Source organism: Monodon monoceros, unplaced genomic scaffold, assembly GCF_005190385.1.
Source record: "Monodon monoceros isolate NGI ecotype Baffin Bay Population unplaced genomic scaffold, NGI_Narwhal_1 Super_Scaffold_1, whole genome shotgun sequence".
Classification (NCBI taxonomy): Eukaryota; Metazoa; Chordata; class Mammalia; order Artiodactyla; family Monodontidae; genus Monodon; species Monodon monoceros.
The window spans coordinates 59699033-60274559 of record NW_021703765.1 but is presented as its reverse complement, the minus strand read 5'-3'; the positions used below and the strand labels follow the sequence as shown (position 1 = coordinate 60274559).

The 575527-nt window shown below is 48.2% G+C and overlaps 7 protein-coding genes across 19 annotated transcripts; 3 read left to right on the top strand and 4 right to left on the bottom strand.

Annotated features, from left to right (window-relative positions):
• Positions 1–45903: 45903 nt before the first annotated feature.
• On the bottom strand, positions 45904–69771 carry RTN4R (reticulon 4 receptor). Its single transcript, XM_029233927.1, has 2 exons — positions 69684–69771; positions 45904–47329 (listed from the first exon to the last, which is right to left on the bottom strand). Exons 1-2 carry the CDS (start codon positions 69703–69705, stop codon positions 45906–45908), a joined length of 1446 nt encoding a protein of 481 aa, XP_029089760.1. The 5' UTR covers positions 69706–69771; the 3' UTR covers positions 45904–45905.
• Positions 69772–96097: 26326 nt separating this feature from the next.
• LOC114896124 (proline dehydrogenase 1, mitochondrial) lies at positions 96098–115232 on the top strand. Its single transcript, XM_029224013.1, has 14 exons — positions 96098–96405; positions 100093–100301; positions 104116–104150; positions 104522–104671; positions 106483–106547; positions 106747–106863; positions 107285–107364; positions 107914–107995; positions 109076–109168; positions 109258–109404; positions 109932–110107; positions 110704–110802; positions 114533–114621; positions 114699–115232. The coding sequence occupies exons 1-14, from the start codon at positions 96133–96135 to the stop codon at positions 114884–114886; spliced, it is 1803 nt and encodes a 600-aa protein (XP_029079846.1). The 5' UTR covers positions 96098–96132; the 3' UTR covers positions 114887–115232.
• A 574-nt stretch (positions 115233–115806) lies between these two features.
• On the bottom strand, positions 115807–124294 carry DGCR6L (DiGeorge syndrome critical region gene 6 like). The gene is made up of 5 exons (XM_029224024.1): positions 124090–124294; positions 123843–124003; positions 117818–117918; positions 116814–116954; positions 115807–116282 (listed from the first exon to the last, which is right to left on the bottom strand). The coding sequence occupies exons 1-5, from the start codon at positions 124197–124199 to the stop codon at positions 116199–116201; spliced, it is 597 nt and encodes a 198-aa protein (XP_029079857.1). The 5' UTR covers positions 124200–124294; the 3' UTR covers positions 115807–116198.
• Positions 124295–165682: 41388 nt separating this feature from the next.
• On the top strand, positions 165683–188060 carry MC2R (melanocortin 2 receptor). 3 transcript variants are annotated; one of them, XM_029231875.1, is made up of 3 exons: positions 165683–165734; positions 183638–184621; positions 187895–188060. In XM_029231875.1, exons 2-3 carry the CDS (start codon positions 183738–183740, stop codon positions 187899–187901), a joined length of 891 nt encoding a protein of 296 aa, XP_029087708.1. In that variant the 5' UTR covers positions 165683–165734; positions 183638–183737; the 3' UTR covers positions 187902–188060. The 3 variants fall into 3 exon arrangements, with proteins under 3 accessions (XP_029087708.1, XP_029087689.1, XP_029087698.1); XM_029231856.1 differs by lacking the exon at positions 187895–188060 and having other exon boundaries at positions 183638–184631; XM_029231865.1 differs by lacking the exon at positions 187895–188060 and having other exon boundaries at positions 165686–165734; positions 183614–184631.
• Positions 188061–195609: 7549 nt separating this feature from the next.
• Positions 195610–217430, bottom strand: RNMT (RNA guanine-7 methyltransferase). The gene is made up of 11 exons (XM_029230162.1): positions 217368–217430; positions 214700–215158; positions 212158–212293; positions 208960–209085; positions 206384–206499; positions 205151–205332; positions 204460–204624; positions 201345–201462; positions 200047–200148; positions 199085–199118; positions 195610–195949 (listed from the first exon to the last, which is right to left on the bottom strand). Exons 2-11 carry the CDS (start codon positions 215114–215116, stop codon positions 195912–195914), a joined length of 1434 nt encoding a protein of 477 aa, XP_029085995.1. The 5' UTR covers positions 215117–215158; positions 217368–217430; the 3' UTR covers positions 195610–195911.
• Positions 217431–217499: 69 nt separating this feature from the next.
• On the top strand, positions 217500–256724 carry FAM210A (family with sequence similarity 210 member A). Of its 11 annotated transcripts, XR_003792660.1 has the most exons (9): positions 217500–217699; positions 235605–236118; positions 242526–242637; positions 244584–244879; positions 247235–247313; positions 247895–248002; positions 249470–249614; positions 249835–249931; positions 250351–254030. XR_003792660.1 is itself a non-coding variant. In XM_029216557.1 (4 exons), exons 2-4 carry the CDS (start codon positions 235646–235648, stop codon positions 244815–244817), a joined length of 819 nt encoding a protein of 272 aa, XP_029072390.1. In that variant the 5' UTR covers positions 217500–217699; positions 235605–235645; the 3' UTR covers positions 244818–247212. The 11 variants fall into 11 exon arrangements, 1 of the variants encoding a protein (XP_029072390.1); XR_003792657.1 differs by having other exon boundaries at positions 247873–249614; XR_003792648.1 differs by having other exon boundaries at positions 247235–248002.
• On the bottom strand, positions 254164–563126 carry LDLRAD4 (low density lipoprotein receptor class A domain containing 4). Its single transcript, XM_029216505.1, is given in 8 exon segments — positions 254164–260509; positions 260511–260978; positions 262070–262120; positions 274831–274982; positions 374386–374526; positions 415112–415574; positions 522642–522733; positions 562114–563126. Coding segments are annotated over 6 exon segments (969 nt in total). The 5' UTR covers positions 415209–415574; positions 522642–522733; positions 562114–563126; the 3' UTR covers positions 254164–260449.
• Between the last annotated feature and the right edge of the window lie 12401 nt (positions 563127–575527).

Sequence of the window (575527 nt, the reverse complement as noted above, 5' to 3'; positions counted from 1 at the left end):
TTTTTTGCGGTACGCGGGCCTCTCACTGTTGTGGCCTCTCCCATTGCAGAGCACAGGCTCTGGACGTGCAGGCTCAGCGGCCATGGCTCACGGGCCCAGCCACTCCGCGGCATGTGGGATCCTCCCGGACCAGGGCACGAACCCGTGTCCCTTGCATTGGTAGGCGGACTCTCAACCACTGCGTCACCAGGGAAACCTGGAAGGGGCTTTTTATTGAGATGATTCTCACGGTGGGCTCTGCTTTGCTCCAGTTAGAGGTCTGGGTGTTAAGCCCGCGGCCAGGCGCCGGGGTCCCCATCCAGCCCCTGTGGGACCCGGGAGGCGTCCTTCCCCAGGCCAGGAGGGCTCCCGCAGGTGGTGTGGTCATGCCCTTCGGAGCTGGTTCCTCATCTTCAGATGATGGGAAGGCAGGGCCTCGGCGGTGTTCCCCAGGAGAGGGTCCTGCTGTTCAGAGCACAGGGCCTGGCAGGGACTGAGCCTCGGTCCCGCTCGTCTGTTGGGCCTCCAGGCCCAGGGGTCATGGGTGCCCGCCCTCACCTCGGTCCACACCACAGGGACCCGGGAGGGCTTTGCTCCTTTGACCGGCGAAGGAGGCCGAGGCAGGGGGAGGCCGGGAGAAGGCCGGGCTCCCTCCCCATGAGCCCCAGACCCCTCAGGCCAAGGGTGCAGGGTGACGGAGCTCGGCCTGGGAGAAGTGGGCCCCCAGAGACTTGAGGGAGCATGGCCACAGGGGGACACCAGGACACGTGAGCCCTTGCACACGCAGGGAGCACGCTAGCCGCTGTCTTGCTGTGGATCCCCCAGAGCGGCCCTGACCCCAAGCTGGTGGCAGGGGCTGGTTTGGGGGCAAAGTTGGGTGGGGCAGGGCAGGGCTGGGGGGACAGAGAAGCCCGCTGGAACCGTGAGGCCTGGCGAGGACCCCCTGGAGGGGATGTAGACTAGCATCCCGCTGGGCCGGGCTCCGCTCAGGACACTTTGACGGGCTGTTAATCTTTACGCCTCCATTTAATTCTGCGTGTCATTCCCTGTCAGCCAAGCCCGGTGGCTGGGATTTACACCCCGAGTTACAGGGCTCAGGCTGGTCGGAGGTGAAAGAATCACCCATCAATCAGCACTGACTGGCTCCCTCGGGGCTGGCGGGTGCGGAGGGGAGGGCAGGTGTGTGGGACCCCAGTCACCATCTCTGGCTCCATTTCCGAGAGGCTTTGGGGTCAGCGGCCCGGCCTGGAGGAGCCTGGGGTCTGCACTTGGACGTTGTGGACATGGACACTGTGACACAGGAAGCCCGTGTGTCCCGTGTGATGCTAACCCTAACCTAACCACCCAGGAAGCGAGGTGTCCAAACGACAGAGGGGGCCTCGACTCGCCTTCTGAGGACCAGCACGAGGGATGGGAGCTGCTAGGCGGGGATGGGAGCCCCAGATCAGCTCCTGAACCCCTTGGAGATATTCTGTGCCTTGGTTTCCCTCCTGTGAGCTCCGGGCAGTGGAGGGTGGAGGAAACTGGGGGGCCCCGTGGAAGGTGGGCTATGCAGATGCCCAGGCCAAACCTTGCAGGGATCTTCCTGGGGAATGAGAGGGGCAGTGACCTGGCAGCTCAGAGGGAAGAAGGGCTGCAAGGTGTTGGGGTGAAGTGAAGGGTGAGGTGAGGGGTGAGGTGAGGGGTGAGGTGAAGGGTGAGGTGAGGGGTGAGGTGAGGGGTGAGGTGAAGGGTAAGGTGAGGGGTGAGGTGATGGGTGAGGTGAGGGGTGAGGTGAGTGATGGACATTCCCACACCTCCCAGTCTGGTGCTTCGTCCTCCAGTGTGAAGGTGCCTTGGTTTTGGGTCCCTGGAGGGGCTGCTCTGGGCACAGGGGTTGGGGGGTAGGGCTGACACTTGCCATGGGGGAGGGGCCTTAGGGACCCCTGCAGCTCTGGCCCAAGAAGGCAGTGGCTTCATAGCACTTGCACTGGCAGACCAGGAGCCCCTCTCCCAGGTGCCCTGTGTCATGGTGCCTGCTGTCCTCTGGCCCTCCCCCCGCCCCTGCCACGCCCAGGCAGCTGCACTGACATTTGGAGCCCTGGGAGCCTGTCCGGAAATGTCAGGCTGGGGGCAGGGGGCTTCGCCAGAGACCACGGGGGTGCTGCTGGAGCTCTGGGGCCGCTGTAGTTGCTGAGGGACCAGGCCCGTCCCCATGGCTTTACTGCCCTGCTAGGCCTCTGGTCAAAGAGTGAGGGTGCCCTGGGGCTGAGGCGTCTGAGGGAGGCTTATTGGTGTCACCGAGTCACCGGGCCCCTTGCTGTCAGGCACATGGGGGTTGTGACGAGGGGCACCGGGGACCGTGGGCTGCCAGGAGGCAGGTGGGAGGGTCTGTGTTGGGAGAGGGCAGGGGCGGTTATGGGATGGGAGCACCAGGGGACACAGTGACAGGGAACCAAGCGCCCCGGGGAGTCCCCTGCAGGACAGAACCGCTGTCCCCGTGCTCTGCTGCCCAGTCTGGCCGACGAACCCGCCTGCACCGCCCCATGGCCGCCACCTTCCTGGCCCCAGCGCCCTCCCTGGAGGCCCTCCTGGAGAGCCCCTTGCTCCTGAGCCCAGGGAGGGCCACCCAACCCCAGGCCACGGCCCTGGTTGGGGAGAGGACAGTCCCTGGCAGGTGGCTCTGAGGAGGCTTCCCCATGGGGCCGGCTCAGTGATGAGGGGCAGGACCTCAGCCCACTGTCACCATCATGGTCCACGGGGCCTCCGCGTGGCCCTTCTCCCTGGAGAGGCCAGGGCTCAGTCAGCCTGTGACTGCGGGCCCCTCCTCCATGCAATGGGTTGTGTGGGCCGCGCTCTACCCTTCCCACTCCTACTCTCCACCTCTCACTCCTCTGGGTGACAAAGTCCCCTTTTCCTGGACTCGTGTGTCCACCCTAGAGAGAAGCCTGCGTCTGCTCAGCCTTTGGGCCACGTGGGATCTTCCAAGTGCATGAACACTGTAACGACGCTGACCTGGGCCCGGTCCCGGCCAGCATGCTTCCTGGGCACCTGGCCCTTTCCGTACTCCCGTCTGCCTGCCTGCCCCATGGCTGGGGACAGCTGCCTTGCCTGTATTGCTCAGGCAGGCTGGCCATGTCTGGTGGGGCTGCCCTTCAAGTCCAGCCACTCCGAGATGTGCTGGGCTCAGCCCCGTGTCTGCCCCATGTGGCCCCCGGCAAGTGCCCCCCGTCCGCCATACCGAGCTGGCCCAGGCTCTGCCCCAGGTCAGACTCGAGGGTCCCCCAGGACAGTGACTGGCTCCGAGTCGAGCTGAGCCTGGCCCAGGGTCCACAGCCAAGGCCCAACCCTCTGTGCAGGGCCTCTGGGAGGCCCCTGGCCCCTCGAGGGCTCAGGGTTAGGCAGGGGGGACAGGTGGCTGTTTTGAAGTCCCTGGCACAGGATCCCACCTGGGTCGCCAGGGGCACAGTGGGACAGATGGCTCTTGGCAGGACAGGAGCCCCCACCCTTCAGGGCCAGCTGCCCCCTGCTGGCATGGAGCACAGCTTCCGGCAAACCCAGAGGGGTCAGATCCAGCGGTGGCCAGGATACCGGGGATTCTTGGCGCCGGTATCTGGAGCTTGATGTGCATGTAGGGTTGGGACCCAGGAGCGCAGGGCTGCAGAGGAAGTCCAGGAATGCACAAATGTGTCTGTTTCCTCCATGGGGTCAACTCCTGGCAGATCACCGGTCCCCAGTGCCTTGCCGACACTGCCCCGGGAAGCAAAAGTTTTGCTGGCTCCGTGCCATCTCCCACCACATGGGGCCATCACAGACGCAGCCCCCAGGTGCCCTTGCCAGCCCAGCAGTGCCTTTGGGGCCTTCACCTGGAGCATCCCTTGTGGGGCCCATCCCAAGCGGAAAGACCCTGTAGGGAGTCCCGAGGTCTGGGACTGGACCCAAGGGGACGTGAGTTCCCGTGGGGTGCTTGGAGACACCCCAGAGGCCCAGCTGGCTCCTGGCCTGGCAGCTCCATTGCACTCTGTGTCCAAAACCCGACGTCCCCAATCCCAGGAACACCTTGGAAACCACGTAAAACAGTGACAGGCTGCCAATTGTTTGAGCAGCACACAGCGGCCGGGGCCAATTAGCTGAGATTCTCAGGGCTCCCATGGGCTCAGGTGGGGAGTGTTGGCCCTGGTGCCACTCCACCAACTGGGCCCCATTGATTCCAGAGATAGAGGCTGCCACCCAGGAAGCGACTCCTTGCAGGAGTGGGATGTTTTTTCTCTCCTTTTTTGGTTCAGATAGAGGGACGTCAGTCAAGGTGCTGATAAGGTCTGCAGGGAGCACACGGCCAAAGGCTGGAGCTGGGTAGGGCCACCTCTGGACACAGACACAAGGCACAAAGAAGTCCTGCAGGGGACCCCTTAACCTTGTTTAACCCAGAGTTCCCCAGGGGACCTTCTTCCTGGCTCTGCCCTGGTCTGTGTGTGGATGCTGCCAGGCTGGGGCTGCCGTCTTCCTGCTCTGCCCTGGGCCTTGTGCAAGGGCTTGGGGTGAGGCTGGGACTGCCCAGGACGGTGGGAGGTGGGGATCCCAATCCCCAGACACCTCCTCTGAACTGGGGCCAAGATGAAGTCATTTCATGTCCTCACTAGACAGTGCTCGCAGGAGGCGCCCACTTGGGTAAAGGAACAGCTTTCTGACCCTCCGGTGGGGCCCCCCCATGTGTCGGGACCAGTGCCCCTCCTAGCTCTGCGTGGAGCTGAGCTGCCAGATCAGGGCTGCAGACCTGCGGGTCCGGGCCTCGCGGGGTTTCATAACATGTTTTGTTTTCATTCTGTTTGTATGGATACCTTCTATTTGTCGCCTGCAATGCTTGTTTTCCATTTCCAGTGGTGCTGTAAGATTTCCTTTCAAAATATAATCATTTAAGTAAAAAAAAATCCATTTGAAGAAAATCCTCCAGTAAATAATAGTGAAGCAGGTGGGCAGATGCAGGATGGAGCAGAGTGTGGTGGGCCTTGGTGGTGGGCAGGGTGAGGGTTGCAGGCAGGGAAGTGTTGGGGGGGGGGAGGGGTTGGGGACCCCCCTGTTGCTGCCTGGTCAGCTGGGCCCCATTGGCCACTGTCCTGAGGCCGTGAAGCCGTTGGCCGTTTGCGTGTTGAAGTGGCCATGGCCATGCTTGTCCAGCCCTGGACTCCCCTGCATCTCACACCCACTTGTGCCCTTAACTTGTGTCTAACTGTACTTTTTATTTGCCTGTTAACCTTCCAGCATATGTATTCATCAGGAAGGTGCCCAGGAAAGAAGTGTTTGGGGGAGTCTGGGGTGCCCTGAGCCGGCAGGGGGCTCCCAGAGTCCACCTCAGTTGGGGCCTTCTGCACATGGACTCACACACGTAGTGGAAGGTCCCGCCTCCCCACACACTCCCTCTTCGCAGGGGTAAACTGAGGTCCAGTGTGCTACCCCTGCCCGAGGTGTGTGGCTCAGAGGACAGGCCCTGACCTCTCTCCACCCCCCCGCCACCGAGGGCTTGCGAGGCTGTGCACAGGGCAGGCCATCCAGGAACTGCTTGTTGGGACTTTGTAGCTGTCGCCCTGTTCTCCCCACACTTTCCTGGCCTGTGGAGCAGAGGTGGGGTGGGTGATGAGGTGGGGGACGGGCTGGACCTGTCACCAGAGGTCACGTCGTCCAGCTGGTGAACTCACACGAGCAGGGTCCAGGATGGACACTGTCGGGGCCTGGACACCCCTTACGGGGGCAGGAAGGGGGGCACGGAGCCTGGCACAGTTGGGGCATCTGTGGGGCATCTGTGGGCCTGGGTCTAAGTCCTGACCTGGCTGCCCCTTGGCGAGGACAGGCAGGGCTTGGCCTCAGTGTGCCCAGCTGTACCCTCCGCCAGTGTGCCCAGCTGTACCCTCCGTCTGTGGGCGTGGTGGGCCGGGGCTGCAGAGCCCAGGGGACGTTCACAAGAAGTGGGCTGGGGAGCCCTGGTGGCACTCGGCCCCACGCCCTCTCTCCATACAGACAGGATGAGGGTAGTGGGGGGCTCTGCAGCCGACTGTCTGGGCCTCACTCCCTCACTCCAGTTGTCCCCCACATCCCGCAAGGAGACCCGGCCTAACATCCTCTTCCCACCCACTGAGGGGTGACTCCCACTGGGACTCGTGGGTGAGACCCACTGTGCACCCCCCATCCAGGCCACGCCCTCCTGGGACACCCTCCCCCAGCCCCATCACCCGCTGCTCCGTCCTGTGCCAGACCAATCCTGGTGGATACACGTAGGTCATTTCCGGGATGTCATGACAAGACGCTCAAGCAGGTGTTGCCAACCAGTCGACCCCAGGCCGCCCCGTGGGGCATCCCCCGCAAGCAGGGGCCTTTCCAGAAGGTCATGGACTCCCGACCCAGCTGAGAGCACTGCCAGACAAGCTATAATCCCTGGGCGGGGGCAGGGGGTGAGGGCACCAGGGGTGGGGGCACCCAGGGGCTCCCTGCGAGCCAGCCTGGGAACCAGGCTGGTGTGAGGATTAACAGAGGGTGTGTTGTAATAAAGAGCAGGAAGTCACTGGCAACCCTGCCTCACCCATGCCCCTCAGGGCCCCCAGCCTGCCTGACCCCTCCCCATAGGTCAGACCCACACATGGCCTCTGGGGCAGGCACTCTGCCTGAGGCTGTGCTGGGCTCTGGGGGTCTCACAGCACAGAGCTCCTGAAGACCCAGCCCAGAATCCTAGGACCACCCCTCCCATCTCAGGGCCTGGAAAGGGTGTCAGGTGTGTGAAGCCAGGCAGCCCGTGAGCATCTACAGTGTGCCAGGCTCTTGCAAGTGCATGGCCTCCCTGTGAATCAGGCCTGGTCATCCTAGGTGGGGTGGGGACATGGGGGTCCCAGAGGTGCTCGGTGCTCATGGTGTCCCATTGGACACCATGGGGGGTCCAGGGCCCCTGTGCCAGACCAAAGGTTACCCCTGGGCCTGGCTGTGTGTCCTGGCATGTGAGCTCTGAGCACTGGTTGGGCCTTGGGAAGGTGGGGCTTCCCAGGGGCAGGGGCCGGCTCTCAGCCAGACGCGGCCCTGTTTCAAGCCTGGATCAGTCTTGACCTTCAAGCAGGTGTTTCTGCACTGTCCACTGCCTGCCTCCCCTGCCAGAGGCCTGCGACCACCTACTGTGTGCCTACCTTTCACTTAAACCTTAGGATAGGGCCTGTTGTCAGCCCTGGGCCCCCCCCCCCCCCCCACTCTGTCCTCCCCCTCCCGGCCAGGACACTCCTGGTCCAACCTCCAGCTGCCACTCAGGGTCTGCAACCCAAGGGCCCCACCGAGACATAGGGCTTACTGTCACCACCTTGGCTCCCTGAGCCCTGGTCAGCCCAGGGAGGTCCGAGAGGGACCTTAGTGAGTGGATCCCAGCCCAGCTGTTTATTTCCCTGTGCAAACCTGTCCCTGCAAATGCTCAGCACCAGCCGCGGGGGCAGTGGGCAGGGGCAGCAGGTGGTGGAGTCTGTGGGCCGCCCAGAGGCCTCCTGAAGCCTCACACCCCGACACACAGGAGCCCTGCTGCCTCACCCGGCCTCCCGAGAGTCCCTAGGTCTGCCCTCCTCCACAGGCCCCTGACCGTGCCCATTGGCCTCTCCCGTGTCATCACCACCTCCTCCACGCTGGCCTCTGAGGCTGATCATATGAGAATTAGGGGAAGAAATGAAGAACAGGCTTCTCTGGGGACAAGGGTTCAGGACGCTGGTCCTGGTCACCACTTTGGCTGGTGGCCTTGGGATGGTCAGTGCACCTCCCCTTAAGTGGGGTCATGAGGACTGTCCTGTCTCAGAGACCATGTGAGCCCCAGGGGAATGAGGCGGGGGGCACCCCCAGCTCTGCCCTGCACGTTTGCATCCTCTATCAGTGGCAGCTGCCTCCCCTGGCACTCTCCCTGGCCCCAATCAGGGCTGGCCAGACACACTGATGGGCTCTGTTCCTGCTTTGAGCCCATGTCCGTGGTGGCCCCTGCTCAGTGCGAGGGGGAGGGAGTAAGGGTCCTTTCTGGGGGTGGGGGGTTGCTGCTATCAGGCGAGAGAGTGAGATGCTAGTCGGGGCCCTGGGGACACACCACATGACCGGCTCTGTGGGAACCACTGGGCAGGTCACCCAGCCTCCAGGGTCCTCATGCTTCTCTGCCAGGCAGTCAGACACCGGGCCTGTTGTCCAGGCTCACGCATGGGAGCAGGCCTCTCTGAGGGACCGGGAATGATGCCCTACAGACAATATTGATGCTGTTTCCTCCCTAAACAACCAAATGCCAGATATTAGTTCCAGCTCTGCTGGAAACAAGGAAATCGATGCCCAAAGACCAAGGAGCACAGACCTGAGATGCCCTTCATGGTGGCCTCCCGGCGGGAGGCAATGTCAGCAGGAGGGTCAACAGAGCTCTTGACAGGTGGACCCATCCTGTCACCACCCCTCCCCCAGCGCAGACATTCCTGATCAGGCTCCGGGAGGTGGGGGGCCCAGCTCCCCCTGCACCGTGAGGTTGACTCAGCTTCCCCAGAGGCAGCAGTGGGACCCCATCCCAGCACCTTCTCACTCCAGCACGGGGCATGCCTGGGGCATGGTGCATGCCTGGGGCATGGGGCATGCACCTTCCCACCGGCCTCCTCCTGGGAATCTTCTGCAGGAGGTTCCCAGTGCTCCTGGGCCCATGGCTTGCTTGCAGCTTCCAGGAAAGGCTCCTGGCCTCCTCGGTCCCCTGCAGCCCCCACGCTCCATCTAGGACCCCACCTCTGTGTCCCCCTGCCCTGCCCCCCTGCTCGGGAGCTGGTGCCTCTGTCAGAAGTGGGAGTGGGTGTGGGGCAGACTCTGGCTGGCTGGTCAGTCAGCCTCCTGGTGCCTGGCGCCCAACGTGGAACCAGGGAGGTGCCAGCGGCCTGGAGAATGAGGGCAGTGGAGCCTCTCAGGCACCCTCCGCACCCTGGGGGTGGGAAAGCCAGGCTCTGAAAGGTGGGGGCCTGCATGGAGTCCCCCAGCTTGTGAGTCTGTGAGCTGAGTGCCTGCTGGGTGGTGCAGAAGGAATGTCTCTGTACCCCTAATGCAAGTGTTAGAATCCTAACCCCCAGGGCATGGTATCAGGAGGCGGGGCCTTCAGGAGGTGATTAGGTCATGCGTGTGGAATCCTCATGAATGGGAGTAGTGCCCTTAATCAAAGAGCCCCAGAACTCCCTTACCCCTTCTGCCATGTGAGGACCCCGCGGGGACCTCTCACTAGACACCCAATCCGCCTGTATCTTGGTCTCAGACTCCCAGCCTCCAGAACTGCGAGAGATTCAACCCCATGGTTGATAAACTGCCCAGTTCCTGGCATTTTGTTATAGCAGCTGGAATGGATGGAGACAGCGTCCACTGTAAAACGGGGATGGGGTCGGGGGCATCTCCTGTAGACACACAGCAACGCTGGGGGTGCACGGTGGCCCGCCTGCCCAGTCCCCCTGCTGCCCCGTCCAGCTGGACTGCTGCCATCTCCCAGGGGTTTCTAAGGCCCCCATCTTGCCCAGGCCCCTCCCCATCCATCCTGAGACCTCCTGGCCCCACTTGGGCGCCCAGCCCTCCTTGTGGGGCTGCCTCTTGTGGCCCTGAAGATGGATGCTGCTCCACCTGCACGGCCCCTTCCTCTGCCCACAGCGGCCCCTCGGTCCCAGCATCCCTGGAGTGGGGTCCCACCTCCCAGGCCATCCTGGCTGTGCTCCCAGCCCCTGCCAAGGAGGTATCAGAATTTCTGGCTTTTTGGAAGGAGTCCCTGAGTACAGCTCTATTTAATCTGGTAGGCTGAGATGCTTGGAGCACAAGCAACAGGGTGTTAATAATAATGGGCCAGCAGGTAGTGGAGCTGGAGATTTGCCCCCAAGGACTGCACAGAAGGAGGGATTTGGCACACACTGGAAGGAGGTGGGAGGGAAGGGCAGGGCCTCTGCTGTGACTGAGACTGAACCCAGCTACAGAGCAGATGGTCTGCCGGGCTCTGGCCTCCTCCCTGACTTTCATCCTACTTTAAAGATTGGCCCGGGATCAGAGGAGTGCAGGAGTGGCCAGGGATGGGCCTCCTCCTCCAGGAAGCCTCCCAGAGATGCCTCCAGACCTGGGCCTCCAAGCTGCGAAAAAGAAGAGTTTATTCTGGAGACACAGATTGTGGGAAAACAGAAAGAGCATTCTGGGAAAGAAAGAGGGGCTTATAAAGGCTAAAGCCTTATATGCTCTGACATAAGAACCCCTTTGTCTTTAAGGGGTGGCTGTCATGAGTTGTTTTAGGGTAAGTGTCCAGTAAGTATCTTGAGTTTCTGGCAGATGTTCTGGGTGCTGCATTGGGACAGTAAGCGTTAGAGACATCAGATTCTACCCGCCTGAGACGGGCGCTGCTCGCACCTCCTCGATGGCTCTTGTGGCAACACCGACTGTGCCTTGACTTTCCTTCCACACACCAGCCTTGGGAGGGCAGGGAGCGCACCGTTCCCAAGAGACTGCCCAGTGCACGCCACCTCCTGAGCAGCCCCAGGGATCAGGACTCCAGGATGTCTGAGGCTGTGAGAGGCCTTGGTTCCTCAGAAGCTCATGGGAACAAGCAAACAGCCCCAGGGATCGGGACACCAGGATGTCTGAGACACAGTGACCGTGCTCCATCCCTGGGTGTGGGCAGGGCAGGAGCTGAGGTAGGCAAGGCCTGCTGGGCGGGGTGGGCACTGGCTGGCTGCTTGGCGTCCATTCATCAGCCTGCAGCTCTCCTACCCCAGCCTTTGAAGCTGCAATAAATATTGATTCGGGCAAATCGATGTGTTTCTGAGGACCCAGCTCGATAGCAAAGTTACAAGGATCAGGGCAGTCATCCACTCACTGAGTGTCCTCGCTGAGCCTAGGGCTGAGGGAAGGGATGGGCAAAAACTGCTGTCTGCCCATCCAGGGGCCAGTGCCAATGGCTGGGTCCACCTGAGGGGAGGGGAGGAGCTTGGCAGGTACCGGCCCCTGGCCCTCACCTGGCCAAGGCCGAGGGGCCTGCTTCACGCCACCCCTGTCTGGGTGTCTCCCGTTGGTACCTGAGCAGGTCTGTGCTTGGTGGCTGAGGGTCTAGGTCACAACAGAAGACCCTGCCTCAGGGCTCTCTCTGCAGCCTCTGCTCTCCTTCCCTTGGTGGCATGGCCCCCCACGAGAGGGAGCTCACTACCTCACAAGCTGCCTTTTCCATCACGGCCCGCAGCAGTGCCTCATGATGGACCAGGGCCCCAGACGTGGCACCCCTTCCCAAATGCACACTCCGGGGCGGGGGGCAGCCTCTGCCTGCTCTGGCCCCTCCAGCTCTGATCACTTCCTCCCTGAATCAGTCTGAATCCTCGGCTGGCCCTTGGGGCTCCCGGGGCCCCGGCCACCCCTTGGTGCCTTTGCATGTGCTGCTCCCTTGGCCTGGAGCTCTCATCCCCCCATCTCTCCCCCCCATTCAACACCTCTCCCTCCTTCTTCTGAGCTCCGACCTGCCTGGAACTGGGGCCCAGACCCTCAGAGGATCCCCTTGGAGTCTCTCCAGGGGGGAGGTGGGCAGGACTAGCTCCAGGCCACCTGGGTGGGTGGGTGCCTGGCTCTGCCTGTCTGTCTCAGGGACATTCCTTCCCTCTCCTCCCCTACCCACCGCCCAGGCATTTCTGTGTCTCCAGCCCTCTCTGCTTCCTCCCTTCTCCTGGAACTCTGAGGCTAGGTCAGGTGCGCTCTGGCGGGCGGCTGTATTTATGAGAATTGGGGAAATGCAGATGTGATGTTTCCAGCTAATAGAACCAAATCACTCGCGCCACCCCATTAGCAAGGAACCCGGCCCGTGTACATGATGCCCTGCACTGCCAAAGTGGGAGCCAAGACAGCGGTTTTATGACCCCATAAAACTTTGGGAGTTTATTGCTATTGAACAAACATGTAATCCAATGCTTCAGGTTCAATAAATGTAGCCAACGGCATCCCGAGCCAGTGGCGCTGCGGCTCCCACGGCCAGGCCAGGCTGCCATGCAGGCCGAGCACTGAGACATCCAGGGGCTTTGGAGCTGGTCAGTGATTGGCTGGCTGCAGGATGGAAGCAAGATTTATGGTGGCCAGGCCAAGGCGTGTCCTTCTGCACCCTGAACAGCCCAGCGGTGGGGCAGAGGGGAGGAGCAGCACCTGGGACCTGGGCTCTAGGCAGAGGGTTAGCCTGCAGCCCCCAGGCAAGGGGCTGGTCTGAGGGTGCTGAGGTAGAGGCCACAGCAAAGGGAGTGTGTGCGTCCCAGAAAGAGGTGGGCCCTCCCCTAGGAGGGAGGGGCAACAGGACAGGCTTGGGGAGGGGTCAGTGGCTATGTCTTACACGCCAGAGGCCCCCACCCACTCCCCCATCCAGTCACCTAGCCATCCCTCCGCACACGTCTGTACATCCACCCCTCCATCCCTCCAACCCTCCACCCGTTCATGCATCAACCTGGTCATCCCTCCACACAGGAGGGGCCACTCCAGGTGAAGGCTCAGCCTCTCACCACTCAGGACGCCGACATCCCACCCACTGAGCCTGCCCTGTGGATGGTAGACGGGGCCCTTCTGTGCTGCCCGGAGGGCGGGCTGGTGGGCCAGGGCTGGGGCGTTGGAGGGGCTCCCCTCTGGGGAGGCGGGTGTTCCCCTGGCTCCAGGGCACTCCCTCCTCTGAGTTTGCTTGCGTCCTTGTTGCTCCGGCTTCGCTTAGGCTCGTGCTGTGTCAATGTTTCTGTCACGTTAGCATCAGAACTTTGCCGGGTTCATCTCTTGCCTTTTCAGTGTATGGCTCCGTCTGAGCCCCTGAAAGTTTAGCTCCTGGTGTCCCTGCCTTTGCTTTTAGGAAGTTCTTCCCACTGGGGCACTCGGTCAATATTTGTCTGTTGGCTTCAAGCTCCTTTCAGTGGCTCCAGAGCCTTGTCAGCGGGCAGCCCCCATTGCCACCCGAGACTCAGGGGTCCCCCCTCCCAGTGGAAACTTCCCTCCACAGCCTGAGTTGCAGCTACTAAGGGGACGGATGCACAGAGCAGAAGGCAGGTGTGGAGTCAGGGCTGAGGACGGGGCAGTTGGAGCTAGGCGGCTGGAGGAGAGGGTGGTGGGGTGAGCCGGGGATGCCCACAAACCCTTGGAGCCACGACTGCCACGGGATGGGCAGGACTCGGCCAGGTGGCAGGGGGTGGACGGTGCTCTGTGCAGGCCCATTTTGTCCCTGTGTCAGGTGTTTGGGACACCTGGAGTGGGGGGAGGTGGCGGAGCTGGGGGGCTGGACAGGGAGCCATTGGAGGTGGATGGAGGGAGAGAGGGAGGGCCCGAGGCAGGGGGCCAGTTGATGCTCCTGGGTGGCGTGTCTCCCTTGGCCTCTGCCCCCTTTTGTGAAGACCTGAGGGTTTCTGGGGACGAGACCCTGACTTTGTTTGCAGCCGATGGAGGCACAGCTGGGTGACCATCCTGGTTGGAATCCCAGCTCTGCCTCTCATGTGTGGTGCCAGCCGAGCCTCACTTTCTGCACCTGCATAACGGAATGAGCAGGCATCGAGGAAACTCAAGATTTGCCCAGCCCGGTGCCAGGTGCACAGAGGCACTCCCAGAATGTTCTGGGACTACTTCCTCCTACCAAGGACTCCTGAGGCCCCTCTGTCGTAGGCTCCGTGCTGTCCAGGCCGGGGACGGTCTCCGGAGCCTCCACCCTCTCCTTCTGGTGCTCCCTGCAGTGTGGCTGGTGGCAGACACCCGTACCTTATCAGCGCACGTCCTCCTCCCCCCTCATAACTCAGCCCCACACAGCTCAGGCTCCCAGCTGACCTCGGCAGGGCCTGTGGAGGCAGAGCAGGAGGGAGGCCTCGTTCCTGCCCCTTGGGGGGCCACGTGTGGGGGGCCTGGGACACAAGCCTGGACCCGGTGGGCTCAGGCTCAGCTGATGACAGCGAGAGCGATGGCACAGCTGCTGTGGCCCCTGCAACGAGTGAGCTCAGGACATGGACCAGCCCCCAAGAGGGAGCTCCATCCCACAGCCAGAAGGAGTCTTCCTGGGGACGCTGCACAGGTGTTACCAAGCCAACCAGGGTGCAGGGGGCACAAGGCGTGGCCTGCGCACGGCCTGGACAAGATGGGGCTGACATGGTGGACTGTCTCGTCTTTGCCCACAAAACCTGATGACTCAGGGTCAGGTGGAGAGGCAGGCTTGGCCGGTCACAGAGAAGGAGACTCAGAATCAGGCTACAAAGTCCCATGAGTCCCCAGTGTGGCTGGACGCTGGCTCAGATACCAGCACTGTCCATAGTAACAGAGGTCGGGGCCTAGAGGGAGGGAGGGGGCAGGTCTGCTGGGTGGAGAGGGGCCTGAAGCTGCGGCAGAAGCAGGTACGAAGTGGTCTATACCTAAAGCTGGACATGGGCCTGGTGGCTGCCTGGGCCAAAGGGCGGGGGAAGAGGAGAGCTGCCCCTGTTTGGTGGCCAGTGGCAGGGAGGCAACCCTGGGGGGGAGGGGGGGAGGGAGTAGGAGGCTGTCGTGTCCGATTGGCTGTGACACGGGACTGTGACAGCCTGCCGGGGTACCCCACCCCAGGGGTGTGAGACGGCCGATTCGGGAGCCAGTGAGCAGGGCAGGGTGGCCATCTGGGGCTGGGGGCTGGTTCTGGGGGCCCCTAGCCCCAGCCTCTCCTCATTCAATGGCCTTGTGGTTACAGCTGAGATGCAGCCCCGTTAGCTCTGGGGCAGGGCCAGAGCCACGTCCAGAGGATTAATGGTCAGAGAGGAGGGTCTGGGCCTCTTCCCAGCCTCCCCGAGTTCATTATCAGTCTCCATTAACTCTCGACCTGTGGCCAGCAAGGGCTCCGGTCACTCATTACCGCTAATTGTGGGGACTGGGTGGCCCCTCTGGCTTCTGTCACCTGGGCCTCAGCCCCTGTCCTGTGGGGGTGGGGAGGAGAACGCGGTGCCTTCAGCAGCCCAGTCGCCACCCCCGGGCGGCCAGGCTGCTCTGTCAGCAGACGTTTAGGCCACTGGCCTGGAATCACCAGGACTCAGAGCCTCTGTCTTGCCTTGAGCCCAAGGGGTTTAAGAGTCACCCCCTGAGTAGAAGGTCCGTCTGGAGGGGCTCTGAGAATGGACCCCACCCCTCCCCGGCCCCCCTTGTCCTGCCTTGCGACTGCCCCCCACCCCGGCTCATGTTCCACTTCCCACTGGGCCACCCCAAGGCCAGTGTGAGTCGGGGGCTGTTCTGGCTGTGTAGGGGGTGGACGCAGCTAAACCCCCACTGACGTAATCATCCTTCTGTTTTCATTGGGATACATGCCTGGCTGGAGGTTTGGGGCTGTGAATGGCCCCCCTCCCCGCTGCCCAGGCGCTAACTATGGTGGCATGGCGGATGGCTCTGCTTTTGAAAGGCACGGCCTCCTCCCTGGTGACCCTGCCTTGGGTGTGGCAGAGGGTGTGCAGGGGCTGCCCAGGCGTCCCCGCCCCTGGCTTGCCTCTTAGGCTGCCCTGCCCCAAAGAACTCTCAAGGTCCTCCCCTGTGAGCCAGGCTCCGTGACTCATCCAGAACGTTCCACTGGCTTGGATTTAAACACAGCTATTGAAACTTGGGGATCCCGAGAAGTCACCCTCGCAGCCGAGCGCAGTCATGGTGGCGGGCGGACTCTCCTTGCCGTGGCCCAGGATGCATCTCCTCGCAATGAATGATGGGTTTAATAGCAGAGGGCCAGCAGGCAGCCCAGGTTCTCCGCTCTGGCCCGGTGGCTGGGGCTCCGGCTGCCCTCACCTGGCGCCCGCCTGCTCCCTGTCAGCCGGGGGAAGCAAGCCGAGAGGAGATTTATCTTCCCCGACTTTACGAGGTACTAGCAGAGAGAGGCTGAGAGGCAGGAGCTAAATAATTGATGACCTGGCTCTGAGGGCTCAGAGAGGCAGCCAGGCCGGACGTGAGGGAGGGTGGTTGGGCATTGACCACGGAGAGCTGGGAAACCAGCCAGAGGGCTGGGGGACCCCGACTGGGGGTCCAGGGGTCACAGACGCCTTGGGACGCGTGTCCCCAGGAACAGAGCTCAGAGGACCCCAGGGTGACCTCCCCTCCTCACTCGCGCCCGCCCACCCACCCTGCAACCTCGCAGCTCCGTCAGCCCAGTGACCACCCTGACGGAGGCCTGGATGTGATCCCTGCCGGGCCCCTGGACACTTCTCTCAGCCATGTGAGCCGTGGGAGATGACTGGAAGGGGCTGTGAGGGTGGGCTGCGGTATCCCTTAGCACCCGTTTTCGGGCAGCCTTGGCCTCCCTCTGAGGATACCACCCTCCACCACTGTGCACATCTGTCCTTATCGGCATGCACTCTCTCTCCTCTGTCTCTGCCTGCCCCCCCACCTCCTGCAGCCTGGGGACCATTCCCCTGCCCAAGGGCAGTGAGCCCCCAAGGAGCCAGCGGGTGGGGATGGGGGGCCGAGCTTAGCTGCCAGGACCTGGGGGCAGGAGCCACACCGCCAGGACCAACAGGCCGCCGAGTCGGAGCCCAGGCCACACTGAGCCACTTTCTTTCCTGGTGACAGGGCTGTCCATGACCACATGTTTGGCACCCAAGGTGGAATCCTCCAGGAAGGGGGGGCTTGCAAACCCACCTGCCCTCCCGCCTCTAGTTCACTTTGCTCTCCCAAAGCCAGCCGGGCTGTTTACAATGGAGGGATTTTATTCACATTTTTATTAAATAAAAGTTTGTCAACCTCCCTCCCCGCTGGCCTGGGGTCAGAAGGGGTCGCATGGGTGAGTCATTTCCTGTGGCAGGGGGCCGGGGAGGGTGAGGCCAAGAGGTCCCCCTGGGCGTTGCTGCCAGGATCAGCCAGGAGGCTCCAAGGACCCCCAGGCTGCACCCGGTGCTGCCTAAGTGTCCCCTCCAGGCCCAGGCCTGTGTTCAAAGCCCCGAGATGGGGTCTGGCCTGCGGGACCTCGGCCTCCCCAGATGCTGGAATGGATGTGATAATAGAACACAAATCACATTCCCTCGTGCCGGGTCCTGGGCCCTCCAGAGGGTCACAGGCACAGGAGGGGACCTCAGCTGCTGCATGTCGACCAACCCCCCTTCTCCCGGGGGCAATCCTGGCCCCAGGTGTGGCCTTGAGGGCCGGCGGCTCTGACTGACAGTGCCTGCTCCCTGTGGTCCCCAGAGCTGAACCAAGCAGAGGCAGACCATGCCCTTGACTTTATTTTCAATTAACACCTGCTTTAGTGCCGCTTCCCCGTCAGATCCCCCTTCACGCAGCAGGGCGCCCTCTTGGCCCAGCATAATCGGCACTTGCTCAAGTATAGGCAGCTTTGCCGCTTTCCAAACACAACTAATCCAGTTCGGGTTTTGGGGGTTGGAGGTGGACAGCGCCGGCCAGCAGACCACCTGGGAGGGGGCGGGGCCTGGGTTGGCATGAGTCCCCTCCCCATGACTTGGCAGCGGCAGAGGACCCCTGTGAGGATGCCCTCGAGGCAGAGCAGGCCTTCCACCCCGTGCCACTGCCCCCCTCATGTTACCGTCCCTCTGTGTGCCTGCCCTGAATGACAGCGAGCATGGTGCTCGGTGTGTCTCTGCAGCCTGACTGCTGGGAGACCAATGCACCCCTTTCCTGAAGGAACAGAGGGACCCAGGATTGGGGGTAGGGCCTGTGCGGTGGGACCTCAGCACCACGGGGGCCAGGGCAGACACCCCCTCAGCCTGAGACCCCAGCTGACCCACCCACTTCTGCCAGGCTTGGCCTCTGCCCCCGGCCCACCCAGCCTAGCTGGCCATGCCTGGAGGACACTGGGTCAGGCTCCAACTGCGGCCTTCGAGGGCTCTCTTGCTGGGTTACCCGCCCGTGGCAGAAACGACAAAACTAACCAGAACACACACAGCCCCCAGGAGACGGATTCAATTCAATTCCACAAATATTGACCGCCCTCTAATCCACTGCCCCTGGTGCCAGCTTGTTCTTCTGAGGCGCCAAGCGTGGCAGCCGAATCAACCCATTTAATCCAGGCCCTGACGATGTGACAATATTGCCGGGTCACGGTGAGGGAGCTGAGGCCTGGCCAGGCTCCTGGCAGGTGGGGCTGGAGCTGGGGTCTGACCTCTGTGCCAGGTCAGTCCCCCACAGCCATGGCACGTGCCTAGGGAGGGAAGGGGGCCCCGGCCACGCAGGGTGGGTCGGGGACCATGCTGGGGAGGGGCCGGGGGCTCCGCCTGGACCCTGGGGGAAGCTGGGTGAGCCCCTGCCCAGAGTCCAGGCCCGCGTGGGGCACCTCAGCAGGGCTGGGTGGCTGGACAGAGACCAGGACGAAGCCAGCCCTGGTGAGGGTCCCTTCCCTGCTGCAGATGGGCCCCGATGCCCTGGGTTCACGGCTGTGCTCTAGGCCCCTCCCGCCCCTGCTCCTGGCAGCTCCTCTGCTCTGGGCCACTCACCTCTGCCCCTCAGACGTTCTGTCCAGGACTTACATGCTCTGTGTGGCTTCCAGGCTTGAGGTGGAGGGGAGGGGGTCAGAGAGAGGCTGAGAAGGGGAGGGTCCCAGGGCCCAGCACCTGTGCTGGGCCACGTGTGAACCCTTTGTGCCTGTGGGGGCTCAGGGCTGGGACCATGGCAGGGTGGAGTCTGACCCAGGTCTGCACGGGGCCTGGGGTCGGTTCCCGGTCATACGCAGGAGGGGCAGCCTCAGCGCCCCCGACCCTACACTCTGGGGCCAGCCTGAGCAGCGTCCCTGAAACACCTGAGCAGAGGGAGGGGCATCCACATGCTTCTCAGGCCCTGCCACCCTCCTAGCTGAGGTTGAGGCGAGCGGCTGGAGTGGCCCCTGGAGGGCGGTGAGCCCTGGACCGCCGGCACGGCCCCAGTCACCTCGCAATCCTAACCTGGCAGCCACTCTCCGCTGGGCACCAGGAAATTCATCAGAAAAGGAACTGACGGATTAAAGTGGACCCAGGAGAATTGATTTTTTCCCTGGGCACTTAAACGTTGCTCTCAATCAGGCCATCAACTCCTAGGCAGGGGCAGCCCTGGGGACAGAGGTGGGGCTGGGCTGCAGCCCAGCCACTCTGTGAAGTCCCTTCTCCTTTGACTGAGCGGGGACCCCAGGCCGGTCCCAGCCCCTCTGAGCCTCGGTGGCCTTGGTGTAACTGGGTGGCTGTGTGTAGGGGGAGACTCACCACTCGCTCATTCACTGACTCACACACGTGCCAGGCCCTGTGGCAGAAGGTGGTGATGATTTTCCACAGGACGCACGGCAGCAGCGTTGACAGCCCAGCTGGGTATGCAGGGCCTCAGCGTGGAGGGACCCCAACACACCCCCTCCGCCTGCTGCTCTGCGGCCCCTGCCCCGGCCCTCCCACCCCTCTGCACTGTGAGGCCCTGTGTGGATCGACTTAGGCCCGGCAGCCACCCTCTGTTTCCTGCTGCCTGAGCCTGAAAATATGTCTGGGACCCCATGGGCACTTCAGCTGGCCCTGGGGCTGTGGTCCCCAGGCTGGGGCTCAGGACGGCTCCTGAGCATTTTCTCCACTGTGCCCTACCTTGGGCCCTGGCTGAGAAAGAGGGTGAGCCAGCACTGGGCCTGGTCTCTGTGCCATCCCACTCTGGCCTGACCCCAGGAGGCTGTGAGGGGCTGGGGAGGCAGCAGGCGAGTCCTCAGGAGACTTGGAAGGGGCCGCCTGGGAGGAAGGCGCTCCCGTGCCCTGTGGTTTGGGGGCTCTTGGGTGGTGTCAGCACGACTGACCTTGGTGACTCTGAGGGTTAAATTCATCACAGGACACTCCCCAACACACTCTGCCCCTCAAATAAAACCCTGGTGCCAGTTACCCAGCCATCAGCCCGGGTTTCCAGGTACAGACCAGGCCCATCTCTAAGGGTCTGGCGGGGATCCCAAGGAATGTCAGCTGTGCCCAGGCCTCGGTTTCCCCCTGTATTCGGCAACCCGACCAGCAGAGTGAGCATAGGGGTGTGATGAAGCAGCAAAGCTGTCCGAGCCCCTGATTAAACACCCAGGCTGCTGACCCTGGCCCAGGGTGAGACAGGGCCCCCTGGGCACCGCCTACCCAGTGGTCTCTGGCAGCTCCTCCCAGCTGTCATCAGGGGCGGCTCAAAAGGACTGTGGCCCCTGACCTTTCCCAGTGGCCCCATGGATAACAGGAGAAGTGCTGACCCAGGAGGGCAGAGGGCATGCTGAACCTGGGCTCCCTGGGATGGGGTACCAGTGTGGAGCTGCCCACAGCCCACCTGAGCCGGTGCCCTGGATGGACGAGAGAGCCTGAAGTTGTAGGTGGGCAGCTGTGGGGGTCCCCAGACCCTGATCAAACCCAGTGCAAATGTGGTAAACAAACCTGTTTGCTCGGCACCAAGGGTTTGGGGCCGCTGAGGTGTGGACAGGGGCTAGCAGGTGAGAGGTGGTAGGGGGCTCAGGTCTGAGCAGGGGCTGCCCTCAAGGTGACCAGCCATCTGTCTCTGACTAGTGTAGGGTACAGAGCTGGCCCCGCCCGGGGTCAGACAGCTCTGGACGCCCCCAAGAGACCAGGCACATCTCTGCCGGCTTCCCTCCTGTGCACGTTCCCCGAGTGTCCCCTCCGCTCATGCCTGCTCTGGGGGACCCTGCCTGAGACAGCCAACCATCAGCACGGTCCCAGCCTCCCTGCCAAACCCACCCCTTCCCCACCTGCCCTGCTGGCTCGGCTGCCATGGGGCTCCTGCCCAGTGCATGGAGGGGCTGGGCTGCCGCCGGCTGAGGTGGAGACCTCCTGGTTGGGCCTTGGCCGTGGTCAGGGCTGTGACCTGGGCCTCGGGAGAGCTGGCCTGCCAGGCCCGTCCCTCCATGACAGCATCTGGCCCGGAGGGCCTCCCAGCTGCCGTCCCCCTCAAAGTCATCTCAGACTGGCAGGCAAAGGCACAGAGGGCCTCAGAGCCCCCAGACTCCCGACCCCAACCAGCCTCTCCCCAAACTCAGACCTCGAGCCCTTGGGCAGGGTCCTCCTGGTCCCCCAGACCTGCTGATGAGGGGGATCTGCTGCCTCTCCCCGCGGCTGTGCACCCCCAGGCAGGGGGTCTGAGTACAACTCCCCCCTGCACTCTGTCCACCTGACGGTGTCCCTCTGTCTGACTCCCTGTGCCTGGGCCCCACGGTGGGTCGTGACCCATGCCCTGTCTTGGCCCAGGACCTCCCCACCCAGCATCTCCTCCCCCCCTCTGGGGCCACTCATCACACTGTTACCTCTGGATCGGGTGTCTTCCAGGCCTTTAGGAACCTCAGAGGTGAGTTTCATAAGGGGAGGGGCTTTGCCCCCATCTTGCTGCCTGTCTCTGCCCTCTGAGTCCCACGGGGCAGAGCCCAGGTCCTTGCCTGCCCCATCTCCCCCACATACCCGCCCAGGCCCCAGTCCAGGGAGGTCTCCAGAGGGCCCAGGCTCACGGCATCCGGCTGAGCAGGCACGCCAGCTGGCTGCCAGCCCCACCCAGGGCCGTCACCCAGGGCCGTCACCCAGGGCCTCTCGGAGGTGAGGGGAGACCTGGGGTCCCTGGGCTGCAGGGGAGGGTCTGGAGGCAAGGGGGTGCTGTGGCTGCTCACCTGACACTTGGGAGGGGGCACTTGGCAGCAGCTGCCGGGGGGGACACCTGCCTCTGAGGGCCAGGGAGGGTCTGTGCAAAGAGTCTGAGAGAGAACCAAGGACAAACTGTGCTTGTGCGTGTGTGTGAATCGTGAGAGAGCATGTCCGTGTGCACGTGTGCTCGTGCACGTGAGACAGTGAGCGAGACAGTGTGATGAGCATGTAAGTCAGCCTGTGTTGTGTGCAGATGTGAGGGCCATCCAGGTCTTACATCTGCATGGCCTTGGCCTCTTGGGAATGGACTCTGAAAGCTGAGTGAGCCCATGGGATGGCCGAGCCCCTGGGCTGTCTTAAGGCCAGAATATCTGGCCCTGTATGACATGCCCAGGAGGACAGGGGCCTCCAGGTCATTACCAGCTTGGAGCAGGGCACGGGCCTCGGGGCTGGAGGCCACACCCCTGCCCTCCACTGGGCCTCTTGATAACCAGTGACTCGCAGGGAAAGTGCCAACAGGGTGGACCTGCCACAGGCGCCCTGTCCACACCCCACAGAGGTGGCTGCCATCTTCCCTGTCCCCAGGGGGCAGACGGGGACTCCCCTCCACACCTGGCCCCCCAGGGGACACACAGCCCAGGGCCTGTCCACCATCTGCAGAGCAAACAGGCACTGAGCTGAGCTCACTGTGACTCTGGGGTGGGGGGGGCGAGAGCAGCCGCCGGGTGGGGGTGTTTCACACACACAACATGGCTCCGTGAGCCAGTGGGTGCGGGAAGATCTCAGTCCCGAGGTGCAGAGCCTGCAGCTGAGCAGCGCCTGGGGGCCAGGAAGGAGGACCCTGTGCCGCCAGGTGGGATCGTCAGGGCGCCTCACGCCGGCCTGGCTGTGTCTGGGGGGCTCGGGCCAAGGTCTTGTGTGCACTTGGCTTGTGTGTTTGCTTCCGACGACCCAGCCGGGACAGCCTGGCGCAGCTTGCAGCCTGCCTCGCAGCCTAGACACCATTGCTGAACCCCCTCCCCACCAGACAGCAGAACTGGACTCCCAGCCAGCTGTGTCTCTGGGTGCCGGGGGTGGGGGTGGGGAGAGAGCGCTCTCCCTCCAGTTTGGATGTCCCCCCCCCCCCCCCCCCCCCCCCGCCTGTGCTCGCACGCCCACCTCCATCACAGCTATTCCAGCAGATCCTGGCAGGTGCCGAAAGCCGGGAGCGGCTGGCTCCATGGGCGTTTTTGGAAAACGGCCGCTCGAGGCGGGGCTGTCTGGCTGGGGGTCTGCGCCTCGCCTCTGCACCCCCAGGTTCTTGGCTCCCCCAGCAGCCTTCCTGCCTGGCCGCCGCCCGCCCTTCTCGGTGCAAGATTTTGCGGTGGTGTCTCCTCACCAGCTTGTGTCTCACGTAGGGGATGTTTCCATTTTTACAGCAGAAAGCAGCAGATCCAAGTGCCGAAGCCGAAGCCGAAGCCGGAGCACAGCGGCCCCCCTGGGAGCTGCTGCCACGTCAGGTGCTTTGGGGGGAGCGGGCTGCTCTGCCAGCCGCAGCCCTAATTGCTGTCACTTGGGGAGCCAGCTCTAGCCTGGGGGGGCACAGAGTGACGGGGACGGGGGTGGCAGGGGCTGGTGGGTGGGGCTCTGAGGCAATCTCGGCCCCTGGGGGACTTGGGCCCCATGGTGGTCCTGGGGCAGGGGCTTTGCCTGTGGGACGCGTGTCAGGTGGGCTGCCTGATGGCCCAGGCCAGGAGGTTAGCCCAGGTGGGTTGGAATCTTGGCACCATTCCCGCCAGCCATGTGGCCCTGGCTCGGATCCCCCTCATATCCTGTCCTCGGGCTGCTGTGAGGAGAGACCAGGACGGCTGGCTGCGGCTCGTGGTAACCATGCAGCCATGGTTGTTACCAGACTCTGTCCTGTTGCCATATGTTGCCTGCAGCCTCTGGCAGTGTCCCCAGGGGTGGGGGGGACACGGTGTCCTCTGTCACCTCCTAACCTTGCCTGGGGCTGGTCTCCCAGGACACAAGGCTGTCGGAGCACAAGGATTGTTAGGAAGACCCAGGGCACAGCAGGTCCACGAGCTTGATGTCTGAGGGTCTCGCAGGCCGGTGTGAGCTCCACTCTACTCCTGAGACGTAGAAGGAAAAGGATGGGAAGGGCAGACGGGACACTTGGCAATTCACCAGCCAAGTGATGAGAAGTCTTAGGAAACGGAGGAGTATTCAGCTTCACCCTCATCAAAGCCATGTGCCTGGGCACAGCTGGGTGCTGTTTGGCTCATCAGACTGGTGGCTGGGGGGGCACTGCTGACCCTGCAGCCCCTGGGGCATTGCCAGCACCGCAGTCCCACAGGGGACGGGAAGGGAGCCAAGGGCAAGACTGGCCACGGATGCTGGGCCCGGGGAACGCAGGGTGGGATGTTGGGCTGTGTCTCCACCCTGCCCTATGGCTGACCACCTGGATGTGTCCACAGGCTCCAGACAAAGAGGAGAGGGTAGCCTGAGGCTTGGGGCCCAGGTGGGTCAGCATGGGGAGGCGTGTCCAGCCTGGCCCTGCAGTGCCTGCCTTTCTGCAGGCCTAGTAGGGACTCAGGACCACCCAGCTTTAGTTGTGTGGCCAGGGACCTGACGGGCCAGTGCTCAGTCAGCCAGAATCACAGCTATGTGCACTTTTGATTTGAACGGCAAGAGGATGGTCTCGGGGCTCACAGCAGTGCCTGTCAGTTCTCACGTGTGGCAGGTTGGATGCAGAGCTGTCCACACACACACGACTGGGACCGGAGCAGGTGCACTGGCCCCGGGTCCCCCAGGGGTCCACAAGGGTTTGGAACCGAGCCTGCGGGTAGCTGGGCACGAATCCCACTGCTCCCACGGAGCAGCCGCGCTATCCGGGGCCTCACTGCCTGCCCAGCCTCAGTGTCCTCCTGGTACCTGCTCCCCCAGGACCCTGCCAGGGTGACATGTGTGCAGTTTCTGGATTTTCTGAGGCCTCCCTACAGCCACCCTTGTCTCCGCAGGTAAGGGAGCCTGCCATGGGTCGTGAGCCTTCCCAGCCCTCCCTGGGGGCTCTGAGAGCGGGGGTCCCATTTGAGGTTCCACAGCAGCTCCTGGCTCCTCGGTCAAGACCCACATCGTCGAGCCTCAGTTTCCCCTCATTAAACGGGGCACCATCACTGTGTGCCCTCCACCCTCTCCAGGCTTCTAGTCTCTGCCTGTCCTGTGTTGTCACCCCCAGCAGGCAAGGCGCCCACCTGGGGGTCCAGGACCTGCTTCACTGGTGGGCAGGGCTACTGTCTTCTGAGGTGGGGTCCTCCCTCAGACACAGGATGTACCTGTCCTTCCCCAAGTGACAGAATCCGTAGCTCAAGTGCTTCCCAGGGCCTGGTTACATCTGCCTGTGCTGTGGCCTCAAGCTTGGACTTGGGGTGTTGGATGAGGGGGCCCTGCCTGGCCTCTGTCCTCTTGCACCCGGGCTAGGCAGGGCGCCTTGCCAGTGTGGGGCTGCCTTGACCTCTGCCCACTTAGGAATCCGTTCCCACGATGCTCCAAGTATATGATGATGCCAGGACCTGGGGACAGAGCCTCTCCTGGGGCTGGTCCTCAGGGCAGCCACCACGGTTCAAACGTCTGCACACCCACACATGTTTGTTCACATGCCTGTTCACACACATGTGCACACACGTGCATGTACACGCACACACAGGCACACACACTCACACACACGAGGGACTGGTGACAGGAAGGTCAGATGGGAACGCTGGCCAGTGGTGCCCAGGGAAGTCAGGCCTGGTGGCGGGCTGGGGCTGGCCTGGGCTGGCCTGGGCTGGGCCCAGCCCTCCCTCTGCCCTCCCTCTGCCCGAGGCGGTCTCTGCGGAGGCAGGGAGCCCATAGGGTCAGGATTTGGAGTCCGAATCAGGGATTTGAATCCCATCTTTGGCCTGGGGATGGCAGGGGTCCTTCTGCCTGCCCAGCAGGGGCAGAAGGCACAGAGGAGGTGCCTCAGGCCTGGTGGAGGATCCCCGAGCTCAGGAGGGGCAGTGTCTGGGGATGGACCTGGCCTGGGCCCAGCGAAGCCAGGGCTCTGAGGTCTGAGTGCCGCTGAACACAGAGACCCCTGGGCCACAGACTCAAGGGCCACCCCAGGAGTCGGACCCCACTGCTTGTCCACCCAGCCACCCTGTAGGTAATGAGGCCAGTCAATGGGGTCTCCCTTGTGCCCACCAGGCCCAAGGACATGCCCAGCTCCTGGAGGTCCACCCAACAGCCTGCCCTCCTGGCCAGCCTCCCTGCACTGTGTCGGCTGTGCTGCAGGCGCCCCTTCCCCTGCCCAAGACCCCTCATGGGGACTGACCACCAAGACCATGGCTCTGAGAGGCTGCCAGGGGCCAGGTCAGGTGCACCTGCGAGAGCAGCTTGTCCCCTGACCTCTCCTGCCCACTCACAGCCCGGCCTCCCTTCTGTCCCAGCTCTGGCCCAGCCCCACGCTGTCCTTGACCCTGGGCCCTGGGCATCCGCCACCTCCTCGTCTCAGCCCACTGGGGCTTCGGGCAGAGTTCCCTGCTGTCAAACATGCTCCCACCCAGCAGCCTGAGGTGAGGGGGGAGCACATCCACACTTGCTCCTGCCCACCTCCCTCCCCAGCCCTCGGCCCCCAAGTGCCCAGGCTCTGCCCCCGAGCCTCCATTGGCCCTGGCTTCTCTGATGACTGACTTTCCCACCGATTCCTTTCGGCTCTGCCTTGGCTGCTCCACCCGCCTGACACTGTGGTGGAGACAGATTCTCCCGCCTGTCAAGCCCAGGATGGGGAGGGCCCCAGGGAAATCGAGGCTATATAGCCCCAATGGTTATTACTCTACTCAGCCCACCACGTCCTTGGCCTCAGAGATGCCGCCTGTGCATGGCAGACACGGGAGGACCAGACCAACAGGGCAGCTGATTGGCATCTGTCCCTGGAAGGTGGGGCGCCCAGGGCACATCATGGCCTCCACCCCCTCCCACACACAGACACCCTGCCTGGCAGAAGTCTGGGTGCCTCCCGCAGCCCCACGCCCACTGGTATCTGTGTCACCCTGGGGAGCTGGTGGTCCCTGGGAGGCCCCACCTGAGGGAGGAGCTGCCCCAGAGGGATGGGGCCCCCCATGCCCCTGCCCACCCCTGCACCTGGCTGACCCGAGAGTCGTCGTGGGCTGCCTATTTCAAATGTAGGTCTTGTTATTAATATTATTCAGATATGGCAAAGCCAACAGATCAGGAGACGGCCGTCATTGAGGAGAGTTGTTACTCACAGATCCCAAGAGGAGGGGGCACACCAGCTCCGGGGGCCACATGGGGAAGCTGCATGGTTAGTGAGGCAGAGGGACGGGGGAGCTGTGGGCAGGACCCTGTCTTGCCGCTTCTCAGTGAAGGAACTGTGAAGCAGGTGAGCAGGCTCAGGGTCAGCTCTGGGGCACCGGCCCTGGGTGACTAGGGCAGGTGGGAAGTGGCCTGGAGTGTGGGAGCCCTGGGGCGGGGGAGGGCTGGGGGTGGGCTCTGGATCGGCTGGTTTGTGTATGAAATGTGCAGACCGGGGCACGTTTGCTCTTTCCCAGGGCTGGGAGCTGGCTAGCCCGGGGCAGGGGCAGTCTCTCCAGGGTCAGCAAGGACCAGGATGGCAAAGCATCAGAATACAGAAAATAAGGACTTCCCTGGTGGTCCAGTGGCTAAGACTCTGATCTCCAAATGCAGGGGGCCCGGGTTCAATCCCTGGTCAGGGAACTAGATCCTGCATGCCACAACTAAGGCCCGGTACAGCCAAATAAATAAATATTTTTTTAAAAATACAGAAAATAAAAGGCATGGAAAGCCAAGGGCAGGGAGTGGGGGTGGCCAGCAGTTGCTGACACCCAGGCTACCTTCTGCCAGGACCCCAGGGCCCACCCTGGCTGCCTACCCCACTGAGCCACCTGGGCCTGTCACTCGTTAGAATCCCTGAGGGCCAGCGACCTGTTTGGGAGGGGGGGCAGAGCCTCACGAGCCTCACGAGGACTGGCCCCCTGTTTCAGGCCTGGTACCTCCTGGCAGCCGGCTGACCTACCTTCACGTGCTTTCTGGTTATTGTGGCTTTTCATTACAACTTTTGTTTGAGGAAATTTAAAAAGTATGAGAGAGCTTCCCTGGTGGCGCAGTGGTTGAGAGTCCGCCTGCCGATGCAGGGGACACGGGTTTGTGCCCCGGTCCGGGAAGATCCCACATGCCGCGGAGCGGCTGGGCCCGTGAGCCATGGCCGCTGAACCTGCGCGTCCGGAGCTTGTGCTCCGCAACGGGAGGGGCCACAACAGTGAGAGGCCTGCGTACCGCAAAAAAAAAAAAAAAAAAGTATGAGAAGGAGGAGCTGTCCCCTCGGAGGGCAACTCTCTGACGTGGGGCATTCCTGCTTCTTGGCCCCATCTGTGTCCCCCTGAGAATGTCTTGTCTGCCCCATCAGCCACTGTGTCCCGGAGCCTACCACGAGTGTGGCCACAGAGGCCTCTCAGGATGAAGCCCCGCTTGTCCCCCCACCAACCCCGACTCCACCGCGTGGGACCCTTCCCCACGGCAGTGCAGGCTGTGGGGAGGGCGTTCCGAGGGCTTGTCCCTTCCGAGGGTGTCCTCCTTCCAGGAAGCTGCTGTGGACTGTGGTGCCGGGTCCGCTTCAGTCTCCAGTCCTGAGGGCCCCATTTCATGCTCTCCCCCTTCAACTGAGATGACCCACGTGTTGAAAGATTGCGTAACCAGGACATTTTCTCTGCAGGCGATCCTGCGCAGTCAACCTCAAATGAAGCATAGAACTATTTTTACGTACTTTAAACGTTAATGTTTAAAATACATACATACAGACTTACAATGTTGGGGGTTTTTTGGAGGGAGGACATTCCTTTTTTCTTTAATGCGGTAAAATACACATAACACAAAGTTTACCATTCTAACCATTTTTTTTTTTTTTTTTTTGCGGTACACGGGCCTCTCACTGCTGTGGCCTCTCCCGTTGCGGAGCACAGGCTCCGGACGCGCAGGCTCAGCGGCCATGGCTCACGGGCCCAGCCGCTCCACGGCATGTGGGATCTTCCCGGACCGGGGCATGAACTCGTGTCCCCTGCATTGGCAGGCAGACTCTCAACCACTGCGCCACCAGGGAAGCCCCATTCTAACCATTTTTAAGTGCACATGCACAGCTCAGCAGCATTGACATTCACACTGTCCTGCAGCTGTCACCTCCGTCACATCCAGAACTTTTCATCTTCCCAAACTGAAACCCTGCCCCTGTTAAACACTGAGTCCCCCTCCCCTCCCCCAGCCCTGGCAACCTCCATCCTACTTTCTGTCTCTGCGACTGTGAAGACTCCAGGGACCTCATACGAGTGGAGTCATGCAGCATTGGTCCTTTGGTGTCTGGCCTATTTCACCCGTCTGTTTCATGCCTTTTTGCTGCCTGGCACCTGGGCTTTCTGGGTCCTGCAGCCACGGGTGGTGAGGCAGACGGATGTCCTGCTCTTAATTTCGAGGACTCAGGTCTCGGTTTTCAAACACTCACCTGCCTCTCTGGTTCTTCAATTATCAGGCATGTGTAATGAAGCGATTCTTGCGACTTCCCACAGTGCAGACTCTGGAATGACATCCCAGACAACACCCGGATTGAGCCGGAGTCCCTGGGCCCGGCACCTCTGCAGCCCAGCTCCCGAGTTAACAGAACCTCTGCGCTGACTCTCGTGGGCCAAGAGCTCAGGCTCTGCTGTGAACCCCCCAGGCCCAGGGACGTGTTTCAGAATGGCGTGGGCTGCAGGCGGCCTCAGGACACAGAGTGCCTGAAAGGTGCCCCAGCCCCTGTTGCCACTTCCCTCCACGGTCAACCTTCCCGACTGGTGGGTCCCCAAGCTGGACCCGTGGCCCCAGCAATGCCAGGCTTGTACCTCCAGACCAGGTGGAGAAAGGGGTTCCACCTCCTGCTTCAGTGTGAAAAATTCCAGGGAAGCATCTGACTTGGGGCATTTACTGCTTCTTGGCCCCGTCTGTGTTCCCAGCCAGCCTGGCTTGGATCATATGACTCTCCCTCCACTCAGTCACTGTGAAGTGACCAGCAGAGCAATGGTTGTGGCTGGGCTGCCCCCTGCTGTCATCCCCTCGCTGGCCTGTGCCCAGCCGCATGCTGGCTCTCCCAGGTTCCCACCAGTCTTTCCTCCTCTAGCCTCAGGGCCACACAAGCCGGGCCAGCCCTGCTTCCTCAGCTGCCACCCTCTCACGTGTGGGGCAGACCTGCAGGGATGGACCAGCCTCCTGTTTGCCCGTCGGGACCAGGCTGGGCGCCTGGAGCCGCGTGGAGCCCTTGGCCTGCAGTGCGGGGCCCGGGCTTCTCCTCCTGCCACCAACGGGCCCAGGTCGCCTCATTACAACCAAGTCGGCACCTGCTTTGTAAATTATGAACAGTTGTGAGTGTTTGGGGAGCCCTAGTGTGACTTTGGCACATGCCATTGATGATTCGGGGTTGGGGGGCATGTGGAAACGACAAGCCTTATAAATGGGAATCTGCTGGAATGCCCCGTTACGGAGATTTACACTGATCCTTAAATACTGGAGATAAATTTTTTGAAAACATCTATAAAATAAGAGATTTATACCTAAAACAATACCATACACTATGACAGGAAGGGATTAGAGTCAATTTATTCACGTATTAGTCAAAAATTCAATTTCATATATTGTGAAGAAAAATTAAACCCTTTCTGCATTTTATTACAAATTATGTATTCTCCATATATGGAGATAAATAATTGATAGAGTTACAAATACTTAATCTAGAAAATATTTATTAGGAACAGACAACTCTTTTTTTTTTTTTTTAATTTTTGGCTGTGTTGGGTCTTCGTTGCTGCGCGCAGGCTTTCTCTAGTTATGACGGGCAGGGGCTACTCTTTGTTGTGGTGCGCAGGCTTCTCATTGTGGTGGCTTCTCTTGTTGCAGAGCACAGGCTCTAGACACATGGGCTTTAGTAGTTGCAGCACGTGAGCTCAGTAGTTGTGGCTCATGGACTCTAGAGCACAGGCTCAGTAGTTGTGGCTCACGGGCTTAGTTGCTCGTGGCATGTGGGATCTTCCCGGATCAGGGCTTGAACCCCTGTCCCCCGCATTGGCAGGCGGATTCTTAACCACTGCACCACCAGGGAAGCCCCAGACAACTCATTTTTCATGTGTTTTCTTGAGGACAATATTGCACACTTTAAAAAATTAATGATGACTTTTTGCAAGAAAAGAAATATCTACATTCTAATTCTTTGGTTCAGCATCATGTTCTAGCTAAGGATAGGGAGCTGGGCAGCAGGATGAGGGTGTAGGCTGTGATATCCACCCCTTGACTCTGGCTGTGGGCAGGCCGAGGGGCTCCAGCATGCTGGCACTGAGCCAGCAGAGCCTCAGACCAGGGAAGGTGCCTTTGGAGACTATGCTGCTGCCCGAATGCTCTGTGGTTTGTAGTTGAAGAAATCAGTGTTTCTGACTGAATCCCCGAGAAAGCATCAAGTAATGGCATTTGAAGATTGACTTGCAGAGCTGAGAAATCAACGCCCGCGGACTCTTGGCCCAGGATCTCACGAAGCTGAATCAACCAGGCCGCCAGCTCCGGTCCCAGGCTTGGTGCGTGTAGGAAGGCAGGCCTCACACGTGGCGTGAAGCAGGGCTCGCCGGGGGGCTGGTGGCCTCACATCCCCAAGACCTGCTTGGCCCACGCTCCCCACACGTGCTGTCCTGCCAGGGGATGCCCAGCCCCCACCTGGAACTCTGCCGTGGCCACCTGGCCCTGGGCTCCCTCCACACACCTATCACCCCATCCCGGGCCTGCAGTGGGGGACGTGAGAGGAACCGGGGGGGCTCTGGGAAGTGTGTACCTTGCCCGTGACCTCTGCCCTCTGCCCTCTGCCCCACTGTGTGCTCAGGAGGCTGGGCCAGTGGGGTGCGGGCTGACATTGCCCCTGTGTCAGGCCACCCCAGAGAGCCTAGGGATTGAATAAATAACTGTCGTGTTTATTAAAGAATAAATTTGGTGCCTAACGGAAGTGCTGTTTCTATACATAGAAAAAAAGATTTAAAATAAAAACCAAAAGAGTTTCAAAGGTGCTGTGGCATTAATTATTCATCTCTTGCTAATGAAAACATACGTTTGCAGGCAGCATGCCCCTCATGGGGTCTCAGGGCTCCCAGATAAGCCTGGCCAAGGGCAGGGGCCCTGGAGCGATGGCCGCGGTGTGGCAGACCTTTTGGGGCCGGGGCAGGTGGCCTGAGACTCAGTGTCCCCTTGTGTAAAATGAGGGGACCAGGTACCGGCTCAAGGCTGTTTAGTGAACACCTACTGTGTGCCAGGCACGGCTGCTCTAGCACTCAGGACCCAGCAGGAGACAAAACAGACAGCCTGGCCTGGAGGAGTGAACAGTGGGTGCTGGTCATCAGGATCCCCACCCTTCCACAGTCTGGTCAGGGAAGCAGGGAGGGGTCTGACCTGGAGGGGGAGGAGGGAAGCAGGGATGAAGGCCGGTAGCTTCGTCCTGATCACATGATTCAGCCCCGAGGGCAGTTGGGTGCATGTGCCACTGAGCTGGCCCGGATGGGCCACGGGGCTGCGGCTCTTGAGGGAGAGACTGACCTCACTGAGCTGCAGCCCAAGGCCCTTCACTGCCCTGCAAGGCCCAGGGGACTGTGGCTGCAGTCCGTGCTGCTGGCCTGCTCATCAAGTTACCCCTCATGGGCTTCAAGTCTGCAGACTGCTGGCCCACCAGCTCGAACTTTTGCCCGGGAGGGGGCGTTACACCCGTGCCTCCCCTGGCAGCCTCAGACCCTGCTTGTCACCTGTTTCTACGACCTGTGCTTGTCCCTTGTATCCATCAGATGGACGTATTAAGCTGACGTAACAAATAGCCCCAAACCTTAAAGCAACAGAGGATGGTTTCCTTCTCCCATGAAACCCATGGTTGGCAGGGGACCCAGGTCAACATCATCTGTTGGCCCAGGCTGACGGGCAGCCACCACCCGGGACGTCACTGGATCCCGGCCGAGGGAGAGAGGTAACTTGCAGGCCTTGCACGCAGCCCAGATGTGCTCCACCTGCTCCTGCTCACAGATTGGCCAGAACTGCACACAGGGTCACCTCGTCAGAAGGGCCAGCCTCCTGGGCGGGAAGGTGCTGATGGGAAATGCTTGGGGAACATGACTCTGCCCTCCACAGGCCACACAGCGTATCCAGCCCACCTGGTACAGAGGGTGGACCCAGGAGGCCCCGGCTGTCCTGCAGTGGCCAGCAGGTACTGACAGAAACCCCAAACAAAGCTGGGCTCAGGGTCCTCCACGGAGCCCCCACCTGTGGGGCCCTGGAGCTCTTGGATCCTGCTATCACCTAGGGCAGGAGCATCCCTGGGGATTTGTTTTTTTTTCCCATTCGTTCATTCACAAACACCCCTGAGCCCCCAGCACCACGCAGCCTGAGCTCACACTGGGTAGGTGGGTCCCCTGGAGGATAGAGGGCGCTAATCCCATTGGCCACCCCTCGGGGCCAAAGGGCCTGGGGGCCAGGAGAGGAGCATCTTCAAACTGCACTCACAGCACAGGCGGTGCAGGTGGTGTCCATGGTGACGGCTCCCTGGGGAGATGAGATGTGGCCTTGGGAGGCAATGGAGGGGGACCCTGGAAGGGGCCTTTGAAGCTCTGCCAGCCGTGGAGTGGTGGGGGGGGTGGAGGAGGGGCCTGCCAGGGCCCTGTCCTGGTGCCCCTGTGCTGGGGCAGGCAGTGGCGTGGTAGCTATGACCTGCTGCCTGCTTGCGAGGACCTGACCCCAGGGTTCATATGCCGGGTGCCCCCCAAGGGCAGGTGGAGCCTTGCAGGTCCTGGCCCTAGGACGGCCCAGCTTAGCCTACAGAAAGCACGTCGGGCGCTTGCACAGACGCTTTCAGCCTATGAGCGGGTGAGAGTAGGCAGCCTGGCCCACTCTTCCTTCCACCTCCCCTGCCCCAACCAACAGGTCTGACCTCGCTGGAAGCATTGCTCAGCCCAGTATGGATTTCCTGTCTTCGCCGAGGCAATGTGCTGTGAGCAGGCGCTGAGCTGATGGCCGGCCCGGGGATGGTTTTCTGTTCTTGGGGGGAGGGCCGGGTGGGGTGAGCTGCCCAGAACTCAGGCTCCTCTTTCTGCCCATGACTCGGGGAAGCCTCACCCAACATGGGCACTGAGCGCCACCCTGCAGTGCAGGCAGCTGTCCAGCCCAGACCCCTTCCCGGCTAGGACACTCTGCCCATCCCCAGGGCACCACCGCAGAGCCCTTTCCAGAGCTGGGGTGACCAGGACACAATCTCTGAGCTTGGCGCACATGTGGCCTCATGTGGGGGACAGTGCAGTGGCAGCTTGCCCAGAGAGGGGCCATCAGCTGCCCAGCATCTTGCGACCAGGCCCCTGGGGGAAGTGCCCCCCTGCACTTGAAGGCTGGGGTGCTGCGTGGGGACACGGGGTGAGAAAAGGGAAACTCTGGGCAGAGACCACAGTCGGGTGTCTGCCCAGGAGGGCTGACTCCATGACCTCACAGGTGTGCCCACTCACGTAGCGAGTTCACGGATACACACACAAAACTTTCTGTGAAGACTGAAGTGAGGACAGCAGAAGCCTTGGGCAGGCATCGGAGCTGCTGCAGCGATAATTGGTCCCTGGTAATTGGGCCTGGCTCACCCTCTCCAAAACCAAAGGGCAACCACAGCCTGCAGCTTGGTGAGGGGGCTCTGAGAGCCCATCCCCACCCCACAGTGTTCTTGGGAGCTGTGGGGAGCCCCCGCAGCAGGAGCCTGGGACGTGGGACCGTGTGGTGTGGTCCCCGAGGTGGGGCATGACCAGACCCCCCCAGCTCCCATGTCCCCAGATGCCCCAGCACAGCAGTGGTGGGGTAGGGGTGTAGATGGAGAGGAAGAGAGGGAGCCGCAGGCCAGGACCACGTGCCCATGGCAGGGAGACAATAGGGCTCCAGGCCTGGCTCGGGCCCTGTGAGGGTCTCGGGGACTCACCCTAGGCCTGGGCAGGATCCATCACTCGCTGGACAGGCTGACCCAAGGCCCCGAGGCTGGCTGGGCTGCCCCACTCTCAGGGGCGGGGCCAGGGCAAGGGCCAGCTAGCAGGGCGTGGAACTCCCAAGGCCCTCAGCCCCAAGCTGCACAGAGAATAACGGCTCTGCTGTTAAAACAATTTATTTTGTTCTCCAAGAGACTAACAGCTGTTTACAGTCAGCGTGTCTGAGCTGCTCCCTGGGGTGGCTATTCTACCAGAGCCAGCCTCCCCTCGGCTTCCTGGCTTCATGTGTGAGGAAGGGCCCTGATGGGCCTGAGGCTCAGGAGGGGTGGAGGATGCCACAGGGGGCCAGGCCATGTCCTTTCGGGCCACTTCCATGACCCTGAGGCATCTCAGAACCCCCAGGTCCACTCCCCCTCAGCCGAGGCCTCTGGGAAGCGTCCTGGCGCAGACAGCACTCTGTGGCTTGGACTGCCTTGGGGAGAGTGTGGGGTGCAGCTGGGGAGTCGGGGAGGCCCTTCAAGACAGTGGGCTGTGAGCACTGGCCCAGAGGAGGAGGGAGCTTGCGCCCAGAGGGAGTGCAGTGGGGGTGCAAAGGCCCGGGGTCCACGTTGGCCATGGCCAAGGCTCTTTTAGCTCCACAGGCTATACCTGCCATGAGGGCTACACAGCACCGCCCTCAACTGTGTGCATACAAGGTAAGTGCTCAAAAAATGCTTGCTGAATTTGGAAAGTGACAGTTGTGGAACATGGGACTGGGAAGCACAGGGCCATGCATGCGCGGGGTCTCCTGCTGCCCGGAGCCCTGGGCTGCTCTCCGGGTGAGCCCTGTGCGCAATGGCCCCGGGTCACTCCCACCGCACTTGCTCCTGGGCTCATCTCCGGAGAGGCCCTAAGCTCTCAGGAGGCTCTGGGTGTGGACACTGGCGGCTGGGCACCCGCCCCAAACCCGGCCAGCCCCTCTCACCACGCTCCCGGCTCACTGAAGCGACTGCCCTTTGGGGCAGGGATTCGCCTGAGGTTCAGCAGCAGCTTGTAACCTTCACGCCAAGTGAACTGTGAACAACCCGCCACAAGGCAATGAGGCGCAAGTGAGCTAGGAGCAGAAGCCCTGGCCCCTCCAGGCCACCCTCGCTCCCTTAGCTGGGTGCAGGTACCCCACAGCTGGGTGGGTGGTTCCAAGGAGAAAGAGGGCGACCCTGCAGACCCACCCAAGCCTGAGGGCAGCTGCTTGGGGTCAGGTTATGAGGTGGCCTCCCGCCCAGCACCGTGTCCCAGGGCTGAGCACCAGCGAGCGTCTGGAGCTGACAGTGCCCAGTGTGGGCTCGAGGGCTGTTCCCAGGGCCGCGCGGTCAGGCCTGGGCAGCTCAGGGCTTGGGGGTCCCTGGGCTGACGATACGTCTGCTGTCTGTAGCTGCTGTGGGCTGTGGGGCGATGGGAGGAGGCCTTAGGCTGGACGAGGGGAGACGCGGATACGCGATCCTCAGAAGAGGGCTGAGAGCTGGAGGGCTGGGTGACGTGTGGGCGCTGTGCTCTGTGCACTGTGCACACGTGTGCATACATGAGAGACCATGTGCACACGTGAGAGTCTGTGTGCACGTTCGGCAGGCCCCTCCCGGGCACAGCCCATGCACGCAGTGAGTTCCTTGGAGAGTGTGCACTGCTGGGCTGAGGAGGGCAGGTCCGGGGCCTTTTGGTGATTCCCTGAGAAGGTCTCCCTATCACCCCATTTCGCAGAAGAGAAAACAAGGCCTGGGTTGGTGAAATGGCCCCCAGGGTCCCCCAGCAGCGGGAGGCCAGGCTGTCGGCCCTGTCCAGCCTCCTTGCTGCCCCCTGTGCTCCTTTCGGAGCCTTTGTCTGTGCTTTCCCCAGCAGGCAGGAGGGCAGTTGATCCTGGGGCCTCTCGTGTCCTGCTGCTCAGGCCAGGTGCCCAGAGACCATAACCGTGCACGTTGGCTTGGCGCAGTGGCCTGAGCAGGGGAGGTCCAGGCAACGTCTGTGGCCCCAGGCTGTCCCCACCACACCTGGGATCCATGCCCCTCCTGCTCCGTGGCTCCCAGGGACCAGGAGCTACTGCGGCTGCACTGGCCTCTCGGCTCTGCCAGACTTTGGTGAGCAAAGATTGTGCCGACGTTGACAGAATGGGCGCCAAGCCGCGCGCGTGGGCCCTGACAAGGCCCAATTAGAGGGGAAGTGTGGGGGTGAGGCAGGCTCGGCCAAGAGTGGGTGAGCCCTCAGGCCCAGCCTGCCAGGGGCGGCCACACGCGGCCACCAGCTACCAGTGCCAGCAAGTGCACAGCACACCCTGCGGTGACAATGCTGGGCGCTGGAGAGGGAGCCTTTCTCCCCAGGAGCCCACTTGGTACCACGCCTGCCAGACCCTCAAGCCAGTGTGTCCGAGTGAATTCTGGGTGTGGGACCTGGGTGCACAGACTCCAGCCAGGTGCAGAGGGGAGGTGGAGGGTGGGCACGGCGTCCCTGGGCGGACACAGGAGGACCAGGACCTCCTGTGGGCAGCCGCACTGGGGGCCAGGGACCCCCTCCTACCCACTCAGCATTGCTGGGCAAGCGCTCATGGGCTCAGAGCTCTCCCGGGTGCCGAGTGCCTCCTCATCTTGCTCCCTGGCGCCCCCGCCCAGCTCCCCTCTGGGCAACATGCACGCAGCCAGCTCGCCAGCCAGTCTCAGTGACAGAGCTGTAATTGGGGAATTTCCTTATAAATGAAGAGTGGGCCACAGCGACCAGCCTGGACTGTGCCCTCATGGGCACGTGCAGCCATGTTGCTGGCGTTGAGATGTGAACGCTCTGGGAAGATAGAGGCCTTGGCAGGGTCCCCGGCTGACCCCCTCCTCCCTCCATCCCCCTCCCACTGGCACCTCCCACAGACCTCCCACGCTGGAGGGGTGCACGAAGCAGCTCCTTGTGGCCTGTGGCCCCGACTCGGGCAAGGCCTGCCCTGCCCTGCACAGGGCCCAGGGAGGGGTCCTCACCCTGCCCCCAGCCTCGTGGCTGCAGCCTGTTCTGTGGAGACATCTAATCCTGATGCCCTCCACACTACCCTCGGGTCACTCCGTCTGTGGGCCCAGCTCAGCCCCTGTTGAGGTTGTCAGCTCTCTGTACCCTCAGGCCCACCCTGCCAGCTCTGAGTCCCTATGGGGGACCCAGAGGGGGGGGGTGAGCTGCTATTTTCAGGACTGAGGACCACCCACACTAAGAGCCACAGCAGTGGGGCTCCTGACTGGGGCAGGAGGCCCCTCTGTTGTGAGGCCCCCAGAGCCAAGATGGAGTATGGGAGGGGTCAGGCAAGAACCCCCACCCCAGACCCCTCCCACAAGGGCACAGGGAAGGGCTGGGCCTACTTAAGGCTCTGGGATTGGCAGGTGGGGCACTGTCCCTACAATTTGGGCTGCCTACCTACTCACAATACACTGTCCTTGGCCCTGAGCAGGCAGGGGCCGAGGTGACAGGCCCAGGGTCCCCTGAGCCCCACTTTCTCCACCCTCACGAGCACCCGGGCCAGACCTGGGTGTTCTGCCCTGATGCCTGGATTTCAGGTCCCTGCCCCCACCCCATGTGAGCCCGTCCTCTTATTAGCACTGTTTTGCCGATTTTGCAAGTCAAATCCTTCATTATTGAGTCCCTAGCTTGATATGCAGCCAGCTGAGCTGGAGGCTAGCTGGGAACAGGGAAGGCTTGGCATCACATGACAGCAGCCGCCCATGATGGGGGCCTGGGGACCCCAGAGGCAGGTGCAGCAAACCCTCCAGACTCATCCACGGGTGCCCAGGGTCACCTCCCTCTGCCCTCAGCCTCACCCTGCCCGGCCTAGCACCCCTCAATGGGTTCCCTGGGGAAACCCTGCCCCCACCCCTCACGGGCTACAGGTAAGCCTGACAGGTGAGCCCAGGCCCCACCCAGGCTGCTCAAGCTCAGGGTAGGAGGTCAGCCTCTTGCTTTCCCGCACAGTCTGTTCCTTCTGCCAGGACCTGCTCAGCCAGGGTGGGGGTGGGGTAGGAGGGGGTGAGCACCCCTTCCACGGTGCCCTCAGGGACTGAGAGCTGAGACACAACAGGAGAGGGTTCCACCGCCACAGCCTGGCTCTCTACCGGGCTGAGTGTATTTTTAGTTTCTCCAGGGCCGGAATCTCCTTGACTGAAGGCTCAGCTGCTCCTTGGCCCCTCTGGCTTTCGGCAGCGTTGTGGGCGGAAGGTGAGGGGTTGGGGGTGCCAGGTCCCTGGGCGTGAGCTTTCTCCCGTCCAAGAAGCATTGACCCCCACTGCCTTCCCCAGCCTTTCCTCCTCTGTAAGTCCCAGTCCCCACTTGTACCCTACCAGTGACGGTGACGGTGACGGTGGGGCCCAGCCCAGGGGCTGCAGGAGAGAGACCCTCCCTGGCCCAGGCAAACGGCAGGTATGGTGGTAGGCGGCTCCAGGCTGGTGGAGGCCAAGGCCCCCTCAGCTGTGCTGTCCGTCGTCGGTGCTCCACTCTGCCTCAGACTGCCCTGTGGTCCCAGGAAGGGACCAGGTGCTGTTCCAGGCATCACAGTTGTTCCCACGTTCCCTCTCCAGACCAAGGAAGCTTTTCTGGGGAGTGGGGGTCAGCCCATGCCTGATGCTCGCTTGTCACAGGCAGGAGACAGGGTCACCCCAGACCAAGTTTGGAGGGGTTGAGTCAAGACCTAACAAAGTTAGGGCTCTTTCAGGAGGCAGGTGAGGGCTCAGACTCCAGGGCTGGGTGGATGCAGTCTGGGCCGGCTTCCAGGAGGAGGTGGCCCCAGATCCAGGTGTTAGAGGATCCATAGGACTTATCGCGGTGGAGAATGCTGAGTGTCAGACACCGTGCTTGCTGCCTGGATGCCCACAACAGCCGGCGAGGACACAGAGGCTCCCTGAGACGCTGCTGTGGGGACAGCGGATGCCAGGCGCCCCCTCACTTCACCGCATGGCAGTTCTCACCCCGGCGCACGTCCTATTTCTGGAGTACAGAGCTGGGTGCTTCTGTGTGGTGGTGTTAATTAGGGTTGGTTTCCACAGAACACGCCTAATGTGTGGGAAACCTGCAAACGTCGCTGTGCTCAGTTCACCTGCACGGAAGGAGTGGGTTTGGGGGCCATCTCACCACTTGGGCACACCAGTCCCCAACAGGCAAGGTGCACGTCCCCAGCCTGGGCCCCTGAACAGTCCAGACCCAGCAGTCGGCATGGGGGGCAGTGCACAGTCTTCCCTGGGCACGGCAGGCATGGGGGCGACAGTGACACTGCCCCGGCCTGGGTGGTCACTCTGAGTCAGGCTTGGCCCGGGACAGGGCCTTGGGGCCAGTGTGTCCCTCTGCAGGTCTGGAGAGGTCCAGGGCTGGAGCAGGGTGTGTGTCCTGAGTGACATTGACCCGGGGACAGGAGAGCCTTCGTTCCCCCAACGCACCCACCAGGGCCTGTTGAGGGAAGAGCTCCTGAGTGACACTGACCCGGGGACAGGAGAGCCTTCGTTCCCCCACCGCACCCACCAGGGCTGTCGAGGGAAGAGCAGAGGAGTGTGGCTGGACAGAGTGGGACGGACAGAGAGCGGGCGGACGGGTGTGTGGGCGGGGCCTTCAGCAGTCAGGGAGAGTCAGATGCTGATGGGCGGGTCCAGTAGCGGAGAGAGCACAGGGGTCCTGGGGTGGAGGGGCAGGATGGGAATCAGGGATGGGTGGTGGTTGAGAGCCTGGAGGTGGGCAGGTGTGGCTGCAGCCGCTCCTGGGGGGCAAAGGCGCCCCAGGAAGGGCTCAGCCATGTGAAGTCCCCCTTGGTTCTCAGGAGCCCCAGTGGTCCTAAGGCTGAGCCCCTTGAGCTCCTGAGGCCCTGAGACCCTCCTCCCCTTTGCGGCACAGCGACTGCATCCCAGAAGCCCCTGGTATCCTGGAGCCTGCAGCACCCCCCATACCCCCACCTCTGCTCTTTCTCTGTTCCATCATTTTTCAAAAATAATTGTGTGGCATCAGGCTGCCCCTGACCTGGGGTTGTTGGCTCTCGTCCCCAGGCCCACCCAGGCTGGCCTCACGTGATGTGTGTGTCAAGGTGTTTCCCCTGCAAGGCCTTCATCGTTCCCTGATTGCTCACATTAATTTTTCTCCCTCCTCGGTGATCCTCCCCTGTGCTGTGCTGGTTGGGAGGGGGCTGACTCCCCCGATCCTGCCCGGCTGCTGCTCCTCTGCCCTCCCCTAGATGAATGTTCCTTTATTGTCCATAAATCTCTGCACAGCCCTTTGTGAAGACAGATCGGAGGCCTCCTGCTCCCCAGTGTTTGTCGGCGGTGGGTTTAATTAGCACTCCCCCCAGAGGAACGGAAGGGGCTCTCCGCCGCCCCCAGGCTTCTTCTAGGGGACAGAGGCTGGGGCTCCATCTGTGTGGATTCAACACGCCAGACCACATAACTGGCCTCCCCACGTTCCATCCCAGGCAGCCCCATCTCCCTAGTGGCCCAGGGGGTGGAAGCCCAAAGCCCAGCAGCACCCCTACCAGCCCCCAGCACACAGTAGGTGCCTAATAAACACACAATGAGTTGGTAGATGCCAGGATGAAAGGCCCCACCTTTCATCCGACAGTGGCTGCTGGCTGTGAATCTGTCTGCTTCCCGTTGCCCGGCCGGGGTGTGCAATAGGCTGCAGGAAGGAAGGGAAACTCTTGGGGTGCTCCCAGCCGTCAGCTACAACAGCCCCGCAAGGGCGAGGTGCACTCAGAGGGCCCAGCCTGGCCCCACAGCATGCCGCCCGGCCTGGGAATCCAACTGCGTGCTCTGTGCCGAGGTCTGAGGGCCAAGAAGACAGGCCTGTGGGGGGTAGGCTGGGGGGGTTGGCTGGAGGGACGACCTCAGGATGGTGTGGCAGGAACATCCCATCCGCTTCTCCACCGGGGGCCGCAGCCGTCTCAGAGGCTTGGGAGTCCCTCTGGTGCTGGTCCAAGCTGAGAGCCTTTCTCACAGCGGCTCCATGAGCCACGGGGACCCCTGCCATGATGGTTTACTCATTCCTCATGACAGGAAGGAAAACCGAGGACCACTGAGGTGTGGTGATCTGCCCCGACCCAGGACCCAATCGTGGGCCTCCCCAAGCCCTGGCCGTGTAGGTCTGGGCACTGTGGATCCATTCCGTGACTGCCTGGCTGGGTGGGAATCAGCCTGGGGGGATCACAGAGGGCTTCCTGGAGGAGGGGTTTGTGTCGGAGTTGAGTGTTGAAATAAATAGAGGGTGCTGGGTGGAGGATCCTGCGGCACTTTGTGGCTGGGAGCTGGGGTGGGCAGTAGTGGCGGGGGGGGGATGTGGCAGGGCCCCTGTATTCCTGCAGGATTCCAGCCTGGCCACGTGGGGTGGGCTGCATCCAGAATGCTGCTGTCCCCCCAGGGCTGCCCAGGCTTCACGTGCAGAGCCCGGCCAAGCCCCTGGGCTGTTACGTGCACTGGCCGGGCCAGCTGTCCAGGGCTCTAGGGCAGCTTCAGCCCAGGGCAGGGTGGGAAAAGAGGCGGGCAAGGCAGGACCAAAGGCAAGGCTGCCAGAGGGGCTGGTCACAGTGCGACACATCATGCCAGTGGGGTCAAGGTGCATCCACGTGCCATGTCAAGTGATGCTCTGGGCAGAGGGACACCCCCAGGCTGACTGGCACAAGGAGGAGAGATTTATGCCAGGCCTGTGCAGGCCCAGCACTGGGGTGAGGACACTGAGGCTCAGGAGGGAGCCACATGGCGCTCTGGGGCAGAGCCACGCTGGCCGTGGGCGGCTCTGAGCAAGCACGGCCTCAGGCAGGTCTAATGCTCCAAACATGTCATTTCACACCTCTGGGCCTCAGTGTACTTGTGTGCACGCAGGGGACGTCAGCAGCCTCTTCCTGCGAGGGCGTCGTGGGGGGTGAGGGTGGGCTGGGTCACCCTGGCTGTGAGGAAGGGCCTCTGCCCTGCAGCCCCTGGGCCCCAGCTCATGCAACAAATAAATACTTCCTTTCCATAGACACGCTCCCGACACGTTCTCGTCTCACTGGACGTCGGGCTTCTATTATTTCAGCACTAATTTAAGGATTAAAAAATAATTCTACCAATTACTGTGCAAAGCCCTGGGCACCAGATAGACAGGGGCAGGTTTTCCTGTCCGAGGACTTGGGCCAGCCCTGCAGGTAGATGGCAGGACAGGGTGGCCCCAGGGGCCCCTTTGTCCCCGGTGGGCATGCAGTCATGCCCCGCTGCCCTCCCAGGGCCCCAGGGTCAGGGCTGGCAGAGAAGTGACCTGGGAGGAACCCAGCCTGAGCCCAGCACGCTGCTCACCTCCCATTCACCCCTGCAAGCACAGGCCCCAGGTGCCACCCTCCACTGATTCCTCTCGGTAGCACCAGCCTGGCCGGGCTTGTGACACAGATGGACCTGTGAGCTGGGAAGGATCCTGTGCACAGGCTGCCCTGTGGCTGGCCTGGCATCGTTGCATGAGGGCCAGGAGCATCCTGGTAAACCAGCGGCTGGCCTGGGGAGGTGGACACTCCCAATGTGCTTCTTGTGGTCTGAATTAGCTTCCTGCCCAGCCAGGTCCTAGGGTCTGGGAGACTGAGGCTGGACATCAGTCACCTCCTGTCTGGGTCCAGTGGGCCTGACCCCAGGGGACCAGCACGTCTGGTGAAAGGTAGGGGTCAGGGTTGGGTGGGGCAGGCAGGAGCTGAGCCTGCCGCCCCCGGCCCAGTGCCAGCTGGTGATGTCATCGCTTCCTGGGCTGTAAATATCACCCAAACTCACAACTCCCAAATTGTCCTCCAGCCCGGGCCCCTCTCCTGAGCTCAGCCTGCACAGCCCACGCGACACCCCCACCCAGATGTCTCCTGGGCCTTGACAACGGGGGCTGGTCCTCTGGGGGCCCCCACCTCGGGGACGGGCTGCTCAGCACAGACGCTGGGAGCCCTGCCCACCTCTGCCTTCTGCTGGGTCCAACTCAAACACAGCCGCAGCCCTCCTGGTCCCCCACCCGACCCTCCTTGGGCCTGGCCAGACCTGTGTGCCCACTCACAAGTCTTCACTGTGTTCGCAGAGGCCAGATGGGTCTATTCAGGAAATCAGAACCCATCTCTGCACCTCAGAACAAAGTCCCCAAGATCTGCACCCCACCCCACCCCCAGGTCCACCTGCTTCGCCCTCAGAAGGCCTGTATGGCCCCTTGTCCCCATTCCCCACTGTGGCCTGGGTTTCTCTCTCCTGGGGGAGGGGAGGATGCAGGGCCCCAAAGGACGGGCTGGGGATCTGGCAGTGCCAGGAAGAGCATGTGGCCATGGAGCCATGGCATCTGGGGGTTAGCCAAGTCCCAGCTCAGCATGGGGCCCTGCAGCCTCCTGAGTTGCTGGGGGCTCCCAGGCCCCACCTGAGGGCCAGCTGGTGGTGACAGGCACAGTCAGCCTGAAAAGTGCCCTGAGGGCAGATGGGTGTCTCTCAGTAAGAAGCAGGCTCAATAGAGGTAGTGAGCACCCTATCCCAGGAGGTGTGCAAGCTGAGGAGCTCAGGTGTGCCTCAAAGATCTTTGCAAATGCGTGTCTGCAGTTTCCTGGCTGCCAGGAAGGTGGTGGGAGCCCAGGGGCCACCATGCTGAGCAAGAACCCTGCACCCTCTCCAGATTTAGCAGCTTGGCTGCGTCTTCTTGGGCATGGCAGGGGCTGCTCAGGATAAAACTGGATAAAGAAACTCCTGCCTACGCTCCCTCTGCCCACCAACGCCCAGGCGCAGGCTGGCAGACTCCCGGCCTGGCTGTGCAGTCACAGGGATGGTGTCCGGGGGTGCTGATGGTTGCCAAGGCTGCCCTATACCTCCACACCAGACTGCACGGAGCTGTGTGTGTGGAGGCTGTCCAAGATGGTGATGGGGTCTCCTGGGCTCAAAGGGGCCTGCCCATGCTGCCCACTTGGAGCCTGGGGGCAGTGCGGCCTGGTCTTGAAACTCAGATGTACCCGTGTCCACAGTGCAGAGGGGCAAACTGCCAGGGCTCACACAGCGGGTACCAGGGGCCCCAGGCCCAAGGGTCCCTTAGAAGAAGAAATGGGGCACGTGGGAGGACCCGGCTGAGGAGGGGAAGGGGCCGGACAGGAGAGGCAGGGACCCTCCCCCAGCAGTGCCCTGACTCTGCCCTGGGCTGGGGCAGGGAGGGTCTGAGCTCCCACCACGGGCACAGAGGGGCCAGGTGGGGGAGCGGGGCCTGGTTGCCGAGCACACTCCCTCCCCTCCCCCCTCCCCTGGGCTTCTGGAGCCCTGGCCGCCCCCACGGCCATCTGGTTCCACCAGCAACGTTCCCCCACTCCCTCTCCCAACTCACGGTGTGTTCCTCCCTCTTCCTGCTCCCCCAGGCCCCTGCCCCGAGGGGGATGGTGGGATGGCCACGTGGCTTCTTTTGTTACTGAGTCCTCATGCCCAGTAAGGACTGTGAAAATGTGCATGTGCATATTTTTGCCTGTGCTGCGTGTAAGCACGCATGCACATGCATTATGTGTGAATACAAGTGGTCCCTGCCCTGCCTGTGCGTGCACGTGTGTGCGGTATGGTGTAGGTATGCGGCACCCTGGGCAAACGCCAGAGCAGGCATGGCCACAGCACTGGCATGAGACCACAGGCAGTGGTATGAAGGTGGCACATGGCCCCTGCCAGGCCTTGGAAGGTGGGGTCAGCCTCACCACCCAGCACCCCATCAGGACCACCCTAGCCCACCCGCACAGCGTCCTCCTGGACCTCAGGCTCCTCCTGGGACCACCTCAACCCACATGGGAGAGGGGGGCAGCCGAAGCTGGGCTGGAAGGCTGGGACCTCTAGGGACTCTGTGTGACCGCAGAGCAGATGTCCCCACAGAGGCAGCCTTGTCTGGCTGGGCATGCTCTGTGCTGGACACATACCTCTCTCAGACACCGCTGTCAGCCCAGCCGGGAGGGAGGGAGCCAAGGCACACTGAGGTCAGTCTTCATGGCCACCACAAGTGCTGGGCTGAAAAGGGTCGAGCTGCCTGCAGCTCAGGCCATACCACCAGGCAGCTGCCTTCCCTTCCTGGGACTCTGTGCCATGACGGGGGCAGGGCTGCACCTCCAGGCCCACCTGCCTCTCACGGCTCACAGCAACCCCTAGCCTGAGAGGCCACAGCTTAGGAAAAGAGCTCTTTATTCCACATCGTCCAATATTTTTACACAAGTAAAATAAAACGCATATCTCTATATATCGCGATCTGGGCGGGAGGTGGCGTTCTGGAACAAACGCCCCGACCACGCCCTGTAAACATGACGGGGTGGAGATGGGACGGGCGGGTGGGCAGGCGGGAGGCGCCGTCAGGGAGGGCCTGCCACCCGGGGCTGGCTGGCAGTGGGAAGGGACCCCGTATGTACACACACCTGGCTGCTGAGAGAGGCTTTGCGCTCAGTGGCTGGTCAACAGGGCCCGAGCACTGTCCACAGCACCAGCGCAAGGCCCAGGGGGACGAGGCCCAGGGGGGCGAGGCTGCAGGCGAGGCCAGGCAGGGCACCTGAGCCCTCCACCCCACCAGCCCCGCCAGCCCCGGCACCCCCGCCACCCGCCTGGCCCAGACGGCACTGGCTGCGTGTGCGGTTCTTGCGGGAACAACCTGGCCGCCGGCGAGGGCCCGTGGTGGGGGGCTCCGGTGGCTGGGAGCCCTCAGGCTGCACCGCGGTCAGCGGGGGTTCGGCCGAGCCAGGCAGGGTCCCGAATGGGGAGTCGTTGATGTGTCGTGGGCCAGAGCCGTTGCCTGGCGGGCTGTCACCAGACGGCACACGTCCCTTTAGTGCGTTGCCAGCCGAGGCCGGACTCCCGGCCTCCAGCACCGAGGCCTTGTCCTCAGCGTCCGGCTGGCAGCACTTGGGCAGCCCCAGCAGCTCCTCATCGGCAGGCCCGCCGGTCCAGAAGGGACGGGACGGTCTGGCGGCCACAGCGCAGCCCTCCAGGTCGGCGGTGGCCAAGCGCTTGAGGTCGCGGCCAGCCAGGCGTGGGGGCAGGCTGCAGGGCAGCTCGGATGAGGAGCCGCGGAATTGCTGCAGCCAGGCCCAGAGCGGGCGCGCCCGGCAGTCGCACACCCAGGGGTTGTCATTGAGCCGCAGGTACTGCAGGGCCCGCAGTGGTGCCAGGGCCTCCGCGGGCAGTGCAGAGAGGTTGTTGGCAAACAGGTAGAGTGTCATGAGACGGCCGAGGTCCCGGAAGGCGTGCGGGTGCACGCGGGCCACACGGTTCTGGTGCAGCAGAAGGCGGTCGAGGCTGTGCAGGCCGCGGAAGGCGCGCTCGGGCACGCTGGGAATGCGGTTGCCGTGCAGGAAGAGGTGCGTGAGGTTGCCCAGGTCGCGGAAGGCGTCGTCGGGCAGCGCCTGTAGCCCGTTGTCCTGCAGGTAGAGGTACTGCAGGGCAGCCAGGCCGCGGAACAGGCCGGGACCCAGCTCCTGCAGGCCGCAGCGGTCCAGGTGCAGTGTGTGCAGGCGGCTCAGGCCCTGGAACGTGGCAGGGTCCACGGCATGCAGCTGCGCGTTGTCGCTGAGGTCCAGCTGCTCCAGGAGCACCAGGCCAGCGAAGGCGGCAGCGTCGATGTGGGCCAGCGCGTTCGAGTGCAGCCACAGGATGGTGAGGTTGCGGCAGGCATGGAAGCTGGCGGCTGGCACGTATGTGATGCGGTTGCCGTGCAGGAAGACGCGCTGGCTGGCAGCCGGGATGTCGGCAGGCACGGCCTGGAGACCCTGCTGCGGGCAGCTTGTGGTTACCTTGGGCTCGTTGTAGCACACACAGGCACCCGGGCACGGCGCCGCCACACTCCACGCCTGCAGCCACAGCACCCAGGCCAGCAGCTGGCTCCCTGTGGGCAGAGCAGAGGGCAGTTCGTGGGCAGGGGCTCCTGCAAGGCTGGGGTTGTGCAGGAGGGGCTGGGGCTGGGCCCAGGATATGCTGCCGCCCCTGGGAACTCAGGTGCTGTGATCCTTGCCCCACCCGCCAGGTGGAAGCTGCTGCACAACAGCTCTCCAAGGGATCGAAAGCTCCACACCAGGAAGCGTCGCCTGCAGACGCCTACGTCACCCTGCCTGGCACTCAAACACACGAGCTAACACGCCCCCACCCGCCGCCACTCGGGGTTAGCAGGTCACCCCCAAGGCCCAAGTGAAGGCCTCCTGGGATGGACATGCACACCTGCAGATACCTTCTCGGACTCCAGTGAACACAGAGCCCCCGTGGGCCTGCCCGCTGTCCCTGTCCGTCCCAGCACTGACCCAGCCTGTCCCTGTCCCATCAGCCCACAGGCCAGGCAGAGAGAGAGGCCCCGGCAAACACTGGAGCACCAGGCCAGCTCCGCTCATGCAGAGGAGCTCTGGGCCAAGGATCATGGCCGGGCCTGCCTCCTGGCAGCTTCCGCAGCAGCCCTCCCAGAGGGTCCTCTCGGGCTGCAGGAAGGGTGGGGCTGTGACTCAGACCTGGTGCCCTGCCCAGGCCCCCAGAGCCCCTGGGGCCAAGGCCTGCCTGGATTCTGAGGGAGCCTCCCCACCTCGGGGAGCTGTCCTTTAACCAAGAAATTGCAGGGGCCTTGGTGAAGCTGGGAGCCACAGCCCCAGTGGCCCTCCTGCAGGAGTCTTGGTCCCACCAACAGGACACAGAAAACTGCCACAGCAGCCCCAGGCTCCAGAGCAACTCTGCCATCACAGATCAGGAGCCTAGGCCCTGAGGGCAGGCGTAGCAGGGCAGGCAGGTCCAGGGCTTGGGGGCACTGCAGTCCTGCCCCGTGAGCCCCTCAGGCAGGCTGCTCCCTCCTGCACATGCCCTCCTCACTGCCGCTTACTGCTTCCTGGCCTGGCTCAGAACACCTCCTGCAGCCTCCTCCCCTCGGCCTCATTCTCTGCTTGGTCTCCTCCCTGGGCGAGGAGCTTACTCCTTCCCGGCCAATCTCTGCACAGTCCAGCTGCCCCCAACCCTCCTGCCAAGACACGCTCCCAGCAGGTTCCGCCCCAGCCCAGGGGGCTGCAGCTCCCCTCTTCCCTCCCCCATCTCAGGGCCTCACCAAAGACCTAGACCGGGTAGGAGACCCCTCCTGGGGTGCTGTATCCAGGCTGGGCTCAACAGCAGGGCCACATGCCCAATACTAAGCTCCCTGCCTATCATCCCACCATTAGAGCCACCGCTTTGAATGCTGAAGTTCTTTCCGCCTTCAGGAGTAAGTCTAGTAAAATGTGAATCCCCCTGGGAGGGTTATGGCTTATCAGCTAACACTTGAGTTATCAGCTAACACCTTCGTTGACAGCTAACACCTGCGTTGACAGCTAACACCTTCCTTGGCAGTCAGCTGAGAGCAGGATTCTGCAGACATAAGGCCGGCTAAGTGCTGGGGCTGGAGCCAGGAGGGAGAAAGGAGGGGCCCACAGGCCAGCTTCCCCAACCCAGAACCATGACCTTGGGCCCCGAACCCCGACTAGGTCCTCTCTGCCAGGGCCAGTGCAGACGCTTGCCCCAAGCCCAGAGGCCCAGCAAGCCGGGCATGTCCAGCGGTCACAAGGAATACGCCCTCCCAGACTCTGGTCCTCAGGTACTAGGAGCACCGTCCCCACAGCCTAGGCGCCTCCTCTGTCCCCTGTGTTCTGGTGGCCACCGAGGCTGGGCCATTTGTTGGCTACTGGGGACATGGCAGCCCCAGGACCACCCCCTGCCCAAGCCCTGGGTGCCCCTCCCTGGGCTGGCTGCCCGCAGGAGGCCATGAGGGGGCATCTCAGCTGTTCTATTTAAACTGCTGGCATCCTCTACTGGCTCTCTCCTTATGGGCCTCCTTTGGAAAGTTGGGCCTGATTAAGCCAGCTCCCAAGGCATCTCACTGTTGCCACGGGATGTGACTGTGCTATGAAAACAGTACTTCCTGCTCCCGAGACCTTGTGGCAGAGGACAATCTGGGGCAGGGTGAGGTGGGGCTCCAGTTACTCATCAGGCCAGACTCTGGACCTCACCACCACGGGCTGGGCCACACCACCAACTTGGCTGCCAGCGGCCGTCCATCATGACCATACCCACCACATCACCGACTGCACTGTTACCACTGCACCCTGACCATTGGCTCCCAGGCCTGCAGCCATGGTCTGTGAGCTTGGCTGGGTTGGGGTCAGTTGACCACTGGAACTGGCCGGCTCCTCCAGCTTCCAGCTGTCGCTAAGCAGGGCCCCCAGAAGGCTATAAGCCATGGGCTTGGGGCCGTGCCCACTCTATGTATGCCCTGAGATAGGTACCAGTGTTGAGCCACGCATGGGGGAAAGTGGCAGAGCAGCCATGTGGCTCGGCCCTGCCAGGAAGTGGGCAACAGGCACGAAGACATGGCTCCCCTCTCGCCGAGGCAACTGCTTTTTGGAAACCAACTTCTGATGGTCGGTCCCTCAGCACAGGCCCTGCTGTCAGCATAGCGGCCGGCGGTGGGCTCACTCCTCGCCTCAGCCACAGTAATTGGCTCCAGCCTGGCCCCCTTGGGGCCTGCCTGCTGGTCTCCATGGCAACCCCTCTGCTGAGCAAGCAGAGGGGGTATCTTTCTATGAGATAATCAAACCCAACTTTGTGTCATGTTTTCATTCTCACAGCAGAGGCCTGGAGACCTCACCAGGTAGTGGGAGGGTGTACCCTGGCCCCACCCCCTGGACCCTATCGCTCACCTAATCCCTCCCAACCCTAAAAGTCCTCCCCATCCGTCCCCCCGCCCCATCCCCAGCCTGTCCTCCCAGCCCATCCTCTCATCCCACACCCCCCACCCCCCAACCCATCCTCCTTGGCTTTGCAGTCCGGAGCCTGAGGCCTCTCTGGCCTGCAGATCTGCACTCGCTGGTCCTGCCCACTCATCAGAGGCCCCCAGGTTGCACCCTGCCTCACCTGTCTCTCCTTTCTCTCCCCCCAACCCTCTCACTGGCCCCAGACAGCGGCCCATTCCCCTGGCCCCACCTCCCAGTCACTCCCAGCCTCACCGGGTCCAGTGGGAGCTTGCCTCCTACACACAGGGTGAGAAAACAGCCCTGCCCCGCCCGGCTCTCATACACAGAAATCATCTCAAGGCACACCACGCCACACCAGGGTCCTGATCCCACACCAAGCCACCGGGCCCCTCAGCTAGCTTCCTGCAAACCCAAGCCGGCCCCTCCCCCACCATCCCTCCTCTTTCCTCGGGCCTCAGCACAGAATGGACGGGTCAGGGGTTTTCTCTAGTGCCCTCCCCATGGAGGGGACCCCTGGGTCACGGCTAGGAGCCCCCACCTTAGCCCAGGTCTGCTCTGGAGCTGGGGCAGGGGCACTAGGGCTATGGTTGGTGGAGGACCAGCCACTCCAGCCTTGGGGGTGGGGGCACAGCTACCAGACTCTGCTCAGGGTCTCTCCTCCGGGCCAGTTGACAAGGCCCAGGAGGCTGGGGGGCATCAGGCCTGCGTGTGGCCTCGAAGGCCATCTGCATTGCTCACCCTGATCCAGCTCCTGGCCACTGCAGGGGGTGGGGAGGAAGGTAGAGGGAGCAGGAGAGGGGAGCAGAAGGGAGGGGAGCCAGGAGGGGCGGAGGCTTCTGGGGAGTCACCAGCAGCCACAGGAGCCAGTGGGCAGCGGGCAGGCGGCTGCTGAGGTCAGCAGCTCAGAAACAGGGCGTGCTGGAGGCTGCAGGCACAGGGAGGTCTTCAGTGTGTTCCCTGGCCCCTGCCTCTCCCGGGGCCCCCCAGCCTGGGCTGAGGTTGCAGGAGTACAGCTCCCCTGAGGTCTCAAGGGGATGCCTCTGCCCCGACAAGCGAGGCCGAAGAGATGGCACAGGGCTGGCAGCCTTGGAAGCCCAGAGCACGGGCTCAGTGCCCTCGGGCCTCTATGCCTCCCTGCGGCTATGGGGTGGCTGTAACATCCCCTTTGGGGGTCATTACAAGGGTCCACCAGCCGATATAATGAGGCGTGAGTTGGAGCTGCGTAAGAATCAATTTTCTTTTTGGTGTCGTGAGCCCATTTTACAGATTAGGAAACCGAGGCAGTGAGCAGTTAAACCATGGCCTGCTCCCACTCAGAGCCGGTCCAGGAGGAAAGGTGGGCAAGAGAAGGAGCCACAGAGCTGCCAGAAGGGGCAGGAGGGACATCCAGCCCAAGCCTGAAGAGCGGCCACTATGTGGCCACGGCAGGAGAGTGTGGGCAGCTCCCTCCTGTGCTCTTGGTGGCTGGGAGGGGACGTTTCCCGGGAGGTTCTGAGCTGCTGCACACCCCCCTGGAGGCTGGGGTCAGCCGTCTGTGGAGGGGCCAGACCGCCGTAGCATAGCTAGGACATCAGTCTGCTCAGGACCCTCTCGAACACCAAGAACGTCCCATGAAGGGTCATGTCACAGATCGCAGTTACAAGGCAGAACAGGAGGCCATAGTCAGCACAGCCAGGCCAGAAATAGCTCCGAGCGGGGGTGGGAGCCAGTGGCGTCCACACACCACAGAGGGTCAAGGCACCCGTCACGGCTGCACCCATACCCCTCCCGTCCCTGCCAGCCCCCCACTCGCGATGGGCTCACCACCCACCCCCGTCGTCCATCTGTCCCCCCTTGGTCATCGTTGTTTCTCATACTCACCACCCACCTTCCGTCCGTCCTCCAGGCATAGACATGCGCGGCGGCAGCACACGTGGCCAGGGCGTTTCCTGGTCCCCTTCTCTGGCTCAGGTGCCAGGGAGGAGGGTGGCAGCCTTTCCCGTGAGGCAGCCCACCCTCAATAGAGCCCTGCGTCTCCAGGGGTGTGGCTACCAGCTCCCTGCCCGGCTGTGCCCCTCAAGGCCCCCTCCTTATTGATCTTTTCAGGGCGCAGCTGCGGGGCAGGGCAGGGCGGGCTGGCCAGGTGGATAATGGGCAAGGTGACCTACCGTGGCAGGAGGGTACTGGACACAGGGCTGAGCAGTTCCAAACACCAGGCCAAGCTGCGTGCAGTGGGGGAAACTGAGGCCCACTGTGGGCAGAACTGGCCTCCTGACTGTGCTGTGCACGGGTGGACCCAGGGTGAGCAGGCCAGGTCCCTCTCTCTGGTGAGCTCTCCCAGGGGCTAGTGTATTTAGCCGTTTTACAGGTGAGGGAATGAGGCTTGGTGGGGGATGGGGGGCGTCTCTTGCTCACAGCCCAGGAGCCGGTCGGATTCCCAGCCCTGTGGTGTCCAGTTGCTGAAAAGCCTTGCTGGGCAGTAAAAAGTTAAAGCTCCCCCACCCCTACCTCACCCATCAGCCCCACCTGGAACCCAAAATTTCCAGCCGACACAGCACCTGGGAGGCGGCTCTGGGCCCTTACAAAGCAAGGAAACAGAGAGTGGCGGGGGAGGGTCTGGCCTGCCTGGGAGCTGGAGGCCCTGGATGCAGAGCCCACCCACTAGCGTGTTCCCCAGGGGGCGCCCTGTGGTCGGGATGTGGTCCTGGTTGTGACACCTGTGGTCCAGGAGCGGGCTGACCACAGGTGTCACGTGGGGGATTGAAGGGGCCAAAGAGCCCTGAGCTGGCCCCGGACAGCAGGCAGGCGTCAAGGGAGGAGCCCTGGAGCTCACTGCCAGGGTGCGGGTCCAAGAACAGCCTCTGATGGGCAGGACACTGGGCCCAGCCAGCAGGCCTCAGGAATCCATCCTTGGCCAAGGCCAGGCTGCCAGCCTGGAGGCTCTGGAGCCTCGCCCTGTCCAGTCCACATGCTCTTCACCCAGAGCCCACCTCCCTCGGCTCCCACCCAGGAGCCCCACATGGAGGGCTCATGACACCAGCATCTGAAGCCTCGTCCAGCCCCAGGACCCTGCCCATGCAGGCCACACCCACACTTGCAGCAGAGACTCAGCCAGCATTTCCTCCCCTCAGAGGCTGGACACCCCTGTCCCCCCGACACCCAGCAAACCCCCCACTCCATCAGGCCACCAACAAACGCCCACTGCCTAATTACCTGGAGAATTCTGTCTCCACGACCAGCTCATCAGGGTCCTGAGGCTAATTCAATCCGGCAGCCAGTATAGGCTCGAGTCCCCAGAGGATGCTAATGAGAAACTGGCCAGTGGCCGACATGCCCCTGCCCCGGGGAGGCTCAGAGAAGGGGCATTCCCTGTGCCAGGGCCTGGGACCTACCACCACACACCTACCACCATGCCCACCCGCCTGCCCAGATCCCCGTCCACTGCCAGCCCCTGTCCAGGACTGGACGCCTAGCCTGGCAGGGCCAACATGGGTCCTGCCCTCCCCGCAATCCATCCCACACTCCTCCCGGGACCCTGCATCTACCGCCAACATGAAGCTGACCATTCCTGTGAGGCCCTGACGGCAGCCTCCAACAGGGCAAATGCAGTGCAGGAGCCCACGCTTGGGGTGCACACTCGGGGTGGGGGTGTGCACGCCATGGGCACACACAATAGGAACGCACTCTTGGAACTTGTGCTGCTGGGGCCTGCGTGATCAGGGCACAGAGGCGAGCCAGCCAAACAGCAGAGGGGCTGCTGTGCAGAGGCTGGCAGACATGGGAGCCCCACCCAGGAGCCAGGAGCCAGGAGCCAGGCCGAGGGGTTCTGCTCTCCTCTGTGGCAGGAGTTGACGGGTGGGCACATTCCCAGGTGTTCCCGAGCCCTTGGCACTTGTCAACATCACCGAAAAGGCAGGCGGTGGCCTCTGCCTGAGCAGCATCTATTTGGCTATGGAAAGACAAATGCAGGTCTCCGGAGCCCCTCGACGGCCCACCCTTGGGGATCAGCCCATCCAGCCTCTGGGCCGCTGCGCATTAGCCCTGTCTGGAGGGAGCAGCTGGACTGAAGCCCACCTTCGCTGTCCCAGGAGAGCCGAGTTCTCGCAAACGCTCCTGACCAGGGTGGCTTGGGCCCCGAGAAGGGGTTAACATGGGCAGGGTGCTTGGGGGCTTTGAAACTGAGCTGGGAGAGTGAGGGTGGGGGGCAGCACTCGCCAAGAGAGACCGTGGGGAGGACCAGCATGGTCTGCTGAGCACCCCTGGCCAGAGGCAAGTGCAGGGCCCAGGACCCTCAGCCTGAGATGCTCCCATTTGAGTCACCACCGGCTGAGGTCACTGCATCCAGGGGCCGTGGGTCCACAGGATGGTCCGGGGAAGCCTGTTGGCAAGGCGGCCTGCACGCCAGTGCCTCTCTCCTTTCCTGGACCGAGTTGTCCCACCTTTGTTGTTTGCTCCTAAATGGGAAGAGTTGTCAGCCAAGGCCTGAATCCTAACATCTTGGGAAGTGTGTCAAAACTGACTTGCTGTGTCCCCTTCTCCCAGCCAAGTGGACAGTGTGATGCTAGTGGGCCAGCGAGCCAACCCCTGTGTGACCTGGCCACAGAGCCAAAGAGGAGGGTGTGGGGTCCTGAGGAGGAGAGACCCCCACCAGCCCAGAGGTGAGTGAGTGGGTGGACAGCGCTGGGCAGACACGAGACAGCCCTGAGCATTCCAGCAGCAGTGCCTTGAGGCCATGAGGGCCTTCTTGGTCGAGCTTGTCTCCCAGGGAGGCCCTGTCCATCCACCTTGACATCTCAGCCTCACACAGCACCAAGCACCAGTGGAGGGGAGAGCTGGGGGAGATGGGGCCCTCACCTCCCTGGAACGCCCAAGTCACAGATGTCCCTCACTCCTGGTGGTTTCGCTACATCCCACAGCACAATGAGGAGATGACCATCAACCCCACTCCTCAGACAAGGGCACTAAGCCTTATCAAGGTGTGGTGACCACAGGGAACCAGCAAGACCAGGGAACGGGGTCCAAGAGCCCCCTCCTGCCACATCAAGTGACCAGGGCAGGCCCTGAGCCCCAAGTGACCCAGATAACAAAAAGGGGAAGCAGCCCCCCTGCAGCAGGTGAGCTGCTGAGCCCCTCTCCCCAACACATGCTCTGGGCTCTCTGACCCCCAGAGAGGCTTATCCTTGGCCCAAGCTTTCTGCTCCATGGGCTGCCCGAGGTGGACCCCAGGGTTCAGGAGCCCTGGGCTCAGATGCCAGCTCTGTACACCCTCACCAAGAGGCTGGGGAAGCTGTCTCTACAGCAGTGACATGAGGATGACAACAGGCCAGGACCCACCTCCCCGGGGCCCCAAGATGCTTCCAGCCTGGAACCCCCCCTGAGCACCTCCACCCAGGCTCTGGCTTTGTGGCCAACACCCTGCCTCCCCAGGGGCTGGTGTGGGGCCTCTGCCGCTCTGACCTTGGGCAGCCCTGTCTGAGGTGAGGAGCCCAGGCAGGAGAGGCCCACAGCTCACAGGTGGCACCCGCAGCCATGCTGATCACTCTACTTGTCTTGAGGCCCCTCCTGCCTGGCATGGTAGCCCTGCTTTGTCCATGAGAGGCTACGTCTGGGTGGGAGGAGAGCACGGCAGCCAGGCCATGCTGCGAACACACCTAGGGCAACCTCCCTGCCTCCACCGAGCTCAGCCTCAGTGGAGGGAGGAGGCTCGGAGACAGGCGTGGAGCCCAGCACAGATGGAATGGCCTCACAAGTTGCTGCTGCTCCTCCCGCAGCACTGGCACACTCGGCGGGCCCCTCTGTGCCCACCCTCCACCCGTGGCAGAGACCTGTGTTCATCCCACCCCAGACCCAGGACAGTGATGCAGTACTTGCTGAGGGGTTAGGGAGCAGGGTGATGAGGCTGTTCCCCCGGAGAAACGTCCAGAGGAAGGATCTCCACCATGGCCTCCGGCGTGTCCAGAGCAGCTCCTGCCTGACCACCCACACCTGCCAGTCGACAAGCCCCGCTTTCAGCAGAGCATCCCGCCACCTTCCATGCTTCCCTAGTAAACGCTACCAGAAAACCAGGTGTCTGGAAAAGGTGCCAATGCTGACAAGCGTGGCAATGCCTCCAGAGGAAGCAGAGACAGTGCAGCGACTAGATAAAAATTAGGGAAAATCTAATCAGTGTCCTCGTAGGGATAGAAGAGGATTTAAAACAAGAACTGGGTGCTATGAACAAGGAGCAATCAGAAAACTAGAAGAGTCCCTGGAAGTTAAAGATAGAATTGCTAAAATTATCCCCAAAATCAATAGAGAGGTTGGAAAACAAGGTTAAGGAAGTCTTCCAGAAAGAAAAACAAAAAGAGACACAGGGAAAAAATGATGAGATTCAGAAGACAAATACAGATCCAACACCTGTCTTAGGTAATTCCAGAAAGAAAACAGAAAATAGAGGGAAAAAGTTATCAGAGAAATAATACCCGAAAATCTCCCAGAGCTGAAGGCTCTCCTGGGTGAGTGCCTGGCATAACACGTGACATTCACAGTGCGATTTCAGGTCTCTGGGGGTCAAGAGAGGAACAGCAACATGGCAGCAGACTTCTCCACAGCACACTGGACGCCAGAAGACCACAAAACTGCAACGGCTTCAAAACTCTGGGGGGAAACTATTTTCAACCTGGAATTCTGGACTGGGCCAATCCAGCTTGAATAGATTTGCTAACATTCAAGGGCTCATAGAATGATTCTTCACTGTGCCTTCCTTAGATGTTTAGCTGGGAATGCGCTTCACCTAAAACAGGACATAAACATGAACCCCAAGAAACACTGGGTGATGAAAGGCAGTCAGGGGCAGCTGTGAGGGGGCCACAGCATGCCCAGCCCAGGAGGGGACAGCAGGACAAAGGCCTAGAGGGAGGCTTCCCCTGGGGAAAACGAGACACCCAGTAGAATGCCTGACACAGAGAAGAGTAAGCACATGAGGGTGGCATATGGGACAAGAGAAAAAAGACAAAGTCAACTGTAAACTCCAGGAGAAACAAAAAGCCAGACGAGAGCAAGAGGGTCACCCCTGTAGTCAGGCAGTGACAAGCATTCATGTGACCTGGATTAGGAAACACTGGTTCTGAATTTAACTGTCGGTAGTGAGACAGCCACACTGGGGAGTGTGCTGGAGAAGAGGGGGCTGGGGTAGGAGACGTGGAAATGTGAAGGTAACCACCTGGAAAAACAGGGAACATGGCAACAGCAGGTGGGTTGGAGGAGGGCTACAAACCAATGCCCCAGACCAGCCTCTGAGGGCTGGGTGCAAGCTTTCACTTTGAGCAAGATATGGCCGACCACAGTGTTATCTTTTTAAAAAGACTGCATACTTGGCAATGAAATCTCAGAAACAGAGATAAATAAAAAGAAGAAAATAAAGCATATCTGCCAGAAGGTGAAGACGAACGTGGGTTAGCAGCAGGCGTCTCCAAGGTACAGGAAGAGAAAGCGGGACTGAGAGCTCTCGAAGCCTCCTGGTGCTCAGCCCAGCGTCTGGCTGCTCTTCAGCGGCTGCTCAGCCAAGGGTGGCCAAGGACGCCCCCAGCCTTCAGGGACGCTCCAAGCTCCTGGCTCCAGGGGCCTCTGAAATCCAGGCTCTTGAAGGGACAGCTTCCAACCCGAAGATCCATGTGTGCCCTGGGCCTTTCACAGTCCTACTACCTCCAGGCAGCCCCTCCCACTGTCCCTCCTCAGCCCTGCCTGCTCCAGGATCACAGATCCGACACCCTGACCCCAGACTGGGGACCCCCAGGAGCAGGGGATCCAGCGGATAAACCCGGGCCCTCGGGTAGGGGTCTGCAGCCCCTGGGAGGGCTCCCCTGACCTTGGCCTCTATGAGAGCCCCAATCGTGTTTCTGCATCCAAATGCATGACACGCAGGCAGGGGTGACGTGAATAAGTAATTGCTCTTTTATTAACGAGTGATAAATTATTCCTATATGATTGTGTGTGATAACTCTTCCTTATTTGAAATCAATTTGGGATGGAAATTGTTGGCGGCTTCTCACCAGTGAGGGTGGGAGGACCAGGCGCGCCGCTGCCTCCTGGAAAAGCAGGTCAGTGTATTTCGGCTACTTCCTGAGGCTGATGCACCCGGCGCTCCTGGCAGCAGAAGGGGGTCGGCTGCCCTGGGGGCGGGGCTGGGAGGGTGGCCTCATTTCCTCAGCACCAGCCCCCGGGACAGGTTCCCAGCATGGCCTCTCCCACCCCACCCCCCGCCTCACTGGACCCACGGCACCGATGCCCCCTGGCAGAGGAACGGGCAGGCTGGGGAGGAGTCCCTGAAGGCCCAAGGCATTGCTGGGGACTGCCGTGGCCAGGCATCAGGAGGCAGGGGGCCATCTGCAGGCCACACTCCACTCATCCCCCCTGTGTAAACCTGAGGACCCAGGCAGCCCAGCCTTTCACCCAACAGAGGACATACCCAGCGCCCAACTGGCCTCCCCTGCCTCCCCACCCAGGCCGGCATGGCTTGACTTCACCAAGCCTGATGAAGGCATTTGCCTTTTCCCTAACGAATTCACATCCTCATTCCCTTCTCACTCAGCCCAACACACAAGTGTCCCCAGTGCGAGCCCAGGCCTGGGTCAGACAGACTTGCTCCCCACCCAGTGCCCTTGGAAGGCCCTCGGCCTGCTCACCTGCAGATGGCCTGTGAGGGGCTGCACACAGCAGGTGCTCAATAACCACTGAGCCAAGGAAAGAAGGGTTGCACCCCGAAGGCCTCCCTCAAGTTGACCCCTCACTGCGTGGCCCCATGGGGCCAGGGGAGCCCGGTGTGGAGGAGGAAGCAGACGCGCAGGGAATGGGGTGCCCTTGGCTGGTGCCCACGGCCCTCACAGGCCCCGCCTGCTCAGAGCAGCACCCCGTGTCCCAGGCCCCTGCACCTCTTCTGTTGATGCATCAGAAAAATCCAGCAACCCACTGGGCAGGCAGCCAGCTGCCTCTCGCCCACCCTCCTACTGTTCCCTGGTCACAGGCTTGCCCCCGTCATGAGCCAGGTCACCCCAGCCCAGACACGTCACCCTGCTCAGCTCAGGCATGGCGAGCAACCTCCGCCTCTCAGAGCCGGGTCTGTCATCTGTAAAAGGGGGAGGCTATGTCTGAGAACTTGACAAATCACTCCCAGGGTCCGTGAAACCCCCACCTCTGTCCACTGCCAGGTGCCCCCTTTGCCCCACACCTCAATGGTCAACTTGGCAGGTTTGCCTTGCTAGTTTCTGCACCCCCGGGCCGTGGGCTCCTTGGGGCAGGACTAGGGCTGGTGACGGCACAGGAGATGCTCCATAAATGTCCGTCACGTGAATGTAAGAAGTGTGAGGCTGTGGAGATGGCTGTCCCAAAGGTGTCCAGGCCCAGGAGAGTCCATGGGGCACTGACGTCCCCACAGGGCGAGGCAGCAGTGCCTGATGCCAAGGGCAGTTTCACGTCTGTTCCAGGCTGAATGTCTGTGCCCCACCCCGCAAATTCATATGCTGAAGCCTTCACCCGCAATGTGATGGTATTTGGAGGTGGGGTCTTGGGAGGTGATTAGGTTTAGATGAGGTTGTGAGGGTGGGGCCCCATGATGGGATTAGTGCCCTCATAAGAAGAGATACCTGAGAGCCTGTTTTCCTGTGAGCAACGTGAGGAAGGCGGCCGTCTACAAACCAGGAAGAGAGCCCTCACCAGAACCGACCTTGCCAGCGCCCTGATCTCAGACTTCCAGCCTCCAGAACTGTGCGAAATACATTTCTGTGGTTTGAGTGTCCGTCTGTAGCATTTTGCTATGACAGCTTCAGCTGATTAGTACAACAAATTTCTTAAAACTCCGGTATATTTTTCCAGATTTTTCTACAATGCACATGAACTGGTAAAATCAGAAGAGTTTTTAGTTTGTTCCGTTTGGTCACATGTGCTGACACTGGATGGGGCAGCTGGCCCAGGGTAGGGTGGGTGAGGCCAACCCCAGGCAGTGGGAGTCCCTTTCAAGAGCCCCGTGCTGTGGGGTCCCCGCCCAGTCTCCCAACCTCTACAAACCCATTCCCTTGGCTGAAAAGTGCAGACGACAGGCCCCACCTCACAGGGTGTTGAAGCCACATAGCTCACGCAGGCCTGGTGCGCACAGTGGATGCACAGGAAATGCCCGGCCCGCCCACCCCACAGGAGCACCTCATGTTGCCCCTGGCAAGGGCCACGTCCCCCCGATGGAGGGGAAGTTAAGCTACAGCTACCAAGGGCATGATGGCACCTGACCTGACCTGACCTGGCCTGACCTGAGCTCAGGCAGCACCCCCTCCTTGTTCCCAGACACCCCCCTCGGAAGGCTCTTCTTCCCAGAGTCCCACCACGCACATCCTACTCCCCTCCCCAACCACAGCCCTGCCCCGAAATCTGGACTTAGCCCCTAGGGTGCCACTGAGGGAGCAGGCGAACAAGCAGAGTGCATGGAGCTTGGCCGGGGTCTCGGTCCCTGGGCTCCCACCAAGGGTTCTCGGCAGGGAAGGGGCCTCAGCTAGGCCTGAGGGGCCCTGTGCGCATGACATGCCAGGCAGGGCCTGACCCCACCTGGGCCTCGGGGCAACGTGGGGACAGTGAACCCACCAGAGTCCACATTGGCCACCCGGCAGGAAGTGAGCTGTGGGGGTCAAAGCGTGAAGGCCTACAGCCCTACTTCCCTATTTCCCACCACCCACCCCACGGACATACTGCCCCACCAGAGCCCCTTGTACTGACAAGGATGGTCCTGCTGTATCAGGCTTCCTGTGATCTGGGGGTCAGGGGAGGCAGCCACGGCGTCGGGAGGGCTCCGTAGAGGCACTGACACCCCCCCCATGCCACCACCACCACCCGCCTCAGGCCAGCCTGGGGGCTGGGCCACAACTCCAGCAGCAGGTGAAGAATAGAGTCCATTAGGGCCACCATCTGTCTCAGCCATGATGGGCCCTCTCGGTGACATCCAGGAGGTGTGTAGATGGAATATCTTTATGGGGAGAGTTTTTCTTTTGCCAATTTTCGAAAAGGAAGCCAGACACTTGTCACACCTGTCCCCGTGTCAGCCTCTGCCTGACAGAAATTGGGGCTGAGGCAGGGAGATGAAAGACAGCCTGGACATGGCCGGAATGCAGGGGCCACGTGTCACATGGCTGGAGCACAGAGCAGTGGGCTGGCCTCCTGCTGGGGCACGCCGCCATCCACCTCTGCGGCCCCCACCCCATCCTTCCAGCCCGAGCTCCCCGAACCCCTCCCTCTGCACCCCTCTTGGTCCCACAGTCTCCTCATCTGAACCCCATCTCCCTCCACCCTGCTGCCCAGGGCCTCCTGAGCCCACCCCAGGGGCCCCGGCGCACGCACTGGGCTGTCCCGGAGTCTCTGGGCTTCTGCTCACACCAGGAGCCCCCTCCCCCTCAGCCAGCAGCTCCAGGGCCTCTTTAAGACGTAGGCCCAGGGTGGCCTCGGTGAGGGCCCAGTGGGGGACCCAGGCCTCAGGCTCCTCACCAGCCTGCCAGCACCCACGCCCTCACTTCTCTCCCCTGGGTACCTAGTGGGCTTTGGGGTGTCTCCCAGGGACCTGGAGGGCTGAATATGTCACAAGAATCTCGAGGTCCCTGCTGCCCGGCATGGGGCTGGCCTGAAAGTAATGCTAGAAAGCACTTGCAGGGGAACAGAGGTGGAAGCCAGTGGCCCTCAGGGACCTGTCCAGGGATCCCCACACCCACACCTGGATTGTGCACTGTGGTGCACGGCTAACCCCACCAGGGGTGAGGAGGGCCCTCCCCAAGGGAGGGAGGTCACCTGCTAGGCCATACTCAGGAACCCCAGCCCCAGGCCCCCCTCCGCCCTCCATTAGTCCCCACGCAGTGGGATGGGGGTTGCTCACTGCCAGGGCTACATGACAGTCCTGCTGCTTCCTCAGATGGCCCTGGGGGTCACAGCCTCAGCCCCCAAGGAGATCTAAGAGCATGGTCCCCACCAGGTTCAGCAGCCACTGCCTTACATGGCCTCATCCTCTGGGAGGCCCTGGGGAGCCTGGAAACTGGGGCTGGACGGGTGTGACTGGCTAGCTCTGTGTTCTCTGAGGACAAGTGGGGGCTGGACGTGTCCTGAGAGAGCAGGGAGGCCTCAGCCAGGGCAGAGGGAGGGACGAGGCAGTGGAAAGCATGGGAGGGATCACAGCAGGGCTCTGGGAAGGGTGAGGGTGGCCCAGGACACCAGAGCCCACTCGCAGGTTCCTGGCTGGGGTGTGCTGTGGAGGCAGGTGAGAGAGCTGGGTACGGGGTGTCCTGTGTGACCTTGGGACCCACAGCCCTCCCGAGACCACTCTGATGCCCAGTGCGTCCTTGTGGCCAGCCAGGACTGGTCTTTCTCTGGAATTCTGCTTCCAACCATATCTTTGGGAACAGGAGATGCTTCTGGGCCAGAGGCCACTCAGGGGGCAGATGGCCCACCCTCCCTCTGCCCAGTTCCCATCTTGCCCAAGGACCGGGCAGGAATACTGGCCTCCTTCTCGCCACACCAGAAGGCTGGTGCAAAGTGAGCTGTGGGGCAAGGCTTCACACCCACGTGGTGAAGCAGGGAGACCCTGAACCTCCTTCCAAGTCAGCACCGCAGCCAGCTCAGCACCCACCTGTCCCAGGCCCCCACTGGGCCTCCGCCTCTCACTGAGAAAGGCAGACACCCCATGAGGGCCCAAACTTCCCCTCCCCCAGTCGCTGGCCCTTGCCTGGGGCCTGCACCTCCCACCCCCATCCCACCATGTCCCCCCAGCCCCATTTCTCACTTGGGTCCCCATGGCATTAACTAATAGGTCACAGACCCCCCCTTGGGACAGGTGGCAAGGACCTCATGCAGAAGGGCTGGTGGGGGGAGGGAGGCCCCAACAGGGGCTCCTCCTATGCGCTCAGCAGAGGCTCCTCCTCCAGAGAGGACAGTGGGGCCCACACCCATCACACACCTGCCTGAGTGCCACCATGATGTCCCCAGGGCAGGGAAGGACTTGGGAATCTGAGGAGGCCCCTGGGACATGGGGGCCCCACGAGGCCCCATCACAGCCTCTATTTCCACGGCAAGTTCCAGCTCAGGGCAGGAGGTCCCACCTGAATGGGAAGGAGCCCCAGAAGCTGGGACAGTCAAGCCCTCACCAGGGGCTGTCCCGTGGGCATCATTCACCACTGACCCCCCTTCGCAATCTCCTGTGTGACATGGAGGCTCAGAGGGTGAGTGGCCTGCCAGGTGCACAGCTGGCTCTGGGCTGAAGTCCTGGGCTCCCAATGCAAGCCCCATCGGCCCTCGGCTAGAGCAACTCCCCCACAGGTTGGCACCTCTGCTCTCTCTCCAGACCTGTGCCCTGGAGGGGACCACCCTCTTGAGCCACCTTGGGCAACAGGCCTGCGCCTGATGGCCAGTGGCCAACCCTGAGGGCTAGGACCACCAGCTCCTGCGACCCTGGGAGCTGACTCAGGGCACTGCCTGAGGCCACCCTACCATTCATGGCTCCCTGCACACCAGTGCCAGGCCCGAGCTACACTCAGGGACATGGACGTGGGGAGGCAGACACAGGTGTGCGTGCCAGGCACTGGAGCCAGGGAGCCAGAGTGGAAGAGACATTCCCAAACCAGACCCCCTGGTCCAAGCCTCATCGGGCGGTAGACACAGGAGAGTTCAGTCAGGAGGGGCCTGGCTGGCAACATGTTTTAGGAAAGCATCTCAGAGCCTGAAAGGAGGATGAGATGGTGGGCAAGGAGACATGGGTGTCTGAGGCCACAGGCCCAGGAAGGGGGCTAGTCCACAGCAGACCTTTGATGAGGGATAAAAGGGGACGGGCAGGGAGGGGTCAGACTTGATACTGGACTTTGGGGAAGGGTAGAGGGAGGTGGCCAGGACTATGGACCTTGGGCCCAGTTGTAGGGGGTGGAGGGGCAGGTGGTATAAGGGCGATCACCACCAGACAGGCTGAATCTGAGGGACCCAGGACACCCAGTGGAGCAGAGCAGCACGTGTAGGGAAAGTGGTGTGGAGCTGCTGGGCGGGGGCAACCTAGGAGCATGAGACCCCCACTCAGCTGCACAGGCCTGGCACACAGCCAGGAGGCAACAAACGTTTGCTAACCAACCACTGGGATGCAAGGGCCAGACACAACTCCATGACAGGCCAGGCTAAGGCCTCAGAGCTGGCCCTGACAGGCAGGCCAGGAGGCCAGTAAGTCTGGGGGCTGTGGATTCCCTGCCGGCCTCGAGCCCTCCCCTACCTACCATGTCCACTCTTTGCCCCTCCCTATATACTGAGCACCTACTATGTGCCTGGAGCTGCCACAGGATGCCATGAGCCAGCCACCCACCCCCACCACCCCCAGAGCCCAGCACCCCACACACCTCAGACTCAGAGGGTTTTCCCACCCATGAAGGCATCGAGTGGGAATCCCACCTCTGGTCGACAGCCGTGGATTACGGACAAGGTCTCTGGTGACCAGGAAAGGGCAGTGCTGCCCAAGGTCACATAGCAAGCCGGTACTGCAGAGGCTGATCCAACGGCTGCCCAGACTTCAGGGCAGGGAGAATTCTGGCAGGTCCCTGAGCCCACCGCATCTGGGCTCTGGCAGGAGGTAAATAAAGGCAACATCTCAACAAGGTCACAAGGGCTGGGACAGACCAGGCACATGGTGCTGGGCCCAAGCAGTTGAGGGGCAATCTGAGAGGGCTCCCGGGAGGAGGTGAGGGACTTAGAGCCTTGCCTTGGCCTGAGCCCCTCAGCACTCCACCCCCTTCCTCGATAGGCCCCTCACCCATCAGCTTCAGCCTTAGCCTGACATTTCCCGTGACATTTGCTGCAAAGAAATAGAGCCATAAACCCAAAGGTTAAATTTGCACATTGCCTTGCTGCCAGGAGAGCATGGTCCCTCCACCCACCAGGTGCTTGGCTGCAGGATTTGTGTGGGATGGCCCACCCACCCTGGAGCCCTTGATGGACCCAGACCCTCCAAAGGACCTCAGCCACTGTTTCCCAAAATAGGTTACTGGATACACTAGACCCTGAGTGTGTTACACAGGGGTGGTAAAGGAGCTCTGTCAACACCTCTTACCCAGCCATTCCCAAATTCGCTTGACCACGAAACACTTGTCCAAGCCCCACCAACATTCCGTGGAACCTCAGTTCCATGGAGAATGATCTGTGATGGCGTTAGGCCAAAGAGCATCCCCCTGGGGCACCAGGAGGCTGCCTGAACAAAGTTGAGTCAGCTTTTGACACCCCGGTTCCTCTACTGGGCTCCCCGTGCCACCATCAGCCCAGCTCCACGTGCCAGGGCCTGGCCGGGGTTCACCACCTGCCAGGCCCACCTGGGCCAGCCTTAGACAAGCACAGCTCCTCCCCAGGGCCCCTCCCCCTCTGGGAGGGCTTCCAACAGCCCTGCCCTTCAGCTCCACCTCCTGCCCTGGGTTGGCGGCAGGGGGGCACTAACAAGGCTGTAGGACTGGGCCGCCATGGCCCATTCTCTATCCCCAGGCAGGGAGAGGCAGCGGGCCCACTAGGAGACAGGACTGTCAGGACACTGCGGGGCTGGGGCGGAGGCTAAGTGAAGGGGGCAGGAGAGAGACAGCCCCAAAGCGCCGCCGCCGGCTGCACTAGGGCTGGACCAGCAGCAGAGCCAGATTCCTGATGAAGGCCAGGAAACAGATTTCACTTGTGAGTAGCAGAAATGCAACCCCAGGGATGGGAGAGGCCCGAGGGCTCTGCCCCGCTCCACTTAAAAGGTTGGGAAGGGTTGGGATCAGGCCCTGCCTCCTACTGGGGGAGGGGCACCTGACCACGCCCCCGGGGGACATAGCAGGGTTGCACCAGGGACACTTCTCTGGTTGTCCAGCTGCACAAGCACGGGCAGTGTGAGAGGCCGAGGCAGGTTTGGATAAATAAATGATGGCGCATCCTCGGGAAGGGATTCCACACACACCCGCAAACCCATGATACACAAGAACAGTTTCCGACGTGCAAAATGTTTAAAATACAGCGACCAAAGAAGAAACTGCAGCACAAGACACCCGGCTGGGCCCACACGATCCAGCAACGGCACCAGGAGATGCAGGGGTGCGGATGCTGCTCTGGCTGGGCTGCCATGTTCAGCTCCTTGGCCACCTGTCCTTTAAAGCATTTAGTCCTATAAAGTCAGGTGGGCAAGGACCACATCCCTTCACCTGCCTGGCTCAGAGGGAGTCTGACAGGCCAGGAATAAGCGAGTGAGTGAGTGAATGAACAGTTTCCTGAAAGCAAACGTGTTATCTGGGAATGGACTGCTGGAAGGGGCAGGAGCAGATGGGCCACAGAAGGTCAGGCAGCCCGGCCTAGGGGTCAGAGGTCAGAGCCCTGGGCACAGGGCAGCCTGAACCTCATTGACTGTGCGGGGCCAAGAGCCGTCAGGAACCCCAGGATGGGGCCCGGGGGCCAGAGTGCCACTCACACCTATTCCCCATGCTCACTGAGACCCCCATTCTCCCATTCCTTTGGCTCAGTTCACTGGTTCTTCATGCTCCTGACCCCTCTCTGGATGCACAGACTGAGTCTCCACGGAGACTTTCTGGCTACAGGCCCAGGAGAGCAGGAAACACAGCCCTGGGGTGGTGGGGGTGAGTTCCTCCTGCCTCCACCAGCTGGGCCCCTCCTGGTGCTGCCCCAGCTGCCACAGGCCTCCATGCCACAAAGCCATGAATTCAAGGCTGGGGCAGGGAGCACTGAGGGGCCAGCCCAGCGTGCCGGCTGTCCTGAGGGCAGCGGAGGGAGGGTGAGGTCGGAGTCTAGAGAGTGGGGGTGGGGACAGCTGCACACATCGGGCCCCTCACCGCCCGTCACTCACAATGAACAAGAGCAAACAAACCCTGGGTCCCACCAAGGACCTGGGGCAGCCCTCAGCCTCCCCTGCCTTCCAGAGCCCGAGCACATCTCCTACGGACCCCCTACAAGCCCTCTTGGCTGTTGAGACCCCCTGGGCCAGGCTCTCCTCCATGACCACAGGGAGAAAGCCAGCTCTGACCTAAGGGCCCCCAGCTGACCGTTAGTCCTCACATAGGGAAACCAAGGGTCAGGGGTTCTGCAGGCTTCCAGCTGGTAAGGGGCAGAGTAAAGATGCTGCCCCAGTGTGGGGGACACATCGGTGGCCACTTCACACCTCCCACAGGGCCCTCTCTCCCTCCCTGCCTCCCCACCTGCCCACCCCCTTCTCCAACTCCCCAGTGACCTCGATGGGCCTTTATTTCCCATCTGCAAATGGTTAGGAGGGAGGGTCCAGCTGGCAGTGCAAGGGTTCCAGGGGGACTTCCCTGTGTGGGAACCATTGAGTGGGGCAGGGTGGTGGTGTTTTCAGTATTCTGAACGCAGAAGCACTGGGGTCAGAGCCCTGTGGGGGCCTCACCCTTTAAGTGTCCCCAACAACCCCTGAGGGAGGCCCAGTTACTGACCATGTCACAGGTAAGGAGACTAAGGCATGGGTGAACTGCACACCCAAGGTCATACCACTATCGGTGGCTGAGCCAGGACCCACATCCAGGCCCTTCTTCTTCTGCCACCCCACACCCAGGAATCAGGGTCTGTGAACAGCCTTCTGCCTTGCAGGGACCTGGTTCCTTCCTCACCTCAACTGGAGTAGAAGTGGGAGCAGTGATGATACCCACTTTAGAGATAGAAAGACTGAGGCTTAGAAAAGGGGAGTGGCCAGCCCCACTGCCCACCCCATCGTGGGACCCACCCCTCTGTTTCAAGCCTATAAGGATGACCTACTTGTCGTCATTCTACAGACAAGGACACTGATGGGTGCGGGGGAGAGCAGGTGGTGTGGCCCTGCCTCTCTGAGCCCTGGCCTGGGGTCCTCCTCACCACAGTGAGAGCGAGTCACCAATACCCTTACCTCAGGCCTGCACACAGCACCTGAGGCAGCTGACACACCACAGAACCTCTCATCAAGAAGGCTCTCGCCGTGGAGACCCCTAGGCACCGGGGGCAGAGCTTTCCTGAGGTCACCCTGGGTCAGCCGTGGGGTGGGCATATACCTACCCTGAGCTGGACCTAGTGGCAGACTGCAGAGCATGCCGGGGGTCTGGCCTGTGTGTCACGGTGCTGACCTGGAGGTGTGAAATGGGCCTTCCCTGCTTAGGTGGGTCCCAGCCCCCATCAGCCACCACTGCCCCAGCCTGGGGGAACGGGGAGGAATCAGACACTCCTTTGGCCTCACACCCTGGGCTGGGGCACTGGGCCCCCAACACACATTCCCTGCTACAGATTTGGGTGGAACCTGGCCACGGGCTGCCTGGGCACACAGAGGCACCCACGTCCGGAGGCAAAGAGACACATGCCGATATGCTCACAGGCACACATGGTCATGGGAACAGAGACACATGTGCAGACGCATACCGAGTTCACACACACACAGCCCCAGGGGGTTGGGAGGGGAGAATCCCGGACACGGGGGTCGGATCCTGTGGCCGGTTTCTCACCCTTCTGAGCTCCGGCTGCCCAGGGCCTCCCCCTTAACACACGTGCATGTAGGCACAAGAATGGGTCCCTCGGAGGGGACCCAGCGTGCGCCAAGCGTGGAGACTACAGCAGGCACGCTATGTGCATGCATGGCCGTGGGCGAGCAGGCAGGGGCGAGGACATGGATGTGCACCCACAGTGTGTGTGTGTGTGTGTACGCGTGCACACGGGGCAGCCTGGCATGCATGTGCACATGCGGTGTGCAACTGTGCAGCCCTTGTAGACATGTGCACGTGCAAAGAAACGTGTGCAGCCTGCGGCACCTTGTAAATAAGCAGGGCACCCTGGGGCAAGGGGGGGTGGGGGGGGGACGAGGGGAGCACCCTCCAGGGAAGGCATGTCCAACTCCCCCTACAGGAGGTCACCCCCAGCACCTCACACCAGGTAGGGGGGAAGGGTCCCATGAGAGCTGCCAGGGAGGGGGTGCTTGGAGCCCCACCACCTCTGGTGCCCCTCAGCGGAGCCCGCAGGGGCTCTCAGGCACCCTCAGGCTGCGGATAGGGGGTGCTTGGCTGCGCCTCTCCTCGCCCGCCCCCTGGGGGGGACAGCTCTGGGCCAGCCCCGCCCCCCACGCCCTCTACTGTCGCCAACGCCCCCATTCATCCTGCTGCGGTCTAACCCCAGAAAAACCACATGTCCTGAGCTGAGTCCGCGGGTCGAGGATGGAGGCGGCTGGACACCCCCCACCTCTGCTCGGTACCCGGGTTTCTTCAGACCTGCTCATTAACCCCTTCGCGGCCGGGCGATCAGAGGCAGGACCCCACCCTTCCAGCCAGCAGCCCCCACACTAACCCCGCCGCCGCCGCCAACTTTCCAGGGAAGCGGCAACTTTTCCTGCTGCCGCGGGCTCCGCCCTCCCGGGGCCGGGCAGCATTGCGGTGGCCTCGCGGCCGCGCGGTAACCCTCCGCAGCCTCGGCAGCCCGGGCGCGCCCCGCGGCTCAGGGAGGGGCGCCCGGGTCCCCGCCGGCCGGGCCGGGCGTGGCACTCACCTCCGGCGGACGCCCTCTTCATCTTAGGGGTCGGGCAGGGCGCGTCGGGGACCGAAAGTCGCTCCGGGGCCGGCGCCCGTCTCCCCGCGGCCGGGTCCGCATCCAGGCGCCGCAGCTCCGGCCCGGCCCCGGCCCGGCCGCGGGACGAGGCTGCACGCTCCGCCCGGTCGGCTGGGCTGTCGGGCGGCGGCGCGGAGGCGAGGGCAGCCGGCCGGGAGCGGATGAATGTTTTATGGGATCATGTGGTTTGACGCGCGAGCGCTCCGCCGGGTCCCCGCCGGCCGGGCCAGGCGGGGCGGGGGCGGGCCTGGGCGGGGCCTGGCGGCGGGCGGGGCGCCCACCTGAGCTCGCTGAGCCGGGCCGGGCCGGGACTGCGGGAGGGGCGCGGGCCGGGGGCGCGGGCCGGGCCGCGGGAGGCGCTCAGCCCGCCCGGTGCAGCGGCGCCGCGCGACCAGGACAAAGGCGGCGCGTTTCTAAAGAGGCGGCGGCCCCTGCAGGCGGCGACGGGAATGGCGGCCCGGCCCGAGTCGGCTAAGAGCGCGGGCTGAGGGCGTGGCGGCCCGGACTGGAGGCTTTTGGGGGTCCCCCAGCGGCCAGCTTCCGGGCAGGGCTTGGTCCGCAGGCCTGGGAATGCGGGGTGCGCCTCTGCCTGGCCCACGCCCTTCCTCTCCTCAGTAAACCCTGGAGGCCAACCCCCCTGCCCAGCAACCCTTTGCTGGGGTAGCATTGCTCCATTTTTCAGTTAGAAAACAGACTTAAAGCTTAGGAGACTTCCCAGGTCCCCACCTGTCTTTGTGGCCTTCTCTGCACCACCCAGGGAGGGGACTCAGGCACGGGCCTGCCCCTACCTCCACAGGTGCCCCCCACCTGTTCCCTCCCGTGGGATGGGGTCTCCAGCCCAGGAGTTCCCCTCTGAGCCCACTTGTTTAGTACCCCACCCTCCTCAAAGCCAGGCCAGGCTCTAGTGCCAGAGAACCCAGTGACACACACTCACACCCCAGGCACATCTGCATAGGCATCCCACCTCCCTCTGCTGCTCGGGGATCTACCTGGCCTCACAGATAAGTTCTTGAGTCTTCAGCCAGCTGCCAGGCCAGCGTCCCTGCAGGCTGCCCTGCACATGGAGGAGGGCTGGGAGCTGATCAGCCAGATCTGGGCCTCTCCGAGCCTGCCCGGCAGGTAAGAGGGCCACGTGGATGGGGACTGGCTGAGAGAGTTGGTTCCAGTCTGTAGGACCCTGTGCCCAGGGCAGGACCTGAACTGGCAGGCTCCCTGTGACTGGAGCATCCTGGCTGAGGGTTTGGTGGTCTCCCTGGGAGCCCAGCCAGTGTTCCAGTGATGTGAAGCTGAGGGACCTGGTGACTGGGAGGCCTGGCACATTCTGCCTCCCCATCAGGCCTCCTGACCTCAGATGTGGCTGGGAGACGTCAGCAGAGCAAAGGGATCAAGGCCTGTTGGCCTCACCAAGGGCAAGTAGGACCTCTCTGAGCCCAGTGCTCCCATCTGAGCACAAAATCACAGGCAGCCTCGTGGGCTGGAGACCAATAATGGTGCCCGTGCCAGGCCAACTCTCTGGCCTAGGGTACAGGCCACACTGCCCAGACCCCTCTGGCTGCTGCACTGTGGCCCTGACCACACCTTTGCCTGTTGCGTCCCTGTCACCCTTGTCCCAGGATTGGCTTACCAGGTCATTGTGGAGTACATTCAATTCCCAGACACATGGGAGCTGAGGGGGAACCAAGACCCCCAGCTCCTGTGCACTTGCGCCTGCACCTGGCCATGCACCCAGAACCACCTCCCCAGTGGGTACTGGTTGCTGGGTGCCACGAGTGAATCCCCCCACAGCCACATGGAGGTGTGTCCCCCATTGTGTAAATGGGGAACATGAGGTCAAGCTCACAGAGCCAGCAGGAGGCTGAGGCTTGTCCCCCATGTCAGCTCTTCCCCCAAGGTCCCTGCATGCAGGAGCTCCCAGATCAGGAAGAGTTCTCCCCACAGGGCCACCTCAGACCAGATGACAAGCCATGTGGCACTGGCCATCATTCTCGGCTCAGGGTTAGTGTGGACCACGATCCCATGCTCCTGGGTGGCTATAATGATCTAGGACCCCAGGCTGGCCCACCACTGCTAAAGACTGTGCCCCGCCTGCCTGTAGGTTCAAAGCCCCCTCCTGCAGCAGCCGGGGGCAGCCGTTCTGGGGCACAGGCCCACATGTTTCATCCATCAAGCCCGGATGTCCTGGCTGTTCTGGCCTGGGGCTGGGCCTACCACCCACCCACAGTTCTGTGTGGTGGGAGTGGGGCTGAGACCTGCAAGCCAGCCACTGCAGGCTGTGGGAAAGATTTCGTCTGCCCCCCGCCCCAGTCAGCACCTTGGCCAGCACCCTCCTCGCTGGAAGCCCAGCCTGTAGGATGACTCCTGAATGTCTGCTGTGGGTGTTGGCTGGGGGGAGGGAGAGGTAGGTGTGGGCCAGCACTGAGGGGGCCCATGGCAGGCAGAGGAGGAGCTGAGCAGGGCTGGGTGGCAGGTCAGTTGGCCTCCAGCAGGATGCAGCTGTCTCCTCAGGCTGGAGACAGTGGCGGGGGTGGGGTAGGGGTATGGTAAGCCACGTTTATCAGGGTGTGGGCAGGTCCAGGAAAGCATGAGGGATGGGGCTGCAGCCTCTGGTCCAGGAGCACAGCCAGCCCTAGGGGTCAGTGCTCAGGGCTGGAGCCAGAGACACCGTGGGGAGAGCCTGGTTGCACACTGCTGACCAGTCCCTGGGTCGCCCAGCAAGGGTGGAGAGATGACAGGCCATTCGGGCCACACTGATCTGAGTTCTCCAGGCTTTCTGGACACATAGCTCTGGGGATCAGGAGTGGGTTTGGCCTGGAGACTGCAGACAGCTCTGCTCTTGGGGCTGAACAATCCTGTCACCCCTGCCTGGCCTGGGCTTCTGCCTGAATTGTCCCCCTCAGACCCACCACAATGGCCTTCTGTCAGCTCACCCACTACACCCATCCAGTAAAGCCACATACAGGGCTGCCTCACCCCCCTCCTCCTCCCTGAGGACCAGCCTCCAAGTTCAGCCTGTCAGGCATGAGCGGGCCCTCCCAGCTGTGTGACCTCAGTCCAGCCCCTTGCCCTCTCTGAGCTCGGGGCAGCATGTGGATGAGGCCGACACTAACACCTCCTGGGATGGATCAACTGGCCGCTGTCCCTCCTTTGCCCAACCTATCCTATTCCCTGAGAGGCCTGTACAAGGCCCTGAGGGGGCACGTGGATTCTCACTCAAACCTCCAGGTCCACTGGAGGTAGAATCCAGCTTGGACAAGGGGACCCTTCCACTGTGGCTGGTGCTGGGTGACAGGGACAGGAGTCAACCTGCTCAGATGCTCCCAGAGGCTTGTTTCCATCTTGGACAGAAAGGCCTGTGCTGGCTTTGCTTGGGCAGCTGATGTGGTACCCATGTGCATGTGGTCCCTTGACACCCTCCCAGGGAGGGATGGGGGAATAAGGGGCATGGCCTCTGCTGCACACATTTTGGGCCACCCCAAGGCAGTGCAAGAAAGGACCTGTTAGCTCCAAGGGCATGCAGCAAACCTGCTTCCACCCAGGTGCTGCTCCAATGTGACCTTTCCCAGCACTCTGAGCGGGTGGCTGGGAATGTGGTCGCAGTTCCAGGGAGCTGGGGGGCGCTGGCCTGCCATCTGCTCTCTCTGCACAGGGCAGCTATCTGCCCAAGGCCCAAAAGAACTCTGTGCCAGGCCTGCTAAGTGCATCACCCCATTCTGTCCTATGGTGTAGACAGTACCACCACTACCCATTTTACAGACAAGAAAATGGAGGTCAGGGGAACTTAGGTAGACCCACATCCTGGCAGCCCCTCCCAGGATGACCTTTGCCCACAGCCACTACTTCACCCAGAAACCCCCATCACCCCAACCTCAGGGCTGCAGAGGGTGTCTTGGCCTTCTGTCATCAGCCCTGTGCCCCTGAGGACACCCACTACACCCATCCAGTAAAGCCACATACACTACTAAGCCTGAGTTGGCCCAGCAGGAGCCTCTCACTGTGACTTCGGAATGGGTCTGCAATGCCCACCCTGCCCTCCACTCCAATCTACTCCAGCTGGCAGCCATGGCCACGCCTAGGCCTGCCTGAGGAGTGCCTCTGAGGAGTCCCTCTGCCCACCTTTGGTGCATATTAGGCCATAATTAATCTGCTTCTTCCTCTCTTATTCATCAAAGCCACACACAGCAGCAATGGGGGCCAATGCAGGGAAGGGGCTGACAGCCCAATCCCTGGCAGCATCCCCAAGAATCCCACTGGGCCTGCCCATCTCCAAATGCCTCCGATCTCCACACCAACTAGAGGCTTCCTCCCACAGGATGGCATCCTGGATTCTGCTATGCTGGATGCTCTTTTTGCCAGCACCTCCCACCTCTGGGAGGCTGCCGGGCATGGTCGAGGAAGTGTGTGCATTACACAGTGGTGGCCCTCACTGCACATCCCATCCCCGCTTCTAGTGGCCGGTCTCCAGGATGGGAACCTAAGCCTGGAGAGGGTAGGGGACTCAGGCTGAGTGGGACCCACAGCACTGGCACATGGCACCCAAAGCTGGATCTGCCCCTTCTGCTGACTCCCAGAAGATGCGGTGAGTCCCCAGGGCTCCCTAGTTGTCACTGGGGGGTGGGCTCAGGGTCCTGTCTCAGTGAGTGTAGGTTGGTGGCCTCTCTCTGGGCACTGGCTGAGACCGGGGCTAGGGCTGAGTAGGACGTTCCTGGTCCCTGAGGGCCTAGGGCTGAGTAGGACGTTCCTGGTCCGTGAGGGCCAAAAGTCTGGAAGGCAGGGTCCCTAGGCTGTGCCCAAGGCATCAGCACTTGATTCATGCCCCTCCCCCACCCCTGCAGGGAATGCGGATCCTTCCAGAGCCACCCACCCGCCAGTGACAGCTAAATTGGGAGCCACTGTTCACAGCAGGAGCCCAGTGAGCGGTCAAAACCGGGTCGGGAGAGGGGGGCACCTGGTTAGAGGACCCACAAGCACCCAGTGGGGTGGGGAAGGCAGGCCTAGGCGTGGCCATGGCTGCCAGCTGGAGTAGATTGGAGTGGAGGGCAGGGTGGGCATTGCAAACCCATTCCGAAGTCACAGTGAGAGGCTCCTGCTGGGCCAACTCAGGCTTAATGCCCAGTCTTGCTTTTCCCAGGGCTCCCTGGGCCCCTGAGACCCTCTCTGGCCTGCCATGATCCACGGGGCATGAAGATTTGCTCCATTTTTCAGATGGAGAGGCTGAGGGCAGAGAAGGGCCAGTCCAACTTGGAGCTCAGAAATCCCACCCAAAGTGTACTGTGGAGAACCCCCTGGCCATCCTCCCCTCAATGCCTTCATCTGCTCTCTTGCTCAGTCACTTAATCATTCAACAAACACATTGGAAGACTGCTTCCAGATACGCTTATATGGACTCGACTCCTCTCACCCTCACAGGGTACAAATGGGGAAATTTAGCCCCAGGGAAGACAGCCTTGTCCTGGGGTCAGTCAGCTAATGAACCCAAAACAAAGGGTGTGCCCATGCCAAGTGGTCCCCCAGAAGCCCACAAGGACTGATACAGTGGGGCAGGCAATTGGGACAGAGATGGCTTGGCACTCACCTGATGCCCCACATTCTTCTGGGGTGGCTCAGTCCAAGGTCTTGAGGTTCTTCCCCCACCCCCCAGCAAGTGGCTCTGCACCCCAAGAGCCATGGGACAGAGAGCCATGCCCCATTCCCCAGCTTATCCTGGACTGAGCCTCACCCTGACCCCTGTCCAGGGTCCCAAGCAGGGTGCAGGACAGGTGCCAAACCTGCCCTTCGAGTGAGACAGAGGTCTCTGTGACCAGTCCTGGGGACTAGTGTCCTGGGCTGGGACTCACCAGGTGCAGGTTCTGAGTTTTCTCATCTGTTCAATGGGCCCTATCACCAGCCTCTTTCACAGGGGTTGAAGGGCACGTTTGCAATGCCTGGCGTGAGGAGGGGGCTCTGAGGCGGCTGCAGCAGCAGGCAGGCCTCTGAGACTGGGGTATTTTTAGCCAGGATTCCTGCTGACAGGCCAGGCTGGCCGAGGTTTGCTGCCAGCCACAGAGGCAATTCTCCCAGCCTGCGTCAGGACATTCAGGGTCTGCCACCCAAGTCCATCCCGGCTCAGGGCCCCCGCCCCACCAGCCCATCCAGCTGCAGCCCTTCCCAGTCAGGTGGCTAGTTTCTCCCAGGGGAGGCTCTCCCAGGTCAGGCATTCTGGGAACTGAGCCTGGGCCCTGAGGGTGCAGCTGAGAACTGGTGAAGGGAGACTGGGAGCAGAGCCATCGGCTGCCTATGTGCTGAATCTTGGGCTCCCGGCCACCACTCTTGACCGGCCTGAGAGCTGGGTTTCTGGGAGTCTCCAATCAATGCCCAGGGTCTGGGCTCCAGGGTCTGGGCTAAGCATGTGTAAGTTCGGCCTGAGGGCCCCACTGGCTGCTGCTTCCCACCTGCCTGCAGGCCTCCTCTGGAATGACTGGTCAGCAGAGTGGCCATAGCCACCTGCCCCTGGCCTAGCTCCTCTCCCGGCCATCCCTGCCCAGTGCTCTCCACCTGCTCTGGCCACTGGGTGTCTCCAGCCTGTCCTACAGGGTGGGCTGGCTCTGCATATGAGCAGAAGGGCCCACAGCTGGGCCTGCAGAGCATCCCGGCTCGGCCAGGACCACTTCCTTTCCCATAGACAAGTGAGGACACCCAGAAAGAATGTCCTCCGCTTGGGCCACTCCCTTGGCACACTCCCTTTCCAAGGCCAGGGGGCAGAACCACTGTTCAGCACGCTGGACAGCGCCGCGCCTGCGTACTCTGCAGCAAGGGCGGGGCCGGGATGGGGCGGGGCCGCGGGCGCAGGTCAGAGGAGGTGGTCCGGGCGCTGGGCCCTGGGGCGCGTCCTGGGCCTCGCTGGAGTTCTGAGTGGTGGTTCTCTGACTAAATCAAGAGGCCTTGCCAAAGTAATTCTGAGCAAGCAAAGAAACCCAGGCAAAATTTTAAAATAAGCATACCGAGGGAGACAGGCCATGTGGGATCCTAAAATATATTCTAGAACCACAATAATTAACACAGCCCATGGGCAGTCAGATGATGGGAAGGAAAACCCAGAAAGAGACTCCAATGGGAATATGAGAAGGGAGCAGGTGAAATCCAGGAGGAAAAATGGATTATTCAACAAATAATTCAAAATATATAGCAAATACATCATCTTAGGACAGCTAAACAGACGTTTGGGGGAAATTTTTGGATTCCCTACCTCACTCCTGATACTAAAATAAGTTCCAAATGGACTAAAGCTTTAAAAAGTAAAATACCATAAAACTACTAGAAGAAGAAGAAAAAAACTGTAAACTTGAATCATTCTAAGAATTATACAAAAACCAGAAGCCATAAAGTACAAGATGGATATATTCAACCTCATAAAAATAAAAGGCAGATGCATGGCAGTGAGAGGGGGGCACAAAATAAAAAGATAAACAACATACTGTGGGAGTATCGGAGACATTTCACAAAAGGCCACTTCTTGTTACATATAACAAATTCTTACGAATCAGTGAGAAAAAGACCAACAAACCAAGAGAAAAATGACCAAGATATGAAATGAACCCATCAAAACAGGCTCAACTTCACTCAAAATAAGAAAGATGCAAATTTAAATTGCTGTAAGATGCAATACCCCCACCCCCTGACAGGGTAACAGATTTCAATAAGGTTGGGGGACTCACTCTGCGAGAGAGGGGACAGCTGCAGGTAGTGATGGGGGCTGGGGGGGGGGCCACAGGTAGCGATGGGGGTAGGGGAACACCTGAAGGTAGGGACAGAGGATGGGGGGACACCTGCAGGTAGGGATGGAGGGTGGGGGGACACCTGCAGGTAGGGATGGGGGGTGGGGGGACACCTGTAGGAAGGGATGGGGAGTGAGGGAGGGCACCTGCAGGTAGGGCTGTATTGTCAGATGGCTGGAGATGGGGTGAGAGTGAGACACACTCTTGTGCCCCTTTTATCTACATTACAGGTTGGGGATCCACTCAAAACAGGAAATAAAGCATTATTTACAAAGAAAACAAATGACCCCATCCCCTCCTGGCTGCCACCACTGACAAGGTGGCAGGCAGGGACTCTCCTGGTGCCCACCTGTGCGGAGCTGCCACCAGGCACCCGGAAGAGCCTCCCCCCACCCTCGTTTTCACTGACGCTGTGCTAGCAAGACCTGCTTTAATTAGTCTGTCGTCCAGCTGTCCTGCTTCTCGGCAGCAGTGCCAGATTAACAGGGGTGCACAGGGGCCCTGCTCCCCGGCTCCCACTGCAGCCTGTCACCAGAAGCTTCACTGCTCCTCCTCATGGGTCCAGTCAGCTTCACCCACATTGCTTTATCATACCCCAGCTATCCCCACTTGTCACAGGTTGCTAGCAGATCCTTGGCCTCTCACAGACTGGCCACATGTCCCTGGGCAGTCCCTTCCCCTCCCAGCCTCAGTTTCCCTGTTGGTGAAATGGGTAAGACCTACTTCTTAGGAGGTAGAATTAACAAGAATAGGGAAGGCAGGAGTGGTGGGACATGGGAGGAGCATCCCTCCCAGGGTCCCAAAGTGGGTTGGGGGTCCCTGAGTTTGAAGGTCCTGCCTAGGCATGTCCATCTGGGAGGTGCAAAGACAACAGTCATTTGGAGGAGAGGTGGGTAATCCAGGAGGGTTCCCTGGAAGAGGCAGATAGCTGGTCCCTGAGTGCTGGGCCAGGGCAACCAAGGCTGACTGTCCACTCCTTAGGGACCCACTTGCCTAGTTTTGCCTCCCTGCCCCCCACCTGGACCAAGGAGGGGATGCTTGACCAGCCTGGGCCCTGGGCAGCCCCCGGGGCTGGGCTTCAAGGACCAGAGTGAGGCGGAAGCTGCTTTCACTGAAGCAGAGCATGGGTCTCTCCTGCCCCATAACTCACCAGCTTGTCTTGTCCTGGCAGAGCTTTCTGGGGAAAAGGTCATCTTTTCAGCTGAGGCTGACTGGAGGTGGGAGGATGGCAGCAGGGCCGGGTGCGGAGGAGTGAGACTTGGGGGGTGAGAACTGGGGGGAGGCACCTCCAGCAGCCACTCTGCCTGCCAGGTCAGGAACGCCTCCTGTGTGCCCCTCAGGGAGCAGGCTATGCTGCCCCTGTCCCACCCAGGTCTTAGGACAGGGAGACCCCGTCTGGGGGACCCAGGCTCCTGAGAGGGGGGAGTCCAGCCCCGAGAGCATCTGGCCACAGTTGGGGAAAAGGCTCTTCCATGTGCTTGTCGGGTGTGGAGCATGGTGTGGACGTGGCAGCAACTTGGGCCCATGTCACAGATTAGGAGACTGAAGTCTAGGTGGGTCTCTGTGGTACAGGAAGTAAGGAGTGGGCAAGGGCCACAGCCAGATATGTGGTGGGTCACTGTCACCACCTTGTCCAGGCCTGACTCCTGGGTAGTCCCCTGGATGCCCGGTGGGCTGGGTCCCAGGTGCCAAACCACACCTCTGTGTCCCTTTGTTCTTGGGAAGTTTCAATGACTAAAAAGCAGATCCTACAACAGAAAAAGGACATCAGGTAAAAACGAAGGAAAGAGGAGTAAAGTATGTGCTTTAGTTGATAATAATAATGTATCAATATTGGTTCATCAATTACACATACTAAGTAAAATGTTAACAATAGGGGAAACTGGGGTGGGAGCTCCCTAGGTTATCCTCTCAATTTTTCTGTAAATATAAAACTGTTCTAAAAATTTAAAGTTTATTAAAAAAAAAAAAAAGGAGGAGAAGAGATGGATTTGTCAGCAGAAGTCTGGGATATACAGAATGGAGCAGGAGGACACCCTCCCTCCAGTGACAACCCAGGCCGTGCGTGCCCATTTCACCCCGTCGGGCCAGTCTTGTGCTGCCCTTCCCTGCTCTACCCTCACTGATGCCTGCCGCCGCCTGGGACACCCTCTGAACCCCTCTTCCTGGCCGTGCGAAGCCTGATGGGTGTAATCCATGAACCCCACACGGTTGGACGTGGCAGTGGGTTCTGAGTTAGGCAGGCTCTTACTCTGCAGAGAGTATCCCTGCACTTAGGACCTGGCCCGGCCACCCTTCCAGGTGGGACGAGGGGGTGGCCCCATCTGAGCTCACAGGGTGTGGGGGCCATGGGCTGGGGCCCAGCTGGCCCTTTCCCGTGAGGCTGTGGCCCCCTTCAGTTTCTTCTGCAGAAAAGAGTGTGGTGGGTGATGCCCAGGCCTGAGGGTCAGACGGGTGGGGTTCAACCCCAACCCCCGTAGCCCTATCCCTCCCTAGCTGAGTGACCTCATTGCCAGGCTGGGGCTCCTGTGATAGAACAGGGACCTGTTAGCTCCCGCTAAGCTCCGGGGAGGTGGCACATGGGCAGCAGTCCTCAGCTAACTGTGCCCACCCAACGAGGGGCCAAGCAGGGCTCTGCCTGTGGCAGGTGTTTCCTCTACTGGGCTGGGGAGCCCAGATTAGTCCAAATTAGGTGATGTCCACGTGCTCATCTCCAGGAGCGACGAGGGGTTGGGGATGGGGTGGAGGGCCCAGCTCTGTTACTGACCTCTGTGTGCCAGGCCCTGCACCCACCACGCCAGAGGCTCCATCAGTCCCAGCCTCTGCTCCTCCTTCTCCTTACACAGCCCAAGGACTCACCCGGGGCTCATCTGGGAGCCTGGAGCCCTGACCCAGCCCCAAGGCACACACATCCACTAAAACCTCCCATTTGGGGACACTAAGGGGCAGCACCTAGGGGTGGCCATGGCCCCTCCTCTGCTAAGATTGGGTCCAGGTATGTCACTAGATCCCGCAAACTTGTGTCTCATAGCTTCTAATGGGGTGTGAGGACGCTGACTGCTCATGGGAACCTCTCTACTGAAAAGGGACACCAGACCATCGCCAGCATCTTTCCAGAAGGGAGTACCCGCTCCCAGGAGTTTAACGTAAAACATAGAGGGTCACCTAGATGCTGTGCTGGGGCAACACCTAGTGAAGCTGTCTGGCTCCTGCTGTGCCCTGTCACAGGGCCCTGGCCTGTATACTCTTTCTTTGTGTTCACAACACTTGCCTGCTCCAGAAACCAGGACCATGGCTCCATGGGCATAGCCCGTGAGGGTGAGGGCTGCCCTGGGCCAAGGTGCTCAAGTGAAAAGGGGTCCAGGCCAAGGAAGGCAGGTGCAAAGCCTGGGCCTCATGGAGCCAGCCTGGGGTGCAGCCAGCCCTGCTGCCTCTCCCTGGCTTCCATCCTTCCATCAGGAAACTCCCAGGAAGTTCCTCACTGGCTCGGCCTGCTCTGAAACGTGGGCAGGGGAGTGAAGTCTGGATGGGCTGCCCTCACCAGAGTTCCTGGATTGGAACAAAGGGTCTCCCCCAAAGAAATGAGGCCCCCAAAGAGCCCAGCCTCCCAGACATCTGGGGACATATGTTAAAGAGCAGGTGGCTGCTTCCATTAGGCAGGAGAGGAAACTGAGGCTCAAAGTTGTTCCACATGCCCCCACGTGCCACAGTGAGTGGGTGACACCCCAAATGGTCATCTCTCCTCTGCCACACCATGGGGGTGGGAGGGCAGTGGCTGCAACCAGAAAATTCTGCTGTAGACTTTTTTAGTTGCATGAGTCTGAGATGATTAAAGGGTGGATTATGGGGAGATAAAAAGTGTGAGTAGTGCACAGGGCATAGAGAAAGCGCAAGAGCCTCAAAAACCCCGCGACACCCCCAGTGGGGTGACTCAGAGACAGACACCAGACGGCGGATGTGGAGACAAGGAGAGGATGGACTAGTACTGGATCAGGAGCCCCCTGCAGCACCCCCTGCCTGTCAGTCCAAGGGCCATCAGGTGCTGTGGGTATGGAGGGAGGGGCAGCATCTGCCTGGGCCTGGGTCCCAGAGGCTCGGACACCCTGCGGGCACTCAGGCTGAGAGCAGCCCCCTGCACAGATGGTGATTTTGGCCGGGGAGTGGAGAAGGCACATGCAGAGTCTTGTGGCCGCCGCGTAGTACGCTGCAGCCCTCATGTACCCGGCACCACGCTGGGCTGCAGAGAGACCAAAGGAGCCAGGGGCCACCAGGCCTCAGTTTCCCTCATTATATACAACTTCAAATAAGATCCCAGTAAAAGTGCACCTGTCCCTGGGTGAGAGGGAGTGGGTGCCAGTCCTGGCTGAGCCTGGCGTTTAGTTGGACGGAGAGAGGAGGCAGCACCTGCCACCAACCGTCCCAGCTACCCCCGCCCAGCCCGCCAATAGAGGAGGGAAGCCTTGAAGTGCCAGGTCTTTGAATCGCCGTCTCCATGGCAACGTGTGGGCACAAAGGGCCGGGCCTGAGCAGGCTGCAGGCGGCTGTGCAAGGCTGGGAGGAGGAAGGGAATCTTTTATTTGTGGGGACAGGGCGTAGGGGAGCTGGGCTGCACCCATGCCTGTGGCCAGACCGAGGTGTTGAGGCCTCTGCCCTCTGCCCCATAGCCAGGGCCCCTGAGCCAGCACCTGCCCGGCACCCCCGAGCAACGTGGTCAGTCTGGGAGGATGGAGCGTGGGCAAATCGAGGGCAAGGCTGGAGAGAGTCCAGCACACATCCAGCCTGAGAAGCAACCCCAGAGGCCCCCAGGGGTGAGGGAGCCTCCTCCTTCCCCTGCACCCCAGTCTGTAGGGCACACTTGCTAGGACAGGTGCATGCCAGGTGCTAGGGCAGGTGCAGGCAGTGAGGAAATGTGGCCGAACTCAGGTGCTACCAAAGGTCCTCTCAGAAGAGGAGACCAGAAAGAGCCAGGCATGTGCAGAAAGAACCATCAGTGCGAAGGCCCTGAGGCAAGACAGACCTGCGGGAATCTAAGGGTAGGCAGGAAGCCAGGAGCCTGAGGGGGCAGACCGGCCCCCTGCAGCCTCTCCCCCCACCCACCTGGCCATGGGCGCCAGGCCTCTGACGCTGGCTGGGGCCACCAGGCATACGTCCTGCCTGCTTCCGGTGCCGCCACTGTCCACTCCTGGCTTCCAGCCACCAGCCCCGTCTCTCCCGAGCTCCTCCCCTCAGTGCTGACACCCTGTTCCTTGAGCCCCCAAATGCAGGGAACTGCACCCAGGGTGCACGAGGGGGACTCTGACCCCAGAGACCTGGAAGCAGTGCAGAAACCACCATTGTGAAGCAGAGATTTTATTTCCCTTTTTAAAATATCTGAGCCAGATTGAAGAGAGAGAGAGACGGGCGTGAGTGTCAGAGCCCTGCGGTTACTTCCCCCAGACCCATCCCACAACAGCCCGTCGTGCCTCCCAGCAGCACGCCCTTTCCTTGTAAATGTTGAGATTGGGTCAATATTTTATGAAACTGGGAGAACCGAACTGGAAATTCAAACCCAGCATGTTCAACGAGTCACCCGCATGTCCTCTGAGGCAAGGGAGGGATGCTGGAGTGCCCACGACCGCAGTCCTCAGATGTTAACGAGCAGTCAAACCGCGGGCTGAGGGGGCTTGTGGGAAATGCCGCGTTCCCTCCACCCGAGACCTGGGCGGGCCTGCCTGGGAAGCTGTAAGCCCTCTGTCCCCAGGAGCCTGGGGCCTGTCCCGAGACCCACACTGTGCGTCTGCGTTTTCGTCCCCTGCACGTTCCCACAGCTCCTGGCGCCCCGTGCTCAAGCCTCAGGGCAATTTAGGGTAGTTGGTGCTGTTTCCTCCCATTGCATCTTAAGACAACACCCCGTCACAGCCACCTCTGCCCCGAGCCAGGCTGTCTCTCTCCTGGTGGGGTCTGGCTCAGTTTTGTCTCCCTCAAGTTCAACTTTGGGTTCTGAGCCCAGAGACAGGAGAGTGAGGGCTCCAGGGAACCAGGTAGGACTGAGGGTGAAGGGAGGGGATAAGGGCTGGACCAGCACAGAGCCACACACAGTGGGAGGAAGGGGGCCCGGGGGGAGCAGGTGGCCGGCTCAGAGCTCATTCTCCCCAGGGGAACCATGTCTGGAACAGCCCCGGACCCCCCATTCCAAAGATGACCCTCCAGCTCAGGGAGCCCGGATGAGTTTGTTCCTCAAACCACCACCCCCTCCAAGACCACGTTGTCAGGGGCAACAAATGGCATGTTCTGCTGCGGCCACTGCCCACCGCTGTGGGGCTCCAGCCCAGACAAGCCCCAGCTCCTCCTGATGCTCAGAAAAAGGGCTGGGGGCTGCCACCTGCTCCCCCCATCCCCATCGACCCTCTCCGACCCCACTGGGGATGTCCTCTCCCCAGACGTGTCTCACGCTCCCATTTCATCCACATCAGCTCCCCTGCAGAGATGAGGGGCAGCAAAGTGAAGTTTGGGCGGGGGGAGACGGAGCTCAGGCCAGGCCACCCAGGGCCTGCCACACCCCCGCCGGCCTTTGTGTGGCCAGACTCTCCCCGGACACAGCCTCAGGCCCCCACATGCTTCTTTTTCTCCCTCAGAGGCTGGGAGTAGTGGCCCCTGTCCTACACCTTGATGAGAAAGGGCACAAGGCTGCTGGAGACCCCAGTGCCCCCTTGGCAGCCTGAATCAGTGGGTGCCATGGAGCAGGGCACAGCGGGAGCCACTCCCGGGGACACTGGAGGTGAAGACATCGAGGAAACCCAGTCACAGGATGGGAGATCCCAGGCTGGCACTGGTGGTATAGGGGGATACATAGCCGGATGGGGCAATGGCAGGGTTACCCCTGCCAGAGAGCTGGGCCAGGTAGGAGGCCTCTGCTCTGAATGGGAAGGAGCTAGGGGCTGTGGCCTGGGGAAGTGGCTCTATTCAATGTTTTTTAAAAATATTTATTTATTTATTTATTTATTTATTTTTGGCTACGTTGGGTCTTCGTTGCTGTGCGTGGGTTTTTCTCTGGTTGCGTCGAGTGGGGGCTACTCTTCATTGCGGTGCATTGAAGTGGCTTCTCTTGTTGTGGAGCATGGGCTCTAGGCGTGTGGGCTTCAGTAGTTGCAGCACGTGGGCTCAGTAGTTGTGGCTTGAGGGCTCTAGAATGCAGGCTTAGTAGTTGTGGTGTGCGGGCTTTGTTGCTCCGTGGCATGTGGGATCTTCCCGGACCAGGGCTTGAACCCATGTCCCCTGTACTGGCAGGCAGATTCTTAACCACTGTACCACCAGGGAAGTCCCTCAATTTTTTTTTTAACTTTTTATTTTATATTGGAGTATAGACAATTAACAACGCTGTGACAATCCATTCAATATTTTGTAAGGGGGAAGTTGCTCCCATTGATCATCAAACCCTTTCGTTACAAAATGCCCCATCCTCAAAGACAATGTGCTTTGGGAGGAGAAACGTGAGACAGGTTCAAGTCTGTTCTCAGTGGAGTGGGCCTAAGACACCCACCCTGCCAGCCCTCAGCCCCTGGGGCTGCTCCTTGAAAACGGTGCCCAGAATTGGGCCGCCCCCTGGCTGACACGGGGTCTGCGGTCACCAGGCCCAGGGCTCCAGGCTGAGCCCCCATGAGGGGCAGCTCAAGGCTCATTCGCTGGTTCAGGCTGTCACTCACTCAGCACCCGAGCTGGTACCCTGGGCAGGTGTCTGTCCCGACACTCTGAAGAGGGAGACGAGCTTTGGAGTCTGGGCCCGTTCCCAGCGGGAGCTTGTAGGTCTCACCAGCTTCTCGCCCGGCCAAGGCCACGGCCGCACACCCGGCTCTGCACATAGGGCACGTCAGACCTAGCCCATCTTCCTGGTGCCTCTGTGTCAGGTAGGAGGCTGTGACTTTCAGTGTGGGCTCTGGAGGCTGGACAAAGGGCACCGTGGGGCTGCGGGCACTGGGGGGCTGCAGGCCCCAGAGGGTGAGGGTGTGGAACCGTGTGGGGCAGTGGGCAGGGCTGGGGCAGGAGATGGTGTGGGGTTTGGAGAGGCTGCAGGCCTAGGGGTGATGGGGTGGGTTGGGGAGACAGCCCCCCAGAGTCCAGACCAGAGTGTCCTGGTTGGGGGCACTCTCCTCCTTGGCACAGTGACCTCCAGGGAGCATGCCCTCCACCTCCATCTGCCCCTCCAGATGGGCATCCTGGTTGGCTGGCCCTGGGCCCTTGGGGGCCACCGGGTGTCTCTGTCTCTGGGGCTCACTGTGGGCCAGCGTGACTACTCTGCGGTAGATGCCACCCAGCCTGCTCCTTGCCGGCTTCCTCTGGAGGTGGAGGGCCTGAAGAGGGGCTGCTGTGGGGACCCAATCATCCCCAGGCGAGCCGGCCACACATACCTGGAAGACTGTGGGGAGAAACTCTGGGCTGCAGTGGGGGCGAGGTGGGGTAGACAGTGGTGATACACCCACAGTGAGCCTTTGGCTTCAAAGAACAGAAAACGCACTGCAAACTGGGCTGGATTGTGAAGGGAACTCATGGGCTTGTGTAACTGAGAAGATTTGCAGCAATGTAAGCTTCAGGTGCCGCTTGATCAAGGCTCACTCTGCTCCTAGAGGTTCCCTCGGCCATGCTGCCCTGTGTGCCTGCTTACCTTCCTGGAAGCCCACAGTGCACTTCTCACCTCAGCTGTCCAGCAGCCACCCTCGGCTCCACCCTCATTGCCCCATTTCCATGCCCAGGGCAGGCCACAGCCTGGTCCAGATCAGCCTCTGTGGCAGGTACAAGTCTGTGCTGACAACCTGAGCCAGCCAGGCCCCAGTCTTCACAGTGGGAATGGGCCAGGCCCAGCCAGGTCACAGCTGCCGGGGGTGGGGTGGGATTCTTGCCAGTGTGGCTGTGGAGGGGTGGGGGTGGAGGGTAGCCCGGACTGGTTCTGAGTGCATGGAACAGCCGTGGGAGGTTTCTCAGGCATGGCTGGGGGCAGGAGGGCAGTTAGGAGCTTCTGTCCAAGATGGGGCCAAGCAAGTGGGCTGGGGAAGGAGGGAGAGGGAGACAGAAGTTGGGGTGAGTGAAGAAGAATGGGGGGGTGATGTCCTAGGGCCAGTGGTGCCATGTGGTGGCTGGGGGGTTGGGGTCGGGGCTTGTTTGAGGAGGGTCAGTTGTGTGGAGCCTACAGTGGGAGCCTGGGCCCATGGGTGGGTCCTGGGAGTGGCTGGGCTGGTGGGAGGACCATTGTGGACTGTAGTTACAGCCAAGACACCAATGCATTCACCTGAGAAAGAAGGTGGACAGTGAAGGGAGGGTCCCAGGCCAGAGGCCGGATCTAGCAGCGGGAGGAGGAGGGCTTGATGGCAAATTCAGAACACCACCCATGGGGCCGAGGGTGTTGATACCACCAAACCTGAGCTTATGGGAAGGAACTGTGGAGGTTCTGGAACCAGCAGCCATGAAGGGGTGAGCTCCCTGTCACTGGAGGACACAAAGAGACTGACCACCCACTGAGGCAACAAGGCTCTGCAGCCTTCAAGATGCTGGGTCCAGGGAGCCTCACATTGCTGCAGGGTACAGCCACCCCTGTCGGGACCCCCACTGGGAGAAGTTGGCCCCTGAGGATGCTTGGCCAGACCCTGGAGGCCCAGTCTCGCTCCCTGGAGGTGCTCCCTAGCTGTGGCCTCAGCAGCTGGGTGCACGTGGGGTCTCTGAGCTGCTGAGAGGTGGGTTTTTCAGGATGCGTGGTGCAGAGGCAACACAAACGTGCTTTATGGCCCCTGGGCTGCCGCCTGGAATGTTCTGGAGCCTCACCCGGTCCTTGGGGGCCCAGAGGTACAGGAGGCAAACCCTGTGCTGGGCTCTGAGATGGGCCAGGACAGTTTCTGGGGGTGACCCGTGCGTGGGGGCTGGTGAGAGCAGTGGGGGAGAGCTCTGTGCTGGGGGCAGGCGGCAGGATAGAGGCCTGAAGGAGAGGTGGCCTGGGGTGGGGGAGGGGTGAGGCCTGATCTCCCTCTGCAGATGAGGGTCAGGGTCTGGGTGTCCTAGAGGTGGGATAAGGCCCCTTGTGGGGGCGGGGTGCTCTATAGAGGGGGCTCCATGGCCCTCTGCTGCCCTCTGCTGGCCAGCTCTGTCACTGCGGGCCTAGCCCCTCAGCTCCCCAACACCCCCAAGGGCATGGACCCCAAGAGACCAGGCCAGGCGGTGCCAGGGGCAGGCACGGGGTTGACTTGCTGAGGTCTGAGGGGGCTGGGAGCCTGTGCCGACCCCTGTGCCCAGCGTCATCTGGGGCAGGAGGTCCTGGGGGACTCCATGGGACAGCCTGGGGTCCGCCACCACTGTCCCACAGTGGCTCGAGAGGAAAGGGCTCAGAAAGGCTGGGCTGCCACCCAAGGTCTCAGGACAGCAGGGGCCAGCTTGACAGGTGCCCTGCCACCAGGAGGAGGACCGGAAGCCCCACCCCAAGCACCTGGCACTGTGGCTCCCCACCTGGGCCCTTGGTGGGAGATCTAAGGAGAGGCTAAGGGCAGGGGATCCACCCCTTCTGCCCCCAACATCACCCTGAACGTGGCAGAGTGAGCCTTGTGGGACAGGAAGTTCCAGAAGGGAGGGTGGGTGTGCACACATGAACACATGCGTGGGGTGGGGCCAGTGTGCCTTGGGTACAGGTGCACGTGTGCACACGTGTCACACCTGCAAAGAAGAGATTGGAGAGAGACACGCCTGAATTTCAGCCCTGGCTTCCAGCCCTGGGTTTGGGGTCTCAGACAGTGCTGTTCTGTCTGTTGACCTTCCATGTGTTTATCAAGATGTCTACAGAAAGCACAGGCTAGCTCTATAATCAGAAAGGAAACCAGCTTTTTCAAAACATCAGGCAGTGTTCAAAGCACATGAAGTTCTCTGAGAGGCTAAGGGTTAGGTCAGGTGGTCCAGAGAGAGGCTCCAGGAACCTGGCAGGGCAGCTAAGGCAGAAGTGGGGCTGCACTGGGACTCGGGGGACCCACAGGGCTCTGTTTTAGTATCGTTTATGTGTGTGTGTGTTTGTGTGTGGGGGGGTTGCATTTCTTTCTATTTTTTATTTATTTATTTATTTATGTATTTTTGGCTGCGTTGGGTCTTCATTGCTGCACGCAGGCTTTTCTCTGGTTGCGGCAAGCAGGGGCTACTTACTCTTTGTTGCAGTGCATGGGCTTCTCATTGCGGTGGCTTCTCTTGTTGTGGAGCACAGGCTCTAGGCTCGCGGGCTCTAGAGCACAGGCTCAGTAGCTGTGGCACATGGGCTTAGTTGCTCCGCGGCATGTGGGATCTTCCCGGACTGGGGCTCAAACCCGTGTCCCCTGCATCGGCAGGCAGAGTTTAACCACTGTGCCACCAGGGAAGCCCTGTGTGCTGCATTTCTCACCAGCCACCCTGCACCTCTGGGCCCTGTGCTCACCAGGCCCGCCTGGCTGATGTCCTTTATGGCCTGGAGGTGGGGCCTTCCCACTGTGCCCCACAGTCTGCTCTGCCCCAGGGCGCCCAACCTAGTCCTTCCAGACCCACCCCTGGCCCTCAGGGAACTTGCTGGGGCTCGCCTGGGGTGGGCACCCTCGTTCCCCAGGCTCAGTCCCCAGAGAAGGCATGTAACCCCCAATGCCCACGGCCTCCTGCTTCCCCTTCAGCCTCAGCAGGCAGCAGCATCTGAGTGGACAGAGGACACAGCTCTTCTCCCCCTTGGCCCCCTGCCCCGCACCACATTCCCCCACACGTGTGTTTAAACATTAATCAGAGGAGGGGGAGGCCCGTCTGCGCTGCTCTCTGCAATACGGGGTCTAACGTGGACTGCCAGGGGGCCGGGTGGTCCGTGCCTTGCCTCTCCAGGAGGACGGCAGGATGCACAAAGCAGCGTGCTCTGCTGAGGGGCAGGCCAAGGTCAGCATGCTCTGCTGAGGGGCAGGGAGGCCAAGGTCAGCATCGCTGAGCACCTGGAGGTACAGCTCGTACCAACTTCAAAGTGTGGCCGGAGCAAGGAAGGAAAATCAATGCTGGGTTGAGGGACTATTTGCAGCTGCAGGGATGGGGGTGGGGGCGGAGTGGGGACAGGGTTGGGGGTAGGGCTGGGGGTGCCGGCTCCACCCCGGCTCCACAGGCCCCTGCGCCTTTCCACTTCCCATGGGAACCCAGGGAAGGGGCGGCCAGGTGAACAGCACTCCGGGAGCCCGTCCACCTGGGCCCTGGATATCCCCTGGGGGTGGTCGGGCTCTTGGCCCAGCTGGAGCAGAACTGCTGACCACGCACTGGGGCGGATCTGGAGAGAAGCCGAGGGCCTTGAACAGCGATCCAGAGACGCCCTAGGCCAGCTCCAGCCACACCAGCTGAACCAATCTCCAAAAAGTCCCGGCAAGCCTGGACTGGGTGAAGGACACTGGTGAGGGGTCAGCCTGGGGGCTTCGTCTCCATCTCTGACCGGCCCTGATTATTACACGTTACAAAGTAAGCTGTAAGGTTATTTTACGACGTTATAACTTTTGAAAAAGAATGATGGCAACTCTTTATAAAAGAGCAGTTGATACAAAAACATTACTGTAAAAGACAAGAGTCACTGAGTCCTGGCCTCCTCGACTCACCTGTTCTTGTCCCACTCCCACCCCCTTCTGCAGCCTTTGTGGGCACGCAGCCTCACCTGTGCAGGCCTTCCTCACCCCCGTGTACTAGGGACATGTGTCACTGTGGCCAACACACAGAAGACACTCATTTATCATCATGTGGATGCCCCAAGGTGCTCCCAGCCCTTCAACCCCTGTGGTGACATTTAAGGATGTCCCAAACCTTCTTTATCAGGGGGCTCTGTGAGAAATCTCAGCCCAAGACCTCATCCAGGACCCAGTGTGCCAGGCCGGCCCTGCCCCTGCCGCCAAGCAACCCCCAGCAAGACCTTGGGCCGAAATGCCTCCATGCAGCCCAAGGAGATGGCTCTGCAGGAGGCCTGAAGTCCCCGAGAGGTGCTGGGGCAGCAGGAGGAACTGGGGCCCTCAGTCATGCTTTGTGAAGCCCCCATCTGTCCCCGACCCCTACCGAAGGGAACCCATCTTGGGGACCCCGGTGCAAGTTCTGATGTAGCTACTATTGGGGGAGGGGCAGGGCAGGGAACCCCTGACCTCCCCCCATGCTGAGACCCCCAGGAGAGGCTATGGTTTGGCACTAATTCGGGAGCTGGGACTGATGGGAGCTGGTGGCGAGGGCTCATCCCAGTACTGCTGAAGGCAGACAAAGGGGCGTGGGGGCACCCGTGGTGAAGGGTCAGAAGTCAGAAGCAAAGGCTACAAGCCGACCCCAGCAGCCCCGCAGGCTGGAGGATGCTCAGGGTGCGTCCAGCTGGTAGAGGAGGACTGCAAGCCTCCGCATCTCGGGCCAAGTCTCACTGTGACCCCCTGAAGCCCCCAGCTCTCCCTTACCAGTCCAGGGTCCTCCTTGTTCCAACTCAGCTGTCACCTCTTCCAGGAAGCCAACCAGTCATTGCGTGGGTGCCCAGGAAGCATGGCCAGTGCTGAGGCCGTTGCTGGTGGCCGGGTTGGCACACGTAGCCAGGCCAAGCCCTGGGGACTCTGGACAAGCTCACCCCTGCATACCAGGGCCTCCCACCTTGGGAGAGAGACCACCAGGGACAGGGAGCTGTGCAAGTCCCACGTGTGCGAGGCACCTGGCAGGGCCAGGACCATTTCCACCTGTGTCCAAAGGCATGAAAGGCCGGTCGTGTAACCCTGCCTTGAGCCAGCTCCTCACGAACATCCAGGACTTCAGCCAGAGTCCCTGCTTTGCCTTTTCTTTCTATGGCTATTATTTACACACTTAAAAAATATTTTTTTTAATTACAGAAGTCACACCTGCTTGTTGGGATTAAAAAGCTCAAAGTAGACAGGTGTGTAAAGGAACGAGTGACTGTGTCTATCCCACTGCACTCCCCCAGGAGGCCCTGCTGGGCCCATAGCACGCGCAGAGACCACAGGCATCACCCTACATCATGCCCCATGGCCTTAGGGAGAAGCCAGGTGGATGCCCCAAAGGAGCCACATGGGGCAGCTGGCTCCTGCTCCCCGGGGAGGTTTCCACCTGGGCTGGGGTGCCACCATCACCAGGCTGGAGCAGAGAGGGTATGGCTGGCCCAGTGTCACCAAGAGTCCTGGCTTCTAGTTGACTGCAGAGGACCATGGGTGGCATGTCTCTCACATCCCACCCAGACTCACAGGGTGTGTGTGGGTCACCCAGGGAGGGCTGCGGGCAGGAGGACCAAAGTCACAGCTTCCCAGGATGGCCTTGCTTCTGAGACTTGGCCCAGGACCCGTTGGCCATCCTCAATGTCCAGGGCCCTGGTGACCTGCTGCCGCCCCCCGAGGGAACAACCATCATGCAGGAAACTCTGTGTGAGGGGACTGCCATGTCTGTGTCCCCAGGACAGATGCCAGCAGGGTATCCGCTTCCACATGGGATCCTTGCCTGCAACCTGCTCATTGTCAAGTCCTGCGGTCCCCTGGGGCCCCCTTCCAGCCTGTGGGAGACCTGGTCTCCTGAGGCTTCCCCGCACCTCTCAGGTGCCCCGCGCAGCTGGCGAGAGCAGAGCTCTGGTTTGTCAGGAGTTTGGTGGGTGCCAGGGCTTGTGCTAAACGCCTTCGGTGCCCATTGATTGTTGGCAGTAACCCCTGGGGGGGATTACTGTTTCTCTCATCTCCCCATGGAGGAGGTCCCAAACTCTCTCTGGCCCAGAGCCACAGTCTGTGGCCTCCCTCTGCAGTCCCTGCACTCCAGGTGTGGGTGTGCCTAGGACACAACCTGAACTGGGTTGCCGTGGGCTGCTGTTCCTGTTGTTGTGTCATTCCGGCCTTCACATGACATGTGCCTGCTCCGTCCCGTTAAAGGCGTCTGGAGCCCCCAGCCAACTGCCCTCTTCGTGGGCAGGATTCCACTCCACTAACCTCAGATGCACAGGCTTATTTAGCCTCGACTCTGCTGTCATGCCCTCCCTTCTGTCACCAAGGGCTGCGGGTCCCTTGGGCTTGGCCCCTTTTCAAGGCCTGAGCCCAGGCTGGGGTCCCCACATTCCTGCCTCCTTGGCCTGCAGGTCCCCAGCCCGGTGCCGGCCACGTGCGTCACCAGGGGTCGTGTGCTCCGCAGACCTAGTGCACGCCTGACAACCAGAAAAGGTGGAAGAAGGCTCTAGGGACAGTGACCCAGGCTTCCAATCCTGTAGTGGGCCCTGGGCAGGTTGTTCCTTCCCTCTGGGCCTCAGTTTCTGCTGCATAAACCGGGTCAGCAATCATAGCTCCCGAGGGGGAAGGTTGTGACAGCCATGCTTGTCAGCACACAGAGGACACTTTGATTTTACAGAGAAAGAATTGGGGGGGAAATCTGAATGCCTTTCCTCACATGTATTGAAAGTCACCAGACAAAGCGGCCTGTGTGGTGAAGAGTGATGGCATCCACGTAAACACAGCAGCGTGTTCTGAGATCGAGCAGACAACCTTAATGTCAGGGAATGCAATCATATTTTACTAGCTCTGAAAAACAATGACTAAAATCACAGAGTTAAACAGAGCTCGGGCAGAGTCTATGAACACTGGCAGGGAGTGGATAAGGGGATGATGTGCCCATGAGGGAATTTACGCTCCGGGGGGGCAAATACTGGCCTGTGTTTGGTGCAGGCTGATAACAGGAAGACAATCCCCAAATTAAACAAATGTGAATGAATTCCTCTGTGTGCAGACAGAGCAAATATATCAGTGAAAATGGGTATAGAGCAAGCAGCAAACTGTAATAAATTAGAATGTGTTCTGACAGGGAGCCACGATTCGGGCAGACAAATATTTCAGGAAATACGGGTAAGAGGCCCATGGCAAAATAACAACTTTGACAGAGTTCCAATGTCATGCTCACCAATGAGGTGAAAACAAACATTTTACTGGGTATCCGTAGGAGACGAGGTGCAGGGGGAACTCAGAGGGTGTGCTCTCTGGGAAGAACCGGGCCACACGACTGTGGCAAAAGTGGGTCAGTGACTGTTCTGAGATGGGTCAGTCCACTGAGTGGGACAGACCCGTCCACTAGGGTCTGCCGCTCAGCTGCTTCCTCCTCGGAGCCCTTGCTGACTCGCCCTCATCCAGGTGTGACCAGCAGGTGACTGCCACATGGCAAAGACCCCAGAGGTCTGGCCTTCTCAGATCTGTCTCAGTCTCCTGAGCTGAAGGACAGGAATCCAGTGCTGATGTGAGGCAAGGAACCCAGTGTGACCTCCCACACAGGAGGCAGAGCTGAACATGCCCCTGGGGACTGTCCCTGGCTGGGGTGCGGTACCAGGCTGGGCCCAGCACTGACCACGACTGTGCTGCTTGGTCTGTGAGATTTGCCTGGACCTTGCCTTGACCTTGTCAGCTGTGTTTTGGCTTAGACTCTACCCTCTATTCCCTGAGTCAGAGCAGGGCTGGAGATGTCGGAGGACAGGTGCGTGGGAAGGTCAGCCCATGAGCTGACCTGGCATTTCACATGCACCATCATTTTGCCAAAAGTGTGTGTGACGTGGATGATTACCAGCATTCTTCACTATCAGTGCAGTGAGCCGTGGCACAGCTGGGGCTGCTGTGGTACCCCCCACCCTGGCCCCTTATATGAGTGCATTAGAGGGAGATCACTGGCAGGGGCAGATGAGATCAACAAGATTATCCTGAAGATGGGCCAAGCGCAGTACTGGCTGCTGGTGGGAAGGGTTGGGGTTAGGGTCAGCTCCAGCGCTGTGTGTCAGCTGGGACTAAGTACCAACACCGATAGGTGTGTGTGTCACCAGGTGCCCACAGAACTGCACTTTGTCCTGACACATGATGCTGAGGGCTGGGAACCTGGGTCCGATCCTGGTAACCAGGTACGGGCGCTCTTGGGGGAACACAACCCAGGCCAGCTTTGTGTGCCCAGCAGAGGAGAGACATGGCACCAGTGGGGTGTCTGCCTGTAAAGCAGGAGCCAGGGTGCTAGGCAAGGGCTGGGTGTGGTCCAGGGCGACTCAGGATTCAGGGCGGGGCCTGGAGGACGTCTCCAACCCCGTCACCAGCCTAGAGCTTGGCATCAAACTTCCCACATCAAATGTGTTCCTTCCTTTCTTCATTCAATAAAGACACATCAAGAGGCAGTTGGGGAGGGACACAGCAGGTGGCTGGGAGTCAAGTGCAAGAAGAGGGAGCTGTGGTCAAGCTGGTGCCCAGCTGGGAATGTGCCCACCAAGCCGACCCTGAGGAGGAGGAGGAGGGTGGGGGCTGGGGTGCAAGGGGAGGGACAGGTGCCCCAGAGCAGCGAGCAGTGTGCAAATGACCTGGAGCTCAGAGGAGGGGCCAGCAGATTGACTAGCACGGTGAGAGGTAAGGTGGGTGTAGGCAGGGCCTGGCCACTGAGGGCCCGATGAGCCAGGCTGAACCAGCAGCCTTGTCCAGATGGCAGCGGGGAGTCCCTGAAGGGTTTTCAGGAGGAGGGAAGTTTATCCATGACAGGAAAATGGGAGAGTCTGGTGGCCATGGCCAGCTGTCAAGGCTGGCCTACTCTTGGGGAGCTAAGTTTCTGAGCTGCTGGAGGGACCCCCAAGTTCCTGTCCCTGGGCCTTGACTCACCTGCCCCGTGTCTCTCCCTTTTTCTCTTCAACTCCAATAGGGGGCAGGGGGGCAAGAGGCCCATGACAATGTCAAGAAGCCTCCCTCAATATAGGGCGTGGTGATGGTATCCCCCAGGAGACATGAGCAAGGTCTGGGGGAGGGGTGCTACTGCCATCTGGCAGGTAGAAGCCTGGGATGCTGATAAACATCCTTCAATGCACAATTATTCAGTCCCAAGTGCCAAACAGGTCAGGGTGTCCAATGCACCAAGATACATGGAGCACCCAGAGAACCAGGTGAAACAGGTGGGCAAAGTATGGCGTGAGGCTGCCACACACAGTCAGACCCAGCACCCATCGGTGTGCAGGAACATCCTGAGGAGATGCAGGTGTGGGGAGGGGGAGTGATGGGGAGGGTGGTCAAGACATGTTCCTCCCAGGAGGTGAAATCTGGGGCTGGGACAGCAGACCTAGCATGATGTTGGAAGGAAGGGAATCCAAGGCAGAGGGACAGAGGGTGGGAAGGCCCTGAAGGTCCTTAGGAGTGAAGGGAGGCCGGTGGAAGGGGAGAGGACGGAGGGCTTCCCAAAGCCCCTTTACACGAGAGGAGCAGCATCGAGCTCGGCCTTCCCGGATTCTTCGCAGCCCCGGCCTCAGCTGTGAGTTCCTGCAGCTCAACGCCCAGGGAGGCGCCCAGGTGTACAGGTGTGCGGGGGCGGGGAGGGTGGGGCCTCCAGCGGAGCAGGCGGAGCTAGGGTGGTCAGCCAAGTAGGCGGGGTCTCCTCGGAGGCGGGGGGGCGGCCACTAGCCGAGAAGGCGGGGTTCAGGCGCACGTGGCGCCGCTCGGTGGGCGGGGCCTGCCAGGGGACCCACACTTTTCAGGAACTCGCGGGTCGGAGCCTCCGGGGGAGAGGGCGAGGCTCGAGCTCGGGGTGTGGTGGGGCGCGACCGAGGGCGGGGCCAAGCGCGGGGCAGGGCCTCTCGGGAAAAGGCGGGGCCGAGCGCGGGGCGGGGCTGGCGGCGCGTACTTAATCGGCCCAGGGGCACATGCACAACAGCCATGAGTCTTAGGCGAGCCTTCCCCGTGCTACGCTCCGCCTTCTCCCGCCGAGCCCCGCTGTCTACAGCGCCGGCGACCCGCGAGCAGCACGCCGCGGGCCTGGAAGCCGTGCGGGGGCGCGGGGCGGCCGAGGCCGCGCGGCCGCCAGTGCCCGCCGTGGACTTCGGCAACACGCAGGAGGCATACCGGAGCCGGCGCAGCTGGGAGCTGGCGCGCAGCCTGCTGGTGCTGCGCCTTTGCGCCTCGCCCGCGCTGCTGGCGCGCCACGAGCAGGTGTGCTGGGGCTCGGGGACGCTGGGGGTGGAGTGCGGCCAGGGCCCCGCGGGCCTTCGCCGGTCCTGGGAGCCATTATGAAGTTTCAAAGTGGAAAGCGGGGCCTCTGGAGCATCGCCTGTGGCCGGGAAGTCAGGAAGGAAGGTGTATCCTGCACGCCCTTTCGGGCCCGTGAATTTTACTACGTGTCAGTTACTGGCAGCTAAAAACAAAGATTAATTTAAATATTAAGCTATATGCTGCTTGCAGTAATACACAGTGTTCACCCGAAATTTAAAATTGAGTGTCGTCTATTTTGCCCAAAGGGAAGCCTGGCCGTACTGAGCGGCTCATAGCCTGGGACCCCAGAGTTCTTGGACGCTGTGACCCAGGGGATCCCCAGACATGGTCACTCTGAACAGACAATGTTGAGGGAGAATGGGACGCTTGCTGCTCAAATATCCGACTTTTGAAACTTTAACACAGTTACATTGAAAAGTGTGAGGGCTTTGGGGAAGTGAAAAGCAGAAGTGTCTTAGCCACTCTTGGTCAAGGTGATCCTGGGAACGATTTAAAAGCAAGGGTCCAGTTGGTGCTGAGGGTCCTGAAGGCACTTCAAGCAGGTGGTGTGGACTTCTCAGTGAGACTGTGCTGAGCGCACCTTAGCTCCGGGCAGAGGCTAGGGAGACTGGACCCAGGAGGAGCACCAAGCCACACCTTGGGCATACAGGAAGGTGAGGCCACCAAAGGTGGGTGGGTGATGAGGGCAGAGTTAGAGTTGGGTGGCTCTGAAGGTGCTAGGTTCAAAACCAGCAGAGAAGCCAGCAGAGTTGTGGGTCCTCGGGTACTATGGGCAACAATGGGAGGGACATGTCAGCTCCACCGTCCCTTGGGTGCCTGCCTGGGGCAAGTGCCAGTGCACTGTGACTGTGCTGTGGGTGCCTGGAGGAGCAAGGAGGCTTCTCCCACGCTCCCCTCGTGTTCTACCTGTGCCCTGGGGACATCCTTAAGGAGCCCGGTAACTGTGTGGTGCGCTCTGCCTGCCTTCCGTGGGACCTGTTCCCCCTGTCATCATTGCTGGTGGTCCCACTGGTGACAGTGGCCTTGGTGCCTGGTGCTGGAGGAGACGGGGCAGAGGCCAGAATTAGAGTAGTGGGCCGCTCACCAGAACCTGGTCCTTCTTGTGCTCTGGCCTGCAGCAAAAATTCCTCCTGCTGAGCCAGTGCAGGTCTGTGCAGCTCATGCCCCAGGGAGTGTCAGCCTGCAGGAGCCCAGTTTGAGCTGTGGCATTGGCTCAGGACCCAGTGGGGGCCTGCACTTGCCCGAAGGCAGGCCTTTTTGAGAAGGGTTTAGAAAATTAAGGTCTTCCCTGATGAAAGCCTCTGTGCTTGGGTGTGAGCCAGTGCAGGAGAATGTGGGGGAAGGGGCAGTCAGGGAGGGGAGAGAACCGGCTTTACCCGTCCTCGCTCTGCAGACATGTCTTTGAGTCTTTTAAGGTGTTTGTGTTACTAGTGCAAGTTTCTAAATCCATGAAGGATGTTCCTACCTGGGGAAGAGGTGGGGCTACCCTCGTCTCAGGTAGTGCCACCCCAGGGCACGCCTGATGCCAGGATGGTTTTAAAGGGGCTGTTTTGCTCTGGAGTTGGCTTAAAACTGCCAGCCCTGCACCATGTGCTTCCATAGCCCTCTGTGACAGGCTGGCTTCCCCTTTGCCAGGGTGAGAGGGTCGGTGACCAGCTCAGGTTACCTGGGTGGCCTTCCCTGTTGTTCCCTCTGACAATAGGGGAACAGGAGGGGAGCGGGAGGTCACCAGCCCATGACCCCTGGACCACATCTCAGCATCAGCCTTGCTCCTGCTCCTTCTATGAACGTTGGCTGGAGCTGTTTTCATGCTAGTTGGGTAGTTATGACAGAGACTGGGTGGCCCTAAATTATTTACCACGTGTTCCTGGGCGGGAAAGTTTGCCGGCCCTAGAGTAGACAGTTGGCCCACTTCCACACACACTGTTTCTGACAGTCCTCAGAATTGACGTGTATGATGTCCGGGTTTTTCCAGAGCTGAATGCTGGCTTTCAGGTCCCTGTTTCTGCCTCGCCTGCCTCTGGGGTGAACTCTGATATATCCAAGACCTGGCTTTTCCTCCTGCTAGAGTGCTCTGACCCACAGACTCGTGACTGCTGGCTAGGGCTCTTGTGAGGTGGAGGAGGCCTGCCCGTCTCCCGGGTTGGCACTTCCACTTTCCATTTCTCTTCTTCTTTATAAAAATAATGAGATGCAATAAAATCAGACACGGCACAGACAGAGGTGATGGCCTGGAAACCTTCACCCTCCCTCTTGTTGCCGCACGGCTCCTTAAGCATCTCCGTCTGGGTGCCAGCCACAGTTCAGGTGTGTCGGCCTTTGAGAGGCTTGGGCTGTTTGGGACTGGTTTGTGGATGAAGGTATGTGACTGACTCATGCTTTTGCTTAGACTAGAGATTGCTCCCTGAGACCCTGATCCCAAGAGATGTTCCTCACAGAAAAGTGGGGTTCTGTTATTCACTGGGTTTGAGAAACCTTAGACTGTTCCTGCCTTGGAGCTGGAGCTGGGGATAGCAGACACAGGAATTCCCAGACAGATGGTGGGTGTGTCCTCCCAGTGGTCATCCCCCTGCCCCTCCTTGACCTCATTCCTTCCCACCACTGTCCCCAGTGCAGGAGCACCGCGTCACCTCCTAGCCTGGCAAGCCCTGCACCCTGGATCTAAGTCAGCAAACACCTCCCGCCCTTGCCCTGGCCGGCACTCCCTCACCCCCATTCTGAATTTCATGGAGGTACCTTGCCCCTCCCTCCTTCTGGGTCTCCCTGCCACTAGGATGGGAGCCCTGTCATCTGTTCTGTTCACCCTAAAATTGTGTCGGGCAGGAGGCAGTTGCTTGGGACATTTGAATGATGATGGCAGAAGTTTGGGGTGTGGCGAGATATGATTGGAGGAGAAAGCTGGGTCGTTTGGGAGGCTGTCTTCCCCTGGGGGACGTACTCTCGGGCTGCCGGCCGGCTGCGGGCTGGATGAGCGTGTGAGTCCCCGCTGGTCCCGGGTGGATGGTCATCTCCCAGACCTTTGTGGGTGGTTACCTGGCTCACTTTTAGCCTATGCTTTCTCCAGCGGAACTCATACTCACTCAGAGTTTTGTGTGTTCATCTGTTCAGCACCCACTGGAGGGCCGGCCCCTTGCCAGGCACTGTTTTAGGGACTTGGAATAAGCAGTGAACAAAACATTGAAAAATCTGGGTTCTCACCTTCTAGAAACTCACACCAAATCCCCCTCTTCCCCAGCATAACCTGCAGAGGTGTGGATACAGAGAATGTTATGAACACGCCCACTGCTGTTCCCAGAGAGAGCTGCCGTTCACTTCTTTATCCACCGAGCGGTAGTCAGGCGACTGCCATGTGCCACTGGGGTCACCCATGAGCGTGCAGGGCAGGGAGGCAAGAGCAGCGCCTAGGACTGGCCACCCTGCATGAGGAGCGGGGCATGGACACTCACTGTGAGCAGAGAAACAATCTGCTTCGGGTGGTGTCACCGTAAAACCAAGGCCATGAGCCGAGTTTGGCCCTGGGGAGAGCACGTCAAGGCTTTGTGACGGGCGGGTGGGGGAGCAGGAGTGTCCTGCTGGGGACATGGGAGGCCAGGTGGCCCAGCATAGCCGCTGCCCTTTACCTTTCAGTTGCTCCGTCTTGCCAGGAGACTTCTGGGGCAAAGGTTGTTCGACAGACTGATGAAGATGACCTTCTACGGGCAGTTTGTGGCTGGTGAGGACCAGGAGTCCATCCGGCCCCTGATCCAGCACAACAGGGCCTTCGGCGTGGGCTCTATCCTGGACTATGGTGTGGAGGAGGACCTGACCCCCGAGGAGGCCGAACGCAAGGAGATGGAGTAAGGCCCGCGTGGCACCTGCTGGCAGCCCCAGCACACCGGGGCTGGGCTGGGCCTGGCTGGGAGAGCTCTGTCCACCTGACTAACGGCAGCCCTCCTGGGTCTGCCTGGGGTTGTGTTCTTGCCCCGTGAGGATGACAGCTCTGGGCTTCCACCGAGGCCTTGTGTGCCGAAGCTGGAGGAGGGGCGAGGATGGGGTCAGCAGACTCTGGTCCCCAGCCCGATCAGCCTGGTTTTGTACGGTCTGCAAGCTAAGAATCATTGTTGTATTTTTAAATGGTTGAAACAAAGCAAGAGTAATGTTTTGTGACACGTGAAAATTATGTGAAATTCAAAGTGCTCTCACCCTACAGGGGCAGAATTGAGTGTCCGTGACTCAATGGTGGCTGCTGGGTGCTACCCAGCAGTTTACAAAATGGGATTGCTGACACTGGTGTTGGGGGTGCTCTGGCTTCCTGCTCTCCTGCAGCATCTCTTCTGGGGATTCTGACCTACTGGGCAGGTCCCACTGTCCCACCCTTGCCTGGCCCCTGAGGTGATTTCCTGATTAGCAGGTGGGCCCCACCTGGTGGGTGTGGAGACTGCCTGGGGGTCCGAGGAAAAGGGAATGTGCTGCCAGGAGCACATGTGTGGCAGGCGAGCCCAGCGGCTCCTGCCGAGGTCACCAGCTGGCTGCAGGGCCCGTTCTCTGGGCAGTGAGTATGGGGACAGATGGGCGTCCCCCGACCCACCCTCCTGGGCCATAGGACAGAACTCAAGGACCATTTCACCCTCTGCTTCCTGAAGTAGGAGCCTCATGGGAGATCCAGGCAGAACCAGCCCTTTCTTTGCAAAACGCCCAGTTCTGGGCTGGTGCCTGCACCCCTCCACCCCTCACTGGCATCTGGGCCCCTAAGTCCTGACAGCAGCCGCACCTGACCGTGTGAGGCTTGGGAGGCTTGCTGAGTAACCTGCCCTGTCTCAAGCTCTGGTGTTTGCTCTGGCCTGGGGAGGGAAGGAGTGGGGTGGGGCGGGGAGGGAAGGGGAGGGAAGGGGAGGGGAGGGGCACGGAGGGGAGGGGGAGGGGCACGGAGGGGAGGGGGAGGGGCACGGAGGGGAGGGGAAGGCGTCACATGAGGCTCCTGCCCTGGGAACGGAATGTCCGAGCTGAGCTGCTGGTGGATTGGCCTGGGGAGCCAAGCCCCTGCCTTGTGATTTGCTGTCTTGAAGGCGGGGTTCTCCAGCTCAGCGCCCCGGTGTTCCTAGGGGGGCTGTGGGCTGGGGCTGCAGCCTGCACTGAGGCTGCCTGTTGAATAACTAATGGACTGTATCCCCGCTGGGTCTGGGTGAGGGCTGGTGGTTTCACAGTGGGATTTTCTCTCTCTGGTATGAAAAGACTTCCTTCCCAGGGCGATCTGCCTGGCTTCCTCCCTGCCCTGCAGGGGAGCGCTGGGAGGAGGGCCGGCTTCGCCCTTCCATGGGCACTGGAGCCTGTGACCCGGGGCCACCCTGCTGTTGGTGCCCCTTGTCTTGCAGGAGCCCTGCTTTGTGGGCTTTGGGACGTGAACAGCAGTCCCTTCCTGTCCTAATTTGGTGGCCGCCGTCCGATGCCAGTGGCAGGGCTGCTGCCAGGCAGCCCTGTGTGCTCGGTGGAGCCTGGCTGAGGGTGCAGAACCAGGCTCATAGGCACTGATCGAACATCCACGCCATCGAGATGCCACGCATTCTCCATCAGGAGCCCCTGTGTGGGGAACGGAGCCCCTAGACCCTGCTCTGGGGAATGATGTAGAGGCCACTGCCCCAAGTTAAAGCCACAGGAGTGGAGTGGAGTGGGGTGGGGCGGGGAGCGAGCGCAGGCGGTGGGGCCCTGCCCCAGGCATAACCATAAGAGGCACAGAAAAGATGGGGGCGTCTGAACATGCAAGAGGCCCAGCAGGTGCCCTGAGGACACGGCCCTGGGAGGAGGGGGTCCGTGGGGCTTCCCCAGGTTAGGAAGCAGGAGGTAGGAGGCCAGAGGCGCAGGAGGGAGAATAGCCATCCAGGGAGGGGGTGGGATGGTGTTTCCCAGAACACTTGTTAGAAGGCAGAGGCCAGGAACCTAACTCTAGGAGAGGAGCCTCGCAGGGTCCCCCCAGCAGGCTGAGGGCCGTGGGGAGAGGGCGCAGGGCTGGGTTCCTCTCAATGATTGGCTGTGATGAGGTTGTGATGAGGATGGCTGGGGACAGTGTGGCCAGCAGGTGTGTGTGTCCTGGCTGTGCAAACCCAGGGCTGGCTGGGGGCGAGGCCTGGGCCTTGGTCCCCAGGGTGGAGGCCGCTCCTCGGGACTGGTGTGCACAGCGTCTTGGGTGCTGCCTGGAGCCAGGGCCTGGGAGCCCACAGGCTTTTCTGTGTTCTTCTCTTGCCTCCTGCGTTTCACCAGGGGAGAGCTGGTGTGAGGGCGGATGGCGTGGTCTCCCCTCACTTTTCACTTTTTTCTAAAAGGTGTCCAGCCAACAAATTACCTGATGCAGAGCTGAGCTTGGAGGTGGCTGAGGGGATGGTTGGGGTCTTCCTGCCACTCCTGCAAGCCCCTGGGTTGCTCCTGCAGTCCTCTCCTGCCCCCTGCCCCCGGGGGCACTCCATTCCCTCCTCCACATCTTGGCCCGTGCACTTACATGTGCACGCATGTGTCTGCACGTGTGTGCATGTGTGCACATGTGTCTGCACGTGTGTGTGTGTACAGAGCATGCTCTTCTCTTCATGGTGACACAACACTCCCCTTCCCCCCAGCCTGGTAACTGCCATCTTTGTCTCCTCGTGATCCACTCGCCGGGCCTGGTTAAGAGTGCAGCCCCGCCCATGCTAAGTACTGTCTGCTCTGGGATAGGCCACTGCCCCTGATCACGTGGCTGTGTGGCCGGCTGGCTCCCCTGTGCCTTTGGAGCTGGGCTGGGGCTTGGAGGGTAGAAGGCCAGCTGTGGAAATGCTAATTGGGACCATCACACGGCCCCGGGCCCCTGGGGGCCTCTGGGTAGTGGTGTCCCCTCAGTGGAGGGCAGTCTGCCTAGAAGGTGGATACCTGCAGGTTATGGGCTGTGTGGTGACAGAGCAGGCCCGAGCCTTCCGCAGCTGCCAACCTTGGGATGAGGCCCCTGCCTTGATGCAGATGGCGGGTGCCATGTCATGCCTCCACCTCAGTGGGCCACAGCTGCGGGGCGGCCTGCATCGGGCCTTACAGGTGCCCTTTCTGTCCGGTCCTCATGAGGACTGGGTATATTCAGGTATGATGGCCAGGGGAGGGTTTGCATTAAAAAAATAAATTGTGGTTGCTGGTTTGAAAATAATCCTGAGGAGCGTGGGTGGAGGTGGGGCCGGCTGTGGGCAGAGGGCACAGCAAGGGGCCCCGCTCCTTGGCTCTGGGGATCAGGAAGCTGGTGGTTTCCCTCTCTCCGCCATCCTCAGCCCTGACTGGGCCGCGCCCCGCCTTTTCCTCACAGGAAGGAATACCCCATGGCTAGCCGGCCTCAAGGACCTACTGGGCTGTGTATTGCTTTATTTCCTCCTCACCCAGTGTAGGGAGGGGGCCTCACCCAGGGGGGAGACCCAGGTTCCTCCGGAGCAGGGCTTGCAGGCTGCCAGGCTCAGAGAAGGTGACCCCGGAGGCTGGGGGTGGGTGGGGTGGCGTGAGTCACTCTTACCTGGCCAGGTGACCCTGCCTTCCTCTTCAGCCCTCCTGGGTCAGGGTCAGGGCTCAGCCTCTACTTCCTCCCACCTGTGCCTCCTCAATGGGACGTGTTTGTCACTTGTACCTGAGGTGGCATGACCGCGACCCTCTCCCTCTTCTTCCCTCCTGCAGGTCCTGTACCTCAGCATCGGAGAGGGACGGCCATGGTGAGTGGGAGGCAGCCATTCAGGAACGAGCCCGCTCCCCACCCGCACACACCCCCGGCTCCTCCCCGTGTCCCTGGGCACCCAGGCCGTCATTATGAGTGGCTGACACATCCTTACGGCCCACCTGGGGGGCCGGTGCACTCGGCCCTCGGTGGGTCTGGGCTTTGCCTTCCTGCCCTGGGTTTGCCACATGACTAGGGTGACCCAAGAAGGAAGAGTGGGCGCCAGGATGGGCGGGTTTGGGGAGCAGCACAGGCAGGGGGCCGTGGGCTCGGGGTGGGATGGGGCTGGAGCTGGAGTGCGGCGCTGGTGGCGGGATGCGGGCTTGGGGGTGTGGGGAGGTGGCTCAGGCCGGATGCCCACCTCTCCAGGCACCAGTAAGAGGGAGAAGCAGTTCCAGGCCCACCGGGCATTCGGAGACCGCAGGGATGGCGTTGTCAGCGCCCGCACCTACTTCTACGCCAGCGAGGCCAAGTGTGACAGCCATATGGAGACGTTCCTACGCTGCATCGAGGCTTCAGGTGGGGTCCTGCTTGTCGCTGGCCTGCCACCCGCCAGGCCCAGCCTGGGCTGACCTCCACTCGAGGAGATGCTGGTGTGGGAACACAAGCCCGGGCCTGGAGTGTTTGCTCAGGGCTCCGTCCCCATCTCTGTGGCCTTGGTCCTGAGGATGACCTGGTCTCACACCTGAGTCCAGCTCCTTCCTGAGGAGCCTGGCTGCCCACAGGAGGGCGCCTCCCCTCTCCTGGGTACCAGGTGTTCAGATGTGGGCCTGTCAGTGGGCCAAGTGGCCCCCAGTCCCAGGCAGGGGCTTGACTCTTGTCACATGACCCCTGGCTCTGCCGAGGGCCACACCATTCCGGGAGCTGGTGCCACGTCCTCTTTAAAAGAGAATTCTTCCCCGTGTGGCCTCTGGGTGGGAACACCTGCTAGGGAGGTGAGTTAAGCCGCGAGGTCACAGAGGCCTCAGCGTCCATCAGGTCGCCAGCAGCCCTCCTGTTAGTGGGTCCCACACCTTCTGAACACTTTAAGGAGTGGGAGTGAGCAATGCCCGGAGGCAGCCTCCTAGGAGCAGCGCTGGGCACCCCGGGCGGTCAGGCAGACACCTGGCTGCCCAGTGTCCAGTGCCAGGGGCGTCTTCTTGGTTCCCTGCCCACTCTGCCTGGGGGCAGACAGACAGGGAGGGCCCCACAGAAGCAAAGATGTGTGTCATGGGCTTCCAGAAGCCAGAGGAGAGAATGGCGGTGGTGGTTGAGTGCCTTCTGCCTCCAGCTTGTGCTCTGCTGGGCGTTTCTGTGTTCGGTGAACCCCTAGGGGCAGCCCCGGGTGCCGAGGGCATTGGAGAGGAAACAGGCAGGGATTGAGTGGGCAGGCATCACCAGCTCCTTTGCCCACTGCATTCCTGGACCCACATGGCAAACTCAAACCCTGCTGAGTCACCGTTTCCCACCTGCATGGTGGGGCATCTGGAGCAGCCGAGTGCAGGGTGTTTGCGGGCTGCGTAGGGTCGTTGTCCTTCTGCCATGGGTGGTCAGCCAGCCCAGGCGTCTGGGTCCTCGGTGGGCTCTCCCCTCCTGTTGCCACGCCCCTCGGCCTGAGATTGCCAGGCAGCCACCAGAGCTGCTTCTGAGGGCCAGGCAGCCTGCCCGGGAAGCATGGCCACCGTGGGCCTGCTTGGGCCTGGTGGGCAAGGGAGAAAGATGCGCTGGTGCCACTGCACCGTCTCATCGGGTGGCTGGATTGTTCGTGCTCTAGGGGTCTCAGGGCCCAGGTGCAAGGTAGACCCAGTACCATGTGTTGTAGGTAACTAATAGGAAGAACGGCCACCGCCTGCCTCCTGAAGTCTGTCATATGTCAATGAGAAGTGTCCTAACTCTTTTTTTCTTTTTTTTTTCTTTTTCTCTTTTTGGCTCCGTTGGGTCTTCGTTGCTGCATGCGGGCTTTCTCTAGTTGCAGCGAGCGGGGGCTGCTCGTCGTTGCGGTGCGCAGGCTTCTCATTGCAGTGGCTTCTACTGTTGCGGAGCACGGGCTCTAGGCGCGCGGGCTTCAGTAGTTGTGGCACACGGGCTCAGTAGTTGTGGCTTGCGGGCTCTAGAGCGCAGGCTCAGTAGTTTTGGCGCACGGGCCTAGTTGCTCCGCGGCATGTGGGATCTTCCCGGACCAGGGCTTGAACCCGCATCCCTTGCACTGGCAGGCGGATTCTTAACCACTGTGCGACCAGGACGTCCCAAGAAGTGTCCTAACTCTTGAGTGGCACAGATTCCGGGCGCAGGCTCAGGGTCCCGCACCCCCACCCCCCAGCACTGACGGCTCTTCCTGTGGCTTCTCATAGGTGGTGCCAGCGAGGATGGCTTCTCAGCCGTTAAGCTCACTGCACTGGGGAGACCCCAGTTTCTGGTAAGTGTCAAATCCTTCCACCCACAGGGAGTTTGTAAGAACTTGGGGCTGCCGTGAGCGTTAAGTGAAAGCTTGTGTGCTGGTGCCTTGGCCCTGGGAGCCAGGCACACGGGTGGGATGGGGTGGCTCGGGCTACACGGGGGTCCTGGGAGGGGGCTGGATGTGCGCCTGGGATGGCAGCTCAGGCCCGCATCCGCAGCTGCAGTTCTCAGATGTGCTGACCAAGTGGAGACGGTTCTTCCACCAAATGGCCGCAGAGCAGGGCAAGGCCGGGCTGGCTGCCATGGACACGAAGCTGGAGGTGGCTGCACTGCAGGTGAGGCCGCTGCTCCGTGGTGGGTGTGAGAAGGTGGGCCAGGGAGGAGCCCTGCCCAGAAGGAATTGGCCAGGCAGTGTCCGAGGTGGGTTCCCAGGGCCTGCTGCCCAGCCCCCAGCTGCTGGGTTGGTGGGGAGGGAATCTGAGCAGAGATGGAGGATGTGCTGGGTGGGAGGCTTGGAGCGGGGCTGGCCCTGCCAGTAGCCGAGCTCTGTGGACCCGCAGGGATGGGCAGGTGTGGGGGGGTGGGCAGCGGGGAGAGACTATCTCTGGAGCAGAAACCCAAGGCAGAAGTGTAGCCAGTCTCAGTACTGGCATAATAAAGTCAGCCTAGCATCACAGGCCAGCAGGCAGGGGCAGGAGATGTTCGTGAGCAGGGCTGGGAGATGGCAGTGGGGCCAACGCCCTCTTGCTTCTGAAGGAAAGCGTGGTGAAGATGGGCATCGCGTCCCGGATGGAGATTGAGAACTGGTTCACTGTGGAGACCCTTGGCGTGTCTGGGTAAGAGTAGCCCCCAGGCTGAGATTTCGGGAGCGGCCGCCCTGGTTCAGCCAAGGTTCTGGCTTAGCCCCAAGGCCTTCCTCCAATCCTGGTCGACCTCTTCCAGGGCATGGGCCCCCTTGAACCCTAGGGCTTCTTACAGAATTATTTGGGCTGTGGAGTGAGGGTGCCATACCCAGCCATCCCAGGACCCATCTGGCAGGCGGGTGAAGGGTGAGGGCAGCTGAGATCCCGGAGGGTCCCAAGCCTCATTGTGAGGAGCTGGGGGCTGGTGGCAGTGTGCCGTCCCCTCCTGCCTGGTCTCCCGTGTCCAGCTGTTCCCCGAGCCTGATGTGGCCTGGGTGGTCTCAGCCCTGATGTAAGAATATTCATGTTTTGGTTTCTGTTTTTTTAAACAGAGGACCATGTTTACATTTTACCAGTCTTTCAAAACTGAGCACTGAGGCAGGTTCTGTGGGGTTGGGTCTGGGGGTGCTCCTGCAGGGAGGGGGCTGGTTTGGGGCCGTGGTGAGGCCGTGGGTCCACATGCTGACGCGCGTTCTCCCACAGCACCCTGGACCTGCTGGACTGGGGCAGCCTCATTGACAGCAGGACCGAGCTCTCCAGGCACCTGGTGGTCCCCAACATGCAGGTGACGCTGTGCGCATCTGTGCCCCCCCACCTCACGGTTCTCGCAGGGTCGTCACGGAGGGTCCCCGCTCACACCGCCAGGGCTTCCTCAGAGTGGTGCTGGGTCCCCAGGATGAGTGTCCCCACAGGCCAGGCGGAAGCTGTTACCTATTCTAGTCGAGCCTCAGGAGATCCACGCCGTCCCTTCTGCCCAGTGCTGTTTGTTAAAAGGGAAATCGCTAGACTGGCCTGTGTTCGGGGGAGAAAAATGAGACTCCACCTGCCCCTGGGAGGGTGATCGGGCATTTGTGGCCGTGCTTGAATGCACCACTGAGCTGGGATGGGAGGAAGCAGCAGAGGTGCCTTGGGAAACACCCCACAGACGCTGCCTTTCACAAGCTCCAGCCTGGCGACGGAGGGCCCAGGAGGGGTGTGCTTGAGGCCTCGCCGGGAGTGCCCTGGGCAGTGTTAGTGGGCAAGCGGGGCAAGCAGAGGGCCCCCCGTGCTTCACGGACCTGCAGGGTGGGTGCCTACTGCTGACCTGCCCAGCGCCCTGAGTGCCACCATCTGGGGCCGATGCCTCCGGCCCCCTGTTGCATGTCAGTCTGTGATGTGTGGCCAGCCAAGTCTGCCTGTAGGCACAGTTCTTCTTCCATGTCCTCTGCCTGCTAGGGGCTGAGTCTTTCCAGGTGATTGGGTGGGTCAAGGGTCACTTCCTGAACTTTGCGCAGGAACAGAAGGGGGACCCATCGTGAGGATCCTGTGCAGGCCGTGGGAGACGACTCCTTGGGTGCAGGCTTGACCTGGGGCAGCCAGCCCCGTGAGGAAGGGTGTGCTGGTGGGCAGCGCGGTTATGGGACGCTGTGTGGCCGGCGGGACCCTGGACGGGACCCTGGACAGGACACTGACCTTAATGCGCAAACAGGGTGGCAGGTGGAGAAGGGGGTGCGGGGATGAGGCCCACTGGTCCCGGGTACCAGCCACTGGGTATTGGTAGGCCCTGCACCAGGGGCGAGAGGCTGCCCACGGGACGGGGGGGAGCGCTGGCCTCGAGAGCCCAGATGTGGAGCCCTGCCGTGGCCTGACTGCGCTGCCCCCTCAGACAGGACAGCTGGAGCCTCTGCTGTCGCGGTTCACCGAGGAGGAGGAACGGCAGATGACGAGGATGCTCCAGAGGATGGACGTCCTGGCCAAGGTCGAGGACCCTGGGATGTGCCGGGGTGGGGGGGCCACCCGTGTCACCCGGGCCCCAGACAGACCCTCTCTCCCCGCCGTGCCCCTCAGAAAGCCAGCGAGGTGGGTGTGCGGCTGATGGTGGATGCCGAGCAGACCTACTTCCAGCCGGCCATCAGCCGCCTGACGCTGGAGATGCAGCGCAGGTTCAATGTGGAGAGGCCACTCATCTTCAACACATACCAGTGCTACCTCAAGGTGCGCCCAGCGTCTGCCGCGGGGAGACAGGCCCCCAGGACCAGCTGCCAGCGGACCCGTCCCCTGGGCCTCAGACCCCAGACAGGGTGCTGAAGGGGCAGGAGGACAATGAAGGAGCTTTTGGAGTCCATGTAACGTGCCTTAATCGCCAGATTTCGAGTGACTGTTTACTCCCGCCCTTTTTAACTTGGTTCCCTCTAAGGGTCTGATGAAGGCTCTGGGCCCCTCCCCAGACTCGTGCGCGTGCCTCAGGGACCCTTGAGCACAAACTCTGGCGGCCGCTCGGGGACCAGCCAGGTGTTTGGAGGACTCAGGGTGGGGTGGGTGTAGGGGCTGCGGGGACAAGGGGAAGTGGGTGCGTGGGGTCCAGGCAGGTGCTGACAGCCCCCAAGTCACCACAGCTGCTGGCCCCAGTGCCCCTGCTGACTACACACTGGGGGGCACCCGGGCCCCAGGGAGGCCCTATGGGACGCAGGCTGGAGGGGGGCCCATCCTGGTCATCCTCAACTTTCGGCTCTGGCCCACAGGACACCTACGACAATGTCACCCTGGATGTGGAGCTGGCTCGCCGAGAGGGCTGGTGTTTCGGGGCCAAGCTGGTGCGTGGTGCATACATGGCCCAGGAACGTGCCCGCGCCCTGGAGATTGGGTATGAGGACCCTATCAACCCCACCTACGAGGCCACCAACGCCATGTACCACAGGTGCGCTGCCCTCTTTGGCTCCCGGAGCCTCAGAGCTTCCTGGGGGGGGGTGGGGGGAGAAACCGGGAAGGGGCTGGAGCTGACCCAACGTGACCCTGTCCAACGTGGGAGCAACCCGGGGGTCAGAACCAATACCTCCTCTGCCTTTGTTTTACTTTTTCCAAAACCATTAAGGTTTTTCCTTTTTTTTTAATATAAAAGTCTACTGAACTGCCTGGGTTGATAAAGATGAGAGCTGTACCCCGGCATCCCTCCCCAAATGGCACGAGGCCTGTTCACTTTTTTTGTGTGTGTGTGTGGTATGCGGGCCTCTCACTGTTGTGGCCTCTCCTGTTGTGGAGCACAGGCTCCGGACACACGGGCTCAGCGGCCATGGCTCACGGGCCTAGCTGCTCTGCGGCATGTAGGATCCTCCTGGACCGGGGCACAAACCCGTGTCCCCTGCATCGGCAGGCGGACTCCCAACCACTGCGCCACCAGGGAAGCCCCTGTTTGCTTTTTAATTCCACGCCAGGATCGTCTACTGTTTTGCACCTGCCTCTGCCTCTGCCCCTGCAGGGGCTGTGCAGGCCTGACTCACGCGTCACCCTCCACAGGTGCCTCAACTACGTCCTGGAGGAGCTGAAGCACAACGCCAGGGCCGCAGTGATGGTGGCCTCGCACAATGAGGACACCGTGCGCTTCACGCTGTGCAGGTTGGCCCCGCCCCCTTCCCGCTGGGCGCTCCTGGTGGGCAGGCAGTGGGTTTTGGGGGGACATCTGTGAAACGAGCTGAAGTGGCGGCTTTAGGGCCCCCAGACCCCCTGAGGCCGGCTGGGCGTTGTGCTGCAGTAGCCAAAAGGCTGTTTGCAGTTACTTGGGTTTTTAACATTAATACCAGACTTACTAAAGTTTCAAATTAAAAAATAAATTTCATTAGGTGAAATTTAAATGTGAAATGTTGGAGCCCTCAGATGTGTCGCCTCATTTATAAACAATTTCTCAACACTTTAAACTGTGTTTAGAATTTAAGATAGTCTGTTTTCTCTTTGAATGCCTATCCCATGGAGCATCCTTATAAGTCAGTTATAGGAATGAGGTGAAATAAATATACATTTTTTTCTTTTGGCCGTGTTCTGGGAGTTCCCCGACCAGGGATCAAACCCAGGCCCCAGGCAGTGAAAGCGCCTAGTCCTAATCACTGGACTGCCAGGGAATTTCCAATCACCACGTTCTTTTATCTCATATCTTAACCCAAACTGGACCACAGCAGGGGTCCTAGCTCCCCCCACCCCCACCCCCCCGCCACAGGAAGCTGGGCGGGCAGTGGCCTTGCTGGCCCTTGCCTTCCCCAGGAGCAAGGCAGGGGCACCCCCTCCTACAGTGGGCACCCCAAGCCCAAGGCTTGGGCCGAGTAGTGAAGGTGCAGGGCGTGCACCCAGAGGCACTTGCAGGCTCTGCCTGGAGGGTGACTCTGGTCGTCTTAAACCATTCATTAATGTCGTGCTTTGGGGCTGCTTTTTCATGGTGTGAAACTGCAACTAAAAGGCCACGATTTCTAATGCTCTGCATTTGCAGCTGCTTGGTTGTGAACAGGAGCGCTGAGGCCAGCAGGGCTGCCAGGTGGAGGTCAGACTGTGTCCAGGCTCCCTCTGGAGTCCTGCTGGGCTGGGGTCAGGCTGTTTCCTCACTGGTGGTTGGCTCTGACTGGCTTCCTAGCTGGGTGGACTGTTTCGCTTTCTTCCCTCCATCCCTGGGGCCTCCTTGGACGCCCCATCCTACCCCTGGACGTGGGATGGCCAGGGACACCTTTTGTGCTTGGGGAAGATTAGTTTTGGTTTCTTTTTTTTTTTTTTAATTTATTTTTAAAATTTTTGGCTGTGTGCATTGGGTCTTCGTTGCTGCGTGCGGGCTTTCTCTAGTTGCAGCGAGTGGGAGCTATTCTTCGTTGCAGTGCACGGGCTTCTCACTGCGGTGGCTTCTCTTGTTGTGGAGCACAGGCTCTAGGCGTGCGGGCTCAGTAGTTGTGGCTCATGGGCTCTAGAGCGCAGGCTCAGTAGTTGTGGCGCACGGGCTTAGTTGCTCAGCGGCATGTGGGGTCTTCCTGGACCAGGGCTCGAACCTGTGTCCCCTGCATTGGCAGGCAAATTCTTAACCATTGCATCACCAGGGAAACCCCAGTTCTGGCTTCTTTGACTTTTGAAGGAACACAGGGCTGAGTTGAAAATTTTAAAAGCTGGCTCTCACTTAGGCTTAAAAGTACAATTCTGTGATGGAACCGTGATCAGAAGTGGTCCGTGCGGCACCAGGGTCCACCCCAAGACGACGTGCACAGAGAGGCCCTGGCTCCTGCCTGGCAGTGCCGACCTCCTGAGGTTTCCATCACCATCTCAGCAGCCTGTGGTTGCCCCGTTTTAGGTTTTTGTCACAGGCTAGTCCACTCAGACTGACTAGGCGAGGACAGTGAAACGTCTAAAGGTATAACCTGCCCTCAGAAGGGCTTCCTTTCACCTGATTTCTGGATCTTGCTACTGGGAGCATGTGTGGCCTCCCCATCTTGGCCGCGGTGGCCTTCTGCCCTAGACACAGCTCCCCCCATGCTGAGTGCCAGCTGAGCGCTTCCCCGTCTCACAGGCTCCGCGGCCCACGCCAGGCCAAGGTCCTGTGCACCTGCTTCAGGGGCCACAGAGCCTTGAACACCTTGGGCTGGTCTTCCCAGGGGCAGCAGTGTGGGCCTCTGATGCCACACATTAGAGACCTCAGTCAGATTAGCTTTGGCTGAGTTAACAAACCAACCCAAAATTCAGACACCTGAACACAGTATGTTCTGTGAGCCAGCAGTGTGGGCTGGGCTCTGCTTCGGGCTGCTTCTGCTGGCCTTGCCCGGGGCCTATCCTGCATCCGTGGTCACATGGTGTCTGGTTGGCCCTAAATGGCCTCATTTGTGGCTGGGACAGCAAAGCGCACTGCATCACATGTCGGGTGTCCTAACAGGCCAGCTTAGGCTTCTCCACAGGTGGTCTCAGGCTACCAGAAGCCCTGGAGGGGGCAAGCCTCTGCCCATGTCACATTTGCTATCGTTCTGTTGGCTAAAGGAAGTCATGCTCAGCCCAGATATTGCCGTCCAGATGGAGAGAGCCTCCTTCTGTGCTGGGCGAAGCTACAGTCACATGGCAGCAGGCATGGACACTGGCAGGGAAGGGGCAGCAGCAGGGGAGGGGTCAGTTTTTGCAGGACGCCACATGAGTGTTCCCACCACCATCAGGCAGCAACACAGCGGCAGCCCTGCTCTCACGGGGGACAGAGACATGTAAGCTGGGCAACACTGGGCAACACTGTGCAGACTGGGGCCCCGACCTTGGAGCCTAGCCCTGGGGGAAGGAGAGAAACGGTCTGGGGTGCCCCTCATGTGGAGGCCCAGGGTAAGAGGCGCTAAGTGCTCTGGAAGCCTGGGGTGGGGTCCTGAGACAGTGAGAAGGGAGGGGGGCTCCAAGGGCAGGGATGGGGACCAGCAGGCCCAGCCTGTAGCCTGGGTGGGTGTGAGGACCCAGGCGGAACACGCCCCTGTGGGGTGGAAGGATGGGGGCGGGCCATAGACTGCTGGTGCTGATAGGCTGAGTCTGTATCTGCACGTGCAGGAAGCCAGAGGTAAAAACGTGGGAATCATTAATGCACAGATATTTCAAACCCTGGGAATTTTTTAAAGATCCTACGAGGGGAGGTGTGAGGATAGGAGAGGGTGTGGACAGATTTGGGGGCCCCCACCTCAACGTCTGAGTAGCACTAATAGAAATTCGAGCCACATCTATTAACCCCAAATGTTTCATAGCCACGTTAAAAAAAAATGAAGTTAATTTTGATATACATTTTAATTAACCCCACATATCCAAAATAGTACCATTTAAACATGTTTTCAGAAAAACAGTGAGATATTTTTACATTCAGTTTTCACACTGTCTTCAAAAGCCCATGTGTTTGACACTTGCAGTGCACCTCAATTCAGACCACCCGCCTTCCAAAGGCTCAGTTGCCACCAGTACCTGGTGACTACCTTACGGACAGGGCAGCCAGCAAGGGGAGGATGAGAAGCTGGAGGTGGGGTCACAGGGCTGGAAACACAGAGGCAACGGAACTCTGAGGGGTTTGAGAAGGGGATGGTGGGAGGGCTGAGAGTTTCCCAGGCCACACCAAGGGCTGGCCACTGGGTGAATCTGCCTTGCTGGGTCATAGTGGGCAGCAGGGAAGGGGCCATCGGGGAGCAAGCACAGCAAGAGGGAGGCTGGCTGGGGAAGGGGGGCAGTTGGTGGCCTTGGGTTGAGGCAGCGGCAGCAGCAGCAGGGAAGAGGCCTGGTCTATGCAGGAGAGAGCCTATGCCCACGCCCTACCCTGTGGGTGGGGATCTGGGGGTGGAGGGAGGGTCTTACCCACCGCCCTGCCTGTTCACAGGATGGAGGAACTGGGCCTGCACCCCGCCGATTGCCAGGTGTACTTCGGACAGCTTCTGGGTATGTGCGACCAGATAAGCTTCCCGCTAGGTGAGCTGGGCTTCCGGTGGGGGGCGGGGGGCAGGGGCGGAGGTGCTGGGACTCACCGCCTCCACCCCTGTGTGCAGGACAGGCAGGCTACCCCGTGTACAAGTACGTGCCTTACGGCCCTGTGATGGAGGTGCTGCCCTACCTGTCCCGCCGAGCCCTAGAGAACAGCGGAGTCATGAAGGGCGCCCAGAGGGAGTGGCAGCTGCTTTGGCAGGAGCTCAAGCGGAGGCTCCGCACGGGCAGCCTCTTCCACCGCCAGGCCTAGTGCTGTGGCCACGTCCCAACGCATCCTCACCTGGGCTGTGAACACCCAGGGCTACAGCCCGACCCCAACCTCACACACAACACCTTTTACATCCCAAACTGTGAAACCCCGCTGGCCCCTGCCCGTGGGCACCCAGGTGCGGGCTATTTCCATTACCTGCCAGAGCTGCTGGGAACTGTCAGAAACCGCCCTCCAGTGAGCGAGCATGGCTGTATCTCTGCCCACCCCCACGACCTTGGGCCTGAAGAACCACCTACTGCAGGGTTCAACCCATGGGCCCTGAGCCCCACAGGTGGGCAGTGGCTGGCTGGGAAAGGTGGCCTGTCAATAAACCACTATTTCTGCAGCTAAGAGCCCTTGACTCCAGGCCCACGATGTTCTTCCCTGCAGAGCCCTCACGTGCAGTCAGTGGCAGAGGGAGTGGCTCCGATGGCCCGAGAAGCCTCACGCTCAGGCTCGGCCTCTCCTGTGTCACGCGCCCCCGGCACACCTTGGGCAGGGTGGACCCACCAACACCTGCCTTCAAGCCGTATTGCAGACCCAGCCACGCAGGGCACTGGATACCCTCACCTCCAACCCCACAGCTGGGGCTCAGACCAATGCAGACAGCACACTCCCCAGAGTGGGCTTGGTGCTTCCCCATCCTCAGTCTCTTCCTCCCTCAGACCCTTTCTGCTGCTCTGTGCCCTTCACCCCAGCGGCCCCAGTGACCCACACCAGGCTCTGGCTGCTCTGACCGCCCCACAGAGCAGACTGGATGTGGCCCTAGTGCCCTCGGACTTGCCCCAGGGAGGGGCCTCTGTGACATGGGGGTGGGGCCGTCTTCTGCTGATTCCTCTGTAGGCCACGGAGCCCACAGGCAAGGGCCCTAGCTAGGCCCTGGTCACGACAGGCACCACAGAGCTGTCATGCAAGCCACGTGCAGGCCATGCTGAGGCGTCTTTATTTCTCGGGGTCACATGCAGCTCATGAGCCTTTCCTACTCGGGGGCTGCACCTGCCAAGGGAGGGGCCGAGAGCAGAACACATCGGAAGCCTGGGGCAGACAGCTGGAAGGCTGGGCCCACTCTTCCCTTTACCTTCCCACCCTAGCTTTGGACAAAAAAGCCCAGGTGAAGGTGGGTGGCAGACGCAGCCCAGGTCCACCTAGCTTCTCCTCACGGGGTGCCCCTCCTGCAAGCAGCTGGGAGGGTGGTGGCCAGACTTCAGGAAGATGAGCGCCACTCAGCTTTCTGCTGCCTTTGCTGACTGTGGAACAGGGTTGTCTTCCCAGCCAAGATGGGCAGCGGGTCACTGGCAGGAACCCTGCCTGGTCATAGTGCCGCCTTCCCCACCTGGCAGCCCCTCTGCTGCAGCTTCCGGATGAGTTCCAATAGGTTCATCTGTAGCGTCAGCTCCTGGGATGCAGAGGGGCCACTGTGAGGTCCCCTTTAGCCCTGGCAAAGGCCCCAGGAAGCAGCCTCCTTTACCCAAGGACCCGGGGCAGATACCAGGACCTAGAGAGCACCAGGCTTGAGCCCATGGGGCTGACTTCCAGTGAAGCCTGGCTACCACCTGCCAGAAAGGGGCAGGTGCTGGGACTCCACCTGTGGCAGGGCCTGCAGTTGCCCTGGCTTGGCACAAGTGGAGGTGTGTGCAGGGATGTAGGGGAACTGCACAGGAGGCCCTGTAGGGCATAGTGAACCCGGGGAAGGTGGGCAATGCCCTGTAGTCACATGGCTTACCCTCTTGCGGCGGAGGCAGTGTGACCGGCCTCCATGCTGAGCACAACGCAGAAACCCTTCCTGGAGCCTCCCTAACTCACCATGTCCCCTGTCCCCACACACCCTGGGCCTGGGCTCCCAGTGACCAGCTAAAATCCCATATGGAATCTAGCCTTGGGGACCAACATCCCCTGGGCTGTGCCAGGGCAGGCCTGTGCTACTGACCTGCGGGTTGGTGGTCACATAGAAGCCGGCGACCCCTGCCTTCTCCAGTGTGCTCTGCTGGTCCGCCACCTTCCGGTCCAGCTCCAGGACAATCTTCTGGTCCATCGCCCGCTGCTCCTCACGGATCCGGTGCTCCACCGCCTGCCACGGTGAAGGCAGCTCAAGGGCTCAGCCTCCTGCCCATCAGTGCCTCACACACACATTCCTGGCCTGTCAACTCCTCTGGCCCCTCCCCACCTCCCAGTGGGTCCAGCTCCCAGACTACGGATGGATCCCGTACTGCACCCAGGTCCGTCGCTCCTTAGCCACACACAACCCTGCAGAGGGGCTCAGATGACCTGCCCCAAATGCCCTTCCTCCAGCACCTCCTGTCAGGTGTCCTCCCTTTGCTGTGCCAGGCCTCGCCCAGCCCTGACAGCTCGGGACCACCATGAGCTGGCCAGATGCTGGCTCCACCTCTGCTGACTGTCAAGCTGGCCACCATCTCTGGGCCTTTGCGTATGTTTCCTCCCCACTGGAGCTGCGGCCAAGCCCGGCTCAGCACCTCCTCCCTGCATGCCCTGGCTTGGGGCTGCCTTGGGACCCTGCACACGCCTCCACATGCACCCCACCACTGGTGGCTTCTTGGTTATGGGTGGGCCTCTGTGTTGTTCCCAGGCAATGTGGGAGCAGGACTTGCTGGCTCCATCATCCCACCACTGCCCTCATCCCCAAGGCCATGGGGCACAATGGCCCCCACTCACACCTGCCCTGTACAGGCCCAGCCCATTAGGAGCTGCTGTCTCGAGGAGCAGGAGGAGGGGAGTGGGGGGATCACACACTCTCCATCCATTCCAAGCACACCCCAACCCCCAACAGTGAAGAGCCACATGTGGGCACATGGAGCCTTCGCGGCCCACCCCAGGCTGAGGCCCAGGCTGGCCAGTGGCTCCCAAGCCACCCGGAGCCCCTCTACGGCCCTCTCAGCAGAGCCCAAGTGGTGCCCACCCTGCCCACACCCCTACCTCTAGCTCGCGCTGCTGGGCCGCCTGGAGCACAGGCAGGTTGTGGGGCCGGCAGGCCTGCTGGGCTTCCTGGTGTTTCTGCCGCAGCGCCTGCCTGAGCACTGGAAGGGGACAAGACCAGAGGGGTATCAGCAGGTGACAGAGGGGTAAGGAGGGGGCCTGCTCCAGCTGTCCCACCACCACAGGGAAGCAGGGCAGAGGCGTGGACGTGAGGGAGGCCTGCACTGGGAGCTGGGTGGAGCTCTGGACACCCAGCCCCCAGCCCACTCAGGCGGGCCCTCTCCCAGGGTACGGCCCTTCTCCAGCAGCAGGACTCCAGGGCACTAGAGAAGGGTGAGGCCAAGTGTATGGTATGGGTGTGGAGCCAGGGCTGCAGCCTGAGCTCAGAGAATTGTGGATAGGGAGGGAGGAGACTGCGGTCTAGACGTTTCTAGGCTCAGATGCTGGCTACAGGCCAGGAGTCCAGCGTGACCTGCCATCATCCAAGGGACATCCACTGAGACATCCAAAAGACCACCCAGGCAAAGGCCTGGGAAAGGAGGACGAGGAGAGTGGCCTCTGCCCTGGGGTGTGGCAGTCACTCCCCCTCAGTGCTGCCCTTGGTGGTGGTGAGGGGTGCAGAGCCACCCTGTACCCTATCCACAGCTCCTAGAGGGAGTAGGGTAGGCACAGACCCTGGGGGGCCCAAGGATGTGATGAAATAAAATTCATATTTTAAGGCAAGACAAGCAACATTTAAATAAAATTATTTCTCTGCTCATTTGAGCCTCCTCCCTCCCCTCCGCTGTGCACTGTGCATCTGCATTAAGCATGACCCGGACTCCCCAGTGGCAGAAATACCTGCTCAACCACAAAGATCAAATTTTCTCCTTCTGGTGCCAGCCATGTAACTCCTTAGGAGGTAACATTCCTTTCTCAGTCCTGTAAGGGGTCATGATGACCCACCACTGGCCTTGTAGGTGCAGACGTCTTTGGTGGACTTTATGGACAAGGCCACTATATCATTTCCCTTAAAGACAGCGATTGGTGCAGAACAGACTGGTCAGACGACCTGGGGAGACACTGGGCTGGAGTTCTCAGCTTAAATACTTACTGATGACCTTATTAATGTCACTAGCTATATTTCTGCCTATTTTACAAGATTATTGTTTCTTTAATGACCAAATGTGTGGCTGAGCCTCCAATAAAGATAATGATGACTAGAAGACCTGAAACAACTAACCAAATATATAGTTCTGTAAGATCAGGGATTGTAATAGTGTAGCTCTAGATGTGGGAAGAAGCAACAACAGGGCAATAACAGACTAGTAGGACAGGCAGCGCGGAGCCCTTGGGCTACTGTTAGTTAACAGGGTCTAGTCTGGTAACAGCACATTGAGTGGCCTATCAAGGAAATCCTCGCATGACCTGGGAATGAGCATTCCTAACACCGTGGTACAAATTGGTCATGAAATGCCTCCCAAACTGAAAGAGGGGCTTCCCTGGTGGCGCAGTAGTTGAGAATCTGCCTGCCAATACAGGGGATAAGGGTTCGAGCCCTGGTCTGGGAAGATCCCACATGCCGCGGAGCAACTAGGCCCGTGAGCCACAGCTACTGAGCCTGCGTGTCTGGAGCTTGTGCTCCGCAACAAGAGAGGCCGCGACAGTGAGAGGCCCGCGCACCGCGATGAAGAGTGGCCCCCGCTCGCCGCAACTAGAGAAATCCCTCACACAGAAATGAAGACCAAACAGAGCCAAAAATAAATTAATTAATTGTAAAAAAAGAATAAAGTAACACTGATTTTAAAAAAAAAAAGACTGAAAGAGAAGGGACTGTAACAGAGAGAATGTTGCCCACCACCCAGTTCTACAAGAGTCATTAACCACTGCAGTCGCTGACCTACCTGAAAGGAATTCAGGGTGAAGATCGGGATGAGGCACTTTGTGCTCTGGGAAAACTGGCAGAACTAGCCCTCAGACACTTGGATATTTTCAGGAGAAAATTTTATGAATACAGTTTGTTGCATCTTCCCATACTTAGAAATGCACTAAAACCATTAACTAAGCTATCTGTTCCTCGTAAATAGCAGTAACCTTCTACCAAGCTGCATGCTGGGTTACATGTACCCCTTCACCAAAATCACATATATACTGGCCTCCCTCCTCACCTCTTTGGAACAGTCCTCAGAGCTTTCAGAAAGACTGTCTCCAGGTTAGAATCCTCAGGTTGGATCGACTAAAATTTTCCATTTCTTTCTTAGATTGACTATTGATTAATTTTTCAATAGATGGCATGAGCCGGCAGAGGCCATGTGCCAGGGAGTCTGTGTTGCTCCAAGAGGGGCCACCACGACCACCAAGGAAAGCTTCCACAGTCCCCACTAATTGTACAGGACTGGACAGAAGAGAAAGGTAGCATGGGATGGAAAGAAACCAATCACAAAACAGAACACTCAACACTATGCAGCCAAAATCCTAGACTAGTAAATGTCAAGTGGCCAGAGCTCCCCTGTGAGGAGGGGTCCTGGCTATAAGACACAAGGCCACCACTCGGTCCTCGGCAGAGACCTCACGTTACAGCCCTTCTCTGGAGGACCCCTGAGGTTCCCCAATCTCCTGTTTCTTCGCAGTGCGTGCACATCTCGACTATGGCATTTATCACACTAAGTGAGTCTGAAGCTGAGGGCCACCCTCAAGACATTTCCATAAACAAAGAGATGACAAAGACACTCCCCAGTTAACATTTACAGCGTGTGGAGGCAGGATGCAAGGAAACAGATAAATGCAGGGAAATGTCATCTTCACCCCATTTATCAACGTCACTACAGATCTCAGGTCAACTTCCAGATTCCACAGGGCGAGCAACCAGAGGCAAAAAGAGAGCTGCACCCACTGCCCGGGCGGGGGCCTGGCCTTTGCAATGACCAAGGAAAGCAATGGCAGCCAACCACCACCTGCTAAGTCAGAGGAAGGAAAAGCAGAAAGTCACAGGCACTTTCCCGCTGCTGACAGCGCAAAACCTTCCAAAGGACAAGAAGCGAAGTGTCTGAAGAGTTATCAAAACTCCCCACTGAAAGGAACCAGGGCTCCATGGAGACATGGCCTGTTCCCTTGCTGCCCCCTCTCCCTTTAAAAAAATTATTCTGAGCGCCTGATTTGCTCCCTGAGCTACTAAGCTCTGGAGATAAACAAAAATCACCAAAACGAGAGCAAATACTACTTACTGACAGCCTGCATTTGGCACAGACCCAGTCAAAGGCAGGAGGAGTCGGAAAGTTTTACGGTGGCAAAGGGGAAAGGTCCATCCGGATGGAAGGTTGTTGGTGTGGGGAAGCTGGAAGCAGGCTGTCAGAAGAGGGGCTGAGGCTGGGAAAGAACAAGATGAGCCTGAACACCTTCCTGTACCAGAAAGCGAGAAGTGCTCCAAGAATGATGGGGACACATCAAAAGGACACAGGAGCCAGCCCCCTGTTCTTCCACTGGCCAAATGTGGCATGATTTGAGCGTTAAAAGGCATCAGCTATGTACTTTGGATTTGTGAATATGCATCTCATTCCTCAATAACAATGTGTACAGGGACCTCCCTGGTGGCGCAGTGGTTAAGAATCTGCCTGCCAATGCAGGGGATACAGGTTTGATCCCTGGTCTGGGAAGATCCCACATGCCATGGAGCAATGAAGCTCGTGCGCCACAACTACTGAGCCTGTGCTCTAGAGCCCACGAGCCACAACCACTAAGCCCTTGTGCCACAACTACTGAAGTTCGCGCACCTAGAGCCCGTGCTCTACAACAAGAGAAGCCACCACAATGAGAAGCACAGGCACCACAACGAAGAGCAGCCCCAGCTCACTGCAGGTAGAGAAAGCCCGTGCCCAGCAACGAAGACCCAACGCAGCCAAAAATAAATAAATAAAATATAATTATAAAAAAATATATGTACAAAGACAACCATCCAAACATTTAGGGAAGAAGTAGTACCAATTATACACAAATTCTTCTGGAAAACCAAAGAGAACACTTCCCAACTCATCCTGTGAAGCAAGTATCACCCTGATACTCAAACCAGACAAAAATGTTACAAGAGAACTACAGGCCAATGTCCATCACTAGCATAGAAGTAAAAATTCTTAAGATTTTAGCAAATCAAACCAACATAGACAAAAAGAATAGTTCATCATGACTGAGTAAGATTTATCCCAGGAATGAGATTTATCCCAGGAATTTAAAAAATCAATGTAATTCACCGTCGTAACCAAAAAGCCACTTGATCATCTCAATAGATGCAGAAAAAAGATTTGACAAATTCCCAACATCCATTTCTGATAGAAACACACTAATCCTGGGGCAGATGTCTATCATCTGCCCCCACAGGAAAGGGACCTCACATCACTAGGAGGAATTTTTGCCACAAACGCTTAACGTGTGTATCGTCATGCTGTCCAGTTTACAGGAAACACAGAAAGTGGAAAAAGAGGTAAAATGTCAACATGAGGAGGCAATCCAACAGATCCACAGTGAAGACGTTCTAAGGCAGAATACCCTGGACTCTTCAAAAAGTCAGCGCCACAATAAATGTTGGGAGCTGTTTCAGAAGCAGAGACCAAAGTAACCAATGGCAATGCATGACCACACACTGGATCCTTATAAAGGGACAGACAATTTGAGACAAGTTTCGGTATGTGACTGTGGACTCAATGTCAGAACACACCCTGGAATGATTCATTTCTATCCATTGTGGTTACAGAGGAGAGCGTTCTTGTTCTAGATCGCTGGTTCTCAGTACTGGACCAAGGCTGACCCCCAAGGATGTCTGGAGACATTTCTGGCTGTCATTATTGGTGGAAGGTGCCACTATCATCTAGTAGTTAGACGCCAAGGATGCTTTTAAACATTCAGCAAAGAACCATTAAGACTTGTCCAAGGACTTCCCTGGTGGCGCAGTGGTTAAGAATCCACCTGCCAAAGCAGGGGACATGGGTTCAAGCCCTGGTCCGGGAAGATCCCGTATGCCGCAGCGCCCGTGTGCCACAACTACTGAGCCTGTGCTCTAGAGCCTGCGAGCCACAAGTACTGAGCCCGCGTGCCACAACTACTGAAGCCCGTGCGCCTAGAGCCCGCGCTCCACAAGAGAAGCCACCGCAATGAGAAGCCCGCGCACTGCAACGAAGACCCAATGAAGACAAAAATAAATAAATAAAGAAGAAGAAAAAAAAACTTGTCCAGCCACAAATGCTAACAGCGCTGCTGTTGAAAACCCTGGTCTAGAGGAATGCTGAGGACCCCTGGTGAAGACCTGTGGTGCTGCACATACTTACGGACACAAAGAACTTTGTCAAAACTTCAGTTACTGAGTGTAGCTGGAGAACATATAAGTATTCATTATATTATACTTCCAACTTTTCTAAATACTTAACCTTTTTCAAATAAATAAAAAGTTGGGGAAAAATAAAATAAGAAAGGTGGGAAATCTGAGGGGGCGGGAAGAGCTGACCAGCATACCTCGCAGGAAGGGGCTCCGGAGGCCCCTCCCATTCCCAGTAGGGATGCCTGGGAGGGGCCAAGGCTCCCAAGGCTTTGGCCAAACGCGTGGCTCAAGTGGAAAAGTTTTCGGATTCTGGAGGGTGCCTCAGGGATCAGTGCAAGGGAACTTGATGCGCTGTGGAGAGGAAACTGACACTAAAGGGCGCTGCAGAGCTGTCAACACTGCGGGGCATCACTGCGGGCGGCCAACCGCCAACACCAGACCTGCCAGTGGGCTGACCAAGCGCAGAGGCCTCGGGCCATCCGGCCTGGAAGGGGAGTGAGAGCACGCGGGAGCGCGAGCAGGGGGTTTCTGGATGTCCTGCGAAAATATGACTGTGCAACTGACAAAGTAAAACCGACTTGACCCATTTGTCATCAATGGCCCCGCGCCCTCGATCCGGTCAATTTCAAGGGCTTCTTTCGAACGGTATCCGCGGAAGGCCTCCGCCCGCAGAGACCGGAACTGCCCGGGCAGGCCGAGCTCCAGCGCGGGGAGCTGGGCTGTCCCGTCGCCCCCGCGCACCTCGGTGCTCGTTCTGCAGCCGCAGGCGCTGGTTGTACAGGCTCTTCTCGGTGAGGTGCTGGATGTCCAGCAGCCCCTGCACGATCTCGAAGACGGTGCCGTCGAGGAGCGCCAGGGCCAGATCACTGAGCGTGGTGTAGGACAGGCGCTGCTGGAAGGAGCTGCGGGAGGAGGGCGCGGTGAGCGGGGCGGGGCCGAGCCGCCTGCCCGCGGCCCCGCCCACCCCGCGCGCCCCGAGGCCGCGCACCTGGGCAGCTCCTTGACCAGGCCCTGCAGTGCCGACAGCAACTGGTAGTGCCGCTCCTGCTGCCGGGCTCCGTCCACAGCCTCCTCCAAGGCGCCGGAGTACCGCTCCATGGCGCCCGCACCCCGCCAGCCGCCGCCGAAGCGACGCGTGCCTCTACGTCAGTCCCCAGCGCGGCGCGCCCCGCCCCCTTTCACGACAGTTCTGAGCACAGCGCGACACGCCTTTGCGTCAACCAGAAGGAGGCTGTCTCTGCCCCACCGGAGAGCGTCCCGCATTGTCCCCGCCCCTTACCCTGCCCCCCCGCCCACGCGACCTCGGAGGCGTTACTCCACAGCCTCAAAATCGCGAGATTTCTGAGAATTCTCCCCCGCCCGCGTGGTGGGCGTGGACCGAGGCCCCGCCCCCGCCCCGCCCTACATTGTAGACTGTGCTATGGGCAGCCTGTGCTTTTTTTTGCTTCAGTTGGCTATTTTTCTGGAATCAAATTACAGTAGTGATTAATAGATTTTATTTTTTATATCTGGAGTAAAGGATTTGTTAGTTTTATAATTTTTCTTAAGAACAAGCATATGTATTTAGTAGCTCCATTGCATTAGAACAGTTTTAATTCACAGTGACTTGTGAAATCCACCTTCTTCAGGCCTGTGTTGAGAGCTTCCTGTTTTATCAAGTCATGCGTGGAGAAGAAGAGGCTGTCCTGTTAGGTGGCAGGATGTTTACAAGTGACACTGCTTCTTCTAAAACATAGGTTCTTTTCAGACTTTTCAATTTTACACAAAGGCTAGAGTAAAATGGTAACAGTAAACCCGCCAACTAAAAATTGGCACTTGCCATCTACCTCTACAAGGATTAAATCCCAAGCCTGTTGCAAAAATCTTGGCTCCCTGTGCACCGATGCCAAATAAAAATATGGAGACAGAGGTTTGGAAGATAGGAAGTAGCGAGGCTTAATTTTCTTTGCCAGGCAAAGGGAAGACAGTAGGCTAGTGCCTCAAGAACTGTGCCCCCCCCCACCAACCTTCCTGGGGAATTACAGGGATTCTTATAAGGGAGTTCGCAATCCGAAGTAAGTGACAAGGATCAAAATGGTGAAGGTCATGCATTCTTCTTGCATTATTTCAAAACAGTCACCGCTGGAGTCAAGCAACCCGGTAATTGCATCCCCCAGCCCGGGTTATCGGTCTGCGACCTCCTTTCTGAAACGCAAACAACTACAAGGGGTGATTTGCTACAAGAGGTTACAGGGGGAGCAAATACCAGGTGCAGAATGTAAATTACAAAGGATTGGGGTGATGGGTTAGCTTTGTGAAGGACAATTCTAACTACAGACACTACAGATTAGTAACAGTTAAAATAAAACTAGGATTAACTCTTTCAGGCCAGGTTATGTTTCTTCTCTAGCCTGTTCACTGTTCCCTCTATTTTCCTTATTCTTAGGAGAGGGAAAACTTCATTTTTAGTTTTGCTGCAACAATCCTTACCCTAAAAAAAACCTCATGATTTCTTTTTTCTTAAATTTATTTATTTTTAATTTATTTTTTATTTTTGGCTGTGTTGGGTCTTCGTTGCTGCATGCAGGCTTTCTCTAGTTGCGGCGAGCAGGGGCTACTCTTGGTTGCAGTGCGCGGGCTTCTCATTGTGGTGGCTTCTCTTGTTGCGGAGCACAGGCTCTAGGTGCGCAGGCTTCAGTAGTTGTGGCGCACGGGCTTAGTTGCTCCGCAGCATGTGGGATCTTCCCGGACCAGGGCTCGAACCCTTGTCCCCTGCATTGGCAGGTGGATTCTTAACCACTGCGCCACCAGGGAAGTCCCCAAAACTCGTGATTTCTTAAGGACAAATATTTTCTGACTCCCGCCAGAGTCAATAACAATTATTGCCTGGCAACTTTTAACAACCTTGTGTCTTTTTGTCTTTATAAGCCCCGACCCTTTCTCTTCCCTAGAACACTCTTTAAGGGTTACCTGAATCTGTGTCTCCTGCCAACTAAAAATTGTCACTCGCCATCTGGCTCTGCAAGGATGAGGTCACCAGACACTGCAGTCTCAAAACACACCCTGAAAGGAGTTCAGGGTAGAGATCAGGAATGAGGCACTCTGCTCTGGGAAAACTGGCAGAACAGGTCTTCAGACAGGAGATTTTATGAGCCCAACTTCTTGCATTTTCTCATATCGAGAGAAGCACTAGCATCGGGACTTCCCTGGTGGTCCAGTGGTTAATAATCCGCCTTCCAATGCAAGGGACACGGGTTCAATTCCCTGGTCGGGGAACTAAGACCCCACACGCTACGGGGCAACTAAGCCCACGCGCCGCAATTACTAAGCCCCCACTCTGCAACTAGAGAAGCCCGTGTGCTGCAACGAAGAGCCCACACGCTGTAAATGAAAGATCCCACGTGCTGCAACTAAGACCCCATGCAGCCTAATTAATTAATTTAAAAAAAGAAAAGCACTAAAATCATTAACTGAGGCATCCGCTCCTCATGACTAGCAGCAACCGCCTCATGACCAGCTGCAATCTTCTGCCAACATGTGTGCTTGATTGCACGTATCTCCCTTCACCAAAATCACATATATACTGACCCCACCCCCACCGCAACCTCTTCAGAGCAGTTCCTCAGGGCTATCTCAGAGGCTGTCTCGCAGGCTATAGTCCTCATTTTGCCCCCAAATAAAACATAACTCTCACGTTGTGCTTTTTTTTTTTCCAGTGGACACTCCCAAACACAATTCTTAAGACCCCAAATAAACCCTTTTCCTGTTTGCAGTCTCCTGCAATTTTTTTTTTTTGGTTGTCACACTTAGCATTATACATGTAAGATTCATCCATGTCTTTGCATAGGTTGATGGTTCATTTCTTTCCATTGCTAAATAGTATTTAATTGCATGTGTATGGGAGGAAAAATAATTTTCCCTCTATACTTCTGTGTTCTTAGTTGAGATCACTCCTATAAGATACATTAACAAAAGAAAAACAATCAGAAGCTTAATAACGTACATACATCCTGTGAATTTGGGAGATACCCAGGAAAACTGAGTAAGTCCCTGAAATGGCCCAAGCCAGCTCCTCAAATGCCATCCTCAGCTAAAAGCAAAAGAAAGGTGTTAGGCGAGGGGGGAACCCGGATAAAGGAGGTTATCAGGCAAAGCACAGTAAAAAAAGGGTATGGTTGTTATGCAGATTTAAGTCCGGGCCTTCTCCACTGATAACAGTTTCTTGAGATAGTCACACTTCTATTCCTGGTACTGAGAGGGAGACACATTTATAATTGTAGATTTCCATTATAAATGTACATTTCCCTCCCCAAAAGGGTAACTTCTACTCGAATTTCAGAGATTCTCCTGTGTCTGTTTTTTTAAATTAATTGGTTCAAAATAATCCTTATGCCAAAGAGGCATATATGGGGGTGTCATATTCCACTCCCCTTAACATGGATGTGCAAGTTTTTGTTTGAACTCCTGTTTTCAATACTTTGGTGTCTATAACTAGGAGTTACACCGTTGCACCATATCGTACTGTACATTTACCTTTTTGAGGAAATATCAAAATATTATACATATAGGCTGCACCATTTTAGATTTCCACAAGCAATGGTTAAAATTTCCATTTGCAAAAAACAAAAAAAAAAGGGCTTCCCTGGTGGCGCAGTGGTTGAGAGTCCGCCTGCTGATGCAGGGGACATGGGTTCGTGCCCCGTTCCGGGAAGATCCCACATGCCGTGGAGCGGCTAGGCCCGTGAGCCATGGCCGCTGAGCCTGCGCGTCTGGAGCCTGTGCTCCGCAACGGGAGAGGCCACAGCAGTGAGAGGCCCGCGTACCGCAAAATAAAAAAAAAAAAATTCCATTTGCTCTACCTTTTGCCAATATTCATTATTTTTTATTTTTCTTGACAATAACAATTCTAGTGTGTTTGAAGGGGTATTGCATCATGGTACTCATTTGCATTTCCATCATGACTACTGATGTTTGACATCTTTTCATGTCCTTGCTGACCATTTGTATATCTTGTCTGGAGAAGAGTCAGGTCAAGTCCTTTGTGCGTTGTAAAAATTGAGTTCTTTGTGTTTTTGTTGTTAAGTTTCTTTTTAAAAAATTAATTAATTAATTTTTTTGGCTTGTGTTGGGTCTTCGTTGCTGCACGCAAGGTCTCTCTAGTTGCCGTGAGCGGGCCTACTCTTCATTGCGGTGTGTGGGCTTCTCATTGTGGTGGCTTCTGTTACTGCGGAACACAGGCTCTAGGCGCCAGGGCTTCAGTAATTGTGGCACGCGGGCTTAGTTGCTTTGCAGCATGCAGGATCTTCCTGGACCAGGGTTCGAACCTGTGTCCCCTGCATTGGCAGGCAGATTCTTAACAACTGTGCCAGGAGGGAAGTCCCTGGTAAGTTCCTTGATACATTCTAAAAAGAGACTTTTATTAGATATAAAATGTGCAAACATTTCCTTCCATTCTGTGGGCTGTCTTTTTACTTTCTGGATAGCATTTTTGATATGACAAAGTTTTTAACTTTGAGGAAATCCTATGTATCTATTTTTTTCTTTCATTGCTTGTACTTTCGTGTCAGATCTAAGAAACTATTACTAAATGTAAGATGATAAAGATTTATTCCCTTGGTTTATTTGAGAGATTATAGAGACATCCCTCGGTATCCACTTTGCTAGGGTTTAGGTCTGTGGTCAGAGTCAGTGTCAGGGCTTAGGGGTCAGGGTTAGGGTTAGGATTATGGTCAGACTTGGAGAATCAGGATAGAGGGTGATGGTTAAAGGGTCAGGGTCAGAGATTAGAGTTTAGGTGTCAGGATCGAGGGTCTAGAGTCCAAGGTTAGGGTTGTTACGTTTAGGGTTATAGGTTAGGGTTATAGGCTGTGGTGTTAGGGTTAGATTTAGGTTTAAGCATAACCCACCCTCACCCCCCTTCTCCTTCTCTGAGGCTTCCAGGATGGACATTATTCTCCCAGGGTCACACATTAGTCAGGTAGGTGACCTGTATCATTGTGTTTCTGCCCCCCAGTCTTGGGCTCTGAGAGAAGAAGGAATGTCTGTACTTGTCTCTGTTTCGAATCCAACTCAACCTCAGTCAAGGGTTGTGGAGGGCATCAGAAATCAAGCAGTTTCTGTCAGCCTTCCCTCCTGCCTGGAAAGGATGGTGCTGGCCCCACTCTGCCTGGGCAGACCTAGGTTCCAGCATAGCTCTGACGCGAGGGCACTCAGAAGACATGTGTGGATTTATTCAGGACTGGGTGCAGTGACTGGCTGGCCCTCAGGTGCTGCCTTTTTGAGGGCTACTGAGGCCCTCCTGGGACTGGATGAATCTTTTGTCCCATCTGAGTGGGCATCAGTAGAAAATCAAGTCTCAGACAGGATAGCCCTTGACCTCTGAGCATCCAGGCAGGCATCTGTGGTTCTCCAGCTCAGGCCAGCCTGGGCCCTGTCAAGCTCTTGTTGCCAATTACTGAGCCGACCATGCAGCTGTGCAATTGAACAGCTACCTGGGCAGCGTAGACATCCCCCTGGATGTTTCCGTTCCCTACATCCATGTGATTGAGAGAAGTGTCTCTTCCCTCGCAGCCTCGTAGCCGGCCAAGAGAGGTAATAACCCTCCGAATATGGAGTGTGGCCCTGGTCACAACATCCAAACAGCAGACTATTACCCTAAAATTCTTTGGCTTTCCAGTTGTAATAAACTTTGACACTCATACTCGTTAAGACTCAAAGATATGGGGGCCACTGGGCCTCCCAATGGGCAGTTTCTCACGGAGGCCACATGGTCTCAGTGAGCCATGTGAGTTTAGGGCTCAGCCCCTGTGTCCTCCAGAAAGCTTGCCAACTGCGGATTGTGTGGCATGGAATAACCCTTGAAGCTCCCACTGCTTCACTGAGCAAGAGTTTACTTACCACCCAGCATTTGGTCTCAGCTGTTTGTAAAGGAGAGAGAAGAGACTGGAACATTAGCAATTTTGTTCTTCAGGAATGGGTGACTAATGTGGCCAGGGGGCAGGTGTGACTCCTGGGCTCCCACCACCAGGGACGTGAATGAAGTCTGTCTGCCTTTTGAGGCACACGGGCAATCAGGGCCTGTCTCTGATGTGAGGACCCGATGCCCAAAGCAAGAGCCTGGAGTTTACCACCAACAGCAAAGTTGCTATTTTAGCAAGTGGAAGAGCTTCTTGCCATCAAGGGAGGACAGCAAGGGCCGTGGATGGGTGGCTGCAGCCCCTGACCCTAACTGAACCCCTTCTTTCTTTGGGCTTCAGATTCCACAGCTGTGCAGTGATCTGTCAGTGATACAGAAGCAGCTGCTTTCCCAGACTGGGTATCTGTTCTCATGGCCAAGTCCAGCAGCTCAGCTTTCTTTGGGGGAACTGCTTGTTACCTGCTTTCAATCCAAACATTTCCAGAGGGGAGACCCCACATTCCACCCACATTGAAGATGGGCTTCTGATCCACATCTAGCCAATCCTATGTTCTATCCTCTTGGTGCTCTGATGGGTTCAAGAATGAGAATGTGACACAAGCCAAAGGCATTTTAGACCATGGCTTTTCATGGGAAGGAGAGACCCTTTCTGGTAAAATGGACATTGAGTGGTATCAGCCTGGAGTTGCTCCAGGAGGCCCTGGATGCAGTGAGAGAGGCTGTTCCTGTGAATGGGGCCACCCCAAAGCAGGACAAAGGATTGGCGAGAGACCAGATCACACTGCAAGAGAGTGTTTTCTACAGAATTGTCACAATTAGTGAACAAATATCGATACCTTATTATTAACTGAAGTCCATATTTCATTTGGGTTTCCTTCATTCTAACTTTTTGTCTTCCAGGATGCCATCCAGGGTATCATGTGACATTTACACATCATGTCTGTTTAGGCCCTTCTGGGCTTTCACAGTTTCTCAGACTCTCCTTGTTTCTATGACACTGACATTGGTGAGGAGGTCTGGTCAGGTATTTTGTAGACTGTCCTATGCTGGGATTTACTTGGTGTTTTTCTCATGATTAGGCTTGAGTTATGGGTTTTGAGTAAGCAGATCACAGAGGTAAAGTGATTTCTCATCACTTTATATCAAGGGAACAGGCTCTCAAGGCAACTTATCACTGTTAATATTAACTTTGGTTACCTGCCTGAGGTAGTGCTTGTCAGATTTCTCCACAATGAAGTTAATTTTTTTCCATTTCCATACTTCCTTAGGAGGAAGTCACACTGGGAACCAGCACCTATGGAGGCAGGAGTTGGCTCCACCTCCACACTCCGTGGATGGCTGAGTGTCTGCATCAATTATTTGGAATTCTTCTACATAGGAGATTTCTATTCAACCCCATTCATAAAAAACCCTATGCAGTTACTTATTTTTACCAACATGGACACCTATGGATAGTTTTTTTATTTTTTAAACTTTGTGTTATTATCCAGCAATCCAGATTTGGTTGCTAAGTTCATTCCCACTTTGGCTATTGAGAGCTCTTTCCATTGTTTTCCTTTGACATCATTTCATCCTGTGGATTTGTTTTCTTGGTACTTCCTTACTTTCTGATACAAGATTTAAGATTGGCCTGGCTCATATATTTACTGTCTCAGTCCTAGTGTCAGCCATTTCTTCAAAGAGCTCTGGTTCCTTTTACTAGAAAATGGTATTAAAAAGTTACATATAGCTTCCCGGGCAGCGGGGACGCAGGTGGGCTTGGCGGGTCCACGAAGCCTCGGGGCCAGGGCCAGAGCTGGGATCCCCGCCCGCCCCAGCGCCCGCCGCCGGCCGAGCCCTGCGCCCGCGTCTCCGTCCAGGGTCGCGGTGGCCGGAGGTGCGCCCAGGTCCCCGGGACAGGTGGGCGCAGATGTCGCTTGTGTTGGGGCGGGGGGTGCGGTGCGACGAGGTTCCGGCGCCTCCGCGGTGCATCGCAGGTCCGGGGATGGGGGCGCCGCGGCTTGCTACGCTCTCCGCACTTTCCCGGCTCTGAAGCCTCGAGAACACGGCTAGGCAGCAGTAGTTTAATGGGGAATTTGCCTGCTGGGAACTAGGGGCCTGCTGGGGTCTCAGTTCTTGGCTGGCCCCGGAACACGAGGTTGCCAGGCGTGTGACGGCAGCAGGTAGGAGTGAGCCGCTGGTGCAGTGATGAGCAGGAAAGGAAGGACACTGGCTGTTGGCCTGTGAACCTAGGCAAGAATGACCAGCCAACACAATCCAGACCAAGGTCCGTGGGCCCAAGCTCGGTCCTGTGCGGCTGGTCAGTGGAACAGACCTGCAGGTGTGGCTCTTGTCACTCTCGGACTGGCTTCAGGACAGATCCTGCTGATGAGCCCAGGGCACTGCCCTCAGTCCTCCAGGAGAGGGCGCCTGAGTGGAGGCGGGGCGTGTGCCCGACTCAGCACCGTGACCAAGCATGTCCAGTCTGCCGGCAAGGGCAGCGGGGAGCCGGGGGAAGTCATGGCCTTGGGAATGTCCTCTGATGAAAAAGAACTTGCAGGCTTATAAAATAACTTTTATGTGGAACGTTGGTGTGCTGAAAAGCAGTTCTGTGTGCTTTTCCCCCCTGCTGTGGATCAGCAGTGCTGAGGCAGCAGGCGTGATGCAGAAGTGTGAGCAGAGACCGTCTGGAATCCCCAAACTCCAGGGAAACTAGAGGTGACAGCAAGCCAGTGAAGAGGACAGGAGTTAGGGGGCTGGTGGCAGTGGCGGCAGCCCAGCAGGTGCTCCTCGTCTCAAGGCCCTAATCCTGGCTCCAGCCGGGTGGTCAGGGGAGCTGCAAAGTCTTCTGGGCAAGCAGAGCTCACAGTTCTGAGCTGCTCTTTGCTGTGTTTGGGTCATCTCCCCCCATCCAAGGGGAGAAATCTAGATGAGGTTTAAGAATTAGTGCTTTAAGAATGTGGATCTCATAGTTGAAAACTTGGAACAAGTGTTTTCAGCACAAGGTGTTAAAGTGAACGGAAGGATTTAACGCCTTTTCAAGGAGGGTGTCTCCCTGTGGCAGAACTAGAGAATAAATGGGTCTTGAATAAAAAAAAAAAACAACCAAACATATGGTTACCAAAGGGCACACAATGATTCTCTAACATAGTATCCTAAGTGAAAGAAGCCAGGCTCAAAAGGATGCATACTGTATGACTCCATTTATATAATATTCTTGTAAAGATAAGACTACAGGGACAGAAAATAGATCAGTGGCTAAGAAGTGGGGAAGGGACTGACTACAAGTGAATATGGGAGAATTTCGTAGCATAATGCAATTGTTCTATATCTTGATTGTGGTGGTTTTTACATAACTATATACATTTGTCAAAATAGGTAGAACCATGTAATAGAATAGGTGAAATTTATAATTATATAATTTAGAGTTATACATACTTTAAATAAAAATACAGTAAAAAACCTTTCCAAGAAAACCGTAAAAAAAAAGAAGCCAAGGGATAAATTAGGATGATGGGATTAACAAATACAAACTATTTCATATAAAACAGATATTCAACAAGTATCTATGTACACAAAGGAAGGGCTATCAATGCTCTCTAATAACCTACATGGGAAAAGAAGCAAAAGATGCATAGATATATGTACATGCATAACGGAGAAGATTCTCTTTCCTACAAAATACACAACATTGTATATCAATGTTACTCCAAATAAAATAAAAATTAATCTAATTTAAAAATGATAATGAGAGAGATGATTTGGGTGTATGTTCTGGTACATTCCACTCTAACTTACAAGGGCCAAAGAGGATTTTTCCTAAGGCTCTGGCTGCCGGGATAAACACAGTTGGGCCTGAGGAAATCCTGCTATTTGTGGCCGTTTCCCACAAAAGCAACCTCAAAAAGATTGTTTATGGGTAATGATATTCACAAGGACTGCTGGGTTCTAAATGATACCTTCCCTAAGAAATGTCCAGGGGTAAGTGTTCAAAATGATTGAAAACAGGGCAGACTATCAAAAAGGCAATTTCAACAGGTAAATTCTGCTCACACTGTTTTTTTTCTTTTTTTTCTTTTGCGGTACGTGGGCCTCTCACTGTTGTGGCCTCTCCCATTGAGGAGCACAGGCTCCGGACGCGCAGGCTCAGTGGCCATGGCTTACGGGCCCAGCCGCTCCGCGGCATGTGGGATCTTCCCGGACCGGGGCACGAACCCGTGTCCCCTGCATCGGCAGGCGGACTCTCAACCACTGCACCACCAGGGAAGCCGTCGCACTGTTTTTGAAGAAAAAAAGCCCATGAAAATATGCTCAACATAGCAGTTAGCAGACAGATGCAAATCAAAACTACAACGAGGGCTCTGCTTCCACTGGTCTAAAACACCATCACCAAACTTTCCAATGAATAAATGGTGGAGAGGGCATGGAGAATAGGAAATCATTTTATGGTGCTGGTGGGATGCAAACGGTAACAGCCACTGTAGAGAACATTATATGGAAGTGCCTTTAAAATGTAAAAAAAAAAAAAATCTACCATATGATCCAGTATTGCTACCCCTAAGAATATATACGGAAAGAAACGGAATTCCAAAAGACACGTGCACGCAAGCATGCACTGCAGCACCAGTTACAATACCCAAGATGTGGAGACATACAAAATGTCCATGGACAGATGCACAGATAAAAAAGACATGATACATGTACACAATGGTATATGACTCTGCCATGTAAAAGAGTGAAATAATACCTTTTGCGGGAACATAGAGAAAACTAGAGATAATCATACTAAGTGAAGTCAGTCAGAATCAGAAAGACATATTATATGACATCACTTATAGTTGGAATCTAAAAATACATATCACTGAAATAATTTAGAAAACATAAACAGACTCAGGGACTTAAAAAGCAAACATATGGTTACCAAAGGGGACAGAAGGGGACAAGGGATAAATTAGGAGGACGGGATTAACAAATACAAACTATTACATATAAAACAGATATTCTACAAGGATCTATGTATATCAAGTAAGGGTTATCAACATTCTCTAATAACCTATATGGGAAAAGAAGCCGAACATACATTGATATACGTATATGTATAAATGAAAATGATTCTGTCAACCTGCAACGTACACAACAGTGTATATCATTGTTACTCCAATAAAAAGTAAAGATTAATCAAATTAAAGAATTGGTAATGAGACACAAGATTTGGGTGTTTGTTCTGGCACATTCCTCTCCAATTTACAAGCCACAAACCGGGTTTCCCCTAAGGCTCTGGTTGCAAGGGCAACCAGAGTTGGGCCCCAGAAATTCTGCCGCCTTGTGGCCGTTTCCCTCAAAAGCAACCTCAAAATGACTGCTTATGGACACTTAATATTCACAACGACTGCTGGGCTCTAAATGATACTTGCCCTCAAAAAAGATCCAGGCCTAAAAGTTCGAAAATAATTGAAGACATGGCACTCTTTCCAGAAGGCAATTTCGACAGGTAAATTCTACTCAACACTGATTATGAATAAAAACAGCCCATCAGAACATGCTCTACATAGCAATTAGCAGAGACATGCAAATCAAAACTACACCGAGGGATCACTGGCACCGGTGTAAATAACCATTATCAAAAACTGACAATGAATCAATGGTGTAGAGGGTATGGAGAAAAGGAAACCCTTTTATGGTGATGGTGGGATGTAAATGGTAACAGCCACTACAGAGAACATTATGGAACTGCGTTTAAAAAGTAAAAATAGTGCTACCATATGATCTGGCAGTGCTACCTCTAAGACTATATGCAGAGAATACCGGAAATCAAAAAGACACATGCACCCAAGCATGCACTGCAGCACCATTTACAATACCGAACATGTGGAGACATACAAAATGTCCACGGACAGATGAACAGATAAAAAAGATGTGATACATGTACACAATGGTATCATTCCGCCATGTAAAAGAATGAGATAATGCCATTTGCTGGAACATAGATAAACCTAGAGGTAATCAGATTACGTAAAGTAAGTCAGAATCAGAAAGATAAATATCATGATATCACTTATAAGTGGAATCTAAAAATAAACACCATTGAAATAATTGAGAAAACATAAACACACTCAGGGATTTAAAAAGAAAATATATGGTTACCAAAGTGGACAGAAGGGGTCAGGGATTAATTAGGAGGATGGGATTAATAAATTCTAATTATTTCATATAAAAAAGATATGGGGCTTCCCCAGTGGTGCAGCGGTTGAGAGTCCGCCTGCTGATGCAGGGGACACGGGTTCATGCCCCGGTCCAGGGAAGATCCCACATGCCGTGGAGCGGCTAGGCCCATGAGCCACGGCCGCTGAGCCTGCGCGTCCGGAGCCTGTGCTACCCAACAGGAGAGGCCACAACAGTGAGAGGCCCGCGTACCGAAAAAAAAAAAAAAAGATATGGAGGGCTTCCCTGGTGGCACAGTGGTTAAGAATCCAACGCAGGGGACACGGGTTCAAGCCCTAGTCTGGGAATATCCCACATGCTGCAGAGCAACTAAGCCTGCGCACCACAACTACTGAGCCTGCACTCTAAAGCCTGTGAGCCACAACTACTGAGCCCACACACCACCACTATTGAAGCCCACACACCTAGAGCCCATGCTCCACAACAAGAGAAGCCATAGCAATGAGAAGCCTGCACGCTGCAACGAAGAGTACCCCCACTCGCCGCAACTAGAGAAAGCCTGAGCACAGCAACAAAGACCCAATGCAGCCAAAAATAAATAAATAAAATAAATAAATTAAAAAAAAAAAGATATGGAGCAAGGTCTTACGTATACCAAGGAAGAGCTATCAACTCTAATAACCTATATGGGAAAAGAAGCCGAAGAGGCACAGATATATGTAAATGTTTAAAGGAAAAAGATTCTCTATACCCACAAACAACACAACATTGTATATCTGTGTTACTCCAATAAAAAATAAAAATTAATGTAATTTATTATTTTTTAAAATAGATTTATTTTATTTATTTTATTTCTGGCTGAGTTGGGTCTTCGTTGCAGTGTGCGGGCTTCTCATTGCGAGGGCTTCTCTTATGGCGGAGCATGGGCTCTAGGCGCACAGGCTTCAGTAGCTGTGGCTCACCGGCTCTAGAGCACAGGCTTAGTAGTTGTGGCGCATGGGCTTAGTTGCTTCGCAGCATGTGGGATCTTCCCAGACCAGGGCTCGAACCCATGTTCCCTGCATTGGCAGGCAATTCTTAACCACTGTGCCACCAGGGAAGCCCAATTAATGTAATTTAAAAAGTGGTAATGAAATATCACAAAAACAAACAACCCAATCCAAAAATTGGCAGACGACCTAAATAGACATTTCTCCAAAGAAGATAAACAGATTGCCAGCAGACACAAGAAAGAATGCTCAACATCATTAATCATTAGAGAAATACAAATCAAAACTACAATGAGATATCATCTCACACCAGTCAGAATGGCCATCATCAAAAAATCTACAAACAATAAATGCTGGAGAGGGTGTGGAGAAAAGGGAACCCCCTTGCACTGTTGGTGGGAATGTAAATTGATACAGCCACTATGGAGAACAGTATGGAGGTTACTTAAAATACTAAAAATAGAACTACCATACGACCCAGCAATCCCACTACTGGCCATATACCCTGAGAAAAGCATAATTCAAAAAGAGTCATGTACCACAATGTTCACTGCAGCTCTATTTACAATAGCAAGGACATAGAAGCAACCTAAGTGTCCATCGACAGATGAATGGATAAAGAAGATGTGGCACATATATACAATGGAATATTACTCAGCCATAAAAAGAAACAAAATCGAGTTATTTGTAGTGAGGTGGATGGACCTAGAGTCTGTCATACAGAGTGAAGTCAGTCAGAAAGAGAAAAACAAATACTGTATGCTAACACATATGTATGGAATCTAAAAAAAAAAAAAGATCATGAAGAACCTAGGGGCAGGATGGGAAAAAAGACACAGACCTGCTAGAGAGTGGACTTGAGGACATGGGGAGGGGGAAGGGTAAGCTGGGACGAAGTGAGAGAGTGACACGGACATATATACACTACCAAATGTAAAACAGATGGCTAGTGGGAATAGCATAGTGCATAGCACAGGGAGATCGGCTCGGTGCTTCGTGACCACCTAGAGGGGTGGGATAGGGAGGGTGGGAGGGAGGGAGACATAAGAGGGAAGAGATATGGGGATAAATGAATATGTATAGCTGATTCACTTTGTTATAAAGCAGAAACTAACACACCATTGTAAAGCAATTATACTCCAATAAAGATGTTAAAAAAAAAAAAGAAGACAGAAAGATAATTTTTGTAAAGAAAACAACTCTTTGTAACATGAATAAAAGCTAATCAGTTCTATGCATCCAAAAAAAAAAAAGTGGTAATGAGACAAAATTTGGGTGTTTGTTCTGGCACATTCCACTCCAATTTACAAGCCCCAAACAGGATTTCCACGAAGGCTCTGGTTGCCCGGGCAACCAGAGTTGGGCCCGAGGAGATTCTGCCGCCTTGTGGCTGTTTCCCGCAAAAGCAATCTCAAAACGATTAATTATGGGCATTTAATATTCACAAGGACTGCTGGGCTCTAAATCACACTTGTCCTCAAAATATGTCCAGGCCTAAATGTTTGAAAATAATTGAAAACACGGCACACTTCCCAGAAGGCAATTTCAACAGGTAATTTCTACTCACACTGTTTATGAAGAATAACAGCACAAGAAACATGCTCAACATAGCAGTTAGCAGACACATGCAAATCAAAACTACAATGAGGGATCAGCTTGCACTGGTCTAAAACACCATCACCCAAATTTACAATGAATAAATGGTGGAACGAGCATGGAGAAAGGACATGGTTTTAAGTTGCTTGTGGGATGTAAATGGTAAGAGCCACTATAGAGAACATTACGGAAGTGCCTTTAAAAGGTAAAAAAGGATATACCATATGATCCGGCAGTGCTACCCCTAAGAGAATATGCGGAGAAAACCAGAATTCGAAAAGACACGTGCACCCAAGCGTGCACTGCAGCACCATTTACAATATCCAAGATGTGGCGACATACAAAATGTCCATGGACAGATGAACAGATAAAAAAGATGTGATACATGTACACAATGGTATCTGACTCCGCTATGTAAAAGAATGAATTAATGCCATTTGCAGGAACATAGAGAAAACTAGAGATAATCATACTAAGTGAAGTAAGTCAGAATCAGAAAGACAAATATTATATGATATCACTTATAGTTGGAATCTAAAAATATGTACCATTGAAATAATTTAGAAAATATAAATAGACTCAGGGACTTAAGAAGCAAACATGGGGCTTCCCTGGTGGCACAGTGGTTGAGAGTCCACCTGCCGATGCAGGGGACACGGGTTCGTGCCCCGGTCCGGGAAGATCCCACATGCTGCGGAGCGGCTGGGCCCATAAGCCATGGCCGCTGAGCCTGCGCGTCCGAAGCCTGTGCTCCTCAACAGGAGAGGCCCGCGTACCGCAAAAAAAAAGCAAACATGGTTACCAAAGGGGACCGAAGGGGACAAGGGATAAATTAGGAGAAAGGGATTAACAAATATAACCTATTTCATATAAAACAGATATTCAACAAGGATCTATGTATACCAAGGAAGGGCTAACAACACTCTCATAACCATTATGGGAAAAGAAGCTGAACATGCACAGACATACGTATATGTATAAATGAAAATGATTCTGTATACCTGCAACATACATAACAGTCTATATAAATGTCACTCCAATAAAAAAATTAATCGAATTTAAAAATTGGTAATGAGACACAAGATTTGGGTGTTTGTTCTGGCACATTCCTCTCCAATTTACAAGCCACAAATGGGGTTTCCCCTCAGGCTCTGGTTGCCGGGGCAGAGTTGGGTCCGAGGTAATCCTGCCGCCTGGTAGCCCTTTCCCAAAAAACAACCTGAAAGCGATTGCTTATGGGCACTTAATATTGAAATAATTTAGAAATAATTTAGAAAAGATAAACAGACTCGGGGACTTAAAAAGCGAACATATGGTTACGAAAGGGGACAGAAAGGGGCAAGGGATAAATTAGGAGGATGGGATTAACAAATACAAACTATTACATACAAAACAGATCTTCAACAAGGATCTGTGTATACCAAAGAAAGTCTATCAACACTCTCTAATAACCATTATGGGAAAAGAAGCCGAACATGCATAGATATATGTATATGTTTAACAGAAAAATATTCTCTAGCCCTACAACAAACACAACCTTGTATATCGATGTCACTGCAATAAAAAATAAAAATTAATCTAATTTAAAAAGTGTTAATGAGACACAAGATTTGGGTGTTTGTTCTGGCACATTCCACTCTAATTTACAACCCCCAACAGGATTTCCCCTAAGGCTCTGGTTGCCGGGGCAACCAGAGTTGGGCCCAAGGAAATTCTGCCACCTTGTGGCCGTTTCCCACAAAAGCAACCTGAAAGCGATTGGTTGGGGGCACTTAATTTTCACAAGGCCTGCTGTGCTCTAAATGATACTTGCCCTCAAACAATGTCCAGGCCTAAGTGTTCGAAAATAACTGAAAACAGGGCACACTTTCAAGAAGGCAATTTCAACAGGTAAATTCTACTCACCCTGATTATGAATAGACACCCCATAAGAACATTCTCAACATAGCGGTTAGCAGAGACATGCAAATCACAACTAAAATGAGGGATCACCTGGCTCCCGTCTGAGAGGCCATCATCAAAAATCGACAATGAATAAATGGTGGAGAAAGCATGGAGAAAAGGAAATACTTTTATGGTCCTAGGGAGATGTAAATGGTTACAACCACTACAGAGAACATTATGGAAGTGCCTATAAAAGATGAAAAAGGATCTACCGTATGATCCGGCAGTGCTACCCCTAAAGAGTATCAGGCAGGAGATAGATGGGCTCCAGGCTAGACATTTACAACTGGCCTCCTGTTCACACTTCTTGGGGTGAGAAGAAGATGGGCTCCAGGCCAGACATTCATTACCAGCCCCCTGTTTACATTTCCTGAAGCAAGAGACAAACGGGTTCCAGGACTACAGATTTATGATTGGACTCCTGTCTATATTTCGAGATCTGCACCTCGAAAAAACCAGCAACAGAAATAGGGTAAATAACTGGACATTGGACATTTTTATGGCAGGGACAGAGTGGGACTAAACCCTGTTAAAAGATCAAGAAGGGCTTCCCTGGTGGCGCAGCGGTTAAGAATCTGCCTGCCAATGCAGGGGACACGGGTTCAAGCCCTGGTCCGGGAAGATCCCACATGCCGCGGAGCAACTAAGCCCGTGCGCCACAACTACTGTGCCTGCGCTCTAGAGCCTGTAAGCCACAACTACTGAGCCCATGTGCCACAACTACTGAAGCCTGTGCACCAAAACGAAGAGTAACCCCCGCTCACCACAACTGGAGAAAGCCTGCACGCGGCAACAAAGACCAACGCAGCCAAAAATAAATAAAATTAAAAAAACAAAACTATGCAATGTATTGAACAACTGTAAAGGTGTGAAGTAAAAACACATGATCATATCAATTATTGCAGAAGAAGCTATAATCAAAATCCAGTGCTATTTCATGACACAAACACTCAAGAAAGTAGGAATAAAAGGAAATTTGTTCAATATGAAAAAGAGTAGTATACAAAGCCACAGCAAACATCACGCTCAATGCTAAAAACTAAAAGATTTACTCCTGAAATCAAGAACAAGCCCAGTAAGCTGGCTTTCACCACTGTTAATAACGTACTGGAAGTTCTACCCAGAGTTTTGAGGAAAGAAAGAAAAGGCATCCATGTGTGAATGGAAAAATTAAAACTGTCTATTCACAGAACACAGATCACACCATCTTATATATAAAACTTCCTATAACAACAAAAAATTATTTGACTAGTCAATAATTCAGCAAAGTTATAGGAAAAAATGTCAATTCACAAAAATCGTATCTTATACGTATATACTAGCAATAAATAATCTGAAAAGAACTTATGAAAACAATTCCATTTTAAATAATGTCAACATTAATATTTAGGAATATATTTAATCAAGATACAAGACTTGCTTTTATGTATCTAAAGTTGTATGTTTGAAATTATTGGAAAGTAAATTACTTTTCAAAACACCATGTCAAAACCATGCCAGAAAAGCACAGAAAACATCAAACTTCCATATAGAGGCCAAGCCTTACCCAGATCCAGTTCACCCAAAGTCCACATGTAATTTAGAAACTATATTAGGACTTCCCAATATAAAGGACTTCCCTTTCTTCCCTGTTGTGGATGACCTGGATGTGGTAGAAACAGTGGGATTTTGGAATTCCAATTTTCCACATCATTCCACCAAAAAACTCTTAGAAATAATAAATGTAAAGATGCAAAATCAACACACAAAAATCAATTGCGTTTCTAAACACTAATAATGAACCATCAGAAAGAGAGAAAAAGACCCTATTTACAATTGCATCAGAAAGAACAAAATACAAAGGAATAAATTTAACCAAGGATGTGAAAGACCTGTACACTGAAAACTTTAAGACATTGATGAAGAAATTGAAGAAGACACAAATTAATGGAAAGATACCCCGTGGTCACGGAATGCAAGAATTACTGTTGTTAAAATGCCCATTCTACCCAAAGCAATGTACACAATAAATGCAAGCCCTCCTGAAATTCCAATGGTAATTTCCACAGAAATAGAGCAAATCCTCCTAATATTTGTGTGGAACCACAAAGGACCCCGAATAGCCAAAGCGACCCTGAGAAAGGAGAACAGGCTGGAGGCATCTCCCTCCCTAACTTCACAGTCTATTGAGAAGCTACAGTCACCAAAACAGTGCAGAATTGGCACAAAAACAGGCACAGGGACCAGAGGAACAGGACAGAAAGCCCAGAATTAAACCCATACGGGTGGGGTCCGTTAATTTATGACAAAGGGCCAAGGACACACCAAGGGGAAGGACAGCCCCCACAATAAACAGTGCTGGGAAAACTGGACACCTCATAACTCACACCGGCTACACTGGACACCAAACCGGCTACACTGCACACTGCATACCGGCTACACTGCACACCAGCTTTCCACATCAAGCCCCTCTGGGTCGTCTGAAAACAGACCCCCGCCCCTCAGCAGTCAGCCACCCACAGGAAGCTTCTCCTCACTTCTCAATTTTTCTCACCTTTTCCTCCCAGCATCGTCTAGGTCGTCAGGAAACCCAGCTCCCGTCAGCGTGGACGCAGCTCCACTTTGTCCTGAAGCCGAAACCCCAGCAAGTCCTAAGGAGACTGAGCTCTTATCAGCAGAGAAGCTGACCCCGGCGCCCCAGCCAAAGCTCCCGTGGTGCCTGCGGAGACACAACTCCTCTCCGCTGCGCTTAGAGCCGAGCCGGCAGAGAGCGCGCATGCGCTGTGTGTCAGAGAGGCGAGCTCAGCGCTACCCTGTGGTCAGTGAGGGAAGTGCAGGCCGTGCCTCCCTCCCAGGTCACTGGAGACAGCACCGCCTGCTGGCAGAACTGCTGAATCCATTACACTGTGGAAATTCAAACTGAAATAGAGACAATATCCCATAACTTTCCTAAAAATAGTTAAAGAACAATGAATTGGAAACCATATGGAATGAAATAAATGTAGACGCAAACTTTACAACTGACACCAAATTCACTCAAAATTATTCATGGACAAATTTTAAATGCAAAATTATAGAAGAAAGCATAAAAGAAAATTGACATGAGCTTGGGTTTGATCATATAGTTCACGAGCTTTGTGGTTTTAACACACAACACAAACAAGCAACCCAGAAAGAAAAACAAGGGATTCTGTGGACTTCATAAAATTAAAGATTTCTACTGGGTGGAAAACCTCATTCAGAAAATTAAAAGAGGGACTTCCCTGGTGGCACAGTGGCTAAGAATCCGCCTGCCAATGCAGGGGACACAGGTTGGAGCCCTGGTCGGGGAAGATCCCACATGCTGTGGAGCAACTAAGCCTTTGCACCACAACTACTGAGCCTGCACTCAAGAGCCCATGTTCCGCAACAAGAGAAGCCACTGCAACGTGCAGCAACAAAGACCCAACACAGCCAAAAATAAATAAATAAAATAAATAAATTTATATTAAAAAAACCTCAAAACTCAAATTACCAGTGTCAGGAAGGTAGAAGGTCATCACTACAGTCCTCTCAGACATTAAAAGGATTATAAAGGAATATATACTTATAAATTGAAAAACTTACATGATATGGACCAATTCTTTGAAAGATATAAATAAAAACTCAAAGGAAAATAGATAAACTAAATAGTCCTATATCTATTAAAGAATTTAAATTCACAGTTGAGAACCTACAAACAACAACAACAACAAAAAGCCATCTGTGAATTCTGCCAAGCATTTAAAATAGAAATAGTATTAATTCTACAAATCTTTTCCAGAACATAAAAGAGGAAGAAACACTTCCTGTCTCATTCTATGATACCAGCATGACTTTAACACCAAAACCAGAGAGCAATATTATTTAAAAAAAAAAAATCAATATCCCTCATAAACATAGACACAAAAATCCTCAACAAAGTATTAGCAAATTGAATTCAACAATGTATATAAAGGATAACACATCATGACAAACTCAGGTTTATCCCAGGAAGGCAAGGCTGCGTCAACATTTGAAAATCAATCAATGCAATTCACCACATTAATAGACTAAAAAAGAAAAACCATATGATCATCTCAACTGACACAAAAAAGCATGTGACAAAATTTAACATCCATTCCTGGGCAAACTAGGAATAAAAGGGATGGCATCACAGGAAAGGAAAAGAAAAAAGAAAAACAAAACCCAAAACATGGCGCCTGCCAGCTCCCATTCCTGGAGAGAATCCCACCAGGCCTCTGCCCCTCAGACCAATGCTTTTAACTAGGGAATGAGTCTCCTTCACACCCAAGTCTGGGCACTGTTCAAAGGGCTGCCTCTGCGCTGGGCCCTGGGGTGCGGGAGTCTGCACACGGGCCTGTAAGAGCCGTTCCTCAGCTGGCTGGGCCCCGCCGGTCTTCAAAACCAGATGCTGGGGGCTCTTCTCTCAGGAGCCGGTCTTAACAGTTGGGCTGCCGATGTGGGGTAGAACTCTCAGCTCCCCAGGGAGAGGCTCCGGGTTTTGAGTTCCCTCCCAGTTGTGGGTTGCTGGACCACAGGTGGGGTTAATGGAGAGATCGTGTCTCTGCCTTTCCTACCCCCTTCAGTGTGCCTTCCCTCTCATTTACCCGATGGGAAAGGGTCGATCTGCCAGTTTTTAGGTTTTTTTCAGAAGAAACTTCTCCATGTACAGCTGTAGAGTCGGCGTGTCTGCAGGAGGAGGTGGGTTTAGGATTTCCTACACTGGCATCTTGAACCAGATCCTAGATAATTCATGTTTCTTATCATTTTTGAGCCACAGACAGATCCCCAGATAATCTGATGAAAGCTCTGGGCCCTCTCACAGGAAAATACATACACACACATATGTAGGGTAGTTCACAAACAATCTCTGGAGGTTATGAAACCCTCGAAGGCCTTCCAGGGCCTTCCAGGAACCACAGGGCCCAGCATGAAGCCCCAACCCAGGGACTCGGCGCTGCATTCCCCCCATGCCTTTCCACAGAACTACAACGCTCTAGGGCCTCCTTTCCACCCTTTAAAGCCCATGCCTCTTCCCACCTTCCCTAAACCTTCTAACAACCCCACTCTGAGCTGATCTGCCCCTCTGCAGAATCCTTCATCTACACAAGCCATGTGGTTCTAGGATTATCATAGACCCCCTGCTTTTCTTGTCCAGGACTTAATGTTGTCTCCAGAGGATAAACTTTGCACACAATAGGTTCTCAGTTTTGTAATCTGTCAATATTGTTTGGCTTAACACCCCAGGTATACCTCACAGAGGCTAGTCTTTGAATATCCCTTAAATGGCATTTCTCATGCACCATAGAACATGGTCCTGAGCTTTGATTACTCTGGGAAAATGTTATTGGGGCTCGGCACAAAAATAGCCTTTGGGAGGAAAGTTAAAACAACTGGGTAGGGAATCACATCTCCTTTAACATATCAGAGGTAAGTATTGCCTTTAACCAAAACAGACTATTTTTCTTGTATTTTTCCTTTCTTCTCACTGATATACAAACTGAAGCACACAGATATTTGCTCCTAGTCCCATAAAATATCTCTGAAGCCCAAACTGGATTGAAAGTGGACAGCAGTGGCCCTTTCAGTTTCTAAAATGCTACTAAGTAAAACAATACAAAATGTCAAACACCAAGAAGCACATCACAGCGTCTAGGTAAACCCTTCCTCGATGTGTAAACGGAATTAAAGCCGAGGGGTCATATCTGACTAAAGAGAAAGTACTCACCTGGGGCACATGGAGCCAGCAGGAAGGAAGGTTTACTAGCTCCGAGATGCAAAGCAGGAGGGAGTCAGGAGCGTTCCCCTGACAACGAAGAAAGAACTTTGGAGAAGCGTGGGATCACTCTGCTTCACTCGGTTTGGGGACAAGAGCCCCAATCTCCTAAGTGCCTGAGGCTAGGGTAAACTCAAGGTGAAAATAAGTGCTGCCGCCCCCCCAGGAAGCTGACCGAGCTTTAGCATGAGGCTGAGCTGTCTGCCAGGGTCCCATGAAGGCACAGATTGAGATTAGGGCTTCTAGGATGAGGCAGGTCTGGATTTGAGTCCCATTTCTACAACTTCTAACTTCTGACCCTAACCCTAACCACCCTGAATCCTCCCCCTTGCGATGTCGGAGTCGACGGGTTCTGTGACTGTGGGAAGAGGAGCGCTGGGAGGGGCCATCATGGAGGAGGCACTGAGGATGCTCCCAGCCATGAACGGAGAAGACCCCTTCCTGCCACATTGGCCTCCAAGACAACCAGCTCTGTCACCATGTTCCTTCCTCTCCTCACTGCTAACCTGCCAACCACAGCCTGTCCTTCCTGCCTTCTGAGATCTGAAACATACCCTCCGGAGGACTGGAGCTGTGATGCCTGCAGGCCCTGGAGTGAGGGACGGGGACGGGGCAGGAGGGGTGGGAAGACGGCACCGATGCCCATGACCAGGGTGCTCGGCTTCCACCATCCTGCAGGGAAGGCCAACCAGAGCTGTCCCCATGGGAGGACCAGCCTGACATGGAAAAGACGGCCTGGTGTGTGAGCTGCCAAAACGTCCCTGGATTCCTGGCCCCGTGAGGCCAAGGAGGACTGACTCGCACAGATTTGCCCCCCAGGAAGGTGTTCAGGTGCAGCCAATGAAACACCCTGTTGGCTATGAGATTCCATGGAGCATCGAGGCACATTGCAAGTTGGTCTCAGACCCTGCTTTGCCCTTTCCAGACCCTGACTTCTGTTCATCAACCCAGACTCAGTTCACCTTGCCTGCAGCCCTGCAGGTGGCTATGGCAACCAGTACTGCTCCACCAGCTGCCTGGAAACTGGCCCAAGCTCACTCTTATCAGCAACCCCCTTCCTTCCGATCAGGACTCATGTGAGCCCTACTGAAGGTGGGGGAGCCCTCCCTGGCCCCAGCTCAGCGCGGTAAGCCATGTCTTCCACCCCAGTTGACACTGGCTCACCTGCATTGCCTCCAAGGCTCAGGCACAACACGCTGAAACCTAAAGCACTTACATTTCCAGGTAAGAGAGAAGCATGCCACCACATGCTGTGGTTGGATTTAAAGGCCATTGCGGCCAATAGAGCTTGTCAGAGGAGGCCCTGAACCCTGGGATCTGGTCCTGAAGAAGACCAGTGAGGCTGTAGCTGTCCTGCTGTCTGGTCACTCGCCAAGAGAGCCACCCCATCCTGCTCAGACCAAGAGCAGCTACAAGTGCTAGTCCCAATTTTCATCACATGGTTCTTCCAGAGGAAGACACGAGGTAGAAGTAGAAAATTTGGTCAGGCTGGGAGACAGGCAAGATATTCCAGCTAAGAACATCCAAGGTGCCACGAAGAGAACACAGGAAATAGCACAGAAGGAGAAACCTGTGAAAACCAAAAGAGCAGACCCGGAAGCCTGTTAGATGCTGGACAGAGACCTCAGCAGCTACCCCTCTGGGAGGGACAGCCCTTGGAATGGGAAAACTGCCTTCCCTTCCATCTCAGTATACAAGATTTACTCATTTTTCATTCAAAAAAAAAATTTTTTTTTTTTTTCTGGTACGCGGGCCTCTCACTGTTGCGGCCTCTCCCGTTACGGAGCACAGGCTCCGGACACGCAGGCTCAGCGGCCATGGCTCACGGGCCCAGCCGCTCCACAGCATGTGGGATCTTCCCGGACCGCGGCACGAACCTGCGTCCCCTGCATCGGCAGGCAGACTCTCAAACACTGTGCCACCAGGGAAGACCTCAACAAATGTTTTGAGTAGCTACTGTGTGTAGTACATTGAGTTTGGGCACAATTATTAAATATATGTGTGTTACATGTAAAAGTAAATATACATATATGTACTGTTAAATATGTACATTGGTCATTTGTCATTATCAAACGCATTTACACATTTTTGTGAGTTATTCTGTGAAATAAAATTCTTCATTAACTAACCCACATGCTTACAGCACAGGAAAAACAATGCTCATAACAATGATATTAAGGCACAATAAGATGTAAATATTAATGGTACCTAAAGACTATCAAAGGAAGATATAACACCTTATATTTTAATGCATTATATGCATTACGTATTAGTCTGCTCAGGTCACTATAACAAAGTATCACAGACTGGCTCAAACAACAAATTTACTTTCTCTCAGTTCTGGAGGCTGGAAGTTCAAGATCAAGGTGCCATCAGTGCTGGTTTCTGGTGAGACCTCCTTTCCTGGCTTGTAGATGGCTGCCTTCTTGCTGTGTCCTCACGTGGCCTGCCCTCTGTGTGGATGGGGAGAAAGGCCTTTGGTGTCTCTTCCTCTTATAAGAACACGAGTCCTATTGGAGTAAGGTCTGGCTCTTATGAACTTATTAACCTTAATTATCTCCCTAAAGACCCTATCTCCAAATACAGTGACATTGGGGATTAGCACTTCAACATATGAATTCAGGGGGACATGATTCAGTCCATAACACATAATACAAGGAAAGTCATAATCTATTCTATACAAAGCATACATGGGAAGGAAATTCATATCTATGATGTGCCATTTATAAGATAGGTTTAATTATGGCCAACTTATCCAAGGTGATAAAATTAGTAAAGCAGAGAATTAGTGATCAAATATTGATCTGATTCCAAAATCTATGTTGTCTTCATTATACAAACTAGGATAGATTTATTGTAAAAACAGTGGCAATTCTTCTATCCCCTTTGCAACATGACTTTGAAGCTCTTCTTTTCAGGAGGTAGAGACTATTCCCCCATCCCTTGAATCTGAGTCATTAAGACTTACTGTGGTCAATAGAGTGTGGGAGAAGTGATGTGCCAGTTTCCAACTTAGGGCCAAAAATCCTTGTGTACTTTTGCTCCATCTCAGAACAGTGTCATTGCCTTGTGAACAAGCCCAAGTAGCCTCTGGAAGATGGGAGACAGTGTGGAGGAGGGCCACGCTGAGGCCACCTGAAGCCACCCTAGACCAGCCTACAGCCAGCCAACCACAACATCCGAGAGCCCAGCCAAGACCCGAGGTCCATCTCTGACCCATAACTGACTGCAAACTCATGGTGGAGCAGGAGGACTCTTGTATAACACATACTTATTGTTTTAAGACACTGAGTTTGGGTGTGTGTGGGGGTTGTCATGCATCAGTAGCTAACTGATACACAGTCTACCTTTCGTCGAATTCTAATTCCCTAATATTGCCGCAGGGTTATAATATATGGTGCCTTTCTGTTAGCCAGTGTATATACATAATTATAGTTATAATGTATTGCATTCTCCAACCTCTAGGCCTGTGAGACATGATTGTTAGGGCTGCTCACATAAGCACAGTATTTACCTATTGCTAGGATGGAGGGTCTCCAGAAAACAGAATCATCGATGGATACAACTTACTCTGACAATGCTTCCTGAAAGTCAGTCAAAATTTTAGCTGCCTTCTAAGTAACATGTTACAGTCCTGGAGCTCACATTCCAGGGCTTTCTCCTCCTCCAGGTCCACCATCAGAAAGTAGCCACAGTAAAGCAGAGACTAACAAGACACAGCACCCAGCCCCAGAAAATGGAGGGCCATATACAGCAGTGGAACATCTGATATCACGGTCCTGTGTTGCATCCCTTTAGAAGTGGACAGTACAGACTTGGTGGGAGATAAGGACAATCACCCAGAACCTGAGCCGAGCTGTAGTTCTAGCTCTGCCCCCACCAGCTCTGTGACCAAGGGCACCCCACTCTAAGTTCTTTGAAGCTTAAAAATGAAATGGTTGAACTTTTCTAGGGACTTTTTCTATTTTAATGTGCTATAGTTTCTAAGTCTTTATTCTAAATTGTCTTTTAAAAATATTTAAATTTTCCACCAAACTTCCCTATTTCACAAAAGTTCTCTTTGTTGCCTCCTGTATTTTTCTTGCACAAATAAAAGGGTGAACATCTATGGGTTGCTTACAACAGACACCACTGCAAACCCTTCACAAGGCCTATTTTCTTTAGTCCTCACAACAACCCTAGGAGATCAATCCTATCATTATTGTTTCCATGTTATAGGTGAGGAAACTGAGGCTTAGAGAACAAAGTAATTTGTCCAAGTTCTCAAGACCACTAAGTTGCACAAATGTATTTTTAAACCAATTAGCATGACTCTAGACCCCAAAATTCACCACTGTGTTGTACCAACCCTCTCTCCATATTGCCCCCATTCAAGCCACCCCATAAACATGCAGGCTGTACCTTGGGCAATTATTTGTCTATTATTTTATAACGTAAGTAGAGGAAGCAAGGAAAATGGAAAATTTCAGTAGAAAGTCTCTTTCTTATATGGCTGGAAGGAGATACAGTAAGAAAAGATGATTAATGAGCAATGGGATAACCAGTCCTCAAGCTCTAAAAACAATACCCAGGTAACGATCCATATTTTTTGTTCATGACCTTTGCTTTATCAAATATTTATATACATTTAAACATCATTCTTAACCACATTAGAAAAAATGATATACTTATAACTCATCTGACAATGAATGCTTGGGGACAGAGAAAAATTGCACCCTGGCACCAGGCACAGTATCTGGTACATAGATCCCAGTGAGCGCTGGTTTGATGAATGGTTCTTTAACAATGTTCTTCACCTGACAATAGGGAGACTGTGCATAACTACAGCTTCTGCAGCACTCTTCTTATTCCCAATCTTCAGGGCCTCTAGACCCATAGCTAGCGTGGGAACTTTTCCACTTATGAAAAGAATTTACCAAATGTTGACCATTGTCACTGCCACCACCCTGCTGCCAAGGCCAGAGTTCCCCACACTTTTGTAGTTTTTTTTTTTTAATGGATTTTATTTATTTATTTATTTATTTATTTATTGGATGCGTTGGGTCTTCCGTTGCTGCACGCCGGCTTTCTCTAGTTGCTGCGAGCGGGGGCTACTCTTCTTTGCGGTGCGAGGGCTTCTCTTTGCGGTGGTTTCTCTTGTTGTGGAACACGGGCTCTAGGCATGCGGGCTTCAGTAGTTGTGGCTCGTGGGCTCTAGAGCGCAGGCTCAGTAGTTGTGGTGCACGGACTTAGTTGCTCTGAGGCATGTAGGATCTTCCTGGACCAGGGCTAGAACCCGTGTCCCCTGCATTGGCAGGCAGATTCTTAACCACTGTGCCACCAGAGAAGCCAACCCCCACACTTTTGGTTGATGGTCCCTGCATTTGGTTGCCATTGATAATTAAGATTTATGGAGTTCCCATATTCACTCCTCATTCCTTATTTTACTGTTAAAAAAATCATTGGAAATTTTATAACTATAAGCCTTTGGGGTACACAGTATATAAATAGGTATAGTTCCTGCCAAAGTGAATATTCTAAATCCTCAGTACAGAGTCCATGAGGGAAGACAAGTTTTAGTCAGAACCCTCAAGGCAGGTGTCCCGCGTGAGTGAGGGTGGACAGTTTGCTACTGTATGAAAGTGCATGTCCTCCCACACACTGGCTGCCGGGCAGCCCCAGACACTCCCCTCTCAAACTTGGCAGGACATCTGTTTGTGAAATCAAGGACAAAGATCAGGTCCACACAAGACAATGGTTCTCAGTGATTCTAAATTACACCAAATTGGGGTAATTATGAAGCCAAATTATTTTCCATTGTCTGAAGGGAGTTAGAGGGTTTGGAGAGAATAAGACAAGAAGGAAATTGGTTATTCCAAAAGTTATTTTGCCATTATTCCAAGAGTTTCATCTGGAGAACTTGACTCATACAAAGCAAGAATAAGTGTTTCTCAATGAAGTTGTGAAGGCACTTGGAGAGGCGGGCGGCACTAGGCACTGAGTTAAAACACCCTCATCCCCAATTATACGAATATGTTAGTTTTCTGCCAAAATGTTCACCTTCTTTTGGCCCTGGCCTGGGTGTAGAAGTGCTGAAATGCATCCCCATAAACCTTAGCTTCTATATATTGGGGATGTTGATCGTTCACTTTCCGCTTTATCCAAATGTATAAAATGAAAAGAGATCCCTGTCCTTCCCATAACTCAACACTTGGTTGATTCAGCCTAGTTTCAGAATCAACTATGAACATAACCAAAATGAGCAGATTTTGCTTTGCTAAGATTACAGTTTGAACTAATACAGAACCATATGCATTGAAATAAGAAAAGTACTCTCAGTTCTGGATCCAACGCTACCAGTCTCTTCCATTCTCTGGGTTTGTGATTTATACTCAGTGAAGACCTTATATTTTGCATGTGTTTTCTTTCAAATGATAATATTTCCCATACTTTTCAAAGATTTTTCCTTTAAAATGAATCACAGGTCTCAACCTATCAAATTCAGATTTTACGATTTTATATTCAACATTTAAGAGCTCCAAAACATATTCTGCTCTAGAACCATACTCGGACATGCCTCTACCAGCCTCCATTCCCTAGCTGTTTTTAAATCTAGTTCTCTTTGCAATCTCCTCTTAGTCATCAGTGCTTTCCGTTTTTAAATCATTGTTGAGAATTTCTAGCAATAAGTGAAATTCTCAGAGAGAAATTTACTTCTAGTGTAGGTTATCTATTGCTGTGTAACAACCCATCCCCAAATTTAGGGGTTGAAAACAAAAGGAGTCCTTTATGTGCTCATAGTCTTGCAACATGAGCAGGCATAGTGGGGACTCACCTTTGCTCTTCTGACGTCAGAGTCTCTTGACTGGGCCTGTAGCGGCCACTCCAGAAACAGCTCACTCCCGTGGCTGGCAGGTCAGCGCTGGCTGTGGGGAAGTCAGCGGGGCCATGGCGAGGGGCCTCACTTTTCCTTCACATTGGCCTCTTCAAGTAACCGCCAGAGCCTCCCTCCTCCCAGCATAACGGCTTTCTCAAAAGGCAAGAAGCTGAAGCTGCAGGTATTCTTTAAATATTAACTCAAAAATTCCGAAACTCCCTTCTTCCATATTTTTATTGGTCAAAGCTGTCACAGACCCATCCCAGAATCCAGGACAGAGACATAAGCTCCCCATGAGAGAGGCACTGTGTGCCCATGGGGAAGAAAGGACTTTTTAAGGTTATTTTTGGACACTAGCTCCCTCTAGCCACAACAATCCAAGTCCTTCTCATACAAAAAACACACTAACCCCTCCCAAATCCCAGAAGTCTTGCCCTCATGAGGCGTGAAACTCTAATTCCAGGATCTTGTGATCCAAATCTCAAGATAAATCTCTTCCTTTGTGGTTCCTTGGATGCAACTTCTTGGGTAGTTTATCTTAATTTGAAGACCTGAGAGCTAAGGAGATAAACTATCAATTTCCCAATGTGAGAAAGGCAGACGGTGTCCCATTCCAAAGGGGACAGGGGGAGGGAGGAAGCACATAGTCCAGAGCCACCCTGAAATCCATCTGGACTCACGGCACCAGTTCCTTGATTAGGACCCAGTGCTGCCGCCCAGGGGTGGTTCTCTGTCATTCTTGGCTCCATTCTCTGAATCATCCTTCCTTTCCCATAAGAAATGGCCCATGCTGTAGCTGAGAAATTTCTCAGCCTGCTTCCTGCTGATACGAGCTTGAGAGCCCAGAGTCCCCTTTTTATTATAAACTGTATAAATTTTCCCTTTCAGTTCAAGATGATACAATTCCTTCAAAACATTTGTTCATTTTTTATGTATAAAATTAGACAAAAGTCACAACCACACTCCATTAGACAGAGGCCATGCCACATTTTTTTCTGAGAAAGGTGCTTTTTCTACCTTGAGCTCCATGTAAGACTGATATGGAAGAAAGACCTTGAGATTCTTAGAAGCCCGTTTGTCTAGCTGGCAGCTGTACAGGCATGCCCTTGATATTCTTAGAACTTTTGTGCAGTGTAAAGGCACCCCTTTAAGTCTCTTGTGTCTGATCTAAGGCTACTTGACTCTGAAGGTATGTTATGCTGGAGGTGCTCTGGATTTTACCTCTTCCTTAAGGCCATTTATTACTTACAGAATATCTTGCTATCTGGAGAGGCTGAGCATGAGAAATTGTTTTATTTCCAACATGGTAAATCCTGGCTTATTTATATTTCTTCTAAACTCTGCTTGAAAGGTAAACAGTTGCCTCTGCCCATCTAGCTATCCCTGTACTTTATTACAAACAGCTGAAAGGAGCCAGTCAGCATTTTCAAATTCCTCCTTAGTCAAATCCATGAGCTCATTCAGTACCTATTCTAACTTCCTTGTTGCTGAGGCCCACAATTTCAGCAAATGTTCCACCACCATATCGCGTGGATCTCCTTTTCCCATTCTTCTTATAAAAATTTTCTCCCTGTCCTTCAAGCCTTCACTAATAGTCTCTTTGGAAACTTTCAGCCCTCTGCCCACCACTCAGGCCGAAAGCCACCTTTTTTAGGTTTCTGTTACTTGAGCACCCCGTGTTTAGCTATCACATTCTTCAATCGGAGTTGGAAAGCCGTTATGAGTATTAAGGAGTATTATGATGTGTCGTAGTAAAACAGCCTACAAAATTGCAGAAAAAGCTGGAGAAGCAGGAATCTGAAGGGGAGTCGGAGACCAGAGTGAAGTCACAAGCAGCCCTCCTGAAGGCTGCCAGGGTGGGTCACCAAAGGGAACAGGCAACGAGTCTAGTAAATGGTAAGCCTGGCCTCTGTATCTGGCCTGACCATGTGCCTGGATCACTGGGGGAGAGCCAGACCAGCAGTCAGGATGAAAGCCTGACACCAAGGGAGAGATAAGGCCAGGACGACCTTCAGAACAGTCCCTGCCTACTTCTCAATCCCATGTAACTTTCTCCTTTAGCCAACTCTGACCTGGAGTCACACAGTAAACGGGGTTCTGAAAGACACAGTTCCAATTTAGCCCAGTTGATGTAGTGCAAAACCACCACACTTCACTTTTAATACCAAAGAGACCTGGATCTATGTCAAAGTTTCAAAATGTTCTCTGGACTATTCTGCCTATCAAAAGTGTTCGCAGTGGTAACCAGTTTGTTTCTGTTTTTTCACTTCTGAAATGAGGTGATCCTTGGGAAAAAAGCCATCTTGACCAGCAGATGAGAAACACAAACTGTCTCGGATGTGCTGAAATGTGTGTAGAAAGTTGTCCTTCTTGAAATTTTGTCACTGCCATAAACTAAGCAAGACATTTTCATATGATGATCTTAGGCCAACTTATGTTTTTGTGGTCCTGTTTTTATATTATACAGCAATCTTACCAAAGGAAATTACAGTGAAGTGGGGTGACAAGACAGGAATGGTGCTAGTTATATTTTCATTATTCTTAAATGCAGGTTGGATCACAACACTTTCTCACCAAAAGTCTTTCAGTGACCACCCTCGCCTTCCGAGCTCTGTCCAGCCTTGACCTTCAGCCGCAGGTATACAGCTCAGAACCCCTGGGCTCTCTTTGTGATCCAGGCCCCATGCTCTGTCCATGCTCCTTCCCCTTCCTGGTGCCCCTTCCCATCCTCTACAACACCCCCCACCCCATTTATTCAATGCACCCTTCTTTCTGCTTGGAAGCTTCCTACTCCTCATTCCAGATCCTGTGCCACATCACTTCCAGGAAGCTTTCCTGGATCCCACAGCCCTGTCTGGTCTGATTTACCCATATCTATTTCATGGTGCATGTTACATTCCAGTAGAGAGCAGACTCTGTCTGACTCAGACCTAGCTAATGAGTGCCATGGGGCAGATATAGGTCTTATTCTTCATTACAGCTTCAGCCAGAGGACAAGACTGGCACACAGATCTTCATAAATATTGGTCAAGTATAAATGTTCTGATACGTGGGTAGCGGGAAGGACAAATAAATGAGTAAACAAGAAAATCGATGTGTAAATGAGTAAGCATTTCCTCTGAGCCTTGCCCTGTGCCCTAACTGCCAAAAACACCAGCCAGAATTAATGTGAAACCCTGAGATGACCAGCAGAGCTGGGCTAAGGAGGAGGGCTCCATGACTACCCAGATTCCCTGAGCAGCAGTTCCTGGGAAATCAGGAGGGGCTGACAGGCAGACAATGACAATCTAATGGCAAAACCCACAATTCTACCAGAAAGACAGATGTGTGAGTGTTTCCTTCCCACCCTAGATTACTTCTGTGCCATACAATAAATGTACTGCAATTGTCATCCATGGGGACTGAGCTGTTTCTTCCACACAGCTGGCCCCAGGGAGAGCTGCATTTCCTTAAATACACCCGTGAGAAGATGGGGCCTGTAGAATCTGACTCAGACGAGACTATCTACTGTACCCCTAGTCCCAGCCATGTACCCACATGCACAATCACACCCAAACATGTCCACACAGCGTGGTCCTCCCCCTACATCCACCCAGTCAAAAACTGGCAAACCAGAGGACGAAACCCAGAAAATTCTGATGCAGACAGAACTCCTAAGATCTTAAAGCCAGATGGGAAACTATGAGTCAAGACAAATCCCACTCCTCACTATTGATTTTTTAAATTTATTGTAAATGCAACCTGCTATCACTGTGAGGAATAAAACCATTTAAAACCTGTATGAAATCAATAGAAAACTTATTTCATTACCTGCCTCCATAAACGATTGTTCCCTGGTGTCCACCATTGCTGTGTGGCATCTTTCACCACACCCCATGTGTGTATTACATACACATAGATGTGTGTCTTGAATGCAAACATAAGCAAATTGTATATACTGCTATGCAGCTTGCTCTTTCCGAATGTTACAGATTTACAGAATTCTTTTATTTTCATTCCCTTCCTTCTCACCCTCTTCAGCACAGTCATACACTCACACAGACACACACAGACACACACAGACACACACAGACACACACACACACATGCATATGTTTAGTTTTTCCGTTGCGTGCTTTACCAATTTGGTGTTTTCTACATCTTGCTTTTCTGACACAACAATATCAGGAAATATCAACTAGTTTAGCTGTAGTTCATTCTTTTTAACAGCTGGGTTATTCCATTCCAAAATGCCATAAATATTCTGTGATGTGGACACACCATAATTTAAAAAACCATTTCTCACTTGATGTACATTAATTTTCTGTTTGTTGTTACTGCAACCAATACTGCAATTGATACCTTAGATGTTAGATTGTTTTCTCAAAATGATGTAACAATTCTAATTTCCTCCAGCAACACATGTGACTGTCCTTTCCACATACTCCCAACAGGAATAGTAGTTATGACCATTTTTATTTTCACCAATCCAATTATGCCTTTATTTTCCACTTCCCTGACTGAGGCTGAACCAAACATTTTATATATTTACTGATTTCTTAGGTCTACTCCTCTGCGATTGGCCTGTTCACAATCTTTGACCTCCTTCTTATTACATTGTTTGTCTTTTTATTACCAGCTTGTAAGGTACTTTTATATATTTGTTCATCCAACTGTACTTATTAAATACATACTAGAGCAGGCACTCTTCCAGGCACTGAAGAAACAGACAAAAACCCCTGCCTGTATGTGGCTTCCACTTGGATGTGGGAAGACAGACAGACAGATGGTCAGCAAATTACCTCATGTCTGATGGAGTAGTGCTGCAGGAAAGGTAAGGCCAAGAAAGAGCTGGGAAATGCCCAAGGCAGTCTCTACCTGACTTAGGCTTTAAAAAAATTTTTATCTGAAATTATAATTTGTCATTTTACTTTATGGGATCTTTTTCCTTACAAATTTTAAAGAGGTCAGATGCTTTTTAAATATATTTATACCTTCCAGGTTTCTTAAGTTGATTAAAAAAAAGCTAGCAAAGTAATTTCACACTTAACCGGTTTCTTGATTACTCCCAGATATTTATTATTCCACATAAATTTTATCATTATTTTATGCAATTCAAAAAAATTGGGATTTTAATTGGAATTACATTAAAGTTATTTATTAGTTTGGGGGTCACTGATAAGCTCACATTGTCTTCATATCTAAAAACATAGTAAATGTTTTTACGTTTTCATATCTTGCTTTATCCTTCAAAAAGATTTTATTTTCTTCATATAGCATCTATAATTTAGTATTAAATTTAATTCCTAATCATTTCCTCATTTTTTATACTATGAATTGGAATTCTTTTTCCTATCTCAATTCATTACTTATTTTTGCTGGTTAACCAAAAAAAAAAAAGTGTTTCATATTTATTTTTTATCCAATCACCTCACCAGAATTCCATAATAATTATGTAAGTTTTTATTATTGAATTTTCTCTGTATAAAATATCATCAAAGGCAAACTACTGATATTTTATCTCTTCCAATACTTTACTATCTTCTCTTATCCCATTAACCAGGCCTATGGAAACAGCATGGGAATATAAAGAAGACAGTTGGCATCTTGTTCCCAAATGAGAAGTTGCAATTATTGTGCAAAGAGAAAGGTATGTTGGTGGAACCAAGACACAGATTATAAAGCTGTCTCTTAAGCCACACGTGTCACTTCAGCTCACATTTCATTGGCCAAAGCATGTCATGTGGCCAAGCCGGACTTCAGTAGATGGGAAATACATCCCTCCCTTAGAGAAGAGTGACTAGGGTGTACCGTAGAAAGGGTCCTTTGTGGGGGGGGGGCAGAAAATATTTTGAACAGTAATACAATCTACCACAATAGTCTATATCAGATAGCAAACTACAGCTGTAGCCAGATTCTATTTTTGCATGGCCTATGAGCTAAAACTGGTCCTTATATTTTTAAATTGTTGGAAAGTGTTAAAGAAAAAGAAAAAAGGGAAAAAAAGGATCATTCATAAAACATGAAAATTATATAAAATTCAAATGTTTGTGTCTATAAATAAAGTTTTATTTGAACACAGCCATGCTCATTCCTTTGTGTCTCCTGTGGCTGCGTTCACATAACAACAGTAGTTGAGGTGAGTAGTTATGACCTACTTCAAAGCTACCAGCTGCTCCCTGCTGGTGGCCCTTCGTTCAGGGCCTTCTCTCCACATCCGTTCCACCTCCTTCCCAGGCACCTCCCGTGAAAACCATATTATGTCCCCTGAGGTCCACTTCTCTCAGGACATAAGTAATGACATCAAACTGCAAACATTCCCATAGGGCATGCCACAACACCCATCATGGCTTGGAAGTAATGTGCCATTGCTTTAAGACCCTAGACACCATCTTATTACCACAGGGATCTGAGGTTGTCCAGTAACTACACACATATGTAAAGAACATGTACACCTGCACGGAAAGAAGGGCCCATCCCCGAGTCAACACCACCAGCTATAGAGCTGGAACTTCAGAGATGCAGGGTTCAGTACCTCCAGACAACAATCCACAAACACATTTTGTCACCTGAGGTTACTCCATGGGACGTTAAAACATAAATGCTTCTTTGCTTTGTACCTTCAAATAAGAAAATCACCCCCAGTGGTATGTGGAATTTCCATCCAAGTGTAGATCTTTGTCTGTGGCTGGCTGGGAACCTCTTTGTTTCCAGCTTAAGGAGTGCCTGACTAATCAAAGGTTAGTCAGAGATTTTGCAGAGACTGGAGCACACATGCCAACTTTATTATGGACATTCAGCAAAAGAAATACTTTCACACTAAAATTGATTACTTTGACAAATGTGCAGTACATCTTTTGCACAGAAACATGGAAAACTGACAAAGTGTGATGTATACTGATATCTTAGGAACTAGAAAAACAGAGCTGCCACCAGGGTGAATTGAAACTGGTTACTGGATAATTCAAACAAAAACACCCACAGGTGAGAGGGGGTGAGATGAGGAGGCCACAGCACCTGCCCTTAAGGAGCTTATAACGGAGTCAAGAAAACTTCGGGCAAATCATCACAACACAGGGAGGTAAGTGCTGTGTCCCATGTGGCCGGGGTGCTCCCCTCCCTCCAGAAGGAAGGAGGTGGCCACACGGAAGCTTGCACAGGAGCAAGGAGAACGTGGGAAGAGAGCATTTCAGGGTGGGTGGAGCTGGGTGACTGTGCCAGCCCCAGGCCCCGGAAACTGGAGAGGGAAGAGAAGACACACCACAAAGGGCATTTCCATGGAGAAGCGCAGCTTTCATGCTATGGATCAGTAGTCTTGGAACATTTCTGCTCACGTGCCCACTGAAAGGACTTTGGAATCCTATATCCCCATGTGCGTTTCTCATGGGACATCAAACATTTTTCATCATGTGCCTAAGGAACTGCAAAAGGTATAATTCCTGGCATATTGTACATATTGACATTAAAAAACCGTTACATCACTTATATCCAGGAATGTCTAAATGCTATACAATTTGATATCTACCCTGTGATCCCTTTTCAAAAATACGTGAAAAATGTGTTCCTAAAAGTAAGAAATTTTACATCATTTTTTTTTGTCTTTGCACTTACTGAGGGTAACTTTTTTTTCCTTTGGGAAACACTTCATTGGATCCCTTGCTTATTTAATGAGAAGCCCAGGCCTGGGAGGGGCATGAGCATGAGACAGGTGGGGGTTAAGCTACTCTGCAGCCGTAGTTCTCAAAGCTTCAGGACATCAGGACCAGCTAGAGGGATTGTGAGACCCGGGTGGCTGGATCCCTGCGTCCCTGACACGTTTTCAGGTCATGCTCGTCTGAAGACCAGCTTTAGGAACCACTGCTCGACAAAACCAAGCAAAGAGGGGTTTTCTTGGACAGATTTTTTTTTTTTTTTGGTTGTTCAAGGAGATTTTCTGTTTTTCTCTGACCCACCGAGAATAAAAGGAATTTGGGGAGGCCAAGGATCCAAGCTGCAAAGAACGTAACATAAAGAATTCTACTCTGAGGGCTCAGCCCTGCACCAAGGTGGTGTCAGGCAGGGGAAGGAGAGACAAAGGGGTCTTTTGGGTAAAGGGGACCAGCCCTAGAACAGAAACTCCACAAAGGTGGCCACTTTGTTTGTTAATTGCAAACTGTCGGCACCCACAACATTGCTGGTCACACAGGAAGCTCTCAACAAATGAGTGAATAAATAGTGCAGCCTGGCCGATGAGCTGAGCTTTCCTGCTTCCATTCTGCTCTTCCCAAGCCTTGCGTCCCACACAGGAGCCTTGCACTGAGGGGTGAGGACTCGCTGCCCGCCCTCTGCTCCCAGCAGTGCAGGAGAGTTTGGCTCGAGACGGGCCGAGGCAAAGGTGAGATGCTGGAGGCAGCAGCTCAGAGCAAGTGGAGGCTGGCAGCAACCTTGGGAACACTGGTTACGATATCCCACCAGGAACTGGGGAAGGAGCCAGACTTCTGACAGTATCGCAGAATGGTAGCTGAAGTAATTTATTTGTATATTTAATATTATTTAATATTTTATATTTGGACCAATCAAACACGTTTTAGGTATGAAAGATAGCTCATGGCCTAACAGAATGACACTGGAAGAGTATTTCACCTCCCTGGGCCTTGGTTTCCTTAACTGCAAATCAAAGTTTCTAAACCAAAGGACCTCTGGGTCCCTTTCCAGCTCTGAGGTCTGGGATGTGTGAGAGGTTTTTCATTAAAAGCAACAGTGATTGGCCCTGGGCATGTGGACTTGCTCTGAAGCAAAGCCAAATGCCTACTTTTTCCTTTTCAGGGGAAGATCCAAAACCAAAAGTGATTGACAGCATGCCCAAGCCAGAACCAGGCATTTACTAATTGGGGAACCATATTGTTCTTCCATATAAAGTAACACAGGTAGGTTGTGCTTTCTGATAGGAATAATCTCTCCCTGGTGAAGACAGGTAGTGCTAAGAGAAGCATTTCAGACAATTTGGCTAAGGGCAAAAGGAGCACCCTGGGATGCTGTGTAATTTAAGCATGAACACTCTTCAAACATCCTCTAAGAGCGGAAACTGCCTTAGTCCCAGCTGCAGACCACTCAGGCGCCATCCGTGATGTTGAGCTAAAGGATCAAAGAGCGTTCTTGTTACAGAACCACCTGTTGCTGTGTAATGAAAGCGAGACACAGACACACTGAGCTTCGCTGAGTGAAAGGGGGCACCAAAAAAAGACAAGTGAGCCCTGGACACGGGCTGAGATGCAGGTGCAGTGCTGGGAGGCTGGGCCGGTATGGCCGGGGGCACGCACCTGACCACTCTGCAGACTCCTCCCGAGCCGGCTTCTTTTGGACCTGTGTGTCTATGAAGGAAAGCTTCCGTGTGACCCCTCCCCACCCCCCTCCCATCCCTGGGCCCTGAGACCCAGTAGTAGATCAGGGAGGAGGAGAGAGGGGGTTGGGCCCCCTCCCAGCTCCTCCCGTGGGGTGGTGACAGTCACCATATCCTCCTCTCTCCCCTCAGACCCAGGACTGCAAACGCACAAGCAGGCATGTGTGTCCCCAGGGCCTGTGCTTCCCCGCGGTTCCCTACATGCTCTGTAAACAGTCCTTTCACTCAGTTCTTCTCAAATAGCCCATTTGATGGAGCCTCCATTCCAGGACCACAACAGTTTCCCTGTCTAACGGAAGCTCCGTAATCTGGGAGGGATGTGGGAATACCAGAAAAGTTCAAGAAGAGGAGAGAATAAGTGGTTACTGGGATGAAGTGAGAGGTGGGACAGTGGAGGGCTCCTTGCAGAAAAGAAGGTGGGGAGACAGTCATCAGGCCTGGGCCCCTTGAAGACTGAGCCAGGGGGCAAGATGAGATGCAGATTGACATCCACTTGGCCTTGGGCAAGTCAGCCTTTCTGGGGTCAGTTTCATCCTCTAGGAAACAAGGAGGGCTCTAACTGGATTCCCTAGTGCCCATGCCGCTGCAGCTATGACCTACTCACACTTCACTGTATTCTGTGAAGTCCCCCACCCTGAGGGCAGTGCCCTGCACCTGGAGGGGCTCAGGAACAAATTTCAAAAATAGCCACCGCCCTACATCTCCCTCCCCAAATCAATCAACGTGATCCTTCTTACACTCTTCAGTTCAGGGTGTGACTGGTACCCACCCCCCGCCCCGCCAGCGCATACACACCAGTCAAAGAACAGGACACGACAAACAAAGGCCAGTCATGAAAGATTTGCTATGCAAGGCACTTTTTACTCTTTTTTTTTTTTTTTTTGCGGTACGCGGGCCTGTCACTGTTGTGGCCTCTCCCGTTGCGGAGCACAGGCTCCGGACGCACAGGCTCAGCGGCCATGGCTCACGGGCCCAGCCGCTCCGCGGCATGCGGGATCTCCCCGGACCGGGGCACGAACCCGTGTCCCCTGCATCGGCAGGCGGACTCTCAACCACGGTGCCACCAGGGAAGCCCTTGCTACTCATGTTGTCAAAATTCTTACCTACTTTTAATACGCTCCTCTAAATAAAAAATCAAATTCCTTTATATGGCATACAAGGTTTTTCATGACCAAATATTTTCCTGCATAATTAGAGGGAGATGAGTCAAAAAAGAAAAAAATGAAAGAACTAAAATGGCAAAACCTCCTCTCTTCCCTAGGGCTTAGCAAACCCTCCCTGAAATCTCTCTTCACTCCTACATGGAGCCGCCCAAGCCTCTACACGGAGGGGACCCCCCCAAGACTTGCCTTCTCCAACAGCGCTCCCTCTGCCAACCTGCCTGGGGCCTGCTCCCTGACCTGCCACCAGCTTTCCCAACTAGCTAATCAGATCTTTGGCAAAGGTTCTGGAAACAGCAGGTCTGAGGGTTGAGGACAGGTGTCTCTTCTTTCCTAGGTAGCTTTCTGGGGGCACTGCCCAGCTTTTACATACTGTTCAACTACGTGGCTCTGGTGGGAAAGAGGCCCGCAGAACAGCCTCGTGTGGGCCCCAGGGCCGTTGTGGGGCTCAGGGGTGTTCACAAATGCTCTGAGGCCTAGAATGACCCTGGTGCCGGCAGCGCCCAGGAGAACATGCTTCACCTCAGGGACAGGCCAGAGGAAAGACAGTTTATAAAAATGTGTTTCCTGGGCTTCCCTGGTGGCGCGGTGGTTGGGAGTCCGCCTGCCGATGCAGGGGACATGGGTTCGTGACCCGGTCCGGGGAGATCCCACATGCCGCGGAGCGGCTGGGCCCGTGAGCCATGGCCGCTGAGCCTGCGGGTCTGGAGCCTGTGCTCCACAACGGGAGAGGCCACAATAGTGAGAGGCCCACGTACCGCAAAAAAAAAAAAAAAAAAAAAAGTGTTTCCCTGCCTGGGAAATCAGACTCAGACCTCTGTCCTCAGTCCTCTCCAGACCACTCACGTGGGGACATCATTCAGCTCAGGGCTGGAGCTGCTCTTTTCAGAAATGGCCACTGTTTTGGACTCAGCCCCAAAGCCCCAGGTCCACCCTGACTTGGCCCCAGGCCACATTTAAATACTCACATCAATGTGCCTGATACCAACAGGAGTCCTCCCCTGCAGGCACTGGAAAACAGAAATCCAACAATGTTGTACCCTTAAACTGAACAATTTTGCTTTGAATGATGGAGCTCTGGATGGTGGATTCTGTGAAGCTTAATGACAGAGGAGAATCGGCAGCACACGAGGTTTTCTTCTTGTGGCAGCCCATGCTCTGCGGGGCCTTGGGCACACAGCCCCTGTCTCACTGTTTGGTCTTGTGAAACATGGATGATGGGCTTATTCCCCTCTTCTTAAAGAGATTAATGAGCTAAATGTTTGCAAGATGCCTTGAGTAGTTTGCTTAAAATTTTAAAACAAATTCTTCCAAAACCATTTCCTCAAAATCCAATTTTATTGAATTCCTCGGTTGAAAACTAACTCTAAAATGATGTTAAAAAGGAGCAAGGGGGCTTCCCTGGTGGTGCAGTGGTTGAGAGTCTGCCTGCCGATGCAGGGGATGCGGGTTCGTGCCCCGGTCTGGGAGGATCCCACATGACGCGGAGCGGCTGGGCCCGTGAGCCATGGCTGCTGAGCCTGCGCGTCCGGAGCCTGTGCTCCGCAACGGGAGAGGCCACAACAGTGAGAGGCCCGCATACCGCAAAAAAAAAAAAAAAAAAAAGAGGAGCAAGGTCACAGGGTCTGCCGTCTGCCATAAACCTTGTCATGAACATTGGAAGCAGCCTTGCTCAGCTGAGCCCATGGAAATTGTGACTTAATCCAACCACTTCTTTTCGTTTCTCGGACTTCGCATTACCAGAAGTATGCAGTGCGTTTCGAATGACATTTATCCAAGGTTATGACAACAAACAACTGTCTCTCCAGTGATGCATTTGTTCTGTGCGTCCCAGCCCAAGGCCCTTCTCTTGCTTTTCTTTCAAACCTCATTCGTTCTCAGTCATCTCGGCCAGAAAGTTCCTGCTTCAGAGCTGAAAGTAAGTACATTTTCTACTAATTTCTCAGGTTCTTAAGTGCTTTGGGATCATAAATAGAACACTTAGGGAAAAATCTTGAGAAAAGATTCTATTCAGAATTCCTAATAGCTCATCTTTTAAATTATGGTCTTTCATCTTCCTGTGGGAGTACATTATTTTCTAATTAAACTGTAACAACAAAATCTCTTACTTGTATGTCTAACCAAAGCAAACTTCCCTCCTGATGAATATCTTAGCTTCTCTACAGTTTTGGTCGCTACATCATCATCAAGCTCTATTCAGGACTACAAGCAGGTTTTTCCTAATGGGATTAGGAGCAGAAAACGTCATGTTTCTTTTACCTCCTGAGAGTCACCCTTTTACCTGATTAACCTTCTGTTTCCATTCTGGTACTGGTGCATAAGCATCTCTGCCATCGACATATACATGTGGACTTTCTGTGGTTCTGGGGCAATTAACACTCTGCCTTTCTCATCTACAAGTTCAATGGTCCTCTGCCTTCCTTGGCAAAAATACAGGGTGTAGGATAAATGAGAATTAAAAGCAGATTCCTGATCACATACTCCTCCAAAGTGGTTGTCACTTGGAAAGCCATGCAGTCACTGCAGACCTGAGACATTCACTCTTTGCTTGGTTGGCTCTGTCACGGGGAATATGTATTCCCCAAAACGGAGGGCTCAGTCTTTTCACAAAAGCAGCTATTCTTCCTATTTTTATTTCCCTAAGCTGCCTTGAGATGATCCCACCACTCATCTTCCTCCCAAACACATACACTTACACACACATACACATGTACACACATGCATATACCTGTACGTACATACATGCATGCGCACACATGCAAAGCCAAGGGGGAAAGAACTGAAAGAGTGATGAGAGGCCGACGCTGAGAGCAGGGCCTTGAGCAGGATTGGGAGGGGCAGGCGTGCAGAGGGCTGGTCATGAGCCTCACTGGTTCACGCACTGACCGGAAAGGCCCATGCACACTGAGGCACCAGGCCTGCGACCGCGAAGCCGCTGTGGCTGAGACAGCAGGTCACACTCAGTCCTCGAGAAGAGCTCCCACGGGGCTGTGGGAGCCCAGAGAAGGGGGCCCCCAGCAGATGGGGTAGGACACCCCCTGGCGAGTGGAGGGGACACCATGGAGCACCTTGGCTTTTCAGTGGCCCGGATTTCGTGGGAGGGGGGGAGGTGTGGGTGTCCCCCTCCAGCACCATCACCCTCTCATTCCTCAGGGCAACCTCAGGCAGCTCAGCGTAAAAAGAAAAGCCAACCTGCCTTCACCTCATTAGTTTTCCAGGCATGTTTCCCACCTGAATACTTAATGGCTAATTAACCTCATGTGAGATCCGTCCGCCTTGTCATAAAAACGCTGGCAGGTCTGTGCTGGGGGGTGGCATCCGGGGCCAGGACGTAAGGACAGGTGGCGGGAGCACAGGTGGGGCAGCTTAGGGAAGGCAGCCCAGAGAAGGGGGTCCAGGAGGGAGCGCTGTGGGGCGGGGGGGCCAGGTGGCCCTGAGGCTCCGAGAGCTGAGAGACAAGAAGGTGTGTAAAGGGCGTGGGTGTCATCTCAAGAAGTCTGGCTGATATTAAAATGATACAGAAATTCAGAAGAAGATTTACACTCAGGGCGCCACATGCACTTGGCAATGTGCCAGCGATGCGTGTGGGGCCTTGGAGCAAGACAGACTCAGTAGCTCAGTGACCTTGAGCAAGTCCCTCTCTGAGCCTTAGTTTTCTTATTTATGAAACGGGTGGGAGAGCAGGGAACAGGAATAGAATGTGCCCCTCATATTTAACTGGAGCATTGAAGAACACCTCTCACCCCGCACCGTCTCTGACCTTTAACGTGGAGACCATTGTAAGAGAAGCCAGGGCAAAATCAGACTGCTTTTAAAGTACAGATTTTAAGGATGTGCTGGTGTATTGGGGAGTTTGCTCTTTTATATGTTAAAATATTAATTTAAAATGCTAAACATACATTTTGGGCCCTGCGCAGGAGACAATGAATCCTATACAGCCTTAGGTAAAGCCACATAGCTACAGAAATCAAGGCAGAAGAATAGACAAAGATCAGTGGAAGAGAATAGAGAGCCCAGAAACAGACCCATACAAATGTAGCCAACTGATTTCAACAAGTGTGTGAGAGCAATGCAAGGGAAAAAGGATAGACTTTTCAACAGATAGTGCTGGGAGAAAACACTTGCAAAATACATATTGGAAATGACTTTTTTTCCAAAATATTCAAAGAAATATTAAACTCAGCAATAAGAAAACAAACAATACAATTTTAAAATGAACAACAGATATGAATAGATGTCTCACCAAAGGAGATCTACAGATGGTAAATAAACATAAAAATAATACTTATCATTTATCATTAGAGAAATGAAAATTAAAATGACCATGAGATACCACTAAATACTTATTAGAATGGCTAAAATCCAAAATGCTGACAATACCAAATTATGGTGAAGATGTGGAGCAACAGGAGCTCTCATTTCTTGCTAATGGGAATGCAAAATGGTACAGTCACCTTGGAAGACAGTGTGGTGGTTTAATACAAAACTAAACAGACTCTTACCATATGATCCAACAATTGTGCTCCTTGGTATTTACCTGAGTTGAAAACTCATGTTCATCACAAAAATCTGCACATGGATGTTTATAACAGCTTTATTCATAATTGCCAAAACTTGGAAACAACCAAGAAGTCCTTCAACTATCGTTTAGCTAGAAAGCCTAAAAAAGACAGGGGTGAAACTTAAATGCATATTACTAAGTGACACAACCAGTCTGGCCATGTGCTGTGTGATTACCATTATATGACGTTCTGGGAAAAGGAAAACTATAAGACAGTAAATAGATAAGATATTACCAGTGGTTTGGGAAGGGACTGAAGTTGAATAGATGTAGTACAAGCGGAGTTTTAGGGTGGTGATACTATTCTGTATGATACTGTAATAGTGAATATATGACACCATGCATTTGTCAAAACTTATAGAAATTTACAGCATAAAGTGCAAATCTTATGTTTTCAAAATTAAAAAAGAATCATTTAGGAGGTTAGAATGTCTCAGGATGGAAGCAACCAAAGAATCTGATTGTATCATAAATACATGAAAGAACCTCAATGCATGTGGTGGGGGAAAGGTGCTGACATAAGTGACTTTGAAAATGAGTAGAGACTGTAAGACAAAGGCAATCTGCTCTCTAGTTGATACAGTTCACCACAGGGATGTGGCCTAACAAGTCTGAAACCACTGGAAGTGTGCATCTGGACCCAGCAATTAAATGATGCCCTGCACCTGGCAGGAGCTGAGTTCCTCACTGTTGGGCCAGGAGGTTACAGGTAAGCAAGGAGAGGAGGTCAGAAGGCTCCACGTGGCAAGAGACTGGAGCTGGAAACTTCAGGATGAGCTCATACTTAGCTTCATGTAGATACAGATGGAGAGAGAAGTATTTGTAGATGTGTGTACACACATGGCTTAGTGTATACACATGTGTCTCCTTACTCTGTTAGTGGAAAGGGCTCAGGAGCAGCAACACCGCAGAAACAACATACACATTAGCCCTCAGATCTTGGTTTTTAACACCATTCTCCAATAAAAGGAGTCAGTGATTCTTGGAACAATGACTGATTCCATGACGATAGCACAAAATAACAAGATGAGCCTGGAACATCTTGCAGTGCAGAAGGTAAATAATTGTTCCAAAAAATCACAGTGGTGAGGGTATGTTCAAAGGGTATGTGCCAACTGCAAGAGCTCCCAACAGCCAAAGTTGGGACAATTTAAGCAACAAAATAAATAAAATAATATTGGATTATAACCTAAAGTATAAAATAAATATCCATGTATCCATACTGATACCAATGATTGAACAAATCATAAATGGAAGACAGTAGACAAATCTCCCATGCAGATTCCCAAATAATTTACGTGGCTCTTCCATTCACAAGAGGCAGGCACAGCTCTCTACTCCTGAGGTGTGGGCTGTGCATACTGACCTCCTTTCAAAGAGGTCAGATGGGCAGGGGAGAAGTTAGACAGACACGACCTCAGCCAGGTGATGCCGGAAAAGTCGTGTTGACAATACGTCCCTTGATGTGACGTAATGAGGATATAACTTTACTTCGTGTGGTCTTCCTCCCCCTAAAGTCCGTAACCCCAGTCTGAGCATGAGAAAAACACCAGACAAATACCAACTGTAGGACATTCTACAAAATGCCTGACCAGTACTCAAAACTGTCAAAGTCATCAAAAACAGAGGAAGTCTAACTGTCACAGCCAAGAGGAGCATAATGAAACATGCTCAATGTAAAGATGACTAAATGTCATGTGGGCATGAACAGAAAAAGGGCATATGGTAAAAACTAAGGAAATATGAATAAAATATGGGTTTTAGCTAGTAATAATGTGTCAATATTGTACCGTTCATTGTGGTTAATGTACCATACTAATGTAAGACGTTAATAATATGGGAAACGGTGTGCTGTGTATGGTAACTCTCTAAACTATCTTTGTAACTTTTCCATGAATCTAAAATTGTTCTAAAATAAGAAGTTTATTTTTTTAAAAAAATGTTCATAGCTCCATCACCCAATTAAAATTGGACATATGTCTTTCAGAGATTTTTCTATGCCTTTGCATGAGTGTATATATACTCTGCACCACTGAACCATGATTTTAACCATAGAGTAGTGGTCTACATCATGGGCCTGCCAGAATTTATTTAACCAATCCTCAGTCACCAGTTATATGTATGGTTTTTCAGTTTCCCACTATTATCATTAACATGTATATGCAGTGAGCATCACTGTATGTACATCTTTGTTCGTATCATTGATGATTTGTTTAGAGCCACTGAGTCAGCTCAGTCAGGTTTGTAGGTCCTAAAGGTAGAGTGTGACAGTGGAACTCTCTCTGTCACCTTCTATTGGGTTAGGGTGTGTGACTAGGATCCTCAGATTTTTAGTGATGACACATTTTAGTGATGACACATTTTTAGACACCTAAATTTAACAAAACTTTGTACCTGGATTTTGAGCAATTTATATTTATTGAAACTTAAATAAATCAGCTGTGATTATGATCTTTCACAACACCTTCATTTATAACTTTTTTTTTCATCTTTTCATCAATTTTTATTTCTCTGAAGTGTCATTTGTCAGTTAGGCTCCAATGTTAATAGAAAACTGTTTGCTTTAACCATGTATTTCTCTTTTCCTCCTCCAACTTTCACTCCAGCCAACTATCAGTATTTTCTCCTGTATGAAAAGAACTTGGTACCAAGTGAAGGAGGGGGCTGACCTGCTTCTAGGAGAAGCCTTTCTCAACTCACCTGCCTACCTTTTGATTTGAACCAAATGGAACCCCAGGAATCTGAAATTACATTGATAATATCGGGCTTATACTTTTTGATCACAGTATATATTTCCTTTTACTCATTAGAATGATACAGTGCTTTTTATCCTGAATATCTCATAGAAGTCATATTTTAATATAGACCTCATGTAACCAGTATGGGTTGCTCCACAAAGTAATGGTAAAAATAGTCGCATCTCTTGATATTTGAATTAAATGTTCAAGCACCAGCCTGCTATGTAGGGAAAAAAGGCCAGTATCTTCCTCTGGGCTGCCTCCTATCCTGAATGTTCTAAAACCCCAGTGGTTTACGGACTCTAAACTGAACAGTGATCCTGGCATTGGTCCATCTAGTACTGTCTGGACTCCTCACTGCCACTTGGTGCCGCTGTTGGGAACTGCTCCACCAGCTCGCAGAGGTGCTGGTCCTGGTGGGCGTGGTTCCCAGGACAACCAGGGCGGGGCCTGCTTCCCAGGACTGTCAGACCACCGCCCGAGGTCCTCAGCACTTCAACCCCATCACAGCAGCCCCCGGAGTACTAGCCACCCCGGAGCTCTGGGACAAAACTGGATTTGACATTCACCTCTCTCTTCCTAGAGAAGGACCGTCCACTGTCTCTTTCTCTTCCTGAGTAAACATTCCCAGATGCTGGGCAATTTTTCTTTCAACAAGTAAGACATCTGATTTCAACTCCTTTCTACTGACAAAGGCTAGTCACTTGCCCCTTTCCTTCTAAAAACCCTCTTCCTTTCTCTCCTGCACAAAAAGTCTCATTATTTTCTGTTTTTACTGCCCAGGAGAACTTTGGCCAGGCACGTGCTCCTGCAGATAAAGCTGTTTTCCTGGACTCTAGGGGAGCTGGTCCCTCACCCTTTCTACAAGGAGAGTGAGGCTGTTCATTTTACAGGCGCTACTTCAAATAAGAGGAAACCAAAAAATTAAACTCTAGAAGCACTCATTTTCCCACAAAATTCTAACTGAAATTTGGTCTGCCAATGAAAAAATAAAACCACTAACTCTGTTTCTTGCACATTTTATATACCTCCCCCAAACATATCTTTCTAGAAACACAAACTGTTGATTATTCAATTGATGATGTTCACATTCTAACACATCAAAAATAGTTACTGGGCACTTCAGTGAGTTACTGAAGTGGATCAGAGAGGAGGAGGGAGAACCTACCAGCCCCCGACCCAGGGGGTTACCTGCTGCTCAGGAGACACAGCACAAACACCGGAAGCTGACCTTTCAAATAGGCACAGGGTGCCACATGACAAATGCAAGGCAAGAACAAAACACGTTTCAGGACGTGAGAGCAGAAAGGCCACCTGGGTTGAGTGGTAGGCAGAGACACTCTAGATGTTTGTTCTTGACTTGGGGCTAAAACAAAAGTAGGATTTAGAGGAGAGATTGCGGAATTCTAGAGGGAAGACAGTAGTAAAAATGTTGAAGCAAAAATGTGCTAAGCTTCCTGGAGATGATAAGAAAACTGGGCTGGAAGGTGGGTTCTACATAGAATACTGGGAAACATGGCAAAAAAATGTTAGCCTGGGACAGATTGTAGACAGCCGTAAATGCCAAGTGCTTTAAAAATGGATTTTATTCTGTAGACAATGAGAACTCCTTTATGGAGCCCACACTGCATGTCTGGCTCTGGGCTGGGTAATTTACATGTAGTGTCATATATAACCCAAACGTAACGCAAGAGCTCTGAACTAAGTAGTCTTGTCCCCATGTGCATGCGGGGGAGCTGAATATGACAAGGCTTAAGGATATCTATTTCTTTGATGCTTTTTCTTGATTTCGATGATTATTTCTCTGGTGAGCGTCTTCAACTGTATTCTTATGAACATATCTAGCTCTCTTGCCAGAAAAGTGCACCATTTCTCTGGAATATAGTTAAACAAGGTGGCAGATCTAAATATCCTACAAACTCAGCCTCTCCACTTCAGTGATTCAGCCTTTCCACTGACACTGAGCTGATGCTTTTTAGACATGAAGACTGTTGATTGCTGTGGAGTGGTTTGTGAAGGCTTAGCCTGATTTATTACTTGGTTTAATTCTTTGCAGCCTTCTGGAATTAATTTATTTGTATGATTGACAGTTGGCCCAAAGTGATGCATGTTACACTGCGGTGTGTGGGGTAGTGAGGAATCTGAAGAATGCTAGGACTGTTACTAAAAGTCAGAGAAGTGATTCTTTCCCAGTGTGCATTTTCTTCCCTTAGAATCACCTGAAGCGTAGAGAACTTCCATGTTGAAGCTCCTTGATTTGCTAACTTTACTTTAGAGCCCTATCAATATTTACAATGAGCAGCAGAATTGAGTTGCTGAAGCAGAAGGGCCTTGGAGACACCTAAGCTTGTCAGGTATGCTGCTGAGAATGTTTTCACTAAGAAATATTTTTTGCTTGTCTTTCCCATCAGTTGAAAAAAGGGGGCTTTATATTAATTATCATAGCTTTTGCTTCCCCCTCCTCCCCTTTAAGGTAACAGTAATCTCACCTAGTCTCAACTGTCACTTGGCTGTCCTTACCATTTTTATGTACTTTGGAGTTTGATATAAATGTGTTGTCTCGCTGGCCAGGGAAAACTCAATTGAATTACTAACAAAATAGGAGATTTTGAGTTTTATACACACAACTAATTAATTGAGTATTGATTTTTCTCCAATTACATTATACAATGCAAATGAAGAAAAAAGGCACAGTCACTGAAGTAGAAAGGTACCAGGGGAAAGGGGTACCCACCACACAGACTGAAGATTCCCATCACTTACAAAGTCCCTCACAAAAAGCAGAATCTTTTCAATTTGTTCACTTGTTCAATTACTTTTATGAGAAGTCCTTCAAAGTGTTCTGCCTATTCAAGTCAAACACCTGGGATTGAAGGTGTGGACTGGCAGGTGCTCAGCTCCTTGGGGCGAGCGGGCAAGTGCCTTGGCAAGACAGCTGACAGGTTACACACATTCCAACCATCACACAGACTCCTGCCAGGAGTGCCAGTGCTGAGTGGAGTTGGGTGCTGGGCAGCAGGGAGGTTGGGGAGTCTGCTCGAGGGGAAGCAGTAAGCTCCCGGACCAACCCACATCCTCCACCCTGCCCCATTCCTGTGCTTCACCCTCCATGGTTTAAGTTTCAGCCAGAGCCACTAAGCTCTGGTGAAAATCCAAATAACTCTTCGGAAGAGTGGCTTCCAACATTTCAGTGGGCTTCATCTTAACATGCAATCAGAGTAATATTCAAAACACTTAGAACATGCCAGAGGACACTGACCCCCTACAACCCGACACTAAGGTAAACTGGTCCATTCAAGACAAAGTCTACCATTCAGCTACTTTAAATTTATGTAAAACCTAACCTGTCCCTGCATGTTGGTTTTTAAGACTTTGCTATTGTTTCCTATTTTTCTTTCTTTCTTTCTTTTTTTTTATTTAACATCTTATTGGAGTATAAATGCTTTACAATGGTTAGTTTCTGCTTTATAACAAAGTGAATCAGCTATATATATTCATTTATCCCCATATCTCTTCCCTCTTGTGTCTCCCTCCCTCCCACCCTCCCTATCCCACCCTTCTAGGTGGTCACAAAGCACGAAGCTGATCTCCCCGTGCTATGTGGCTGCTTCCCACTAGCTATCTATTTTACATGTGGTAGTGTATATATGTCCATGCCACTCTCTCACTTTTTCCCAGCTTACCCTTCCCCCTCCCCCCTATTTTTCATCTTTTCTTTTTTTACTGGATCATATTTAGCTTATTTCACTACTCATTTTTTCCACTCTTTTTCTTCTGTTTTTGAATTTAAGACCAAGAAATAGAAATCAGTTATAAGGACAGTTTGTACCCAAACAGGAAATGCTGGGTGGCTCTTTCAGCCACATGTCGAGGGAGGCTGGGTCTGGTGTGTTTGTCGGCACTGAGACAGAAGTAGGAGGTAAGATCAGAAAGTCTCAAATGCCCTGAGAGCACAACAGCGGTGGAGAGTCTGCCCGAGATGGGATATCAGAGTAACAGAGAGGGAGGTAACAACATGCATGGCAAGTATGTAGACCAAAACCTACCAGGTGTTTTGTTGGCAATGATCGAAAAGTTTGATAACCCTGTATTGAGGAGGCTATGGGGGGAAAGTGCTCTGCTGGTGAGGATGTAAATTGACACAACCCCTCTGGAAGGCAGTTTGACAATATCTATGAAGACCAGTGATGCATATACACTTTCACTCAACAATTCCTTTTCTGTGAACTTATCTAATTCATTATGCACATGAGAAATTATATACTTACATGATTACTCATTACAGCATTCTTTATACAGCAAAATGTCTGAAACAACCCAAGTGACTATCAATACACACAGATTAAATAACGTAGGACATATCCACCCAATGGAATACCATGTAGTGGTTTTTTAAAAAAGGAGGAAGGAGGAGGAGGAGAAAGAATGAGAAAGTGATCCATCTACTTTGTGGAAAGTCTCCAAGATGAAACAAGGTACAAAACACTATGTACAATACACTGACTGTTGAACACAAAGGGCAGGGGATCATGCTGGCCATGGAAATGGGCCTTTCAGATCTGCTGTGGGAAGTAGGGCTGACTGGTGCCCAGCGCTCTGTGTCTGGATCCCACCATGTTCCTGCTGAGGTCCTATTTCCTCCAGACTGCCTCCAGTCCATGACTGGGCACAGTCTATTTCTGTTGGAGCTAGGATTCCTCTAATTGGCAGCTGGCTCAAGGACTCCCCACTGGCCAGGTCAAAACTTCCCAGATCTGTGCTGTGGTCTGAGACTCCCCCTTTCTTCCTCTTATTTGCCCCCAGGAGCCAGACCTGCCTCACAGCCTGAAGGCTCCCCTGTTGCTCTTGTTACCTCTCCCCTTCACCCTAACTAATACCCAGGAGAAGATGCACATACTCCTATTTTCTTTTATGGGCATAAAGAAACTCCAGAAGATTGATCACCTCTTTGAGGAGTGGTAATGGCACACAGGATAGAGGGTTGGGAGGAAGACTTTTTACTATTTATGCATATCTACACATACACAAATATACATATATAAATATATATGACTGCAGTACCTATTCAAAAATGAAATAAAAATGTTACATGCATCTAGTGAAAACAGGGAGAGAGGGCAGCACAGACCTGGGATGCAGACAGCAGCCCTGTGGCATTGTGATTTATAATAAGAGACATGCATTTGGTCTTCCTCCTCTTTTCTGGCACAGAGCTCACAAGACAGCTGGAATTCTCTAAGTGGGGAGAACAATCAAGTTGTCTTCTGTTATGTTAATGAGGTGACTTTTAGAAAGCTGGTAACCTAAGGATGGGGGCTGGTTGCAAGGGAACCCAACTCCACCCCTGAGGGGCTGGAGGTTGAGTCAATCACCAATGGCCAGTGATTCAATCAACTGTGCCTGTGTAATGAAGCCTCCCTAAAAACCCAAGAGGAGGGGGTTTGAAAAGTTTCTGGGAAAAACCTTTCCTGGGAACCCAGACCTCAGTTCCTCACTGGCTCTCTCTGAAGCCTAGGTTCTAAAACTCCATCAGCTGGAAAAGCCTGGAAGCCCTATAACAAAAACCACTTATCCACTCAACAGAAAAATAAGCCATGCTACCCTCCTTCCCAGCTGTTCTCCCAAAGAGCCATACAACAACCCCCAGGAGCACAGAGAACACAGGCACAGTGTTGCTGACTTGTCTCCAGAAAGGTTCAGGGGAGCCTCCCAAACTGCCCGCCATCTCCAGGATGCCTGCAGCCCTTCTACTCAAGGCCTCGTGCCATCACTCTCCCTTCTCAACTAAAGGAGGGGATTGCGGGGCCTTGCTCTTCTCTGAATTTCTTTAATAATCTTTGAGAGAGAATTGGAAAAACAATCCTGACTTGGTCATATGTACAGGTTTAAGGTTTTTAAGTTATTTTATTTTCATTTCTACTAAAGCCAATAAAAATTCCTTATCCGATAAATATTTATAGAAGCACTAAGATTAAGTGATTTCTTTTAGCAGATACTCATCTCTGGAGCCAAACAGACCTTGATTTAAATTCCAACTCTGCCTCTTATAGCTTATGGAACTTCAGGCCAGTATCTTGGCCTTTCTGCCTCAATTCCTCAGATGCAAATTGGGGAAAATAAGACTACCTTGTACTGTTGACAAGAGGATTAAAATAAGATGCCATGCACAGCATGTGGCATTGTACCAGTTGGCACATAACAGGAATTTAATAACAAATAATAAAGCCTTTTCCTTTCTCTTAGAGCCCTGCAAAAATATGAAAATTAGATATTTTACATTTTCTGGTCAAAGACAATAATCAGTATAAAAATCTCATTTTACAGTTGCCCATGCTCCCTTGGCTTTTGCAAACAACATCGGCCCAGTTATGCCGCGTAACAGTTGTTGGAGCCACATTCATTTGCCCTGTGATGCCATTAACTCTGGTGACTCGTGTTCCTCGAGACCCAGCCCAAAACCAGAAGTCAGTTTTGCTTTTTGTGGTCCTTATGTGATTATTGTTGCTCCCAATTCTCTTCTTTGTGCCCAAAACCTACCCCTCAAGCCAAATGAGTGAACAAAAGTTGTTGCTGGGTCAGATTCTGGTCCTCCTCCATCATGCCCCTTCCCCCTCAATGACCCCCAGGGCAACACCATAGACAGAGATGGAGCCTTCTAGACTCTGGTTACTGACGTTTAAGATCAAAGAGCTTGGTCTTCAGACAAGGAATTAATCCTGGAGGTGAAAAATAATATAAGAAGGACTGAAATGTAAAAGATGACTCTACAAACCAAGACTTGGCCACCGTCAAGCTCCACACTGAGTGTGACCTCCTTGGGGGTGTGCACAAGAGCTAATCAGTTGACAACCTCACACTCATAGCAAGGCCAGAATCAGCAGGAAGCAAAAAGAAAAAGAAAAAAACACAATCAAAACCAAAACACCTGCTGGTTTAAGAATACATTGATTCTCTTTTTATTGCGGGATAATAATTTTTGGTGTCATTTTCTAAAATGCTTTGTTTGGCCATCATTTTAGCAATTGTTTTCACTGACTGAAAGCACTCTGGGGAGCACCACCCTCCCTGGCAGTGGCATTGAAGCCATGATTCAGCGCTCACTGAAGTCCAGACCTCAGTGGTCTAAAAGGCATTTTCAGAGACAAGTGGGAAAAGTAAAGATGGTTGCTGTCTCAAGGAATGTAAGAGTTCCACTATTAATTTGGAAAATAATCGCCCATTTGGTACTTTTTTCCCATAGAATCTGAAAAATGAAGTTATAATATTTTGTTAGGTGATAAAGAGCACAAACTGGATTGTTTTCATTTTCTACTAAAGATCTTATAAATAGTTAATGTTGTTTTGCTTTTAATGTTTACCAGACACATTCCTTTTTTTAAAGAAATAGCCAAAACTTTTAAAACATCCATTATATTCTCCTATTATGAAGAATAATTTAACTTTACCTCTTATATTGAATGTTAAACTGGGGTAGTTTCTTTTTATTTTATTTTTTTTAACTTTATTTTATTTATTTTTATTTTTGGCTGCGTTGGGTCTTCGTTGCGGTGTGCGGGCTTCTCATTGAAGTGGCTTCTCTTATTGCGGAGCATGGCACGCAGGCTTCAGTAGTTGTGGTGCACGGGCTTAGTTCCTCCGTGGCATGTGGGATCTGCCAGGACCAGGGCTCAAACCCGTGTCCCCTGCGTTGGCAGGTGGATTCTTAACCACTGTGCCACCAGGGAAGCCCTGGGGTAGTTTCTTAATAGCATTTGAGCATCCATAGTAGTCTATGGCTCCACCAAATTAGAAAACAAATTTATAAACAGTATTACCAAATCAAATACATTTTTACCCTAAAATATGGAACTGAAATCTGTGAGTTCTCCCTTTGAAACAGAAGTGAAAACACATATTGCACCATCAACTATGGGAATAGTACATCAACATCTTTGCCTTTTCCATAAGCTGTAGGGTCAGGCAGTGACCCAGAAAGACAAGCAGTGGAAAGAAAGGACCTAAACATCCTGTCAATTCATGGAACCTGCCACCACATCCAAGTTGAGGAAGGGTGACCATGTGCTTTCCTGTTCTGAATCTTTACTTCTTTACTTGTTCTAACCCACTTTACATGCAATTGGATTCAGGAGAAAGATAAGGAGGGAAAGGGGAGAAGCACAGGATAATCTTTATCTCTAGGCTCAAAATTCCACTAAATATGTTTTCACAGAGCAGTTAAGATGAGGGTCCAACTATATAATAATAAAAGGATCAATACAAGCAGAGAATATTACACTCATTAACATATATGCACCCAATATAGAAGCACTTAAATACATAAAATACTAACAGACAAAGGGAGGAACTGATGGGAATACAATAATAGTAGGTCACTTTAACACCCACCCCACTTTAACACCCACCCCACATCAATGGACAGATCTTCCAGTCAGAAAATCAGTAAGGCAACAGAGATCCTAAAGGATACAATAGAACAGTTAGACTTAATTGACCTCTTCAGGACACTACATCCAAAAAACAAAAACAAAAAACAACCATAATACACATTCTTTTCAAGTCCACATGGAACATTCTCTAGGATAGATGACATACTAGGACACAAAAAAGCCTCAACAAATTTAAGAGGCTAGAAATTGTTTCAAGCATCTTTTCTGACCACAACAGCATGAAACTAGAAATCAACCACAGAAACAGAAATGAGGGAAAAAAATTACATGGAGACTAAACAACATGCTACCAAAAAACCAATGGGTCAATGATGAAATCAAAGAGGAAATAAAGAAATACCTTGAGACAAATGATAATGGAAACACAACCATACCAAATCTATGGGATGCAGTAAAAGCCATCCTAAGAGGGAAGCTCATAGCAATATAGGCCTTCCTCAAAAAACAATAAAAATCTAAAATAAACAACTTAAATGACCACCTAAAAGTATTAGAAAAAGAAAAACAAACAAAACCCAAAGTCAGCAGAAGAAATGAAATAATAAATATTGGAGAGGAAATAAATAAAATAGAGATCAAAAAAACAGAAAAGATCAATAAAACCAAGAGGTGGTTTTTTGAAAAGATAAACAAAATTGACAAGCCTCTGGCCAGGCTCACCAAGAAGAAAAGAGTGGACCCAAATAAACAAGATAACAAACGAAAGAGGAGAAATAACAACAAATATGGCAGAAATACAAAGAAACAAAAAAGAATACTGTGAAGAGTTATATGCCAACAAACTGGACAACCTAGAAGAAATGGACAAGTTTCTAGAAACATACAGCCCACCAAAACTGAATCAAGAAATAGATAATTTGAACAGACGAATAACTAGAAGTGAAATAAAATCTGTAATTAAAAAAAAAACCTCCCTGTAAACAAAAGTCCAGAACCAGATGGTTTCACTGGGGAAGCCTACCAAACAAACAAAGAAGAACTTATACTGATCGTTGTCAAACTCTTCCAAGAGACTGAAGAGGAGGGCACCCTCCCAAAGTCATTCTATGAAGCCACCATCACCCTGATACCAAAACCAGACAAAGAGACTACCAAAAAAGAAAATTACAAGCCAATATCTTTGATGAATACAGACGCAAAAATCTTCAACAAAATATTAACAAACTGAATCCAACAACACATAAAAAGGATCATACACCACAATCAAGCTGGATTCATCCCAAGGGTCACAAGGATGGCTCAACACACACAAATCAGTTAATGTGATACACCACATCAACAAAAGACAAAAACCACATGATCATCTCAATAGATGCAGAAAAGGCATTTGATAAAATTCAACATCCATTCATGAGAAAAACTCTTGCCAAAGTGGGTATAGAGGGTACATACCTCAACATAATAAAAGCTATTTATGACAAACCCACAGCCAACATAATACTCAATGGTGAAAAGCTGAAAGCCTTCCCACCAAATTATGGAACAAGACAAAGATGCTCTCTCTCACCACTCCTATTCAACATAGTATTGGAAATCCTAGCCACAACAATTAGACAAGAAAAAGAAATTAAAAATATCCAAATTGGAAGGGAAGAGGTAAAATTGTCATTATATGCAGATGACATGACACTCTGTAAAGAAAACCTAAATACTCCACACAAAAACTATTATAAGTGAATTCAGAAAGGTAGCAGGATACAAGATTAACAAACAGAAATCTGTTGCATTTTTTTACACTAACAATGAAATATCAGAAAGAGAAACTTTAAAAAAATCCCTTTTAAATATGTGTCCAAAATAAAATAAAATAAAATAAAATACCTAGGACTAAACCTGACCAAGGAGGTGAAAGACTTACAAGCTGAGAACTATAAAACACTGATAAAGGAAACTAAAGATGATTCAAAGAAATAGAAAGATATCCCATGCTCCTGAATTGGAAGAATTAGTATTGTTAAAATGGCCATACTACCCAAAGCAATCTACAGATTTAATGCAATCCCTATCAAATTACCCATGACATTTTTCACTGAACTAGAGAAATATTCCTAAAATTTATATGGAACCCCAAAAGACCCAGAATTGCCAAAGCAATCCTGAGGAAAAAGAACAAAGCTTATGGCATAACACTCCCAGACTTCAGACAATACTATAAAGCTACAGTAATCAAAAATGTGGTATTGGCACAAAAACAGATATATGAATCCATGGAACAGAATAGAGAGCCTAGAAATAAACCCACACACCTACAGTCAATTAATCTTTGACAAAGGAGAAAACAGTGGAGAAAAGACAGTCTCTTTAGCAAGTGGTGTTGGAAAAGCTGGACAGCTGCATGTAAATCAATGAAGTTAGAACACACCTTCACACCATACACTAAAATAAACTCAAAAAGGCTTAAAGACTTAAATATAAGACATGACACCATAAAACTCCTAGAAGAGAACATAGGCAAAACATTGTCTGACATAAATTGTAGCAATGCTTTCTTAGATCAGCCTCCTAAGGCAAAAGAAGTAAAAGCAAAAATAAACAAATGGGACCTAATTAAACTTACAAGCTTTTGCACAGCAAAGGAAACCATAAACGAAATGAAAAGACAACCTGGAGAATGGGAGAAAATACTTGCAAACAATATGACCAACAAGGGCTTAATTTCAAAAATATACGAACAGGGCTTCCCTGGTGGCGCAGTGGTTAAGAATCCGCCTGCCAATGAAGGAGACACAGGTTTAAGCCCTGGTCTGGGAAGATCCCACATGCTGCAGAGCAACTAAGCCTGTGCACCACAACTACTGAAGCCCTCGCACCCTAGAGCCCGTGCTCTGTAACAAGAGAAGCCACTGCAATGAGAAGCCTGTGCACCACAGCGACGAGTAGCCCCCGCTCGCCACAACTAGAGAAAGCCCATGTGCAGCAACGAAGACCCAACGCAGCCAAAAAAAAAAAAGAAAGAAAAAAAAAAAACCGAACAGTTCATACAACTAAATAGCAAAAAACTCCAAACAACTGAATCAAAAACTAGGCAGAAGGCCTAAATAGATATTTCTCCGAAGGAGACATACAGATGGCCAACAGGCACATGAAAAAGTGTTCATCGTCACTAATTATTAGAGAAATGCAAACCAAAAGTACAACGAGGTATCACTTCACACCAGTCAGAATGGCCATCATTAAAAAGTCTACAAATAATAAATGCTGGAGAGGGTGTGGAGGAAAGGGAACCCTCCTACACTGTTGGTGGGAATTGGTGCAGCCACTATGGAGAACAGTATGGAGGTTCCTTAAAAAACTAAAAATAGAGTTGCCATATGATCCAGCAGTCCCACTCCTGCACATATATCTGGAAAAGATGAAAGCTCTCATTCAAAAAGATACATGCACCCCAATATTCATAGCAGCACTATTTATAATAGCCAAGACATGGAAGCAACCTAAGTGTCCATCAACAGACGAATGGATAAAAAAGATGTGGTATATATATACAATGGAATATTACTCAGCCATAAAAAAGAATGAAATAATGTCATTTGCGGCAATGTGGATGGAACTAGAGATTATCATACAAAGTGAAGTAAGTCAGACAGAGGAAGACAAATATGATATCATTTATATGTGGAATCTAAAAACATGATATAAATGAACTTACAAAACAGAAACAGGCTCACAGACATAGAAAAGAAACTTACAGTGACCAAAGGGGAAAGCAGGGAGGAATAAAAGGAGTTTGGGATTAACAGGTATATGTTACTATATAGAAAATAAACAAAAGAATATGAAAAATAATATATATATACACACATATATATAACTGAATCATTTTGCTGTACACCTGAAACTAACAAAACATTGTAAATCAACTATACTTCAATTAAAAATAAAAATATATTTAGGAAAGATTTTTTAAAAGATGAGGGTCCAGTAAATTGTTTTATTTAAATATTCCACCATTATATTTTGCAGAGGCAATAGAGCTTCCTCAAAGCTAACATGGCTTGTTTTTATTTTGTGATCTATTTTGCAACTGATATTCCTACATACACTTTTTTAGGTGACTGTGTGGTTTTCACCTCAGGTCTTCAGCAAGAACTACAGAGAAGAAAAGATTCTGAAGAATCAATCAAATTTTCTGTCAAGTCCCAGTAACATCCCTGTCTTAACCACGTGCAGGAGAGATGAAACACATTATCAACCTGTATGAAAGCATCAACAGTACAGCAAGAAATAATTCAGACTGTCCTCCTGTGGTTTTGCCAGAAGAGATATTTTTCACAATATCCATTGTTGGGGTTTTGGAGAATCTGATGGTCCTTCTGACTGTGATCAAGAATAAGAATCTTCAGTCGCCCATGTACTTTTTCATCTGCAGCTTGGCTATTTCCGATATGCTGGGCAGCCTGTACAAGATCTTGGAAAACATCCTGATCATGTTCAGAAACATGGGTTACCTCGAGCCTCAAGGCAGTTTTGAAACCACAGCAGACGACGTGGTGGACTCCCTGTTCATCCTCTCCCTCCTTGGCTCAATTTGCAGCCTGTCTGTGATCGCCGCTGACCGCTACATCACAATCTTCCACGCTCTGAGGTACCACCGCATCGTGACCCCGCGCCGTGCCCTTGTCGTCCTGATGGTCATCTGGACGTGCTGCATGGGCAGCGGCATCACCATCGTGACCTTTTCCCATCACGTCCCTACGGTGATCGCCTTCACAGCGCTGTTCCCGCTGATGCTGGCCTTCATCCTGTGCCTCTACCTGCACATGTTCCTGCTGGCCCGCTCCCACGCCAGGAGGACCTCCACGCTTCCCAGAGCCAACATGAGAGGGGCTGTCACACTGACTGTTCTGCTCGGGGTCTTCATTTTCTGTTGGGCGCCCTTTGTCCTTCATGTCCTCTTGATGACATTCTGCCCAGCTGATCCCTACTGTGCCTGCTACATGTCCCTCTTCCAGGTGAACGGTGTGTTGATCATGTGTAATGCCGTCATTGACCCCTTCATATATGCCTTCCGGAGCCCAGAGCTCAGGGACGCATTCAAAAAGATGATCTTCTGCAACAGGTACCAGTAGAATTATTGGTCCCTGATTTTAGGAGCCATGGGGAAATACTGTCAAGGGACAGAGTAACGTGACATACCAACAATACTAATGCTCCAACTGTCCTTTCCTTCCCTAAAGCACACGAGGAGAATCTCACTGACTTGTGTTGTAATAGCTCAGTTCCTTGTGCGCAGCCTTGCTGTAGGTACAACTTCTATAGCTAGAGAGATAAAATATTTACTAAAAAGAAGGACAAGATACAAAGCACATACAGCAATACACATATGAGAACTCTGGGCTGAGGAAGAAGTTGTTCTTCTATAGATATCTAGCTAGTCTATCACTGGGGTGGCCTTTCCAAAGTACTAGGACAAGTACTCAGTGTATAAACTACAGGGTCTGTGTAAGCCAAAGGTGCCATTAAGTTGCTGCAGCTGAATTTGCCTGTCCCAGACTGCCACACAGAATCCCTGCTCGCCTGCTTTCCCTTCTGCCTGCCTGCTTTATTGTATGCCATCTGAGATCTTTCTGGAAGCAGGCAGGATGCACATTATAAACGTCAAATAACCAGTGTTGAGTTTCCAATAATAAAGAAACCTTCTCCGTTAGTCTTCTTTGCTAACTCAGTATCCCACTGGCCTTAAAGTATTTTCCTGGTTAAAACTCCTCAAGCTTTAGGAGAATAAATTTCAAAGGAGGAAGTAAAAATTTAATCCATTTGGTTCCTATGTAGGAATAAACAAAGGTCAGAGGAAAGCTGTGAAGTTTGTAGAAGATATAATCAATCCTTGTGTATCTGTCCAAACACAGAAGTAAATGAAAAGACGTCCCAAGCCCCAATATGCATTTTGTGGACTAAGTCAAGAGTGTGTGTGTTCACCATGTTTTTGGACTATGGGGGAAACCAAGACCAAAACAATACTTCAAGACAGTGCTATTATTGAGACCCAAGCCAGGGAGTGATGAAAAACACTTAAACTCATTCCACAGATGAGTCTGAGAGGCAGATAACATCACTGGAGAACTTCATCCTACCATCATCCACAGGAAAGATGCCAGATATCGAAAAGCAACATCCCAAGTAGGGTAAAGGAAGCATAAATTGCAAGTTCATATGTTTTTAATAGCTAAAGATAAAGCTTAAAGAGGAAGCAAATTCTGATCCTAAGTCCTTGCTGAGATGGAAGAGAGAAAGAGGCCAGGTCTGCAGGTGCATGGAGCTGAAATGCTCAGGATCCACAGTGAGGGACGGCGTCTCGGGATGAGGCAGTTCTTGGCCCTCCGAGTTTTCCCTGAGCTGCTGAAAGGAGAAGCAAGCCACAAGCAGGACTGCTGGCTGGGTGATGGGTTGGATATTAGGTGTGGGGAGGGACAGGAGCTTAAGAAGCAGAAGAGAAAGCACAGAGTTAAAGGGAAGGCAGCTGTGGGCAGGTGTCCAGAAAGCCTGTGACACAGCTTGAAGGTGAAACCCACAGTGTGTCTTCTGGTCCTCCATTCTCTAGAAATCCTTCTTTGGTCCTTCCCTCTCACCTAATGAATGATGATACCCTTTTTCTCCTCTTATTTCTCTGGCAGAACCTCCAGGACAAAGGCAAAAAGAAGCAAAGATTGAGGGATCCCTTACGCTTTTCTTCATTTTAATAGAAATGCTTTTAAAAATTTCACCAATAAGTTTACTTTTTGAAAATTACCTTTCATCAAGTTAATAATGTTCTTTTTCTGCCTAGTTTCTTAACAGTAATTTTTAATCACTAATCAATGTTGAATTTTATTTAATGCTTTTTCAGCATCTATCAGATGATCAGTTTTTCCTCCTTTAATTTCTTAAGGTGGTATATCACATTAATAGATTTTTAACAGTTGGGCTATCTTTGCAAACTTCAAATGAAGATTGATATGTAGTATACCAACCATGGTCATATTTACAAAGCTAAAATATATTGTTTGACAAACAACTTATTGTGAATTATACTTTTACATATTTGAAACTACCTATAATGATATAATTTTATTTATATTTCATGAATGACCTCTAGTGAATTTTATGAAAAATGAGAACAGTACCAAAAAATACAGATTCAAGATATGTGGTTTTGAGGGAATTCCCTGGCTGTCTAGTGGTTAGCGCTCAGGGCTTTCCCTGCCAGGGCCTAGGTTCGATCCCTGGTCTGGGAAGTAAGATCCTGCAAGCTGTGCACTGCGGCCAAAAAAATAAACAGATATGTGGGTTCCATAAATATTCCCTTTAAAATAAAGGAGAAGAAATTATACATGGAATATTTAGTTGGCTACTCCTTTACGTATATTTAGTGATTTTTAAAATCTATTTTGTGCAGATCCCTATTTGCTACACATGCAACAGTTTGTAGCTAGAAATTCTCACACTCAGGGTGACAATCTCCCATTGACATTACAATATGATCATTGAAGAAACAGCAAACAACTGTTATTTATTTTGCCAACATGTGTTGTACATTTAAGATCTATTATTTGCAAAGTATTGCTGAAAAAAGAATCCAGTTAACTCCTCTTTGCAAATCTACATATATGTTTCTTTTTTTAAAAATTTATTTTATTTTTATGTATTTTTGGCTGTGTTGGGTCTTTGTTGGTGCACATGGGCTTCCTCTAGTTGCAGCGAGTGGGGGATACTCTTCTTTGCAGTGCGTGGGCTTCTCATTGTGGTGGCTTCTCTTGTTGCGGAGCACGGGCTCCGGGCACGCGGAGTAGTTGCGGCTTGCTGGCTCTAGAGCGCAGGCTCAGTAGCCGTGGCTCGCGGGCTTAGTTGCTCCGCGGAATGTGGGATCTTTCCGGACCAGGGCTCGAACCCCTGTCTTCTGCGTTGGCAGGTGGATTCTTAACCACTGTGCCACCAGGGAAGCCCTACATATATGTTTCTTTATTCACATAAGTGTAGTCTGTATTACAATTAAAATTTTTGATAGTATGTTAAGAGCCCCTAAATACCTATATACCCTCGTGCAGAGAAAGCACATCTTTTGTCACATCCCCTAATGTCTCAGGTTAGACTTCGACCATGTTCCTCAGAACTCTGAAAATAAGGAGGGCAGAGGGCAGGAGGACCCACAAAAGATTAAGAATACCCTTCAGAACAGTGAGTGTCCCTTGTTTCCATTAGGACATTAATAAACGTACCTAATTTAATTTTTTTAAGAAAGTTTTATGTCAGTAGAAGCTATACTATATCTGAGATAACAAATCCCATGAGCTTAAAATCTGTTAAAAGTCTTCATTTTATCTGTCCCTACTTAATCCTTTTCAATTTTCTACAGGTTCTAGCAGTCTGGAGTTTGTTGAACAAGACTGTGATGTCATACAGACTTTAAGCAGGACCCCTTGCAGCCCTTGCTGAAGAGCGCTGAAACTTTTCTCCTGCTCCCTTTCTCCTGATTCTTTGATGATATCCAACCCAAGAGTGTTGGACACATTGAAAATTGTCCCAATACCAATAAAGCTAAAATGTTGATCAAGTAAATTCATAGAATATGTCTAGAAGTGGCAAGAACTTCCTTTTACAGATAGAAAAGCACAGTCATGAGAGGTAAGAGAATGATTCAAAATTCACGTCATTGAGTTCAAATCCCAGTTCCATGTGTACTATTTGTTTTTGTTTGTTTGTTTGTTTGTTTCGGTACGCGGGCCTCTCACTGTTGTGGCCTCTCCCGTTGCGGAGCACAGGCTCCGGACGCGCAGGCTCAGCGGCCATGGCTCACGGGCCCAGCCGCTCCGCGACATGTGGGATCTTCCCAGACCGGGGCACGAACCCGTGTCCCCTGCATCGGCAGGCGGACTCTCAATCTCTGCACCACCAGGGAAGCCCTACTCAGATCTTTAATTTCCCTCAGCAATATTTTATAGTTTTCAGTGTACAAAACTTATACTTTTTTGTTAGATTTATTCCTAGGCATTTTATTTTTTCTTAAGATCATTTTTGAATTGTTCAGTACTAGCACATAGAAATATAACTGTTTTTTGTACATTGATCATGTATTATGTAACTTCGCTGAACTCATAGTTTTTTGATGGAGTTTTTAGAATTTTCTATATATAGTTATCTGCAAGTAAGACAGTTTCACTTACTCTTTTCCAATCTGAACGCCTTTTATTTCTTTTTCTTGCATGATTACACTGGCTAGAACCTAAGTAGCAAGAGTGAACATCAGTGCCTTATTCTCAATATTCTTTCAACAAGCATGATGTTAGCTGTAGGTTTTTGTAGATGCCTTTTTGATCACAGTGAAGTTTCCCTTCTATCCCAAGTTTGTTGAGAGTTTTATCATGAAGGGATGTTGGATTTAAAATACTTTATCGAAATTTTCATGCTGTTTTCTCCTTTATTCTATTAATAGTGTTATATTGATTTTCAGATATTAAACCTTCCTTGCCTCACTGGAATAAATCCTAATCATGGTGTATAATCCTTTTTATATGCTGCTAGATTCTGTTTGCTAGTATTTTGTTGAGGATTTTAATCTCTATATTCATAAGAGATATTGGTCTGTAGTTTTCTTTTCTTGTGATGTCTTTTCCTGGCTTTGGGTGGTATCAGGGAAATACTGGCCTCAAAGAATGAGCTGGGAAGTATTCCCTCCTCCTCTGTGTTCTTTTTATAAAAAATATTTATTTATTTGGCTGCACCAGATCTTAGTTGCGGCATGCAGGATCTTCATTGCAGCATGTGGGATCTAGTTCCCTGACCAGGTATCGAACCCAGGCCCCCTGCATTGTGAGCTCAGAGTCTTAACCACTGGACCACCAGGGTAGTCCCTCCTTTGTGTTCTGTAAGAGTTTGTGAAGGACTGGCATTATTTCTTCTTTAAATATTTGATAGAAATCACCAGTGAAGTCATCTGGGCCTGAGTTTTTCTTTGTGGAAGATTTTTAAGTATTAATTCAAGTTCTTTACTATTCAGATTCTCTAATTCTTCTTGAGTGTTTCAGTATTGGGGGTCCTTTTGTCTTTGTAGGAATTGGTCCATTTCATTTGTCTGATTTGTTGACATAAAATTGTTCATATTATTCCCTTATAATCCATTTATATATTGTAAATTTGATAGTAAATTCCCTTCATTCCTCATTTTGGTAACTTGTCTTTTCTTTTTTTCTTGGTCAAGTGTGTCAATTTTGTTGATCTTTATAAAGGATTTATTTCACAGATATTCTCTATTGTCTCTCTGTTTTCTAGTTCATTTATTTTCCCCTCTAATCTTTATTTCCATCCTTCTTACTTTGGGTTTAGTTCTCCCACCCCCTCATTATTTAAGTGGAATCTTAGGTTATTGACTTGAGATCTTTGTTTTCTTTCCCAATATAGGTGTTTACAGCCAAAAATATTCCTCTAAGCAATGCTTTGGCTTCATCCCATACATCCTGATGTGTTTTGATTTTCATTCAGTGCAAAATATTTTCCGATCTTCCTTGTGGTTTCTTCTTTGACCTACAGGTTATTAAAATCTTTTTTGGTTTAATTTCCAAATATTTGTGGATTTCCCAAATTTTCTTCTGCTGTTGACTTCTAATTAAATTCTACTGTGGTAGTAAAAATACTTTGTATGGTTTTAATCCTTTTAATTGTATTGATATTAGTTCTATGGTCTATTCTGGAGAATATTTCATGTACACCTAAGAAGAATGTACATTTTGCTGTTGTTGGGCGAAGTGTTCTATAGATGACATTTAGTTTAAGTTGGTTGATAGGGTTGTTCCAAGTCTTCTGTATCCTTGCTGGATCAGGGTTATCTTTTAAAAACATAGAATAAATGACCTCATTCATATAATCCTCTTGTGGCTTTCTACTGACTTTAGAATAACAGATTTCTCCCACTCCTACCTATCTCTATGCATTCATCATGTACCACTCTCCACTTTGCTCAATTAACTCAATTAGCAAGCTAAAGCTATCCTTGTATTCTGTTATTGATAAGATCCATTATAAAGATACAATTAAAATGGTGTGGTACTGGTACAAGGAAAAACAAACTGATCAGTGAAACAGAATAGAGTCCAGAAACAAATTCACACATATATGATCACCTTTTACATGACAAAGGTGGAAAACTGGTATCCTAAGAGAAGGATGGTTTTTCTCAATAAATAATGCTGGGACAACTGGAAATCCATAAGAGAAAACTTCTACCTTAAATCCTATTAACAAAAATAAATTCAGTAAGATTTCTGATTTAAAAGTGAAAGGTAAAACAAAAAAGATTTTAGAAGAAAACACAGAAGAACATCTTCATGATCTTGGTTGGAATATGCAAAGACTTCTTAAACAAAATATGCCAACTATAAAGGAGAACATTGGTAAATTGTATATTAAAATTAAGAGCTTCTTTTCACCAAATATATCCTCACAATATGATACATTCAACAAAGGATTCATATCCAGAATAAACATATTTTAAAAACCAACAAGTCACTACAAAAAAGATAGTCTACCCAATATAGAAATGGGCAAAACTTGAACAGATATTTCACAAGAGGACAAAGGCCAATAAGCATATGAAAAGTGCTCAATGTCATTAAGAATCAGTAAAATGAAAACTAAAGCCACAATAAGATACCACTATGTGACACTACTGAGTGTTGGTGAAAAGTGGGACAACTGGAACTTGGAAAACCTGTTGGGTAGAGTCCAATAAAGCTAAGCATGATGTCTGTACTATGACCCTGCAATTCTACTCCTAGGCAGAGAGGAGTACCTGTGCCCCAAAGTTCACGGACTAGAATATTTGAAGCAGTGCTATTAATAGTATTTCCCAAACTGGGAATGAACCAAACATCCATTGGATAAATAACGTGGTTTATTCACGCAGTGGAATACTATACAGCCATGAAAAAGAACCATGTACAAATACATGCAACAAAAATTTCACACACTGTAGACCAAATAAGCCAGTACAAAAGAATACATACTGTTTGATTCTTTTCATATAACATCCAAAAACAGACAAAAGTAACCTATGCTCTTAGAAATTGAGATAGCGGTTACCCTTGGGAGGCAGCTACTGGAAGGGAGCAGGAGGGGCTTCTGTATTGTTTGATATGGGTGCTGACCGTATGCGTGTTTTCCGTCTGCGAAAAACACCAACTTATATATATATATGTTACTCTTCAATAAAAAGTTAAAACAAAATAATGTGCCTCTGCCTGGATAATCAGCTCAGACTGAAGAGATGATTCCTCTCGGCCATCCTCTCAACTCCTAACTGCCACTCCCAAATGGTGTCAGCCCCTAACAAACAAACTAGATTTGCTCTAGGTCTGGCTGCTAAAGGAATAGGCCTACCAAAATGTGAAATCCCAGTTTAAACCTTTGCCTTCCTGCCTATGAATTATTCACTTTTTACCCTCCTCCCTAGTACATTCAAGGGCCCTCCTGCTCTCTCTGCCCCAAATCCTTACTCAGGAGTAAATGCTCCTCTCAGGGAACATTTAAATAAGTATCAGTTTTGCACCCAAAGGATGGAGCTCCAATAGTTGATGTTTCCAGTTGCAGGTAGCAGATGAGCAAGGAGTCCTTTAGGCCTAACGCCCTGGAGGCATGTAACGTGCAACTGCAGTGCAGGCCCGACCTGGGGGTTATGGGGTGTTCAAATCTTGGCTTTGCCGTGGGCAACTTTGTGTCCTGTCTCTCGATTTCCTCATCATTAAAACAGGGATAATGGTGCTTACCTCATACAGTTGTTGTAAGGATCACATATAATACATTTAGAAAAGTGACTGACATAAGGGAGGAACTTAGTAAATGTTAGCTGTCAACATGGCTTTACCCAGGGTACACTGTCCCCAAGAACACACGGCATAGGGTAAGTCTAGGTAGCAGAGGGCTTTGGAGCTCACCCAAGTCTCGCCAGGCAAACCCCGGAGAGTACTCCTGTGTGCCCTATATTTGTTAGGTAGTGCAGTGAGAAGCAGGCACACATGCTCCAGGGCTAAATGGGAACGGAGGAGGAACTGGGAAGGACATGAGGTGGAGAAGAGCTGGCTGTCCCCCAGCCCCACGTATATCTACTAAATAAGTCTATCATTAAATAAACGCATGCATCAGCCACTGTTATCGACTGCCTTCAAAGAAATGCTGTTGTCAGAGGGTGAGAAATGAAGAAACTTCCTATCAGGTGTGTAGCATTTGATGTAACATCGACCAGGGAGGTGGTGAGATCATACATCCATGCTTCCTGTTTGACCAAACGGCCATGGGCATTATGGTACAACTGTTATTACAGGGCCGTGGTCCCTGGGTCTGGCCTCTACTTTGAAAACCTGAGGTAGACAACAAAAAGTCACTTCCTATTAATCATGTTCAGTAGCTAGAATATTTACACTGGCAGTACTTCCCCACAGGCAGGTTTGCACAAGAAGCCAAATCCTCATTAGGATATTTGAAGACTTACCAAAATAACATAATGCAATAAACTAAGACAGGCTGAATAAATACCCAGAAGACCTAAAGGGACTGCAGATCTGGACAGCTGACAGCTGACAATGCTTCTGTGGTCTCTCCTCTGCTGATCCACATCACTCCCACCTCCAAGCCCATCTCACTTGTACCCCACCCCTCTGCTCTGATGCCCTATAAATACTATTAACGTGAATTCAGGCAGCAATCATACTTCCTCAATTTCCAAGTTTGGGGAGGGGTAGGCTAGGAAACCCTGTACTGATAATCTACCTTTCAGAGTCATCACAAACATTAGTTAATTTAAGTCACAGTCTCTAATCAATCCTTCTCTCTCTGAAGGCAAATTTCTCTGGGGAGTCACACTGGAGTGGAGGCTTGGTGGCCCAAGTGCACAGTCACCACCCGCAGGTTAGGACACTCCCCTTAGAATGTAGTGGGAAACGGCCAGGTTCTCTCCCTGAACACTGGCTACGTGGGGCCATTGCTTTATTGGATTCCAGGCCCAAAGAGTTCCATTTGTGTGCTCTCAGTTACACCACAACCAGCCAGGTTCCCAGCCCATTCCTCACGATTTCTTCCCACAAATGCTGTAGCTGATTCTCACTTCTACTTTCATCCTCAGAGGACGAACTGAATGGCAGGTCTGAAAATGCCCTTGAGCCACTTCCAAGAGCAGCTTACATCACTGGCTTGACAATGAAAAGCCATCCTACCACTCCTAACAGTTTCCACTAGTCTTGGATAGAAAATCACCAAATATTTAGACTGCAGATGTGTGTGGAATCATCCCACAAGCTTTTACCCTGGTGATGACAGTTCTTCTTCAATCACTGCCCAGACACCTAACTGCAGCAGGAGATGTCAGGGAGGAAGAGCAGAGAAGGCAACAAGGCCACCAAAGCTCGAAGGGCAACGGCTGGGATGCCGCACCCTCTGGCGAGGCTCCACACACCCCTCCACACATGCTAGCCCGCTCAGACCGAGAGCCCACTCCAGCTCTCTGTGCACCTTTCTATCCACTAAAGGCCTGGGGACCCCACCTTCCTTTCCTCTTGGTTTTGCCATCACAAATTACTCCACCCTTTGGGGATTCTTCTCTCTCCCAAATTACCCATGGAGTAGGACAGAGCAGAAGGAGGTTAAAAATATGCCTTATGACTTTCTTAGAATAAACTAAGACCATTACATGAGGACAGTGGTAGTAAATAACAGAGAAGTTTTTCATACTCTACCCAAACTATCACAATACTTTCTGGCACCTCCCCCAGAACTGAAATGAACCTGGGTACGTAACACCAAGAGCTCACCACCCCTACCTCCCCAGCACCAGCACCAAACTGTAGCTGGCAAATGGCAGCCACCAGGCAGAACTGCTACTATTTATTTTCCCCAATGACTTACGGTGAACCACCACTAAGGCAAATGACCATTTCTGTAAACTGGTAACAGTCTGGAGATGGACAGATTGTGGAAGGAATAGAAGTTAGGTAACCTGTGTTGTCCTGCTAGAAGGTCTGCTACTCTAACACCGTGAACAATCAACACACATAAACAAATTAAGAGACTACAGTTTTTTAACAAGTTCTCTGGATAATTACAGAAAGAAATGTCTTTAAAAACCATGCATGAAATAAGTGATTTTTAAAGGAGCATGTATAAATTGCTCTGCTTTGCTCTTTAAATTTTTCACTACATATAAAAAAGGCAAGTTTTCTAAACGGTGATAAATTAAGAAAAACAATTCACACTGGTGTCAGTTTCCGAAGAGTCACACAAGAAGCCAGGGCTGATAACTCTTAAGGGTTCTGAAATGGCACATGCAAATTGTGAATGGGGACAAGACGCCAGACCCACTGTGCCAAGTACAACGTGGTGACAGAAGAGCAGGTACTGGTTGTTTCTGGGCCAAAGGGGGTAACGGATCTACAGCATGCAGCACCCGTAACCCAGACCCGTCATCAGGGTGAATTCCTACAAAGTCTCTCAGTCAGCTTCCTTTACCACCACGCTGCCGCCCGCTCCCCACCCCGCCACCCCAACTGCAGTTCCATATATAAAGCTGAAGAAAATGTGCAAACAGGTTCACATGGGAGAGGTTCACCAAATGTTGAGAAAAGCACCTACGGCATTTTGGTTCAGTAAAGATATGAATTACATCCTTGATAATTAGAAACATTAATTGCTATTCTAAGAAACTCTTAAGAGAAAGCTCCCCAAATCCAAAACAATTTTATGCTGGAATTTGAAATGTTCTATCTAGTTCTAAAACTGCATCATATTAGCAAATGAAGTAGTTATTATTTAAAATGAAATTTAATAACTGGTTAAAATTCTAGGTAATTAACTTTTATGACCATCTAAAATTTAGTTTTAAACTTATAATTTTAACAATATATATTGAACACTTACATTCAATTGTACAGAACGCAATTAATTTAATCTTGAAAAACACTAACAAAACTAAGGAAATAAGTACACACACCTCCGAATCAGTACACTCTCTCACCAATTCTACAACTGCAATAAATTTAATACTGTAAATAAACACTGGACAAAGCAGAGCACTGGCGAAAGAACTCAGAGGCTTTAACAAGTCATTTTATAATTTTTATGAGCTAAGAGAGTGGAGGCAAATGGAATTCTTAGAACATTACTTAAAAATAGATTTTTAAAGACAAAGGTCCTGACTCACTCTTATATACACACACAAAGTTCATCTGTCACAGACAGCAAATGTTGAATTTATACACTGTAGTTTCCAGCAGCATCCTGCACGTTGAGAATAATTAAATTAAACAAGGATGTCAGATCTATGGAAGATGGACCATTCAAATCTGTACAAGAAAGAACACAGCTGTTCTGGTGCTACTGCATATGTGATGTGCTCACTGCTGCTTCTCAAATGCAAAAACCAAGTAAATACCTGAAAAGAAAACAAATAAAAGTTAGAGCTTGGTTTCTCACATCCTCAGGGCAACAATCTTGGTCTTGTTCATAATTTGGTGAAAATTCTCAAGCAGCTTTTGAAAAGGAGAAGTTCCATTATTTCTAGGAGTTCTTCAATAATTTTGAGTCATACTTAGGCAGATATGGGATCATATCTGCTTACTTGAACACAAATATCCACTTACTGTAATAGTGACATCACAGCCCTGGAGAAAACCAATTTAACAGCTCTAAATATCTCTACTGACCGTTTGAGGAAAAAAAAAAAGTATAAAAGCAAAGAAAATGAAAACTGGAAAACCTTATGATTTAATTCTTTTTACCTGGAATAACTGCACTACTATGAGTGCAGGGGTAATCTAAGTTTGCTACTCGGGGGGGGGAAAAACCCTAATAAAAATGGTAAGGAACACATATAACGTGCATGTTAAAATTCATCCAATTATCCAGTGGTTGTGTCGTAGGGCCTGGTAAGGAAAGTGAGCCAAAAGCCACATGATAATCGACAGTCCCAGCCCCAAGAGCACTCTCCCTTAAATAAGGTTTCCGGCTTTGATGTGTTCACTCAAAGACATCTAAATGCGTCTATGGTTCCCCATTCTGAACCACACTGAAGTTCAAACTTATTATATCTTCTTTTAAGATACTGATAGATTTTATGATTATGAAAACGACTGAGAAGACAAATCCTCAAAACATCACAAAAATGTTCAGGGTGTTCACTAGAACATTCACCCAGCAAGTCGAGATAAGAAGCCATGTGATGCGGAGGCCTCGCCCCTTGGGTCAACTGTAGAACAGGGGACGGATGAAGGACAGCAGACCACATAAGGGCCTCCCAATCCTCGACTCCTCAGCCTCTCCAACCCAGCCTGCACAGGAGCACCATGGCAGTCTCCCCTAACATCGTTCTGGTCATGCTATTCTTTACTCATTCTCTAGCTCCTGAGTCTTTTAGGAGAAATAAATATGGCTGGCAGCAGAATAGACACATGGGGAGAAAATAGGCAGGGTGATCATCAACACTGTGGATTCTTCTTGAGGGGAAGGAAGCAGAGCAGCCTAAAGCACTCACTGGCAAGTCGTGAGGCTCAGGATAGGCCGGCATTGCTGAGCTTGCGGTGCACTCCAAGTGCTCTTTCTGCAGCAAACGCTGCCAAACCCACCCCAAACACATCTATACCCACTGCAGATAACCTGGCAGTCCTGACCTACCTGGATCTAGGGTCATATAAAACCAGTGCTTAATTTCAGATCAGCAATGAATAACTTTCTCTCCTTTCTTACTCAAAAATTCTGGAAGTCTCACTAATTATATAAAACACCTTCTGTGCCAGTATTTCAACTGGGATTTAAACAAAAGAAACTTAAACCACTTCTAAAAGCAGATCAGCAACAATTCTCTTTTCTTCCACATTTAAAGCATCTTCTAGAGGAGCAGCAGGCTCTGGTAATACGAGCTAAATGATTAGACCAGTAGGAGTCTAAAATATAGCTTCTTAAGACTGTGGCACCAGCCCACAAAGCCCTCCAGGTTAGAAAAATGTAATTCATCACAGGGCACATGGACCCTGACACACTGACCCTGGCTGCCCTTTGGCCATTGTTCCTTTCCTATTGCTTTTCTCCTCTCTAACCCACCTCTTCTTCAACTGTCTGGGGGAATCTAATTCTTCACTTGTATATTACTGCTAAAGTCCATGTTTAATATAAAAATACAGTGCTCATCTGCAGCCAGCACCACCATCACGACCTTTGACCTAGGTCGTTCTGTTACACGGCACTTTGGGATTGGTGGGACATCTAAGGTAGTTGGCATATCTCCACTCCAGGGAAACCAAAGAAATGTGTCGGTTTCTGCACATATTTCTATGTTTGTCAGAGATTACGTCTCTAATATCTTCCAATCCCATTTCTACCGAGGTCACCAATATTCTGAAACTGGCTCAAAGTGTGCCTTCTTCCCTTTTCCTCTCTCTCCAATTCAGCAAGTTCTAAGAATTTTCCTTTCCGTGGGTGTCCATGAGGCCATGGCTGCGAGTGTGGAGCACCTGGGCTAGCTCTCTGACCTCAGCCAAGCTATTTGCCTGCTTTCCTATCTGTGAAAAGAAGACAGAATTAATAGTAGTCTACTGACAAAGCTGTGAGGATTAAACGAGGCATAACACAGGAAAAGTTTTGAACAGAGACTGGGCCCAAGCTAAACACTCAGCAATACGAACTATTATTATTTTCCAGATTTCACTAGTTTTTATTAAGCTCTCCTTCATCTGTTTTCCCCATTACAGGAACTTCAGCACGTAAAACAGTGGGCCCAGGAGTCACTTATTTATGTCTGTTTCTTCTACTGGATAGTACATTTCTGGAAAGCAGAGAGGTAACATTTATTTTTTTATCCTCCAAAGCCCTTTCATAGATCTTTATGTAAGTTAATATTCAAAATGTTTATCAAATGGGTTATCTCTGATTACCTTTGATTTTTCCTTCAACATAATCAACAAATATTTTAACCAAAGAGTGGGAACTACCTTTTAAGTCATCAGGGCAACCATATAAGGGTATCACCATCCTGGCAGGGAGGCTCTGGGACTTCACAGACTGGCCAGGCCTCTGACCTCTCCTCCAAAGACAGGTGCCTCACTTCAGAATGTCTCTACATCATGGCTGTTCCCAACCACACACCCTCTAAAACATCCTGCTCAATGCTGCTTCACTAAATGTTCTAGTATTTATTATGACCTCACTGTCAACGCCAGAGAGGCCAGAATCAAATAAAATACACGGAACTGCTCCATAAGCCAAAATTTCCAGCAGAAATGTAAGGTAAAGACATCAAATACAGATGGCTTCACGGTAACAAGTAGACAATGAAAATGTTTAAGAATGCTCATCAAAGTTTACGTTAAGGAACATCCTGCATATATTTTCTCTTGGCACTAAATAGCCGTGCAAGATGGGGAATTAGACATTTATAGGAATTTTGTGTATAACATAATCACCCCCTCACACAAATTAATACATGTCAGAAAAATTCTAAAGTTTTCAGATTTTAACAATCACTTTGAAGCAATTTTTGAAAATGTCAGTAAATCTACACTGATGATATACTCACTTGTAGCTTCCCATTCTGATTTACTTAAGGTTCCCTAAAATTTAAAAAAAAGAAAATTTCAGATTGAATATACATATTGAATAAGTACATATATAGTTATTTTTCAATAATGGACAGAGGTCTCCAAAACCCTAACTTCATTATAAATACACATGCAATTTACTGTTAATATTATTGTGATCTGAATATAAAATAAATCAATGAGATTAACCTTTAATGCCATCTTCTCACCACTTTTGCGCTCCTGCCAATTCTCTAAACCACTGATTCTCAACCAAAGGGTGAATCTGCATAAAGAGGGTATTCGTGTGTAACTGGAAAAATTATCTAGCTTACACTTGTAACTTGGAAAATGGAAAAAAAAAAAAAAAAAAGAGGCCTATCTTGAAACATCAAATAATACTGCAGGAGGGAATAAGATTTTACAAAAAATCACAAAATAAAGTATGTATCATACAAAGGAAATAAATTGTATTTAGTGATGTACTTGCTACTTTGCAAAGGCACTGAGTAACAAGATATACAGTGGCAAGTTTAGTGACTAATATAATTTTGAAGAAGTGATAATTATGTAGCATTCATAATTAAGGAAAATGTGAACTTCCACATAGAAGTCAGAGAAAATGAAGATGTAATTTTTCCCCATCTAAGTTCATAAGCCCCTGAATTTTATCTATGGAACACCACGAGTCAGTAGTGTCCAGGTAAAGATTCAATGGTATAGCAAGAAAACTCTCAAGCCAAGCCTATAACTTTTCTCCCATCCTTATTTCCTCCATTCTCAGTTTGTTAAAGTACATTTTATTCTATATTCTACAGTTATAAAAAGTTATCACAACTTAGGGGAAACAGACTACTGTATATCTGATTTGTAACTCAGTGAACTCAAGTATTATAAACCAGTGAAATAATTTCCTAAGTTTCCATTTTTCTATAAAGCATGTTAAAAAATAAAAACTTACCAATGGCAACCTCACTTGACTGTTCTTCATGTACTTTGCTGCATGTTCATAGTCATCCGCCTTCTCAGATGCAAGTTTGGAATTCTCGTTTGCAGGATATGGCTAGGGAAGCAAGTGAAATTCCTAGTTGAGACATTACACTGAAATTTACAATTCAGAATTAAACACACAATCACTGAAATAAAATAATTAAGACAGTAATCTTTAAGTATTACTTCAGGAATACAAACTACACATACTTTTGAAATATGAAAAAAAAAGGAGTGAAGGGAATCCTCTCTGAACAAAGCAGCTGCCATGGTCAACACTGAGCATGATCAGAGTATCTACAATCACAGAGAGTCTACACAGGGACTGAATAGCATCCTGAATTGCCACCAAGGACCACTGGCTGCAAACACCTTTACCTCCCTGACTCCTGGTCAAAGGCTTTTTCTGTTACGACTCTAAGCTGAAGGAAGTTATCAGAAGGGCTAAACATTCATTTGAACATTATGGTGACTTAGCAGCCATGGAAGTATGAATAGCAACTGGAAATAATACAAACGAAATGCTCAGTTAACAGAACGTTGGGAGTTCCAGAAGAGAAGGAAAATATCCAGCCTCCAATACAGGTCATCTCCATATTTACATAAAATCTGAAGAAGGGCCTCAAAACAATGCTGTTATAAAAGGTATGCTGGACAAATGTTTATTCAAATTACTTTGAGCACTATTTTTAATCCATTTGAACAACTCTTTATACTACAAAGTGCTTTGTAATGCATGTAAATAAAAACAATGAATTACACACTCATGTAGCAACCATCTGCTCTGTAAAGGTTATATACTCTTTTAATTCCTTTCTTTGCCCTGTTACAACAAACTAGCTAGCAAGGAATCACTTTAGATGTACATCTTCCTGAAGAATTTTTAAGAAACTGATCCAGGAATGTTTACTTTGCTATCTTCTTTTTCCCCTTTATAAGTATCCTACAGTAAGATCAGACATTAGAAATTTAGCTATGTGTTTGCTGTTTAAAAAGTATTTAGTTTTTTGGACTTCCATAGTGGGGAGAGGCCAGGGTGCTGCTGAACATCCTACAGGGCACAGAGCAGCCCCAAATGCCAACAGTCCTGAGGTTGAGAACTCTTATGTTAAAGTTCTGTCCTAGGTGCTGAAGAGTCTAGAGTTGGCACCAATAAGCTGTGTAACTTATATAAATACTGAGTGTGTACATGGCCTTGAAAGAAATCTCAGAGACAGCCAAACAAGTTTATTACCACCTGGAATTTTTACACCTTTTCTAAATACTCACCTCCAGGGCCTGCATTCGTTTTAACAGCATTTTATTTTCATTGTTCTTAATCTTTTCCTCATAGAATTCCAGAAATGTTTTTTTGTAGACTAGTTTCATATTGTACTTCTTCGCCATTCTGTCCAAAAAAGATTATTTAATGAAAAGGCTTCCAAAATATTTGTAATTCCACACGCAACAGTAACATCTTCTGGGCTTAACTAAAAACCTTTACAAATTCACAAGAGGACCATGGAAAATGAGTGAAGGGCAACACACCACTGACCTGAAGGAAATGTGCAGTTAAATCTCACTGGGTCACAGGGAACTCCAGTAACATAACAGGCCAGGAAATGAAATGAAAGGCTGTGAGATGGGGACCACAGGCTGTAAGGAACACTTTTCTACCAACTCCATTTCATTTGACTCGATCCCTCACAGTGGCATTGAAAATAGTGGCCAACTTCCTTCTTAAAATAGTCTCTTTCATCTACTGGATTCCCTGGCAAGACACACTATTAATTTTTATCCTACATCTTGAACTGGTTCTTCACAGTTTGCTTTACAGGTTTCTTTTCCCAACTTCCAAATGTCATGGTTCTGAAAAGTGTGGCCCAGAACCTTGCTCACTGTCACTCCCTGACGTATACAGCTTGCCAACAGCTACGGTAGCTCAGTCCTGGCCTCTGTCACTGCACTGCTCCCTAGAAATCTCCACCAGGACTGTCACAGGTGTGCTCTAACTCTCCACCTCCAGGGCTGAATCCCACTAGCCTGTTCTTCTGCCAGTCTTTGCTATTTCAGTAAATCTATCTAACGATCCACGCCTCCCCCTCTCTATGCCCAGTGTTCAGCACACCACCATGTCCTCTCTGTTTACCTATACAACATACTTCAAACAGGCCCACTTCTGACCCCGTCACTCGCCACCATCCTGCTCCAACACCATCACCACACAGCTGTACCACTTCGCTCGTTTCGCTGCTATTCTTACCCTTCCTCAACCAATTTTCCAACTGCAGCCAGATTATGCTTTTAGCAGTGCACAGGTCACATCCCTCCTTCACACCCTTCATTGGTTCTCCAGCACACTTAGGGCACAATTCAAAAGCCTTTAACATGGCCTCTAAGGCACTCATTTATACAGGAGTGCTGCCTCATCTTGAGCCAGCTGGGCCCTGATTCCTTAAGGCCCAGTCACAATGGCTTTCCTTCAGCTCCTTGAACTAGCCAAGCTCTGTCCATCCCACTTCGGGGCCTTCACACATATCGTCCCTTACGCCTGGAACACTCTCCCTTCCACTCTCCAACTGGCCAACTAGACAGCCTTTAGATGTTGACTTAAACATCACTTTTTCCAAGGTGGCTTCCTTAAATCCTCAATGACATTAGGTCTCCCTGTTATGCTTTGTGTGTGTTATTTTTTCCGAGTGCATTTGCTGAAGTTGATTACTATGTAGCTGTAGACAACAAAAGGGAACCTGAGGATGATTTCAGGTAGCACAAAAGGAGGAGAGGAAGAAAGGGAAAAAGTCTGAAAGGGGGCTTGTGAGGTGACAGATGAGGGGACAGAGTGAAGGAAACATTTGCGGGCCACTTGGATTTGCATGTAAGAGGCATACGGAAGGCAGGAGTCCCTGTAATTAGCATTAGCCCTCCTTGGAAAGACAACATGAGTAAATATAAAAGCCTCTTCTATTCCAGGTAGTTCATTTTCTATCATAAATATCCAAAATGAGCCTTTACAAATGAAACCAAGCTTTAACCCTAAGAAATACCATAATTACAAAGAACTGAGACTCACTTTGACCAATCTGAATAGGTTTGCCATGTAAAAGCTAATTAACGAAATGGCAGAAGGGTATCTCAAAATCCCTATGCATTTTCTGATTGTCTCCCTGAATGAATACCTGTCTTAATAAATAATTTTAAAAAATTTAAAATATTAAAGTGATACTTTATATGTTTATAATCATTAGGCAATATAAGCAGAAAAAATTGCTAGTGTATGCCTAGCATTTTTAAAAAAAAACTTTCATTTTATTCTTTATATTTTGGCGTATACTTAAATCACCACCTTTGTCAACCCCAAACACCAAGCTAACATACCAAACATATAAAACAACATACTAAAAATGTTTAATATTTTTCTTTCATAAAGTTGAAGAGCATAACATTTCCCCAAAGTTTGCTAATTATAAGGAATATGTGATATAAATTTTTTAATTTTATAGTTCATATTTATAAATTGTGCATAGTATTTTCCATGTTTAGTCACATGCTACTTCATTTTCTCATATTATTGTATATAATTTTTATATATTGTAGAACTCCTGAAAATCCTACACCCATAATTTTACAAGCTGCCTGAGACACAATTCAAATAATCACCAGCCAAATATAAGTAAAAAAATAAAGCTCTTCCTCTTCCTCAGTTAATAAAGGCTTTGTTTTAAAAAGAAGGAAATGCAGTTTGGTCAGCTGTGACATGGCCTGCATTTAACTGGACTCTTCCACGTTCCCTATCAGGGAGACCCCCAAGACCAAGAAAAGGCCTTGGGGCCTTACCTGAAACCCCAGCTTTCCCTGTGCCTGTGGTTTGCCAGGACTCCTAGGAATTCAGGTGCATGAGTGAATACATTCCTGAATCAGGAATTCCTGATTATTCATTCCTGAATAATCAATTTATTATTGCCATTGCCCGTGAGACAGAGGCAATTTCATAAGCTATAGCGAAATATAAAACAACTTTTAATACCTATCCCTGTCAAAAGGAGGATCTCTACTTTGGGAAGACTCATTTTATGTCACCAAAGTGCCAGCAGTTACTTAAAAACAAGTCTTTTGCTATTTATAGTGTCAGTTATTTTCTTCCACAACTTGCAGGCAACAGGCTCCCTTTCTTGCCTACAGGATGAAATAATTCCAGGAATAAAAGAAACTAAATGAGTAAGGCTGCAAGAGACCTATGCCACCAACCCTGGATTTGAAGTTATTCTTTTTTTTTTTTTTAAATAAGGCTATACTTCTTAGGATCCCACTTAAAATAAGAAACAAACATAAATACTGATTTTTTTTCCTTTTCTTTCTCTCTTACGCAAAAAGAGAATAGTTAACAGATTAATGACATTCTTACTCATTTAGCAATGGAAAATAGACCAAGAATTCAGGGACATCCACAACACCTTCCAAGTTGAAGTCATATTTGCAGCCAAATAAAGGATAAGCTCCTTTCTTCTGAAATTTCACAGTATATATTTCATTTCCAAATGATTCTGTTTCTGAAGCTTCAAGGCGTCTTCTATAAAAGTTATCCCCAAACCAAAACAAAAAGATTAAATTTGTTATTAGGTCAAATTTATTTTGATCAGATTAAATATGGGAGGGGGACACACACATGATGCAATTTTATAAAGATTAGCTTTTAATTGGATTTGAGCTACTTTTAAGAAGCTATACACTAAAAGATCATTAACAACCTCACTAATAAAATTATGCTGGAAGTAGGTTTCACTATCATGACAGCTGGTTAAGTCCCAATGCCTCACATCTGATCTGGAGTTTGTCTAGCAATACCACCTCTGGCTTTTTGGCTGGAAGTAACATCAATCTCCAACTTACACAGAAAGATGTTTTAAAGGTTCATCTGCAAATCTAACTTTTTAACTTAAAATTTGAGTATCTACTCAAATACATTATCAAAGTGCTCAGCCCTTATAAGATCAACACGGCATGTTCTGTAAACTTTATTCCTAATAAACACTTGCTACTCTAAAATAAGCTTAATTTTGAGTATTTTATAAACCACAACATATAAAAGTACTTACATCAATTCAAAGCTATTGGGAGTGGTACCAATAAAATAGCCTCCAGGGCTCAGTCTCTCACATGCATTTCTGAGCATGACGTCAGCCTGCTCATAGGACTCGAATGAGTAATGGCAGACAAACTGACAACTGCAGATGTCAAAGCACATTTCTGGGTCACGAAACTTATCAATCAAAAGTTCCTGAAACAAATTAAAATGGGTCAAGACTTTGAAGTTGGCTGGGACATAAAAATTTAGTGAATTAATTTCTAGAATTAGGATCCTTAAAAGTAGACATGACCTCTCACCAACCTACTCTTTCTCATTACATATCATAAAGATCATAATAAAAACGTTCTTTCTTTCTGATTCAATAGAATTTGATTCCCATTTTCACAGTAATTTTAAAAACTAGAGATTCTGAAATAATGCTAAAAAATATATCAAACATGACATTTAAAGGAGTTGAACCTTTAACTGGCTTTACTTGAAAACTAAAGTAAAATGATGTTGAACAGTAACTTGGGTTTAAAAAAAAACACAAAGCTGGTCTTTGGGACATTTTTTACTTTTTAGGCTGCGCCATGCAGCTTGCGGGATCTTTAGTTCCCCAACCAGGGACTGAATCCAGGCTACGGCAGTGAAAGTACTGAGTCCTAACCACTGGACCACCAGGGAACTCCCTGGGACATCTTTTTAAAACGCAGAAGTGTTTTTAAAGGTTTCCAACTTTCTAGCCCTTTTCCTTCCACTTTCACAACTGCAAACAAAATGTGTAGGGTTACAGGTATCTATAATAGTTCAATGAGCTAAGGAGTCAGAAAAGAAATGTTCAAGGGGGGGACTTCCAGCATTTTGAGTGCCTCTATGGTCTTGAACTTCAGCTGTTAAAGAGATTCGGAAACAGGTGTCACCAGACTGTGATATGCTGGGAAACCACCCAAACAAATTACAAGGTAAACAAAATGAAGTGCACATCTATTTCAAAATACTAGAAAATAAATCGTGTCCAAACAGAGAAGCAACAAATGATTTCCAAAGTAAAAGTATTAAAAGCTAAAAATTCCCAGAAGTATTCACTGGGTCATTTAAGGAAATTTATCATTAATGGAATTTCTAGTTGAAACTCAAAATCCATGTCCTAAAGATTTTTAATGTTTCAAAGCAAATTTTAAAAAAATGAGCTGATTTTTAAAGCAAACCATTTACTCATACTAAAATACAAAAACAGACAAATAAAAAAAATACATACCTTTGAACAATCAGCAGTTATAAATTCTGCACTGAAAATATATTCATTATCACGACAACGATTTTTCATGTCCTCGTACCGTTGCTGACACTGTTTGACAGAAACATCAGCAATATCTGGAAGGGGGAAGGGTATTAGTAATGTCAACAAAGGCCCACAGAGGTAAAACGGAAATGCAAAAATGGCACAAATCTAGACTTCATCTCAACTTTTAAACTTTGGCAGGGAATCTAGCCTTAGAAAAGCAAAAAGGTTCTATTTCCTTCAAAACAAAAGAGAAGAAAGTCTTTTGTTCCAACGGAAATGCCCTCTTATTTTTCAAAAGGAATTAACCACTTTTTCAATAGGTACTGACAACAGAAAAGTTCTACCATGATTTTTAAATGCTTATTCAAAGTTAAAAGCAGAAAGTTTAAATTCCAATTTGGATTATAAAACCTAACACTATACGCCCAGCTCTTTATAGTTTCTTAATAAAATGTTATTTGCCTTTTCCCAGTGTTGAGATTTGCACTGCAGGTACAAAAGCAACGGTGGGTACTTTGTCATGAATACAAGGTAGGGGCACCAATGGTACTGGTAATACTTGATATATTCTTCACTGCTATAAGCCAGCACAGAAAGAAAAAAGGGGGAAAAAAATCCAATTTCATTTAAGAATGTCCTTGATAAGCAGTAAAAATTAATTTTATGAAATCTTCAAAACATTTCTGCTACATAACAAAGTCTGCCTGAACAGGACTGGTGTGACTGTGCTGTAAGCTGTACTGCCCACTTTTTTCACACAAAATTGTTTCACTTAAAGAACCACTGACAGACAAACTGGTTATTCAGACTTTGTAATTTGGCAGACCTTTTCTTCATAGTGAAAAAAATGAGCCTGTCATTTCATGAAAACTACGGACTGTATTTGTTACCAATGATAAATTTGAGCTTTCAAGTGAAAGTTCCAACTCTGACAAACTTTTATCTACCACCACCGGCTGGGCACCTTCCCAATACTTAAGACTTTTCTGACCGATGGTGATATTAAACAAATGTGATTTCCTGATGTCAACATTTAGAAGATTTGCATAACTTTAGTGAACATTATTTTCCAAATATTACAAAATCTTGCAGGGCGAAGTGCAAGATAGACCAATGGATTTAAATATAACAGAACACAAAAAGTTCACCAATACGGTTTCAGATTCCACGCTGTAACTAACCTTTAAAGGAACTACCACTTGCCGAATTTTGATGTAGTATCAAAGATGAATATCCTCAATTATCTGAAAAGGCTATTAAAATACTCCATTTCACAACTACTCATCAAATAAAATAACACATCAAAACATATTGATGCAGAAACAGGTGTGAGAATCCAGTTGTCTTCTATTATTCCAGACTCTAAAGGAATTTGCAAAAGTACTTTTAAAATGCCAGTCTTCTCACTACATTTTATCTATAATAAATATTTTTTAAATTCTCGGTTTTAATTTCTATAATCAGCAGATATAACCACATATGCAAAAGCTTTCTGGGGTCCTCAATCATTTTGAAGAATGTACTGTGGTCATAAAACCAAAAACTTTGACAAGTGCCGATTTAGGCAATACTACTCCACAGGTGGTGCTGGGTACTTCCCACAGCAAGGAACATGACATCATCTTGTCCCTCTTCAGGGTTAAGACTGACCAGCAGATTCAGGCACTTGATTCATCCAGTTAAGTTCCTATCAACTTTTCACCTAATAGCTTAGATCTATTATTTTACCAAGCGTGGAAAAATTTATTCATCATGATTTTTCAATAAAGAGGTATTTTTCTTTTCAACCATTTGGTTACGTTGAAATATGGTTTATACAGGGTTAGAGAAGATAAGTACTAGCCACCTCCTCCCTTAGTTTATGAATTTCAGAATGAGTAAGTTTCCTTGCTCCCTCCAAGTGTGAACGAGATTTTTCCCCTTTATTTCATGTTTCAATCCACTGTAATCACTGTCTTTTTAAAATAATTAATTAATTAATTAATTAATCTTGGCTGCGTTGGATCTTTGTTGCTGTGCGCGGGCTTTCTCTAGTTGTGGCGAGTGGGGGCTACTCTTTGTTGCAGTGCACAGGATTGTCAATGAGGTGGCTTCTCTTGTTGCGGAGCACGGGCTCTAGGCACACGGGGTTCAGTAGTTGTGGCGCACAGGCTTAGTTTTAGTTGGTCCGCAGCATGTGGGATCTTACCAGACCAGGGCTCGAACCCGTGTCCCCTGCATTGGCAGGCGGATTCTTAACCACTGTGCCACCAGGGAAGTCCCTTGTAATCACTCTCTTTTTTAATGAAGAAACTATCCTATCTTTGACCAGTGAAAGCCTTTCCAAGCTTGTGTTTCAAACATGGAGTCCGACATGACTCCAATCATCCTTGTTTTTAACACCATCAGTAAAGTCTCATTACTCATTTTAGAAAACACCCATCTCATGCCTAGCCCCCAGACATCTTGTGGTAAGGTATTTTGGTATTATGTCCATAATGAGATCTTTCTTATTTACATTTACCTGACAGACCACAAATTATTCTTTCCCATGCCATTATCTGTCTTACCAGTACAAACTAGCTTGTCAATTCTTCCCTTTTTCCACTTGAGCAAATCTCCACCTTTACCACATCCCAGGTCCAAAACAGTGATATCACGTTTTTTTTTCAGTCGCACCTTTTCTAAAAATTCTCCTAAAAGAGAAAATTAAGTCATAATAAATGATCTCTTCTCCATTTTTACTAAAGCATAAACTGTTACCCCTAATAACCTACTAACTTCTGCCTGACACGTACAGTAAGTCCCCTACATTCAAATTAGAGAACTTTCAAAGATGTGAATGTGTGTTCGTTATGTCCAATCACGTAAGTTAGTTCATGTGTCTGGCATACATTGTCACATGCATGCTCTACAAGTGATTGTGCTTTTGTGTATTTTACGGTACAGTACTGTACAGAGTACAGTAGTACAGTATTATTTCAAGCCCCGAAGGTCCAGAAGCTATTGTAAAAGCAGTGGTGATGTAGCTGGTCCTGCTAAGAAGCACAGGTTGTTGTAATGTACTACTGTACTTTTCAAGGAACTGTACTGTAAGTTTAAAAATATTTTATGTTTGTTTTTTATGTATTATATGTGTGAGAAGTTATGATAACCTATTACAGTATAGTACTATAAAGCAATTGTGTTAGTTGAGTACCCAGGCTAACTCTGTCGGCCTTACAAACAAATTGGACTTATGTACGTGCTCTCAGAACAAAGCTCGTTCTTGTGTAGGGGACTTAGTGTAATATAAACACATTCATTTATGTAATTAATTCATAACTTCTAGAAAATATTTCAAAATTTGACTAAGAGTTAATTAACTTGATCCTTCAGCATTAAAGATGAAAGAGTATGTGTCTGGTATTTTAGAAGCTAAGACAGGTTTTTGAAGGTTATTTTCAGAATTTGATTCAACATTAAATAGCAAACATTTTATTTTTTCTCTCTCATTTTATTAAAAAGAAGTTTAATAGTACAAAGAAGCCACATGACCTTGGTGGGTCAATAGCAAACATTTTAAATTCTAATTAATACAAGAATACCGAACACTTGCTCATAAGAAAAAAATTATTCATAATTTTTTGCAGTTCTCTTTCCAAAGCTAAGTGTTTAGCTTACTATACACGTAATAATTATGGGATCACAAGAGACCTTGGTTTTGATAAAAGATGTCAAGCTTACCTCTAAACTAGTCAAAAAACTATACATACCTCTTAATTTTACTATCATCAGAATTCTTAAAAACTCTGAAATAAAAATGGAGTCTTTTATCCCAATCTACCAAATCACATTAAGATCCAACGAATAACATTAGCATGTCCCTTACATCAATAGCCAAATGGTTCAAACATAAGTTAAAGGCATATTAATATTCTTAGACAATGAAATATTCAACAAGTCTAAAATTGGATAAAATACTGAATCCTAGATCTACTCTTCCTATCATTCTGAGTTTAATGTTTTCTATTTCTTATGTGTACTATTTTGACTGCTAGAATATTCTGTATAAGTACTTCTGCCTTTCACTGTCACAGAAGTACAAGTGTTCCATATTCAACTTTCTGCTATGAATCTTAAAAAAAAAACCAGCATAAAATATAATACGGAAAGAGTGAAAATAAGAATTATAAAATCTCTTTATTTCCACATAAGATTAATGAGAGGGGAAATCTTCATGAAACATTATTCAAAGATATCTTTATCACATTCAAGCATTGTACTCAACTATCACTAGCTATAAGCAGCAACAAGGAAGCGAAAATGAATGACAAAGAATGGGTGTTGAGAAGAAAAAGAAAAAAGGCAGCAAGGGAATTTGGCACAGGCCACACTGATTACAGCAGGACCAGAAAGACAGGTGCAGATAGCAAAGCACCCATTGAGAGAGTTGCTGGAACAGCTGAAGAAGATATAATACCATAAATATGCTAAGAGATAAATTTTTGCCAAGTCTGACATACGTGTTTTTAAAAACTACCCATTTCCCTGTTTATAAAAATAATACAACTAACAATGTGAAAAATAGTGCTGAACTTAAAAATATTTATTCAATGAATAAATACACGAATAAACAACACATTAGGAAAAATACTAAATGATAACTTATCTGCATTACTGAGGATGATGAGGAAAGGAAGAGAAAAACTGAAAAGAAATTAGGAACAGCAACCAAAGATTACGAGTATAGAGTAAAAATGCCATAAGTAACCTAAAAATAAATAAATAAATAAAAAGAAGTTCGTTTATTCATTTACCCTGGCTGACAAGTAGCAGAGTCAAATAAGTCTTATTTTTATAATAAAACAAAGAAAAATATTAAAATGTGTTCGAAATAATGAGTCTAGTTCCCACTCCTGACACTTCTCAGAACGGATAATTTATCTTTTAAAATTACTAAATTATTGTTAAAACTAGTAGAAAGTAGCCATAATTAGCACTTTATTCTTTTCAGTGTAAATATGAAAGCATTCTCACTTTTTCTGAGGTTGGCTTTTTAGAAAACAAAAACAGAAACCAAAATTAAAAAAAAACCTTTTTGTGAAAAACTCCAAAATCTACTGGCTTTTAAAAATTCTCTAATCTCAGGTAAGTGACTATTTAATGTACTTGATACACAAAGCAATAGATATATTCTGAATCATATTTCCTCCACTGACTTCCATTTTAATATCAAAGGTGAGTTTCCATAGATAAAATGCTTCTAAAAAGCTGAATGTCTTCATCAATCCTCAGAGTAAACTTTATTTCTCCCCAGAAGAAAAAACAAGTTCAATGGACAATCAATACACATGATGACCTTTAACAACTCATTAAAGGCCTAGAGATAAAAGATCATGGCACTGCCCATTTTCTTGACCTAATGGAACCCAAATGTTTAATTCAACAATATATCATTGCTCCAAATTATTTAATAGCACTAGGTTAGCTTGATTCTAAATGTAAAAGCACGTTGCCTTCTGAAAGCCTGATTAACTCATCAACTTAATATTAATTAAACACTCATTGCTATCTTATGTAGTCAATCATAAGTAAATATGAAAAAAATTTACCTAAAAGGCTTAGTTTCAGTTTTGGCTCCAGTCTTATAAAGCCAAGCTTTGATGATTAAATGAATAGTAACTAAAGACCTAGTAGCTTTGTGTATGATTAACCATTTGGGGAGTAAAAATGAGACATAAGCTGAAATTAAAAATTCAAAACTATAAATCAAAAAACAAGCATACCAATGAGGACACTTTTCATCCAATTATTAAAGTTTCTTAGGTAAAAAATTCTACTTTGGCTACGCTTCTCCAAACCAACTTCCTGGAGTTCATTGTAGTGAGCAGCCACTGCTGAGCTGTGTCCTTCTTCTAAGTTCTGAAAATAAAAGAATTGAATAAAATTAAGAAGCTGAACATGAAAAAAATTAGTCTAAAAGAGCATCTGACCTATATACGGATAAAATACTACTGAAATTGGTAAACTTCATTAAGCAATGGCATAACCACAGAAATCCTAATTATAATCACATGGAAGATTTTCCCCTGTTCCCTATTTTTAAAAACATCTCCTGATTTAAAAAATTTTCATCTTGATTTTCATCTATAGAATTTTGGTGTTAATGTATTAATAAAACCAGTACTCTTCCAGAGTTCTGATTTATTCAATTCAGTAAATGTCAGTCAGTGGATGAAGTTCCTACAAGAATATAAAATAGAAATAATACATTTATTATATTACTATAAAATTGTTGTGGGCATTAAGTGAGATAATATACACAAAGAGATGGGAACTCAACAGGCTATGTTCAGTGTCAGTGATTTCTATTATTTGCTATTAATCTAATTCAAGTTTCAATTTGTGCTCTCTATCTAAGACCCTAAGCATTCTGCAAAAATGCCAGGAAAGTAAAGGGCTTCAGATCCCCCCACTCCCCTGCTCAACCAAAGTGTTTCATCTGACATGTAAAATAGGTAAAAGGTTTACGATTTTCACTTGAAAAAAGGGTTCCACTGCTAGTAAAAGTTTAAAAACTACATTTATGATACAAGCTCCTCTCTGTTACAAAGATTTGCATTCCACCAATGACAAACATGTGGCTTATCTGCTTTCTTCCTGAGGAGTGATGGCAGAATTTTACTCATTCATTGAGTAATCCAGATTCCAACTCAGATCCCGCCACAATATAGTACTTCCAGATGAAAATGACTTGCTATCCCTTGCTTTATAATATTCTTGCTAAATACCAGGCTTAGCTAAAATTGTATGTAACTACCCTAATAAGAAGTGGAAACACCATAGTTTAAGGAATTACATTAAGAAAAGAATGTAAAGCTGGGTGTCATCTTGATATTTATCATTGTAAGTGATAATCTCAAATACTTCAGACATAAAAGAGATGAACACCTAATTACGAAGGAAAAAAAAGAGGATGAACGCCTAATTAAAAGAAAAAAAAAAGAGATGAACACCTAATTAAAAAGGGAAAAAAACGAACACCTAGTTAAAAGGGAAACAAAATTTAAAAATTAATTAGGAACACCTAATTAAATCATCTGGACCTTACACTGTTGTGTTTTTGAAAGTACTAAGAAAAAGTAAACTATAAAAACTACCTTTCAAGTTTCTAGTTAAATAAGATTTCCGAAATAAGATAAAAATTATCTCATTAGCAGAAGTTGTACCCACATAGAAAATAACTAAATTACAAGAGTTAAAACCCTACTTTATCTTAAGACGATGTCTATTAAAAATAGAACATTCCTACAGATGGTCAAAAAGCACATGAAAAGATGCTCAACATCACTAATTATTAGAGAAATGCAAATCAAAACTACAATGAGGTATCACCTTACACAGGTCGGAATGGCCATCATCAAGAACTCTACAAACAATAAATGCTGGAGAAGGTGTGGAGAAAAGGGAATCCTCATACACTGTTGGTGGGAATGTAAACTGGTACAAACCGTACAACCACTATGGAGGTTCCTTAAAAAACTAAAGATAGAACTACCATATGATCCAGCAATCCCACTGCTGGGCATATATCCAAAGAAAACCAGAATTCGAAAAGATACATGCACCCTAATGTTCACTGCAGCACTATTTACAATAGCCAAGACATGGAAGCAACCTAAATGTCCATGACAGAGGAATGGATAAAGAAGATGTGGTACACATATACAGTGGAAAATTACTCAGCCATAAAAAAAAATGAAATAATGCCACTTGCAGCAACATAGATGGACCTAGAGATTATCATACTAAGTGAAGTCAGTCAGAGAAAGACAAATATCATGATATCACTTATATGTGGAATCTAAAAAATGATACAAATGAACTTATTTACAACACAGAAATAGACTCACAGACTTGGAAAACAAATTTATCGTTACTGAAGGGGTAAGGTGGGAAGGAGGGATAAATTAGGAGTTTGGGATTAACATATACACACTACTATATATAAAATAGACAGTCAACAAGGACCTACTCTACAGCACAGGGAACTCTACTCAATATTCTGTAATAACCTATATGGGAAAAGAATCTGAAAAAGAATGGATATATGTGTATGTATAACTGTATCATTTTGCTGTATACCTGAAACTAACACAACATTGTAAATCAACTATACTCCAATATAAAATAAAAATTAAATTAAAAAAAAGAACATTCTTAAGTTATTAAAATTATGTAAAAAAAAAAAAGGTATTATTTCACAACTGCTCCAGATTTCAATCTGACATATTCCATTATGAATAAAAGAAAATACACTCAAAATACCTTTTGCTTTTCAGGAACATCTTCAAGTTCTATTTTTCTCCTTTTCTGAGTGCCATCTCCAGTAGGTTCATCTTCTGGAAAACCATCAGTTTCCATTCTTCTTTTCCTTGAAATGCCTTCATCATCACCAGAACCTTTTTCCTCTGGGGCAATTTCAGCATCAAGTTTTCTTTTCTTGGATGGAGTGTCTTCCCCACAACTAGAACTTTCCTTTACAAGATCATCTTCAAACTCCATTTTTCTCTTTTTTGGAGTGTCTACTTGCCCACAAGTAGGAGCCTTTTCAGGAAACCCAGTCCCAGGAGAGGTTGTGTTTTCATTAACAATGAATGAAGACTCTGTTTCTGAATCTATTGATGTTTTTGCCTCTTCATGAGAGATCTTTTCACATTCCTCTGCTTTTGCAGAATTTTCCATTTTTGATTACTTAAATATATGGTAAAACTTCATGAACTAACACTGGAATGGCAAAAATTTCATATTACTTGTAAATGTAATGCTAAGACTTTAAAAACAATTTAAACCAGAAACTAGTCATTTAATTTCAGCGATCAACTAAGAGTTTAAAAAACCTCATTAAAGAATATTGAAAACAATATTGATATATATCGCATATGAATTTCTGAAAATGCTAATGTGGAAGTACTAATTATAATCCCGGAACACTTCTACAATCTTGTCCATAAAAGTCACCATTGGCATTAAAACTGACGAAGTCGTGGTAAATGAAGTCGGTTCCATTTCTATCCTGATCCTTACCCTACAGCCTTGGTTCCCCAAATGTGCGCTGGACTCTATAACAAACTGATATGGGCACAGGAGAATATTTCAAAATTTAAGGCAACGGTAGTGACATCTGACATCTGGAAAATATCACAGATACACCTTCAAATAGAGCATAGTTTTAACTGAGTAGATTGCACTACATTTCTTTAAATGACACCAGAAGCTTGTGAAGCTGAGACTGGTGGTACCACAGAAAATCAGTGTAAAACAGGAAATGAAGTTGATGTCAAATCTGATCTCAAGGCTTGAGAAGATATCCAGTACTCAACAGATGTACATATTCCACTAGTATGCATTCGTGGTTAGCTAAGAATTAAACACAATTTTTTTTCAATCCGTGCATTATTTTTAAATACAAAGTTGTTAGGACACGCTTATTAAATTGTTTGGACTAAACTATTTAGTAAGGGAAACTACTAGGTATTTCTTTTGGCCTAGGGACACTGAAAACCAAGAACAGGAGAAGTCTGGGAACCTACAGTTGACTTCTAAAATCCTTACTTCGTAATGGGTGTCAGAATTAGGTAGAAAGTGAAGAAAGTAGAATTGGGTGGACAAGAAGTTTCAAGACCCAGCCTGCAACTTAATGACCATTAGTCTCTTTCAAATGTTCTTAAGCCTATGTGTGAAATGGGAGGGGGAGAAAAATAAGTGAGCTATTTATTGGACAGGAATTTATTAAGTCATTCAACAAGTTGAGCGAAAGCCTACTACAGAGAAGCTCAATAAGACACTATGTGAATTAGTCTTCAAGAAGTTTACAGCTGATATACTACTAAAATGTTAGGCTGTATTATTCAAACCAAATGTAAAAGAAAAAGCAAAAGTCCAAAAATCAGTGAGATTCAGCAAATTCAGAACCTGAAAATTATGAAGCGGGGGGTGTTCCCTGTAAAGAAACAGAATAAGAAATAAAGTCGGTTAATGGAATGGGTAAAAACAAGTCACTCTAAACCGGGAAGGGTTTCAAGGGATATTAACTTTCACTACCCAAGGTTTGAGGTAACAGAATACCAAGACGTGCCAAAACAGGAAGAAATGACGCAGAGAGAAAAAAATTACCCAGAAATGTAATTTTATGAATACTGCTTAAAATGATTATCTAGTAAAACTATCCACCAAATTGTCAAGTCCCTATCCTCTCCTCCCTACCATTTATTTCTTAATAAGGAAATAGAAACTGGTTTTAATATAACTTATCCTTAGCTATAAATAATTTCAGCTGTAAATGTAATATCTAAATTCTCTATTGGGAATAAAAGTTAATTTTATTTATATTTATCTGTAACATTTCCACAGATGAGATGGTCTAAAGACAATTCGGTCAGAATAAACACGGATTTCCAAACGAACCCAAAGATGGATAAGACTGAGGCCGAGCGTCTAAGGTGAACAAAGAGTAAGGTCCAGACCCAAGAGGGCTGTCCTTCGGAACCCTCGAGGAAGAACTCCGGTACAGAGTCGACAGATACAGAGATGCGCATGAACGACCACACCTGCATCTCGGTGACCTGCGCGGCAGTCACACCCGAGGTTTCACGGGAACCGCCGGCCCCGGGACTCGAGCTCAAGCAGGTGAGCTCCACGCCCAACCCGCCGGCGGGCCGGGTCTCCTCGAGCCCGAGGACTCACTGAGCTGCTCAGGCGCCGCCCGGCTCAGGTTCCAGTCCACTACGCAGGCCAGGCCGCCGGCCGCTCCGGCTCCGGCAGCCCGGCAGGCCTGAAGCCGCTCTAGGGCCTCCCGAACCCGGGCCGGCTCTGCGCGGAGGGGCGTCAGCGCCCACGGACCCGGCACTGCCAGCGGTCTGAAGGCCTCTTCCACCGGGGCGGGCGCGGCTACACACAAAGAGTACGAAACCCAGCGTTGGAACCACACACTCACCGTCCAGCCATCCGCGACTCTGTTTGCGGAAGCGACTCCGCGCCACGCGCACGCTGTGACGCCACTTCCGGAGAGCGCGGGTCACGCGTCCCGGAACCCCGAGTCCCGGCGTGCCGCGCGCGCCGTGCCGAGGGCGCCGGCAAGAGCGGTGCGATCCCGTGGTTGGTGTGGACGGTGTGTTGGGCGGGCGGGTGTGCCGGAGGCCGGGTCGCCTGAGCACGCGGCTTTCGGCGCCCTGACCCACGCTCGGCTGGTGGCTCTGCGGAGGGGCACGGCGGGGGCTCCAAGCGGCCGCACGGCGGGGAGCGGCGGCGGCGGCCTCAGGTCCTGAGGTATCCTGGGTCGAGGCCTCTGGGGGCGGGGCCGGGCAGTCGGCGGGGCCTCCTCAACGTGGTACGCGGCGGTGAGCGCCCCCGGGGCGGACAGAGGTCACCCCGCCCTTCGCTGTGCGCCGGTGTCCTGCAAACCCTGTCTGTGGGTCGGTTTTCTAGCCTCCGCTCTGCCTCCTTCACCCTTTGCTCTGCCCTTCCTTGGACGCCGGCCGAGAGGGGCCTGAGAGCCCCCGCGCTCGGACTTGATTCGGAAACGCGCGGCGCCCTACTTCTCCCCGGGGACCGCGGGTCGCTCCCTACCGCCGCATTCGGGAGGTTCAGCCAGAGTTCTCTCGAGAGGGCCGTTCTCATCTGTCAGACTCTGAAGGAAGGGGCAGCCCACACCTGTTTAGGAGAAACGCCTTCCTGGTAGTATTTGTGTTTTCTGGATTTTGGTATGGGATGGTTGGGGAGTCAACACGCTTTGTTCGTCCTTTCCCTTCAGTTTCTACTGGAGAGTCGCAGGTACCTGCTTGCCACCCCAGACTAGGGTCAAAACTGTGCCTGTGGACCTAAAATTGTTGATGCTTTGTGCCTCAGCACCTCCCACCTGAAGGGTGTAAAACGGGATCAGAAATACGTTTTCCATTATTCTTCACCAAAATTGATCCGTTTAAAAGCAGCTTTGGAAATAGGTTCACTAGCCTGCATACTTGTCAGTAGACGCAGTTATATTAGCCACTAGACTTCGCCTGGGGGAAAGCAACATTCGCAGCATATACTTTACAGTCGAGTCAAAATTCTAAATTGTGGGCACTAACCTTTCTGAGGTTGTTGACCACTTATAAACTTTGGACCAAGAATGAAGTCTGTTTTTAATGAATGAGGATGAGCCATCCATTTCAGATGACTGTACTTGTATTTCTTTTTATTATATGCAGTGAGCTAAGTTGAGAATTAACTTCAGTTCATTATTATTTTTTTTCGAGGTTGATTTTTTTTTTTTTACCATAGTGATGCATGCACCTTTGATACTTACTGCCCTCATAACACAAGTAAGATTACTTGAGTATGTGTCTGTAAATACTCTTTATGCATACAAAATAGCCAGTGATCCTTCCAAGAAAGTTTAAGCATCAAACCTAAAAATTCAGCTAAATGTATTCTTATTTATTTCTCTAAACATAAATTAGTGGCCTGCCACAGCTGATGTGTAGAAAATCACTATGACGAAATATCTCTTCCTCAGTGTGATTTAGTAGTACTTGTTACTTTTCACAGCGTATTGGGAAAATATATTTTTCCACATGGCATATTTTTACTTTTCTCTTTGTTGTTTATTTTTATAGTAGGTTGTTTTGCTCTCCACCTGAGTTCATTATTATTGACAACTGCAAAGGTTGTCCTAGAGATTGAATGTGTTATTGCGTATTCATGCATTTAGAACTGGCTAATTACATATCCATATATGCTGGTTCCAAGGCTAAAGTTTCTTATGATAGTTGCTGTTGTAATTTTATGGAAAAGGAATCTAATTTTGACTTTTTAAGAAATTTTCTCATTAGATTAAAAGTCTCCTAACTATATGTTTATACAAACTCTACCGTGAATTGATGTTGTGAATGAGATATATAGAGATAACATTTTGTAGTTTTTATTAAAGTTAACTAGAAGTCAAGTAGATTCAGTTGAGAATATTTCTGAACCAGGTTCGTTTTGCCCAGCTCCCAGCAAGCCAAACACTGAGATGCTCAGGTTCGCAGCAAAGAGAGGGTTTATTCACAAGGCAAGCAAGTGAGGAGACAGGAAAACTAGTCCATCTATCCTAAAGCGAAGGGCTCTGGGTATTTATGGGATAAAGAATAAAGAAGTAGGGCTGTCTGAGGTGGGGGGAGTGTGGGGAAAGGTGATTGGAAAAGGGTGTAAGGCAGGGTACAGGTGAAATGGATTTAATGGTAACCCACTGGTTTCAAGAATAGAGGAAGAACTCTTGAAGGTAGTAGTGATGGAGAGAGTAAATGGGCTAGATAAGAATATTTTAAAAGTTACCATTGGTGTTATTTTTCCCACCATTGCCTGAGTAATAAATGGTTTTCTGGAAGTTGAATTAAAATAATAATAGCTGATAGTTTAGTACCTTCTGTGTGCCAGAGTAAGTGCTTTATACATTTGAAGTCATTTAACTCTTACATTTTCAGTGGGATAGTTGTTATGATTATTTTTGTTTTATAGGTGAGGGGTAAGTAACTTGTCCAAGGTTATGCAACTGGGAAGTAGTGGTGGGCTAGGTTTTGGATCCAGGCAGCCTGACTCCAGAAATCAGACTCTATGCTAATGATGAAACAGTGCCAGTTTAAGGCCAGACTCAGAACTGGAAGTTGACTGAAACACAGTAGATTTTCAGAAAATGTTTTGATACTTCTTAATGCTTGGGTTATTATGTTCAGAGAGAAAATAGCTGGATAAGGATGTTGTCTTGTTAGCATATGAACTCTAGCAAGACAGGGATCATCATTTTGTTCAGTGGTTTAACCCAGGTGCCTTGAACAGTGCCTGGCACATAGTGGGGTGGTAATGGATGAATGAATAGCCTAGAAAGGTTTTTAAAAATCCCATTTTTTTTGAAAGGACATACAGGATTTATTTCAGCCTATTTATAAGATTTCTTTATGTGCTGTTTTGATTATTTGGTCCATTATTCACCCAGACTGGTTTGGATTTCTCCTGGTTTGTATTGGGTTGGCCAAAAAGTTCGTTTGGGTTTTTCCATAAGATGTTATACTTTTGTCAGTGAGAGAAAATGAAGTAGTAATTTGTAAGTTTTCTGGTCAGACTAAAGGCAAGCAACAGTTTCAATAGATACCATCCCTTAAAGTGAGAGCACTCAGAGGTGGGTAATTTTAAGGTGTCATTTCTGTTGTGGAGTTGAAGATCACATTTTTGAAACATAAAAATTGTTTTTAAAATGTAGATACAATGTTATAGCTTCCTAGGAATGATAGTGTTCTTGGAGGTAGGAAAGAGAGGTGGTTGTAGAAGCTGTGTTTCTCCAAATAGTTTTGGAAGAACTGTTCATTCCTTCAGTCCACTCAGCCGAAGTGTCCCTACTGAAATTTTATTGCCTTTTTTGAACACATAAGATATTATTGTTTAAAAGGTTTTTCCTGTAATAGAAAGTAAAGATTTGCTTGAGAAATCTGTAAGTTTATATTTGTGATGATTAGTTTTATATGTTAACTAGACATGGCTATAGTACCTATTAAGTGATACTGTGATGGTATTTTGAAAATGTGTCAACATCTGTAATCAATTGACTTTAAGGGGATTACCCTCCATAATACGGGTGGGCCTCATTCAATCAATTGAAAGCCTAAATTTCAAACTGAGGTGCCTCAAGAAGAAAAAAATCCCAAGGCTGTGGCATCAATTCTTTTCTTTTTAAAATTTATTTATTTAATTTATTTATTTTTCGCTGTGTTGGGTGTTCATTGCTGCACGCGGGCTTTCTCTAGTTGCGGCGAGCTGGGGTTACTCTTTGTTGTGGTGCGCGGCTTCTTACTGTGGTGGCTTCTCTTGTGGAGCATGGGCTCTAGGTGCACGGGCTTCAGTAGTTGTAGCATGCAGGCTCAGTAGTTGTGGCTCGTGGGCTCTAGAGCACAGGCTCAGTAGTTGTGGCGCACGGGCTTAGTTGCTCTGCGGCATGTGGGATCTTCCCGGACCAGGGATGGAATCCATGTCCCCTGCACTGGCAGGCGGATTCTCAACCACTGCATGTGGCGTCAATTCTTGTATGAGTTTCCAGCCTGCAAATCCACTCTACACATTTCAGATGTGTAGCCCTCACAATTGTGTGAGCCAGTTCCTTAAAATAAATATATCTATTTAAATAAACTAATAATAGATTCCCAATAGGTAGATATAGATATATGTATATGTTTTTTCCTGTTGGTTCTGTATCTCTGGAGAACCCTGTCTGATTCAGATTTTGGTACTGAGAGTGGTTCTAGAGGAACAGAATCTTAAGGATGAATTTTCTGGATTGGTTATGGCATTCCAGAAATTGGTTCTCTAATCTGATTAGATTTAAAGGCACCCTTGACTATTCTCAGTGGTAAAGAAGGCAGGCACTGTAGCCCACGATGTGATATGACAATAGAGATATGCAAAATACCACCATTGGATACTACTACTCAGATACTTAATGAAAGACCAGGTTCTGGGTGATCATGTATTTGAAGATTTAAAACATTTTTGCCAGATGATGAACAAGTATAATGAGACTGACTGGTTGCTCTGTTTTCGGAGAAAGGGGGGTGGGAGGTGGAGAGTGATGAGCTCAGGTCTTGAAATTCCCAGCTCAAGCTCTGTATAAATGACCAGAAAGTTTCTATGTCTGCCCTTCTCACATAGATGCAGAGCTGAGATTGCTGAAAACCAAACCCTTATCCTGCAGAGTGGCTGGATTACAATGCAAAATGAATTCCCATTCTAACAGGGTGTCTGCTGTTAAAATGAGAGCATTGCCTGGGGAAGGTTGAGATCCTCAAATTTGGAATGGAGTATTGAACTCCTAAGTTTTCATTAGTCTTCTTTGGCGGTAGAAGCAGTCCTTCCACTCCTGTTTGAGGAAGTTAACCTGTAATGACCTTCCCTGAAGGCTAGACATTGCTGATTGATTCTCCTCAAGAACTACCTCTACCACACTTCTTTGCTTCTAGACCTATAACTAGATTCCCACCCTAACAAGCCCTCAAGGGTCAGCTACAAAGTGTGACCTGAAGGGGTGTGCCATACTCTTAAAAAATGGCAGGAATGTTTATTTGTTTATACACATGGAAATCTGGGGGATATGTTTACGAATGGATATTAAGGATGTGGGATAATGGTGGAAGGAACATAAAGTTGGGCCAGGCTAAATTTACTGATATAGGCCCACTAAGCAGAGATTCTTGATTCACTTTTATAGCTTGAGGGGTTAGAAAGGGCTCTCAGCAGTTTGATTGGTTGGCTGAAGCATGGACCAAAAGGTGACCCACGCTAAATGAAGTTGAAATGCCAGGCCTGCCTTGGTACACTAAAGAGGAAGGGGTCCAAAGGCTTAGGGACACTGGAATGGTAGAGTGGATTTAACACGTAAGAGTAGCTCACCCACTCTGGGGGAGTCCAGAAGAGAAACTTTTCACCATGACTGGGAGAATTAAATTTGTGAGGGGAGCCCCAGCATCCATGAAGAGCCCTATGATTGCTCTTCTCTGTGGGTCAGAAATTACAGTGACTTTGCTGCCACTAAACTGGGGATCCTTAAATGAAGTGAAGGTATTTGGAAATTGGGCAGGTACTATAGAGAGACATATTTTCTTAATTGCATATGTATATGCTGAAGGAAAGAAGCCAGAGGAGAGGGCAGTTGGAGTACAGGAAAAAGAATAGCAGTAGAAAAATACAAGGAAAACTTGGTTGAGCAGAATTCTTGGAAGACACAGGAAGAGTTTAGATCTAGAACACAGATGGAGGAATGGGCTTTGAATGGAGGGATAGTTCATTTTCTGAGGAGGCAGTTAACTGACCCTGAGATGGGTTTGGATGCAGGTAACTGGAAGGGAGAAGGCTGAAGTTGAGAAAATTCATCCCCTAATAATTTTGGTTCATTTTTAAGGGGAAGTGGGGGATAGCTTTATCTAATTATTCATTTAACAAATATTAGGTGCCTCCTATGTGTCAGCCAACCTTTGTTGTCGGCACCTGAGATGCAGCAGTGAATAAAACAGGGGAAAAAAAATTCTGTCCTTGTCAGTCCTTAAATGGACTTAAATGATAATAATAAGTGAATAATAATTATCCTAAAACAGTAATAAATAAGTGAATCATGTAGGGTGTTAGACAATAAGTGCTATGGAAAAAGAAACAAATAGAACAAGGTAAGCAATATTGGGATGACAGGGCTGGAAGAGAAAGGATTGGGAACAGTGACCCCGTGGAGCGGGTACCATTTGAACAAAGACTTGTAGGAAGTGAAGGAGTTAGTCATGCAGGTATCTGGAGAAAGACTCTTCCAAGCAGAGGGAACAGTTAATGCAGAGTTCTTAAAGCAGGGGCCTTTTTAGCATGTTCGAAGAGCTGTAGGGGGGCTAGTGTGGCTGGAGCAGAGTGAGCAAGGCACAGGCTGAGAGTAGGTGATGTATTCAGTGAGGGAAAGGTAGAAGGTTGTGTAAGGCAGGGGTCCCCAACTCCCTGGCCTCGGACCATTACCGGTCCATGGCCTGTTAGGAACTGGGCCACACAGCAGGAGGTGAGCAGCGGTGCAAAGCTTCATCTGCCGCTCCCCATCGCTCGCATTACCACCTGCACCTATCCCCACCTCCGATGCCCCGCCCCCAGTCCGTGGAAAAATTGTCTTCCACGAAACTGGTCCCTGGTGCCAAAAGGGTTGGGGACTGCTGGTGTAAGGCATTGTAGGCAGTTGTAAGGACTTACCTTGGGAGAAATTGGGGAGCTTTAAACAGAGGAGAGACATGATCTGATGTATACTTTATATTTTACCATCTGAAAGTGAAGTATGAGGCTTGAAGAGATTGGGAAAAGTGAGGAATGGTGGAGGAAGCTCATCTGATCAGAAACCATCATCAGTTGTCACAGCATTCAGAGCCTTTCTGAGATAGAATGATGTACCATCAATGTATGCTGGTACTAATTTACTCAGTTATGTGGCTTTTGTTAGTGCTCAGCTATGATTGTGGGATGTAGTTGTGGGAAAAACAGATGGTTGGACTGGCTCTGGATTAGATTTTGTGGTCTGGTGTTGCAGAAGGACAAAGTAGTGATTCAAGTAATGCACTGTAGAATCCAGGCTGGATAAAGACTTCAGAGTGAAACCAGGAGGAGCTGTTGGATTTGAAGGAGAAGGAGGGTAGAGTGGGACAAGGTTCTGGAACTAGAGTCCAGAGAGAGTAAAGGAGTGGAAGCTGGAAGAAGAAGAGGCTGAAGAGAGTGGGATAGTATAGTTTGAGGACTTCAGTTGTGGGTCAGTAACAGATTATTTCAGTGACAAAGGTATGACCAGTGGAGTGTATTGCTAGAGAGGCTGGGATTTTGCATGGGTCAAACAAATGGAATAATGGCAGAAGTTTAGATGAAGGAAGACTATGAGCTTGGTTTGACCAGGTCAGTAGATGAGACGACGAAGAAAGAAAGCTAGAATTAATTATTGATCCAGCATATTAAGTGCTAGATACTATACTTTATCTCATTTAATCATATAAATACAACATGATAAAAGTGTATTTAACCCCATTTTAGGAATGAGGAAAAGAGCTAAGTAAAGTAATTCCAGAAAGGGCCGGAACTAGTCTTTCTGACTGTAAAGCTTGCATTCTTCCCATTGCAATGGGATAACACCTGCCACAGCCCAAAAGGAAGTGGGTGGAAGTCTGGAACCACGTGGATTCTGGACCAGTGTTACCATAACAAATCACCCTGACTTGGCTTGTTGAACTTAGAGCCTCTGAAAAGAGAAAAGAAAAGAGAAACATTTTGTGTAAATTAAGATATTTGTGTAGTAATTTTGGAAAATTTGATTTTCTTTACAAGCTGGGGAAATCAATGAGTCATTAATGAAATTCCTTGGGAATTCACTAGGGGGCATAATTTAACCTTTTCTGAAGATTAGAAATTTAACAATGGCTTCATCATTGCCACAGCTTTAGTGGCTCAATTTTGGTAATAGAAAGCTTAAAAGCAGAATAGATTGAAGAAGATGGATTATATAATAGAAATTAAGTTGAAGCCATCCAGTGCCTTACGGAGCAGGAAAGTAACAGCCCAGAAAGTGCTGCAAATAACTTTGCATCCTGTTACTTTTTCTAAACAACAAACTCAATTTGATTTGAAACAGCAGTCAAGGTGTAATTAAGAGAGAGATCAAAATGAATAAATTAGAATATTAATCTGTTGAAAGGAGAAAATTTGAATTTCCTCCTGTTTGATGGTAATTGAGGACTTTGTATAAGTAGAGGCAATTCTTTCCTTCATTTATCCTTTTTATTATGTTTCAACCTGATGAGTTCTACGTTTATCCTGTTCTCATACCTGTACTTCAAGTTATACTATGTATCAGTTGTATTGGGTAAGGCCACAGTGTACTGTCTTTAAAGAAATTAATGAATGGACTATTTTAGCGAAGTTTAGGTTTATAGAAACATGGCGCAGAGATAGTACAGAGAATTCCCCCCTTATCCACCCCACCCACCCACACACTGTTTCCCCTATTATTGACATCTTGTATTAGTGTGGTACGTTTTTTAGAATTGATGAACAATATCAATACATTATTAACTAAAGTTCATAGTTCACATTAGGGCTCACTCTTTGTGTTGTATATTTATTTTTGTGGGTTTTAGCAATTGCATAATGACATTTATCCACCATTACAGTATCATACAGAATGTTTCACTGCCCTAAAAATGTCCTGTGCTCCTTCTATTCATCCCTTCCCTCCCCCACCCTGGAAACCACTGATCTTTTTACCACTGATCTCTATAGTTTCACCTCTTCCAGAATGTCACACCTCTTCCAGCATGTTGGAATCATACAGTATATCAGTTTGTTTATCCACTCATCTATTCAAGGACTTCTTGGTTATGTCCAGTTTTTGGCAATTATGAATTAAGCTGCTGTAAACATTTGTGTGCAGGTTTTTGTGTGGATGTAAATTTTCAGCTCATTTTGGTTAAGTACCTAGGAGTGCTATTGCTGACTCATTGTAAGCCTACGTTTAGCTTATACGAAACTGCCAAACTGTCTTCCAAAGTGACTGTACCATTTTGCATTCCCACCAGCAATGAATGACCGTTGCTGTTGTTCCACAACCTCCGCAGCATTTGTTGTCAGTGTTTTGGATATTAGTCATTCTAATAGATGTGTAGTGGTATCTTGTTTTAATTTGCAATTCTCTAGAGACATGCTGGTGAGCATGAACATCTTTTTTTCAATTGAGATATAATTGACATGTAACATTGTGTTAGTTTCAGCTGTATAACATAATGATTCAGATATTTGTATATATTGTAAAATGATCACCACAGTCTAGTTAATATCCATCATCTCACATAGTTACAGAATTTTTTTCTTGTGATAAGAACTTTTAAGATCTACTTTCCTAGTAACTTTCAAATATACAATGCAATATTAATTATAGTCACCATGCTGTGCGTTGCATCCTCATGACTACTTACGTATTTTATAACTGGAAGCTTGTACCTTTTGAACACCTTCATCCATTTCACCAGGCCTTCTTCCCTCACCCCCCTGCCTTCCCCAGCAACCACCACTCCATTCTCTGTATGTACAAATTTGAGTTTGGGTCTTTGTTGTTGTTTTTTTTAAGATTCCACATATAAGTGAGATCATACAATATTTTTCTTTTCCTTTCTGACTTACTTTGTTTAACATAAAGCCCTCAAGGTTTATCCATGTTGTTGCAAATGGGAAGATTTCCTTCTTTTTTTTTTTTAAATTGAGGTATAGTTGATGTAGTGTGTAAGTTTTAGGTGTACAACATAGTGATTCACAATTTTTAAGGTTACATTCCATTTATAGTTGTTATAAAATATTTGCTATATTCCCTGTGTTGTACAGGATATCCTTGTAGTTTATTTTATCCATTGTAGTTTGTACCTCTTAATCCTCTACCCCTATTTTTCCCCTCCTCCCTTCCCTCTCCCAACTAGTAACCACTAGTTTGTTCTCTGTGAATGTTTCTTTTTTGTCATATTCACTAGTTTGTTCTTTTTAGATTCCACATATAAGTGATACCATACAGTATTTGTCTTTCTGTGACTTATTTCACTTAACCTGATATCCTGCAAGTCCATCCATGTTGTTGCATATGAAAAAATTTTGTGTTTTTTTATGGCTGAGTAGTATTCCATTTATATATACCACATCTTCTTTATCCATTCATCTGTTGATAGACATTTAGGTTGCTTCCATATCTTAGCAATTGTAAATAATGCTGCAGTGAATGTTGGGGTGCATGTATCTTTTTGAATTTTTTCAATATTTTTCATGTTTTCATTTTTTTCAGATATATACTTAGGAGTGGAATTGCTGGGTCATATGGTAGTTCAATTTTAGTTTTTTTGAGAAGCCTCCTATACTGTTTTCCACATTGGCTGCACCAATTTACATTCCCATCAGCAGTGTACAAGGGTTCCCTTTTCTCCATATGCTCGCCAACCTTTGTGCATTTCTCTGATGATTAACAGTGTTGAGCATCTTTTCATGTGCCTGTTGGCCATCTGTATGTCTTTGGAAAAATGTCTGTTCAGGTCTTGTGCCCATTTTGTAATTGGGTTGTGGTAGTTTTTGTTGTTGTTTGATATTGAGTTTTATGAGCTATTTATATGTTTTGGATATAACTCCTTATCGGTAACATATTTGCAAATATTTTCTCCCATTCAGGAGGTTGTCTTGTTCATTTTACCTATGGTTTCCTTTGCTGTGCAAAAGCTTTTAAGTTTAATTAGGTCCCATTTGTTTATTTTGCTTTTATTTCCTGTGCTTTAGGAGATGGGGCCAAAAAATAATGCTGCAGTTTATGTCAAAGAGTGTTCTGCCTGTGTTTTCCTCTAAGAGTTTTATACTATCTGGTCTTACATTTGGGTATTTAATGCATTTTGAGTTTATTTTTGTATATGGTGTTAGAGAATGTTCTAATTTTTTTACATGTAGCTGTCCAGTTTTCCAGCACCACTTACTAAAGAGACTCTTTTTTCCATTGTATATTCTTGCCTTCTTTGTTGTAGATTAATTGACCGTAAGTGCAGGGGTTTATTTCTGGGCTCTCTATTTTGTTCCACTGATCTATGTGTCTCTTTTTGTGCCAGTACCATACTGATTGATTATTGTAGTCTGAAGTCAGGGACTGATTCCTCCAGCTCTGTTCTTTCTCAAGATTGTTTTGGCTATTTGGGAGTCTTTTGTGTTTCTATACAAATATTGAAATTATTTTTTCTATTTCTGTGAAAAATGCCCTTGGTATTTTGATAGAGATTGCATTGAATCTGAAGATCGCCTTGGGTAGTATGGTCATTTTAACAATATTTTTCCAATCTATGAACATGGTATATCTTTCCATTTGTTTGTGTCATCTTCAGTTTCTTTCATCAGTGTTCAAGTACAGGTCTTTTACCTCCTTAGGTATGTTCTCATCCCCTTTCTCTCTGTCTTCTCCTTTTGGGACCCCAATAATGTGAATATTAGTCCACTTGATGTTGTCCCAGAGGTCTCTTAAACTGTTCTCATTTCTTTTCATTGTTTTTTCTATTTCCTGTTCAGAGCAGTGATTTCCACTACTCTGTCTTCCAGCTCTCTGATCTATGCCTCTGTATCACTAAGTATACTGTTGATTCCTTCTAGTGTATTTTTCATTTCAGTTATTGTATTCTTCATTTCTGTTTGGTTGTTCTTTATATTTTCTAATTCTTTTTTAAAGCTTCTAACGTATCTCTCTGTGCATCCATTCTTCTCCTGAGTTATTTGATCATCTTTATGATAACTGCCCTAACTCTTTATCAAGTAGATTACCTGTCTCCACTTTTAGTTCTTCTTCTGGGGTTTTATCTTGTTCCTTCATTTGGAATGTGTTCCTCTCTTGCCTCATTTTGCCTAAGTTGCTGTTTTTGTTGTAACATAACTGATAAGTTAGTTACATTCCTGACCTTGGAGAAGTGGCCTTTTGTAGGAGTCATCCTATGTGTCCCAGCAGTGCACTTCCCTTTCATCACCCTAGCTTCCTAGGGCTTCCCCCTATGAGGGCTGCATGGGTCCTCCTGTTGTAGTGGGCTATGTGGGCAGTCTGGTAGGCTTGGTTGGCCCCTGGTCTGGTTGGTTGCCAGGCCCTGCCTTGTGTGGAGGCTGCTGGCCACTGGTTGGCAGGACCAGGTCACAAGGTGGCTGACTGCAGAACCCAGGGGGGCCCTGGGGCTAGGGCTGGCTCACTGGTGAGTGGAGTCAGGGTCCAGGAGACTCTGCGGCTGCTGCTCACCCACTAGTGGGTGAAGGTAGGTCCTGGGGTTAGTGTCAGCCTATTGGCAGACAGAGCCAGGTCCTGGAGTCTGGTTGCAGGGCCCAGGGGTCTCAGAGCTAGTGTCAGATAGCTGGTGGATGGGACTGGTTCCTGACACGGTTGGGTATGGGGTCTGGGGTGTCGCGAAGCTTGTGTTGTCCTGCTAGTGGGCAGGCCCCAAGAAAATTCCAATATCTGTTCAATTTTCCTTGGAGTTTCTTATCTAGCCTGTGGAGCTCAGGAGCTTCAGTAGGAATAAGTGCCTATGTTGTGACTGGTGGGAAACTGGCAATTAGGCAAAGTAGGACCAGCATTCACAGAGATTTTGTTTTCACTGTTAGGGCTTCTGTGGCTGTGCCCTGTGAGCTGGAGGAGGTGGGGGCAAACCAGAGGCTCCATTGCTCTCACTCCTGCTTTAATCTGAGCAACTTTGCTTCTAGTTATTTCCTTTGTTGGACTTCCAAATAAGAATTTGTTTGACAAAAGAGTTACTTTGAATTCACATAATAGACAACCAGGTTCTGCTATTGAAATTTGTTGCTTCAACTCTTAACTTTTTAGTCATTGTTTTTTTATTTCTTATGTAAGAACAGAGTATAAATTATGTAAGAACAGAGTATAAATTAGTTAATTTTTGCAGCTATTGTATTTCCAGTGCTGCTTGAATGTTTTAGGCTTCCAGGTGTGAGGAACAGAAACAGAAACATGCTCATATAACCTTGAGCAGTATGGGTATGGTAAGGATATAGAGGGAGGAAAGGAGTCTCATAAACTAACTCATTTGGCCTTATGGAACTGCAATTTCAGGATATAGTGGCCCTAGAATCCCAACAGCACTCTAATATTTGTGCTTTCTCACTGGCATTTGTTTCCAGTACATCTACCCTCCCCTTCATTCCTTTAACTCAGCTCCCCTCTCCCTTTCCCCATCCCTCTCCCTCTCCCTCATGGTTCCCACTGCTTCCTTATGCTTCCTCTTTTTTAAAAAAATTTATTTATTTTTGGCTGTGTTGGGTCTTTGTTGCTGCATGCGGGCTCTCTCTAGTTGCGGAGAGTAGGGGCTACTCTTTGTTGCGGTGCGTGGGCTTTTCATTGTGGTGGCTTCTCTTGTTGCAGAGCACGGGCTCTAGGTGCGTGGGCTTCAGTAGTTATGGCACGCAGGCTCAGTAGCTGTGGCTCGCAGGCTGTAGAGCGCAGGCTCAGTAGTTGTGGTGCACGGGCTTAGTTGCTCCGCGGCACGTGGGATCTTCCTGGACCAGGGCTTGAACCCATGTCCCCTGCATTGGCAGGCAGGTTCTTAACCACTGTGCCACCAGGGAAGCCCCTATGCCTTTACTCTTGACCACTGTGTCTTCACTCTACTTTGCTCTGCCTCAGGACTACATGAGAGGCTCCTGACTTTCAGACATGTGTGTTACTGCTTCCTCATGCCTGATCCTGAGCCCTGTCTCTGAAAGGTTAGGTATTAGGGAATTGATTAGTTACAGTTTCATATAAATTTTAAATTTTGGGCCAGACCTATCCTAAGCAACTGTTTATCCTATAGAATCTCCTTTTGGCTCAAGCACTGATCCTCAGGCTTTACCACTGCAAATAAGGGCAATAGGCTATTTTGCTTACTTATAATAATAACTTGTAACATTTCCTGAGCACTTGCTGCATGCTAGGTATTTTCTAAACCTTTTACATGTATTCATTCATTTTATCCTTACAACAACCCTATGAAGTAGGTTCTATTATTAACTCCATTTTACAAATTGGAAACCAAGGCATAGGGAGGCTGATAAACTTGTCCAAAGGTTACATAGTTTATAAATAAGGTTTTCAGGATTTGAACCCAGGCAGTCTGACCTCTCAGATCCCAAGCTTTCCATTTTAAGTTAGATGCTATAGCTTGCTTACTAAAATTAAGTAGGTCATTAAAAGAACCAGGCTTTACTTAGAAATTATTCTAAGCAATTCAGAACAGTGCCCTCATCTCTAGACATGAAGGTTTCATGCTGCTGGAGCAGGAAAATAACGTGTCACCGTTCTGTAGGAAATAAGCTAAGTCTCATGATTTAAATATTTATTACTGGAATTACTGTATTTCACTGGAAGAAATTCAAGATTAAGTTCTCCAGATTCTCCATGTGTATCAGAAATATTTTAGGTGCCTGTTGGTTCACAATTTCTTCAGGCCCACTCATTCACCTGTCCAGATATAGCTGACTTGATCTGGGTAGGACTTAAGAGGAATGGCGCCTCCGTTATTGGCCAGTAACCAGAAACTTTTATCTTTAATTGAAAATATGAGCAGACTAGTAAAATCAAGAAATGGAAGCTGCCAGTGAGCTGAGGCCATTATACACAGGTGCTAGCTGTGAGACAAGAAAATTTCTACTTTGTCATTTTATGTTCCTGAAGCCTGTTCACTCCAGAATATTGAATATACTACTCAGTCTCTGCCTGCCCTCTCCTTTTTTTTTTTTTTTTTTTTTTTTTTTGCGGTACGCGGGCCTCTCACTGTTGTGGCCTCTCCCGTTGCAGAGCACAGGCTCCGGACGTGCAGGCTCAGCGGCCATGGCTCACGGGCCCAGCTGCTCTGCGGATGTGGGATCTTCCTGGACCGGGGCACAAGCCCGTGTCCCCTGCATTGGCAGGTGGACTCTCAACCACTGCGCCACCAGGGAAGCCCCTGCCCTCTACTTTTATTTGCACTCATCTGAAGTAGGTTTGTTCCTTGAAATCGCATGAGTCTTAATGTGTATGTCACCAGTATTGTGATTGGATACCTTTGGGAGTCTAGCTATCACCCACCCATTTAAATTTAAATTGATTTAATTTTAGTTTTTAATGTAAAATTTGACTCAGTTTTTGGGCCCTGTGTTTCCTTAGAGAGCTTTGACCATGTGTCTTATATGTCTTGGTTTGCTGAAAATTGGCACTGTCTCTTCCTTCTAGAAGTGGCCATGTTAGCTTAGTGACCCAGTATGTATGGGCCTGGGATTAAACTGGGTTTGAATCCCAGCTCCTCCACTCAGCAGTTGAGTGGCATTGGGCAAGCTATTGGTTCAGTGTCCTCAAATGTAAAGTGATGACAGTAGTCCCTCCTTCATAGGGTTGTTACAAGAATAAAACGAGTTAATACGTGTAAAATGTTTGTAAAGCACCAACCACATAGTAAGGGCTCAAAATCAAAAACACCTTACCATTATGATGATGATGGTGATGATGGATGATATTTTTGCTGCCATGCTGCATCTGGCACTGAAGCCATTTGATGGGCTTAGAGAAATGGTTCTTAAGTTCATATTGTCAGGTGTGACTTGACTGCAGGACATTCTGATTTATTAGGTCTAAGAGAGTCCAGGAATCTATTTTCAAACCACCTCCACTCCCCCCACAACATCCCCAGCTCCCCATGATTCGGAACAAAAGATAACATAGTGTGATTCCATTTGTACGAAGTGTCCAGAATAGACAAGTGTAGAGACAGAAAGTACACTAGTGGTTGCCTGGGACTGGGAGGGTGAGGGAATGGGCAGTGACTGCAATAGATTTGGAGTTTCTTTTGGGGGTGATGAAAATGTTCTAAATTTAGATTGTGGCGATGGTTGCACAACTGTGAATATACTAAAAATCAGTGAATTTTATACCTTGAATAAGTGACTTGTATAGTATGTGAATTATATCAATAAAGATGTTTTTTAAAATGGGAGGGGAATAGTTGAAACCAGGGGAAGGGATGCAAACTGGAAGCTTGGAAAGAGCCTTTTTAAAAAAATCCTTTTTCTTTTTATTCACTAACACAAACACATAATAATCCAGTTATCTGAAAGTTAGACTTCTGGGAACTTCACCTCCTGGGAAACTGCCCTGTAAAGGAAATAAGTTTAAAAGAGAAAAAGAAAGCCTTTTGAGTTCAGAAAACATCTGTACTAACGCCAGGGACAGGAATCATTCAAAAGTAATGAATGGTGCTGGAGAAAAGCCTCAAAATAAATTCATCTAAAATAGAGACCAAAAAATTCATAGTAAAAGTTTCTAAATGAATTTTTATACTTGACAGATTTTAGGTTATAATTCCAACTGAGCTAATTCTTAGAATAAATAACCAGTTGGTGTTTTTTCCCCTTGGTGTAGGCATGGCATGGATTTATAGGTAAAATAGGGGTGGTAGGCGAGCACAATAAGATATCCTTTACTTACTGTCTGACTCACAACAAAGAAATAAGTCAGTTTTGTAAAAATAATTACAGACTTAATCATTTCTCTGAATGGCCTTAGTCATTTAGTGTTTAAATCATTCTTTATTTGAAGCACATGTCATTACCCTGTAGCTTTTCTCTTTGGTTATTAACTGGTCTGAGTCTTCTGTCACTTTTCACTGGCTTTGCTTTGATTCAGCCATCTCCAGTATCACCTTTAAAGGCTTCCTGGGAGCCTGTTTGTTTTGCAAGATTTGCAGTTTCATTTCACAGCCCATTTGCCTTGTGTTGCTGGATCATCTGTGAGAGCCTGATAGAAGCTAAGTTAATTATTAATTAGGAAGGGATGAGTCTGGGATTAATTTTATAAAGAGACAGTTTGTTAGTAGTTGTTTTTAAATGACAGCTTTGTATCCCAGGTAACAAACATTCATGTAAGATGGTGTATCTGTATTTGTTGGAGTGCTTAATTTACTGAGGTGCTAACTCAAAACTTGTGATTCTTATTAAGTACACAGTTTATAAAAAATAAGATCATCTATTCTCAATGTATTAGAATTGGAGAGGTAGCTGGTGCAAGGTGCGGGTGAAGATTAGGGGTTAGGTGGCACTGCCTGATGTTGAGGGAAGGGAACTGATTTGCTATATAATAATGCATACAATAATTCTATTTTACCAGTGGGGAAACTTTGTGTCTAGAGATGCTAAGTAATTTGCTCAAAATAATACCACTATTAACTCAATTGGGCCCATCTTATTTCAAAGTCCATGTTTTTTTAAAATTATACTATCCTGTCTTTTTTTTTTTTTTTTTTTTGGTGGTACGCGGGCCTCTCACTGTTGCGGCCTCTCCCATTGCAGAGCACAGGCTCTGGACGCGCAGGCTCAGCGGCCATGGCTCACGGGCCTAGCCGCTCCACGGCATGTGGGATCTTCCCGGACCGGGGCACGAACCTGTGTCCCCTGCATTGGCAGGCGGACTCTCAACCACTGCGCCACCAGGGAAGCCCCTCTATCCTGTCTTTTAACAAAGTTGTAGCTCTCTGGAAAAGTCTGTTCTCACCAGTTAATAATATATGTAATTTACAATTTTATATAATTTAGTCGAAAAGCATTATAGAATAAATGATATTGATGTCAACTCTTCATCAGACCTTAATATTTTAATAACTAACACTTATATGATGCTTGTTAGTTTACAAAAGCACTTCTTTTCATCATAAATTTCATATAATTCCTGTAAAAACCTATGAAGTAATCCTTGTTTTACTAGTGGGTTTAGGCTTCAAATCTAAAAGACAGTTGCATAGAATTATGACCCCAAAACATTAGGGCCCAGCTCTTTAGCTTCCAGATATGATTTTTCTGTTATACTACACTGCTTCTTTGTAGAATGACAGAAGCCCTACAAATATGCCTTTTGTGGCAATAAAATAGCCCGGAAATCTTACCGTCCATGATGTCTGTTGGACTGGTTTACTATATCATATTTAAATGATGTGTTTTAATGAAATTCTAAAATTTGGTATGGTAGAACTATATACCTTAACATTAATTTCTGTGGATTTGGTAACAATGTCTATCCTTTTACTTCTTAATAGTTAATGATATATGTTGAAGTAGATTGGTTTATAATGGAAATCTATGTATAATCTAATTTTTTTTAATCTAGTCTCTATAGAAGCTGGAATCCATCAATCTCCGTTCTTCAAAATGCAATGGAACGTACCAAAGACTGTATTCCGACTGGCACATAGGACATGCATGGAACCAGATAAAGCTGGTCTTTGGGGACACTGTCAAAACATGAAGGGACCATTACTTTTGTATACCTCAGAATCCAGAGTGGTTTGGGTACAGGGCCCTCAGAAACGATGGCTGCACTTACCTGCTGCCCAGTGTGTTGCAAAGGAAAGGAAGCCATTCATTGCTCACCCACCCCAACCAGGGATCCTTCATAAACAGTGGGAGCAGGATATCTTATCCAAGAGGGTTCTGTCATCCAGTGCTACATCCCCAGGAACTCCCTCTGAAAAAAAGGAAGAACCTGATCCTTTACAAGACAGATCAATTAGTCTTTATCAACGATTTAAGAAAACATTTAGACAATATGGAAAAGTTTTGATTCCAGTGCATCTAATAACTTCTGGTGTTTGGTTTGGAACGTTTTATTATGCAGCCATAAAGTAAGTTTTTGCTTGATTGAGCACCTTTCCCTGTTTTATCAGAATGTTACTCTTAATTGTACTAATGAAAGCCTTTAAGTAGTTTTTTAAATGCTTTAATGTCTTCAATTGATAGAGGATGACTATTTTTCATAGCAGTTTTCCACATTTTAATAACAGTAGCTAACATTCGCTTACTGTGTACAGCAGGTATTATGCTAAAATTTTTATAACTGTATCATCTCATTTAATTCTCACAGCAACCGTATGAAGCAGGTAGTGCAATTATTCCCAGTTTATTAATGAGAAAACAGATTAAGCAAGAATAAGTCAAAATAACTTAGTTTTTCCCAAAATAACTCGGAGTCTGATTTCAAGCCTTAATCACTATGCTTGTGTCCCATCAACATATAGGATAGCACAGGAATAAAATTAGTTTCCAGAGATTTGGCAGCAGCGTGAGTTCTGTACTTAAATGTTTCTTACAGTGTTTATCAACGTGAAAAGATAACTTATTTTGCCATGTGTATGGTTTTGGTTGGAAATTAGTAAGATTTTGCAAAGCCTGGCTTGTATCTGTTGTAGACACAAAAATGAACAAATTGCAGACTTATGCTTTAATGTTACATCTGATGAATGTCAAGGTAAGGTCTTCTGTTCTGATCAGAAGTTGATTTGTTGTCCGCTTAAAATCTTGTTAAGAGGGTATATCTCGTGTTAGGTATTTTTTACTACAATAAAGTAAATGTTTTTTTAAAAGTTAATTTAGTGGTCCTAGCCTCTAGGTATTATAAAACATAGAATTTCTAAATGTACCTTTCTTGTTAATTACTGTTCCTTTCTTTTAAAGTGAGTTGTATCATTCACACTGTTTTAGGAGCAGGAGTACACGTAGAAACAGATTATCAATGATTACCAGTTTCTTTCTGCCACCAGCAGAACTGAGTGTGCCAGCGTGTGCCTGTCCCGAGTGCTGTGTGGCTTTTCTTCCTGTGGCCTGGGTGTGACCTATGAACAGTATGCTCACCATCCTGCAGGCAATGAGATGCACAGTGAAGACCACTTTGATGTTTTTGTAAACTCCTCTAATGGGTTTAGAATTATTTTATACTTTCCCAAAGTCCACTGATTTTCAGTTTTTGGTTATATTTAATGGTTTGACAGTAAGGTATTAAATATTTTAATGTAAAGCTCACTCATTGGAAAAAGCTTATCATTTATTAAATTAAAAGATGATGGAATGGAGACTATTCTTATTCTTGGGAAACATGGGATTAGAAATGTTTCTTTACAAAAGTTCTGTTGAATAAAAGGATTTTTTTTAACCTTATATAATTGATGCTGTTCTGTTTCTTTTCATATCTTTCTATTTAGTTCTTGTTATTCAGTTATTTCCTTCTTCATTATGTATTATTATTTTCTTTAAGAATTCCTTTCTTTGCAGAGATTCTTATATGTGCATTTTATGGAATTATCTTTTTGTTTATTAATGACATTTTCTGGACATGTATAAAAATATTTATAGAAATCTTCGGAACTGCCCTTAGTTTTTTAACAGAGCCTAAAATCATGTACCATTTTGAATAAAACTTTCATAGGCATTCAGTTCTTCTATTTAATGAATAGTTTTCTACATATTGAATTTTCTTTTTTGAGCCATTTAGGATTTTTCTGATTCGGTGTTGTGGATGACGATGAGTTTCTTCCATGTTTCTTTTGCCTTTGCTAGGTTGCCTTTAATAAGCATTCAGCCTCCTGGCCTCAGGGGGAGAAATCTAAGTTTTTAATAATTGAATATGAGATTCTTATTTGGACTATTAAAAAGAGTACTTTTGTTCCTTTTACTTTTCCTTGCCTTCAGTAAAAGAGTTCTATAACCAAAAAAACAGACATTCAAATAACCTAGTAATATTAATTAGACTTAGGACGCTTTCGGTGGTGTCTGCACTGATGCAGTTGTGGTGATGTTCTGCTGTCCCCTGTGAAGTCCACCTTTCTTGGTTTTGTCCTTCCCCCTCTTTTTTCTGTGAATGCCTGTGTGTAAATGTGGTGGGACTGTCCACTTTAAAGTCGTATGCCTCATCCATCACCGCCTGCCTTTGGCTCTTTGTCAGCATGGAAATTTGGTTCCCAGACCCAGCTCTACTGCCCCACCGTGACCACTGGTCCAGTTCTGTTACAGCATCACATAGCTAAGTTATATTAGGTAGGATGTGTTGCTTTCCAGAACAGTCCCTCATGTTTTGTTAAGTCTTTAATGCTTGAGAAATTGAAAGTTGATTTGTTCTAAGGGAAATGATACTTCGAAAATATTAGTTTATGTTTGAATGGCAGTGTATCTTTCACTGTGAGATGATTTTATTGTGATATTGGAGTTGATTGTGTTAAATACAGGTTTTCAATTCAACTGACTAGAGGCTGGGTTTATTTTATTTGGTTTTAGCTGAAAAAAGTTCTCTGTTACTTGCTTGTTGCCTACTTACTATTTTTTTTTTTTTTTTTGCGGTACGCGGGCCTCTCACTGTTGTGGCCTCTCCGTTGCGGAGCACAGGCTCCGGACGCGCAGGCTCAGCGGCCATGGCTCACGGGCCCAGCCACTCCGCAGCATGTGGGACCTTCCCGGACCGGGGCACGAACCTGTGTCCCCTGCATCGGCAGGCGGACTCTCAACCACTGCGCCACCAGGGAAGCCCCCTACTTACTATTAAAAGAAAAGGGAAAACATAGTTTGTAACTTGAGGGACAACTAGCATTACTGCCTCTCAGCACCACAGAGCAAAATGCCATTCTGTATTTAGTTAACACAGTGATGAAGATCTCAGGCTTTTGAAACATTTTATTTCAGGGAGATCTAAATTGTGCATCCTCATAGATTTAATTTTTTAATTTATTTTTTAATTAATTTATATTTTTGGCGGCATTGGGTCTTTGTCGCTGCGCACAGGCTTTCTCTAGTTGCGGCGAGCGGGGGCTACTCTTCCTTGTGGTGAGCGGGCTTCTCATTGTGGTGGCTTCTCTTGTTGTGGAGCACGGGCTCTAGGCGCACGGGCTTCAGTAGTTGTGGCGTGTGAGCTCAGTAGTTGTGGCTTGTGGGCTCTAGAACGCAGACTCAGTAGTTGTGGCTCACGGGCTTAGCTTTGGTTGGTCCGCAGCATGTGGGATCTTCCCAGGCCAGGGCTCGAACCCGTGTACCCTGCATTGGCAGGCGGATTCTTAACCACTGCACCACCAGGGAAGTCCATACATTTTATGTTAAACTAAGCTTTGTTGTTGCTTCTCTCTGGAAAAGTTGCAGAGATCTTTCATCTTCTAACAAGAAGTTCTCTGTTTGGTCAAATGAAGCTCTTTGAGGATGATTTTGTCTCTACATTTAGATGCCTTGTGTTTGGGCCTCAAATTTCTAAAGTTACAGATCCATTTTGAGGCACAGTCCTGACTGGTTTTCACTGCACTTCATCCAGACTGTGGATATACTTTTGCATCATTTGGAACATCCATAAAGCTGGTGGTTTGTGAAGCACAGGTTTCTGTCAGGCTGAGGGAACTTTTGTGACAAGAGTGGATATTACTATTTGGATCAGACCCTCATTAATGCTTCATATTTAGAAATTCCAAAGGAAATAAAAGTTATTTTTTAAAAGTTAAGTCATCAAATCAATAGTTTAGAAAAAAGTGGGACCAGGTGGTTGCTTCTTTATTTTACACAGGATACTTGTGCAAGATATCTTGGTCATTATTGTTTGTTTTTGTGATAGTTTTTTTTTTTTTTTTGCGGTACATGGGCCTCTCACTGTTGTGGCCTCTCCCGTTGCAGAGCACAGGCTCTGGACGTGCAGGCTCAGCCGCTCCGCGGCATGTGGGATCTTCCTGGACCAGGGCACGAACCCGTGTCCCCTGCATTGGCAGGTGGACTCTCAACCACTGCGCCACCAGGGAAGCCCTATGATAGTTTTTTTTTTTAGATTTATTATTCATTTATTTATTTATTTTTGGCTGTGTTGGGTCTTAGTTGCAGCACGTGGATCTTTGTTGAGGCATGCGGAATCTTTCATTGCGGTGCGAGTGCTCTTTGTTGTGGTGTATGGGCTTCTCTCTAGTTGTGGCCTGCGGGTTTTCTCTTTGGGTGTGGCTCGTGGGTTCCAGGGCACGTGGGCTGTGTAGTTTGTGGCACACGGGTTCCAGAGCGTGTGGGCTCTGTAGTTTGTGGCACGTGGGCTACACGTTGAGGCGCACGAGCTCAGTAGTTGTGGCACATGGGCTTAGTTGCCCCGTGGCATGTGGGGTCCTAGTTCCCTGACCAGGGATCGAACCCGCATCCCCTGCATTGTAAGGCAGATTCTTTACCACTGGACCACCAGGGAGGTCCCAGTTGTTTTTTGTGTTTTTAAATCACTCAGTTTGGTCTTATATTTAGCCACATGTTGTCTTTTTTTCCCCCCTGCATGATTGCCGTTAAATATGTAGATTTTACATACAGGGCTTAGTCTGAACTAAGAAATGATTAATGAAATAATTTGGTAATTGTACGGGTACCAGAAGAGATGATTAGCATGTTATGGTAGGGTGTTATTGTACCTAGTGACTTGATTAGATCCACAGAATCGCTAAATCTTTGTAGTACTAAGTCTTGCTTCAGTGGGGTTCTGTTGTTTAAGAGATTTGAAAAGGAAATGAGGGTGGAGATAAAAGAAACTGGATTGGACTTGTAGTTGATTTTTAAATCTAACTCTTTAAAGTTTCCTTCAGTTATCTGGTTTCCTCTTGTATAGATGGCCAGTAATTCCTGGTGATGATCATCCGTATCTATTGAGATTCGTCTCTGATCTCCTAGTATTATAGTGAAATCAGAGAGGGACAACTTTTCCCCAGTTAAGCAAATTATTTTTTAATATTAAAAATAAACTAGGAGATTACTACTACTGTAATAATAATGGATCCAGGCTGTTTCCTTTCTTAATTACAAAGAGAAAGAGTGCTTGTACAGAGGAGCAACCTGTGGACCCGACCTTAACCACAAGTCAAACTCACACAAGTCAAACACCAGGTCAAACTCACAGGACAGACTGAGTGTGTGGCTCCTGTTGTGATGCTCTGAGATGGACATAGAATCAATTCTGCAGCTTTCCTGTCTGAAAACATTTACCCCAAATTTAATCATGAGGAAACAATCAGACAAATCCAAATGAAAGGCTGTTCTACCACAAAGCTGGCCTGGGAGCTTCAAAAATCTCAGCATCAAAAAAGACGTCCTGCCTTCCTCCTCAGCAAAAAGTGCTGAGCAGCGCTTCTGGAGAAGAACTGGAAGACATGACAAGATAGTGACAAGGGACTCACCGGACAATTCAGGGAATTTTTTTTTTTTTTTTTTTTTTTTGCGGTACGCGGGCCTCTCCCGTTGCGGAGCACAGGCTCCGGACACGCAGGCTCAGCGGCCATGGCTTACGGGCCCAGCTGCTCCACGGCACGTGGGATCCTCCCGGACCAGGGCACGAACCCGTGTCCCCTACATCAGCAGGCGGACTCTCATCCACTGCGCCACCAGGGAAGCCCCAATTCAGGGAATTTTAACATTAGATAACGTACTTTTGTATTAACTATGTACTGTCCTACATGTTAAGTTTCCTGGCTGTGATGATTATATTATGTTTATGAAGGAGAAGCACAGAACAAGAACCTTGTGATTTGAGGTGAAGGCTCACAATGTCTGCAAAACTACAGGCAGTGAGGGAGAGAGTGGGAGAGCACGAGTGTTCCGGCGTGGCAAACTTGACACTCAGGGAAACTAAAAAGAAATTAGGGCTTACCAGTTGGATTAGAGACTTTTTCTGCCTTCTTTCCCTCCCTCCAAAAATTTGTTGCAATTCATGGTAATTGCTTCTTTACCTGCCTTTTAAGTCTGATAATAGAATAGAAGCATCTTTTTAGAATAATTGAAGTTTTCATGAAACCCATAGAATCATTTATTTTTTGCATAATACAGTAAGTGGTGTTATAATATCACTTGTTTTTATGATAATAGTATAGTTTGACATGTAATTTTAGAGGTAAAAAATCGTAGGTCTTAAACTTTGAGTTGGATCATTCTAAGGAACTAAAGATTATAAGATCAGGAGAATGATTAGAATCATTTCTGATCATTTCTCCTAGGTTACTTAATGCTATTAATTTTTCTCTGATAAATGATTCTGTTTTTCTCAGTGTGCTAATTAGGGATGTCCATGAACAGAAGCTGTGAACAGTGAGACACAGCAGGACGCTGGTGTTCATGCACATGTTGTTCCTTTAGAGTGAAATTAGAGTGCTTGGTGGTGCAGGATTGACTTTTAAACAGAATTTGGTTTTGATGTTTTCAGATAATCTTTTGAAAATATTTATCCCTAAAAGTTTATCTATATGTATATATAAATTACTTTCTGTTTCTTTCTTAGAGGAGTGAATGTCGTTCCTTTTCTAGAACTTATTGGGTTACCTGACAGCGTAGTAAACATTCTGAAAAATTCCCAGAGTGGAAATGCACTGACGGCATATGCCCTGTTTAAGGTAGGTACTGCTGTGGGTAGATGGCTCCTCACACTGAACCTCTGTAACACTCCGTGCTTGCTCCCAGGGTTGCCTTTGTAACTTAAAATACCGTGTTTCATCTCTTACATGTCTAATGATTAAAAGTAAACTAAAATTTTTAAGGGCAGGTAAAATGGTGGTTTAGGAAGAATTGCCTTAAGAATAGGTAGGTTTTTCATAACCTGCTGTGATGAGACAAAGTGAGACTTCTGAATTTCTAACGAACAGGTTGTCTCTGTGACATTTCTCCTATTGATAGTACATTAATTTTCCTTATTCAGAGATCCACATGCCACCTGACATGTTAGTGAAATTTAGCATTTATTTTACTGTTTATAATAGTTTATCTTTCTAAAAAGTAAAATAGTAAAGTTTAATCAAATTGTTTTATGTGATAAACCTTAGACTTAGTTGTTGATGTAATGTATGTTTCATTTTGGAGTTCATTGTCTTTACAGTTGTCTGGATTCAGAGAATGACATCTTTGTAAATAGATAGTTTTTACACTTATGGGTCTTTATTTTGGAAGAGAAGACTCATTATTGTAAGTTGTGGAATTTAGCTATATTAATCTAATTTTTCTCAACTGACAAATTAGGTTCTATGTAGCTTTATCCTAAGAAAACAGGTAGAAGAGATTGGGAAACTAGATGTTATTTTACTACTGTTATGAAAATATTTAGAATTATGGGTTTATAGTAGTACTCAAAAATAATGTTTTATTCTGTCATCCTCATTAAAATCCTCTGAAATATTGGGAGATTTCTTATATGATAATTTTGACTAGAGGGCTAAAGCTTAATTGCTGAGTTTTTCAACATTAAAACTTATTAAATTAATAAATTATCAAGTTTTTAGTTACAGTGTATATAATTTAACCTTAATCCAACTGTCATGATGGTTGAAACCATTTCCCTAATTATAACTGTTCCTTATCCCATGCTCTCATTTCACAGTCTGTGTGTTAAGTCTTTTTTTAATGTCTGTTGTCTTTGATCATGAGCTCCTAGGAATTTAGAGTTATGTCTTCTTTCTTTGTATTTCCACTGTGCCTGTGCTGTGCTCTGGAGGCACATCAGTGCTCAGTGCCTGTTGGCCTGCTTGGAATTGAAACACAAGGTTGGCACGCAGGTGGGCTGGTGTCAGCAGGGGCTCTGCTCATGTTCCTGTGCAAGGAAAGAGGTGTGGAGGGTCCACCTGGGTGTTTGGTTTCTGTAACCTGGTTTCTCAGGTAGAGCAGCAGACACTGAGGTTTCTTGCCTCAGAATGTGATGCAGCCTGTGCTCTTAACAATTCTCCCTTTGTACCAGTTCATCTACTAGTTAGTTTGGGACCTTAAACCTCTGGTCAGTTGACATGTGTACATGTCTCCTATATGTGTGCCATTTTACCACTTTTTGGCCTCATGGAAGTTCCTGGTTGGGATGCCAAACCCAGCATGGACTGTAATGAGAAAGTAGTATAAAGCCTGGAAAAGCCAAAGAAAAGAGATTTGGAAGTGAAACTAAACTAAACTCAGTGAAGAATAAACATTTGGCCCGTGCTTGCCCCTCAGTTTGGTTCCGGTTTAGATGAATAGTGTGTGCAGGTCGGCAGGGTTTCTGGGGAGTGGAAACGCATGTGCCTTTGTTATAGGGAGGGTCCTGAGGCCTCCCTCTGGTTCTCAGTGAGTCTGCCCCCCAGGTTCACTAGCACATGGGTACAGAACTTTGGAGCTGCCCCTGTGAATGTTCTCTAATCCTGGGTCAGTGTCTAGGTGACAAATACGGAATGTTAGGAGGGAAAACCATATAGGATGTAACAGCCTTATGAAGCAATAAAGTAATTGATAGTTTGGTTATTAACAGGAATTTTAACGTCACACTATTTTTGCTTTAGACAACAGTTGTAATCAGTACTGATCTGTCCATTTCCTTTTCCCACAGATTGCAACGCCTGCGCGGTACACTGTGACCCTGGGGGGGACCTCCTTCACTGTGAAGTATCTGCGCAGCCGTGGCTACATGTCGACGCCACCCCCTGTGAAGGAGTATCTGCAGGACAGGATGGAGGAGACAAAGGAGCGCCTCACAGAGAAGATGGAGGAGACAAAGGACAGACTCACTGAAAAACTGCAAGAAACCAAAGGAAAGGTTTCTTTTAAGAAAAAAGTGGAATAGGGTGCCTTATATACCAGGTTATAGACAGTTCCTGCACTTTAACCCTTGGGGACTGGACAAAGGTACATGCTCTTGATTATTTTTTTGGTTAGCAGCCTAAATATAGCAGTTCTCTGAGGGTTAAAGAACTAAGATAACTTTTTAAAGTTGAACATCACTAGAAAAATCAGTGTTTTTTGAAAAGAAAAAATGAACCCAGTATAAGAATTTCATGTCAGTAGCAGCGTTAAGCAGTGGTCCATGTCTTCAGTCATCCTTGCTTTGTGTTTAGATAGCTGCTGACTCCTTGAATAGCTGGTGCGGCCCTACACAGATTTAACACTAGGTCTTCATCTTTTTTGTTATTTGAGGTTTTAACGATATTCACTTCTCAATGTGGAGACAAACTGTTATCATCAGAACTGCCTGTGAATAAGAGGATATTTAGTCTTTCTCTAAAGATAGTATATAACGGTTACATACCAGTTAAAATGTAGCCTTCATATAAAGAAAGCTGAATGAAAATTGGGTCATATATATGTAAATAAGATGTATTGGTTATATGTAAATGAAAAATTGACCCTTTAAAAATGATTTTTACCTCAAGCTTGCCATAATCAAATTTTTTAAGCAAATCTGTGCGGTCATAGCACTTTCTCACCCAGAATGTAAAACTGTTATTCCTGCATCATGTCCTCTCCAACTGATCTCTCAGAGGAAAAGGGAAAATCAGCACACCTTAAGTTTATGGTGGAGATCAGATGCGCTTAGCAGTGCCTGCAGCTTGTGGTTCTCGGCAGTGCAGGTTTGGGAGGATGGGACCTGCCTGTCCCTGCCACCTGGTCTCCACCAGCCAGAGTCGGTCTTGATTCCATTATGGAGTAAAATTTTAAGATTGTAGCTGCTGTTTTCCTCTTGCATTGAAACATCCTTACTTGAGCATTTTACTTGAATTTTTTAAATAGCAAAGCTGTCATTAAAACCTGCTTGGAATGAAATTCAGTTGTTGTCAGATGTGAAAGTTGCCACAATTTGTGTGGGTGTGTTTGAGGATGTGTTTGTGTGTTTCCTTTTGCTCTAACTGCCTTTACTTCAGTTCTAACCTTTGAGTTGAAAGAGGGAACGGCCTCTTTCTAGATTGTCTTTGTTGTGAGTGATCTGATAAGGCTGCAGGCATCATTGCTGTGAGGCAGGGTTTTCGTATTAAATACTGAGTTTGGCCAAATTTAGAGAATACTTTAAAGCGAAAAAGATGTTTGCATTTGATATGTCTCATCATTATATTGGCTGTGCTGTGATTGGACTCTTCTTTGTGGGGGTGGGTAGAGTGGTGAGGGGGCAAGGCTCACTCTGCCACATGCAGGCCCGATCAGGCAGGATGGTTTGTCTCCTGATACAGATCAAACGTGTGATTTCAAATTGACAGCACATTTTCAAATTCAAAAACAGTGAACATGTTTTAGCTTGTTTATTAAATAATTCACATTTTTGCATATATTAAATGCTAAGATGGATATTAACAAATTTCTTGTTTGTTTATTTTTAACCACTGAGACTGTTCGGTTTAAAATCATGTGTTATATGAAACTTCCTTTTTACTTCTCACGTTGCATAGGGCGTGTTTTCCAATGAGGATAAATTGTGGGTCTTAGAAGCACTAATAACCCTGAGTTTCCACCTTTGGTTCAGCCTGTTTGAGATTTGTTGCCATCCAGTTTCATAATTGTGTTGTGTTTGTCCAGTTACAGAAAGTGAGATAATAGGGAGTGCTTTGAAATTCTCTAGTAAAACATTCTCTGAAGGTGTAAGAAGTTCTTTTGTCATTATTTGGTATCAGGAATATCTGATCTTGTCAAATGCTGCTGCTCTCATCTTGCTAACCTAGTCCTTAAGGGAAGCTACAAAGAGCCGAAAGGGGGACCCCTGAAATATGCATGTGGAGTATTCGTAGCAGGCCAACAGCACATAGTGGGCATTGAGTTAAATTATCTGGGTGTGTGTGTGTGGTAAATATCATAACCATTTTATTTACAATAAGCCTTATACTTGCTGTGTCTGGTGTGTACATCTGTATTTAAGTAGGATTTTTGACAGGGTAAAGAGGGAGCCATGGCTGAGATTTAATTTAACACCTATAAAAATAGATAAAAAGTGTTTGCTCAGCAAATTAACAATTGAAATGAAAAATAGATTAGGTAAAAAAAGACTTAGTTTATTCAAGAAAAATAGCAAAACCAACCTTTTAAAGTACCACAAAAATGTCTCTTACTGAACCAACATTTTGCATACAGTAGGGTGCTATTTGCAGATTCCAACAAAGGAGAAAGAGTTTATGTATTAAGGTCACCTTCCTGCCACTAGTAAAAATAATAAAACTATGCCTTCAAATATAATCTTCAGCTTATTTGTTATAGAATCTGCCTTCCATTTATTTACAGATGGAAGACGTTACTGTAGTCCTTTATGCTCTAGGAAGCAATGGAGCTATTGGCTGTCTTATTTCAGTGACCTCAGAAGGTAATTCCAGGAATTTTATAAACATCTTAACAGTTTGGGCAGAAGAGATGTTTGAAGAAAAGAAGCAAGTTGTACGTTAGACATATCTAGCTCTTTTTTGTGTTCTTTCCACTTGGTTCATCTTCAGGATTTCTTATCCAAATTCAGATGTTCTGAACAAAGCCACTGTAGAAGATTGTAGAGTATGGTGATGGTAATGAAATGGACAGAAAATGCTTTAGCAAATGAGTCAGAAAGAGTACATGCATCTTTCCTGATACCTTTGAGATGATACCATTTTTATAAAATGCATTGGTGAGATATACATTTCTGAATTATTAAAGGATTCTGTCTGAAAAATACTTGCTTTCATGGTAATATAGACATATTTCTTCTGTTGGCTACATCTTACTTTTTAAAATGGGAACCTTCATTTATTTCAGATTTTCAAAATTGAATCTCCATAGGGAAGATATGGAGTTAGTTTAGAAGAAAGTAAATACATTTAGATTAAGTGTTACCAACATTGGTTTGAAGTGGTTTTTGGTATTAGATGCTTACTCAGTTGGCTTTTCCCGAGCCATGGTCTACGGTGCGTCCAGTCACATTGGCCTAGAGGCCGGAGTTGCACAGGAGTGTTCATAAAAAGTATGGGCCTCTCTACTGCCTTGGAATTTAACCACCTGAACCAGAAATCTGCAGAACCAGAGGTGGGTGCTTTTAATTATTCATTCTGCAAATAGGAGCTTTGTTTGGTCTCTCCTGGTCCATCTGTATATTACGGAGTACCCAAAAGATTCTGCCTCCTTGACCCAAAGGAACAATAGAGGCAAGAATTCTCCTTCTCTTAGAGACTTGGCCAGAATTCGTCTTCAGCCATGAATTTTGGCCTGGCTTTCTGATTCTTGAAAGATATTTGTCCTGCATTTTGAGCTTGTAACTTACATTTGAGAAATGCTAAGTTTGTGCCGATTGGGTATACTTTTCCCTCTTTGAGATTTTTTTCCTTTGTGACTTCCATGTCAAGCTGGTTCATTTTAACTCATTAAAACAAGTTTTTGGTTGTCTTGCTTCTTCAGGGTTAGGCTTTGAAAATCAAGCTGTATTCTTCCCCATAAATCGCTGGCAGCCACCAACAGTAATGATGACAGATCATAATTGTCTTGTGGCAGTTATCTGGCTATTTTGATAAGAATGATTCTCTCAGCAGAGAGAATGCGGCTTGACTTCAGAAGCCTTCAAGGCAGAGTATGACATTATTCCGTTGACTTGGACAGTGCTCGTGGGAAGTGCACAGGCAGCCCCAAAGTCCTCCTCAGCACTTGTGTTTTCTCTCTACAAGTAAGAGGGCTCATGGAGCCTGAGACGAACAGAAAGCGCTTTCACGTTGTGTTTTCTCTGGGACAGCATGGTCCATAAGAGCAGAAGTTGTAGGACAGGTCAGAGATGTTCCATGTGTAGCCACAATATATTCTCATTCTTCCTGACTATGAGGAATGCATAGAACCTTTCTTCCTTCTTTCCTCACCTCTCCCTCCCTCCCTATGTCCAGCTTTTTCTGCTTTGAATTTTGACCATTTTAAATGGTAGAAAACTCTCTTTGAAGTGAAAAAGAAAAAGGCGAGTTTGCATGCAAGCGTGCCTGGTTGTCCTGCGGTAGCCGGTATGTGGTTCTCCCTCCCTCTGGTGGGCAGGCGCTATGGCCCACTCCTCAGTAAGAGCGGGACAGAAAGCTTGCAGGTGTTTCCTGACTTTCTAATCAGGTACCTGCTGAAAGTCAGCCTTTTACTCCATTTGGGTAATTTCATAAGATTACTTTTAAGTGTACCATATATGAAATATATCTAATATAATCTACATGAAATCTACCTAATATAATCTAAATAGGGTAAAACAATGAGATGTTTCAGCTCCTTAACACTAATTGAGGGTTTGTTTGTTTTTAAAAAAAAGAACATACAGCATTTCCTCTATATACACAAATATTAAGCTGTTATTTTGTATGCACCTCTAAGTATGAGATTTGAGATTCTGTAATGATTTGAAGCGCATTTTGACTAATTTGTATTTTATTGAATTTGAGTCAGTATTTTCTTTGGATACAATCTTGCGACTTAATTATGGCTGTTGCTTTACTTCTTTAAGAATAGTGGCTGTTTGGGTTCTCTCTTTGCAAGGGTCCCAAAGGCACAGTTTGTCCAGTCCTCAAACACTGCCCTGCCATTCACCTTGGTCTGGAGGTAGAGTTACAGGGCTTGGTTGCCATCGTGCTCCATCACCATGTGCTTGTTATTCCCCTCCTGAAGAAGATGGAAGATACTGGTAGGTTGTAATTGCATTCCTCACTTCTTTTGGTTTGGAAATAAGGGACAAGTTTTACTTTCCAAAAAAAGTTGAAAATATTATTATCAGTAAAACGCTTGTCCACAAAACCTAATGCAACTTCTGTTGAGAAATGTAGATCATTTTGTAACTGCATTATTTTGGAAGCATTTTAGATTAATAGAAGTTTTCTCAGTCATAAACCCAATTTTCCCTCTAGTGGGTCACTTCAGAATGTTGAGGCCAGTAGCTGTAGTTGAAGAAAGGCGCAGGAGAGCCGGGTCAGACGTTCAAATCCAGGAACTAAGAAAGGTAAAGTAAGTACCTGCTTTGGAACTTGTAAAATTCTTTGTATTTTTGGAGCTGAAGCCAATTTATGAATATTCCTAATCCTCTGTCCTCTTCTGGTGATTTCTATCATCTTTTCCCTTTTAACTTCATAATTTTCTTTTTTTAAATAAATTTTTATTTGTTTGTTTTGGCTGCGTTGGGTCTTTGTTGCTGCACACGGGCTTTATCTAGTTGCTGTGAGCAGGGGCTACTCTGTTGTGGTGCTCGGGCTTCTCATTGCAGTGGCTTCTCTTGCTGCGGAGCACGGGCTCTAGGTGTGCGGGCTTCACTAGTTGTGGCTTGTGGGCTCAGTAGCTGTGGCTCACGGGCTCTAGAGCGTAGGCTCAGTAGTTGTGGTGCATGGGCTTAGTTGCTCCGTGGCATCATAATTTAATTCTTTCTTTAGAGTGATATTTCATTATCCAAAGAGGATTCAGCCTTAGAAAATACCCCATCCTCCCGTGGTAAGAAAGTGAGTTTGCTTTTCCTACTGCACTTGTGTGGAGGGTCATGGTGGTGGTCACAGCACCTGAGCCTGCATTTGCGACACTTGGAACGGCTCAGATTGGAATTTTCCTTTTCCTTGGGGTCAATCGATGTAACATCTGAAGCATCAGGAGCTGGCTTTTGTGGTTACTTTTCTCACTGGGAAGTTCAGTGTATCCCCAACTAAGAACTGTTGGGCTGGCCTCTCTGGGAGTGGAGAATGTGTGTGCGGGAGGTTTACGGGAGGTTGACAGTGAGGCAAAACCATGTGCTCATGGATGGTTCCGGAAGGAAGGGAGTGTGCCAGCATTGGTGAAGAGGATGCATACGTGGTACAGGATCCCGGCACCAGGAGCCTGGGGTCCTTGCGGTTTCCTTGAGGCTGTGACAGCACTCAGATCAGTGTTAGCTCCCCCACCCCTCACAGAAAGGAAGCCAGAGAAGGAAAAAATGGGGGCAAGGTGGGAAATTATTTTTTAAAAACTATTCTCCCTTCAGATTTTCACATTTTATTGCTAAGGCTGTAAGAACACTCCCTGACACACACACAACATGGTTTTTTAACCAAAAAAACTGTCAACATCTAGAGTAATGAGAAAAGAAACAGATGTATTTTACTTAAAACCATGGTGAGGAGGTTTGGGTCCTGGTGGTTCAGTCTCTGCCTTGACACAGGTGCTCCAACCCCCTTGGCACTAACTTGGCCCGTTTCCGTCACTGGCATTTTAAGCTGCAGTGTTAGCGTAGAGAGCATTCCAAGGCAGAGTGCTATTTACAAGTCTGTAGGAATTGGGTGAACCTGGAAAGTGAAAGCTGAGCAGCACAGCTCCCTCTGTGGGGGCCGCATGTGGCAAGCATACCCTCTCCTCCAGTCTTCGCGCAGGTGACCCTGTTGTATGCGTGACATTTGAAGACATTAACCTGAGACAGAGCTAATACTTGAGGCCACCAGGTCTGTAGGCTCCAAAGCCTGTGCTGCCCTTGAACTGTAAGCAGGAAATCTCAAGCAGGACCTCAGGGTCCCCCACCGAAGCCAGGGTGGCAGACACAGCCTGGCTCAGGTGGGGCCAAGGGGATGGGTCCCTGACCTGCCATGTGGGAGAGGCCAAAGTCAGCACTTTGATTTGAAAGCATGCTTACTCTGTCTGCTAGTGTAGACTGCTAGAATATTTTGTGCTTCCAGATTCTGGTGGTAGTACCACAGTAAACTCTATAAATGCAAATGGCTTTGTAAACAGGTTAAGTCATATAGGAGCAGTATACTATACACAAGTGTGTGTAAATGTATATATACTGCTTCCTGGTAAAGCCTTTTGAAAGTCTGTATTGCAGTTAACACCATGCTGTGTTCAAATGACTAAGACTGTAGCTTTTGATTTTTTTAAAGTAGGGTGAATGAGGTTTACATTATTAGCACAAAAGCCCAAAGTCTGGACAGACACATGCCATCAAAACAATGAAATTTACAAATGCACAGCTTTTACCTTTTGGCTGTTATTTTTAAAACATGCATTTTAATTAGAATCCATTCAAAGCAAAACGTCAAAACAGTGTAACGAGAGAAATTATGACGTTTTAAGTAACAGGCTCGTTATAAACTGTTTTGTGCAAGTGTCATCATGGAGAGTCAGAAATAAGTGTTTGTTCCAAGGCCACTGTGAGTGGCTCTCTGAAGGATTCTGGAGGTTCCTTTCGAGCACACTGCTTTTCTAGATGTCCTCGAGGGTGCAGGGAGAGGGCTGCCTGAGTTGCTAGTCCATCTACTTAGCTGTTGGCAGCTCTGCTGTTTCACAGACAATCCAATGAACAGAAGTCGGTCCAAGAAAGCCAGAGACTGGTGGGGTATGGGATCCGGTGCAGGCCCTGAAGTGCACTGGGGGCTCCCCATGTACCAGGTGGGTCAGCAGGGAGCCTATCGCCAGGGAGGGAGGTGTTGGGCTCTGTTATGTCCTGTGCTGAGTGTAGCCTGAGCAGAAAATGGTGGGTCCAGACCTTGGCGTCTCTCTCCCTGGCTGGCGGTGCCTCGGCTTTCGAGGGCCCACAGGGGCTCCTTGGCCTTTGGCACTTCAGCTCCAGCCCGATGGACAGCTCCTGGGTCACGGGCAGCCTCCAGGCCTATTGTCTGGTTTTGGCCTGGGGCTTCTTCTGAAGTCTTCAGAGCCTTCTCAGTGCACAGCCAGGGCTGCGGGAAGGGGTCCCACAGGCCCCCGACAGTGGAGATCAGTGTCTCGCCTCCTGTCCTGCAAGAGTGCAGTCTCTGGTTTCTCAGCGCCACACTGAGCCCCGCTGCCCAGATGGACACAGTGGGCCCACCCTGACCATCTCCTGCCTCCTTCAGAGCAGCTCCAAGTAACCTCCCTGCACCCAGACCCAGCCAACCAGGCGACCTCATATAGAAATGGGTTTACTGAACCCAATCCAGTAGGAATCAAGCCTGGAATCTCCTCTCCTTCTGTGACGAAAGTTTATACTGGTCTTACCTTCACTGAGGGATATAAGTTTGGGGAATATTCTTTAAAATTTCTCAAATATCTGCTGAATAAGAGATTATAGAATTTATTCAAGAGCATAATGTGGTTTATCAGTGACTATTTGCTGTTTTAATAGAAAGAAATCCTTTTCTTACAGCTATTTTCCTCCTTATAGCTTTCTAATCCCCTTTCCAAAATTGTCTTAAAAAATTAATTCAGAATCTAAAATGGGTTTTATGGGAGCTCCTTGGCGGTCCAGTGGTTAGGACTTGGCGCTTTCACTGCCGTGGCCCAGGTTCAATCCCTGGTCAAGGAACTAAGATCCCACAAGCTGTGCGGTGTGGCCAAAAAAAAAAAAAGTTTTATAACTAGAGTTTGGGGCCCATACAGTTATTTAAATGGTATTTTAAGATTTCAGTTTCCAAAGTTCATTTGTTTCCACAGTTCATTACTACCATATAGAAATGCAAAAATATTTTAATTGTATTTCCTGTAACCAAGCTAAACTCACTTATTCTAGTAGTTTGGTAGGTTGTATGAAGTGTTTTTTTTTTTGTTTGTTTGTTTTGTTTTTTTTTTTGCGGTACGCGGGCTCTCACTGCTGTGGCCTCTCCCGCCGCGGAGCACAGGCTCCGGACGCGCAGGCTCAGCAGCCACGGCCCACGGGATCCTCCCAGACCGGGGCACGAACCCGCGTCCCCTGCATCGGCAGGTGGACCCCCAACCACTGCGCCACCAGGGAAGCCCTGTATGAAGTTTTATACATTTCACAATTATGTAATCTGTGAATGCATATACTTACTTAGAGCTTAGAGATATCATTCTAATCTCTCAGTGAAGGAAACTTAGATTCCTTTTGCTCCATCATCACGAACTGAAAACCTCTGATGCTAATGACCTTATTAGCCTCTGAGGGTGTCTGCTGAACGATTCTCTTTAGAAGTCTTGCTCACGTTTTGGGCTGAGTTGACTCAGTTTGTCTGTGACAGCTTCCAGAAGCCTGAAGGTGACACCTCAACTCAGGTGACGATCCCTGAGTGTTCTGTGTAGAACCCAGGACTGTATGATGTGATCTGCCAGGGTTTATAGCAAATATAATGATTTCTGAAAAGTCAGAGTGAATAAGAACTGAATGGGACGGTTACCTGGGGAACCATAAGAACCATTTCTGAGACGGGTTTTTAAATGCAAGTAGTTTTCCCCCCACCCCCCAACATATGCTTTGTCTGTGAAATATTTTTTTATAAAACAAGAGACACGTGTATCAGTGATCTTTTTTTAATGATTTTGAGCTGTGGTTCGAACACAGCATTAAGAACAAGCAGAAGAGGCTGATTTCATAACACACAGCACTTAGAGCAACATCTTCCTTTAAAAGTCCGGATTGCGGTTACAGACCTTGGGTCTAAGAACTACATCCCCTCGCTCAGTTAAAGAGGCAGATACATGACAGCTGGAAATCTTTCTCTGTGTATAACTGGGAATTATGTTGAACAGTAAGCACAAATGTCTGTTTAAAAAAAAGACTTTAACAACTTCAGATTATTATAGATCACGTGAACAACTGTTGAAAAGTTCAGATAAAGTTGTACTTTTTCATTATAAAGCAGCCTAGTGAAAATTAAGTGAATTAAATGCGATGCATAGTATTGTACATATTTAAAAATAGCTTTTACACCAGAAAGTGTGATTTTTGAAAGCCATGAAATGAAGAATAGCAATATACCAGCAAGCACATTAAGATGAACCAGTATAATTAACAGTAAAGTTTAAGCCTCTATTAGTCCTGTAGAAAAGCCATGACGTGGTAACAAATTTAGTGCCTTTGAGTCCAGAACATCCTCAGATGACACTCCTGCTCAGCAGTCCTCCCAAGAGATGAAGTCTGGGGGAGTTTTTCTAACAGGGAGGAGCCTCCACCCTTGACCTGAACCACCAGGGCCACTGCCATTGGCAGTGAGCAGACAGCGGGGGCAGTGGGTGCAGAAAACACAGATCCCCATCTTCTTGTGGCCTTGCAAAGCACAGTCAAAGAAGGGCTGACCTCTGGTCCATTAGCATCAAGAGTTGCAGAGGTGTTTTCAGTTTAAGGATAATCAGTAATTGTTTTGTGGAGGACAAAAGTATGACTCCGTCGTGATTCTCAAAATCAAAACATACACCACGGAACAAATAAAAAACAAGGAATTATTAGAATTTACATCCTCTGATGACAGAATAAACTGGAAATAGGGATCAGGTGGGCAGAATTTCACGAAACTGTGGATGGCACTGGGAAGGATGCCCACACCCACGATTTCATCCATGTTTTGTTTTTTTTTTTTTGGGTTCGCGGGCCTCTCACTGTTGTGGCCTCTCCCGTTGCGGAGCACAGGCTCTGGACGCGCAGGCTCAGCAGCCGTGGCTCACGGGCCTAGCTGCTCTGTGGCATGTGGGATCTTCCCGGACCGGGGCATGAACCCATGTCCCCTGCATCGGCTGGTGGACCCTCAACCACTGCACCACCAGGGAAGCCCCTCATCCATGGTTTTAATGAACATTGTCATAGGCTCTTCTTTTTTCTATTTTCAATATTAGAATATTTGAATGCAGAGGTCACCGTCAGACACTAAAGACAGAGCTGTAAGTAGATGCTGAGTCAGGGGGTGTGACGTGGTCCCTGGTCAGTGGCAAAGCCTAGTTTGTTTCTGGGGTCGTGATCACCAGGAGACACCAAAAGGAAGGGACAGGACATAAGAATTCACTCGGCTGGCTGATTGCCAATCTGCTAATTATAACCCATAACAAATCTTTCTGAGACTGGGGTCTTCTCAAGTGGACTGGTTTGTCCTAAGTTATTTTTCCTGCAAATGCTACTGTTCATTCATTGGTTCCACAGCTTCCGTTTGTCAAAAAGGCACAGAAAGACAGATGGTCACAAATGCGTCTGGACTGCACAGTCCTCTGCTGCAGGCTGATGTGCTCACTCTGACCTAAGTTTTGCAATTTCAGTGAAAAGTGCACTCTTCACTGGGTTTGCCCTCTTCATTCTACAACATGAAACAGAATATTTTTTCATAAAGCAAGTTGAAAAATCCACATTTTTTTCTGATTATAGCTAATACTGGTCCAACTGAACATTATCGAAGGGATTAAAATAAGCATCTGGTGGCTCCAAAAGGCTGTGGTATTTTAAAAAATTATTAAGTGTTTTCACAGCAAAGATGCAACTCTGATTGCTGTACATATGTTGTTCATAGGCTGTGCTTGCTTGTTCAGACTTGTTTCCCTTGTGTCATAATACTGATATTTATTAATAAACTACATAGACTTTTATCTGTATGCATCCATTTGCACATTTCCTTATAAAAGAGGACAGAGCACATAGGCATTCACAAATTCTATGCCATTTCTCTTAAAATTGGTATCTATACCTTATATTGCAGTATTAACAAAGTTTTGTTCTACCCATTGGGTAGGATTATGTGCGTAATATAGTCAAGTTATATACAGCACCTTACAAATGAACGCCTGACAGACACTGAAAGCACCATTGTGAGTGAGGCACAACAAAGGGGGCTGGGTTCCTGCATCTGCAGAAGTTAGAACATGAAACACCTTGGCTGCTTAAAAACTACTGCCACGCTGAGCTCTATGAAAGGACGTGGATCTTCACCATCTGCATCTCTGTACAGCTCTCACCCCAGCACCTCACACACACTGAGGACAGCGCTGCTCACAAGGCGTCCCTCCCTGCACACCAGCCTGAAGGCAGGAGCAGCAAGTGGCCGTCTAACCCTGGCCGTGAACATAAACTTGAACTGTGCAAGATGCAGCACTTGGGGAGTAAAATAAGCTAAAGCTGAAATCCTGATTCCTGCGGAATTCGCACAATTCACGTGAGCTACTGGGACCCACTTGTGGTCGGGGTGAGAGCAGGTCTTTCATCTGCTTTTGTTGGGCCCCTTTAGACACAGCGTCCTTACACTGGGGGGGACTTGCCAATGCATCTCCATTTCGCCAAGGCCAAGGTGACCGTGCAGAAGGGGATCCTGGTCCCTGCCTCTCCACCAAGGTGCGGGGGGGGGGGGCTGTCACCGCAAGGCCCCGTGCCCAGCACAACTATCTTTCCCAGTTTTTCCTTCACAGACACTGCTCAGCTCTGGAAATTTTAAGAAAAATGAACGGTACACTAACATGTTGCTGTTCTAAGCAGCAGACCTCAAGCAGCAGCCTTGGCACAGCAAACACAAGGCTTGGGGAACAGCCCCTAGCCGCTGCCTCGCAGCCAGGCCAGTGTGGGAGCCTGGTGGCCAGCAGCAAATGGAAGCTGCTTTGGAGGGGCTCGTGGACCTGGACAGTCTCTGCAAGGACTCTCTGGACAGAAGAGCAGGTGGAGGTAAGATCCAGGCCCACCTGTCAGGATGCAGCCACTGGTTCTGAGGAGGGCAGGGATCTGAATGGATTCTCCCAGATCTGAGCTGCTTTTGAAAAGTGCTTGCCTTTGAGCCCTTCTCATTCTTATGATGATAAAATACAGGTGAAGAGGGGGATAATTTGAAGCTGGAGACACGCTTATCTGAGTACAGGTCCCTATGCTGGGGTAGAAGGCCCCCTGCTTCCTGCTGGCCCCTGTGTCCTCCTCTCCCAGCTGCAATTAGTGGACTTAAGTGTCATCCTCATGACAAACCTTCCCAAGTTTTGCACATTTTCCTCTGCTGTCTGAGCTGTGTGTCCAAGTGTATTTGTGGTACGGAGGACAGAGGGTATGCTTGTCAAGCTTTTTTAACACTGAGTTTTGGTCCCAGATAGAACTTTGTGTTGGGTTGGCCAAAAAGTTGGTTCAGGTTTTTCTGTAACATGGAAAAACCTGAACGAACTTTTTGGCCAGCTCAATAAATGCACAGTTTCTTCAGCAAAATCTCTTTTGTAGTAAAGGACAACCTTAGTGTCTGAGGAACACTAGGCTTGCTGAAAAAGCCAGCAGACACATGAGTGTTCCTATAAGTGGGACTCAGGGTGCCTGGGGTTCATATCCAGGGAGTCGCTAAGACGGAGCCCAGCTCCCCACCCACTGCTCACTGATCCCCTAACCCTCTGGTTTCTAACCTGGACCCTCAGGCCCCACTGATCAAGCTGCAGCTTCACAGTCACGCCTCTTTCCACACCATGTCAGCCACAACCTTCGAAAGAGCAGACGTCTAAATTACCTTTTTCCTGTGTTGAAGGGAAATTGACTATTAATTCAATTTATGACCTTGGCTTTTAAACTAATTCATTACAGAGCCCCAGCCTCAGAGACCATTCAGGTCATGGTTTGATATGTCTGCATCATTAAATAACTATTTACATTAGAGGCAGTTATCTAATAGGGTGGCCGAAAGGGAGCAGTCTCGGTTTTGAAGAACAATTAAAGTTATTTGAATTAAATAATTGTTTTACCAGTACTGTGAACATCTGCAAAATGTTCGGGTACTTGCAAAGTGACTAAGGAATTTATAAGTTTCTGAGCATAACTCACCATTTTGAGCTAGAACTACTGGGTGTGTTCACCCACTCTACCAGAAGTGCAGGTGAGGTTTGGAATGATGACACCATCAGCCAACCTCCTCATTCTGCACCTAAGGGGAACCGCCTGACCGATAATCTGCCCGAAGATGGGGAGGACAGGCACCTTCCCACCTTCACCAGCAACACAAGGGGAAACCTCACGCCATGCAGAGTCCCAGCCTCCTTTAAGCACAGGCTTGAGGTTGAGGCCATCTGATACGGTGGGTGGGTGGGTGTCCTCTGGTCAGGCCCCCAGGACTCTGCCCGTCCCAGAGCTCCTGCCATGGTCCTCAGCGTGCACACTGCTCAACAGGGTCTGAAGCATGAGTGACAATTGTTGACCACCATCTTCTTTTAAGAGATTGACTACTTGTGTGGATGTTACTGTGTGAAATCGATGAAGATTCCAGTTCTCCAAACAAAACCCAGGGACCTATACCAACCAAGAGGAGCCTCGGAAAGGAGCAGCAGAAAGCAGTTTGAGAGCTTTCTGCCAGCAGCACGAGGGCACCTCACCGGGCAGCCACCTCTGAGACCACAACAGCAGACACCCGGAACTGCAGGTCAGGGTCCCAAGTCATCCCTCCAGCCCTCGGTCCCTGCGAGAGCAGGCAGGGGCTGCACAGAAGCACCCCACCCGGGTGCAGCAAAGGCAGATGCTTCTGTGAAGGAAGTTACTTTAGGTGAGAATGAATGTTACAATTTTTAAGGTTAGTTTTCTAGTTGATTTTAGCTGCAAGTTGTGCTTTTTACCCTGTGCTCTGAGTTGCTCCCCGCCCAGTTCTGGCCTCCACTGCAGAGGCTTAGTGACCCCTGGGAGCGCATCTGGTTCTGAGCACTGCATTCCTCCCGGGTGCTGGTCCGCATACTTGGCCACATGGGTCCCTTCCTCAGTCCCAGGGGCTTCTACACAGTATCTGCAGCCAGTGTCACGCACGTAACAGGGCAGTGGGCTGCACAGAAGTGACTGCTGAGTCTTGCTGACCAGCCATCCAGGCCTGAACTCCACTATGCAGGGAAGGAGAGACCGCAGGAACACTCTGAAGTCATGTGTTTCAATAGTATAAAAATAGCCACCTTGCACTTTAAACAATTTATTGCATAAAATAGTGTATTATCTGAGTATATTTCATGCTACAGTGAAAAAAATCTATACCACAGAAACTGCACTGCTGGAGGGCCAGGGCAGCACTGTGTGGTGTGTAAATGCAGGTGTAAAACACGCAGCCTGAGGCTGGAGGGACTCAACACACCAGGGATGCAGGAGTTTCCTCTGCTCCATCCAGAGTCTCCAGGTGCCTCAGTGACGCATTCACTGCTGTGTGGTGACTTTCTTGGTGAATGTAAGTAAGTGGTGTACGTTAGGCTACCTCCCCTAACACCCTTTCCTGCATGATTATGGGGGAGATGATTATGGGGCCTAATTATAATCCACAGGTGAAAAGACAACATACAGAACTTTGAGTAAAGCTTCCTCATTATCTTAAACATGTAGTGCAACTTTTAAAACACAGCATCACAACACTGATTAACCCCTTGCATTCATCTGACTTCTCCACTTTATACCTTGGCACACAAAACAGGAATTTAGAATCATATTTTTAAAACAAAAGTTCTACAGTTTGGGGGTGGGAAGCAAACTGGCGATTCTTCCCCATAATGTATAATAACGTTTTCCTCTGTATTCAGTTAATTGTAAAACAGGCCATTCTGGCCTCTTCCCCTGCTGCGTCTGCTTTCATAGTCAAGTCAGATGCCTCTGTGGGTTTTATTTCATAATGTCTTCAAAGCACCCCTTTGTGTTCTCATGCCCACCCTTTGCCAAAACCTGCCCTTTCCTATCAATCACTGCCCCAGATGAACACCGTTTGCAGCCAGACTGGAGGAGGTTTGTACTATTTCAGCCTGCGTGCGGCCCCTGTGGAAGGAATCACTGTTTTACTGAACTTGCTGTGCTGGGGACGGAGGGGCAGTGCCACTGCCTCCCTCCGCCTTTCTTAAGTCAGGTATGCACGCAGGTCAGATGAGGTTCCCGGGCTTCCTGTCCTTGCCCTGGACGGGCAGCTCGGTGCCCCCCAGGGCCGTCCCGCTGGAGTGGCAGTCTGCTCCCCTTGTGCGTGCTGTGCTGGGGGTGGAAGAGAGTGGCACCCAGGCAGTGGCCCATCACCTCGCTGTAGGCCGGGGGTGGCCCCTCCATCCTCCTGTTACTGCTGCAGGTGCTGGCACTTATGCCTGAATTGCTGCTGGGTGGGCGTGGGCCCCCGCTGTAGACGGACACGTCTATCAAATCGCTGTCAAATATGGTTCGGTTGGGTGGGGCCCTCACAGACTCTCTGTTGAGTTCCATCTGCTGTTCGGGGTCCCGGAGCTGCAGGGTGCAGGGCCCCTGGTAAGGAGGCGGCTCCTCCCCGTCCGACAGGGAGATGGTGGGGGGAAGGTCGATCTCGTGCTGTACATAGGGGTAGGTGGGCTGGAAGCGGCTGAACCGATCCCTCTGGAGAAAGGTTGGGGCAGTCCCCCCGTTCCTGGACCGCGGTGCGTACATGATCTGCAGGGAAAAGAGCAACACCTGGGAGATGTTCTTGGCACAGTGATGACCACGGACGTGATGGCAGCAAGGAAATTCACGTATGTTCTCACCCATCTGAAAACTTTTCCCCCCAAAAAACATGTAAAGGCTATTCCAGAAAAACAGAGGTTTTTCGTTCCTAATGACTTTACATCACTCACCTTGCCAAACCCAGGACGGTTCAGCAACGGATAATTGCGGTTACCTGAAAATGTAGGTTTAATGGAGTTATTGTGTACATTTCCCACTGGTCAAGGAGAATACAGGAGCCCCCCACCCCCACCCCGGCCTGCCCACCATGTGACCTTCTTCAGACCCCACTCCTGTGATTCAGAGGAATATAGAGGGTGAAGAATTTTCATTGTAAATGTAAGTTGTAACTTCACAGGATGGTACTTGGAGCAGGTACAAGACATTGGGTCAATTTATGAGTTATTTATAGGAGCTTGTTGCCCTATCAATTACTTAAAAATATGAAACAAGTGACTTTTTTTCTTTCTGGATAAAAGTTTCCTGTAGTTATTTTTAGCAGCTGACATGAAAACTATTTTATATTCCAAAGTAAGTATGATTATAGACTTTTTTCCCCCCGAAAGAATCCAGGTACTCTCTTGCATAGCTTCTCATCTATTCCACCATCTCACTTTCTTCTAGAGGAAGGACATATGTATATAAAGATATACATCCATCTGTCAACTTCTCTCACACCATGTTTTTAACTTAAAGGCAAAAAACGTTATTTTTACAATCATACTATTAAACTGGGAGATGGGGTGAATCGAGCGGTGATGTTTATAAGCTACACCGACAGCCACCACCTCATTATCAGCAGCCTAAGGCATCAAGTGAAGGTCCTGGATTCTTGACTGTTTTCTGGAAGGAGCTCTGGCCAGGCACAAAGAATCCTTGGGAGAGTCTAGGGAAGACCCCTCCCCCACCTCTTAAACCAAGTTACAGGCACAGGCCTTGATCTTCATCTGTGCTGACACGTTCAACCCTTCCACCAATTTTGTTCATCCCCCTCTACGCATCTCCTGCCACCCACACCCCGCCTGTGTCCAACCCCTTACCTCTGAGGTGGGCCGAGGTCCAGATCTGTCTGAAGGCCACAGGCGCCCTTCCTGGTTGGGGGGTGGGGGACATCACAGGAAGATCATTAGTTTCATGCAGCAGCACCCAAAGCCAAGGGATCACACTCAGCTGAGCGCAGGCTGTGTAACACCCGGAACCACAAAGTCCCAGCCTTTTGTTACCTGCACCCCCAGAGGAGTCGAAGTCAAACAGTTCGGGTCTCCCCACAGTAGCCTTGAATGGTGTGCCCATCTACACCGCTGGCTTTCAGACTGAGTTTCCCAAACCTAAGAGCCCTCTGTGCATCTTCTTATGAATGGATTCCTCAGTACAAATGCTCACGAGGAGTGTGGAACCTGACATCTAGTTGCTTAGTAATCTTTCAAAAAATGTTTGGCCAGGGACTTTCCTGGCAGTGCAGTGGTTAAGACTCCATGCTCCCATTACAGGGGGCCTGGGTTCAATGCCTGGTCAGGGAACTAGATCCCACATGCATGCCACAGCTAAGAGTTCGCATGCTGCAACTAAGGAGCTGACGAGCCACAACTAAGGCCCAGCGCAACCAAAAAGAAAAAAAAGACCAGCAAGGTGATGAGCAAACAGCAGGCATGATTAAGGATCACTTCTAACACCATAAACTTGTCTACAGAGCATTTCAGTGTGGTATCCCTTTTGAACCCCAATTGTAGGCTATAGCAGGGTCTGCGGGGCTTTTGTGACTACTAAGAGAAGAACGGGGTGGTGGGTAGATAAGTGCCTGTATTTTTGGATTCCCAGGAATGTGCACATACGACCTCCTGCCATCATGGCCTCCTGTGACCTGAAAGTGCCCACCGGTGGACTTGGGAGGTCAAACAGCCCCAGGTCTTAAAAAGTGAAAGCGACCTCCCCTGATCCTTGCAGGCGGGCATCCACCACGGCCCCCCTCGCCGTGAGCAGGTGGCATCCCTAGATCTGACTATACAACTATGTAACGGCGACAGAGTGGCTCTAACCAGGTGTCCGAGCCCTAGGCAGTGCTCCTTTGCGTCAAGGGCGATGTCACTCCCGCGTTGAGAACAGCACAGAGCATCCTCCACTGTTCCTAAGAATTCCACCCTTGGCAACAGCAGATTAAAGCACAGGGCGCGGCCTGACAACCAGATGTCACAGCACCAAATGAAGCGGGCAGGAAGGGACCCAGAAGAGGGGTAGTAGCATGTTTTCTGAAAATGGCAATAACTATTCTCAATGGCTTTATTTTCCTAGAAGTTAGCAAAACTGGAAAAGTGCCTAAAAGAGATCCACACCAAGCCTTGCACAGGTGGAATGTTGTGGTTCTGCAGGGACCCCCTCCTCTCCAGGGGCCATCGTCACGGGACGGGTCTGCACCACCACAGCCTCCGCAGGGCACGCACCTGCTCTTCGGCCGCTGCCCCTATTGCTCACTCAGCTGCTCGCTGGCGGCTGCCTTGAGCTCAGGCTTCACAGGGGAGGCCATGAGGTTGGCCTCTTCTGGTGTACCAGAAACAGCCCTGCGAGACCAGGGCCCAGCCACCCCGCCACCCTTCGCGGGAAGCCGGGTCCTCTGACCACGACGGAATAAGCTGGGAAATAAGATAGCAGCTCACAGAGTTTTGAGCAACAGGAACAAAATCTTGCTAGTATCGCTATTGCGGACCCATACACACTGCGTCTTTAGTAGCTGTTTGCTTGTGAGAACTGTTCCCTCATGCCGCATTGCGTCCACAGAGCACCTCCGGCGCCCTTGCGTCCCTGGTGGCCCTGAAGACGCCTCTGTGGGTGCCCCAGGGAGCATGGCCACCAAGATCCAGGCCCACGAAAGCCTTGGGCCATCCCGAGGGGCTCTAGTGAATCTGCATCTTCTGAAAAGGGACACAGGACAACTCCGGATCTCACAGGCTTGAAGATGTGCATCTTACCCTCAAGGAATCTGCATTGTATTTTTCCCCTTCTGAATGGTAAACAGCCACGTGGCCAGAAAATTTTCCCATAAGTTGAATCTGCCTGACACTAAAACGTCTGCATTAAAGATAAAAAAATCACGTGCTCTTCCAAGTGCTTGTCTTTATGATCCCAACGATCCAGATGTGTCGTCTGCAGACCTGGAACACAATGAGTGGAGTTTTTCCTTTTAAATCTGTTTGGCACTTTGGCTGGGTGGTGAGTGGAAAATCAAAATTGTCTTCTCTAAAGTTGTGGTAAATTATACATAACATTTACTATTTTAATCATTTGAAAGCATACAGTTCTGTGGCATTAAGTATATCCTCGTTGCCACGCACCCATCACCCCCATCCATCTCCAGAATTTGTCTTCTTCCCAAACTCAAAACACTGTACTCACTGAACACTAACACCCCATTCCTTCCTCCCCTCATCCCCTGGTGACCACCATTGTACCTTCTGTCTCTATGAATCTGACTATTCTAGGAACCTTGTCTAAGTGGAATCATACAATACTGTCCTTATTTCACTGAGCATAATATCTTTAAGATTCATCCATGTTGCAGCCTATGTCAGCATCTCATTCCCTTTTAAGGCTAATATACTCCATTTCAGGTACATACCATATTTTGTTATTCATAGTTATCTTGGTGGTTTCCCCTTTTTGGCTATCATGAATAATGCTGCTATGAACAGGGGTGTATAAATATCTCTTTGAATCTCTGCTTTTCATTCTTTTGAGGATACACCCAGAAGTAGAATTTCTGGATCATACGGTAATTCTATGTTTAATTTGGGGTGGGGGGGAACCACTACTATTTTCCATAGCAGTGGTACCATTTCGGTTGTAATTTCATCACATCCTTGCCAACACTGGTTATTTTCTGGTTTTTTGCTAATAGTCACTCCAGTGGGTGTGATGTGGCATCTCACTATGGTTTTTTTAAAAAATTAATTTTTGGCTGAGTTGGGTCTTTGTTGCTAAGCGCGGGCTTTCTCTAGTTGTGGCGGGCGGGGGCTACTCTTCGTTGCGGTTTGCGGGCTTCTCACTGTGGTGGCTTCTCTTGTGGAGCATGGGCTCTAAGCACGTGGGCTTCAGTAGTTGTGGCTCACGGGCTCCTGAGTGCAGGCTGAGTAGTTGTGGTGGACGGGCTTAGTTGCTCCGTGGCATGTGGGATCTTCCCGGCCCAGGGCTCGAACCCGTGTCCCCTGCATTGGCAGGTGGATTCTTAACCACGGTGCCACCAGGGAAGCCCCTCTCACTATGGTTTTGATTTGTGTATGATTAGTGTATTAAGTCAGGGTTCTCCAGAGAAACAGAACCAATAGGAGATTGATTGATTGATTATAGGAATTGGCTGCCTGTTTCTGGAGGCAGAGAAGTCCCACAATCTGCTCTGCGCAAGATGGAGACCCAGAAAAGCCAGTGGTATAATTCAGTCCAAATACGAAGGGCTGAGAACTGTGGGAGGGGTGTCCACTGGTATGTCTTGGACTCTGAAGACCCAAAAACCAGGAGCTCTGATGTCCAAAGGCAGGAGAAAATCGACATCCCAGCTCAAGAAAAGAGAGAAAGAACTTGCCCTTCCTCCATTTTTTTTTTTTTTTACTCAGGCCCTCAAGGGGTTGGATCATGCTCACCCACATTGGTGAGGGCAGATTTTCTTCACTCCGTCTACTGAGTCAAATGGTAATCTCTTCCGGAATTACTCCCATAGACACATTGCTTAGCTCAGTCAAGTTGACACATAAAATTAACCATCACAATTAGTGATCTGAGCTCTTCTGTATTGGCCATCTGTATATCTTCCTTGGAGAAATACCTACTCAGGTCCTTTGCCTATTTTAAAATTAGGTTCACTTATTTTGTTGCTGAGTTGTAAATGTTCTTTATATTTTTTGGATATTAATCCCTTATCAGATACCTGATTTGCAAATATTTTCTCCCATTCTATGAGTTGCCTTTTCACTCTCTTGATAGTGTCCTTTGACAAGTTTAAGTTTTTAATTTTTGAAGTCCAATTTACCTATTTTTTTCTTTGGTTGCTTGTGCTTTTAGTTTCAGATCCAAGATATCATTGCCAAATCCAATGTCATGAATCTTTTGCCCTGTTGTTTAAGAGTTTAATAGTTTTAGTTCTTACATTTAGGTTTTGATACATTTTGAATTAATTTTTTGTATATGGTAGCAGATAAGGGTTCAATGTCATTATTTTGTAGTGAATATCCAGTTTTCCCAACACCATTTTTTAAAAGACTGTCCTTTTTCCTTGAATGGTCTTGGCACCCTTGTTGAAAATCATTTGACCATACATCGGAGAGTTTATTTCTGGGCTCTCTATTCTATCCTGTTGGTCTAAATGTTTGTCTTTATGCTGACACCACACTGTTTTGTTATTGTAGCTTTGTAGTAAATTTTGAAATCAAGACGTGTGAAACTTCCAACTTTGTTATTCTTTTTCAATATTATTTTGGCTGTAGGTGGGGATGGGGGTTCCTTGTGATAGCACATGAATTTTAGGGTGGGCTTTTCTATTTCTGCAGAAAAACATCATTGGGATTTTGACAGGGATTACACTGATTTTGTAGATTGCTTTGGGTAGTACTGACATCTTAACAGGATCAAGTCTTCAGGTCCATGAACACAAGATGTCTTCCATTTATTTGTGTCTAATTTCTTTCAGCAACGCTGTATAGTTGTCAGTGTACAAACCCTTCATATCCTTGGTTAAGTTTACTCCTAAGTATTTTATTCTATTTGATACTATTGTAAATTGAACTGTTTTCTTAATTTCTTTTTGGATTGATCATTGTAAGTGTAAAGAAATGCAACTGATTTTAGGGGGCTGACTTTGTGTCCTGCAACTTTGCTGAATTTATTAGTTCTAGTGGAGCTTTTTGTTTATTAGTTAATTGGAATGTTTAGGATTTTCTACACATAAGATCATGTCATCTACAAAGAGAGATAATTTTACTTTTTTTCCTTTCTAACAGAATACCTTTTCTTGCCTTGTTGCTCTAGTTAAAACTTATAATAAATACTATGTTAGATAGAAGTGGTGAAAGCATGCCTGCATCCTTGCCTTTTTCCTGATCTGAGAGGGAAAGCTTTCAGTCTTTCACCATTGAGTATGATGTTCGCTGTGGGCTTTTCATAGATGACCTTTATTATGTTGAGGTAGTTTCTTTTTATCTTAGTTTGTTGAATGTTTTTATTATGAAAGCGTGTTGAATTCTGTCAGATACTTTTTCTGCATCGATGAGATGATCATGTAGTTTTTTTCCTTTCATTCTGTTAATGAGGTGCATTACATTGATTGATTTCATAATGTGGAACCATCCTTGTATTCCAGGAATAAACCCCACTTGGTCATGGTGTATAATCCTTTTATTATGCTGCTGAATTCAGTTTATTAGTATTTTGTTGAGGATTTTTGCATCAGTATTCATATGGGATATTGGTCTTTGGTTTTTCTTTTCCTGTTGTGTCTTTGTCTGGGGCTTTGGTATTGGAGTAATGCTGGCCTCATAAAATGAGTTAGAAGGTGTTCCATCCTTTTCAATTTTGGGGAAGAATCTGAAAAGGACTGGTGTCAGTTCTTTACATGTTTTGTAGAATTCACCAGTGAAGCCATCTAGTCTAGGAATTTCCTTTGTTGTGAGGTTTTTGATTATTGATTCAATCTCCTTACTAGTTACAGATCTATTCATATTTTCTATTTCTTCATGAGTTGGTCTTAGTAGGGTGTGTTTCTAGGAATCTTTCCATTTTATCTGGGTTATTCAATTTGTTGATATACAATTGCTCATAGTACTCTTATAATCTTTATTTCTGTATCTCTTAGATCTTTTTCCACCCAAAGGATACAGTGCTTAGAGCGTTGAAAGAGAGTCATCTGTGACCATGAGTCACGGGCTTCTGCTGTGAGCTGCGGCTGAAGCCTGCTTGCTGCCTTGGGTCCTTGGGCACCACATGTGAGACCACCCCATGCTCTGAACTTTCTTGGTTTAGCTCTCAGCTGCTAAACTCTCCTTTCCACACACAAAGGACCACAGGGATCATCAGATTTGGGGACTGGAAAGACCCAGTATAGTGTTTTTCAAACTGTGAGCTGCAGCCTCTTAGAGAGCTGGAAAATCAATTTAGGTGGGTCACAGCCAGCATTCCAGAGATAAAACAGACACAAAACATCTTGAGTACATTTTAAGTACTGTTTGGTCAAAGTTCTGCCTCAGTTTCATGTGAATATTGTGGATTGTGATGTAAAATGTGTTTCCTACACATTTGGTCAGAGGGGTCAGAAACAATCTGAAAGGTCTCTGATCTAAGCCAGTTCTCCCTCATTTTGGATGGGAGGAAACTGAAGCCCAAGGAGGGTGTACGACTCACTGGAGGTGACATGGTCAGTTTGTGTAAAGCAAGGCCATTGCTGGATATTTTGGCTTCTACCCAAGGGTTCCTCCCAGTGAATGAACATATCATATGGCCTCAAATATTTGAAAATCGATTTTACTCCCTTTCCCAGGGTGAATTTCAAAGCATAGGTAAAAATGATGTTTGGATATTCAGCAACATCTTTGCCTTCTGATAAAATCACTTTTCTCTTGTTTCTTCCCTTTTCCCAGGCAACCTTTCCACCATCCAGATGCTTTAGTAGTTCTCACTTTCCCACCCTTGACAGCAGTAACAGCGTAGACGCCAATGACTCTGCTCTCCAGCATTTCCCCTTTATCCTCCTTGGGATTCCATCATCAGAGTTCTCAAGACTACTTCCCTCCCAACTCTGCTCAATCTAGGGCACGTCCCTTAAGAGAAAGACAAATCAAGAAGGAAGTTCTGCTGGGAAGAAAAGAAAGGGAATCCTTTATATTTCCACAACAATCAATAGCTCAGGGAGGCCTACAGGCCCCTAAGAGCAAGCAGAAAAGGAGAAATGTGATGCCTCCGGGGGTTGGTGGTGGGGGAGAGTGAGCAATCAGGCTTCAAGAGAAAGCAGCCTGGAATCAGAAAGCTCAGGACGACGTGGAACCTACACACTGTGAGCCTCCTTTCACGCGTGAGGGGCACAAGCCAAGTGCCTTCCCCGCGGTCTCGGAGTTGGTAGGGGAGTAACAGAGCCGGATCCCAGCTACCTCCCATGCAGTCTCTGATGGCCCTGTACACCTCCCCAGCAAGGGCCTCTCAGAATTAGGGTAATTTAGAGAGCTTTTTTTTTCCCCCCAGAACAAACCACACCAGTTTTTAAGGACTAAGTAAAAACGAAACAAACTTTACCATTAGATTATTAATGCTAATGCCTATTTAGAAGGTTACTAAAAATTGTTTATAAATTTTTTTATCAATTTTATTAAAAAATCTGATTTTAGCATACCTTTGTCACAATACCAACTGTGTTGAAATGCGTTACCTTGGGAGTCTATAGATTACAGATGCTCAGAATGTTATTGAAACTGTCTTCAGCATCAGTTTATGTGAGTGTAGTGTGTCTTTTAATTGCAAAAGTAATGCATGAACACATCCTCATCGCAAGAGCCTTAACAACACAGACCAGGCCCTCTGTCCACCTCCTCCTCCTTCCTGGCCTTTCTCTGCACCATCAGCTTGCAGCGTAAACAACATCAGCCTTACTAATGGTCACACTTGACTTTGCACCAAAATTGTATCAGTAACTTGATGAGCTACATCTAAATGGATTTTGGCTGGTACCAAAAATCAAACCCAGCCTCAGAGAACAAAGTAAAAAAAGGAAGGCTTGCCAACACTGAGAATTTTTTTTAAATGTCTCTTGAAAATTTTACTAAAAATGACCTGTAAGCTTTGACGGTAATTTTAAAACTCTTCTGAGCAACATCAACAGCAGAAGGATGATCTAAGTTACTAGCTTTAAAGATCTTGGAGATTCTGCTGTGTAACAGCTATGGTCCAGGATCCTTATCCAATTTTCGCCAGCAACTTGGCCTCCTTTCTCTTACTTCAGAAGGAGACATTCTCATTTCAAGCTGTTAAAATTGTTTATCTTCTAATGCTTCAAGGGTAAAACCTTTTAAATGGCCAGTCTGCAAACGCCCCGCTCCTGCTGAGACAAACAGGAGGTAGACAGTAGGATCCCATGCTTGATGCTTAAAGGAGGCCTGACCTGCTGCCCGTGGCCCCTGGACACTTGGAAATGCTCATGAAACAAGGTGGGCAGCAACCCCCCCAGCCTCACAGTGCAGCAAGAATCCACCTGCTCGCAGGGAGCCTGCGCCCTGGACCAGCTGATGCTACACTCAGACTGTCACAGACTCGCCTGCTCCACCTGCATTATCAGGCAGGCCCTCAGCTCATTTTTTGCGCCTTCCTGAAAATGGTTCCTTCCTATCGTTTTAGAAATGCTTTCCTAACACAGGCTGAAGTAGGTAGAAATGAGACTAGGCAGGTGCGCAGTTGCCGGGCTCTCAGCCACAGTGGGAGTGAGCTGTGTGGGGCCCCAGGACACACCTGCACGGAACTGCCGGCCCTGGTTCGCAAGGCGTCCGGGCCAGTGGAGAGGAGCCCAGACCCAATCACAGAGAGGAGGGCCCTGATCCGAGCATGGGACTGGTCAGCAGGCCCGGGACACACCGTCCTGTGACCCAGACTCACCTCACCTGGCCGAACCACTCATCTCATAGGAATGATCTTTACTTCCACAAAGAAGTTTCCCCATTTTTCGGAAGCAAGTGGCCCCCTTGGTCCATCTCTGTTTTCACCTTTGTGGTAGAGGCATGAATGCAGAAGAATGTTTGCTCCAAAAACAATCACCTCTGTGCAAACCGGCCCACCTCTGAGGCCCGTGCAGGGGCTGGGACCACAGCGGAAGGTGAGCACAGGCTGCTTGGCAGCCCTGGCCTGGGGGAGCCAAGCAGGAATACAGGCCAGTGTGGCTGATATGCTCACTTTTCAAGGAAAGATGTAAATTTCTATTTTTACGTGAAATCTCCCAGTTTTTTCAAGTTGGATCAAGTTTTGTCAAAACACCCTGCGGGGGGAACCACACACACACTGGCCACACCCTCGCCCAGGTCTGGCCATCTGCAGGGAGGGTCTTGGGGCCTGGACTTCCCCCACACCTGAGTTTCTGCACCACAGACCCGTCCCTCCCCGCGGGGCTGGTGCACCCACTGCCCGCCAGGCGCTGCTCTGGCTCCAGGGAGGCTGGGCACCGCACTTTTACAATTGATTTAATTCCTGCAGCATTTGGTCATGAAGAAAAATGCCTGATGTGACTCCTTCTGTTAATTTTTAAAATTGAAATTGCTGCTTTTATAGGTCAAAATGGCTGAACACCCACAATTTTATATGATTCAAACTAAGTAGAACGTTCCCATCCTTCTGCTGTTCCTAGTAGATGGGCGGCCACCTCCGCCTTGCCCGCCGTCCAGGCAGGTTGGTGGGCCCTGCGGGGTGGCCTACAGGCAAGGCTGTCAGAAAAGGCCATGCGGGCCTCCCCTGGCTCGGGAAAGAAAGGCTCCAGCGACGTGTGTGAACATCTCTCAGGGCTGTGTCTGGAATATTTATGCCCTTTTATTGTTTTCCTATTACTTGGTGGTCTAAGATGATGAAAAGAAACCTAGACAGTCTCAAAGTGCCGAACTCACATAAGCCAGGCTCTAAACACTAAGGCAAGGCTCCCTCAGAAAGAACACGTACGGCTTTTTATCACAAACCCACTCACTGCTGCTGCCACTATTTAAGCATTTACTTTTGTTGTAACTTAACTGAAGCGGATCACTCTTTTTCATTTTCATCCAGAAGTGGCTGCTTCCACCAAATTCAGGGCCGGTCCATCCCACCGCCCTGCTCCCCTGGAAAGGCGTCTCAGGGACGCTGTGGTGATGCAGGCTGACTGGCCTCGGCCAACACAGACTCCATCCGTCCCTCCCTTGGCACAGAAGTGTGTCCGCCCACAGGCAATGGAGGTGGAAAGGGCCATGTGAGGAAGGGGCTGTGACTGCACAAAGCAAACCCCCCAAATCAGAGCAAGCTGGGCCCAAAGGGGCAACTGGTCCAACCCACCTTTTTCCAGAGGACTCTCCCTGGGAACCAGGGAAAGCCCGTTAGTGCAGAGAGGGAGTCAGGTTTCCTCAACCACGTCAGAACATCTACATGTTCAGCCTCTTTCTCAAGAACAAAAGCCAGGGACTTCCCTGGTGGTCCAGTGGTTAAGAATCCGCCTTCCAACACAGGGAACATGGGTTCGATCCCTGGACAGGGAACTAAGATCCCACATGCTGTGGGGCAGCTAAGCCAGTGCACCACAACTGTAGAGCCCATGTGTCACAACTAGAGAAGCCCGCGTGCCGCAACGAAGATCCCTGTGTGCCGCAACTGAGACCCGACACAGCCAAAAAAAAAAAAAAAAAAAAAATCCCAACTACTGTCCTATATTTTTCCATCTTGACTATCAAGTCTTCCATAGGAAACACATAAAAGTAACCTTAACCAATAGTGTTAAGCCAGATCACCTGGAAGCTGACAAATTAGATGCCCAGCCCTTCTCATAGCAGTTTAAAATAAACACACTTTTTACTAACATGGTCATGGAGACCTCACACAGTTCTGGAACAAACGGGCCAAAAGGCCCCCAGAAGTGTGGGGGTCCCAGCAACGCATAGGCTCAGAGCCATGGACGCTCATCCACGGTGAGGCCGGCAGGGGGCACCCCACACCCACCAGCCGCCAAACAGCAGGCACAGCAGCTCCTGGGATGCTCTGACAGCAGACATGGAACCACCCTGACAACGGCGACCCCAGGCACCTCCAGCCTCGGCCACCTTCTCCCTAGGAGAGCACAAACCACACGAGGCCACGGGCAGCCTGCCCCTCTAAGCCCCTCGGGAGGAGGCTGGTTGGATGCTGGGAGCGGGGCAGGGGGCCACCCAGAAAGGCACCTTGAAGCTGCTCCACCCCACACCCTTCTACAGTTTACGGCCTCCTGATGTACACCCCTCCCCACACACAAATGGCCCCTGGAGACCCCTTGGCTTCCCCCGAGACTGAGAAAATACCACCAGGCCAGGTGGACGCTGCTGATGGGGGGAGGCTGGGGCTCGCTGCATCATTTCTTCCTTGTCTGGTGGGTGCCAGGCTCATATCCACTGATTGACAGAGTGAGCAAAGGAAGGCAGAGCCCAGACCAAAACCGTCTGATGGGGCAGGTTCCCTGTGGACGCCTACCACCCCCACCGAGCTGTCAGCACGGGCTCTCTTCACTCTGCTGACGCCCCTGAGCCTACCATGAGATCCACGTGTATTAACAGCATCCCCGTCTCACGCGGAAGGGCCCCCGGGGAGGAGGGCAGGACCGCCCCATAAGCTGAGGACGTTCAGAGCATCCCTGCAACACCGTCCCCAAGCTATGACAGCCAAAAACATCTCCCCGCATCGCCGAAGGTCCCCTGGACAGGAACAATGAGTATGAAAGAAAGGATCACACTGCTCTCCCAGAGCGTGATGAAGGGAAGCAGCATCTTTTAGAAATCGAGGGTGAGGAGGAGATACTTAGGAGGCAAGAAGCCCAGCCCGGTGGGGGGCACGTTCCCAGGCAGTGACCCCCAATGCTCCTGGGATCTGGATCTATGTCCCTGTCCAGGAGAGTGAGGCTTCTCCTCTGGACTAGACATGAAATGGAGGTCCGGCCTGCGCCTAAACTGTCTCTGGTCACCGTGTAAAAGTACATCATGAGTTTGTGAAACCTCAGTGAGCAGTATCCACACTCCCATTTTATCAGAAGGAAAACCCAAGCCTCGGGACACACCTGCCCTGCAGGGGCCGGGCTGCACGGAGGAAACAGCAGGGAGGGGATGGCGGAGGATGAGGGGAAGCCAGAGGGAGAGAGCGTCTTCCTCAGGGCTGAGCTGCAGCCCCCAGCACCCATCTCGTCCCTGTGGGTCTGGGGGCGGCACACAGCAGCCTCACCCTTCCCCCCAGCTCTGCCTGCCATGGACACAGGACACTGGGCAAACCTCAGCTCTACCCATGGGGACAGCAGACCCGAAGGCTGGCCGAGCGACTCTGTCCCCGATGAAGTGTGAGGGGGTCACCCCAGGACAGCTGCCCCCACACTCAGGGCAGCCTCCCTAGGCCAGTCACCAGGCAGCCCTGGTCCCAACATGCTTGGGGATTCAGCCTCCTCCATCCACCACAGAAGCCAAGAATATACGATTGTTTAAACTCAGTGTCCCCAAGCTCTCACTGACAGCCACTGGAACCACAGACAGCAAAGCCAGCTTGGACCTGAACCTTCCATGGCCCCTGGGCTCCTGCGTTAGATCATAGAGCAGTTTAGCTGAATATCAGTGTTTTATTTCCCAGAAGAGGGTGGTGATTCAGGGCAGGAAGTAGCTAGGAATTTTTTTTTTTTTTTAAACCAACCTGAAGAGCCTTGCTGTTCTGTGAGGCCCACACAACCTGCCCACCCTTGTGCCCCAGAGGGTCCAACCCCCTCCCTGTCCTGCCCCGCTGAGCCCCCGTCTCATGGGCGTAGGTGGGGATGCAGGATGCGTCGCTGACCCTGGACCATGTCCCAGCATGGATGGAATTCACACGTATGACACTGAGGGAAGGAAGCCAGATGTGAAAGGGCAGGGACTGCATGGTCCATAGAGTTCAGAGCAGGAGAAATGAGTGTGCTGACTGCCGTCCAGGCAGTGGTGACTGTGTTGGGGGGTGGGGGTGGGGGACTGGCCTCACGGTCGGGCCCCCGGACTGGGCTTTCTGTGTGTGGGATTCACATGCCGAGCCCAGGGCCATCCTGCACCCAGGCTCCCGGCGCCACTCAGCCCACACTTACCGGCTGCGGCCGGTCCTGCCTCCGGCCCTGCCCCGAGTGGTGGATAAAGGACCGGGTGGAGACTCTGTAGTGGTTCAGCAGGCAGACGACAACCACGACCATCACCGTGACCACCACCACCACGACGACCACCTGGGCGAACTCCAGCTCCGCTGTGACGAAGAGGAGAGTGCGTCAGCCAGGCCCAGGGCCACCCTGCTCCCCAGACCCTCCTGGGACAGAAACAACTTCCCCCAGGCCTGCTACCCGAGAGCCCCACTGTGTGGCTAGCAGATGACGGAGGGAGGCCCAGCTGCACGGACAGACCTCATCTTTGCGGTTCTGTCCTGAGAAAGGCCTGGTCGAGCGTGTCCCACTGGCCCCATGGGACCTCCCAAAGGGCTGCGCTGTGATGGGCCGGCGTCACACAGGACACCAGGTCCAGCCCCGTGTGCACAGCATGGGCAGCCACCACACAGGGACCTTCCCCAGGGCAGGCAGCTCCTGGGTGCCATCTCCTGGGACACAAGAAGCTCTGGGGCCCCATCCCTGCCAGATCCCCCAACCCCCAGGGGGGTGGAAAGTATGATTCCCAAAGCACCTCCACGCAGGGGCCGTGTAGCACACTGGAGGGAAAACACGCTGACAAAGAGACCCAGCTCCGCTCTGAGAAGGCCCCACCAGGGGAGGTGATTGAGGAGACGCATCTCCATGGTCTCCAGTCCTGTGGCACCACTGGGTTCTGACCACACCGTTACAGAAGCCCGTCTAAACCGCTACCACGTGCTCCCCACTGGGCACCTTCACGGGCAGTTCGAGGAGAGAGTGCCAGCCCTTGGCTTCTCAGGGGAAGCGGAGCCCAGGGCCAAGGTCAGTCCAGACTTCCCGCTCCCGCCGGGCCGAGTGCTGCCCTGTTCTCCCCACACTTGGAGCGGAGGTGGCTGTGCAGGGGGCAGGCACAGTGCAGGAAGGGCAAGACGGGGACAGCCCTGTCTGCGGTGGTGCTGCCTGGGACGCACACACGTGTGGACACGGGCACACGAATGTGCACACACGTACACACACACATGCACGCACGGCACACCCTCTTGCTGCAGCAGGGCTCAGGCCACCGGCCAGTGGGTACACTGCTCTCAAGTGCAGGCTCACACCTGCGCAACGCAGGCAGGGGCTGGGTGCCGCCCCACATCCACCCCGTTGGGGTAGAGGGAGAGTCTTCCTGGGTCCCACTGTGTCCTGCTCCACCCTGTGGAGCCATCCTCCACCCCAGCCCTCCACCCTGCACACCTGATGGACAAAGACTGACAAACATGCCTGCTGGACCGGGCGGGAAGGCCAGTGGCCCCAGGCAGGGGAGGGGGTGCGCTGCAGAACAGATGAGTGTGAGGCCTGAGGACCCCACAGCCCCCCGTGGGGAGCAGCAGGGCCCAGGCGGGTGTGCTGGACGCACCCCTGGCTGGAGGCTGAGCAGGTGCCGGAGGCAAAGCCCCAGCAGCAGGAGGGGCGGGGCCGCTGGGCCCACACGTTAGGCTCCCCACCATAGTTTTCTGCTCCGGACGCCCAGAGGCCTCGTGACTGATGGGCAGGAGATTGCGCTTGTACTTCCTCTGGGGAGGAAGCCCCCAGGGAGCCACCCAAGTACCTCCCAGGGACGATCAGAATCTTCAAGGTGGAGTCTCCTGGAAACTGAAATCACTCTCTGTCGGAGGGTCTAGGCTGGGACTTTGCAGCTGGAGTACAGATACCAGCGTGACCTCGTTTATCCTCATGCGCTATGGGGTGTGTGACACACCTGTGAGGGAGAAACACGTCTTCACAACCCCCTGCCTTTGCAGACAACTGTCCCGTGTCCAGGACACCCTGTGTCACAAGGTGCCCACGCATCTGGACCCCAAACCTCGTCATCGACGACACAGGATGAGGCTGTGTGCATAAGCGATGAGGGACCTGCCTTCATCACCTTGTGTTCCTGGCATCAGGCATGGGTGGGCCCAGCGTCATCATGAAGAGGTGGACTGAGGACAGGCTCTGGAGCCCACTGCACAGGTGCCCACCTAGAGGACGGCTCCCGCAGGCAGGGGTGAGGCCCACCCTGGCTGCCAAGCACAAGGGGGCATCTCAGGAGATGAATGGAGGGTGAGCCACCAACCCACAGACCCCTGCTCCAGGGACAAGCAGATAGGAAGCAGGGAGTCAAGGGCGACTAATGCAGCATGAAGACTGAACCCAAAATAATGCTTTGTTTTACCAACTTTTATTTTTATTTTGTGAATGAACAGCAGAGTATTCAAAACTTGCCTTTCAGGTTAAATCGTGCCCTGGAATTGACAAATGTTTCCTCTTCTTAAGAAAACTGCTTTGCTTTTTGGATGACGATTACGACGAGGGGCCCCGCACACATCTTTGCGTGTTAATTCTTCACTGGGAGGATGTCATTCTAGGTCATCTTTTCCTGAATATGGAAGGCTATGCGGATGACCATTTGCAGCAAAACAATCAAATTACATTTTCATAATTCTATGCACATTTGAGGGTATATATGTGCTTCATTTGAAAAGCATTTTTATTATAAAAATAATGAAGACTTCTTTAAAATTCAAAGAACATAGATGGAAATAGTGTATAATGTATAAGTTCCCCTGCACAGGCCGGCAGCTCTCACTGCGACCCCCACGCCCACGCCGTCTGGGGCACAATTCACCCGTTGTGTGTATCTGTGTGTTGCCTGTTGAATAAGGGCTTTCTTCTTTTTAATGAATGGAATCACTGTACAAATATATTGTTCTTTTTTCCACTCAATACATCACAGACACCTTTAAACAAGAAAATACGTGAACCAACATCATTCCCCTGTGGTGCTGCCAGTTCCTAAACACAGAACACTGGGATGTGCATTCTCCAAGCGATGGGTGTTACGTGGTTGGGTTTTGTTTTTTTTTCTACCATGACCAAAAGATTGTGTGTGACCCACATTTGTAAGCATCCCTATGAAAAAATTCCAAAAACTGATACAACCTTGTAAATGCTCCTCTTGTCAAGGAGAGGGCAGGGTGTCTCCTGCCTCATGGCCCCAGACCCTCGGTCCTTTCCACGTGTACTAATCTGATGGGCAAAAACATGTATCTTGTTTTAATTTGTATTTCCCTGGTTACTAGTGATTGTGATCTTTCCCTATGATTACTGGTAAATTTGTATCTTTCTTTTTCATAATATTAGTTTATTTGTAGTTTTCTCATTTATTTTATTTGTAAGCAGTCTTTACATATTATGGCTATAAATCTTTATCTGTTACATGCGTTGCAAATATTTTCTCCTGGTCTGTCACTTCTTTAAACTTTGGTGTGAGTTTCTCTGTAGATGATATAAATTTTTTTAATTTTTATGTCATCAAATATTGTCGCAATCTTTTTCCTTTATGGCTTCTAAGCTTCCCATTGATTAGGAAGCTCTTCTCTCCAGTATTCTAAAAATGTTTTTCTTCTAAGATTTTTCTGTTCAGATCTTTACCTGCTCTGGATTTTATTTCTTCTGGTCTGAGACAGCATGTAGAACCCTTTATGTTGTCTGATAGGCATGAATCTTCTGATCTAATGTCAAACTAAAAAGTTCAGCACAAACAAGGGTAAGACAGACTTCAGCTGTGGGAAACTGTATAGAAGCTCCCACCTTTCTTTCAAAGGGAACCACCTGCTCTCAGGCTGTGGTCGGCGTGCCCTGTGCCCTGGGCCCTGCTGCATCCCTGCTGAGGTGCCAGCACCAGAAGTGTCCCCCCGTCCCCACGTGTCCAGACTGGCAGAGCTTACTCCCCAGGCCCTCCCTCCTGCTCGGAGATCAGCCGCCCTCAAGGGCTTTGGTCCCAGGGCTGCTCTGTACCCCAACATGACCAATTACCCCAAAGAGCTCTGTGTGGATGACGTCTACCAGTCCTTACCGTATTTGAAATTAAAACTTGAAGATGTTAAATATTTATTCATTAAAAAATAAACTCACCACATGTTAACACATGTAACAAAATAACTTCCCGTTGCCACACTTTACACAGTGCTCACCTCTTTACTCCCAGTGGCCTCCCCTCTGCTTCACCTGCACCGGCGGGACATGTGGCTGAGGTACAAGGAGGAAGTCCTGCCTCACTGACCCCCGGGAGGGTCTTGGGGTTCCTGGGGGTCCTGTGGCCACAGATGGAGGACGGGTGGTCCACACGGACTGATGACAGGCCCTCTAGTACAAATGCTAACGCCGGGACTCGAGATGTGCTCAGAGCAGCTCCTGGGGGCCCGGGCACAGGATGGCAGGAACCGGCCCCCAGGGCGCCACTAGCTGAGGCCGGCAGCCCTGGGTGACAGAAGCCCTTCACTTTGAACTCTGGGTGAACCAGTCCATGAAAACAGACTGCTTTTTCAAACGCTAACGACTGGAAAGTGCGAGGCTTTACTCTCTTTGGGGCTACACATACTCCCCCTCCCTCCCCCCCAAGAGTGGTCCAGAGTGAAAACTGGAGGAAACAGAGATGGTTCCTGGGGAGAAGCATGGTGTCATCCAGACCCAGGTCCTGTGCTACCAACAGCCCCTCCGAGCTTAGCAGGGGGTGTGTGGGCACCCCTGTCCTTCCACGGCCTCCTTCACTTTAAGCAGGAACATCCTACTAAAAACACCTCATAAAAGGCGAACTGTAAAGACCACACATGGCAGGACATCTGAAGCTGGGATGGTAGGTGGGAAGGGGCTCAGAGACCCCCAAAGCCAGCTGCTACCCCCGCATACATTCTGTAGTAACAGTGACAGATGAGTGACTCCTGTCCCCTCTTCCTTCACGATTCCTGAGCCCCCCACCCCCTCCTGCCACCCCGCTGTGGAGACGGCTCAGAGGCACTCAGCCCCAAAGTGTTTACCAGCCCCCCGGATGTGGCTCTGTCGCCAACGGCCTGGTTTTACACCTTCTCAAGAAAATAACTTCCACAGGACAAGTAGAAGAAGCTTCACATTAAAAAACAAAAACAAAGCCCTGCATTCCCCACTTCTGAATGCAAGAATCGGATGAAATTCAGCACACCTGTTCGTCACGGTGTCCGTCTCCAGATTTCTCACTTCTGGTCTCAACCACAGACGTTGCGGGGCTTCTGGGGCCCGAAGCCCAGCCACTCCCTGGACTGCAGTCAGGGCTCCCCGCGTCCTCTGAGACCACCGCCCTCCTCAGGAGCAGTTTCCCCATGCGGGCGCACACACACACCCACCACCTCACACCGCATTCATTTCTCCCCAATTTCCCCCTAGCCCGGGAGGCCCAGGGTGCCGGCCGTGCACAGCGCTGCAGAAGGTGCGGTGAGGCCTGTCACCTGCCCCCCCGGGGAACTCCCAACAGGCTCTGAAGAGCTGCACTCATGGGACAGACTCGAGCCCACCACGGCTTCCCGAGAACCAAGGAGGCACCCAACCCTGGGCCCGGGTGACACAGAAGTGTGGCAGGTGGGGTCCTGCTGCCTCTCCCGCCCTGTCCGCCCACGCCCCGGCCCCGCAGGATGTGGCGGGGGAGGGGATGTGCAATGGGGGTACACGGAAAGGAAGGGTGGGGAGGCCAGGGGAAGAAGAGAATGAATTCTGGAAGAACTATTAAAAACAAGTATACAGGAACCATAGCATTCTGAGAAAATAATAGGATCCCTCAGGGTTTCCAAATTTTCAAAATGGAGTCTGGACACAGCCCACTGGGCAGTTCTTGATTCCAACAACTACCGACGTCAGCAGAAGGACGCCAAAAAGCAGGCCATGAAGGGAAGACTTTTAGACCAAAGACAGATGCTCACGCCCCCTGCTTTCCAGGGGCTGTAGGCCGATGATGCTGTAGTGATGAGTCACTGCCACCCAACCAGGGGTTTTACAGCATCGCGTCTCAAGTTCACAGGAAGACACCTCAGACCCTGATTTCATCTCTCACAGTGGCAGGGACAAGGTGATGATGGCATCTCCCTATTTTTATGGAGACATCTCCAAGAAACTCCAGGCTGCGTCGAGAATTCCAGCAGCAAGAGAAGCACATCGTCCAGGGAGAAGCTGGGCTGACTCTGCCAGAGGCACGAGTGTCTGGGCTATTTTTAAAGAACGCGGGGCCTGGCTCTGCTGCCTGAGGCTCCCAACACGACACTCGCTTCTGCTTTCGGGAGGGTGGACCCCCCATTCCACGAGGCCTGTCCCCCAATGAACGCATCATCCTCCACACACGCCCTCTTCTCAACATTTAACTACTCTGAAGCCCCAGATGTATAGTTTATGCCCTTACAGCCCTGATAATGGGGCGGGGGGCAGGCGGACACCTCGGCCTCACTCAGAGGAGGCATCACGCAAAACACGGTGACGTCACAAGACCTGGGGTTGCTGTCCCCACCCCCCATGGCAGCACCCCCATCGCTCCCCCAAGTGCTGGAACCTACAGGGACGTGGAGACCCCAGGGCTGCCCTCCAGGTGGCTTCTCCCAGGCCCCCGTGTCCACTGGGGCACAGGAACTGTGCCCTGTCCCCCTGGGCATGGGTGTGGTGATGACAGCCTTGGGGTGTCTTACTCTTACGGCTCTGTGACACTTGTAAAGTGCTAGATGTTCCTAAAGGCCAGTGAATTCTTTCCCAGATCCTACAGACATGGGGCAGTGGGGGGCAGGAAGACTGTGGGAGCAGGGGGTGGAGTCTACAGACTAAAATTGCCTCAAGTCTGTGAACTCAGTATAAAAATACTCTTGGAGACTTTAGCGGCTGAATGAAAATTCACACTCATTAAACACTGTGGTCAAAGAGGGAAATTCAGCCTGTGTTATATGAATAACTTCACAGTTTGAAGTTCAGAAGGCAAAACAGTTAAGAGCCATCATCAGGATGATTATATTCCATACTTTGAATTTTCTTTTCCTTGGGGTGGGCTGGCTATTCGCATCCATCCTACGACAAGTAGAACAACACAAGGGGCAAAGAGCCACCCCCATAAACCCCAGCTACGGTGCCACCCTGGCTTCCGCTTCCTTCAGACGCCCCCTCACGGCCCCTTAAGAGCGGACTTGCAGCCCCGGCCCAGCGCCAGCATGGAGTGACCCTGGGACACATCGCGCTCTGTTGCGGGGTCCCCAGCAGGCAGCACATCTCAGGGCTCGTGACAGACAAAGCGAGGAAGAAATGCCACCTTCTCTGGACAGTGTTGGCACAGAACCGCACTCCACCAAACCCTCGCTGACAAATTCCGTGCTGCTCAGGTTCTGCTAAAGCCTCTCACCTGTAACCACCATCCCGCCATCCCGCTATGCTGTTACTACTCCGCGGGATCCCCATGGTTAATAAAAGTTACTGTTTCTATTCATATGTTTACCTAAAATATCTTGCCTGATAATAGAAGTGGGAGGTGACACCTACTGTCTGTGGGAGGAGAGAGGGGAGCCGAGCACAGGGATGGCACAGGGCCTCTGGGGCAGGTGTGCCCGCACCACACCTGCTGACTCCAGGCCAAGGCTGGGGGACGTGGACGCACCAGCGGGCAGGCGGTGACAGTTGCAATGCGAGTCCATCCAGCTAGAAGAGCATCTTTCTAATCTACTGAGGTTCAAGCAGGCACCCAATACAGCTCTTCGTGCATTTTATAATCTAGAGCTTCACGATCTCTTCAGAAAGAAATTTAGTTAAATATGTTCCCATCAAAGATGATTGACAGGATTTTCTGAAAACACAGAAGAGGACTAAGCAATTACAAACCTTTTAAACGTCTATCCCTTTGCTATCAATAGGGGAAAATGCATACATAAAACCATAATTTCCTCCACAGCGTTCACTTAAAATCCACCCTCACCTCCACCCCCACATCATTAATTTAGGAAAGTGTATCAGGAAGAAACACAGCTGCACAAGTCCCCGCCTTGTTCACGGTTAAGAGCAGTCGCGTCTGAGGGCTCCCCACCTGGCATCCATCTGTCTGTCCGTCTCTCCCTGTCAGGGTCACGGTTCTCCTTCCTAACCTCTACTGTTACTGCACTGCTGACCTGAGAAACTGCCCAATAACCCCCCACATCCTGAGAAATGCACCTTTCCTTTAAAATGCTGTTTTCAAAGAGTCAGGGTGAAAAAAACAGAACCCACACGTGTGGCAGCAAGTGACAGAATTTCCAGGGGAGGTTTCAGCCTCAGGCACAGAGCATCTGAACAAACAAAACTCCAAACTGACAACCGTGTGCACTGCGCTCCTCCCACTATAGGAACCAAAGAGCCTAGAGCACACCTTCCTCAGCAGGGCCAGCCCTGCAGGGTTCCCAGGGCGACAGACCCTCCAGGCAGACGCCAGCTTCTCGGGAAAGAGTTTCTACTCTTCTCAGCTCTGTCCTCAGACCAAACTCTGAGAACCACCGCAAGCCCAAGAGCAGCCTCCCCGGCTGGTCTGGAATGTACCTTTTTTCAAGACTAGGTTTTTAAATGGGGCTTCCTTCAGGGTACCATTGCCCAGGGGCTCAGTGGACATAATCAGTCCTCTGCCGAGGGTCCTGCCCTGACGCAGCCCCCTACCCCCAGCTGAAAGCATCCCTTCGGCTCCAGGCCGCCTCCTCGCCTCTCGGAGCTACAGTGGGAGCCGGCGGGCAGGCGTGGGGGGGGGGGGGGGGGGGCGGGGAGGGGGCTGTCTGCCTGTCCCCGCCTCACCTCATCACATCATATCGGCGCCCAGCCCGGGTGCCAGACTCAAGCGCTGTGGCTCCAACCACAGGCCATGGCCACCAATTATCAACAGCCGCCCAGGAATCAGGACTGTGGCAGGAAGCAGGGTGTCACAGGGTCTCGGAGCGCCCTGCCCCCCAGGGCAGCTGACCACCCGGCGACAGGCTGACAACACAAAGCAAGGACCCGCCTGCACCAGCCGCCTGGCCTCCCTCGGGCCAGACAAGGCAGAAAAGGGGGAACCTGCCCGTCAAATACCACACTCCTGCCCCTGATCTCCGCTAGAAGCTCGCCGAGTTGGAGAAGTGGAGAGAGCGCCCACGGAGCGCTAACCTTGGCAGGTTGGGTCCCCTGGCTGCATGAGCACGGCATCCCTCCTGCAGCCCAGAGCCTGGCCAACCGTCTCCTCGTGCCCCAGGGCCGCTCGCTGCTGAGAGTAGCTGTAAGGCCCCTGTGGCTAAGCTCTGGCAGCCGCAGCCCAGCTGGCAAAGTCAGGGCCACAGCAGGGAACCCTCACTGGCTGCCTCCCACCACCCCCTCCTCCCTCCCCCCGCCACGCATCTCTCTCTCTCTCCTTTCTCCACCCCCCACCCCCGCCTCAGGGAGCACAAATAGACCACAGAGAAGTGATACAGTGAGGACTCTCCTTACTACCCAGTGTTACTTTACAAGAACCACAGGTAATGAGAAGAACAGACCTTGTCCCCGGAGAAGACTTCTCCCTCTCCCCGTGGTCTAGACAGCTTGTTTCATGCACAGAAAATACCTCCAGTGGTTCTGCTACCCTGGGGCTGCGAGGGAAAGGGCATCAGGCCAGCCCCCGCCCAGTAACGCCGCCACAAGCACTGCTCGGGGCCCAGAAGAGCCTCTGTTTTCCTTATTTAGGGCAAACAGCGATGGCACGTGGGCCATAGGACGTGTGGTCAAAGCAAAACTAAACTCTGTTGGAACGACCAGCAGAGAAACAGGACAGTGAGTCGGCCCCGCCCCGTGGTCAGCCGTCAGGGGCTTGATGTCCACCGGTCCCGGGTCGGCCAGAGACACCACCCCTCTGTTCTAGCTACTGGGGACAGGCAGGGAAGGTACAAAAGGATCATCTAGAAGATTTTTCAGAGCTTTCACGTGGATAAAAGAAATGGGAATTTCAGTAGGAAAATTAACAGTTGTACACATTTGCACGTGCCACTCAACACAGCCTGACTTTTTTTTTTTTTGCGGTACACAGGCCTCTCTCACTGTTGTGGCCTCACTGTTGCGGAGCACAGGCTCCGGACGCACAGGCTCAGTGGCGGCCATGGCTCTGCGGCATGTGGGATCTTCCCGGACCGGGGCACGAACCCGCATCCCCTGCATCGGCAGGTGGACTCTCAACAATTGCGCCACCAGGGAAGCCCCAGCCTGGCTTTTCTTGAGCAAAAATCCTAAAACGTAACTCCCTTCCCTGTGTTACACTTTCCCTGATTTCTTCGCAGTCACAGGCTGGGTGAGGACCCTCCCCGTCCCTGCAGCTGAGGTCCTGGCCGGCAGTTCTGGTCAGCTCAGGCAGGGACGTTCATAAGACCCCAAGTGAATTGGTTCTTGAAAAGTAGGGGTTTCATCAACTTGAGACCTGAAAACCTGTTCTGTCCTTTGCTGAGGGGCATAATTGCATGTTGAAATGGTTGCAAAGAGTCCACTTTGGGGTTTAACATTATTTATTTATTTTTATTATTATTATTTTTTTTGAGGTACGTGGGCCTCTCACCGTTGTGGCCTCTCCCATTGTGGAGCACAGGCTCCGGACGCGCAGGCTCAGCGGCCATGGCTCATGGGCCCAGCCGCTCCGCAGGATGTGGGATCCTCCCGGACCGGGGCATGAACCCGCGTCCCCTGCATCGGCAGGCGGACTCTCAACCACTGTGCCACCAGGGAAGCCCTGACATTATTTAAGATGTATATTTCATGCATCAAAACAATCAACATTTTTTCATTTTTGGTGGCTGCTGGGCCCCCTCTGCCTTTACACACCCACTTGTTGGGCTGGCTTCCTCACCACGGGGCATTTGGAGGCAGGGGAGTCTATCTAAATTAAGCTCCTTGTGCATTTTGTTTAATCGTTTAAAAATCACTTAAACAGGCTTGTCTTTATGGATGGCAGGCACCCACACCCCAGAGCAGGTGCACGCTGTCTGGCTGCGCCTGGCCGAGGGGAGCCCAGCAGGGCTGGTCTGGCCTGTGAGCCTCGCTGCCTGGTTGATGCGGGCCTGGCCCCTCTCCTTGGCCTAAGTGAAGACTGGCAGGGCTAAGCCTCAGGAACTGGTCTCACTTTTGTTCCTCTGCCCTTTTAAGCAGTGGCCTCAGGAGGACGCTTCGGGAGGAACGCAGGACTGCCTGACCTGATCCAGCAGTCCGGCCCTAACAGTCACTCACTCCCGCTGACCCTGACAACATGTTTTTAGCTGACAGGTGCCAGGATTTCTTCTCCCTTCACTCAGAGAACACAGCAGCACCCATGCGAGAAGGGTATGGGGAAAGTGCTCAGCTGAACACAAACACACAAGCAGGAAAGTGTAAAAAAACCACGTGCGGCCAAGAACTCTTTCCTCCCTCCTCACTGTACATGTACATCTTTAAAATGAGTGCTCTGATGGGCTGATTTCACTAATGTGACAAAACGTCTCCAAGCTGCCTGAGGCTGCCTATGTGCAGCGAGGCCCTGGAGACGATGCCAGGAAAGGGCACCTAAGACACACACTTTCACGAGGGGCTGTGATGGCAACCAGGACCAAAGCCTCTGCCTTCATCCCCAAGGTTCCCTCTGCAAAGGTCCTCCATTCATTGATCCGTGTGACACATACACACCACGTGGACAGTCCTTAGGAGGAAACGTATGGACCTTGAACATGACTGGCAGGCAGGCATTCGCTGTCGGGTGGACTCGTCCTGGGTTCTGTCTGCAGACAACTGCTGATCTAAGGAACTGAATAAGCTCCAGGCATTGGCTTCCAGCTAAGATCCAAACATGACAAGAGGAGTGACCTGAATCGCCAAACGAGGCAGCACAGGGCAGGGATTTTACCTCAGAGCTCATAAACTTCAGAGAAAATCTCGGGTGGCAAAGAGCTGCTCTGCTAGGCCAGAATCTCTGTCACAGAGAACCTGGGTCAGCGTCCAGCCTGGTCCAATCTTCCCATTTACTCACCATGGGCGTCTCGGCCCTGCCTCCTGTGTCCCCACCAAGTTCCACACCCCATGGGTGTCCCACAGAGACTTTCACAGGTAAACACCATTTGGAGAGTTAGGAATGTCTTTACGTGGCTGCATAGCAAATTAGCATCTGTAAACCTTCAGGAAGAGGCATTGCTCAGTTCTAGGTACTTTCAAGCAGGGCACATCACCTCATTCCCACCTTACAGGGGAAGGAGCGAGGCTCGGGGAGGTGAGCATGTTGTCCAAGGTTCAAGGGCTGCCGAGAGGCAGGCTGGGAGCTCACAATTCCCCAACCACAAACGAAGGGCCCTGAAACTAACCAGAGGAGGTCAGCAGATCGCTGTGGACTTACTTGTATTCCTTTGAGGCACTAACTTGCAAAACCATGTTAAAGATTCTGTATCTCTACATGTTGCCAGAGGCCCTTGGAGCCACTTACGTGTCTCGTATGCCTGTTAACGCGACTCCAGTAAGAGTCGATGCCTCTGTCCATTACAAATTCCCGTTCTCTGAGGTTTATGACTACGCTGTAAAATTCTGCCCTGAGATGAAATTTTCCACATAAAACTTAAGCCCTGGAATTTGGCCTTTAAAGAACAAAACAGTACATTTTAGTAAGTTTGCGACACTTAAAGTCATGAATGAGGATTTTAAAAGAACACAAACTTTATATTCCTGCAGACTCAAAACACAGTAATAGTTTATTTGATATTTGTGGACGTCAGCCTATAGCAGGGAATAATTCACTAATGTATTCTTAGTGCTTAAAAAACTGCAACACAGAGAAGTTCTTATATAGCAATGTGAATGCCCTATACGTGCTCCGACCACAGCACCTGACGCCCCTCATTTTGTAGAAAGGTCATGCAGCATGACAGAGCTAGCAAGCTGACGGTGGATTAAACATTTATTAAATAAATCAGTCTAAATTAAATAGCCCTAAATAGTTTCCTAACATGCAACGATACCCCTATATTACCAGACCATGGAGTTTACCTACACACTGTTGATGCTACTATGGTACTTTTTCCCTCTATTGGAAAAAAAAAAATTACTGTTATTCTGCGTTTATGGCAGTATTGATTTTCACAACAGCTAAGCTACTCCCTACTAAGTGGCTTTTACTCCTGTGAGAACAGCAGCTACTCTTGCAAACCCAGAAGAAAATGGAAAGCAGTATGAAGTCTTTATAGTGGATAAATTCAGGGCAGTTAGACCCCAGTCTGGGTTCCAGTCCTGCCACCTGACTCTATCAGCTGTGAAGCCCGTTTCCTCATCTGTAAAATGAGGCTAAGAGTCCTCCATCAAACAGCCGTTGGGAAGGTGAAATAAAACAACCCATCTAAGCCTTGTACTCAAAGTGTGGTCCAAGGAGCTGGTTAGAAATGCAGGATCTCAGGCACCACCCCTACCCTGGCTCAACCAGAGCGTGCGTTTAAACAAAACCCCCAGGTTGCTTCTGAAACTTTGGACCAATCCAAACTCCTCATTTGGATTAAATTAGCAAACTGGGGCTCGGAGAATCTGTGACCTGTGCACACCACACAGAGGAAACAAGGCAGAATCAGGGCCTAAGTGATTGCTACTCAACACAATTTTCAAGAGCGGTGCTCAGCACGCACACGTCTGTGTGCACACGTGTAAACTGGGCATGCTGCGAGGGCAGCCCTGGTCCACAGGGCAGGTGTTTCCCGCTGTCCTCCCACCGTGCTGACCCATCACACCCTTTGGGCGGACGGTGCTGTCAGGGCTCACGAGAACGGCACAGCCAACCAGCTTGTGGTAACAGAGGCTATGGTGTCGGAATACAATTTCTGGGATATTTAGCACTCTTCATAAGAACTCCGAAAGTCCCTCAGGAAAGAAGAAAGAATTCTAATTTTGCCTCTGGAAAAACTCAATTGCCAGAAGCAGACTCTTTCTAAAGACAGAATTATGCAGCTGTCATCGGTCCACCCCTATGAACCAGCCTAGCTCTCTCACCAGCCTCCCCAGCCTGAGAAAGCCAGACGCCAGGAAAGTAGAGTCCTGGCTGGAAAGTTCCAGAAACAGCTTCCACGTCTGCTGCATGTGTTCTGCCAGTGGTCAGCTCAGGGCACCCCCAAGCTGCCTTCCCCACCAGCAGGGCTGTGTGGTGGTGCCCTCGCAAAACTGACACCAGGGTCAAGGGAGGCCCTTTCAAGAGGTGGTGGAAATGGTCTGCTCTGCCACTTCACATTTCAGGTGAAAGGTATATGTATCGTAGTTTAAAACACACTGAATATTTTAATATTTAATATATTCAAAGTGGCTATTCAGAAAAATGTTTTATTTTGCTTTTCAAATATATTACATTTCTCAATTTCATCCAAAAGCTGGAGGGCTGAAAAACCTTCACAGGTCTGGGCGGGCCACAACTATGGTGTAACTCAGATCCTAGACACAACTATGCCAGTTCCCACAGAACTCCGACTGTCCCTGGAGAGCCGGCACCCACTGCGTTAGCCTGCACTCCACGTGGGTGCCGTGACTCTGCACACACGGCTGTGGCACGCGCGTGTCCACGTTTGGTGTGTGTTGTTGCTAAATTACAGAGCAGCGCTGGGATCACTACTCTGGAAGATTCTAAGGCAGTGGTCACTCCGCAACCACAAGCCTTTCTCGGAGGATCTGGATGTGGAGAGAGGTGCCCGCAATTGTCTCTGGGGCTCCTCTTCATCTTGCTTATAAATTCTGGGACGTGTCCAGACAGTTCTGAGACCTTTTAGGTTCCTGGTTTTGGCAAAAGCATTAATTTCTTCAAAAGTTGAGATAAAGTCATGGCACATTCCGGGGTTTTAGTTACTGTGTTAGAGCACAGGCCAAACACTGGAAAAATCACAGGCCAAAATACCGAGTTAACCTCCGTCTCCCCAGACTGGACACCTGCCCTCTGCTCTCACCCTCGGCTCCTCTAGCCCCGCGAGTCACACAGATGCTCCAAGACAAGAAGCACGGCTCTCCGGTCTCAGTCACCTTTGAAAACGGGAGGTCAGTCCAGAGCCGAGCAGTGACCACGCACCAGTCAGTGTGAGGGGACAGGGGTACAAAGAGAGACACAGCTGTCCTCTTCCTTGTCCAGGTGAGTGGGAGGGTGGGTGAGGGTCCCGTGGGAGCAGCACAAAGCAGGACACTTAACCTAAACAACCACATAAACCCCGCACGACGGGCACGGTGCTTCCTTTGTGTCAGGCAGTATTCCAATGCACTCGACTCGTTTAATCAAGCCAGGGAACCCCTACGAGTGTCTTAGGAGACCGAGGACACGTGACTGCCCGTCTCACAGAGAGAGAACGTGTGACCTGCCCGGTGTCACACAGTGACTGTGGCCGTGCCGGGACCTGAACCAGAAGTCTCCCCTGGGATCTACTCCTGACCACTTGTCAGAATGGCTCTGCTCATGGCAGGTCCCAGGATGACCCCTGAGCCAAATCCTATTTTTAGAAGGGCCCTGGTATACAAGCCCCGTGTAGAAGATTCAAGGAATGAATCACCCCTCTGAGACCCAGGCTCCTGAGAGGGCTGGAGTTGCACAGACAGAACCTTGACCTCCAGCAGTGGAGAAGGGAGTCTGCACACCTCAGGGGAGACAGTGCTGGACGCAGAATGAACTGTACCCGTGAGCATTTCCTTCCTGTTAAGTTAGACCTGCCCTCCAGTAAATTAAGTATCTATCTTACAAATGTAAAAAGGAGTATAATGGAATATACATAAACAACCGTATGCCAACAAATTAGACAACAGATAAAACGGAAAAATTCCTAGAAAGGCACTACCAAAACTGACTCAAGAAGAAATAGAAAATCTGAATAGACTTATAAAAAGAGATTAAATTAGTAATTTCATAACTTCCCACAAAGAAAAGCCCAGGCTAAATGACTTTATTGGTGAATTTTACCAAATATTTAAAGAAGAATTAACACTAAGTCTTTACAAATTCTTCTGAAAAATATAAAAGGAGAAAACACTTCTCAATTCATCCTATGAGATGATAACAAAACCATAAAAAGACATCACAGGAACAGAAAATCACAAATTAGATGCAAAAATGTTCAACAAAGGTACAGCCACTATGGAGAACAGTACGGAGGTTCCTTAAAAAACTACAAATAGAACTACCATATGACCCAGCAATCCCACTACTGGGCATATACCCTGAGAAAACCATAATTCAAAAAGAGTCATGTACCAAAATGTTCATTGCAGCTCTATTTACAATAGCCCAGAGATGGAAACAACCTAAGTGCCCATCATCGGATGAATGGATAAAGAAGATGTGGCACATATATACAATGGAATATTACTCAGCCATAAAAAGAAACGAAATTGAGCTATTTGTAATGAGGTGGAGAGACCTAGAGTCTGTCATACAGAGTGAAGTAAGTCAGAAAGAGAAAGACAAATACCGTATGCTAACACATACATATGGAATTTAAGAAAAAAAAATGTCATGAAGAACCTAGGGGTAAGACAGGAATAAAGACACAGACTTACTGGAGAACGGACTTGAGGATATGGGGAGGGGGAAGGGTGAGCTGTGACAAAGCGAGAGAGAGGCATGGACATATATACACTACCAAACATAAGGGAGATAGCTAGTGGGAAGCAGCCGCATAGCACAGGGAGATCAGCTCGGTGCTTTGTGACCACCTGAAGGGGTGTGATAGGGAGGGTGGGAGGGAGGGAGACGCAAGAGGGAAGAGATATGGGAACATATGTATATGTATAACTGATTCACTTTGTTATAAAGCAGAAACTAACACACCATTGTAAAGCAATTATACCCCAATAAAGATGTTAAAAAAAAAAAAGTATCAGTGGGAGACAAAAATAAAATTGCTTTTCTTATTATAAAAAAAAATGTTCAACAAAATACTAGCAAACTGAATCCAGCAATATATAAAAAGGATTATGCATCATGACCCACTGGGATTTATTCTAGGACTGCAAGGTTGGCTTAACACCCAAAAATCAATTAAAGTGATACACTACTATCAATAAACAAAGGACAAAACCCACATGATCATCTCAAAAGATATGGAGAAAATATCTGGCAAAACTCCAACACCCTTTTATCATAAAAACACTCAACAAACCCGGAATAGAAGGGCATCTATAAAAAGTTCATAGCTAATATCATACTTAGTGGTGAAAAGTTGGCTTTCTAACTAGATCAGGAATAAGACAAGGATCTCCACTCTTACCACTTCTATTCAACATTTTAATGGAGGTTCTAGCCAGGGAAAGTAAGCAGCAAAAAGAAATAAAAGTTATCAAGATTAAGAAGGAAGAAGTAAAGCTATCTGTATTTACAGATGACATGATCTTGTACGTGAAAAATCCTATGGAAACCACTAAAAAACTGTTAAAACTAATAGGCCCATCAAGGTTGCAGGGCATTAGTTCAATAGACAAAAGCCAAGCATATTTCTATTCACTAGCAATAAACAACTTGCAAGTGATATTAAGAGAACAATTCCACTTTCAATAGCACCAAATAGAAGAAAATACTCAGGAATAAATTTAACAAAAGAAGTATAAAACATATACTCTTCCAATTGCAAAATATCATTGAAAGAAACTGAGGAAGACCCAATTAAACGGATTATTCCCCATACTTATGGACTGGAAGACTTAATGTTGCTAAGATGCCAATACTTCACATATTAATCTAGAAATTTAACATAATCCCTATCAAAACCCCAGTTGGCTTTTTTTCTTTTCCCCAGAAATTGACAAGCTGATCCTAAAATTCATATGGAAATTCAAGGGACCCAGAATAGCCAAAACAAGTAATCCAATGATGACGTACTGGCATAAGGCTGAGCATTATCAATGGAATTGAACTGAGAGTCCAGAAATAAACCCTCACATTTACAGTTCGTTCATTTTGACAAAAGTGCCATGACCGGTCTTTGGGGAAGGAGAGTCTCTTCAACAGATGGTGCCGGGAAAACCGGATGTCCACACTCAGAAGAGGGAGGCTGAGTCTCCTCCCCACACCAAACACAAAAACTAACACAAAATGGATCACAGATCTAAATGGAAGAACTAAAAAACTAGAACTCTTAGAAAGAAACACACCAGTAAATCTTTGTGATCTGTAATCGGGCAAAGCCTTCTTAGTTATTCCACAAAATGCATAAGCAACAAAAGCAAAATAGACTGGACTGTATCAAAATTAAAATCTTTTGTGCTTCAAAGGACACCATCAAGGAAAAGGGAAAAGACAGCCCACAGAATGAGAAAATTTTTTTACAAATCAGAGAGCCGATAAGGGACTTATATCAAGAATATATAAAAAACTTTTACAACTCAATAATAAAAAGGTGCAATTAAAAATGGGCAAAGGTTCTAAATAGATAATTTTTCAAAGAATCTGTACAAGTGGTCAACAAGCACATGAAAGATGCATTATTACTCATCAGGGAAATGCAAATCAATGCCACACTGAGATTCCACTCCACACCCACCAGGATGACGAGAATCAAAAGACAGTAACAAGTGTTGGTGAGAACATGGAGAACTGGAAACCTCCTGCATCATGTGTGGGGTGCGAACGCGGCTGCTGCTGTGGAGAACAGTCTGGCAGCTCCTCACCAAGTTAGACAGACAGTTACTACACGACCCAGCAAGTCCACTCGAGGTATACACCCCAAAGAAATGAACACATATGTCCTTACAAATCCTGTAATATTCATAACAGCCAAAAAGTGGAAACAACTCAAATGTCCATCCACAGGTGAACGGATAAACAAATGTCACATATCCACAGAATGAAATATTGTTCAGCCATCAAGAGAAATGAAGCACTGATATATGATACCACCTGAGTGAACCCTGAAAATATCACGCTAAGTGAAAGAAGCCTGTCACAAAAGACCATTTATATGAAATGTCCCAAATAGGCAAATTTACAGAGACAAAAAGTATGAGTGGTTGGCTAGAGCTGGGAGCTTGGGAGAAAAGGTAGATGACTGGTAATGGGCTTGAGGTTTCTTTTTAGACTGACAGAAATGTTCTAAATTTAGACCATGGTGATGGTTGTGCAATTCTGTGAATATACTAAAAACAACTGAATTGTACACTTTAAATGGGGGAATTGTATGGCATATGTGAATTACATCTCAATAAAGCTGGTATAATAAAAAAGAACTATGAAATGAAATTACTTTAAACACTAACAATTAACAATCACTTTTAATTGATGTTTACAATTTTTGTATTTCCAGGTTTAATAATGGGCTTGTTTTTGTAATATTTCTGTTTTGTGCCATTGATTGCGAGCATCTTTCTAAGCTGTGGATGATCTTTATTCTCAATAAATATAAAATTAACCTGCATATAATTATCAACATATTTTTCCTCTTTAACATTAAATTTTGAAAAACCAGAAACCAGAAAAACCAGAATAGTATCATTATTCTGATATTCCATTATCAGTATCATGGAACACAGAGACCTGAGACCACACTGAAAGAAATCTGCAGAGTGATTATGATTTTTAACATCCTCACTAGTATTTCAACATTAGTGTTTCTTTGTTAACCAGTGGTTCACAAAGGGTATAAATTAAACAACATTGCTTAGAGGAAGGTCTAGTTGAACCAGTAGGGTCAGAATCCACCGTGGTGGCTGGCAGTGTCAGCTGAGTGGCAGACGGACCAAGGGACGGAACCAGGAGCTGCCTCGGAGGGGCGAGCGGCCCCCCAGTACCGCTCTGGAGATACAGGCTCTCTGGGACCCTGGGACGGGTGTGCACATACGATACGGGCGAAGGTTAAATGAGGTCAGTGATGGAAAATCGGGGTATAAGGAAGTTCGGAAGGAAAAGAAAAATGTAGAAAGACTGCCGATGCCCCCACCCTGTGCTCCTGCACAACCCTCCTCCATTTCCGCCTACAGGCCAGACCCCCAGGGTCTGTAACCACCACCGTGCAGCATGTGGACGAACAGGAACTGCCACGGCCAGGCGAGCTCACAAAACCTCACAGTCTTGCTGGGGAAACAATATTAGGCCAAAAAAAAAAAGTCAAGCTATTAGAGAAATTTTAAAAAATACTATTATTTTGCAAATAGCACTTCATAAGTTTAAAAATATCTCTACATGTAAATGCTCATTCCTACAACCAAGTTTTAAACTATGAGAGTCAGATAATAAATTCATAAGAAACAGCTCGAACTTAGATCACTTCACCAAGTTCTGGTTTCCTTCTGTACTCCAACTGGGAACCATGACTTCCAGAAGAAACTAAATTCCTTCTAAACTATTTGTAGATTATAAATTTTATCTTTTGTGGCCCTGTTTCTCATCTTGGATTTCCAAGAGTTAAATGTAACATTAAAAACTGAAGGGCTCACGCCGTTCATCATCCCACCTTGGAAAAATCATACCTACACTCTTTATCGTGTTAAGAATTTTCCTTAAAAGGGTTAAAAGCCTAGTTGACCACCCAGTGCCAAGCCCATCAAGCATACAAGTGACAATACATCTTATACACTCTACCAAATACTACTAATGCTTTGGCCCAAAGCACATCTTCCCACGTGGCTATGGAAGACAGCTCACCCCCTTCCCTAACCGTCGGGTTACCCTTCTGGCCTTCAGAGAGAAAGGAAACTGAACAGTGATTTTTAAGCCCAGGCTTGCTATCCACTAGGCAGTCAGTGCAATAGTGCATTTCAAGACACAAAATAGAATGGAAAATATCAGAGAGCAAATAGTGAGAATAAGCACTGTGGAAGGTGTGCTTAGGCTCTGCATGTATGCATCTGTGTTTGAACTGGGTTGGGATAAGAGATGTATTTCTCACTGTAGGTCAGGGTTAAAAAAGTTTGAAAGGTACCCATTGAAAAAGTAACTGACTATTCAAGTATTTCATTTCTCCCAATTAAACAAGGTAAGTCAGCTTCTTCCCCAAAACTCCACCTTCATGGGAAACGTACTATAAATACATTGATGATAGTCTGACCTGCATGAGTCACACAACCTTCTTCCTCATCACCCCTACATGCACTAAGAGTGTCATAAAAGATCAAATAAAACCACGTGTGCGTGTGTCAGACAACTACAGGATGCGTCACGTCTCACTGCCTCAGCCACAGGTGACCGCTGAGCTCTGCACTGTTGTTGTCATGCCTGCTAACACAACATGCATTCTGCAGCCCAAGGATCAAGCAGTAAGTTTTGACTTTCAAGTCTTATCATTTAAGAAATACATTTCGTAAGACTATAGCTGCCATGGTGATTCCTCTGATGGATCTGAGCACAGTAAATTGAAAACCTTCTGGAAAGGATTTACATTCTAGATGCCATTAAGAACATTCATGATTCATGAAAAGAGTTCAAAATAACATTAATAGGAGTTTAGAAGAAGGTGATTCCAACCCTCAAGGATGAGTTTGAGAGGTTTAAGACTTCAGTGGAGGGAGTAACTGCAGATGTGGTAGAAACAACAAGAGAATTAGAATTAGAAATGAAGCCTGAAGATGTGACTGAATTGATGCAATCTAATGACAAAACTTGAACAGATGAGGAGTTCTTCTTAAGGATGAGCAAAGAATGTGGTTTCTTGAGATGGATCCTACTCCTGGTGAAGATACTATGACTAGTGTTGAAATGACGACGAAGGACTTAGAATATTGCCTAAACTTAGTTGACAAAGCAGGGGCAGGATTGGAGAGGACTGACTCCAATTCTGAAAGAAGCTCAGTGGGTAAAATGCTATCAAACAGAATTGCATGCTACAGAGAAATCGTTCATGAAGGGAAGAGTCCATCAAGGCAGCAAACTTCATGGCTGTTTTAAGAAACTGCCAGAGCCACCCAACCTTCAGCAACCACCTCCCTGATCAGTCAGCAGCCAGCAAAAACGAGGCAAGACCCTATAACAGCAAAAAACTGTGACTTGTTGAAGGCTTAGATGATGGTTAGCAAGTTTTAGCAATGAAGTATATTAATTATGTATTTTTTGGATATAATGCTACTGTACACTTAATAGACTACAGTATTGTGTAAAAATAACTTTTATATGCACTGGAAACTGAAAAATTCATGACTCACTTTATTGTGATATTTGCTTTCATGCAGTGGTCAGGAATCGAACCTTCAATATCTCTGAGGTATGCCTGAATATACAAATATCTAATCATTATTTTGTATACCTGAATCTAATAAAATGTTATACATTAGTTATTTCTCAATAAAAAAGAAGTTATCATGGTTAAAAAAAAAAAGACAGAGTAGGGGCTTCCCTGGTGGCACAGTGTTTGGGAGTCTGCCTGCCAATGCAGGGGACACGGGTTCGAGCCCTGGTCCGGGAAGATCTCACGTGTCATGGAGTAACTAAGCCCGTGCACCACAACTACTGAGCCTGTGCTCTTGAGCCCGCGAGCCACAACTACTGAAGCCCGCGCGCCTAGAGTCCGTGTTCCGCATCAAGAGAAGCCACCACAACGAGAATCCTGCGCACTGCAACGAAGAGTAGCCCCCGCTCACCGCAACTAGAGAAAGCCTGTGCGCAGCAACAAAGACCCAACTTAGCCAAAAATAAATAAATTTATTAAAAAAAAAAAGAGTGACAAGAAACAGTAACCCTTCAGGTACCCAGGGTAAGCCATCAGGTCTGTGCCCAAACAGTCAGAAATGGGAAGTTGGGGTTTAAGCTTCCTCCACTCCTAACCAAGGAATGACCGTGCTAGGGACACTAGAGCAAGCGGAACAGTCTCAGTCTAGAGGGGAGAGCCGTTCAAGTCTCATCTACTTTAAGTCTGCAGCACAGGAAACCTGGCAGCTGAACGTTTCCAGAAGCCAGCGCGCCACTTCCCGCCTTCAGCTCACACACGAGGGCACAGCCTGGGAGAAACAGGGGTTCCATGCGTGGGGGGCGCCAACTCAGAACTTGCATCTCTCATAAGTTCATCAACATCCTGTCAATGGCCTTTACTGAAATTTTTTTAAATTGAAATTCATTGAAAACAAATTTGAAACAGAAAGGACATAATTAAGAGGGTGGAGAAATGAGAGGAGCTCAGATTGAACTGAGTTACATCAGTTTCAAAGTCCCAAGGTGGCCAGTCTGGGGGCCAGGGATGATGTCATCCAGGGCAGCCCCTCGACCAAACACAGGGCTCATCATCATCGACGCCCACGGCAGTCTACCTATAAAGCAGGCACGCTGTCACCTTTCACAGATGAAGAAACAGAAGTGTACAGGTACCAAACAACTTGCCTGAGGGCACACAAAGTCATGAATCTGGGGCCTGAATCTCCTTAACCCCAAGGTTTTCAATCACTCTGCCATCCCAGAGGTGATGCCAGACAGCTGAGTAAAATTAAGGACATATATAATGCTCACTAGATATTTTAGACTTTCTACGTTTTCTTTCTTACTATTATTCGCTGTTGTACATCCTCGGTTTTAAAGTTTTTTCTAGTATATAAAACAATAATTATTTATAATTACACGAGGATTTGACAGTCAGAAGAACCTTTAGGTTCATAGTGTATCCTCCTAATATGCTGGATCACTAGAGTAAACCATGCACATTTTCATGCCTGATCTCCCACAAGGCCCAAGGACCATCAGTGTAAACCCTCCATCAAATAAAGGTAAGTTTCACGGCATGTGCTCGTAAATGGGCGTCACCACACTCTAGGTCTCTGGACAGCTGTCGTGAACTACCATTAGGACAGCCCTTGGGATGGTGGTGAAGTGCACTTCGAAAAACACCTCCTCTGCTCATCAAGTATCTCAGCCGCACTGTTTAATCACATGGCAGAAACCGCTTATCCTCTCATATACTTCTTCCTGAAAAATCTTAATTATCTCATCTACTCCAATATAAAAATGGTGCTCAAAAATTTAATTACAAGCACAAGATCTTAAGGAGCTGTAAGTGTGCATCTATTTCTCATTGAGTAATTTTCAGAATTCCAAATTCTATGACCTGAGGAAACATAAGTGGGTGGTGCCCTAAGGAAAGGGTAAAGTGCAACAGATACACTAAGAGGCCCATTTCAAAAGGACAAACAAAACAAATTATCTACATACTGTCCCCTAAATAACTTTACCAGTTCATGTCCAGTTAAAAACCCTAAAGTCTTTCAGCCCTTCAAACACAGAACCTAAAGAATAGCTACAGGGCAGGGCCCCTAATACCTACTTGGGACGTCCCCTGAGACGGTAAGACCTGCAAACTGGGGTGTTTTACACACCCTCGAGGCACAGGACACAATCAGAAGCCATTTTACAAGTGAGAAAACAGAGCTCTCTAGACTCTCCTACGGTCATACAGGTCATGTGGAAACACAGGATTAGATTCATGGTCTTCCTTTATTCCACACATACTTGACAGATTTGTGTCAAAAGACCACAGTTACGGCACCAACCAGCTCACTGCTCACCCGCAGACTCTGACGGGTAACTTCAACCCCAGCTCCGCATTCTAGGCCCCACATCTCATCAACCACATCAATAGGAGCTGCTACTTCCTGCACATCAATGCTGAGGTTGGAGTCTTCTTTAAATATTATTCTCAAAATAAAAGGTCAAGATTGAAAAAGGAGGCTTGATCTCATTAAGACCCTTTCACAGACAAGCTAAGAAGATAAACTGTCTGATTTCTTGTCTTGTGGAAAAAAAGATTAAATTCAAAACTCATGGAAGAGGAAAAAGAAATTTTGTTTTCAAAATCCTGTCACTTTAGTGACCCACTTAGTCCTGCTGGGTCATGTGAAATGCACGTCCTCAGGGGTCCCCTGGAAGAGGAGCGAGCCCCACTTCTTCCTGCCAGTCCGGAGATGGTACTTAAGATGCAGGCTCTTTGGGGGCTGGCAAAGACAGAGTCACGGCCCAGGAAGTAAGAACCAGATTCCCTTTGGTTCTGAGATTGTGCTGAGTTACCTATCACTTCCGAAAACCTGCTCAGAAGCCACAGAGGAAAAGCCAGCAGCCAGACAGACTCTTAGTGATTTGGGGTTCTTGCTGTAGCCGCCTGGCCTACAGTATCTGGGGATGTGGCTGGCACCTGCCAACAGACACAAAAGCAAAGGGACACTCGTGCAATCACCTCACCTACTGAGGGCTTCAAATCCCTGAAGATAATTCCCTGGTTCCTCTATTTGTTTTGAACAACATAATTTTGGAAAGAAAAAATAAAAGCAAACCAGGAACTGAGGAGTTCTACCCTTTCTGCTAACACTTAACCTAAAAGCTAGAAAGTGCCAAGCAGATGAGAAAACTATCAGACGGAAGGACTGGTCAAGGGATCCTTGCTGCAGGTTTCAACACCCAACCCGGTAGATTCCGAATGGCAAACTGGACATTTCACAGGCAGAGACTGACACCCTGCCCTGGTTAGAGGGCATTAGGGCGCTGCCCAGATACAGGAGTAATCTCAAAAACAATGTGATCTTGGAACTAGAAGAGGCCTCACTGATCTCTATCAGCTCCTGAGACGAGGAATCTGAGGCCAGGAAAAGGCATGATTTAGCCAAGATCATTGAAAAAGTAATTTGTGGAGCTGCTATGAGAACTCAGTTTCCTGACGCTCAAGCAGTGTGACCTTGGTATCCAGACTTCGAGGAAGTAATATGTAGATTATATGTACATATATGCACACACACACACACACATATACAGACATGTGTTTATCCATATGTGCATATATACATACAAACATGTATATGCACACACACATATACATATTTAGAAATTCCAATTCTAGACATATAGAGGCTAATACTCCTGTTGCAGTTTTTAGTGGACTGGGCTTCATATGTAATTAACAATTTATAAAAATAACTTGGCTGAAGCATCTAGACATTTTCCATGAATGCTGTTTTAAGGCAGGTGCCATTCCCAGGTCCCTGCTGTTCCTTCATCCCTTCCCAGGCCAGGGGGTGACTCCCACAAGAAGCTGGCAACGCCTCAGAGCCCTGTCGTGAAGCTGCTGTTGTTCTAATCACCACTGGGCTCTGGAGGAACCCTTTGTTAGTAATTAGTCAACAATTATTTATTGAGGAAAAATCAAAGTAGGGATTCGCTCTTTTTTTCAAGAGACCTTCAGAGCCACTAACGATTGGTGATTTACCGTCTAGACTCGTGGGTTCCTTTCGGCTACAGCAGCTCACGGCAACCTTGCCGACAGCAGAGGCAACCGCATTCCCCAGGAGCAGCGCCTCTCCCCAGCACTTCAGCAGCTGCCCTGCTGGCCAGAGAAGCCGGGTGAGGACTGAGAAGCGGGGCCACAGCAGTGCCCATCCTGGGGTGGTCTCCCAGGGAGTCTTCCTCCTCGTGAGAACTCATTGCTTCTTGTTTTCTTCTTCCAGAGACACGCCTCCTGGAAGGTATGCTTGAGTGCAGTCCTGCTCCATTCTCCCTGGTCTATATTTGCACAAGGGTAAGAATTTCAACCAGCCTGGATAACATACAAGTTGTATGATGTGCAGATAAATCTGGCAGTGGTTGGTTAGGAACTGATTTAACAGTGCAATCAATAGGCAATCTCCCAGAGTGGCCTATACCAACACCTTTTAAAGTGCCGAAGTTTGCAAAAACCATTCATTATATGAATGGCTTCAACATATGAAATTCCTTATACCTTGAAAAATGATTAGAGTTTGTTTTTGTTTTAAAACTTTTTTAAAAATTCAAATTCAAAGTGGAAATAATGAGGTTGGTTATCAATGAGGCTGGTGTCCAGTATCTGGGAGCTTCAGCTATTCAATGAGAGTGACGACGACGATGATGATAAAGGTGATGTTGGAAATGAAGCCTGACATTTTACACAGTGATTAGTCCACACCAGTCGCTAAGACAAGTGTCATTTCTTAACTCATTTCTTTAACAACTTCTGGTCTCCCTATAACAAGCCTTGCCTAAAGGAAACTACCTTTAGGTGCTAGTTTTTGAGAAGGTCAAGTTTAGATGAGGCTCTTTTACAAAGTGTACGTAAAGTTTAGTGTTTGTTTACTATTTTCTTAGGCCTGATAACTGGTCTGGAATATCCATGATTTTCATCACAATATGTTGATAATACCTATGTTTTATAGAGCATTAACCACCCCTTAAAGGGTGGCTCCCTTTGGATAAGGGGAAGACAGTAACTTTACAGCGAAGAGAGCTGACAAACACGACCTCAACCAGGTTGAGGGCCGGCATCCACAGTCATAAATCACATTGGCAATATCACCCTTGATCTGATGTACAAAGACTAGGAGGTTCAGCAACAGCCAATCCCCCATCATGGAATTTTCCAAATATATTTCAACTTTCCCCAGTGGTATGTCTTTCTTTAACAGCTGAAATTCCTTTCTCCCCAAAGGCATCCTGCACCTCTGGAAACCTACTGACACTGAAGACCCAGCCTCCAGGCCACCGGCTCCACAGAGCCATCCTTGCTCTCAGAAAGAAGTCCCTATGTGGCCATCTGATCTAGGCCCATAACTCCTCCTCTTATGAAAAGCTTATCTGGTTCAGGCAGAGCCAAGCCCACCTCTCCCAAAGCATCCTTGTTACTCCTCACCTACGCATTTCACACGCTTCAGGAGACATATATTACAAGTAATCATGTGCTTCTTTGGACTGCAAAGTTCTTGAAAGCAGGGTTTATACCTATCTAATTTCTGTCAATTCAAACGTACTCATTCCAGTGAGGCCCTGTGACCTCCCGACAACATGAAGAAAGGATGATGACCCCATCACAAGAAGGAAAGCTCTGCTCACTAAAAATGTTCCCTGATTGAAATGATAACCAATAGTTTCAGAAATTCAAAGTGAAAATAAATAGCTCATACTTAAATCAAGTTTCCAGACATGACGAATTATAGAAAACAACATACACTGATGCTTAAGAAGATAGGGTGTTTTTACCCAATTTATGAGTATGCAAGTTATCGCTCTCAGTGACTGACCAGATAGGGCAGGAATGCTTTCCAAAGCCATCATCTGCCTCAGGCCAGATGGGTAATAAGTCTAAGGCTTAACACAGACTCACGTTCTCTCTATAACAACGAAGCCACAAGGAAGACTCTGATGAAGCTATTAAAACAGGATGCAAGACACTAATCCATACACAAAAAACTACTTACCCACCTTCTCAGAAGATAATACAACTGCCAAACAAGCTCTAGGTTATCATCTAACTCTGGATTTACTCCACCTATGAAGTAAGATAATTCAACTATATACCCTATAAGCTTCTCTCTCAACTTATAATTCTGAGTCTTTGTCTGAAAACAGTGAGTTTCTCTGAGGCATGCCTGGCTTGCTTATTAGGACAGACCAAGTAATTTTTCAACTCAAAACACAACTCATCTACATTTCTTTGTGCCCTAAGGTAACAACTGCTTTCTATCTTACTGAGCCACACAACAAAATTTAGACACTTAGAGTCTACTATCTTCTGGCCCATTTCAAATGAAAATAGTAACCTGAAAATCAGCAGTTTATCTAATATTGCATCCCACTGGTAAGAGAACATCAAGACATTTCATCAGAAGTAATCTAGCAGAATAATTTCTTAAAAAAGGAAGAGGAGAGAAAGAGATGAGGAGGAGGTGGGAGGAGGCAGGCCATGACGGATCTTATCGCAACCGTTCTGGATGCCGTGTCCCGAACTAGCTCAGAAAGGCAGCAGGACTCAACTGGATGTCAGCCTTCCTCTTATGGATTACAATTCAAAGAAAAATCAACTGAAGTCCACAGTGTATTTATATTTCCTTTTTTACATAATGTCCTTTTTCTGTTCCAGGACCCCGTCCGGGACACCATGTTACATTATGTCACCACATCTCCTTAGGCTCCCCTGGCTGTGACAAGTTTCTCAGACTTCCCTTGTTTTTGATGACCTCGGCGGTTCTGAGCAGGGCTGGTCAGGTATTTTGTTGAATTCCCCTTGACTGGGATCTGTCTGATTTTTTCCCCTGTGTGATTAGAATGCATGTTTCGGTCTTGTGGAGGAAGACCATAAAAGCCCAGAGTCATCTCTGTCATGTCATATCAAAAGCCAGTGCTCTCAACATGACTCATCGCTGCCATCCTGCCCTGGCCGAGCTTGTGGCTGTCAGGTCTCTCCACCGTGAAGTTCCTCTTCCCCCGTCGTGTGTCACACACTTGGAAGGCAGGAAGTACGTATAGCCCCTCCCTAAGGAGTAAGGAGTTAGGCTCCATCCTTGGGGATGCAACATTTACATAAATTACTGATTACCTTTTGAAAATATGTGCAAGATACTCATTAAAATATTATTTTTAGTCGTCAAGGTACCAAAATTTAAATTCTGTTATAATGTTCCTGAACATCAGTTTTCCCTAAAGGAAATAATAATATTAAAGGGCACTAGTTCACTGCAGCAAAAATTAAATAGCTCATTTGCAGGTGTCCTTGGCCCCTGAGCCTTTGGTGTCCAGACAGCCCACACGCTCCCTTTCCAAATCAGACTTGAAGGTGAACTATCAACAGAAGAGGCCCCGTTTAAAGCCATGTTTGAAACTAAATGCTTGAAATAGCACTAAAAATGTACAACTATTTTATTGAACATACACGGGCTTCCTGACTTAGAAAAACACATAAACAACTAATCTGTTACATTCTCAGTTATATACATTACCATGGTCTAATTTTCAATTTTGGCCATAATTTGTAATATTTTTACACGGGAATTATGTTTTTAAGTTTGAACACCTGATGTTGAGCTAACAGCTGGAATACAGACTGTATGTAATGCCTGCACGGTCTCTGACCCGTCCATCAGCCTATTGGCTTAATAACCATTCGTGTATGAGTGCCCACTGTGCACCAGGCTCAGGGAAGCAGAGAAAAATAAGGCAATTCTATGATCTATTCAAGCACAAGACAGACAACAAGTGGGATAATGGGATTAAATTCCAGCCATGTGACTAGAATAATTAGAAGAAATAAAACATCCTGGGGGTGAAAATGGGCTAGGCAGAGACATCCAGACAGAGCCTTGGACAGTGAGACTTACTCAGTAATTTGCTGTATGAATGGCAATTTCAGTGAACAAATACCAGATAGGCTTACAAAAGGGACAGATCAGCTAACCTGACCTGCTCCCAGGCCAAGACCACATCATGAGAGCAGCCAGGACTGCCACCTGTCTTGACACCCAGGCTGTGGTTTTATGTTGAAGGACACTGCTGTCAGCAGGAGAAATGAAGAGCCACTGTGTCTGAGCTGGTCAGGATCCAGATAATCAAGTACCAGAGAACTGAAGATTAATCAATTTCCATGTTTTTAATAGTAATTGCCCCTGTTCTTGGTTCAGCTCACGGAACATAATGTTTCAGCTTCAGAAGAGGAAAAAGTGATGTTCAAACCATGCAAATAATTATTTTCGAAGACAGAAATCCTTTTAATTTAAGATATTTCTAGGTCTGTAATTTAATTTACTTCTGTGTTAAGAGGCAGTTTGCAGACATATTTTAAGAGTGTCATTCTTTAAAATCCTGTCTCATATTTTCAGACGGTTTTCTGTCACTATAACCAGAGTCTAGACACCCAAATTAAGTACTGCAAACCCAGCAATGACCAAAATGTCCTAGTGCCTTAGATAGTGTGTACACAGGTCATAAACACTTCAGTGTACAAATATTTTCAACGTGCACAAAACAGGGGACCTTTATTTGTGGACAAATATATTGATGTTGCTAAGTGATACTGAACAAATCACTAACTATAAGTCTTTTTTATTTACTTCCATCTATTTCCCACTCATAAACAATTTCAACACTGTTCCAAGTCTTAGACTCAACTAGAACACCACACTTACTAAAAATATATAATAACAAAATACCAACCTTTTATCATTTTTCAATCCTTTCTTAAGAATATTTTAAGAATGGGTGAATTCTCAACTAATCCACATAATAAAGTAAATGAAACAAATAAAATGATTATGGTTAGTTTCAACCTAACTCCATGTCCTTTTGGCACAGCAAACTCTTACTTTTTCTTAACAAGAGAGAAATAAATTCAGGGAAAGAAAACCCATAGGGCAATACCACCAGCTTTGACTTATGCCAGCATCAAATCCCTCCACAGATCCATTACAGGTTCCAGATTTTTGTTTCCATCCATCAAAATTTGCATAACACCAATCAGGTGAAGCTTTTCTTTTGCTGGCTTTTGCTTTCTTACAGAAATTAAACAATTCTGTGGGTGAAGTCGTCCCCTGTTAATGAGCAGAGTCTCTGCTCAGGGCTGTGTTTTCAACCCCTCGCAAAGCTATGCTTTACTCTCCACAGAACCAGCACAACATTCTGTTGGAACCTTTTATGTGGTCTTTCTCACTTTCTGATGTAAACTGTTCTCAAGTCTTACATTAAGTAGATAATAAGCCCTATGAAGGCAGCAATGGTGTCTGATTTCTCTTTGTGGACATGGCCAACGGTCCCAAGGGAAGGTCTGAATAATGAAGAGGTGCTGGCTGGATGACGGCAACAGTTCAGAACTACCCACGAGGCAGGTCATAGCATCTCCATCCTACAGGGTAAACACAGCCCAGAGAAATTAAGAAACTTGCCCACGTTCTCTGGCTTCTCAAGGGCAGGGCCCGAATTTGAACTTAGTTTTGCTTGATAGCAGAATTGCCTTCTTGACCACCCTGCTGATGGCTCCACTGGAAAAACCCAAAAAGCAAGAACTAGAAAAGCTGGGAGCTGTGAAACTCCACAGGCTAACCCATGACAGCCCTGACTGACCAGGGCACTGTCAGCACCAGCACCCCGGCTGACCTGGACGCCCTCGCCCTCCTAAGTTTGTCCCCCGGGGCTTCACAGAGCCTCGCGGCCACAGCCTTTGAACGCGTCACTCTTCCAGCCCAAATACTCAGACTCAGTTCCCTTTGCTTAGATGCGCTAAAAACACAATTATGTATTTGTTCCTCAGTTTAAATACCTCTGTGAGTAAAATAAATTCAACAGAACCATTGGTCTTTTTGAATCTTACTCACAAAACCCCCTGCCCTTTGGCGCCCTGGCCAGACATACCCCCAGCACCTCCCAGGAGCTGCATCTCAGCCTGTGACCTGGGCCGGCTCCCCATCCAGTGCTGATTCCTCCACCATGTGACTTTCACTGCTTCTGAGAGATGAAGACAGCTGTTATCATTATGGTTTTAGCCTAAACAAAACTCAAACTTCTTATTATAAATGTTTAATAAAATCAACAGGGCATTAAAAACTGCCAGCAGGGACCTTAGCGAATTAGAGGCTTGCATGGTGCCTCCCTCTATGCCTCGATGGAAATGTTTCTTATCTCGACTCAGCTTCTCTGAGGCACCACCGTGCTCTCCCATCCAGGCACCCCCCAAATGTGACTGCCTCAGTACCACTTTATGACGACAGTGAAATTCAACTAGGTGGCTGCTTGCTTTGGGGGAAATTCAGGAAGTTGCTTTAAGACTGGAAATGCTTACGAGAGCCCCAACTGGGGAAGAAGAAAGGAGAGCATGCAGTACTCCATCCACGATGCCATCTAGGACTTATCACGGACTAACTGCTAGACATTGATGGATTTTCCAACAAGTTTAAGACTCTGTTCTTACGCTCGAGTAGCTTGTGCAGAAAGTTAATTTTTCAGATAGTTGTAGTTTTCAAAGACCGGAATATGTAATTCCAACTTTAAGGTATAAAGAACCATGTGTTCTAAATGGATGCTACTCAAGTAAATAATGGATTGCATTTTCACCAAAGTTCACCAAGCCCCTCCCCAACTGTTACTTCTGAGGAGCAGCGTGGCTCCGTGCAGGCCCAGCAATTTAGACTCTGGGCCAGGACTGAGGGTGCGCGGGGCTGGGCTTGGTCCCATGGCGACTCCCAGCGCGCGCCCGTCTGTGCGCGCGCCCGTGGGCCGGCGTCTTCAGCCGGCCTCGTCCTTGCCTCCCTGGGCACCCACCCCATGTCAGGCTGCTCTGGTTCCCCTCACAGACGTTTCCTTAGCTACCGTCCCAGCAGCCCTGCTGGAGGTAGTCGTTAGGTTGTTGAAAAAACTGTGGCTCAGAAATGTTAACTGACTTCCCTAAGGGTGCAAAGCTGATGATAAAGGGTCGCATTTGGATTTGAACCAGGGTCTGGCTGACCCCACAGGCTACCTCTCACTCACCAACAAATTCCAGGTGACTCCACCAATCCAGCTCTGAGACCTGATGTAACACAGACCAAGAGGGTCAAGGCACAAAGGCAGCTTATAAATGCTCATCAAGGGATGGGACACTAAGTTTAACAATAATGCAAAAGTACAAATTCTCTCCAGTTGAAAAAGGTCTCTTTCTTCAGTCTGTTAAGCCACCTTCAAGGTCCTCAGATCTTTTAGACCCTTTAACCACCCACGTCCCTGGCCCCTGGCCCCACCCGCCCACATTCAGTAAACAAAAGCACTGCTGCACATGGTCGGTCCAGGGGCTCAGGAGCAAATGGATAAAACCCTAAGGAAAGAGCCAGATGGTCTTGGAATTCACATGGCTCCGTACCCAGAAGGCTCCCAGCTGCTGGGAGTGTGCCTAACAGGAGAAGGCTGCAGAGGCAGGTGGAGGTATTTTAAGAGCAGGTGCCCAAGGCCTTCAGCTCCATCCAGCCTGACTAAGACCTGTGCTTGCCTCGGGAGGGCACCAGGACAGAGGAATCTGCTGCTCGCCTGCACACTTGTACCCTCATCCGACAGCTTCCAAGGGGGGACTGGGATTTAACTGGTAGGACTGAATAGGAAGAGCCACACTCAATAAACCTGCAAGGAACATAAACGCATGATCCCTGACCTGCCTCCATGAGCACCCCCCCAGCACAGCAGGGATGACCTATCGTCCAGGTAACGGTCCTGATCCATCCAGAGAAGTGATTCTCCCTTAACACCTGGGCAACCAGGCTAAATGGAAAGGGGAACAACATCAGGAGGGACTCAGAGGGGGTAAGGGCAAAGAAAAGGGAGGCACCTTCTATGCCTTGGAGCTTGGACGCACGAGAGGCCTCTCTCTGCAAACACAGAGAACCAGCAGATCTGTGCTCGAACCAGCCTCAGAGGCCAAAGGAAAACTCCAGGGAGAGGTTTTGTTTAAAAACACCAAGGACTCACAAGAAAGAGCAACACGAGAAGGAGGATGGAAGGGGTTTTGTGTTTCTGGAGCAGAACCCCTACCCTCACCCCCACCCTGGCTGTTCCTGAGGCTGCCACGGAGAGCACAGGTCTGGAGGGAGATGGTGCCAGGATCGTCCTAGACACTGTGGAGACTGAGGAGGAACCAGCAGGTTCTGCCTGCAGGGTCAGGGACAGTGTTGCCAAGGACGGGACCCGATCCCACTGGGGGGAAGAGGTGCATGGGGTGGAGGGGAGGCGCCTGGGAAGCAAGTGGACAAGAGGGAGCAAGGGAGGTGGTGCTGTGGATGGCAAGGCCTGGTCCAAAGTGGCTGTTAAAGAACTTCTCCACGAAATACACTGGCTCACGTTCTGAATCAAACAACTTTTTAAACCACTAACTGAATCCCCAATGTAAACCACACAACATCAGTTCTGTGAGTAGGGCCTCACTACTGTTGGAGGTAGGATTTGAGATAAATTATTTTTTCACATTATATTCCATATGCTAAACTTCTCAAAGCGGACGAGGTCCAAAGGTAGCGCACACTTTACAGACTGAGAGCATTTCCAGGCACTGTGCTGGTGGGAGAGTGTCCCGAGGCATCTCAGCTGCAGCAGCACCCAGTGTCAACTGGAAACACGCTGGCCACTGGGCACTTCCAGTGGGAAACATCAGTGCAGGTCTCCACGAGCTCACATCTCAGAGGAAGCCAGGCACTCCCACCACCTGAAAAAGCCACCACCCACGTTTGGTGGTTATTCTTCCTCACATCTCTGTGCACACTTGTGTGCACACACACTTTTACATAAGAGATCAAAGGGCTCTTGCTGCCTTTTTTTTTTTCCACTCAACAATCTGTGCTGAATCTCTTTCTGTAATTTCCTAAACCAAGTCCCCATTGTTGGCACTGGTGTGTGAATATGAGTTCTCAGTAATTTAAAGGGAACCATTTTAAACTGTTATAACAAGCACCATTAAATATTTATCTTTTTGCACTGGTCTAAACTGCATATTTTACATTTTGCTACACCTTCCCCCAAATCTTCCAAAATGGCAGCCCCAGTTTATACCCTGGTGGGAATGCCTGTTGGGTCAGGTTGGTCCTGCAGGTGAGGGAGAGACCTCGGCTCCCTGCCTTTGGAGGGGGTCCCCCAAGGGTCAAGCCCGTCATAGAGAGTGGACAGTGAAGGCCCCGTGCATCTCACGCTTGCGCCTTCCACCCCATGCACAGGGCGCGGCAGCGCCCACGAACAGGAGCCGGCACTGCCTCTGCCCCGTCCCCAGGTGGGAGCGTCAACAGACTTGACGGGACCAGAGTGGGCAAACCTCCTGGCAGCCCCGGAGTAAGAGCAAACACCCTGCTGAAACACAGACAGACTCCCATCTTAGATCCTTCTCCTGACACACTGTAACTAAGAACACTAACAACATGTGCAGTTTCCTTCAAATTACCTTTCCTACTGCTCCTTACAGTCTGAAGCGATTTACAATGTTCCCAAGAATCACACTGGTTTAGTTCCAGCCAGCAGCTGTTGAAGCCCAGCTGTAGAAGCCCCACTGAACTCTCAGAAAGCTGTAAATATATTTAACAACTCACAGCATAAACACATCTCCAGCCCCCAACCAGGACTGAATCTCTTTCAGAAACTGTTACTTAGGAACATACATGAAGGAAAAAAGACTCTATGGGACACATCTGGAATGCCGATTTCTTCCAGAAAAAATACAAGCCCCAGCACTTCCTGTTCCCCTTACCCTGCCCTTAACAGATGCAGACATCTGCAAGCATGAGTGCCCTTACACACACTAAGTTTATTCAATGTCCACTTAATTTTAGATACAGATCTGCTTTGCCTTAGAGATTAAACAAAGAATTATGGAGTTCTCAGTTTCTTGGCCCAGGGCTCTTACCAGTTTTTCTTTAACTTATATCTTTTAACAAAAAATAAATACAGATAAATCAGAAAGATCTGGTGCAAAAACCAAAAAATCAAACCAAACCAAACCAAACCAAACCAAAAAACCAACCCTGTTTTACGTAACCTCCACTGGTAGCTGGTCGTGTAAATTTCAATTGTGTTTTTCTTATTTCCTTGTTCTTGGGCCAGAAAGAACCCTAGCATGTTGATGCCTGCCATTCGGTCTTCCCACACCCCTCAGGGATGTCAGGGCCTCCAGAGCTGTCCCAGTGGGCCTGGCCGTGGTTTTCAAGGGCCCAGTAGGCCACAGCTAAGCCCAGGGCACAGCCGCCTGGCCTCATATCAGGACATCTGTCTACCATCTCAGCACCTATTCCTCCTCTCCAGTAGGACACTGATTATACTTCCTTTTCACGCACCTGAGATTGTCTTTTTGAAATAAGAATTATATTTAGAGTGTGGACTCTTTACCTGTTGCATGCACTTAAATCCAGGACATGACTAAGCAAACATGCAAATATTAATCCTGATGTTAGTCCCATAAATTTCTGATGTAACTTCTTTCCTCCAACAAGACACAGCGATCACAATAGCTAATTCATGTGTTATTCCTATTTGGGCAAAAAAGAAAATGCAAATACTCTAACAGTGATGAATACTGAAATAGGTGGGGGTGGGAGAGGTAGTATAGATTGTCTTTAAAGAGGTGAACCGGGGTGGAAAATAATCTCTGTTTATCTGCAGCACACACAGAGCTTTCTACAGTGAAGGACGCTGAGTCAGAAGACCTCGAGTCTGCGTTTCCTGTTGGCAAAACTCAAGCTTCTTCAAGCTCTGGTCCCTCCCTTGAGTAGCTCTATTTCTATGCCAATAAAACAAGATGAAATTGAACTGCATTTAGTGACTGAAAAACTACTCTACTAAACTTCCTCCTTCAGCTCCTCATTCCTCAGACAGGCCCCCAGCTGCTCATGGTGTGGTCTCCACATGCACTCAGGACCCCAAATCTCTCCAGAGGCCTCAAAATAAAGTGCTGCTAGGAAGGCATTATGAAGGCTTTCACTACTCCAACAGACCTGTAAGAGTAATCGGTCTACCTTGAGAAAAAATGTGGCAGGAACCACTTGAGCTTTTTTTTCCCCTTTGTAATCAGGGGAGGAGAATTAAAACCAAAGCAAAGTTACACCAAAGGAAACTGAATTTCTCATTAAGAACCTCAATGTACCTTTTAGGGACAAATAAGGAAAAGATGAGTCATCACGCCTTCAAAGGCTTCATTAAGTGGATAAACTCTACAGCCCTGAACACGGACCAGAGCCAAACTTCCCTAAAGAAAGCTTTTCACGGTCACAACAAGAGTCAAAGAAAGAAATCAGAAATTTAAATGACACCCTTCACATAAAAAAAAATCTATGAATGGAAAGCTGTCTTTTGCTCCCATTTACACTATACTGTCCCACTCTTTAAAATAATTCTTTAATGGTGCTTGGTAATCTGCACAACTATCCACATACATGAATTTGGTTTGACATAAATACAAATGTATTCTTATCCTCACTTCACAGGTGAAGAAATCAAGGATCAAGCATATGATCAAGGTTACACATACTATATTTATCCTGGATTGCAGCAACCAGGATGCCTGATGAACTTGGTCCAGAAAACCCTGACGTGGGCTTCCCTCGTGGCACGGTGGTTAAGAATCTGCCTGCCGATACAGGGGACACAGGTTTGAGTCTTGGACCGGGCAGATCCCACATGCTGCGGAGCAACTAAGCCCGTGTGTCACAACTACTGAGCCTGCACTCTAGAGCCCGTGAGCCACAACTACTGAGCCCGCATGCCCAGAGCCCGTGCTCCGCAACAAGAGAAGACACCTCAATGAGAAGCCCGCGCACAATGAAGAGTAGCCCCTGCTCGCCGTGACTAGAGAAAGCCCGCTCACAGCAACAGAGACCCAGTGCAGCCAAAAATAAACAAATAAAAATAAATAAATAAATTTATTTAAAAAAAAAAAAGAAAAAAAGAAAACCCTGACCAAAATGCCGGTTCTCACTTCCCTCAGTTTCCAGGCAGTTTCTCAGTCTCCATTCCCATAAGACACTTTTCACTTTTCTCCATACCCCATCTAATTCTTTAACCAAATTTCACAAATAAACAACAGCTTCAAGTAAATCGACTGAAAAGATATACAACACAAATAGTGAGAAGGCTGGAAGGACAATGTTAATATCAAATACATGGACTCCATGACGAAAAGTATCATCAGAGATAAAAAGGGAAATTTCACTATGATAAAAGGTCAATTCATCAGGAGAACACAGCAATCATAAATGTGTATGCATCTCAAAAAAGAAAAACAAAACACACAAAGCAAAAACAGAATCAAAGGGAGAGAGAGATGATTCCAACTATCATTAAAATAAGGTTTTAATCCTTCCTCTCACCAGTCACTGGGACAACTTGGAGACCAGCAAACTTTTTCTATAAAGGACCAGATAGTAAATATCATAGGCTTTCTGGGCCATACAGTCTCTGTCACTATTTAACTCAGCTTTGGTAGTGCAAAAGCAGCCAGAGATGATATATAAAAAAATGGGTGTAGCTGTATTCCAATAAAACTTTATTTGTAAAAACAGGCAGCAGGATACATTTAGGCCTGTAGTTTTCTTACTCCTAAACTAATACTAATAATAAAAATAAGGAGAAGAAGAAGAAAATTGCAAATACATAAAAGATCTGAAAAACACTATCAGCCACCAGGATTTTTTCTTTCTTTTTTTTTTTTGCGGTACACGGGCCTCTCACTGTTGTGGCCTCTCCCACTGCGGAGCACATGCTCCGGATGCGCAGGCTCAGCGGCCACGGCTCATGGGCCCAGCTGCTCCGCGGCATGTGGGATCTTCCCAGACCAGGGCACGAACCTGTGTCCCCTTCATTGGCAGGCAGGCTCTCAACCACTGCGCCACCAGGGAAGCCCCCACCAGGACTTTTAAAGACATTACAACTGCATAATAGACATTCTTTTCAAGTATATGTGGAAAGACCATATGCTAGGCCTAAAAACAAGTAGCAATTAATTTTAAACACCAAAGTCATACAAAATGCACTGTCTGACCACAATGGAATTAAATTTGAAGTTAACAATATTAAGATACTAGGAAAGCCCCAAATATTTGGAAATTGAACAATTTATTTCTAAATAATCCATGGGTCAAAGAAGAGATCATGAGGGAAATTAGAAGATATTCTGAAATGAATAATAATAAAAATAAAACATTTCAAAATTTGTGGGATACACCTAAAGCAGTACTTAGAGGCGTGTCTATAGCTTTAAATGCTTATATTAGAAAAGAAGATATAGGGCTTCCGGGAAGATGGCGGAAGAGTAAGATGCGGAGATCACCTTCCTCCCCACAGATACACCAGAATTACATCTACACGTGGAACAACTCCTACAGAACACCTACTGAATGCTGGCAGAAGACCTCAGACCTCCCAAAAGGCAAGAAACTCCCCACATACCTGGTCTGAGCTGTGTGGATGAAAGGCTCCTGGTGCTGCAGCCAGGAGTCAGTGCTGTGCCTCTGAGGTGGGAGAGCCAACTTCAGGACACTGGTCAACAAGAGACCTCCCAGCTCCACATAATATCAAACGGCAAAAATCTCCCAGAGATTTCCATCTCAACGCCAGCACCCAGCTTCACTCAACGACCAGCAAGCTACAGTGCTGGACACCCTATGCCAAACAACTAGCAAAACAGGAACACAACGCCACCCATTAGCAGAGAGGCTGCCTAAGATCATAATAAGTCCACAGACACCCCAAAACACACCACCAGAGGTGGACCTGCCCACCAGAGAGACAAGATCCAGCCTCATCCACCAGAACACAGGCACTAGTCCCCTCCACCAGGAAGCCTACAAAACCCACTGAACCAACCATAGCCACTGAGGACAGACACCAAAAACAATGGGAACTACGAACCTGCAGCCTGCAAAAAGGAGACCCCAAACACAGTAAGATAAGCAAAATGAAAAGACAGAAAAACACACCGCAGATGAACGAGCAAGATAAAAACCCACCAGACCTAAAAAATGAAGAGGAAATAGGCAGTCCACCTGAAAAAGAATTCAGAATAATGATAGTAAAGATGATCCAAAATCTTGGAAATAGAATAGACAAAATGCAAGAAACATTTAACAAGGACCTAGAAGAACTAAAGATGAAACAAAACACGTTTCAACAATGATAAAAAGCACAATAAATGAAATGAAAAATACTCTAGATGGGATCAATAGCACAATAACTGAGGCAGAAGAACGGATAAGTGATCTGGAAGATAAAATAATGGAAATAACTACTGCAGAGCAGAATAAACAAAAAAGAATGAAAAGAACTGAGGACAGTCTCAGAGACCTCTGGGACAACATTAAACGCACCAACATTCGAATTATAGGGGTTCCAGAAGAAGAAGAGAAAAAGAAATGGACTGAGAAAATATTTGAAGAGATTATAGTTGAAAACTTCCCTAATATGGGAAAGGAAATAGTTAATCAAGTCCAGGAAGCACAGAGAGTCCTATACAGGATAAATCCAAGGAGAAATACACCAAGACACATATTAATCAAACTGTCAAAAATTAAATACAAAGAAAGCATATTAAAAGCAGCAAGGGAAAAACAACAAATAACACACAAGGGAATCCCCATAAGGTTAACAGCTGATCTTTCAGCAGAAACTCTGCAAGCCAGAAGGGACTGGCAGGACATATTTAAAGTGATGAAGGAGAAAAACCTGCAACCAAGATTACTCTACCCAGCAAGGATCTCATTCAGATTTGATGGAGAAATTAAAACCTTTACAGACAAGCAAAAGCTGAGAGAGTTCAGCACCACCAAACCAGCTTTACAACAAATGCTAAAGAAACTTCTGTAGGCAAGAAACACAAGAGAAGGAAAACACCTACAATAACGAACCTAAAACAATTAAGAAAATGGGAATAGGAACATACGTATCGATAATTACCTTAAATGTAAATGGACTAAATGCTCCCACCAAAAGACACAGATTGGCTGAATGGATACAGAAACAAGACCCATATATATGCTGTCTACAAGGGACTCACTTCAGACCTAGAGACACATACAGACTGAAAGTAAGGGGATGGAAAAATTCAGGCTCCCTGACTTCAACTATACTACAAAGCTACAGTAATCAAGACAATTGTAAATATTTATGCACCCAACATAGGATCACCTCAATACATAAGGCAAATACTAACAGCCATAAAAGGGGAAATCGACAGTAACACATTCATAGTAGGGGACTTTAACACCCCACTTTCACCAATGGACAGATCATCCAAAATGAAAATTAATAAGGAAACACAAGCTTTAAATGATACATTAAACAAGATGGACTTAATTGATATTTATAAGACATTCCATCCAAAAACAACAGAATACACATTTTTCTCAAGTGATCATGGAACATTCTCCAGGATAGATCATATCTTGGGTCACAAATCAAGCCTTGGTAAATTTAAGAAAATTGAAATCATATCAAGTATCTTTTCCGACCACAGCTATGAGACTAGATATCAATTACAGGGAAAGATCTGTAAAAAATACAAACACATGGAGGCTAAACAATACACTACTTAATAACGAAGTGATCACTGAAGAAATCAAAGAGGAAATAAAAAAATACCTAGAAACAAATGACAATGGAGACACGACCACCCAAAACCTATGGGATGCAGCAAAAGCAGTTCTAAGAGGGAAGTTCATAGCAATACAAGCCCACCTTAAGAAACAGGAAACATCTCGAATAAACAACTTAACCTTGCACCTAAAGCAATTAGAGAAAGAAGAATAAAAAACCACCAAAGTTAGCAGAAGGAAAGAAATCATAAAATTCAGATTAGAAATAAATGAAAAAGAAATGAAGGAAACGATAGCAAAGATCAATAAAACTAAAAGCTGGTTCTTTGACAAGATAAACAAAATAGATAAACCATTAGTCAGACTCATCAAGAAAAAAAGGGAGAAGACTCAAATCAATAGAATCAGAAATGAAAAAGGAGAAGTAACAACTGACACTGCAGAAATACAAAAGATCATGAGAGATTACTACAAGCAACTCTATGCCAATAAAACGGACAACCTGGAAGAAATGGACAAATTCTTAGAAATTCACAACCTGCAAAGACTGAATCGGGAAGAAAAAGAAAATATGAACAGACCAATCACAAGCACTGAAATTGAAACTGTGATTAAAAATCTTCCAACAAACAAAAGCCCAGGAGCAGATGGCTTCACAGGCGAATTCTATCAAACATTTAGAGAAGAGCTAACACCTATCCTTCTCAAACTCTTCCAAAATATAGCAGAGGGAGGAACACTCCCAAATTCATTCTACGAGGCCACCATCACCTTGATACCAAAACCAGACAAGGATGTCACAAAGAAAGAAAACTACAGGCCAATATCACTGATGAACATAGATGTAAAACTCCTCAACAAAATACTAGCAAACAGAATCCAACAGCACATTAAAGGGATCATGATCAAGTGGGGTTTATTCCAGGAATGCAAGGATTCTTCAATATACGCAAATCAATCAATGTGATAAACCATATTAACAAATTGAAGGAGAAAAACCATATGATCATCTCAATAGATGCAGAGAAAGCTCTCGACAAAATTCAACACCCATTTATGATAAAAACCCTGCAGAAAGTAGGCATAGAGGGAACTTTCCTCAACATAATAAAGGCCATATACGACAAACCCACAGCCAACATCATCCTCAATGGTGAAAAACTGAAATCATTTCCACTAAGATCAGGAACAAGACAAGGTTGCCCACTCTCACCACTCTTATTCAACATAGTTTTGGAAGTTTTAGCCACAGCAATCAGAGAAGAAAAGGAAATAAAAGGAATCCAAATCGGAAAAGAAGAAGTAAAGCTATCACTGTTTGCAGATGACATGATACTATACATAGAGAATCCTAAAGATGCTACCAGAAAACTACTAGAGCTAATCAATGAATTTGGTAAAGTAGCAGGATACAAAATTAATGCACAGAAATTTCTGGCATTCCTATACACTAATGATGAAAAATCTGAAAGTGAAATCAAGAAAACACTCCCATTTACCATTGCAACAAAAAGAATAAAATATCTAGGAATAAACCTACCTAAGGAGACAAAAGACCTGTATGCAGAAAATTATAAGACACTGATGAAAGAAATTAAAGAGGATACAAACAGATGGAGAGATATACCATGTTCTTGGATTGGAAGAATCAACATTGTGAAAATGACTCTACTACCCAAAGCAATCTACAGATTCAATGCAATCCCTATCAAACTACCAATGGCATTTTTCACAGAACTAGAACAAAAAAATTCACAATTTGTATGGAAACACAAAAGACCCCAAATTGCCAAAGCAATCTTGAGAATGAAAAACGGAGCTGGAGGAATCAGGCTCCCTGACTTCAGACTATACTACAAAGCTACAGTAATCAAGACAGTATGGTACTGGCAAAAAAACAGATAGATCAATGGAACAGGATAGAGAGCCCAGAGATAACCCCACGCACATATGGTCACCTTATCTTTGATAAAGGAGGAAGGAATGTACAGTGGAGAAAGGACAGCCTCTTCAATAAGTGGTGCTGGGAAAACTGGACAGGTACATGTAAAAGTATGAGATTAGATCACTCCCTAACACCATACACAAAAATAAGCTCAAAACGGATTAAAGACCTAAATGTAAGGTCAGAAACTATCAAACTCTTAGAGGAAAACATAGGCAGAACACTCTATGATATAAATCACAGCAAAATCCTTTTTGACCCACCTCCTAGAGAAATGGAAATAAAAACAAAAATAAACAAATGGGACCTAATGAAACTTCAGAGCTTTTGCACAGCAAAGGAAACCATAAACAAGACCAAAAGACAACCCTCAGAATGGGAGAAAATATTTGCAAATGAAGCAACTGACAAAGGATTAATTTCCAAAATTTACAAGCAGCTCATGTAGTTCAATAACAATAAAACAAACAACCCAATCCAAAAATGGGCAGAAGACCTAAATAGACATTTCTCCAAAGAAGATATACAGACTGCCAACAAACACATGAAAGAAAGCTCAACATCACTAATCATTAGAGAAGTGCAAATCAAAACTACAATGAGATATCATCTCACACCAGTCAGAATGGCCATCATCAAAAAATCTAGAAACAATAAATGCTGGAGACAGTGTGGAGAAAAGGGAACACTCTTGCACTGCTGGTGGGAATGTGAATTGGTACAGCCACTATGGAGAACAGTATGGAGGTTCCTTAAAAAACTACAAATAGAACTACCATATGACCCAGCAATCCCACTACTGGGCATATACCCTGAGAAAACCATAATTCAAAAAGAGTCATGTACCAAAATGTTCATTGCAGCTCTATTTACAATAGCCCGGAGATGGAAACAACCTAAGTGCCCATCTTTGGATGAATGGATAAAGAAGATGTGGCACATATATACAATGGAATATTACTCAGCCATAAAAAGAAACGAAATTGAGCTATTTGTAATGAGGTGGATGGACCTGGAGTCTGTCACACAGAGTGAACTAAGTCAGAAAGAGAAAGACAAATACCGTATGCTAACACATATATATAGAATTTAAGAAAAAAAGAATGTTATGAAGAACCTAGGGGTAAGACAGGAATAAAGACACAGACCTACTAGAGAATGGACTTGAGGATATGGGGAGGGGGAAGGGTGAGCTGTGACAAAGCAAGAGAGAGGTATGAACATATATACACTACCAAACGTAAGGTAGATAGCTAGTGGGAAGCAGCCATATAGCACAGGGAGATCAGCTTGGTGCTTTGTGACCGCCTGGAGGGGTGGGATAGGGAGGGTGGGAGGGAGGGAGACACAAGAGGGAAGAGATATGGGAACATATGTATATGTATAACTGATTCACTTTGTTATAAAGCAGAAACTAGCACACCATTATAAAGCAATTATACCCCAATAAAGATGTTTAAAAAAATGAAAAAAAAAGAAGATATAAAAATAATAATCTGAGTTCACACTTAAAAAATCAGAAAAAGAACAAACTAAATCCAAAGTAAGTAAATGGAAGGAAATAATAAAGATAAGAAGTGAATCAATGAAATAAAAAACAGAAAATTATGAAGAGAAAAGTTGGTTATTTGACAAGTTCAATAAAATTATTTATTTATTTATGGCTGCGTTGGATCTTCATTGCTGCACGCGGGCTTTTCTCTAGTTGTGCCGAGCAGGGGCTACTCTTTGTTGCGGTGCGCGGGCTTCTCTTGTTGCGGAGCACGGACTCTAGGCACGCAGGTTTCAGTAGTTGTGGCTCGCGGGCTCTGGAGCGCAGGCTCAGTAGTTGTGGCGCACGGGCGTAGTTGCTCCACGGCATGTTCCCCAATTAATATTTAAATTCAGTCAATTACAATTAAAATCCTAGCATGCTTTTTCGAACAGATTGACAAACTAAGTTGAAAATTTATATGGAAAGGAAAGGGACCTAAGCCAAAAGCATCGTGAAAAAGGGTAAGGTTGGAGGACTTGTACTACCTAATTTCAAGAGGCCTTATAAAGCTGCAGTAGTCAAGAAAGTGTATTTAGTGTCAGAATAGATATACAGATCAATGCAACAGAATAGCGTGTCCAAAAAAAGACCCATCCTTATATGGTCTATTGAGCTTCAATAAAGGTGCCATGGTTTTTCAATGGGGCAAAGACAGACTCTTCAAATGGAAATGTATGGATAAAAGTGAACTTGACTCTTACACCACACACACAGATTAACTCAATAGGGATCACGGAACTAAACACAAGAGCCAAGACTATTAAACTTATAGAAGAAAATATAGAAGAGAACCTTTGTGATGTTAGGTTAGGCAAATATTTCTTACATAAGCCACAAAAACTACAACCTGTATTTTAAAAATTATAAAATAGACTTCATAAAAATTAAACTCTGCTCTTTGAAACACAGCTAAGAAAACAAAAAGCCAAGCCACAGCCTAGGAGAGACTATTTGCAAAATATATTTTTGACAAAAGCTTATATACAGAGTATATACAGGTGTCTTACAACTCAATAAAAAAGCAAACAACCCAAATAAAAATGAGCAAAAGATTTTAACAGACACGTCACAAAACTAAATACAGAAATAACCAATAAACTCATGAAGAGATGCTCAACATCAGAAATGCTCAATCAGGGAAATGTGTACCAAAACAGCTTGTTTTGGTACACAACCACCAAAATGACTAACAGTAAAAAGACTAACCATGTCAAGTGTTAGCATGTGGAGCAACTGGAACTCTCCCTCATTGCTGGTTGGGATGCAAAATGGTATAGCCACTTTGAAAACCAGTATGGCATTACCTTTTTTTAAAAACATATACTTAAACATATACTTACCATAGGACCTGGCCAGTCAACTCTTGGGTATTTACCAAAAAGAAATGAAAAGATATGTCCACACAAAACTTCTGTGTGAATATTTATAGAAGCATTATTCATAATTGCCCCAAACTGGAAACAATTCAAATATCTATCAACTGATGAAGGGATAAACAAATTATAGCATAGCCGAACCATGGAACACTACTCAGCAATAAAACAGAACAAACATTGATACATACCATCACATGGATGAATCTCAAAATGTCATACTAAATGAAAGCAGTAAAACCAGAAGGATGACATAATGTATGCTTCTATTTATATTATATTCTAGAAAAGGAAAAAAGAGAGTGACAGACAGCAGATCAGAAGTGGCCTGGGGCCAGGGGAAGAAGTGAGTACAAAGGCAGAGAGCAAACATAAACACGTATGTGTTGACTGGCCCAGTGACCACTGTGGTTAAAAACCCATCTGCTCAGTCAGTGACAGTCTCCACGGTCAAGGGCAAAGGAAGTAACCCTCTGGGGGTCTCTGGAGTGTTCAGTGGACAGGGTGGCTTCTCAACGCTAACCAGAGGCCTTTATGTCTGTCTCTCTGCCTACCCTTCCTCCCTTTAAAGGAGCCAACTAACATGTAACTAAAAGAGATGAGGATCCAGCAGGCCTGACGCCTTCACGGAGAGAGCGAGCCATGCCTCCAGCTGCCCCACTTCCCCCTCGGCTCGACTGGACCCGTGTGGAGCAGCCAAGCAGAGACGGGGATCGACTCCAGCCTCAACCATCAGAGGTGTTGCTGGAACATTTCTGCTGTTCTTCAAGAGAGATTGTAAAACTTTCTAGTCCTCTTTCTTGAAGTCTTCCCTATTTCAAGGTATTTTCCTTCAAACTGCAAAGGAATATAAGCAAACCTTCTCATTTATTTAGGCTAAAAAAATGACATTCCTCTTTACAAAAAATATAAACAGTTTCTGTTTACAGGGTGATTTAACTATGGGTCCCATTAAAAATTTAACCAGCTTTCTGAAAATAAATTTGACACGTGGAGCATCACCAGGAAGCCCAAATACCAAACATACCCAGACTTGCAGTGAGCCAACTACCCTTTGATTTTAAAAAGTGTTGATATATTCACGCGGATGCTATATTAAAGAGAAAGAGAGTTACAGGGAAGTGCAGGTAAGAACTGCCTTGAAATAATCATCTATAAAAACTAAAGAAGGCAGCAAAGTATAAAAACGCCAGGAGTTTCAGTGGCAGAAACCAGAAGGAAATGGCTGGTCCTAACAATACACAGGAAGTACAAGGAGGAAGGCACCTGGACATCCAGGAGACACACCTGAAGTTACTCCAGGTAACTAAACACAAACACAAACAGGAACCCAACAGCTTCACGGACCACTCAAACTAAATGCACCTTAAAACTGCATTTTAAATTACTGTGTTTCATACAGTTTTTACAGCATCATTCCATTTTGCCTCTTGTCAAGTAAGAGAGCTGTGCAAGTTTCCTTAGACTTCCCTCAGTTCAGGGAAAGACACATTATGTTCAAGAGAGAAACTGAGAAGTCCCTTTAATCCCCAATATAGAACATCGTTGAGGCAAGTCTTTAAACTCAATTCAAAAAAAGCCTACCCATCCCTCCTTCCCTCCCTCCTTCCAGCTATAGACATAGACATTTTTAAGCCTCTATTATATAAATTCAGATACATGGAATACTACTTGATGGTAAGGATCAGAGCACAATCACTTCCAAATTATCAATGGTCATGGGCAACTGGGGGTACCACCCATAAATAAAATTAATATTCAAATTAAAGCCAGATATTTAAAACCTTACTAGGCAGAGTGGGGAAATGCTCTAGTTTGTGCAAAAAATGTGAAAAATTGAGATCATAAGCTAAATGTAAATCCTTAATTCTGTTTCTACTTTCTTTCCCATTAAGCCTTTTCTCCTTGAGATGTTCCACGATCCCCAAATCTACTAATTTCAATGTTATTTTATCTTCCCTTCCTTCCTTACTCTTTCAAAGAAATCATGGAGAGTTAAGCAATCAAATGTTTGACAACAGTTGGGGACCAAAAATGTATCAAAATGAATGGATTATCACTCTGACAAATCAATTTTGGTAAAAAAATATATATATATCCCTCTATGCAGATTAATGTACACAAGTTCATTCAGACAGAGGCTCCTCTGGCTGATACTAAACCTGAGCCCATAACTAGAACAAAGAGCGTTAGAGGGGCCCTTGTTCACCAGCTTATCCCTTAACCCTTGACACACAGTAGTTGCTCAGAAAACATGATGGATGAATTAATGGAAACAATGGATGAATTAATAGCTGTTATTAACCAAAACCAAGAAAAACACGATGCATACTATTTTGGTCAAGTGAAGCTCACTTCTATTTCACTGTTTTGTTTTGCTTTCCAGCCAGCAAATCTGACAGGGGGACTCTGAGCTCCTGACCAAGGGCTCCTTCTACCGCCCCCGCCCAGGATGGGACCCACTGACCCTGGCTTTGGGGCCCAGGGCCGAGTGTGCCACTGCGTGGTAGGAACCCAGGCACAAAGAGGGCTATGCCCTAGGGGCTAGGAATCCAAAATGTTTTATAAGCACTCCTGCTATTAAAGTTGTTACACCGATGAACACACCTCTCTTCTGCTTCTGCCAAGTCTGCCAGCGGCTGAGTCTTCTCCACGAACATAAAACCACATTCGAGGCGATAAGCATCAAAATCTGGGGGTGTGATCAGACTAGTTATCAAGGTCATCTGGTTGCCTGACTGTTTAATTCCTTGGACAAATGTCCTTACTCCAGTGCCATCCACCTACCCCTTTCATGCTTCTTTAGCCCGTTAACTTCCAATGGTGTTGGTAACATTTCTCTGCGACCAGTCGCGTTTATGGGAATATGTTTGCCTGGGGACCCTGACTGGCTAGTGTTCCAGCTGTCCAGGATTACTGGGATGATCTCAAAGGCAGACCTTCTAAAGTGTTTAAATTTTGAGATTTCAATGGGAGACTCCAAGGGCTGACTGAACACTACACTCTTCATCATCCAGCAAAACAAAACATTGATGTTTGTGTCTCCATTTTACAGACAGGGACACGAACACTCTTGGATGTTAAGTCACTTGCTGAAAGGGACAAAAATAAGAAGTCAGGTCTGCCAACTCGCAAAGCACTCTCTCTCCACCACCATACACTGTTTTCCAGAGGAACACAGCTCAGAGCACCTGAGCACCAGTGTGTCCATGCTTGCCACGAGCATGCACCCATGCAAACCAGGCACACTCATCCTCTCAAACCGATACTCAGTCACGGGAGGAAAAGCAGCTGTAACTAGGGCAGCCTTAATTTAGAACTGGGGCAGGGTGGAGAGTGACACAAGCCAACTTAACTGTCATTTTAATTCTCTTTAACATCAAGAAGATCAAGTCACACTTAAAGCTTCAGAAGCTGAGCATAAAATCGTGGGCTTAGTTGTGACTTAAAGAGTGAAGGGCTTCAACCACAGAGGTCCTGCATCGATCAGCAGCCCCCGGTGAGGTGCTACACAGTCCTCTTCCCAGATCCAACACCACCGCTCCTGCTGGAATGAGCAGGACTTGCAGTGAAGATGGGGGTGGGGGGTGGGGGTTGGTGACTGAGTGATAGTAAATGATCATTTTTTTATGAGCCCCGGCCCCAGGGTTTCTGGAGTGGTTTGCTACGTGGTATCACTGAGGTACCAGCTAAGTGATGCTGATGCTGGAAGACAGAAGTTTCCCTTTCCAGCACTAAGACGACTCAGCAAGTCAGGGCCAGCCTTCTTCAGACTCTACTGCCAAACAGGAGTAACCACTCTGCTAAAATACGAATCAGAAGATATGCCTCTATTTAACTGGTTTCATTTTTTAGAAACATCAAGAAACTTATATTAGTTTTCTTTAGAAAAAAATTAAACAAGTATGACAGGATGTGAAATTGGAAGTTTTGAATGAAGCATCAAGATGCAATAATATGTCAAAGCAAGGGTACAGATCAAGTGCATATTTTCAAAGGAAAGCATACATTAAAAATAAACAATCAGCACCAGACAGCTGCAAAAGCCTTCAACACCCACCTGCACCAAAGCACGGAAGGGCCAACAGCATCGACTGGGAAGGCTTTCTCTGGCGCTCGAAGGGGAAGAGGAGGGGGCGCCAGGTCCAGACTGATCCAGGGGCCCTGACTCTAGAAGAACTCCGAGAAGAGAAATTCCTCCGGAGAACGTGTGCCGTGCGCCTCACTAGGACCCCTGCCAGGGCACAGGCTCATGGGACCATCCAGAAAGTTTCCAACAGGCCAGGGAGGCTCAGTGGACTGCTGCCTGGTTCCCACCCGAGAAATCTAGAGACAGAGAGCTGGGCTGACTGGCTGCTTTGGAGGCAGGGAAGGAAAACAGCTGCTCCTGCTGCCTGGGATGGGGCAGAGGGTTTCCCAATCTGTCAAAGCAAAAGACGAGGGTCACGAGGGATTAAATGCTCCCCAAACAGTCCAACCGGAAAAGCAATGGGATCCCGATAGAAAGGGTCCACTTGCAGGGGGGTCATCCAAACAGCGGGGGTGTGGCCACACCAAGGAAGGGCAGGAGAAGGCTCCCAGTGGGGCCTGCAGAAGCAGCGGGGCGACTTCCCACTGCTGCACAACCAGTCTCCACAAACACGGTGCTTAGCTCTCAAATCACGGTGCTGCAGGCCAGCCCTCTGCTCAGGGTCTCTGAGGCCGCCTCTCGGCTGGAACTCAGGACCCCCTTCCATACTCCTCCACACTAGTGACAAAAGCTGGCTCCCAGCTGTCACAGGACTAAGGTCCTCACTCTTCTCACTTCTTCAAGTTGCTTCTTGTCTCTTTTAAGGACTCATCTGATGAGACCAGGCCCAGACAGGACCTTCCTCACATCTGCCAACTACTATAACCCAATCACGGGAGTGACAATCCTGTCACGGTCTCAGCCCCCACCCCACACTCAGGGGAGAGGCAGGAATGTTGGGGACCATCTCAGAAATCTGCCTCACATACCATGAAAGCACACAAAAGAGTCAGCTATAAACACACAGAGACCCAAAGGGTGCAACTTGCAAACCGTCCCAGGGCCTCGCCAGGCAAGAAGGGCATTCCCGCCCCCCGCCCCCCCGCCCGCCTCACCATGTGCTCAGGACATGGGCAAGGGGTGGAAGGATAGATGCCCCCTCCACCGCCCCCAACTCACACACACACACACACACACCAGCCGGGGTGTGGGGTGGCGGGGCAGGGGATGGGTATAGCTTTCAACCACTGGTTGTGACTGACCAAGGTCCTGTTTACTGCCTGAAAATGAAGAGGCAGGGGATGCTCCACCTAAGCAGGAAGGTGGAGAAACCAGATGAAGATCTGAGTCCAATCCTGCACCCAAGCAGTGGGTTTAGAAGACGTTTAGTTTTCTTCTTTATGCTTCTGAACTTTAAACACCTAATAAATGTATTAAACACATAGTTCTATACCTTATATATTTAAGATAATATTGTAAAATATTATTTACAGAAAAGGTTGGTAATGAGTTTCTTACTAAAATTCCAAAACTAAAATCAAAAGCACCCTAGAGGGCTTCCCTGGTGGCGCAGTGGTTGAGAGTCCGCCTGCCGATGCAGGGGACACGGGTTCGTGCCCTGGTCCGGGAAGATCCCACGTGCCGCGGAGCGGCTGGGCCCGTGAGCCATGGCCGCTGAGCCTGCGCGTCCGGAGCCTGTGCTCTGCAAAGGGAGAGGCCGCAATGGTGAGAGGCCCGCGTACCACCCCCCCCAAAAAAAGCACCCTAGAATTCACTGCTGGGTTTTTATGAACTTGGGCTCATTCAAAGAAGTAAAGCTACCTCTAGCCCAGATAAAGAAGACAGGTCTAAACATACAGGATATGACTTTGTGGCTGATGTCGCATCACTGGCCCCTTTCTGCTGTGGGCAAGCTTCCACCTGAATGACGTCGACAAGGACCGGTGAGTATTTCCAGCAGGTGCCCTGCTCCCCAACGCCTCAGAACACACATCTCATCTGCACAGTAATTTCTTAACTGGAATTCAGCCCTCAGTACCACCCAGTGCAGACATGAGGACTAGCCCTCCAAGTATCTTGGAAAATAGGATGTGTACACACATGCTGTTAAGTGCAGTGCAGTATCATCTACACAAATATAAAAAACTAGTCTGTTGTAGAAGATTGTCTAGACCCATTTGTGGATAATGTTCCATCTCAAGGGGCTCCCTGGGCAGTGGCATCAGAGGCCCGTTCGTTCTGTGTCACAGCACGGCCATCAGACAAGCTTATCCAGGGAGCAAGAACTCAGCCTGGTGCCACCAGTGCTAAAGAGTAGATTAGACAGGAAAATGGAAGCATTTCTTACTTCAAACAAAAGAACTGGATCAGAAATATCTTGTTTTTTCCCCTGCTTTAGGTAAAAATGACATAAGCCAACATAATCAACAGGTAACATTTGCTGGTGTGTTGAAAGAGCCAGGAGCAAGCAGGGCTTCAGGGGAGTCACTGCCTGTGACCCCATGAAGGAGGGACAGGAGGCCAGGGCATGGCCCATAGAAACGAAGCCCCGGGTCGGAGAGGTTTCCTTGCCAGCCTTAGAGAAAGCAGGATGGCTACGCAATTTCAAATTACAGCTCCAGGAATGACTGCTACTATTTTATAATTTAATTTTTCCACAGTTCTCATTCTTGTCCTAAGTTATCTCCCAAATTTAAGGTATTTTCAAAAGTCCAAAACACAGAGCAAGTAAGCAACAGGGCTGAGGTAACGCATATGACTCCTGGTGGTGTGTTCACTGCTGTGGACCCCGGGGCAAGGACGGCCCCAGACCAGAGGCCCCCCCTGACCCCCGCCCACTCACCATACACCAGAGCAGTGACCAAGGGTGACTGTGTCCTGGTGACTCTGTTCCCACCACCCCATTCATGCCCCTGGCAGGAGGCCCAGCACAGGACTCACGGAGGAGGTGGACAGAGGCACTAGCGGGCACCTGCCATCTCCTGGTCTGGTTGAGCGCCTCCCACCTCTGACGAGAGCAGGAGCCAAAGCCCTCAAGGCTGCGGAACGTCTCCCACTGGTGTCAGTGTGTTTCACAAGACGAGAATCCATCTTCCCAACCAATCTCCCAAACAAGGATTCATAGTTAAGACACAGAACAGCTCCGTTGAGGAGGTTCAGAGAACACACACACACACACACACACACACACACACACACACACACACACACACACACACACTCTTGCTATCTAGTTACCACAGAAACACTGGAATCTACTGATACAAAAGCAAAACCTGAGGATAAGGGTCAGTTCTGCGTGGAGAGCATGGATCCAGATCCATCACAGGCACATGAAGGGAGTAAAAAAAGGATGCCGGGAGGGGAGGGCACAAGTGCAGGACGCTCGTCCCAAGTCTGGCTCCAGTGAGACCCTGTAGACACGCGCCGCCAGCAGGCAGGGCTGGGACGGGGCCGAGGGGAGTGCGTATTCTCCATCAGCAACATCCCCTCTGTTTTTTGCCAAACTACTGTCTTCTTAGTCTCATGTAAAGCTCTATGTGAGTGCATTTTTCAGTTGCTGTCCTAAAGAACAGGCACTCCTAGATTAAGTCACCCCATATTTTATACTAAGTATAAAATAAGCTACAAGGATATATTGTACAGCACAGGAAATACAGCCAATATTTTATAATAAATGGAGTACAACCTTTAAAAATTGTGAATCACTATATTGTACACCTGAAACATATAATATTATAACTCAACTATGCCTCAATTTTTAAAAAGCTGTAGAACACTATATATAGTGTATCATTTATGAAAAAAGATAAATATGCTTATACAAAAACAAGAATAGCCACCCCTAAGCATTTCCCAGGTGGCATTCCTGAGCAGCTGGGTGCATTCCCACTGTCCCCACCTTGTGTGAATATGGCACTCCTTTGTCAGGAGAAACCTATTAACACGTCAGCAAACAGCGCTAAAGGCTGGTGGGACACAGCTCAGGAAAACCCAGACAGGAACTACTGAGGTGCTGACTGCCACTCTGTCCCCACCACTAGTCCAGCTCATGCTTCTCGTCACCAGAGAAACCCAACTGGGCCGCTTTCCACTGACACTGGAAGACAGTACTTAGCAGACTTGGAAAGCTGCCTCCAGCTTAACGGTTAAGAAACCTGGACTCATCCTCTTGAATTCCTCTGAGGGATTATTAGTAGCTTACTTCATTGCCCAAGCTCCTAATAAGTGTATTTTCAGAAAGAACTGGTAAACTATAGGGCCTTTAGAGGATACTTACAGTTAAGGACTATTCTTTGTTTTCAAACTCATACACCCTTCCTACTCTGTTCCCACGCATTCATCACCTGTTGCTAGCACGTTTCATTTTACCTAGTAGATTCCAGATATCTACTTTGCACAAGAATACTTGGTTATAAAATACCCTTACAACAACTTGGAGCTCATGAAAATGAAAAAACGGTACGATCCAAAGCTGAGTGAGGGTGCACCGAAGTATCTGGAGGATGCAGATGCATGTAGCCCCTGGAAGAACCCACCTTCAGCCTAGGCCTCAGGAATTCCCATAGATACAGTTCTAAGAAATATAAGCTCACATTAAAAAAAAAAAAATTGCATAACAAACAAGAAACAAAGCTCTATGAATGATAGCCAGCAGAAGCATAAAGTTGAATAAGACCCACAAAGACTTCAGAAATGAAAAGTATCAGATCCAGAAGGTAAAATTAATGTGTTAAAAAGAAGGGATTGGAAACTCTGTATAAGGAGCAAGACATAATTTTTAAAAATGACCAATCCAATTTGAAAAAGTACCAAAAAAAACTTCTAAAATGAAAAATATAATAAATTAAACAAAACTTTATTGGATGGATTTAGTAATATATTGACACAGCTCAGGAGTGACTAGAAGACATTATCCAGAATGAAGCACAGAAAAACAAAAATGAAAAACACAGAAGAGGATGAGCCATGGAGGACAGAGTCAGAAGGAATAACAGCAAATCACAGGAAACAAGAAAGAACAAGGCAGGGACAGTACGTGGGGAGGCAGAAGCTGAGGATTTTCCAGAACTGTTGAAAGACGTCAGTCCACAGATTTGGGAATCTCACAAAACATGGAGGAAAAGAAGGTGAAGGTGTTGGCGGGGGGGTGCTGGGGAGGGCAGGAGCGGAGGAAGAGGAGGAGGTTGAGGAAAAGGAATCTATGCAGATGTATTATAGGGAGAACAGAGTATCATATATGAAGACCTTAAAAACAGCTGGAGAGAAAAACTGCCCAACAACTGTAAACACCACTTTCTTTCCAGGGGCCCCTCATGTGCCTCCAGGACTATGCTTCTTGCCACCCTCCCCAAAACTGTCACTTGCCCCTTAGAGGTGGCTGTAGGAGACCTCAGAATGTCTAAGGAAATACCAGCAGTAGATCCTGCAGGTCCCTGCAGGTTCTCTCCAAGATGAAGCTTCCCTGGGTTACACAGGGGACTTCTTGGAGGAGTAACCGGTATGTTATTTACATGGATCCTACAAGGGGAGTCATCCAACTAGAAAAAGTGGAACAAAATTTGTCCCTGAACTTAGTGAACAGTGGTCACCCCCGGGGGTCCCAGATGAGGAAAACTTGAGAATCTGCTGAGGTTCATGCTCTTTGTTCTATGAGCAATAAAGTCTCTAACCCAGGAGTCTGGGGTCTTCTGCCAGCATCCCTAAAACTGGTGACTACAGTAGAACTCAGACTCTTCACAGATCTTGACCCAAACAACCCACAAGAAAATGGGCAAAAAGCCCTGAAGAGGCATTTCACATAAGAAAAACCAGAACCAATAAACACAGCAGGTAGATGCCAATTAGAGCTGCAGTGAGTCATTCTTTCACCCTCGACAGCCTGACAAAATCAGAGTCTCACGGTGCTGGCGAGGCACGGAAGGAACTCACCACTGGTGAGTGTAAACTGGCACAGGCCCTTTGGAAAACACTTCACAACTGTCTATCCCCGCATCCCAGCAACATCATTCATGGCAGGTACACGAGTGACTCTCTTGCACACGGACACCGAAAGGCTGCCCTTGCTTTACACAGTTCAGATGTGAAGAAACTTCAGTGACCACAGTTTAGTTAAATAACACCATGCCTAGCAACAGGGTTCAGATTGCAGCCGTCAGGGTGTGTAACTGTACCTGCAGGAAGCACCAGCGGACAGCCAGCTCCTGGGCCCACAGGTCGCTGTGTGATCAGCCAACGAGGAGGATGACCGGGACCAGTCACAACACTTCTGGGAGCCACCGCAACACCCAAACAGCCGAGCGGTAGCTGCTGTGCCCGCCTCCCAGGGACACACAAGACGCTCCCCAGAGATGGGTAATCAGAAGAGAGAACCGGCCACTAAGATAAAAGCAAATGGAAAGTGACCATGGCTGAAGTGAGATGTGACTCCACCATAAACGGAGGCACAGAAGAAACAGCTGCAGGGGCCGGGGAGACGGGCAGCCAGAGGGACCCGCCAAGGTAGCCTGGCGTCACAGAGAAGGGGTCGGGGACAACTGCAGAAGCCAAGACAGAAGTTAGGAGTGACCTGCTCCTACTGCCTAAGGCAACAGAGAGACACTGTTCCATTTCTTTACTCAGAAGAAACCACCATACCTTGGAGTCCCCACCATGTCCGGGTCTCACCGTGTCCATGTGAGACAGGGACTCGGAGACTTGTCCAAGCCACATGGTGGAGCTGGAATCCAAAGCCAGTTCTCCAGACTCCAAGCCACCCTCTCTGCACACCCGCCCACAGCCAGCCCAATCCTCTGGCAGGAAGCATGGATATTCCCAAATCAGAATCCATCACAAACAGCGACGGCAAGGAACGGGGCATCTTCATGGGAACATCACCACCGGATTATTAACCCATAGCCAGGCTAGGTCTCACACTCCTGCCTCTCACAGAAGGAAAAAATCTGTCTTCTACACAGTTTCCTTACCTCTGAGTACGCAGCTGCTCACTTAAAGATGACGGATACTCTGCTTTAAAGCATGGCCTTTCCTTTGTCATCTTCTGCTGACATAGTCTACAATGCTCTCCCAGAATGAAACAAAATCCACTTCAGCCCAGGCTCTGCTGTCTGGTCCCTCTAGCCCACATGGATTCCCCCCACCTTCGATCCTTCTGTTTATGTAGAGCTGCTTTAAACTGAACCCACAGTCTCCTTTGCAGCAAGAAAGCCCCTTCTGATCCTTCTTCCTCTTTGCTTTTCATATCTGTTTCCCTTATCTGATACTTAAAGAAGAAAAATGCAGAAGATATTAAAAAGTCTCAATTCCCATTTAGAGTCTTTAAGACATTTTTACTCAGAGAGGGAACCTCACACGTGTTGGCTCGTGTTCTGGTACCTGGTGGTGGGATGCATGTTGCCAACCGTCTGCAGAAAAGGGTTTCCAAAGGTTGCACAGAACAGGAATAGTGCCAGAGCACAAGGTTCAGCGTTCTTCAACAACACCATTTATAACAGTATGCTGCACCATGTTCCATGTAACTGAGGGGAAAAACCATGGAGTAAAGTAACTTAAAAAAAAACCCTCTTAGTGTCCTTTCCAGTATATAAATTGTAAACATTCTTATCACACATCATCAGTTGATAGTGGCCACAGATAAACGCAGAAACAATTCACGCACAGCCAAAATTTAAAGCTCCACATAACACCCTCAGCACTCACACTCGTGTCAATACAAGCAAATAACCCTGACTCATACACCAAACTCTGCTGTTGCCCTTCATTCTCATACATTTCCTCCAAATTCTTTCTACAACAGCAGACGCTTGCTGTGTCCACTGACCGACAACCACCATCTGGACATGAAGTCCCTGCAGGACAGAAAGGACCCACCCCACGGGGCCTTGGGGAGCCGTCTGAGGAGGTTGGGGCTCAGCCTGTGGACCTGGGGCCGCTCCAGGGATGACCACCCGTTCCAGGGACGATGTCCTACAGCTGAGCTAGCTCTCGGAGGCCCCTGGGGAAGTCGGAATCCGCCCGAAGCATCGGGAAGACCTGTTCCTTAAGCAGATCACCTCCACAGGCTGGGCCTGGCAACCCTCCCCGCGGGCAGTCCCTCCCAAGATGGCCGAGAACACGTGAGAAGCGAGCTCCAGAGCTGGGCCCACTCTGCCAACAGCAGGAAGTGACTTCATCTTTTAACCAAGATATATCTGTCTTCTGTAAAGAGTGATTAAGAATTAAGAATTTGTGGGCTTCCCTGGTGGCACAGTGGTTAAGAATCTGCCTGCCAATGCAGGGGACACGGGTTCGAGCCCTGGTCTGGGAAGATCCCACATGCCGCAGAGCAACTAAGCCCATGCACCACAACTACTGAGCCTGTGCTCTAGAGCCCGTGAGCCACAACTACTGAGCCTGCGCGCCATAACTACTGAAGCCCACATGCCTAAAGACCATGCTATGCAACAATATAAGCCACCACAATGAGAAGCCCACGCACCACAACGAAGACCCAACACAGCCAAAAATAAAATAAATAAATAAATTTTTAAAAAAGTAATACTGTCAGTGAATGGATCTGAGGCTGTATAAACATATGTACCTTCACATGCACTAAGACTTAGTAAAAAAAACAAAAAAAGATAAGAATTTACTAGATGGCCATCTTGTATATCTATGAGCTTAGTACTTATATTACTAACATTTTTTTTAATGACTTAGTGGCTGGAATGAACCTCATACACAAAAATTTGGTAATACTCAGGCCAATAATTAGTCTTCACTTGTGGGTGTGTAAAGAAATTAGTACAACTTAAACTCAAATAAGAGCATTTTAGAAAAAATTTTCACAAAATGCACCTCAATACAGTCCTAAGAGCTGGTTAATAATCAGGGCCAACATGGAGGCGATTTAGGAATTTTAGAAGATGTGACACCAACTGATAAAACTAAGTCACTTAGTAGTAATAGCACAAAACCTATGTGATGTGAAAGTTTGAGTCAAGATCTAAAGAAAACAAAAGGCAAGCTGGTCCTAGGAGCAGAAGAATGTTTTTCCATAACCTTTTTGGAAAACTTACAAAATATTTGGTACTTTAGTGACAATTCAAAGGCTTCTCAATATTTTCAACATTACCCAAAGATTTTACTTTCTAGCTCAGATTTGTCTATTGTGCTTACCTAGAACTTCTATACAGTATACAGTACTAATTTCAGAGAGGTTTGAGGCCAGTGGAATAAATTATTTTCACTGTTATGTTTTCTTAGAAGTATCAAAAACACATTTTAGTATAATTACAAATGTTTCAAAATATTATTTTAGTTGCTAATTATCTTGAAATTAAACCTCCTTCATTGTGGAATGCCCCGTGTATTTATCATGAATTAAAACAAACCAAAACAAAACAAGAAACCTGTTTCATTAACCTGTCTCTGATTCTTACAAAGTGAGAGAAGCATATGTGCCTGAGTGTGGGGACGTCTGCACACACACATACAAGCACACATGCACACACACACACACACACACAGTACTTCACTTTTCCTCCCATTAATTCTGATCTTTCAGCTCTCTATGTGTATTAATACCTGCCCACCTGGCTGGCAGATCTTTTCACAATGTACCCTTCAAGATTAAAAAAATGTGCCCTTCAAGATTAAAAAAAAAAAAATCAGCAATTTGAAAATAGACAATGACAACCCTAAGGAGGACTGGAGAGAGAAAGAAAGGAACTAAGGGTAAGACCCAGACAGACAGACAGAGACGCTCAAAGAAATAGCTTCCCACCAGGGTCTGGGCTATGCAGCCAATCAGGCAGGTACACGCAGCTCTTCACTTCTGCAGACTTGCTTAGCATCGCAATCGGCTGTCTGCCCAGGAGGATGAGGTAATGTCTAGGTTTAATGCCAAAATATCTCTAACTGGCAGGACACATTGGGTAAATATTTCTACCACAGGAGACCACATTCATTCGATGCTGCTGCCAGTTTTATTATTGTTATTATGCTCATTAATATTAATACTTAACCACTGTACCTGTTTAAGACTGAAGATGGGAAAGTCAGGGTTTTGCTGAAACCACGTTAGCAGGTATGGGAGGAAAAGAGTCAGCCTCCCGCCCCACTCCCCACCCTCCAGTCTCCCTGAACGATGAGGGAGGCAACTCTGGCCTCCTGCAATCCCTTTCACACACCCTGGGTCGCACACAGACCCCCCCTCCCCCTGCCTGCAACTGCCTGTCCTAGTGGCTATAAATCTGGAAACTGCTGGGGTTTCCTCCATTTCATCCTCTCGGTGAGAATGGGAGGGGGTCTTGAAACCTACTTCAAGCTGCCTTGATAGTTGTAATATCTGGAAACATAGTAGATTGCCAAGTTTCTTCTCCCGTCCAGAAAACAATCTAAATCTGCTCCACCATCCATTTTTGACGACCTACTTTATGGCCTCACAAGTTACAGCACCACAGTGCGGGGACCCACGGGCCTCCCTTGATGGTCCATCTCTGCGGTTACCGTCAACAATGCACATTTCTACTGTAGCAGATCAGCTTAGAGAAGAAGCATTGACAGAAATGCTCAAGGCTTCTTTAATTTAAACGTTCCCTGTTGTTACTGGATGAGGCCTCTGACATCAGCCTTAGTTCAGTTAAAAAGACAGGACTTCTGCTCTGGGAGTCAGCACCTGAGTGCCCATCTTCACACAAGTTCACGAAGGACCCACTACAAGGCACAGTCAAAGCCTTCACCAGTCTCACCTCCACTCACCAGAGACTGGGGAATAATGTTCCCCTCCCACAGGTATTATTCCAGGAAGGGGCAAGAAAGTGTGATATCGAGGCAAAGTCTTCCCCTAAAGGCACTGAGGGCAATTTGTGTGTGAACCGCAGGAACAAACACCTGAGGCCTGAAACCCTCCATCTGCGTCTGCACTCTGACATGCCTACATCGCCGCATGGGGAGGGGGAGCCAGGAGCCCACTCCCGACATGTGCCAAGGGTCTTGGTCAGGGTTGCCCAGCCCAGCCAGCTGCTAAGACCACGTGCACAGTGGTTCCTGAATGTTTTTTAAAAGAGCAAAGCATCCTCCATACAGAAAGAGTTTCAAGTCATTCCTAACTTGTCCAAATTTCAGAGTCTTGGACAACATGTCTATACACCAGAGGTGTGCCTCTGAGTGGGAAACCAAACTTCCCTATGAATCAGGAAAGTAATGGAAGGTAATCCATTGTCAACGGGAACAGGAACTGGAGGTGGGAAGCAATGGGACAAAGGTGCTGTCTTTCACATCATCCCCCCTTATCCGAGTGGGATATGTTCCAAGACCCCAGTGGATTCCTGAAACTGCAGATAGCACCGAACCCTAAATACTCTGTGTTTTCCTATATATACTTACCTGTGATAAGGTTTAACTTATAACTAGGCACAGTAAGAGAATATCCGAATTACCAGCATCACTACTCATGTGTCTTGGGGCCATTATTAAGTAAAATAAGAGTTACTTGAATACGAGCACTTGGATACCACGACAGCCCATCTGATTGAGATGGTTATTAAGTGACTAACAGGCGGGACATGGGCACAGAGGGTGATTCACATCCTGGGAAGGAGGGCACAAGGTTTTGTCAAGCTATTCCAACGGTGCGCAACTTAAAGCTCATAGATTGTTTATTTCTGGAATTTTCCATGTAATATTTTTGGACCACGGTTGACCACAGTAACTGAAAACACAGAGAGCAAACCTGTGGATGAAAGGGGACGACTGCATCACTGGCAGAACAGAGAGCTGGCTGCTCGTCCCAAGAAGAACATTGGAAGGAGAGCTGAGAGTGAAAGAGGAAGGGCCCAGGAGGGTCCCCATGCCTGGGAAGGCACGTGGGCAGAAGGGTCTCTTCAATGGCCCCCTCACCAGGGCTTCCTCTATCCTGACAGCTGAAAGGACCTCTCCTGCCCCCACCTCCAACCCCCTAGCTGACAAAATACTTCTCATCGTAGCTTTGGTTTTTAGAAGTCATCCTCCTTTCTTCCCCAGAGGGGGACTTTTGCCACATGAAAGAAAATTAAGGCTCCCCCAATGTGTTTTGATCTCATGTTATAACAAGAAAGGTTGAAAGTGTACAGCATTCACCCTTTTAAAAATGCTAAAAGACCCCTTTTTAAAGCAGTAATGAAGAGAAGCGATAGAAAGTTCCCAGGAGCTGAGAGCCTAAACTTTACTTAGACCGGAGAACACCCAGTATGAGGCGGCGACAGGCTGGATGGAAATTACTAATTAATTGAACATTAGAGCTTTAAAACTCATCGTTTCATCCTACTTAACTGCGTTTCCTGAACATATGCACATTTTTAATGTTTTGTTAAACTAATAAAAACACAGTCCTAAGATTATTAATGAACAGGCTGGATCCCGTGCTGCCTGGTGACCATGTCCCGGCGGTGCTGCAGGCCTGGCCGCCTCCGGACGTGCTGGAGCAGGTGGCCGTGCACCTGACCTTCTACACGCCGGCTTCAGCCCGGGCCAATGGAACACAGCAGCGTGGCCGTAACCACCACAAACCTTGAAATCACACTCTCCCCCGAACTCCCAATCCCTTTACTGACGTCAACACGGAGACCTGGACTCGAACACCAAAACCAAGAGTCAAACTCATGTGACGTCTTTCTCTCTGAAACCATCACATGATGGGACCCAGTTCAGTGTGGACTCGAGTCCCCTAACTCTAAACACCCCCAATTTAACTGGACACATTAAAGCTGAATTTCTATCTCCTAGATTCTTTATCTCCACTGCAAACATGGCTTAACTTCCACAGGAAAGATTTAGGTCAGATGGAAAGGTCAACAAAAGACTTGTGAAGCATGAGGCTGCACTACCGACTGTGAAACCTCAGCCCATGAAAATCTTTTACTAGAACTGAGAGTGAGGATGGGGGGCACCTGGGTCACCCCGACCTCCACACAAAGACCCCACTACACTCATTCTGGGTAGGGAGGCCGCCCAACTTTAAGGTGGTTGTTTTCCCATGATCTTAACAATCTCCTCTAATTCCTGACAGTCTTCAGGACTCAGGACTCATTTCCCTGTGCTTCACAGATGGCACGTCCCTCATTCCCTGTGGGGCCCCCCTCCCACAATGGAAAAGGCAGAGACCCTGTCCAGGCTGCTGCACACCATGTAGGGACGTTAACGATGAAGGGTCGAGATGTGCTGTGTTGATATGAGACTGTTTTGTTACAAATGTCTACCTGGAAGGCACCTGGGATAATTTAAAAATTACAAGAATTATTTTTTCTAGGACCCAAGCCTGGTGGCTGGTGGTCACTGGCTCTCATAGAATGCATCCATCATGTTCACTTACAAGCATGTGTGTGTGTCCAGCTTGAAGACAGAGGCTTTGGTCAGATGCCCTAAGACAGACACATTTAAAGCTGAATCAGTACTTTACATGTTTGAAAACCACTGAATCTAATTCATGTACTTCCCTGGTGGTGCAGTGGTTAAGAATCCGCCTGCCAAATACAGGGGACATGGGTTCAAGCCCACGTCCGGGAAGATCCCACATGCTGTGGAGCAACTACTGAGCCTGCGCTCTAGAGCCCGCGAGCCACAACTACTGAGCCCGTGTGCCACAACTACTAAAGCCTGCACGCCTAGAGCCCATGCTCTGCAACAAGAGAAGCCACTGCAATGAAAAGCCCACGCACCATAACGAAGAGCAGCCCCTGCTCACTGCAACTAGAGAAAGCCTGCGCACAGCAACAAAGACCCAACGCAGCCAAAAATTTTAAAAATAAATAAATTTATTAAAAAAAACCAAAAGAACCTAATTTGTGTCTGTTTCCTTTAAAGATCAATAGTGTAGAAAGTGTAATATAGCAACCTGTGGTTAAGATGCTAGCCTTTGATTTTACAGCAGAAGCAGTGCTGGAGTGTACCGAGGTTTGTATATAGGCAGTAATAAAGTTAATGTCACAGGGCCCAAAGGTGAGTTTTATACCCATTTTACAGACAAGAAATAGGATCTAGAACTAAAGGGCAAGAAAATGGATCTCCTCTTTCTCAGTCCAGTACTAGGGGACAGTGTGAAGGTCTGTGCCTTGTCAGCCAAAGCTGATAAGCACATTGGTGCTCTTGGGTCACTGGCTGTGCAGGACAAAGGGGCTTGCATTAGTCACTGACGGAGAAAAAGAGGTGTTTCCACCACCAGTTTGTGGATGGCCAGTGGTTTGACTGGCTGTATCAAGCACCGCATACTATCTTTTATGCAGGTAACAACACAATAGAGATCGCTGACGTTGCTGCATAGTTCTGACCCCGATTCACTGTCAGTCCACAGCAGAGTGAATACAGGTGGACAGGCATCCAGGCAGGACTCAAGACATGCAGTTCGTCATTCTGTAAGGTTCGCGGCCCCACAGGCCAAATCCGGCCAGGAAAAGGTCATGTTTATGTTCCTTGAATGGTGGGGGTGACTCTCGGAGACCCAGGTGTTGGTTCAGAAGGTGAATCTCCGTGTTTCTCCCCCACGTTCCTGAGCTCCAACCAAGCAGCAAAGCCTGAGGGATGCCTGCAGCCAAACGCCCACCTGCAGGCATCCTGCAGGGAAGAGGGGTGAACGGCCGACCAGGCTGGATGGGCGCCAGGCCACCATGGAGGCCGGTGCCATGCTTCCTGGAGATGGGGACCAAAGTCTGTAAGTTTGCTGAGCTGGAGTCTGGCTGGGAAATGGAAGAAAAATGACTGCCCTCGTAGAAATTTTACAAAGGAAAAAAAGGTCTTTATTTAAAACAGAATTACAAAAATTAAAATGACTAATAAACATAGGAAATAGTCACTAAGTCATCTAGGAAATGCAGAATGAAGCCTCAGTGTAACACCACTGCCGCCCCCACTAGCGGCTGAAGGATGAGGCCTGAGGACACCAGGTGCCACCCGGCTCGCGTCTGCCGCCCCAGGGGACGCCAACACCACTTGGCCCCCGCAATTCTGCTCCCACATTCCCAGAAAAACCCAGTTCGAGGGAGCTCCATAGGTGGCTGGTCCAGTTCTGCTACTGCTTTTTTTTTTTGGTGAAATTCACATTAATATAAAATTAACCACTTTAAAGTGAACATTTCAGTGGCATTTAGTACAGGTATTCAATGTATAAAAAATACTGGGTTTGATATATGCACTTTTCTAATGTATACACTAATTCAATAAAAAATTTTAAAACAGAGAGACAAAATGGGAATGAGAGCTCTTTCCTTGCTTCCAGCCCTTGGAGAACGCCTACTGCAGATGGAGACAAGGCACACGCGGTACTTCTTCTTTTGCCATCTCTCTGTCCTTTCTTCACTCTCCCTGGCAGAACAAGCTTTGGTCACTTTTGGTTACATCATATCCCTTCTCCTGAACAATTTATGGGTTTTCTGTGCATGTGACAAAACCCATCTGCAACCTTTTCCACACGGCTTTTGTTTTCAGTCAAGCAAGTACACTTCCAATTCTTTGGAGAAAGCAAACTGTTTCACTTCAGTTCAGGGATAGCTCATAAAAAAGTAATAATAACCAAAATAAATGTGTAGCAAAATTATTTTGTATGTGAAAATCACCTATAATGTCACATATCCCCAGGAACTACGTCAGCAACATGCAAGAGCTTTCATACCTGGCACTGGCCATGCTAACAGTGCTCAGGGCGCCTGGGGAAATAACGGTGTGTATTTGGTAACTAATTCCTCATTAGATGGTCTCCAAAGCTCCATCTGGTTAGTATTTGGAGAGCAGATAGTGAAGTTAAAATTCAGTTTCCAGGATTACTTCTTAGTTCTTGATCTTTCCAAGTGGCTGGCACATTCCAGACCCTGGGTAATTATCAACAGCTACTTCAGCAGAGGCAGCTTCTGGATTACTACAACACTAAGCCAGGAGAAAAGAAGGGAAAAGGCTCCCTTTAAAGCAATTAATAAGACTTTATCTTTTTGTATTTTCAATCACAGTTGATGTTTCCTGTTCTTCTTTTTAGTGGTGATATTATTTATCCTGGGTCCTTAATATAAAAATTATATCACACAGTACTCTCTGATGTATGGGGAAAATTATTACATTTCTAGCACTGAAGCACATAAGCCTGTCAGCAGTGAGAACCCAGTGAGCGGGCAGGGCACCCAGGCGCCCTGGGCCAGGTTAACCCCAGGGTTAACCTAAGAAGTCAGGCCACTGCGGGAGCACAGCCGGAGTCCAACCTCAGCCTCCATCTGCAGAGACCTTGCTCCTCAGGGCTGCGTGCAAATCACCTCATCTGTCCAGCGAGCAGTCATGGGTTAGGGTCTCCTCGTCCACGCTTCCTCAGCCAGACGTCCTCTTCCCCGGAAGCAGTGAGCCCACCCAGCTCAGGACGGCTGTGGAAGGAGTCGAGGGACAGCTGGACATGCTCAGGACTGAAGCCAGTTCCCCGCCGGCACGACACGTCTGCCTGTGGCCCTAAGACCCGCGCTCACTGTGTCCAGGTCAGATCTCCTGGGAAGGCTGACAGGGCTTCACCAAATGCTGGATTTCTGCTCAGGTGATCGCTGTGTGTTCTTCCTTGGATGCTGATGCTGGCCGCGCCCCTCTGGCTGACGTGGCGACAGCCTGGACATGGAGGATGTGGGTGTGTATGCAGCTGAAGTGACTTTCTATGTTCTACTTCAGGTCCTTTGTTTCTGACACGTGTCATCACATGTCATGGCCCAAATCTAACTTAAAAAAAAATTATTCTACATTATGAAGCTCTATTCAGGATGTTGTTAATTAAGAGGAAAAATTTGAAAAAAAAAAGGAAAAATTTGGAAATACTGAACTTTTACACGATAGTAAATATTTACACAATATTTTTAGTAATTTTATTTTGGTATAAGTTACTCTATGATTCCCTCCTTTGCCAAAGTAATCAAATAATTCCCCAATGAGAATAAGAAAGCCTAATTTGATTTTCCAAATTACAATTACATAGTTATATGTCAGACTCATTTGAAACAGAAATCAATAACCACAGCAACAACACTGCACATGGCATTCTAGCCCCAGGGGCAGACATGGCCAGAGCCCCCGCGTGAGGTGATACATGTGCCTGGGACAGTTGGCCGGACCCAGAAGACCCAGCCATGAGAGCTGAAGTGAGTGCCTGCGTGGTTTGACAGTGTCTTACCCCAAGTAACTTTCAAGGCAAGGAAGCCATATAATCTCATCATGAGAGATTATTTTCCCTAAAATAAAGAAGCCAAAAAAGCACCTAACCCTGCTTGTTAGAACAAATCTTTAGTTTTTTAAATCCTGAAAAGTACTATATGATGAAGTCCACTCTTTAAGTCATTCACCTTGACACCTATCGGTCTACTGTGCTTCCTGTGAGTCCGCAGCTCCTGTCTGCACGCGTCCCCTCCACGCGGGCCTCTGTGCTCCCCGAACACTCAGCGTCAGGGATGATGACACAGAGCTGCCCCTCCGAGGCCCAGCCTCTCTCCCTTTCCTTCCCCAGTCCCCGGATGACCCCAAACCCGCAGCCACATCAGACTCCACTCCAACCACAGCCTTCAAAGCTCTGGGAACAGTTCTTTCCTTCCTCCTGAGGTCTGGGCACCCAAGTTTCTATTTTTAAAAAGGCAAAATCAGAGGATATTGGTTTAGACCTCGTTAGGGGGTGAGACATTTACAAAGAACTTCCCAGAATCTCCGAGCTCAGGGGCTTGGCTTATCTTGGTCGCCACTCAAACCAGCATCATGAAGGCAGGTCAGGCCACCCAGCGCCACTGCAGAAGATCCTCATCCAGAAACCTCTGAAAGGCCCAGGCAGCTCTCCAGGCAGAGGGATGCACAACACCAGTGACTCCCAAGCTTTTCTCGCGGAAAACCTGATGCTGAACTTGGGGTCTAATAATCCACTGCTGTGGCTCTTTTGAAACAGCCCACTCAGCTATGGGGGCTGTCACCACACCCTCAGAGCAGCCTGTGACCCTGCAGAAAGCACATACATGCTGGCATCACAGCAGCCCGAGGGCCACGTGGACAGCAGGCACAGAGCCCACGAGGGCATGACGCTCCAGAGGGTGAAGTCTGAGCAAAGCCTCGAAGCAGGATGGGTGCTGAGCTGAGGGGTGGGGGGAGGGGAGTCCTCCACAAGCCAATCAGTGCAAGGGACTCAGGAGATCACAGAGGGATGAGGGGTGCCGGGAAGTCAGGTGGAGGCACTGCCAAGGGGCTCGTGTGTGGTAAGCAACGCGGAGCCTGGTGAGGATTCCAGGCGAGGAACTGGCACAACTAGACTGTTTTCCAACCAGAACCCTGGCTGATGTTCAGAGTGGATGGAAGGAAAACAGGAGTTGGGGGCTCACCCAGGGTGGCGTATCTCAGCCTGGATGTGCATGCTCACCACCGGAGCCCATGTTCAAGGGAGGAGTGGGATGCCGTGGGTCTGAGGGGGGTGCCCAGGGTTCCGGGCTCCTAACAAGGTTCTCAGATGACACAGAGCCACCAGGCCTCGGGGAGACAGCGCACAGTCCGAGCCCAGGCAGTCAGGGAGGAGGGGACACTGCCTTGTCCCTATGCTGTTCCCCTGCACCCGATTCTCAAAAGTGGGTCCAGAGCAGGACAGAGGGAGCCCAGGGGGTCTGTGAACAGTGGATGAAGGGAACGTGCCTTTGGTGCCCCTGGCTGGCCTGAGACGGGGCATCAGAGCCAGGGACCGAGGAAAAGCCGCTGCCGTCCCCCCGACCACGGTGCCTGCACTGACGTGAAGGATGCCCTAGCTTGTCCATCATGGAGGGCGTGTGCCTTTCTCCCTCCTAAATGTGCGCATAAGCTCACCAAGAGGAATGATGACCTGATGGTCAGAACAGTGGTATCACATCTATACCTGAACAGCCCCTGGGCTCACCACCTTGCTTCCAGACCACAGCTTTTCTCAGCTATGAAAAAAGGGGGGCTGGACTAGAAAATGCCTCCAGTCCTCTGTCCATAGTCCTAAAGCTTTCGAAAGCCCCCCCCCTCCCTGCCCTAAGCACCCACCCACAGGCTGCTCTGCCTGCTCAGTCGGCTTCACAGCTCTCAGCCTCCAGGTGGTGCACAAACTACTCTCCCCAGAAGCATTCCTGCTTCCGCACTGGTTCTAAGGGTGGATGGGTGGGTGGGAAGGAGCTGTGGTGCTACTTTCCCAGGCAGGCCTGTTTCCCATCCACAAACACCTCTTCCTGGGAACGTCAGAGCCCCTGCTTCACCCAGACCGAGGAAAGGAAATCTAACACCATAGCCATCTTGCTGGAAGGCAAAATGGGTTCCCCTCTTGGGGAAAATCAGGGTTTCTCACTCCTGGTGTTCCTTCTTTTATTCTTTACCTCAGAAAAACTCCACCAAATTATTAAAGCATTAATACAAATTTAGTCTCCTAAAAAGCCTAGTGCAATTGTGGGGTTAAGTTCAAACATGTTTGTAAAAACTGATTTAAGTAATAACCTTTTTTAAAGATTGATACACAGTTGACACGTAACATTATATTAGTTTCAGCTGTGTAATACAGTGATTCTATATTTGTATTTATTGTGAAGTGATCACTACAGTGAGTCTAGTTAACATCCATCCCCACACACAGTTAACAATTTTTTTTCTCGTGATGGGACCTTTTAAGATCTACTCTCCTAGCAACTTCCAAGTACACAATACAGTTTTGTTAACTGCAGTCACCATGCTGTGTGTTACATCCAAGGGCTTATTGATTTTGACCCCCTTCATGTGTTTTGCATAAGCAACTTTACTTGATACGTCCAAAAGGATAAGACAAAAAAAGTTAGTCAGTAGAGAACCTTTCTGATATAAGGCATGATCTAATCTAACAAATACTATCCTCATCACTTCATTCTCTTATTTTAAAATATTAGGCCAGGCAAACACATGCAGGGCCAGATGCACTCCCTGCCAGTTGTCCGGCCCGCGATTCAGCGAGTGAGGTGGGCTGGGTGGGAGGGAACAGGGGGAGACCCCCGTGACACCCACAAAAGACCCTTAGCTTCTGTCGTTCACGTGGAGGAGAACCGGCTGCTCCTCAACCCCCACCCAGGACCACCAACAATGCCGGCCCAACGGCTACTACATCTGCCCACTTTTCAAAAGAGAAATTTGACCAGATTAAAGTTAAATCTCCTAATTTTTTCAATGTTGACAGTTTATTCATAATTTTTAAAACCCTCAGAGACAACAGCATATACAGTAAACCAAACACGTGTCTGGATCCGAAGTGGCCCCTGAGGCCAGTGTGCAGCCTCTCACACAACAAAGCGACCCCATCCTCAGAAGCCACGTCCAGTGGCCACATCGAGGGTTAACGCTGTCATGGGCTGGAAGATCTTCACTGTCTGAGCCCCGGATTAATCCAATTTATGGTGCCTATTCCCCCACAAACTCCATTCTGGTGAAACCAGCCTTCCACCACCACCAACACGCCGTCCTCCTTTCCAACTCTGTTCCTCCCCACATACTGTTTTGTTCCCAGAAGTGGCCTCTCCCCACCTCCAGTCGTGAGGTACCATCACACAGTTTTCCATGACACCTCGGTAAGCAGACCTTTTCTCATCAGATCCACTGGGACGTTTCACGTGGATTCATTCTTTCCTGACAAAGCTGTGAGCTCTGGGTGGTGGGGCGAGGTCTAGCTGGCCATTCATAAGGTCTCATGTTTTTTAAGAGGGTAACAAGGATCCACATGCACCCTATGACATGAAGGCCTCTGGGATGAGTCCCAAAACACACGACGTTAATTAACCCAGAAGAGAACAGCCACAGCTAACCTGGCACTCCCTTAAGTGGGAGGCAGAGCTGTCCAGCCCATGTGAAAAAGGTCTGGTTAACAGTGCAAAGCACAGAACTGAAAACAGCACCACATCCACACCCCTGGATTCGCCCACCTGCCCTATTTCCCTTTGGAGACAGGTGAGCGCTCGACTGGTCTAAACGTTAGGGACTTTCCAGAAACCAGAAGGCACCATGGCAGACCCAGGGCAAACTCAGGCCCCAAAACTGCGGTTGCCCAAAGACCATGAACCCCTTAACCCCAGACCAAACAGGACCCATACTCTTGCCAATTAATAGACTCAACTGGAATCCTGAGCCAACCCCCACACCTGGAGTCCCCGGTCACCCATTTCCTAGATCAGCCTGAGTCCTCAGAACCGCCAGAGCATATGCTGAGTCAGACACATCCTGCCTGACCTATGGATGCCAAAACCCTGAAAGTGTTTGAATTTGTCTGGGATGCTGCATTCATTCAGAAACCCCCGACGATGGACAAGTGCCTACAACAAAACTAGAGAAGGCGGAGAGGGCAGAGGGCAGAGGGCAGGAAGCGTCCAGGCAGCATGCGCGTCCCTTCCCACCCAGGGCTGCAAGTGGGGCAAGATGACAACTCACCTGTCATATGATCATTAAGCTATAATTAGTTTTGGGTTTTCATTAACTATATTCTGCCTTCAAGTGTTTAAATCCATCTGATGCCCTGGGGAGGGGATGGGGTGGGGTGGGGCATTTGCTATACTCCTGTAAAGTATTTTCATTTCAGTTGAGAAGCTTAATTAATGTTGATTTCTACAAACAAATGCTGTTCAGAGAACGTTAATGACATGCTAAGATTATGAGTAAATTAAAAACACTATCTTTGAACATTTTTATTTATTAAAAAATTTTTTTTTAATTTATTTATTTTCTTTATTTATTTTTGGCTGCGTTGGGTCTTCGTTGCTGTGTGCAGGCTTTCTCTAGTTGCCCTGAGCGGGGTCTACTCTTCATTGTGGTGCGCGGGCTTCTCATTGCAGTGGCTTCTCTTGTTGCGGAGCACAGGCTCTAGGTGTGAGGGCTTCAGTAGTTGTGGCATGCAAGCTCAGTAGTTGTGGCTCACGGGCTCTAGAGCACAGGCTCAGTAGTTGTGCTGCATGGGATTAGTTGCTCCGCGGCACGTGGGATCTTCCCGGACCAGGGCTCGAACCTGTGTCCCTTGCATTGGCAGGCAGATTCTTAACCACTGTGCCACCAGGGAAGCCCCCAAATATTTTTTAAAAACAGGTAGACATGGGCTTCCCTCTCCATCCCCTTCCTGCCAACATTCAGGTCCGGCACGCTAGGCAGGTGCATGTTAGGTAAGAAGCCAGTGAGGATGGGAACAGAGGAGGAGCCCGTCTCATCTCGGGGGCTGTGCGTCAGCCGGGGGCGCCCACACCCTCAGGTTCATCTCCAGCCTCCGCAGGTCAGGCTCCTGCAGCTTCCATGGCGCCGCTGCTTTGTTCAGACTCCAGTGTGTCTCACAGGGCAGAACGGAAGCCACACGTCGGGCACCCCCTCTTCTGCTGCCTCCCCAGCTCCCTCGTGCTTCTGCCCTTCTGCCGAGTAGTCTGTCGAGCGTGGTCCCTGCAACATGGCGGCGGCAGCAGCAGCAGCATCTGCAGGCTCGTAAGAAACACAAACGCTCAGAACATCCCAGGTCTTCCGAATCTCAGAGGATGGAGTCAGCTGATGCATGGAAAATTGGAGAACCTTTTTCCAAAATGCCTCAGCCCTTTCCTCCCTCTTTCTCCCCCTTAAAATAGAAAAGCAGTGCTTGGCTTCTTCCTGATGGTGACGCCACCGCCTTCTGTGGGGGAGCCTGCTAAGTGCTTCACACCCTCATGCGTGCGGCACTCATGCAGCGACAGACTGTTACGGTGGGATCCTGATCCACGTTCTATGATGACTGCACCTGGCCTCAACCAGATCAAGGTCGTGAGTCTGAGTCTTAGAGATGCCCATTTATGCTGGGCCCCTCTGAGGCCACAAAAGGCAGCCTTCAGTCTGTGGCAGACACTGGTGGTAAGACACAGGCATGGGACCCATTGAAAGGCCACAGATCAGCCCACAGGGAGACCAGCACCCGTCACTGGAACACACTAAGGGCTGCATACCCATGATGCCACTGTCAGTGATCCAGAGGACTTCCCACAAAGCTCTGCACCTTCAGGAAAGCACCCCGGAGGAGGGTGTGCAGACAAGCTTCTCTGCCTGTCAGCCTGGCAGGGGGCAGGGAGCGGGCAGCACTGAGCATGGCTGCAGCGTCAGCAGCAAAAGGAAGGGGCACGTGTCCCGGGAGGGGTCGCAGTGGGCTTGCTGGCCTCCCAGCACCTTGGGGAGAGATGGAAGCTGAAGGCAGGGTCAGCACCGGCCAGTGAGGAAGATGCTTCTGCGGCCAAGGGGCAGGCGTCAACTGGGGGAGGGGGACATGACCTCCTCACACCCTGTCTTTCAGCACTGGCATGGGGTGACAGAAGCAAGAAGCTGCGTCCCCACGGCAACACTGAGCTTTTCAGATCACACTCCTAATTTCTACTCAGAACCTTGGAAAGCAATCCTGCACAGAACCACCACGAGCAGGCACAGATTGAGGGCTGCGGTTTCAGCTCCTTGAGAGTGAGGAGCCATCCACTCACTGCAGGTACCTCCATGTCCCACGCCCAGCGGGGCAAAGGTGACCGCATCCTTCGTGGAGCTTCCGACCCAGGGGCCTCAGGCTGGGCCATTTTGCTCCAGCTTGAATCCGAGTCGTGAGCTGTGAGGGTTGTGCTCAAACCCCAGACTGGCGAGGGAGTGGCTGGAGGGCTGGGACCTGCATTTCAACCTGACGGTTTTACTCTCCAACCATCCTTACACACACTTGCAAAACGCTGAAAATGTTACTTCTTCATGAAACATGACAGTTAAACTTGAGGGTGAGAAAATACACAGGAAACACTTATTTCTCTGAAAATTCTGGACAGAAGGAGACTCTACAAACATTTCTGCAGCCTCCTATTTGGAGATCTGCAAAAGTCTTCAGGTACATCCCTTCAGATGTAGAGGGTCTACAGAATATTACTTTCTTGTCAAATACAGTCATAGCAGAAGGAGTTTATTATTCAATCTCTTTCGATCCCCAGATCTGTGAGACAGACTGGAGAAGGAGAAATAAAACTCAATGTTATTATTTCCATTCCAAATAATTCTGTTTTTTTATCTTTTGTGATAAAATATATATAACAAATGTTGCCATTTTAAGTATACATTCAGTGGTATTAATTACATTCACACTATTGTCCCACCATCACCACTATGTGTTTCCAAATCTTTTCCAGCATCCCAAACAGAAACTCTGCAACCAAGTCCCCACTCTCCCCTCTCCCAGCTCCTGGTAACCTCTAATCTACTTTCTGTCTCTATGAATTTGCCTATTCTAGGTATCTCATATAAGCAGAATTACACAATAATTGTCTTTTTGTGCCTGGCTTATTTCACTTAGCATGAAGTTTTTCAAGAATTATCCATATTGTAGTCTGCATCAGAATGTCATTCCTTTCTATGGCTGAGTAATATTCCAGTTTATACCCCATTTTATTTATCCATTCACCAGTTGATAGACACTTGGAATGTTTCCAGCTTTTGGCTGTTGTGAATCATGCTACAATGAACACTGGTATACAAATATGTGTTCACGTTCCTGTTTTCAACTCTTTGGGGTCTATAACTAGGAGTAGAAGTCCTGGGTTATATGGTAGTTCTACATTTAGCTTTTGAGGAACTGTCAAAGTTTTCCACAGCAACTGCACTTTTTTTTTTTTTTTTTTGCGGTACGCGGGCCTCTCACTGTTGTGGCCTCTCCCGTTGCGGAGCACAGGCTCCGGACGCGCAGGCTCAGCAGCCATGGCTCACGGGCCCAGCTGCTCCGCGGCATGTGGGATCTTCCCAGACTGGGGCACAAACCCGTGCCCCCTGCATCGGCAGGCGGACTCTCAGCCACTGAGCCACCAGGGAAGCACAACATCTGTCATCTTACACAGACAAAAACAGAAAAAGAAAATGGTTTTTCTCCTTGTGATGAGAACTCTTAGGATACACTCCTAACGACTCTCATATAAACCATAGAGCAGTGTTAAGTACAGTTGTGTTGTACATTACATTCCTTGTTCTTATTTATCTGATAACTGGAAGTTTGCACCTTTTGACCACCTCCCTCTCATTCCCCCACCCACCCTCTGCTTCTGGTAACCACAAGTCTGATCTCTGTTTCTATGTTGAGGGTTTTTTCTTTCTTTCTTTTTTAGATTCCACATATAAGTGAAATCATACAGTATTTGTCTTTCTCTGTCTGACTTATTTCACTTAGCATAATGCCCTCAAGATCCATCCATCTTTTTGCAAATGGCAGGATTTCCTTCTTTTTGTGGCTGAATAATATTCCAGACGCACACACACACACAAACACACACTCACACCCCCCCCCATTATCTTTATCCATTCATCCGTTGATAGACACTTAGGTTGTTTCCATGACTTTTTTTTTGGGGGGGGCTGTGTTGGGTCTTCGTCGCTGCGCGCAGGCTCTCTCTAGTTGTGGAGAGTACGGGCTGCTCTTCGTTGCAGTGCGCGGGCTTCTCACTGCAGTGGCTTCTACTGCTGAGGAGCACGGGCTCTAGGCACGTGGGCTCAGTAGTTGTGGCACGCGGGCTTAGTTGCTCCGCAGCACGTGGGATCTTCCCGGGCCAGGGCTCGAACCCGTGTCCCCTGCATTGGCAGGCGGATTCTCAACCACTGCACCACCAGGGAAGCCCCTGTTTCCATGTCTTGACTACTGTAAATAATGCCAATAAACATGGGGTACAGATATCTCCTTGACACAGTGTTTTCATTTCCTTCAGATATATTCCCAGAAGTGGAATTGTTGGATCATATGGTAGTTCTACTTCCCACTGTTCGAGGAATCTCCATACTGTTTTCCATAGAAACTGGACCAACTTACATTCCCACCAACAGTGCACAAGGGTTTCCTTTTCTCCACATCTTTGTCAGCATTCGTTATCTCGTCTTTTTGATGATAGCCATTCTGACAGCTGTGAGGTGATACTGTGGTTTGGATTTGCATTTCCTTTATGATTAGTGATGCTGAGCATCTTTTCATGTACTTGTTGGCCATTTGTATATCTTCTTTGAAAAAATGTCTGTTCAGGTCATTTGCCCATTTTTAAAATGGGATTATTTGGGTTTTTTGCTACTGAATTATATGAGTTCTTTATATTGGACATTTGGATATTAACCCCTTATCAGATATACCATTAGTAAATATTTTTTCCCATTCAGTACGTTGTCTTTTCATTTTGTTTATCATTTCTTTGCTGTCCTATGCCCATTTTTTTTTTTCCTATGCCCATTTTTAAATTGGGTTTTCTTTTTGTTAAGTTTTAGTAGTTCTCTATATATTCTGGATAGTAAGCCCTTATCAGATATATGAGTTACAAATATTTTCTCCCATTCTGTAGGATGTCTTTTCACTTTCTTGATAATGTCTTTAGATGCACAAGAGTTTTTAATTTTGATGAAGACCAATTTATTTTTTCTTTTGCTGCTCATGCTTTTGGTATCATATCTAAGAATTCACTGCCAAATCCGAGATCATGAAGATTTCCCTCTATCTTTTCATTTAAGAGTTTTGTGGTTTTAACTCTTATTAGGATAATTTTTGCATCTGGCATGAGGTAGGGTTCCAACTTCATTCTCTGGCATGTGGAAATTCAGTTGTCCCAGCACCATTTGTTAAAAAGACTATTCCTTCCCCATTGAATGGACTTGAAACCTTGTCAAAAATCAGTTGGCCATAGATGTATGGGTATACATTTCCAGACTCTCAATGCTATTCCACTGAGAATAGAATTTATGTCTATCCTTATACCAGTACCACACTGTTTTGATTACTGTAGCTTTATAAATTTTGAAATTGGGAAGTGTGAGTCCTCTGACTTTGTTCCTTTTCAAGATTATTTTGGTTATTTAGGACCCCTTACAATTCTGTACAAATTTGAGGATCAGCTTTTGCATTTCTGCGGGGAAAAAAGGCTGCTGGAATTTTGGTAGGGGGTTACACTGAATTTGTGGATCGTTTTGGGTAGTACTGACATCTTAGCAATATTAAGTCTTCCTGCCCATGAATATGCGATGATGTCTTTCCATTTAATTAAGGCTTCTTTAAATTTCTGTCTGCAGTGTTTCATAGGTTTCACTGTACAAGTCTTTCCTCCTTGGTTGAATTAATTTCTAGTTATTTTCTTCTTTTAGATGCTATTTTAAATAAAATTACTTTCTTAATTTCCTTTCAGATTGTTCACTGCACACGTATAGAAACAATGGGTTCCTCTGTGTTAATCTTCTTCCCTGCAACTTTGCTGAATTTGTTTATTAGCTCTAGTACCTTTTGTGCAGATTCTCTGGGATTTTCTACAATAGGATCGTGTCATCTGCAAATCGGGATCGTTTTAGTTCCTTCTTTGTAATTTGAATGATTATTATTTCTTTTTCTTATCTAAGTGCTCTGACTAGAATTTCCAGTACGATACTGAATAGTAGTGGTGAAACTGGCATCCTTGTCTTGTTCCTTATCTTAGGGAGAAAGCTTTCAGTCTTTCACCATTGAGTATGGTGTTAGCTGTGGGTTTTAATAAACGTCCTTTATTTTGTTGAGGAAGTTCCCTTCTGCACCTGTTTTTTAAGTGTTTATATTATGAAAGGATGCTGGATTTTGTCAAATGCCTTTTTTGTTGTTTATTGAGATAAGCATGTTTTTTTCCTTCATTTTTTAAAATGTGGTGTATTACACTGGTTGACTTCTTTATGTTGAACTACAATTTCATTATTTCTTAAAAAGATAATTAATTTCAAAAGATGTATTACTATATAAAAACTATGCTCTGAGCATCATTATTTCATTCAACACATGTTAACTGTACACTCTGGCACTGTTCTAAGTACTGACTGTAGTTCACACCAGTAAATTAAACATACAGATCTACCCCCCTGGAGCAACATCTGGGAGAGGAGACAAAATAAGAAAGATAAGTAAAATACAGAGTATGTTAATTAGTACAAGTGATAAGGAAAGAATATAAAGCAGCAAAAGGGGTAGAGAGCATGACGAGGTTGAGATTTTAGATAGAGAGGGCTATCTAACTTGCAACATTACAGTTTACAAACATGTCCATAACTCAGCATTGCTTGAGAAATAGAGAAAAACGCTCTTAGTGAAGAGGAAGAAATTGCCTCAACAAATGTAGTGTCTTTCCCACAAAAATCCCCTGCCAAGCCAAAAGCCTTATTAGGAAATCCCGTTTCCCTTTGGCTCCATGTCCTCCACCAATAGGTGCTGAGCCTGATATCAAATATAATGTGGGTTTTGTGTGCTGTGAGCCAGTGAGGGCATAAATGGCACAAAATACTGCCCTCCACAACCAGAACAAGGATGCAGAATCCATCAAGTGATAAAAGAGTAGGTCTCCAAAATCATAACCCACCCTTCTAATTGTCATCCCTTTTACTTATTTTTAATAGCTGAAAATATTCAGGATTGTGCATTTGCCCGTAACTCCCACAGGCTAGTTTCCTGACACTGAATGATTCTTTCAGAAGTTATAAAAAGTTAAGTCGTCTTTTCATTTCTGACTCCAACATGCTAACAGAATTTGAACATATTCATCTGACCTTCAGAATAAATGAAAAATATAGCATGAGAATGAAGAGCAGGCATGCTGTTTGATACCCTGATTTTAACATGGAAGCTGCAATGGAGTGCCAATTAAGTAAATCATAGAAATAGACAGAAAATATATCCAGGGTTTTTAAGCAGATATTATACAGGTTAAACATGGCCTAACTTCAATTACAAAACAGCAGCATACTTCTCAATAGCCATGTAGATTTTTAATAGGGAGCTTCCTAGAGAAGACAATCATCTGACTTTGCATCTGAGCAATGTTTCTTTCAGCCTCTTCCAGCTCACTCTCCTCTCTCCCATCACAGCAGGCAGGATAGGCCATGAGCAACGGGAAACTGTACTTCCCAGCCCCGTGGCCAGGCCGACGCCAGGGACAGGTGCACGCGGGGATATGGAGTGTAGCCCGTCAGGCCATGAATTCACTAATCCAGCTTTGTCTTAAAACCCTGGGGTGGGGTGGGGCTGAAGGGAAGGAGGGTTTCACACGCCCCATCTACAGGCCCCATCTACAGGGATGTACACCTCAAGCAGTCCGGCTCTGAAGGCCCCAAAGGGTACTTCTGTAGGTAATGGCTCCATCCTTCCACAGCCGGTCACTCCGAGTGGAAGGCCCTAGGTGCACAGTGACCTCCAAACTATCCCCGTGGCAGACAGTCTCGGTTACGTCGTTCATTTACACACAGAGAAAAGACAGACTTGCTGTTAAGATTTTGCGCTTAAAAGGCAACAAGTATAACCAGACATTTAATAAGGAAAACTGAAGCATTGAAATGAGGCTACTGGTTGACATGAGCTCCAAAAAATGTAGGGGAATGAAAATATGCAATGCCTAATTTTATTAATCAGATTAGAGCAACTCTGTAGAAAATTACTATTCTTTGCTCATCAACACAGATAAGGCAATGTAAACACTTCCCTATTGCTACTGTGCCCAAACACTTCTCCGCTGAGCTATTAGCCAGTGTTTCATATTATAAAAATCGTAATAGAAAATTGTGGCCCAACAGCTGGATGCAGAGTTCCCAGCAATATGGAGAAACAGTTGTGTTTATGCAGAGATCAGTCTTTCAAACTGAGAGATCTCCAAAGCTCCATTTGTACTTAAAAGGCTTGTTTTTTTGTTACCCAGTAAATAACTCATTCATATTCTACAAAGAAAACCCTCTAAAATGGGAGAAAAACCCATATTTAACATTAGGGAGGGAAATGGGGCTGAAAGCAAGAAAAGCAGTCTATTTCCCCCAGCTTCTTGGACTAGATTAAAGCTTGCCTTTATAATTTAAAGTAGCCTCTACTTTTTCCACATTTGTAAGAGGCAGAAATTTCATGAAAGGCTGAGAGGCACTATCCACAAGTGCAGAAATTATGCCAGAGAACATGCTGAGAAACACATTTTTTAAAAAAGAGATCATGCGTCCTTTTCTCTTATTCTGCAGCACATTTTCCTTAGCTGCTGTGTTTTGCCAGGATGGAGGGGCAGTTGTCAGGATGGTCTGAAACCTAGCACCCTGCCAGTGGTCGTCAGGAGTGTCAGGGAACCGTGCCGAGTCAGGATCAAGCGTCAGAGTTGTGCTGGGAGTGCCCACCACAGGGTGTAAATCAGAGTCTCTGGAAGACACGGTGTATGTATGTTCGTCAACTATCTCAAAAAAAATGACAGTTTGGGAGATGAGTGTCAAGAAGTGTTTTTAAGCTTGTTTGAATATAAAATAAAACAACAGAACAGAGCTGCTTGTTCACAGGCAAGAAAGGGAGTACATCCTGTTCGTCCTCAGTCCCGCGGCCGCTGGCTGCCTGGCTCTTCCAGACCCAGGCTGGGGGATGGTGCCAACAACTGGACGGTGGGGCCTGGCAGGCTGTGCCCTTCCATAGATGAAGGAAGAGAAAGGCGTTCTCTTCGGAGACCTAATAGAGGCCTGGGGAAAGGAGGGCCCGAGAGTCTGTCCTGCCCATGCAGGTCCAGGAAGAGGTCAGCCCTCCCCAACAAGCACACACGGCACTGAATCTGGAAACTGCTGTCTGCAGGGAACCATCAATCACTTCGGAGATTCTGACAGGCGACGGGCCTGAGGGCAGCAAGTCACCCTCGGGCTGCCGCCAAAGGGCTGCACTTGCCTGTCAGCTGCCCCCCAAGAACCAGGGAGGCCCTCAGGGCAGCCCACCTCCACACAGATCCCCCAGGATCTCCCCCCAGAGAGCACCTTTGCCCTCCTCCAGTCTCAGCAGCGAACTGTTCACCAAAAGGTCTGAGCCCTCTGGCTCCTTCAGTGGACAGGAGTTCCTGGATGGGGCTTTGCTTGGGGTCTCTGTACTTCTGGCCACATCCTTACTGTCCCCGCTCCGCCCCTGAAAAGCCACCAGCACCCAGTCTGCCTGGCCTCCTGGACCACCTCCCTGCTGCGCTTTGCGGCCATGTTCATCTCAGACCACACCTCACTTCTCAGTATTTATTGACTGACAGTGTCTGAGAAGATCCTAAAAGGACAGAGGCCATGGACAGGGCAGGCTGGGCGCAGGGCCTCCTGGGGCCGACTTCCTTCCCTGGAGGTTGAGGAGCACTGATACAGGGCCGCACACCCTCTGGGCATCTCCCCTTACCCCTGTGCCCTGACGCCTCTGCTGAAGCCCTCCTTACACATTTCGTTTGAAACAGCCCAAAGTGCAGATGGCAGATATCACTATCCCATTTAAGATAAAAAGAAGGAAAAGAAGGAGAGAGAGAAGTGGAGGGGAGAGTCAGATGGGAGAGAGGGAAGAGGAAAAAGATGAGGGAATGTATGTGTGTTTCGAAGTTTAACTCTGGTGCAGGAAGGTAGGAAGCAGAAAACTAGACATGTTGTAGCAAAACATCCTCCCAAAACACTGGGAAGATGTGTGAGGAGAGCCTGGAGAAGGGGTGCCTGGGCTCTGACCAGGATCCACGATGAGTTTCCCACACACAGTAGAGCCCTATAAAAAGTTTCCCCAACTACAGTAGTGACTTGACTCCAGGTGGGGCTCTCTGTAGAGAGATGCTCCAGAAGAGCTGGCTCCCAGCACAGACCCAGGCTGGCAGTGGCCCCTTTCTGTCCCTGCTCTTCAGGTGAAGGGGCACCTTCTCCCACCCCCTGATGTGTGCCTGGGCCGGGCTGGGTGCTGGGACCCAGAACACCTTCCTGGGCAGGTGGAGCTGTGCAGAAGCCTGGATGCCAGCCCAGAGGGGCTGGGCAGCTCCTCCCTAGGGAGCAGGTGGCACTGCAGGCTGCCCAGGGCCACGCCAGCACCTTCGGGGGCCACACCACATCCCATGGGAGACGGTGGCTGGGGTTGACTAGTTGATGTGCTGTTGAGTCCTGTGACCTTTCGTTACATGTGTTCATTTCCATTTTGCAGCTTTCTTCTCCTCTCGTGGGGCAGTATCATTTTTTCCCTGTTTCCGATATTTGCATGGGCCCTCGAAAAGGTGGGAGACTCCAGGCTCTCTGCCTGCATCCTGCTCGGATAGAAACCCGGGTCCTGGAGCCAGGACGCACAGCAGCTGAAGGGTCCTCCGCCCGGCTCCGCTCTGGTGTTGTGTGTGTGTGTGTGTCTGTGTGTGTGTGTGTCTGTGTGTGTGTGTGTCTGTGTGTACAGGTAACCCAGCATCAGTCTACTTTCTATCCTCTGCAGGTGAGGACCACCAAGTCTAACAGAACCTGGATCGCCCAGCACAGTGACGGGCGCACACGAACCCACTCACTGAACACTGACGGGATACCTGCGAGTTTCCATGCCCTGTGCGTGCCTTGGGGACCCAGCAAAGTGCACCAAGAGGAATACCTGATGAATGGATGAGTGACCCACAGGTGATCGTGACTGTAGCTGTGGCCTCAGGGCTGCTGTACAAAAACAGGGCTTCCTCACTCCCCAGCAGGTATGCCCGAGCCCTAAATGCCATGCACGCGGCACCCTGCCCACCTCACCGCTGCCAGGTGCCAGGCCCTGAGGCTCAGGTGAGCTCTGGGGAGGGCCAGGTGGGCTCCTGCACCCTCCCCGCAGAAACAGCCATCCTCCAATTTGGACAGACCCAGCGATCTCAGCAGACAAGCCCTGGCTGTCGCCCACTCACTCGGGTGTCTTTCACCTGACTGACTACTGCAAAGTGAAAGCAAGCAAATAGGGGAGGGTGCATCTTGGTGTTCAAGATTATGAACAGAATGGAGTCATTGGTTAATATGAGCCAGGACAAAACTGCAAGGCAGAAATTCAAAATTCTATATATTTAATTTACTGCACGGCATTTAAATCATCCCTTTAAACTTGGTATACTGGAATTCTTTTGCGCATTTAAGTGACACATTTAGAACCTCTTTCTAGAACTCAGATCAACATGTCATCTAGAGAAACATCAACCACGAACAGGACAGAATCTGATCTATTTGGTCAAAAGGCCACCTCCTGTCGCCACTGCAAACATCTCTCCTCCCCATCAACTGCCTTCAGCCCCAACAGTCGTACTAAGAGGCTCTTCTGTCTCCGTAGTTCCAGAAAGGCAGCACAGCTCATCAAGGAGCTGGGCGGTCCCTTTCAGAGACCACCACCACATAAACAGAACCCACCACCCAACGCGGGGTGGGAGTGGTGCCCTCCTGCTCGGCCCCATTCGAGCCACAGCAGCCCCGAGCCCCCACGGCTTGAGCGTATTTCACTGCTGCGATCACAGATTTCCATCTCCGCCAGTGTGCAGCTAGGTGCCAGACTGGATTCACACACTGCGTCCTAACTGTCCCCCGTGAACAGATTACACAAGAACACTGCGGGCAGGGGCTGGGAAGTGATGAAAGGGGTCACAGTGGGAAAGGCAGACCTGGTGACGACGGCCGGAGTGAGGGGCACAGGGAGGCACTCGTGTGACACCAGGAAATGCTGTCTGCCTGGTGACTTCCAGCAAACACCTGAAAATAATCACATGATTTACAAAGAAACACCTCTTCTGGATAAATGTTGTGTCCAATATTTATCTCATTCAAGTTAATAACAGACATAAAGTCACTGATTCAGGTGCTTTTTTGAGCCACGGGGACTCCAGGGATCACAATCGTTTTCCCTGCCCAGGTGGAGAAAACCCAGGCCCAAGGTGGTAACGAACCAAGATCACTGCCCAGAGTAGCAGACAGAGCCTCTGACTCTGATTCTAAGCCACTTGTGTGACAGGAGCAATGCACAAATCTATTGTCATCCACGATAAAAACAAGTTTCAGTGCTGGGCCTCCAAAAAAAATATCGTTAAGGGTCCTTCCCCTTGCAAACGTCACACCCAAAGTTCCCAAGTAACATCATGATACCGTGTCACACTGCAGCAACTCCCAGGCCTCCTTACCTCTACGATGTGGGCACTTGAACACACGGCAGCAGCGAAACAAAGTCCATCACTTGTTTCCAAAGGGAAAAGAACTGGACCGTGTATCTTTCCTCAAATACAGCCCCTGCTGTTATTCAAATGTTAACATTCACACACAATAAAACCCTGTGACACACGCTCACACACATGCATGATCACACACATGCGTGTGCACACACACACCCCAGGAGTTAGGAGGGGAACAGGGAGGAACTAACTGGTAAAGGAAACAGACATCCGGCTGTAAGATGAACAAGGTCTGAGGACCTACCGTACAACACGGTGACTACAGGTGGCAACACTGTTGTACAAATGAAATTTTTGCTAAGAGTAGAACTTAAATATTCTCACCAAAAAAAAAAAAAAAAGGGACAAAAGCGGTAAATATGTGAGGTGATAGATGTGATAATATACTAGGTGTCGGGAATCCTTTCACAATGTGTACATATATCAAATCACCACAATGTACACATTAAACACCCTACAATTTTGTCAACTATACCTCAATAAGGCTGATGTTTTAAAAAATTTAAAGCAAGCTGCAAAGTACAACCATGACTTTTGACTGTTCTGACTGTGTTTCTTCAACTCCCAGCCCTGGCTGACTGGTAACCGCAGACCCCAGACCCCAGCTCCCTGGTGGCTCCGCTCATCCCCCCAGCCCATGAGCTAAGCGTCTGCCCGAGTCTCCCGGGATCAGGCCTCTCCCCTCGGAGGCTGGATCACCCTCCAGTGACTCCACTCCACGGCCTCCGCCCTGAAATAACCACACTCCCCTCCCTCACTCCCCAGCAGTGAGACCCCCGAATGGGGTCGGGCTTGGGGGGGGAACCCCTCCTAGCTGGTGCAGCTCTGACTATATATCTATTCAACTCCTGATGTGATTTCACACCCATTCCTTCAAACTCTTTTTTTTCTTTTTTTACATAATCATATCACAGCAGTAAGACTCTTTTCAAAACCTGTTGAAAAGCCAGACCCCTCCCCTCTTTACCTTCCCTGTAGTGTCTCAGATGGCAACTTCGAGTTCACCTGAAGGCCACCTGCTCTGTGGACAAGGCAGGGTCCTTCCAGGGGCTCCCCCTCTGTTCTCCGTCTATAAGGTTCCCTTGCCTATAAGGTGGGGCTCAGAGCTAGGTGCTCTCTCAGGACCTGCATGGGTATAACTGCCTTGTCTCACAGCCTCACTCTCCTACTCAAAACCCTTCAATGACTTCCTTCAGAATAGAGAATAAAAACTACTTGGCCCGACATCCTGGCTTTCTGTAATCTGGCCCCAATCTACCTTTCTAGTAATGCTCCTTAAAATCAGCCGTGACCTCCAAGCAAGCTGGCTTTTTGTGACCATTCCCCCACATGCCAGGCTGCTCAGGAAAGAGAGTTCTGCAAGGCCCCCACCCACGATGGGTCTGCCTTGTGCACCCACGCACCAGTGCTGTCCCACACTTGGCACTGGAGAAATTGCCCCAAACCTCTATGGATCTTCTCAAGGGCACCAGTTTACCACTAGATGGAGACCACATCCTGTACCCCTGTACCCCCCCATACTCTGCATCCTGTGCCCATCACATGCTCAACACTCACAAAAATACTCTCCACGAAATACACCCCCCAAAAGGATGTGTTGCTACTACTTAGGGTACCATTTTCTATGAGTAACCACCCCAAACACATTTTCTCTAGAGCACTCTCCAGCCCCCTGTCCTGTTCTGAAAATTAGTCCTGGCACCTGGTTTTTCTGGGAGAAGCTACCTGCACTGTCCATCAGTCCCTGTTACTCCAGGTTAAATGTCCTGACACGAGAACGAACGCAGAGCCACAAGGGACTGAGGAGGCAGCAGCCATTGCTGCTGCGGCCTTGTGGGGTTGCAGGTGCCCTGGGACATCTTTAAAACCCTCTCCATTTTTTAAGGTCAGACTGGCCTTTAAGAACTTGGATTCATGCAAGTTCCCTCCGCAAGAAGCAGACGACACTCGGAATTTCTATCTTCCAAGCACACATAACAGGAAGGGGCTGCATTTTCTTGGTTGTCCTTCTGTGGAAACTATATCAAGTCACAGACATAGACCTGAATCAAGTCACAGAAGGTATATCACTGTCCTTGCCTGGCTCAGCCGCCCGCACCTCCCAAGACAGGGAGAGCAGCCTGCTTCCAACCCTGATGGCTGGAGAGACTGCCGGTCTGAGCACGTTCCCAGGAACAACACCTGGGTTCCCCCAGGGATCTAAGGAGAAAAGGGTCAGAGGTTAGTTCAAGTTCCTTTTTCTCCCATTTTTTAGAATAAGTGAATAAAGGAAGCCCAGAAGCCCCAGTGAAGATGAAGGGATAAAGATAAGGAGGCAACACGCCCAGGCATCCCTTCGGAAACAGGTTCTGCCAATGTGAGGGTGGGGCCTCTTCCCAAAGAGGGGAACCACACCTCACTGTTCCAGCCAAGTCCCCCCAGGAAATCTCGGGGGCCCCTGACACGGGCAGACAACGTTCTGCTCCTCTGATGATGTGAACAGAACCAAGAGGTGTTGCGGTTCACTCTCCAGACACCCAGGCTGTTGTCAGCTGGCATCACACCCCGCATGGCACCCAGATGCCACGATGAGCGCTCCTTGCAGCTTGTCCAAAATGGGGAGAATTTATGCCCTACATGTAGCTGACGGGATGGCAGGCAAGAGATTCAGGGAAGGGCGAAGCATCTCTGAGAGATGGCTATGCCTTCGGGACGACCCAGAAGACACTTCTAAGAGCCACTCTGGGAGGTCGGCTCGCTTGCTGCCTGTGGCTCCAGCTCCTGAACACAAGAGCTCATTCCTTCTTTTCCAGGGATCGTGTGCTTCATGATTAGTTTTCACCTTTGATTTCCTTTTTCTTTCCAGGCAGGACGAAGCAAAGACCACCTAGCTTTCCCGCTGCTGTTAGCTCTTGGGACATGACAAGAATGGATGAAGGAGTGAAAAAATGATTATTGCTAAACTTAGGTTGCTGGGAGTTTTTTCCAAACCAAAAGCCTATGTTGGCGTCTGCTCTGAGACGTAACTAAAAGAGCTCCAAGCCAGGTGGCTGATTCCGTGGTTGGGCCTCTGGGGCGGGGTGGGGGTGGGGGGGTGGGTACCTTCTGCAGGACAGGACACATGCTGTGATGACTGAATCTCAGTTCTATTTCTGCAGTTCCTCAAAGAGGGTCCCTTCCAAGCTTTACTGCAGACCCTCTTGGGTAATTTTTCTGAGGCAAATACATGACTAAGGACATGGAGTCCAACAACAAGGCCCCTCCCAGCTGAGCTGCATCTGCTCTGCCTGTCAGTGCCCCTCCCCCCATAACTTCATTCTGAGAGCACAGACCCACCCCGCCCCCACCCCATTCAGACTGTGAGTTTTCGTGGGTAGAAAGTCACTACTTATGTCACATAAATCCCACTCCTAGCACTGGGGAAACACTGAGCAAAGCGACCATCGGAAGGTGCTGTGTCCCAGGGTGCAGCCGAGTGGGTGCTCATGAGGGCTCCACCTCCCTGCCTCCAGCACCATTAGCAGAGTGGCCGGTCAAGAGAGCCAGCTCTGGAACGTTCTCAGAGATTCATCAGAAAAGAAAGCATGCCAGGTGAGTCTCTAAAACCCTCCCTAATTAAGAGGCTAAACCCTGGAAATAAGCAGTCAGGACACACGGTGTCAACCGGAGCAGCACCAGGCTCAGCAACACACACGACTGATCCGGTCCCTCGTCTGCGTCCCACCGTTCAGGCTAGGGCGTGTCTGGGTGAGATCACTCGGCATCCTGCAGCGGCGGAGCGCAGTCTAAATCAACAGCACCATCCACTTACACCTCTCCCTTCACGCTCTCTCTAATGCCTGATATTAGTTGAGTTTGTACGAAAGCTGATCCGAAAGAGAGGGCCTCTTCTCTCCCCCGACACTGCATCCCCCTCCCCCAGGAAGCAGACTCGCATTGATTTCTGTCTGATTACACGAGGGCCTGCCCTGACTTTCCCGTTACTTAAGCCGGCGTCTCAGTGCGTGTCCTCAGAGACCGGGCTCCGCTCAGGCAGGGCCGTCTAGACAGTATTCATGACCCATCTGTCTGGCAGGCCTGTGGACGGCAAACTCTATTAGAACTGAAGCCGCGCCTCCCGCCCGCTCTCCCTTTGCAAAGCAGGAATCTGACACTGAAAATTACTATCATTGTTGCAGTTCTCAAAATAGCACTGCCAGACTTTCATTAACATCCACGCTAGACTACTAAATATTTAAAGAAGTGGATAAATTTCATCTGAAGTGGGACAGCCCCGTACACATGAAAGCAGTAACAGAATCAAAATGTAAATCTAAGAGGTAGTTTTTATCCAGTAAATTTAGTGTCACAGCAGGAGGAAAGGAAGCCTAGGGTTTACTGAAACTCCCTCCCATTTGTTCTCTGCCTTTGTTTATTTGAAAAGGCAGAGTTGCCTTCCAAGTTCTTACAAGATTTTAATTGACAGAAAACCGTCTTGGAGAAACAGAGGCACAAACCAAAGGGGCGGGCGGGGAGGGGCCCTTCTGGCATGAAGGAGGAGGGTGAGCCTGCCCCTCTGTGGGCGGCGGGGTAGCTGCTGCACCCTGACCTTGTTTAAATGCCATCCTGGGTCATTTACACACAAGCCAGTAATTGTTTTGCCATGGATTCCTTTTTTAAGCTGAAAAAGGGGTGGGCAGCCCTGTCAAAAGAACACACACTGCTGTGCAGAACAGCTTGGTTCAAGCAGAGCGGCCTCTACTACTGGCCTTGACCAAGGCAGGAGCCACCCCACCAACATCCCTGCCCTGGGGCAACACAACGCACTGGGAGACCATCCCACCCTCCCTGTGGAGGCCACATCAGAGTGTGATCCACTGAGGGCATCTGGAGGGGCCACAGAGCTCACAAGACCCAGCGGTGCATCAGGGGTACAGGGCTAACAGTCCACGTCTGACTAAGGGGGGGGCTCTGTGCTCACAGCAGGTGAAGGAGAGTAAGCAGTGGCAGAAATGGAGGCACCCTGTTCACTGGGTCCCACCAGCTCCCGTGTTCACATTTCCACCCTCCTGATCAGAAAGGAAAACGGAAAGGGGAACTGACTTCCTGCAGGTCATATATATATAGGACACAGCTGGGCGGAACTGAAGAAGGGATTAATTACTCCAACAATCTGTAGAGGAAACCTGAAGGAACTCAACAAAACCAATGATCCCTGATACAGTAGGGATCTTGGGTTAATATTTTGGAATCTACTTGAAAATCCAGGATGAAATGAAGATTACCATCGTCTATATATCAATTAAAAACTGCCATATAAACAATTGCTCTTGGAGCCCTCACTTCTATGGGCCTTCATAATAATACATTGTTTGTTTGATCTCCACCCTACAAACCTTTAAAAACTGATGCGTAAATCCTTATCCTACTAAAAAAATATCATGAAAAAACAAAAAACAAACACCTAGAAGCAAAAACAAACAAACAAAAACCACAGCCTGAATTTAGTTCCTCGCTTCAACATGTTCTAGCTGGGTGACCCTGAATAAATTACTTAACCTCTCTGAGCACTGTTCCCTAGGCAACCTTTCTAGATTTCTAGGTTTTGAGATAAATTACATGATGCATGTAAACAGCCGGCACTCAGCAAATGGCAGCTCTCTGCCCACCTCATCCCCATCCTAAGAAGCCACAGGCCTTCAGATAAATTCCTTGCACCGCTAATCATCAGAGAAGTACAGCTATGTTGCTGCTTTGCTTTTGGTAAGTGGTGATGAGATGAGTGGGAAGCAGCAGCGGGTGAAGCCCCGGCTGGTGCGTCCTGGCGCCCGGCTGTCAACATTTAAGATGAGGAGGGAGTGGAGGGCTGGCCCAGCACAGCGCCCTCCGCAGCAGCATTCGGGCTACTCTTCCACAGGGCCTTTGCTGAGAAACACGAACTACTTCGAAAGACAAGATTGAGAGCAACAGCAAGAGTTTAATGTGGACTGTCTGTCAGAAAGTAGTACTGTGTCAACGTTACATTTTCTGGGCTTTGGTAACTACACTATGGTTATGGAAGAGAATGTCTTTTTCTTAGGAAATACACATTTAAGTATTTTTGGGTGAAGAGACATGGTGCCTGCAACTTACTACGTGCAAGGCATTATTCTAACTGCTTTACCTAAACTATTTTACTAAATCCTTAGAACAATCCTTTGAGGGAGATACCAATACTATTATTGTCTTTGTTTCACAAAGGAGAAAAATCAAGGTATAAGGAGGTTCAGCAACTTGCCTAAAGCCACAATCAGTGAGTGGGGACTGCAGACTGTAACTCAGGGCCTCATCTTGGATTTTCTAGTTGGAACAAACTGCAGGCCCAGCACCGTTTGCAGGGCTGTTTACAGCACAGCCAGCAGCAGTACAAAGCCGGTCCCAGGGACACACTGGCAGGAAGCGGGACCTGCGCTGGTAGACTGACCAGGTCACTGATGTGACAAGCAGCACACCCACACGTGCCAGCACACGCGCACCTAATCTAGTCAAGTCACCTCTGGGCCCCGCACAAACCAGCCCTTCCTGTGCCCCAGGAGGGCTTGTCTCCCAGGGGCTCTGCACTGGGAAACCGAGACCCCAGTAGAGCACAGGGCATCCTGCCACACTGCTGGCCACAGAATGAACCCCAACTAGAGTAGGGACATACTCCAGTGAGTTTGGGTGTTGGCAGTAACCAATATACACCGTAATGACAGACAATTTGGGGAACAGACCTTACGTCCCCTCTCTCTGTGTCCTATTCACGCAGGCTGCCAGGGCTGAATAAGTATTCTCACCCTCCAGGTCTACTTGCAGGGCACTAGGCCACGCAAAACACAAGTTTTCTTCATCCTCCGGTCCGACTTGAGTTTTCAAAAATAATCACATTCAATAATCTGCAAAAATACTGATTCACTATGCTGTACACCTGAAACTAACACAATATTGTAAACCAACTATACTTGCATAAAAAATTTCTTTAATTTTTAAAAAGCTTATCAAACAGGAACAGAGCCCTATAGCTAATATAGAAATTAAATTTGCAGTTAAAAGCATTTGTACAAAGAAAACCCTAAGCCCAGATGGCTTCAATGGTGTATTTTATAAAATATTTGAAGAAGAAATAATAGCAATTCTACATAATCTCTAAACTATTGATGCATATAACACAGAGGAAAATCAAAATAATTATGCTGGATGAAAGAAGCCAAACAGAAGAGTGTGCACATTATGATTCCAGTTATATAAACTCTAGAAAATACAAGCCAATCTATAAAGACACCAATCCATCAGTGGTCGCCTGGGGTGCAGACAGGGAGCTAAGACAGGAAGGGACCACAGGAGAGTGACAAACATGTTGGGCAGATGGACACACCATGGTTAATTTGTGATGGTTTCATGGGTATATTCCTATGTAAAACTTACCAAATTGTAATTGCTAAATATGTGCACTTTCCTGTGTGTCAATTATTCCACAAAAGCTGTTTAAAGATAGATATATAGCCAACTGAAAAAACATAAAGTAAAAAAAAAAAAAAAAAATCACATTCATCCATTCACTCAGCACGTATTTATAGGGCCACTCACTGTATATTGTATACACCACACACTGTATACTATATATGCCATGCAACGTATACTATATATGCCACGCACTATGGGAGGCACTAAGGCTACAGCTGAAACCCTTGTAGTCACTGTTCAACTAAGGGCCATGCTGACAGCTTGCTGGGAAGTAACAGAGGAAGGATAAATGGTTTTCAATTCAATTCAACAGATCCTTTTCAAGTGCCGACATGTACAGTCCATGCTTCATTAGGAGTGTCAGGGCTTCCAAAGATGTGAGCACAGCCCCTGTCTTCAAAGAGCTTAACACTTGAAATCATTCTTGTCCACATGTGATGATGAAGCAAAACAGTCAACACCTTAAGAGGGACACAAGATGTTGTAGGGTTCCAAGCAGGAGAAATTATTTCTGGTAAGGGATAGTGACCAATCAGGAAAGTGACCAACCTGATGTAACTGGCAAAACACTAAGACAGAAAATACCAAAAGGACTGTCTGGTCTGGGGGTGGAGGAAGAAATAACTGGTTCAGCTTTGAATGCTCAGGAGTTGGAGAGGTTTGGGAGAAGCCTTACGAGCAGAGTTGGATACTTCATCTGAGCTGGAGATAAGAATACGGGCGTGGCTTTGATGCCAAGTGGTGTCTAGAATTCCACAGACAAGGGCAAGGACCAGGCTGGAACCTGGCGGACAGAGGAGCCGCCACAGAGAAGGAGCAGCCGGAGGTGTCCAGGGAGACTTGGACCCTAAGGGAACGGAGAATCTCAAAGAGGGGATGATAAACCTTACCGACTATGGAGAAAAGGCCAGAAAGAGAAGAAATGGGAAGAAAAAAAAAAAAAATCCATGGGATCTGGCCGTGAACAAGCAACCCAGCAAAAGCAGCCAGGGGAGAGCAGTGGTGAGTAAGAAGGGGCTGGAGAGGGCGGGTGGGGGCGAGCTGAGCTGCTCCAGGAGGGAAAGGGACAGGGAAGGCCCGGCCAGGGCAAGCGCAGGGGAGGGCTCCACCCAGGAATGGCAAGGACCTGAGGGCTGCTCGGGCCCTCCCTAACAGAGGCCACGCTGCCCTTGGGTCTGCGAGGCTGATGCAGCAGCGGGCAGTGGGCTCAGAGGCACAGGGCGGTCAGAAGGCACTTGGGGAAGTCAGAGGGAGGAAGGTGAAGGTGAGGGGCCTGGAGGAGAAGGAAGGATCAGCCAGGGGAGGCGACAGAGCGGCTGGTGAGACCCCTGGTGCTGGGGAACAGGACTCTGCACTCCTGGAGTCTCACTTCCTTGAAGTTAAACAGGCCACTGAGAATCACAGAATCCTAGATAAAATTGTAACAGGGAGGAGGCAATCCTGACTCCATCTTGGATCTGTTTCTTTTACTTTAACCTTTGCTTCCCGCTGCTTTTGTTCACTAAAAGGATACTGTCTAGCAGACCTACGAGAGAATGGACTTGAGGACATAGGGAGCGGGAAGGGTAAGCTGGGACAAAGTGAGAGAGTGGCATGGACATATATATACTACCAAACGTAAAATAGATAGCTAGTGGGAAGCAGCCGCATAGGACAAGGAGATCAGCTCGGTGCTTTGTGACCACCTAGAGGGGTGGGATAGGGAGGGTGCGAGGGAGGGAGATGCAAGAGGGAAGAGATATGGGGGGATATATGTATATGTATAGCTGATTCACTTTGTTATAAAGCAGAAACTAACACATCATTGTAAAGCAATTATACTCCAATAAAGATGTTAAAAAAAAAAAAAAGGATACTGTCTATACACAGTGGCCTGCCTCAGGGAACCCTGTCCCTCTGCCTGAATGTTAAACCAAAGTGCCTTTGTTCAGCAAAGCATTCGGACCCTGTCCACCTGTGGATGGCTGCAAGAAAGAAGAAATTAACACATCCCCTCCCCAAGGCTGGCCATTCCAGGAGATATTTGCAAAACTTACGGCCTTTTTACTTTACTTCCTCATCTCCTCCCCCTCTGTTCTATGAAAGAAACAGGCATCCAAACCCCAATAAGATGGTTTTTAGGACACACTAGTCTGTCATCTTCTCTGTCTGCCGGCTGTCCGAATAAAGTCGTATTCCTTGCCTCAACACCTCGTCTCCCAATTTACTGGCCTGTCATGTGGTGAGCAGAGCGAGCTCGGACTCAGTGACAAAACCTGGGAGCTGGTCACACCCAAGTGCAGCAGAGGTTGTTCCTAAAAAGGTTCCATGTACACAACTAGACATTTTAATTTGTCCGTTCAGAATGACACTGATCACCTCTGAAGCGCTAGAGGGAACCTTCTCGTTATTAAGAAAACTGATGCAATATGAGATCTACTTCCTGGTAATCACATAGTAAATGGGAGTTTCTCTTTATAGAAGTATCCCCACTAGTAAATGGAGAAAAAAGGGCAGAATTAGGTCATGACTGCTTTGCAACCCCCCAATGACTGACGATAATCACATAACAGAACGAGCCCCCCGATGTGGACAGCAGGACCTCAGAGTGCCTTCATTCACACCTGAGCCTCCCCAAACTTGGAGACCCGACCATTGACAGACAGGAAGCCTGAGAGGTGGTGAGCACACGTCCCGGGGAAGCGGGGCACAATCTGGAGCGTGAGACACTGCCACCAGACAGTCCACACCTTCCACCCAGATCAAGGCGGTGGCTGGGTGTGTGTGTGTGTGCGCGTGTGTGCGTGTGTGTGTGTGTGCGCGCGCGCGCGCGGCCCAGATAGGAAACACTCCTCAGGGGACAGCACAGCATCCTGGAACAACGCTTAGGGCCCCTTTGGATCCTGCTTCAAACAAACTGTAAACATAACAAAACAATTTATAAGACAGCTGGAGGAATATGAATGTTATTAGAGAATTATCGTTAATGAAATAAACAAAAAATAAAGGTCCGGTCTCTGTGAAGCCTGGTTGTGAATAGGTTTCTACATGGTTACGAACATGGTCCCAAATACACAGTGCTGATGTTCAGTGACTCGCTGTGCGGATGTCTCTGTACACTGCACGTGACTCAAGATGTCACACTGACACCTTGAACTCACAGTGCTGTGTGTCGACTCTATCTTGACAAAGCTGAGTGAGTGGGTGAAGGAATAAAGTCCTGGGGAGGCGGGGAGCAGACAGCCAGACATGGGGCACAGGGGAGCACAGCTCGGTGACAAGGAGAGTGCCAGTCCCTTTGGAAAAAACTGACGAAGGTGGGAAGAGCTGGAGAGCTGGTTTGGGAAGAAAGACACTCAGCTCAGATTTTAATGTGCTGAATTTATCTTATTTGGTAGTTATTACCCTAAACAGCCCTGGGCAAAAAAACAGTTTCCTTCTGAAAAGTCCTGAAGTTAAAATCCTGGCTGAATCGGGGAACTTTATTAGCATCAGCTCATCTGACTTTGAGATTACGTTTACTAGGCCACCAATGAAGAAAGAAGCAAAGAGCCACCAGTAACGGTGAGAGTGCCACCCTCTCCTCCCACCGCCCCCCCCATGTCGGACCCCCTCATTCACTGGAGGTGAAGCTGTCGCAGGGACCCCTCTGTGCTCACCAGCTCCAGGGCATGACTCCTGAGCAGTGACTGAGGAAGGCCTGCTCTTGCCAATGCCTTCAAAGCACATGGTTCCTTCAAGGCTGCTCAGTGCCTGCTTCTCAGAAGCCAGAGAAACTGCTCCCGCCACCAAGATGTGGCACAGGGGCTTCAAAGAGTAGTGGGTTTGCGGAGCCAAAGCCCAGTGAGGAGGGCCAGCATCACAGGCGACAGGCAGGCTGTGCAGCTGGGGACCCAAGGTCCGTCCCTTCAGTGACAAGGGCAGGAGGTGTGGCGTGACTGGCTCGCTCTCTGCCTCCAGCCTCCCGCCAAGGCCTCGCTCACCCACACTCCACTGTCCTTGGCCCTGACACCCAGCACGCCTCCTCTGCGAAGCCAACGTGACCACGTCCCAGCAGAACGGTCCTCTGTGGACTCCTGGACCACGAATTGCTGGGGCCACTCGGCTTGGTAGCCTGTGTTCACGTTGAGTCGTCTTTGTACGAGTGTCTTTCAGTTCCCCAAAAGACACTCCTTCTCATTGAGGTGGCTTCTCTTGTTGCACAGCATGGGCTCTGGGTGCGTGGGCTTCAGTAGTTGTGGCTCGCGAGCTCTAGAGCACAGGCTCAGCAGTTGTGGCGCACGGGCTTAGTTGCTCCGCGGCATGGGGGATCTTCCCAGACCAGGGCTCGAACCCGTGCCCCCTACATTGATGTTCAGTGACTCGCTGTGCGGATGTCTCTGTACACTGTACGTGACACCAGGGAAGTCCCTCAGAAGTACAATGTTTTGATGGAGGAACAGAAAAGACATGGGAAAAGCTGGCCACAGCATTTCCCTCTTCTGTAAAAAGATGAACCAGCAAGACGCCTTCCCCGTGAAACACTTGGCATAGCCCCGTCCCCACACCTGTGCAGGGCCTTGGGGCCCACTGAACCAGGGGCTCACCTCAGGCCACGGATCAGCAAGGCAGAGAAGCAGTGAGACCACTCAGGAAGGAAAAGTTTCTTACAGCTACTATAAGGGCTTCTATTATCATTAGCACTGCTGCCTTCACAAATGACAGTGACATTTTCTTTCTAACCTTAATTCATTCTAAATTTTAGCAAATATGAAATGAGAGAGAGGACCAAGACACCTGAGCCAGGGCGCATGCCCACAGCCAACAACACAGGCAGAAAACTGATTCCACCCTGCTTGAACCTAAGTGCGATCAAAGAGTAGAACACTGAGTGTTTCCCTTATTTGGGTACAAAGCAGATCAAGTAAATGACTCTTGTTCTTAGACAGGAATAAGGAGAAAGCACTCTTTGTTTTCTTAGGATGCATTAGTCTGTAGACAAGAAGTCCTGTAATATTCCAAGTTCCCAAGGCAGGGAGGAAGTGGCGCCCCCAACAGAGGTACGCCTGCTGCAGACGCAGGCTGGTGGGCCCTGCAGACCCCCTCCCAAGTGGAGAGCATCCAAGCCCTGCCGGGCAGCTGAGGGGGAGTAGAACAGCCTTTGCTCTGTGCTCTTGCCTGGCAGACCAAGGGAAGGAGAGTACAGTCATTCGGTACCCAATCACCCTGCAGCAGCACAGAGGAGAGAGCAGCCACAGCAAGCCCATATGTGATGAGAGGCCCCTGAGCCAGCAGGGGAGCGAGGACTGTGGGCCAGGCCCAGCAAACCCCCTTCAGCTGGCGGCTCCCCAGCAGGCCTTCTGCAGGGGCAGAGGAAGTGGGAAATGCCCAGAACCTCTGAGGATGAACTCGCCTGTGGATGCCTGGAACCCATGCTCCACCTGAAGGAGGCTCTGCCGTGCAGACAGACGGCAGCTGTCACGGAGGTCCCCTCCCCAAGATGTCCCACATGGCAAGCAGGGATGAAGACAGATGAGACGATGATGCAGACCGCACTCTTCATGTGTGTTATTTCATGTAAATCCTCATAGCAACCTTATATGGCAGAAATTATTCTCATTTTGCAGAGTGAGAAACTAAGCCTTAAAGGGGTTCAGGTGCTTCCTTAAGCTAGAACTAGAACCCAGGTTAACCTGAAGCCACAGCCCTCATCCTGCCCTTTGTCATTGTGTCTCCTGACTTTCCAATCTTCTTAAAAGACAGCATATTGTAAACAGCCTCCCATTTTGGCTACAAGGGCACAAGCCTAGTTACATCTGAACACTAGGGACCAATAGCTTGCCAACAGGATCTTAAGATTCCTCTATTAGGATACAAACTACTATATATAAAAAAAATAAACAACAAGGTCCTACTGTACAGCACAGGGAACTATATTCAATATCCTGTGAGAAACGAGAAACCATAATGGAAAAGAATATATATATGTACAACTGAATCACTTTACTGTACAGCAGAAATTAACACAACATTGTAAATCAACTATACAAACTCTCAGAGCTCCCTGGGCAATGCTGAGCCACTTACAGATGTAACTGCTTCACCTGGCTTCTAAGCAAAATTAAAGTGTTCACATTTTAAAAAATGAATGGAAAAGATATCTGGAAATCCGCTTTATAAACCAGGAAATACTGATGAGAAAGGGGAAGAGGCTGGGAGGAAGGGACACCGCAGGACTGCAGCAGTGGCAGGACCTACGTGAAGGGGAAACACCTCCGGGAAGTGCCCCTGGGCAGAGGCCAGAGGTGCGTCCTGCCTGCTTTTCACAGGAGCTCCGACCAGGCGAGACCCCACGCAGCGTCCTGATGTCCTACCCACCGTCTGTTGTGTAAGTGTGTACGTTACTCAAGTCTAGAGAACACAAGTGAGATGTTGCCTCCACTCTGCTCTTCTCCTTCTAAGACCCCGGCTTGAGGCTGACTGGCCTGTATCAAGTGCTCGGTACCAACCAGACTCTAAGTGCTTCCTGTGGACCATCCCACTTAATCCTCACGCCCTCCATGCAGATGAGGCTCAGAGCTGCCGGACGGGGCCAGGCAGGCATGGCTCACTGAGGGGTCCCTTCCTCCTCTGGGTCTAGGCAGGCATACTGAGCAAATTACAGTGTTGACGACCACAAAGGCTACTGCAGAAAACATCGCCAGAGGAAGCATATGGACTAAACACCAAGAAAGCACACAGCTCACCTTAAACTGTCTTCTCAAAGTATCGAGATGGGACTCTATAAGAAGGCTCAATATAAGAAAATGCAAACTGACACAACAGAAACGACAGCACAATTAGACTCCCGATTTAGTAGGAATAAGTAGCAGGCTTAAAACTCACAGCTTTCCCCCAACATAAAAACACAGTGGGAATAGAGAAAACTGCTTCTCTTTTAAAATCCCCTCCCATTTCACATTATAGGATCAGTATTACATAGTCTGATCTCTAGAACAAAAATTTTAGAATCTGTAAATAAAAACAAATATAACTTCTCACAATAATGTCAGTAAAAGTGGGGAGAGAAGTCACATGTTTCCTGAGATGATCTCAGTGGGAAGACCCCTGACGAGGGTCAGTGCTGTAAAACATCCGTGACCGCAACCCGCTTCCCTCAGCCCAGGAAACACAGGAGGCAACAAGCCACTTCCCTACGAGAAGTTTTCCCTAAGAGAAGTTCGGCAGTGTTTCCAAACCACCTTCTTGCTCCTTCCGCTTCATAAAAGCCATGAGATCAAAAATGAATGAACTTTGTACTCGGATTTCACCTTCTTCCAGTTCAAGAAATGCTCACAGCCTCAGTCTGGGAATTCACACAGGGAAACATCTCACTCAGGTTGCTTTCCATCCAATATCAAATAGAAAAACACATCTTCGCAACCTTTTTTAAAAGTCCCATATAAACTTTTTCTATTTTCTTATTTTAATTACTAGTTTAATTGTGGACCCTCTATGTACCTTTCTTTGCTTATTTAAAATTATTTTTAAATTATTGTTTAAAATTACTCTAAAAAATTCTACAAAACCAGTATGAAGAATACTAAGTCAATATATTATTTCTTGGGATCAGTCACTGCTTCTAGATAAGCAGTAGAAAGCCTCTACCAAAACACAGGCCGCTCAAAGTGGAAGAAACTTCTGACTCTCAGACACACCATATTTCTATCCTAAAAGAAAACATGCCCTTTGTGAAAACACAAACCTCTTCTCTTAACCAAAAAACAACATCCTTCCCACTTCCCCAGGTCGCTGCCTCCTAACCATCCCCAAACACAACCAACTGAATGATACCAAGGTGAGCGGGAGGGACTTACAGCTGAAGATGCCCGGAGGTGGATGTTCAGTCACCAGGAGACAGTTTTCTTCATCACTGTTGTCCCCACAGTCGTTCTGTTGGTTACAGACCAGTGAACCAAGATACAAGCATTGCCCGCTGGTGCAGGTGAATTTGCACTCTGAAAAAGCACAATATAAAGCATGCAGTTGTCAATGCCAGCCTGATGCTCTTCAGCTGCTACTTCTCCTTCCCTATCTGTGTGCCATGATGGTCTGGGCACTCAGTCTACCTGGAGAGCCCAGGGAACAGAACGCAGACACAGACTCTTTCGGTAAGAGCTCAGGGGCACTCGGGGCCTGCCATAGCTCACTCACCCCACGCCTCTGACCCACAAAATAGTAACATGATGTGCCCAGCAAGTCATGACTATGGGACTCTTCCTTTGCTTGAAAAAATCCTTGGCAGTTTTTTCCCCGCCACCAAGGATGAGGGAGCTAGTGCAGCAGCAGCCCGGGCGGCAGCAGGACTCAGGAGCTCAGGCTGGACAAAAGGAGGCTCATACATTTTATTTCCAACTTGTCACTGGATGTTGTGAGGCTCTGGGCAAAACATTTAACCTCACTGGTGTTCATTCATCTCATGACTAAGAAGAACCAGGTTTATTACCAGGCAGGGGCAGCACTGACTTTATAACATAAAACATGGGAACACAACATGTGCCCTCTGCTGAGAAGCATCCGTACCAAGGGCCCCATAAGTGACTTAAAGAACAGGATGGAGCCCAACCCAATGCCTGTAGGCTTCACTGAGCATGGGATGTCTGCAACCTGTGCAAATCAGTATTTGAAAATAGAATTTACTTTTATAAGACAAAATAAATTTGCAAACTTAACACATTACTATAAATTTAAGCAATTAAGGATAAAGGAAATTACATACACATGGGCGCATAAACATCTATGTATATCTTACATCGACTGTCACCCTAATTCCGACCAAGAGCTTTTCCCTAGGAGCACCCACAGAAGCTGGTGGGATTCACACAGGACATCCCACTCAGTGAGCAGCCAGTAGAAAAAACCCCACAGAAAGAGACCAGGACCCCCACTGACACTGACCATCACAGCCTCTTCATTTCTCCTTGGTTTTGTCTGTCTAGAACATGGGTGGCAGGTCCTTTCCACTCTAAAACTCCATTATTCAAATAAATAATAAAAGGCTAGACATCAGCACACAAGACCTCCACCCACTATGCTAACGACACAGAGGGGCTGCAAAGGGAACCCCTTATCTGCAGTAAAGAGACAACTTAAATCCTCAGTATTTCTGCAACCCAGTATGAAAGTGCCATCACAATTCTCTGTGTTCACATCTTCCTAACAGAGTCTAGAAAGAGACAACAACCAAAGCCCTGACCTAGTTCAGACCCACACGTGAACACCCCCCAAATGCACATCCACAGCTGGTGACTGGCTGCAACGTCCAGGTGAAAACTCCATGTGCTGACTGTGAACCAGGCCACATGTCAGGAGCTCTGCTGAAGCCCAACTCTGCTGCCATAAGCGGCACAGACACAAATCCAGCTGCTTGAAATTACATTGATGAAGTGACTTTTTTTTTTTTTAACTTAATGGAGAAAATGGATGTCAAGGAAAGAATTTATCTTCCTTTCCAAAAGAAATATTGGAGCTTGGATTACTACCCAACATGAAAAGGACATTAGCCAAAAACAGTACTCCTGATGTTGTTGAAACAGTGATTGGAAAGAAGGGAACACTAACCTAAACTGAATCGAACTCCAAGTAAAAAGTTAAGCACCGCTACGGTTTGAAAGGATCCCAGGTTAAACTCCCACGTTCAAGTTCGTGTGGAACTTTAAACGAGCGCAGAAACGAAACCACATCCACACTTCACTCTGATCTCAGCTTGTTTAAAGGAGACCCTGTCTAGAGTTACAAAATATTTTCAAGGAAATGAATTATGTGATTCAGTTATTCATACAACCAGTATTTTAGCTACTTCTGTGTTCACTGCCAGGCCCAGAGACACAGAAACACAGAGATGAAAGAGCAAGCCCTCTTCAAAGGACTACAACACAAACTTTTGTAAATGTGAGCAGCAACTAACACATGTGCTCACTCCTTCCGAGGACCGATTCTCCTTCTTTGTGTCCCTCACAGTGAGACCGCTGCCCAGCGAGGAACGGGCCCTTGGTGAGTCACCTGTTTGTTGAATAAACATATGACCTCATCTGAGCCTCATAAGAACCCTGTGAAATTATTAGGGTAGATACTATTATTCCCATTTTACAGATGAGGAAATTAAGACTCAGATTAAGTGACCTGCCTATAATTAAACTGCGAATAAATGGGAAAATGCAGACGTGTGTCCAGATCCACCACCTCTGGTCTTAGGCTCTCTAATTGCTGCCTCTCAGTTTCCAAATCTGTTTTCATGAATGTGCAAAATTCATTTGTAATGAGGATGACATGTATGTAACAAAGTTCTCAAAACAGTTTATCTTAAGTAGGCTTAACATTACTCAGAATGCATTAAAAAGGCTTGTGCTACTGATGTGCTTAGAAAGCTTTTAGTTCTTAGATAATGGAAATACCAACATCAACCCACTGAATTTCAATTTCATAATATCTAAATCTTCTCAGTGGTGAGTCATTAGCTGAATATCAAACTAAAAATCTCTCCATCTCATGGCCACTTGAATCAAAACAACTGAATTGAAATTTTGCACCAACTTCGGCTTCTTGATATATCTAGAAATCTGCTATAATGTTATTAAGTGTTAAAGATTAATGCTAAAGCTGGAATGAAACTGCAGACCAGAGTCAAACGCCTGTCCAAGGTAACCTAATCGTATTGATCGAGGCAGGCTTCCAACTCAGTCCTGACTCACCCTGCAAGATCATCTCTACCACACTTTCTACCCCAAAGCCCAGTGTGTTCAGACATTAGGGGTGGTCCCTAGTAACTAGGTTATTGTGATAGTTCAAACAAACTAAGAACCCCAAATGAGAGGCTCTAACCATGGCCGCCTATGGAATCCCTGGGCTGATCTTTCAACACCAGCCTGGACCACTGCGCTCCCTGGCGTGAAGTGGCCTGGATAGTGGGTGGTTCCTAGGGATCCTTAGACTGATTCTGATGGGCAGCCAAGAAAAGCCACTGCCTCGTGAGAAGCAGAGAACTCATTCATATGAAGCCCTCACTCTAGCTAATAGTATTGTATAGCTAGTATTGGAATGTTTAGTTGGTATTTGCTAATTTACTTAAAAAAAAAACACCTAATATCTTAAAATGGGCAGGTATTTTGACGACTCCTGGATATAGGGCCTGGTTGCTATAACTTTGTACTGTCAATGGGATATTTCAGAAACTTTGGGACTACAGGTATGACCCGCAAACTACATTTTGACACAGTATAGAGCCAGGAGTCATCCTCAATGAAATAAAACAAGTCAGAGAAAGAAGACAGAAGAATTTTTCCAAATGTTTTCTTTTATTTTGTCCATTCTTTGTGGAGCTTGTTGTCTATTCCTGCTAAGCAAGAAGTTGAAGGAAATCAAAGACTGTTAACATCAGAAACATTTTGGTTACAAATTCATGGTGATTTCAGATGTATAATATTGGAACAGAATATAGAATCAACAACCAGGAACCAGCTTTTCCTGCAAGAGCTATATATTTAATTTTAGAATTTGTAATATTTAAATAATTCCTCTTCTTTAAAGTCAGGGTTTTTTAGGTAAAGAAAATGGCATTCCCTTCTGCCATAATTCTCTATTTGATTTTTTATTTTTAAAAATCTAGAATCAGCAATAGATTTTAGGATCACTTTATTTGCTTTTAGTAATACAGAATTTTCTCCAAATTTGGAGAATTCTTTAGCTTCTCTACACTCCTACATAAAGCTTCTGATGAATTTCAGTGACTTTGAATTGTCACAGATTCATAAAATTCTAGCGCTGAGAAGGCCCTAGAGACACAGTGGACTGTCCTCTCAGGTCACAGATGAGAGAATTCCTGACTCACCCAAAGTCAGGGAACAAACCTCCTGTAAGGGAACTTAACACCCACAATTTCTACCGAATTTGGGGAAAAACACTTTTTGTCCTAAATGTCATTCTTATTAGGTACAAACTAGTACTAACCATTTGGAGTATACCATGTGAAAAAGGAGAAAGGAAAAGAATGATTAAGAGAATTTCCTTTGTTACTTTGAATTTTATTACCTTTGAAAAATACAAGCAATTTTAAGAGCCCTGAAAGCAGGAAAGAAATGGAATATCCTAGAGTGGTCTGTGAATTCCAAACTTTTACACACACACAAAAAAACTGTATTAAAAAAAATTTTTAAGGACCAGTAGCTTAACAATTTGAATATTCTAAAACTAAACTTGGACAGGGGTAAATACTCAATCTTGACTTGCAGGAGAACAAATGTGCATCTCAGAAGCCAAAGTTAATCCACTTGGTAGAGTCAACATTCTATTAGTTAAGAGGCAAAAAACAGGTACTTGAAAGTTGCTAAGAATAAATCTTAAATGTTCTCACCACAAAAAAGAAATAGTCATTAGGTGACATGATGCAGGTGTCAGCTAACCACTGTGGTCTTCATTTTGCCATATACACGTGTGTCAAATCACGTTGTCCACCTTAAACTTACACAATGTTGTGCGTCAATCACACCTCTATAAAGCTGGGGGAAAGGGCAACAAAAACTTGTTCTCAATTTTTCCTATGCCCTTTTTAAAGCCTTAGTTTTCACAGATATGACCTCAGTCACAAAGTAATGCAGCACTGCATCACAGCCGTAGAATCAGCCTCTTTTGTGAACAGGCAAAGCGGTCCACGGCAGCTATTTCTGTGAGAGTTCATACAGCACCATGGGCTCACTCAGCTCACATGTCCGTCACTCACACACCAGAAAACTGGGAATGATTCTGGCTCCAACATTTCTGATGTTAAATCTAGAGCTTGCTCTCAGTAATGGGGCCTTCTTAATATACTTACATTGTAGATAACAGAGACTAAACTTAGCTGCTAGGGACCTATAAGTGAAGGACTAATAAGGTTCTAAAATTAGCACAAATAATTTTACCACGACCAATATAAGTTTCCTACTATCGCAATGACAATACTTTTATTGATTTATTCATACACTGCCTACTCCCCTGCAAGGCACAAGATTATCTACCATAAAAGCAAAGTTGCACAGAAATGAAAACAGTGAGTAAAAGACAAAAACCACAAACCTAGAAATGCAGGGGACGGAGGAAACCTGTGACCGTAGAGAGCTCTAGTGACCAGTCACTAAACCCAGCTCCAAGCAAAGGGGCTGCCGCGGACCGGTGGAGACCAGAGGACCGGTGGCGAGCGCTCACTGGCCCACAGCAGGAGGCGCTGCAGTCAGTCGGAAACAGACTTTCTCCTGCTTCTCAGACCTGAGAGGATCAGTCACTCTTCTCATTACAGGGTGCTGTACAACAACACGGAGGTAACCTCGACACCAACTTTGTCCAAAAAGGGAAAAGTGCTCCTCAGATTGTTCTTTCCTGTGTGACCTCCTGTGAGGCTGGAATATTAGACTGGTTTCTATTGAAGGAGCCAGAATGACAGGGTCCAGAAAGTAGCTATTTAGCAAATTATGAAGATAAAGATTCGAGACTCTTCAGAAATGAAAAGTTAATCCTTAGGGCTATTCATCTCAAATGTCAGCTTTTGACAGCATGTGAAAGGCAGATGGATGATAAATGCATGTTCTTCTGCAACATTTTTCAACACAAGGAATACATTTTGAGTAACCCGTAAGAGACTCAGTATCTCACATAACATCAACACTGATCTCCACGCACGTCTGAGGAAAGACGTCTGAGACACTGTGGGTGCCTCACCTGGCATCACACGGTGACCTGAGCGGCACACCGAAGGCCAAACATAAACACTGCGCATCACTAACAACGTGCTCCCCTCACGCAAAGACGGTGCTGACTTTGCCGGTCATAAATTTGAAACAAAGGAGAATTTAATTTGAAGGTTTACATTCTATGTAATGAATTAAATTAACAAGCACTTAATAAAAGTCATATCTTAAGTGGTGCTATTGAAACCATAGTTATCCTCCAGAAAGATGACTGTGACATGATAAAAGGACATTTGCCCATATAGTAAGATTAACAGAGAAGAATCTCCCATCAAAGGTAGTAATAAAATTTTTTTTAACTCAATCCATTTTATGATGTGGCTTATCGCTCTCACTATGGTGCTGGAAAGATGGTGCTGAAAATATTTTTAATGTGTCTAAAATTCTCTAACAACCATGAGTGAAAAATATGCCTTTAAAAGTCCAAGGTACTTTGGCTTTAGACTTCCAGTCTTAAAATTATCCTTTAGAGCAGCTTGAAAAACTTACCCAACTTTCATCAAAGCACGATCAAGTATTTTAAAAGTCAGTAAAAGTCCTCTAGGAGTTGAATTGGCAAATAGTACTATTTCTTTTCTATGTTTAAAGGCATTGAATGAATGAATTCTGCGCTTTTCTGTATATAAAATGCGAAAAGGGGTTCTCAATTAGCTTTTTAGAACAGTACTGGAAGCAGGTAAGGAACACCTTAAAATACTCTGCAGAACAAAAAGGTGTATCAATATATGCAACGCACATGGGAAAATACTTCGAAAAGACGCTGAGCAAAATACAAACAATGATACCTCTGGGTGCTGGGATCATTAGTAATTTGTAGTTCCTTGTGAGTTTTATGTATGATTTTATAATCAGGAAAATAAAAAGCCTATTTTAAGGAGGGAAATCTCTGTGAAAACCAAATATTTGTAGCACTCTAAATCCACCATAATGAAGTACCTAACTCCCCACGACGTCATCCAAACAGAAATCCAGACATACAGCTCCAGCCCCACTATCTCAGTCACATTTCAGCACAACGCACATGTGGGACACCCCCACGGGCGGAGCGGCAGTAACAGCACACACACCAGCTGACAGTTCCTGCCTGAGGACCTGCTGGGGGAGCTCTGGGGGGCGGGGGGCCAGTCCCATAGAGCCACAGCCCACAATGTGGAAGTAAGGCTGAGGGCCAGATGTGCGGTCATGGAGCGCCCTGGACACCCTGCTGAGGAGCAGGCCCAGTGCTCCATCTACAGGCTTTAAGTAAAGGCCTCTGAACAGGATGTAACCGCACAGCCCTGAGCATTTAATGCACACCTGTAAAGACTAACCCTGCACACTCCGCTCAATACAGCTCCACGGAGCAGCAACAAGAGTTCTAAGCTGTCCAGTGACATACACGTTTGAGGTGCACGGCCGTAAGGACCACACTGCAGGACCACCTACACGGATGCACAGGTGTTTACGGCACAAAGTTGGACCCCAAGGGGGAACCACAGGGGTGAAAGGGTGGCATAGATTCTCAGGTACTGAAACCGCTGAGCCTCGGGACTCTTCCCCTCAAGCCACTCTTTCATTCATTCTTTCACTCAAGAGTCCTGCACTGCTCTAGCGAGGAGCATGGCCACAGGTGCCAAGGACAGAATAGACAGTCCATTGTCCTAAGACTCAGGAAACTGGCTTCTCCTCCAGCTCTAAACTAAATATTGTGTTTATCCCCAGGCAAGAATAAGAATCTTAACCTCTAAACTCCTTCCTGGTAAATGTGGTACCTGGATTAAAGCAGTAGTTCTGCATCTTTCCCGGACAGCCCCAGGGACCCCTTGAGGACTCAGGGTCTCCAGCAGGAGGTGGGTTGCAGGGTCAGTGAGGAGTCCCTGCAGGATTGCTAAATCTGTGTGCAGGGTAGCTTTCCGTGAGATTCCACTGGAAAACAGCATCCCCCAGCTAAAAAATCTGAAAGCTACCTACTGCCTTACATTCTAAAAGTCCTTTCAGTTCTTAGGATCCATGATTCAAAAGAATTTTAAGAAAGAAATTTTAAAGAATGAAATTCTACTTGAGCCCTTTGGTACTTCTGTTGCCCACTCTTGATTATTCTAATGATTACCCAAATAACAGGTGCTTTCAAAGTTTCTGAGTTCTGGACATTTGGTTACACACTGAGTATCAATACCACCTCTAGCGGATCTTTCGCATCAGCTTTACAAACATCCTATAACCTCCCCCATCTTTAAAATAAAAATGCTTTGGGCCCCACTCTCCATGTCTCCACTCCCAAGGCTCAAGCCTGTAGCTGTGCAGGCTTTGGCCCCATCACTGCACACCCCCCATCACTGCGCCAAAACTGTTTCTCCAGGCCGCGAAATGACCTCCATATCATTAACTCCAGTGCAGCCATGCAGGTCGCATCTCACTAGACCCGCCTTTGACAGCCAGCCACTCCTACCGCCCGGAACCAAGTGCTTGGTGGGTCCAAGGACACGTTCCCCCCTCACCGATCCCCCTCCCTCCCTGATTTGCTGCCCTCTTTTCTTTGCCATACACCCAGGCCCTGTGGTCTCAAGCCATCCAGCCTCTCCATGCCAATGACCACATGTCACCTGTTGGCATCTCCAGGTGGTGTAACACACCTGAACTCACCACAGCCTAGCCCAAAGCACCATCTTCCCGTGCCAGCTGGCTCTGCTAACAACCCCCCATGTCTCGAGAACACATCCTCCCAGCTGCTCAGGGAACAACAGTGCAGTCACCTGTGACTCTTTCCTTTCTCTAATCCAGTAAGAAATTCTGTTAGCTTCACCTTCAAACTATGTCTGGAAACCGGCCCCTTCCCACCATCTCACTACAGTCACCCTGGTCTAAGGGCCATCACTGCTCACCTGGATGACCCCGACAGTCTCCTGACCAGCCCCCCAGCTGCTCCCCGTATCCTTCCCACCAGAGTCTGGTCCCAAGAGGGGACCCAGGACTACTCTGCCCAAAACTCTCAAATGGCTTCTTCTATTTCACTCAGAGGGAAAACCAGGGTCCCTACAATGAACCCCACACAACCTCCCATCGACAGGCCCCATCCACTCCCTGGCCTCTCCTGTCCCCGAGTTGGCCCTGGGTACACGGGCCTCCTCGCTGTCCCCTGAACACACCCGGCTCACTCAGGCTCGCTGTTCCTCTGCCTGGAACACTCTCTCTTGAGGAATCTGCTATGCTAATAACTCCCTCACTTCCGTCAGGCCCACGCTCAGACGTCACATCTCTGTGGGCTTTTCTCTGACCACTCTGTTTAAAGTTGGATCCCCTCCCCAAGACCCCACCCCTACTCCTGGCCCTTCCTATCCTGCTTTCCTGCTGGATTTTTCTCCACAGCTCTCTATTTCCATCTAACATTACATCTAATGACATGCATAACATTTCTTACCTTTTTTTCCCACTAGAACATGAGGGCAGGTAGGGATTTTTGTCTGCCTGGTTTTACTGATGAATTCCCAGAGTCTGAACAGGGCCTGGTATACAGTAAGCATTCAATAAGTATTCGTTAAATAAATCAATGAGCAAAAGTAAAAGCTTGTCGGGAAGTTCTTCCAGGAACCACAATTTACTACTGCTATCCCTTTGAGTGAGAAAAGTTTTCTCTGCACATACATCCTCAATAGGGAGGGGTGTGTGTGTGTGTGTGGTGTGTGTGTGTGTGTGTTGTGTGTGTGTACACATATGAAAAATGACGTAGAAAGAAGACAAAAAGATGAAAATAAAATTCAAATCTATCATTAGCAAATTACACGAGAATTTTTAAAGCAAAGGGTTAGTTAAAATTATTAGCCAAAATAGATCTTTAATTACCTGTGGTCTTCATTGATGGAAACAATCTCTCTCTAGTTGTCAATGTCATAAACGTTTAGGCTTTTTCCCATCTGTCCCTTCCCTGTCCTCTGGCTTAATTCCTAAATCACAGAGTTCCCTCTCAGGGCAACCCATGTGTTCTGGCTGAAGCACTGGCCTGTCTACCCAGGAAGCAGCAGCCCCTCACACACAGCTGCCAGCATTCTGAGAGAGAGTTGGGCGTGGGCACCGACCCCCCCGCATGTCTTGCTTTTAATTGCCACAAACAGGCTCGGGGGCCGGGGAGCAAGGCAGGTGTTTAGGATTCGTAGCATTGCTGACCCTGCGTCGTCCTCAAGGTGACCCCACCTAGCTATTTTTACTATTTGGGTGAAAACCGCCTCACCTTCTTGCCTTGGGCCTCCCGTGGCTGGCTGCCTTGGGTTCTCCAGCTGCCATCAAATTTGCCCTTTACGAATTTTCCTTCTTGAAAACGTCCACCTTTGGAGAACTCCACAGAATCAGACCTGGCTGCCCAAGTGCTGCATGAACCCCTGTGTTCCCTGCCACCTGAAGGTGTGTGGTGGTATCCTCGTGCTTTCTGATGGACAGCATGGCGCTCTACTGCAAGGAGAACTCCCCTGCCCCGTTTTGTCTTATTTCCCCTACTGGTTCCTTAGAAGCCCTTCTTTGTCCCCTCAGATAAACTTCCTACTTCAGGCCTTATTCAGCCCTCCTGTCCCCCAGGAGAAGCTGACGGCTGCATGTTCTTGATGGCGCCCCACCCAGCCAAGTCCCCAAGCTCTCCCACCACACACAGCCCTCAGGGATGTTGGTAGACAGAGCTGTCCCTTCGTCCCCCAAGGGAGACCTTCAAATACTGAAAATAATGGCCTTTGGTTTCCATAACTAAACAAACTCCAAGTCAGGGATCAGTGTGGGTGGGAAGCCATTGCTATACTCCCTGAATGCCACACGTTAGAGGGAAGAGGCTCCCTCTGGCCCTGCACTCCACCCCCCCTCCCCATGCTCACTGCTTTACTGGAGAAAACGGTCTATGTCTGATGATCTAGCCCAGGTTAGACTCCCACATTCACAAGGACAAGACTTTTGTGCCCTGAACATGCTCATCTGAGGTCTTTCATAAAGAACTTTTCTTTACAGCACCGTGGGCCAACCTAGGATTTCTGGAACCCCTCTGCCCGTCTCCCCAGTAACCAGAGAGACTGCTTCTGGTAGAAGATGTAGGAGACTTCAGAACAATCTGACCAATAATCAGGACCAGGGTCTTAAACCTGCCCTCCCCAGTGGAGAGCACGTGCTGGTAACATTCTTACCTTCTGAAATTAACAGCCCACCTGACTTTCTGCTCACCTCTCCCGACGGCACACCAGCAGGGTCCTGTTCCATGGGTGGTGTGACTTGACACCCAAGACCCAGAGCTCTGGGCGTTCTGCTGCTCTTGGTCATCTGGTCTCAAATCTCCTCCCGCCAACTGCCCTCTTGGATCTGTATCCCATCCCAGGCTGTCACCACGCTCCACCTTCACCCGGCTTCCCTGCTGGCCTCCTTGTGACAGGACGGGCCTCAAACACCTCTATGCCCAACTCCAGGGACCCACTCACTGCTGCTATGGCTGAGCCCCGATCAGCTGAACTGGTCACCAGAGCAGTTCCCAGTGACCCCCTAAGTGTGGAAGCATGACCACCCACTCCTGTGTAGACAACACACGTCTGTCCTCACTCCAGCCTCGATGCTCCCACTGAAGCAAGCCCTTTCCATCCTGTTCTGTCCTTAATGCAGACAGAATAGCTTGTCCAGACTGAAAACTCCTCCCTCGAACACAGTTCCGCTTTCTTATCTCCAGACTCCAACCTGTCATACTGTCCACATCACTGGAAGGAGCAAACACACAAAGTAGACACAGAGTCAGGGTCTAATTCTATTTTACAGCCAGTAGAGGAGGTCTTCCCAATACTTTTTCTGTAAACATGGTTATAAAACAGCAAGAAGAATGGACGTGAAAAAGAGACAAATGTGGATAGAATCTGAGTTCTAAAACACACACTGAAAAATTCATTGAAAAAAATACAAAACAAAGTAATTTTTCTTTATATTCAAGTATAACAAAGCACCCTGATTAAAAACGTACCCCTTATCACCTGTGTCCAAGACTCCCTATCTACATTCTTTGCTTTATTTTTCTGTAGCACTTAACACCTTTTAATAAATCCCATAATTAACCTTGTTTTGCTCACTGTCTCTCCTCACTAGACTATAAGTTCACCTCAATGTACATAGGGCATTTACTGTTTACTGTTACTTTCCTGAGGCCTAGAACGTCTGCATGTAACAGCTTCTCAAAAAACATTTGGTGGGACCTCCCTGGTGGCACAGTTGTTAAGAATCTGCCTGCCAATGCAGGGGACACAGGTTTGAGCCCTGGTCCGGGAAGATCCAACATGCTGAGGAGCAACTAAGCCCGTGTGCCACAACTACTGAGCCTGCGCTCTAGAGTCCACGAGCCACAACTACTGAGCCCGTGTGCTGCAACTACTGAAGCTTATGCACCCAGAGCCCGTGCTCCGCAACAAGAGAAGCCACCGCAAGGAGAAGCCTGCACACCGCAACGAAGGGTAGCCCCCACTCACCACAACTAGAGAAAGCCTGTGCACAGCAACGAAGACCCAACGCAGCCAAAAATAAAATAAATAAGTATTTTTTTAAAAAAACAGACTTTAATTATACATTAAAAAAAATTTTTGGTGGATGAAGGAAAGTTTATTCTATCAAGTCAATTGTTATTTCTAAAACATAAATATCATGTCATCCCTTTACTTTAAACCTTCAGCACGTAGTTTGTGTTAGCTGGGCACGTAAGAGCCTTCCTCCTGACATGGACCTGACCATCTTTCCAACCTTACTTTCCAGCTCCTCTACACATGCCCTGGAAGCCAGACACACCAGAACACAAGGACGATCTTCAGCACACACAGCTCCTGTCACAGTGCCTTAGTGCACGCTACTGCTCCTGCCTAGAGTGACTCACTCCCCCCACTTGACAAATGCTGACGACCTTTCAGCCAAAAAAAAAGGGGGGGGGCGTGTCTGTGACACCTTCCCCAACCTCCCCACCCCATCCACAATTAAACACGGCTGCCTCTGTGCTCCCATGGCAACCTGTGCATCCGTCCAGTACAGCGTTTGTCACATGGCTGTCGTTATTTCTCTATTTGTCTGTCTCACCCACGGCAAGACCTCCAGAGCCCAGAATACATGACATCATTGTACCCTCACCTCTAGCACAGCAGGTAATTAACAATTGCTTTGACTTAACTGAATCAAGAGCATGGGGGGCGGGGCAGAGAGAAGTGCACTTTGGGGTCAGTTTTCTTTCTTTCACCTGAAATCTGTCCTTCCACACAGACACACCAGGTAAAGAGAAGGGTGTCAAGAGGGGAGGATGTGCCCCACGCCACAACTTTCAGGCTGAACCAGCAGGGCCATTTGTCTTTGATAATCCGAGAGGTCAGAGCTGTGTAATCACACAAACTAGCATCCACGCCTCCTCTGCACTTCATGTCCAAACCAGGAGCCAAGAGACACTAGAAGGTAACTTAAGTGCATATGTGCGCACACAGGGGAAGAACCTGAGATAAACCAAATACGGACTCAGAACCAGGCAAAGCAAGATCACTGGCCAAAGGAAACCCGGAAGAAATGCCACACATAAGTGATTCAGACCACCACGAGGGCACTCTCTCTCTGAGCCCACCCAATGTGTCTATCCACATGTACTCTTTTTCCTCCTAACAAACACTTTACTTATTTCAGTAGTTTCTGCCTCTATGTGGAAATTCATTTCTATTCAGCTGATGGGCCAGGGCCTTGTCCCTGGTGGCCTAGTGGCTAGGATTCAGCACTCTCACTACCACGGCCTGACTTCAATCTCTGGCTAGGAATTGAAACTCTGCTTCAAGCTGCCATATGCCGAGGTCACCGAAGATCAGAACCAGAAGCCCCTTTCTAACTGTGGCTCTCCCCTTCCCCTACCAGTGAGAGCCCCATGGGACCAGGGCGCTGAGGTGTTTTTCGATAATGATGAATATTTGATGAATAAAGGAATGGCCCGTCCTCCCCTGAGAACCACAACAGCAGGGCTGGAAGGAGCCCCTGAAGTTGTGCAACCCAACTCCCTCACTTCAGACATGAGGACTTTCAGGCCCAAAGAAGGGAGGAGCTGAACACGGTGAAACTGAACCAAACTGCCAGGCTCAGACCCCGGAGCGACCTTTCTCACCTGTGCAAGCTTGGGCAAGCTGGGTCACCTCTCTAGGTCACAGTCTGCATGCCTGGACAATACAGACCACAGTCTCTACCTCACAGGGATGTTTTAAGGATAAAACTATATAATTCATGTAAAGAACTTAGAAGACCCCCCAGATACACAATATTATACTTGAAATGAAGTTTGGGCCAAACCATGATCCAAAACTTTGATTTTTCAACGACCTCCAGGCTAACTGCTTTTCTACTTGGATCATCACTTATAATGCACAAACGTGGTAAAATGACACAAAGACTGAACATCAAAGCGTATATCCATGTTACTCATGTCTGTATACAGAGGTCCTTGCCCCACAACTTACGTGTATTCCCAAATACCACTATAGCATATTATTTCCCCCAATAAAGTGCAGCAAAGTATAACTGAAAATTTTAAGGGACCCCTTTAGACAATGATTCTATAAATAAAGCCCTAAGATAATTTATGAAGCTAATAAAACACATTCCACCTGAAACATTTATTGCAAGTTTATACTGTTGGCAACAAAAGTACATGAGGAAGTTTTTCTGTCATACAATCAAGCCACTACTGAATTCAATAATCTTTGCTTTCATTTATACAAAATTTCTATTTTCTGGTCTTGAGACCCATACAGAGTCTGAAGGTGGCAGGGCTGGACTGAGAGCCCCGAGGTGGGAGTCACGTGTGACTGGCTTGCACACCATCTCTGGCCCACGAATAGATGCTTCTGAAACCAAACTGCTGTCTGGCAGGCGATGCTGGCAAACCATGCTCAAAATACGTGCTCATCGGCCGCTGTTAAACTCTGAACCTGGCACACCAAAGGTGGCTTAGGGGCCTCAACGTGCAATGTGCAGGAGTTTAGCTTATTCTAAAGCTGACCACATTAGCCCTGAGGGCTCTCCACAGGGACAGGGCCTGCAACGAAAGACCCAGAACCATAAGACATGAGGCTGGGGACAGAGAAAATATGAGAGGACATCCAGAGCAGCAATGGAAGACGCAGTTTTAAGGGCCCTTCAGGCGGAAAGAATGATCTGGAAGAGGCCTATCTCAGGCCAGGTCCCATGGCGTGAGCCTCCATGTCCCATGTGGCAAGTCAGATGGAGCACAGGGCCTGTGAGTCACTGGAACCAGGTGCCTGGAACCAATAAAGATGGAACCGAGCTGGCCCCTGGAGGCGAGTGTCCAGGCAGGGTTGCAGTCCTAGCACAGACTCAGTGGCCAGGGATGGAGAGTACCATGGAGCCTGCCCCCCACACCACGAGCACCCCCAGGGCTGGGCTGGGTGGCGGAGGAGAGACTCACAGGGAAGAGGCTACAGACGGGGTGGGACAAACCTGTGAGGGTCTCGGGTGACCAGCAGGAGTGCCAGGGCTCAGCGGGGACACAGGACTCCTAACCGTCTGGGAAGCCAGAACTCCAGGACTACCGATGCTTAAACAGAGGTGAGCTGAGGTCTGCAAAGGCCTCTCATCTCCGAGGCCTCTCCTCCTCAGTGGGTGAGTGTGGTCGAGCAACACAGACCAGGCCAGTGGCATCAGGATTTGGCATGTTGTAAAACGTACAGTAAAGAAGGTAGATAAAAGGAAACACACAGAAAATTACCTACAATAAATGAACTGAGCTAAAAGGAGTCCTGACACCTCCAGGCAACTGCAGTGAGGGCATGATTTTGTGTGGTTTGAAATATTTCAAATCATTAAATTATTTGCAAATAAAGAGATATGTTTAGGCCATCATGCCAAAGTAGAAAAAATGGTTTGGTGGCCAGCTGCATTCCTGTCATTTGGCCCGGGAGCGGCCCTCTGACCTCTGACTGGCCAGTTACACCAAAGGAGGGTGACCGTGGACAGAGACGCTGGCACAGCCCCTTCCCGGGGATGGAGAAGGGTGACTGGAGACACCTGTGTAGCCCATCGCAGGGTTAACGCAAAGCCTCAGCACTGCCGGAGTGCTGCAGAAACTGGGTCAAAACTACCCAAGACAACCCCACCACCCTCAATAAACCCACTGTTACCAAGAGGGGGACCGTGGCATTTCCCTGTAAGCTAGATTACGTGTATGTCTCTAATAAAAATGAAACTAGAGCAGCTGTGGAACCACACTCAGGTCGGCCTTCATGGTAAGCAGGTGATGTACAGCAGTGATGCACAGTAACACATGCGTTTAAAACAAGCCTGGGTGCCGTCCACAGAGCTCTCTCCCACACTTGTTCTCAGATTCTCCAACAACCTCTTCAGAGGAAAAACAGTCAGAGTCTTTAAAATCCACAGCACCACGAGCTTCGTTTATTATCCTCCGCAGTGCGTCAGACCACGTTAAATTTATGAGCCACATGGAAGAGCAGAGGCCAACAGTCCTGGCCTGAAATTGCCATTAATAAACAGTCACTTGCTGTTATTGCTGAATCAGTGTCTGGGCTCCAAAGGTCAAGGACTCAAATCCACCTTCAATCGCTGCACCACCTGATCCTTAGCACCCTGACAATCATAACTCACCTCACAGACCGACGGCCTGGAGGACACGCACTTGGCCCTGTGAGCCACCTCCCACATGTCCCCTTGCCAGTGCACGTGGGGACCGCACCTGAGGTCCCAGGGCAAGCAGGGGCAGGCGAGAGTCACTGGGGAGAGTGGCGGCTCTGTGGCTGGCTCTGCCCCAGCCCCACGCAAGCTTCCCCTTCAGGGCAGCAGGACAACTGAGCGCGTCTGGGGCTCCAGGGTGGGCAGGTCCAGCACTACAGGAAAGCACGCTTCCCAGAAAGCAAAGTCTCCATGTGCTCCCCAATGTGGGTGGGACGGACAACAGTGTCCCCTCAACATACCATGCTGTCTGGGTTCTGCACAATGCTAGACCTTCCGTCATCCCTGTAACAAAGAAAATGTCCCGCTGGCATTGCTCGCGTCACCTCTTAATAAATATGGGTTTACAGGCCACTGTCATTTCAGAAAACCACAAAACCTCAGGACCATTTCCCAGTCAAGACACTCGATCCTCACTAGCTGGGGTCTCGAGGTCACCTGGGGGCTGGGGACTCGCCAGGTGTCAGTGGTCAGGAAGGCGGGTCTATCTGGGTACCAGTCAGACCACAGCATGAAATGTGCTGTACAACCAGAGGCGACTTTATCAGCTGCCATAAAGACACGTGAAATTGGTGTTTTGAAAGTTGCATAAGGATCATCACAAAACCTTCACTCAGTCCAAAGAAAAGGATTTAGGGAGGAATCATCTCTCACAATGAAGTAAACCGTCTGCTTTAGAGGAAAGAAAAGAAGTGTCAACGGGAGAGGGTCCAGGAGCACCTGGGTGCTCATGCCCACCCTGGCACCATAACACACCTTCCAGGTGGGCAAAGGCCAAACAGGTCAATGGTGAAACACTCACAAACCCACACATCAACATTCTCTCACTCAAAGTAACTTTTGTGCCCATGGTACTGACATATGAGATAGAGAAAAAGACTTGTGGCTGAGATCAAATTATTGTGACAGTTGTCTTTAAAGAGGTGGTGACACCCTCTTGTGAGTTTAGAGCCTCCATTCTTTCAGAACACCGTATATACTAGTTAAGGTTATGGGTTTGCAAACAAATTCCAACTCTGCCATCAACAAGCTGCACTGCACTGTCTCCTTAAGACTCAGTTTTTTTCGTGAATGAAATACCTACTTATTAAGGTTGCTGCGAAGATTAAACAAAATACTATACATGCAGTGCCCAGTACAGTGTCTGACCCATGGCACATGTACAATAAAATGGAAGATAACAACATATTTGATATTATTATCATCATCATCACCTCAAAAAACAAATTGGGAGCTACAGTTAAGACATCCATGCAATTTCCCCAGTGGTTCCCTCTGCATCAGGAGTGGCAGTACCATCCTTCAAGAACAAGGCTGCTACATCACATCTACTTCTTTTTTTTTTTTTTTTGTGGTACGCGGGCCTCTCACTGTTGTGGCCCCTCCCGCTGTGGAGCACAGGCTCCGGACGTGCAGGCTCAGTGGCCATGGCCCACGGGCCCAGCCACTCTGCGGCATGTAGGATCCTCCCGGACCGGGGCACTACGTAAGGAAAGAACTGCCAACATACCCGTGTCCCCTGCATCGGCAGGCGGACCCTCAACCACTGTGCCACCAGGGAAGCCCACATCTACTTTTATATCAAATAAAAGTATGTCTTCACTAGGTTTCTCTCACACTACATTTTTCTTTCATTACTTTTATAACCCATGTATTAGTGATTTCTATTCTTTGCATGCATTTCTAAAATACTACAGACAACTGAAATGAACATTTCAATAGTTCCTGAATTTGTATAATTACTTTAAAAAAATCTAAACGTAAATTTTTTTTGTTTTAATTAATTGATTGATTGATTTTTGGCTATGTTCAGTCTTCGTTGCTGCGCGCGGGCTTTCTCTAGTTGCAGCGAGCAGGGGCTACTCTTCGCTGCAGTGCACAGGCTTCTCATTGCTGTGACTTGTCTTTGTTGCAGGGCACGGGCTCTAGGCACATGGGCTTCAGTAGTTGTGGCACGCGGGCTCAGTAATTGTGGCTCACGGACTCTAGAGTGCAGGCTCAGTAGTTGTGGCGCACGGACTTAGCTGCTCTGCGGCATGTGCGATCTTCCTGGACCAGGGCTCGAATCTGTGTCCCCTACATTGGCAGGCGGATTCTTAACCACTGCGCCACCAGGGAAGCCCCGTAAATTTAAAATAACAACTAAACGTAGATTTTTGGGAGAAAATCTTGCGAAACAACAGTTCCCGTGGACCATGCTCTGACAGGTGAGCATGTCCGTTGACTCACACCATGACCAGCTCCACGCCTGGCACAGTGGACGCTCTCGTGAACAAGCCAGGCCAGGGAGGGTGCCAATGCTGAGCCCCGGTCGAGGGCACAGGTCACCGCACCCCATGCCCTCAGACATCTGGACACGGCTTTAGGGGGCACAGCAAACAGCGCAGATACAGAGCAAAGTGACAGCAAAGCTGCCTAAGACACAGAACACACCTCTGACTAGAGGATTCAATTCACAATGTAAAATCACACATCCAAAATGTTCAAGAACGGATTCCAGTCTCCAAGGCACCTCTCAACCCTATAGGACATTGATCAAGAAATAACAGAATTTGAAATCTCTGGCTTCTTAGTAAAATATACTTAGAAGGGGAAGTAAAAGTCATTTCCCAGACCACACTAACCATGGGGGTGAGGGCTGGGACTGTGACCTTGAGATTTATAATAAGAAATATATATTTGGTCTTAGTCACAGTTTCTGGCACAGAGCTCCTAAAACTCTTGGAATTTCCTAAGTGATAAGAGCCGTAAAGGTATCCTTCGTTATTCATAAAAAGGCCCTGGTTAATGAGGTGACTTTTCGGAAGCCCCTAAGGATGGGGCTGGTTGCCAGGGGAACCACCTGTGATCAGAGAGGGTTGGCACTTTCAGCCCCACCCCCAGGCCTCTGGGGAGGGAGAGGGGCTGCAGACTGAGCCAGTCGCGAATGGCCAGTGAGCTCACCATTCCTGCCAGTGTAATGAGGCCTCCACAAAACCCCCGAGGACAGGGTCGGTGGGCTTCCGGGTTGGTGAACACGGGGGTGGGGGGAAGGGGGGAGATTTAAGGAGGGTGGTGCCTGGAGAGGGCATAAAGTTCCGCGCCCTTTCCTTACACTACCTTGCCCTCGTTTTTCCCTGAGTTTTATCCTTTAAAATAAATCAGTAATCTAGTAAGTAAACTGTTTTCCAGAGTTCTCTGAGCTGTTCCAGCAGATTTATCGAATCTGAGGAGGGGCCATAGGAGCCTCCAATTTATAGCCAGTTGGTCAGAAGCACAGGTGACAACCCGGACTTGCGACTGGAGTCTGAAAGGGGCAGTGCTGTGGGGCCGAGCCCCAGACCTGCGGGGTCCAGGCCACTCCGGGCAGACAGGGTCTGAACTGACAAGTCGCAGGACAGCCAGCTGTGTCGCAGAGTTGCCTGGTGTGGGAAACACCCACACATGTGGCGGCCAGAAGTGTGAGTGTTGTGTGTACACACGGAAAACAGAAGAGTTCTTTCCTTTACCAACAAAAACCCGAGCCCTGGCCACCAGCCTGCATTCAGCACCAAGGCTGGCCAGTCTATTGTACCCGGATGTCCTCGTCCTCCTCCCGGGCCCTGCCACTCTCCCGTCATCCTGGGCTTACACACAACAGGCAAAACCCACTTTAGGGCCACATACTCCCCATGCCTTTCTTGTAGAAATAAAACCTATGAGGAAGAATCTAAGCTCTGCTGCTTATACTCCGGGTCCTATAAAGACACAGCCGTGAGGTTTCTGCACAGCAGGAAGATATCCCCCAATGAAAGACAACTGCAGAAGGTCGGGACACAGTGGTACAGAATCGTACAAATCACACAGTTCACCATCATATTAATGCCTGATTTCACAGAGAAACTGAGGTCCAGAGAAGTTAGGGAACTCACCCAAGCTCACAAAACTACATAAGAAAAGAACTGCCAATATACCCCTCACTGTCCTCTGGTCCCAAAGCAAACAGCCAGGGTTTTAGTATCTGTTCTCAGACGTACTCTTTTAATAATAATAATATTACAAAGCAATAATATTAAACTATACTAGACACATGCAAATGATTGTTTTTTACCACAAAGGAACAGTTATTAATTACTGGCTCATTATTTTTGTAAAACATTTTTATTTTTACTTTAAAAAAATTTGGAGGATATGGATAAGTAAGTCTAAGAAAGTAAACCTCACATCTAATGCTATCGCTCAGAGGTAGCCACTAGTAATGTTTTGGTGCACATCCATCTATACTGTCTTTGTTCCTTGAGTATAAAAAAATAAAAGGATCATCCTCTTCATATTGCTTTATGACCTACTTTTTTTGCTTAAAAATATAAGCGTTTCTCCAGGACATGAGATACTCTTCTCAAACATCCTTTGTAATAGCTGCAGGGAGTTTCATCATAAGGACATACCATTATTATTTAACCATGTGCTATTCTGGGACTGGTTCATCATATTTTAATATTGCTATGTTTCTAAATTTCAATTCTGTCACCAGTGATAGCAATTCCTTTTAGTCTCCTGTCATCTGCAAATTTGATAAGCATGTTTTTTATCACCTTCGCCCAAGTGCTTGACGAAAGCATGGGGATGCAGCCATTAGAGAGTCCCTGCCTGGTTGATGCTATTCATTCATCGACATGCTTTGGGATCACCAGTTAGGAATTCAAACTATGCAAGAGTTCCCCAATCATGACAAGTATCTGGTGTTTCATTCATTCACTATATGTACTAACTGCTGTCTATAAAGAGCACTGACATAGGAGCTATAAAAATGTCTGCAAAGTGTCAGGAATACTTACATAAATGAGAATTTCTATGGCTCCTGATCACAAAAATACACCCAGATTTGTCATTCCAAAGTTATAATGTATTTCACTTAAAAATCAAAGAGATTTAAAATTTTTTTCATAAATGTCTTTTTGATTAAAAAATATCCCTGCAATGCCAGAAACTGTTTTGGAAACATATCTAGATTATTAAAATCGTTCAAGTTACTAGAGATAAAAATCTTATAATTCAAGATTTAGCTATTGGGCAACTACCATTGCTAAGCCATGAGCTTCTGGAAATGGGTGATTATATGAAAGCATGAATTCAGGCCACAGTAGCAAGGTCCTGTAACCAGAGCTACAGCTTTGTTTTTGAAAAAAGGGCAACAAGCTGTAGCGACTTCTTCAAAGAAACAAAGAAACTCACATGGTTAAGGCAAAAAGGAACCAAGAGCCAAAAGCCTCGAGAGAAGAGTTGGAAGAGAAGGACAAAGAATATTTTTGGTTCATATCTCTTTAAAAGGCAGTATTTAATCCTGAAAATATCATGAAAAGTGCATCAGATGTTCTCATTTTAACTGAAAAGAGACAAAGTATGGCAAGATTAAAAACGGATTTGGCAAAGTCCCTTGGTGCTGATTCCCATCACTATTTTATGATGTCGTTTCCCCGGATAAGGACAAACTACGCTTGGAAACTGCCTGTGAGGTCAGTCCAGCAGCCCAAGAGCAACACATCCAGTATGAACTGGTGGTGCTACCTGCCAGCAGGGTGGCGTCTGCAAGGAGGTGTAATGAGACAGCCTTGGTGTTGGCTGAGGGGCCCGGTTTGGAAGAGAACCAGAGTTGGAAACAAATCCCGTTCTCTACCTATCTGGTCCAAAATGACGCCCCTGCCCCTGAGGGACAAAGCTGGGGTTCTGGGCCTGAGCAAAGTGTCTTTCCGGCCCTCTTGCCCCTGGGCCTCTGCCCGGGCCTCACGAGCGTCTTAACGCCCATGTCTCAGGGACTGAAGAGACACTGCCGAGCCTCGACCTGCGCTTGTTCCTCTCACACTTGTACCAACACTGCCTGAGCAGTGTGCTTGGAAAGTGCCAGAAAATAGAGACTGAAGGCCAAGAACTGACTTCGAATATATAAGTCCTTCTAGTGAACTCAGTGTTTGGGAGATGGACAATATTTAAACAGCAATGATTCAAAATGAGACATAATTTAAATGTACTAAACATATAGCAAACAGTGCTAGCCAAAATCCACAGATTCTCACCCGCATTTGAAGAGGACAGTGCCCCGAGCCCTCCGCCCAGAACTCCTTCCCTCCCTTTTCCTTGGGGAGGCCTTCCCTGGTCACCCCTTCAGTAATGGTCACTCCCCACCATCTCTCATCTCCTTCCCCACTTCATTTTCCACCTGAAATCACATGATTTGCTTGTTTGTTTATCTGTCTCCCTGGTCAACTGGTAAATTCCTTGAATGCAGGGACTTTCTCTGTCTTGTTCACCCCTGTATCCTCAGTACAACTACAGTGCCTGATATACAGCAAGTGCTCAATAAACATGTGTTAAACAGATAAATCTAAGAGTGAGCCTCATGCTGTGGACCTATAAGTAAGTCACAGCCCATTCCTCCATCATCCCTCAAAGTAGGGCTTTGTCCTGGTCAAAGCGTTTTCAGAGAACGTACGAGAGAAGAAAGATCTGCTCCCACACATGGTCTCAATCCTGATCAACTTATAAAAATACAGGTGAACACAACTGGGTTTGTTTGTTAGCACCTGGTTCATTTCCAGCCATGGGCTCCCATCGTAAAAACTCTTTTCTTGGAGTGTCTCCTTCCCTGTTATAACACTTAAGAGTCCTGTCTGCTCACCTGTGAACGATGCTACTTAAACACAGGGACTCGCCCGGTGCCAGCAAGTCTGGGCTCCACACCAAGTACCAGCTTCCTGGGGGTGCAACCCGAAATTCACCCCTCTGGACTTTGACCCAAGCCCAAATTCCTGCTGCAAACGGAAATTCCTAAAGGCCTCCAGGATCTTAAAGGGACAGAGGGAAGTACATAAAAACCCTCATGGCACTCTTTTAAAATGCAGAAATAAAATCACCAGATCGTGCATGCTTCTCTTTCTTTCCACAGTTAAGAATAACTTAATTGTACAAACGTATATGACATGGGCATGCTGCCCAGGAGAAGCCTGCGTCCAAGTAAACTATGCGGTGCTTTTATTAAATAAAACGTTGTCCTGTTTTGTAAGTCATTTCGCCATTATAGTCCCAGTGCCTAGCTTGGTGCCTGCATGAAATTCAGTAAAAATCAATGAGAGAACTAGCGCTGATGGGCTGGCTCTCCAACCCAGGAATGTTCTTCTGCACATCAAGCAGGAAGAATAGTAACAGGAAAGATATAGAATCTAAACTGCTTAGCAGCATGTATGTTTAAATTACATTTATGCCTTATTATAAACTATAGCAAAAATGTATTTAAATGACCAATATGTACTAAAGGTTCTCACTGTAGGGGGAAATCCATCTTCATAGAACTCATTCAGGACAATTAATTGTGTGAGAATATTAAGTTCAACTTACAAGGAGTAACCAAGATCAGAGGTTTGCTTAGCAAATGAACTAGAAAGGCATATATTCACATGGTATATTCACACCACAAATTTCAATACTGTCGCCATCATTCAAAACCCTTTCGAACAGCTCTTCTGGAAATGTCCTCAGATCCCATAGGCAAACTCCACTGACAGTGGGTTGAGGTTTTCAGAGGCAGCAAAATTCATTTGGAGGCCAAGTCGTGTAAATGAGATGAGTCTAAGCTAACAGCTGCCTGTTGCCGCACAGTCAGGTGTTGAGTAACAGCAGCATCCTTGAGATAACAGTAACTATTTATCACATATTTACCATATGTCTGTGTTTACCTGCATAAACTCATGCATTTTCCAAACAACAATGATAATGAATATTATCATTATTCTCATGTTATATGTGAGGAAAGTGAGGCACAGAGAGGTTAAGTTACTCACCCCATGCCACATAGGCTGCTATGGCAGAGCCAGGATTTGAATCCAGGTAGTCTGGAAAAGAGGTCACGTATGTTTAAGCACACTACTGTCCTAACTCTCTCTAAAGAAAAATAAAATACACACACACACACACATACATGGCATGACTTAAGATGACTACTACTTAGAATATCACTGACTTAGATATCAAAGTTTTAGATACCTTGTGGAAAAGGGTCATAAATGAGATATGTGTATGTTATAGTTGGGGAGTGGGTAGAAAGAGCTCTTTCTTCTTCCAGTGAGACTCCTGAGAAGGCGGCCAAGAATCTAGCCACCATCTCACTGGTGGGCTTTACATCCTGGTTTTGTGAGAATTAGCATGACCAATCTTATAGGCAGATAAGAAACACTAAACAGTCAAAGCAATCTTAAGAAGAACAAAGCTGGAGGCATCATGCTCCCTGGTTTCAAACTATATTACAAAGATTTACTTAAGACAATGTGGTATTTATTGACATAAAAACAGACACACAGATCAATGGAACAGAGAGCCCAGAAATAAACCTACACATACATGATCAATTAATTTACAACAAAGGAACTGAGAATATACAATGTGGAAATGATAATCTCTTCAATAAATGATGTTAGGAAAATTGGATATCCACATGCAAAAGAATGAAACTGGACCACTACCTTACACCATACATAAAAATCAATTCAAAATGGATTAAAGACTTGAATGCAAGACCTGAAACCATGAAACTCCTAGAAGAAAATATAGGCAGTAAGCTCCTTGACATCAGTCTTGTTAATGATTTTTTGAATCTGCACCAAAAGCAAAAGCAGCGAAAGCAAAAACAAATTAAGTGGGACTACATCAAACTAAAAAGTTTCTGCACGACAAAGGAAACCATCAACAGAATGAAAAGGCAACCTACGGAATGGGAGAAAATACTTGTAAGTCATTTATCTGATATGGGGCTAATACCTAAACTATATAAAGAACTCATACAACTCAACAGAAACAGAACAATCAGATTTTTTTTAATGGGCAGATCTGAATAGACATTTCCCCAAAGAAGACATACAGATGGTCAACAGGCACATGAAAAGATGCTCAACATCACTAATCATCAGGGAAATGCAAACCAAAACTAGGAGATACCACCTCACACCTGTCAGAATGGCTATCATGAAAAAGAAATAACAAGTGTTCGCAAGGATGTGGAGAAAGGGAGCAGTTGTGCACTGCTGTGGTAAAGTAAATTGCTGCAGCCACTGTGGAAAACAGTATGGAGTTTCCTCAAAAAATTAAAAATAGAACTACCATATGGCTCGGCAATTCCACTCCTGGGTATTCATCCAGAGAAAGTGAAAACACTAATTTGAAAAGATACACGCACCCCAATGTTCACTGCAGCATTATTTACAATAGCCAAGGCATGGAGACAACCTAAGAGTCCACTGAAGGATGAATGGATAAAGACAGTTATGTGTTAACTGACTTTCCAGACATTAAATATATGGCGTGTGTATGTATGTGTGTTTGTATGTGGATGCATAGAGTGAGGAGAGAGAGTTAATATATATACTGTCTACACATTTTATACCATTTCCCACTACAGGCTTGTGGTGAAAAGGGGCCAGTCCCCCTCGGCCAAGCTAACACAGCCTTACCCGACACGCACTTCTAGTGGGTGCAGTCTGCCCTCGATATAACTGATTCATACTTTCCTTCTCATTTTCACTCTCTTCTTTCCTCTCTAACTATTCCTTTCACTGTCTATCAATCTTTGTCTTTTCTTAAATTCCCTCGTTTCAGAGTCCAAAATGTTATACCAATGGAGAGATTTTATCAGGGTTAGGTTAGGTTTGGAGTTGGTGCTGGAAGAGACAGTTTCTGGTATAAAACAACAGGAACAAAACCCTATGTCCTATCCTCTCACCATTACTTCTGGCAAACACAGTAATGCTTTTCTGTTCACCAAGCTAAGCCCACTGTCCTCTTTGTAGCTAAATGATCTACATACAGTCGCCCCTCCATATCCTCGTGGGACTGGTTCCAGGACCCCAGCAGACACCAAAACCTGCGGATGCTCAAGTCCCACAGTCAGGAGTCTGCATCTTTCGATTCAGTATCCAGAGGCCATGGACAAGGAGCCAACTGTACATAAACTTTCAAAATATTATGAGGAAAAATATTACAAGAAGCTTAATAATACAGATATCAGTATTCCTTAGCTACAAGCAACAGTAACAAATTCAGTTGCTAACTAAAGGACAAAAGAAAGAAAAGAGAAAAAAAAGAAAGAACAAGCAAGCTGGCCAGGTGGATTTATGGTCTGGTGGCTGAAGAGCCAGGCACGGGCACTGAGGTGATCTGTACAGCAGGAGCTGCCATCAGATGGTCTGGTTCTAACTGCCTTCCCGGCCTGCATGTCTGTGCTCTTGACCGCTCTGGCGTAGCTGGTCTCTGGGGCCCGTGGCTGACAGCTCCCTATAACCAGGCAGAGAGCCAGAAGGACAGCACCCATGAGGAATGGGTGCTGGGAAAGAGAAGTCCACACAGTCTAACAACTGACTGGACAACATACACACATGCCCTTCTTTCCATAAACACTATTTGAAAATATTTCCAGTATAATGCAAATCTTTCAGGAAAAAATACACTAAACAAAGAAAAAACAACTCCCCCTATCCCACACTGCCTGACTGCCAACCCCATGTTGTCATGTTGCTGAAGTCTCATGAATCGGCTCTACAGTGGTTCTGTCCACCACAGCTGGAGTCACTGGGGGCTGAGAAGGGGGGGCAGTGAGGAGGGGGTGCAAGGGCAGAGCTGGCCCAGGACCTCTCTCTCCAGACCCGGAGGGGTTGGTGGGTTGTCTCCAGCACACGTGGCCACACACGGAACCTCTCCTTAGCTATTCAGAACCAAGGCGTGGACCTGAGGAGTCCGGTCAGGTCCAGTTGGTCGGACCTTTCTTAAGAGAGCGAGGAGGCTGTGGCAGCTGTAGGGGTTGAATGGGGGGCCCCAGAAACAAAGGCTACTCTCTGCTAACTTCAAAGGCAGCCAGGGATTGCCTGGGCTGGAATAACACACGGGGCACCAGTACGGAATTCCTTCTCCTGCTCCAGGCCAGACGGCCTGCCTGTCTAACAACGAGCTCCCGGACGTGAGGTGAACGCTGGGAAGGAGGGTCTCAGTCCCTCCCAGAATCTGGTCTTTTCTCTCCCTCCGGCCTAGGAAGGGGCTTCATTTCCACCTCACGGCCATGCTGCTCCCCTGTGGAGCCTCCTCTGCGAAGGTGGGAAGAGGCACCGATCTGGCCACCAATTGCTCTGAGGGCACCCACGACCCCGTGTGTCTGAATCTAACATGTGCTTTCTGGCGGCCTGGTCCCCGTACCTCCTTCACCCAGCCCTCCCCCTCAGCCCTTCCTCCGGCTTTGAACTTCAAGAGACAGCATTGTGCACACTCCCTGACTCTGCTTCCTCAGTGCCCAGCCCCACATCCACCCAGTCCCCTTGGGCCGCATCCTGGCAGCTGCCCTGAACGGCCCATGCCCTGCTGAACCCTCCATGGGGCACATTCTACCCCAGCCCCTCTCTCCTTGGCTCTGAGCCATCGCTCTGTAACTTCATCCCCTCTTGCCCTCACTGATTACCCGATGAAAAGTACCCTGTTGCTTCCATGCAGAAGCACTAGAAACAAGATGAAGCTTATGAAGCGTGTTATCCAAGATGAGGCCCGTGGAGTGGACGTCTCTTTCAGAAAGGCCCAGCGCAGGCTCCACCTCTCAGATGCCAGTGGGCTCTGGGCGAGGTCTGGAAGCATGTGTGTGATGATGGGCAGCAACAGAGCCCATGGGCTTGACGGTCTCTGGGCAGTAAATGCAGGGTCCTCGGGAGACGCTGAGTGTGCGCACATGTGCACATGGCTGCAAGGAGAGCCGAGGACTCGGGAGAAATGGGGACGCAGCGTCAGCTCCCATGGCCCCGAGACCACGGGGGAACATGCTCTGGGGCACCACCCACAGGGACCTGGCGGCAAGGCTCCACTTGACGGTGGAGTTCGTGGGTCCTGCTCCATGATGGGGGGGTGGATCCCAGGGTGACAGAAGCAGGAAGTGGGGTCTCCTGGAAGGGAGGAAGGCATTTTACAGGGAAGGCCTCAGACATCTCTCTGAAGAGGTAGAGACAGAGCTGCGTCCACACAGGAGGCAGCAGGAGGAGGCTGTGCCCCTGAGAGGGTCACCTGTGAAGCGTGTAACCTGCTTTTCTGCCTAAGTCTGTAGATCTCCTTATTTGATGTATTCAGTGCGCATTGTAAATGTTTTCCTCCTATTCTGTAGCTCCAGCTGCTACCTGCAGCCATCGGTAAAGCGCTGGCCTCACCTCTGCGAGAACGGCTGGCTGGTCAGCATGGGCATCGGCTGGAGGGCAGCCCCAGGCTCGCCTGCGGGAGACATCGAGGTGGTGGGGGGCGGAGCAGGCCTCTGCGGCGCACACAGTGCTCAGCCACACACTGCCCATCCCAAACCCCACGCCCGGCCTTGATGACAGCTGGACACGCAGGTTCACACCCCACCACACGCCCAACGTTTCCACCAACACGTCCCGAAGTACCTCGACTCAATTCAACCGTGACTACACGAGGCGTCCCTGCCACACTTTGTCCTCCCCGTCCCACCTGGCTCAGGAGACCCCCACCTGTCCTCCAGGCAGCTCAGCTGGACATCTCGCCCCAGCCTTGGCACATCCTCTCCCTCGTAGCCGTCTCCAGGCAGTCTCTGTGCATGAGCGCCTGCCCCAGAGTTGGTCGTCTCTCGCTCACGCCCCTTCTTCCCAGCTCCAACAAGGTCTGGCCCTGTTCACAGCCTACCTCCCTGCAAACTCTGCTCCTCCCGGGATCCCCCTACCCCACCCACTCCCTCACCAGGTCAAGGCCTACCTTTAACTCTGTTCCCTGATGCTGTGCAGCTGACCCTACCAGCTAAGCCTCGCAGCCTGGACAGGGTGATGGGGACGGGAGCAGTCTCCCTCTTTAACCTCTCTCACACCCTACACATCTGCACACCCCTGCGGCAGAGGGGAGCCTGGTCACCCCTCCTCACCAGGCTACCTACGTGCAGCCACCGTTCCCAGTGGCGTTTAACGTGGATGAGCTGAGGCCACGCACATACTCTTCAATATGAAAGTCCTCTCTCCACCGAGAGCCTCTAATATTTTGATAACTTCGTTGAGCAATTGTCTTTTTAAGGAAGATACACAAAGTCTACCAATAAAAAATAGGAACATTGGGCTTCCCTGGTGGCACAGTGGTTGGGAGTCCACCTGCCGATGCAGGGGACACGGGTTCGTGCCCCGGTCCGGGAGGATCCCACGTGCCGCGGAGCGGCTGGGCCCGTGACCTATGGCCGCTGAGCCTGCTTGTCCGGAGCCTGTGCTCCGCAACGGGAGAGACCACAGCAGTAAGAGGCCTGCGTACCGCAAAAAAAAAAAAAAGGAAAGGAACATTAATCCCAACTTGGTTTTGACCGTCCCACTTCCTTCTTCCAAAACACTGAGCTGAGTGAAGCGCCCAGAGTTGTCCGCCATCTCACAGCCTCCTGAACAACCAGATAAAAGGTGCTTTTAAGACAATGCGTTCCATTCTATTAGCTAAACTTATACAACTTATTATTTGCAGGTTATTCTACTTCGGGGTAAAAATTATATTTATGATGTATGTATCTTAACTGTTTTTCATCCTGACCACTCTCTGAATGCTGACAGGTCTTCACCAATCTTAGTCATGCTCTAGCTCTGAGCAAGAGGGAAAACAGGTTCTTTACACTCAGAAGAAGTGTGTGCCTTTGAGATGGAGAGACATAGCTTTGAGCCTTGCCTAGGAACGTGGAGGAGGGTGAATGGGAACAGAAACATGCCCCCGAGCTGAGCAGCACCTCCTCCCTCCTGCCCGGGCTCCATCCCTGTGCCCTCTGGGGACGTGGCTGCCACGGCAGCTCTGAGACAGTCACTGCACCTGACATCTTAAAAGGCTCTTCACTCGCCTCTGAATGAACCCTGAGCCCGCCTCCACGTGCCTGCCCTGCTCCTGCCTGCATCTCCCTCTCAGGGCTCCGGGCTCCCCTCCTCCTCTCTGAGCCCCCAGGAGCCCGCAGAGCCGCATCAGGGCATTGCCTTGCACCCGGAACCTTCTGCTTCAGGTTGCAGTTGTTCTGTCCACTGTGCTGGTTCTCTCTCCTCACTGCTCCTCCGTCTCTGGCCAAGCACAGCTGATCAACAGAGGCCGGCAACAAGCAAACAGTGGCACTAGGCACTGCAGCAAGACCGAGGCCTCTGCTGATGAAGCAAAAACAAACTGAGCAGTTTCTGTGGTTCGTGATGAACTCCTTGGTGCTTCCCCTCGGCTGCCTCTCCCCTTACTCATGACCAGGCACCCAATTCAGCAGTTCAGTCAAAGTGGAACATCACACTTACCTAGTGGATAGTTTGGCTTATAATTCTTTTTTTTTTTTTGCCGTACGCGGGCTTCTCACTGTTGTGGCCTCTCCCGTTGCAGAGCACAGGCTCCGGATGCACAGGCCCAGCGGCCATGGCTCACGGGCCCAGCTGCTCCGCGGCATGTGGGATCTTCCCGGACCGGGGCACAAACCCGTGTCCCCTGCATCGGCAGGCGGACTCTCAACCACTGCGCCACCAGGGAAGCCCTGGCTTATAATTCTTAACGTTAAAAAAAACCAAACTTTAATTCCAACTAACATTTACTTGCACACACATGTGCTTATGCAAGGTATTCTGCTGGGAACTTTGACAAACCCCTGAGGTACAGGGGTGGACCCCACTCTCACTGCCACAGCTGGTCGGGGGCCTGGATGCTGCGATGGTGGGTCAGCACCACTCCCACCGTATCTCGTTGCTGAGAGTTGACCTCCCAGTTACAAATGCTTCACTGACCAGAAACCTTTATTTCTGAGAAAGCCATCTTCACACATGGCTGTTGCTCACGAAGCAGAGTGAAGACAGGCCAGGAGAGCCCAGAGGAGAGACACTACTCCTCAATACTCAGAGCCAGAGGAGAGTCGCTCCTTTGTGGGGCCATCAACCACTTTGGATGGATTTAAGAGAGACAGAGCTGCCCGTCAAATGCATCCATACCTAAGCCCCTCACCCCGTCTGCCTATGGGTCCCAACACCTCGGCCACCAGGACAGGGGCAGCACTAGCCAGAACTGATCCTTTTTTCATAACTTTTTGTTTTTATTGTAGCAAGATATGCGTAATACAAAATGTACCATTTTCACCACTTTCAGGAATATACCACCCTGTGGACTAAGCACGTTCACAGGCTAGGCAGTCACCACCACCCTGGTCCACACTTGCTCCCACCCCTCAGCACTGCAGGAGCAGGAGAACATAGCCTGGCAAGGCCACATCAGGAGGCAGCCACAAAGCGGCTGTGTTTTCCAAGATGGAACACAGACAACACTGACAAGCGCTTCACCAGCGAGCTCAGCGTGGGGCGTCACCACCTGTCTCTCCCCACCCCACCCCACTCTGCACTGGATTCTGAAGGACCCAAGTCTCGGGGGAGCTGAGGCAGCAGGTGGGAGACACCGGGATCCAGCTCCATTGCGGGCAGAGCTGTGGCCACTGGTCCACGTGGCCTCAAGCAGGCCTGCTTCAGGCTGTGCTGCTCCCTCATTGATAAACCTGGGTCGCTATGCACACCTCCCAGGGCTGTCACAAGGGAGGTGAATGAGACCACGTGTGTGAAAGCACCTGGCGTGACAATTAATGTTCACTCCCATCAGCCCTGTGAAATATGACATCTGAGCTCAATGAGAGCGTAATTCCAAAAGGGCAAGGAAAACAAGTTTAGACAGTTTTCCGTCTTACTCCTGGCAGAAGGAGCCTGAGCCCAAACACTGCCAGCAGGTGTGGACCATCCACTGCCCTCCTGCATCTGGAGCCAAGAGGTGCCTTCCTTACGCTATTCTGGAAACATTCTAGAATAATACCAAAGTGATTATTCTCTGTTACCAGATTCATTGCTGTTGGTTCAAATTTTAAAATGGAACCACAAAACATCCACCCAGATGGTAAACGTGTTTATTTCTGCATCCCGTTTCTGGGTTTTCACGTTTGAATATGGTGTCCCAAAAAGTAGCAGATGAGATCTGTGACCCCATCTTAGGCCCAACAAGGCACATGACACCCTCAGCCTGTGTGACACCTGTATAGGGTCACTGCCCTCCTCCTCTGGAGGAGAAACCATCCCCCAATGGCCATCTCTGAGCACAGGCAGGTCGAGGGTCCCGAGTGTGAAGGCAGAAACCCGACCACATGGAATATAAGTGAATGAGAGAGGAAGCCATGCGCTGGAGATTTCCAGGAGCAGAGGCCGGGGTCTGAGCAAACTCCTCAGCCCTCTGGACCACGCTCCCAGCTCCAGGACAGCACGTGACACAACTGCACTGCACCAGGTAACGGTATAGCTCAGGATGCCATCAGAGCGGGCACCTCAGGGAGAGGCGTCAGAGCGCCGGTCGTGAACCCCCCACAGGTATGGCGTGAGCTCCCATCAAACATTGGCTCAATGAGCCCCCAGTTTTTCTAAGGTCTTTATGTGTAACTAACCTCTTGAAGGTGGTGAGGGGAGAAAAAGAACATTTACTGAGCAACAACTATATGCCAGGCTCTATGTTTGATACTTTGCATGCCACTTCATTCAATCCTTCTCAAAACATTACTTCGTACTTATTATTATTTCCACTTGGCTGTTGTAAAAAGTGAACCTCTGAGAGGTCAGCCACTTTGTCAAGGTCATAGAGCAGGAACTGGGGGGAGGACTACCCAGGACCTTCCTGCTGGAAGCCAGGCCCTCTCTGGCCTCTGAGCTCGTCCTGCAACAGTAAGCACAGGAGAGTCCACGTGAAGGCTCTAGAAACACCTGTGCACCAACAAAGCAAGAGTCTGGGACCCAAGAAAAGAATTCAGAAGGCCACACGGTGAAGCAGTCGCTTGCCTTCTGCATACGTCTCTGACTTCTCCCAAGCTAAATGGCTCCCTTCAGGGGTAACTTTGACATCCAAGTTTCAGAAATATGATGGACAAAAGCCAACATTTTTCAAAGAAATTTGTAGGTCATTTTTGACCCTGCGTATTCAATGACAAGGAATTCATCTTAAACCAACACTGATTAACTTAACTGATAGTAAAAAGCCCTGACTTTTGTGTATATATCCTAAAATCTAGCAAGGAGTTGCTAGATTAGAGTTGCCCTTTAGGATTTACTGTTATAAATAAAAAGAGCTAGAAAATGGAAGGTTTCAGCAAAACAAAAACATCTGTCAGACTAAATAATAATTTGAATGTTTTTGACCTTGTAATTCTTATATTTTAATGTTATAGCTATTTAAGAGCTATAAAAATAAGGAGTTTATAATTATCTTTATGTTGTACATATTTAAGTAACCTTAAAATGAATACAATTTCAGGCAACATTGCAATTTCTTCCTATCCTTATTTAAAATGGGTATGTACACTCTCCTCAGACATTAGGCTACCGTAATACCATAATGCCTCTAGAAAAGAAGATAATCACACTTGTCACAGCAGGAAAACCCTGGGAACAGTGGTGAATGATTTACAGGGAAGACAGCAGGGCTGCGTTTGGGACGGTAAATTATGTTATTTACACAAAGAAACGACGTTATTAAGGAAGGGGCAGGTTTGTAACCGAGGACCAGATGCCAGCCTATACAGGGTGACCTAAGACCAGGCACGCACCAGTGTGCTCTGACATCTCTCAGTAAACTCACTTCCTTCAAGCCAGAGCATGTGAGATTTTACAGAATGCCATTGTCATCTATCTTTTTACATCTATTAAACCACAATGAAGAAGATCACCTGGGCTTCTCCCATGCACATCACAAAAGATTCCATGGACCTGAGACAGACCTTGGAGACAGAGAGGAAGATGGCAGAAGGACAGAGTCTAAGTGAAACTGCACAACCCAGATTGGGACTTGAACCCACTGTCTTTTAATTGAGATCATACACCTGGTCTCAGGACTTAATGAAGCTCAGGTTCTTTTATGTCTCATCACAGAAAGAATTCAGCAAGAGGCAAGGTGATAGGTAAGAAGTGGATTTATTTAGAGAGAAACACTTTCCACAGACAGGTGGTCTGTCTCAAAAGGTGAGAGCAGCCCTAGGGTATGGGGTCATCTTAGAAAGTGAGAGCAGCCCTGGGAGAAACATATCCCACAGACAGAGTGTAGGCCATCTCAGAATGCGAGAAATCCCAAAACATGGGGTGGTTAGTTTTGGGTTTTGGAGGGTTTTGGGGTTTTTTTTTTTTTTTCGGTACGCGGGTCTCTCACTGTTGTGGCCTCTCCCGTTGCGGAGCACAGGCTCCGGATGCACAGGCCCAGCGGCCATGGCTCACGGGCCCAGCTGCTCTGCGGCATGTGGGATCCTCGCGGACCAGGGCACGAACCCATATCCCCTGCATTGGCAGGCGGACTCTCAACCACTGCGCCACCAGGGAAGCCCAAGGGGTGGTTAGTTTTTACAGGCTGGGTTATTTCATAGGCTAACAAGTGGGAGGATTCTTCCAACTATTTCGGGTAAGGGATGGGAATTTCTAGGAATTGGGCCACCACCCACTTTTTGGCCTTTTCTGGTTGGCCTCAGAACTGTCATGGCACTGGTGGGTGTGTCATGCAGCTGATGTATTACAGTGAGTTCAAGGTCCACTACAAGTTGAATCTTACGCCATCTTGGACCTAATTGGTTCTAACCAGTTTATGTCACACCCTCAAGGGCTATGTCATTCTTTTAGAGGTTGTGCCCTGCCCCCTTCCCTCCGATTTCATTAGGGGGATGAGAAAGCATCACTAACAGTATCAAGGTATTTCAAAATGCAGAAACCATCTGCGGATGGACAAGGGGTCCACTTTGTCCAGAACTTCAGTCACAGCAAGAGAACGAAGAAAGACATCACCAGGGGGCCTTGAACTACGGGCTGAGGAGTCTAGACTCTTTAGGGAGCAAGAAGAAGCCACAGAAATTTTGGGGGCAAGAGCAGGTATAATTAAAGCTGCACTTTCAAGAATACAGGCGGAACTCAGACAGGGGAGAATGGAGACAGTAAAGCTGCCTGGGTCCTACTGGCAGCACCTACACACGTCTGGCAAGAGCTCCCTGAACGGGCCTGGGTAAAAGCAGCCCCCCTACGGCCCAGCACCAGCAGGACAGGGTCGCCTGAACTACAGACACAAAGAGAAGCACATGCTGTGGGGGGCTGTCCCTCCATGGTTTTCTTTCTAAAAAGCCTTCAAGGTCTTGTCACTTGGGAAATATTGCCCACTGGCTGCCCATTTGGAACCTTCATACTTTCATACTGTAGTCTCTTTCCTAATAAAGAACTGAAAAAAGTTATGCAGTAAAGAAACCAATTTTTCTTCTAGAATTTGGCCATCAATCCATCAACCCCTTTTATTGAAAAACAGCTCTCTATCTCCTAAAACTAGCATCCTCCAGGCAGCTTTGGAAAGCATGGGCTAATAACCAACCCGGCAGCCTTGAAGGGCTGAGTAATGAGCTGAAGGTCAGGGTGATGGGAAGCGGGTGGTCAGGATCCCTCAGGGCTGCTCCACGCCTGGAACAGTACAGACCTGTTCAGGCCACCAGCAGGGTCCCGCGCTCCTGCTGGTGTGAGAAAAATCCCACTGTGTGGGGGTGCGGACAGGCATCCCAGCAGCTCAGTTCAAGTGCTTCTTGCATTCTGCTCATTAGGCTAAGAAAACCTGGTCAGCAGCATCCTAGAATGGCTCTCTTTCGGATGCCTGAAGACTTATATCCACTCTCATCTTTCTCCTTTATGAGTAAAATAACCTTAATTTATTTAACAACTAGGTCTGGTTATCCTTTTCACAAGAAAGACTTGTAAACTCTGCAGAAATTTGGTTCATCTACCCAGTTATCCAAGGTTGAATGTCTTTCTGCATTGAATGGAAAGATTCAGAGCCTCAGAAGGTTAACTGAGCATCTAAGGGCAGCCCTGGGGGCAGGGAGGAACAGGGTCTCAAACCTGCATCAGCTTTAGGTGACAACCCAGGCAGGATGCTTTCCACTCACCAGAGTACAGTGAACCTCAGAGGAAATCTCCCACGGCTGGGACGCTTCAGCAGAGGGCTAGCTGTACCCCGCTGGAAGGATTTCCATTTCTCTCTGCCCAGAGGCGCTGCAGGTTTGATGTCACATGAGTCTATCCACTTACATCACTGCCTGCGTGAACCAAAGCTCAGTGGGAGGAACCAAAGCAGAGACCCCAGGTCACCTGCCTTCTCACCTGCCTGAAATAGCAGCACTGTCGTTGGGCCTTGCCATACTCAGGAGACCCTCCTGGGGGGGCATGCTACAGAGTCACCAACATGTGTGACTCTCAGGACAGGCTGCAGCCGCCGTGGACAGGCACCTGGGGACTGAGCTCAGCCAGCCTCAGAAGCTGGGACCAACCAATCCCTTCAAAAATTCAATCACACACCTTAATAAAGTTCACATCTTTGACCCAATAATTCTTTTTCTGGGAGTTTATTCAAAGGAAATAGCCCGATATACAGAAGAGCTTTTTGCACAAAGGTGTTCACCAAAGCATTATTTATAAGGATAAAAGCTGTCCAAAACTGCAATATCCAACAATAAGAGCACAATTTTGAAACTCAAGTACACTTACATAAAAGAATATTATGCAACAATTTAAAATCAAACTTATAATGAAAATGCTCATAATGTAAAGTTAAAAGGGATTGAGATTATAAAATTGAATATATATTATGAACACAGTTCTGTAAGAAGAAACGCACAGGAAAGATTGAAAGGACACAAGCCAGAATGTTAACAGTGGGAAAGCTTCATATGGCAGGACTGTGTGTGGCCAAGTATTTGTCTTCATTCAACTTTTTTTTGCTTTCAAAATTTTCTTACAATGAGCAGGCATTACTTGTAAAAGGAAAAACCTGAGTTTGTTAAAAAGAATAGTATCTAAGTGATTAAAATAATTTCTAAATTACATGTGCTGAGAAAATTTAAAACAATGTATAAATTCCTATATGCAAGGATTAGCCAAAGAAAATCATAATTAGAAAGCTGACTTTACAGTACGTATCCATGTGGGTACACCTGCATGCACACAGGAAGCAAGACATAGAGGGGACTTCTAACCACGTGGGCGGGCAGGCAGCCAGCAGTGCATGGGGGAGGGGACTTCCCAGCTTCTACCACCTTCAAGGTAATTTCACACGCTCCAAACAAGCATGGACTTGCCATGCAAACACAGCTTCGCACAGGCCTCCCAGCCTCCCTCCCAGCCAGACTGCAGCCGCTAAGCCCTTCCTTACATCCTAAGAAATCTGGAGCCCCTCCCACCCCCACTTCCAAGAGAATCAGAACATAAAATACAAACTGATAAATTTTTTTCAGTGGAGGTATGGTTAACTGTATAGTGACTTTTGTCTAGCAAAAACAAGATTTAAGCCAAGGAAAAATGCCTTAACCCCTTTATCATTTAAGATACGTAAGGCAAGACTTTTTTCATTAGCATCTTCAATTCCAGAAGCTAAGATGATAGTTTTCAGTTGCCCTGGGATAAGAAAGACTAAAGTCAAAAAACATAAGAACAGTAAATCAAGTGGGGAGGGGAAGCCCCCTGCTCACCTCCATCTGAGACCACAGCTCAACCCGCCCACGGGGCAGGGATGCAGGTTCAGCCCCTTCATCCTACGCCACTGTAAGTAACTGTTACCAACTATGCGGACAAAGAATGATGAAGAGCAGACAGAGAACAAATCTGTAAGCTGAGTCCCCAGGGACCCACCCCGAGAGAAGGCCATCACTTAGGTCTCCTTCCTTTTATCACTTGTTACTTCCTAGAGATACTGGGAAGCTAAAACCACTGACCCAGTGTACCCAGCTCTGATAAATAACAGTCAGCACTCGACAGCTTTCTGAAGGGTGGGCCGATTAGTTAATTCAATCATTCCTGTTGAAGGAATAAGGACAAGTCGGTTTCTTTTATCAAGAACTGACTCTGGAACCTGCCCCTCAACTCTGACACCTGCCCCACGATGCTCCCGGTGCTTCCCAGACTTTCCTGTGCCCCAAGCACCTGAGCTCTTGTTAGGATGCAGCCCTAACGTAGCAGGACTAAGTGAGCAGAGACCAGTTAGCTTCCCATCTCTGAGAATGAGACCCAGTCAGTGGTAAGGCTCCCCAGGTGACCCCCGTGTGCAGCCAGGGTCGCACATACCACTAGGAGGTTTGGAAAGGCCACCGGCTCAATCTAACTCCTGGCTACTCTGAGTGTGCCCCCTGTGCAGTGACACCAGCACACCAACACCGGCCTCAGAGCTGCGGTGAAGAAGGGCGGGGCAACACAGCTAGAACATTAGGTCGGCCACAGTTATCGTTTCACTATTGCCAGTAGTATGATTATTATTCAGGTGGGCTGACACAGCTGGGACAAGGCCAAATTTGTAAAGAAACAGAGTTCTTGGGAAAACTATGAGTTAAAAGCAGATAAGAAAATAAGAGCTGGGGAGGAGCTCCAAGAGGGTGGCTCAGGGCAAGTGTGTGGGGAGCTGACAGAGGGCAGTGTGCATGGCCCACAACTGGGGCAGGAACAGTCACAACTGCAACCACTTACCTGGGCCTGAACTAACGGGGCAGGCACTGTCCTAACTACCCCCATTTCTCCAGGCTGAACCATTCTTGCTTTCCATTCTTTAGTGCCTACTATCCCAAGGCCCCCCGACGGGCTGGGGCCTTCCCCTCCCAGGGGGCAGAAGAGCTGACCACCTAGGAGAAACCGGCAGTGAGCTGGGAGCCTCAGGAGCTAGGCGGGGCACGCTCTTCACCCCTGTGGGGGCAGTGACACAGCTGAGGAGTGTGGGGACAGGCTCCTCTACATTTTGGACTGTGAGCTGCGTGCCCCTCCTCAGGTCTTTCTGTCCCACCCTCTCTTCCTTCTCTTCTTCCCTCTTCCTCTTGGAGCTGCTTTACGAGCTGCCTTCCATGGCCTCACAGGCAACTCTCTCGGCAGCCGCGTCCCAGGGCTGCAGCTCCTGGGATGGACAGCTGAGGCACGACCCCTAGGGAGGACCAGAGGAGGGGTTTCCGGTTGGGCTGGCCAGCTAAGGAGGGCCTAGAGAGCTGGGCTCCACGTACTCTTCTGAAACAGCCATCTCACTCGTCTTCCTGGGCCCTGACCACTCTGGGGGACCTTCCCCAACTGGCCCCCAGGAGGGGGGTCCCCTGTTACACATGCCCGGCTCCTCCAGCCCTCATTCTCCTGTGAGAGCTGCACGTGACCACATTCACTGTCAAACCAGCCAGGGGAGCAGGAACAACACGTGACTATCAGGAGCAGAGCTCCAGCCGGAGGGAGGAAGAGCCCCACGCTCTCTCCCCAGCAACCCGAGCTGCCCGCTACACACGACTGGAAAACCTGCCAACTTTTAGGACTCACAGAGCCAGAGAATACAGGCACTTCTTGTAATTTTCCTATCATCCTTCCTTTAAAAAAAAAAACAAAACTCTTTTTACATAAAATTGTTTTCCCTGGATTCCACGAGGTCCTTCAACTTCATGGCCCACATTCTATAAATAAGGAGGCAGAGGCCCAGAAGCATTAGTGGCTTCCTGGGATGTTACGTGAATCAGACAAAGAACCAGGATCCAAATTCAAAAGCTCCGTGGCTCAGGCCCTGGCTCTGGGCACCAGCCAGACTGAGTGGTTCCCTGTGAAGGGAGCAAATCAGGCCTGGGGGGAGAACATCCATGTGGAAGAGTGACACGGGGCTTCTCCACGAGTCCTTTACAGGAGAAGGTCAGTGCTCAGAGTCGCCACCCCACTACCGTCTGCACACGAGCGAGTCTCAGGAAGAAAACTAACGACGCGGAGGGAAAGGTTACTCATCAGCCATAACTATTCCCTCCAAGTCTTCCCAGCTCTGGACAGAAAGACACCCCAACACACCGCTCTGCAAGTGATGGATTTTCTTCAAGGAACGGCGGCTCTCCAGATACTATGTGCGCCCTACAACTCAACAAAGCAGAATCGTAAAATGTCTGATGCTCTTTCAAATTCCTCTCTACAGAAAAGGAGAACATGCCACAGTTTTGCCAAAATCAGTCACCATGGCAGCCTGAGCCCCTTGACGTTGTGTGGGCTTCAGTTCCTAAATGTAGACATATATTCATTTCATAGAGTTGTTTGGTATCTTATTACCTATCGACTAAGAGATGAAATAAAGTTTTCAGTTAAGTGTGGCGGATTCTCACCTGTGAAAGCATTTGTGGCCTGAAAGCCAGCTTCCTGCATACTGCTCCCCGGCAGGCCTGTGTTCCAACTTGTCAGCTGTCCCGTCACCAGGAACATCCAGGAGGCCTCAGGTCACCTCCATCTCAGCTTGCAGGAGGCCATCGCTCTGCCTGTCTGGTTTCTGGTAGCATCGGACACCAACCTGCCCTGCTCCCAGCCTCTGAGGGCAGGTGGTAGCTGGGACGGCACCCAGTCCAGCAGTGTGCACGCTTGGGGCACCGGTCACATCAGCCGTCCAGCCAGAGAGTGGAGGCCATGGTGGGCCCAGGAGCGAGGAAGCTGTCCCACGGACACCGGCCTACCCACCTCAGAGGAAGGACCCCTTCAGCTGCCTGGAAGCCAGCATTCTCCAGGGGTCTCACTTGCTCCGGGGGGTTCAGGAGGGTCTGATCTGCAGCTCTCTATGCTTCACCTCTCCCCTTGCTGAAATTGAAAAGAAAGAGATCATTTTCCTGATGACCAGTAGAACATGAAACTCAGTAGACCCACAGAAGCCAAAAAAGAAAAAAAAGAAGCCCCCAGAGCCGTGCCCATGACCACACTGTGTGGGAAGTGGGGCACGTGTAGCACTTCTCCTGCTGCCCGAGAAGGGGTGGGGGGCCGGGGGGACTCCTGCACCCAAAACAAGATGGGGCCAGCTGCTCCGAGCCGTTCTAGGAACAGTTACAAAGGTCACACGCATTCAAATGTCCTCCCCAGGCTACCCTACGCCACAGACACCTGAAGGAGAAATCCATTTCCTAAGCAGTTTTCTGAGGTCTTACAAGTGGGATCTGAGGTTCATGCCCACTGCTGTCAGCACGCCAGAAAGGACTTGGGTTGAGCTGTTTCACAAAGTGACTCTTGGGACTTCCCTGGTGGTCCAGTGGCTAAGACTCCGGGCTCCCAATGCAGGGGGCCCGGGTTCGATCCCTGGTCAGGGAACTAGATCCCACATGCTGCAACTAAAGATCTTGCATGCCCCAACTAAGACCCGGTGCAGCCAAATAAATAAATAAATAAATAAATTTTAAAAAGTGACTCTTAAGTGGGAAGAAAAGGTCAGTGATAATTTTTTTAAAAGAATAGGAAGGAAAAGCAAATTTAATCTATCAATATAAACTGTTCCATATATATTACATATCCCATAATAATAAAAGCATTTTACAAATACTTATCATATATTTTAATGTTGTTATACTAGCAACATTAACTACAAGAATGTTAGAAGTCCAAAGGACCAGACTTTTTTTTTTTTTTGGCTGCGTTGGGTCTTCATTGCTGTGCGCGGGCTTTCTCTAGCTGCAGCAAGTGGGGGCTACTCTTCATTGTGGTGCACGGGCTTCTCATTGCAGTGGCTTCTCTTGTTGTGGAGCATGGGCTCTAGGCGCATGGGCTTCAGTAGTTGTGGCACGTGGGTTCAGTAGTTGTGGCACATGGGTTCAGTAGTTGTGGCTTGTGGGATCTAGAGCACAGGCTCAGTTGTTGTGGCGCACAGGCTCAGCTGCTCCGTGGCATGTGGGATCTTCCCGCACCAGGGATCGAACCCATGTCCCCTGCATTGGCAGATGGATTCTTAACCACTGCACCAGCCCAAGGACCAGGCTTTTGTTTTTTTTTTTATTTTATTTTTATTTATTTTTAACATCTTTATTGGAGTATAATTGCTTTACAATGGTGTGTTAGTTTCTGCTGTATAACAAAGTGAATCAGCTATACATATACATACATCACCATATCTCCTCACTCTTGCGTATCCTTCCCACCTTCCCTATCCCACCCCTCTAGGTGGACACAAAGCACCGAGCTGATCTCCCTGTGCTATGCAGCTGCTTTCCACTATCTATCTATTTTACATTTGGTAGTGTATATATGTCCATGCCACTCTCTCACTTCGTCCCAGCTTACCCTTCCCCCTCCCTGTGTCCTCAAGTCCATTCTCTACATAGGACCAGACTTTTAAAATAGAATCCCAAATATGAATCTCTGGTATTAGAGAAAAGGAACCTTTTCCATTATTATCACTTCACCCTAAACAATTTATAGCTAATTTTTTAAAAATGTAACTTTATTCCTCTTTTTCACCATCAAACTAGAGAAAAGAAAAAAATTTAAGAAAACAGCACATAACAGAAAGGAACCCTCTGTTAAAGCCCTCTTGCTGTAAACATAAGGTAATAAAGTAAAACATCACTAATACAGACTAATTGGAAGGAAGCCCTACTGGATTAAGGAAGCACCTTAATTACATTAAGAAAGAAATTCAACTGCATTGCCTTCATGTACTTGCAGTAACAATCTCAGTTAATAAAGTGCAGCCCAGTAGGAGTCCTCAAGTTTAATGAATAGGTAAAAAATTTAATTAAAAATCATTTATGTAAACACGGTGGTTCTGAAGTGCTTGAAAATGTGAGAAAATGTTTGTTCTCTGAATTTAAACATTCTGTATCAAATGACCAGTACAGTTATCAATGTCCCAAAGTCCTACACCAACATCCGGAGTAAAGGACCATGTGCACTGTAGTTATCTACTTTAGGGAATGGAATTGCCAGTTAAAAATAAAAGCCCACCTGCCCTAAAACCTTGATTCTCTTTACTCTTTCTATGATGCTTTCAACACACAGAAATACTAGACTGTATTTGTTCTCTTTTCCTGAACTCAAAGACAAACTAAAGTGTGGTGATGTTTTTGTTGTTTTATTGAGGGGTTTTGCTTAATTATCTTGTTTCATTGCAAAAGGCATGCTCCCACAATTTTTTAAAAAACCAAGCTATACATTTCAAAAGTCTATGGGAAAGATTGAGGCTGATGTGGATAGAAATAGAAGAAACAACAAACTCTTCTTTTTTTTCTCTTACTGTCTCTGTCACACTCACCAATACTTAACTTTACTTCTAAAAGAGAGGGAAGACGACAGGTGTGTAACAGCTCCCCCTGAGGTCTTGGGCATGGTCCTGGCCTGGATGTTTAGAGCATGACATGTGTGGTTCCCAACACAGGCTGAAGGGCCAAAATTTATTTTAATTATCTTCATTAACTGATGACGTGCATATTCCTACATACATTTGGAGTCTCCTTAATATGCAATTTTCAAGTGAAAGTGAACCTGTAACTGCCATAAAATGTTTTTTTCTCACCACTAACAACACAGATAAGATACCCTTTCTAGAAACACACAAAAAAGAGGAGTGGGTCCCCAGAACCTAGAGTCTGTTTTGTTCAGCGAGGGACTGACCAAAGGGAACGGGGCCAGGCAGCCATGCTCAGGAGGAAAGTACAGATGATCCAGCAGGCTGGAGAACAGGTGGGTAATTGGGACCTAGAGTTGGCAGAGGTACCACATGTCGGCTTTCACAGCTCGGCAGCCAACCAAGGGTCAGGAAAAAGGCGCGGAAGCTGAACACATCGCTGTCCTGCCTGCCTCCCACCCTCGAGGGCCCTGCTTACCTTCTAGTCTCAGAGGTGGCACCTCACCCACCCCTGGGACTAAATGCAGAGCCCGGTAACCTGGCTCGCTGGCCCTGGCCGCAGCTGTGGCTGCATGCAGGGGTGCTGATCGCTCAGCACCATCTCTCCGCTGAGCTGTAAGCCCCACGGGGACGTTTCCCTTGAGCACCTAAGGCGTTGCCTGGTGCCCAGTGGACGTCAGTAGGACGAGTCTACTGAACGATGGATGGGTGGACCAAGGCTGCTGGTGTTTGGACGAGGCGCACAGAGAGGCTCGGCAGACCCTGCAAACCAACCCGCTGCCCCGAGCCATGCTGATGGATGCCATCCCTGGGCTGAGAGGCTGTTCACACCTCTGGCTCTGAGCCTCTGAACTGGCAAGGCTTTTGCTACCACCCCACTAGTCAAGGTGAGACAAGGATAACGAGCAGTGACTCCCCTGCACTCACACTTCACAGCAAAGTACCCAGCACAGGCCCATGGAGGTCACTGCTCTAAATCCTCTCAGGCCACAGAGAAAACTCTAGCCCCACAGAGGTTACATGACTTAGCCCCAAACTAGCGCTCAGGAATTGGGACTAACACCTGGTCTTTTGCCCCTCCAGCCACTGTTATTCCCATGCTACTTCTGAATCTCAGGTAGTTTCCTAAACCGAAGTGCCTTAACGCTGGTAATGCTCAAATCAGGAAAATCTAGGGGGGAAAAGAGGAAAAATAAAGAGAGAAAGAGGCAACTTACCCAGGATGCAAGGTCACAGAGTAACCCTGAACCCATTCAAGAGCCCCTCTACAGCAAGCACACTACCACCATCCTGTCATGGACATATGGACACATACACACGCACACACACATGTTCTACTTACACTGGGAAGATGGGCAGGACTAACCAGGAAATAAATTAATTCAATATTGCACTTGAAACATGTCGTTAAGTCCCTCCCATAATGGAGCAACAGTTACTAAGGAAATAGAGCACACAAAAGGGAAAAACACCCCCACAACAAGGGACGTTCTTAAAAACATGAACGCCCACGAAACCTAACCAAATAAGTTGTATAGGAATACGTTTGCTTTACCACTTGTTCACAAAAACTCATACGACACACAGCTTCTCTAGAATCACTGGGGAGTGAAAAGAACTGCATTCCACAGATGACACCTATCATGAAAGTTCAGTGTGGAAAGACTTGCGATTCAGGAAACATAGGGTCACACGCTGGGCACAGAGGTCAACTCAACAGAGAAGTCAAACAACCTTTTCTCAAAATCTAGTAACACTAGTATAAGTGTAGTGCATAAAGAATCAATACCGTAGGCTTCCCTGGTGGCGCAGTGGTTGAGAGTCCGCCTGCCGATGCAGGGGACACGAGTTCGTGTCCCGGTCCGGGAAGATCCCACATGCTGCGGAGCGGCTGGGCCCGTGAGCCATGGCTGCTGAGCCTGCGCGTCCGGAGCCTGTGCTCCGCAACGGGAGAGGCCACAACAGTGAGAGGCCCGCGTACCGCAAAAAAAAAAAGAATCAATACCGCAGTTTCATTTCTGATTTCCTCGCACCATGGACAGACTGCCTCGCTGGTACACTGGTTACCTAGGTGACAGCCACCTGGGTGATGGCCAGACCGAGCAGCCGCAGGCTCCAGGCCGCAGAGGTCCCACCTGTCTGAGGACAGGCGCTGCTCCACCCTCGGAAGGAGCATGGAGAGGTGAAGGGATGGTCCCAACCCCGACAAACCATGACACTGTGGCAAAACTCAGAAAACAGAAAATAGGCTGAGAGTGTGCCACACTGCTTACTGGAAAAAACTCAACTACTGGCTTGTTCACCTAAGGTCAAAGTGGCAATGGATTCTGAGCGAGACAGAGGTGAGGAAAAGTGGGACAAGAAACCTGAGGGTCTGCTTCTGCCCGAGCTTGGAGCCCTCCGCCCTGTGGATAGACACACAGACCTGGGAAGTGCCGGTCAGTCTAGGTATTCCTCATGGCAGCCACTGGCTCTGCCCTGCCCTGGGCCAGGCTCAGGCAGGCTACCACATCCTCATGCACCATGAGGGGTGAGAGCTCGAGGTCCCTTCTGATCTGAGCAGGCCCCAGTGCTCATGTCTCCAGTCAAGGGAGACAGGGCAGATGTGCATGAAAAGGACACTGTGAACCAGCACAGAAAATCTGCACAGAAACCAAGTCTGAGAACAACTCAGACAAAGGGCCATCTGCACAGCAGTACAGATCCTTCTCACTGCTCTTAATTTCTGTGATTTGGGGTGTATGACAATTGCAGCTTTTATAACACAACCTCAAAGCCATCGAGCCCTGGGCAGCTCAATGGGCTCCAGGTACTCAGGTCACCACTTCAGGAAGCAAGTACAAAATCTAAAACCCTCTTCAAATATGCACACAAGATGCAAACAGGGAAGGTAGCAATTCTATTAGACCATCCTTTAAAATGTCACCTCGAAAATCTGACACTTGATAAAACCTGAAGAATCTACAGTCTGAGCTCTACTCAAACCAAGCTCGAGAACATTTCCCCCAGATAATTAAGTAGGAAAACTGCCCCTAATAATCAGTACAGGTACCACTACCTCCTCACACTACCTATGGGCGGGGGGAGGCCATGGGGTCGCCGTTCATTTCATGGAGGAGGAGACGGTGGCCCAGGGAGGAGAGGGAATACACTGTAGGATGAGGGCAAAGCTGGACCAGAACCAGGTGTCAGTCTGGGCCCAAGCTCCAGGCTCTCCTGTAGACGCAAACTGGTCAAAGGAAGAAGCTGAGAAAGGGGCACAGGGCACACATGGACCCCCTGCCTGTGGGGCTCAGGGGATCCTGAAACGATCCCCACTTTCCCAGGCCCAGATCGGGCCATGCCCATGACACCAACACACCCCAAAGAGAAGGCACAGAAGGGCCAGGGCCTTGGGGCAGGGGCAGAGTCAGAGTCCTTGGGCGGACGTGCACTGACCAGAGGTCCCCTGACCTAGTCTGAGCACGTCACAGTCACCTCGACAGTGGATGCCAGCTGAGCAGAGGTCACTCCTCCCAGCCTGGTGTGAGGGACACAGGCCGGCTCTGCTTAGCACTTAGCACTCTCCTCCACCCCAATTTTCTTCAGATAAAACCAGCTTACAATGGGCATGGCAGGCCAAGAAAAGGGGGGCCTGCAGGGGTAACGAGTATGAACAGCAAGGAAAGGGGGCTGAGAGCAGAAGGGAACATGGGCCCACAGTTCCACCCTCCCTGCACATGTTCCTGGCACCCCCGTCACCCATCAGGGCTGCTGGGCCAGCGCCTGCACCCCGGTGCCTTGCCCGTGACCTCCTCCCTGCTCTCTGGCCTAAAGAATACCACACAAGCTGCATCTTCTCATTCAGCTGCTCGTGGGGTCACTACTCTAGCACGGCACTATTTGAGGTGCCTGCACTCTCCTATCTCTGTCTATGGAGGTATTTCTAACGGAAACCTTTTCTTGCTAATCTTTGCACCCACAGCACTGTCCATGGGGACGAGCATACAGCAGGTATCCAATAAATGCTGGTTATACTGCACTGAATCACATCTGAGCTTCAGCTCGGTCACCCCCTTGTCACTCTACTCTCTCTGCCCTGCCTCAGCTGCACGAAGCACCAAGGGCCTGCGACCCAAGGAGGCTGCTGGCCACAGGGCATACACACCGGCAGGGTGCTCCTTGTGGGAGGGTCAGGCTGGGCGTCTGGAGCACAGGCAAGGCCAACCCTCCACCACTTAAAACACACTGGAAGGAGAGCTTTCCATGCAAACAGGCCAGAGGACAAAAGGCCAGACTCTGAGGCAGACCGCCTTGGGTGCACCTCATTCTAGGCCACATGCAACTCTGGCAGTTACTTAACCCTGAGCCTCAACTTCCTCATCTGTAGAGTGGAAGCAACAATGACACTCATAGAATTATTGTGCATTTAATGAGGGGCCATGTACAAAACACTGGTCTCCAATCAATGTTAAAGAACAGTGCACCTGGGCAGATGCCTGATGCAGGGTTGGAGAGCATGGCCCACCCTCCCTCCTCCAGCTCCAGCTCACCCAGCCGGACACGACAGAGCGTTCGACCTCATATTTCCTCACATGATTTGTCTTGATATTTTTTAAGTTCTTGACAGATAAAAATCTAAGCTCACAAAGCTTACAAACACCCTACGTCAGCTAAAGTTAATAAAAGAAAGAAAAGGGAAAGGATACAAAAGTAAAGAAAATGTGTAGGTGAGGTATTTGGTATGAAATGTGGTAGAATAACCTTTTGTTATTATTATTCAGTTAAACAAATGACAAAAAAGAAACTCGTCTTTAAAAGGAAAAAGAGTCTCGATATTCAATTTTTCTAAATGTTTACATATTGAAATATCAAATTTTAAAAACAGCAATAGATGGTAATAAATAAAGTTGACCCAGGTTTTACATCTCCTTACTAGAAAATAACCATGCAGGGTCCAATCTGCCTTTCTTCTGTCCTTCGCCCTGTTTGGTTTGTACCTTTGTAAAGTGCTGACTTTTTAAGTCCTTTTACGTATATTTCTGAAGTGACAGGAAGTGACTGGCACCTGAAAAGCTAATATAATGACCAACAATGAAACAGCCGGTGCTCCTACAGAAACGAACCATCTGCACAATGCCAGGTGCTCGCGTTAGCAAACGTTTCCTAAGTGTCCCTTGTGCACGAAGCCCCAGACCAGCTCCACATCTGCTTTCTAATCACACAGTGGATACCTAAACGTTCATCAAGTAGCTTTGCCTTGTATGCTCATATTCATTTTCTGAAAAATATATTTCTCTAGGAAAAAGAAAACTTTCCACATTATATTACAATTCAATAACCTGTTTGAGGTGGATGGTAGTGGACTGAACACTCCAATAATATTCTTCTTAGATGTTTCCAAAGAAAGGTCCACATGGTCTGGGACAGACATGGGAGAAGGGAGATGCGTGCTGTGAGCCCTGATAGGCACTTGCCCACACCGGGGCCCACGAGGCTCCGACCAGAGGCCAATTTAACACAGGTGCACTGTAGGTCACACACATAGGGCTGCTTAGTGACTGGTGCCCTGGCAGAGAGACAACGAAACCGAGGAGGAGCCCGCTTAGCTCTGCAGAGAGGAGGTGGGCAGAGAGCTCATGGACACGGACCCACCTGCACCCTCTCAGGACCTGCACTTCCTTCCACTCAACCACCCCGCTGCCTCTCTCGTTTAAGGGAAGCAGAAGCAGCAGCACACGCCACGTGTCCACCATCCGAGGAGGAGGAAGACCCTGTGACTGCCCCAGACAGACCACAGGTTCACAGAGAACTCGAAGATCATCTCTGGACCAGCCTCCCAAGACGACGTGGAATTCAACCCAGAAAGCCACCACGGGAGCCACGCCAAATTCTGGAAGCAGAACTCATTTAGCCCAGTCAGCACTGGTGGAACAACTCAGTCTGATCACAGAAGCCCAAGGACACATTTCAGCAGACGTCCAAGGATACAACACAAAATGGTACAGTCTGAGGTTGGCCCGTGGAGCTGATGTCACTGCAGCAGCTGGCCCGAGAGTGTGACACAGGGGCTCTGAGTGGCAGTGGAGCACAAGAGCGAGCTCCCACTCTGGGAAAGGCCCCAGCACACTAAGCCACAGACGAGCGGTGCCCAACTCCACAGCCGTTAGGGAAACACTGAGAGAGTTTCCCGGCCTCCTGGAAGGCTGGATGGGGCAGGGCCATGACAGTGCACCTGTCCTGAAGAGCAGCTGCTGAAGGGGCAGAGAATTCAGGGGAGAGCTTGAGTGGTATTTGAGTAATGGGACTACACAACCCAACCCCGTGTGTCTGGAGGCCTCCAGCCAAGCAGACAGGGCTCATCAGACCAGTTTCCACTGCCTTGGTAACAAAGGCCCACGTGTGTGCTCGTCACAGCAGAAGCAAACAGGTATTATTCATGAGGGGGGCACCACCGCAGGTACCATGTGTCCCACCAAGCGTCCCCAGTGGCGGAGACGTACCTCCTGTAACACAGGACTGGCCCTCCTGACACGGTGTCCCGCAGCACCTGGGCCTGTGTGTTTGCAGTCCGCTGAGTTTCCACAGCTTCAGAGCACGTACCACCGCTACAGAAACCACCCCACCCTGAACAGTGCACCAAGCCCATGTCAGTGTTCCTGACACCGAGTGAAGCTGTCTGTTTAACGTGTCCACCATCAGATCTGGACAAGAGAGTTCCTATGAAACCACTCAAGAAAACCACAGGGCTCCGGGCAGCAGGAGGAAATTTTTTTTTTTTTTTCTTGCGGTACGCGGGCCTCTCATTGTTGCAGCCTCTCCCGTTGCGGAGCACAGGCTCCGGACGCACAGGCTCAGCGGCCATGGCCCACGGGCCCAGCCGCTCCGCGGCATGTGGGATCTTCCCGGACCGGGGCACGAACCCGTGTCCCCTGCATCGGCAGGCAGACTCTCAACCACTGCGCCACCAGGGAAGCCCTTGCAGGAGGAAATTTTAAGCACCAAGTTTGGAGCCTGACATCACTGCTCCTGTTCTCATCACTCCCCACACTTGGGCAGTGTCTGATGGTGTTGCAGGACTAAGTACTCTGCGGCCCCGTCAGCATGACCGGCAACTTTCTCCCCATTGAAAACAGCATCTTCTTTCAGTTCTTCCTTTCCCTCTAAAACCAGCCCTTATTTATTCCCTTCCCCTCTGGAGCCAACGAGTAGGAAGTGACCCATTCCCTCCTGCTCTGCAGTGGGCCCTCAGGAGCCTCCGGCAGTGGTGGAGTGGAGGTGGGGGTGGGGGGCAAGAGGAGGCCTCACCACAATCACAGCAGCACCTCCCGTCCCCTGGCCCCCACTGTGCCCTCTAACAGCGAGGAGGAGGATGTGATCATGCTCCTCACAGAAGGGCAAGCTATTACTGCTTTTAACCCAAACACTCTCTCTAAGCCAGTGTTCCCCCTAATGTCCCTACAGGAAACATGCAATCATCAAAACTAAATTTTGCCTGTTTTGACTGAAAAACTGAATCCATTGATAAATACATTTGAAATAGGAAAATAACCGTAAGTAAATACACAAGACTAATGTCAAAGAGCAAGGAGCTGCCTGTTTATTTGGGCTGGGGTCAGAGGCCACGATAGAGAGAGAACGAGGGTCGGGGTCAAACTCTGACACAGCCGCTCACTCCACAGAGGTGCTGTGCTCAGAGGAGCAAGCACAGCTTTGGGGTCAAACAGACGGGGCTCAGAATGACCATTCTGCTGAGCAGCCTGCCACCCTACCCGGGCAGGCTACACAGCCTCTCTGAGCCTCAGTCTCCTCATCTGTCAAGTGGGACATTAATGTAGCTGTAAGGCAGTGGTGCTGAGAAAATACACGACAGCATGGACACAGCCTCAGAACACCCAACAGGCCCTCAAAACACAGCAAAGGGAGGAACGGGGAGCAGGGAAGAAGGGCAGGGGCAACACTGCCCTGGATGTCAGACCCTTGGGAGCCGTGTAGATGGTGTGGTCAGTCGACTGGGCTGTAAGCGGTGGGGTCCACTGAATGCCACTCCATGGACGACCACTCAGAGTTAAAATCTAGGGCGTGCTAGACTGAAATTTAACATTCTCGTCTTCAAACAATTATTTAAATAGGTCGCCATCAGGTACGCTTCTTTTTCCTTACCACAGGTCAAGACTTCCATCTGACTTGGCCCTGCTGTTCACCCCACGAGGCCCTCATCTCCACCCCAACACACGAGCCAGGCAATATTCACAGCTCATCCACCAACCGTAGGGATTCCACACATCAGAGAAATCACCACTATTGAAATGACTCATCTCTTCACTTCCTCTGAATAAAAACATGTTGTTAAGTTCAACAGAACCATACAAGAAATAATAGCTAAGGGTGACACTTCAGTAACTTAAACCAACACCTAGAAATGGTGGCCTGGGAGAAAATGAAGCGACTGGCACCTTCAAGGGTGTTCTATGAGCCCTGTCTTTCCCCTCCCTGACCCACCGTCCCCGGGTGAGTCCCAGCCACACTCAACCACATAGGCCCTGAGCCCAGAGGTCCACTTGGGCAGAAGAGGGTTGTGTGTGAGGACGAGGCTGCTGTTGAGACTGAAAAGCAGTCTAGCTATTCCACTATCATCCCTTTCCCTTCTGGTTCCCATGGTAACAAACAGACCTCAGATCCCCAAAACAGAGTAAAGATAGCACTGTGCCCAGTTTCCCTGCAATCTGTTTCCATAGGAACTGGAAGAGAAGGGGATGGAGTCTGGGTAGCTGGAGTGCCTGTAAATCTGTGTTCCCATCAGGTGAGCTGCACATGGTGGCTGGCACGCTGGTCCAGTGGCCTGCAGGCCTCCAGGGCTCTTCAGGAGTGACACGTCCACTCAGGGATGGAGGCCCAGAGAAAGGGAAGCTCACAGCAGGCTAGACGTGGGTCCCTCCCAACGCACACTCAGAAGGTGATTCACCCTTTCTCTCAAAGGGTCCTCACCAGCCAGGAGTGATCCATTTCAGACCAGCAGTTCCACATCTGGGTGGGTCACCCCAGACCTACTGAATCAATCTCTCAGGGGGCTGGGAATAGGATTCTATAATTTTTAACCAGCTCCAAAGGTGATTCTGATACTCAGCCGTCTGGGAAACCAATGATCTGGACCTGAGCTTCCTGAAGTTTAAGGCAGTCATGCAACCCGAGGGGACCCTGGTGAAATGCAGATTCTGGGTCTGCAGGTCTGCATTTCGAACCAGCTCCCAGAGGATGCTGATACTGCTGGTCCTTGGGCCACATCTGAGTGGCCGGGATCTAGACTCCAGTGAGTCTGGCTCTAGAACCTTCTCACAGACCCAAGACTCAAGCCATTCCCACGGGGCAGCCTATTCCCATCTTCAGCCATCAGTCCACACCGGGCTGGGCTGCAAAGGCCAACAGCTCAGGGGTCAGGGCCTACAGAGGAGTTGAGCCATGCTTCATATTACCCTCCCTCTGCCTGTTTTCTCAGCCTCCAGAGACAATCCTGTGTGGATAAGAAGGTAACAGAATAGTCAAAATTTATGTACAATCATCAGGGAAAACATGATTGCCTCCTCTAAATCTGATTCCTCGAAGAAAGGTAAAAGCAAATTCTGCATAGTTGAGGATTACACTAGTGGTGGAAAATGTGTAAATAGTTAGAATATTTATAAATATAGATGTATCATCAAAGAAGAATGGAAGTGTTCACATATTTTAAAAGAAATGAAAATTTTGAAAAACTGTACAATTATTATAAAGTAGCTCAGCTAGCCTTAAAATCCCTATTCTAAAAGAAAAAGACAGAGTAAACAAGCCAGACTTCACTTTTCAGCTAAAAGTATGCAGAGTAATCAAAAGTAACATTTATTTCAATATTGAACCCACAAAATAGTTTTAAACCACATAAAATGCCAGTGTGTTACTCAAAAGCAAGCTACTGATTTTCTGTAATATTTTAAGAAATCTCCATTTTGCTTATATATAAAAAGGGAGCTTTCAGTTTGTTTCATTTAATACATTTTATATCTTTTTCTTCAAAAAGCATAACATAGGGACTTCCCTGGAGGTCTAGTGGTTAAGACTCTGCACTCCCAGTGCAGGGGGCACAAGTTTGATCCCTGGTCGGGGAACTAAGATTCTGCATGCCACACGGCGTGGCCAAGAAAGAAAAGTATAACATACACCAATCTTTGAAAATTAAAATATGAACAAAGAATCCAGCTATAAATCACTGAATTATGTTGTAGCTTACTTGAAAAGTAATCTTCCAATTCTAAACATGTAAAAAGGAAAAAATCAGTTCTTTGATTAGTCAGCACACAAGCAACAAAGAGAGCTCAGCGTCTGCACAGCCCTGTAACTGCGGGCCGCCAAAGAAAACTTCACACACACAGTCTGTGACACACATTTTCATTCCCATGAGGCAAAAATATACATATATTTATTTATACATGCATGTATAATGTCACACATAAACTTTAAAATAAACATGAGTTAGTTTCGAGACTCAGTTGTTTTTAGTAAAGTTCCCAAAGCACATGAAGCCAGTGTGACAAGTGCTGTGATGAGAAAATGAAGTCAGAAACAGGGATTTCTGCATTTGCTTAAAAGACAATAAACACACCCCCACAAAACCACGGGTGACACAGCCACAGTAGAGGACACCGCTGGGGTGTGGGCTATCAAGTGCACCATTAAAAAGGATAAGAACAGCTGGGAATAAACGCAGAGACATGCTCACACCCTGCTTCCTGAACCCTGGGAGTCTAAGACACTGGCCAGAGAATCCGCGGTGGTGTTCACTGGGTCCATGAGTTTACTCCTTATTGACATGAAGAAGCAACACTTCCTGTGAATGGCCGGACTGCAGCTGGTCTGCAGGGCCCGCAGTCTCTGTCCCTACACCCAACACTGTCCTCGCAGTGCAGACCACACAGCACAAGCTCGACGCGTCACAGGGAGACTCACTTCATTCAGACAAGCAGCGGCCAGGCCATGGCCTCTGACGGCACACTGCCTCTTTGGGGGGAATGTCTCATTCGACTTCCTCATCACAGCTTCAGGTACGGGGAGGGTGGGGGAGGCTGCTGGATCTGTCTCAGATCCGGTTCCCGTTGCCCCAGGAGCCCCTGGGCTCTCAGGAGCCTGAGTGTCCCTGCGCTTCCCTGGGACCCCAGCCCTGCGCAGCCTCTACTGACGGACATCTGATGGTCTGCTGTGTTCTGTGCTCTTCATTTATCACATCTCCTTCACAGATTCTAACAGTCTCAAGGGCAAGGCTTTTTTATTTGCATTTTCCCTCCAAATTTAGCCTAATATTCGCAAAAGATACTGCTGACAAATTCTCCCTTCTTCTCAAAGGGTAGGTAAAACTACGGCTAAACAGAAAAAAGCACCACCACCTTTTATGTTGACTCCCATGCACCCGCGGCAGAGGATGATGGCAGGTCTACCCTGTGAAGGCGCTGAGGCTACTGCTCGTGGAAACACCCCCTGCGTTCAACAACACACACGTAGAGAGGGAACTGCATGGTGAACTAAACTGACTTCATACCCTGGAACAAAACTGTGGGATCTGGGAAGAGAAAATGCTCTAAGATATCATCCAGTTCAACTCATCGTCCCATGTAAGTAGAAATTACAGCTCAGATATCACAAGTCATGCAGAGCTGAGTCTAGAACAGAGTATAAAACTGGGCTAAATCCAATGCCCTTTAAACATAACACAGGCATATCTCGTTTTATTGCGTGTTGCTTTATTGTGCTTTCACAGATACTGTACTTTTTACAAATGGAAGGTTTGTGGTAACCCTGCATCAAGCAAGTCTATTGGCACCATTTTCCGACAGCATCTGCTCACGTCGTGTCTATGTCACATTATGGTAATTCTTGCAATATTTCACTCTTTTTCATTATTATTATATTTGTTGCAGTGATCTGTGATCTTTGATATTACTATTACAATTGCTTTCGGGCGCCATGAACCACACCCGTGTAAGATGGCAAACTTAACTGGTAAATGCTGTGTGTGTTCTGACTGTTCCACTGTTCCCCCATCCCTCTCTTCAGGTCTAATTCCTGAGACACAACAGAATTAGAATTAGGTAAATGAGTAACCCTACAATGGCCACTAAGCATTCAAGTAAAAGGAAGAGTCACACATCTCTCATTTTAAATCAAAAGCTAGACATGGGCTTCCCTGGTGGCGCAGTGGTTGAGAGTTCCCCTGCCAATGCAGGGGACACGGGTTCGTGCCCCGGTCCAGGAAGATCCCACATGCCGCGGAGCGGCTGGGCCCATGACCCATGGCTGCTGAGCCTGCACGTCCGGAGCCTGTGCTCCGCAAGGGGAGAGGCCACAACAGTGAGAGGCCCACATACTGCAAAAAAAAAAAAAAAAACCTAGATATGATTAAGCTAAATGAGGGAGGCATGGCGAAAGCCAAGAGAGCCCAAAAGCTAGCTAGCCTCCTACACCAAACAATCAGCCAAGCTATGAATGCAAAAGTAAAACTCCTAAAGGAAATTAGAAGTGCTACTCCAGGGAACACAGGAATGATAAGAAAGCAAAACAGCCTTACTATTGATATGGAGAAATTTTTAGGGGTCTGGATAAAAGACCAAACCAGCCACAACATTCCCTTCAGCCAAAGCCTAATCCAGAACAAGGCCCTAACTTTATTCAATTCTATGAAGGCTGAAAGGTAGAGAAGCTGCAGAAGATAAATTTGAAGCCAGCAGAGGCTGGTTCATGAGGTTTAAGGAAAGAAGCCGTCTCCATGACATAAAAGTGCAAGGTGACACAACAAGTGCTGATATAGAAGATGCCACAAGCTATCCAAAGATCTAGCTAAGATCATTAATGAAGATGCTACACTAAACAACTGATTTTCAATGTAGATGAAACAGGCTTCTATTGGAAAAAGGTACCATCCAGGACTTCCATAGCTAGAGAGGAAAAGTCATTGCCTGGCTTCAAAGCTTCGAAAGACAGGCTGACTCTTGCTAGGGGCTAATGCAGCTGGTGACTTTAAGTTAAAGCCAATGCTCATTTACCATTCTGAAAATTCTAGGGTGCTCAAGAATTATGCTAAATCTACTCTGCCTATGCTCTAGAAATGGAACAACAAAGCCTGGATGACAGCAAATCTGTTTATAACATGGTTTACCTAATATTTTAAGCCAGTTGTTGAAAAAGCGGTTCCTTTCAAAATATTACTGCTCATTGACAATGCACCTGGTCACCTAAGATCTTGCTCGGATGGAGACGGACAAGGAGATTAATGTTTTCATGCCTACTAACACAACATGCATTCTTCAGCCCATGGATCAAGGAGTCATTTCGACTTTCAAGTCTTGTTATTTAAGAAATTCAGGGAGGGTGGGAGGGAGACACAAGAGGGAGGAGATATGGGGATGTACGTATATGTATAGCTGATTCACCTTGTTATAAAGCAGAAACTAACACACCATTGTGTAACACACCATTGTAAAGCAATTATACTCCAATAAAGATGTTAAAAAAATTTTTAAATCAAAATCAAATCAAATCAAATCAAATATAAATGATAAAAAAAAATTCCGTTCATAAGGCTATAGCTGCCATTGACAGTGATTCCTCTGACGGATCTGGGCATAGTCAACTGAAACCCTCTGGAAAGGATTCACCATTCTAGATGTCATTAAGAACACTCATGATTCATGGGAAGAGGTCAAAATATCAATGCTAACAGGAGTTTGGAAGAAGTTGATTCCAACCCTCATAGATGACTTTGAGGGGTTCAAACCTTCAGCGGAGGAAATAACTGCAGATGTGGCAGAAACAGCAAAAGAACTAGAATTAGAAGTGGAGCCTGACAATGTGACTGAATTGCTTCAATCTCATGATAAAACTTGAAGAGATGAGGAGTTACTTCTTATGGATAATCAAAGAAAGTGGTTTCTTGAAATATAATCTACTCCTGGTGAAGATGCTGTGAAGACTGTCAAAATGACAATAAAGGATTTAGAAAACTCCATAAGCTTAGTTGATATAGCAGCCGCAGGGTTTGAGAGGACTGAATCCAATTTTGAAAGAAATTCTACTGTGGGTTAAATGCTGTCAAACAGCACTGCACGCTACAAGGAAATCGTTCCTGAAAGGAAGAGTCAATCAATGCAGCAAACTTCATTGCTGTCTTATTTTAAGAAATAGCCGCAGCCACCCCAACCTTGAACACCACTGCCCTGATCAGTCAGCAGCCAGCAACACTGAGGGAAGACCCTCCACCAGCAAAAAGATTATGACTCACTGAAGGCTCAGATAATGATTAGCATTTTTCAGCAATAAAGTATTTTTAAATTAAGTTATATACCTTGTTTCTTTAGACATAATGCTACTACACACTTAATAGACTACAGTCTAGTGTAAACATAACTTTTATATGCACTGCAAAACCAAAATATTCATGCAACTTGCTTTATTGTGATATTCACTTAATCGTGGTCGCCTAGAACCAAACTTGCAATATCTCCAAGGTATGCCTATATAGAAATTCCTGATGTCTTAAGGAATCCTATAACGAATCTCCCCTCATAAATAAAAACATATGCTTTCAGCAACATGGATACAACTAAAGATTATCATACTAAGTGAAGCAAGTCAGAAAGAGAAAGATAAACACCATATGATATCACTTATATGTGAAATCTAAAATATGACACAAATGAACTTATCTATGAAACAGAAACAGATTCATGGACATAGAGAACAGACTTGTGGTTGCCAAGGGGGAGGGGGTTGGAGGAGGGATGGAGTGGGAGGCTGGAAATAGCAGATGCAAACTAGTATATATAAAATGGATAAATAACAAGGTCCTACTGTATAGCATGGAGAACTATATTCAATATCCATGATAAACCATAATGGAAAAGAATATTAAAAAAAGAATGTATATATATGTATAACTGAATCACTTTGCTGTGCACCAGAAATTAACACAACATTGTATATCAACTATACTTCAATTTTAAAATTTTTTAAAATTAAAAATTAAGGGACTTCCCTGATGGCACAGTAGTTAAGAATCCGCCTGCCAATGCAGGGGACACGAGTTCGAGCCCTGGTCTGGGAAGATCCCACATGCCATGGAACAACTAAGCCCATGTGCCACAACTACTGAGCCTGTGCTCTGGAGCACGCTAGCCACAACTACTGAGCCCGCGTGCCACAGCTACGGAAGCCCGCAAGCCTAGAGCCTGTGCTCCACAACAAGAGAAGCCACCGCAATCAGAAGCCCACGCACCACAAAGAAGAGTAGCCCCTGCTTGCTGCAACTAGAGAAAGCCTGCACACAGCAATGAAGACCCAACACAGCCATAGATTAATTAATTAATTAAAATTTTTTTAATTCATACTTTATAAAAAAAATTTTTTAATAAAATAAAATAAAAACATATGCATTAGTAAAAAGATGTCTGTTCCCTGACTGAGCAGTTCCTTGAATCTAGGTTCTGACAGACTAGGTCTGCCTACTGGAAGGCACAGTGTTTCCACAGGGGATTAGGACAGTCCGCAGTGAAGCACAGGAGATGACATCAAGTTGTGGCTTGGGGTCCAGCAGCAGCAGGGATGGAATGCTGTGCCGCTGGGGACGGCCCTGATCTTAGTGCACACTACACCATCCCGTGTCTTAGCTGCATTTCACAGACCTGGCTCCTCAATATCAATTTCTCTGTAGACTGTTCCCAAGAAGCATCAGAGAGAGATGAACACAGGCAGCAATTCAGGAGCCATCCAAACCCCAGAGGAAAGCCTCCCCAACAGCCATCTCTGCTTCCTCCACTGAAACCTGGTTTCTCAAGGAGAGCAAAACCTTCCTGCCACTAGCTTAGTCTGAACACCTTGGTAGCATATTCTGATGAGAAAAGGTAGAAGGACCAAAAACCATGAAGGAGACATTGCCCACATCTAAAAATGAGGCAAGTCCTGATGTCACAGAAAGCAGACAGCTCCATGTACCATTCTAAACTTTCTCTTGGCCACTCTGGCAGAAGAGAAAATGGACAGAGCATCGCCTCTCGCACTTTCATTATGAATAATATATAAAAGTGGCCCTATAGGGCTGATGCAAACACTAAACTACGTAGGGTCTACGTTAAGTGCCTGACAGGAATCGCTCGGCAGTATTATCATCACACTGAGCATCAGCACAGCAGGAATCATCCAGGACAGTCTACATGGTCAACTCAAGTGAATAAAGGCAAAGTGAAAACTTGTTTTCAAATGTGTTCACGTGGGCTCACTGACAACGGCATTCAGCCCCAACCCAGACTCCCCGTGATACCTAACACGGCTGCACATGTCCCCCTGCATCCTCCGCTCTGCCCACACACACAAGGAAACGCCACAGCAGTGTCCGGTACCCAGGACTGTAAGTTCCTACAGCAGCAGTCTCCAACCTTTTTGGCACCACGGACCGGTCTCGCGGAAGACAATTTTTCCACAGACCTGGGTAGGGGGATGGTTTTGCGATGATTCAAGTGCATTGTTTATTGTGCACTTTATTTCTATTATTATTACATTGTACTATATAATGAAATAATCATACAACTCACCATAATGCTGAATCAGTGGGAGCCCTGAGCTTGTTTTCACTTGCCACTCACTGATAGGGTTTTGATATGAGTTTGCAAGTAATTGAATAATTATGGTCTCTGTGCAGTCAAACCTCTCCGCTAATGATAATCTGTATTTGCAGCCGCTCCCCAGCACTAGCATCACCACCTCAACTCTACCTCAGATCATCAGGCATTAGATTCTCGTAAGGGGCGCACAAACTAGATCCCTTTCATGCACAGTTCCCAGTAGAGTTCGCACTCCTATGAGAATCTAATGCTGCCACTGATCTGACAGGAGGCAGAGCTCAGGCGGTAACACGAGAGACAGGGAGTGGCTGTAAATACAGATGAAGCTTCGCTCGCCTGCCTCTCACCTCCTGCTGTGCAGCCGGGTTCCTAACAGGCCACAGACCTGTACTGGTCCATGGCCCAGGGGTTGGGGACCCTTGTCCCACAGGACAATGTTTTCCAGCTTTGGGTTATGATCCATTAGTGAGCTCCGAAATTAACGAAGTAGATCATAACCAATACTTTCTAACAGAGGGAAAGAGTACATCTTAGTAAGTAAGAGTGAGGATTGCTTCAAGAAACTTCCATCCAGGGGACTTCCCTGGTGATCCAGTGGCTAGGACTCCATGCTCCCAATGCAGGGGGCCCGGGTTCAATCCTTGGTCAGGGAACTAGATCCCGCATGCCACAACTAAAAGATCCTATATGCTGAAATGAAGATTCCACATGCAGCAACAAAGATCCTGCGTGCTGCAACTAAGACCCAATGCAGAGGAAAGAATGGAGGGAGGGAGGGAGGGAGGGAGGGAAGGAAGGAAGGAGGGAAGGAAGGAAGGAGGGAAGGAAGGAAGGAGGGAAGGAAGGAAGGAGGGAAGGAAGGAAGGAAGGGGGGAGGGAAGGAGGGAGGGAAGGAAGGAAGAAAGGAAGGAAGGGAAGAAGGAAGGGAGGAAGGAAGGAAGGAACTTCCATCCAGTGGTGTGTATGTGGGGACTGGTATGTGCGCACTGGGTCACAACATAACATTTATTTCTTACTGTGAATCTTGGTCAGGATATAAAACTCATTTCTCACTGATAAATACTATCAACACAGATCCCTGAGTGAACAGTCACTTACAATCAGGAATTTGATGACTGTGTTGGCTGAGTATTAAAGATGTCCATGCACTAACTACTCCAGACTAATGGTGACACAGTGTAGTGACAAGAGTTCAGAAATGCCCCAGAACCTCCAGAGCTCCAAGGCTGAGCCTGCCCCTAGGCAGCAGAGCTGGGCTGAAAGGGACAATCTTCACAATTACCCCTGATGTGAAAATGAGGCAGTCTGGCTGCACAAGCCTACTCAGTGTTTATTAGAAGTCTGACATCAGTGGAAAAGACACTCAAGAAAAGGCTATTTATCTACAGAACACGAAGTTCATTTCCAGTACTTATTAAGAGATAACCAGAGCACTTATCAAAGGTCTGGGGCATAGAAGTGGCTCTCTGAAATGCAAATTTCATCAGGCTGCTTCCCTGCTCAATGTTCCTCAGTTGCTCCCCGCTGTCTTGAGGATGTAGTTCACCCTCGGGAGCATCCACGGCCTTTTGTAGTCCAGCCGCTGCCTCCCTCCCGGTTCTCATCTCCCTCCACTCCCACTGCGACCCCCACGCTCCAGCCAATCCTAAGCATCTCCACGTGGCACCCCTGCCAGCAATACCCTCACCTGGACCTGGCCCCCATGCCATGGTCAGCCTGGGCCTCTGCCCTGCAGGGCTCCCATCACACGCAGCCCTCTCTTACAGCACTGCTACCCCAGTTCACTTTCCACTTTTCTGTCTCCACCAGGCAGGGTAGCTCCTTGAGGGCGAGAAATACACATCATTCCTATGTCCCCGGCACCAAACACAGGGCTCCAGTGATAACAGGTGCTCTGTAATGCTGAGCAGAATGAAAACCCTGAGTTATAAAGCAGAAACTAACACACCATGGTAAAGCAATTATATTCCAATAAAGATGTTAAAAACAAACAAACAGAAACAAATGGAAACCCTGAGAAGGAGGGTGAGGGGCTGCCATTCCTCAGTCCACACGTGCCCAGCCTGTGTGAGCCTGGCCTCAGCATCCAGTTCATGTCCACTGGCCTAAGGCCAGGCTGGTCTCCATTCTTCATCTTGATGTCCAGCTCACTGTTGGACACACGTGCACTGACTGAGCTCTCTCTCACAGAAAGAACTGTGGCCTCCTTCTCCACTGACCCTCTGTCCCACCTTGAGAGAAAGTCACAACACACACCAATGGGGTGACCAGAAAAGAGAACAGACAGGTCCTAAGGCCAACACACATCTCAGAGATAAGGACTTGAGCTGGTAAGAACCGTTACAGGGAACAGGTGAACACATCTTCCTGACATATAAAGACTGTATATTATGTACGAATTATACATGTTATATATTGTACATTATGTATTATATACATAGGGCATTATGTGAGTATGTGAGTGTGTGGAGACAGAGATAAAACACACCCATCAATAATGATGAATTGGGCTTCCCTGGTGGCACAGTGGTTGAGAATCGCCTGCCAATGCAGGGGACACGGGTTCGAGCCATGGTCCGGGAAGATCCCACATGCCATGGAGCAACTAAGCCCGTGCGCCACAACTACTGAGCCTGCGCTCTAGAGTCCGTGAGCCACAACTACTGAGCCCACGTGCCACAACTAATGAAGCCCACGCGCCTAGAGCCCGTGCTCCGCAACAAGAGAAGCCACTGCAATGAGAGGCCTGTGCACTGCAAGGAAGAGTAGCCCCCGCTCGCCACAACTAGAAAAAAGAAAGCCCGCGTGCAGCAACAAAGACCCAACGCAGCCAAAAATAACTAAATAAATAAATTTAAATAATAATGATGAATTAATACATGGCTTGGGGAGAAAGAGTCACACGTACCAGGTTCATCTCAACAAGATGACAAATTCATTCCCAAAATCCAACAGACAACTGACTCTTGTGAAGTTATAATAAACATTAGAAACAGCAGCTATTACAAATGACAAAGCCATTATTGAAAAACACCCCAAACCTGTATCTGGCAAGCTTCTGGGGACAACGCAACATGACTCCACCCAGCCATCGTGCTCCCAATGGCACTCTCACCCATGATGAGCCTGCTCTGCCCACATTCTGGGGAAGCGGAAACTCATCACCTGCTCAGCCATGCCACTCACTCACCTGGGTGGGCCATGGGCAGGAAGAAAAATCCGACCTGTTTTTGAAGGACTGTGTGGGATTAAAGGACAGGAGAGCCTGGCTCCTGGTCCTTGTCTCTGAAACAGGAGACCTTTTAAGCAAGAGAGTAAATCTCATCTTCTCACCCATGATGGGCCAAGCCCACCCTTCTGTCCCGGTCCCAACCCACAGGGTAAACCCTGCCTGCTTCTTCCTAAGGACAGGGGATATTACTACCCAAGAAGACAAGAAGGAACAGGAGCTGCCCCCGTAGCTGGGACTGACAAACCCCCAACACAGGTGAAAACTCAGTGTGTCTAATCCAGTGCGTGACTTGTCAGAGCCTGGACACCATGTTCCCTGCTGCAGCACACTTATCCATGGAGATTCAGAGCACTTAGGAACACTTGTTAACCCCTGCCAGCTTTCACAAAGGAAAGGGAGAGGGGGTTGTTCAGGATGGCACTCAGCTACAAACCATTCTGCACACCACCAGCAGCATGATCAGCAGGGCTAGGGCATCTCAGAGCTTCCTGCCCTGTGCCCCACCTAGCTTCCTGCCACATCTGCCTCCAGAGTGGGGAGGGAAGTGCGGGGTGAGGCGGACATGCACTCCGTGGGGCTCAGCAGAAGCTCTGCTCCTTCCCAGTCCCCGTCTCTGTGGTGACCCCCTCCAGTCACCTACCCCCAGACGCTCCCCATACAGACTCCCTGAATCACAGAACTTCAAGCTGTCAAACACCTCATCTTAAAGAAGACCCCTGAGTCATTTCTAAGTTCTGACGGGCATTTCAAATAATAACAAAATAATATCTGATTATCTGTATGTATTTCTTTACACTGTAATATTGTTTCACATCTATTACATGGCTGGTCTTTCCCCACAGTCAAGTAATTTTACCCACCTCTCCTTTATAGACAGGTAAGACCAGAGTCAGAAAGCTGAAGGCTGCAAGGTTAGACTGTCACAAGATTCAACTTACAGGATTCTTCCCACTGGAAAGCCAGCCTCTGGGCCACACCAGCGTGGCTTCTCCAGAGAAGCAGGACCAGGCTGCAGCACCCTCATGACCTCCCCACCACAAAAGAGAAGAATAAGAGCCCTTCCCCTGCCCGGGGGACTCAGGCCCTCAGCCTCTGCACTCCACACTCCTGGTGACCATGTCTACGCAGAAGCTGTGCAGCTGGCCAAACACCCACAGTAACAAAGAATAAAGAGAAATAAACCAACAAAGACATACAGTTTGTCCTCTACCTCTCCAACTAAAGTAGTCCAGACAGCATGAACAGCACAAAAAAAAAACCCACGGAAGAAAGTCCTAGCACTTTGCTGGACAAACAAATTCAGGTGGAAGAGGGGGCAAGCAAGAGGGAGAAGGCAATTGTCAGGTTAGGAGTGCAGACAACGGGTCACTGAGGCTTAGGCTCCTGCCACCCTCCCCATGACCTTGACAATGAAGCCAACTTCTCTATTTTCAAGTGTCCCCCCAGGTAAAGGGCCAGGTGGAACTAGAAAGCCTGTCAGAGGTCCCTTCCACCCCAAAATGCATGAAAGAAGAAATACATGGACAGCGCAAATTAAAGCACTTATCAATAGTCTCTATAAAGTTCAAACAGGCCTTCCAAAACTTAAGGTGCTCCTAAACGACCTGGTCCCAAAACACGTACAAGAAAGTGCCTAGAGAAATAGCATAAATGAAGTGGATCAGGAGCCATCCAGGAGGAGCCGGGGAGAAGGGGAGGAATGAAGGCCATTTGCCCCACCCACGCAAGCCCAGGAAGCCTGCTGGGCTCCCAGGTGAGGTCCCCCGCCCTCTGAGACCAGGGGTAGGGGGCACACCTGGGCCCCTTCTGTTCCTTGAGCCTAAGCCCCACCCCCCACAGCCCCCAGGGCCTTTTCCAGCCCTGTGGGTCCTGAGCATTGGCCCCGCCCACCACCCAAACCTCGCCCTTGCTTACACCCCACACTCCACAGCCAAGGCTTTTCCCCGCCCACTTATTTTTTTTCTTTTCCCTTCTCCTCTTTTTACTATTTTGGTACTGTTGTACCTTCTGGTTATTGATTCATCTATATTTTTATTTTTATATTCTTCCTAACATAATTGTTAGTTTCCTAGTCTAATTTTATTTTTTGCTTTATTATTGTTCTCTCTTTTTTTTTTTGGCCACCCTACTTGGCTTGCAGGATCTTGGTTCATGAGCCAGGGGTCGGGCCAAAGCTCCTGTGGTGGAAGCTCCATGTCAGAACCACTGGACTAACAGAGAACCTCAGACCCCAGGGAATATTCATCGGAGTGAGGTCTCACAGAGGTCCACATCTCAGCACCAAGACCCAGCTCTACCCAACAGCCTAAAAACTCCAGTGTTGGAAGCCTCAGGCCAAACACCCAGTAAGACAGGAACACAATCTGACTCATTAAAAAAAAAAAAAAAATGACATGGCAAAAAAATATGTCACAGATGAAGGAGCAAGGTAAAAACCTACAAGACCAAATAAATGAAGAGGAACTAGGCAATTTACCTGAAAAAGAATTCAGAGTAATGACAGTAAAGATGATCCAGAAACTTGGAAACAGAATGGAGGCACGGATTGAGAAAATACAAGAAATGTTTAACAAAGATCTAGAAGAACTAAAGAACAAACAAACAGAGATGAACAACACAATAACTGAAATGAAAAATACACTAGAAGGAATCAATAACAGAATAACTGAGGCAGAAGAACAAATAAGTGAGCCGGAAGACAAAAATGGTGGAAATAACTGCTGAGGAGCAGAATAAAGAAAAAAGAATGAAAAGAATTGAAGACAATCTCAGAGACCTCTGGGACAACACTAAACTCACCACCATCTGAATTATAGGGGTCCCAGAAGAAGAGAAAAAGAAAGGGTCTGAGAAAATATTTGAAGAGATTATAGTCAAAAACTTCCCTAAGAAGGGAAAGGAAATAGTCACCCAAGTCCAGGAAGCACAGAGAGTCCCATACAGGACAAACCCTAGGAAAAACAGATGACACATATTAATCAAACTAACAAAAATTAAATTCAAAGAAAAATTATTAAAAGCAGCAAGGGAAAAACAAAAAATAACATACAAAGGAATCCCCATAAGGTTATCAGCTGATTTTTCAGCAGAAACTCTGCAGGCCAGAAGGGAGTGGCAGGATATACTTAAAGTGATGAATGAGAAAAACTTACAACCAAGATTACTCTACCCAGCAAAGGATCTCATTCAGATTCGACAGAGAAATCAAAAGCTTTACAGACAATCAAAAGCTAAGAGAATTCAGAACCACCAAACCAGCTCTACAACAAACACTAAGGAAGCTTCTCTAGGTGGGAGACACAAGAGAAGAAAAAGACCCACAAAAACAAACCCAAAACAATTAAGAAAATAGTTATAGGAACATACATATAGATAATAACCTTGAACGTAAATGGATTAAATGCCCCAACCAAAAGACATAAACTGGCTGAATGGATACAAAAACAAGACTCGTATATATGCTGTCTACAAGAGACCCACTTCAGACCTAGGGGCACATACAGACTGAAGGTGAAGGGATGGAAAAAGATATTCCACACAAATGGAAATCAAAAGAAAGCTGGAGTAGCAATACTCATATCAAATAAAATAGACTATAAAATAAAGACTGTTACAAGAGATAAGGAGGGACACTACATAATGATCAAAGGATCAATCCAAGAAGATATAACAATTATAAATGTTTATGCACCCAACATAGGAGCACCTCAATACATAAGGCAAATGCTAACAACCATGAAAGGAGAAATCAACAGTAATACAATAATAGTAGGGGACTTTAACACACCACTTATACCAATGGACAGATCAGCCAAACAGAAAATAAATAAGGAAACACAAGCTTTAAATGACACAACAGACCAGACAGATTTAATTGATATTTATAGAACATTCCACCCAAAAATGGCAGAATACACTTTCTTCTCATGTGCACACAGAACATTCTCCAGGACAGATCACATCTTAGGTCACAAATCAAGCCTCGGAAAATTTAAGAAAAATTGAAATCGTATCAAGTATTTTTTCTGACCACAGTGTTATGAGACTGGAAATCCATTACAGGAAAAAACTGTAAAAATCACAAACACATGGAGGCTAAACAGTGCGCTACTAAATAACCAAGAGATCATTGAAGAAATCAATAAAGAAATGAAAAAATACATAGAAACAAATGACAGTGAAAACACGAATGACAATCCAAAATCTATGGGACACAGCAAAAGCAGTTCTAATAGGGAAGGTTTATAGCAATTCAATCTCACCTCAAGAAACAAGAAAAATCTCAAATAAACAATCTAACCCTACACTTAAAACAGCTAGAGAAAGAGGAACGAAGAAAACCCAAAGTCAGTAGAAGGAAAGAAATCATAAACATCAGAGCAGAAATAAATGAAAGAGAAATGAAGAAAACAATAGCAAAGATCAATAAAAATAAAAGCTGGTTCTTTGAGAAGATAAACAAAATTGGTAAACCCTTAGCCAGACTCATCAAGAAAAAAAAGGGAGAGGATGCAAATCAATAAAATTAGAAATGAAAATGGAGAAACCACAACTGACACTGCAGAAATACAAAGGATTATTAAGAGACTACTATAAACAACTATATGCCAATAAAATGGACAACCACGAAGAAATGGACAAATTCTTGGAAAGGTACAATTTTCCAAGACTGAACCAGGAAGAACTAGAAAATATAAACAGACCTATCACAAGTAATGAAATTGAAACCGTAATTAAAAATCTTCCAACAAACAAAAGTCCAGGACCAGATGGATTCACAGGTGAATTCTATCAAACATTTAGAGAACAGCTAACACCCATCCTTCTCAAACTCTTCCAAAAAATTGCAGAGGGAGACACACTCCCAAATTCATTCTATGGAGCCACAATCAGCATGATACCAAAACCAGAAAAAGATATCACAAAAAAAGAAAATTATAGACCAATATTACTGATGAACATAGATGCAAAAATCATCAACAAAATACTAGCAAACAGAATCTAACAACACATATTAATCATACACCATGATCAAGTGGGATTATCCCAGGGATGCAAGGATTCTTCAATATACACAAATCAATCATGTGATACACCACATTAACAAATTAAGGAATAAAAACCATATGATCATCTCAACAGATGCAGAAAAAGCTTCTGACAAAATTCAACACCCATTTACAATAAAAACTCTCCAGAAAATGGGCATAGAGGGAAACTACTTCAACATAATAAAGGCTGTATATGACAAACCCACAGCAAGCATCATACTCAATGGTGAAAAACTGAAAGCATTTCCACTAAGATCAGGAACAAGACAAGGATGTCCACTCTCACCACTATTATTCAACATAATTTTGGAAGTCCTAGCCACAGCAATCAGAGAAGAACAAGAAATAAAAGGAATACAAATTGGAAAAGAAGAAGTAAAACTGTCACTGTTTACAGATGACATGATACTATACATAGAAAATCCTAAAGATGCCACCAGAAAACTACTAGAACTAGTCAATGAATTTGGTAAGGTTGCAGGATACAAAATTAATGCACAGAAATATCTGGCATTCCTATACACCAACAACGGAAAATCAGAAAGAAAAATTAAGGAAATGATCACATTTACCATTGCAACAAAAAGAACAAAATACCTAGGAATAAACCTGCCTAATGAGGTGAAAGACTCATACTCAGAAAACTATAAAACACTGATGAAAAAAATCAAAGATGACATCAACAGATGGAGAGATATACCATTCTTGGATTAGAAGAATCAATATTGTGAAAATGCCTATACTACCCAAAGCAATCTACAGATTCAATACAATCCCTATCAAATTACCAATGGCATTTTTTACAGAACTAGAAGAAAAAGTCTTAAAATTTGTATGGAAACACTAAAGACTCCAAATAGCCAAAGCAATCTTGAGAAAGAAAAATGGAGTTGGAGGAATCTGGCTCCCAGACTTCAAACTATACCACAAAGCTTCAGTAATCAAGACAGTATGGTACTGGCACAGAAACAGAAATATAGATCAATGGTACAGGACAGAATGCCCAGAGATAAACCCACGCATATATGGTCACCTTATTTTTGATAAAGGAGGCAAGAACATACAATGGAGAAAAGAGAGCCTCTTCAATAAGTGGTGCTGGGAAAACTGGACAGCTACATGTAAAAGAATGAAATTAGAACACTCCCTAACACCATACACAAAAATAAACTCCAAATGGATTAAAGACCTAAATGTAATACGAGACACTATAAAACTCTTAGAGGAAAACATAGGAAAAACACTCTGACATAAACCACAGGAAGATCTTTTTTGACCCACCTCCTAGAGTAACGGAAATAAAAACAAAAATAAACAAATGGGACTTAAACTTAAAAGCTTTTGCACAGCAAACATAAACGAGATAAAAAGACAACCCTTAGAATGGGAGAAAATATTTGCAAATGAAACGACAAAGGGTTAATCTCCAAAATATACAAACAGCTCATGGAGCTCAGTATCAAAACACCAAACAATCCAATTAAAAACTGGGTGGAAGACCTAAATAGGCATTTCACCAAGGAAGACATACAGATGGCCAGAGGCACATGAAAAGATGCTTAACATCACTAATTATTAGACAAATGCAAATCAAAATGACAGTGAGGTATCACCTCATGCTGGTTGGCTATTATCAAAAAATCTAGAAACATTAAATGCTGGAAAGGGTGTGGTGAAAAGGGAACCCTCATGCATTGTTGGTGGGAATGTAAATTGATACAACCACTATGGAAAACAGTATGGAGGTTCCTTAAAAAATTAAAAATAGAACTACCATACGACCCAGCAATCCCACTACTGGGCATATACCCTGAGAAAATCATAATTCAAAAAGAGACATGTACCACAATGCTCAGTGCAGCACTATTTACAATACCTAGGACATGGAACCAACCTAAATGTCCATCGACAGATGAATGGATAAAGAAGATGTGGCACATATGTACAATGTAATATTACTCAGCCATAAAAAGAAACAAAATTGAATTATTTGTAGTGAGATGGACAGACCTAGAGACTGTCATAAAGTAAGCCAGAAAGAGAAGAACAAATACCGTATCCTAACGCATACATATGGAATCTAAAAAAAAAAAAAAAAAATGGTACTGATGAACATAGTTGCAGGGCAGGAATAAAGATGTAGACATAGCGAATGGACTTGAGGACATAGGGTGGGAGGGGGAAGCTGGGGCGAAGTGAGAGTAGCATCGACGTATATACACTACCGAATGTAAAATAGTTAGCTAGTGGGAAGCAGGAGCATAGCACAGGGAGATCAGCTCGGTGCTTTGCGATGACCTAGTGGGGTGAGATAGGGAGGATGGGAGGGAGGCTCAAGAGGGAGGGGATATGGGGACATATGTATGCATATGGATGATTCACTTTGGTGTACAACAGAAACTAACACAGTACTGTGAAGCAATTATACTCCATAAAGATCTATTAAAAAAAAAAGAAAGAAAACTCATTGGCTTTGAGATAAACACATAATTTACTGTGAGTCCAGGACTTACAGGAACAGATTTTTACTTTGAATTTCAAGTAATCAGTGTATCCTTATGGTCAAAAAAATAATAAAACCCAGCCAGGGAATCTCTGTCACTATGAGACAGACAGCCTTTGAACAAAGCGACTTCAATCTAACAGGCTTTTACTATAAGTACATTTCAGTGTCCTATCAGTTTACTCTTATGATATTTCCCCATGTCTAAATACAAATGGGTGTTGTCAGAAGAGGAAACTGTCCATGGGAAGGATTCATATGCACAGGCTGTCTTCTAAGAGACACTGCTGAATTCTTACAAGCGAAGGGTGAAAAAGGTTCTTTATAATGAACTTCACCACCCTCCACAGAGCACGACAAATCCTGACAGTGCTCATTTCTGTCACAGTGACTCCAGAACGAAAAGCGGCATGACTGTGTGGGAATGATCCGTCTGCTTCCCACAACCCCACATCCACTCTCAGGTGGCATCAGTGAAGATGCAGGAGGGGACAGTGTCTTCCCTGGGTCGACAAAAAGGCAGCACCCAGATCTGGTTAACAGAACTTTCCACCCTAGTAACTCTCTGAACTTCTGGACACTGAGCTGACTCCCAGGGACTCCACGCCCTCACCTTCAGCCGCCACCTGCAGAGCTGCGCCACATTCGTTCATGCTCTGCGGCCACTCCCTGGGAGCACTTCACGCACACAGTTCCATAGGCCTGCTTGCCGGACTCCCAACCTTCCTCCAATGAGGAATTACTGAGAGACTCCTACATAAACAATAATACTCAAAGTACCGTCATCTGTGGGAATGCAGGAAACAGAACAAAGTGCCTCCGCTGAGGATTTTTAAATGGACTTGCTACTTGTATAACATGTGCCCCAACACAAAAAATCAAATAATACCTGTCATTAAAGAGCACTTTTTTAAAAAAAGCAATAATGTTCAGTGGGGAAAACAATGGAAAAAAACAGATAAATTTTAAAATGAATACATATAATCCCATCACCAAAGCTAACCAGTATTAGTATCATGACGTGTATCCTTCAGTTAACTATGTGTGTAATATATATACTTTTAACAAAAGTAGTATCATATTATAGACTTGTATAATGTCTTCATTTAATATATATTTAAACTCATTCTACGTTAATTATTCTTTGAAACAGAACATTTATATGACCTCAGTATATTTGAGGACAATCTTTTTGTTTTTTTGTAATTTATTTTATTTTATTTTATTTTATTTTGGCTATGTTGGGTCTTCGTTGCTGCACGTGGGCTTTCTCTAGTTGTGGCAAGCGGGGGCTACTCTTCGTTGCAGTGTGCATGCTTATTGAAGTGGCTTCTCTGGTTGCGGAGCACGGGCTCCAGGCCGGCAGGCTTCAGTAGCTGCAGCACACAGGCTCAGTAGTTGTGGCACGCAGGCCCTAAAGCATGTGGGCTTCAGTAGTTGTGGCTCACAGGCTCTAGAGCACAGGCTCAGTAGTTGTGGCACACGGGCTTAGTTGCTCCGCAGCATGTGGGATCTTCCTGGACCAGGGATCAAACCAGTGTCCCCTGCATTGGCAGGTGGATTCTTAACCCCTGCGCCACCAGGGAAGTCCTGAGGAAAAACTTTTAAAATTCAAAGTAAAACTGATCTTCACTTGCTGCTGATAACAAGACCAGGCCTTGGTAGAGAACAGGCACAGTACATGATTACTAAGAGAACTTCAACACTGACGGGCACTGCAAAAAGTGAAGTGTCGAGTTGTATAATGACTCCACTTAAAAGAGTGCTCCAGTGCTGTTAATTTGGCAATTAAAATGTTTCACATTTTTTAAAATGATACTTAATTATAAAGGCTTAAGGTATCTACGAGGCCAGAACCAATATTTATTTTATTTTTATTAAAGTACTACTCCTGACACTACATATTTTATCATGGAAATGAGAACTACTATTATCTTTGTCAGCTGCCAAAACACTTCCTGAAAGCCAAGGTCATAAGTCAACACTAAGTCGAAGACAACACGATAGTTAAAAATGCAAAACAGAGATGAATGGATAAAAAAGATGGGCACATATATACAATGGAATACTACTCAGCCATAAAAAGAAATGAAATTGAGTTATTTGTAGTGAGGTGGATGGACCTAGAGTCTGTCATACAGAGCGAAGTAAGTCAGAAAGAGAAAAACAAATACCGTATGCTAACACATATACATGGAATCTAAAAAAAAAAAATGGTTCTGAAGAACCTAGGGGCAGGACAGGAATAAAGATGCAGATGTAGAGAATGGACTCGAGGACACGGGGAGGGGGAAGGGTAAGTTGGGACAAAGTGAGAGAGTGGCATGGACATATATACACTACCAAATGTAATAGCTAGTGGGAAGCAGCCGCATAGCACAGGGAGATCAGCTTGGTGCTTTGTGACCACCTAGAGGGGTGGGATAGGGAGGGTGGGAGGGAGACGCAAGATGGAGGGGATATGGGGATATATGTATACATATAGCTGATTCACTTTGTTATACAGCAGAAACTAACATGACACTGTAAAGCAATTATACTTCAATAAAAATGTTAAAAAAATATATGCAAAACGGCCCTCAGAGCTGACTCCTAGACTCCTCTGACATGATGCATAGCAGATTTTGTTCTGTTTGAACAAAGCTCTTTTTGATGCTGGAATAATTAAACCACACAGACACACCTGGGAAAGCTGCATTTTAATTTCTACTATCATCTTCCTCTGGTTCAGTCCTAAAGAATTTCATTAAGGGAAGTAACTTGCAGCCTGTCCACTACCCACCCCAATTCTCTATTCTTATTCTCAAGGCTTTCTGCCAGTTGGCTTTTTTTTTTTTTTTTTTTTGCGGTACACAGGCCTCTCACTGTTGTGGCCTCTCCCGTTACGGAGCACAGGCTCCGGACGCGCAGGCTCAGCAGCCATGGCTCATGGGCCCAGCCGCTCCGCGGCATGTAGGATCTTCCCGGACCGGGGCACGAACCCGTGTCCCCTGCATTGGCAGGCGGACTCTCAACCACTGTGCCACCAGGGAAGCCCTGCCAGTTGGCATTTTTATGGTTAACCTAATAACTACAGCACACAGAACTGGTTAGAAACATGATTAGTTTTCCCCAAAAGATGAGTTGGTCTCTCATAGTGCAAGCAAAGAAAAAAATAAAAACAGTAGTTTTCCAATTAAGCTCTTCTCTGAAGGCATAAAATATCCAGCCAGCTCAAACACAGTGATCCACCAGCTTCTCATGTAATTTTCATAATGGAAGTCAGAAAGAACCTTCCTGCCCTTAACACAATTAAAAACTAAATATCACTCAAGAATAATTTATATTTATCATCTTTGCATTCGCCTTTTCATTTATATTGTACTGGTTTCCATACATTTAGATCTGTCAAGCTGTTTTCTGCTATACTCACCTTCTGAATTTTTTACTTGTTTTATTCAATTTGTCTTCTAAGGTGTGTTCACATTTCTACTAAGGTCCAGCTGGAAACATGAGGAAGCATACCTGACACAAGCAGATCGAGGCCCAAAGGTCCTCTGGGCCATGTCCCACCAGGACAGTGGCTTCAGAGCCAGATGGCCACAATAGGTCGGCTCTGGGTTATTCCTAAACAGCAGCTCCAAATCACACCTTGATCTCATATGTGTCAGTCTCTCTACCCACAGATGTTACTGGCACATCCCAAAGCTCCAAGCATAAGTCTACTGGGCCTGCAAAAGACTCTGAATGATAAGGTCACTAGAACACTAACCTGACACAAATGTATGAAAGTGAAATTGTGATTCACATGCTGAGAGCCCAAGAAATGTTCCCTGACAAGCTGTGAGAATGTCAGACTAGAACTGCTGCCTGACGGTCCCACTACACATGTCAGCACTGCCCGAAAGCAGCCTAAGCACAAGTTCGTGTATCAGGCAGAGTACCTACAACAAATCCCAAAGCAGCCTCTCTTCTCTCACACCTCTGCTCACACTGTAGTCCAAACACACCTCTGTGGGCAAACAAGCACATGTTTACGCCTTGCTTGCCCACTAGACCATATGTGGTCAACACAAGCCTACTCCATTAGCTTGCCGCCACAGCATGGGGGCAGGGGTCTGGCTCTGCCACAACATACACACACACACACCCCCGCTGCCCCCACAACTGACGGGGCGAAGCCCAGGAAGGACAGCACGGTGTGCGGCTCACACCACGTCAGCAGAGAGAGGCCCTGAATGGGAAATACGTGCCTCCTGACTCCTCACCCACCAGACCACCACCAAGGCTCCACAGCCCTACCGTGTGGCCTTCATCACCGCGACCACACCTGACATGGGGAGGCAGCACAGGGGCATCCAGACGGCCTGAGAGATCAGGCCAGAGAGCTGACGTCCTCATCTCCCAGCGGATGAGGCTTGGGGCCATGGCGACATGGCTGTCCTGCCTGGGGCCTGTCCTTAGAGCCGTGGAGACACCCCCCAAAGGGAAGTGCCCCAGCAAGTGCATGCACCTCTTCAAACCCAGGGTACCCTAGTAGAAAGTGTCCCCAAGAAGGCTGGCAGGCAGCACACACCAGAACGACGGAAGAAATGGGAATGTACATTCAGAGGCCCATTTTGAGTGAACTACAGAAGGGAAGTCTGTGGCCTCAGTGAAGATCTGCTTGACGAGCAATGGGCTCCTTTCACAGGGTTGCTTGCTGCCCAGAAGTGTACACCTGCACTCCTACTCCTCCCCCACACTCTATGAGCCAGTATCTACAACGCATTCAACACCCAAATGTCTGCTGCAAACCTTAAAGGCAACTCTTAATGCAAAATTCAGTGGGGTTGCTATCCTCATCTCCCACCCATCTGCCTCCTCCTCTGGGGAAAAAGGGACCAAATTTAGTGGGGAGAAAATGGCGGAAATGGTGGCACAGAACAATAACCAGTTCTCCCCAGGGCCAGGAACGGACACCTCCACACCCCTCTCACTTGTACTACCATCTCTTCTTGTGCTCAGTTTCCACTCCTGAGAGGCCTTGTGTGAGAAGTTGTCCAACTGCCCTGCCTCTCAGTGGCCTTTTCACCTTTTGAAACATGATACTAGACATTTCTTTTTGGGTCAAATTATCTTTGTAAATAACTTTAGATAGCCAGTACATTTAAAGGTAGGAAAATTGCACGTTATATTGACTTATATTCTTTCCATGACTATTTACCATCATTTTGTATGTGTGACCTAGAAATTCCATGACTTAAAAATTCATGGATCTTTTGGCATACTGACTGATTTTAGTGCTGATATCTGTAACAGAGGCCCAAGACCCAACCAAATGAAACTCACGATAGCACAGAGAGCAACAACTCAACAGGATCATCACTGGTAAAGGCCAGTACCTGTCTTTGCTGGGTACAGTGTAATACTGTATATCTCCTCACCTGTATTTACCTTCCTATATCCCTCATTAGATTACAACCTTCTTGAAGGCAGAAAACACATTTTTCTTACCAAAGTTCTACAGGATATTCATTCCTAAAATAAGCCTGTTTCCAAAGTGGCTCTGAGATGCGATTTTTTCTCCACTGATAATAGGAGAAGGAAGGAGATAAATGTAATACAGAAGAGCTTAGGTAAAAACCCAGTAATCGTGAAATCCTAAATTAAGTTGAGTACATTAATATGAATTCCTAAGATCTTTCATCTTGTGATATGTATATATGCCCAGCTCTGTCCACTGGAAAGGCCTAAAAACAATGACCTAGTATAGTGAGTATCCCTAGTACTCAAACTATATGCTCTTGAAATGCAATTTTCCATTAAAAGAAACCAGGGATTTTTGGAAAAAATGGCTGTTTCCAAGTCTAATTTGCAAAATGTGCAAGATGAGCCTATAACATCTTGTCATACCAGATAACAAGGAAACCACCAAAGACCACTGTGGTCACATCAAAAGAACTCAGCAGACAACTGGAAGAGGTTCACACTGGTCAAGCATAGGACTATTTGGACTTTAATAACAGTAATAATTATAGTGGATTGAAACCATTTGTTTAAATCCATAAGTTCAGAATTACTATACTTTAAAAACTAATCAGTCATCTTTTGAGGATGACAGGAAAACTTGGTAGCTAAAACAAATATCAAGCATTTATATGACCTATACCATTGGGTAAATGAGGGGAAGCATCTCCTTACAAAAATGCTCCAGCTAATAAAAAACCAAAATAACGGAATTACAACTTGACCAGTTTATAGTCCAATAAATAACAGAGCAAGGAACATAACACAAAAACATGGACACAAAGACATTACATGCCTCCTGATGAAAGAAAAACAGCGTAACTTCTAATCTTGCCAAAGTGAACAAATTCTGATCAAGCTTCTGGATACAGCTACAATTTACAAGAATTACAGGTAAAAGAAACATGTGCAACTGCACTAGGGCTGTGCAGGTAGCACAACACTGAGTGAAGGAAACTATGGGTCATCAGGCCCCAGACTTTTAACAAATAATCTTCAAGGAAAACAAAAGGATAGAGAGAGAACCTGTATATTAAAAGAAACTTAAAAGACATAGCACTTTTTTTAATTGGGAAAGATTAAACTTGGATGATAAAATCATAAAGAAGTATCAGGAAGTCATTATTATAAAAGTCACTAGTGGCTACTTTTGGAAAGAAGAGGGGAGGAATGGGATGTGATGGGAAAGGGGCACCTATAGGGGCTTCTTGGGGGTGGGGGGCAAAGTTCTATTCTTGACTTCAGTGGTGGTTACAGGCATAATCACCAGAGAACATTTTACTAAACTATGTATTTGTTTTATATGTTTTTTATCTGTTTTATTTTACAATAAAAAGATAAAACTTTTGGGACTTCCCTAGTGGTCCAGTGGTAAAGAACCCGCCTTCCAATGCAGGAGACGCGGGTTCGACCCCTGGTCAAGGAACTGAGATCCCACATGCCGCAGGGCAACTAAGCCCGCGTGCTGCAACTATTGAGCTTGTGCGCCTCAATGAGAGAGCCCGGGTGCCACAAACTACAGAGCCCACGTGCCACAACTACAGAGCCCATGCGCCACAACTAGAGAGAGAAAATCTGCACGCCAAAACTAGAGAGAAGTCTGTATGCCACAACGAAGAGCCCGTGCTGCAATGAAAGATCCGACATGCTGCAAGTAATGTCCAACACAGCCAAAAATAAAATTGATTAATTAATTTAAAAAAAGAGAGAGAGCAGACTGCTCTATCTCCTAAAAAACAAAAAAACAAAAAAACAAAAAAAGTGGGGAGCAGAGATACAAAGGAGTAGAGTAATTATATGCAATTGATGTTAAATTCATGTCCATTTAAAATAAATTGTTATGACTTGAGAATATTTTATGTAATCTCCATGGTACTGACAAAAAAAATCTACAGAGTATATACAAAGGGAAATAATGGACAAAAATTCTGTAAGACATACAGAAAACAAATTTAAAAAAAACAAAAATAAGTCCTTCCTTAAATGGATTAAACTCCCCAGTCAAAAGACACAGATTGGCAAAGTTTGGAATAAAAAAAGAAAAAAAAAACAAGATCCAACTATATTCGGTCTGTAGGAGACTTACTTTGGATATAAGGAAACAGAGTGAAAATGAAAGAATGGAAAAAGATATTGCAGGCAAATACAAATGAAAAGAGAATAGGAGTGGCTGTATCCGACAAAACAGACATTAAGTTAAAAACAATTACAAGAGACAAAGAAGAACATTACATATGATAAAAGGGTCAATAAACTAAGAAGAGGGACTTCCCTGGCAGTCCAGTGGTTGAGACTCCAAGCTCCCAATGCAGGGGACACCGGTTCCATCCCTGGTCAGGGAACTAAGATCCTGCATGCCACGAGGTGTGGCCAAATAAATAAATAAATAAACTATACTTCAATAAAAAATAAAACAAATATTAAAAAATAAAATAAACTAAGAAGATATAACAATTATAAACATATATGGACCAATCATCAAAGCTTAAAAATATGAATCTATATTGACAGAATTGAAGAGAAGAATTAGACAGCTCTACAATAACAGAAGACTTCAATACCCCCCTTTCAATAACAGATACAAAGAAGTCAATAGGGAAATACAGGACTTGAACAACACTACAGACCAACTGTACCCTAGCAGACATGTACAAAACACTCCACCCAATAACAGCAGAATGCACATTTTTCCAAATGCACATGGAATATTCTTCAGGATAGAACATTTGTTGGTCCAGAAAACAAGGTAATGAATTTTAAAAGACTGAAATCACTCAAGATATCTTTCTGCTCACAGTGGGAAAAAACTAGAAATCTATACCAGAAGTGGAAAATTCACAAACCTGAGGAACCTAAATAACATGCTATTAGACAACCATTAGGTCAAAGAAGAAATCATAAGGGAAATTAGAAAATAACTTGAGACAAATGAAAATAAAAACACATATCAAGGGCTTCCCTGGTGGTGCAGTGGTTGAGAGTCCACCTGCTGATGCAGGGGACACGGGTTTGTGCCCCAGTCCGGGAAGATCCCACATGCCACGGAGCAGCTGGGCCCGTGAGCCATGGCCGCTGAGCCTGCGCATCCGGACCCTGTGCTCCGCAACGGGAGAGGCCACAACAGTGAGAGGCCTGTGTACTGCAAAACAAACAAACAAACAAACAAACAAACAAAAAACATATCAAAACTTGTGAAATGTAGCAAAGCAGTGTTGAGAGAAATTTATAGCTATAAATACTTATATTTAAAAAGATCTCAAATCAACAACCTCCCTTTACACCTTAAGAACTAGGAAAAAAGAACAAAATAACCCAAAAGCTAGAAGGATAGAAACAATAAAGATTAGAGATAAATGAAACAGAGAATAGAAAAACAGCAAAAAAAAAAAATCAATGAAACCAAGTGGGTTCTTCAAAAAGATCACCAAGATTGTCAAACTTTTAGCTAGACTACCCAAGAAAAGAAAAGATTCAAAATAATAAAATAAAAGAGGAAAGTGGAGACATTACTGCCAATTTTACAAAAACAAGAAGGATCATAAAAGAGTACTATGAACAATTATATGCCACATATTGGATACACAGAAGAAATGCACAAACTCCTAGAAACACATAACTAACAAAGACTGAATCATGGAAGAAATAAAAAATCTAAACAGACATATAACAAGTAAGACAACTGAATCATTAATCAAAAAAGCTCCCATTAAAATAAAAAGTCCCAAACTAGATGTCTTCACTGGTGAGTTCTACCAAACATTTAAAGAATTAACACCAGTCTTTCTCAAACTCTTCCAGAATATTGAAGATGAAGTTAGGAACACTTCCTAACTCATTCTATGAGAACAGAATTACTGATATCAAAGCCAGACAAAGACACTATAAGAAAAAAAAAAAAAAAAGGAAACTACAAACTAATATCCCTTATGAACACTGATGCAAAAGTCCTCAAGAAAATACTAGCAAACCAAAATCAACGGCATATTAAAAAGATTATACAACGTGACAAAGTAGGATTATTCTCTGAATGCAAAGATTATTCACATAATTGATAAACATCAATGTGATACAACACATTAACAAAATGAAGGGGAAAAAACCACATGATCTCAACTGATGCAGAAAAAAAGGATTTAACAAAATTCAACACCCATCCATGATTTAAAACAAAACAAAAACAAACAAACAAAAAAACCACTCAACAAACCTAGGAACAGAAGGAAAATACCACACATCATAAAGGCCATTTATGAAACACTCACAGATAATATCACACTCAATGATGAAAGACTGAAAACAAAACTTTTCCTCTAATACTGGGAACAAGACAAGGATGCCTACTTTCACCACTTCTACTGGAAGTCCTAGCCAAAGAAATTTGGTAAGAAAAATAAATAAAAGACATCCAAATTGGAAAAGAAGTAAAATTATCTCTGTTCACAAATGACATGATACTAACATGTAGAAAACCCTAAAGATTCCACATAAAGACAAAAAAGAAAAACTACTGGAACTAATAAATGAATACAGCAAAGCTGTAGAAATAAAAAGTTGTGTACAAAATCAACACACAAAAATCAGTTACATATCTATACACTAACAATGAACAACACAAAAAGGAAATCAAGATAAAAATTCCATTTACAATAGCATTAAAAATAGTAAAATACTTAGAAATAAACTTAACCAAGTAGATGTACACTGAAAACTAAAAAACAATGCTGAAAGAAATGAAAGACACCAATAAATGGAAAGACATACTAAGTTCATAAATTAGAAGACTTAATATTTTTAAGAAGACTTATTATTATTATTCATTTTTTTTTGCGGTATGCGGGCCTCTCCCCATTGTGGCCTCTCCCGTTGCAGAGCACAGGCTCCAGACGCGCAGGCTCAGCGGCCATGGCTCATGGGCCCAGCCACTTAGCGGCATGTGGGATCTTCCCGGACTGGGGCACGAACCCGTGTCCCCTGCATCGGCAGACGGACTCTCAACCACTGCGCCACCAGGGAAGTCCCAAGAAGACTTATTATTGTCAAGATGTCAATATTATCCAGTGATCCCACAGATTCAATGCAATCAGTATTAAATTCTAAATGACAGTTTTTGCAGAAATAGAAAAATTTATTCTAAAATTCATATGAAACATCAAGGTACCCCAAATAGGCAAACAATCTTGGAAAAGAAGAACCAAGTTGAAGATCTCACACTTCCTGATTTCCAAACTTGCTACAAAGCTACAGTAATTAAAACAGTGTGGTACAGGGCTTCCCTTACTTTAGGGGTGCCAGGGGTCTACTGGTCAGATTACCTCAGATAACTCAAAATTGGCTAGTTTAAGATTCCACTCCTGGGAGAGGCTGAAACTGTAATTAACTTAGGTATTAAGTCTTGGTTTGGTGATGAGGACTAAGCACAAGTGACTCCACTTTAGGCCTGTTGTCTCTTTTTTAACAATACTCAAAATATATAAAGAACACTACAACTCAAAAATTCAGAAAAAAGCAAACCACCTGATTAAAATATGAGCAAAAGATTTGAATAGACATTTCTCCAAAGAAGATATACAAATGGCCAATAAGCACATGCAAAGATGTTTAACATTACAAATCATTAGGAAATTGCAAATCAAAACCACAGTGAGCATCACGGGGTTCATCCGCCCGGCAGCAGGTGCTCCCTCCACAAATCCCAGCCACCTGGGCCTGGGTCTGGCCTAATACTGGGCTGTGGGGGTGGGCCACCCCGGAGCGGACCCAAACCCTGGGCCAAAAAAAGCTCAGGGGCCACCCAAAGGCTTCCCGGGTTCGGAGGGGCTGTGGCATCCAGCTTCCACCAGTACACTGCAGGAGCCTTGCCTCAGGAGGAGAAGGAGGGGAGGATTTACCTACATTCACAGGACAGGCATGCATGGACCTGCACATCCTTCTAGACTGGTTCAAAGGAGAGCACCTGTAAACCGGTGGACTTTGACCCACCCACAGAGCAAGTGTAAAAGATCCTAGATGATCTCCATGATGATACAACAAAAAGAGCAAGAAGATCTTGCAATACATTTGACCATGAAGACAGCTGAGCAAACTCCAAGCAGTGAAGATCTGGATCTTTGGCTTTCCCTGAATTCATCAACCTCCAGGAAATGAGAGAATGGTCAAAAGCAGGGACCAAGAGATTGAATATACAGACAATAGCCAGACCAAAAATAAAAATACAACTCCGATCTACAGTCTGCAGCAATCAGTCCAGGAAGCCAAACAACCCCAATAGCAATCAACACAAAATGGCCAGAACTTGATTAATAACTGACAGCTTTGCTAATTTTTGCCCTTGATATCAACTGAGGAACAACTGGGAAAGCCAAATATGCCTAACCAATCACATATGATGCACAGCTTCTAGTTAGCCCACCTACAATTTCCCCAAGCCAACACTTCCTCCTTCCAGCACACCTTTTTTCACTTTATATAAAGCTTTCCCTCTCCTCTGCCTGCTTTTGAGACTCTGCCAAACACAAGTGATGGGTGGCTGACTCACTTGTAATGGCAAGCTCTGAATAAATAGCCTTTGCTTGATCCCATAAAAAACAAATAAACAAAAAAAAACCCAAAACAACAACAAAAAACCACGAGACACCACTTCACCACCCATCAGATTGGTTATTATCAAAAAGAAGAGAGACCTTCAAGATGGCGGAGGAGTAAGACGTGGACATCACCTTCTTCCCTACAAATACATCAGAAATACATATACATGTGGAACACCTCCTACAGAGCACCTACTGAATGCTGGCAGAAGACCTCAGACTTCCCAAAAGGCAAGAAACTCCCCACGTACCTGGGTAGGGCAAAAGAAAAAATAAAAAACAGAGGCAAAAGAATAGGGAAAGGACCTACCCCTCTGAGAGGGAGCTGTGAAGGAGGAAAAGTTTCCACACACTAGGAAGCCCCTTCACTGGCAGAGACTGGGGGTGGCAGGGGGAAAGCTTCAGAACCACAGAGGAGAGCGCAGCAACAGGGGTGCAGAGGGCAAAGCGGAGAGATTCCCGCACAGAGGATTGGTGCCGACCAGCACACACCAGCCTCAGAGGCTTGTCTGCTCACCCACTGGGGTGGGTGGGGGCTGGGAGCTGAGGCTCGGGCATCGGAGGTCAGATTCCAGGTAGAGGACCGGGGTTGCCTGCGTGAACACAGCCTGAAGGGGGCTAGTGCGCCACGGCTAGCTGGGAGGGAGTCCGGGAAAAACTCTGGACCTCCCTAAGAGGCAAGAGACCATTGTTTCAGGGTGCGCGAGGAGAGTGGATTCAGAGCACCACCTAAATGAGCTTCAGAAACAGGCGTGAGCCGCGGTTATCAGCGCGGAAACCAGAGACGGGCATGAAATGCTAAGGCTGCGGCGGCAGCCACCAAGAAGCCTATGTGCAAGCACAGGTCACTATCCACACCTCCCCTCCCGGGAGCCTGTGCAGCCCGCCACTGCCAGGATCCCGTGATCCAGGGACAACTTCCTCAGGAGAATACACGGCGCGCCTCAGGCTAATGCAACATCACGCTGGCCTCTGCCGCCTCAGGCTCGCCCCGCATTCCATACCCCACCCTCCCCCAACCCCCACCCCCGGCCTGAGTGAGCCAGAGCCCCCCTAATCAGCTGCTCCTTTTAACCCCGTCCTGTCTGGGCAAAGAACAGACGCCCTCAGGCGACTACATGCAGAGGCGGGGCCAAATCCAAAGCTGAAACCCAGGAGCTGTGCGAACAAAGAAGAGAAAGGTTAATCTCTCCCAGCAGCCTCAGGAGCAGCTGATTAAACCTCCATGATCAATTTGATGCACTCTGCATCTCTGGAATACCTGAACAGACAACAAATCATCCCAGAATTGAGGTGGTGGACGTTGGGAGCAACTGTAGACTTGGGGTTTGCTTTCTGCATCTAATTTGTTTCTGGTTTAATGTTTATCTTAGTTTACCATTTAGAGTTTATTATCACTGGCAGATTTGTTTATTGATTTGGTAGCTCTCTTCCTTTTTTTATATATATAGATTTTTTCTTCCTTTTTCTCTTTTTGTGAGTGTGTATGTGTATCCTTCTCTGTGTGATTTTGTCTGTATAGCTTTGCTTTTACCATTTGTCCTAGGGTGCTACCTGTCGGGTTTTTTGGTTTTTTTTTTAAGTTTAGTTTTTAGAGCTTGTTATCATTGGTGGATTTGTTCTTTGGTTTGGTTGCTATCCTCGTTCTTTTTTTTATCACGTTTTAACTTTTTATTTTTAATAATTTAAAAAAATTTTTATCTTAATAATTTTTTTTTTCTTTCATTCTTTCTTTTTTTCTATTTCTTTTGCGACATATGGCTGACAGGGTCTTCGTGCTCCAACCGGGTGTCAGGCCTGTGCCTCTGAGGTAGAAGAGCCGAGTTCAGGACATTGGTCCACCAGAGACCTCTTGGCCCCACGTGATATCAAACGGCAAAAGTTCTCCCAGAGATCTCCACCTCAACGCTAAACCCAGCTCCACTCAATGACCAGCAAGCTACAGTGCTGGACACCCTATGCCAAACAACTATCAAGACAGGAACACAACCCCACCCATTAGCAGAGAGGCTGTCTAAAATCATAATAAGGTCACAGACACCCCAAAACACACCACCCGACGCGGTCCTGCCCACCAGAAAGACAAGATCCAGCCTCATCCACCAGAACACAGGCACCAGTCTCCTCTACCAGGAAGCCTACACAACCCACTAAACCAACCTTAGCCACTGGGAGCAGACACCAAAAACAACGGGAAGTACGAACATGCAGCCTGCGAAAAAGAGACCTCAAACACAGTAAGTTAAACAAAATGAGAAGACAGAGAAACATCCAGCAGATGAAGGAGCAAGGCAAAAACCCACCAGCCCAAACAAATGAAGAGGAAATGGGCAGTCTACCGGAAAAAGAATTCAGAGTAATGATAGTAAAGATGATCCAAAATCTGGTAAATAGAATGGAGAAAGTACAAAAAACGTTTAACAAGAACCTAGGAGAACTAAAGAGCAAACAAACTATGATGAACAACACAATAAATGAAATTAAAAATTCTCTAGAATGGGGCCTCTCTGGTGGCTCACTGGTTGAGAGTCCGCCTGCCGATGCAGGGAACACGGGTTCGTGCCCCAGTCCGGGAAGATCCCACATGCTGTGGAGCGGCTGGGCCCAAGAGCCATGGCCCCTGAGCCTGCACGTCTGGAGCCTGTGCTCTGCAACGGGAGAGGCCACAACAGTGTGAGGCCCACGTACCGCAAAAAAAAAAAAAAAAAAAATTCTCTAGAAGGAATCAATAGCAGAATAACTGAGGCAGAAGAACGGATAAGTGATCTGGAAGATAAAATAGTGAAAATAACTACCACAGAGCAGAATAAAGAAAAAAGAATGAAAAGAATTGAGGACAGTCTCAGAGACCTCTGAGACAAGATTAAATGAACCAACATTCGAATTATAGGGGTCCCAGAAGAAGAAGAGAAAAAGAAAGGGATTGAGAAAATATTTGAAGAGATTATAGTTGAAAGCTTCCCTAACATGGGAAAGGAAATAGTTAATCAAGTCCAGGAAGCACAGAGAGTCCCATACAGGATAAATCCAAGGAGAAACACGCCAAGACACATATTAATCAAACTGTCAAAAATTAAATACAAAGAAAGCATATTAAAAGCAGCAAGGGAAAAACAACAAATAACACACAAGGGAATCCCCATAAGGTTAACAGCTGATCTTTCAGCAGAAACTCTGCAAGCCAGAAGGGACTGGCAGGACATATTTAAAGTGATGAAGGAGAAAAACCTGCAACCAAGATTACTCTACCCTGCAAGGATCTCATTCAGATTTGATGGAGAAATTAAAACCTTTACAGACAAGCAAAAGCTGAGAGAGTTCAGCACCACCAAACCAGCTTTACAACAAATGCTAAAGAAACTTCTCTAGACAAGAAACACAAGAGAAGGAAAAGACCTACAATAACAAACCCAAAACAATTAAGAAAATGGGAATAGGAACATACATATCGATAATTACCTTAAATGTAAATGGACTAAATGCTCCCACCAAAAGACACAGAGTGGCTGAATGGATACAAAAACAAGACCCATATATATGCTGTCTACAAGGGACTCATTTCAGACCTAGAGACACATACAGACTGAAAGTAAGGGGATGGAAAAAGATATTCCATGCAAATAGAAACCAAAAGAAAGCTGGATCAAATAAAATAGACTTTAAAATAAAGAGTATTAGAAGAGACAAAGAAGGACACTACATAATGATCAAGGGATCGATCCAAGAAGAAGATATAACAATTGTAAATATTTATGCACCCAACATAGGATCACCTCAATACATAAGGCAAATACTAACAGCCATAAAAGGGGAAATCGACAGTAACACATTCATAGTAGGGGACTTTAACACCCCACTTTCACCAACGGACAGATCATCCAAAATGAAAATAAATAAGGAAACACAAGCTTTAAATGATACATTAAATAAGATGTTTTTAATTGATATTTATAGGACACTCCATCCAAAAACAACAGAATACACATTTTTCTCAACTGCTCATGGACCATTCTCCAGGATAGATCATATCTTGGGTCACAAATCAAGCCTTGGTAATTTTAAGAAAATTGAAATTGTGTCAAGTATCTTTTCCAACCACAACGCTATGAGACTAGATATCAACTACAGGAAAAGATCTGTAAAAAATACAAACACATGGAGGCTACACAATACACTACTTAATAACGAAGTGATCACTGAAGAAGTCAAAGAGGAAATAAAAAAATACCTAGAAACAAATGACAATGGAGACACGACCACCCAAAACCTATGGGATGCAGGAAAAGCAGTTCTAAGAGGGAAGTTTATAGCAATACAAGCCCACCTTAAGAAACAGGAAACATCTCGAATAAACAACTTAAACTTGGGCCTAAAGCAATTAGAGAAAGAAGAATAAAAAACCCCCAAAGTTAGCAGAAGGAAAGAAATCATAAAAATCATATCAGAAATAAATGAAAAAGAAATGAAGGAAACGATAGCAAAGATCAATAAAACTAAAAGCTGGTTCTTTGACAAGATAAACAAAATTGATAAACCATTAGCCAGACTCATCAAGAAAAAAAGGGAGAAGACTCAAATCAATAGAATTACAAATGAAAAAGGAGAAGTAACAACTGACACTGCAGAAATACAAAAGATCATGAGAGATTACTACAAGCAACTCTATGCCAATAAAATGGACAACCTGGAAGAAATGGACAAATTCTTAGAAATGCACAATCTGCCAAGACTGAATCGGGAAGAAAAAGAAAATATGAACAGACCAATCACAAGCACTGAAATTGAAACTGTGACTAAAAATCTTCCAACAAACAAAAGCCCAGGAGCAGATGGCTTCACAGGCGAATTCTATCAAACATTCAGAGAGGAGCTAACACCTATCTTTCCCAAACTCTTCCAAAATATAGCAGAGGGAGGAACACTCCCAAACTCATTCTACGAAGCCACCATCACCCTGACACCAAAACCAGACAAAGATGTCACAAAGAAGGCTACAGGCCAATATCACTGATGAACATAGATGCAAAAATCCTCAACAAAATACTAGCAAACAGAATCCAACAGCACATTAAAAGGATCATGCACCATGATCAAGCGGGGTTTATTCCAGGAATGCAAGGATTCTTCAATATACGCAAATCAATGAAAGTGATAAACCATATGAACAAACTGAAGGAGAAAAACCATATAATCATCTCAATAGATGGGGAGAAAGCTTTCGACAAACTTCAACACCCATTTATGATAAAAACCCTGCAGAAAGCAGGCATACAGGGAACTTTCCTCAACATAATAAAGGCCATATACGACAAACCCACAGCCAACATTGTCCTCAATGGTGAAAAACTGAAAGCATTTCCACTAAGATCAGGAACAAGACAAGATTGCCCACTCTCACCACTCTTAATCAACATAGTTTTGGAAGTTTTAGCCACAGCAATCCAAGAAGAAAAGGAAATAAAAGGAATCCAAATCAGAAAAGAAGAAGTAAAGTTGTCACTGCTTAGCAGATGTCATGATACTATACATAGAGAATCCTAAAGATGCTACCAGAAAACTACTAGAGCTAATCAATGAATTTGGTAAAGTAGCAGGATACAAAATTAATGCACAGAAATTTCTGGCATTCCTATAGACTAATGATGAAAAATCTGAAAGTGAAATCAAGAAAACATTCACATTTACCACTGCAACAAAAAGAATAAAATATCTAGGAATAAACCTACCTAAGGAGACAAAAGACCTGTATGCAGAAAATTATAAGACACTGATGAAAGAAATTAAAGATGATACAAACAGATGGAGAGATATACCATGTTCTTGGATTGGAAGAATCAACATTGTGAAAATGACTCTACTACCCAAAGCAATCTATAGATTCAATGCAATCCCTATCAAATTACCACTGGCATTTTTCACAGAACTAGAACAAAAAATTTCACAATCTTATGGAAACACAAAAGACCCAGAATAGCCAAAGCAATCCTGAGAACAAACAACGGAGCTGGAGGAATCAGGCTCCCTGACTTCAGACTATACTACAAAGCTACAGTAATCAAGACACTATGGTAGTGGCACAAAAACAGAAAGATAGATCAATGGAACAGGATAGAGAGCCCAGAGATAAACCCACGCACATGTGGTCACCTTATCTTTGATAAAGGAGGCAGGAATGTACAGTGGAGAAAGTACAGCCTCTTCAATAAGTGGTGCTGGGAAAACTGGACAGCTACATGTGAAAGTATGAGATTAGATCACTCCCTAACACCATACACAAAAATAAGCTCAAAATGGACTAAAGACCAAAATGTAAGGCCAGAAACTATCAAACTCTTAGAGGAAAACATAGGCAAAACACTCTATGACATAAATCACAGCAAGATCCTTTTTGACCCACCTCCTAGAGAAATGGAAATAAAAACAAAAATAAACAAATGGGACCTAATGAAACTTCAAACCTTTTGCACAGCAAAGGAAACCATAAACAAGACCAAAAGACAACCCTCAGAATGGGAGAAAATATTTGCTAATGAGACAACTGACAAAGGATTAATCTCCAAAATTTATAAGCAGCTCATGCAGCTCAATAACAATAAAACAAACAACCCAATCCAAAAATGGGCAGAAGACCTAAATAGACATTTCTCCAAAGAAGATATACAGACTGCCAACAAACACATGAAAGAATGCTCAACATCATTAATCATTAGAGAAATGCAAATCAAAACTACAATGAGATATCATCTCACACCAGTTAGAATGGCCATCATCAAAAAATCTAGAAACAATAAATGCTGGGGAGGGTGTGGAGAAAAGGGAACACTCTTGCACTGCTGGTGGGAATGTGAATTGGTACAGCCACTATGGAGAACAGTATGGATGTCCTTACAAATCTAAAAATAGAACTACCATATGACCCAGCAATCCCACTACTGTGCATATATCCTGAGAAAACCATAATTCAAAAAGAGTCATGTACCAAAATGTTCATTGCAGCTCTATTTACAATAGCCCAGAGATGGAAACAATCTAAGTGTCCATCATCACATGAATGGATAAAGAAGATGTGGCACATATATACAATGGAATATTACTCAGCCATAAAAAGAAACGAAATTGAGCTATTTGTAATGAGGTGGAGAGACCTAGAGTCTGTCATACAGAGTGAAGTAAGTCAGAAAGAGAAAGACAAATACCGTATGCTAACACATATATATGGAATTTAAGAAAAAAAGAATGTCATGAAGAACCTAGGGGTAAGACAGGAATAAAGACACAGACCTACTAGAGAATGGACTTGAGGATACGGGGTGGGTAAGGGTAAGCTGTGACAAAGCGAGAGAGAGGCATGGACATATATACACTACCAATTGTAAGGTAGATAGCAAGTGGGAAGCAGCCGCATAGCACAGGGAGATCAGCTCGGTGCTTTGTGACTGCCTAGAGGGGTGGGATAGGGAGGGTGGGAGGGAGGGAGATGCAAGAGGGAAGAGATATGGGAACATATGTATATGAATAACTGATTCACTTTGTTATAAAGCAGAAACTAACACACCATTGTAAAGCAATTATAGTCCAATAAAGATGTAAAAAAAAAAAAAAGCCAAAAAACATGTGATTCAATAAAGACATTCATGTTAAAATCAAAAAAAAAAAAGTGATGAAAGGGAAAAACCTACAACCAAGATTACTCTACCCTGCAAGATCTCATTCAGATTCGATGGAAAAATTAAAACCTTTACAGACAAGCAAAAGCTAAGCGAGCTCAGCACCACCAAACCAGCTTTACAACACATGCTAGGGTAACTTCTCTAGGCAGGAAATAGAAGAGAAGGAAAAGACGTACAATAACAAACGCAAAACAATTAAGAAAATGGTAATAGGAACATACATATCGATAACTACCTTAAATGTAGATGGATTAAATGCTCCAACCAAAAGACACAGACTGGCTTAATGGATACAAACACAAGACCCGTATATATGCTGTCTACAAGAGACCCACTTCAGACCGAGGGACACATACAGAATGAAAGTGAGGGGATGGAAAAAGATATTCCATGCAAATGGAAATCAAAAGAAAGCTGGAGTAGCAATTCTCATATCAGACAAAATAGACTTTAAAGTAAAGACTATTACAAGAGACAAGAAGGACACTACATAATGATCAAGGGATCAATCCCAGAAGAAGATGTAACAATTGTAAATATTTATGCACCCAACATAGGAGCACCTCAGTAAATAAGGCAAATGCTAACAGTCATAAAAGGGGAAATTGACAGTAACACAATCATAGCAGGGGACTTTAACACCCCACTTTCACAAATGGACAGATCCAAAATGAAAATAAATAAGGAAATACAAGCTTTAAATGATACATTAAACAAGATGGATTAATTGATATTTATAGGACATTCCATCCAAAAACAACAGAATACACTTTATTCTCCAATGCTGATGGAACATTCTCCAGGATAGATCATACCTTGGGTCACAAATCAAGCCTTGGTAAATTTAAGGAAATTGAAATCATATCAAGTATCTTTTCTGACCAAAACGCTATGAGACTAGATATCAATTACAGGAAAAAATCTGTAAAAAAATACAAACACATGAAGGCTAAACAAGACACTACTAAATAACGAAGAGATCACTGAAGAAATGAAAGAGGAAATCAAAAAATACCTAGAAACAAATGACAATGAAAACACAACAACCCAAAACGTATGGATGCAGCAAAAGCAGTTCTAAGAGGGAAGTTCACAGCAATATAATCCTACCTCAAGAAACAAGAAACATCTCAAAAAACAACCTAACCTTACACCTACAGCAATTAGAGAAAAAGAACAAAAAGACCCCAAAGTTAGCAGAAGGAAAGAAATCATGAAGATCAGATCAGAAATAAATGAAAAGGAAATGTAGGAAACAATAGCAAATATCAATAAAACTAAAAGCTGGTTCCTTGAGATGATAAACAAAATTGATAAACCTTTAGCTAGACTCATCAAGAAAAAAAGGGAGAAGACTCAAATCAATATTAGAGGGCTTCCCGGTTGCACAGTGGTTAAGAATCTGCCTGCCAATACAGGGGACACGGGTTCCAGCCCTGGTCCAGGAAGATCCCACATGCCGCGGAGCAACTAAGCCCGTGTGCCACAACTACTGAGCCTACCCTCTAGAGCCCACAAGCCACAACTACTGAGCCCACGTGCCACAACTACTGAAGCCCACATGCCCCACAACAAAGAGTAGCCCCCACTCGCCCCTCCCAGAGAAAGCCTGTGCACAGCAACGAAGACCCAATGCAGCCATAAAACAATAAATAAATAATATATTTAAAAGAAAATATATTTAAAAAACAACAACAAAAAAAAACAGAATTAAAAAAGAAAATGGAGAAGTAACAACTGACACTGCAGGAATACAAAGGATCATAAGAGATTACTACAAGCAACTATATGTCAATAAAATGGACACCCTGGAAGAAATGGACAAATTCTTAGAAAAGCACAACCTTCTGAGACTGAACCAGGAAGAAATGGAAAATATAAACATACCAATCACAAGCACTGAAATTGAGACTGCAATTAAAAATCTTCCAACAAACAAAAGCCCAGGACCAGATGGCTTCACAGGCGACTTCTATCAAACAGTTAGAGAAGAGCTAACACCTATCTTTCTCAAACTTTTCCAAAATATAGCAGAGGGAGGAACATTCCCAAACTCATTCTATGAGGCCACCATCACCCTGATACCAAAACCAGACAAAGAAACTACAAAAAAAAAAGAAAACTACCAACCACTATTACTGACGAATATAGATGCAAAAACCCTCAACAAAATACTAGCAAACAGAATCCAACAGCACATTAATAGGATCATACACCATGACCAAGTGGGGTTTATCCCAGGAATGCAAGGATTCTTCAACATATGCAAATCAATCACTGTGATAAACCATATAAACAAACTGAAGGAGAAAAACCACATGATCATCTCAATAGATGCAGAAAAAACTTTCGACAAAATTCAACACCCATTTATGATAAAAACCTTCCAGAAAGTAGGCACAGAGGGACCTTACCTCAACATAATAAAGGCCATAAATGACAAGCCCACAGCCAACATCATTCTCAACGGTGAAAAACTGAAACCATTTCGTCTAAGATCAGGAACAAGACAAGGTTGTCCACTCTCACCACTATCATTCAACACTGTTTTGGAAGTTTTAGCCACAGCAATCAGAGAAGAAAAAGAAATAAAAGGAATCCAAATTGGAAAAGAAAAAGTGAAGCCGTCACTGTTTGTAGATGACACGATACTATGCATAGAGAATCCTGAAGATGCTACCAGAAAACTACTAGAGCTAGTCAGTGAATTTGGTAAGGTAGCAAGATATAAAATTAATGCACAGAAGTCTCTTACATTCTAATACACTAATGATGAATAATCTGAAAAAGAAATTAAGGAAACACTCCCTTTTACCACTGCAACAAAAAGAATAAAATACCTAGGAATAAACCTACCTAAGAAGACGAAAGGCCTGTACACAGAAAACTATAAGACACTGATGAAAGAAATTAAAGATGATACAAACAGATGGAGAGATACCATGTTCTTGGATTGGAAGAATCAACATTGTGAAAATGACTATACTACCCAAAGCAATCTACAGATTCAATGCAATCCCTATCAAACTATCAATGGCATTTTTCACAGAACTAGAAAGAAAAATTTCACAATTTGTATGGAAACACAAAAGACTCCGAATAGCCAAAGCAATCTTGAGAAAGAAAATCAGAGCTGGAGGAATCAGGCTCCCTGACTTCAGACTATACTACAAAGCTACAGTAATCAAGACACTATGATACTGGAACAAAAACAGAAATATAGATCAATGGAACAGGACAGAAAGCCCAGAGATAAACCCACGCACATATGGTCACCTTATTTTTGATAAAGGAGGCAAAAGCATACAATGGAGAAAAGAGCGCCTCTTCAATAAGTGGTGCTGGGAAAACTGGACAGCTACATGTAAAAGAATGAAATTAGAACACTCCGTAACACCATACATAAAAATAAACTCCAAATGGATTAAAAACCTAAATGTAAGGCCAGACACTATAAAACTCTGAGAGGAAAAGAAAGGCAGAACACTCTATGACAGAAATCACAGCAATATCCTTTTTGACCCACCTCCTACAGAAACGGACATAAAAATAAACAAATGGGACGTAATGAAACGTAAAAGCTTTTGCACAGCAAAGGAAAACATAAACAAGACGAAAAGATAACCCTCAGAATGGGAGAAAATATTTGCAGATGAAGCAACTGACAAAGGATCAATCTCCAAAATTTACAAGCAGCTCATACAGCTCAGTATTAAAAAACAAACAAACAAACAACCCAATCCAAAAATGGGCAGAAGACCTAAATAGACATTTCTCCAAAGAAGATATACAGACTGCCAACAAACACATGAAAGGATGCTCAACATCACTAATCATTAGACAAATGCAAATCAAAACTACAATGAGGGGCTTCCCTGGTGGCGCAGTGGTTGAGAGTCAGCCTGACGATGCAGGGGACATGGGTCGTGCCCTGGTCTGGGAAGATCCCACATGCCGCGGAACGGCTGGGCCTGTGAGCCATGGCCGCTGAGGCTGTGTGTCCGGAGCCTGTGCTCCACAACGGGAGAGGCCACAACAGTGAGGGGCCCGCGTACCGCAAAAAAAAAAAAAAAAAAAAAACTACAATGAGGTATCACCTCACACCAGTCAGAATGGCCATCATCAAAAAATCTACAAACAGTAAATGCTGGAGAGGGTATGGAGAAAAAGGAACCCTCTTGCAGTGTTGGTGGGAATGTAAATTGATACAGCCATTATGGAGAACAGTATGGAGGTTCCTTAGAAAACTAAAAATAGAACTACCATACGACCCAGCAATTCCATTACTGCACATATACCCTGAGAAAACCGTAATTCAAAAAGAGTCATGTACCACAATGTTCATTGCAGCTCTATTTACAATAGCCAGGACATGGATGCAACCTAAGTGTCCATCAACAGATGAATGGATAAAGAAGATGTGGCACATATACACAATGGATTATTACTCAGCCATAAAAAGAAACGAAACTGAGTTATTTGTAGTGAGGTGGATAGACCTAGAGTCTGTCATACAGAGTGAAGTAAGTCAGAAAGAGAAAAACAAATACCATATGCTAACACACATATATGGAATCTAAAAAAAAAAGAAAATAATGGCTCTGAAGAACCTAGGGGCAGGACAGGAATAAAGATGCAGATGTAGAGAATGGACTTGAGGACATGGGGAGGGGGAAGGGTAAGCTGGGACGAAGTGAGAGAGTGGCATGGACAGATATACACTACCAAATGTAAAATAGATAGCTAGTGGAAAACAGCCGCATAGTACAGGGAGGTCAGCTCGTTGCTCTGTGACCAGCTAGAGGGGTGGGATAGGGAGGATTATACTCCAATAAAGATGTTAAAAAAAAAGAGAAAACAATGAAACAGAAAGTGACAAGCGTGGACAAGGACATGGAGAAATAGGAACACTTGTGCGTTGCTGGTAGGAATGAATAATGGTACAGCTGTGGAAAACAGTCTGGCAATTCCTCAAAAAATTAAATAGGGGCTCCCTTGGTGGCACAGTGGTTAAGAATCCACTTGCCAACGCAGGGGACACGGGTTCGAGCCCTGGTCTGGGAAGATCTCACATGCCATGGAGCAACTAAGCCTGTGCGCCACAACTACTGAAGCCCGTATGCCACAAGTACTGAAGCCTGTGTGCCTCGAGCCTGTGCTCCACAATAAGAGAAGCCACCGCAATGAGAAGCTGTCGCACCACAACAAAGAGCAGCCCCCACTTGTGGCAACTAGAGAAAGACTGCGCACAGCAACGGAAGACCCAACGTAGCCAATAAATAAATAAATAAATAAAATCTATTAAAAACAAAAATTAAACAGAATTACCATATGCTCCAGAAATTTGACTTCTGGGTATATAACTAAAAGACCTGAAAGCAGAAACTTGAACAGATATATCTACACCAAGGTTCATAGCAGCATTATTCACAGTAACCAAAAGGTAGAAACAACTCAAGTGTCCTTCAAAGTATGAATGGATACACAAAACATAGTATATACATACAACGGAGTATTATTCACCCTTAGAAAAAGAAGGAAATTCTGACATTTGGTACAACATGGATGAACCTTGAAGACAGTATGCTAAGTAAAACATCCAAACACAAAAGGACAAATACTACCTGATTCCACTCAAATGAGGTCCCTGAAGTAGTCAAATTCATAGAGACAAAGTAGAATGGTGTTTCCCAAGGGGTTAGTGGAGGGAGAAAGGAGGACTTAGTGTTTAATGGAAACTGTGTTTCAGTTTGGGAAGAAGAAAAAGTCCTGGAGATGGATGGTGGTGGTATTTGCACAACACTGAGAATGTACTTAAATGTCATGGAGCTATACAATTAAAAATAGTTAAAATGGGGGATTCCCCTGGTGGTCCGGTGGTAAAGAATCCACCTTCCAACGCAGGGGACATGGGTGAGATCCCTGGTCCAGGAACTAAGATCCCACATGCTGCGGGGCAACTAAGCCCATGAGCCACAACTAGAGAGCCCACGTGCCACAAACTACAGAGCCCATGCGCTCTGGAGTCCATGCGCTCTGGAGTCCATGCGCCACAACTACCAGAGCCCACACACCCTGGAGCCCACGCACCACAACTTGAGAGAGAAAACCCACACGCCACAACTAGAGAGAAACCTGAGCAGACCGTGAACCATAATAGAATTAAAAAAAACGATCCCACATGCGTCAACAAAGATCCCACGTGCCGAGTGCCACCACTAAGACCCAACACACACACACAAAAATAAATAATAAGGAAAATAAATTAAATAAATATTTTAAAAAATAGTTAAAATGGGGCTTCCCTGGTGGCGCAGTGGTTGAGAGTCCGCCTGCCAATGCAGGAGACACGGGTTTGTGCCCCGGTCCGGGAAGATCCCACATGCCGTGGAGCGGCTGGGCCCGTGAGCCATGGCCGCTGAGCCTGCGCGTCCGGAGCCTGTGCTCCGCAACGGGAGAGGCCACAACAGTGAGAGGCCCGCGTACCGCAAAAATAAATAATAAAATAAAAATAAAATAAGTTAAAATGGTAAATTTTGTTATGTATATTTAATCACAATGTTAAAAAATTAACACTTTAAAAAACATTGATGGCTACCTCCAAGAAGTAAGATTATTTCCTTTTTAAAATCGTTTATCTCTATTTTCAAAATGTTTTCATAATCTTTTATTATCATCTTAATAATAAAAGAAAAAACCTTCTTGTTTCATTGCTTTTTTCTTTGTTTGTTTCTTCATTTTTTTTTTGTTTGTTTGTTTTGTTTCATTGCTTTTTAAAAAACAATTTCAGGGCTTCCCTGGTGGCGCAGTGGTTGCGAGTCCACCTGCCGATGCAGGGGACACGGGTTTGTGCCCCGGGCTGGGAGGATCCCACATGCCGCAGAGCTGCTGGACCCGTGAGCCATGGCCGCTGAGCCTGCGTGTCCGGAGCCTGTGCTCCGCAACGGGAGAGGCCACAACGGTGAGAGGCCCGCGTACCGCAAAAAAAAAAAAAAAAAAAAAAAATTTCAGCATTACACTTTGGCACTGTATCTTTTCTAGCCATATGTAGTTTTATTTCTTTTTTATTTATTTAATTTATTTATTGGCCGCAATGGGTCTTCATTGCTGCGTGCAGGCTTTCTCTAGTTGGAGCGAGCGGGGGCTACTCTTCGTTGCGGTGTGTGGGTTTCTCACTACGGTGGCTTCTCTTGTTGCAGAGCATGGTCTCTAGGCACACGGACTTCAGTAGCTGTGGCACGCGGGCTCAGTAGTTGTGGCTCGCAGGCTCTAGAGAGCAGGCTCAGTAGTTGTGGTGCACAGGCTTAGTTGCTCCGTGGTATGTGGGATCTTCCCAGACCAGGGCTCAATCCCGTGTCCCCTGCACTGGCAGGTGGATTCTTAACCACTGCGCCACCAGGGAAACCCTATACTTATGTTTTTATGCTAACTTTTTACCATTATATACGAAAAGGGCACAAAATTAAGAAATAGATATATAAAAGGAAAACAGATTTAAAGAGATGGCATGCTCACCATATAATGCATTAATTTTTAAAAAGCCGTTATTTTCATCAGTGAATGTTATTCTCAGCTGCAATGGAAAGTAGTCCCTGATATATGGGAAATAAAACTATCAAATGTTTCCCTCTTACCTACCGATATATGCAGCTATGTCATAAGTATTATAAATTAAGCATAAACAAAATTTTAAATTATTTTATGAATTCTTAAAAATTGTGTCTTTTCCCTCGTCCAATCCCAAAACAGACTCATACCCACAAAAAATAATATTACCCTAGACTCACCTCTGTCCTCTTCAGAGGAAACAAAGTCAATGGAAAGCATGGTTTTGAAACACCATCATCTTCTCTGTCTACTGTCCACCCTGAGTCTCTCACAAATCTACCCAGCTAAAAACACACAAGCCAAAATTTGTATACAGGACCTGTACGTACAAGCAACTAAGTCTGATCCTACAATGACCCTAAGTGTTAGCAATTAAGCCTTTTTTTCTTACAATAGAGTAACAACCACCAATAGTCTCTGAAAACTAGACTGTTCTTCACAGAAATACTAAGATGGAGAACATGGCACAGTCCAATTATATTTTCACCAGAACCTTATCTTTACAGAGTAAACATATGTGTGAGAGTAACCTTTATACTCTCAGAAACATTCACAAACAAATCCACCAGCACTGTATTTAAGAAGGGCACAGCAATGTTCAGGGCTGAGAAGCCTGTCAGAGTCAACAGCAGCAGTTACTCTTTTTAGATCTCTCTGTTTCAGGAAGCTCAACCACTCTAAACTTGTGAAACCAGACAAGAAAAGAAATCTGATATTACCCACTCATCCCGCAGCTCCACAGAAAGTCTGACTGGAGTTCCCCTTTAACAAATCAAAGGGAGAACACATATTAATGAGTCCAGTTTGAAAAAGGAAAAATCAAAAGAAAATAGAAGATGAGAATGAAGAGCTTTATCTACCTATAGTCTCCTTTTTGGGTCACACAGAAGGAACGAAAAAATGAAAGTGGGGGTGGGGGCGGGTGGTGAGAGGAGAGGAAACTTGAAGCTATAGAAGACCATGAAGTTCTCAGTGGTCCACTAAACGAAATTTCAAAAATGTTCCAGGACCATCACTTGCCACTTAGATGCATCTGCCTCTGTGACAAATATCCAATGAGACTAAGGTTCCTTTGACCATATAACTGCTCTCTTCTATGACTATATTTCCAGTCCTAAAGAAACACGATGGTACAGTAACAGAGCATAAGCTTTTAAACTCAGTTTTGAATCCTCACTCTGCCTTTCGCTGGCTGAAATGATCAAGTTACTTAATGTTTGTGAAACTACTTTCCTTATCCAGAATAAAAGAAACAAAACTGTTTCCTATTTCGTCTGAATATGAAAAAGACAATGAAAAAAAGTTGCATGAAATTTCAAACTCCATTTTCTTTTTTTTTTTTTTTTTGCGGTACGCGGGCCCCTCACCGCTGTGGCCTCTCCCGCTGCGGAGCACAGGCTCCGGACGTGCAGGCCCAGCGACCATGACTCACGGGCCCAGCCGCTCTGCGGCATGCGGGATCCTCCCGGACCGGGGCACGAACCCACGTCCCCTGCATCAGCAGGCAGACTCTCAACCACTGCGCCACCAGGCAAGCCCTCAAACTCCATTTTCAATGGAACTAGGAGACTTAAATCCATGTAATGAAAGGGCACACAGGACATCCCATGTGACAAGGAAACTGACCCAGAATAATTTAACTGATCCAGATATATTCTAGTAAAATTGGACTTATTAAGCTTGGACTTCCAAAATAAGAAACAACTCCTTGGGGCAGCTGGGCAAAAAGAAAGAAATCAAGTCACCTATCAGAGGTAAATGCATTAATCTGGCTTCATACTTCTTCACAGTAATATACAATGCCATATATCAGTAGAATAAATCTTCAAAATTCTTAAAATATTGATACTTAAGGAAATAAAGTGTGAGCCAAGGATTTCATATCCAGCCTGGTATTCCTTCAAGTATAAAGACCACAGACTAATAGTTTTGGACACATTGGAACTCAGAAACTATTGTCTCCTTGAACCCAAAAGACAACTGGGGAAGCAAAGACAAAAGAACCAGCAACTGAATTCACTTCACTGTAGAACTAAGATTAAAACAAATAAAAAAAAAAAAAAAAAAAACAAATATAAAGATTAAAGTGATAAGCCAAATGTAAATTTTATAATGTGTGATAATGTAAAAATGATACAACAAACAAAAATTATGACAGTGTAGGAGAGCAGTGAAAGATGGTAGGAGACATGGTAATGCTACTGCCTAGTGGCTAAGAATCAAAAGATATTTAAATTTGACAAAAAAGTAATAGATAAGCATAGGTAACAATATGAAAATAAATACTAATAAGATAATATAATTGACTAACATCAAGCACAGAAGGGGACAGATAGGACAAGGAGGAGGAAGACAGGTGCTAAACATCATTGCTCATAGTAGGAGTTTCTCTCCAACAAAAGAGAGGAGTAATGGCATTTAATTAAGTTATAATCAAAAAAGTTACTACTAGAAAAAGATACAAACAACTGTAAATATCAAAAAATAAAACATAAATTTAAAAAAGACCCCATAACAAGAGACTTAAAATTTTCTTAACAGAAAACATAAAATAGCATGACAGAACTCAGGCCAAACATATAAGCATAAATAAATAGGTCACATGAAAACGACTTAAAGAAAACCATAAAAACATATAATGGAACAGAATTTAAACCAAATATACCAATCATATCAATAATGAACTTAAATACAAAGTAAATAAACTTAATTCACCAATTTAAAATTTTTTCAGATGAGGCTATGAAGCAAAATTCAACTCATTCTCACCAAACTAGGAATAGAGGGGAACTTCCTCAGCTTAATAAAGAACATCTAGAAGAAACCTACAGCTAACATCATACTTAATGGTGAGAAACTAGCTTTCCTGCTAAGATCAGGAACAAGGCAAGGATGTCCTCTCTCATCACTCCTTTTCAACATTGTACTGCAAGTTCTAGCTAATTTAGTAAGACCAAAAAAAAGGGGGGGGGGGAGGTCGACAGACTGGGACAGAAGAAATAAAATTGTCTATGTAGAAAATTAAAAAAAAAAAGATGAAAAACTCTTGAAAACTGACAAGCAATTATAGCAAGGTGGCAGGACATAAGGTTAATATATAAAAGTCAATCACTTGCCTAGTGCCAGCAATAAGCAAGTAGAATTTGAAATTAAAAACAATATCATTTAGATTAGCACCCCCAAAATAAAAAACTTAGGAATAAATCTAACAAAATATGTACAAAATCTATTTGAGTAAAACTATAAAACTCTCATGAATGAAATTTTTAAAAACTAGATAAATGGAGAGATAGTCCATACTCCTGGAAAGGAAGACTCAGTATTGTCAAGATGTCAGTTCTTTCCAGCTCAGTCTAAGGAGTCAATTAAAGCTCAGTCAAAATCACAGCAAGTTATTCTGTGGACATCAACAAACTGATTCTAAAGTTTATATGGAGAGGTAAAAGAACTAGAATAACCAACATGATATTGAAGGAGAAGGACAAAGTCAGAGAATAGACACTACCTGACTTCAAGATTTACTATAAAGCTATAGTACTCAAGACAGTGTGATACTGATTAAAGAATAAACAGACAGATCAACAGGACAGAATAAACAGCCCAGATAGATCCACATAAATACAGTTAGCTGGCCTTTGACAAACACAATACAACGGAGGGGAAAAAATACTCTTTTCAACAAATGATGCTGGAACAACTGAACACCCATATGCAAAAAATAAATCTAGATCCAGACCTCACACCTTCCACAAAAACTAGCTCAAATTGGCCTATAGACCTAAATGTAAAATGCAAAACCATAAAACTCCTAGAAGATAACATAGGAGAAAATCTAAATGACATTGGGTATGGTGATGAGTTTTTAACACAACACCAAAGTCATGATCCATGAAAGAAATAACTGAGAAGCTAGACTCTGCTAAAATTTAGAACTTCTCTCTGTGAAAGACACTGTTAAAAGAATGAGAAGACAAGCCACACACTGGGAGGAAATATTTGTAAAAAACATATCTAATAAAGGACTATTATCCAAAATATACAACGAACTCCTAAAATTTAACAGTAAGAAATGAACAGCTTGACTAAAAAATGGGCAAAAGACCTGAGCAGATACCTCACCAAAGAAAATATACAGATGGCAAATAAGCATATGAAAAGATGCTCGACATCATATGTCATTAGGGAATTAGAAATTAAAACAACAATGAGATATCACTAAACATCTATTAGAATAGCCAAAACCCAAAACACTGACAACACCAACTGCTGGTGAGGATGTAGAGAAATAGGAACATTCATTTATTGCTGGTGGGAATGCTAAATGGTACAATATTCTAGAAGACAGTTTGGTAGTTTCTTACAAAATTAAACATACTCTTACCATATGATCCAGTAATTGCACTCTTTAGTATATACTCAAATGAGTTGAAATCTTATATCCACACAAAAACCTGCACATGTATGCTTACAGCCACTTTATACAACATTACCAAAATTTGAAAGCAACCAAGACGTCCTTCAGTAGATAAATGGATAAACTGTGGTACATCTGCACAATGGAATATTATTCAGCACTAAAAAGAAATGAGCTATCAAGTTATGAAAAGACATGGAAGAACCTTAAATGTGTATTATTAAGTGAAAGAAGCCAATCTGAACAGACTACATATTGTATGATTCTAACTTTATGACTTTCTGGAAAAGACAAAACTACAGAGACAATGAAAGAATCAGTTGTTACCAAGGATTGGTGAGAGGAATGAATGAATAGGCAGAGCACAGAACATTTTTAGGGTAGTAAAACTATTCTGTATGGTACTATAATGGTGGACACGTGTCATTATACATTTATCAAAACCCATAGAATGTACAAAACCAAGAGTGGACTGTAATGTAAACTAAGGACTTTAGGTAAGAATCACATGTCACTGACAGGATATCCCAGGATAGCATAAGAAGTAACACTGATTCTGCAACAATGTGGACACCACTGTTTCAAGTCAAAACAAAAATATTTCAGGAATTCCCTAACAGTCCACTGGTCAGGACTCCATGCTTTCACTGCCAAGGGCGAAAGTTCAATCCCTGGTCAGGGAACTAAGATCCCACAAACTACGCAGTGCGACCAAATTAAAAAAAAAAAAATATATATATATATATATATATATATTTTTATGGCCCATGAATTAGCCATATACAGCTCTTTTGGTCTTGTTTTCTTCTTCATCCCCTCTTTCACTGGGGAATGTAAGTCAAGAATTCTTTTATTTGTAAAATTATCATTAAAAAAATAGTAACAATTCAACATAGTGATCCTGAGTAATGCCTCCTGATCTGAGCATTAAACCACATCAGTTTTAGAGCCAGAAACCAACCACGTCCTGAAATACACACATTGAGAGGTCATTTCATTCAAGGTTCCCAAAATTTCAGTCACTTGGGTGCCCTCTTTTCTGTTTCTACAATAGCTACAGACCAACTGTACTATTTACTATAAATCTAATCACTTTCTGGCTGAAAATAAGATTATGTAAAAGAAGAGTTCTTGTTCCCAGAGCTAGTGGTGCCCTAGCTGACTGGCTTCAGCCTCAAGCCCTGCATGAATTACCCACCCCAGTGGGCACAGACGCACCCGTGAAGGCTGAACACCTCTTTCGGAAGCAGCTGCATCTGCTTCAAGAAGGATGTCAAGGACAGGACTTCTCATCCTGAGCTCCTAGGAAAGTACAGCTTTGAGCCCACACAGGAAGTCAAGCTCTTCCAACCATACCCCCAAGAACTTCCTATGCCAGGAGCAGAGAAGCAGTGACCACTGGGTTTGCCTGTGACTTGAGGACTGCTCAGAACCATCCTCACCAACCACTAATCCTGGGGAGGGCAGGGTACGCATAGGGAGACATTTCCCTCATTTAGTTTCTATTAAAGATCTTGGCTGCAATACCAAAAAAAGGGAGCTGTCTATCAGTACCATAAACAGAAATCCAGTATCACCAGTCATAAATTAAAAGCAAATCTAAAAATAGATAACAATGAAAAAAATAATCCAGTAGGGCTTCCCTGGTGGCGCAGTGGTTGAGAGTCTGCCTGCTGATGCAGGGGACACAGGTTCGAGCCCTGGTCTGGGAAGATCCCACATGCCGTGGAGCAACTGGGCCCGTGAACCACAACTACTGAGCCTGCGCATCTGGAGCCTGTGCTCCGCAGCGAGAGGATGCGATAGTGAGAGGCCCATGCACTGCAGTGGAGAGTGGCCCCCGCTCGCCGCAACTGGAGAAAGCCCTCGCACAGAAACGAAGACCCAACACAGCCAAAAATAAATTAATTAATTAAAAAAAAATCCAGTAATAACTTTTAGGAAGAAACACTTAAACTGACTGTTAACAAGTGTCTCAAATGAATAATGAACTTGGCTTCTCTGCAGGGAGAGCGTTCAATTCCTGCTTCCTTCAACCTCTAAAACTCCAGCTTTCCCGATCCACCGGGGGTCCAGAAGCAGCTTGATATCTGTAAACAAAGTATCATCAGACCAAAACTAGAAAACTCAGGCTCTACTCCTGGCTGTAGGGCCCTGGGCAAGCCATTCTACCCCCACACACCTGTTTCCTGTCAGTGAACTGGGACTAATAACACCTCCCATCGCTACTTCACAGGGCTGTTGTTCATTGTGAGGATCAATTCATGCTTTTATAAACCATAAAGCCCACACAAACAAAAGGTGGTGCTGCAGAGAGGAGTAGCAACAGATTAATCGATACATGTAAAATATTTAACCAACATTAAGGGCTTTATGAAGAATAAGAGCAGCAACAGCATTTTAAAAAATCCAACCAGTGAATGACCTCACACACTAATAAGCTTGATGTGTTACAGATGCAGTAGGACCCGAGTCCACCAACAATTCTTGCAAGCATTTTTCCCTATTAGTTCTGGGCTTTCCTCATTTAGACCCTGAGAACTTTGTGCAATAGTCAAGTCCTCCTCCAACTCCAAGCCAAGATGGGTGACTGTTAGGGCCAGGGCCAGGCTAAGGAATCAATAAAGCCGTTAATGCTCAAATGAAGAGACGTTCCTTCAGCCATCACTCTGCATACAAACTGAGCTCTTCGAGAGAAAGTGTGGAACTCCAGCTGCCCGGAGGAGATGCGATTGCAGGGGAGCTGCACCCAGAACCAGTAACCAGAACCAGGAAAAACAAGCTTCTGATGTCCCCCCAGAGATAAAAGGGGACACTGAATCCAGAGAAAAGAGGGGACCACTATCCTTGATGGAGAGGAAACCTGATTTAGTCCGAAGCAAGAGGGCTTTTCTAACCTGGGTGGCAATAGCACTGCCCACGTTCACCCACGAGTCCACTTGACAACAACTCCAGCAACAACTCAGGACCCAGCATCCTCCTTGGGTCTGTGGCCTTTGTGACACCACATCACCACATTGGTTTGGAATCACTGGAACACCTAACATCATATTAAAAGTAGCACGGGGCTCCCCTGGTGGCGCAGTGGTTGGGAGTCCGCCTGCCGATGCAGGGGATGCGGGTTCGTGCCCTGGTCCGGGAGGATCCCACATGCTGTGGAGCGGCTGGGCCCATGGGCCACGGCCGCTGAGCCTGCGCATCCGGAGCCTGTGCTCCGCAACGCGAGAGGCCACAGCAGTGAGAGGCCCGCGTACTGCAAAAAAAAAAAAAAAGTAGCACGAAGCTTCCCATTTTCATCCAGGTCCATTTAACAGTCAGATGAAGAAAAAATAAGAACTTTTAGCCTTACTGATGGGCATTTATTCTAATTTTTGAGGACACACTGAAGATCCACCAAGAATTAAAGCTCCATGCCTCAAAACTCAGATGGCCACAGGCAGAAGGGAAGGCACGAGTGGTGCTATAAACTGGGAGCTACAGACAAGGGCATAGCCTCACCTCTGAGGGGCTCCACTCCTGTGTCAGAGAAAACTCCTAACACTGACAGCTAAAGGAACAATCCGCTTAGCAAGGGACATGAGGAAAGGTCAGGTACATTGTACAAATGGGTCAATTCATTCAAAACAGCAGATATTCAACTATGTGATAATACAAAATATTCTATTTTTCCAAATGACATTAACAGAAAAATATTTAACACAATGTGAAATCTAACTATGTACATTAATAAAGATTAAAAGAAGACAGATTCTCCTGGTAGAAATAGCTGGTGTCATATAATAAAGCGTTTTTTTCTCAAATAATTTTTATATTTAACACCTGAGTAATAAATGTTTGTTGGAAAAAATATAAAAGTACAGAAAACAGGGAAGATAAAATCACCCATAATCTTTTCATTCAGATAGAAACATTATTTCTATTTTGGTGCATTCTCCCAGACTTTTTTCTATATGAATATAACAGACACATTTTTAACTCAAGTGGGATCGTAGTGTACATACTGTGTTGTAACTTGCTTTTTTTTAACATTTTCCATGTTCAAAGATTACACATCAACAATACTGTAAGGTCTTTCTAGTGGTGCCACAGAACAGACACAGGTTTACTCAACCAATCTCTAACTGTTGTGAATTTATTAAAAAGATAGAGGATAACCAATTTCAATTGTTAACTTTTTTTAAGTGATACATGCCTCCCAGTGAAGAAATGCTGTTTGTAAATCCATCAGAATGAATTCAGACACACTTGAAACACTCTTTCTCCTTTAAAAAAAATAAATTAATAATCTCAATAGCTGAGCAGGCAAGTCTCTTCTATCCAAATTGCCTTTAGGGATGTGTGCATTATGCTTAAGGCTGAAGAAGTTGGGAGTCTTTACTGACTGAAACTGTCCCTAAGAGCTGGGTATATCTGGGAGAAATTTAAGGACTATCCCTTTGTGGCTACAGATCCTGCCTTTAGGTTAAATTATCTTCCTTGGGAATTCACCTTCTATCATTATAAAATGTCTCTACCTTTAGCAATGTTCACTGCCTTAAAGTCTACCTCATCTGGCATTAGTGTACAGCTATAACATTGTTTTGGCTGGTGTACTGGCATAGTGTATCTTTTTCCACCCTTTTACTGTCAAATCCTTCTGTGTCAAATACCTTTTATTTAAGGTATACCTATACTAAACAACAATTGTTTGTTTAAATACCCAGATCTACAATCTTTGTCAAGTAAACAAAGTATCTAGTCCAAATGCATTTCATGTCTGAGTGAAAATCGACCATGCTGCTATTTGTTTTCTGTTCAGTCACACTATTTGTTTCTCTCTCTCTCCTTTCTTACTTTCTTTGAATTAAGTACTTTCTACCATTTCAATTTCCCTTCTATTACTACCTTAATTATACATGATTATCATAGTGATTACGATGGAGATTACAACATTAACAACTTCTCTTAACAATGGAAGTGCCTTCAACTCCACTCTCATCTTTTATGCTATTATCAAATATTTTAAGTCTACATACATATTACACCCCCACAAGACATTATAGCAGTTGTTGTTCTATGTTCAATATTCATGTAGAATTATCCACATATTTATTGTTTGTGTTACTGTTCATTTCTTCCTTCATTTCGATGCATCCATTTAGGACCATTTTTCCCTCTGCCTGAAGAATTTTCTTTAGTATGTCTTTTCCTACAGGTCTTCTGAAAATTCTCTCTGCCTTTGTTTGTATGAAAATGGCCTTCAGTTGCCTTCATTTTTTATTTTTATTTATTTTTTTTAATTAATTATTTATTTTCATCTGCGTCAGGTCTTTCTTAGTTGCATGACAGTGCGCGGGCTTCTCTCTACTTGTGGTGCATGGGCACAGGCTTCTCTCTAGTTGTGGTGAGTGGATTCCAGACCACGTGGGCTCTGTAGTTGTGGCGGTGCACGGGCTTAGTTGCCTTGCGGCATGTGGGATCTTAGTTCCCCAACCAGGGATCGAACCAGCGTCCCCTGCATTGCAAGACAGATTCTTAACCACTGGACCACAAGCGAAGTCCCGCCTTCATTTTTTAAAGATATTTTCAGAAGGAAGTGAATTCCAAGTTGACACTTTCTTCATCACTTTAAAGGTTAATCATTTCAGAAGAATGTGTTTGAAATGAAAGAACAAGGAAAGTACGTAGGGGATTAAGAGGTACAAAGTATTAGGTATAAAATAATCTACAAGAATATATGGTATAGCCCAAGGAATATAGCCAATATTTTATAATAATTATAAATGGAGTGTATAACCTTTAAAAATTGTGAATCACTCTGTTGTACACCTGAAACTTATATCGTAAATCAACTATACCTCAAAAAAAAAAAACACCTATAGGGGGCAGGGGAACTCTAATGAAACTGAGATAGTTTACCTAATAAAGAGTTCAAAGCAACAGGCATAAAAATGCTCATCAAAAAGTGAACTCTCCTACACTGTTGTGGAAATGTAAATTGGTGCAGCCACTAAGGAGAAGAGTATGGAGATCCCTTAAAAACTAAAACTAAAGTTACCATATGATCCAGCAATCCCACTCCTGGTCACATCATATATCCAGAAAAGATGAAAACTCTAATTCAAAAAGATACATGCACCCCAATGTTCACTGCAGCACTATTTACAACAGCCAAGACATGGAAGCAACCTAAATGTCCATCTACAGATGAATGGATAAAGCAGATGTGGTGTGTGTATATATATATATATATATATATATATATATATATATATATAAAATGGAATATTACTCAGCCATGAAAAAGAATGGAATTATGCCATCTGCAGCAACACAGATGGACCAAGAGATTATCATACTAAGTGAAGTAAGTCAGACAAAGGACAAATATTATATCACTTATCATTAAAAAAGTGATACAAATGAACTTATTTACAAAACAGAAAGAGACTTACCAACACAGAGAACAAACTTATGGTTACGAAAGGGGTAGGGGGGAGATAAGTTGGGAATTTGGGATTAAAAGATACTATACATAAGGACTTCCCTGGTGGCACAGTGGTTAAGAATCTGCCTGCCAATGCAGGGGATATGGGTTCGATCCCTGGTCCGGGAAGATCTCACATGCCGCGGAGCAACTAAGCCTGTGCACCAAAACTGATGAGCCTGCTCTCTAGAGCCTGCGTGCCACAACTACTGAAGCTCGCGTGCCCTACAGCCTGTGCACCACAACTACTGAGCCCACACACTGCAACTACTTAAGTCCGCGTGCTCTAGGGCCTGTGTGCTGCAACTACTGAGCCCACGTACTGCAACTACTGAAGCCCACGCGCCACAACAAGAGAAGTCACCACAATGAGAAGCCTGTGCACCACAATGAAGAGTAGCTCCCACTTGCCTCAACTAGAGAAAAGCCCACGCACAGCAACAAAGACCCAACGGAGCCAAAAAAAAAGACACTACATATATATATATATATATATATATATATATATATATATAAACTAAATAAACAACAAGGACCTACTGTATACCACAGGGAACTATATTAAATATCTCGTAATAATCTGCAATGGAAAAGAATCTGAAAGTGTGTGTACATATGTATATGCATATGTATATATGTATGTATGTGTAACTGAATCACCTTGCTGTATACTTGAAACACTGTAAATCAACTATACATCAATAAAAATATAAATTAAAAAAATGTTCAATGAACTCAGGAGAACACAGGAACACTAGTGAGAACTTCAACAAAGAATTAGAAAACACAAAAAAGAACCAATCAGAGGTGAAGAATACAAGAACTGAAATTAGAAAAGTACACTAGAGGGAGTCAACAGCAGACTAGGTGATAGAGAATAATGCATAAGCAATATGGAAGACGGAATAGTGGAAATCACCCAATCAAAACACCAAAAATAGAAAAGAATTTTTTAAATTACCTTAAGGGACCTCTCAGACAACACCAAGAATACTAACATTCACGTTACAGGGATCCCAGAAGGAGAAGAGAGAGAAAAGGGGGCAGAAAACATATCTGAGGAAATAATGGCTGAAAAGTTCCCTAACCTGGGGAAGGAAACAGATTTCCAGGTCCAGAAAACACAAAAAATCCCAAACAAGATGAACCAACAGGATACAAGACAAGTCATAATTAAAATGGCAAAAGTGAAACATAGAAATGGAATTTTAAAGGCAGTAAGAGAAAAACAAACAGTCACATACAAGGTAAACTCCATAAGGTTATTATCTGATTTAAAAAAAAATTTTTTTTAAGTATAGTTGATGTACAATATTATAAAAGTTACAGGAGTACAATACAGTGATTCACAATTTTTAAAGGTTATACTCCATTTACAGTTATTATAAAATATTCACTATATTCCCTGTGCTGTATAATGTATCCTGGTAGCTTCTTTTATATGTAACAGTTTGCGCCTCTGAATCTACTACCCCATATGTCCCCTCTCCCACCCACTCTCCCACCCCTCTCCCAGCCCCTCTCGCACCCGCTCTCCCATCCCCTCTCTCATCCCTCTCCCACCCTCTCTCCCACCCCCTCTCCCACCCCCTCTCCCACCTCCTCTCCCACCCCTCTCCCATCCCCTCTCCCCACTGGTAACCACTAGTTTGTTCTCTTTATCTGTAAGTCTGTTTCTTTTTTGTTACATTCACTAGTTTGTTGTATTTTTTAGATTTCACAAATAAGTGTTACCATACAGTCTTTGTCTTTCTCTATCTAACTTATTTCACTTAGCATAATACCCTCCAAGTCCATCCATGATACAAGTGGCAAAATCTCTTTCTTTTTATGGCTGAGTAGTATTCCATTGTATACATGTGTGTGTCATCTTCTTTATCCATTCATCTGTTGATGGACACTTGCTTGCTTCCATATCCTGGCAATTGTAAATAATTCTGCTGTGAACACTGAGGTGCATGTATCACTTCAAATTAGTGTTTTCATTTTTTCAGGATATATACCCAGGAGTGGAATTGCTGGGTCATACAGTAGTTCTGTTTTTAGTTTTTTGAGAAACCTCCATATTGTTTTCCACAGTAGCTGCACCGATTTACATTCCCACCAACAGTGTACGAGGGTTTCCATTTCTCCACATCCTTGCCAACATTTATTATTTGTGTTCTTTTTCATGATGAACTATCAGAAAGAGAAATTAAGGAAACAATCCTATTTACCATCACATCAAAAAGAATAAAATACCTAGGAATAAACTTGCCTAAGGAGGTAAAAGACCAGTACTCAGAAAACTGTAAGACACTGATGAAACAAACTGAAGGTAATACAAACAGGTGGGAAGATATACCATGTTCTTGGACTAGAGGAATTAATACCATTAAAATGACCATACTACCCAAGGCAATCTACAGATTCAATGCAATCCCTATCAAAACACCAGTGGCGGGCTTCCCTGGTGGTGCAGTGGTTGGGAGTCTGCCTGCCGATGCAGGGGGCGCGGGATCGTGCCCCAGTCTGGGAAGATCCCACATGCTGCGAAGCAGCTCGGCCCGTGAGCCGTGGCCTCTGGGCCTGCGCGTCCAGAGCCTGTGCTCCACGGCGGGAGAGGCCACTGCAGTGAGAGACCCGCGTACCACAAAAACAAAAACAAAAACAAAAACAAAAACCACCAGTGGCATTTTTCACAGAACTAGAACAAATAATTCTACAATTTATATGGAAACACAAAAGACCCTGAATACCCTAAAACAGTCTTGAGAAAGAACAGCAGAGCTGGAAGAATCACGCTCCTTGACTTCAGACAATTCTACATAGCTATGGTCATCAAAACAGTATGGTACTGGCACAAAAACAGACACATAGATAAATGGAACAGAATAGTAAGCCCAAAAATGAACCCACACTTATATAGTCAGTTAATCTACAACAAAGGAGGCAAGAATATACAATGGGGAAAAGACAGCTTCTTCAACAAATGGCGTTGGGAAAACTGGACAGCTACCTGCGAAAGAATCAAACTGGACTACTCTCTCAGACCATATACAAAAATAAACTCAAAATGTATTAAAGCCCTAAACGTAGGACCTGAAATCATAAAACTCCTAGAACAAAACTTAGGAAGTATGCTCTTTGACATCAGTCTTAGCAATATTGTTTTCCGGTCTATCTCCTCAGGCAAGGGCAACAAAAAGCAAAAATAAACAAATGGGACCACATCAAATTAAAAAGCTTTGGCACAGCAAAGGAACCTATCAACAAAATGAAAAGGCCACCTACTGAATGGGAGAAGATGTTTACAAGCAATATATGCAATAAAGGGTTAATACTGAAAATATATAAAGAACTCACACAACTCAGTATCAAAAAACAAACAACCCAATTAAAAAAATGGGCAGAGGACCTGACTACACATTTTTCCAAAGAAGACATACAGATGGCCAACAGACACATCATGAGAAGATGCTCAACATCACTAATCATCAGAGAAATGCAAATAAAAAACACAGTGAGATATTACCTCACACCTCTCAGAATGATTATCAAAAAGACAAGAAATAACAAGAGTTGGCAAGAACGTGGAGAAATGGGAACCCTCATGCACTTTTGGTGGGAATGTAAATTGGTGCAGCTACTATAGAAAATAGTATGGAGGTTCCTCAAAAAACTAAACACAGAATTACCATATGACCAAGCAATTCCACTCCTGGGTATTTATCGGAAGAAAACAAAAACACTAACTAGAAAAGATACATACATCCCTATGTTCACTGCAGCATCATTGACAATAGCCAAGATATGGAAGCAACCCAAGTGCTCACCAATAGATAAATGGCTAAAGAAGATGTGGTATATATATACATATATATATATATATATATATACACACACAATGGAATATTACTCAATCATAAAAAGAATGAAATCTTGTCATTTGCAATAACATGGACAGACCTAGAGAGTATTATGTTAACTAAACTAAGCCAGAGAAAGACAAATGCTGTGTGTTTTCATTTATATGTTGAATCTTAAAAAAACAAAACAAATGAGTAAACAAAACAGAAACAGATTCAAAGATACAGAGAACAAATCAATGGTCTCCAGAGGGGTGAGTGGAAGAGAAATGAGTGAAATAGGTGAAGTGGATTAACAGGTCCCAACTACCAGTTATTAAAAAAATAAGTCATAGGGATGTAATGCACAGCAAAGGGAATACAGTCATAATATTATAATAACTTTGTACAGTGCATAATCTATAAAAATATCAAATCACTGTTTTACATCTGAAACTAATATATTTTAAGTCAAATATACATCAAATTTTTAAAAGATTAATCATTTCATTGTCTTCTGATTTTTTCTGAAATGTCAGCTGTCAGTCTTATAATAGCCTCTTTAAGATAATGTGTGTTTTTTCCCTCTGGCTGCCATTCACCAAGAAAATGAAAGACTCTAACAACTGGGGTATAAAAAGAAACACAAATTAATTTTAACATTAACTATAAACTGAAAAAGTCACTACATTTTCCCCTCCAAAAAAACATGAGCATTCCAGAGCCAGATAAAAATAATCTTGTATTTTCCCCCTACCATATATAATATAAAAACAAATACATTTATACTTTTGTCTTAAGAATGAAGGCATTTTTGAGCCTAGAAAATATGTGCTTTCATATTTTGCGTAATATACTACACAGTTGATGCTTATTAAATAACACTGATTTTAGCACCAGTAATATTTAACATACAAAAATATTTTAACCCATATATTACATAGCAACTGTGTTCTAAGGTTTGCCAAATTTTTCCCATTTATATCTAACAGGCAGACTATGCCATTTTCTAATAAATGGAGAAATTTAATCCTTATTTTCTTTGTTTTTCAAGACTGGACTTTTTCAGTGTATCCCACACCTGGGGGTCTTCTCATAAACTGCTCAGGAAGCTGAACTTAAGGGAGTCAGCAGTCGTTTGAGCATGATTCTGTCCTCCACCATGGCAGAAATCCTCATTTACACATATGGGAATAACTTGATGGACTGACTTTCATCCCTAAAGCCCAAGGATTCAAGTTGGCTTTAGGTCCTCAATGTCACAAAGTTGTCTGGGGACAAGGGCCTTTGTCAGAGGAACTCCTCAGAGTTGCTGTGACATGGTGTCACCTCCCCAGGGTGCAAGGAGCAGGCTGCCGCTGCTGGCAAATGTGCAGGCCACTTCGTCATGCTGGCTGCACTGAGAAGGCTACAACCGCAGCCTGAGGTCTATATAGGTGGATCACAGGGTCACAGGATCCTTTAAGCAAGGGTGATTCTCAAGTGAGAGTCCTTCCAGGCTGCTATATATACAGGTAGAGGTGAAGGGAAGGAGAATAAAATAAGCTCTCTGAGGGTCTTATTTGCGTACGTTCCTGGAACCGACCTTTTGCCAACTACGCCCAGGACTTCTCTCTCCCTTTCTCTGTGGTAAGGCTGGTGCCCCTCACTAATCTGAAATTAAGCAAAGGTAATCACAATCTGCATCTCAGTCTGACACACAAAGGTTCTCCTCTGTGTGCACAGAAATTCCTTGTTGGTAAGGTGTGCATACTTGAAGGTACTTATTGTATAACATGCACGAGGCCACACTATCACAAAATTGGCGATTTGTTTGTGCTTGACTTCGCTCTGCAATCAATTTAAACACCTTTAAAAACAGAATCAGAGTATATCATTATTTTACTAGGTACTGTGGATTGAGGTTTGGGTAAAATAAGAGAAAACACATTCCTATTTCTCCAAAGACCACAATCCGAATTTGACAAGAAAGGCTCGTGACAGACAATACACTGCAATACGACCTATTTCGCTTCCCAACACAATAGCGCTGGTAGGTCAGCCATAGGCTGGAAAGATTTACTCAAAGGTAAGAAGCTCCTCTGAATTCTGACCCAAGAAGGGGTCTTTCTAATCACCAAATTGTGCTGAGCAGTTGTCACTGGTCTTATCACTTTGAGCACATCGCTGCCTCTTTATCTATGAAATGTTTCTGAGGACATTATTCCTAAGGACTTGACAATGTTTACTTTCTATAAATCAGTGGACACAACTGCTGCCCTGACACCCTTAGGACCCAAGGTCACCATCTATGTGGTAAGTGAATCGACAACCTTCCACCTAAGAGATGTGTGTACTGAGAGGATTCCAAAGGAAAAACAAAAATTACCTATAGATAGGGTCAAAATGCAGGAAGAAATCTGGAAGACGACAGCCACTGGATTATTTTAAGGCCCAGATGGCTAAAGTCTGAGCTGACTGGACAAATAGCAAAACACCTTCTGAAAGTCATTCAGAGCCTCCTAACAGCCGTACCATTAAATTAACATCAACCCCAAAGACGAGGGAAGGAAGAAGGTCTTCCAAGTTTAACCACCACCTGCCAGGGAAGGCAGATATGGCCCCAGTTCTGAAGTTGTTGAAAAAGCGAAGGAGAAGGAATCCCAAGGGAAGATTTGGGGGAGCCCTGAGACATAAGACAACAGTGAGAATTTTTTAATGCATTTCCTGGTCCACATTCACACGTGGAACACTGGAAAGGGAAGGAACTAAAACTGAATATGAATCCAACTCCCTTCTGGCCAGGTGAAAAAGCTCCTGGCAAGAGAAATGTCTCAGAGCTTGGGAGCTAAAGGGTCCATAGCCTCCCCTTGAGGGAGGCTGTGGACACTTCGCACGACTCCAGACTCTGGCTACCCACCTAGAAGCCTCAGAGAACGTGTTCCTGTGAATTCAATGTTGGGAGGGGTGGGGAGCAGCAGTGACCTGTTTACACCCCTCAAGCAGGTCTCTTCTTCCCCATGGACTCCAAGGCACACAAGCCTGTGGTCCATTGCTCCAAGTACCATTCCCTCTGCTAGTGAACCCACTGTGCTACACATACACTAGTGCACACACTTGGCTACAAAGCCTGCCTTACACATCACAGAAACAGGAGTTCTATGGGACTTTGGGAGTCAGCAGATTCGTATTTTGAAGGCTTAGTGCCTCATTAGTAACTCTTATGGCCTGAAGGAAATACACAAGAAAAAATAGGTGAAGCTAGCTTTATCCAAGCCAGTGAGCTAAGACGCTGTGAGATCCTCCAGGAAGGTGAGCAGCTCTGCTGGGTCACACAGAGCCAGTCTGTGCCCCACTTAGCAAAGTTCTGCTGCCTAGACGCAGAGGGCACAACGTTCTGATGGGAAGTTGAACAGCTGGTTTCATGGTCATCTCTGTGATGGCACCCAACACGATGAGCTACCATTCAAACAGCTCTAAAGTGCACTGGGCCGACAGTTCATGACACTTTTCCATCAAATATATGGGGTTTTATGTTTGTTTATTTATTTATTTATTCATTTATTTTTGGCTGCATTGGGTCTTTGTTGCTGCATGCAGGCTTTCTCTAGTTGCGGCGAACAGGGGCTACTCTTCGCTGCACTGCGCGGGCTTCTCTCTGTGGTAGCTTCTCTTCTTGCGGAGCACAGGCTCTAGGCGTGCAGGCTTCAGTAGTTGCGGCACTTGAGTTCAGTAATCGTGGCTCGTGGGCTCTAGAGCACAGGCTCAGTAGTTGCAGCGCATGGGCTTAGTTGCTCCACGGCATGTGGGATCTTCCCGGACCAGGGCTCAAACCCATGTCCCCTGCATTGGCAGGCGGGTTCTTAACCACTGCGCCACTAGGGAAGTCCTATGTTAATTTTTAAAATGTAGTTAAGACTCCCTCTTGTGAGAGCACCAGAATCACAACTAACTGCTGAACAATCACTGACAAGAAGACACTGCAACTCACCATAAAAGATACCCCACATCCAAAGACAAAGAAGAAGCCACAATAAGATGGTGGGGGGGGACGCAATCACAATAAAATCAAATCCCATAACCACTGGGTGGGTGACTCACAAACTGGAGAACACTTATATCACAAAAGTCCACCCACTGGAGTGAAGGTTCTGAGCCCCCTGTCAGGCTTCCCAAACTGGGGGTCTGGCAACACAAGGAGAAATTCCCAGAGAATTAGACTTTGAAGGCTAGTGGAATTTGACTGCAGGACCTCAACAGGACAGGGGGAAACAGAGACTCCACTCTTGGAGGGCATACACAAAGTAGTGTGTGCATCAGGACCCAGGGGGAAGGAGCAGTGACCCCACAGGAGACTGAACCAGACCTACTTGCTAGTGTTGGAGGGTCTCCTGCAGAGGTCGGGGGTGGCTGTGGCTCACTGCAGGGACAAGGACACTGGCAACAGAAGTTCTGGGAAGGGCTCCTTGGCATGAGCCCTCCCGAAGTCTGCCATTAGCCCCACCAAAGAGCCTGTAGCCTCCAGTGCTGGGCCGCCTCAGGCCAAACAACCAAGAGGGAGGGAACTCAGCCCCACCCATCAGAAGACAAGAGGATTAAAGTTTTACTGAGCTCCACCCACCAGAGCAACACCCAGCTCTACCCACCACCACTCCCTCCCTTCAGGAAACTTGCACAAGCCTCTTAGATAGCCTTATCCCCCAGAGGGCAGACAGCAGAAGCAAGGAGAACTACAATCCTGCAGCCTGTGGAAGGAAAACCACATTCACAGAAAGACAGACAAAATGGAAAGGCAGAGCACTATGTACCAGATGAAGGAACAAAATAAAACCCCAGAAAAACAACTAAATTAAGTGCAGATAGGCAACCTTCCAGAAAAAGAATTCAGAATGATGACAGTGAAGATGATCCAGGACCTCAGAAACAGAATGCAGGCAAAGATCGAGATAAGATGCAAGAAATACTTAACAAAGACTTAGAAGAATTAAACAACAAACACCTAAAAGAATTAAAGAACAAACAAACAGAGATGAACAATACAATAACTAAATGAAAAATACACTAGAAGGAATCAATAGCAGAATAACTGAGGCAGAAGAACGGATAAGTGACCTGGAAGACAGAATGGCAGAATTCACTGCTGCGAAACAAAATAAAGAAACAAGAATGAAAAGAAATGAAGACAGCCTAAGAGACCTCTGGAACAACATTAAATGCACCAACATTCACATTATAGGGGTCCCAGAAGGATAACAGAAAGAGAAAGGACCCAAAAACTATATGAAGAGATTATAGTTGACAACTTCCCTAACATGGGAAAGGAAATAGCCACTCAAGTCCAGGAAGTGCAGAGAGTCCCAGGCAGGATAAACTCAAGGAGAAACATGCTGAGACACACAGTAATCAAACTGACAAAAATTAAAGACAAAGAAAAATTATTAAAAGCAACAAGAGAAAAATGACAAATAACATACAGAGGAACTCCCATAAGGTTAACAGCTGATTTCTCAGCAGAAACTCTACAAGCCAAAAGGGAGTGGCATGATATACTTAAAGTGATGAAAGGGAAGAACCTACAACCGAGATTACTCTAGCCGTCAAGAATCTCATTCAGATTTGATGGAGAAATCAAAAGCTTTACAGACAAGCAAAAGCTAAGAGAATTCAGAACCACCAAACCAGCTCTACAAGAAATGCTAAAGGAACTTCTCTAAGTGGGAAACACAAGAAAAAAAAAAAGGACCTAGAAAAACAAACCCAAATCAATTAAGAGGGCTTCCCTGGTGGCGCAGTGGTTGAGAGTCCGCCTGCCAATGCAGGGGACATGGGTCCGTGACCCGGTCCGGGAAGATCCCACATGCCACGGAGCGGCTGGGCCCATGAGCCATGGCTACTGAGCCTGCGCAACCAGAGCCTGTGCTCTGCAGCCGGAGAGGCCACAACAGTGAGAGGCCCACGTACCGCAAAAAAAAAAAACAATTAAGAAAATGGTAATAGAAATATACATCTCGATAATTACCTTAAATGTGAATGGACTGAATGCTCCAACCAAAAGACACAGGCTCACTGAACAGATACAAAAACAAGACCCATATATATGCTGTCTACAAGAGATCCACTTCAGATCTAGGGACACATACAGACTGAAAGTGAGAGGATGGAAAAAGATATTCCATGCAAATGGAAATCAAAAGAAGGCTGAAGTAGCAATATTCATATCAGATAAAATAGACTTTAAAATAAAGAATGTTACAAGAGACAAGGAAGGACACTACATAATGATCAAGGGATCAATCCAAGAAGAAGATATAACAATTACAAATATATATGCACCCAACATAAGAGCACCTCAATACATAAGGCAAATGCTAACAGCTATAAAAGAGGAAATTGACAGTAACACAATAATAGTGGGGGACTTTAACACCTCACTTACACCAATGGACAGATCATCCAGAGAGAAAATTAATAAGGAAACACAAGCTTTAAATGACACAATAGACCAAATAAATTTAATCGATATTTACAGGACATTCCATCCGAAAACAGCAGATTACACTTTCTTCTCAAGTGCACATGGAACATTCTCCAGGACAGATCACATCTTGGGTCTCAAATCAAGCCTCAGTAAATTTAAGAAAATTGAAATCATATCAAGCATCTTTTCTAACCACAATGTGATGAGATTAGAAATCAATTACAGGGAAAAAAATCGTAAAAAACACAAACACATGGAGGCTAAACAATACGTTACTAAATAACAAAGAGATCACTAAAGAAGTCAAAGAGGAAATCAAAAAATACCTAGACAAAAAAAAAAAAAAAATTCCTAGAGACAAATGCCAACGAAAACATGATGATCCAAAACCTATGGGATGCAGCAAAAGCAGTTCTAAGTGGGAAGTTTATAGCAATACAATCCTACCTCAAGAAACAAGAAAAATCTCAAATAACAATCTAACCTTACACCTAAAGGAACTAGAGAAAGAAGAACAAACAGAACCCAAAGTTAGTAGAAGGAAAGAAATCATAAAGATCAGAGCAGAAATAAATGAAATAAGAAACAAAGAAAACAATAGCAAAGATCAATAAAACTAAAAGCTGGCTCTTTGAGAAGATAAACAAAATTGATAAACCTTTAGCCAGACTCATCAAGAAAAAGAGGCAGAGGACTCAAATCAATAAAATTAGAAAGGAAAAAGGAGAAGTTACAATGGACACCGCACAAATACAAAACATCCTAAGAGACTACTACAAGCAACTCTATGCCAATAAAATGGACAACCTGGAAGAAATGGACAAATTCTTAGGAAGGTATAACCTTCCAAGACTGAACCAGGACAAAACAGAAAATATGAACAGACCAATCACAAGTAATGAAACTGAAACTGTGATTAAAAATCTTGCAACAAACAGAAGCCCAGGACCAGGTGGCTTCACAGATGAATTCTATCAAACATTTAGAGAACAGCTAACACCCATCCTTCTCAAAATCTTCCAAAAAACAGCAGAGGAAGGAACACTCCCAAACTCATTCTAGGAGGCCACCATCACCCTGATACCAAAACCAGACAAACATACTACAAGAAAAAGAATATCGCTGATGAATATAGATGCAAAAATCCTCAACAAAATACTAGCAAACAGAATCCAACAACACAGTAAAAGGATCATACGCCATGATCAAGTGGGATTATCCCAGGGATGCAAGGATTCTTCAATATACGCAAATCAATCAATGTGATACACCATATTAACAAACTGAAGAATAAAAACCATATGATCATCTAAATAGATGCAGAAAAGGCTTTTGACAAAATTCAACACCCATTTATGATAAAAACTCTCCAGAAAGTGGGCACAGAGGGAACCTACCTCAACAAAATAAACGCCATATACAACAAACCCACAGCAAACATCATTCTCAATGGTGAAAAACTGAAAGCATTTCCTCTAAGATCAGGAACAAGACAAGGATGTCCACTCTCACCACTATTATTCAACATAATTTTGGAAGTCCTAGCCACGGCAATCAGAGAAGAAAAAGAAATAAAAGGAATACAAATTGGAAAAGAAGAAGTAAAACTGTCACTGTTTGCAGATGACATGATACTATACATAGAGAATCCTAAAGATGCCACCAGAAAACTACTAGAGATAATCAATGAATGTGGTAAAGTTGCAGGATACAGAATTAATGCACAGAAATCTCTTGCATTCCTACACACTAACAACAAAAGATCAGAAAGATAAATTAAGGAAACGATCTCATTTACCACTGCAACAAAAAGAATAAAATACCTAGGAATAAACCTACCTAAGGAGGTAAAAGACCTGTACTCAGAAAACTATAAGACACTAATGAAAGAAATCAAAGATGACACAAACATATGTAGAGATATACCATGTTCTTGGATTGGAATAATCAATATTGTGAAAATGACTCTACTACCCAAAGCAATCTACAGATTCAATGCAATCCCTATCAAACTACCAATGGCAATTTTTACAGAAGTAGAACAAAAAAATCTTAAATTTTGTAATGGAGATACAAAAGACCCCGAAGAGCCAAAGCAATCTTGAGGGGAAAAAACAGAGCTGGAGGAATCAGACACCCTGACTTCAGACTATACTACAAAGCTACAGTAATCAAGAAAATATGGTACCGGCACAAAAATATACAATGGAGAAAAGACAGTCTCTTCAATAAGTGGTGCTGGGAAAACTGGACAGTTACATGTAAAAGAATGAAATTAGGGGCTTCCCTGGTGGCGCAGTGGTTGAGAGTCCGCCTGCCGATGCAGGGGACATGGGTTCGTGCCCCGGTCCGGGAAGATCCCACATGCCGCGGAGCGGCTGGGCCCGTGAGCCATGGCCGCTGAGCCTGTGCGTCCGGAGCCTGTGCTCCGCAGCGGGAGAGGCCACAACAGTGAGAGGCCCGTGTACCACTAAAAAAAAAAAAAAAAAAAAAAAAAAGAATGAAATTAGAACCCTCCCTACATCCATACACAAAAGTAAACACAAAATGGATTAAAGACCTAAATGCAAGACTGGACACTATAAAACTCTTAGAGGAAAACATAGGAAGGACACTCTTTGACATAATCACAGTAAGATCTTTTTTGACCCACCTCCTAAAGTAATGGAAATAAAAACAAAAATAAACAAATGGGACCTAATGAAACTTAAAAGCTTTTGCACAGCAAAGGAAACTATACACAAGACAAAAAGACAACCTCAGAATGGGAGAAAATATTTGCAAAAGAATCAATGGACAAAGGATTCATCTCCAAAATATATAAACAGCTTATGCAGCTCAATATGAAAAAAAAAAAACAACCCCCAAAAAATGGGCAGAAGACCTAAATAGACATCTCTCCGAATAAGACATACAGATGACATACAGATGGCCAAGAGGCACATGAAAAGCTACTCAACATCTCTAATTATTAGAGAAATGTAAATCAAAACTACAATGAGCTATCACCTCACACTGGTTAGAATGGGCATCATCAGAAAATCTACAAACAACAAATGCTAGAGAGGGTGTGGAGAAAAGGGAACCCTCTTGCACGGTTGGTGGGAATGTAAATTGATACAGCCACTATGGAGAGCAATATGGAGGTTCCGTAAAAAACTAAAAATAGAACTACTATATGACCGAGCAATCCCACTACTGGGCATATTATACCCAGAGAAAACCATAATTCAAAAAGACACATGCACCCCAATGTTCATTGCAGCACTATTTACAATAGCCAGGTCATGGAAGCAACCTAAATGCACATCAACAGATGAATGGATAAAGAAGATGTGGTACATATATACAATGGAATATTACTCAGCCATAAAAAGGAACAAAACTGGGTCATTTGTAGAGACGTGGATGGACCTAGAGCCTGTCATACAGAGTGAGGTAAGTCAGAAAGAGAAAAACAAATATCGTATATTAACGCATATATGTGGAATCTAGAAAAATGGTACAGATGAACTGGTTTTCAAGGCACAAATAGAGACACAGATGTAGAGAACAAACGTATGGACACCAAGAAGGGAAAGCAGTCGGGGGATGGGTGGGGGTGGTGGTGGTGGGATGAATTGGGAGATTTGGATTGACATATATACACTAATATGTATAAAATAACTAATAAGAACCTGCTGTATAAAAATAAAATTTAAAAAAATACAGTTAAGTCATTTTTATTCCTCACACATACATATATATTATTATAAGAGTAACAGCCATGTCACAGAAGTGTTAAAATTAAGAGAGCACTTTTAAAATAAATTATTTGGCATGGTTGAACAATATAAAAACAATTACTTACAACTTTTCCAGAAAACAACTCACAGCTCTTTGCTACCTCTAATTCATAAAACATTCCACTGAGTCAGGTCAAAACAGTCTCTTTTAAAGTGTCCCTTGGGACAAACCACTGGTGACTGAGAAATCCCAAGCCATTAGGAAATGCAACAAAACCACCATAAATCGCACCAAGATATTTCCCGTTCAGCCCCACTGATTCCCAAAATCATTACAGAGAAGACCTGAAGGTGTTGCTTCTTCACCTGATAACAGACATTTAAATACTGACTTTGGGCTGAATCTCTTCAGGCCACATTACTAAAGCATGGGTAGAGAGCAGTGGAAAGACATTTTTTGGTTGCATTTAGTTCACAGTAAAACAATTATGATTTCTCCTGCTTTCCTCCCTTTCTGATTTCTCAGACATAAAAACTGGAAAAAGAAACAACTCTCCTGAACCCAAGCACTGAAATATGCAGGGAGGAGAGGAGCGGGCCACCCCAGCACGCAGCTGGGTTAAGAACACGGCTATGCAGACTGGCATGAAACCGTCACAAACCGTCACTGTCCTCAAAGTCCTTGTGGTTTAGGAGAGGAAAAAAATTCAAAGAAAACAGCTGTGAACAATTAAAAAGCAGTACATCAACAGGTGCAAAATGTTCTTGTTCAAATGAAATGCACACAAGAGTGCCAAGGAAACTAAGTTCATGCTCCCCGACAGGGAAGAAGGCAGTCCTTTAAACAGCTGTTTACCTCGGGGAAATCAGGGTCACCCAGAGATGGAAACACCCCAAATTTGCACTCTTGACACAGGAAGAAAACGGCTCAAGGCCACGTCTGAATGGTACTTGCAGCCCACATCCACCTCCTTTTCACTGCACAGCTGAGGCCCGGGGGAATCAGTAAGCTGCCTGCTAGCTGGCTGTTTATGGCACAGTAAGAATCTGGAATAACTGACTCCAGTCTCTGCTGCCAGGCTAGCAAGGCAAGCGTCCTAACCCAAACAGGAAGGCCAGACACCACACGCTGACTCACTCAGTCTCTGTGCAAATAAGGACACAAAAAGCTTTGCAAGCTTGTCCTTCCCTCCAGAGACTAGAGGTGGTGTAAAATGAACACAGTAACAGATCCCTTCCAGTGGCCCCAAAATTCTATGAGGCACGTGGCCCTCTTTAGCACTTAGCCTTCAAAAATCCTTCCCTGTGTAGACCAAGCCCTGCAGCTGAATGCAAAGCAGACCAATCCCCACCATTGTTAACCAAGTCAGTAAAAAGATCATAGGTAAAAAACAAAAATGAAAAACACAAACAGAACTTTGTGTTATTTTATTACCATCTTTTTCAAGCTCTAGGCTTAAACAGTCAAAAAATGTCTTGTGGGCTTCCCTGGTGGCGCAGTGGTTGGGAGTCCGCCTGCCGATGCAGGGGACACAGGTTCGTGCCCCGGTATGGGAAGATCCCACATGCCACGGAGCGGCTGGGCCCGTGAGCCATGGCCGCTGGGCCTGCGCGTCCGGAGCCTGTGCTTCACAACGGGAGAGGCCACAACAGTGAGAGGACCGCGTACCGCAAAAAAAAAAATGTCTTATAAGACACATATAATGCAACTGAGGCTTAGAGTTTTCCCCAGTGGTTTTATAATTATGATTATTTAAGATATCTCATTCATATAAATGTAATGGGAAAATTATGCAGTGTTATCTTTAACCCTGAACTCATTTTTTTAAATTTATTTATTATTTATTTTGGGCTGCGTTGGGTCTTCATTGCTGCACGCGGGCTTTCTCTAGTTGCGGCAAGCAGGGGCTACTCTTCGTTGTGGTGCACGGGCTTCTCATTGTGGTGGCTTCTCTTGTTGCAGAGCACAGGCTCTAGGCACCTGGGCTTCAGTAGTTGTGGCTCGCAGGCTCTAGAGCCCAGGCTCAGTAGTTGTGGCACACAGGCTTAGTTGCTCCGCAGCATGTGGGATCTTCCCGGACCAGGGCTCGAACCCGTGTCCCCTGCATTGGCAGGCAGGTTCTTAACCACTGCACCACCAGGGAAGCCCCTGAACTAATTTTTTTAAATGATGCTCTCCTATAGCTCCTTTAAGTACACAGCTATTCCTATGGACTTTTATTTTCAGGTTAGCCCGGGCAGCCTGAATGACTGGGAGGATTTTTTCACAGCAACCTGACCATGCAGGACTCCCTCTGGACAGGCCTGTGAGCACTTCCTCCACCACCAGGCTAATCCACCACCTTCCCTACAGAGCTTGACAAGGAAACCAGACACACTGCCAGTTGTCACTGCGCCAACACAGTCAGCTTTTGAAGACCTCCATAAAGGTTATTCTGAAATCTCCCGTGAGAACACTGTAATAACCAACTGAAAACAGCATTCCATTCAGTGGTTTGCATTCCTGAGGATGACACTGGAGTAAAAGTCACCTCCGCTGGCCAATGCAAGGAGTGCCACCTATGACCGGGAAGAATAACGAGAATTGATGGACATCAGAGCTTCTCGCCGCCGCCGCCCTGCCTGGACACCAGGACACACAAGGACCCTCCCCCATGAAGGACGGTTCTACAGGTAGAGAGTGTCTCGGGGCCCGGAGGGGACTCCACTGACCCACGCTGACAAGACTGAAGTCAGTCCCCTGAGTATCTCTTTGTCAGTGGGACAGAATTTCATTTGTGTTTGTGTCCCACCCGTCACAGGTCCTGGCATACAGGAAGCTCCCCATAAACTCTGACTCAACAGTAAAATGGATAGATGAATGAATGGATTTGAAATGTAAAACAGGAAAGGTCACGTGGACCCTCTGCCTTCCCCGAAAATATAGTCATAGCTTTTAATTTGTTCCAATCTTGACAGTAGCCCTCCTGGTAGGCACTGCTCTCCCCATTTTGTGGAGCAGGAGACTGAGGCTCAGTGAGTTAAATAATTTGTCTAAGGCCACAGTAATGCTACGGGGTAGAATACAAATGTGAATTTATATCTCTCTAGTTCCAAAACCTGCACCTTTCCAATATACCAAATCGTCTTAATGAAAGTATGACTCTGCGAAGTTTCCCAAGTAAAACAAAAGAATAAGCAAAGTAAATATGTTAATTTCAGAATTAAAAAATATTTCTCATACTGTCCACGGTAAATAATATAAACCAAAACATGTCAAAACACAAAACTTAGATCAAAACCCATCTGGAAGCTGTTATTCCAGATGGAAACAGCAACTGAAGCCTGGAAACCTCAGGCCCAGTGAGGAAGAACTCAGGTCTGGGCGAATGAAGAGGAAGAATCTAGAGGATGAGAAAGGAGCATGGCTAAGGCTGCCTCCGCCCACCCTCCCTGAGGGAGAATTTACTGATCGGTCCACACCAGTGCCCATGGCCTCTCTGATCAAATCAGACTGTAAAATCTCTGAGGGTAAGAACTGTGTCTTCTACCTATATATTTTTTCTGACCAGATCTATCACCACACTGTACATATCACAAAGGTTCAAAAACAGTTGGATTAGAATTAGCAAATGAATAAATGAATGGTGAACTCTGTAAGCAAATCGAATAAAGTAAAAGCAAGAAAGAACTGAAGTGCTCGCTGGCAACTGAAAGGGTTATGCTTTCTTTTGGTTATTAGAGCAAACACAGTCCTGCTCTTTCCCTCTGCCCTGACCGCAAGCCCAAGTGGGCCTACCCTCAGCTCCTCTCTCCATTCTGATAGTAAAGAAGTGGGTAATGCCAGTCTGAAGACCACAAACACTATCATCTTGGCCATTTATCTAGCTCTGTGACGTGTTCTGATGCATCATTCAGTGACCTGTCATCATTCTATCAATGGTTTAAAGTTCAGTGATGGGCTTCTCTGGAGAATATACACCCTGTAGAGTGAAGGCCATGACAAAGGGCAATAATCCACCCAAATTCACTCCTGGGTGTCCTCATAAATCTCAAATAGAAACTATTTTTTTAAACTCCATGTTTGGCAGTTGGTTGGAGGTAAATCACATGGGAACTGTACATTCCACCAGCAGACCCAATGACAACTTTGTGAGCACTGACGGAGTGGTTCGCAGGCACGGACACTCTTGAATGAACGATGGCCTCCACGGGTCAGCCTTTCCTTTCAACAGTGTCTGTGAGGCAGGAAATCAGGAAACTGAGTGGGATGTTCAACCTTCATCCCACAGCCAGTCTTCTGGAAGTGCTCTGGCAAAGCTCTCTGGCACCCTCCTAAGCTCCAAACCCAAAGAGCCTCATCAGGTCCCCATCGCCTGTGCCTCTCAGAAGCACCTCATGCGCTGACAGCACCTGCCCGGCCCTCCACAGTCACCAGGACTCCATGTCGCCTCCCTCTGATCATCCGCATCTCTGACACCCTCATCAGCATCTTTCCTCCACTGAGCCCCTAAAATTTGCTGCTGCCTGGAGTGCTGTCCTCAGCAAAATCATCCTTGCTGAATTTTACTGACTTTACCTAAATTTGCTCACCAGTGGAGAAATGCTACCTGGACAGCAGGAAGAAGGGAGTGAGAGAAGGAGGAAGCAGGAGAGGATGGACCAGAGGCTTGCTCAACTACACCCGTGTAACTGCACCACACGGCTGACATTCAACTGTGTACAAATTTAGTTCTGGCTGTCCTGTGGTAGGAATTCAAAGCCTAACACTGAGAAACAACCTTCAGTTGCTTTGTCATTGTATTTGATTAAATGATATACAGTTAAAAGGGCCGCCTGCTAACAGACAAGCACAGCAAGAGAACCTCACTACAGGTGACACAACAGTGCCCAGGACAGGCTGACAGGAGCCCCAGCAAGGACAAGCTGAGTCCTCAACAGATCATTCTTCAAAAAGGCAGGCACGGGACCACCCAGTGTTTTTCAAGTCTTAAATACAATCATCCCAAAGTCCATCTCTCCCATCTCTCCCACATCCCTCCCTGTGTCCCTCAGACCCAACTCTCATCCAACGTTCCAAGTCGCAGAAAATGCTTACTCCACAAAGACAGATCCTACATAAGATCTTATTTTAAGTGGTCAAGATCTAAACAGTTTTCCGACTGATGTTAATTTGTTTTTTAAGGTCCTTAACATCTTTAATACATAGTATTAAGAGTGCTGAGAGCCTGCTGGAGGTGGGGTGCTATGTCCTATGAGACTCATCCCCACAAAGCAACTCCCAAGTCCTCAGTTAACTCACAGAGAGAAAAGTAAAATTATAAGTAATAAACATAACAGGCTGGCACATCTAATAATTACTTGCAAGAGAAACTGGAACCAGACTGCACAGAGAACAACCTACCTGGAATTAGATTTTCATTGGCAAATCATCCTCATCCAACTTATCAATTCCCAAAGCCACTTGTTAGGTATTTGTTACCAGCATTCTGAGGCCTCAAGAGCCACATTCAGAGCCTACTGCCCAGCAGAGCTGAAGGTCTCTCCAGTGACACTGCACCGTCCACGCCAGGGGGCACATGGAGGGCAGGGCGAGTCACTCACAGGCCTCCTGGCCACGTACACCAACAAGTCTAATCCACCAGACTGAGAGCGTTTCTACTCTGGGTGGCAACTACAATCTCTTTCCAGTTATGGGGAATGGAAAAATGCAGCAAAGATATCTTATTATATTAAATAAAGTCTAGCAGAGAGGACAAAAGCAAAGTATACAGGAAACAAAAAGCAAATATAACTTGAATAACCTGTGTTATTTGGGGGAAACCAACAAAATATCTAAAACCAGCTAATCCTAAACAACAGGGTGGTTCTGCAGCCATATTGGAAATTCCTTCCTAACGATAACTCAAAATCCAGGAGCCACAAAAGATTGATAATATAACCACATAAACATCAAAAACTTCAGCCTGGTAAAAATCAAAGTTAAAAGACAAATGACAAAAACTTGGAAACAGTATTTGCAAATTTCATCACAAAATCTACTTCTCTAACATATAAAACGCTCCTAGAAATCCAAGAGAGAAAAAAAAGTACAACAACCCACAAATACAAACGGCTCTAAAACTCATATGAAAGATGCACACTCACTCATAAAAATAGAAATGTAAGTTAAAAGTACATTTAGATCACATTTTCCACCTATCAGGTTGGTAAACTCCAAAACCGTGGTAACATGCTCTATTCCTGAGGATGTGGTAAAACAGGCACCCTCATCCACTGCTGACTGATGGGGTGTGCTAGTGCCACCTCAGGGAGCTTGACTGGCAATGTCAACCAAAACCACAAATGCACCTGCTCTTCGACTTGACAATTCCAGTTCTGGTAACTTATCCTAAAGGTACACTTGCACATAATTAAGTACAATGAAATTAAGCAAAATAAAATATTTACTGTATTTTGTTTGTATAAGCAAAATTTGGAAATAAGTCAAACGTTCATCAATAAAGAACTGGTTCAATAAATTATGGTGCATCTATTAAATGGGACACCAGACAGCTGTAAATAGGGGGAAAGGGAGGGGAGGGGAAAGGAGGAGAGAGGAGAGGAAGGAAGCTTTCTATGTGCTGATGTGAAGGGTCTCCAAACCATGTTAAGTATAAAAAGCGGTGCAGGAAAATGGGTGTGACACGTTCTAGATAAACAGAGGTGGTGATGGTCAACACACTTTCAAGTCTGTCATGAATGATTAAAATGATTCTAGAAAGATATGTAAGAAACTAATGACAGTGATTGTGGGACAGGACAGGCACAGAGTGGACAGAGTAGACCTTTGAATCAATACTTTTTTTTTTTAAGTCTTTATTGAATTTGTTACAATATTGCTCCTGGCTTTTTTTTTTTTTATGTTTTGGTTTTTTGGCCGTGAGGCATGTGGGATCTTAGCTCCCTGACCAGGGATCGAACCCGTACCCCCCCGCCTTGGAAGGCGAAGTCTTAACCACTGGACCACCAGGGAAGTCCCAAATCAATACCTTTTGACAACTGATTTTATTTTTGAACCATGAGATGATATTGCCTAATTGAAAATAAAATAATAATAATAGTTTTTTACACATGACATGATAGCTGTCTTTCAACCCAGACTCCACATCAGCAAGCTGCGGCTCAGACGACTGTGAGTCCACCTTCCTCAGACAATCCTTTGTCTCCCACATTGTTTACAGCCCCCCATCCTCAGGGGACCCTTAACATCCTTTCACAGTACTTGGTTTGCCAGTCCTCTATCCTCAAGTCTGTTTCTATGACAAGGATTTTCAGAAAACATAAATTATTCTTGAATATCATAATTTGAAACTAAAACAGAAGGAATCCCTTTTCCTAAGCCTGCACCAGGTAAACCTGAAAGAGCTGAACCCTCTTGGGTTAATCGTGAGAGCAGCTGGCTGATCTCCTTACGCTGAGTGAGTCTGAGAGACACCCATCCTACCCAGAACTTTTCCAGGAGCTCTAACCCACAGCCTGCACCGTGCCGACCTTCAGGGACATGTAAGGTCCAATGCCTTGAACAATGTCAACCAAGACTGGGGCTGAGCACAGAAACCTGGAAGCCATCCACACCCCTAGTGGGAGAGCCTCTGCACTGGGGTCCACGACGACCACCAGGACGCAGGTGCCTACATCCTCCCCCACACCACAGAACTGCACTCAAACCTTTCCAATTATTCACCTTTACTTAAAAACCCAGAAACTACTCTCCCTGCTGGCAAACTGCACTGTCTAACAACACTTCAGGCCATAGTTTTTGCCTATGGCCTCTGTACAATCTAAGCTAGCTCCTTCTTATCATCGTATCCTACAGAACAACTAGGACCATTTTAATTCTTTTACTATTAGAACCTAGCGCCCATACATCTAAACCGTTTTATCAAGAGCTGCACAGAACAATACATATGCATCCTTTTCACAAGAGAGTTTTGTTTGTTTGTTTTTTAACTTACTCCCTCTTTTGTAGAGTCAGGGAGAGTAAGGGCAGGAGGGTCAGTTTAGAAAGATTTAGCTCATGCATAAAATAGCTTTTGATGAATGAAAAAAGGAATTAAGTCCTCAGAGGGCAAAGTTACTTTATTTCCCTCTCAGTGGAAAGGAGAAGACAAATGGGAACCCCCAAGACAGCTGGGCCTAAGGCATGCTCGCCCTGTGCTCTACTCCCACCCGCCTGTCCTGTTGGCAAATCTGGGGTCAACAGAGCAGGCAGAGTAAGACAGCACACACCCTGGAGAAATCCAGAGAACCCCTTTATTCATTAAAGACTGCCCCAACAAATCTTCTAAAAAGAAGGAACCAAAAGCTTTCGTTTGGGACCGTGGCCGAGTTCTTTTATAGTCAGATCCCAGCACTCCAAAACAGAAACGGTCACTTCATATTTTCCTCTTTTCCCTCTGCAGCTGGAGGGCTAGCATGAAGTCCGGAGGGAGAGGCCACAGGGGCCCCGCAGGAGCCTCTCGCCCGCCTGCCCCTTTCCAAGGAACCACTGCAAACATTTTCCTTTCACTCCAGAGAACAAAATCCCAAAAGGCACTCATCTGCATTTGGCCTCCACGAACATCAGTAAATATATAAACTACAAATGTGAAACATCTCCCAGGAATAACAGTGCAGCAAATAAAACAATGTAAGCCTCTTTACCCTACCCCCAAATTACCTGTTCTCCTCCTCAAGAATCACTCTCCTCAGGTAGCATCAAACCATCCTGAAGCAGTTGCTTCTAACAGTTTTCTTGGAAAGTCAATACCACCCAAGCAAGCTGTTACTCCCCTCCGCAGAGCTGCTGGAAACGAGTCCCCAAGCTGCCAACACCAGGTTTGGCAAACTTCGGCTCCAGAAAACCATTAATCTCGTTATGGCATTTGGAGGTCTCAACAAAATCGCATTTCCAAATGAAATAAACCCAGTCTCCCAAACTGGGCTGCATTGGAACAAGGAAACAAACAGCAGGGAGACAGCAATGAATTACAAATGGCATGCTAATTACCAGTCTACTTCCAGAAATAGCTGAAGACTGCAGGATTTTTGCTGTTGTTGTTGTTAAAATAACTACAGCCTTTATTCTAGGGCTGGGCAAAAGCATCTGATTTATTCAAATGCTTCAGCTTCTAAACATAATCACATTTATATGTACTTATCTGGGAGGGGGAGTAGGTGGAGATAAACCTTGGGGGCTGGGGCATGGGTCCCCAGAGACAGCAGTGGGGGCCAGGGGAGAGCTGACCAGCTGTGATTAGGCATGTCTACCGGCATCACCAAACCCACCAACAGTGTGGCTGACAGAGAGGGACCCTCCTGCTTGCTCTCTCAGTGGAGCCCATCTCAGACCATATGGAGAAAGGAGGGGGGCAAAGGTAACCAAATCTCGACAAAGTGTCTCAGCACTTTCAGCACTTACTCCGAGTGGTAGGTGGATGAGCAGCAATGGTGCCTAGCGAGTTTTACGGAATTTAGATTAGAGTCCTGCTTTCAAGAAACAATCTGCTAAAGAGAAAAACAGGAGAAAGTGCAAGAGCACAACAGAAACATGGTCATTTCATGCCACTGCCCTTGGTTCCCTAAGGACAAGATGCACACCTCTCCCCGCATGACTGCAACTCAAGGGATGAACACCTCACCCCAGATTCCTATTTGTGCTATGGATGCAGAGCCTACAGGTTTAACTGCAGAATTTGGAGTCTGAGCCCTGTTTAGAGACCAACCCACCGCCCCCCACCCCTGCCCCAAACCTACTGCCACCTCCTTATGCCTCTAAATATGTCCCATCCTCCCACCCCAGCTCTCAAATTTCACAATGTTCCAGCAGGAAGTCTCCTTCAAGCTCATCTCTTCCAGCAAAAGTTCCCCCAGGTTTAACAAAGCCATAGGAAGAGTGTTCTTGGGTCAAAAAAGTTTAGGAGAAGGACTTCCCTGGCGGTTCAGTGGTTAAGACTCTGCACTTCCAATGCAGTGGGCGCAGGTTCGATCCCTGGTTGGGGAACTAAGATCCCACATGCCACGCAGTGCAGAAAAAAAAAAAAAAAAAAAAGAGAGAGAGAGAAAAATTTAGGAGATTCTGGGTTAAACAACACTACAGCTTTCTTTTCTGTCAAACTTCTCCGAGCCTCTAATATGCTAAAGGTACGTTAAGAATCTCCAAGAAGGAGATCTAACAGGCAACCTCTATAAACTTGACGGACTAGAAATCTTTTCTCTTTGCCACCTCCTGAGACCAGTACTCCTCTGAGGGCCACACGCTCTCCAGCCACCTTCTTCACTGCCGAGCAAACATCTGCTGAGCACCCATTCCAGCCAGGCACACAGTGGCTGCTGAGGACACAAAAATGGAGAAGACAAACGGGCCTCCAGGCACTCACGGCTGAGGATTCTGAGACTCTGAGGGGTGAGCGGCTCAAAGCCATGCAGATAATTACTGGCTGGTCTCAGAGCTCAAACTAGTGGCCAGCTGCCAGTCCACCACACTTTGTTCCTTGCCACATCCATCTCTGATTAGAAGAGGTGTTCAGCCGTGGAAATGTGTTGATCAGATGGAGTTCTCACTCAGCCTCTCTAGGCTTCAGGTTTTCTTCTTTGTACAATGCAAAAGATGGAATCGGTGACCTTCACAGTTACTTCAAGTTCTGAAACTTTAATTTTTTAATGTCTGTCTTTGTCAGTGTGTGCAGTGCTCAATCTTCCACACAAACACAAATTAAACTCTTTTTGTACAATCATTAAAAGCACACACACCAAAATATACATTAGAGTTCACTTTTACTGGGGAAGTCTCAGAGCCTCATAAGAATATGTAAACAACAGTGGCTATGCCCTTTGTTCCAGATACTCAAGAACAGGTATCACCCGAAACAACAGTATAAAGATTCTCTACCCACTTGGAAGCCAGCAGACCCCCACCCCTCCACAGTGTACTAAGTATACAGTGCTGACCACTTCAAGGTGTCAGCTGATCCTTTAAAATTCATTCTACTTCTACAGGTCTAAGCTCACATACAAGCCATCTGGAGCTATGTTTCATGTTGAGTGAAATCCCAGCTACAGGCTGCCCTGTGCCCACACTTGGACTCCAGAGGCAGGAGCCGCTGGTTTTTCCTGGGTAGGGCTCGGGCACCTCCGTGGGGATGAGTCTACAGAAGGGTCAACTTCTAGGTTTCCCCAGTCACCAGGTTCATCACAGCTCCCCAGGATGTTGGGCACATTACGCAAGGTCACAGGTGCTGAGGGAAGGTCCCCTGTATGAGGGAAAATTCCAAGCAAGAGAGTAAATGTCTTGAGCTTCTACAAAGTCCAGATGCTAACAGGGGCTTCACTACTGCTGATGCTTCTGTCGAAGCCACTTCCCTTAGAAAAGCGTTGGTGTTTAACTCCTCAGTTGCAAACAAAGATTGCACAGCTCATTTCTTTAAGGGAAGGAAGGTTTACCTACAAATCAAATGCTTGATTTTCACTGTGCTTGATTACTATATTTTTATGCATGTCCCAAATCTGACCAGCCAGTTACCAAAATGCTCTTTGCTCCTAAGCATTTTCTAATAACTAATGAACAAATCTGACAGAATTCACTTTTATATCCCTTGAGAGTACTGACAATCTCACAGCTATTCCATGTAAGACCAAACTAAAAAGATACACATTTTTGACTACTCTAAACAATGGGCTGGCATGCAGACAAGTAGGTAGGCTGTTCTAACGTCAATTACAATGTAAAAAAGAGTGTAACCAGAATTTTCCTAGCAACCATTAAAAATACCATTTTCAGGGCTTCTCTGGTGGTGCAGTGGCTGAGAGTCTGCCTGCCGATGCAGGGGACACGGGTTCGTGCCCTGGTCCAGGAGGATCCCACATGCCGCGGAGCGGCTGGGCCCGTGAGCCATGGCCGCTGAGCCTGCGCGTCCGGAGCCTGTGCTCCGCAACGGGAGAGGCCACAGCAGTGAGAGGCCCGCGAACCCAAAAAAAAAAAAAAAAATACCATTTTCAGCTGGCCTTACAACATCCTCCATCCACATCCTCCAGTGTAGGATGGGGTCTACAAGGGCAGAGGCTGCAATGAAGCCTCTCACGTCAAGGCTTACTCCACCACTTACTAAGGGTCTGACCTTAGGCAAGTCACTTAAGGTCTCTGACTTCCACTTCCTTACTTGTAAATGAAGTTTCTGGATACATATGATAGCTGTGGTCTCTTTCGTTCTAAAGAAAAAGACATAACTTCCTTTCCAGTTAATAATAATACCACAGACCTCATCCTTCTGATGAGAAAAATCTCTTGCTATGTATTCAGATTGAGTTATTAAGACTTTTTAAGAGACCATTTGTCATAATTATCTCCTATTTAAGCCATTTCTGGTCCAATCCTTCTGATGTGCTCCCAGCCTAGAGCCTCAAAGTGACAGTCACCTTGACCATCATCAGCCCTTTCAGCATGGGCAGAAACTAGTGTTTAACATGTATATTCCTCAGCTTACTTCATAGAATTAAATAGCCAGAGGTTAAAAGTAGAGTCAACTAGGACAAATCTGTCATTCCAACCTCAGAAATCATTTAGTGTAAACTGAGAAAGAGCTAGCATTGAACTTGTTCTAAAGGACTCCTCCAGCCCCCAGCCTGTGAGCCTGACTCCTCCAAGATCCCTAAGGAGGATGGGACAAGCTTCCAACAGTGCACGTGGAAGCAAGCTTCCAACAATTTACATGTGATTTTCTGGGACTGAAAGCAAGGTAAAATGCAATTTTTAAAAATGCTTAAAAGGAAATTTTTAAAGTAGCTTCAAAGGTGATCAGGAGAGATGACAATGACTAACGAGGTAATACTGACACCTGAAAATTCACATGCAATGTGAAAAAAATGAAGAAGGAAGGTGACATCCATCTAAGACTTCTTACTTAGTTAGGCAGTCACTTTTTAAATGAAAAAGTATCCTAAAGTTATGATTTAATCCAAAAGTGAACCATAAGATAACTGTACTGCCATATTTCTTCTTCTGTGATACAATGAAGGACTGGTGTGAAACAATATTCCAGTCCAGCCAAGCCAGCTCATTTGTACAGGATTTGCATGTATTTGCACAACTTCTGCATGAGTAGGTGTTCTCGTCATGCATCTAAATTTTTTAAAGTATTTTTTAAGATATTTATTTATTTAGGCTGCACTGGGTCTTAGTTGCAGCATGCGGACTCTTAGTTGCAGCATGCATGTGAGATCTAGTTCCCCGACCAGGGATCGAACCCGGGTTCCCTGCATTGGGAGCACGGATTCTTACCCCCTGGACCACCATGGAAGTCCCCATGCATCTAAATTTAATTAAATAATTTCCATATCTGTAAAATGCCACAAACTACTGCTGACTTAGAGAAAATGCACACACACATACACCAACACATAGGATCAGCTACAGTTTGTAGTCTAAATGGCAAGAGCTTCCCAGCAGCAACCTAGAAATAATGTCTTCTCTCCACCAAATTACTCTGTCCACAAAAAGACCAGGTTTCCAGAACTGGAAAACTGATTACTTCTACAGAGACCATAGAAAGGATGTAAAACTGAATTACAAGAAATGCCAACCCATGCCAACTTGTCAAAAAATATGTAACTTTGCCAAGACCTAAACCAGTGATTTCAGGTTCACATTTTCATTATGTGTCTACCTTAAAAGAAGTCAGCAATGAAGGTTCACAGTATTCCTTTGATGGGGTGCCCAAGCCCCAGAACCAAAGCACATGGCATCTGCCTCAGGAGCCACCTCACCAATGCCCAGGAACCAAAGCATCTGCCTCAGGAGCCACCCCACCAATGCCCAGAATTGACCTCCTAGAGTCCACACTGCCTCTACTGTCATCCCATTCCCAAGTGGCCCCTGAATTGGAAAGATCCCAGATCTCTCTCCAGTGGTCTTTGTACCCCGGAATGGTCAGGGAACAAGTAAAGGGGTAGCAAAGAAAAAATCTTAGATCAAGACTGTTGATCCTAAGTCAAATGTCTAAGGACATTTCTAGATGCTAAAAATGTTTTATAACTCAAGTTTCCATCATCTATACTCATCTCAAGCCATATGATCACCTGAAGTGGCTGGCGAAAACAACAGGAATAGAGTATGGGTCACAGAATCACAAATACACACAGAACACACCCAGGAATAATGTCAGCAGCCTACTCACGGATCACCTATGTTCGCACCCAACACTGTTGTTACTGTTTGCCATCTGCTTTTGAAACACCTAAGACAATGAGCCAAGGAAAACATCAGGCCTTCAGAAATGCTGTATTATTCTCTCTAATCTCCACCATCCAGCCAAACAGCAGTCAAATAGCTCTCTGAGGCCAGGAAACTTCTGAACCCCACCACACTTCCTTATCACCTGCTGAGCCCTTGATGGCACACAACTAGTGCATGAGGACTGACTAAACTAAAACACCCAACGCTGAGCATTTCTTTTTGGTACCCTAGAAGGGAAAGTTTTATTTTACTGAATATTTTCCAAAATTTCATCTGATTGGCTCAAAAGTACCATAATCAGCTAGACCAACAGATCTTGGGGCAATATTTCCCTGGTAAACAGGAAATGCCCTATGCTGTGGCCTCTACTTGCGACACCCTGTCCACCTCAAGCATAAAAAGCACGATTTTCAAAAACAGAATTGTAAGAGAAATGGAAGAGAAAATTACACTGGCCATGAGATGACACATTTCTATTCCTCAGAAACACTGCTTTGTCAAAATTCAGTAATTCTTAAAGATAAACCACATTTACATTGAATGTGATGCTCACTGTTCCCAAGAATCCTAAGATCTTAGTGGCTAAGGTTTGGAACAGAGCAGCTGCGATTCAGACCAGGCCAGTCTACAGGGTCTTCTGTGGGAGAAAGAAGGGCTGAGCCTGAGGTGAGGCAAAAGGTGCCCGAGGGCCCCAGAGACCTGAGCCAGGTCCCTGCAGCTCCATTCGAGGGCGCTGTGGCCGCGAGCAAATCGCTGCACCTGCCGGAGCCACAGCCTCTCTAACCACTTCATTCCATTTGTAAAAGGCCTTTGCCAGGACTAATACTGTATGGTTTCAATCAAGTACGCAGTAATTATTTGCTGAGTGAATGCATGAGTGAACATATAAAAAGAATGAAAAAACTAACAGCCGATTTTGCCTTCAGATGCCTTTCCTGGTGGCAGAGGTGCTCTGCTGCCGATTATACTGTTCATCATTCTGTTTGCTGGAGCACAAGAGGCTGAGCCTGAGTTGCGAGGTGTGAGGACTTCTGTGAACACAGACTGGCTGGGGTAGGAGGAGGAGCAGGGTGTTCACGCACCTGCTCACACATACTCCCTGGAGGGGCCCAAACTCCATCCAGGCTTGATACACGGTCCCTTTCAGTTTTGTTTAGGTTCTTATTGCCTGGAAACTGAGAAAATACCTCAGAATTTAGTTAGCCTCAGGGAATTAAAATCCCTGTGTGTCACAACAGGTCTAGATGTGGCCCCTGCGTGGGCTGACTTTCTCAGGGGGCCGCAGTGCAGAGCGAGGCCTCCAATTTGCCCACTGGTGCTGGCAGTGACAGTCCTTATGCCAGTGACTGTACCCTCTTATATTCTTACAGGCCTACCTTAGAGGCAAAGGTTTGGTATAAATCAGCTACGGTTTAAATTTAGGAATAAGAGACTCTTTCATTTGTGTGGTATACTGTAACTTCTTAGAATATACACAGCATTTGACTTTTACTTAGTTTTATATCTCACTAAGTGCTTTGCTGCTGCCCACGAATAAGCAGTAGGTCACACATCTGATGGTAGACAACAGAACTCTTTCAAGATACTGTGATTTTTGCTTCTTATCAAAAAAGAAAATACACACACAGTCATACAGAAATAAGGCATAAAAAGATGCCTAAAACAAACCCTTATCTTTTTTTTTTAAGCATACTTGCCTGGAGAATAAATAAAGAAAATGATAAAACTGTAGAAAGCAAATAAACAGAATCTTTATTAGTTATCAATTCTAGCCAAGCAAAGTTTGGATAGTATTCTAATGGCTTCAGGATTATTTTATCCAAAATAAGTTAGATATGCGAAGAAGTAGATGTTGAGATAGTAGGAGAAGACTTAGAATATAAACATAATCAGATTAATGAAAAAGCTGCTGAAAATTCTCCAGAGAAACAGGACCAAAAGGACACACACACACACACACACACACACACAAAGAGAGAGGAGAGAGAGAGATTTATTATGAGGAGCTGGCTCACACAATTATGGTGCCTGAGAAGTCCCTCGATCTGCCGTCTGCAAGCTGCTGCAGACCCAGGGAAGCCAGTGGTGTCAAAGGCCTGAGAACAGGCGAGCCGACGGTGTAAACCCCAGTCCCAGGGCAGGATGTCACACCTGAAGCAGGCAGGCAGGAAGCAAGAGGGCCAAATTCCCCTTTTCTCCACCTTCTGTTCTATGCAGGCCTTCAACGGACTGGACGATGTCCACCCACACTGGGGAGGCCATCTACTGAGTCTGACTCATCTGGAAACACTCTCACAGACACACCCAGAAATGTTTAATCTGCCCACCTGCAGACTACAATGGGTGCTTTAAGACCCACTTCACACGTCACCACCTCCGTGAGTGTATCCACAAACCTTCCCAGTAGGGTGTACACGGCCCTCTCTGCCCTGGGCCCCTTCGGCACCACGTGTTGAGCGCAAGTCACTGTGGACTGTGACCAGGGACATGTTGTGGGTCTCCTCCATCAGATCACGAGTCCCTCTGTGAGGCAGGGCCTGTTTCCCAGTCATCTTTGTGCTCAGGCCCCCCAGAGGGCCAGCACACAGCTGGAGCTCTGATGTGGGTTAAAGATAAACTTTATCACCAACAGCTGGTCGTGACCCTGCTCATTGTCCCACTGCTCCTCTTCCAATAACAGCTTCTCTGTCTTCCCACACTTTTGAAAGCCAAGGTTTGCCCAGATTGAGACGAACTTCCCTATCCTCTCACCTGTTAGCTTTCTTTCTTGATTTGACCAGGCGATTCATGCTCTAAAGACAATGGAGGCGCAGGAGGGAGGGTGAGGCTCCCACCATGCACACAGACGGCGCTAACACCGTAGAAAACCTTCCCACTGCACAGGATTCTAGAAGTCATTCCAGTAAAAGTCTTGTGGAATTCTTATCACAAATAATGTACTGTTATCCATAAAAGGTCACAATTTAAAATTTTTCCAATTCTCAGGAAAAACAAGAGTCTGACCAGAAATTCTCCCGTTTTTCCTTTTTTTTTTCACATTTCCTGTCTGTCTCCCCATCAGCACCCCTGACAACACAAGAGCAACATGCAGGCCGAGTGCGTTGTTCCTGGAAGTTGGCCCTACCTGGAGTCTTGTGTAAGGAATAATGCTTCACTCAGAACATGTACGAGAGGCCTGCTGGCCCGAATAATATTTATTACCTCTATAGGAAAGGATAGCTCTCAATTCTATTCTTTCACTTCCCTTTAATTAGTTCACATTTTCAAATCTTGTAATTTTAAGATCACCTCCATACTTCAGCATATCTTTCTTTTGGATTCCTAATGGTGTCTAATCGAGAGTGTGCTTTTAAAAATAAGTTTGGGGAGTATTTTTTTAAAATGAGGATACCCAAAGAACTGAAAGCAAGGACTTGAAGAGATATTTGGACACCCATGTTTAGCACAACAGCCAAAAGGTGGAAGCTACCCAAGTGTCCACTGATGGACAAATGGATAAACGAAATGTGGTCTATATAGACCATGGAATATTATTCAGTCTTAAAAAGGAAGGAAATTCTGACACTTGCAATAACATGGATGAGCCTTGAGGACACTATGCTAAGTAAAGTGAGCCAGTCACAAAAGGACAAATACTCTATGATCCCACTTGTATCAGGTCTTGAGCAGTCAAGTTCCTGGAGACAGAAAGTAGAAGTGGTTGCCAGGGGCTGGGAGTGGGGGGAATGGGCATTAGTGTTTAATGGAATAGAGTTCAAGTTTTTCAAGATGAAAATAGTTCTGGGGATGGATGGAGGTGATGATTGCACAACAATATGAATGTACTTAATGCCACTAAACTGTACACTTTAAAATGGTTAAAACATACTGTTTTCCACAGCAACACTACCTTTCATAACCACCAACAGGGCACAGGGTTCCAAATTCTGTTATATATTTTCCACCACACTTTTTGAAAAAGGGGAGCAGCAGAATGTTTGAGAACCAATTAAAGATCAAATAATAGATAACTGATTTAAATACCACAATACTAAGTGGTAAAAAGTTCTTTTAATGATGACTCAAAAGCATCCTTATATCTTGCAAAGTACTAAAAAATACTTCACAAACCCACCTGAACCTGTAAAACAAATTTTCTCAAATGACTGAAGAATCTCAGCACATTCTCTTATTTTTATGAAGTCAACAGGGGTACTGAGAGATAGGGACTGAGGTGACAGGACATGTGGCAGCTGCCAGACTAGCACCACAGGAAGCAGAACTCCCTGCCCAGTCATTGCACTGGGCAAACATGGATCAATCCAAGCAGAGAAATAAAGAAAGCCAAAAGCATCATTATTCTTGGAATATAACTGCATAGGTGAAATATTACAACAGAACAGAACCTGCATATCAGGTAGCAACTTTGGAACTTTTAAAAAGCAAAAGTAGACGCAGGTCGTGTTTGGGACGAGTCCTCCCTGCTCTAATTCGCTCTGGCTCCAGGGCACCCCTGACATCCTGCTCCGAAAGAGAGGTGCCTGGGTAACCTTCCCGGCTCCTCCGGCTCCACCCGAGGACTCAAGAGAAACATTTCTGCCCCTGGTGGACCGTGAGGCCCAGGCAGCATGGGCACCACCCCTGACCTGGCTGAGGCACTCTCACCCACACGGTCTTCGGGCAGCTGTAACGCTTTGTGTTTGCAAGTGATCTGCACACTTATCCAGCGATCCTGTCCCCCAAAGGCGACTGGCCACTCAGACAGAAGGCACTGAAGTGGGCACCACTGAGTAGCGCCAAAGCCCCGGCGAGCTGTGGATGAGGAGGTGAAGCACTCGTTGCCTGAGGTTTCCTCCACTGTCCTCTGGACAGCTGCTGGCCTATCATAATCACCCCCAAGCAAGTCGCCAGAAAAACTGTAGAGAACAAGGCACAGCAGATCCAGGGAAAGAGGGGGAAACTGCTGATTAAATGCTGGGCTGAATCCACACAGACCCCAGATGACCTGCGAGCAGCCGGCCCCCCTTCCAAGCACCAAGCTTGCGAAGGTAACCAAGCACTGGCAAGCGGCCTTTGGCAGGAACCATCCCCAACACAATATTACAGGAAGTTCAAGAAGAAAGCCCACAAAGAAAACTCCCAGCAGATGGGGTCCCCTCTTGTGTTGTCACACAATTTACTAAGCGGACCCCTCTCCTCCTCTGCCCGTCCTCTTCAATCCTGCCAACACCTCCCTCTCCCGACACTCACTATGCTTCCAAAATGATTTTCCCGAGTTAAATGAACTTTACCTTATGCTCTATTGCAAAAGCTCTTAACCTTTCTGAAGGTTAAAATCTTACCGAGAATCCCATCAAAGCCCTGGCTTTCTCTGCAGGAACAGGCACAATTTCCAGGAATTCACATATGTCCTGGGTCCCATGGGGGTTAAAAGCCTCTGCCCAGTGGTTGCCTCCTTCCATTTCCTTCCTGCATTGAATCTGAGAAACACTGGGCAACCGACCTCCATCTGTAAGAATTATGTAACTCTAACAAATGTCAAGAATCCTTCAGGACTCCTTTTGAAGGGGTAGCCCACCAAACCCGCTGGTATTAAGGCTCGAAGGGGAGGCCATCTCACAGAGACTCAGGAGGCCCAGCCAGTCAGACACTCAGAAGCCTTGGAGGACGCCCTCCCAGATCACGACCCCTGTGCCCGGCACCTGCCCTCGCACGTGCACCGGTGTGACTTTGTGGGGATCACTGAGGCTCCGTCTGCTACAGCTGGCATCCGCTGCCACAGGCACATCCTCACAAGAGCCTGACCTTGGCGAGCACATTCACACGTGAGCGCCGTTCACCCGGGTGACACCCGCCGGGGCGGACGGGCAGGAAGACAGATAGGCGCTGCCCCCACCCCACGGGCTGCAGGAGCCGTCTCACCCACACACACAGATTGAGCCCACGAAGCCACATTTTTGAGCTGCTGCTGAGAATCCCATAAAAAGCAATGCTATTTCTAACCTCCCGCACCATGGAAAAATACACACGCCACCAAGCAACCCAGGATCTCTGAAAGATTTATTTTTATACTCTCCCCCATGCCCCCCACCTTTACCTCCCCGACAAAATTTTTAGGTGGAAAATTTGCTAGCCTTTTAGCAGTTTAACGCTGTGCTAGGCACTGACTGATGAAGTTGCTGTGTTTCAGTTTAAAGCGAAACATAAAGGTGTTTTTCTAATACAACTCTGAATGTCTACTTAATAACAAAATAATATAGTCTAACAACAGAAGGACAGCGTCCAACACACAGGCAGAGAAAATTCCCAAGTTCCCAGGCCACAGGCAGAAACAGCAGAGGTAACAAGGTTCTCTTCCCAGCCTCTAAGTGGTGTCCTGCCTGCTGGCCTTCCTCTTTGCATTGCTGGGTTTTCCTAACTCAAACACAGCACATGGCATCCCTGATGCCCTTGCTGAGTTCCAATTTTTCTCAGTGCCACTCTTAACCTTAAAGTGGAAGAATGAGGGAAAAGCAGTGAGATGGCGCTCAGATCTGAATCCCCTGACGCTGCACAGACATGGGGTGGGCAGGAGGAAGGGAGGAGGAGGAGAAGAGAGAGGAAGCAGGAGGTGGAAGGACCTGAATGAGGCCTAGAGAACCCAGAAACTCTATCACAAGCCAAGAGGGACCCTGGAACTAGTCTACCTGGGATCTGTCCCAGGACCCCTCCCACTGGAAACCTTGGTGTCACCTTGGTTTCAATGTGCTCACCTTGACTTCCTTGATGACAACCTGGAAGGCCAGAGAGGCACCAACCCACCACTGCCCAGCTTCTCACACAGCCAGTATGTCTTGGTGCAGCCTCTGAATGACCCCAACCTAACTGTGAGGCAGAGTTTAAATCCTCCTTCAAGTTAGGGAACTCCCAGCACAAACCTTTCATGGTTTAATCGACTTTACTGGACCCTGGCAAAAATACATTTGGAGAAAATAAGCATTCTTGTAGACAGTGTAGACAGCAGAGACCTACACTCAGAGGTTATGCCTCTCGCAACATTACTGATCCTCTGTGATGTACCTTGAAAGTTTAAATTTAACACAAAGACAGAAGTTCAGGTCAGGTTGCATCACCTGTATCTACGGTTATTTTTTGACTGCTAGAGCATCTCCCCACTGGGACCACAGGTCTCACAATGCAGGACTCCCACTTGGCTCCCTGGTCCTCACCATCCACTTCAGATCCCTTAAGGACATTGAAGGAAACCAAAAAAAGAGATGGGACTTTCCCCATCTGAACCTTTCACATCTGTGCTGAGAGCCAACCGGGTCTAAGTCTCACAAAGAGGACAGGAAAAGGTGCAAAAAGCTCGAATTAACGGTTTGTTTACCTCCATCCCAGCAGCTTTGTGCTTGGCCAGGGCACAGGCACTCCACCCACCTGACTCCAGCAAGATGCCCCATGAAATTACTCAGCAAACCTCCTTAGTCCTGCAAGAGGATGGAAAGCTCCGCCCCTGCTCTCTTCCTCTGATCCAGCCAGCCATGGTCCTTGGGTAAGAGCTGGCATTTCGATGGAAAACAATAACTGACATTTCATCAAGCTCCTACTACGCACTGAATGCTGAGTTAGGCATCTTCACAATAATTCCACAAAACAATTACTATCCTACTTAAAGATGAGAAAACCTGAGACTCAGAGGAGGTTAGGACTTGCCAGAGTAACAAAGTGAGTAAAAGCACAGAATTTGAGCCAAAGGCCATGTTTCCAAATATACCTTACAGATATGATAAGGCAAAGAGGGACCTGTCTTCAAATTTATCAAGGAGGTCAAATTTTTGAAATACACTTAACAACAACCTAGACATGGGGACCCAACCCGATTTTAAAACCAAGTCCAAAAAAATCCACTGTACAGTAAGACAGGCACATTCTGCAGTTAACAAAAAGCCCAGAATTCCTTGGGCCTTCCCATCCCAGCAGACAGAGCAGAGTGGTAATGCCTCCAGTCTGTCCTATCAGCATGTAGGAATGTCTCCCGGTCCAGCTGTGAGCTTTAAGGGACAGAATTTTACAAGTAACAGAACAAATATAAATTCCAGGACAATCAGCTGTAAGAACATATCTTAGAGGTGTGAAAGCTCTTACAACACCTCTGAACCCAAGTATGTACCTGGAAATGACCTGTACTGCACCAGGTGACATGCAGTTCTGCAGAAAGGAATCTGTTCTTAACCACTGTTATGTTCAGAAGGAGCAATGCACTTTACTTTTAATTTAAAATCCATATACAGTAATGTAGTCAAGAAAAAGTTTTCCATTACCAATTCTGAAAGTTGCTTAAAATAGCTGACAGAATGAGGTAACTCCATATACGGGAGAGAATAGGGTAGTTATGTAATTTGCAAGATTTCTACTTCTGTCAAAATTCTGCAAATCAAGCTGCATAGTCCTTAGGGGCAGAAACAGTGGTGTGTTCAGTTACCCAGTAGAATTCTACATGAAGACAGTTCTAATCTGTGGTGGGCAAAGTCAAAGAGGACTACATCTGAGATGATGATGAGAAACCACGCTGTGCCCCCACTCTCTCTGGCTCTGGTGTAGACAAGCTGCCACCTCCTGCTTCAAGCTGGTGGTGGGTATGCCAATTTATGGAAGAAAAATGGCGCACCTCAGCAATACCATGTCTGGGAAGGTAAGGGATTCTCAAACATCACACTGTCCTGTCAGGTAATGAAGAACCACGTGAACGAAAAGTGTTCCATCAGTCACTGACCACTGGCGAGGCGTGCGGCCTGAGTGCCCCCCACAGAAGCTTACCACCGACCCTGTGAGACCCTACTGAATGGGCTCCACGTTTGCATATCCCTGATTGTGAAATCCACTCAGGAAAGAACTACGTAGGAACTGCACCCAACAGTGACTCAGAGAGTCTGTTAAGTACAGCATGGTTCTGAGCACCTACAATTTCAGGAAGCTTCCAACCTGTGAAAAGTCCACATAAGTTCAAGGGTCTGTGTGCCTTAGTGAGGAAGCACATTAAATCCCTCGTGATTCTCCAACTGCCTCATCTATTTCCAACAACCACCATGAATAAAAAGGCTTGGGTAAGCTCTGAAAGCCTCCGGGGGATCTCCATCAATCATTTCGTCTGACAAAAGTCTCATTGAACTCCTCCTAGTTAGCAGGCACTGTTTCAAGCCCTGGAGGAAAAAACAAGTGGGAGGGAGGGACATTCTTGCCCTTATAAAGCTTACATTCTAGTAAGGAATATGGCATAAACAATGAGTCATGCCTGGCACATTAAAAATTTAGGGGAGGGACTTCCCTGGTGGTGCAGTGGTTAAGAACCCCTCTGCCAATGCAGGGGACATGGGTTCGAGCCCTGGCCTGGGAAGATCCCACATGCCCTGTAGCAATTAAGTCCGTACGCCACAGCTACTGAGCCTGCGCTCTAGAGCCCGCAAGCCACAGCTACTGAGCCCGCGTGCCGCAACTACTGAAGCCCGCGCACCTAAAGCCCGTGCTCCGCAACAAGATAAGCCACCGCAATGAGAAGCCAGCACACCACAACAAGAAGTAGCCCCCACTCTCCACAACTAGAGAAAGCCGCGCACAGCAACGAAGACCCAACACAGCCAAAAATAATAAAGAAAATAAATAAATTTTTAAAACATTTAGGGGAAAAGAACCTTATGTTGTATAGAATGTTTTTACTTTGCTGAAGACTCTCATATATTTCTTCATTTGATGTTCTCCACAGCCTGGCAATTAGGCAGGGCAGGAATCACTAAAATACTTAAGAGTTGACAAAATAGAAGCAAAGAGAGGTGAAGAGACATGCTAAAGGGTAAAGCAGGGCAGGTAAGCTGAGGCAGGTAGGATGCTCCTGGTACCACCCCCCGCCAGGCACCTTCACTAACTGTCCCCAACTGGGGCTGGCTCTGAATTGGGCTTTGGGTCTGAGGATGCGCAGAGGTGACCAAAACATGTGTGTCATCTAAGCTTCTACTTCCAGATACCCTGAAATTTATACCCCAGGCCACTTACTCCCCACCCTACAAGAAGAAACACACAGGAACACAAACACAGCAAATTAGGAGGTCAACGCCCCCCTACAGTACAGATCACGTGTGCTACCAACACACAGAGAGGAAAACCTGCTCACTTGCTGTTACAACAGCCAGGAGAGAGAGAAGCTGACATCCGTTCAGTGTGCACTACATGCCAGGTGCTGTATGAAGCATGGTGGCTCATCACGTCCCACAGCAATCCCGTGATTATTCCCATTTTATGAAGTTGGAAACCAAGCAGAACAAAAAAATTAGAATGAGAAAGAAAGAATCTCGTTTCTCACCAATCTTAAATGTTTTTAAACATCTGGGTATTAAATGCTCAGGCTCAGCAATAAATAGAAATTGAATAGTAAGATTATTTTCCTTCAGATATTCTAGTAAATCTAGAAATATGTATTTTATATACATTCACAGCCCACTATGAATACACTTGGGTATTAAACAAAAAAGAAAAGTCACATTTAATCTGATATCATGCAACTTTCCTCCAATCAGAAAAAGTTACATTGGGAAGATAGTTTTTGCACCTAGGAGTTGGGACCACTTTCTTGAGAGGGACACAATCTCAGAACAGTCAGTGCTGTGACAAGCTCTGCTTCGCAAACATTATCAAAGAGAAGAGTCTCAAGCTCTACTCACCTTTTAAGCTGTTATCAAAACTGATGCGAGTTCCTGAAAACGGTCCAATCAGGAAATGGCACTTTGATGTTACAGATATAGAGCTTGAACTGCTGAAAGGAAAAATAAAGAATTTCAGTGAACCATTTCTTGGTTTCTTTAAGTGTACCATCCCCTTCTCCAAGTTCTGAAAAATACTTGAGGACTGTCACAATAAAAGGCACAGATACCAAAATGAATAAAATAAGCATCATATAATAAACAGAAGAGAGAAGACCCCCAGCACACAATCTGGGTACGGGGTATGACTGAACTGGGGATAAATTCTCCAGCAGCCACAGGGCCACAGGTTCTCAGCTTCCAATCAAAGGACACACATTTGTTCCTTCAAAGTCACAGGCTTTTTCTTCAACAAGGGGTCATGAACATGTAATTGACAATGTCTTTATTGGATTAGGGATTTTTTAAATTATAGACATCCTAAATATGGCTGTCTTAAGAACCCAAAGTATCTTGTCGGCCACATGGATCCACCAATCCTTAACTATAAAGGGAGGCAGGCCCAGCAGCACTTTTTCCTCCCCTGAAACACATGTTTAATTTTGTGGAAGCAACAGTGACCCCTGCTTAGTGAAGACCCAGCTAAGGTGACAACTTCCGTGATTGTGTCTGCTAGGCTATCTTAACCCCTGCCCTCCACCCTGTTGGCAGGATGTCCTCCCGACTCTGTTTGGTTCCAGTTCACACAATCTGTCACCAGCATCCTCCTCTCAGCCTGATGAGTACACTGTCCTTCTCGCCACTCCAGGTCATGTCAGGTGACCGCCTCATGCCTGACAAAGCAGTTCCAGGTAAACTCAGTTGGCTCTGCCTCAGATGGCACAAGCACCTCTCAGCACCCAGCTGGCCAATGTGCAGGATTACACTCTGGTCCAAGGGTGAATAAGCCACCATCTGTCTAGCTTGTGTGCTGCAATGTACTCTCCAGGAGACTTGCCCCCCGAAGCATGTTCCTGCCATATGTCACTCCTGAGTGATCAGCCAATGCTAAGACATCCAGATAAAAAATGCGTCTAGCCAGAGGACCCCTGTGAAATTCCTGTGGACATCCACCCCAAACATATGAGCCAGACACCCCACTGTTTTTATATAACTCCTTCCTACCAAAGTGGTGAACCTACAGACATTACTTTGTCCTCCTGACTTTTACCTATACTGAGAGAAGAAAACAACCCACTTCTGACTTTCCGGATGATAGTTTTATTCCTCAACTGGGACTACTCTCATCAGTCTTCCTGAGATTCAAATGCTGATTTCGAGGGAACAGAAGTCAGTGGAATAACCAGAAATGTATGTAGTGGATAGAATTCTAAGGTGACCCCCAGTGGGGCCATACCTTTGCATAATTCCCTCCTGTTGAGTGCAGGCAGAACCAAAAGAACATGACAAAAGTAAAGGGATGAACCAAAAGAACATGACAAAAGTAATGGGATGCCATCCCCTTGATCAGGTTACGCTATGTAAGACTCCACGTCAGCCTACTAGAAAGTGAGGGACTCCCTTTCTGGCTTTAAAGAAGTGAGCGACCATGTCTGAAGGGCCTGGAGGCCACATGGCAAGGAAGTGCAAGGGCCTCTAGGAGCCAAGAACAGTCCCCAGCTGATAGCAGCAAGGAAACAGGGACATCAGACCTACAGCTACAAGGAACTGAATTCTGCCCACTTAAATGAGCTTAGAAGTGGATTCTTCCCACACTCACACCTCCAGAAGAGAACACAACCGGGCTGAGAGCTTGTCTGCAGCCTTCTGAAATCCTGAGCAGAGAACCAACTAAGCCATTCCCGCACTCCCAACCCATGGAAACTGTAAGATAATATGTGAGTATTGGTTTAAGCTATTAAGTTTTTGGTCATTTGTTTTGCAGCAATAGTAAATAAATTTAATTTGGCAATTAATTAAATATAGGAGTATATAAAACACATATGTATATATTAAATGCACACATAACTAACACATCAAAACAGCCCTCCCTACCTGCCTCATCCATCCATAAGCAAAAACTCATTTCTCCTACTTGACTATGAGCTCTCTGTGGGCAAGAACCAACATCACCATGACCCTGGCATCACCAAGACTGTGAAGAGTATGTGGCACGTGGGATGCCCTTAATATATTTTTTTAAATAAGCCAAATTAAAAGAGTTATGGGGCTTCCCTGGTGGCGCAGTGGTTGAGAGTCCGCTTGCTGATGCAGGGGACACGGGTTCGTGCCCCGGTCCGTAAAGATCCCACATGCCGCGGAGCGGCTGGGCCCGTGAGCCATGGCCGCTGAGCCTGCGCGTCCGGAGCCTGTGCTCCGCAATGGGAGAGGCCACAGCAGTGAGAGGCCCGCGTACCGCAAAAAAAAAAAAAAAAAAAAGAGTTATGATTTGTCAATCTCTCATTACTGCAATAAGGCCAAAACAATAGAATTTGTGCAATCCTTCAAAGCAGAGCTCAGAGCCACAAAATTAATGTCAAAATAGGTGGAAGATACTAAGCCTCATATTCTACCCCCAAATGATGAATGGACAATTTCTCCGGGACTGGTTATGTCATTTTACCTGTGAACCTGAGTCACTGCTTAGAAATTTTGCTCTGCAGTTACCACGTTTGCCAAATATCCTTGCCCCTTCTTGGGCATTTAGCTATCAGCTGAAGGTTAAAAACAAAAAAATTCCCTAAGAAAATTTCCGAAGTAAAAATGTGTGAATCACTCTTTTTTAAAAAATAAATTTATTTTTATTTATTTATTTTTGGCTACATTGGTCTTCGTTGCTGCGCGCTGGCTTTCTCTAGTTGCGGCGAGCGGGGGCTGCTCCTCGTTGTGGTGCGCGGGCTTTTCTCACTGCGGTGGCTTCTCTTGTTGCAGAGCACGGGCTTCAGCAGTTGTGGAGCGTGGGCTTCAGCAGTTGTGGCGTGCGGGCTTCAGCAGTTGTGGCGTGTGAGCTTCAGCAGTTGTGGCTCGCGGGCTCTTGAGTGCAGGCTCAGTAGTTGTGGCGCACGGGCTTAGTTGCTCTGCGGCATGTGGGATCTTCCCGGACCAGGGCCTGAACCCGTATCCCCTGCAATGGCAGGCGGATTCTTAACCTCTGCGCCCCCAGGGAAGCCCATGTGAATCACTCTTAATTTTCCATTTGTATTGATAATTCATTCCCAACCACAACGGAAAAATGTGTAGATCAAATCCCCTGACTCTAATTCTGAAACAAAATGCTAACGTCAACTTCATGACAACCTATTTCAAAGGTTCTTTAAGATTTTTTATTTTTAAACTGCTGATTTGTAATTCTTTTAAGCAAGATTTTATTTAAGCTCTGCTTAAAATAAAAGTTGAATGCATAAATCATCCAGTTTCTGCTATCCTCGAGAGATAAATTATTGGTTTTTTAATTACAAAGAATACTGCAACTCAAGTTGTGTCTATTTTAGATGTCAAAAGAACTAGTATAATAAAAGAGAGATTTTAAAATATTCAAATCAGTTAAATTACTGAAGGGAGTACAAAATAAAAACTCCATTCATTACAGAAGCACATCATACTCTCTTAAAATCTATATTCAAGATCTTATTATAAAAAAGAAATCTTATTATATATTCCTACTCCCTCATAAATCACTCAATAAACCTGAACATTATCTCCAACGTTTACCCCTTGGTGCTCAGCCTCTCAGGCAGCAGAATGCTCACACTCAAGCCAAGAAAAACTAAAAACACCAGTTCCATGACATATGAGGCAGAGAATTTCAATAAACTCACCACTTCTCGGCATAATTTTAACTCTCTTGGGCCCATCTCTATGTGTGAAAATAACCAATGACCCACAGCAGGGAACAGGAGGGGTCACTGAGCAACCCCTCCCCAGGCAGAGGAAGAAACAGGCCCAGAGGACAGAACCCACCCAGTTCCCTCCACACTCAGCTCTAGTTAAGTGCAGGCCTTTTCCATCATCTCACAAAGCACAGCTCCACACAAAGCCCAATGCTTCAGAGAAAGAAAACTGCGCAAGAATATTACGCCCACACCCAGGAAACTAAGCCTTTGCGAGAGTGGTTCACTCAAGAGAATTAGTAAGCACAGGCGCTCATACAAGGAGCTGGGGGCGGTCCTCCTGTACCATGCCCTGTGCTCTGATCGCCTGCAGATGGTCCTGCGGGGCTGAGGATATCACCAGCCGCAAACCGCCTCCTGAAAGCCACCTCCTGACCCGTTTCCAGCAGTCAGTGGCTGCAGCTGGGGAGCCGGTGAGAAACAGGGCGAGAAGCGGCGGGCCGCTGGTATCCCTGCTGAGGAGCACGCGGACAGAGCCCCTCGCACGGGAGGGGCCCACACGAGGGGCAGAAGGCTGAACTCATGGGGGAAGTGAGGCACGATCCTTCTTAACCCTCACAACCTCCTCGCTTTCTCTAAGGTAACAGAATACTGAGGTTGGGAGAGAAGCCCGGCCGCGGATCCTGGGCCCCAGAGAACATGACGTCCCCGGGGACAAGGGCAGGGTCTCCGCCATGGGCGGCCGGTCTGTGGGACGGGGACGAGCACGAAGCCGTAGGTGTGGACTTCAGTTACGGAGAGATGAGGGAAACAGAAGGCCTCTCCTACCTAAACTGTCGCGGAATGCAGAGGCGGCCAGCGGCACGGCCCGAACGGACGCAGGACCAGGCGCAGGCCACATCCGGTCCTCTGACCACGCAAGGGTCGTTTTCTCCCAGGGGCCAAGTTGTTCCAGAGCAAATGGACCGAGGTGGTGCCGGCCTCCTGGGAGCCAAGCCGAGCCCAGGGCAGCCCCTGCACAGGCCGGGCCCACAGCCGGAGCTGCCTCCAGAGAAATGTCGGGCCTTCTCAGAGCAAACAGCCGGTCACCTGAGGCGAAACTGCACAGGATGGTGTCCTGTCTCCGTTCTGCTCCGGACCGACTGCCTCGAGCTGTTCAGAAGCTCCATCGCCCAACCTTACACAGGCCAGAACCACCCGTTAGGGAACCAGGCCATGGCCACCAGGGAAACGCTGCACTGCAAAGCCACACCACGGCCGACACGGCAGCCGTGCGGCGCTTCTGAGGCGCGCGCAAGCACGCAAGCACACGCACGCCCCCAGGGGAGCGCGCACACGGGGGCGCGCACGCATTTGCGCACACGCAGCAGGGTCTTAAAAGCCCTTAGGGCGGAGCCTTCCAGATCCCAAAAGCCATACGTAAACGTTCCGAAGCCAGAAGAACAAAAGTTTTCAGCAAAGCCAGAAAGAGCACCTTAAGGGAACATCAAAAAAGATGCTGGTTTCCTTTAAGTGATGTTCTGGTCCAAGGGGGTTAGCTTCCTGCTTACAACTGACCCTTGAACAACAGGGATTTGAGCGGCAGGTCCCCTCAAATGCGGGTTTTTTTCCAGCTTCCTCTTTACAGATCTTTAAGGTCACTAAGTGTGGGGGAAAATCTGTGTTGGAGTAGAGGTCACAGCGTGAGGAATCAAAAGGAGGAGGGTCCGAGTCCTGATTCTACCCAAACTGTTCATTTTCCTGCCCTTGGGCCGTTACCCATCCATCCCTTTGTTTCGGGGGTAGTTCGCGGGTTGGCGCCCCAACCCCAGAAGCTTGATTTCCAAACTCAAGGGAAGAAGAAAGGCAAAGCCCGACGCCTCCACAAAAGATCACCAAGCACTTGAACGGAAGTGTGACAAGGACCGCAGGACGTCAAGGTCCTTCTCTGATCTGGAGCCGTGCTGTCTGGTGTCCGGGCCTCCTGGAAGGGCCTCTCGTCCAGCTGTCCTCTATACAAGAGGCCTTGCACACATCCAAATGCAGATGCTGTGGACCACGTGGGCGGGCCAGAGTCCTGACCCCCAAAGGCTGGGTGGGGTTGGGGCCACAGCAGGCTCAACCCAGGCTGGGGAAGCAGCGGCATTTTGAAGACCCCTTATGTCCCAAACTTCCTGCAACGTGCTCTCAGAAAATAAGGAAAACCCAGGTTGTCATTCCCCTGATAACCCAAAATGTAACAGGAAGCAGGACAGACACAAGCAAGCCTGTGCTGTCATAATAAAATGTCAAGACCGGTTTTCATAAGCCAGAGATAAAAACTGTCCTCCACTTTTTACCGACCTCTGTTAATAGTTAACATCCAAAACAAACCCAGTTCTTGGTAGAGAGCTGTTCCTATGAGCCAGGTCCCTGGTCCTGGGAGGGAGCGGATGCTCAACACCAGGAAGAGACAGGAGGCGGGAAGCAGCAACCCGAGCGCGTCCAAACCCACCCGAACCCCTGGACCAGCATCAGGCAGGCAGGTGCACGAGTGCCAGATGCGACTCAGCCTCACTCCCACCCCCGGGCACCTGGCCAGACTGTGGAGGCGCCCGTGCAGGCGGGGTGAGCGGGCGCATCCCCGCAAGGCTGGAAGGGGGCCAGGGGTTGACAGGGGGGTCTTGGGAGGAGGTTCCGGAACAAGGACAGGTGCTGATCAGACTGAACGCAGACGAAGGTACCGGAGATGAAGTCGGAGAGGCCGTGGGCCCGGGGCTCGTATGCAGTCGTAGGGACTGGCTTTGACTGGAGAGGAAGGAGGAGCCGTCATTCCACAAGGGCTTCCACACCTCAACAACCGGGCCCTGGGCCAGATGGCTGAGGCCACGGGAAGAGGCAAAATCAGGCTCTTCCACCCTCAGTGGCGGCTACGGTCTCTATTCAGTGGGCTGAGTAGTGGGGGCCTGGGAGCCAGCATCCTGTTGGCTCCTCTCCACCCTTTACTCATACAGATGCTGAGCCTTCACCATGGCAACCAGAGATACAGGAGGTCCTAAAGGTGTCCAAACCAGCATGAAGCAAATTAAGTTCAAGATCATTTTAGTCTTGACTATACCTCACTGAATTCTAAATATTTAAGTCTATCAACGGTAGTTATGCTAGTTCTATATTAACTACAAAGGTTTGAAAATCATAACATCCTATTTCCCAACATTTCTGAACAGCAAAAAAATGTTTACTGTTCACTGCTATCTAGATACGAATTTGTCATTTTGGTAAATTGAGCCAATAATAAACATCTATGCTTGGTCTTTCTCCTTCCATAGACTATATCTTGTAATACTTCCTCCATAACCCCTCCATAATATTAGTCACGTTGTACTTTCATTTTTAATGCAATATATGTGTGCATGTATATGCATACACACCTATATACACATGCATAATATATAAATACACATGCATATATATGTATATACATACACATACACTGAGTTGTGATAGTAAATAGTTATATATACTTATCACATGTATAGCTTAAAAGTTTCTGAAACTACTCAGCCTTACTACTACATTCCACCTTCCACTGCAAGTCACTTTTTTTAATTGCTGGTTGTGAACTAATGAGTTCATGACCTGCCAATTAGTTGGGCGGTAGTTCTCAAACCCTGGTTGGGCACTTAAATAACTAAGGCACTTAATTAATGACTATTAATGAATTAATAACCCCATGTTCATCACAACATCAGCTGTCCCCTCCTGTCCCCCCTACCCTCCCAACCCACAGAGAAGAGCAAACTCCAGTCTACCAGGAAAACTTTAGGGTATCCTGAAGGACCATCCCTCACAGCACAGCCCTGCAGACTAACCAGAAAGCAAAAAGGAGCCAAACAGAAGTCACCCATCTGCATAATCTGTGCATAAGCTCTTCACATAAAGTCTGGGATCCAGTATCCTGAAATAACTTAATGAAAACACATTCTACTGCTAAAGGATCTTTGCCTTTGGCTTTCAATGCTTCGATAAACTTGTAAATGGTCATTAAAATAGGCCCAGCATGGGCACTACTTTGTACCCTAGAGCAGGACAGATTCACACTCAGCTGGTCTGCAGTGAGCCCCAAGAGTCTGCATTTCTTACAAGCTCCCAGGGGTCCCACTGCGGTGACCCAGTAACAAAGCACTAGACAGCCCTGGTCGTTGGCAGGTCAAGATCCCCCCTTAGCCCCCTAATAATATGTGTTCATTGCACAGCTGACCCCTCAGCAGAGAGCACCTGCTTGAAGGCAGGTATTCAGGTGACACCCACAGCATGTTCATGTTGGCTTCAGGTGATGGGAGCACCACTGACAGTGATGGAAGGGCCACCTGGCCAGAGTGGAGGTCAGCACCCAGGTGAGGGAGTGAAAGAATGCAGGGCCAGGCCCAGTGCAGAAACCTATAAACCGCCCAAGAATGAAAAGAGACATCTGTATGTAAGTAACTCAGACACAACAACTCGGATACACTACACGTGAGCCACGTTCCATCAGATGGGCTCGCGAGAGCTGCAGCAGCTGGAAAACGTATGCTGATAATGAAACCATTGTTCAAAGAAACGTCCATCTACCCCATTTTATGTGAAAGAAATACAGATGCTCCCAATACTCCCATGTTAATCAATCATTTTAATTGAAAATAGATACATGGTTCTACTACCTCATTAGAGGTCAAGTTCGTTAGAGGTCAACGTCTGGTGGTAAAGACTGGTTGGTCATCAGCCAATTGCTTATATTCCATTAGGTCACAGTTTTTTCTTAAAAAATTACCACACTCCTCTTCATTTTAGACTATTCTTAGAAAATATTTCCCAACATTTTCTCCATGAGATCATCAAAAAATAACTATTGAAGTTGAAATTCTACCCACTTGGAAGCAACTATTAACCAACTAGAGCCTAGACATACTGTTCTACATGCTACTGAATTAATAAGGATAAAAATAAAATTCCAGAAAACCTACACAATTCAGCCTTCTCTTATTTGAGGCCATGGAGTCTTTCATCGTTCTTGCGGGTTTCATTAAACTAAGCACAGGACACTGTAAACTGATTTGCTAGTTTCCATACTTGCTGCCAAATTTCCACTTCTGCAAAACCGATTTCAACCAGAAAAAAAAGTAAAGCTAATCTTCTAGTTCTTCACATGGTCCAATTTATTCAGAATGTAGGGTAAAAAGTTGGAAGAAAGGAAATCAATCGTTGGCAAATAATGCAAATGTTAATTTATTACCTTTATTATTTTAATCACTACATTGTCTCAGATCATTTCCTCCTCTGAGTTCTGGAAAGCTTTAAAAACATGAACACTGCCAAACAATGACCTTGTTATAAGCCAAAGTTCAGTTATGTTAAGGAATTTACTACCTTTTAGCTGAAGGAGTTCTCCTGAAAATCCTTCCAAACCACCAACTTTGTTAAGAATTTATACAGGTTTACAATATAATACTGCATAGCTTCTAAACGTTTTAGAGTTTTACTCTGTGCATTACTTTAGCCTTTAACAAAGCAGTACAAGCTAAGATTAATGACATAGGTGAGGGGAGGGGAGATAGGGAAAGCAGGAAGTGACTTTAGCACAGCAACGCTAGTTACAGAGAATCAAGCCAAGGGCAGGATGCAATGTGTGCGGGATGCTTCAGCTGCGAAGTACCAGAAGGAAGAGTAGTTTTGAAAGCATAACATTTTGCATCCACTGACTTATCAAAAATCTCCCTTCCTCAGCGTCTTCAACAGTAAACTCAGATAAGCACCAAGTTTTCAGATCCTCAGATGAAATTAAATCTACTTAGCCAGAACCCAAACAGCTGAGAAATTCAAATGATTGGAATTTTTGTGAGAAGGAAAATCATTACAACCACAAGACCTTAACACACAAAACGACTGGCCAACATCCCAGTTACAGTGGCTGCCAGGACCAGGAGGGACAGGGGAGAGGAAGGGAGGGCCAAGCCAAGAGCAGAAAGCCAGAGGAAAGGGACCAGATGCCCCCATTTGGAGAAAACTGAGGCACAGGGAGAGGAACAGACTGAGGGGAAAGGCCAGGAGTCAGCCCTGTCTGCACCCATCCCCAGAGGCACAAAGTATCCTGCCACTGACGAAGATCACAGAAATCATTGTGACGCTGGGGGCTCAGCTTGAAAAGCACGAGAATAAAAAGTCTGGTGAAAGAATGCCCTGGTCTGCACGAGACTTAAACCCAAACTCAGAAAGGACAGTTAGTTTACATCCATTAATCCCATACTTCGCCACCTCCCTCTTCCCTTTGACATCCATAAATTTGTTACAATCTGCCATACATAAAATAGGTAAGCAACAAGGATTTACTGTATTAGCACAGGGAACTGTACCCACCATCTTGTAATAACCTATAATGGAATATAACCTACAAAAAAAACACAAAAACAAAACCGAAGCACTGTGCTGTACATCTGAAACTAACACAATATTGTAAGTCACCTATACTTTAATGAAAACACACAAAACAAAAAACCGACAGTTAGTGACTCACAATCCAAAGCAAGCCACTACCTGGGCCCCAGCACTGCCGCTGCACGCTGCTGCTCGCACAGGGGTGGCCCCAACCTCCCGAGAGCTGACAGACAACAAGGATGAACGGGGACGAGGCTGAGGGGCACCCACGTCTGAAGGGAGGGTAGCTGGCTCAAGCTACAAGGCAACAGGAGCCAGGTCTGAGCGCAGGGAAGCATCCCAGGCATGTGAGCTGCACAGGTTGTTTTTAGAAAGTGAATTATCATGCGTAGGCTGCCCCTGGAAACCTCCACAATTCCTGAGAAAACTGTCCTTGTTCTGCTCAAATCCCACCACGTGTGAAGGCGGACTGGTGCCGCTGCTTCCAAACAAGCGAGACAGACCACCTTCTGGTGACTGTTGTGCTGCAGGCCTGTGTGTGCGCACACGCCTCCAGAGGCTGCAAGTACAGTTTCCAAAAGTAACAAACATTTCTTTGATAATTTAAAAGTGCATGACTCTACATGATCGCATGCAGAAGCTGTTTCAAATACACTTAATTATTGGGGTCTTTTTGCAAATACAGGTATAACTGAAGACCGCGACTCAATTTCAGAAGTCATCTCCGTAACTCAGACTTGCAGTCCGAGGAGCTTCTACTAGCCTCCCGCTTGCCACAGGCACCCTGCTGACTGCGGCCAAGACCTTGGCCAGGACTCGGGAGATGAGGTTATTCCACGTGCAAGAGGATTTATTGGGCAGTAAGCACAGAAGATTTTCAATCTCACTGAAACAGAACAATTGCAGTCAGATTTGCTCTTACTCAGAATTCCGTTCATGTCAATTCTACAACCAAGTCAGTGACTCCCACCCTTTGGGGTTGGGATGAAACTGTAGCTAATGCCGGAAGGCAACCCCAAGGAGGGAGGGGCCAGGAGCCCTGCAGGACCTCCTGGCTGAGTGTACTTTAAAGCAGCTCCCTGCTTTCCACGTACAAGCTGTCGCCAGCTACCATCTCCATGTGAACATCACTTCGGCAGCTTTCCTTTGATCTAAGACCGCTGTTTGGCAATTTAAAAACATCTCATTCTCAGCCACGCCCAGCAGAAGCCCAGACCTGGAGTCGGCAGCCACCGCAGACCCTCAGAATTCTTCCGGCCTCTGGACACAGCACCATCACGCAGGAAAGAAAAGAAAAGGCGAAAGCCCCAGTGTGTGGCCTTCCTCAGTCTGTGGTATGCACTCATCCCCCAGACTATCTGAGCAGAAGAATAAAGCAAATGTCCTGCCCTCAGGGAGCCCACCATCTGCTTGGGAGTCTCCAGCCTCGAGCCAGTAGCAGGAAGATTTAACACTTTGTAGCAAAATGGTCTTTTATGCTTCTGGGTCCAAGGGACCCAGAAGGGGGTGGGGTCTGGGTAAGTGCTACTCCCTCCGGCCCGGACCCCACCTCCTGGGCACTGTCTCAGCTCCCCTGAGTCAGAATCTCTAGGAATCTGCATTTCAACAAGCTCATCAAATAATTCGTCAACATACTGACATGTGGAAAACAGGTCTAAACCCAAATTAAACTGACCTGAGGGAGGGAGGGAGGCAGGCGGCTTAGCAGTCAGAGGTGGGAGGAGATGCGGGGCTCTGGGCAGCTGAGTGAGGACTGACACCGAGCCACCCCGCCTGGGTGACCCCAGGACCCACAAAAGACCGAGGAAGCGACTAGGGAGGGGGGAGTTCACATCCTGGGTACACACTCCATCCCCAAATGACGGAGGGAGGCCCTCTTACCTTTCCTGGTGATGTAACTGCTCTGGAAAAACAGAGAAGAGGCCTGCCCTGCCCTGAGTGTCTGGAGCAGCTCATTCCAGCCGCTGAAGATGAGCCCAGAGGAGCACGCTCCACTCCGGGCGACATGTGGCTGCACAGCCAAGGAGGGTGGCCTCCAGGCAGAGGGGCCAGGAAGGGTGTGGTCTGTTGGGTGGCACTAGAGAAACAGGGTGCCACAGGCTGCAGAGGGAGCGGGGCCCAGAGAAAGAGCCCCAAGCCAGGCCACTGTGACCGCATGGTCAGCTGTGTGTCGTTCTGGGGGTCCCAGACCAGGAGCATCAGCTTCCCTGGGAAACACGTGAGAACAAAGTCTCAAGCTCCACTCGCCACCTGCCAATTCAGAAACTGCATTTTAAGGAGCCCTCCAGGTGATTCTGACACACACTGAAATCTGAGATCCTCTCGCTATAGCACATAAAGGACACTCAAGGAGGGGAGAGAAAAACTAGAGGTCAAAGGCACAGCGGTCTTGGAACTTCCCTGGTGGCGTAGTGGTTAAGAATCTGCCTGCCAATACAGGGGACACGGATTCAAGCCCTGGTCTGGGAAGATCCCACATGCCGCGGAGCAACTAAGCCCATGTGCCACAACTACTGAGCCTGCGCTCTAGAGCCCACGAGCCACAACTACTGAAGCCCACATGCCTAGAGCCCGTGCTCCCAACAAGAGAAGCCACCGCAGTGAGAAGCCCGCGCACCGCAACGAAGAATAGCCCCGGCTCACCACAACTAGAGAAAGCCCGCGCACAGCGACAATGACCCAACGCAGCCAAAAATTAATTAATTAATTTTTTTAAAAAAAGGCACAGCGGTCTGTCCCGAGGCTGTTGCGAAAGTCCAAGCAAGAAACACTGGGACTCGAAGGCAGTAACTACAAGTAAGAATGGAAATGGTCAGGTGAAAAAATACTCAGAAGTAAAACCACAGGACTTGGTGACACGGAGATAGACTAGACGTGCAGGGAGGAGCGGGCAGAGCCTGGCTAGGGTACCCAGCTTTAGGTCAGGCAAAAGAAAAGAAAGCTTTTATGTCATTGCACAGACAAGTCTTGCCAATGTCTGCCTCAACTTTGAAACACTCAAGTCTGTTACAAGCCACCTTGGGATCCTCCAGATTCAGGAAGATTGTACTTTAAATGCTTTTATACAACAGCACAGGTGTGACACGCACTCAGGTGTCTTCTCCAGCTACATTCTCCAGCAAGGATCTCAAGAAGCTTCATAAACAGAAATCAATCCACATTCAGTCTTGGAAAAAGAGAAAGGCTACAGAACTTCACACAATCCAAGTGTAGCCACTTGCAGAGAAAAGTAGGAAACAATGCTTGACACTCACCCTAATTCTGAATAGAAAGGAAACAGCACATTGTCTAACACAAAACACATGTTAAAGGCTTCTCTGCCCAAGAATGTCATTTACCCAAGTTATTGGGCTCAGGATATGTATAAAAAACGTCCATTCTTAATTAGCTACACTCATGAAGGACACTGTGTAACTGAACAATGGCAAATACTTCAAAAATCATTCATTTCTGGCTTTATAAAATGATTTTACACTTATCATTAAATTTGGGTGTGTCTAATGTTCTGAATATTCTCTTTTTGAAGAGGAGCAAGGCCCACTCTGAGGACGTGACTCCAGGGAGCTGGGAAGCCATCCAGTCTCCAGGCCGCATCCTTCCCTCGGCGGCTTAGCTGGGACCAGCAGGACCATAAGGCCTGCCTCCTCCTCGCTGTGCCCGCCATGCTGAGCCGCAGTACGCCTGGCTGGAGGCCCACTATCTGTGAGCGCAGCCATCCACGAAGAGAGCTCGCAGGGCCGTCAGGAAGCCAGAGAAGGAACGGGGAGGGCAAGCCATCCAGCCCAGAAGAGGAGGCTCACTGGGGCCTCAGTGGTGCCTGCAAACGGCTGTGGGACCCACGTGGAAGGAAAGCCAACCTGCTCTGAATCACAGGCACGTTTCAACCCATCTGCACTGGCCTTGAAGGGGCGGTGTTTGAGGTGATGAGCTCCCCGTCAGCAGGGAGGTTCCAGCCATGGCTGGACGGCTCCTTTTAGTCAAGTGACAGGACAGAGGGACGTCACACTGATGGTGCAGGTTACCATTCCTGTCCATGAGACAGAAGGTCAAAAAAGACAAGGCAAGTCCTGGAGAGAAAGACATCTTTGCAGAGGGAAGGAAATCGTGGGAGAAAGAAGAGCAGCAACAAATAATCAGCCAAGTCCAAGATGCTATACGGAGCATCTCGCCATTTGCCACTATTGTCATGTGCCCCCTTCACCCCAAACACGAACAAATTTGTGTTTGTGTAACAAGTTTGTGTAAAACCACTACTACTCAGCCATTCATCAAGCAGATTTGAGAAAGATTTGCCAAGTGCTCTAATCCATGTTAGCCATTTATGACCAAGCCAGGGTCCTGGGCAAAGAAGAGCTGGGGGCGTGCCCTGTTCACAGACATCCAGGGGCGTCAGCCAGGAGAAAACGTTTGCTGTTGTGCTCAAAAGAAGCTGAGGGGCTTCCCTAGTGGCGCAGTGGTTAAGAATCCGCCTGCCAACGCAAGGGACATGGGTTCGAGCCCTAGTCTGGGAAGAAACTACATGCCGCGGAGCAACCAAGCCTGTGTGCCACAACTGCTGAGCCTGCGTGCCACAACTACTGAAGCCCGCGCACCTAGAGCCCGTGCTCTGCAACAGGAGAAGCCACTGCGTCACTGCGCACCGCAACAAAGAGTAGCCCGCTCGCTGCAACTAGAGAAAGTCCGCACGCAGCAACAAAAACCCAAAGCAGCCACACACACACAAAAAAAAGCCTTATTAAAAAAAAAAAAAAAAAGAAGCTGAGGCAGCAAAGACACATCTACCAGCTGTAGTACAGGGGCTGCTCAACGGCCAAGCAATGGCCTTCAATAAAAATCAGCATGTGCTCTTAGGAGGTTATTCAAAAATAAAGTATAGCCTTTTCTCTTAGAGGGGAAGATGGAATGAATACCCCTTGAGTTGTGTGAACAGCACAGACAGACAGGCAGGATAAGTAGACAGAAATAGAAATAAATAACAGATAAAGATGATAGAGGTGATTGATAGATAAACAGACAGAAGGTGGATATAAATAGATGATAAAGATAGATATAAAATCAGAAAACAAGAAACAACTGGAAGAAAATGAATCAAAAGTGTATAACAACGTAGGACACACTTAACAGAACATTCTAAGGCTTGTGGTTCCTTTTACTTAGTGCCTCTCTAAGAGCTACAACTGTAGGACGTTTCAGGAGTAAGGTTCATTTTACCCAAAAGTCAATTAGAAATTAGGAAGTACTCACAAACTATGCAAATTCACCTTTCATTGAAGGAGGTGTTACAGGATTGTACAAGCACTCCAGGAAAACAACAGCCTCCAAAACCAGAGCACATTTCAGGAACACACGGTCATCCTGATCTGAGGATAATATGACAAACTGCAACCCCCCTGCCCCAGGGGTCACTTGTCTGTGTCTAGGGGTGAACAGCGGCAGACCTGCCCTTTCTGCACAAAATTGTGAGTCTCCTTCAGAGAGCATTTTCTGGGACCTTGTTTTACAGAGGTTAAAAGGCCAGTGGTTCTGACCCAATCCTTTCTCTGCCTCCTTTGAACACTATCGTATCCAGCTAAGGAAAGAGGAAATACGCCTCTGGACAGACCGAACCACGGCCTTAGTAACAGGCTAGAAAGAAATATTATTGGCCTAAATACTGAATTGATGAACAACAAATTTATCAACTGCAAACTTCTATAAGGTGTAATCAGATCACAAAAGCTTTTAAGGGACCTGGTAAAAGAAAGGAAAGGCAATTGTGAGAAAGAATTTAACCTCGAGGGCGCCCGTGACAGAGTCCATACCCTGAACTTCCCTCTAGTCATGTTTAAACATTTGTGTAACGTCAGACAGAGGAAGACAAATACTATATGATCTCACTTATATGTAGAATGTAAAAAAATACAACAAACTAGTGCATATGACAAAAAAAGAAGCAGGCTCACAGATATAGAGAACAGACTAGTGATTGGTTACCAGCTTGGGTGGGGGGCAACACAGGGGTGGGGAAGTGGGAGGTACAAACTATTGGGTATAAGACAGGCTACAAGGATGTATTGTACAACACCGGGAATATAGCCAGTTTTTTTTATAATAACTGTAAATGGAGTGTAACCTTTAAAAATTGTATAAAAATTTTTTAAATTAAAAAGAAAGATGGGTTTCGGACAATGGAATTTCTTTTCTGAATATTAAGTAAACAACAAGGAATAGAAGCAGACACTGGAGCTCTCACATCTTTTCAGCTGCTACCTGGCCAACGTATGTGTGCTAACTTTTTTTTTTTTTTTTTTTTTTTTTTTTGCGGTACGCGGGCCTCTCACTGCTGTGGCCTCTCCCGTTGCGGAGCACAGGCTCCGGACGCGCAGGCTCAGCGGCCATGGCTCACGGGCCCAGCCGCTCCGCGGCATGTGGGATCTTCCCGGACGGGGGCACGAAGCCGTGTCCCCTGCATCGGCAGGCGGACTCTCAACCACTGCGCCACCAGGGAAGCCCAGTGTGTGCTAACTTTTACTCGCTATCATCTGTCAAAACTGCCACCAGCCCTGGAGCAGGGTTTCCCAGCCTCGGCAGTACTAACATCTGGGGCTGGATAATTCCTTGTTGTGGGTGTGTCCTGTGCACTGTAGGGCATTTGCAGGCTCCCTGGTCTCTACCCACCAGGTGCCAGGAACACGTCCCGACTACCAGTTACGACAACCAAAGATGTCCTCCTGACACGGGGAGGCAAAATCGCCTCCAGTAGGACCTGTGTTATAAAGCCTCCAGAGCCACAAAAAGCATCTCTCATGATGCTTAGTTTCTCACCATTCGAGGCCCCAGGCTGCACTCTGGACCCCAGGACGTTATTTTGCAGATGCCTGCCATGAACAGGTGGGTGGGTCAGGGCAAATCCACCACCATGAGTGGCACCTTCTACCAAAGGCCAGTCTAACACACGCGACCATAAAGGAACAAAGGCAGGCGTGGGATTCCTCTCTGGCCGTCAGAAGAAGGGCTGCATCTCAAATGCATGCCTTCACACCGGGCTTCTGGGGACCGCTAAAAGGGAGATTTTCAAAACAGTCCTTTTCCACAGGAGCCAGGCCTCTTCACTCTTTACCATTCAATTCACTAGGCCTCGAGGCCTGGGGCCTGGCCCCTGGCCGGCAGGTCACCCGCACCCCACCCACAGCTCCCCGCTGCTCCTGCACTTAGCAGAAGCACCTTTAACTAGAAATGATTTGTGACAGCTCATAAACAGCTCTGAACACAAACCATTGTCAAAGGAGGTATTAACAAATTTGCACTTCTGAGCTCCCACACAGGCAATTTTCTCATCATTCTGACAAGAGAAACGTTTAAGGAAAGCGCAACAAACAGTTCTGAGATCTATGGGCAAGGTTTTCCAAATAAGCGCACCAACACTCGTCAAACAGCTATTGCATTTCAGCAATTTCCTCTCACCCCAGCAGGTGCAGCTGCGACACAGGTGCCGACACCTGGGCTCCCCCTGGGCAGTTCCCCTCCTGACCCTTTCCGTAGAAGAGAGAGGGCTCCCTCCAGCGTGCCAACACCCATTCCGGCTCACCAGGCTCAAAGCATCTGTGGCTGCCAGGCCACCAGAGATGCCATGGGGGTCCCTGCTCACAGCAGCCCTACGACCCGCTGGCATCCAGGGGATTTAAGCCTGGATCCCTGGGGAGATGCTGCCCCGAAGCAAGACTTGCCTCACTCAGCCCCTCCAGTCCCCGGGACCCTGTTAGGAGGCAGATTCTGACCGTGCGTAGGGGTGGGGACCAATGTGCATTTCTAATCAGTGACTCAGATAACAGAGGCAGGAAAGGGGCCTGAATTTAAGAGGAGCGATTTCTACTCCCAACACAGAGAGGCCCCACCTCAAATAGAGAAGGAGGTTCCAGAGGAAGGAAGCAGACTTAGATCCACCCAGCCTCCCGCTGCTGTTCGGGGCGCTTCCCGATCTCTGTCCCATTGACACATAACCGCTGCTCTAATTCCAACAGCACGCAGGGCTCTGGAGCTGTGTGGGAACACGGTGCCCTTTTCCTGGACTTGAGACTGTGACAGCCTCCTCTCCCTCGTCCCGACATCACCCAGAGGCCCCGTGAGTCCTAAGACAAGACATTGCTGTCCCCAAGCCTGGACCGGCTCCTTCCACAGAGCCCTGGGGGCCACCCAGGACCATGCATGCACAAGTGCACACGTACAAACATGCACACACACATGCCTGCACACGCGCACCTGGGCGCCCTCCCGGCTCCTCTCCCGCAGCACAACCTGCAACACTCAGACAAGCTCTGGCCTCCAGGCCTTTGCACAGAGCTCCCTCGGCCTAGAATCTTCCCAAATGCCATCTGGGCCGCTCAGGGGTCCCTCCTCAAATGCCACCTCACTGAGGAGGCCTGCCCTGACCCCCAGCCATGGAAACCCACCTTATGTTTAACAGTAGAGGTTTTGAAGTTAAAAGAATCAGGGGGTTTTCTTCTAAATGTTCTGTTCTCATCTCGTCACCTGTGAGCATGTTTGCTGGTTCAGGTCACTCTGGCTAGAGTAGCGCACGTCCTGTTCCATCCCAGCCACGAATGGAAAGACAATTTTGGACGTGGCTGTGAGGGCAAGCTCCATGGCTGGAGTTCTAGGCCCGGCTCTGCCCCAGGCAGCCGAGTGGCCCCCAAGCAGCCCGGCCCTATCTGCACCCGGCCTCCCTCTTCTGTGCCCGGGAGAGCCTCCCCACAGCCCCTGCCAGTCTCCCCACTGCGGCCAAGAGAAAACAGTTCATCATCCACTGCGCAGTCTCAGGAGGGGAAACCCTTAGCCAGTCCGGCGCCCAGGCAGCTGTCCCCCACTGCACATCCCTCCCAGGGAACCAGGGGACCCCTCCCATGTTCATGCCCTCCTGGCTCTCCCAAGGGGCAGGTCCAACTTTACTCACAGTACTGCCTGGTCACCACGCCCCCCCACCTGACGGTCAGCTCTGAGGCAGGCTGAGCTCACAGAGCGTAAAGGGACAGGTACAGCCCTGTGCCCAGTCAAGAAAGTGTGCTCATTCCTACAGAAAATGAAAACGTGATAGATTCTGATCAGCAGGCCTTTAGGAGAATATTAGAAAGACTATTCTGAATTCCAGGGTGTTCTGTTTTCGATGAATCCATTCCTCTTTCCTTCCTGCCTGCAAGATTTACAGGGCAACACACCACACCTCCCCTTACCAGTCATAATCAACCCAGAGGAATCTGCCTGCTGAAAACAAATCAGTCACAAGGAAGACGTCTCAGACACCCTGATGCTAGTTTACCCTGCAGGCTTGGGAATTCCTTCAAAGAGTGGGGAAAAGGAGAAGAAAGAAAGGGCTTTAAATATCCCTCTTTCTAGATCCACATTAGTCTCTATAAAGAAATGGAGGAAATGACACTGTCGGTGAAGACCTGAGCATGTTCCTGCTGAGACGGCAGAAGACACAGGAGGCTGTCTGCCTCCCCCACAGAGGCTGCCTCCGGTCAGGGGAGGCCACTTCCCCAGGATGGCAGCTCCCTGAGTCCACGAGGCTGCAGTGCCCATCGCTTCTTCCTTCCTTCCGTCCTTCTCCTATGGCACTGACAGTGCATCCAGGCGGTGCCCCTCTGGGATGGGGCCCAGGCCAGAAGAGGCGGTGGCCAGGAGCGTGCAGGCCAGGACCCTGGGCCCTGGACCCCCGGGGTGCACATTGGTCTTATACCATCTGTGCCCTGAGGCCTCGTGGCCCAGGCAGAGGTTTGGAAAATGAGCAAAATGCCAAGACACAAAATAAACAGAAGAAAAGCCTGACAGGACTACACGACACAATGCCAGGAGCAAGGACAGCCCCTCCACAGACACCCCTGCAGACCCCCACCCCCCATGCAGGGCCCCCCCAACCCCGTCTGACTCACACACCAGCCCATGGCATCGCAGTTCCTTGCCCCATGTAGTTCAGTGGTTGCCACACGCCTCATGATCGTCCAAGGCTCCACCCTGTGGGGTGTGGACCCGGTCCCATGAGGACAGTGTGACCCACACTTATGTGACAGATGCTTCAGCATCTACCCATAAGGAACTCCTGACACTTCAGATGATTAAGTGCAGAGGCCGGGCCTTGTCGCCCCCTTCCTGATGCACTAGGACCCACCAGGTTGGGTTTCCACCCACAGTTGCAACATCAGCAGGGCCTGCAGAAGCGCACGGTGGGCATCCAAGGCCCCCAAGGCCAGTCCCCCAGTCAGCACAGGGCTGGGGTGCTGTCCAGGTCCCCAGCACAGTAAGTGACCACAGCAGGGACGAACGCACATCTGCAGATGAGCTTCAGCAATGACATCAGCTTTTCGTCAAACTTCATTCACAACAGCAGACTTATTACTCCATCAACACGCACTGTTCCCTGCTGGAAGACCCAAGTCCCCTTCAGACAATCCGATTTCTATGGATCCACAAGAAAAGCATTCTTTTCAATTTGCCTTCTTTGGTCACCAGGGCTGAGTTGTCATACAAACACTAACTTGCCTTAAAGACCAGTAAGAAAAGCGTCTGGCCTCCTCCAGGCACTGGGCACAAGGTCTGGAATTCCACAACTGGGTAAAGGAACTGTTACATCTCCTTAAAATGTAAATAACCCCAAGGGATCAACATTGATAACACTATCACTATTACCACCTCGGTGTGAAGTAGCTTAGCAGTTAAACCTATAGACCTATTTACTAGTAGGCTGATAGTTCATTCATTCACTCAACAAACATGAGCTTTCATTCTTTTGTTTCCCCAGGATGCCTAACAAAATTGCTAGTGAGGCATATGATACATGCTTTCTAAAAACTTATGAAATGTAACCTTAAATAAATGTAAACTTATGAAATGTAACCTTTACATTAAATAAATGTAAACCAGTTCTACAGAATCCCAACCACAGGGTCCACCCGTGAGCTCTGCAAGAAGTACAAACTCCACACAGGAGCACTCACACATAAGGCTTGCTGTGCGTGTGCGCAACTGTGTGTGTGTGTATGTGTGTGTGAATCTAAACATATATATGAATGTATGCGTCTGCATGTGTGTATACGTGTGTATCAGGAAGACACCCCTAAGCTTTTGATGGCAACTCCTGAAGGTGTAAAAGTGATTGCATTAACCACAATACACTCCATGTGGACCAATAAATAATTTTTAAAGATTTCAAAGGTTAATTAGTAACTATAATAACAAAAAGAGAAGAATGGGCAGGTAATAGAGAAAACTGGGGCCTTTACCATAACATCAATTTAATTTATGGCAGTTAAGTTTAATAAGCGATAGCTAGCTAAGTGGGTGGACTGGATGGATGGATGCTGACATAGTGTCAAGGGCTGTGCCCATATTTTGTCTCATTGTTCCTCCACACTGTCTGAGAGATGGTTTTATGCCCAGTGGACAGTTAGTAGTGCACCCAAGGTTAAGAGCCGGAAGGTGGCAGAAACCAGGACAGCTGGCACTCAGCAAGGCGGCCTCGCCCCTTAGAAAGTCCAGGTATACAGTGGTTGGGAAATTATGAGCTGCTGGGATCAGACACAAATACACAAAGTGCTCAGATGTAAAGGGCAGCTCCAAGCCGCTCAAAGAGGGGCTTCAGAACAAGGGGTGTGGGGACAAAGACACGAAGGTGAAGGGTTCGAAAGAGGGGCTGCCAGACAGCAGACGAGACCTCACTCGGGGCTGGGGGCTGGGGCTGCTGCTCCCTGAGCAAAGGGGGGCGACCGGGGCTCCGACCGGATATCAAGCCGAGTGAAAGGCCAGAGACTGAACTGAACGACTTGGAAAGCTGCTTTTATTACAGTCAAGTAAAACACTTTTTCTACCTACCACATAAAAGACATCTCTGCCACAACTACCATATTTTAAAGGTAAAATACTAACAATCTCTGTATCACTGTTCTGAAAGATCCATTTCTCAATGAAAATCATTAGGAAGCGCTTGAAGGTGCTTCTGCATCTGAATAAAGTTATGAAGCTCCTGCCTGCCTCTCTGTGCCCCCACCCATCATGATCAGACATCACTAATCACCCAAACAGTTCCAGGCCTGAAACCACAACACCAGTAGGAATTAAACGGCCTCTGCATCTCAAACCTCAATTCCTAAACTGTAGAAGAAATGTGAACTGGTGCTGCGGTGACCTGACATTTCCTTCTCTTGAGTAAAACTTGAAATACCAAAATCCTAAACAGAATTGTTTCAATGGACTTTCCCAGACAGTCATAAATAAAGGGTTCCTGCAAGTCAACATGTCTGAAGTACTTTGCTTATTCAAACTCATATTTTCTCTCCCCTAAAACCTTCCATCTTTTGTTACGATTTTAAGTTTATGCGTATTTTTGTAGCTATCTTTAAATCACTCCTGGCAGAAGCTGGGCGTGCACAAGGAAATCAACAGAACGTCACCAGTGCAAGAGGGACAGGCCAAGACCTCCGCAATGCATCCTCTAGAGACGCGACATGAGCTACTCCCCAGCTAGACTGCAGGGTCTGAGCCCTATGCCCACATCAGAGGGCGGCAGGCCACGGGAGCCTTTCTGGACATCTGTCTCCTGCAGGTAGCGGACGGGACGTGTATACCCGTCCACGTCCCCAGAGCCCAGCCTACTCTGACCTCTGTGGACATGAGAGTCTGAACCATGACCCCTGCAACATTCATGTTAAATGACAGTAAAATACGGAGACACAGCAGACAGCGGGTGATCATCTCTGTAACCTGGGCCCCCAGTGAGAGTGCTCAGTAAGGTCCCAGGATACCAGCCTCTGGAGGCCCGGTGTGAGGGGAACGGGGGCCAGGATGGAGCAAGGCATCTGAAGGAACTGCCCCTGCTGGCACCGACTTCGAAGGGACCCCAAGGTTCCGAGGGTCGCCCCTGCACCTGCCCACCAGTCGGTTGGGGTGAGAAGCTGCAAGGCTGGCTGACCATCAAGACCCAGAGACAGCAGCCTTTTGGCAGGAAGGCCTCAGGGCCTGAATCCACTGGCTGCTTGCTCTGCTCCTGAGACACCGTCTGACCACAAGGAAGTCCATTTTGCCAAGGTTTTGCCACCTCCATCCCTGCGTGGGATCTCTGCCCCATCTGAATTCTCTAAGTATCAGAACCTCTTCGTCAGGTTGACGCTGGATGTGACACCTGCTGGGACTCACCCCTGAGGAGCGCTCAGGCTGAGCTCACCAACCACAGACGGCGGGAAATTACACAGGACCCGCGGTGGCCCCCATGGAACTTTACTGTCCTCGGGTCGCTACACATGTGAGGTGTGAACAGGGTTACGAAGGAAGGAGTGCGGACCAGGTCTGCCTGAAGCAAGGCTGATGCTTTCTTTGGCAGAAATCACGAGAAAACCACCATTTGCCTTGATCCCCAGCGCTGGCCGTGTCTCCTCCATCTGTTCTCCAGCATCTCTGCAAACACACTATACGCCAGGCCCTGCGTCGGGTACTTGGAATATAGAAGAGGGCTCAGAGGTCGTGGTCTGTGCGGAAGGCAGGTATGAGAACAGTCAAGTGGGAAACAACGGTGTGAGCAGGCGTGCACACACACACTATGGTCAAACTCTGAGCACAGGGGAGGGCGGGGACATGCCGGCCTGGGATGCTGACATGGGGCACCTCATGGGAAGGGGCGGGGAGGCAGCACCTCCCAGAGAACGCAAAGGAAGGCGGGGCGGTGGGGGGGGAGTGAGAGCCTGCAGAGGGCACGTGGGAGGGGCCGGGCCGAGGAGCCTGCACCCCTAGCACCTGCAACTGGACCACACAAGGCCGCCCCAGCTGCTCTGCGTGTAAATCAACCTGTGACCTCCTAGAACACCTTCCTTGGCCACGCATGGGACCCGTCTCCATCACTGAAATGGGTCTGGGTCGGGTCTTTCAAACCACTCCTCTTTAAACACAGGGCAAGGCTGTCTGGAACATGGCGAGGCCGAAGAAAGATTGATACCCTCTGAGCTCTCCTCACCAGCCCACTAGAAGCAGCCCCCCAACGCAGCACACTGGGGGACGGGGGGCACACAGGGCTCTGGAGTCCCGCATACCAGCGAGGAGAGCAAGGCATCCCCACCCCACGCTGGGTTCTAAGGGTAAAGAACGCAGTGTGCAAAGAGAGCGCAGCCTTTCTGAGACTATTCAAAGCCCCCTGGACACCAGAACTTTCATTTGCTCATTAATACCTATAATTCATCCTAACTAATCAAAATTCATACTAAGTAATTCACCAGCTAATTAGAATTTACAAGGGCATCAATGCCATTCAGGGCAGCTCATTTAGAAGCCACCAAAATCCTTACACAAGACATGGGGGAAAAGGAGAACTGAGTCTGTTTAAACTTCTAAGTGGTCCCATCAATACTCTTTATTCCCTCAAATCCCATAGCCCAGGAGGCTGTTCTCACTGGATTAGCTGCGTCAACATTTCCAGTCCCTGCTCCCCTCCCCCAGGCCCCCCCGCCAGCCAGCCAGTCGAGGACACACACCTTTCATCCACACTCAGGAGCTGTGCTGGGCAGCGCTGGGTCCACACTCCTAGTACAGGCTCGGTCTCAGCCCCACCCCAGAGGTCTTCTTGTTCGGTCTCTGCAGGACCCTTAAAGTACCGCACCTTGGGTGTGCATTTCCACCGACGGGAACCTGGTCGGTGGGCCCCGCGCCGCCCCCTCGCACTGCCCGCTGGTTCAAGGTCTCTCTCACTCACCTTTGCTCTTGACTAACCACCAACTCTGAAACAACCCAGTTTATCACAGAAACTCAGCAAAGATACAGAAATCTTCCTTTTGTGTGAAAATCTGCCGCCCAAATAAAGAACTCGGTTCCATCCAAAGGAGCTTCAGAGACGGACATCCAGGACTGCAGGCAAGGCAACTCCAGTGTCCTCCCAGGTGAGCAAAGGAGGTACCGACAGGACGTGACACATTTGGGGATGAGCCAGACAGCGGAGTCTCTGCCTCTCTGTGAACTCAGCAGGCGTCCTCAGAGTTCTGCCTCTGGTCTCTGCCCCAGATAATGACAGAAACCCTGGATCCGTCCCGTGCTTGAGTGGAAACATGACCAGAAGCCCCTCCAACTCGGGAAAGGCAGATACTGGGAGCCTTGTCATGTCTGCACCTCCCAGCAGTTCCTGGGGTTTGGGTGGGTTTCCAGAGCACGTGCTGCACGGGCAAGGATGGAGCACGAGCAGCTCCGCCCCGACACCCGTTTTTCCTACATAAACAGCCCAGGAACCGGGGCTCTGAGGAAGCAGGCTCCCCGGGGAGCACCAGACTCCACGGGAGCCGCTCATTTTGGAGACAGATCTTAACAACATGTGACCTTCGACAAGTTGCTAACGTTCTCTGGGCCTCAGTGCCCTCATCTGTAAAATGCGAATGATCGTCACACAACACAGCCCCACAAATGAACAAAATCCATCAAGAGAAATCCTGTGTGGGGAGTGCTGGGGGGAGGCTGGCACGGGGCTCTCAGTGGGGAAACTGAGGCCAGAGGTCTTGAGTGACTGGTGCCTGACCCAGGGTGGTCGAACAATAGTGTCCACTGAAGGAAGGGGCTGGGAGCAAGAAGCCACATTTCCTGAATGTCTTCCAGCTGCTTTTCCCATTAAAGCAGAATCACCCTCGTTCCACCAGACCCTGCGGCTCCGAAGAAAGTTACCACGTCGTCTCCAAGGCAGGAGGACAGGGCATGCTGGCCAGTCCCTGCCACAGCCCGTCGGTCACCACGGCCTTCCTTTGTAGATGGCATCTAGACGAGAGGAGTGGGTGCCACCAGGGCATCTGCATGGGGAGGACACCGCGGAAGCACAGGACCAGCTGATGGCAGGACATGCGGCAAGGCGCCTCCCACAAGCCCAGTCCCCAGTCCCTGAAGCAGACGCCTGAGGGTCACGATCACCCCACCTTCCGGGCGGGGGAACCGGAACTCAGCCGGACCTAAGACCACACCCCACATGGACAGCAAGCACAGCCCCAACACAGGGGGGCAGGGAGTCCCCCACCGGGGCTCTAGGACCCCCGCCTCCAACCTGCTCATTAGCCCCTTCCTCTGGGGCAGCTGTGGACGCCTCTCCCCCTTCTCTGTGTCGCTCTGCCTTGCTCTCCCTCAAACAGGAAACAACTTTACTGCTCAAGTCACGACGTCCCCACCGTGACCCAGGACAGACACTTACAACCGTTTCTCTAGATCAAGGTGGGACCATGTTGGTTCTGAGCAGCTGCGGGAGGGGTGGAGATGCCAACACGGGGGCAGAAGCAGCAGCTAATTCTACCCACACCGGACACTGGGCACCCAGTCAGGACGCTCCAGCAGCAAAGATGGAGTCTCAGAAGGCAGGCAGGGCGGTCTCGCAGGTGACCCCAGTTGACCCCAGGCACAGGGCAGGCAGAGGCTGCTCTTAGATCAAAGCCAAATGGTGATTTGAGGGGAAAAGATGGAATCATGATTCTGCATGTAATTGTTTTCACATCAAGGAGAAAGTCCGCTGTACGTAGGGCGCTGGGGGCATGTGTGGTGCCAGATGGAGCCGCTCTCCGTTAGAGTAAACCTCACCGTCCCCATAGCAACTCCCTCCATGCTTCCAAGATGCTTAAAAAGACACACATCACATTGTTTTCCACAGTTTTTCAGAAACTGACTTTTTGTTCCATGGCCTGAAGAAATCAAGTTCACTGGTGATTTTCTTGCTATAAAAAAGATCATTGTAGCAAATACGGAAAAGGTAAAAAGATGGGATTTCAAAATCTCCCTCGGGGCTACAATGGAGACATCCATTTTTAAGGTCCTGGTGCATCTCCCTGCAGCCTGTTTTCCAGAGGAAGGCGCGTGTGCCCGCGTCAGTCCAACCAGATTCCTGACGGAGGCAGAAAGTGGAGATCGGTACTCGAGACAATCCACCCCCGCTGGTCGGGGCAGGACCGCAGATGTGTCCCCTGGACGTGGGGAGACCCCCACCTCACCATAGGCACAGCTAGTGTGTGGTGACACATCACACGGGCTGAAATCCATCAGCGGAAATGAACCACAGTGTTACTTGCCACTAACTGGAATTTGTCTTATTCAGGATTTTTTCCTTGTTCCACTAAATACTTAGTTTTCACATCCTTGTGGATTTTAAATCCAAGGCAACAAAACACAACTCAAGAAGACGTATCTAACACCAGAATAAAAGCACAGTCAGGTGTCTGGAGGATGAGTCAGGCTCCCAAGTACCTGTCAAGGACTTAGTCTTCTTTGAAAAGATGGAAAAACAACGCACAGATGATAATTTTCTCTACTTTGAACTTTTCCTGATCCCAAGAACAGAAGAAGACAGCTAAGGAGAACCAAGAAAATAATAAAGACACTTTGTCTAAAGGGAAAATCTCTACCTATGATGATCTTAATAAAGTTAACAAGTCTGATGATCTTTTATAGTTTGATTAATTTGCTTGAAACAAATAGATAATATTTCATTCGTCCGCAGTTTATCTGGCCAGCGGGTTAAACTGGCGGGGGGGCGGGTAGGGGAGCGAGATCGGGTCAGGCAAACAATCGCTTCTCTCTCGGGTAGGTCACTTTGGGGGAAAATGGTAAAATAAAAGTTAATGTAGGTGAGGAAACACCTGAGGGGCGAGGGGAGGGGGACAATGTGGATGCTGAGCTGTGCCAGACCCCACTCAACCCCCCAGCCTGCAGCTCTGCTTCAGCCTTTCCGGCAGGACCGTGTGTTTGCAGGGAGGCCCGGCCTGACCCCTGACGACTGTGGTGGGACCCCCGGTGCCCACACTGGCCCCCAGGAGTCGCCGTCCTGCCGCGTCCAGCACGCGCTCCCCAGTCCTGCACTCACGGTCCTGGGCACCTCCCCCTGCACAAACAGAGGAAACCAGGACAGCGTATGGGCAGGACGCCCAACAGAGGCCTGAATGAAGTTAAGAGACAGACACACAGCCCTGGCGGGTGGGTTTCAGCAGCAACCACAAGGCCCTGTGGGTGGAGCTGGATGGTGAGGAGCCTCAGGGGATGGCGGCCAGACCCCCGGGCCAGGCGGAGCAGCCGAATCCCAGGTTCCCTGGCCCGGTTCACACGGCCGATGGGCTGAAAGCAGACTGTGTGGCGGGGAGGCGAGTGGCCAGTCGGGAGGCCCTGCATGAGGCCATGGAAGGGACACGCTGAGCTACTAGCGACGGTGACAAGTGACCAGATTTGGGGGAGCCCAGGAGGGCTCCAAGATGTGTGTGTGAATCACTGGGTGGGGAGGGGCAAGTACATGGCTCTAGACACAGGCTTGGAGATCCCCACTGGGCAGTTGGGCATGAGTGTGAAGTCAGAGTCTGGGGCAAGAGCCTCCACATAATACAGAGCCCACTTCAATCCACACAACAGAATTCTAAGCTTTCCAGGCGTGGGTGGGAGGTTCCGGGGTCAGAAAGCTTCCCCACTGACAGATGAGGGGGAGACCGCACTGAGGGCCACTCTGAGACCAACCCCAACTCCTGGCCACATCACCAAGCACCCAACCACGTCTTGTCACAAGGCGGTTGTTAATAAAACCACGTCAGAGTCAGTGGCAGAGTCAAAGAAAGGAGGGCTCAGATAAGGGGCACTCGGTCCCCCCACCGGCTCGCCAGGCTCTGCTCACTGTCCCCGTCACGCCCGCCAACCGCCTGCCCCCTTCTCTCCACAGTCACCACTCCACCCAACAGCAGAGAACATCCGAACAACACAGGAGACAAGCACCTGGCTCAGCAAGGAGGGGCCATCTTGCCCGCACCGTCCTTCAGGGTCGGGCCATCCCCCGAATGCCCCGTGGGCTGCTGACCCTCTGCAGTAGTTACTGATCCCACAGACTCAGTACCCCAAGGAGGGCAGAAAGCACTTCCTTCCTGCCTAAACCTTTGAGCGACACCTACCCCTCATTAGTGGTTTAGTGGGTGTCCAAGCAGGAGACCCTGCGGCCTCTGCCTCCATCACCAGCTCGGGACACACTTGGACTCGGGGAGAAACATGGCACCCCTGGGGACTGCAGATGAGAGAGAAGACTGCAGAGAAAGCGTGGCTTCCGCCTGGGGTCCAAGAAGGGGACAGGACGCATGGTGCCCATAGAAGAGGAGAACTGAGCGGAGAAGAGCTGCCGGAGGCCGAGGCACAGGTGAGGCCAGGCACCATGAGGGCTGGGGCTGCCTTATGTCACCTAAAAAGGGCCCCAACGCAGCACGAAAACTACTCTGCTAGAAGCGGAGAGACAAAACCGGCAGTAATTTGCATCCACAACTGAACACACGGACACCAGGACAGCAGCCACGCCACGTTAGGGAAAAGAAGCCGGGGCTGAAGGACAGTGGACACACTGCTGGACGTCAGCTCCACTGCGACCGCCGGGCGACACTCCAGGTTTGCCAGGATCTGCCGTAGTTTAAGTGCCACAAAGGGCCACCAGCACACCTTCCTCTAAGAACAGAGGTGAGAGCGGCCGCCCCACACACCTCGCCTCACCCCATGTCTTTTTCTGCACAACCACGGGGAAACGACTGCTCAGCACAGCCCTCAAATGGCCTTGTACTTCTGAGTCTGACTAGTGTTTTGCCCTAACCTCTCAAAATCATGCTGCCCAGGTTCCTGCCCATCCAGCAAGCTGCAAAGCCTTGTCCCTTCAAAAAACCACCCGCCGTGCAGCCTGAACGACTGCCGGCCACCTCTTCCCAGGAGGTTTTGCACATTAAGATACACTCTGATTTGAATCCCACATTCAGCAAACAGCCGCATTAGAGATCAATTACACTTCCACATACACTTCATTATTTGTTTGTTCCTTAAAGCCAAGGATGATGAAATTAGATGCTGTCTGTGAAGAGCTTTAAAAAGTTAGTGTTTTGCAAATAGAAGCCACTACTGTCACCATATGAAAGTGACAAGCCTGGCCCCCTGGTGTGAGCTGCGTGGAGCACGAACATTTTCGCATTTTGTGAAATGTGAACAAGTACCGAGTACTGGAGAGCTGAGGCTAGGACAGGGCCCCCAGGGCAAACAATCAGGTGTCCCGAGGGACCCATTTCTCTTCACCGACATGGCTGGTTGATTCCGGTTTCAGCAAAGATGGGCAGAAACTTTGCAAGAGACTCAGTCTGCCAACCTCTCTGCAGCACCACGACTGTCCCCACCGGTGACAGCGACGGCGCCTCGCCGCACACACCTCCGAGTCCCACCTCTGCTCATGCTCGTCTGCAAGCCTTCTTCCTGCCTCTCCACCCTCCATCACGCAGGTCACGGTCACAGGTCAAGTGCCACTTCTTCCCAGCACCTGTGCCCTTCCCCTGAAAGCCCCCTCTACCGCCACATCAGCCCAAACCCGCTCCCACCGCCTGTCCAGATGGGGTCTCACCAGCAAAGCTCCAGCCACAACCCACGTTCTGCTTGGGCAGGACGAGAACCAGCATTTCTCGGCCTTACAACCCAATGTACTCACTGACCTGCTCCACTGAGTAAATCATCTCACCTTCTGGACGGTCAGCTCTCGACAAATCTGTCCTGCCGGCACTGCACGTTACCAAATCGCATCAAAATCCGCCCGGCTCCCATCGCCTGGAGACTCAGGAAAAGGGGCCACACACAGGAGCCAGGGCTGCAAAGTTGGGGGAGGGGCCATGGAGTCTGTGTCGCCAGCCCTTACACACGAACCACCGCATAGGGTTCCCTGCCCCCTCCCGCAGGGGTGCGTTAGAGCCCTAAACACAGGAGCCACATGGTCACTGTGGACCCGCGGTGCCAGCCCTCCCCACCACAGCTGCTCCCTCACAGCAGGTCCTGAACACGCGGTCCCACTGCCAACAGTGGCCCCAACTGTTCACACACGTCCTATGAGCAAAGAAGTGTGGGCAGCACACACGGGTCATGCGTACTTGATTATAAACTACACACGTGAGGACGGAAGCAGGGCCCCGCACACACTGTACTGAGGTTTACGCCCTTGTCTGTGCCTTCTAGACCCCAGCGTGCACAGCTCTGAGAGCCCTGGACAGGGGAACCCTCTCCCTGCAAACCGGTCTCTGGCCACCTCTCAGCCCAAAGCCAGCCTCTCCCTGAAGTCTCCTAGGTTGCCCAGAGCGGACCGTGTGCTCGGACATCGCGGGGGCCCGTGGAGCAGAGGAGGAGGGGAGGGAGGGTGCGTGAGGCCGTCAGAGCTCATAGGCCCACCGGCCTTGGTCCCCCCCTCCCCTAGGTACACAATCTTTCCTGATGAACGAACGGCTCAGATGGCATTTCCCACTCTTAAACTCAGGGCTTGGCTACAAGTGCCTGTCCTCACTGCTGGCTGCTTCCTGTGCCAGACTACTTGCTCCTTGAGTCCTGGGGGAAGGAGCGGGGTCCCCGCCTCACAGGCTGGGTGGGTGCTTCCCAAATGCTCCTTTGACTGGAGGCAGCCACACTTTACCGAGCTCTCACTGAGGCAGCGCTGGGGCCCTCGCTGCTGGTCTACATGAGCCTTATCTCGTTTGATCCCCTGCAAACCTAAGAGGCAGGCAAATGGCTGTTTTAGGGAAGGGCAAACTGACCTCCCCAAGGTCACAAGCCTTCCAGGGGCTTGGCTGGGCAGGGGGGCTGTGAGCCACAGACAAAAGCAACCCCCTTACAGCAAAACTTTCCTCAAAACCAGGAGGTGATGCGTATGCGCGCTATGAACAACAAATCCCCTTGGGCGACTCAGGCCCACACTACGGCCCTGATGCTGCTTCTTCTGGTGGCCAAGGACACAACGGGAGCCGTTCCCTCAGGCACATAAATGTGCCCCAATTCCTAAAATCCAGTGTATGAACCACGTTATAACAATAAAAGCGTGAACATTCACACGAAGCACTCAGTACAGAGGTCCATCAAATAACAAAATCTCCAATCCACGGAACAGCCAACTTCTTTTATCAGAAATAAACACTATGTTTTCTCTGGACTAAATCTACTACATAAGTTATATAGTTATGACTGTGTATATATATTTATTATTTTTACATTACTCTTCAGATAAAAAAAAAAGTTAAATCCCAGGACCTACCTCTAGTTTGGAAGTAAAAGATTGTGGCTCTTATATTTAAATACCAGTAGGATGAAAGCTAAGTTCTGAAGGGGGCAATATTTATCTTAACGGACAAAGTCATAGAAATATAATAGTTCAACCAAGCCATCCAGCTGTAAACATTACCCAACCTTGAAATCATGCTGCATTATGTCCAGAAAGGCCCTCTGTTCCAAATGGAAGATTCCAGCATTCTATCATCCTGCTGAAGGAGCACACCAGGTTGGATTAAACCCAAGTGTGTGTGAGCCGCACACACACGAGCCAGCAGCAAACAACGCGGAGGGACACAAGGGGTGTCAGCAACCTATTCCATGACATCTATTCCATGACCAACTCCCTGGGAACTCCTCTGCTCGCTCCACCTCCAGGGCTTTGGCCCCGTCTGCCCTGCTAGCCACGTCCAGGGCGTGTTTGCACCTGGAAAGTGTGGTGTGGCTGCCCACATGGCCAGCAGGGGGACCAAGCAGACAAGACAACGGCCAGGGTGCTCCCCACAGGCTGTGTCTGGAGGGCCGGGGTCACTCACCCAAGCGCCAGCGCCCACCTGGGCCCCTCGGACCATACTCTCTGCTCACCAGGCCACGCCCGACAGTGCCGGGCGCTCCCAGCATGCACCCCGGGGCATGGTAAGCACCCACACCTGCCCCAGCACCGACGCACGAAGGTGTGTGTGACCAGAACAAGCTAATTGGGGCTCAATTACCTCAAGATGCAGGTGTCATGTCTTGCTCCCTCCAGCTGTTCCCAACCTTTCAACCAAAAAGGCTGCCTTTCGAGGAAAACAAAACCAACTTTAGTTAACTGCAACGTACTGAAGATACTGAGATGGTTTTCCTTCTCAGGAGCTTCCGGAGCAGCTGGTGTGGGCGCCAACACCCTCAGGCTGGAAACAGAAGTCTGCGAAAGCATAGAGGGGACCAAGGGAGAGGCTCCCAGCAGAGGGCACCCAGGCCAGGTGTCTCCCGTCAGCCATCGAGTGAAACAGTAAGAAAATGAATTTTATGTTGGTATCCTTGGGCGAAAGGCCAGGGAAGAGTCTGATCTCAAAAAGCGATCGCTGAGAACGGAGAGGAAGGACTGCGGGAAGTGTCACACAGCTCCTCAAGCAGCTGCTGCCGAGCCACCCCTCCCCCACCTCATCCCTCCACCCGGGGCCCACGTTACCTAGCCGGTTAGGGTGAGGATGCTGGGGAAAGACCAAGCACAGTCTTTGGCCATGAAATCCCATAATTTTATTTAAAAATGTATTATTAGACTGTTTCGTGCCCTTAACCTACCTGAGCAGGTTTAATTCCAATTTAAAATAGCACAAAGTTCTTGAGTACATTTAATTCGAATTTAAAACAGCACAAAGGTCTTATCTCCATGCTGGGAGCATCCACTAAAATCACTGCATCTGCCCACAGCAAAGCTCTAGCAACAGTAAAACTCTCTTCACCTGTGTATCCCCAGATGCCACGCCCTGATTTTCACAACAGAAGAATGGGAAGAAAAATTTAAACATACCATTTCATTGCCAAACTTGAAAAGATTTTTTTCATAACAATATTCAGCACTGGCAAGACTACAGTAACCCCCGTGTCCGTGTGCAGCGTCCCAGCCTTTCTGAGAAGCAACTGGTAATTCTGGAGGAGCCTCTAAAAGTTAGACCCACCACCTCCTCCTTGAGGAAGCTATCCAAAGGACGTAATCAGAATGTCCAGTGCAGAATTATTTATAATAGGGAAAACTGCTAACAGCCTCAGCATCCCAAAACAGGCTTAGAAAAAAAAAAAAACAATATAACCACAGAGTAGAATTTAATAGTCATCAGCAGTGGTATTTTTGGAGAATATTTAAATTACATGAAAATATGTTCAGGATGGAATGTTAAGTTTATAAAAAGTATACAAGTTTGATGCATGATTTTATAATTAAGTCTGGAAAGAATCTACAAAACTGTAAATAGAGGTCATCTCTAAAGGTAGTGGAATTATAGGTAATTGTAGTCATTTTTATTTTCTTGTTTCTTTTTTTTTTTTCTCTTCGTTTCATAGTTTCCTAATTATCTTCAATAAGTATATAATCAGGAAAAAAAAGGATTTCAGAGACTAGATCCATGACACTGGTTTCAGCCAGGCCTGAAAGAATCTCTGGAATAAAGTCAGGTTCAAATAGAGGGTGGAACCCGGTCTAGGGCCAACCCGGGCCCCCATATGCCTGACAGGGGGACCAGACAGGAACTCTCCCAGGCCAGTGCAGCCCCCAACGCAAAAGAGCACCCGTCCAACCCCACCCCAGGGACCAAATCAGACAGAGGCCCACCAGGCCCCACAGTGTGTGGCCACCACAATCCCCTCAGAGGGGACGGCACCACGCAGCCACTCAGGGGTGTGAAGGGGCCAGGTCCCACCTGCTGCCGTGGGAAGGTTTGCAAAGGGCTGGGGAGCCGTCCTGCAGGACCCCGGACATCCGCACCTCCTGGGGCCTCACTTCAGGCCCCATAACCTCAAACACTTAGGTCCGTCTGGGATGAACACAAGAACTGCACGCCGATACATGTGGTTGATTAATCCACGCCCCCTCGGAGTGAGACAGAGAATCTGAGAGATGTATCATCTTTTCATTTCACCCCACTTTCAGGGACTTGCTGGGTCCTGCTGAGCCGGGAGGGCCTGGGCTACCTCAGTCCAGCCCCGCAGGCCTTGGGTGCCCCTCGGAAGACAGGACCGACACCCGACAAACCTCACCCAGAGAAGACCAGCGGAGGTGGTTCCACAGAGCCCAGGACCACAGGCATCAACTCTCTGGCTGATTCCTCCTGGGAGGACGAGGTTCAACATGGACAAAACAGAGCCACCAATGGCCCAATTCTTGAAACCAAGGCTGTGAGCACAGGCAGGAGAGGCACAGAAGCAGGGTTTAGAAATGCGGGTGGGGCCCGGAGGTGGGGTGTAAATCAGAGCCATGGACAAAGGTAGGAAAGAAGGAGGAGCCCTGGGCCCTGCTTGGGACGAGGAGAGACTTGGTCTCCCTCCACCCGCCGTGAGTGGTCCCTGAGGAAGGGCCAGCCCCAGGGTCACAGCCCAGGCCCCAGCGTGACGTGGCCACCTCCACCTTTGCTCACGAGACAGCGATTCTTCACTCCGGCATTTCAGGCTTCTTGCTGCCTGTGTGCCAATGGCATGGTGGCAGTGCCCACGTCCCAGGGCTGCTGGGGGGCTTCAATCAGCTAATATAACGCTAAGGACAGCCTGGCACAGGGGCGGTGCTGCTGTCGCTCTGACCACTGCCCGGGGGAGCCCTCCCGAGCACGGCCTGGCCTTCCGCCTTTGGAACAGTGGGATTTCACTCTCGAAATTCCCTCCCAACTCTGTGCAGAGGCTGCTGGTCCCAGGGCCATGGACCGGCCACCAGAGGCCCAGTCCACTTCTGGGGAGCCAAGGAGGCAGCACTGGGAGCCTGCAATCCACGACCCCAGGGATGGGGGGGCACCTTGCCACACCCCACAATATGGCTGGATAGCGGGGTGGGGGGGTAGGATGGGATGGGGCCTTTTTGCAAATTGGACAGAGCAGGCTTACTTCTTTTTTGTTTGTTTGCGTTACGCGGGCCTCTCACTGTCGTGGACTCTCCCGTCGCAGAGCACGGGCTCCGGACGCACAGGCTCCGTACGCGCAGGCTCAGTGGCCATGGCTCACGGGCCCAGCCGCTCCGCGGCATGTGGGATCTTCCCAGACCGGGGCACGAGCCCGCGTCCCCTGCATCGGCAGGCGGACTTCTCAACCACTGCGCCAGCAGGGAAGCCCCCAGGCTTACTTTAAAGAGAAATTCTAGGTCCATTTAGGGACCATGTCGCTCACACCCACCCAATTCCTAGCCAGTCCAGGCTCTGAATCCTGTCTGCACAGAGAAGATCCTGCGAGTCATTTGGCCAGGGCCCAACTTAGGAGGTGGCTTTGTAATACAAGCAGTGTGTCCGCCAGCAACTAGAGCAAGACCATTAAGTTCATTACACCTGTCACTCTGCCAGCTGACTATCCACACGCCAGGGATGAAAGTACACTGTGCCCAAGGAGTGTCACCCAGCCCCCTCCCAGGCAGCTCACACACTTAGGTCAGACAATTTGTTCTCAATGCCTGCACCTGCAGAAAGAACAGCAGCCAAAGTTTAGTTTCGTCAGAAGCTGGACCCTGGATGGAAGACGAGGTGCCATGTCCCCTGATGCAGAGGAGGGGAGACATGGGGGTAAGGGGCCATCGAGGGGCAGGGCCACCAGGCCGGGGAAAAATACAGAGCTGCTCCCTGGATTCTGCCGCCTGCAGACCTGGTGAAAATAAAAGCAAGAGACACACCCTTTTCGCTTCCAAAGCAAGTCACAGAATTCCAGGCAGCGCGCAGAGACCTTCCACACACCCACGTACTGCACATCCTGCATGCTCCTGGGTGCCCAAGGCCCTGCCCACCGCTCACAGCGGTAATTTATTTATCCCCGTCATGTAACGTTAGCAATCTGTCTGAAGCTTGGCAAGCACCAACTTGCACTGTCATATAAACTGTCTGACAAACTTAAAGTTTCATAAGTGCTTCTTTTTTCCAGCAGACAATAAAGCATCATAAGAAAAAAGTTATCTCCTTTTCTGTTCCTTTTCTCTCTTCCTCTTCCAAAATAAAGGCGGGTGGGGGCGGGGCTGGGAGAGAAAGAATGAGAAAAAAAGAAAGCCAACCACAAAAGAACTCATGCAAACAGAAATGATCCCTCAGCAGGATTCTAAACCTTGAAAGTCTCAACACTTTTCCAATGCCAAGGAAATGAGTAAATGAGTGGGGGAGGGGTGGCACCCGTGTCTGTTGGTCTTGAGGGGGTGCAGAGCAAAATCTGCAAAACAAAAGTACGGTCATTAAAAATTAATAAAGGGTGTGGACAGCAGCCTCCACCCGCTTCTGCTTGTGGGGATTTGAGCCAGACACTCTGCGTCCTCATTAAGTGGTGTCTGGCAGGCTGCCGGGGGTTTTAGTGGGTTCTGGGAATGCCAATATATTAACCAGAGGACTCTTTGCAAACCCTTTAGAGTTTTTATTCTAGAAAAGTCAACCATTTGGCACAGAGCAGCCTTATTTTTGTCCGGGAAAGCGCTCTGCTGCCAATCAAGGGAGAAATTATAGCTATGTTCTTCGTAATTTCCAAGACCTATCTGGAAAACAAGCCTGGTGGAAAGAAAAGTCCTTACAAAAACAGCTTAAAAGGCCAAAGTACCATTTTTAGTGGAAATTCAAAGAAAAGCAATCCATACTCAAATCACATGGATAGGAGACAACACAAACATTATTTTCAAGTCCTCCTATGATAGAGAGAAAAACAGTATTAATGGGAAATACGAACCCAATATTTCTACAGCAATTAATAGTACAGGTGCTCACCTGTGTCCCCTAGCTGCCTAAAAATAAAGCTAATAACGCCACCAAAAAATCTCCCTAATACATGGCAGGTCTTGTGGCCTAAATTTTCAGATGGAGTCAGAAGCTACACATTGCTATTTAAAAACTGAAGATTCACTTTCCATCACACCCATGGTATAGGTCACGGTGTAACTAAGCTAACAAATCCCATGTAGGCAGAAAGTCACTTTGACATGAGAAAATACTGGCTTCCAGGAGAGTGTTCTGAGACCTAAAAAAGGAGGGGGTGGAAGCAGGGAGAGAGGGCACTGGGGACCCCGTAGCATTCCACACCGTTTACATTGAATAGCCACAAATCTATATGAAGTACGTCAAATGTTTCTAAAAATTTTCCAGGTTAACATGGAATGATCTTTTCATTTCTTTCTTCCTTCTGTATTAACTCTCACCCAAAAGAACAGACACATCACAGAGACGCCATAAGCCCAGACACAGAAGAAAGATAGGAATAAACTTGCAAAGGGCCACCAAGAAGATCTGAACAGTCACAGTTGCCAGTGTCCCTGTCCTGAGCGCTGAGTGGTTGGTTTTACGTGATGACAAAAAGCCATGACCTCCTGCCCAGACCATGGGGGTGACTGCACAGGGATCTGGACAAGCTTAGGGGTTTCTGCTGGACCACAGGCCAGGAACCGCACCCAGGGCACTAAGTCACCGTCACCTCCCTATGCTCCTGTCGGGCTGGGAGGCAACCCTCCAACAGCCCTGAGGAAAAGCCAACCACGTCCCAGGAGCTGCGGGCCGCTATGCCAGGCTGCTAAGTCAACCCACACTGCAGCCCAGGCCCAAACCGTAAACACCTCTGCAGGCGGGCGGGTCCTGCTCCCAGCGCCAGGCAAGAAAACTATTCTTAGAGCACTGTCAGCATTGGGGGGGTGGGAATAAATATTTGTCTATACACTCTGGCAAGTGGGGGCAGGAGACTTTAACTCAAACAATATGCCAACAAATGGGCACAAAATCCCTTAATAAGCAGCTGGCACTGGCTGGGTTCCTCTGCAGGACTGTGGTCATGCAAAGGGCCCCAGAGAGGATTCGAGAGACAGCCCTAATACCTGCTGGGAAAAGCCTTCTCCATCGTAAATACAAGCCTCCACAAACTAGAACCACAGCCAAGACTCTTTCAAGGGTAACAGCAGAATGTTAAGAAATTAGAGGGGGCTTTTAAAACAAGGGAGGAAGGCAGCTACAAGTCCATTGCAGCAAATCCCTTACTGGCACTTACAGTCTCAGCCCTAATTCCTAACAGTGTGTTCAATGTCAATAGCAAAGTGAAGCTCTTAAAAGAATTAAGCTCTCAAAGATAATGAGGGATATACCCCCATGTTTTAAAAAGCACTTGTTTGCAAGAGCCATCAAAGAGCATCCAAGGATAGGAAACCAACTACTATAATTCAATACATGTACATGGATAATAATCAGATCTACTCCTTTGTACATGGAATGACTCAAATTTGACATGACCCTTCACTGAACATAAAGAACATGTTCAAGAGAACAGTGCAGAGTACAAGGGCAAATGTACAGGTGACAGTAAAAGCAATATAAGTCCTGGGAAGACTAAACACTCCTATGCAAATGCAGACCTGACTGGATGCAATGGCAGTTTCTCAGTGCAGATCCTCCAGGACCTGTCCTGTAACTCACACTGTCCTGCAGCTTCAGGGGAGACAGACTGGGAGAGCACCCTCTTAGCTAGCCAAACAGGCGGAAGGACCATTTTAAAAGGAATCTTCCTGGTCTAGCCCCCAGGGATGCACCAACCTCCATGCCAGCCACAGGACCACATATTTCCAAGAGCCAGGGTGGCTCACCATCGCCACCCACCTCCACTGCAAGAAGCCTACTAACAGCAGCTCTGGAATCAACACGGTGCAGCTTACCTCACCTCATCCCACAACACCTACACACAGTAGGTCATCCAAAAATATTATCACCATCATAACTAACATTTAGAAAGCAGCACTGAACTACAAGCGAAGGGTCCAGGAATGCGAAGTTGCCAAAAAAAAATTAGAAAGGAGAAGGAGAAGGGAGTAGATGGGACACAGAGAAAGAGAAAAGAAGCAAGTCAGAATTATCCAATTTTAGCTAATTAAAAAAGTCTCTGGGGAAAACAAAAATTACGCTACTTTATGTGTCCACCAGCACTCAGTAATCACTCCTGCGTCTGGGTCCCAGCTCGCTACGAGTTTCCCGCTGTGCCAACCCGCGCACGCTCAGCCGGGAAGCGGCCCGACCTACCCGCCTTCTCCAGGTGCTACCCACCCCGCCGCGGTCCCCGTCGTCCTCCAGAAACCTCCGCCTCATCGGAAGCCTCCTCCTTTACCAGTTAAAAAAAAAAAAAAAGTTTAAAACCAAGGATTTGCCCTCGGGGCCAGCGCGGTGAGCTGCCCAGCACCGAGCCCAGGCCTCGGGCGACGCACTTACGGGGCGCGCCTAGCCCCCGGGGGGCCGGCGGGGGTCCCGGGAGGCGTCCTCTGCGCTGCGCCCCGCAGACCGCACAACAAAGGCAGGGCGGCTGGGCTGGGTGCTCGTCGCTTCCTGTTTATTCCGCCGTGAGGGTCACAGAAATTCTGCCCACGCCCGCTTCCTGCGGGCTCGGGGCTCAGCCTGAGGGCCAGCGGCGCCGGGACAAGCTGCTTCCCAGCCGCCGCTGGAGCCCCTGCGGCCCGCGCCCTGCTCAGCGCGCGGGGTGCCCGGGACGCGGGGTCCAGGTTCCCGCCGCTCTGCGCCTCCCTCCCCGCAAACTGTGGCAATGCCCACACAACCTGCCCGCAGACGCCGTCCCCCGCCGCGGTGGCGCACAACCGTGCGGGGCACCGGGAAGCAGACGGTGCGGTGGGGACCGCCCTCCTGCGCCCGCCCCCGGGAGCGCCCCGGGCGCCGCCGTGCCCACCGCGACGCCGCCGGGACTCGCGGGGGTGGGGGGCGGCCCGCCGACGGCGCGGCTCGCGGACGTCCAGTTCCGGCGCCCAATCCTCCCGCTCGCGCCCCCGGTCCGCGCGGCACCGAACTTGGCCGGACGCCGGAGCTCTGGGTCGGCACTCACCTGCGGCCGCGGCTCTGTAGTGAGGCTGCCGGCGCGCGGGGCGCGGGGGGGGGCCGCTTTAAGGGCCGGGATCGGCCCCGGCTCCCCGCGTTCCCCGCCCCCTTCCACGCTCCCCGGACGCTCAGCCGGCCAGGCGGCGGCAGCTCCTCCCCGGTTCGCAGGAGATTCCCGGCCCGGCCGGCCGGCCGGCCCGCTGCGCCGAGCAGGGAAGCGGGAGACGGTGCCGCGGGTGCCGCCTCCACCTCCGCGCCGTCTGCCTCGCTGTCCGCCGGCCTCTCCGCTCTCCCCATCCCCCTCCGAGCTGGACCGGCGGCGGCCGGGCGGGGGCGGGGTGGGCTGGCCGGACCCCGCGCGGGCCGCGCTGACCTCCGCGGGCCGCGGGCACCGAGCTGGGCGAGCGGGCGCCCGGGCCGCGGGACCCCCGGCTGCGCACGCGGCTCGGCTCGGCCTCGCTGGGCGCGCGCCCACCGCCGGCCGGACGGGGAACTCCATCCCGGAGCCGGGAGACGACGACGGCGGCGGGGGGGCGGGGGGGGGGTGCGCCGCGGGCAGCCGGCCTTCTGGCACTAGCTGAGATGCACAGTAGGGCTGCAGGGCCCTTAGTGGGACGGATGAATCCTCCTACCCCCACCTAGTCAGCCCCTTCCCAGATGGGGAGTTCAGGTGGATTCTTCCCACTGCGACCCTTTCTCCTTGGAGGACCTACATCTCTCCTAGGAAGGCCTTTGGGACTTAAACTCCACTTGAGTGCGGACAGTATACATGTTGTCTTCCAGAAGTACTAGCATTCACACTGGCCAACCTGACTGTGTTTGATAGGGGTTTGGCCACAGCATACGGGCATTTTAACCCAGCTTTATTACAGCCACCAAAATTAGACAAATTAATTGCCAAAATTAACCCCCCTGCAGACATATCAAAATATACCAGTCTGGGGTTTCAGGCAGGGTATAACAGAAGGGCAGCTAATTAAAGCAGCTAATTTTCAATGTCTCCACCTCCCCGCCAAAAGTTGACCAGCTCATGCTTCCATAATATCAGAGAAAAGAATCTTTCGAAATCTACATTAACTTATCAGTAACATTTTAGTTAGTGAAATGTTAGCTTAACTCAACTTCCTTTAAACAGTCCTCAGCTGTCCTCAGCTATGATGGTAACTGCTGTGTAGGATTTGATCAGTGCTCATAGGTGATACAATATTAACTACCATTTATTGTGCCAGGCCCTGTGCTAGGAATTTTACGGAGATTATCTAATTCAGTCCTCATGACAACTGTGGCAGCTAGTCTTCCCCATTACACAGATGAGAAAGTTGAGGCTGTGAAAGATTAACTTGTCTCCAGACCACAAAATCCCGAACTGGCTATGCACAGTGCGGGAGCTGAACCATACTGCCACCTACAGCCGCGCTGACATCCCTCCTGCTCAGCTCAGCCCAGCTCCCAGGGAGTCCCAGGCCCCAGGCAAATGAGGAGTGTCTACAGCAGTGGGACAGCTTTGAATCTGACCTCCACGGAAAACTTCTTTAAATGAGAAGTGAGCTAATCAGTGCTTAATACAGGTAATCTGAATCTTGACAAGCATCTACTTGCTAGCCTATATTTAATGTGCCAACTAACAGCAGCTATGGGGTTGGAGAAACTGTTTTCTTGCCCTCTTGAGGTCAACAGAGAAATGGCATTTTCCTTCTAAACCTGAAACTGCCCATGGACAGTGGAGAAAATGTTTTTTCCAAGAACAGGAAACAATTTGTTCTTCTATTTCACTTGGGCATCATTTCCTTGCGTACGATTTAACTCTCTTAAATTGAGACCCGAATTTTACATCTTAGCCTCAGCTTTACCATTTATGATGAATCTTAATTCATTCTGCATTCCCATTTCTTGCTGTCTTCCCTAATTTATAACTAGCAAGTGCAGGTCTCTGTTTGTATTTCTGGAAAACAGCTATGGGAGGAACGCTGTCCTCATATGTGTTCTGCATTTCAGCTGCCCCCTCCCACAGCCCTGCACACACACAGACTCGCCACAGCAGTGGCAGAGCCAGAGGCGTCTGGATGCACGTTTGCTCTCTGTAAAATCCGCCAGCTCACCTGACCGTTAGTAACCTCTTGTGTTCATGCCAAGGGCCCAGGCGGAGGCCAGGAGAGCAGCACTTGCTTCTGCTCCGAAGAGTGGAGCACATGTGTCCGTGGTGGCCAGAACTGCACCTGCTGCTTAGGAAGGGCCCCAGAGAGATCGGGGAAATGAATGGAGCCTCGTATTGTGATGGACAAGAAATAATATTGAGGTAAAATATCACTAAACTGGGTGGAAATCAACTGAAAATGGTTTCAAGGAGTGGGATGTGAGAAACATTCTTTCTCAGTATAAATCCACTGCAGTTTACCTGGTGTCCATTAAATCCCGACTGTACTTAGTCTACAGAAGAAGGTCGGTCATCCAAGGAGACAAAAATACAAGGGTAACCATGAGCAAATGTTGAAAGATTCTGAGGGCCCCAACTGACCGCAAGATAAATGTGAATCGGAGAATATAATTCGGTTATTTGGATCTCATGTATAACATTTGGATGGGACTTAAGCTATCCAAAAAAGATCCACCCTACTCGTTGTACCTTTTAAATTAATAAGAAATGGAGAAGGAGTGAGAGATGCTTGCATTGAGGGTAATTCTGCTGGGGAAGCGAAACCCCATCCAGATAAATACACGGGACGGGACACGGATGAGCTCAGCTCCAGGAGGGAGGCCTCTGTCCCGTGTGTCTCAGCCGTGTCACGGGCACATTTTGTTGTGTTGTCTGCACCATCAAACTGTCTCAGTGTCCAATCTGTAAACTGTAGATAACAATTCCCTCCTCACCTGATCTGCTGTGAGATTGGCCATGTCCGCATTTCCATGCAAATACCCCCTCTAGGATCTGGCTGCCCCCACTGCTCCAGGACCCACAAACCTCACTCCCCCCTCTATGAGTGTAGATTTTAAATCACCAAAGACAGAAAGGAAAATATTTTGCAGGCGACTTCTGCTTTCAGCCTTGCTGCAATACTCTCCTTGGGCCAAACAAAAAACATCTGTTCTCTCTCTTTGTAGGGGGAGCGGGTATAGGAAAAGGAAGAATACGGCAAGTAAAAGATGTAAACAATCACCTCGAAGACTGTCCATCCAGATGCACTTAGGTGTGGCTGCTACGCATCAGTTATCAAAAATGATGGAACAACTCCTGAGCGATGAACGTTATTTTCAAACCACCTGCAGATAGTAAAGTGTAGTGAAGTTTCCTTGGTCTGTTAAAGCCACAACAGTTCACAGCTTCTGCCTCCTCTGGTGCCGTGGTGACCCCCGCCCACTTCCCCCATGTCCAGCAGAGCCCCTCAGGGCTGGCTGGTCCCTTGCTGAGTTTGGGGCCGGCTCTCCGTTGCAGTGACCAGCAGCTGGGTAGAAGGTGGCTGCTGCAGCCCCCACCCTAGCACACTGCCTTCTGACACACGGTCAGTCAGCGGGGTACAAATGGTGAGTTCAGTGTTCAGCACAGAACCTGGCCCAAAATGTCCTCAGTTAACTGTCAGCTTCCTTCACCCTTTCTCATCCTTGCCAGCAGGGACAGGCTCTCCGGTGACTTTGTACTGGGTCAACTTAGCCACGGGGGTCCGTGCTCCCCGGAATTCCCTTCCTTGGGGTTGCAAGTGTTGAAATAAATTTCTAGGCCGAAGATGGAGACACTCATGCCTGGGGTGACCTGTCAGCACACCAAAACGTAGATGACTTTCATGTCCTACAAGCGCTCGTTTGACCAGAAATGCAGGGCATCCAGCCAGCCGTCCCCAGATGCACTACTAGCTCTGGGCCTCCTCACCCCAAACAAGGCGGGCTCTGCAGCCCCCACTGATTGCGTGCTTCCTCTTTGTCTCTTCTTCGTTCTCTATTCTTTATCCTGTGAGAGCTTCTTGCCTTCTGCCCCATTTTGCAATTTAAAAGGTCCACTTCATAAAACATTAAAGTTTGTATTACCTGAATTGTCCTCTTTAGTCTTTTACTAAGGCAGGTTAGGGATGCCATAGAGAAAATTGTGGGCGACACGGAAGGAGGGGTTGAGCAGTGGCCAGGACCTGCCAGGAACGCAGGGCGCCAGGCACCAAGCAGCCTGCACACCCCTGACCTGCTCTCCCTGTGTCCGCTCGTCCCCTTGTCTTGGGTCAGGGGTGCGTTCACAGCCTCATGGCAAAGGACGCCAGCACCTTCTGCCAGTCGCCTGTGTCCTTTAGGCTGAAGGGACAAAAGACAGACAGGGTTTGTTTGCTCTGTGGGCCCAAGTGGTGCTGTGAGTGCCCGTCTATCCCTGCCCCCCCTTCACAGCCAGTTTTCCTGCCCACCTGCCAGTCCTGCCAGGCCCTGATTCAGTGCCCTTCCGTGCGCTGCTCACTACCACTACTGCCTGTAGTAAGTACCGACTCCGTGTCACTTACAAATGTTCTGCTTTTGTGATCCAACCCTGACCGACACAGAATCGTGGGCCAGGGTATCTCCCCGTCTCAGCCAGAGATCAACTGTTTGTGGAGAACATAACCCCCAATCTAGCTTCTTTAAGGAAAGGTGTCCCCCCCAAAACAGTCAAACTATTTGAAAGGTACTTTGCAAAAGAAGGTATGAAATAGCCAGTAAACACGTGAAAAGGTACTATCTCATTAGGGAAATGTAAATTAAAACCATAATGAAAGGTTTTAAATGACTGCAAAGTTTAATCCAAGGAGACTGATTAACAGGAAACAAAAATAAATTAATCTCTCCTTCTGACCTTTCAGGTGTCAGTAAACTGATTGGAAAGGTTCTTCGGCAAACTTCCTCACGTTCCCGTAATCACTGGGCATGAGCAGCTGCCCTTCTGAAGCAGTCCTAAAATTCATCTTAGTCCTATAAATACTCAGGACAGGGTGAATTGTAGGCTGAGAGGTTCATATTTCAATGGCTGACAGCATATTATTTACAGTATATCAAAGTATCAGTGTGGAATCAAAGTAGAATTTGGGAATTCTGGTAAGTCTTTGTTGTACAAGAGGAAGAAACAGGTCCATTATGTTAAAATAATTCTGTGCCGATGCCATCTGTTGAGCACAGAGGCACCCCGACCAGAAGTTACATACTTATTTCATCCTTAAAGCAAACCTTGGATCTCACGTATATTAAATGATGTGTCAAATCACATGACCACCACGTCCAGGGAGCTGGGCCCCGGTCCTTCTGCCACACCACGGCTGGAAGACAGCCGTCCACAGTGGCTGCCCATCCTGGCATCTCCAACGCTGGGGTATCACTTTTCCCTCACACACACACATGTAGCATAATGTTATTGGAAGAAAAAGCAGTTAAAACCAATAAAATAACTTGCTGCTGAAATCACTGTGGATGCTTCAGTATTGGTCATTCACAACGAGCAGTGTCTGATTCCAGATCGGGGCCAGGAGCAGGAACATCTTCTGAGCCCATCATTTTAGAGCCCGGGCTGCAAGTCCAGTCCCTCCAGAGTCATTTGCCCTCACTACCACCCCTTCCCCATCCTCACCTCCTAGAGTCAGGCATGGACAGGGCCCGGCGACTGCAGACGGAGCAAGGAGCCCATGGCAGAGGATCTGAAGCATCCCCCACCCTGGGGTCGTCCCCACCTCCCTCCCCATCACCCCTCCCCTCATAACCACCACAACTGCCATATACTTTCCCTCCGCTGTGTCAAGGGGGAAAGTCTGAAGACCAACAATAATAATAAAGATACCTAGGCTGTAGGAGTATCAGTTTTTCCATCCAGCAAACTTTGTGACTGCCTCCTATGAGCAGAAGTCAAATCCTCAAAACATGTGTCACTTGACCTCCATTATTTTAAAGGATAAAAGTAGGAAGATTTCACCTAAAGATTTCAAATTTCTGCTTCTCCGGAGACATGCGAAGACCTAGCTCCTCAGCCTTTCATTCCCAGTGGCGGCAGGGCCAGAGCTGACTGCTGCTGCCCTGTGGGTGGGGTTCCCCACCTCCCAGTCTCCTGCCCAGCTTTAAACGAGGGAGTGATGTGCAATGATTCAGGTTTTATTTTTCTGAGTTTTAAAAGTTTCCCCTGGCTGGACTGTGGACTTAGTTTGGATGGAAACTCAGGTGGCTACATCCAGAATCCGAGTGCTCCTCAGCAGCAACCCCCATCTCCCTTGTCCAAGCCACCGACTCTCCCACCAGCGGCCCCGAACCTCCCCCTCCTCTCTGTGCTCAGTCCCCATGGGCAGCCTGACCAGGCCATACCAGGAGCTCCGGGGGCTCCCATCTCCTGGGACCCAACCCAAAGTCCTGCCCCCAGCCCCTAAGAAGAATATGGGACAGCGTTAAGCAAACCACTTATGCATAATGGGAGTATCAGAAAGAGTGGAAAATATTTGAAGAAATAAAGAGCTGAAAATTTCCAAATGTATTTAAAAAAAAACACTAAACACCCAGGAAACTCAACAAACTCCAAGTAGGATAAGCTCAAAGAGATCCACAAACTGACACATTATAGCAAGAATGCTGAAAGTCAAAAACAAGGAGAAAATATTGAAAGCAGCCAGAGAAAAGCGACTCTTCACTTACAAGGGAGCCCCAATGAGATCGACAGCTAACTTATCAGCAGAAACAATGGAGGCCAGAGGAAGTGAGATAACATAGTCAAAGGGCTCAAAAGGAAAACTGTCAACCAAGAATTCTATGTCCAGCAAAGCTATCCTTCAGAACTGATGATGAAATAGGACATTTCCAGATAAACAAAAACTAAGAGAATTTGTTGCAGCTGACCCACCTTACAAGAAACAATAAAAGAATTTCTTCAGACTAAAAGCAAGTGACCCCAGACAGAAATTCAAACCCACAATGTGACTAAACCTTGAAAACATTATGTCAAATGGAAAAAGCCTGACACAAAAGGTCACATATTGCATGATGCTGTTTTAAAACGTATCCAAAGTAGTTAAATTCATGGAAACAGAAAGCATGTTGGTAGTTTCCAGAAGCTGAGGGAAGGGGAGAAGAGTAACTGCTTAGTAAGTAGTGTTTTCTTCTGGAAAGATGAAAATAGTTTGGAACTAGATAGAGGTAATGGTTGCACAACACTGTGAATGTGCCAAATGCCACTAAATTGTTCCCTTTAAAATGGCCAATCTTATGTTATGTACATTTCATCTCAACAAGAAAATTGAAGCAAAATTTTTAAAAAGTAGAGAAAAAAACACAGAGATGAACATGATGAAAATATGAAGGAAAAAAGAAAGGAGATCCAATCTATAGATTACAAGTTTAAGAAAGAAAACTCATTGTTTAAAAAAACTCATTTCTCTGGGATTTTTAAAATGTAAGTTCACTTTTTAATTTAATATTTCAGACATACCAAAAAATATAGAGAATATAATAAGGGCATATATACTATCACATGGCCATGTTTGTTTCAGAGCTTTTTCTTGAGAAATGAAATGTACAACCTCCCTTTGACCCCTCTTATTCGAGGCCCCTTCCTCCCTTCCTAGAGACAACTCTTAGCCTGAAGGTAATTGTCAACAGTTATGAAGAATCTGAAATTTTACCCCATTTGTAAGCTGATACTATCGCCTGTTACAGTTTCTTGGATGCTGGCAGAAGGCATGCGACTCCAGGGTCAGAGACAAGGGACCATTCATTGCCCACAGCAATAGCAGTATTAGCATTTTTGCACCAATATTCTGAGCCCCAATTCTCACAGGGCCATGCCAAGAGGGCCAGATGGCACCTGCCAGCACAGTGGGCTGTGTTACAGGAGAGGAGCTGAAGGAGACACATCTCTGTCTGGCAAGTCTGTTACCTACATGAACATCCTTCTAAAGATAGTGCAGAACACAAGGCAGGCAGGGCCTCGCATGCAAGATGTGCTGACATGTAGAAGGTCAGAGAACTGTCTCTGGACATCGGTCCATTCCTCTCCATCCAGGTTTTTATACCTATGCTGCATATAAACATATTCTGAAACTATATACATGCTTATATGGCTTTGTATGTTTCTAAACTTTATATAAATGCTATCATAGTGTACATTTGACCTTTTCACTCATTTACGCGGTCAAAATTTATTCAAGTTGGGCTTCCCTGGTGGCGCAGTGGTTGAGAGTCCGCCTGCCGATGCAGGGGACACGGGTTCGTGCCCCGGTCCGGGAAGATCCCACATGCTGTGGAGCAGCTAGGCCCGTGAGCCATGGCCGCTGAGCCTGTGCGTCTGGAGCCTGTGCTCCGCAATGGGAGAGGCCACAGCAGTGAGAGGCCCGTGTACTGCAAAAAAAAAAAAAAAAAAAAAAATTCAAGTTGACACATCGTTTTAGTTCATTTAACTGGTAATAGTATTTCACTACGTGAATAGAGCACATCCTTCTTGATGACATTTAAGAGTTGCCATTTTTTTCCGCTATTACTCCATTACTACAATCAACATCCTTGCTACTGTCTCTTTGCACACAGGTGGGAGACTTCTTAGTGTTTAGACACTCAGTATATAGACATTTAGAATGGGATTTCTGGGTCTTAAGTTATGTTCATCTTCAATTTTTGGTTGCTTTTTTCTAAGCACAACCTTGATGAAATTACATTTTTAGTGGCCATTTGTGTGCCTTCCTACCGGCAGCCCCATCTCCTTTTTGGATATTCTTTCATCATGCCTGCTGCTGGAGATCTTCCCCTCCCACCCCATTCACCATGGGGGCGACACTTACCCCAGGTGAGGCAAATCAGATGCTCCCATGGGGCTTACATGCGGGTTTAAGGAAGTAGACACAACTGGATGTCCAGTTCATCACAGAAGGGGCAGGTCTGCTGGGCCCCAGCTGTGTTCCCTGTGCCCAGGCCTCCTGTCTGTGTCCAAGCCTAGTTCTGGCTCCACCATCGAGAACGTGCACCAATAAATCCCCACTGTGTTGAGTGCGGCGTGGAGTCCTGTTGCTGGCAAATGAGAACTCTGGTTGATTGATTCTGGGGAAAGCAGAGAGGTAAGGAGGGAAAAAGAAAGAGCAAGAGTGAGGAGCAAGAGGAGAGAGGAGGAGAATCAACACAACTTTTGCTTTTTTTCTTATTCAGAGAGCAAACTTTGCCAAGTAAGCAAGAAAAACGTCTCTTCAGCACTATTAGAAAAGCTTTACTGGCAAAGTTTTAAAACATGTAAAGGGATAATAAAAACAAAGCAATTACAATGTACTGCCTACCAAATAGGCCATGTAGCTTATTTTGCAAAAAGAAGATTGTTGCCTCTGGTTATGAGTTTTTTTCCCCAAATATCAATACTATAATACTTTTTACATAAAACTTAATAACTTTTTCCTTTGTTTCCTAATGTAAATTGCTTATTTGACTCCATTAGTAAATAGAGAGAGATTTTTGGTTAAAAAAAAGTACCTTAACGTGTTCTATAAAAAGGAACTAAATGATGTGAGGGAATAGCAGAAAGAGGCTTTTTCCTTATAGAAACCAAGATTGCTGCATAACAAAGTACCGTAAAACATTATTTTGTGCACATTTGTGTGGGCCAGGAATCTGGGGAGCACTCAGCCAGGATGACCCAGGTGCAAGACAGTTTCTTGCTCACCTGTTGGCACTGCAGGGCCTGTGGCCTCTCTCTCCCGACAGGGCTCTTAACCTCCACAGCTTCTCACAGTAGGATGTTTTCAGGATACTGTATTTGCATCTCTTACGTGGTATTAACATACATACATATATGTATATGTATACATACGTATAGCTATATGTAATGGTGCTTTCATTTTTATAAAATAGACTCCCAAAGGTTGATTGCTGGGTGAAAGGATTTTAATTTTTAGTGGGTATTTGTAGATTACATCCCCCAAAAGTTTTAGCAGTTGCATTCCTACCAGCAAAGTAAGGATATTTCTTATTCGTTTTAATTTTTGTCAATTTGATGAGTTTAAAAAAATGCTATTTATTACTATAATTAGCATTTCCCATACCAATTTCCAGCAATTCACTCACCAGCAATGTAGGGATGCATGACACATTTTAATTTTCAATCTCATGGATTAAAAAAAAAGAGTATTTCATTCTTGCTTTCATTTGCATTTTCTCAACCAATTTTCAGATGTCTAGTAGCCATCTAAAATTATCATTCTGTGAAATGTCTATTTATGTTCTTTTATCCACATTTCTATTGGATTGCCTTTCCCTACCAATTTATAGGATTTCTAGCACTCAGGGTGCTAGAAATAAAGTGTTGTTAAACGTCTTTGCCCAACATATGGTTTGTCTCTTGTCTTTATTTATGGTGTCTTTTTGCTGTTCAATATGTTAAACTTGTGTGTTAAAATACATCTGTTAGGAAGATGGAAAAGCCCTGGAGATGGATGGCGGTGATGGCTGCACGACAATGTGAATGTGCTTAATGCCACTGAATTGTACACTTAAAAACGGTAAGATGGTAAATTTTATGTTGTGCATATTTTACAACAATTAAAAGAAATTTATCTGACTTTCCCTTATAACTTCTGGGTTTCCTTTCCTGCTTAGGAAGTTCACTCCCATCCAAAGTTACAGACATATAAAATCTAATATAGTTTAATCTTATAGGTTTTACATTAAAATTTTCAATCCATCTGGAATTTATTTGTACATATGGTATGAAGTAGTGGTATTCCAGCTGTTTGTCAATTATACCATTTTGATATTTCTCTTTATTTCCATTACTACATCTATTTTCTGGCTTTATTTTTATGTAATAACTAGAAATTGCTGTTTTTCTACCAAAGTCAACAAGTTATTTTCTCTGAGCAGACTATGAGATTTCTATAATTGATAGGACTTCTAATCACTCTTCTTAGGGAAATAAACAAACACATACATACATAAATTAAATCATGCCCAGGGAAGTTATCCTTTAGATAATTAACTTGCACTCTTCTAAACAGATGATGAAGAGTATTTTCCTTAAAGTTTGCACTTACGTAACCAAAATGAAGTTGTATTTTGCCAATTAATCAGTATGAATGATAAAAAATGAGTGTTGAGTCTTGGATTATTTACCTTCACTAACTTACAACAGATCAATTTTTATATTGTATATACAACATAATCACTCTTGAATATTAACCTTATGTTTTAATTTTCTTCATTTCATAGTTTAACAGAACAAGATTAGAATTAAAATAATACAACTGTAGGCGTGTGGCCACGGCACACGTGTCCCATGTCTCTTTCCAGGGGCGCTACTGCCAATGAGCTAAGACTGCTTTGGGCATTTTCAGTGGAGAAGGATGGAAATATGGATTTTTAAAAAATCATGAGTGCAAGCTAATATTTCTGATTTAAATTTAACTTCAAAGGGACTTAATATCTTGACTTATCTTTGAATTATAACATCACATTTGTCTTCTACTAAAAACCTTGGTTGCTAACAACCTCAATCTATTTGCTTTATCCTGATATGTATGTGTATATATAGAAATTTAAAAATATACTTAAATAAACCTATAAAATACAGAAATACATATTTATGTTATATATTTTATATAAAATATAAAAATGGGCTCTCTTCATGTCCAGTGACTTCGGTGTAGAAACAGGCAACCCTCTTAGTGGCTTTAACATCGACATTAAATAACAAAGGGGAAAGCAAACTTGTAGTGGGACCGAGTGACCCCAAGTGAACAGAAGGCACAGGACTGGTTAACCCTCCTCCTCCCAGAGGCAGGGCAGGTGCGGGCGGCAGCCCTACAGGTGAGGCTGACAGGAAACCTTCAGACCTCAGACCCGCTGGCACCTACTCCACAAAGGCCCCCTGGGGGACCGGCCCTGCTTCCTGGACACCAAACTGAAACACACGTCACAGCAAAGCCGAGGAGGAGCATCTGCTGAGAGGCCGTGACACCTGTAAGGACCTCGAGGGTCTCCACGCCTGAGCTTCTTCAGAAGGAAAGGTAGAACTTTACTGTGAGGTGTCATTTCAAAACCTTTTGAGAAAGACTACTGTCAATACCCTAATTAATAAGTGACATTCCATTAAGTTTACTGAATATTAGCAGAAAAAGTGATGTTTGGATTTTTAAATCTCTTATTAAATTCCTTTGTTACGTTTACCTCTTTAAAACATTTTTTATTACAAAAATAGTTAATAGTTGAACCTGGTGGGAAGTGGAGACAGGCTAGTGGAAGGCAGGCCTCC

Bases quoted from the DNA above. Each gene is read 5' to 3' on its own strand.
- RTN4R (XM_029233927.1), bottom strand. From the start codon at position 69,705: ATGAAGAGGGCGTCCGCCGGAG. The intron at 47,330-69,683 runs GTGAGTGCCACG...CTCTGCCCACAG, and splicing joins GAAGAGGGCGTCCGCCGGAG to GGAGCCAGCTGCTGGCCTGG.
- LOC114896124 (XM_029224013.1), top strand. From the start codon at position 96,133: ATGAGTCTTAGGCGAGCCTTCCCCGTGCTACGCTCCGCCTTCTCCCGC. The intron at 100,302-104,115 runs GTAAGGCCCGCG...TCCCTCCTGCAG, and splicing joins GCCGAACGCAAGGAGATGGA to GTCCTGTACCTCAGCATCGG. The intron at 109,169-109,257 runs GTCGAGGACCCT...CGTGCCCCTCAG, and splicing joins GGATGGACGTCCTGGCCAAG to AAAGCCAGCGAGGTGGGTGT.
- DGCR6L (XM_029224024.1), bottom strand. From the start codon at position 124,199: ATGGAGCGGTACTCCGGCGCCTTGGAGGAGGCTGTGGACGGAGCCCGG. The intron at 116,955-117,817 runs GTAGGGGTGTGG...TCACCGTGGCAG, and splicing joins CCCAGCAGCGCGAGCTAGAG to GCGGTGGAGCACCGGATCCG. The intron at 116,283-116,813 runs GTCAGTAGCACA...TCTGCATCCCAG, and splicing joins ATGTGACCACCAACCCGCAG to GAGCTGACGCTACAGATGAA.
- MC2R (XM_029231856.1), top strand. From the start codon at position 183,738: ATGAAACACATTATCAACCTGTATGAAAGCATCAACAGTACAGCAAGA.
- RNMT (XM_029230162.1), bottom strand. From the start codon at position 215,116: ATGGAAAATTCTGCAAAAGCAGAGGAATGTGAAAAGATCTCTCATGAA. The intron at 205,333-206,383 runs GTATGTATTTTT...AATTTGTTTCAG, and splicing joins TAACTGCTGATTGTTCAAAG to GAACTTTTGATTGATAAGTT. The intron at 201,463-204,459 runs GTAAGAATGTCA...TTTTTTGGACAG, and splicing joins TATTTTCCATTGCTAAATGA to AATGGCGAAGAAGTACAATA.
- FAM210A (XM_029216557.1), top strand. From the start codon at position 235,646: ATGCAATGGAACGTACCAAAGACTGTATTCCGACTGGCACATAGGACA. The intron at 236,119-242,525 runs GTAAGTTTTTGC...TTTCTTTCTTAG, and splicing joins TTTTATTATGCAGCCATAAA to AGGAGTGAATGTCGTTCCTT. The intron at 242,638-244,583 runs GTAGGTACTGCT...CTTTTCCCACAG, and splicing joins CGGCATATGCCCTGTTTAAG to ATTGCAACGCCTGCGCGGTA.